This window comes from Panthera tigris, chromosome A1 (genome assembly GCF_018350195.1).
Source record: "Panthera tigris isolate Pti1 chromosome A1, P.tigris_Pti1_mat1.1, whole genome shotgun sequence".
Taxonomy (NCBI): Eukaryota; Metazoa; Chordata; class Mammalia; order Carnivora; family Felidae; genus Panthera; species Panthera tigris.
The window spans coordinates 49,366,509-49,943,224 of record NC_056660.1 but is presented as its reverse complement, the minus strand read 5'-3'; the positions used below and the strand labels follow the sequence as shown (position 1 = coordinate 49,943,224).

Below are 576,716 nucleotides of genomic sequence, written 5' to 3'. Positions count from 1 at the left end.
GAAGGGAGAAATGGGAATATTGACCAAAGCACTTAGAGTTCAGTGGGTCTCCTTAGTAACCAGACGGTGGGTTCCAGACTGATGGAGAGTTGGCAATACACAGTGGGAGCAGGTATAGAGGGAATAATGTTCTTTTCATTTAACACACAGTCTGATGAGGCACCCGTGAGACATCCAAATGGAGATGTCTAGGAGGCAGCTGGATAAACAGGACTGGTGTTCAAAGGAGATCATCACAATGGAGTCATATATTTGAATATCCCCAGCATAGAGAAGGCAGTGGCAGTTATGAGAATAAACAAGGTCAACATGGGAAAACACACAGACATGGGAGAGACAAGAAAGACGGGAAGAATGCTGAAGGACAAGAACATTTCAATGATATGCAAAGGAACAGGGAGAAAAAGTAGGAATAAATGAACAGAGGTAGGAGAAGTCTCAGAAGAGAATGGCTTCATAAAAACTAACACTTGGCTCTCTGTTGGGGGATACCAAACCAAAAGGCTAAGGTGAGTTTGAGGGGATAATAAGGACACTTAAAAAAAAGGTAAGTGAGAAGAAACTGGTTTTAAGCAGTCAGGAGTGACTGAATAAATAGATGGATAATTTGAGAGTCTCACCATCTTCATTTTTTTTCCTGATCTTTCCTTTGCAAAAGCTAAATCATCAGCCTATATTAGAAAGACAAGTGATGAGGCTGGCTATGACATACTGTTGTAGCCACGACTTGTCACACTTAGGGACCAGGTGGATTTCCATAGTGCTGGTGTCTAGAAATACGGTGCTGAGTTTCATCAGACCATGTCATCTCAGCAAACAGTGATGCTGTCATTTGTTTCGGAGCACTGAGTTCAGTGTGTTCCCTTATGAATCCTGCTGAGGTGCTCTGAAATGTCAGCATAAACTGGTGACAGAAGGCCATAGATATCCATTCCCTGCTGTATTTCTTTAGTATTTCATATGCTATCACATAGTCTGAGTTATGGATTAAAACCCAGTAAACTCCAGTTTTCAGATTGTCATGAATACTAATATTCAAACATGGATGTATAACATTCTGAAGAAGGTCTAAGGAGATTATTAGGTGTTAATACGCAAAGCCAATTTGTTTGGGGTCTGTAAGCTCCATCTTTCTCAGGTGTCAGATTTGGTCTTAAAACTTCACGTATTTAAGGGGCACCTGGGTGACTCAGTCGGTTGAGCGTCTGACTTCGGCTCAGGTCATGATCTCACGGTCTGTGAGTTCCAGCCCCATGTCGGGCTCTGTGCTGACAGCTCAGAGCCTGGAGCCTGCTTCAGATTCTGTGTCTCCCTCTCTCTTTGCCCCTCCCCCACTCATGCTCTGTCTCTCTCTGTCTCAGAAATAAATAAACATTAAAAAAAACAACCACATATTTCAGGTTTACTGACACTATTCTCTTGGAACTCTTGTTCAAAGGTACTTTAGGATATATAAACAAATATGGTTTCAATTTGAAGTCAACCCTAAAATATCTGGAAAAGTCCTGTGAATTCTCCAGGAAGTCCCCAAACAAACTAGTTCAAGTTAGGACAATAACCACACTAAATTCACTCATAAGCCTGAAGTACATAAGAAAACATAGCTTGCAAATTTGTTATGTCATTACCATATGAAACACTGACAATTGCCCTCCAAATAAAAGGTGCACCACAGGATAACATTCTTTAATGAAAGATTAATACCAGACATTAAAGCGTTAATATCATTTAACAGATACACATGTAAAAACTATTTAAGGAGTTAGTGGCCTTTCTAATTAATAAATATATTTTCAAGTAGTGCAGTCCATGGAAAATATTTCTATTTTAAACCCATGGAAAACAATGTTTTTAAGTATTGGAGAAAACAATTTGACTCACTTTCTTTGACATGTAGAAACTGAACAACACGTCTTTCCTTTTTAAGAAATTACTGTTGTATTTACTCAAGAGAATTATTTGACCCTGAATTTTGCTCAGTTTTTGAGTAGATTCTCGACATATAAGCATTTTCCTTACAATTGCACTGATTTTTCAAGACTAAATTTCTTGGAGTCTGCATATTTTCATCTGCACAGTCATAAGACACACAACTCAGATTCCCTTTTTACTGAATTTTGATGAAAAACAAAACGTTTTTATGTGGAAACTTGAACTAAACTGTCTCTACAATCCAGTTTTACTAAAAACAGTCTGTATCCTAGAGAACAATATTATTCTTGATTAACAGATACAGCTGTCTGATTAGGCTGGTTTCTAAAAGTCGGGCTCCTCTCTGATGGGATATGGCAAGTGAGACATTTTCAGAGTGCACTGCACTCTTAAAAGTAGGTAGAAGGACGATAGACAAGAAGCAGGAAATCCTAAGTGCTGGATTAATATAATGACACAAAAGTGATCTCACACATACATTTTCTACAACAGCTCCAGGAATGTTCTGCTATTTATAGGCTGGAGTTCTAATTACTGTCCATTAACTTGAAGATCCCTACCCTGACCAATCACTGGTCCTATCCTCCACTCCATTATAGTTAATCCTCTTTGTCCTTCAAGTAGCTGACAGAGCTTGAAAGTAGCAAGTCTCATTTTACAATGTATTTATCTGTTTTTATGTCTACCACCCTGACCAAAATGAGATCCCCTACAGCAAAAAGATGACCTTACTAATTTTGTATCGCCAGAACCTAATAGGGTTTACATTGGGAAAACCTCCATAATGCCTGTATAATAAGACACATATTATGTCTGTGGGGGGAGGGGAGGTGCCTGGGTGTCTCAGTCGGTTAAGCATCTGACTTTGGCTCAGGTCATGATCTCACAGTTTGTGAGTTGGAGCTCCGGCGTCAGGCTCAGTGATGACAGCTGCTTCAGATTCTGTGTCTCTCTCTCTCTCTCTCTGCCCCACCCCCATTTGTGCTCTGTCTCTCAAAAATAAATAAATGTTGAAAAAAAAAAAAAGCAAATTGTGTCTGTGTGTGTATGTGTATGTGAGAGAGAGGGCATATACACACACATATATGCATACACTCAAGCATACACATGTGCACACATTATATAACAATATATGTAAATATATTTATAATGGGATACTAAAATACAGAACTTTCTGACTCAGTTTTAACTAAAGCTATAAGACAACAGGTAGCAACAATCTCCTATGCTAAATCACCTTAAAAGGACATTCAGAAACAATCAAAAACTCTAATTTCCCGAGACATGGCCCCTTATAGCCACATTAAGTCTATTTAAGCACTAAAGCAGGAGAGAAGAAGAAGAGAGAAATTAAGGAGAAGTTTACTTTAGAGGGAGTCCTCAGGGTTTTGCGTCCACATAGGGAGGATGATGGAGACTTTTATCTCATCTCACACATTGTGAGGGGACCTTTGAAGAAATCACTCGGAGAAGAGGATATGTGGTGCCTGAATTTTGAGGATGCAATGGAGGGATGTCTGGCTCATGGGTGCGGTGTTGGCTGAAGACTTATGTGGCACTGGAGCAGAGGACACCATTTGGGAATAAGTGCATTTCCACAAGGTCAGGCTAAGGTGTGTGTTCACCAGCTGTATAAATCGCAGGAGGGACATCAGGTGAGGATTGTTTTCAATACTACTCTCCAGGAGGGCTTCCTGTACAGGGCAAGGGGACCTTGGCAAAAAGAGGCATAATATTAAGAGTAGGCATCTTCTGATGTCAGCCAAGGCATGGCACCCTGATATCAAGAGTATTGTAGTCAGAGACATGAAGAGGGAAATCTGAAGAGGCTCACCAAGAAGGCGAGTATCAGCCATGGCCAAAGACATTCAACGCCGGATACATGAGTTTCAGTCAAGTGTAATCTGTTTTGCCAGACTGCAAACAAGAAGGAGCCCAGGGAGGCCAAAAGCTGGGCAAATAAAGTCAGAAGCAACAGGTAGGGATGCAAAGAATTGGAAAAGAAGCTTACCAAGGCCCTTTTTCTCCCCTGCAGGAATACAACTGGAAGCAAGCCCTATAGTTAGGACAGAGAGAACCTTGAACTTGGAATAAAGCTGAGATATTCAATTATCACTCTGAACTGCATATTTTAATTAGTAAATGGAGACTTTTTTGACAGCACACATGACCAGAGGATTCTGATTTTTCAAGAAGCCCCAAAAGTCATGAAACCACTCCAAAATGTTATATGAGAGGGAAATAAAACAGTCTCCCACAGTAGGTTTTAGCAGTCAAGAGGGGAAAAATAAATTTGCATTCTGATTGTATCCTAGGAGTCCTAACTGCTCAGTGTAAACTCTACACATATGATTCTCACTCAGTGTGGGGAGATACATTCCTGTGTAGTCCTAGAACTTAAGAAATTTACTTAAATTATTTCTCCTCCAAGAAGCTATTCATAATTATGTTTAATCTCTCCACTAGCCCTCTACAGACAAACTACTCTTACATTTGTATGTGCATACTAATAAGTTTTTAGAGCATTACTATCATCTGTAAAATCTACCTGTGTTTATTTTATTCGTGAATCGAATAATATAAATTATTTTAAAATAAAAATTTAATTAACTATTAAGAGGGAGGACCAAGACATTCTCTAACCAAAACCTTGGTCCTCTTGATCCTGAATAAGTGGCTTCAGATAATTATAGGGTGCTCACTACAGGAGATGTTTTGTAGAAAAAAATATTCAGGCCGACACACTTCCTACAATACTGCTTTCCTAGATTCTGAGCTCACACTTTCTTATCACTGCTTACCATCCTGTGTTTGTTTTTTTTCCTCCTAATTCACACATTGTTATCATTTAATGAAACAAATCTATAACCCCAAAACATTTGAGATAAACAAAGCTGATAATTCCAGAACTTAAAAAAAACTTGAATCTTAACATGATTTTAGGATACGAATTTTGATTCCTTTAAAACATTATACACACAATACACACACACACACACACACACACACACACACACACACACACACACACACTTTGCCAGAGAATGTAACTACAAACATTCTGTTTTAAAGTATTTCTCAAAGGATTTGTTTCGTAAAGAAAGCATCTACTTTGCATATAATCTTAGTGCTGAGGCTACATGTCTTCCCTGGGGAAATAATTCTAATACACAATTCACTTCCCAGACATGTTTCTTGTGTTTCATCTTTTAATTCAATCTTTCTGTTTTCTGTCCCATTGTAACAATACGAATCCAGCTCCCCCTGGTTTTTATATCACTTAAGTTAACCTTACGGTTGCTTCATAAAACTTATCATCTCCACAAACTTTCTCCAGCCCAACTACCTCCAATTTCCAACTAAAGTGAAAAACTAGAAATAAACAAAAATTTATCTGCAGGCAGACAGAAATATAGTTTAGCCACAGAACAAATCTCCAAACTAAAGAAATAGGTTAAATATTTTGGGGGAAGAAGCTTATCATGATGCTGAAAGACCACTCTAATTTCTCAGGGGTTCAGGCTTCATGCAATATGGAGTATACTAACACATCTGCCAGACTTATGCCTCTTAAATATTTCTCTGTTAAATGCCCCTAGATTACAATGAATCTCTCTGAGGTTAAACAATCATTATTGCTTATGATTCTCAGTTATTGAAAATGATACATGTTAATGAGGGAAAAATTATATCTCCTCTTGCTTTATTTTGTATACTTAGGGTATAACACAATGCCTGGTATATACTGTTGCATTTTTGAATTATTTTTTTTTTAATTAAAGGAAAGCAAAACAGCGTAATAAAGAAAACAATGTAATAAAAGCTTTCAAATCCCAATACACAAAATAATCAGTTATATTTTAGAGAATTGCCCCCTAGGCATCTCTTCATGTATTTTTATGATATGTATATTTTATATCACATTTAAGAATGAAATTGCATAAAGTGTATATACATTTATACTGTTTCCACAGTTTCATTTAAACAGGATCCCATTACACAAAGGAGCCACTTTCACTCAACAATGGACGATGGTCAAGTTTTTGGCATCCCTAAGGCAGGGTTGGACCTAGGCAAAACTGTAAATTTCTCCTGAGGTTTTTCAGCTTCTCTCCTTTCCTTCTTTCTCTACTGTCCCATATAAACCTAGTGTCACATAAGGATCTAATATAGACACTGTTTTGTCATTGCTGTTGTTTAAAAAACAGAAGTGATGTCATACCCTTACGTGACAAATAGTAACATGCCTCTTCCAAGCCTTCATTTTTTGGGCCTTCCATACCTCTTAGAGCCTTGCTTATTTTTGTCTTCAATGGCACATACAGTATTCTTTCTCAATTAGTCTTTAGAGATGAGGATAACAATTTGTTTAAGCAAATGAACTTTATAAATAGAATATCATTTTAAAAGCAGTTGTCCACATGCCTCATCATTACTAAAAGAAAATAGGTATAGGTCAAATAGCTAATTATATCTACGTCACCTATCCCTTAGATTAAGTAAAATTGTATTCATGTGACTTTGGTCATTCATATTTTCAGCCTTATTTAATTGTAGTGTTAAAGTGTCTAACCATCACCACCCATCCCATTGAGGGCATGTCAGGCAACAGCAGCCTTCGGTCTATTCTTAGGGTACTCGATACATACACTATTACTGCAGACCCACTATGCTGTGTGCTCTTCCATTCTAGTACCTTTCTCTCTTCACTACAGCTTTTTAAAAATTTTTTTAAACATTTATTTATTTTTGAGAGACAGAAATAGACAGAGTATGAGCAGAGGAGGAGTAGAGAGAAAGGGAGACACAGAATTCGAAGCAGGCTGCAGGCTCCGAGCTGTCAGCACAGAGCTGGAGGCAGGGCTCAAACTCACAAACTGCGAGATCATGACCTGAGCCAAAGTCAGACGCTTAACCGACTGAGCCACCCAGATGCACCCCTTCACTATAACTTTTGACAGAACTAGTGCTTTATTCTTCTTTGTTTCTCAGCATCTAACACAATGCCAGGTCCAAAATACATACCAGAAATGTTTTTGCTAAATGGATGAAATCACCTCCCAAAGACGTATACATCTCATGTATAAGCTGACTGTTTTCAGTGAAATGCGTATATTCTCTTATTATCTTATTATCTTAAACTGGGACCACTACTATGTAGTATATTCCACTGAGAATACAGCTGTTTTCCTTCTGGCAAACAGGTAAAATGACAAACTAGGCAGAATTCCTGCAATAATTTGAGAGATGATAAATATTCACCAAAAAAGAGAAAAAGCAATGCACTAACAGAGGCAAATATGCCATGATTAAAGTGAAAGCCAAAGGTGTTTTAAGGTGACCTCAAGGGAAACATGAGCCCTCAAAGAGGGAAAATTGATCTTTTCTGCACTGAAGCTGAAAAATCAAAGGGAACTACGGAAAGTTAGATCATTCAAAACCACGGCAATCCTGAAATAATCATGAAGATAGAAATTCTGCAACAGAAAAAAGAAGTGCAGCATTGATTCTTCTGAACCTTAATTAAAGTCAGTGGGGCTGATTTGGGAAAGACATGGTAGCATTTCTGTAGTGGAAGTGTGTCCCTAACTAAGACGCTTCATGAAAATGAAAAGTTGAAGATCAGTTCTGAGAACTGCAAACAAAAAGCTTGACCATTTTAGCTTTGGAAATCTGTTGAGCAAAGAATTGGCCCATGCCCACTAGAAGGCAAAGGTATACCCTATGGAATATTCTCATACCTCAGACCTTCACCTAGTGAGTCTCAATCTGAGATGAAGCAATCGAGGACTCCAGATAGAAATCATTTCTCGCCAATGAAAGGCACTGATTCCACAGTTGAGATTTTGCCCTCAACACATGATGGTCTCTAGATTAGTTCCTTATCTCTTGAGAATTGCCTGCAAGAGCTCTTTTACCTTAGATTTACTATTAGCTATGCAAATCTACATAGGTCAACAAGCTCCAAACCTGACAGAAATTGGATGAGCCCTAATGAAATCAAATTGCGGAAAAATTACGTTATGTCTTAAATGATACCCATGGCACTGGGAATGTATTTTTTCAAAATCCTCTGCTCTCTGCCCAGAATGTACCATGATGTGAATAATGAAAATGAATAATGCGAAGTGAAATGCAATACACCATTTGCACATCAGTAACAGTTTTCTTCCTCAGACTGCTTGAGTTTGGAAATTACAGACAAGGCTGTTTAAAATCCAGACCAACAGTAGCATTAAATTGGAATAGAGGCAAACTGGAATTGGTGCCCATGAGTAATGGTGCTATGTTGAGTCATCAGAAGAGAAACAATAATGAAGATTCATAATGAATGGTGGCAACATACATGGCAAGTGACTAGTTTGAAAGATACCATGACAGACAGCAGTGAAATTTCTTGGTTCACCCCAGGACAACACATTTGGGAGGTGCTGTGAACTTAATATTTGAGCTAGCATTTTCAAAGAGTTTGGAACTAAAAACTTGAAGAGACTTTTTGATTATGAGCAAGACTTTTCCTGACCTGTGAGCCCCTTCATTATAATTTGGTCAAAACCACTTCAGCAAGGTCATGCTCCTAACGTTCCTTTTATGCTCAGGTGAGAAAAGGGCTTTGAAGGCACAGCTTATTTTAATCTTAGTAAGAGAGCCAAGAAATACTGGAGACTGGAGGTTAAGTCCTTCTTTGAACAAAATGAAAACTCCAAAATCTATTTTTACAATTAATGATTTCATTGTCCCATAGACTTATAAAATGATAGCTATCCTCAACTGCTCTTCTCTACATGTCCTTTCAAACATGTAGCATATTCCGTAAAGAACACTGCACATCTGCTCTTAAAAGAAATGACTTTAATTGCTGAGCTGCTAATGGGGCGTTTTCTCCTGTTGAATTTCCATCCATCTGCACACTCTGATTATCACATCCTCTTCAGATCTTGTCTATTTCAACCTCTTTTCCTAAATGACCATCATTAATCCTATCCATGGTCTCTCTAAATATGGGAAATGAGTCTGGAGTAATAGCAGTGCCTGATTATGCTGCCATCATCCCTTAGGGGGAAAAAGATTAAAGTTTCAAACTTCTCCCCCAAACAAACAAACAACTGCCACCACCACCACAACAATAAAACCTCCAAACTGGGCAGACAGACACTGGAACCTGGTGGGGGAAAAAAAGCCTGCAGACAGCTTGAAATTACAAAGACAAGTTTACACTTGGTAGACAATTCTAGACTCTAAGAGAATATGAAACTATTTCCTGGAGTATAGGAACTTCTCTGCAGCTTGTGGCAGAGAATTATACAAATCACATACCCAAGGGAATGCTCTCACTTCTTTTGGAATAGAGAGTGCACAGGTCAAAGCAAAATAAACACTAACGTAAATTTATTATATCCTTACATGCCCTAACCCTTAAGTGTCATGGACAAATTGTGAATCAACTAGAGTTTGTAAAAGTCACAAATAGAAGAGGTTGAGACAGACAGACAGACAGACAGACAGAAAGAAAGAAAGAAAGAAAGAAAGAAAGAAAGAAAGAAAGAAAGAAAGAAACAGAAGAAAGAGAGAAGAAAAAAGAGGGAGGAAGACTTTTATTAGCTGCTCTTTGACATGTAGTTTAGTTTTTATGGTAACTGCTAAAGTGAGTATTTCAGGGGAAATGGCACCCTGTTCATATGCAATTTTTACCTAAGACCTACATTATTTTTCTGTATTGATAATGAAAATAATACATTTACATGACAAAAAAGAACTTTGGACACTTGTATCAGGATTCCAATAAGAAAGTATGTTAATGCAAAACTGTTGGGAAGAACTGTGGGAGCAAATGTTAGTGAAGTTACTTCCACCAATGCTGGATGCCTGCAGCACCAAAGTGGTTGATCCTTACCAGTTCAATGGGAGTTTCTGTGAACTTGACTTCTGCTTTGCACCCGTGAGGTCCTTGGTAATTTGCCGGAGAATTATGACTTCTATGCCACCTTCCAAATCTCATGAGAGTCTGTCTCACTGGCAGACACTAAACCAAAAATTAGGGAAGAGATTCTGGCAAATAGAGATATAGCTTCTTTCCCTGCAATCCAGAAAAGGATACAGGAAAATTTGGAAATAAGTATTTGTTGTATAGAAATGCAGGTGGTTGAGTAAATAATTAAAGAATTCTTGCCTTGTCAGTATAGAGCATTTCCAACCTACATGGAAAATAAAAATGTAAGTAAAACAAGATTTTTTGTTTTAAAAGAAGATTTTGCTGTGTTATTTGAACATTTAGCAGCTCTAAGCTAATGTAGCCTCAATGACTGACTTCATGAAAGGTTCCTACCAGTATGAGCTATGACTGGCTAGACATTTAGCTAGGTTCCAATTTTCTCATCTATATTAATCATAGTCTTTCTCTGAATTCTGTAGTGATTTTGACTTGTCTTTCCCTTAACATATTGAAATTACAATTCAGTTTTGCTTCCTTAAGATTGTTTACCCTAATAAGCTTGATTTTGGGTTCCCAATCTTTTCACTCATGTGTTATACAGATCCTGGGTCTATTCTAAAGATGGTTAATGACACTTCTGAGAATGGGTCTTAGCAATTTAACTCTCAAGCCTGATTCTCCTTATTTCTTAGATTATTGCTTCTTCATGTGCATCAGTATCTTGAAGCATTCTGTTGACTGATTCTGCAACATTCCTAATGTTTCCATATTTTCACTGGTTTTCTTTAATTAGCAATTATGCTCTTAAGACATAAGCAACTGATATAGTCCACAGACTGGAAAAAAAAAAAAGCTATGTTCTAGTTTCTCAATAAAAGGTAATAAAATTTCTGGAACTGTGATTAAAATATCCTGCCACCAAAAAACAGTGACAGTTCTAAAATATAAATAGTCAATTAATTTTTTGGTGTAAGGAAATATCATTGTTTTAATACTATAATAATTTTCCATGAAAACTCCACTGTATATTTTATTGCTGTATAAATTTCAGCTAATGCAATACTTAGGATAAAATATAAGTGTACCATAACAATTAATTTCAAGTACCTCTGATACTGGAAGTTTCTGTTAAAACTATAACTACTAATAACATACTCCAATAACAATGCTGTTGGCTGGAAAGCACCCTATGGTAAGCATGGCCAAGGACAGACTGATGTTCCTTGGTTTAGAGCTCACAGAGGTCATGACGTCACTCCACATCACTGGTTTTCCTTTGCCTGGCTAAAAAAATCACATCAAAACTCATGAGCATATGGCACCTCAACAGGAATTGTGCTGATGTGCTTTGCACAACAGCCTGGAAGTTCAGCAGGTACAACATTGTGTGGAATTGTTTTTTATCAACTACGTAAATAGCTGTAACTAGCTAATAACTAGCTGTAGCTAGTACTGATAACTAGCTCCTTCATTTCTCTCATTCAGCACATGGGGCCCCAAGGGGGCTTGTAAAATATAGAATTAGACATGGACTCCATAGCCAGTAATAAAAAATTGGGGTTTATTATTTGTAAAAACCTCATACTTATTTTTATGAATTTTTTAAAAATAGGAACAGCAGCTTTTATAAGTATGAGAAGAAAGGGCATCTGAGAGGTACTCATTCGGAAAATGTAGGCCATAATGTACATCTATGAGATATGTAAATTTCTGCCTACATTTACACTTCTCACCATTTGGTTCACTTCTTTTACTAAGAGCATGCTCTTTAGGCTTCTGTTAAAGAGATTCTCAAGGCCACAGGAGCACAGTTTGCTAGGAATTGGGATCCCTGAGGGAATAAGATTGAGCATGAGTAACTTTTAAAAGTCTGAGCATCTAGGATGTTGGCCTGAGCTCAAGGATATGATGCCTGGGTAGATCCCCAGATTGAAGGCAGCCTGAAAACTGGGGTCACCCAGATGAGCTCATTTAAGGTAAGAATGGAGGGGAAAGGGGCTGAAGAAGAGTTCAATTCACATTTCTGCCTACAGCCAACGCCGAGTGAAGAAAATACTGAAAAAAGGAAAAGTTGAATGTGACAAAGGAGAAGATATAAGAAGAAGGCGATCATGAAAATACCATACCCTATTTTCCAGAGCCCTTAACTTATCCATATTCTATTTGCAGACATCAACTTGTAATTCAATGCTTGTGCCTCTAGCAAGATTTCACAGTAGAATGCTTAATAAGAATCTTATTACTGGGGCACCTGGGTGGTTTAGTAGGTTGACTCTTGATTTCCGCTCAAGTCATGATCTCACAGTTCATGAGTTCGAGCCCCACATCAGGCTCTGTGCTGACAGTGCAGAACTTGCTTGGGATTCTCTCTCTTTCCCCCTCCTCTCTCTGCCCCAACCCTGCTTGCAAGCTCTCTCTCTCTCAAAATAAATAAACTTAAAAAATTTTTAAAAATAATCTTATTACCCAATAGGTACTGTTAACAGCAATTTTAATAAAGTAAATGTCATTATTTATACCTTGAGCACATTGTAATGCATGTTTAGGGACAGAATATTTGATTATGAGCTTATAGCTATGCCTTATACATATGTATTCACATCCAGAATGAAAGTGAGCATTGCCATTGATTAACTAGTTAAAATGCAATTAAGTTTCTATGCTTGCTAATTAATTATATTGATCAATACCTCATTAACAGTTCCAAGTACAGCAAACAGGTACTCTTAGGGAGCTGAGCTGGGAAGGGCATAGAGTGGGCATTTAATGACTAAACATCAAAACCTTGCCCAGATTAAAAAAAAAAAAAGACGATCTGCATCTCCAGTAAAGCAGCTATTATCACTTTAGAGGAAAGGGCTTGAGTCGGGCTGAAAGGGTCAGCCATATTTGAGCTTGACTAGAACACAGAGTAGGTTTTTATTTTTCTTAATGAATATTCTTGTTGATACGTCCAAATTTACAAACAGCAGATTTTAAAAATGAATCTCACTACTTTCAAAGAATCGTGCAAAAGGGCCTCACCCTGTTTGTAGTACTGTGATGAATTGTGCAAGTGTCATTGGAAATAGAAAGGGCACTTGTCCTGGAAATGGAATCACTCATCTCTATTTCATCAGTACAGAGCTCTGAAGGTGAGAATAGGAAATCTGAAATATGAAAGGTCTCAGGCTCTCATTGACTGCCAAGGGTCTAGCTACTCTCCTAGCTTCCCAATCAGGGACACCTAGTTATATTATAGTTACCTCAGGATACTATTTTCACTTGGCTGGAAGAAGCTCAGAGTTCTTACGAGGTTAGGATCTGTAAATATAAACAAATAAGCATCTCATAATACAGGTTGTGTTCCTTTAACTAAATTATTTTAATATATGTCTTTGTGAAATCTAAAGGCAAAAAGAACTTTTTATAGGTTTACTTAAAGACAATCATATTAACCAGGTGAGCTTGATCGGGACATTGAGTCATTATCTTGGTGCCCTAACTAAGTAAGCAAAGTTTTTAAAAATAGCACCCAAACTAGGACACTTTCCATCTTAAGTGACACAGTACTGTTTGATGTGTGTTAAAAAGACAACAATAAAAAAAACTAATAGGAGCAATAATGGTCCAAATTTACAACTACATTTTAAACAAGTGGGTCACAGTTACCATTGGATATGATTCATTGGCCCTCCAAAAAGGTCTTATGTCTAAACTAATAAACTGACTTGTACCAGCCCAAGCTCATCTGGTTGGTATCTCATAAATTCCTCCTGACTTTCCATGGGTTTTCCACCTTTGCCTGAGACCTGCACACCGACCCTGTTTAGTTACGGCTCTCCACAGTCTGTGCCTGGTCCCGTCCATACTCACTGGCCAGGACTGGGTCCTCTCATAACCTCCTGGCAGGGAATTATTGGCCCATTTCCAAGATTTGGTCAGGCTACTCCCAGTTCAATGCTAGGAATGCCCTCACCCTAATTCACACTCATACTAGAAAATAAATTCTACTTTTGCCAGTCAGGTTTCAAGGGCCACATTGTTTTAGAATCTTACCACATTCTTACGGTTAAAATATTTAATGTTATCATACTCTTGACTTCTCAAGAACTTGGCGAATGCACAGAAAAATGTATATAACTATCAAGGTTCATCTGTCTTTAATTTAACTTTATTAACAAGCTTGAGTGATAGAATTATTATGCTTTTGTGCTAATAAATCCTACCTGGCAATAGCAAAGTACATATTAATTAGACTATAGCATAATATTGATTTAGATAATCTGCCGCTAACAACCCTTATTTTCCCTGCTACTTTGTCAGCATCGGAATTGTTTTGCTAGTCTAACTTCCAACACAACAGATTGCTTTTGTAGTCATTGAAAAAAGACTTTACAATGCATTTATTGCCATCTAAATAACCCCTTTGTGGTCTTTAAAAATTGGATTCAAACAGAAAGAAAATAATAATGTCTCTCTTCTAATTGGCTTCAGGTGCAGCATTTATTTTAAACTTGAACTTCCTTGTACTGAACACAGTAATCGGTTATAAAAAAAGTATAGGATTATTATCCTGGTGGCATCTTTTATTTTTAAATCCTTTTAAAGAATAGCTCATCTTGAATGATGCAGATACACCCAGCGGAGGTAGTCTGAAGCCAAACTCCTATATCTCAAGGAAATCACAGACTAGCACACATTTAATTGCAGGACTAGATCCTCAGGTCACCATCAGAATTCATCTTTCATCCCATCCCAAGCACACATGTTTAGTTAAGAGATTCCTTGAGGGGAGCCTGGGTGGCTCAGTTGACTGAGCGACCAACTCAAGATCTTAGGTCATGATCTTGCAGTTTGAGCCCCATGTTGGGCTTTGCACTGACAGTGCAGAACCTGCTTGGGATTCTCTCTATCCCTCTCTCCCTCTCTGTCCCTCCCCTATTATCTCTGTCTGGCAAAATAAATAAATTAAAAAAAAAAGATTCCTCTATAATTATGAGCCATTTAAATAGACTGATATTCAAAGTGCTTAGGGAATGGTTGACCCAACCTACATGCCTTTCCTCATGCAGACAGGAGCACAGGCAGGGTGAGTGCCATTCTCTTCTCCACTGTTCTTGTCATCAGAACTGGAGATCACCCAGGCACAGATGGGGACAGTGATTTTCCCTTTCTTATATTAACCTCTCCTTAACTCCTTACTTTTCAAACACAAAGGAAATATTAATCGTCTCATTCTCTTTCTAAATAATGTGGCTATGAAATTGACATTCTATCTTATGACTATTCAGAAATACCTCCCCCATATGCAAAGAGTATTGTGAAAAATAATACTTGGACATTCTGTAAATGTTTCAGTGAAAAGACTACATTTAGGAAAATAAAAAAGGCAGCATTTCTCATAACAACATTAGAGCGAATACACTACCATATTAAAGGCTCTTTTTAGTATGCTAACTGTTGAAAATCCTATACATGTGCCATGTGGGCGAGTTCACACTGCTAGAGGAACTTTAACAATCATATTTTCTGGACTTGCTTGGTTTGACATTAAGCAAAATCCACAAAAAATCATATGAATTCATTTGGATATATTAGTTTAAATTGTTTACTTCACCAATTGAACCCTTTGGCTCTCTTAAACTTTAGTAAGATTCTCAAGGGAGAGCTTTGTTGTCTCTATGGATTTCAACACGTGATATAATGCTCCATTTGACAAAATGTGTGACCTAGGTCTCCTTTCAAAGTAATGTACAGCATGAATGAAACACCATTTCTGTAAGGACTTACATTAAGTTTTTACTTAAGGACTGTATATTTCAGAAGTAAAATATATATACCCGTGATTTCAGTATAAGACAGTATAATCCCTTAGAAAATATAAAATTTTACAGCTGTATCACACAGGATAAAAATCTAAATTCCTTAGCAAAGAATACTAAATTCTTTATGATATTGTATATTTCTACCTCCCTAGTCTTATCAGCATCCACTTTCTGCTTTATCCTACATCAAGCCCTAAGGGGTAACTATTCTAAGTCCCCTTAGAAATTTGGGCTTATCTCTAACACGTGTATGACATGTTTAATAAATATTGTTTGATCATATAAGTAAATGATGTTTAGAGAAGTGATCATTTACATATGGTGTGAGTAGAGAAGAGTTAATGGAGGGTGTGGAATTTAGGCAATAAATGGTAGAATGTTGATATAGATGAGGCTAGAGGGCATTTTGAGATATGTCCCAAAAGGCTGGAAATTTCAGTTGCAAAAATTAGACCAAGTCTGATTTCTGCAGAAGAACAAAAGCCAGACTGAGAAAACAGATTGGAACCAGAAAGAGATCATTTATTTTGAAATGTTAGAAATCATCATTGTTGGTATAGTTGCAATATGAGATTATTTTTTTAAGTGCAAAAATTGTAAGCTTAGCTCAAGATTTTGAAAGATTGGATTTTCTTGTATCCAAAAGAAATGGATTCACAAAAAATGCTATTGAGTATAAGGAAATGGATTTTATAATTGGAAAAGTTGGTCAGGGGATTTCAGCAGCCAGGCTATGCATTGCTTTATTTGTCTATGAATTTTTCCCTGGATGTTTCATGCATACATCCTGCTTCCCCACAACATGGTTTGTAATTGTTTCAAAGGCAAAGCCTTTAAATTTCCCATGATATTATGTGCCAAATAAGTGTGTGCTTTTAGTAATAATTAGATATATAATAATGTCATAAGAAGCCATGAAATAAGTTCTTGCTTTTTACACAAAACCATAAACTTTCAAAGAAGGCATACATTTTATAACCATTAACATCAGAAAGGATGAATGAATGAAGTAGGATAAAGATACCTCTAGTTTCTCGTTTTGTAAATTTCTTCTTTATGGCTTCTTTCCCAAAGATGGGGCAGAACTGGATGTGACAAGATTCTGTCGGACTAAGGAAATTTGACCAGACTAGGGGACTAAGTTGATTTGGAGAAAGTTGAGGTTTCCATCTTCTGAACTGTCCTGATATCCTCAAGAAGAATATCATCAATTCGGAAATTGATTTTCACAAATTCTAGAAAGTCCAGCCAAGTATGCAAAATCTACCTTTGTTGTCTGACCACTAACCTTTTTGATTTTTTTTCTAATTTCTTCTTTCTATTGACCCATATGTATTCATGTTCCTTCTGGTTATGGAATGTTCTCCTGTTCAACCACTCCTTCCTTTCCATTCCCAATTATCAATAGGTATTCCTTACTCCAATGAAAAAAAGTTCTACTCTGATTAAAGAGATGGATACTAACATTAAGCAATAATCATTCTTTCCAGAAGACTCTGTATTATAAAAGATTGGCCACTGGTGTAGTCTATGGGGGACAGAGGAGAACAAATAGAACAAGTTTCCCATGGCAGTTCTGTTACCTACTAGAGAGGCAGTTTTTGTTTGTTCACACAAGCATTTTCTCAGATGCTTGGCTACCACACAGTTTTTATGTTTATTTATTATTTCCTGCTTATGCAGCAATAAGTACAAAAATATGAATTTAATATATATATATATAATTGTATAAATCATTATGTTAACTACATACACAATTAGAAGAAACATCCATGTTAACTAGCCGCTGCAAAATAAATTATAAACATATCCTATTATATTCACCGTTTTTGTGTATTACAACATTTCCTTTAACACATCATTTGATTTTTATAAATTTTTCAGTTAATAGACTTTTTAAAAGTCAGTTTATTTATTTCTTTTGAGGGAGAGAGAGAAAGCATGTACATGCAAGTAAGCACAATTGGGGGAGGGGCAGAGAGATTGGGAGAGAGAGTCCCAAGCAGGCTCTGTGCTGTCAACGCAGAGCCCCATGTAGGACTCAATCTCATGAACCGTGACAGCATGACCTAAGCTGAAATCAGGTGTCAGACACTTAACCACCTGAGCCACCCAGGGATTCTTCAGTTAACAGACTTTTCGATTAAAAGCTTTGCATGTTTTGTAAATCAAAAAGTTATTTTTCCCCTAAAACGTATTTGAATATACTTTCTGTTTCACCTTCTCTGTTTCTATACACAAATATTAGTTATATACCTAAATATAACTTTTTTGGGTCTTTCCTTTTCTTCTGTATTCTGGAGACTTTAGAAAAGATAGGTTTATTGATGTATTGACACAATAAACTGCACTTCTGTAAAGCATATAATTTGATAATCTTCAACATACGTACACACCTGGGAAATCTTAACCATAACCAAAATAATAAACATGCCCTTTACCACCAAAGTTTCTTCGTGTCCCTTGGTAATCCTTTCCTTTCCCTTTCTTCATTTTCCTCTTTTCATGTTCAGACAATCACTGAACTTTTTCCATAATGATAGATTAGTTTACATTTCCTTTTATTGAAATCACATGATATGTTACCTTTTGTTATCAGACTTCTTGGACTTATCATAATCACTTATGAGATCTATGTACACTGTTGTGTATATCAATATACACAAGTCTTTGTGGCTGAGTAATTTTTATTATATGAAGATAGCGTAACTGGTTCCACTTCCTTGTCCTCCGGGACTCATTATTGGCTCTCTTCTCTTTCCACCCACAGTCCTATGTCATACGTATTGATCACTCCCATGTCTGATGTCATGTCCCACGTCATTCTCCCCTAACCTGGCCCACAATTCCCATTGTCTATTCAATACATCTTTCTGAATGTACAATGGGTTGATCAAACTTAACATAACCAGGATGAGTACCTCCCCCAAACTGACTGCTCTCCCTCTGTTCCCTTATACTGGATGGATCATGTCACTACCTGGCCTAAAACCCTCCAAAGTTTTTCTCATTGTTATTGGAACGAAAACCAAACTCCTTACATTTGACTACAAGACTGTATGACCAGGTCCCTGTATATGTCCCTAGATTCATCACATCTTATCTTCTCTTCTTCTCACATTAAGCATCCTCAAAGAAATTCCATTTCTAAGCGTCCTCAAAGAAATTCCATTTCTGTACCAAGGCATCCATCCTACCCCAGGGCTTTGGTGCTCACTGTTTGCTTTGTCTCAACCCCTCTTCCACTGGGTGTTTGCAGGGCTGAGTTCTTCTCATCACTCAGTTTTGAACTTAAATATTCCCTCCCCAGATAGCTCTTCTTTGTTCCTGCCCTCCAAACTAAAATAATCTCCCCTTTCTCATCCTGTTTATTTCTTTAATGGCACTCACTGCTGTAACCATTATTGAATTATCTGTTTACTTCATTACATGCTGTTTCCAACTTCTCTAGGATGTGAGACCCTAAAGACAGAGACTCTGCCTGGGCTGTTCAGTGTCATATCCCAACACTTCACACAGGGTCTGTCACATGAGCGCACATGATAGATTATCTATTACATATCTGTATGTATGAACGGGTAAGTATCTCCACCATCTACTCAATAATCCTAGACTGCTATCTTTTCCCTATCCCCATATCTGATTTGTCACTGAGAGTCTGAGCCATAAATTCTAGTTATGGAGCATATTCTATTCATCTTCCCTTCTTCCTCTCCACTATCCTGGCCTTAATTCAGACCTCTTCTCTCCAAAGTGCCTTAATTCAAGATTCTGCTAATTGATTTCTCTAATGCCATTGCAACTCCCTGCAGTTCATTCCTCTATGTTTCTAACACACAAAACAGACTGAGCTCTGCCCTACTTAGATTCGTTCAAGGTACGTGCATTTCAGATTAAAATTCAATTTCAGTACCAGTATATACAATTTCCCATCATGGCTATGTTTTCTTGCTGTGTTTTCCCACCAACCTGTAGCTCTCCACTTAATTCATGTGTAATTCCTAACAGACTAAAACCCCAAAAAGTGCCTTAATTCTCTTTTGTCTTTTTCATGAAGCTTTTTCTTCCTGAATTGCACCTGTCACTTACATTATCCAGAAAAAAGGACTTTCTCCTCATGAAGTCTTGCACATATACATATTATCAGGCACTGGAGCCCAATAGCATAAACCTAACCCAGAGGCCCAATAGCCTTGGTTTATCTGCAGTTGTAATAAGCTGTGTGGTGCTCATTAAGATTCATATACTCTCTGTACCTCAGTTTCCTCTTCTGTAAAATATAAATAAAAAGAACACGGGCTTCATGAGCTAACAGCAAGCATTTGACACAGGACAGTTATTATTATAAATGTGACCACTTCCTCTTTGGTGTCCCCTCTACTCTCTTCCATAGCATCTGCCATCTTCTCCCCACATCAACCTGCAAGACAGCAAATGCTTCCAGAACAGGACTCCTGTCTTTGTATCTCATCATGAAGATAGGCTCAATGAATAATCTGTTAGATAGTGGATACAATTAGCAACGAAATTGCTACCTCAATCTAACTGCTTTGGCACAGAAGGAAGGATTCCTCCCCAACATCAAAAGGATTGCCAAAACTTCTGGCTTATTCCAGGTAATCCCAATTACCTTGTCTGGAAATAGAGCCCAATGAATCCATCTTATGGAAACAAATGGAGCATGCCTTTTCTGCAAATACCCTATGGCACTATTAAATCCATGGGATTCAAATATACAGAGCTTCCTCCATATGCTTTATTAATGAATAAATTTGATGAATGAAGTGGGACTAATTGGGGCAGGTGCTATTTGTGTCTCTATTTTCCCCAAATTTCTGTCTTGGCCCCTAGGGGATCCCTCACTTGCCCCGGCTCAGGATGGCTGTTGGAGGAGCACTTTGGGGCCCTTACTAGCTCCTCTCCTCAGGAGTAGTGGTTCCTAAACTAACTGGTTAGACCCAGGCAACAACTGGTTCCATTTAACTGGAGGTCGGAATCACTGTACCTTAATGGCAGAGTCTGAGGTTGAAGCGTTGCTCATCTCCAGCATCCAGGTGCAAAAGTGAAACTCATTCAGGCAGAAGCTACCAATGTCTTATTCCTACCCTGGTTTCTGCTTCATGTAAGTGGCAGAATAAACTGAGATAAAATTATGCTTCTCAACATTTGCTTTATATTAGATTCTCCTGGGGAACTTTATAATTCCAAAGCCAGGGCCACTCCACAATTAAGTAATTCACTGTTACTTAGGAACTAAGTCAGTCTCTGCAGGTGGAACATAGGCATCAGTGGTTTTTAAAGGCCCCCAGATGATTCTGATGTGCAGGCAAGTTTGAGAAACACTGCCCTAAGAGAAATTAAGCGATATGGTTCAAACCAGAAGACCATTCAAACGTGGCAAAATTGCTCTGTCATTCAAAGTTCAGGAATTGCTAAACTTGGGGTGCCTTAGCCATAGTCAAAGAGAACTCAGGTTCAAGAAGAGCACTTTCAGCATTCTCTCCAGTTACCTGGTGCCTCCAGGGTCCAGAGAAGCCCTAATAACACTACCTCTGCCTACACTGGAAACAGTGATGTCTTCCCTCGGACTTCTCCTAACACAGCGCAGGCAGAAAGTGATGTGGCATCATGGGGGGGAGGGCAGAGAGAAAACACTATGGAGGTTCCTCAAAAACTAAAAACAGATCTACCATATGATCCAGCAATCCCTCTCCTGGTAGATATCCAAAAGAACTGAAATTGGGAATCTGAAGCGATATCCGCACCCCCAGACTCACTGCAGCACTATTCACAATAGGATGTGGAAACCACCTAAGGGTCTATCAACAGATGAATGGATAAAGAAGTGTGGTATATACACACAATGGAGTATTATTCAGCCTTAAAAAGGAGGAAACCCTGCCACCTGCAACCGCATGGATGAACCTGGAGGACCTTATGCTCAGTGAGACAAACCAGACATGGAAGGACAAATACTGTATGATTCCACTTGTATGAGGGATCTAATAGTCAAATAAGTAGACATAGACAAACAGACCCAGAGTAGAATGGTGATTGCCAGACTCTGGCAGAAAGGAGAAAGAAACGGGGGCTGGTGTTCAACCAGTTTCAAGTTTTAGCTATACAGGATGAATAAGCTACACAAAATGAATACATGCTGACATTTGCTGTATAACATTAGTGCCTGTATTAACAATACTATATTATGCACTTAAAAAACTTTGAAAGGGTCAATCTCAAGGTAACTGCTCTTGCCATACACAAAAAAATACTTTCTAAAAGATTTTTTTAATGTTTTCTTTATTTTTGACACAGAGAGAGACAGAGCATGAGCAGGGGAGGGGCAGAGAGAGAGGGAGACAGAGAATCCCAAGGCAGGCTCCAGGCTCTGAGCTGTCAGCACAGGCCTGACGCGGGGCTCGAACTCATGAACCACGAGATCATGACCTGAGCCGAAGCCAGACGCTTAACCGACTGAGCCACCCAGGCGCCCCCCCCCCACCAAAAATACTTTTTTTAAAGAAAGAAGTGTGTCCATATGCTGTCTACTTGGGTACATGGAGTCTGAATGTGGAGTGTAGAAAATCTGTCTAACAGAGGTTTGCTTTGTTTTATTTTTCCAAAATACTTAAATAAGATGCTGGCCCATTACTAAAAGAAAAAAAAATCTGCTTGTGTCATTTACTCAGAGGGAACAAGCCTGAGAAATAAATGAAGAACAGCTGGGGCAGACATGCTAGGTTATCTGCTTTCTCTTTTAAGAAGCAGTTAGAGCTGCTAGGGAAAAGCAGCAGAGATGTCTGGAGAAGAGGGATTATATTGGGAGAAACAAAGAATCACTTGAGGGACTTTTGTGCTCAGAGCAGTAGCTGAAACGTGCTAATGATCAATTTAACACCTGCCATTTTAATTAGCACCTAAGGATAAGCTGAAATTGAGAGAGAGGGCTGGAAACAGTAAAATGGCCTGAGAGGTAGCCCAAGGTCAGAGGGAAAATAAAGAACCATGGTTTATAGAAGCAGGTGATTCTAGTTTGTTAGAGGAAGCACAATTTGTATTTAGGTGTTGTTTTGTTTATTAGTATACCTTTATGGTGGAAAATGTGGAATTTGCAACAGAAGCTAATCTGTGAATTGTCTGAAGAAAATTAGATTCCATGTAAACTTTTTCAAAGATTTCCCTTATATACCAGAGGTTAAAGAATCAAAATAGCAAAGACTGAATGGGACCCAGGCTAGTGTTTCAGGAGTTACACTTCTATGAATTTGAGCTACTATCCAGCTGTGTGGTAGTAGCTAAATATAAACTCCCATTACTTAGAAGCTTGGTGGCTAAAATGTAGCAAAACTCAAATTTAAATAAATCAAATCACATGGAAATAATTATGTGTGTGTGCAGGGGGGTATGTATCACAGTAATTCAAAGTCACATCATAAGCATTCCCAGTGTCACAGACTTTGGGACATATCCTATGTTAAGACTATCAAATGAAGGTCTTAGTTTTGGCTAGTGGGACTGGTCACTTATCTGCTCCAATCTTCCAGGGTCTGTGCAATATTAAACCACCCTGATTGGTACCAAGTCCATTCACACCTCAGTTAAACCGTTCCATGTGGAAATGTGTCTGTCTGAAATCAGGGATCTGTCACCAACTGTGGACCTATACTTAGGAGAGATCATCAAAGCAGTATCATGGTCCTCAGGCTTTCCAAGATCATAAGAATGGAATTGAACCCCCAGTGGGGTTTGGAAAGTCCCTGCTACGCAGCACATATAATGTATGATATGTTCATTGATAAAGTTAAAATGAGAGAATGGTATCAGACACTATCTGAGGACCAAATCCTGGGTGGAGTTGTTCTCCATGTACATTCCTAGGAAAACTAAAATAGATTGATAGACGTTCATAAATGCAGAGGAAGAAAGTGAGACCTGCGGTCACAAAACCACTGAGGGCAGAGCCAAGACTGAACACTTCTCTCTATGCTCATTTCCTAACTCAGACTCTATAGAAACACATCTGGTAGGGTACACATGGCAAGGTTCCTAAATCTATCAATAATTAAAATACACATTGATCATAAATACCACAGAATTTGAGACATCTAAATAAACCATTACTGTAATCATTTTCTAAGAAGACTATCTAAACAAAAAGCAATTAATAATCAAGGCTAAACCTAGTTCTGTAGAAAAATATATGCTTGAACGTGTGATTAAATGTATCTTAAATATATAATGACTGTGTGTCTGATATTGATTTTAAACTTGTTCTACAGTTGCATTTTAATTCAGGTTTTCAGCGTGTTAATACATAGTCTGATGATGGGATACTGACACATTTACATGTGAGTCATATATTTAAAGTTCAGCAAAGGCTGTAGAAGATTGTTCCTTATGAATTACGCTGATCTTTCCATGTACAAGGTGTCCTGGGGCTTTTGTGTTCATTTGTTTGCTTGCTTGCTTTGCTTGGTCAAAATAAGGCAGAAGGCCATTAAAGAAAAAAAATAAATATATGCTGAGCAATAAGAAAAAATAAAAGAGAGAGGTAAGAAAGGAAGGCCCTTGCTTTCTGATCCAGGTAAAAAGCATAGAGCCAAGCACACTAAAGTTAAATTCTGGTCTGTTAACCAAAATAAAATAAAACTCTAAGACCTTTTAATTAATTTTTAAAAACATAACTATCTAGGTAACTTGTACCATTTCCTTTTCTTGAGCTGTTTTAAATATACAGGACATGCTTGGAAGACTCAATACTGCTTCTTGTTCTAGTATCTATGTGATACTCAATAATTGCCACAATTTTCTTTGTAAGAATAAGAATGAGAGCAGTAGGACTCCAGAGTTTACAAAGGCATATCTCATCATATTCTTTGTGAGTGATGCCCTTGTTTGCTTTGGCTCAGATCCAGACATATCAGGAATTTAGAAGAACAATAATAGATCATCTAGTAGAGTTCCTTCTTCTCAATTTATTTTGCTTCTGTTTTATTTTTCAAAGACAATACCTGAAATGAGCAAATAAATCAATATACAGGAATCAAAAAGTTATCTGTTAGTATAATTTTATATAATAAATGTTGCCAAAAAATGGTGATATATATTTGTATATATATTAAAATTTTTAATACTATATATATGTATATACTGTATAATATGTATATACATGTATGTACTGTATAATACTGTATATATATATATATATATATATATATAACCTGTTACAATATGAAAGTAAAAGTCCTTTTCCAACCCTATAATTTTGAGAGCTCTTTTCTGTTCTTTGATTCATTTTGACCAGAGAAATTCTTGCTTATAACAAGTAAGTCTAGTGGAAGTGAAAATTCCGTATTTTTGGGTGAATCATTTGTTTAAGAAATTACCTTAAAAAAATAATAATTGTACACAACAAAGACTTACACAGCACATGTTTTACTTAGGTCAAAGTGCAGGTAATTTTTTACTAAAACGAGAAAAAAGAATAAGTGTTTTAAAAATATTGGAAAGAAATGCTTTGGCCCAGCATTTATGTGCTCTGTAAGTAGAAATAACACATCTTCTCTTTCAACAATGGAGGTGCCATATGGATTAGTATATCTAAGAAGATTCTGAAAGCGCCAAAAATATTACAAAACTCTTTATTGCTCTAGGTATTAGTTAATAGGGGATAACTCATTGAAATAATATTCTATACCCATGAGTATTACTTAAAATATATAGGTAAAAATTACTTTTTATTTCAATTTATAACATTCTTACAATAAACATTTTATGATATTATACTTTGAGTCAAGAAGATCTCACTTTAGTGTTCTCTTATTAAAGGTTGTGAAGCTGGCCCAAAGTTACTGGGGATTTTGTAAGGAACAGTTAAATTGTTCTTTAAAAGTTTTATGTAAGTTCAAGAATCCTATTTAAAGTACATAGTGCAAGAAACAAAGATCAATAAGGCATGATCTTTAGCCTAAAAGATTTATAGTCTAGTAATCAAATATATATAACAAAAGGAACCACAAATGTATATGTATATATATACACACACACATATATAAATGATTATATATTAAATATATAGTATATAAATTATATAGTAATACATAATTTGATAATATATTTATATAATAAATGATATATATACATATACACATATATAATATATACACACACACATTATATACATATATATAAATGATTATATATTAAATATACAGTATATAAATTATATAGTAATACATAATTTGATAATATATTTAGTATAATAAATAAAAGATAATTAAAATACATTTGATGTATATTTTAATTATCTTTCATTTTAAATACCTTTTATTTTACCTTTTATTTTAATTATCATATAGATAGATAGATAGATAGATAGATATAAAATAAACAGAACCAGAAGAGTGGCATAAACAAAACACGATGAAGTTAGTGCAGAAAGAATGACATCTGGTAGAAAGAAATCAAAGCAGTTCTCACAAAGGCTGTGGCATCTGATAGTGATCTTCAAGACCTTCCAGATGGATAAATTATCAACAATAGAGATGAGTTCATATTTAAGGTGCAAAAAAAGGAAAAAAATAAGGCACACACTAAGCAGCTAAAATTTTCAAATACAGAAAATGAAAATACACAATAGTCCAAGATAACCATGACAAGACGATGTAGTGTGGTATGGATAAGCCTGGACATAGAGCCTGGTACCAGTGCATGGGGCACATTTGAAAGCCAGCCTAAGGTTTTATCCATTTGGCTGAAAGCACTGGAAGTTGTTGTAAGGAAATGACAAAATGAGAGCTAAGATATGTGAAGTTTATATTTAATATATACGACTGAAGAGATACAGGAAACAGGATGGCTACTCAGAGAACCTTTGTACAATAGCCCAGAGGAGAAATAATAAGGAGCTAAACTGAAGTGTTGGGAGGGGAAGGGACAGAGAAAAAGGAGAAAAATAAATGCAGGAGATGTTTCATGGGCAGCTGGTGACTGAAGAATGTATGGAGCCAATGGTGAGAAATAACAGACTCTGGGAGCCAAAATCACCATGCAACGAATACAAATGCAACAAAGTCAGCCCAACAAATGTCTTCTGAGCATTTGCTGCACAGAAGGCCCCATGAAGTGTGCTGAGTTCTGGGCCCACAAGATAGGTTAGACAATACAGACAGTGTACTCAGGGGGTTAGTAAGCTCGTGAAAGAGGAAAGCCAAGTAAAGAACTATTCCTGCAATTCAAACTTAATCCAAAGAGTGGTTTTTGTGGACATGTGATGAGGGGTATAAGCCAGAGATATTGAGGTGGAAAAATAGGGAACGTTCCGGAAGTGTGGCACAAAGAAAGAAAATTAGCTCAGCAAGGAGGAATGACCAAACCAGACAGATATGAAAAGTACAGGAAGAGAGGGCAAGTAAGAGGTTTGCGCTTGGGTAATGTAGAAGGTGGGATGAGTGACACAGGATGTGGACAGAAGTAGTAGGCTGGAGGCAAAAACTGCCCATATAAAGGAGAAATGCCAAGAAGGCAGAAATGTTGTTACTGAATGAATATGCAATAGAAACCAGCCCAAAGCCAGTTTCACTTGGAATGACCCCTTAAATATGGTCTTTATCTGCCTGTTCTCCTGCCAGATGGTGAAACTGAAGGCTTCCAGTACTTCTAGGGGGTTGGGGGGGTGGGGTGGGGAGGTAAACTACGAACAATGGGAGTCTCTAGTGGATCCCTGTAGTGTGAGCAAATCTAATTAGCTTCTTAATATCAATGGCTGATGTAAAAACATGCTTTTGTAAGCCTAGCTTGTTGACATCTGAAATATAAGTATTTGGGTGGCATTTAAAACTATTCCTCCCAAGAATAAAGCAAAGTATGATAACCTCAAATTTTTTATCCACACCATGAAACTCAATGCAGTCATTAAAAGGAAAGGATGAGAGGTAAACCATTTGACTTGGACTGATTTCCACAAAGAAATGGTGAGTGGAAAAACGAGATCGAGAAGTATGATTTGCATGAGGCTAGTTTTTGTGTACAATAAACCAGTGCAAAACACCCTGTACAGGTATATTTGTACATATGCAAATTATGATTATATGAGCTTGCAGCAAATAGGGTCTACACATACTAGGTGCTCACAAAGATTAGTTTGAGTATTGGGTTACGTAGGTGGAAGGAAGACTGGGTGGTGGTGAAGTCAACATAAAAAGAACAAGAAAGACAAAGGACTACACTTGAAAAAGCTCATGCAAAAATTACACTTATGAATACATGAAATGTTTCACATTAAATCAATGTAAGTGCACATGGGATATATTTATACAGAAATTAGTTTTCATAAATCGGTAAAAACACAAAGAAATTTAGTAAGGGTGTATACTGAATTTCAAATAAGATGAAGGGGAACCAAAAATCTGGATTCACTTTCAATTTATTACCCCATTAGAGACTATTTCTGTTTCTTCTGGTGTTCAAAGTCAAGTCTTTGGAAACAGCTCCCTGAACACGTCGATTTTGTTTCACATATGAGCTATTCCTGGGATATCTCCTTTATACATCAGCTATGATGGAAGAAAAATAGCTTTTTTTTTTTTCAACTATCACTCTTTCAGAGTAGCTATTCTCTCTGTCTGGCTAGTTCAACTGTTATTTGCTTTCCTCCAGAAAAACTTTAGCTGTGGTCAGCTTATTACTTAACTGCAGATTTTTAAAGATTTCCTCCAAAACTGGATGCCACACTGATTTGTATTCTAAGCTATGCTTCTGAGATAGGGTAGAGCCTTCATTAATCTGTTTTTTTCCAGCAGTTATCAGGAAAGTAGTTAGAAGCATCAGCCTGCATTAATGAAGAATTCCCCTTGGTCCCTGCTGGCGTTGCCAATCTGGGGCTAATCACTGAGAGAGATGAGTGAAGCAGAGTTAGGACAGAAGAAATGACATGCAGCTTAGCTAAGGCAAACACACAAACGTTGTGCTAGAGTTCCCGAGGTCCTCTGGGTTATGCCTTTGCGAGGGTGTTAGAATCCACTGTCCTCCATCATTGCATATTCCAATCCTTCTCATTCTCTAGGCTCGCCTCAGTGGCTTTCCTCATGTCAAGCCCTCCCTGATTCCTCTCCAGCTAGACGGTATCTTTCATCTTCTATTCCCTTTGTATGTGTAATAGATCAATCTGTACCTTTTTTCTGGCATGTATCACCTTCTACCTTATATCACCTTATATACCAATTAAGTAGCTTGTTGTCTCCACTTTTACTTAACTACTGAAAGACTGAGAGTCCCTTCCCAGCAATTGTGTTATGCCACCAGCACGTTGCTAACATGATCAATATTTGCTGACTGAATCATCTCTCAGCTGAGAAAGACCCAGGGCCACCATCTTCAAGAAAATCATTAGGATTCCACAAACAACTGGATGTACACTCACAACAATGTTCCCAATCCAGAGAGATTTTGATTGGAACTTTCCTCTTGATCTTTGGTCAATTCTACCCAGGCAGAGACAAGAGGAGGAAAAGCCCACTCCTTCTCATGGAGCAGAAGAAGATTCTGTTCATGCTGTGTCTTTCCCAACCTGGCAGCATAATCAGTGTTGTGTTTTTACAATCTGTTGGTATTCTAAAAATGAGAACAATGACCTTTGTGTTAATTAGTTGAAACAAGAGCCTGCTGAGACTAGAAGAAAAAGACTTAATGGGACTTGAGATTATATATTCCAATCATAATTACGGAGGTAATAACTAATGTTAATGATGAGATCAAATAAACATGCATCCATACAAATGTGCATTTAATCCCCTTCCTATGACTGAGATGTTCTCAGGACTACCTAGCAGTATAATACACACACTTAAGACTGCCCAAAAAGTCTAGAAATATAAAAAAAAATTTCATTGTCCTTTTTTAGATGAGCAAGTAGACCATTGCTTTAAATTCAAAAGTACATCACCTGAAAGGTTGTTTAAAATTTGAAGGAAAACATATTGAGCATATTATTTGAAAATATAACTAACATATTTTAAAAATAAGCATAGGCAATGCTTCCCAAATTTTTGAAGACACTTTTTATCTGATAACAATAAGTGTTTCTGAAGAAGAAGTAGTGAAAGGGTAGAGAAACTCAGATTATCCCTGCCTCTAGATTATCCCTGCTCCAATACCACACACACCTCTATCAGAGATACCTGGTATCTCTTGCATTGCTTTTCTTGAGCAAGGATGGCTCCCTCTATCAGGGTTCTTGAGCTGGGGTCCACTGAACCCATCTTCAGCCCATCCAGACCTCTGGGAATTGTAGGTGAGATTTTTCCATGACTGTACATGGGAATTTTTCTCAGGAATATAAAAAAAAGTTTAGGAAGCAACAAACTAGATGATAAATACTTATTTTGTATCCTGCTGTATAAAAAAGGGAAAATGATCAGGCAGCACACAAACAAAGCCTTCTAGAACAATATCCCTGGGAACAATCATAGAGACAAGAAGATGTGAGTATCTTCCACTGCCCACTGCGTTCCGGAGCAGCAGAGAGGGGTGTCTGGGCTCTCGAGATCAGATACAGTCCATGTGTTGTTGGCTTTTAGCTGCATGATTAGGGAAGTACCAGTACTCCCCAGTAAAATCAGGGTTTGGGATCAAGCCTTATGGTCATAGCTGAGTGCCCTGGTAACTCCTTAGACTCCACTCTGTTCTGCTACTACATTCTTCATTTGTTGGGAGACAACTGATCCTTCTTCTAATGCAGTCAGGGACCTGGGGTCCTTGCCTTCTGGTTGCAGCTATAACAGAATCAGCTATAACAGTAAGGAAGGCTATAGCACAAAAAGGAAAAACTCTGGTTCCCTGTTTCTGACTCTAACATTTAATACCTGGCTGGGAATGAATAGGCTTTGGGGGAAAGCAGATTGTCCAAGAAATTACCTGACTTATTCTTCATCCCAGGTAAACATTGACTGCCCTCCATTATCATTTTGATGCTGTTAGGATCTAGGCATGTATCAACTTAAGAGAGAAGACCCAGGCTCTGCTCTTTCTACTCGCACAGTCACAGCCACTAATGTCATCACCAAACAGCTGTGGATTATTTATTCATTTGTTTGGTTATGTTTGTTTGTTTATATCCTGATTTAGTTCATGAAGAATTTGTGATGCCCCAAGGGAGCTATTGTGATAAGAGCTCACTTCCTAGCATCTCTGTGTTCAGACAAAAAGAATGAGAAGGGCCGAGGAAGCAGGAGGTGTTTCTGGGGAACTATCATAGGGAGCAGAATCCCGCAGGACCTGCATGCATGGCTCTGGTGGTGCTCTTGCAACTCTGCCCCCAACCTCTTGGATTTGCCCCTCACTTCATTCTCTGCTAACAGGCTAGTTGCAGGCACCCTTTTTAAAAAAAGTATAATTGATTAAGTATCTGGAGGAGGGTTAGAGATTAAGTCATTCTCATTTAGGCATTAATTAATTAGTTAAGTATCTCCCAACTTGCAGCTGGACTCAGATATGTGAGGAAAGAGAGGAGATTTTCAGGTATGGGGACTCTTGAGGGGAGGGCACACCTAAGGAGGGTGGGAAGATTAGAACATCAGCTAGACACTGTTCATCTGGATATCTGTAGAGAGCATGGGAGCTGGGAACTGAATTAATACAGAACGGTGAAAAGTACAAAGATAAACCATGGGTATTTCATAGTATCAATGTGGGGCCAGTACTGCTCCATGGCATCTAAAGGAATCTTCCTTTTCCTTCTCCCTCTTCCTATCCATTTCTTCCTCTTCTCCCGCATCTTCCTCTCCCTCCTCCTCTTCTCCCTTCCCCACTTTCCTGAACCATTTGACCTCTGCTAGATCTCAGAAGAGAACTGTTGATACCATAATCGTTCTACATTATTGATTAAATAAAATCATTAGTGTGTTGGCAATGAAAAGAGGAACCAGAGAGCATCAACTCCTTCAAGTAGCAAATAAGGAACATAAAAATTCCAAGATGGGAAGTCACCTCATTAATCCAAGGTCATTCTGGAATTAGAACCCAGGATTCCTGACTCCCAATTAAATGGGGTGGGTTTTTTTGTTTGTCTGTTGTTTTTGGTTTTGTTTTTTTGTTTTGCTCCATAATAGAATTTCCTAGGCAAACAAAGAACCATATACCACATAAAATACTATTTTACTCATGAGACAGACTATTTAACTGCCTGTTTTGCATCACCTTTGTGCTTAAAGCTGGAAATTAAGATGGGCACGACTTTAATTTTAAAAGTACTTTCTAGTGCTTTGTTCATTACACTTAAAATTATGGAATTGGCTGTAATTTTTCCATTTTACAGCTGTGGAAACAAAAGGAGGTCAAAGACATTTTGCGGATGACCCAGAATACAATTTCAGTTTGGATGACCTGCATTTATTTTTCTATTTGAGTTTGCCTGTTCTTCATTCTACTTAAATTTCAGGATGAACCAATCTCACCTGTGAAAATGAAAATTCTAGAGGGAGAGACAGGAATACAAAATAGAAAGCCTATTGTTAATTTCAGGAAATCATACGATTTGACTTAATTATCCAATCTTTCCTTTTTATAAGAGCTCTATGGCCAAAACAGTGGCTGTACATAAAATAACTAAGGATAGACTCAGATAAATAGATATGTAACAGGTGTTTCATAGGCCACAACAGCCCTGGGTGTATATACCATAAAAGCTAACATTCGTAATAGTCAAAAGACAGTAGGTATTTGGCTTCATCCTCATTTGCATTACATTCTACCGGCAACTAAAACTTCTCCCAAATATTTCTAATAAGAGGATGCTGGCTTGGTTGAGTAGGGATAGCTAGGGTTTTACAAATCTTCCGGTTCATATGTGTGCTAACCCCATTTGTTCTTGTCTGCTCAGCTCTTTGTAGTAACGCTGCTGGTGGCCACATTCACAGCCATGTGGCAGCTGGAGCCAAGGCTTCCAGTCTGCAGTGAGAGGACCATGTATCTACGGTACTTTGAGAGCCTAACACCCTCCATTGCCACAGTCTACGGGATAGAAATTAGGGCCTCTGTTTCCAAACTGGGCTTAGAGAGTTTAATAACTCAGCCAACGTCACACAGCTAGTACCACGGAAGGGTTTGAAACCAGCCGCAGTGACTCCAGAGCCTGCATCCTAACTTCACACTAAACGTTTCTGGTTTGTGAGGCAATTGGATATCAGCTGCTGTCTGGAGCCAGTCTTCGTCTAGCAAACTGGCTCTCTGGAGAAGGCCTGCTGGTGCTAGGAAGTTAGGAGAGCTCTGGATACGTGTGAGCCTTGCCAGCCTCACAAAGTTTTCTGACTGAGTGAAGCACTAGTGAAGGGAATCACCCTTTGCAGAAGAAGAGTTAGACAAAGAAAATCTCCTTAATTCACAAGTTGGGAGCAAGAAGAGATGATTCGGCCCCAGTTTTATTGATTTGGCAGGATAATGATGCTTGATTTCAGTAAAAACATCTTCATTTTAACGAAAAAGAAAGATGTGAAAGATCTCTAACCACACAAAAGATTTCAGTGCAAATTGGGCATGGTGCTGCACCAAATATAGCACCAGAAGAATATGATAGATTACTGTTGTCCCCCTATCCCGGAGGCCACCAGCTTAAGCAGGTAGAAAAGTCCCGCCAGACTTCCTGTGGGAAGCCCCAAATCTAATTCCCCAGCCAGAAGATCCGACAACCTGGCAGGCTATTCACGGTCCGTCTCTGGGGGCAGTATGACCTTTGCCAGGTTCAGGAAGCATACTCTGAGTGCTGAGTCAGTAAGGGGATGCAGGAGCTAGAAGTATTCCCTCACCTCTACCCCACACCCAAACACCTGTGAAAGTGCATCTCGGGGGCGGGGGGATCCTGAAGGCTGAGACATGAAGCTTTGAGCATTCATTTCAGGACGTAAGACTGATTCTTTAAGACATGCCAGATACATGCACGGATGTGATATACAACTGTCCCTATCCAAAAATCAAGGAGGCAAATGTTCAAAATTTCTGACTTTTTCACAACCTGGCTGCCATGTGGCGTCTCATCTCTTTATTGGGAAGCGAGACGACCATAAAAACAAATTCTTAGGTTGCAGTTTCACCTTATAGATTACATTTCCAAGAATGACTTTAGGTTCCCTTTAGAACACTAATGACACTTTCCACATACCAGCTGCTATTCCACTTTGCTTCAGCATTATTTTAATTTATCATCATCATTCCTTTTGCCCCAACTCACCTCCTTCGCACGTGTGCCAGGAATCTCATTCCTGCCCAACTGTCACTGGCCTAGGCTTTTGGTTGCATCCTGACAGTAGGTTTCTCCTTAAGTGTGGGTATAAAGTCTCTATAGATAAAAAGAAGAGGAAGCTGAGGCAAAGGACAGAAAGGGATTATAGTTACTGGCTCCTGGCTCTCCCTGAAAGAAAGAATGTCAGCGATTTGCAACAGGAAGGCCAGGTGGGTGGAAACATGAAACCAGTGATTATCTGATGCTGATGAGAAGGCCAGCACTTCTGATAGAGCTGAAGGCCCTCGGTGGGTGAGTGCCCTAAGCAGCCTGGCAGAAGACAGAAGAACACAAAGAATTCTAGCCCTCCCTGAAGGAACTGTTCCTGTTATAAACTTCCATCGTTTTTTCAGCTCACTTCATTAATAAGTACTAATCACACTGAAGTATCTCAATGGAAATACTGTTTTGACACTGAACTACAAAAAGACTCGATGAAATCTGCCTCTTAAGTAAGGGAAACAGAAGTCGTCTTGGTCATTCACTGTCCGATTAGATTAAAATAAAGCTTTGAGAGACACCGAACTGTGTTACCATAGTGTAGTGTAGTTACATGAATTTGGGTTTTGGAGTCAGGCTGACCTGGGTATAAATGATTGTGTGACCTTGGACAGGTAATTTAACCTCTATTTGCCTCAGTTTCCTCATCTGTAAAATGGGACCATAGTACTACTATGTCATGGAATAGTTAAGAAAATTAAATTAGATGGGATTAGTAATATACTTAGCAACATGCATGGTACCTTGCAGAAACTATAAATGCCTACTTGTCTCTCTGTCTTTTGAAGGCTAAAGGTACCTATTGTTTCAACGTACATAGCATGTTCCCTAAGTTACTTACAGAGCTTAAAATGTGACCAAGAACCTCGTAAAATTAGAAACTTGGGAACACAGAGGAAAAAAAGAGTAGAAGTAGCTGCAGTGTCATGGGAAGAGCCATGGACCAGAGTCTGAAGTCCTGAATGACAATCCTGGCTTTGCTCCTTACCAGCTATGGGATTATGGGCACATTGCTTAATGTCTTAAAGCCTCAGGTTTCTTATCTACATCAAGGAGATAACAATATCTCCTTTGCAGGTATCTTTCCTATGCACAGACACTGGGCTTATGATTGGGTTTCCCACAATATGAACATGACACATTCAATGCCCTCAAAAGAGCTTGCAACCTAGTGGAGGAATCAGACACTTGTTTTAACAAAAGCACACTCACTGATCCGCTTCTGGACTCCCTTCTCAGAAACAGTAGAATATGGTAGGCACAGATTTATGCCAGATAACTTTCAGTCCAGGCTTTTCTACTTCCTAGCTGTGTGAACTCAGACACGTTATTTCACCTAACTTTGGAAATGAGGAAAATAATAGAATTGTTGTGAAGATTAAACAAGATAATGTATGTGGCTCAGTCGGTTAGGCCTCCAACTCTTGATTTTGGCTCAGGTCATGATCTCAAGGTTTGTGACATCAAGCCCAATGTCGGGCTCTGCACTGACATCATGGAGCCTTCTTAGGATACTCTCTCTCTCTCTCTCTCTCTCTCTCTCTCTCTCTCTCTATATATATATATATATATCCTCTCTGCCCCTCTCCTGATTGCACACATACTCTCTCTCTCAAAAATAAGTAAACTTTAAATAATAAAAAAAAAAAACAAGATACTGTATGGAAATGTGAGGAACCCTGTAAATATTCAATAAGATGTTAGTGTTTTTAGTGGCCCTCGGTATCCCCTGTACATGGGATCAAAGGTTTGAGGGGCGCCCCCTTGTGAATCCTATGTGTCCCCTCACACCAATGATCCATGTGAAAATGTTTCCTGGTCTCTGCTCTGAGAAATGCAATTGTTTTGATACTGTTAGTTATGGCTACAATTTCAAAAGTCCAGACTCTAACATCTGAACTTTATTTCTTGAAGAAAAAAAAAATGATAGAATTTACTTTTTCCCCATTTTTTTCATAGAAATTCCATCTTGCATAATTTAACTTGCCACTTTTTATTTTTAAGAGGACTTCTACTTTCTGTGACACAGTTTCTATAAATTATGGAGAAAAGCACAAACTTTGCATGTTACCAGGAAATTATGAGATGACAACGAGCCTCAGAGAGAATCATCACACAGAGAATCAATTATGGAAGGAAAATGTTCAGGCTCTCATTCTCAAGGTTCTTGAACAGAAACCCTCTTCCAAAGTAAGAGGAATTATTTTCCCAAATGATAGTTTCAGTCCCTGAATCCTACTCTAAGCTAAACCCCAGCTGTGTTCATTTTACTTAATTTTCCCTCAAAGTGGAGATCAATAAGGATGAAATACTGTGCATATGTAGCACCTTGTTTCGAAAGAGTCCAACAGGCTTTAAGCATATTATGCCATTAATCTTCCCAGCGGTCTGAGAGAAGGAAGTGACAAGTGTAATGTCCCTGTGCTTGCAAATGAGGAAACCAAGGAATGACAAAGGGGACTGAATGTCCAAGAACCCAGTGGAATCGGTGGCAAAGCTGGAAGAAAGAAATTGGGTATTGGGAATTGTGATTATCTTAAGGGCGTAAGAATACCCATAAATTAAATAATAAGATAAAACCCAGCTGCTGATTGCTGAGTGTGTCTAAACCAAAGTAGGGAACATGTGGGCCTTCCAATATGCACAATAGACCTAATGCTCCCAAGGTGCCTAGGATGATGCTAACAGATGCCCTGTTGAGTTTCCTCTCCCTTTGGGCCCCACAATTGCAGTCACTTCTCACACCACGAGAAATCGTCTGACTGTAATTGGCTACAGATTTCCAACCCTAACTTCAGAGTTTTATTTCTTTCATGTTTGTCTCCTCTCATACACCAAGTCAAATTATCCACCTATTTTCTTTCCTCTCCAAAGTCTACCTATATAAGGGTTGATTAAATTCCTGTCATTTTTCTTGTTTTAAAAAAGTAAATGGCCTAGAAGACCATATTTTCTCAATACAGGCATTGGTGAAATGAAATTTAAATACAGTATAAAGTCTTCTAAAGCTATTCATCAAATGAGGGTAGTTTTTTTTTTAATACACTTGAATCATATTTATGGCTGAGAATATTGTTATAACAGCTGTTAGGAAAGCAGGAGTTCAAATTTTTGTAAGTCATCAGCCAATTAAGAATGTCAAAGTATCTCTTAAACACTTTAAGGTTAGTCGATGAGCAAGTTACTTTGATATCAAAATCACGTCTCTTAGGGCGCCTGGGTGCTCAGTCAGTTAAGCATCTGACTTTGGTTCAGGTCATGATATCACCATTCATGAGTTCAAGCGCCACATTGGGCTCTGTGCTGACAGCCCAGAGTCTGGAGCCTGCTTCAGATTCTGTATCTCCCTCTCTATGTGCCCACCCCCTGTTCATGCTCGCTCTCTCTCTCTCTCTCTCTCTCTCTCAAAAATAAATAAACATTAAAAAAATAAAAAATAATGATAAAAAACATCAAGCCCTGAGAGAAGAGTGGGGTGACTTAGGAGTGAACACCAGAGGCAGCTGCTTACTTAGCATTTTCCCCTCTTCTCATCCTTCCAGAGTTTTGTTTCCAGTTTAATAATTATAAATTTCAATTAATAACCTGGTTCAAAGCAAGCACTTCATAGCATTAATGGGGTTAAAGGAAGAACATGAATTAGTGTATAAGAACTTTTCTAGGAGATCTCATCACCATCTGGGGTGAAGGAGTGAACTTTTGCTGAATACTGACTGTTGCCGTACATGAATGAGCAGTTATATCTCTACTGATTGGGGGGGGGGGGGGGGGGGCGGGGTATGCGTGTGTGTATAGGGTAGAGTGAATAGAAGAAATCAGTGACCTGTGCCTAGTTCAGATAGTTCTTATAAAATCTGTTATAGTAGTAGGAACAGGAAAGGAGTGTAAAGAACTACTATGAGCTAGTAGTGGTTATTACTAGAGTCCATGGGCATGAACCCTAGAGGCTTTGAATGTGAACTTCAAAAGAAGTATTGTGGTAGGTAGTTGTTTGTTCGTCGTGCTAAAATAGTGCCATCCAGGGAACAGCACTGGGGAGCAGAGTCTCCTTCCTGCTGCCTTTGAATTTAGACAAATAAAAGAAGGAGCAGTCTACTTTCTCTTGCCCATTAATGGAGTTTCTCTAGCTTGCATCTCTTTAGGAAAAGCTACCTTGGATGAAATGTTACTGTTTCACTTTCTACAAAGTGATTAGCATCTCCAATACCTACCTATAGTAACTGCTGCAAGTTTCAGGTGTCATGGGCCTATAGTTTCAGAAAGCTTCCACAAGGTAGAGGATTTACACTGTTTCCATGCATAAGATTTGTAAGCCAACTTCTGTATCTGCATAAAACATTAGGAAACACATATCCTTAAAAAAGAGCTTGATTGATAAAACATTGTTATGGGCTGAATTGCAGCCTCTCAAAAAAAGATATGTTGGAAGTCCTAACCTCCAGCACCTCTGTCAGGCAGTTAGTTAGGCAGAAGCGAGGAGATCCTGGCCATCCCCTGGGAGCCACCCTGGAAGGTTAACAGCCACACCTTCAGAGCCACCCGTAAGAGCCTAGCACAGGAAAAGCCTAGCACAGAACTGGCTCAAAAGCCACAGGGGACTTCTAAGAGCTAAGCATGCACACAAAGGGTCCAAATTGTCCTTAACTACCTTTAAGGTCACAACAACAGCTCATTAGACACTCATCAATATACAATACATAAATAACTACAATTATAACAGAATGCATCATGGGTAGGCACATGCGCAGAGGCCAAAATGTTATATAACAAAGAGCTGTCAATCAAAATGTCAATCAAACCCAAATTTACATATGCGATAAGCAGGCTTACAAGGATGCAGCTAGAGCTTTTCGGTGCCATTGCCACTCTTGCTCCAGCAGTGGTCCACTTGCACACTTGAAATGCACTATACTTATCTATTCAATAAACTCTATCTCCCCATTCTGGTCTTGGGTCTCCAATTCTTCGGTGTATCTGGGACAAGAACCCAGTGACCTGGTAACACCTCAGAATATAAACGTATTTAAAAATAGAGTCATTACAGACATAGATAATCAAGTTATAATGGGGTCATGAGGCTGGGCTCTAATCCAATATGACTGGTGTCCTTTTAAAAAGGGGGCATTTGGACACAGAGACAAACATGAGTAAAGAAAGACAATATATGAAAAGACAGAAGAAACACAGGGAGAACACTATGTGAGGTAAAAGTGGAGATAGGAATTACGTGTCTACGAGCCAAAGATTGTCAGTGATCCATCAGAAGCTGCAGGAGAGACACAGAAAAAACTCCCTCGTACAGTTCTCAGAGAGAATCAACCCGCCAGTTTTGAACCTCTAGCATTCAGAAGAGTGAGACAATAAATTTCTGTAATTTTAAGCCACCCAGTTCTTGTTACTTTATTATGCAGCCCAAGGAAACCAATGTGCACATTATTATCTCATTTTATTTTATTTACTTTTAAAAATTTTGTTTTTAAATATTTTCTCCATGCAGCGTAGGGCTCAAACTGACAACTCTGAGATCAAGAGTCATGCACTCCACTGACTGAGCCAGCCACGCATCCCTAATATACCATTTTAATTACTAGTTTCTAATATATAAGAGAAAAGAACTAGACTTGGAGCAAATATTCCAAATAGCGTTTTTATTCCAAATAGAAGCAACTGCTTTTAGTCTCTCAGAGAAAATGTCTTTATGTTTGAGCAAATACCTTCATGTCCATAGGTGATATTCTTAGTTAAGACTCATCACCAAAGTTTTCTAGAGATCATAATCCCTCTCCAATTTATATCTCAGCTTACACCATCATACATTAACTCCTTAATTAGGTTTATAGCCTATATGGATCAGTAATCCTGCTTGCCACAGACCCCAATGCAGCAAGTATGTCAATACCCAATTCAGACTAGAGTGGATTTGATATCCTTATGTTTTAAATTTTCTATGGTTATGAAGGACAAACCTCAGTAAATCTTGCTTCATTTTAATCTGTGACTTCTTTTCTTTTTTTTTTTTTTAATGTTTATTTATTTTTGAGACAGAGAGAGACAGAGCATGAACAGGGGAGGGGCAGAGAGAGAGGGAGACACAGAATCTGAAATGGGCTCCAGGCTCTGAGCTGTCAGCACAGAGCCCGACGCGGGGCTCGAACTCACAGACCGTGAGATCATGACCTGAGCCGAAGTCGGACGCTTAACCGACTGAGCCACCCAGACGCCCCAATCTGTGACTTCTTTTCGACATTAGTTATTCCCAGTTAGACTCCAATGGAAAGTCACTAATTATGACTCCTATCAAAACTGGAAGCATTTTTGCCACCTAGTAACCAAATGGAATTTCTACTGAAAGAAATGCTTAAACATGTGGTCTATTCTGAGAAAAAAAAAGGTACAGCTTTCACTCTATAACAGTTTACTCATTTTTGTCCTCTTGAGAGTAATAAGAGTATTACCAAAAGTGGTGTCTGAATGTTTCAAATCAGAAGATGAGAAAGCAAATTCTTCTTTTTGAATGGCCTAAATTTGATTGTAAATCTCACTATTGTTTCTCTTCTGCAGGACTAGGAAGAGGAGAAAGTTATTTTGGTCTTAATTCACTCACAAGAGCATCTTTGTTGAGCCAACCAGAGCCAGTTACTGTTGTGTGGGTAGTGTCTGTGGCAGTTGAGTGAAACTGAAGACATTTGACACATCGTGAAGAAGTTTAATCTCTTGCCAACCACAAGTAACTAATTGCCAGAGAGAGTTCCTTCCACAAATTTGAGATTTCAGAGCACTCTCTTTGCAAGAAATCTTGGCTTCAGTGAAAGGACATCTGAGCCTATATTTTCTTTTCATTTTTCTATGGAGGTTGTCTCTGTCTTTGTCTCTACCTTTCATGCATATTTGATCACTCTTTCCATCTGTTAAAAAAGAATTCCTTTTTTCTTTAGAAATAGAATTTCTATTTCTTTCTGGCATACACCGCCAAAAGTTTTGTTTTGTTTTAGTTGACACACACTGTAACTTTAGTTTAGGTGTATGACTTAGTGGTTTGACAAGTTTATCATTTTTTTATGCTCACCACAAGTATAGCTATCATCTGTCCCATTATATCATTATTATAATATCACAAACAGTATTTCTTATGCTCTATTTTTTTTTATTTTATTTGAATTCCAGTATAGTTAATATACAGTGCTGTATTAGTTTCAGGTATAAACTACAGTGATTCAAAATTCTACGTATTACTCAGTGTTCATCACGATAGTACACTTTTAATCCTTTTCACCTGTCTCCCCCCCACCTCCCATCCGGTAACCATCAGTTTGTTCCCCATAGTGAAGAGCCTATTTTTTTCTGGTTTGTCTCTTTTTCTCTTTGTTCCTTCGGGGTTTTTTCCTTCAAATTTCACATACAAGTGAAATCATATAGTATTTGTCTTTATTTGACTGACTTATTTCACTTAGCATTATGCCCTCTACATCCCTCCATGTTGTTGCAAATGGCAATATTTCATTCTTTTTTTGTACCTGAATAATATTCCATTATATATAATGGAATTATCCATCTACTGATGGACACTTGGGCTGTTTCCATATCTGGGCTATTGTACATAATGTTGCAATAAACATTTGGGTACACATATCTTTTCCAATTACTGTTTTCATACTCTTTGGGTAAATACCCAGTAATAGAATTACTGGATCATATGGTAACTCTATTTTTAATTTACTGAGAAACCTGCATACTCTCTTCCACAGTAGCTCCACCAACAGTGCACAAGAGTTCCATTTTATCCACCTCCTCACAAACATTTTTTTCGTGTGTTTTTTACTTTACATTCTTACAGGTGTGAGGTGACATCTCATTGTGGTTTTGATTTGCATTTCTCTGATGGTGAGTGATGTTGAGCATGTTTTCGTGTGTCTGTTCGCCATCTGTATGTCTTCTTTGGAGAAATATCTGTTCATGTCTTCTGCCCATTTCTTAATTGTTTATTTTTTGGGGTTGAGTTGCATTTTGGATACTATCCCTTATTGGATATGTCATTTGCAAGTATGTTCTCCCATTCAGTAAACTGTCCGTTAGTTTTGTCGATTATTTCCTTTGCTGGGCAAAGGTTTTTTTTTTTTTTTTTTTTAATTTTGATGTAGTCCCAATAGTTTATTTTGCTTTTGTATCCCTTTCCTTAGGAGACATATCTAGCAAATTGTGGCTGAAATCAAAGAAATTACTGCTTGCAGTCTCTTTTAGAAAATTTTTGGTTTCAGTTCTCACATTTAGATCTTTAATCCATTCTGAGTTTATTTTTGTGTATATAGTAAAAAGTGTTCCAATTTTATTCTTTTGCAGGTAGCTGTCCGGTTTTCCCAACACAGTTTTGTTGAAAAGACTGCCTTTTCCCCATTGCATATTCTTGACTGTGTTGAAGATTAATTGACCATATAATCATGGGTTTACTTCTGGATTTTCTATTCTTTTCTATTAAACTATGTGTCTATTTTTTGTGCTAGTACCATAGTTTTGATTACTATAACTTTGTAGTATATCTTGAAATCTGGAATTATGATACCTCTAGTTTTGTTTTTCGGGGCTATTTGGGGTCTTTTGTGGTTCTATACAGATTTTGGGATTATTCTAGTTTAGTGAAAAATGCTATTGGTAATTTGATGGGTATTGCACTAAATTTGTAGATTGCTTTAGGTAGTATGGACATTTTAACAATATTTGTCTTCCGTTCCATGAGCATAGAATATCTTTCAATTTGTGTCATCTTCAATTTCTTTCATCAATGTTTTATATTTTTTCAGAGTACAGTTATTTCACCTCCTTTGTTAAGTTTATTCCTAGGTATTTGATCATTTTTGGTACAATTGTAATGGGATTGTTTTCTTAATTTCTCTTTCTGTTACTTCGTTATTAGTGTATAGAAATGCAGCGGAGTTCTGTATATTGATTTTGTATCTTGCAATCTTACTGAAATCATTTATCAGTTTTACTTGTTTTTGTAGAGTCTTTAGGGTTTTCCAAATACAGTATCATGTCATCTGTGAACAGTACAAGTTTTACTTCTTCCTTACCAGTTCGGATGCCTTTTATTCCTTTTTCTTTTCTGAATGCTGTGGCTAACTATTGCAGTACCATGTTGAATAAACCTGGTGAGAATGGACATCCTTGTGTTGTTCCTGACCTTAGGAGAAAAGTTCCCAGTTTTTCACCATCGAATATGATATTATCTGTGGGTGTTTTCATATATGGGCTTAATTTTGTTGAGGTATGTTCCCTCTAAACCTACCTTGCTAAGAATTTTTATCATGAATGGATGTTGTACATCATCAAATGCTCCTCAGCATCTATTGAAATGATAAGATATTTATCCTTTCTCTTGTTGATGTGATGTGGCACCTTGATTGATTTGTGAATACTGAACCACTCTTGCAACCCAGCAATAACTCTCACTTGATCATGGTGATTGATTTTTTTTAAGTTTATTTATTTACTTTGAGAGAGAGAGAAAGAGAGAGTATGGGAGAGGAAAGAGATAGAGGGAGAGACAGAGAGAATCCCAAGCAGGCTCCACACTGTCAGTGTAGGATGATTTTCTCCTGCATTTTGTTGATGTGGTGTATGACAATTGATTAGTGAATACTGAACCATCCCTGCATCCCTGGAATAAATCTCACCTGCTCATGGTGAATATTATTTTTAAAGTATTTTTGTATGTGGTTTGCTAATATTTCATTGAGAATTTTTGCATGTAAGTTCATCAGTGATATTGACCTGTAGTTTTGTGTGTGTGTGTATGGCATGGGGGGGGGTCTTTTTCTGGTTTTGGCAATGTTGTCGTTTTAGAATGTTATCTGGAAGCTTTCCTTCCTCTTCTATGTTTTGGAATAGTTTGTGGAGAATAGGTATTAACTCTTCTTTAAATATCTGATAGAATTCACTTGTGAATCCATCTGATCCTGGACTTTTGGGGCTTTTTTTGTAGTTTTTTTGATTTTTGAATCAATTGTGTTACTTTTAATTGGTCTGTTCAGATTTTCTATTTCTTCCTGCTTCAGTTTTGAAAAATTTTATGTTTCAAATATTTGATCCATCCCTTCTAGGTTGTGCAGTTTGATGTCATATAGTCAAAATTCTCTACTTCACATCATTTTCTAGACATGCTAACTTGGTTCTAGCATAAGTGAAGTTCTCCAGAGAGAAGAACATGAATGATCAAATACTTAAAAGAGACTTGTCTACATTTAAACATGTTATTAAATCAAATCTGTAGGCTAAGAAAAATGACTAATAGTTCATTTGCAAGCTGAATTACTGCATTTGCATAATTTTTTAAATCCCAAAGTTTTGTTCTTGATCTGACAAGATATGTGAATAACTGAAAACATAACATACAAATTCCTGTTTTACGTTTTCAGAAAAATATTGTTTCTCCAAGTGTTTCTAAAGTTTCCTAATCCACAAGGCACAACCTTAAGCAAATGCAGATCCATGTATCTGAGAGCTAGAGGAATTTATACAAATTAGGAAGTGGTAAGACGAGCCCCAGACAAAGTATGGTCTCAGGGAGCAATACAAGAATGAGGTGACTGCACATGTCAATCAATCCACTAAAATTAATTAGGCAATGCTATACACGTTTGCAGCATATGACCTACAAAAGTGATGGTCATTATCCTAAAGGCTCTCATATCAACTTGATATTGAAGTGTTGACTTCTTTGTCCTAGGCTGGTCAAGCTTTTATGACTGTCAGACACTGGGGAGAAGAAAGGTTCTAACGTTTTTCTTTAAAGGAAGAGAAACACTTTAGGATTTACTAAGGTCTTACTAACAGGAGTTAGTGTAAAAATTAATACCCTGAGGTGGCCTGCACTTACTAAGTACATTTCCAAGTGCCTAAATTCTCATGACAGAGAATATTCCATATATCCAACTGTACCGAATGACAGAGAAATACTCAGAAGACACGTGAAAAATACTGCTAAAAACTTTTAATCCCTGGTCAGTTTAGGGATTTGAGAAGAAAGACATAGATGATAAATGTATCCTATGAGTCAAATGGTCTTGTATTCCAAACCTGGCTCCATCATTTATAAATGATATGACCTCAGTAAAAGTGTCCTTATTTCTTTTTGCACCTCAGTTCTGTCACCTATAAAAAGTGGAAAGTATTGTGCTCACTTCAGCAGCAGATATACTAAAATTGGAACAATCCAGGGAAGATTAGCAAGGTCCCTGCACAAGGATGACACACAAATTTATGAACCATTCCATATTTTTTTTAAGTGGCAAATGTACTACTGCATAAGGTATGATCTTTAAATGAGATAACACCTCTTTTAATACTACTTAATTTAGAATTAGGCTCACAGTAAGCATTTGATAAATGTTAACTCTTATGTACTAGCAAATAAATATATGTAATATATATTACTGTGCATATAATATATAGCATGCATATATATAGTGCATATGATTTAAATATATAATTCAGTTCTGTAAGTGAATAGGTACCCTTCAATTAATTTACAAAAGGCAGTTTGCCTGGACATGATGATCATCTACTCTAATCCAGCAAGTATATCTTTCTTTAGAAAAGTCAATCTACAGGGAATATAGTCAATTTTGTATAACTTTGTAAGGTGACAGGTGGTAACTATACTTTTTGTGGTGAGAATTTTGTAATATATATAAATGTCAAATCACTATGTTGAACACCTGAAACTAATACTGTATGTCAACTGTACTGTAATTTAATAAAATCAGGGGCACCTGGGTGGCTCAGTTGGTTGAGCATCCAACTTGATTGTGGCTCAGGTCACTATCTCACCAAACATGAGATGGAGCCCCACGTCAGGCTCTGTGTTGACAGCATGAAGCCCGCTTGGGATCCTCTCTCTCTCTCTCTCTCTCTCTCTCTCTCTCTCTCTCTCTCTCTCTCTCTCTCCCTCCCTCCCTCCCTCCCTCCCTCCCCTGCTCAGCTCTCTATCAAAATGAATAAACTTCTGTAAAAAAGTATCAATCTTATCATTATTTGTCAAAGAAATAGATAAAATCCTGTGCTTATTTGACTCAGAAAGAGCTAAGTTAGAACCCTGACTCAACCATTTAATATATAAGTGACTTTGGGTGTAATGTTTTTTCTCCCTGTGTCCACAGGGAAAATTAGGATAATAAAAGAGCATTTATCTCATATACATTTTTTAAGAGATAATATATACACAGTGCTTAACTCAGAGCTTGGCATTTATCTAAAACTCGCTATCAGTTACTATTACTGATTGTTATTAGTTTAAAAAGGTCTGTGTGTACCAATTTATTAGGTTGGTGACATAGGTGTTTCTTTAGTTGCAGCTCTCTTAGCTGAGATCAACAGTCCATGTACATAAGTGGAATTGGTGGACTCTAGTCAACTAAAACACATTACCAATGTCTAGGGGCCAATAGGAAGAAAGTAAGTTATTTTCAAAATGTTCTGCTGCAATGACATATGTTTTATAAGTGAGACAAAAGGATACAGGTTGTTGTATAACACATGCCAGCATTCCCCACTTCCCTTTGTAGCAGAGTAACTAGCAAAACTCCTAATTATTGAGCAGGTACTTTGTAAGTATAGTGCTAACCACTGGAGACAAAAGATTAAGAAATAGATATCCCCTGTTCCCTTGTGGGGTTATAATCTAATAAGGACGGTAAGCACTTAAAAAGTATCTCACAACTAAATATATAATTATAAATTGTGTAGGTGCTGTAAAGAAGAAGTAAAATTTGTAGCTGGAGAGAGGGAAACAGAATCTGAAGCAAGCTCCAGGCTCTGAGCTGTCAGCATAGAGCCCAAGGCGGGGCTTGAACGCATTATCCGTGAGATCATGACCTGAGCTGAAGTCGGACGCTTAATGGATGAAGCCACCCAGGCGCCCCGGGAAAGGTATTTAAAATACCGTTTGGGGGCACCTGGGTGGCTCAGTCAGTTAAGCATCCGACTTTGGCTCAGGTCATGATCTCGGAGCTGGTGGGTTCGAGCCCCGCGTCAGGCTCTGTGCTGACAGCTCAGAGCCTATGTCTCCTTCTCTCTCTGCCCCTCCCCCACTCATGCTCTCTCTGTCTCTCTCTCTCTCAAAAATAAATACACATTAAAAATATTCTAATAAGAAATAAATTACAGTTTGAAAGGCAAAGACAAAAAATAAATTTAAAATTTCTAATTACTAGGTAAAATGATTGTTACATGAAAAGAAAAACCATAAAGCAGAGAGTTTCCATGCAAACTCAGAATTCCTTCTAATCCTGTATTTCTGTGATTCCATGAACAGCAAGAGAATTTTAAAAAAAAAAATTTACTATAGTTGACACACAATGACGTTACATTATTTTCATAGTGATTCGACATCTCTACACGTTATGCTAGGATCACCACAAGTGTAGCTACCATCTGTCACCACACAGTAATACTGCGATACCATTGACTATATTCTCTACACGGAGAGATTGGCAGTTAACTCTTTAGTAATTAGACCCGGATGATTATATCTGAATATTCAAAATCCCAGGCTAAAATTTCTATCTCAATTTTAAAGCCAAAGAAGTACACATGAACAGAAAGATATTATTGAAACTTGATGGGATGAGATTCATGATATGCAACAGTGAAAGGGCACAGCTTATCAAAAAGAAACAGATGCAATAGAAAAAGGAAGGCACTCTGCACTGTATGGGGATTCAAAGTTGAGAGTAGACATATGGTAGGAAAAAATTTATGTGTCAAAAAGAAAACCAAATGTGAGAGTAACAAGAATCCTTGAAACTTATAGACCAGAGAGAGAATATAGATGACATTTTCCTTAAATAAATAAAATACTTGGAGAGTCAAGCTGTAGTAGTGATGAAGAAGAACTCCAATTATCCTTACAACTCTTAGAGGGCTTAACTCATCAACAGAGTATAAAATATGTTTTCTTGCCTTGATACCAATTTAGTTCTTCAGATGGGAAAAGAAGAACTTGAGAGTCTATTACTCTGAGTCTAATTTTGACCACCAGAGAAGTGATTTGTTATGTAATGTATTCCAAATTTTGGGACAGACCATTTTGCTTCAGGGATTTTAATAATGAAGGAATAAAAAAAATATTCACAACATATTCCTTGGAAGAGCACTAACTTTTGGATGTGAACCTTTATGCCATGTAACTCATTACTCTTGGAAGGCTCTTAAAATAATAAAATGTCATCTAGGTCCACTACTATATTCTCATGATGAAGCTGTTTATTCATCCAGGTAAGATGTAGGTCTCATTAACTTTTAATGAGGTGCTTTCCATTTAACTGAACTCTAAATGGGTGATGAGTGTGGAGAGCTTCAATTGTTGGCCTCTAAATACCTATGTTAGCCAAGACTTTACTGAAAACGATGGTTCTCAAACGTTAAGATATATTGGAATCAACTGGAAGACTTTTTAAAACACAGTGCTCTATGCTCCATCTCCAGAGTTTTTGTTTTAGAAGGTCTGAAAATTTGCATCGCTAACTAGTTCCCAGACACTGATGTTACCAGTCTTCTGACCACTTTGGGAACCTCCTATCTAACAGAAGAAACAATACCATGTTGAAATGTCTGTAATCAAAACCTTCTCTTAAGGCAGGTGAAATCAGTGGCTCAATTATCTTCTTTCTGCCAGAAAAGGAGCCACTCCCCAGTTTCTCAATCCTGTCTACACAATAGGAACCGTCCCTGGGAAGTTTTTAAAAAATATTTCTGTCCAGGCTTCCTCTACCTCTGGCTCTGATTAAATGAATCTGCACTTCCAACCCGATCATCCCACCCAGTTAAGTTTCCAGGTGATTCTATTCCGCAATCAGTGTTGAGAATCACTGACTTTCATGTTGACAGGTCTTGAGTATTTAGCTCCTCAACCTGATCCTGTTGGCATCACCAGTTAACAGCTGTCATCTAAGCAACTTACCCTCAAACCTTGAGTTAATTAGGCATCATGCATTAGTGAGAAGCTAAACACAAAAAGGGTTACCACCATCTAGAAACCTTAATTTTGAGTTGACGGGTCAAATACTAAACATTTTTACTACCATGGGCAACAACAAACAAGCATGTCTTGAATAGTTACAGCATACTAGGGGAAAACAACCCTTCATGTTCATTCCACAAGTAAAGAGGGAGCCCTGGTTCTCACACACAGGAACTTAAGTTGTTAGCTTCCTATCAGCATGTTCAGAGACGATAATCTTACCTATTGCCCTGGAAAATCCCTTTGCAAAAGTCAAGGCTGGGGGGAGGATAAAATTGTTGTAATGGACGGTACACAGTAGCTGCTCAAATGTGACTCACTTAAAGCCTGATAATTTTATGCAAGTGAAATTTTTAGAAATGTAAGCTCTTCTTTCAAATAACAATATTTCCCTTTGTTTTAAAATCATTGACTGTCAATTCTACCTATATTCTTTGTATCCAATACCTAATGCTTTTTTTTTTTTACCTCTGAAACCAATGACTGAATTGCTGCACATGAAAAAGAATGGGAAGTGAATTTTAATTCTACATTGTTCATTTGAGTTTCATTCCTTATTTATATGTCCTAAAAAACCACTCCCCAAATCAATGGACTAGCATATATGGACACATGTTCATTATATTATTTTTTTCTCAGGACTGTGTTCAGGAACAAACTGATAGATATGGATAGAAGTTACGGATATTGCTCATATATTATCTATCTTCTAAGCAATGAAAAAAGATTATCTACATGATAGCTGTATACGTTATCAGTGATCATTTCATCTGCATGCAAGTGAAATATTTAACCATTATCATTATAAGAATATCATATAGTTTACTAAAACAACTGATCATATTTGCCTCTAGATTAAAGAAAACATATTACTTTATATTTGCAAAGGTAAGTAGGCATTTTCATAACTACCATGACAAATATTTAAATATATGTAACTAAATTTTCAACCACAAGTTATCAATGTTTATTGCTTCTGAACATATTTTCCTCAATTCAATAACTTTTCTAATAACAAATAATTTGTGCAAAAGATTTAGTGTGCTTACTAAACACTAAAGTTCAGTACATGCAACACAGAATCTAGAAGTGCTAAGGAAAGAGTGAAGAAAGATCACCTCAGAAACTCAGAAATTTACTTACAGAATTCAACCCTAGAGTACTTGGTAAGTGTTATGTTTCTTTCTAAAAGCAATGGGGAATTCATCACTTAACTCTGAGCAAGAACCAAAGAAATGCATTTTTGAAGACTGACTAAAATGTGAACCTTAAATGGACAAGAGAACTTTAACAAAGTCTTGTGCAATTTGTGGCAGCAGCAAAACAAAAATCGGTAAGCTACATACTTGTGCATTCATCTCTCAAAAGAGAGAAGAACCTGCACTTTGCATAAATAGCTAACTGAAACATTAAGTATGCACAAGTACACTCTAATTTGGGAGACTCCATTCGTTTCTTTAAGAACTACATTGGACAAACAGCTTCTTTAGATGTGTGTATATTATGTTCTTGAGATAGCAAATAGAGATGCTAGTTTTTTACTTTCAAGAATTATTTTTCAGTTTTCTTGTTGTCAAAATTACTTATAAGTTTCCAGAAGCAGCATTAAATTTAGATAGTCTGGGCCCTAATAATAAAAGCATGAGATGAAACATACCTACCTCTTCAACGTTAGCTCAAGCCCAGCAGAATCAGCAGCGCCAAGGACTCTGGAGTTGAATTAAAGAAAGATGTTATTTAATAAAAGATAGAAAGAACTGATATATACATTTTTTCAAGTGTAAGGAGAAGATGGCATAGTGAATACTGATTCTACAGCTTAGTGATCCACAGACGCAAGACAGACAGCAAGTATGAGTGCGAGTAGGGACAGGGTAGGGTGACAGATGGCAGTTGTAAACGTCTTCACCTTGTACAATTCTTATAGCATATGATCAGTAAAATTTTGCTGAATGAATAAAGGCCATATGTATGGTATTATGATCTCAACTTTTTAAAGAAACTGAAAACAGGAAATAAGACTCTATGCAGAAACTAACCATAACGTTTAAACGTGAACATTACAAAACAAAAATGTAAGTAATTTTAACGAGATACACAGAACACAGAATTGCCGATGTTTATAATACCCATTGCTCTTACAATCAAACTGTGTTTGTTAAAGTAGAGAAAGATATACTTCCTGACTTATTTCTTCAACAGGGAGTATTCCCTGCACTCTGCCTCACTCTCTAATTCCTGACCTTCTATAAGCTAATCATTTAAATAAATACATTAGATCCTACTACTTTCCTACTTACATTTTCCAACAGTTTCCAACTGTACTTCACAAAACAAACAAACCCTATGTCATGAACTACAAACCCCTGCATCAGTTGGCCTCTCTCTACTCAAACTTCCCACCTCCAACTCATCTTCCCCTCTTTTCATATCCCATTGCACTAGGACCTTCTTCTCAGTTCCAGAAATACACCAAGCTGTTCCCCACATCAAGACCTCCAGGAGCACAGCTCACTCTCTTGGAATATCACACTACTTGTTCCTTGCCTGGGTCACTAGTCATTTCTCAGTCTATGAGGAGACTTTCTCCCATAATCGTGAGGGTAATAGGTCCCCCGGTGTTATTTTCTCTCATTGCTCGCTGCCGTTTCCCTGCATAGTACTTATCATAGGTGATAAGCATGGAATTTAAGTATTGATATGATCATCACCAGCTTCTTCCTTTCCAGTGGGAACTCCATGAGGGTGGAAACTGTTTCTTTGTAGCCATCACCTGGCAGAAAGCCTGACATACAGCAGGTGCACGGTGCTTCTGAGATGAGTTTATAACTTAAAATAGTGCCAGGATTCTATTTAAATTGCCTAGAAAAACCTCAGTCTTGTAGGTGAAATGGCAATTTAATGACAAAGAAAAATTCAATTCCACCTAATTGTCCATGAAAAGGCAAAGGTGACTCCAAAGAACTAACAAAAATACGGAATTGGAATAGTAAGAACGAATCTATACTGTGTCTATTACATGAAACCTTAAAGACAGTGTGGAGCAAAATATTTTATTCATTTAATTTTTAAAAATTGTATTATGGTAAGAACAATTAGCATGAGATTTACCCTCTCAACAAATTTGTAGGTGTGTATAACAGTATTGTTTACTCTAGGTATAATGTTGTACAGCAGATCTCTAGGTTTTATTCATCTTGTTCAACTGAAACTTTATGCCGACTGACTAGTAATTCTCCATTCCCCCATCCCCTCAGCCTCTGGCAACCACCATGTCATGCTTTGATTCTATGAATTTGACTATATTAGATATCCTATGTAAATGGAATCATGCAGGGTTTTTCTGTGCCTCGCTTATTTCACTTAGCATAATGTGCTTAAGGTTCATCCATGTTGTTGCATGTTGCAGAATTTCCTTCTTTTTTTAATGGCTGGATGAAATTCCTTTGTATATATCACCTTTTCTTTGTCCATCCATCTGTTGACAGACATTTAGGTTGTTTCTGTGTCATGGCTATTGTAAATAATGCTATGATGAACATAAGAGGGCTAGTGTGTGTTCATGGTCCTGTTTTCAATTCTTTTGGATAAATACCCAGAAGTGGGATTGCTGAATGATATGGTAATTATATTTTTAATCTTTTGAGGACCCCCCTTACTGTTTTCTATAATGACTTCACCATTTACATCTCCACCAACAGTGTGAGAGTGTTCTCATTTCTCCACATCTGCATTAACACTTGGCTTTTGTTTTTTGTTAAGCCATTTTTAAATTTTGAACTTCTAAAATCTCCATAAATACTTATTAAAATAATGTTATATAGCTCTTTTTTATGTTTATTCATTTGTGAGAAAGAGACAGAGCATGAGCAGGGAAGGGGCAGAGAGAGAGGGAGACACAGAATCTGAAGCAGGCTCCAGGCTCTGAGCTGTCAGCACAGAGCCCAACATGGGGCTCGAACCCACAGAAGGCAAGATTAGGACCTGAGCCAAAGTTGTATGCTCAATAAACTGAGCCACCCACGCACCCTTATTGTATAACTCTTAAATCAAGCTCTCTTTTTAAATTTGTTGCTAAGGAAATAAATCGAATCATATAGTGAGCCTCCTACTCCAGGGCAACAGGTATAGATAGTGATGATTTAATAATGAAGAGTCAAGTGATAGTTGGCACTTTCAAAAAGCCAGTGTCACATGAAGCAGAGCAATTCAAATGGTTGCTGAGAACACAGTAACAATTTTCATTTTAAATGTTCAATGCAAAATAAGAAGAAAAAACACATTCTGCAGGATTTCTTTTTTCATTTACAAAGACTACTATTTAAGGAGAAAAGCAAAATAGCAATTAAAAACTGTTTAACAAATATGGGCAAATGACAGTACAAAATGTTAACAACCAGAAGCACTGAACCATGTGGATTTGGACTCCCAAAGTGGCCTTTAAATGATTGGAAAATTCAAGTGCTCTTGTCTGCTATTCTGAAGTGCTTTTGTGTAAGTCAGGAATTGCAACAAGAGGACCGTTCTTGGCTTCATAAGTACTTCCTATGAACTTTTGAAATCCAATCTGTATCTTCATGTACACAAATATCACAAGGGTAATAACTGCAGATGGTAAGTGAACTCTAAATCTCCAGCCTCCTGGGATTTTTCATTCCTAATTTTTGTTATCATAAGCTTTTTTTTTTATCAATACACTATATAAACAGATTCCATTTATAGATATTTTTAGAGCAAAGGAAAAGATCCTATATAATCTCTACTGTCACAATATTTTTGGTTTACTTATCTAAGAGAGAAATGTAGTGGTATGTTCATGTATCTAAAACTTTATTTGGGTGAGTTGATTAAAAGAATAAAAAAGAATGGTATGATTCCTCTGAAAGTCTCCATTTTCCTGCTTTGGGGTAGTGTCACAATAACCATAATATATAGATGGATTCGATTTTCTCTTACATTTTCAGCCCCGACATTTATGATAGGATTTCCTAATGACCCCACAGATCAGGGCTTTTCAGGAGATAAATAATGTCACATCTGTAATACTAATTAATCTGTTTTTTTTTAATAAAAGGAGTTTTAGACAGAGCCTGAATGCATAGTGGCAACTAAACCAGCTCCAAGTCTACCTAGAGATGAAGATGAGAGAGATGGGGATGGAAATGGAGATAGGAAGAGGAGGAGGAGGGAGAGAGAGAGAGATTCTCATGAAGCGAGGGCAAAGCATAGACCAAATATCACTGGCACCTGTCAGAAGTTTTAAAGTGCTAATTTATATAAATATCCGAGATTATGAGTACGTTTTGGACACAGATTGAAATAAATGCTGGTAAGAGACAGGAGCAAAGTGTGACAAAACATCAAAAGACAGTAATAACCAATAACCAAAAACTAATAGATTACACAGTGCTCTTAAATTTTCTTGTCAGAGGATTTGGGAAGCCAAAAATGACATACAAGAGGTATATTTAAAATTAAGTCTTCTATTTCTTGTTATTTAACTGCACAAACCTATAGATCATAGTCCTATCTTTTGGCAAACTAACATTTTATGCATCTTCAATAAGAACATCATTATTTCCCAGCAAAAGAGTTCAATATTGATACTAATGTTAGGAACAAAATGGAAGAATGTAATTCTGATTTCTACATCTACTTCACTTTGTTTTCTTTTGACTCATAGAAGTGTCCCCTCTCCATTTAAGACTAACCCTTGAACATATGATCTTTGTATGATTCTTCCCCAGTTTCATGCACTTGAACCCTTCTGTCTCCCTCTCCATTGTTGCCTCAAAGATGCCCAAATTCCCCCCAATCTTTGAGCAATCATTTTCCTCTCTTCTTTATTTCACTAAGAAATTTCACTGGGTATATTCCTCCTGCTTCAAGTTCCATCCCTGCCACCCACTTCCTGTGAAAATTGGTTTTTGTCTCATTCTCACCTGAGGCTACTCTCCATAAAGTCAACTTCTAATCATAAAATTCGGTTGTTTTCTAAATCCTCATTGTCATCCTACGCATTATTGACAAACTAGTTTTTCATGAAAAAAAATCTGCTTCCTTGACATCATGAAATATTGCCTTTCACTGGATCCTTCTAAATTTTTGAGGGGTGTTTTTTGTTGTTGTTTTTTTCTCCAACTATTCTTCCCATTCCTTTCACTGCTCTTGTCCCTTAATTGCCAGTGCCCCCTCATCTTGATCCATTGATCTTCCTTTCAATACTCTCTTCATGGATTCCTATAATTTTCATTTATTGGCTCAGTGAAAAGTATGCCATAGAAAACTATGTATCTCCAGCAGCTGCTGAATCCTTCTTGGATGTTGCACTGACATATTCAACTCAGTGTTCTCAAACAAGGTATTTTCCCCCAACTATATCAGCTCCTAAAAATTCTCAATTTTTTTTTCAATTCTCTTTGACTTTTCCCTTTCCATAAATCTTTTTTGTTATGTCCAAGCAGCACTCAAATATAGTGGGTTTGTTTTTCACAGTGCTATTTGCATCCACCTTTTCCTATTTACTTCTGCTGCCATGATTCAACCCTAGATCCTTATTAACATGGTCTCTTCCCCCTTCCTTCCCCTTCAATACCTCTGCTGTCTTGTTATCAAAGTTGACATCCTTCAACATAGCTCAGATTATATGTTTCCTTCACCAAAAAGTTTCAATAGTTCAAATAAAGATCAGACTCCACCTGTCATTCATAGACCTGGTTTGTGTACATAACAACTTACCCCAAAACTTAGTGTCACTAAATAACTGGGTTAGGAATCTGGACAAGGCATAACAGGGATATCTTATCTCTGCTCCACAACATTGAGTGCCTAATCTGGAAGATTTCAAAGTTGTGAACTGGATTCATTTGAAGCTCAGTCACTCACAGGTTTAGCAATTGGTGCTAACCACCTCCTTAAGTTGACCTTTTCATTGGGTCTTTGCATGGACTAGTTTGGGTTTCATCACAGGTTGATGGATGAATTCCAAGGGCAAGAGTCACAAGCAAAAGAGACAAGCAGAAACTCTTTTCTTTTTTCTTTTTTTTAACGTTTAATTTATTATTGAGAGAGAGTGCATGAGCAGGAAAGGGGCAGACAGAGAGAGAGGGACAGAGGATCTGAAGCAGGCTGTACACTGAGACCACTGAGCCTGATGCCATTGGTCCCATGAGATCATGACCTGAGTCAAAGTCAGATGTTCAACCAACAGAGCCATCCAAGCATGCCAGAGCTCTATTTTTTTATGAACTAGTCTCAGAAATCACATAGCATCACTTGCACAGTTTTCCATTGGCTGGAATAGTTTCAAGCCCACTCAAGTCCAAAAAGAAACAGAATCTACCTCTTGGAGGGGAATGGCAAAGTTCTGGAAGCATGAGCACCACAAATACGGTTGTTGTCATTTTGGAAAAATACAATCTGCCACAGATCTCCACCAGCTGGTGTTAACCTCCATTCTCAGCTGGATACTGCACTAATGCCATATAGGGTTTTCCTTCTCCAGCCTTTGACTCCTCCTACACATGCACCCTCATCTTGAGGTGGGACATATCACCAACCCTTTATGGAATTATGTCCCAAACTAAACTTAGAAAATCAAAGTAGGGGCAGAAAAACAAAGAGAGATTCATTTACCTTACAATAATCTGGAATTCTAGATGTTATACCATTAGAGATTGCCAATCTTAGCAGCAGAAAGAATTTAAGGCTGTAGGCTCTTCATTCTGAGGCTGAAATTATAACGTGCTTCTTTTCTTCACCCCAATCTCCTATTTACTTGACCTGAAATCACCCTTCCCACCCCAACTCCATCTCCTACTCTAAATCCCTCTGCTTCTGGGTGAACCAATCCAAGCCTGATAAAAGAATGAGAGAAAAAAGGACCATCAATCTCGCAGAATAAATCAATCAAAGACCAGTGTAACCATGGTAGGAGACATATAGAATGGAGAAGAAAAGAGAAATTGAGTAAACTGAGATGAGCTCAATTGCACCTTGCAAGGAAAAGCAAAGACGGGTTTGAGACCTGCCTGTAGGGTTGATGGAGTAATAGAATATACTTTCAGTGATATGACATCCCAACCTCTTATAGCTCAAGAAACATAACTAAGGGTTTAAATAAATTTATTTTTCTTCTTTCAAACTCAGCAAATATCCAACACACTTTCACTTTCCTTCCTCTACACCTCAGCCCCAAACATATGCTTCATCTGGAATAAGTGTCTTCCCCAAATAAACATGTTGATCTTTTCAGCTCCCATTGAAATATCATCTTCTTTATAAAATCATCTCAAAAGTGGTATCTCCCTCAGACAAATACACAAACACAGTAATTTCCTATGTCTTTTATTACACTTACTACATGGATACTAGAGAACATTTTCTATACCCTCTGGCAAATGGAAAGATCCTCAGGAGTAACAGATTCTCACTTCTTTCTTCCCACAGCACGTTAGGCAATGCCTCAAATATAGAGAAGTTGGATTAACACATAACAAATTATTCAAATCTGTGAATGGAATTTTGCTGCAATCATACTTGGGATTTTGAGTATCATTCTGGCTGTTCCTTCTCATAAAAAAGCACACCAAAGCTAAAGAAGTTATAATTAAAAGCAATTATAATGATCAAGTTTTTGCTTTCAGAAGGAAGATGAGATTCTTCAAAAAAGAAAAAAAAACTAAATAATAATAAATTAAGATTGTAAAGACAAAGCTTAATCTATAAAAATTCAAGAGATTATATGTTAAGTGAATTCAAGTACATATAACAAATTTTGGTGTACTATTATTTTTGAAAATCCCTCAAAATTTAAAAATAGTAAAATCAAGACGAATAAAATTTTTGATATGTGGTTAAATTTTTTCCACTAAATTATAATGTACAGTTGGCCAAAATGGTATAAATGTTCCACTCATCTTGACAAAACTTTCGAGGGTTTTCTTCCTGACAACAGGCCCCTGACCACCCTTTCCTTAAAGCTTTTACTTTAAAAACATGCAATTTTAAATCCTTTCTCTGCCCCTTTAAGATATAAAGCTTCTCCCAGCTTCATGCCAGTTTTACAACCTACCAGTGCCTTTCCCAAGGACTTGGGAGGGATCCCTTTGAAATGTAATCATCAGAAAACATAAAGCCCTTCTATGCTAGTTTCTGTGGTACAGTAAGTGTCAATTAGCAAACACAGATGGCCTGATCACACTGACCAACCAGTCACCTAACATTCTCCTGCTTTTCCATTAGCTCACAAAGGTGTTTAACTCTCTTGTCTTTTGTTTCAAGAGAGTTAGTATCAATTTCTCTCCCTTATTGCAAAAGTCTTGAATTAAGTATTCCCTGCCTGTTTAACTCCATCAGATGCAAGTTTTCTTTGACAACTGTCACCTAAGAGAATTATCAGCCTAACTGACGCATGTCAAATTTAGAGAAAAAGTGTTAAGAAAATCAAAGTATTTTTTTATTTTTTTTAATGTTTATTTATTTTTGAGGGAGAGAGACAAAGCACAAGTGGGGGAGGGGGAGAGAGAGAGGGACAAAGAGAGAAAAAGAGAGAGAGGGAGAGAGAGAGAGGATCTAAAGCAGGCTCCAGGCTCCAAGCTGTCAGCACAGAGCTGGACACAGGACTCAAACCCACAAACCAGAAGATCATGACCCAAGCTGAAGTCAGACTCTTAACCGACTGAGCCACCCAGGCTCATAAGAAAAACAAAATATTTTTATAAACCATTCTAAACTAGTTTGGCTCATTAAAGACAAATCCATATACTTTCATACCTTGCCCTTTGGTGTTATCATCAAAGACAGAAGACTGGGCAGAAGTGGACAGAATGCTGAATCCAGGATAGAATTTATTTTTTCAGTCATTTTTTTTTCCATCTATTCCACAAGATATTTTTGGCCACTTCAAAATACTAGGCACTGTGACTGGGCGTTTACTATTAAAAAGATGACAATATCCAGTCTCCTCCCATATGGACCTCACAGTCTAGGCTGAGGCAGCAAAATGTAAACCGTACATTACCGTGCAATGCGCTAAGTGCTCCTCTGTGCTCTAATGCCAACAGTTATTCCAGTCTCCTCCCTGTCACATGCCTCAGCTCTGCATGGATAGTTCAGGTTTCCTGTGTACTTGTGAGGCAGCCCAATCCCAACATCAGCAAGGGGCTTTTTTTTAAGTGTTTTATTTATTTTTGAAGACAGAGATATAGCACCAGTGGGGGATGGGCAGAGAGAGGGGGAGACAGAATCTTAAGCAGGCTCCAAGCTCTGAGCTATCAGCACAGAGCCTGATGCAGTGTTTGAACCTATGATCCAGGAAGTCGCTAAACTGAGCCACTCAGGCTCAGCCCCTCAGTGGCCCTCAGCAGGGGGCGTCTTAATGAACAGAGAGGCAGAATTCACAACTCCTTGCTGCTTTGCTTCTAGTTTCCAGGAGGTAAATTCTTCATCCAGGTGATCATACTTCTGAGATTTATTCACTGACTACTCAGATGCAAAAACCTTTCTAAAGATACTCTGACCTTTCTATTTGTTAATTTAAATGTCTCTTCCATTTCCTATGCTTCAACCTACATAGATGAAAAGTAATTAACCTTCACTCATACTTACTCTGACCTTGAATAATTTGTATATTAAGGTTAGAAACTGGTATGAATAGATAGTATTGCAATTTACAGCAGTTAAATAATCATCTTCCTCAAAACTAATATTCTATCATCTAACTGTTTCAATTTTTAGGTCAGGAAAAAAATGTCAGAAATTATGAAACTCACAACTGTTAGTCACCTTTGCAATAGAATTATAGATCCGCTTTGAAAGACTTGAGTTTTGTTGATACCTTTCTTGCTTGGAAACAAGAGACAATCTTTCCTTCTGTCCTTGTTTACTGATTTAGTGTGCTTGTTGCCATGGTAACAAATCCATAGCTCCCAGGCGATCAGTGTTTTGAACTCTGAATCTTTTGACCCTCTGAAACCAGCAATATAGAAAAGGTAAGAAAGTAAGTTATATAATCCCTCAAGTGGACCAATTTATGGAAATACATATTCTGCTGCTATGCTCCAAACTATATGCAGTGTAAATCTCTAGTATTTTAGAAGAGAAGAATACAAATAGACACTGTGCCTTGAATTATCAAACTATTGTGAGATTAGCTTTATAAAACATGCTGTTAGAACCTATCCCCAGGCCTGCATGCATAACAACTTTGACCTTAGAAAAGGCTTCATGATCAACTTTTTAGATATTTCGGTACATGCAGAAGTGTGTACAAAACAGGTCTTTTCCTACAATAATCTTACAATTAATTTGCATATTAAAATAAATTTGTAAGTAGAAAATACAGTTGGCCCTTGAACAATGTGGAGGTTAGAGGCCCTAACCCCCCATAGTCAAAAAACCATATATAATTTTTGGCACGCCCAAAAACAACTTCTAATAGCCTACTGTTGACCAGAAGCCTTCCTGATAACAAATAGTCAATTGACACGCATTTTGTATGTTATATATATATTATATACTGTATTCTTACAATAAAAAAAAAACTAAAAAAAGAAAATGTTAAGAAAATCATAAGGAAAATATTTTTACAGTACTATACTGTAAAAAATCTACATATAAGCAGTTCAAACCCATGTCTGAAGGGTCAAATGTGTAGAAGAGAAAAATAAATACTACCTATAAATAATAACTTTGGTTTTCTGAATATAAGGGGTAAGGTCTTTTAAGGTTAAGGTAAAATTAGGGTACAAATGAACTGAGCAAATCTCAGCAGATTTCATTCACACATTTATTTATTAATTCATTAAATATTTATTGATCTCCTACAAACAAAAGGCAAGTGTATTGGGTAAATAGAGTGAGCGAGGGAAAAGGGAAAAAGGGAAGGAAATGAGGCAGGAGCCAGATCCCTGTAGAGCCTTTAAAGGTATTTTAAAGTGTCTGAATTTATTCAAAGTACACTGGAAGTCATTGGAGGGCTATAAAAAAGGAGAGGAAACAAAATCAGATTTGCATTTCTAAAAGTAGCTGCTGGATACTTTATTATTTACAGCTAAAACTTATTATATTTTTAGAAGAAATTTAATTGTGCACAAATCTGTATGATTTGGACATTAAAATGGGTGGATCATCCATGCATAATCCCAGTGATTGCTGGAACCAATTGTGTCTAGACAGGGCATCGACATGAATCACCTTAATTTTTGTCTGTCCTAAGCTTTGACTACAGTAATCCTGTGGATGACAACAACGATGATTTAATGGTACCACTGCTAACAGTACGTACCATTTATTAAGAATTTAGCATTTTGCAGACACCATACTGAATGCTTTGTATTATATATCACATTTAATCCTTATAAGAACCCCATACAGTGTCCATTTTATAGATGAGTAAACAATCTTAGAGTGATTAAGAGAGACCTTCTTGACTTCAAGCAGAATAGATACTGAATTAGGAGTTCATCCAAGATCTCACTAATTCCATGAAGTAAACTCTTAGCCTTGAAATGTGATTTTAATTGGTTTCTTTTAGAAAATCTGGATGTAACTTTTTTTTAAGGTTACGTTTTCTCCACTAAGTAGATATAACAACAGTATTTGATTCTGAGTAGAAAACATATCTAGAAATGTATTATGTTTTTCTTTTTCAAAGATGCAACAGTACAACAAACAACAACAGTGGCACTGCCATTAAATGTACTGAGTTTTGGCCAAGGCAGCACGTGAAAGTTATACTGATTCACTGAAATTTGTTATCTTTTTTCCTAAACATCAGCAAAACAAATCCATTATTAACTCAATGGCATTTCAACCAATAAGAAAAAAGAAACATTCAAAGAAACCAAACCTGCTATAGTGTTTTCTGTCCTGATTCACGTTGTGACAACCTCCTATAAGTCAGGAAGAGAGTGATTCACATTTTAACCCATTCCCCAAATTCTAACAAGTTAAAATTCTAAAGTTACTGAATGTATCTCTCCTTAAGAACTAATTCATCTGGAATCACTGGGTTCCACTCCTGAAGCCAAGACTACACTGTATGTTAACTAACTTGAGGAAAAAAGTAACTAATTCATCCAGTGTCTTTCTCCCAGAAAGACCGGAGCCTAGAATACACCCAAAAATAATTGTTTTTCCCTTAAAAACTAGTGCTAGCTGTTGCTGCTTCAGGACCAGCCTTAAGCATCCTGCTGGCCCTCTAGCCAGCACATCATACATAGAAAATACGTCTTCATTTTTTGGCAGTTTTACTTAGAGTTCTATAAATGTCTTTTAACTACTTTTGCTTTCTATTCTATCTAGAATCTTCTAATATTCACTACCATACAGTCTGTTTTTTTCTTTAATAAACCTAATAATCAAATATTTTTTTTCCAAAATCATTTCCCCCTCTTAGCACTCTAATACCTGACACTCACATCAACACACCTTGACATCACCCATCCACAGACACTGATTTGGGCGGGGGGTGGGGGGAGCAAGAAAATGAAGAAATATCAAATGACTCTTCAGCTTTCTGACTCTCATTAGGTTCTTTCTGATGATTCCTCTAATAGCTGTGTGATTAGTTTAACATTTGGAAAAAAGACAATGAGCTGTTGCCACTCTCATTTTATGATGATGCAAGGTTAGTTGTCAAATAACACAAGTGGAAACTCATGGCTAAACTTTCAAGATGTTTAGTTTGGGCTAAAGAAAAAAGATAAATTATTCCAGGCCTCTCCCTTTCACCCCAGCACACATATACTTGGGAAAGACAGGCTGTCAATCACTCTTGAGTGACTCATTATTCAGTCACTTCTGTGCTTTCACTCAAATATTATTTGAGTGATTTCAATGTGATAAGCAGCAAAAGGATGGCATAGCTCCTTCTTGCAAAACACACAGATTTTAGGAGGAGGGAGATGGCATGACACACATACCACAGTACAGGGCTGAGTATAAGCTCATGAAGACAGGGGCAGAGTTTCATATTAAATCGGAGAAGGAAGAGTTCACTTTAATTAAGATCAGGGAAAGTTTTGATGGAGAAGTAACATCTAGTCCCTTCAGGAAGGGCAGAGTTTTGACAGGAAGATGAGGGAGGGAGGGGTTGTTGGGGAAAGCATCAGAGGCAGAAGAAAGGGCATGAGCAAGGCAGATTTAACGTAGTGGAAATAGCACGGACTGGGAGTCTGGGATGCATGTGTGGGTGCAAGCCCTTCACCTACTAACAATCACATAGTCCTCAGTCCCCTTCTGTATAATGAGGGTTAAACTAGAGGATCTCCAAGTTCGCTTTAAATTCTAAAATTCTATGATGTTTAAAACCCAGAGATGGGAAGCCACACAACATAATTAGAGAACAGCAAGGAGTATCGCTTATCTGAAGACTAACAGATATACACAGGCAGTGAGAAATGAGATTGGAAGAAGTGATTAAGGCCATACGGCATTTGAATGCTGGTGTAGGAACTGGGGTTGTACATAGTAGTCCATGGAGATCCAGTGAATATATCCCATACCACCCAACATTTGTTGCAAATCAATCTAATAATAGTTTAGAGGGTAGAATTGAGCCAAGAGGTGTGTGAGTGGCTATTATGAGATCAAGTTATGGGTCCTAGGGGTGAGAACCAGTGCTGTAATGGTAGGAATAGAAATGACGTTATAGACGTGAGAGGCACTGTGAGTAAGCTGTATCTATCCAAGAAGAGCTTAATTTACTAAGTCAGAGATCTACCTCAAGAAAAGTATTTTTTTGTCATCAAAAGAAAGTTAACCCCATTATGAATCTCAAGCCTGGATTATTATAAGTCACTAAGAATTGCCACTCTCTTCTCATAATATCTTTTATTTTTGACTTTCCTCTTGCCTATAGTGCCTGTCTAGGGCCTTAAGAAAAGCATGCTATGTTCCTGACAAGATGGTGACCAAGAGTTGTCTTTGGCTCCCTCCCCCAATTTACTCATGAGGACCAGAGCCACAGCATTTCTCATAAGTGTGATGCTGCCACAACAATAGGCAAATAGAAGACAAAAAGTAGAAGAGAATATGAAGTCCAGAACTAGGCCCAGGAGGAATTCAAATATAGTAGCGATGGCACCTCAACACAATGAGGGGAAATGATGATAATTTGGTAGGCTATATTAGGAAAAGTTGCTCATTCTATGAAGGGAAACACAGTTGTTTCCTTATTGCACACTCTATACAAAGATGGAAAACAAATGGAATAAAGACCTAATGTGAAGGCATAAATACAAACGTAACTGAAGAAAAATATAAGAGAATATCTTTGTGAATTAAACATTGGAAAGATTGCTTAAACACAGAGATTCCAAAAGCACAATACAGAAAGCCAAGTGATACATATTACATAAATAAAAAATAAGGTTTCCTGTTTAATGAAGGATCCCACAAACAGAGTAAGCAGAAAAACAGTAGCCAGAAAGAGGATATGTTAAAAGTCTAAAATCAACCATAAACCAATCTCTAAGTTATACAAAGAATTCTGATAAAACAATAAAAAAAACAATAAGCTCATTTTTAAAAATGAGCAAAAGCCACAAATAATCAATTCACAGAAAGCTAAGTCTAAATATCTAGTAATACTCAAATTCATTAGTAACCCAAGATGTGATTAAAAGTACAAAGAAATATCTCTTTACAACTATAAAAATTAGAAAGCCAGTAACACCAAATTTTTGGTGAAGATTTGGGGGGAAGAGGATATTTATGCACTGCTGAACAAAATAAAATCTGGGTATAGTCATTTTGGAGATCAATCTGATAAAATTAAGTATCAAATGTAGGCATGATCGCATTCCTGGGTATCCATAGCAGGACATGTCTGAGGATGTTTATTGGGTAATTGTGGGGTAACAGAGAGTTTGAGACCTTGGTATACTTCAGTGCAGGAAAAAAAATTAACTGGACTCAACACTGAAATACCAAGCAAACTATGAATATGAAATATAGCAGTTAGAAGCAATGATATAGACACACACACATTTTACCAACAATGTTAAATGAATAAAGGAATAGAAGAAGCTTTGTAGGACAATATATGTTAATTCCAAACACATATACAAAATCTAAAGTTACCAAACATGGAAACAGAAAGAAGAATGGTAATTATCAGGGGCTAGGGGTAAGGAGAGAAAGGGAGTTGTTTTAAAGGGTATAAAGTTTCAGATTTGCAAGACAAAAGACTTCTGGAGATATGTGTCACAATGGTGTGAATATACTTATACTGAAATGTACACTTAAAAATGATTGAGGAGGTAAATTTTATGTTATGTGGTTTTACTGTAATAAAAACATTAAAATAAATACAAATTAAAACATATATACAGTCAAAACTACTAATGAGTTTATAAGATAAAGGCATATTTAAGAGCCCATATCAACATGTGTTAACCCCACCTATGGTGAGGATTAGATTGAAATGAGAATCAGAGATGGAGAAAATTGAAACAAACAAAAAGTTCTCAACAAGATACTAGCAAATTGAATCCAACAGTAAATTAAAAGAATTATTCACCACAATCAAGTGCGATTTATTCCTGGCTTGCAAGAGTGGTTCAATATTCACAAATCAGTCAATGTAATACACCACATTAATAAAAGAAATGATAAGAAGCATATGATCCTCTGAATAGATGCAGAAAAAGCATTTGACAAAATACAAAAGCCTTTCTTGATAAAAACCTTCAACAAAGTAGAGATTGAGGGAACATACCTCAACATCATAAAGGCCATATACAAAAGACCCACAATTAATATTATCCTCAATGGGGAAAAACTGAAAGCTACTCCTCTACAGTCAAGAACAAGACAGGAAAGTCCACTCTCACCATTGTTATTTAACATAGTACTGGAAGTCTTCGGCCTCAGCAGACAACAAAAAGAAATAAAAGGCATCCAAATCGGTAAGGAAGAAGTCAAACTTTCACTATTCTCAGATGACATGATACTCTATATAGAAAACCCAAAAACTCCACCAAAAAATTGCTAGAACTGATACACGAATTCAGTCACAGAGTATAAAGTCAATGTACAGAAATATGTTGCATTTCTATACACCAATAATGAAGAAGCAGAAAGAGAAATCAAGGAATCTACCCTATTTACAATTTCACCAAAACCAATAAAATACCTAGAATAAACCTAACCAAAGAGGCAAAATATCTGTACTCTGAAAACTATAGAACACTTATGAAAGCAACTGAAGAGAACACAAAGAAATGGAAAAGCATTCCATGCTCATGGATTGGAAGAAAAAATATTGTTAAAATATCTATACTACCCAAAGCAATCAAATATTTAATTCAATCCCTACAAAATACCACCATCATTTTTCACAGTGCTAGAACAAACAATTCTAAAATTTATATGGAACCACAAGACTCCGAATAACCAAAGAAATCTTCAAAAAGAAAAGCAAAGCTGGAGGCAACACAATTCTGGACTTCAAGCAATATTACAAAGCTGTAGTCATCAGGACAGTATGTACTGGCACAAAAACAGACACTCATATCAATGGAACAGAATAGAGAACCCAGAAATGGACTCACAACTATATGGTCAACTAATCTTTGACAAACCAGGAAAGAATATCCAATAGAAAAAAGACAGTCTCTTCAACAAATGGGTTGGGAAAACTGGACAGCAACATGCAGAAGAATGAAACTGGACCACTTTCTTACACCATACACAAAAAATATATTCAAAATGGATGAAAGACCTAAATGTAGGATAGGAAACTATCAAAATCCTAGAGGAGAACACAGATAGCAACCTCCTTGATATTGGCTGTAGCAACTTCTTACTAGACACGTCTCTAGAAGCAAGGGAAACAAAAGCAGAAATGAACTATTGGGACTCCATCAAGATAAAATCTTATGAACAGCAAAGAAAATAATCAACAAAACCAAATGACAGTCTATGGAATGGGAGAAGATATTTACAAGTGACATATCTGACAAAGAGCTAGTATCCAAGATCTATAAAGAGCTGATCAAACTCAGCACCCAAAAAACAAATAATCCAGTTTAGAAGTGGGCAGAAGACATGAATAGGTTTTTTTCCAAAGAAGACATCCAGATGGGCAACAGATACATGAAAAGATGCTCAACATCACTTATCATGAGGGAAATACAAATCAAAACCATGATGAGATGCCACCTCACTCCTGTCAGAATGGCAAAAATTAACAACACAGGAAATGACAGATGTTTATATATATGTACACACACACATACACACACACACACAAATACATATATATGTATATATGGAATACTACTGAGCCATAGAAAAAGATGGCTTGCCATTTGCAAAGATATGGATGGAGCTAGAGTGTATCACGCTAAGTGAAATAAGTCAGATACAAATACCATATTATTTCACTCATATGTGGAATTTAAGAAACAAAATAGATGAACATAGGGGAAGGGGGGAAAGAGAGAGGGAAACAAACCTTTTTTTTAACTTTTTGATGTTTATTTATTTTTGAGAGAGAGTGTGTGAGCAGGGGAGGGGTATAGAGAGAGGGAGACATAGAATCCAAAGCAGGCTCCAGGCTCTGAGATGCCCGCACAAAAGCCCAATGAGGGTCTTGAACGCATGAACCATGAGATCACAACCTAAGCCAGACACCTAAATGACTGAGCCACCCAGGCACCCATGGAGACTCTTAACTATTAAGAACAAATTGAGGGGTGATGGAGGAGAGGTGGGTGGGGAATGGGCTAAATGTGTGATGGGTATTAAGGAGAGCACTTGCAGTGAGCACTGGGGTATGTAAGTGATGAATCACTAAAGTCTACTCCTGAAACCAATATTACACTATATGTTAACTAACAAGAATTTAAATAAAAACTAAAAACAAAAAATAAGTAAATGAAAGTAAATCAATCAAAAGGGCAAATTATAGTGTACTATGAACTAAAGCATACAACTAGGTCAAGTAAAGAAAGTAAGCAAGGGATAAAGGAAAGAAGGGAAAGAGGAGGGAGGGAAGGAAGGAAAGAAGAAAGAGAAGAAGAAAAGTAGGAAAGAAAAGGAAGGAGGAAAGGAAAAACGAAGGAAATAAATGTAAGGGAGAGAAAAAGGAGGTGTATTAGGTTTCTCCAGAGAAACAGAACCAACAGGAATTGGCTCGTGTGGTTATGGAGGCTGAGAAGTCCCAAGATCTAAAGTTAAGTAAACTGGAGTCCCAGGAGACCAATGGTATAGCTCCTTCTGAGTCAGAGTCTGAAAGCAGAAAGCTGATGTCCCAGCTCAACTACAGGCAGAAAGAGAGAGCCAGTTCTCCCTTATTCAGCCTTTTTATTCGATTCAGGCCTTCATGGATTGGATGAGGCCCACCCACATTGGGAAGGGTAATCTGTTTTACTCAGTTTGCCTATTCAAATAATCTCATTCAGGGGCGCCTGGGTGGCTCAGTCCATTAAGCGGCCAACTCTTGATGTCAGCTCAGGTCATGATCTCACATTTTGTGAGTTCAGCCCCATGCTTGGGGCTGCTTGGAATCCTCTCTCTCCCTCTCTCTCTTCCCCTCCCCCATTCACACTCTGTCTCTGTCTCTCAAGGATAAATAAATGTTAAAAAAAAAAAATCTTAAAAAAAAAATACTAAATATTCTGTCTTTACTAAGGCTCAGTAGTAGGCCAAGGTTTATTTCTTAAAAGGAGAGTAGCTGTCTGGATTGTAGTGCTGTATTCCAAAATCCTAATGGGCTATATTGTGATTTACCTATAGGGGCCTGCCAAAGGCTGCAAAAAGCATTCTTATATGCCACTGATGTTTCAAACACCATTGGATCCACTGGAGCATATGTCTCAAAGGACAGAGCAGCTTGCACAGCAGCCTGGATCTTCTGTGTTCTGGGCCCCACCCAAAATTAGCAGCATTTCCCATCACTTGGTAAATGTACTGTAGTAAAACACCTAAATGAAGAATACGTTACCTCCAAAATGTAGAGACCTACTGAGCAATGTGACTGTCTCAGTTGCAGGAGGGGCCAGATGCAACAATTTGTCCTTTATCTTAGAAGGAATATTGCGATATGCACCACACCACTGAACCCCTAGGAATTTCAGGTAGAGGGCCCCTGAGTTTCTGTAGAATTTATTAGGCAATCAAAACTGCTACTGCTGAGTTTATAAGGTAAAGGCACATTTAAGAGCCTATATCAAAGACGGTATGTAACCCATGGTGGGGTTTGGATTGGAATGAGAACCAGGATGGAGAAGACTAAAACAAACAAAAAGGAACAAATAATAAAGTACAATGAACTAAAGTGTACAAATAGTTCAAGGAAAGAAACAGAAAAAGGAATGAAGAGAAGGAGAGAGAAGGAAAGGAGAAAAGGAAGAGCAAAGTGCGAACAAGACCATGACTAAGGAACCTGAGACTTCCCACAGAATGGTTCTGTTCTTAGTCACACTGTGTCTTCCCCAGCCACATCACTCCCTTCAGTTTAGACTTCAGTTGTAGCATCTTTGGAGGCAAGTGGTTGCATTCTCAAGCAGCCCATTCCAAAAAATATTGGCATCAGAAAAGCAAGTAGGACCATGACCTAAGAAAGGCAGAGTAAAGGATGTCAGACTCATGTTATCACAGGACAGTGCAACAGGATGGAAAATCATGTTCCTACATGGGCTTTTGTGGAAGGCAGAAGGGCTCTGCATCTGAACTCTCTGACAAGGTCTTAGCAGTCCCCCCACTATTTTTGCCCTGACATGATCTCATTCCAAACTCCTCTGGCTTATAGTCTGTAATCATTTTATATTCAAAGCACATTGAATTCACCTGGCTTCTGGTCCTCCTTTACCTTTGAGGTTTCATTGCTAACAGCTATTTAGTATCTGACAGCAATTCTGTCTGCCTTCCCATCTTCCCTTTTGGTTCATTTTACAGATGCAGTGATTCAAAATCAGATTTTCTTAAAAATTCCACTTTGCCCTCACATTTATTTGTTCCATTTCTCTGCCCATCCTGCAGAGGTTTTGTTTGATCTAAAGCAGGAGTCTTATCTCAGTACTCATGACAGTTGAGGCCAGCCAATTTGTGGCAGGGGCTGTCCTGTGCATTGTAAGATATTTAGCAGCACACCTGGCCTCCACCCACTAGCTGCTATTAGCACTCCTCTCCTTTCTGACAACAGAAAACATCTCTAGATATTGCCACATGTCCCATGGGAGGGAAAATTGTCCTTAGTTCAAACAAGGATCACACAGATTTCAATATTATCTTGGGGATTAATCCTACAGATAATTATCCATAATTAAAAATAATGGGAAATAAGGAATTTTAAGGAATTCTCTTCTCATCCCACCAATTATCATTCAACAGGATAATTTGTCATTAATCATTAATCAGTGCACTTTGTTGATGGTCCTTTTGTAATTTCTCACTCTTCTATGTATGGCCAGGCTATGCTCTCCTAAGACCATAGATAGATGTCTCAAATTTATTGACCTGATGTGTACTCACTTTAACTCATAGAATTTATTAAAGCTGGTGGTTAATCATTTATTATCACACTGGTTATCTGTCCTTGAGTCATCTTAAGTCAATACTTCATGTTGATGAAATGGTTTTGCTGAGTATCCCCTTTTGTTTTAGAATTTTTATCAAATGTTCTAGCAAAATGTGGTATACTTATAATTTCAAAAATTTTTTTCACTTAAAAATTAGCATATTTGTTCTTCATATATGAGCTATGTATTACCATTAGAACAGTTTTCCAAAGTATGACTCCTATGAATTTATACTAAGAACATCAAACATTTTTCTAACTTTACTGATGCATAATTGACAAATAAATATTATATATACATTTAAGGTGAACAATATAATGATTTGATATATGTATACATTGTGAAGTGATTTCTGTAATCAAGTTAATTAATACACTTATCATTTCAGATAGGTACCATTTTTGGTGTGGTTAGAACACTCCAATTCTACTCTCTTAGCAAATTTCAAGTATACAACAGTTGATGGTATTATCAACTATAGTCACTATGCTGTACATAATATCTCCAGAACTTATTCATCTTATAGCTGAGAGTATATAAACTTAGACTAACATCTCCCCGGTTCCTCTACCCTCCAGCCCCTGCCAACCACCAATCTACTCCATGCTTCAATGAAAGAACTTCAATGATTTTTAATATTGAAACCTATGTTCATTTTAGAGGGCCTACATAAATGTTTTATGGAAAATAACAGCAATTTGTGACAGATCACACACATAGACCAAGATGTTATCTATCATTCAGTCTGAGTCAAATGCAAATAAATGTATTATTTGTTCTTAACTTTATTATGTTAATTCATCTTCATAAAATCTCATTTCTAAGTGATAAGTTTATTGTATCAAAACTTGAACGTCACATTGGCATAATTAAGTAAATTCAGCACAAATTGTGATGAGTGATTGATTCTAATCTACTTCACTATAGCTGACTGTGTACTCAGTCATATAGCAAGAAAGTTGTAAGACAATGATGGACTGTTACTTTGTCTTAGCTAATTAGATGAAAAGTAATTACAAAAATATGTTTGTAAAAAATGTCTTTGTTGGAATGGGATTGAGAAATAGTCACTATTTGGCCTCTGGTTTTATTTTTGATGCTGAGACCAACTAACCATTTAACAAAGTTAGTGGGGAACAGATATTCCAAAATTAAAAAACAAAATTTTAACACATTTCCTTATGAGATCAAGTAGGCTTAGGGGGATAAAGTAAAAGAATACATATAACTAGAGCTTCTTCAGACAATCTAGGCTAATGGTATAGGCTACATGTCATCTCCTCAGTGCCTAGATGCTGTACTTAAAATCGGTATCTTCTGGGGCAATGTTGCATTACAAAGTGTTCTCTGGATATTTTATCTTTCTACAAAACAGGACCACTGCCTTCATGAGATGAGTTCAGAGGATACAGAAGACTCCTCCAAATCCTAATTTACCCACTGGTTTTAATTACATTTGTTTAACTTAAAGTTTTCCTTCCAACTAAAGTCAGGGACCACGTAAGTTTGTGAGTTATGTAAAAGCATGTTTGATAGAGCAGAGAGCATTTCAAGGGGGTAGAAAATGTATGAGGACACCACCGAGGACTGAAAAATAACAGAGACTGGGAAAACCAGAGTGCTTAAGACACAATCAGTCCATTTCACAATCCCACTGGGGGTCAGTCAGATAGATGTATCTATCCAAGTATGGAGGACAGGACACACATTTGGTACTAGACTTTTTTGATGGGTTAACTGAATGCAAATAATTTTATCTATCATTTATATTTATAAACAACTTTCAACTCATTTTTATTAGCAGAGATTCACAACAAATGTGGAGCATGTTGGACATCATACCTATAACTTAAACTTGAATAAACAAATTCATAGAGGGTCTTCCCAGTATATTGTAAAATTCCAAATTAATGAACTAACATTGAAACCATCAAGGAAATTTTTAATGTTTGCTTAGTTTTGACTTGTCACTCTCTCTCATTGTCTATGAGCCAGTGGTTTGGCAGGTAGAATAGATGAAGACCCTCCATGACATTCTCTGCCTCCTCTTCAGGTTTTATCTTGAAATGTACAATATCACACTTTTCCCTTCCACATTTTTAAATTACAACTTCTGTATCAAAATCCTGCATAATAAGTTTCACATTCTCTTTAAAAACCAAAACCCTATTATGCACTTTTAGTATGAATTTAACTCATATGAACCATTTGTATAATAAAGAGGACAAGACTATAGTTCCTTATAGAAAATAATGTAATTCTTACCTTTCCTGATGTTAAACTTTGGGAACTGGAGAGAAAGCCAAACTTCAACTTCAACTGTTTTAAAATTTTTTTTTTCAACGTTTTTTATTTATTTTTGGGACAGAGAGAGACAGAGCATGAACGGGGGAGGGGCAGAGAGAGAGGGAGACACAGAATCGGAAACCGGCTCCAGGCTCCGAGCCATCAGTCCAGAGCCTGACGCGGGGCTCGAACTCACGGACCGCGAGATCGTGACCTGGCTGAAGTCGGACGCTTAACCGACTGCGCCACCCAGGCGCCCCTTAACTGTTTTAATGATAGATCTCACACTGATTATATAGCATAATGGTTTCTAGATCTCAAGTGATATGATTTTGCAAATTAGAAAGGTATTATGTATTAAGTTATCATGATGATCTATGGTTCCTAAGTGAATTCATGAGGAAAACATCTGCAAAAGTTAAATATTCTAAGACCCTGAGTTTCACTTTCAACCATCTGAAAATCTGCAGGCTGAAAAAAATGCTTTAGCCAGACACAGTCAATAAGCAGCCAATATGCCTGGTAAACATTATAAAGATAACCTACCTAACTAATCTTTGAATCTGACTCTCCCTATTCTTTGAGCAGTCCATCATCATCTAAACAGCTAGTCATTATCGGCATCACATTAATGACAAGAAAATTGGGTCATTAAACACACCCAAATAAAACATTAAAATTTATAATTTGTTTTCTTTTTAAGAATGATAAACACATGAAGAATAGAGATATCATATAGATTATTTTAAATCCAGAATTTTAATATACTTCTAAAAATCATCTAGAAACTAATTAGTAACTATCACAAGATAGAGCAAATGTACCCTTGATATGTTCTTTTTTGTATACAGAACTGCATTTCCCCCCTTTAAGAAGTCTCTCATCACTTACTAGTATGCAATTCTTTTAACTCAGGTTTAAAGGATAGATGTTTTAAGTTTTTTAAAAATTAAAATGTCATTGTTTCTACTAATATAGTTTTTCATTTAAAAAAATTTTTTTATTTTTTATTTTTGAGAGAGAGAGAGAAAGAGAGAGAGTGCAAGCACGGGGAGGCGGGGGTGTGCAGAGAGTCAGAGATACAGAATGTGAAGCAGGCTCTAGGCTCTGAGCTGTTAGCACAGAGCCTGATGCGGGGTTCAAACTCACGGACCGAGATTATGACCTGAGCTGAAGTCAGACACTTAATTGACTGAGCCACCAGGCACCCTATTTTTTCATTTAGGTATATTTTTGTAAGCATGTGTGTAGAGGCATATGAGAGGAGAGATTTTCTTCATTCAAGGAAACTGAAGTGTAAATAAAGCACATTTCAAGTAAAAAAAAAAAAGTCATCATTTTCTAACAGCTAAAACATGAGTCCAAAATTAATTTAATTTTTCATTTCTCATCCTCTCAGTTTCTAGGGGTTCAACTACTCTGGATACCTCATATAAGTGGAATCACACAGTATTTGTCTTTTGTGACCAGCTTATTTGATTAAGCATAATGTCTTCGAGGTTCCTCCATGTTATAGCATGTGTGAGAATGTTTCCTTTTTAAGGCTAAAAAAAAAAAAAAGACTCCTTTGTATGCATATACCACATTTCCTTTTTCCATTCATCTGTTTATGGGCCTTTGGGCTGCTTCCACTCCTTGGCTCTTGTGCATAATGCTACAATGAACATGGGTGTGCAAAGATCTCTTTGAGATCCTGCTTTGAATTATTTTGGCTATGTGCCAAGAAACGAGATTTCTGGGCCATAAGATAATTCTATTTTTAACCTTTTGAGGAACTTCATACTGTTTTCCATAATGGTTGCACCATTATGCACCATTTTACATTCCCAGCCACAGTGCCTAAGGATTCCAATTTCTTTGCATCTTCGCCAACACTTACTATTTTCCATTATTTTGATAGTAGCCATCCAAAAGGATGCAAAACAAGATAAACTTTTAAGTAGACAGGGAGAGAGGGGAATGATCCAGTTTTCCAGTACTTCAACTAACACTGTTGATCACAAGCTTCACATGAGCCAACATTGGAATGGATACTATAATGTTGCTTTAATTTTGAGCTACATGAATAGAATTACAGTGTCCAAATCATGGTAGAGAAGACTCTCACTCTGCTTTTATCTGTTTATATCATATTAGAGCATTCTTGTCAATTCTGAGCATCATTTTATAAGGCACAAGGAAAGTATGTTCTCTCAGAACATTCTATCAGGTTCATGAGGGATACGGAAATCTTTGATTAAGAGAAACAATTGAAGGAGCTAGGAACTCTACTGGGTGAAAGAGGGGGCCACAGGGATATTAACATAATTATTTCAAATATATAAGGATACCAAGCAGGAGACCATTTGTTCCTGTTGCTCCAAAAAAATCAAAATGAAAACTAAAATATGTAAGAATCTGAGAACCTTTTATCATTGAGAACTATCCAGTGAAAGGAATGGGTTCATGTGGCATGCTGATTACCCCCTTTTCAGTTGATGGTCCAAGGAAAGAGTCAACAACAGTTCTCCAGGATACTGTCAAGAGGAAGTTACAATAATATGCAATCTAAACCACTTTCACTCAATATACCATAATTAAATTTTTAAATAGTGGAGAAAATTAGTTCCAGATTTCATAAAACTAGCCTATTTCCCATTTCTGCCAAAGAGCACATGTGTGTACACACCCACCCACACAAAGATTTTTTAAAATTTCCTAGTAACTAGTGTCAGTCCCCTCCCCTCCAAATCTCTTTCCCACTCCTCCTATTAAATTAATTACCTCAAATTGTTGCCAAAATGATAAGTGGAAAAAAGTCAACATTAGTGCCCATTAGTATTTTCTCACATTCTCAGCTTTTGAAACTTGATTGTTTTTGTCACATTCAAGATGTCTTCGTACAAGTTATCTTTGATAAAATGCACTTTCCAAATGCTGCTGACATGTACCATAATGCAATTAAAGTTAGCTGCTGGGAATGGCTGTTTGTGCACACAGATTTGGGCTTTTACAAAACAAAAACATTACCTTCAATTTCTCTGGACATAAGGAAGACATAGGTAATGTTTTGTATTTGACTTACATCACTGAGATTTATTACTAGAAAATATCCTAACAACGTTTACCAATGATGTTGGATAACCACTCATGAGAAATTTAGAAATGGGGTATATTTTATTAAGTGTTTATCTTTGGAATAATCAGAACAGATGTATATGTGGAGGCAGTGACTCAAAAGGAGGGAGAAAAGCATTCATTCTAACTCTTAATACAAAGAATAAAATTAAGTATAAAGTTTTAGGCTCCTCTCCCTACTTCCTTACTAATCACTTTCACCCTAGGTAGACCACAGCTTAGTGGGTGGCTTAGTGGCTTGAGCACCCAACTCTTGATTTCAGCTCAAGTCATCATCCCCGGGTCATGGGATCAAGCCCTGCACTGGGCTCTGCAATGAGCGTGGACACTGTTTGAGATTCTATTCCTTTCCCTCTGCACCTCTCCCCAACTCAAGCATGCTTTCTCTCTAAAATAAAAAATAGGGGCGCCTGGATGGCTCAGGTGATTAAGCTTTGGCATAGGTCACGATCTCATGGTTTGTGGGTTAGAGCCCCACATCAGGCTCTCTGCTGTCAGTATAGAGTCCACTTCAGATCCTCTGTCTCCCTCTCCCCCCCGTCCTCTCTCTCTCTAAAAATAATAAACATTTAAGATAGTAAAATAAAATAAAATAAAATAAAATAAAATAAAATAAAATAAAAGCTTTAAAAAGTCAAACATCTATTAGTAGATTCCCTGCTATTTCCTTTGTGTGGTCACAGAAGGCGGCCACCATTTCCTTATAATATAGCCCCACATAATATATTAATATTAACCTGTTCTCCCTGTGTCAGGTAGAGGAACTCAATTCCACAGACTGTATGTTTGTGTCAAATAATTTGAGTGATTATTCCTGGCTGGCTTCTATTCTCAAAATATCACTGTAAATTCACCACAACCTAATGAACTTCCAAAGAGAAATATCTATTTTATATCAACATAAAAAAACTGCAATTCATATTTCTCCTACCAGTTAATTTTATGGATTTGAGTAAAAGCAAGACATTTCTCCATATGAATCTCTGCTTTGATATTATGATCTTCTAGGAACTTTGGCCTTGTTTGATTTAGATTTTGTTACCTGGAAGAAATTTTAACCAGACATTTTTATGCTACAACCTTAATTTTTAAAACCACATATATATTTCTTGTTTGTGACCTTTGTTTTCAAAATTCCAGCATGTGGAGCTCCAGGTAGAGACAAAAAATCACACCACTTAAACTTATTGAAGACAGTTAGACCAGAAGACTCACTATGGAAATCCTAAAAAGGACCATCCGAGCAGCCAAAGAAAAAAACTGAAAATAACCAAATATTAAGCAACCAGAAACACCTAATAGGAAAGAAAAATTGACAGGCTTTCCAGGAGAATATGCAAACAAGAGCAAGTTTTTTCCCTAGACTTTGAAAATATATTCTTCAAAAGGATTTTCCTAACTTGACTCTTCCATCTGATGTCTTGGTCTTTTAGGTCCTAGCAATTAAATTCAAAATATCTTAAAATCTCAAATTTTTTTAATGGAATCCCTTCTGTCCAAGAGTCTGAAAAACATACAGTATTTTTTGGAAAAAAAAAGAAGTGCTTTTCATCACAGCATATTGATAATTAAGAATGGATTTGGAATATTATGAAATATTATTCAGCCATAAAAAGTAATCAAGTACTGGGGTGCCCGGGTGGCTCAGTTGGTTAAGCATCTGACTTTGGCTCAGGTCATAATCTCATGGTTCATGAGTTCGAGCCTTGCGTTGGGCTCTATGCTGACAGCTCAGAGCCTGGAGCCTGCTTCAGATTCTGTGTCTCCTTCCCTTTCTGACCCTTCCCCTGCTTGAACTTTGTCTCTGTCTCTCAAAAATAAGTAAACATAAAAAATTAAAAAAATTATCAAGTACTGATACATGCTACAACATGGATGAACCTTGAAAATTCTATGCAAAATAAAAGAAGTCAGTCACAAAGGTCATATATTGCATGATTCCATTTATATCAAACACTGGAATGGGTAATCCATAGTGACATAAAGCAGATTAGTGGTTGCCAAGGGTCGGGGAGAAAAAGAATAAAGAGTTACTACTTAATGAATGCAGGGCTTTATTGTACTGAAAATGTTTTGAAACTAGGCAGAAGTAATGGTACAAAATACTGTGAATGTACTAATAGCTTATGACTTTAACTTGATAAATTGTATGTTATATAAATTTCACCTCAGTTAAAAAGAACTAAGAGTGGATTTGTTGGGTAATGAATTCTGGATATGCAATAATATTCCACTATTTTTTCAAGTACCAACTGACCTACAGTCAATCTTCCTTACTTACATATTCCATATTTGGGAATTCACCTCCACGCTAAAATTTATTTGTAATCCCCAAATCAAAACTCATGGTGTTTTCTTGGTCATTAATGGGCATGCACAAGGTGGCAAAAATTTCAGTCACCTCACGTACACATTCCTGGCTGAGGTAGAACAAGGTGACGTTCTGCCTTTTTGTTTCAGCTCTCATATGCTAAACCAACATCCTTTTCTTGGTCTCTTTGGTGTCATGTTTTAGCATTTTTGTGCTTTTCTTGGATGAATTGCTATTTGAAATGGCTTCCAAATGTGGCACTGAAGTATATTTAGTGTTCCTAAGTTCAAGAAGACTGATATACTTCATGGAGAAAATGTCTATGTTAGGCACGCTTCATTCAGGAGTGACTTATAATGTTGACCATAAGTTCAGTCTTAATGAATCAACAATATATATTAAAGAATGCGGAAAAAAAGAACCCTTGTGCACTGCTGGTGGGAATGCAAACTGGTGCTGCCACTCTGGAAAACAGTGTAGAGTTTCCTCAGAAACTTAAAAATAGATCTACCCTACAATCCAGCAATTGCACTAACCAAAGGATACAAAAATACTGATTCAAAGGGGGCACATTCTCCTCCAATGTGTATAGCAGCATTATTAACAGTAGCCAAATTATGGAAAGAACTCAAATGTCCATCAACTGATGAATGGATAAAGAAGGTGTGGTATATATATGATGAAATATTACTCCGCCATCAAAAAGAATGAAATCTTGCCATTTGCAATGTCATGGATAGAACTAAAGTGTGTTTTACTAGGCGAAATAAGTCAGAGAAGGAAAAATACCATATGGTTTCATTCACACATGTAATTTAAGAAAAAAACAGATGAACATGGGGGAAGGAAAGGAAAAATAAAATAAGATAAAAACAGAGAGGGAGGCAAAACATAAGAGACTCAACTATAGAGAACAAACCGAGGGTTGCTAGAGGGGAGGTGGCTGGGGGGGATGGGCTAAATGGGGGATGGGTAGTAAGGAGGCACTTGCGATGAGCACTGGGTGTTATATGTAAGTGATGAATCACTAAATTTTACTCCTAAAACCAATACTAAACTATGTGTTAACTAACTTGAATTTAAATAAAATATTGGAAAGGAAGGAAAAATAAATGAAATGAAATAGGAAATGAAATAAAATAAGATGAAATTTAAAAAATAAAATAGAATAAAATAAAATAAAATAAAATAAAATAAAATAAAATAAAATACAATACAATAAAATAAAATAAAATAAAACAAAACTGCCATTTGATCCAGCAATTTCATCTCAGGGTATAAATCTGAAGGAAACAAAATCATTATGTCAAAGAGATAACTTTACCCCATGTTCATTCAGCATTATTCACAACAGCCAAGACATGAAAACAACCTAAGTGTCCAACAACAGAAGAATTGATACAGGAAAAAATAAAAAATAAAAAATGAAATCCTGCCATTCTCAACAACATGAATGAAACTTGAGGCCACTTTGCTAAGTGAAATAAATCAGACAGAGGAAGACAAATACTACATGGACACACTTCTATGTGTAATCCAAAAAACGTCAAACTCATAGAAACAGAGAGTAGATTGAGGTTATCAATCTACTGGGTGATGGGTGAAACAGGGAGAGGTTGGTCGAAAGGTACAAATTTTCAGTTATAAGATGAAAATTTTCTGGGGGTGTAATATACAGCATGGTGACTATAATGAACAATACTGTATTGTATACTTGAAATTTACTAAGAGAGCAGATCTTAAATGTTCCACACCACATATGCACACACACAAAAGATAACTATGTGAGCAGATGGATGTGTTAACTCATTTTATTGTGGTAATCGTTTCACAATACAGTAAAACCTTGGGTTGTGAGCTTAATTCATTCTGGAAACATGCTTGTAATCCAAAGCACTTGTATATCAAAGCGAATTTCAAGAACCATTGACTTAGTTGTGATCATGTGATATCTGGTGTCACATACTACTCACATTGCAAGACATTACTCATTTACTAAGTTAAAATTTATTACAAATCTTTGCTCATCTTGCAGAACACTCACAGGACAAGTTATTCCTAATCCAAGGTTTTACTGTATATACATACATTAAATCATATTGTACACCTTAAACTTACACAATGTTATTTTTCAATTATATCCTAATAAAGCTGGAAAAAAACCAATATACGTTAAATAAAGTGTCCTTACACAGAAACATACACAAAGGAAAAACAAATTTATGTACTGATAAGTTGATGAAAATGTGAAAAGAGGCTCACAGCTCCTAAGTCTTTATCTACCCTAGAACCCATTCAGTGTTTGAGCTGATTTTACAGATCAGAACACTATATGAGTCATGAGAATCAATTGTATATAAAAGCAAATACACAGATGTCAGTAAATATTGGCACATAGTAAAAGCGAAACAATACTTTCTTAGAAAAATTCATAACTAGGGTCCTGTAAAACAAAAGAGTACTGAAATTTAAAAAGCAGGTCACGATTTTAATTAATTTCTATTCAGATAACCATAGAACATGCATACAAACAAATGGTTTGGTAAAAATTGTACAAAGCACATATGACATAACAAATGTGTAAGATTTCTAATTCATGCTGCAGCATGCACTAAGAGTAAATATTTTATATTTCTTTTAATATTAATATATGAAAGTCAACACAAAAATACAAATGCATTCTAATAAATACTGCTCTTTTGATAAAATATCACTCTATAGGAAGAAGGAAAAATGTAAAGATGTATCTGTTACAACGGCTTTACAGCAATCTTCAATCTCAGAACCTAGAAATTGCCATCACCAAAGCCAGGTAACTCGTTATTCCTCAAACCTCATATTCCGATGTCTCTGCTTAAATCTCACCAATTACCTTTATTGTTGGCATCCGCATTATTAGAAACAGAGACATCTCTATTCAAACAATAAAGCCTGTTCAGTGTCAAGAAGGGCATTATTGTTTGCACATTTCTGAGACAACTTCTCCTTGTCCCTGATTTTGCAACATCTCATGAAGTTTTAACTTAGAGATGTAGGTTTCTCCTTCCTGTCAACGCCACTTAAAACTTTCAAAACCACCAATTCTACAACTTCATCTGAGCCCTTTAAATACAAAGCCTTTATGCTTAAAGGTTGCAGAGACTTATAATCTCCTGGAATCAGAGTGAAGTGACTTTATAGTGGTCCCATGTTCTCATAAAAAGTTCATCCATGAGTCTCCAATGGATGCGGGAACAAGACTGGCAATTTCTTGCTATACTTGTTCTTTTCCATATACATATTAGATTATTTCTTACCATTTAGAGGGTCATGGTGTTGATAAAAGAGAAGAAAGAAAGTCAATATTCTGGTGCTTTGCTTGCAGTCTTAACTGGCAAATTGAAATTGGCAAGATTTTTTAAAAAATTTTAATGTTTATTTTTGAGAGAGAGACAGAATGTGATCAGGAGAGGGGCAGAGAGAGAAGGAGACACCAAATCTGAAGCAGGCTCCAGGCTCTGAGCTGTCAGCACAGAGCCTGATGCAGGGCTCAAACCGAAGAGCTGTGAGATCATGACCTATGCTGAAGTCGGACACTTAACTGACTGACCCACCCAGGTGCCCTGGCAAGATTTTTTAATATCCGCTCTGAAATCTTTTTTCTATTGCAGTCACTTTACACTCTTGCAGGGAGATCATGTTTAACTTGTAGCTTTCCATTTTCTCAAGTCTTAGTTCTGCAGCCATATTTCCCTGTCTTTTCATGAAGTCTCACCATTTGTTGTGAATCTAATGTTTGGCAATATCTCTGTGGTTTCTAGGCAATGAGTAACAGTAATATTAAATTTAAATGTGCAAAATAAGAAACTAATGAAACTGTACCTCAGATCTGTGAAACCAGTAATTTCTAATTTTTCATAACTAATTATAACTAGTTATTGACTTTTTCTTTTGCTTTTATCTTCCGTTTTTTGGTTGCTGTTCTCCAACGCTAGATGGTAGCATTATTGCTACAAATGAATGCTGTTCATTGTCTCAGCTAAGACTTACATCCATAAAATGTTGCAAAACCATTTTTAACTAAGTTTGGAGAAGAGGATACTGTGCCAGTATATGTAAAATTGGGGCATAATTAACCTATTTAGAGTGTAGTAAGAATAAAATGTGATGATATTGCCTCAAATGTTTAAAAATTGATAAAAATCCCACAAATGAAAAATGTTTCCATAAAATTGTGACTAAGATTTTATCTTATATTAAGCCAGTATCTTCCCCCACAAAAAAGGTGAGAAAAAAGTTCCACAGTGTTCATCTGTCTGGTTTCCTCTTCATTCCACACCTTGGTAGCTCACCAGTGCCAGTTCGTAAGAACAATTTTATCAGGATTCCTGTGTTTGGACCCAAGCACTGGTATTGGAAAAAGCTCTCCTGATTATCAGAGCACACAATGACAACTGAGTGTTGAGTTGAAATATCAATGGTCAGGACCTTCCAGGATAATTTTAGGCAACAGCAGCCACAGCAGAAACCCTCCTCTTCTATGTGAGTTTAATTAGAATGTTTTCAGTGTCTCATTTTACATATAATAATAGTCTATAACTTTAGATATTCTCCAGTTATGAAAGCAGCCTTCTATTTCCAATAAAGAACTTTTCTGTATTTATAAATTGATTTATTTTTTTTAAACAGGACTTCCACTTTAAATGTCTTACTATCCTCTGTCCCATTTGATATGTTTGTCTTGAATTCTACTTTGGTCTATATCTTATTTTTATCTATGTCAATATCTTACATATCCACCCTATTACTCTTTACCATTCATTGTATATTATTTTGTTTTAAGTGTTGTTTGTAAAAGGCATGGCTTGCTAGACAATGGTATCCTAAAACAAGCTTTGGGCTTGGGGTCTAGAAAACAAGGTTTGTGTCATTTCTCTCGCAATTCCAATTATAAACAATTTTCACCCTAGGCGAGTAATTTAACCTTTCTAGAATGAGATCACTTATCTTTAAAAGGGGGTGACAGTACCATGCATCTCACAGAGTTGTTATGAGGATTAAATAGAACAGTTTATTTTAAAGCAGTTTGTAAACTGTAGAGTTCTAGGTGAATGATAAAATGATACACACTTTATAAGTGTAAGAATCAGGACTAAAATGAGGTCACCTAATTCCTAGAGCCATGTACTTTCCACTCATGCTTATCATTTTAAAACAACGTGTTAAGTAGGTTTTTGGGAAGCCACAGATGTCTCTATCATCATAGACCAAGTTAATCCTTCTTAACAATGACTAAAAGGAAGAAGAAAAATGATGGGAGAGCAGGAATTCTATCTTATGTATGCATTTAGCCCTCCAAGAATTTGTCTTTCAATCACTTCCCAAAGCCCAAACAAACAAGCTACAGGCAAGTCTCATGTAGCATCAGTGATTAGTTGAACACAGAATATGAAACAAATGAGATAATGTCACCATGACAACCAGTGAAGCTATTTGGTACTCATCTACAGTTTTTACAGTATATGTTTGGTAAAAACTTGACCTGGAAATGTTCATGGAATGCAATTTTTGAATTATAAATGGTACTCCCTTCTTAAATCACTTTCATTATGTTTTCTCTTTTTTACAATTTAAAATTGCACCATAGAGTAGAAAATTTATTTTGTTGTAATACAATTAAGCAAAGCAGAACTATAAAACATAAAAAAGGAACGTTCCTCTCTTCCTGCCCACACCAAGCCACTGCTTTACCAGAGTAGCTGCCATTAATAGTTTCACATATATAACCTTCTAGGACTTTTTTTTAGGCGTATGTAAGTACACATGCACACACTCACATTTTTTAATGCATTCACATTATATGCATAAACGTGTGTGTGTTCTTTATTGTCCACTCATTTATTTCTATAAAATAGCTTCCTAAAAGTGAAACTGCTGAGGACAAAGACATATATGTATTATTTTATTTAAAACACATTAACAGGGATGCCTGGGTGGTTCAGTTGATTAAGCGCCTGACTTCAGCTCAGGTCATGATCTCACAGTTCATGAGTTCAAGCCCTGCATCAGGCTATGTGCTGACAACCCCAGAGCCTGGAGCCTGCTTTAGATTCTGCGTCTCCCTCTCTCCCTCTGGCCCGCCCCCATTCACTTTCTTTCTCTCTCTCAAATATAAATAAATATATACAAAAAATTTAAAAACATTAACATATTATTTTTCAAAAATATAAGGAAATATATGAAGGTAGCGATAAGAATGGAGAGGGTGGAGAGGGGTTGAAAAAAGCAACTTTTTCAGTTACTGGATACAGAGGTCATTCAGAGCTCCCTTGAAGCCAAACACACCTGCCTTTCTGTGTCTGTGTGAAACAATAATATCCCTACTTTTCCTAGAATTAATTCAAGTATAGTTTTACCCCTGCAGTTGAAACATATCTACTAGTAACAATCTACAAAGAAATGAGGTCAAGTCTATGGTTCTAGGACGTCACAGGTGGTCTACTATTTTGCCTCATTTTTTGCTCCAGGTTAATTTTTTAGATATTGTCCTTGAGGTTAGGTAAAGGCAGTCTACACTATTGTACTATTTTCCACCTTGATTGCCCCCTTTTAATGTGGGCGACTGCATCTCATGACATTGAAGTTGACTACTGATTTGAGAATTCATTCTACAAATCTCTTCCAGCCACAACACCTTAGGTTTCACCTTTTGTCACAAAGTGCCGCCTTGCACCTCCAATTTTCACAAGGATTATGTATACCAATCACTCTTTCAGCATCTACGCATGGTCTTTCTCTCTCCCCAGGGCTTAGATCCAACTTAATGAAGGAGGACCATCATCAAGACCATGGTCTTGCCTGAGGACCAATCATCAATATATAATTCCGTTCTCCAAAATTTCTCCCATTGTTTTCCCAGGATACCCTTCTTCTACCAAAGCCTTTCTTCCTCTGTCCAGTGATTCATTAACCTCCACACCAGTCTAGCTGACACAAAGTCTAGCTGACACAAAGACTGTGCATCACTTTGAAGTTTTTGTTGCCTCGATAAATGTCACTAAACATATTTTCTCCAAACGGTGACCTTCAAAAGGAATAAAGCTCATAGATCCATTATGTGTCATTCTCAACAGTAAGACAATGACATTTGCCTAACAACATAAACTTGGATGACAGATCTACTCTGTCATCACAAGCATGGATATACACTAAGTTTATGTACGGATTCCAATTGATAATGGCACAGCTGTGAGTAGGAGACACAGAATCAAAAATAACCATTGGAGAAAATAACCATAAAGGCTACTCTTATAAAAAAAATATGACTCTGACAAATATATTCAGATAAGTTTAGTGGTTTCTCATTTACATATTTGGCATACATTCAAAATACTGAATGCATTTCTTCAGTGTATGATGCATAATATTCAAAAACTATACCAACATTATATTCATTTCTTCAACTTAATTTTATCCAATATCAACAGAAACTTGGGAGAATTTGCTTAAATTATAACATGTCTAATTATACATCATCACCATTGCTTCATTCTAAAACACAGGTGAAACTTTTTGGCTATTTGAAGTCTTTTCAGATTCCGCAGGACTTTCAGGATTGTTTCTTCTATTTCTGTGAAAAATGCCTTTGGAACTGTGATAGGGATTAAGACAGTAGATCTTAAGTGATCTCACCACAAAAAAAGGTAATTATGTGAAGTGATCATTGTGTTAATTAATTAACTTGATTGTGGTAACAATTTTACTATATATATATATATATATATATATATATACACATATGTATGTATTAAATAATCACATTGTACACCTTTAAAAAATCACATCATGAATCTAAATATATACAATTTTTATTTTCCACACTTTAATAAAGTTCGGAAAAATAAAACATAGGTGAGACTCTACTGCCCATCTCTCCTGACAACAAAATATTTAAAGGAAAAATAATTTAAACTCTTAATTTAAAAATATCTGACTAGCTGCAATGATGGCCACAGGTGTGGTATTTTCCTGGGCACAATCTGTGTCTGACTTTGGCTGCCCATGAATTCTGTGATTGGTTGAATTGCAAAGAAGGTCATCACAAATAAAATTGAGTATCAGAACATTCACCACCTCTGCCAATATAATGCAGGACTGAGAGGTGCATAATGGATGGCCCAACATATCTTTTTCAGTCAACATATTTTGGCTGAGGAAAAATATGAAATGGTATAGAAACAAGCTGATATTGATTACAGACCAATCACAAAAATGACAAAGGAAATGTCTAAGAAAGAATCAGGATCTATAAAAGTACTAGAATCATTAAAGAAAATAAATATTGGGTAGGGTATAGCAATTAGGGTAAATGAAAGTAATTCTGATGAGTAATCTCATGTGGACAATCTCATAACATTGCTCTGATGGGTCCTGAAACTTTTGTGCCTTTATGCCTATTGCCAAGCTCATGTGGAAGAATGCGATTTCGAGGATACTAAGCAAGAGCTCCTAAAGGGACAAGTGTTTCTCTGATGAATGGCTTATTAAATTCACAGAGAGTAAAGTATATATAAAAAGTTGAAAAGAATATAACCCATTTTAGCATTAGAACATAAAATATATCAATAACACAAACATGCACATATCCATAGACAATTATACATCTATCCAAATACACATGTCCACACTAATGTGTTTATTATAGAGCAAGACATAATATGAAATTATCAAAATAAAATCCTTTATAGAATTTCTATTTCTGGCAGAGATAGACCAATTTATGACAACACAATCCTTACACACACACACACACACACACACACACACGAATAAAACAGGCAGGATAGCCTCCTGATGAAAAGAGAAACTCATTGACATAACAACAACCCGCATTATTTTTCTCCTTATTTCAACAGCAGAAACTGAGCTATCAGCAATGTCAAAGATTGGGGGAAAAATAATACTGGTAGAGCCTAATGAGGTAGAATAGCCTCAGTAAATACTCCAGCTTTAAGTTGGAACTCATAAAGAACAGTACCTTAGAGTATTTATAAATCATAAATATACCAAGCCTCACAAATACTGAAAGTCAAGTTGAATTAATTCAATCCAAGTGAGTATGGTGATCCTCTCCTCTACTAAAATCTAAAGGAAATGACCTACAGAAATAGATAGCACCATCCAAAACCTTGACAATTTTTACACATTTGACTGGTATTTAATAAAAAAAATTACCAGAATACCAAGAATATCCAGAATACTGGAAGAGGAGGAAAAAGGGTTTATAGAAAGGGTCTAAGAAGTTTTTCAGTTATGAGAGTTATTGCATTTAAATGCAATAAATATATGCAAGAAAGTAAATGAGAACATAGAAAATTTTACCAAAGAACTGTAATTCTTAAAACAATCAAGTGAAAATTCTTGAACATAAAAATAACCAGCTGAAAATAAGTACTCAATAGGTGAATTTCCCAGCTGATTAAACACAGCTGAAGAGAAGATTGGTGGTGAGCTGGAAGATAAGTCATTAAAAAAAAAACACCCTTCTGAAATTCAAAGAAAGTGCAAATGCAAAAATAGAAGGAAAAGAGCTTAAAAGACATATGGGATAAGGTAAGTAGGTCTAACATATGTGAAGCTGATATCCAGAAAGAAGAGTGGAGAGAGAGTACAGACCAGAAGCCATATTTGAAGAGTCCATTTCTGAGGATTTTCCAAAAATAAAGACAAAGGGACACAGATGTGAGAAATACTATGAAATACAGAGTGGTAGCAAAGAAAAATACATAATGCAACATCATAATTGAACTGGTGGGAAAAAAATTCAAAGACAAAAATCTTAATAGCAGCCAATGAAAAAAAAGACACATTTCATTCAAAAGAACAATAAAAAAGTCTTACAGCTGACATCTTGACAAAAATTTCTGAAGCCTGAAAACACTAGAATAATTAACTACAAAGTTTTATCTGAAGGGAATTAGTCAGGAATTTCAGCATTTCCCATGGATTTTTGGTTTCAGTCAAGATGGAGTAAGTCTGCTAAATCTAATCTCTTCCAACCATTCAACTAAAAGATCTGGACAGTATAGAAAAAGGAACTACATGGAGGATTGGAAAAGCAAACAATAGCAGTACAATTTGAAAGATAAGTCAAAACTTGAAGAACAACCACTAGTATGCAGTGAGTTCACAGATTGTCTCTCTCTTCCTCCTTTATCTGTTGGAGGAAAAAAAACGTACAACAGGTAAAGAGTGTGAAAATTCTGAAAGAAATTCCCCTTTGAGAAAGAGAGCCTCTGTGACTCAGAGAGCGTAGGGGCAATCCCCCCACGTTTTTTCTTTGTTTGTTTTATTTATTCTTTCCCTTTAGCACTGCCTGAAGCCTGCCCCACTGACAAAGCTGCACTGCTACTATAGCAACATGACACCTAAAAACCCCAAGGACAAAAACATCACTCTGGCCAGAGAAACCAAGCGTCCCTGTGTTCCATAGAGCATGGGGGAAGTTCCTCCTACTTTTCTTTTTCTTGTCATTTTCTCCTAAAAGTAAAGTCATACAAAACTGCGGGAAAGTGCAGGGAACTAAAATTCTGAGTGAAACTTCAGTTTTGTAGCCATAGGATGGTAAAATTGTGTCCCTTGGAACTGGAGAGCACAGAGAAAATTCTAGGGAGGAAAGAGCTGGTGAAGAGGATTGCCTAGGTCTATAAACTGGCACAGGTCCTAGCTCATTGACCAGATACAAAGCAGTAGACCGAAGTCTCTGAAAACTAATTTATAATATAAACCAATGCTCATACCCTGAATTGCAGGACAGACCCAAACAGCAGAGCAAAGACTGTAAGAACTAAATTTATATTGGAAATATTGCCCATGGAAAGCTTGACAAAATGTGTTCTGAAACTAAGTTGATTGCTTAATAAGACACAACACACACACACACACACACACACACACACACACTCCACAGAGGAATTTAGCAGAAGCCAGAGTCACAGCATAATTTTCAACTGTTCAGGATGCAATCCAAATTTACTAAATGTACAAAGATCCAGGAAAACATGACCAGTTCTCCAAGAAAAAGACAATCAAGAGATATCAATACCCAGATGACCCAAATTCTGGAATTGAGACCAAGAATCTAAAGCAGCTACCTACAAATGCCTTGGTTTTATTTTCTCAGACCTTAAAAAATACTGTTTTTTATGTAAAACAATATAAAGAAATAATGCAAAACGTATTTAGATGAAATAATAAGAGACCAGCCTTTGTTTATTTTATTTTCTCTTTCAGGGAGGATGCCCTACTTAAGACTACCAACTAAAGAATCCTTTTCCAACTTAAATGTGCTTGCAGAACACCCAGAAACATTGTTAAAGTGTAGACTAATCCAATAGGTCTGGGGTGTGGCCTGAGATTTTACATTCCTTAGAAGCTCCCATTAGGCTGCTGCTGCTGGTCCTCGAATCACACTAGTAGTAACGTCACAAAGAACCAGGATTTGAGGGGCACCTAGGTGGCTCAGTCGGTTAAGCACCTGACTCTTAATTTCAGCTCAGGTCATGATCTCAGGGTCGGGAGATCAAGCCCCTTATTGGGTTCTATGCGGACAGCATGGAGCCTGCTTGGGATTTTCTCTCTCCCTCTCTCTCTCTCTGCTTCTCCCTATGCTCAAAATAAATAAAAAATAAAAAAGAACTAGGATTTGAAAGTCTCAGTAGAAAATGTCAGAGGTCATGCTGTTATTGATACTTCTCAAATGGCCCAAGGACTTTGTTCCTTAAAGAATTTTTTCAGGGGTGCCTGGGTGGCTCACTAGGTTGAGCATCCGACTTTGGCTCAGGTCATGATCTCGCAGTTCAGGAGTTGCGAGTCCCATGTGGGGCTCTGTGCTGACAGCTCAGAGCCTGGAGCCTGCTTTGAATTCTTTGTCTCCCTCGCTCTCTGCCCACCCCCCCCCCCCGCTCATACACTTTCTCTATCTCTCTCTCCCCCTCTCTCAAAAATAAACAAACATTTAAAAAAGAAATTTAAAAAAAATAATTTTTTAAAACATCAGTATTTCATGATCCAATAATTACTTCTCATTACTGCCTTTGATAGAGCTAATTGAAGGAATATTTATATGTCTCTTTTCTTCACTAAACGTTTAAGAAGCAAACATTCAAAATCTTTTAGGATGGGAAAAAGAAGTCATATGTGATTGTTTTCTAAGATGGTTCCTATTCCCTTTAATACTGTGTTACGTGGGTAACCTGAGATTTAAATTCCTAATCAAAAAATATGTCTATATATACACACATATATATGTAATTACCTGCCAAACTGTGACAGTATTTTACACTAGAATATGAGATGTTTTCTGATGAAAGATGAACACTGGAAGTATGACATATTACAAGTCACTTTCTTTTATATACAAAATCAGAATTTTGTTAATTTTTATGACAGCTAAATTTCATATAAGGAAATAGCAAAGGGCTTTGTAATTTGGTACTAACAGTTTCTTAAAATTTTCAGAAAAAAATTAACAGAATTCAATATGGATACTTAAAATTATACTAAAACATCTCAAATCGTACATCGTGGGGAAAAATATTAGAAAATGAAAGCAGGTCTTAAATGTTTCAACAAAGTGGAAAGCATTTATGGTCTAACACCACAAAGACCAAAAGTGTGATTTAATCCCACTGATTACAGATTCTAGGCAACTATTATAATCACTAAAAGCCAGGAAATCCTAGGGTTCCTTTGCAAATAGTCTATGACTCATTGTGTTTTATTTCAAACTAAAGAATGAATTTAGGGGAAGTGGGAAACCTTCTGCAAAATGACAATCCTAAAGTGAAACACTTTTCAGCTTATTACAAAGGCTTTAGGACTGATATGGTATCCAAGGCAACACAGGTAATGAATAAATGGTAAGATGTGAAATAAACCACCATAGAAAACTGCAGAATCTTAAACTACATGAAAGGGTCTATCTTAGTAAGCAGTTATTTAACTAACTCTAGAATTTCTAACACATCCAAATTGTCAAAATATATTATAAAAACATCTTTCTATTTCTAAATATTTTACATAATAATCCATTATATAGTTCTACAGCAAACTCAATAATTTTATGAACCTAGTTATAATGCATGTGGACAGTGCATTACTGGAAGAAAAATGATCTCTAAAATTTTCACTGGATTGGTCTTTCTGGGGAAAAAGCATGCATATATGAACTTTATGATGCAATACAATTATAATTCATAAGTAACAATTAACGTTATTCTGGCATTTTTTAATGTTTATTTATTTATTTTAAGAGAATGTGTGCACAGTGCGATAGGAGCAGAGAGAGATAGAGAATCCCAAGCAGGCTCCACACTGTCAGTGCAGAGCCAGATGCAGGGCTCAATCTCAGAAACTGCGAGATCATGACCTGTGCTGAAACCAAGAGTCAGACACTTAACCAACTGAGCCACCCAGGCTCAGAATAATACCTATTCTGGTATTATTATAATTATTATAGATGTTATGTTCATGTTTCCACCGTACATGGGTTGTGTATTATTGAATTTATGCCATATTTTGATAAAGATATGCTTATTTCTGTGTGCTTTTGATGTGCTTGTTTCTGTCACTCTTTGTGAACACTGAAGGCATGGATCATGTCTTTTTCATCTTTGCATCTCTCCATTAGCATTTGGTCCATGTAAGTTCCCAACAAATATTAAATAAATATGTGATTACTTTAGAGTCCTTTATGGTTAGAAATGGTATTTTGATACCCATTAAAATAATTTTCAAATTATTTTTAATATAATTTGACAAACTGGTTTCCATACAACACCCAGTACTCATCCCAACAGGTGCCCTCCTCAATGCCCATCGCCCACTTTCCCTTCTCCTCCACCTCCCAGCAACCCTCAGTTTATTCTTAGTATCCAAGAGTCTCTTGTGGTTTGCCTCCCACCCTCTCTGTAACTTTTTTTCCCCTTCCCCTCCCCTATGGTCCTCTGTTAAGTTTCTCAAGATCCACCTATGAGTGAAAACATATAGTATGTCTTTCTCTGACTGACTTATTTAACTTAGCATAATACCTTCCAGTTCCATCCACATTGCTGCAAATGGCCAGATTTCATTCTTCCTCATTGCCAAGTAGTATTCCATTGTATATATAAACCACGTCTTCTTTATCCATTTGTCAGTTGATGGACATTTAGGCTCTTTCCATAATTATTAAGAAAAATATCCATTTTGGGGCACATTGGTGGCTCAGTCGGTTAAGGGTCTGACTCTTGATTTCAGCTCAGATTATGATCTCAGTTCATGAGTTCAAGCTCCGCATCGGACTCTGTGCTCACAGCATAGAGCCTGCTTGGGATTCCCTTTCTCCCTCTCTTTCTGCCCCTCCCCCATGCCTTCTCTCTCTCTCTCTCTCTCTCTCTCTCTCTCTCTCATCCCTGTCTCTCTCTCTCTCTCATTCTCTCTCTCTCCCCCTCCCTCTAAACATTTAAAAAAATATATATATCCATTTTTATGTGAACATCAGTGAGCATGTCAATGATTTTTCATTTCAGGAATTTGGAGCTCTCTTTCCCTTTCCTTTAGACATATGGATAAATTCTCATAACACCAGACCCACTTAATCTTATAGTTAAGCTATTAAGTAGTTACCTACATGAACATGCCTGCCTTTTTCCTGCTGTCCAGTATCTAATAAAAAAAATTGTATCCTCTAATAAAAAAATTATTTTTCAAGATGTACTCTGACACTGGGAAAATACATGAAGTACATAAATAGAAACATCAACTTTATTTACTATGTAATTGGAAAGAATAGATACACAACTAATTATTAAACAGAGAGCTATTCTATACATTGAAAGTGCTGGAACTATACCCAGGAATCATTTTCTTGGTTTAACTTGCTATTTTTTTCACAGAACTAATAATCTGTAATTTGTAATGACTCATCTTGGAAAATTATCCCAGCAATGCTACCACTGTTCAAATACAATTGAATGTGATCCCTTGCTATTATCTTTATAGAATTTTTCAAACTATACACAGGAGTCAATCTTACTACTTTATAATATTAGTAACTCAAATTCTAGTTCCTTGGGTATCCACAACTCATGCAGTTTCTTCTCTGCAATGTGCACTACTAACCAAAATCAAATTAAGTGAATATCAGTATTAATATTTAATGATTATTTTTATTAAAGTAGCTTGAGACAGGGTGCCTGGGTGGCTCAGTCGTTCAAGCATCTGACTCTTGATTTTGGCTCAGGTAATGATCTTACAGTAGTGAGATTGGGCCCCAGGTCAGGGGAACTTAAGATTCTCTCCCTCTCTCTTCCCCGTCTCTTCCCCAGTGGTGCTCTCTCAAAAAAATAAATAAATAAAAATAAAAATATATGTATGTGTGTATATGTATATATGAATTACAAGTATTTATTGTTGAGGGGTGAAGTAGAAGAATACAATGAACTCAGCTTTCAACTTCAAATTTCATAAAGATACAACGAATCAATCTTAATGGAAACCAGGGGAAAGAATTTCTAAAAACTACAGCAGAAATACACACAGTGGAATTAAAAACTAAGTGCTAGTCCTTTGAAAATTTAATAAAATGCTGAAACTATAGGCAAATCAATCAAGAACAAAAACAAACTCTATGATCTTATAATGGAAGATAAAACATTACAAAAAAACAATGTTTTAAAATTGTCACTATACAGTGAAGGATTTACTAAAAGTAAATTGCTAATGCTGACTAAGAATGAAGTAGAAATCAAAAGACAGCTGATGATCCCAACACTGTTTTTCTAAAGAATTAACATAATTCACCCTAGGTTCATGTGGGAGAGCATTGGCTAAAGAACATCTAAGAAAATTTGAAGAAGAACCAAGTGGGAAGACTTTATACTCAACATATCAGAAGTTATGATCACATTATAATAATAAAGACAGTAGTGTACCAATAGCATAGGGACAGATAACAGACCAGTGTAATAAATTAGAGAGCTCAAAAACAACCCACTCAAATATAGAGACTTGAAATAGATCAGAAATGGTCATACACATTGAGAGAAATGTGGATTCATCAATGAATAATAATTACTAATTAGTTGTCTGTATAGAAAAGTATGGATTCCTAAGTCATAGTCTACACAGAAGTTAATTCCAGGCTATAAAAAAAACCTTAATGCTTAAAGCACTTTTAGAAGAAAATATAGAAGAACATCCTTATAAAGACAATAGTAAGGAAGGATTTCCTAAGCCAGATACTAAAATTACAAAACACAGAGAGAATAGGAAGTTCAATTTGATTCCATTAAACTTTAAAACTTTTGCTCAATGCTATAAAAAAAGGAAAAACACTAGCCATAGATTGGGAAAATACAAAATTAATGTTTATGTCTGAGAAGGAGTCATACCTAAAATTGATAAATAATGCCTGCACATTGGTAAGAAGACAACATATGGGGAGCAGATACAAATTCACAGAATAAGAGACCTAGATGGCCAATTAATACAGGAAAAGATTCTCAGTTCACTAGTAATCTGATCCATGTAAATTAAGGCACCATTCTTCACCCATTAAACAGACAAAAATGTGTAAGCGGGGCAATACCTACAGTTTTCAAAGACCGGAAGGAGGAAACTCCTATATTCTGCTGGGGAGATCTAAATTGCACAGCCACTTTGAAGAGAAATTTAGCAATATCAAGTGCAGGTGAAGATGCTCACACTTTGCTCCAGTATTCTAGACATACACTCTAGAGAAACTCCCCCATATACATACCATATATATTCACATCAGCATTGATTATAATAGCAAAGAGAGGAAACAAGAGGTTCATCAAGAAGGAGATAAATAAGTAGTATTCCATTGTGTATATAAACCACAATTTCTTTTTTTTTTAATGTTTATTTATTTTTGAGAGAGACAGAGACAGAATGAGAGTGGGTCAGGGGCAGAGAGAGAGGGAGACACAGAAGCAGAAGGAGGCTCCACGCTCTGAGCTGTCAGCACAGAGCCCTACGTGGGGCTCAAATCCACAAACTGTGAAATCATGACCTGAGCCGAAGTCGGACGCTCAACTGACTGAGCCACCCAGGCGCCCCTACACCACAATTTCTTTATCCATTCATCAGTTGATGGACATTTAGGCTCTTTCCATAATTTAGCTATTGTTGAAAGTGCTTCTATAAACATTGGGGTACAAGTGCCCCTATGCATCAGCACTCCTGTATCCCTTAGGTAAATTCCTAGCAGTGCTATTGCTGGGTCATAGGGTAGATCTGTTTTTAATTTTTTGAGGAACCTTCACACTGTTTTCCAGAGCCGCTGCACCAGTTTGCATTCCCACCAACAGTGCAAGAGGGTTCCTGTTTCTCCACATCCTCTCCAGCATCTATAGTCTCCTGATTTGTTCATTTTAGCCACTCTGACTGGCATGAGGTGGTATCTCAGGGTGGTGAATGAGAAAGAATGAAATATGGCCTTTTTTAGCAACGTGGATGGCACTGGAGAGTGTTATGCTAAGTGAAATAAATCATACAGAGAAAGACAGATACCATATGTTTTCACTCTTATGTGGATCCTGAGAAACTTAACAGAAGACCATGGGGGAGGGGAAGGAAAAAAAAAAAGAGAGGGAGAGAGCCAAACCATAAGAGACTCTTAAAAACTGAGAATAAACTGAGGGTTGATGGGGGGTGGTGGGAGGGAGGGGAAGGTGGGTGATGGGCATTGAGGAGGGCACCTTTTGGGATGAGCACTGGGTGTTGTATGGAAACCAATCTGACAATAAATTTCATATTAAAAAAGGAGATAAATAAGTATTTTGGAAGTATAAAAATATGTAAGAAGTATAGATACCAATTAAAAAGAATAAGCTAGAATTAAATATCATATATATATGTATGATATATCATATATCATGTATGATATATCATATATATACATATATATGTATGATATATAAATATCATATATATATGTATGACACACACATACATACAGAGAGAGAGAGAGTCTAGCATCTGCCACAATATGGATGAAAAAAGCAAGCTGCAAACTGACAGGCAGAATCAACCTTGAAAATATGCGTAACAATGCTATCAATAATGTATGGCTACATGAATATGTTGTAAGAGTCTAAGATGACTTAGAAAAGAAAACATCACTTTAAGTAGAGTAGTATCTAGTGTTGTAGGGCAAGGTAGACAGGGCTGCAGGTGTGGCTGAAATGTCTTGCTTAAAAATGTTATGAGACAAATGTGGCAAAACATTAAGATTCCCACTGGATAGTGGGAATATATGTTATTCACTTTACTGTTCTATATGTTGGAAATAGTTCATAATTAAAGAAAACACAGACATACACACAGGCATACAAAAAGACAACTGATGACTAAGCTGAGGGCATTTCAAATATCTCTTCCTAAAATTGTTTCACTACAAACATGGTCATTAAATCCGTAAGTAATAATGCTTTGTATCACTATTAATATTGTTTTGAAGCAAGGATCAGTACCATAAGACATGAAGCAAAAATGAAGTTCATGCAGGAAAGAAAAAGACAAAAATACATTTGCCACTGACATGATTGCATTTCTAGAAGACTTGACAGAATCATCCAACGTTATATTAATAATAAAACAGTATGGAAAGTGGGGAGTGTAAGGTAAACTACAACAAGGGAAATCGCACTCTGTTTCCTTGTTTTATTATCCTTCGCTACTGGAATAGTTGACGGTCTACACTCTGTTGCTAAATGAACATACTCAAAATGTTTAGGGTCACCCAAACATGGTGCACAATTCAAATTTCTCTCCTACAATATTCTCTAACAAGAGACTGTTGTATGAAATAAACTGGTGATTGTGTTTTAGAAGCTATACTGTGGAAACATCCCTTCTTACAGTATAATTATTTAATATGATTTTGGGTGAAAACGTAATTATATAAAAAAAGAAGTCATTCAAAAAGTGACATAACTTTCCAAGAGCCCTTATGTGAAAATTCACAAACTGGGCAGCAGAGACGTGAAGCAAGTCCGTGTAGGAAAGCAAATCTGCCTCGTGCCACAAGTCATGTCTTCCTGCCTCTCCCCATTTAGGAACTCATGGTCCATTAGCCTTTAGTCTTTATCATACTGATTTCTACCTTAATTGTACTGCTGTTAAATAATGTTGCTTGTCTAATACAAATTATGTGAAATTCATTGAAACTTGTCCTATATACTGTAGTGTGGTCAGTTTTTGCCAATGTTTCATGTGTACTTGGGAAAAATGTATATATTCGCCAATTGTTGGATACAGTGTTTTGTACAGGACTATTAAATCAGGCTCAGTAATTGTGTCAAATTTCTAAAATCACTACTATTCTTCTGCAAATCTGGAGGACTTCTGTTGGTATTTTCTGTTTCATGTTTATTATATCTATGGTCATTTTCATGATTTTAAACTTACTTACTTCATAAGTGATAATCCAAAAGTACCCATTACTTTAAGTTCTTAGTGTTCTATATATGCAACTTGTTGCCTCCAATGCTTATGGCTAATTAATGAGTTTCTTTTTATATATTTAATTTCAGATTATACACTCATGTTTGATGAAATTTCATCAGTGGGCAACTTGAAGGACCTGAATTAGAGTGAATTCCCTAGAGAGATTTTATATTTGCTTCTGCTAGGTATCCTGAGAGTATTGTCAATCAAGAGCCATTTTTAAATATTAGTATTTATTTTTTTGCTAAGATCACATGAGTACATAAATCCAAGTCCAAATCCATGTGAAGACAGAACTAAAGTGACAAATTATCACAGATTTCCTTAAAATCCATCCAAAGGGGGGCGCCTGGGTGGCTCAGTCGGTTAAGAGTCCGACTTTGGCTCAGGTCGTGATCTCACGGTCCGTGAGTTTGAGCCCCGCGTCGGGCTCTGTGCTGACAGCTCAGAGCCTGGAGCCTGCTTCCGATTCTGTGTCTCCCTCTCTCTCTGCCCCCTCCCCTGCTGATGTTCTGTCTCTGTCTCAAAAATAAACAAAACATTAAAAAAAATTTTTTAAAAAAATCCATCCAAAGGAAAAGCCAAGACAGCCAAGTTTGCCTGTCATCTTACTGAGCCAGGAGCAGATGCTTTATGGAAGGATGTAAGCCCTTAAAAAACCTAAAACTTTGGAGGTTATAATTTGAACACCCCTTTTTATAAGAGCCCCAAGTCTTATCTAACCCCCTTCAGATAGCCATTATGGCTCAGGTCTTTTGATTGTTAAGATCTACAATGCTCCCCACAAACCCAGCAGAACAGCCTCTATTCAGAGATTTTTTTTTCCTCTTTTCATTTTCAAGAATGAAATTGACCCCTGTAAACCTCATGTATTTCTTCTGGGCTCAATTTTGCATTTAAAGAATGTAGATTATGTATCATCCAACATTTTCATGTATTTTGTATTAAAGCTATTTTAGGATATTTAATCCACCTGGCATTACTGAAAATATATCAAATATTACTTTCTTATATTGAATCTTCCTTTTTTTAATATTTTTCTTACCCAGAAGAATCTCTGAGGACACCTGACCCTTTGAACATGTGATCAGAACCAGTTGTTCTTGCAGAGAAATCACCTTCTGACTACAAATACACACCTTCATATGAGAGGCTAATCAAGCACAACCAATAACAAAAAAGAGCAGAAAGTGAATAATTTCTTTTATTTCTACTCATTATCCCGCTCTCTCTATTATATGAAAAATAAGACATTTTGCTATTTTAAACCAAAGGCAAATCTAAAAATCCTCTTGGCTTCCTCTGATCACCTAGAACTCAAACTCTTTTTCTATTAAGACTTCTTTTCATCAGACTCACTCTAGAGAAATTCTTTGTCTTTATGTACATTGCTATACCACTGTCCTGCTTCTTCCTACTATCTCTAGTGCTCCATTTAGAAATTGAAAAAAAAAATACATTACCATCATTTTATTTTATTTTTTTATTTTTTTTTTTTTTACATTACCATCATTTTAAAGTGTGGTACCTTTTCCTTTGACAGGAAACAGTTGTAATTTAATGGCAGGATGTCCCATGGGCATAGCAACAACATGATGTAGCTTGACGACTACTTCCCCCACACCACCTGGGATGTGCTGTGGATATAGTCAGTGTCCAATAATAACTTGTTCAATAATTTATTAAATAATTATTCAACTGGCATAAATTCCCAAACACCTTCCATATGTCAAGTCTTCAGCTAACTAAAACACTATTTATCTTTCAGAAAAATGAAGTCAAGTGTTCACTAACACTGCACATTTGCAAGGTGGTGATAAACCAAATTTGTCATCTTAGTTTTTCCCTGGTGAGTTTCTAGATTGAGTTATCCTTTGGCTTGGCAATTTTATACATTCTATAAACCTCTGTACTTTGTTCTTGAATTATTGATGACTCCATTTGGGGGAAATGTTCATGTGCTTTTAACCTTTTACAAATACAATAAACAAGCCCGCCCTTAGTTTTAGGACCTTTCAAATAACAACGAAAAAAGAATAAAGGAACTCTCTAAAAGTCTACTTTTATTTGAAGAAAAATTACTGAGAATGTCTTCTATTTCCACAATATGTTGAAATATTCTCTTTCCCACTGATCTGAATATATTTTTCAACATTATCAGAAGCCTCTAATAGCCAGTTTTAGCTATCTGAAAACAGGTAGCAGGTTTTTCATCATTAAAAGGAAAGTGAATGGCCCTTTCACTTGTTCAGGGATTAGTGTCCACCAGTCTCACATTCCAAAATCAGGAAATCAGCCAAAGAAACTACTGGGTGGCCAAGATAGATGTTACCATGTTCATGTGAGACGTACAGAATACTGATGAGAGAGATGGGAACAAGAAGGAAAGGAGAGATTGCTGAAGGCCAGCATACAGACAGAAGTAGAAAGGACAGCTGGGACTTTGACAGTGAAGAAGGACATAGAAAATTCTGGAAGTGAACACCTCAAACACACAGCAGTCTGAAAAACTTCAGCTCAAGTCATGATCTCATGGCTTGTGGGTTCGAGCCCCATTCTTTCCCCCCCTGCCCCGCCCTCCCCATGCACCTGCTCTCTCTCTCTGTCTCAAAAATAAATAAACAGGGGCGCCTAGGTGGCTTGGTCGGTTAAGCATCTGACTTCGGCTCAGGTCATGATCTCACGGTCCATGAGATCTAGCCCTGCGTCGGGCTCTATGCTGACCACTCAGAGCCTGGAGCCTGTTTCAGATTCTGTGTCTCCCTCTCTCTCTGGCCCTCCCCTGTTCATGCTCTGTCTCTCTCTGTCTCAAAAATAAATAAACATTAAAAAAAATTTTTTTTTAAATAAACATTAAAAATGTGTAATTGGGGCAAATGAATTGATATATCTAGAAAGAAATAGAGAACATCAACCTATTATGCAGTAATGGATAATTACAATGATATCTGTGGTCAACCAAAAGGTATTGACTATTTGAGAACAGGAGAGAAATTCAAACTATTCAGTTTAACAGATTATATTTAATTAATTTTGGAAACATTTTAATCAAATTTTGTTAATTTCTAATAATCCTCCAAATTTGTTTTACTGCATATAGGGATAGCCCTCCTATGTTCTAAATAAATTAACCTGTCACATCTTGATCTTGACAAATAAATGAATAACTGTTCCACAGTTACAGATTAACTCATTTCAGTCAAGATTGCATTTTTCAAGTGCCATGAGTATAAGAAAGATCTCTGGTGTTAAAAACATCTAACCTCAAAAGCTGAAAACAGAGAAACATTATTGAAATATATAGCAGTAAAATTCCTCTACTTCCAAATAATGAAGAAAAGTTCAGTATGGTATGAACTTTTCAACTGTCCAATATTTCTAAAGAAATTCAGCTTCATTCTTTTTTTTAATGTTTATTTATTTTTTGAGAGGGAGACAGAGTGTGAGCAGGGGAGGGGCAGAGAGAGAGGGAGACACAGAATTCGATGCAGGCTCCAGGCTCCGAGCTGTCAGCACAGAGCCCGATGTGGGGCTCGAACCCACAAGCTGTGAGACCATGACCTCACGCTTCACTGACTGAACCACCCAGGAGCCCCACAGCTTCATTCTTTTAAACAATTTATAAGAACTGATATATAAAAGGGTACAAATAAATATCGTAATGCCTCAAAAATGCATTTTAACAATACCTATTATATAATAAATTTTAATAATAATAAACCATTTTAACATAAACTATTCACTGTTTGATATAGGACTTTAAGTCATCCTTAAAGAATGACCTATTTCTTGAGCTCCATTTTTATTCTGAATTTGTTTTTCTTTCCAAGATTTTATTTAAATTCAAATTAGTTAACATACAGTATAATATTGGTTTCAGGACTAGGATTTAGTGATTCATCATTTACATGTATCACCCAGTGCTCATCACAAGTGCCCTCCTTAATATCCATCACACATTTGGTCCATTACCCACCCACCCCCCCCCCGCCCCTTCCCCTCTAGCAACCCTTAGTTTGTTCTCTACAATTAAGAGTTTCTTATGGATTCTTCTTCTTTAAAAGGGACAAGAGAGGGGCGCCTGGGTGGCGCAGTCGGTTAAGCGTCCGACTTCAGCCGGGTCACGATCTCGCGGTCCGTGAGTTCGAGCCCCGCGTCAGGCTCTGGGCTGATGGCTCGGAGCCTGGAGCCTGTTTCCGATTCTGTGTCTCCCTCTCTCTCTGCCCCTCCCCCATTCATGCTCTGTCTCTCTCTGTCCCAAAAATAAATAAAAATAAAAAATAAAAAAAAATAAAAGGGACAAGAGAAAAAGGACTTTTAAAGTTATACTTGTAAAGAATACATATAATATTTTCTAAGCATCATATATACGAAGTTAGCAGGATCATGGTAAAGAGCCTAGAATCCAACTCTACTTCAGATGTGTTAGAGCTACTTCAAATTTGATGAACTTTTTCATTGTTGCCTACATCACAGAAGGTTCTCCTTTTTAAATAGTTCTTCATTTGGGGTAATTTCCATCCATTCTCATATTTGGGCTATTCTCAAGTTCAAGTTTCAGAAACACAATTCAAACCTGCCTAATGAAGAAAAGTAATGTGCTGATTCACATAACTGGGGAGTCAGATCTAGAACTGGTCTCAGCCAAACCTAGAGTCAGAGGTCAAATAACCAAATGGCCTCTCTGTCTCCATCCATAAGATAAACAGGAGGCAAAATATGGCCACAAACAATCCCAGTTACAAACCCCACAATCAAAAAAAGAAAACTTCTGTTACCTCTTCCTACTTCAGTGGTATGTGTGTAGGGGAGGGGATGATGTATCTATAAAAGGGAACTCAAACTGACCCAGCTTTGACCAGCCCTGGCTATAAGTCCATTCCTTTGGTTGTAAAGACAAGACAGTTTTATTGACCACTTCATTAAAACAATGAGGGAACAGGAATGGGGATAGGGCATTAATGATACCAAAGAGGGGAAAGTCCATTATACACTAAAATATATACATCAAGTACATGGTTTCTCTTATAAAAGTGACTTGTATATCTCCACTTCCTACTACCAATAGACCTCTAAATAAAGAACTCTGTGAAGATTATGGACATTTTAAAATAAGTCTTAGTTGTCTGTAATACTTGCATAAGTGAAAATAGCATGATGCTCCCCATTTGAGGAGACAAGTTCAACCTTTCACCCACAGGACCCTTAAATCCTCAACTTAAAAGGGGTTCAGAAAAGTAGCAAAGGTGTCCAACACCATGGTCTATAGAAAAAAGATCACCTGCTTTAATTCCCAGCTGTGTTAGGGACTGAGGATCACTGTCCAAATATGACAAACTTATTACCAAGAAATAAACTTGAAAAGTATACAAGATACCCAGTCTCTACTTTTCTACAGTTTTATATATGACACCCAGAAATCCCCAAGGCTATTTCCAATTAAAATGGTGGCAGTATCCATCTGCCTTAAGATCCCTGCTGACTCCACAATTTTAATGGGAGAAAAGGGATTAGAGATTTGGAAGGAAGTCATCTGAGAGTGCTGGGAAATGAAGAATTGGGGATGAATTGTCAGTTTTCAGAAAGGTGTTTTCAGGTGCAAGTTATAAACATGCATGCAAAAGAAAGGAAAAAGTGTCATTTTAAGTGGAAATTCTCATGGAGAAAATGGCAGCCAAAGCAAAAAAAATAAGCTCAAGTGGCTTGTGAGAGACCACCAGGTGGTGACAGGAACTAGTGACTCTCGCTGTGTAAGCTTGCATCCATGCCCTAGTGAAGCAGGTAACCACAATAACCGGAATGCACAGTTATCTTCACATCCTTGTTCATTAATTTTAATGTCTGGATCTCCTGCAGATCCATGTCTGTTTTCCACAGATTTTGATCATGTAATTTCATTTCTTCCTATGTTTAGTCATTTGTGACTGCGAGCCTGAAACTTCATATAAAAGACCATGGAGCCAAGTCTCTGGATGGGTGCCTCGCAGGCAGTTATGAGGCATAATCCATCTGATAATCGAGATGCTTCAGAGCAAGGCTTCAGGGTCTGTGAAACCTGTTCCTGACATTAAAAAGGGTCACTCTGACTCTGAGGGTATGGTCCCTCACCAATACCAAGTGGAAGACTTGGGTGTATACTAGGCCCTTCCTTCTTGGTAGTCCCTGGACTCTAGTTTCTGACCCTAGAGACCCCAAGACCGACAAAAAGGTTTTCTCAGTTTCTAAGAGTCTCACAAACCCCATGAAAATGGGCAAATGCTTTGAAAGGAAAAGCGGCACCAAATGTCTGCTCTCAGCCCCTTGAGTCCTCGCTGACTGGGTAGCCCTCTGAGACTTTCTGACAGATATTTCCCTTTAATTTTGTCTATATTTTCTGGGTAGTCTCTCTGAGAGAGTAGGTTTATAACAAGCTAGCTTATAATGTTAATATCCCCAGAATTAGTGAACTGAGCAATAAAAATATTAGTTTCTATTTGTGCAATACCAATCTGGCAAGTCCCTCATCACCTCTTACCCAGCATTTTCACTCAGAAATGAGTGCTACAAACATATCCACACGTACACACAAAGATACATACACACATGTATATGTGAGTACACCGACCATGCCCACACAACACTAATGTGTGCTAATTTTATCTTTGAAGTATCTTACTGATATGTAATACATAAATATGTGTATATGATGTGTTTGTGTATCATAACCCTTTATGGTAAACAATATGTATGTGTCACTGAATGCGTATTTGTGTTTTTCCCATGCCTTGAGTTCTCAGTCAGTGAGAACTGGTGAGCCATATTCTACAGAGGATCCCAGCCAAAATCCTAAGCGTCGCAGCCAAGAGTACTCTATCATTTTACCCAGTGTCGAGTATATTCCACAACAAGTGTTGTTTACTCAGCTGTGGCCTCTTTTCCTGCCATTTACTTTGTGTTCTGGCAAACAGTATCAACACTACTGGATATCAAAAGTATGCAAGTGATAACGCTGGACCTCCTTCAAAGAGAAAGAAGGAAATGCAACAGGCTGGGTGTGAAAAGGGCAAGGCTTATCATGACTCGAGTGGCCTTCTGGAAATGAAAAAACAGCTGCAGAAGGTAAAGACTAACAGATCATTTGGGATTTGTGAAAGTCCTCTGACAGAAGGAGGGACATCATAAAAATCACTGCAGCCTGGGACAGCTGACCAAATATGTTACGGAATGTATCTGGAAGAAAGCAGGACAGCAGACAAGTTATGATTTCAGAGGATGTTCAAAGAAAGGAATAAGGATTGCTAAAATATGAAACAAGAATACATCTCCACAGAGAGTAGGCTTCAAAGCCTCTTCAGGGCTCTGTAGCGTGGAGTTGGCTGCTGCTTCTATTGAACTCATGCTTCTCTGTATCCCAATTCCTCGCAGAAACTGTGTACACAGGTGTCTACTCTAGCAGGGGATGGCTTCAATAAAAACGGTAATCCTTAAAAAGAACCACGAGCACTTAAAATGTCTATATTAGCAAATATCAAGACATATTTTAAGTAAAAAAATAATTTGGCAGAATAGATATGGTATGATCTCATATTCTTTTAAAATCCTAGAACTATATATAGGTGTATTTATCTCTTCCTCTTTGCCTATATGATATGAAAAAGTTCTAGCATATGTGCTAAATTTTAACAATGGTTACATCTAGAGAAGGAAGTGAATGGAGGTAAGGTAAAAAGTTAAAATACTATATTTTTACTTTATTTGTAAGTATTGTTTGAATATGTTTGACAAATTTGTATTTAAATATAGAAATGCATAGAATAAAAAGGTATCATCTCTATTGTGACTGATGCATACCATATGGAACTATTTAATATTAATGTACATTTCACTTTAATAATCTATCATGATCCTAATCTTAGAATAAAACTCAACAATTTTATAATAACAATTTGTATCATTATATTTGCTTCCATGGAATTGACAACATATGGCAAAGGGCCTACTTTTCAGAATATTAAGGATACATTATTGTTCTGCTTGGACTTCAGCTCTTATCACTGGAAACCTGCTTTTTGGTCTGAATTTCTGAAGAACCAGAGAATCCTTAGAGAGAGAAAGAGACAGACCAAAAAATGGAAAAATAAAATCTATGCTCTACTGAAGAGAACGTTTTTTGTTTGGTTAAATAATCTACAGGATTTTGTGCTAGAAAAGTAAAAAATACATTATTAATATATTACAGAATTATCCTGCCCTGTGTCATATTAGCCAGTGAAAAAAATCTTTCTCTGTTTGTGTCTAAAAAACCACTTTCTCCAAACGTGAGTTTAGATAAACATGTTATATTTGTTTCTCTTTTTTCTGGTCACAGTGTGGGAATGTGGGCAAATGCAATTTCTCTTCAGTCTCAAAAACAGAAAAGAAGAAAAGTGGTTTCTAAAATGCAGTATGTGCACAGTGGTAATAACCAAATGTCAACAGCTAGAAAAGTATATTGTCTCTTTAAATCAGCAACATTACAAAAGAAAGTTCACTTATTTCTTTGAAGTCATAAGGAAACTGATGGCAACATGAGATATTTCCTCAACCAAAACAAAATAAAAATTAGATATTAAAAACCTGAATATCAAAAGTTATTATTTCATTTCATGCATTACAATTTACTCTCCCAGACTTAATGATGGGCTCCCTATTTGCTGAGTGAATGTTTAACTAGAAATATTCAGAGCCTTGAGATTTCTCATTAATCATGATCATCATTTCATGCCCCTCAACCCTATCCTCCAAAATAACTGTTCAGTGGTTAAAAATCCTTATCAAAATACCAACAACAGTTTTCAAAGAGCTGGAAAAATCTTAAAATTTGTATAGAACCACAAATGACCCCAAATCGCCAAAGCAATCTTTAAAAAAAAAAAAAAAGCAAATCTGGAGGCATCACAATTCTGGACTTCAAGTTACATTATAAAGCTATAGTAATCAGAACAGTGTGGTACTGGCACAAAAATAGACACATAGATCATGGAATAGCATAGAAAATACAGGGAAAAAAAACACAATTATATGGTCAATTTATCTGTGACAAATCAGGAAAGAATATCCGATGGAAAAAAGTGTCTTCAACAAATGGTGCTGGGAAAACTGGACAGCAACATGCAAAAGAATGAAACTGGACCACTTCCTTACACCATACACAGAAATAAATTCAAAATGGATTAAAAATCTGAAACTATAAAAATCCTAGAAGAGAACAGAGGCAATAACTTCTTTGACATTGGCCATAGCAACTTCTTTCTAGATTTATCTCCTGAGATACGGGAAACAAAAGCAAAAATAAACTATTGAAACTATATCAAAATAAAAAGCTTCTACAAAGTGAAGGAAACAATCAACAAAACTAAAAGGCAACCTATGGAATGGGAGAAAATATTTGTAAATGACATATCCAGTAAAGAGTTAGTGTGCAAATATATAAATAACTTCTAAAACTCAACAACAAAAAGTCCAAGAAATCCAATTTAAAAAATGGACAGATGAACAAATATTTCTCCAAAGAAGACATACACATGGCCAACAGATACATGAAAAGATGCCCATCATCACTTATTACCAGAGAAACACAACTCAAAACTACAATGATATATCACCTCACACTTGTCAGAATAGCTAAAATTAATAACAAAGGAAAGAACAGTTGTTGGTGAGGATGTAGAGAAAAAGGAATCCTTGTGCACTGTTGGTGGGAAAGCAAACTGTTCCACTGTGTAAAACAGAATGGCGTATCCTCAAAAACTTAAAAATAGAAGTACCCTAAGACCTAGAAGTTGCACTACTGGGTATTTACCCAAATGAAAAAACACTAATTCAAAGGGATACGTGCACCCCTATGTTTATAGCAGCATTACTGACAATAGCCAAGATATGGAAGCAACCCAAGTGTCCATCAATTGATGAATGGATAAAAATGATGCCATTAAAAAAGAAAAAAATATATATATATAATGGAATATTATGCAGCCATTAAAAAGAATGAAATCTTGCCATTTGCAATGAAATGGATTCCAAAAAAATGTTAAGCAAAAGCATCAACTAATAATCTGCTAAAATCAAACACAAATTGTATATATACATATATACAAAATATAAATTTATACTTATATATGTGCTATACATTTTAAATAAAGTTACTAACAAATAATGTAAATTATAAGGATTTACTATTTTCAACAAAAAGTGTTAGCAATAATTTTTTTAAATAACAAAGTTGGTGGAGAAGTAGTATGACTGCCACTCTAATATACTCTGACAATATTATAAGTTTTCATAGGCTTTTTGGAAAATAGTGAATCAGTTGTGTTAAACTTTGAAATTTTCTGAGCTTTGAACCATAAAGTCACCTTTTAAAAACTTATTCTAAAATACAAAGAAAAGAACAACGTAAGTGCCAAATTTCATTTCTTAATAATTTATAAAAATAAAAAAACTTATATATTTATTATCAGGGAAATGTCTAATAAAACAAAAAACACACATAGTATATTATAAACTTTTATATGATAGTGTCACAAAATTTTAATAAAGTGGGAAAATGCTCACTATGTTTTCCTGTGAAGAAAGCAAGATACATATCTATTATATAACTATTTATTATATATATAGTGTTATTACCCAAATAGAATTTTCTGTACTACATCTCTTCACTAAACTGTAAGTCATTGGAGGATAGCGTGCTTGTAGACACAGACACATACACATTATTCAGTCTTTCTCAAATGTGTAGCACATTGTCCATGATCAGGACATGTTTTTTAATCACTTAAATAAAGCAGGCCAACAAGTATATATACATACTTAAAGGATTAAATGAAATTTATCAAAGGGTTAACAATTGCATGACATGGATGTTTTCCCTCTTTCCGGATTTTTACAATAAGCATTCATTTTATAAAATATTAAAGAAACAATTACTAACTGAAAAGATATTTCCTAGCCAACTGTAAAAATTAGAGAAATTTGGGGCACCTAGGTGGCTCAGTCAGTCGCGTCCGACTCTTGATTTCAGCTCAGGTCATGATCTCACAGTTTTGTGAGTTTGAGCCCCATGTCAGGCTCTGTGCTGGCAGCAGGGAGCCTGCTTGGGATTCTCTGGCTCTCCCTCTCTCTCTGCCCCTCCCTCACTCACGCTGTCTCTTTCTCTCTCAAAATAATTCAATGAACTTAAACAAAAAACTAATTCTTTAAAAAAAATTAGAGAAATTTGAGCAGACTGCTTTCTCTTGAATGTGAATAAACCTGACATTGCTGATGCAGTTCTAATTGATTTTTTTTTAAGTGTCTGGGCAGTGTGTAAAAGGCAGGCTACATATTCTCATTGTGTTTGGGCAGCACCAAAAGACAGAAGATGAGTATATTCAGTCACAATTCCTTGTTTTAGGGCCAAAAGAAAGCTGTTGAATAACAACAGACCCACAAAGGGAAGCAAACTAACAAACACTGGGTAGAACAGATAATCCTCAGGTTGAATCCAAGGCTCCCTGACTAACATGACTGTTGCTCATTCACAAAGAGGAACTTGAGTGTTAGTTGGGATAATTTGGTGTGTCAGAAAAGAATTAAGTCAGGAGGCAAGTTTTCATGCCACTCTGCTACAATCTGTGATTTTTGCAAAGAACTCAGTTTGTAGCCTTGGTTCCCTCTCCCCCACCCTACCCCCTCAAAACAGCTTAAACAGAGCCCAAATCTCTTGAAATATCTTCCAGCTACCTTATAGATTTGTTACAACACGTGAGTTCCTTAATAAGCCTGTTAGGCTGAAATATTCACATCCAAAATACAGCAGCTGCTCAAAATGCATTGTTTTTAAAAGCCTTCCAATGAGGTAACATGATGCCTTCACAAGCCAATGCATATTTTATGGATGGTACTGTGTATTGTTTTTGTACTAATATTAATTTAATGAGCACTTCTGTTTGTTACAGATTGGCTAATACATTTTTTATTTCCTATAGTTTGGGTCAAGCCCTTAAGTAATTGGCCTCTAGACAATTTCACATTCAAGGCACAGTTCTTTAATGGAGATCTAAATAAAGTGTGGTATTAAACAGTCTGCTTATGAAAGAAAACTTCTAATCTGATATCTGCGTCAGATGATGTACCCTGGAGGGTTGCCATCTGGTTCATGTATTTTTAATAATTTCAAGATTAGGTCGCTATAGTTCATATCTACAGCGTTCTTTTTTATTTAGTTGTGAGTTAAAATGAGTCACTGTAAAACTGGAAGAAGCAACTTCCTATGATTGAAAGGGATGTGGGGTAAAATCCCCAATCTACTTGTAATGTCTTTAAAAGCAGTATTTACATTTCAAATCTGAGCTTCATTGGAAATCAACAGAAAGTGATAAACCTTTCTTTTAAGAATTTACTTGTGAAATTTTACAATGTTGGGGCAGTTTTGATTGAAAACATTAGTTGAAAAATACTTAAAATTTATTTTAATATTTATTTTTAAAAATAAGGAAAAGTTGACAGGCCCCAAGTAATATTGCTGCTCCTCCTAAGAAACTATATGAAGGAATATCAAAGCTTCTTAGTGAGGCACACTGGATACTGCTGTATCTCTTTTTAGATCACTGGACCAGTATTGCACTAAAGGACAATGAAAAGTCATCCCAACTGACTTAGAGAATTAAGGCTGCTGACAAAATAATTCACTCCCAGAGAGAAAACTATACCAGGGAAAATACAGAGAGTATCTTTTTGTCATCTTTTCATTTGTTTTCTGGATAGAAATAGCAATTTTTTTTGTTTACATTTTAAATTTCCTCCTCTCCCCAGAATATCTCCTCTTAATTCTTTATAATTGGTAGTAACAAATCATATTTTGTGCTTGTGCAGTTGGAATTTGGAAATTTTCTGACACAATATGTTCACTGAAATTGTTAGGTATATTATAATTTGACATATTACCAATTTAAAAATTAAAAATTGTATTTAAAAATCCTACATATTACTTTTTACTATATTTTAGTGTTCTTATTGAAGACATACATTTTCATTTCTACACTAAAGAACACAGAATGAAGTTAAAGGAGAAATGTGAAAACATTTCTACATCCATCCCTCAGAGAAAATCACTTAACAGTGATTAATGTTAATATATTATCTTCCATTTATATATATGTTATATATATAATTAAAATAATATGCTTTTGATAGACTCTACTGTAGAGCAATTTTGTTCAGTTAACATTAACTATCCTTTAATGTCATTTCAAATGACCATGTTATATGGTATCCCATTGACACAATTTATTTAACTCTCTGTTGCTGCATATTTATGATGCTTTCAGTATTTCACTCTTACTAATATTTTAACAGAAATATTTATTCAACTTTCTGAATGGATGCTTAATATAAATTTTAAAAGGGGAAAACAATGGGCCCAACAGACCCTTGTTACATATTACTAAATTATTTTCCATACAGATTCTACTAATTTACACTGACTCGCAATATAAATCTCACCCCTATCTCATCAGCATTAAGCATACTATTTTCTTTAAGTAGGCTCCACCCCCAGCAAGGAGCCCAAAGCAGGGCTCGAACTCACAACCCTGAGATCAAGACCTGAGCTGAGATCAAGAGTCAGACACTCAATCAAGTGAGCCACCCAGGAACTCCAGCATTAATCAAACTATTATCTTTTAAAATGTACGTTAGTTTGGTGCTTGAAAAATTATTTTATGAATTGGTATTACCACTGAGCTTCAACATATTCCCACATGTCTGTCCAAGTATATTTATTCTTCTATAAGTTTTTTGTTCATGCCCTTTTCTTAGTCTTTAGAAAATTTGCTTTCTTGTGTTTGTCTTTTCTTTACCTAAGGGTATTCACCTTTTTCTGTACTGCTTAAAGGTGGAAAAAAATAAAAACAATACCAATTCTTTACAATTCTATAAAGAATACAAAGGAAGGGTATGGAGAGGCTTCATACTGTCCCTTGATTTAAAACTTGGCCAATTCTGTGTGTTCAAAGCTTATGCTCTATTTAACAGAGAGAGCAGGAAAAGGAAGCTAGAAGGAATTCAGAAGTAAAAATTATATATTTAAGATGTTTTTTATAACATTCTTTTATTTTACAGATAAAGTCAGGCACATAAAAGCTGGTTAGTGGCAAGACCAAGACTAAAGACTGAAACTCAGGCCATTGGACCTCTGCTTACTATTAACCCACATTTGGAAAGACAGAATCTTCTAGATCCCTTTGGCACTGTGCCTCAGGCCTCTCCCAGTCAACAGCCAGAGAACATTGTTCATTTGGGATAGAGAGGAAAAGGATGTTGACTCCATGGAGTGGAGAACACTGCCAAACTGCTATTTTTTCCTCTCTTCTTTCTTTGGGTGTAAGACTTCATTGACATGAAAAGTATAAATAATATCCTGAGAGATTCTGGTTGATTTTGTCTTGGGGCTTAAGATTTGGCCAACTTACTGCTAACTGCATCAGGAGGCAGCGTGACGAAAACAGATTTGAATGGAATCCTGTCGAAAGTGGCGATGATACAAAGCTTATTAAAAAGATTTTGGCAAGGAGCACCTGGGTGGCTCAGTTGGTTGAGCTTCAGCAGTTCATGAGTTTGAGCCCTGCATCCGGCTCACTGCTTTCAGTGCTGAAGCTGTCAGCTCTGAGCCGACTTGGGATCCTCTGTCCCCCGCCTCTCTCTTCCCCTCCCCAACTTGGGCTCTCACTAAAATAATAAAAATAAAAATTGGTAAAATCTTAATGAACTTTCAATTCTAAAGTGCTGATATTTAAAAGGAGTACTTAATAGCAGAAAGATAAATTATATAGGGCACCTGGGTGGCTCAGTCGGTTAAGCATCATTATCTCACTGCTTGTGGGTTCGAGACCTGCCTTGGGCTCTGTGCTGACAGCTCAGAGCCTGGAGCCTGCTTCGAATTCTGTGCCTCCTTTCCCTCTGCCCCTCCCCTACTCACACTCTCTCTTTCTCTCAAAAATAAAATAAACATTTTAAATTTTGAAAAAAAAAAGATAAATTACAATAACTGAATCAAGGGCACAATCAGAAAATGCCTGCTCTGGAAACTCATCCAGTTCTCGACTATTCCTGTTTTGGATAAATCCAATTGTGGTTCCCAAATCCACTGGTGTTCTTAATGAGTTTGTGTTTCTTCTTGCACAAAGATAGCTACTAGGTTCTGTTATGCGTTTCAATTCAAATCATTTGGACCACTATGTGTAGAAGAATTCTGAGCCAACAGTGGAAAACATCAGAGCTACAGTGATCATTAGGCCATGTCTGCCATCTGTCCAGGAGAGAAGAGCCATAGCTACACATTTGTCATATCTCTGTGCCATGCGTCAATAATCAGCAAAAGGTGTGATGGAAATGGTGTTGGTGGGCACAGAAAGAGTAGAACTACCCATTTCCCTGCACTGTGGGTGGAGTACACTTAATTACACACCTCATCCTCCATCCTGTTCAGGGACACCTTACAGAAAAATAAAAGTCATCTTGGAGCTTCCTGCCCATGAATGTAGGACTTATTTTTAAATCTCCTTTAGAAGAAGTACAATTTCTAATTTAACTTCTCAGTTGTCTCCTTTATAGATTTATACTGAAACTATCCTCCAACATTTTGTACAAATGATACAGAAAAGGCTTTTCTCTCCAGTTCAGTGAGTTGAACTGACAGGAACAATCAGCATAGATATAATTACAGCAGTTAATTCATGCCACTTACCAGAAGCACTAATAGTTTATAGTTATAAACTGTTGACTATTACTATCTGTTCAATGAAACAAAAATAAAACTGCAAAATAAGAGTTACATCTCTCAAGAAAAGTAACTTGTAAATGAAATATAAATATAACCCTGAAATAACTTCCACATTTATCAAGAAAAAGTAATTTATACTTTTTAAAATATGCAATTTACTAATAGCTCCTATAATCACAGTAATTCTCACATGAGCAGAGAGCACATGCTCATAACTTTGTAGCTGGCAGTTCATTGAACCAATCTTTTTTGTTGTTGCTGCAATTTACATCCTGATTTTAACACTCATATATTCTAAAAAGAAATGAGTGAATAAATTGAGTTTTATTCTTTAAAGTGTCTTCATATTCAACTCATGTATCCCTTTTGAAGTAAAATCCATCCATATATTACTATTTCCAGCACACATACTAAAATTTTCAAGGCATGTGTCAGACCCCTGGAAGAAAAGAATTCACCATGGTGCCCATAAAAATGGCTCCTGAATCCATTCAAACAGACCTCTTTGAGTTTCAAATATACATTTCCAACCTTCTGGTAGACCCTACAACAATGCCTAAGGTCTCCATTTTTATTCAAGTATCACCAACCACAGTTAGCCAGAAAAGGTCTGTTTTTCATTCTTCCCTTCCCCATTTATCCCACATGTGGTAAGTCATCAAGTCCTTTTCCATAATATTATTATACCCTTTATTCCTCTCGTTCCTATGAAGAATCACAACACTAACCACCAAATCAGGAGACTGAATCCAGTCACCAGCCCCAGCCTACACCCCGTAGAGTACAAAATGCAGACAACAAGTAATAGTATATAAAACCCTGCTAGGCTGCCCTTAGCATCTCAGTTTCAAGACTCCAAGTCCAAGTTGTCTCATGAAGGAGCTCTCATCATCCACTGTCATATCTGGTGAGCCTGCTAAGCTCAGAGGTCAGGGGTGGGAGCAGCTGGTAGAGATCGCAGGGTTACTGTCCTTCCTTTTCTTTCATTTATACACAGTGATGAGAAATTTTAAATGGCAAGGCATTTCCTCAACACCAGTGGTGCCTCTTTGGGAAAACCTGAAAACTTGTGAGTACATACTTTCCTCCCACCACCAACCTCCATCCTTAACACAGTGTTGGAAAGACAGTGCTCAACAGAAGGTTTCAAGAGGGAGCCCCACACACACACCATTTTTAGTCCTAAGTGAAAAATGCTATTGGTCACACCTTGCATCCAGATATTGTGAAATACATCCACATAATCCCATAAAATGAACCAAGGCTCCTTGGAATGAAAGGGAAATAGCAGTTTCATGGACTGAGACAGTAAATATACAAGATGAGCCTGGAGCATCTTATGGTGACAGAGAGTAAGAAAGTGCCCTCCCCCCAAATAATAATAATCACAATGATGGAGATGTGTCAGAGGAACACAGGCAGGCATCAGACATGCAGAGACAAGAGGCGACCAGATGCAAAGATTCATGAGACCACATCTGATGTGCAGATCTATGAAATGATGTGGGCATACAACTTCCAGTGAGCTAACCTGATGACTGCTTTCCTGGAATAAGACGGGTACACACATCTGCTGCAGGAACCGTCCTGAAAGTTGTTGGGACACCACCGCTGCTAAGTCAGTTTTAACTACAAAAGGCACAGAGAAGAATCAGAGGCTTTCATTCTACATTGACCTAAGCTTTTGACTTGGAGTGAAAGCTCAGAGTAATAGTAGAGGTGGATTGGGTTCTTGTTTGTTCTGTTAAAAAAATGATCTGCTTAGGACTGACTTTGTGTACAACAGTCTCAGTAACAGCTGATGTGGGAATGTAGGTACAATACATACAGAGGTGATTTATAAACCCCCATTTCCCGAACCTTAATCTGGCCCTTCCGGCCTTCTATACCATACATGAATCTGACCCCAGCAGTAAACTATTTCTACATTATACAAGATTCCCTGAGAAACCCAAAGCAAATATGTACCCATATGTGCATGCTCTGTCTTGAATAAACAACAGGTCTAATAGTAACAAGAATAATTGTATTAGGTTTCTAAAAATTTCATGAGGAAATGAGTCTCTGGTTCTTAACTAGATGTGTTTGCATCTTCCAATGATGTTTCAGTTCTTGTATCATTTTTTGACAAGATTATGATTTTTTTTTACATTTACAAAGGTAGGGCACAATTCAGACTGTAGAGAGTGATATTCAGGGGCACCCTGAATATTTCATGTCATTGAACCAAAGAAAAGACATAACCTCAAACCAAATATATATTTTGCATGCAGGCAAAATTTGGCCCTGCCTGATCTCCTAATACCTTGTTGGAGTCCATTTATTGATACATTGTCTACGGCTGGTTTCACACTACCACTGCAAAGCTGAGCAGTCCCAACAGAGATAGCATGGTCCACAGCCAAACATATTTACTACGACCTGGTCCTTTACAGAAAAAATTTTCCATCCTCTGATGCAGAGAACAAGATGCAAGTATGTTACTATCGAGAAGATTCAAAGTGTTGTTCTGTGATTGTTTTCCTTTTCATTCCTGATTTTTTTCATAATCAATATTAAAACAATATTCTACCATGTCTCAGTTAAGCTATTAGTAAAGCAAGAGCACGGTCATTTCTCTAAATTGGGACCAGAAAGTTGAAGGATAAGTGGAGTCCCTGGAGGCTATAATGGAGACAGCAAATAATCCCAAGGTGATGGTGAAAGCCTCAGAGGGCAGCTCCACCATGAGATTCTCCTCCAGTGCCAACCTCCACAGTCAGTGTTTATTTTTTCTTATTTTTTTCCAAACAACAAAGATGTATTTATTTATTTATTTCCTTTGTTTTTCACTTTATTAATTAGTTGTGATGGGGTAAAATTAACATATAATAAAATTCACTAATTTTATGTGTACAGCCTTAAATGTGCATGGTGTCAAGACCACCACCATCGTAATATCAAACATTTCCATCACCCCAAAAAGTTCACTCATATTCGTTTGTCATCAATCCCTTCCTCCACTTCCTGGCCTTGGTGGCCAGTGATGTGCTTTCTGTCATTAAACCTTCACCTTTTCTAATTTTTCATATAAAGGGACTCGTAAAATATAGAGCTTTTTAAAATAAGAATTGAGTATGTTTAAGTTGTACAACATGATGAGCATACACACATACACAGTGAAATGATGACTGCAAAGTGAAATGAGCCAGACACAGAAATCTCACTTCTATGTGGAATCTAAAAAAGTTGAATACAGAGAAGCAGAGAGTAGAACCATGGTTACCAGAGAAAGGAAAGGCAGAGGAAATGGGGAGATGTTGGTCAAAGTTGCAGTTACACAGGATGAGTTAAGTGTACAGATTAAATATACAGCGTGATGACTATAGTTAATAATACTTATTAAATATTGAAAATTTGCTAAGACAGTAGATTCCAGATGTTCTCATAACACACAAAAAAATAGTAACAAAGTCAGCAGATGGCATGTTAATCAGCTTGACTGTATTTCACTATGTAAAAGGTAGTGTTTCTTTAGTCTTCCTGCATTTTTATGTTATTATTTACAGTATATTTGTAACCTACTTATAAAAAATTAAGTTTACAATAATCAAACACATAAAATCGAGTTGTTTTGACAGAAGACTGTAGGGGGCACCTGGTGGCTCAGTTGGTTGAACTTCAGACTCGATTCTAGCTCAGGTCACGATCCCAAGTCATGGAATCAAGCCCCACTGCTTGAGATTCTCTCTATCTCTCCCTCTGCCCTTCCCCTGCTCTCTCACATACTTTATCTCACTCTCTTTTTTCCTCTCTCTCTCAAAATCAAAAAAATTAGAACGTTAAAAATAAATAAAATAAGACTGTAGAGGAGATCTAAAATCACACGATATCCTTTCACTAAGAATCATATTCCCAGTTGACCACATGTTCAGAACAAGCTCTATCTTCAAACCGCTGTTGCTAAGACTATGTTAACATAATCAGGACACAGTCTGCCAGACGGTAATAGTATTTACAATCTTAGATTCTGTTCTAAAACATGAATGGCCTTCCTGTGTGTTCAGTAGGGTTAGCTCTCATTTGTGTTCCTTATTCACTCACTCGTTCATTCAACAAACATTCACTGATCCTTCCCTGTTCAGAGCACATCTACAGCACAAGGCAAGCTCTTTCTGAAATTTTTCCCAGGGCATGTGGTGGGCTCTGATGCAAGTGCAGAAGTTTTCCAAGTATACACAAGATAAAACTATTTACAAAGTGCTGGTTTTGTCAATCTTGAAGAGCTCCGAGAAAATCCCCCATGTTCTCTGCCATTTAAAAATGAGCTTAGAAAGTAGAGCAACCATGAGCAATCAAAAAAAAAAAAAAAAGGAAAATAGTAGATACTTGACATAGAAAGCTGCTTCCATTTTTGAGAGGGATATTAGAGACAAGAAAAAGGCCTCAGTGAGGAATGCAGAAGAAGTAGGCATTGGCTAAAGGGACAAAAAATATTAGACAAGTTAATGAGAAAATAGTAATGTATCTACTCACTGTGCTTGTGGAAGCATTATACAGACAGTATGAGCTTTTGCTGTATCTCCTAGAAAAGAGGGAGAAATAAATCAGTAAACAAAGACTCTGCCAGCCAAGTATCACCATTCCTTCAACACCTATGAATAAGAGCATCATCATTGCTGTTCTAAAGTGAATTGGCCCCCAACTGATCATTTTCTCCAGAGCCTTGCTTATTCATCCTGGGAATAGCTTTGACTCAGGTGCCCTAACCTGGAGGTGGGTAGTCTGCAGGGTGGCTGAGACCCTCTGGGGCAAACAAGATGATGTTGTTTCTCGAAATGTTCAGTTAACATTTAATAATTCTAAAATGAAATATTTATATTTCACTTTTTAAATCCTGGTGAAATTGAACATGAAAGTCCTTTGCTATGGAAGCAGAACGCATTTGGATGTGCTACGCTAAGGTCCTCAACTACATTCAGCTTTGTAGGGAAAAAGAATCATGAAGTTAGTGAGAGTAAGACGTGGTGTGTTAGCCTGAGTCCCCAAGGTAATCAAAAGAGACAAAGAAAATTGTGACCAGAGTGAATGCTTTTATAAGGAAAGAAAGAGGAATGAATGGCCCTGAAATCATAAAAGCTGATTATTTGTTTAGATAAAAGAAAAGAACTCCAAGTAGATTAATTTTATTTCCTTATTGTTATAACCCATACTTAGCTTTCTATTCAAAGCTTCCAAGTCTATACTTGATCTATAGAATCAAATACATTTAAAGTTAAGTGGTTAGCTTGAATGTAAAATTAGTCACCATGTAATTACTGAAAAGACACGTTCATAACTACAAAAGAAACTACAAAACTCTCTAAAACTCCTTCCATGTTGAGAAAACGTTTATTTCTTCCAGGTTATCATTTTTTTCAAACTGCTCTCAGGGTTGCTAGATTTTTGTGGAGATTTTCATAAGCAAAGCAAGATTTCAAATGGCTTTGTGAAATTCTGTAATTTGCTACAGGATACATTTCTGATTTGTTCCTTTCTCTTTTTCTGCCTCCAAATTACATTTTCATTTAGCCTGTGTTGCTCTGCAGTTTACCCCCAAAGCAAGTGATGAGTGAACCATTTGTTTAGTAAATATTTATTGAATAGCTAGCCACCAACGTGGGGCCTGACAAATTGTGCTCAATTAAAAAAAACACTGAATGCAACTTGAATATGTGTCTATTCTGAGGGCACCTTGTAGCCTTTTGGGGATTCGAAGTATACAAAATTCAGGTTCTGACTTTGGGTCTAGAAAATAGAAAACATCATGAAAGTGGTATAGAAAATTATCACGTAAATTCAGAGAAGGCAAAACACTTTGGCTGGACATCAGAGAAGCACTCTGATAAAGGAGGCCTTTGAGCTCCAGCTAAAGAGATGTTTAGAATTTAGGTCCGTGGAGACACTGGCTAAGGCCATGAGGGGCTGAGGGGACATGGAAAAGCACAGAGCTGTGAAATGTGTATAGACAGCTCAGTTTCCAGCTGGAGACTAAGAACTACACACTGAGACTGAAGGAAGGAATAACATAAAGGCAGAAGAGAAAACTATCAACTCAGTACTCAGCTAAGCATGTCTCTGCCCTGCAACTAGACGGTGTTGAGCACCTACCAGATCCAAGAACTGGTTATGCACAGACAAGTGAAACAAAATTTCTGCCCTTGAGCTTCTCACAGTTCAGTGGTGGAGATCTACACATAATTGAATGGTTTCAGTGTAAGTACTATAATAACAGCAGGCACAGCGATGGAGCAGCTGACTCTGGAGAGGAAAGTCAAGGAAGGCTTCCTGGGAAGACAGAAAGGAAATTCAACCTTGAAGGATAAAAAAGCAGCTATCGGGACAGGAAGGAGGCATGGGTCAGGGAGGCCCTTTGGAGTCAGGCAAGGAGCCACACGTGCAGGCTGTGAAGTGAGGTTTTTTACCATTACATTTCAACACACTCCTCCAACATGATTATTAATTACAGACCCACTTAAATTTTACTTTATTAGCACTAACTTTGGGAATAGAATATTAAATTTTCATTCACTCAGCAAATATTTATTGAGCCAAGCTTTTCCCCCAAGTGTTCTCCACTCTTCTAATTCCTACCCTTTGGCTTTTCTCATGTAGTTTTCTCTGCCTGGCATGTCAGTTTTCACCGTCTTTACTCACCAAACCTCTATTCACCCACAAAGGCCATCTATCCAAAGACCATCATTTTAATGAAGCCTGTGCTAATATCTCAAATTCCTCCCACCTCTTTTAAGTACTCAACACACTTTCTTTGTACTACCTTATTACACCTACCCTACTTGTCTTATGGAATTATGTTTATACCATAATTTTTATAAGAACAAATACTGTGTTTTGTTACTCTTTTAATCCTATACAAGACTAGAACAATGCTTTGCAGCACTAACTTTTGCTGAAATTAGCTGGCAAGACTGTCCCAAGAATAAATCACATACATGGGTGGGTCAGTATTGCCCCATTTCCAGACACACACACACACACACACACGTATATACAGATCCTTACGTAAATGTCTACTGACTTCTGTAAAACCATATCTATCTTCAGCAAAATTTCCTGTAGTATTTGTATTACTGTTCTCCAAGTTATTTATCTGTAAAATAGAGAATGCTAGAGAAATGAAACCTTGGAAACCATGTTAGAAGGCGGGGGGGGGGGGTGGGTAGGCAATGCTACACAATTCCAACTGCATGACATTATAGAAAACAAAAAAATATAGTGGAAAAAAAGTAGTTCAGAGGTTCCATGGTTTGTGCATAGAATGTGAACTTTGAAAAGGAAAAAGAGATTACTTTTAGGGATGATGAATGTGTTCTAAATCTTGACTTTGGTGGTAATTGCATTCATGTATTTATCAAAACTCATGTACTCTATTCTTAAAATGTGTGTATTTTACAACCTACATACACTTATGCCTCAATAAAGCTATTTTTAAAATACATATTATACTAAAAAAAACTTCAGCTTTCAGCCAGGTCCCCTGAAAACCAAATATTTTTGTATGTTATATAGATTTTAACAAATTAAGAAATTATAACTTTGATGAGGAAAGATTATATCAGATAACAATTATGCAGAAACAATCCACAGACTCACAAATAAAATAGTAAATATTTAATTGAAGCTAGAACTCTTCCATTATATTTTACAATTTTGCTGAAAATCCATATTCTTAAGATGGGACAAAAACTTCAGCCATGACTTAAGGGAGATAATGGAAAGAGGCGAGAATCACTGCAGCAACCCCTTTGGGGAATTAGGTACAAGATAAAAAGAGTGGGGCTGGGAATATTTATATATCAAGAAACTTTCAGCTCCTAAAGAAATAATGGGAACAGAAGAAACAAGGAAAGAAAGGCTAGTGGTCAGGAAACCAGAAAATTTGATCACTGGAATTTAAATTACCCTGAAGTTGACGTCATTTCTGCAGTCCTAAATTCGTGGTGAAAGAACAGACATTTGAGGGAGGGTATAGGCAGCACAGTTAAACAGTGGGGCAGTGATAAAACTGACACACAGGAAATGACTTCAGGATATTAGAAATGCAAATACGCAAGGGAAGGAAGCTCTGGTGCTCCAAGCCATAAAGGTCAGATATTACTCAGGAATATTCTAATATTAGTCTCCAGTTAAAATTCTATTTTCAAATCTCATTACCAAGGAACTCCACAGTACATCCATTTTCTGTTGTCTAGAATTTCATTATCATGAATGTTCTATTCCCAGTCAAGAGATACTGGAAAGAAAAGTCATCTCTAGTTCAACCAGGAGTTGCTGTGAATTAAGAAGCAGAAAAAAAAATCTTCATAATCATCTACTCAGTTTTAAGGGTACCATTAAGTATGCAACTCACCCTTTCTTAATCACAAAGTCTTTTGTGTGTGTTGGAAGACTGGATAGGTTTCCCTGAGCAAGCAACTGAGACAGGCCTAGAGTTTAAAGTCAATTGTTTACTAGTATTTCTGCTAAGAAGTCCTGCTTTCTTGTCCCTCCTTGCCCACTCCCCCATTTCATTCAGTAACCTTCTCTAGAAGTCTCTAAAATACCAAAATGCAACACTGTCAAGACCCAGCTCTTTTCTTCATTTGAAGTTTAATTTCTCACTTGTCATATTTACTTCTGTTAACCAACTTCCACTAGGTCTAAGACTGAATCAAAGAGAAGGGAGGGAGGGGCACCTGGGTGGCTCAGTTGGTTAATCATCCCATTCTTGATTTGGGCTCAGATCATGACCTCTCGATTGAGAGATTGAGCTCTATGTTAGGCCCTACACTGCTGAGCGTGGAGCCTGCTTGGGATTCTCTCTCTTCCTCAAAATAAATAAGCATTTAAAAAAAGATAAAGAAGAGAAATGTTGGCTATGGTAGAATAAGCCTTGCACTTGGAACCATACACTTGGTTGAAGTTCCACAGACTTCTGAACAAATTGATATAAATATACATCCCACACATATTCACAGCACCCTGTACATGCATTAAGTATAATTCCACTTACTATAATGTAATTATCTCTTTATTTGTCCTCCCACTCCCCAAGACTGTAAGTTCTCTTAAGGTAGTGATTGTCTCTTCCTACCCAGAAGAATGTCTGGCATGACTGTGAAATAGACAAGTCATTTCACTTCTCTGAGTTTCATTTTCCCATGTACAAATTATAACAAAAAAAAAAGTAGCTTCTTTTGGGATGGTCAGTTTTAAGTGATATATACAAATATAATTTAAAAAAATCATAAAGTAGAAAGCTATATGGCATCTCTTTATTACTTACATTAATCCAACAATTAAAAACAACTTACTCTATCGCAGAATAGCTCATTACAGTGATTACCGCTGTAATGAAATCATGTACAAGAAAATAATTTCACGCTTTTATTGATAGTCTGTGTATCTAAGCAATAGGTAAGTAGATAAATACAGAAAAAATATAGATTTTGGATGATGCTTTCAAATTTGGAATAACAGAAATTGTCTGGCAGTAAGATACAAAAGAGGAAGTTGGCATTTATTTGTAGTCCCATGCTTCTGAAACCTGGGAATAAAAGCCAAATACTAAATACACACTTCCCAAAATACTATCAGGCCTTTTTTTTACATGTCCCCCAAAACACTATCAGGCTTTCTTTTCTAAAGACACATGGTGAAGTATCAAATATCTTACAGAGTGTTGCATATAAATACAGCCATCATTTCATTCATTCATTCTTCCTTACAGTACATCCACTCAACCAATAACAAAGAATATCCATCCATCCGATAAATAATGCATTCTACAAATATGTTTTGAGCATCCACCAGGTGCCAAGTTGCCAGTGGAAAAAAAATGACAGGTGAGACATAATCTGTGCTTAAGGCACTTGCAAGTAGTAGGGGGAAAAGAAATTCATGAATTTGTGTGCACAGGAGCCATGCTATTTATTTTAGTATTTAGTATTCTGCAATGTACCTTGCTGTAGAGAATTTTTAATATTTATTATAATGCCTTATTTGCAAGTGCAGAACTTTTCTCTGACCAGATCATAAAAATATTCTTAATGTAGACCTTCAGCGTTACATAAAAAGTTGTTTTCTTCGACAAATAGTTCCATCAAAAAGTATACATCTGGAGGTACCTGGGTGGCTCAGTCGGTCAAGCATCCAACACTTGATTTCAGCTCAGGTCATGATCTCACCATTTGTGGGATTGAGCCTCGCATCAGGCTCTGAACTGACAGTGCAGAGCCTGATTGGGATTCTCTCTCCACACCCCTTCCTCTGCCCCTCCCAGCTCTCTCTTTCTCTCTGCCTCTCTCTCTCAAAATAAATAAACTCTAAAAATAAAAAAGAAAAGTAAATGTCTGAAAGAGGTTTTTATCTGTTCCTTAAGTCATTAGCCAATTATATGAAAAACAGTGGATATATTTTGTAAATGATTCAAGGATGAAAATATGTACATATTTTATTGCCAGATATAAAGTATTTCAGAGTTATTAAGGGATGCTAGACAGGAAGAACAAGTGTTTCTAGTGAGTTATGGTAAATTACCATGACTTGTTCGACTTTGTAGAACCACAGCTAGCATACTGCAGACACAGAATATTGAATGAATGAATGAATGAATGCATGAATGAATGAGGAATGCTGGAATGGTGGCAGCCAAGATTTATAAGGGGAACTAAATGAAATGGAAAAGATATTAATATCAGTCTCATTAGTCATCTTTTCTCTTGGGGCCCACTGCTTCTCATCTCATCTATAAAAGTATAGCAATATGAAAAATATTGGACTCGAGCTCACATCCAAACTACTCCAACTGTGTAAGTAATATAACCCTTTGAGATTTCATTTATAAAATGAGGATAAAAATATGTAATGTGTGAAAACATCTATCACAGTTATGACACACAATTACTGTTCTATACATTTTCATTGATATTTTAGAAACAATTTGGGGGGCGTACAAAATTATGCTACTGTACTAAAGCAATAATGTGATAACACTCAATGTGAAGTCACTCATCCTGTGGTTGTTTTATATAATTAATATTTCCAGACATGTAGTTGTAGAAGAGAATGTCCTCTGCTTCCCTCTCTCAAGTCAGGTAACTACTCCCAAGTTCTCTTGATGGTACTGGCAGACATGATGAGATATGAGGGATGTGTAAAGCTACTCTTGGCTCAAAACACCTTCTCTATCAGTCTACCTTGGAGACTAGAAATGCCACCTTTGGAAGTACTTGTTTGGATTAAAACACTGCAGTCAAAGATTATCACCAAAGGTCAATCCTTGACTTCCAATCCTGTGGAAGGACTTCCAATCCTTGACTTCCACATAACTGTGTCTGTGCCTTAACCCAACTCTCCCGCTTGAACAAATGACAAAGACAGATAAAATATTAACAGATAAAAAGGATGAGACAAAATTAGGCTCAGAATCAGTGGATCAAATATAAAACAAAAACAGTGGACCTTAAATCCAAGCTCCATGGACTCCTGGACAGGAAGTAGGTGATAGTAAAGAAGACTGAGTTTCTGGGGGGTTATGGGCTAAGAGATCTCTATATAAGACGGGACAAGACTCATGCGAACTACTTACAACTAAAACTCCATAAAACTCACCTTCGTGAGGAGAGGCTGACCATTCGTCAACCTGGAGCAATTACTTTACTAGAAGTTCTGAACCTCAGGAGGTAGAGTGACAAAGATACAGCCTCAAAACCAGAAACTGAGAGAAGCCAATTGCTAGTTCTGTGACTGGATTCTCAACGTTCACAATATCAGCATGGAAAAAAAATTGAAAGCAACAGAAACTCGTTAAATATAAAAGGAGAAAGAGGGGAAAAAATACAATCCAACCTCACACTAGGTACACAAATTTCAGAGGCCCAGAGACCTAAATTAAAAGGAAAAATTAAAACTTCAAGAGTATAAACTATCTCAATGGATCTGGAATAGTGTTGCACAAAGATGAATAACTGAAATAGGTTGGGTCAAGATACCTTTTGAAAGTAGAATCAATAGGTCTTGAAAATATGGGGAAAAAAGGGCGGTCAAGAAAAGGCAGGCCAACAGTTTTGTCCTGAGCAATGGAAAAATAATGTGCAAAATACTGGGTTCAAGAAGACAGAGGAGGAGTAAGCTGGAGAAGAAATATTAGAGATATTAGAGAAGAAATATTATCTGTGGGCCAATTAGAATTGAAGTTCCTAATATAAGTGTGAAATAGCAAGTTGAATACACGAGTGTGAGCTCTGGGGAGAAATGAGATCTAGAGATAAAAATCTGGAAGTCAGAAACTTACGGATATTATCTAAAACCAGGGAAGTTGATGAGATTTCGTGTAAGGAGTAAGAATGGTTAGGGAAGAAAAGGTGAAGGACATACTCAACACTGACCTGAGAAATGTTTTAAGTTCTTATTTTGGAAAATCTTGAATTTTTCAGATATGAATGCAATGTAAGGTCTCTAAGGTAAGTTGATTTAGAAGATATTTCCGGGGTGCCTGGGTGGCTCAGTCAGTTAAGTATCTTACTCTTGATCTCAGCTCAGGTCTTGATCTCAGGGTCTTGAGATCCTTCACTCCACACTAGGCATGAAGCCTACTTAACAAATAAACATTTCTGAGTTTCCAATTCCACATACTTCTCTATCCATTCTTTGTTTGAATTATATATACCTAAAATACATTACTATATTTTGGAATAAAAAAGATCTTTGTGTTTTTTTCTTCAATGTCATGCTCTTCCTTTTACTTTCAGCTGAAAGAACAATTTCTAACAATCTATATCAAAGTGATTAGAAAATTACCAATGCTATAAAAGTACCTTACACAAAACTGAAAAAAAAAAAGACTAAATTGAAAAATTAATTTATTCTACATTTCTTTGAGGTTTTAGTCTATCTGAGATTTTATTTGAAAGTCAAAAGCTTAACAGTAGCCAGTAATGATCTGTAATTCAGTGTCTATCAATTATTTTTCCTCAGAATTATGAAGATTTGAGGTGTCAGCTGATTCGGTTCCTGATAAGGACTCTCTTCCTTGCTGTATCCTCACATGGCAGAAAGAGAAAAATATGGTCTCTCTTCCTTTTTCATAATCCCATCCCTCATGACCACATTTAAAGCAAATTATCTCCTGAAGACCCCCCCTCCAAACACTGCCACGTTGGAGGGTTAGGGCTGCTACCAATTAATTTTGAGGGGACACAAATATTCAACCCTTAACACTCACCTTCCCACGCAATCAGAACTAAGCACTGCATCATTTCTAAGACATGTGAGCTGTCAGATACTACTTTGTCAAGAGCCTTCACTTTGTGCAAATTTTTCTGCACTCGTGCCCAATTGCTAAACTGAGCATTTATAAGCAAAGTATTAGTGCTTGGTCGTAAAAGCCATAGTACTTACTGGACCAATTATCAGACCCCTTACCTAAGGCCAAATACTTCAGGACAGATTGGAGGACTATCTGTTGTGTGAGTGCTGTAATTATACAGTGCTTCCACAAATCTACTGTGTAGCTATTAGTTGCAGTTTTCTTTTCCCCCAACTTAGTTTTCAGATTGGTAGTAAATGAATCCAGTGACTCATCGTTACTTAGTTGGCAACTCAAGTAGTTTTTTTTTTTTTAATTGAGCAGAAAGAAAATACTTTCCCATGTACAAATATGGAATTTGGTTTAAGATCTTAAAAAATAAATTTGACCCATCAATGGCTGACTTTTCTTGTCATTCTTTAAAGAGGACATGGGTCCTTATTCCTAGCAATCTAAACTACAATTTTGTTTTCACCCATTTTCCATAGGCCCAAGTCTTTAGACTGAACAGAAGTGAAGTACAGTTTCAATATTAAGGTCTCCATGCAATGTCCAAGTAGAACAAATTACTGACAGGCAATTTCCAGATTTTACACATTGTTCTGGAAAAAGCTGACAAACAGCAGTTTAGCATGCCTCTCCATGGTGTGCATTGCTTTTGTTTTCTTTATGCTTACATTTAGATTGTATAACTAAACAACGGGATGCATGTTTTTGCCTTGATCAGTGAAAAAATCAGAGACTTTATAGGCAGAAGCATTCCCACCCATATAGGTAGATGGTAGGTTCTCCCCACTCAGCAAAAAGATGAAAGGTGCAAGAAAGAACAGGAATAAGAAAGAGGATGAGACTAGATTAGGTTGTAAATAGCATATCAGTGGAATCTAAAGTTATTTCCCACACCATCATCACACCAAACCACATCATTTTTGTGTCCCTGTTATTCTCTCCATGTTGACAGGTCAACCTGGGCTGACATTATTACCCCTGGAATTGTTAAGCATTATTGAACCAGGCTGTGAGAAAGAAAGAAGGTGACACTATTCAGAGCTATAGGTATTGATGAAAATTAAGAGTTCAGTCTATCTACAGACTCTTCCTAACAGTAGAGAAATGCAGTGCCCAAGGGATAAGTCTGCAGCAAAACATGGAAACACAAAATATCTATGCCTTCAGAAAATTAGAGTGAGGGAAATTCTGATGAACAGACTAGGTTTTCAGACTGGAATTTGCATCTGGAAGGACAGTGGAAAAGCCCCCACTCATTTTTTTTAATTTATTTATTTAAATTCAACTTAGTTAACTTACAGTGTAGTATTGGTTTCAGGAGTAGAACCCAGTGATTCATCACTTACATACAACACCCAGTGCTCATCCTGACAAGTGCCCTCCTTAATGCCCATCGCCCATTTAGCCCATTCTTCCACCCACCTCCTCTCCAGCGACCCTCAGTTTGTTCTCTGTATTTAAGAGTCTCTTATGGTTTGTCTGCCTCTGTTTTTATCTTATTCTCTGTTCCCTTCCCCTATGTTTATCTGTTTTGTTTCTTAAATTCCACATATGAGTGAAATCACATGGTATTTGTCTTTCTCTGACTTATACTTTCTTTAAAAATGTTAATGTTCCTAAATTTCTTTAAATTTGGCACCTCACTTCTAAAGGCTCCAGCCTCAGGACAATTCATCCATTTAGGAGTACTTATTGGACCTATGTCCTGCTCGGTGCTGAGGACAGGTGAGGAAACTTCTCTTGAGGGACTACATTACCAGAGCAAATTCTCCAGAGAGAAGCCAAATTAGCTTGTCCAGCTTAACGCTGAGGAATAAGTAATGATACCTACTGGGGAAGAGCAGAGGGAGACTGACAAATAGAATGTTCATTTCTCAAAATACCAGCTTTCCAACTATCGTAGGCACTCAATGTTTGGTGAATTTTATTAAGTGAAATGTTAAATAAGAATTCCCTTTATCAATAAAGAAGATTCCATCCTCATCTATGAAATTTTCTGACCAACAGGGTGATCCAACACTGGAAGGAACAAGGAGAATCCTTCTCTATAGATTGCTAAGAGGGAAGAAGCTCCTCGTCTGAAAGTCTTGTGATTCTGCAACGTAAAGGCAGGTGGTTCGACCATACTATTTCCCAAGTCTTTCCCCCTTCTTAAATAATATACATTTTTAATTTGTATAAGAAGGTTTGCTTCTGCGCAAGATGGAGTAAGCACACTCCATATTTTCTCTCTCACTGAATGCACCTACAATGTCACAATGTGAACAGGTATTGGGGGCTCTAAAAAGAATAGCAGGTGGATTGAAAAGGAACACCAGAGTTCAAAGCACCACCAAACCTGTGGTGAGCTGATCACTTTTTTTCTCCTCATATCCCCCAGTCAGGATTCAGGGTAGCCAGGGACCCTGAAGTGGGCAACTAACGAGGTCACCCCACACACAGAAGCAGAGGGAGAAGTCCTCTGCTGTTTTTCCTGTAAACCTGGGTGTCCAAGGCCATTTTCAGATGTTGCCCCTTAGCTGCTTAGGAACAAGCTGGCTGTAGTCAGTACCCTGAGCCCTGGCTTTGTGATCAGATTTAGTTTCAAATGACAGCTGTGCCTCTAAGAAGTTCTGTAACCTTGAGAATTATTTAACATCTGTGAGACTCCTTGTCCTAATCAGTGCAATAATAATAGCACATTGCAGTACTGATGTGCACATCACACCACTGGGTTGTTAAAAGTTAAAAATTTTCACTCCAGGAAAAGGCGGTATTTCTGGATTCATATATAAAATGGAATACAAGTTCTTTTATAACTTCCTAATTTAAGGTGTCAATTATGGCAGTTCTTCAGTCAAATTTTATGGACTAAAGTCTTCAGAAAAATGTACATATATAATCCCTACTCATGTTACTCTAAGGTTAATTCTCTAGTTTCCTCTCCTGTGCTCAGAAAAATAAGGTCAAAGACATAAGTTCCTTTGATTAAAAACCTCGGCTTGTCCTTGGCATTCAGATTGGCTTCGACATTTGGTCACTTCAAACCTGCTTAAGTAAAATCAATTAGTATCCTAGATAACTTGTTAATTTATATTTCAAAAAATGCTCTAAAATTTTCCTTCACAATGTTTCAAAGAAACAATTGCCCCAATTGGCACTTCCAGAGGACAGACTTGAACGATTCTTAATGTCCCTTTCCCTTCTGACATTCTGTAATTCCTGATTTGTTGGATTTTCAGAATACAGAAATGTGTAAGAAGTTTTTTATTCCCTAGTAAGCCCTAGGTAAATAATTAGTCCCTGATTCAAGGATAGCTCAAGAGCATGTGTATGCAACAATGAGGCAATTTCTCTCAAATTAAATTGTGAGCTTTTTGAGAACAAGGACCATATCTTCTATTCCTTTTCTACCTCTCACAGCATATTTCATGCAACTGGGCTCTCGGATGATCACAATATAATTCTAATTCCCAAGTGGCCAAAGCCTGGGCATTCTACAGGTTCAGCAGAATAGGGTTAAACTTCAAAAGGTAGACCTGTGGATTTTAAAGGTTGTTTTTTCCCATGAAAAAGATAGTATACCATAGAAAGTACTATATAAAAATTCCCTTCTTTTTTGTGACTAATTCAGAAGAAAACTAGGTGAACCCATGAGTGAAGTTCTATTCAATATTTTTTTAAAGCCCTTTTGATCAGTAGATAAATAACCAGCTTCAGAACAAGTGATTGTTTTATTCATCTGCTTTCCTTACATTTTTCTTCTCACATCATTATTTTCCAACTTTCCATTTTATCCTATTATCTTTTTTATAATAAAAAAATGATTATAGCTTTCCATGAACACCATTTAAAAGCTAGCAATCCCACTAAGAGAAGCTTTCAATGGGCAGAAAACATAAGGATCGAGCCAAATTTTGTCACTGTTTGAATGAACCCTTTTTTAAAAAGTGTCTATCATTTCTGCTTCACTTAGTTTTGATTTTCATCCACAATATGTTCCCTTAAGAATGATCACGAGAAAATTTGCACCCTGAATATTCATGATTTTTATACAACATGTAAAAATGTCTCCAGATGACTACGTGAAGCCTGTACTGGTGCTACTTGTATCTGTGGGCCATATGCACACAGCTCAATGAACACAATCAGCAATGTTGGTGAGGCCCATTGAAGATTTAGATGCAGGCTGTGTCAAGCTACGTGCAAGCTATCTTGACAGGATGTCAGTCAACTCAGTGTGTGTGTGTGTGTGTGTGTGTGTGTGTGTGTGTTTACTCAGTATATAAAATTGATTTGGTAATACACACACACACACACACACACACAAAGACATATATACATTCCCAAGCCAATTTGTTTCAAGGATCCACAGACTCCAATTTCTAATATGAAGATGATCATTTCGGAAACTTGATGTACATACAGAAATGACATGACCAAAAAGCTTTTGTTTCACTTATAAATACCTATGAAGAAAAGTTTTATTTTATTCCAGTCTCACTACTTAGATTTATCATATGTGGTCACAGGTAACTATTTATGAACTTTTTCATTCTGTTGCTAAATCTAGTGTTTGCTAGAAGTTAACAATGGCATCTTCAAATATTCTTAACTTTGTGTGTGTTATTCTTTTAACGAAGACTATACATGCACTCTTAACGACTTTCAAACAAATCAAGACACTTACAAGGAACCTCATGGAGTCCATAAGAATTCTGATGAGAGTAAGCCTCAAATTTCTTTTCACTTCATTGTATGCACATAACCAAAGTCAACTGGTAATAATTTGGGGCATGGCGACAGTTTAAATTATAATGTGCCAATAGAAGAGAAGGGAAATGTCAATGTTCAAAGCCACCTAATACCTCACAGCTCTATGTGGATAAGGATAAAGAAAAACAATTTCATGATATGTGTATTTTAGCAAATACTTTCTTTTTTTTTTAAGTTTATTTATCTTGAGAAAGAGTGAGCAAGACAGGGGTAGAGAGAGAGAGAGAGAGTGAATCCCAAGCAGGCTCTGATACAGGGCTCAAACTCACAAACTGCGAGATTGTGACCTGAGCTGAACTCAGATGCTTAACCCCCCGAGCCACCCAGGTGCCCATAACAAATACTTCTAAGACTGGGGTACTATCACTATGAGAAGTATACAACCTAATAATTGTAGTTAATTTTAAACTTTTATTCTATCTCAAACAACTATTTTTTATTTGTTTGTACTTCAATGCTTCCAAAGGTCATAGAATAGCTAAAGAAGACAATCCCACTCTTCTACCTAGCTCACCTCTCACATGCCCTGCAGGTTGAATGAAGTTCCCATCTTAATTAGCCAAGGGAACATAAAAACTTCTCAGAAGTGAGTGGAGCACACAGAGCAGAAAGAACCCAGCTCAGTGGGGTCTTCCCCAGCTACTAGTTCTCCAATGGAAAGTATGGCTGCTGGAGATACCTGTATTGTACTTGTACTATAAAGTAAGGATAATATTATCTATGACAAGGAAGCATGAAAATGACCTGAGAGAACCCATAAATAAGAGAATCAGCTTTGGTTAGCACTCTCAGTCCTACAACTAATCCCACACGAATTCTGATGTATTTCCTCAAATGTTTCCACTTCCCTCAATATGCAATGACACTTGTCTGATCCAAGAATTTGCCCAATTTTACTGTGTCACAGTCTTTTCCAGTCAGAGCTTACATTATCTGGGAGACTCTCTGCTAATTATCAAGTACGTCCATTAAAGGAAATGTTGTAACTCAGAATCAGCACAGCCACATCCTTATCTGGAGGAAGAAGAATTAGAGTCTGCACCAGGGTCCCTTAACCACCTCTCTGCCTCTTCCTTGTCAGCCTTCAGGGAAAGCCCACATCCCTGTACGTACCTTGTATAATTCAACTGAAGGAATGTTTGTTAAGAATGTCATCTGTGCTCAGCGCTGGGGCACTGATAGTTAGAGACAGACATGTCCCCATCCAGGAGTTTGACAATCAAATGGTAATACAATTAATTAGTTACATAGCTACAAAGAATAAGAAGTAATATGAAGGAAATGCAAAGCATGGTGAGAAAATGTGTGTGTGCATGTATGTGTACACATGTCCCAAAGACCTAAAGTAGAGTGATGAAGAATCTAAGGAATTTTGGAAAGGATCAATTTGGGCTAAGTATACAAAAAAAAAAAAAAAAAAGAGGGATAAGAATATTCAAGGCAATGATGAGCACTGGGTGTTGTATGTAAGTGTTGAGTCACTAAATTCTACACCTGAAACTCATATTGCACTGTATGCCAGCTGGAATTTAAATAGAAACTTGAAGGAAAAAAAAAAAAAAAAACCAGAATATCCCAGGCAAAGTCTAGGAAGGCCCTGAAACAGAAGAGCTGCTGTAAGGCAAGTTCAGCACTATGCTAGGTGATGATGGAGACGAGGCAGAGGCAGAGCAGTCAGGGTATTTCTGGCCACATTAAGGATTCTGGAATTTTTCCTGGGTGACCTAAGAATTGACAGAAGGGTTTTAAGCAGAGAAATGACAAGATTTCATTTATGGTTGAGATAGTATGAAGTGCACTGTAGCTGCAATGTGGAGAATAGGCGGCAGAGGGCGCAAAAGCAGAAGCACAGGTATACCATTAAACCAGGCCACCGAGAGATAGTAACTGCTTGGACTCTGGTGACCGTGCACATGGAGGAATGGACAGATCGAGATACTTCATGAAAACAAAATCAAGTAGTCAGGGTGATGAGAAGACAAAGAAATCAAGGCAATTTTCTAATTTCTGAGATTCCAACTGAATCTTTATAATTGTATGGTATGGATAATGTTATATACTATCTTACAGATTCATGTGTGCAGTTGACAAATACTTCTGGAACTCCCAGGAACAGTGATTTCGAGTGTTGGTGACCTGAATTTGAATACCGGTCCTGCCTTTCATTAACTGTGTGACCTTGAGCAAGGTACTTAACCTAAGTATGAAGAAACTCACACACCATCCTGAGCCACCCCTGAGGTTCCTGAGATCTAGAGACTGTGGGAAATAGGCAGAATTCATATCTCTAAGGCAAATGTGGCTCCTTTAGAGATTTGATCTTGCATCACTGGAATAGAGTGGCTTCAAATCTTATTCCTAAGAAATACCTTTTCTCTTAGTGAAAGTCACCAGATTACTGGGTACGGTGAGATGCATTTCAGAAGGGCTTCTTGGGTTAGTAAATGACAAGGACTACACAAATCAACCACTTTCCAGAGGTAGAGATTGTTATAACAGAGTCTGCAGACTTTGGTTTCTATAAAGTAACAGGAAGAGTGGAATGGAGTGGACCTCGCACGAGGATTCTAACATTGTAATGTCATCATATTCACTCTTCACCACTGTGAATGAACACTTTAGTCTCAGAGTCAGGAATATAATATGGAGTGATGGAGACGATGGCTGACTGGAAAGAATGTGCCTGAATTAACAGGTGAGTAGATACTCATTTCCAGCTAATTGTTACCTGTGTCCTTATTTTTTTAAATAATCTAGAAATCAGGATTTTATGAGAACTCTCCTAATATTTAAATGCTGGCTCAGTTTTTTAAAAAAAATTGATATGTGGGTGAAATAAAACACATCTGAGGGCCAGATGCACTCCCCTCGGCCCCCAGTTTATAATCTCTGGTTTCAACTACTTCAACTAGGCCCCTGTGGGATACAGTAATGGAATGAATGAACAGGATGGAATGTAGTCTGTGACAACAGAGCAGTGTGGGACTGACACGGAAGCCCTGCCTCACCGAGTAAGTGATTTTTAAACACATGAGCTGGCACAGGACATGAACATAGGAAAAGGGATAGAAATACAGAGCTGAAAGAGATAGGAGTCAATCATTCCTCTTTATAATCAATTACAAGCTTCTGAAAAGGAAGAATTTCTGCTTTTTACATATATTCTAAACTTATCTAGCCCAACTTTTAAGTATGTTAGATCAAAAATAAAAAATCAATTAATTCCATTTCTTTGATCTGCAGAATGAACTCTTCATAAGAAACCAAACCAATTCTCTTACACATTTAAAAAAAAAGTTTTCTCAATAATGTTTCTTCTATTTAGTTCAAGGACTGAGCAAACCCTGCTAGACTAGAAATAACTCTGAATACTCATGTCACACTTAAATAGTTTAGATTATAACCAGCAAGTTCTCTCTGTCCGAATTTCCTCAACTGTTAATAAAAATGCTGATATTGCAAGCATGTTTCTAGGATGGAACTCATCGTATTTCTCATGAAGTCAGTGTTCAAGGAACAGAAGTTACCATAAATTTCACCATATGCGATAGATAGCGCTGAAAGGTCTGAGGCCTATGTTATGGCAGAAAGATATAAAATATTCGATATATAGATGGCAATGAGACCATATTCTTGTTTCCCAACCCTGGGGGCCTCGCAGCAGAAGAAAGGAAGGAGAGACATGCAGAAAGAAGGCAAGATCCTTGAAAGAACAGGGAAAAGAATGTAAATGGGAGTGGAGAACATGAAGACAAGTGCAAAGGAGGGGCCTCGAATGAACAGCTGTGAGGAATTTCTCACCTCGGGTACCTCCAGGTTTCAGGAGTGAGGTGTAACACCAAAACAGCTCAGATAGTGTGCATCTCACTATTCTGCTCTCCCGTGGCCCATATCATAGGCCCCTCCACCATGTGAGAGAGCCCCTGAGACTAGTGGCACACTTACCACCAGGTGGCGCCCACAGCTTTTCTTTCCCATCTCAATAAACTAAGGCTGTGTGGCAGAACCATTCCACCTCTAACTTAACCTCTAACTTAACAATTTATGGCGTTGATATCACTTTATCTAGTTGCAAAGTCATCTAAGATGGCCCACCTCAATTTTTTTGAGCTTCACCCCAAATTCTAAGATGGTCAAACCAAATTACACACAAAAGTCAGGCATTCTACCTCTGAATAATTTGATCCTGGATTCAAATCCACTCAGCAAATGCTTTTAGAGCACCAACTATGTGCATATCTCTGGGGAAATACATCACCAAAACAAAAGCTAAAAAATACCACCTATCCTAGTGGTGCTTAGATTCTAATGGGAAAACAAAGGTTTAGATAAATAGTTACAGATACAAATACATTATACACTAAGAGAAATTCACATTCATTTACATTAAATTAAAAATAGCAAATTAGGAGAGCAGGTGTAAGAACACCTCAGGGTATTTTTTAAGGAGGAGAGAGAGCCTTGATAATGGGGAGAATGTTGTTTTCAAAGAGATCCTTCCAGGGGCGCCTGGGTGGCTCAGGTGGTTAAGCATCCGGCTTTAGCTAAGGTCATGATCTCACGGTTTGTGGGTTTGAGCCCCACATGTGGATCTGTGCTGACAGCTCAGAGCCTGGAGCCCGCTTTGGATTCCATGTCTCCCACTTTCTCTGCCCCTACCCCCTGCTCACATTCTGTCTGTCTCTCTCTCTCTAAAATAAACATCAAAAAAATAAAATAAATATATATAAAATATATATCCAATATATAAAAAGAAGTTTGAGATTATTTTATTTATTTTCATTTTAGTGTTTATTCATTTTGGAGAAAGAGAGACAGAGCATGAATGGGGGAGGGGCAGAGAGAAAGACACAGAATCTGAAGAAGGCTCCAGCCTCTGAGCTGTTAGCACAGAGTCCAGGACTGGAACCTGTAAACCATACCGCAAGATCATGACCTAAGCTGAAGTCAATGCTTAACTGACTGAGCCACCCAGGCGCCCCTGAGATATTTTTAAATCTTACATTCTCTGCTTCCTAATTTTGCCCAAGGACTGCCCTGTTTATCTTCCACTGTGGTGATAAGTAGATGGTACTTCCTGGGATCCCTTATACTATTTATGACTAAGCACAGGTGCAGCTGAGGAAAAACGTTGCTGGTAAATCACTGTTTTCACCTCATTTTACAGTTATAATTTGCATCCAATCTGTAAGAAACCTCTTCAAACCACTGCAAGAAACATTCACTTCTAAAAATAAAGTTGGGGCACCTGGGTGGCTCAGTCGGTTAAGCGTCCAACTTCAGCTCAGGTCATGATCTCACAGTCTGTGAGTTCAAGCGTCACGTTGGGCTCTGCGCGGACAGCTCAGAACCTGGAGCCTGTTTCGGATTCTGTGTCTCCCTCTCTCTCTGCCCCTCCCCTGCTCATGCTCTGTCTCTCTTTGTCTCAAAAATAAATACAAACATTTTTTAAAAATTTTTTTAAATAAAATAAAATAAAGTTAATTGTGTTTTTCATACTAGTATTTCAAGTTACCTGAGAATGAAATCAATTACACAGTGATTATCTATTGCTCTCAAAATCCTCATGCAAAATCTAGGAGGGAGCAGACTTTTTTAATTTCACTTTTTCTTTTAGATACTTCATGTTCCACCACAACCAATCACTTTTCAATCTATGAAACTTTCTTTCCTCAAGTCTCACATACATAATGGCTGCTTCTCCACTGAGTTATATCGACCTTGCAGAAATCTGCTGGCTAAGATTAGCAAAGGGTAAGGTTCCCAGAAGTTGATATTCTGGGTCATATAGACTTCTACCAAGGCTAGATGCTTATCTTGACTTATCCCAAATTAACTTTTGCTTTTCCAAAGTTGAAGAAGAAATCTTCATCCACCAAAATTTCTCCAGAGATATTGCTGCAGGTCAGAGCAATGCTGAAGTACCTTTCTTTATCATTTCTGTTTGATGTGCTGCAGAAAGTATAAAAGCACAGGAAACATTCCAAACTCAAAAACCATGATGCTTTGTGACTTCAGCAATAATCCTAAAATAGAGAAAAATGTCTCATTTTATGAGGCATGCCTCACTTCCTGAGAATTTTCCAGCATCTTCAATTGAAGCTAAACTATCCACTGAGAGTATAAATAAAGTGTTTAATTCTTAGTAAACAGTTTTGCTTGAAAAACTCAAGTAAAACTCAATGGCCCTTGAAAACACTTTGAGTTTCTCCTAAGGAAGGTTATGGCAAGGCTGAATGGTTTGGTTCAGTAATCTTAAATAGAAATTGATAAAACAAAATAACAACAGAAAACTGATCACTCAGGTTTAGCCTGAGTTTAACCTGACCATGGCCAGGTAGCTTGGATTATTCTCCTAAGATTATTCAAGCAGGACTGATTTCAGCAGTCTGGTCCTATTTGTGCTTAGATTCTTCCTTTAAAGTCACTGGAATGTCTCACAGTGCAGCTATAGAGTATCTTCCCTTTGAATCAAGCATCTGAGTATTTAAAGTATTTCCTTAAAGGAATCCGTCTAACTTTTCTTAAACTTAGAAAAAAATGAGCATTTTCCTGACTAAAACCTGTTTGGCAGTGTCCTCCTTCAGTAGGTGAATCAGTAAAGATGAATAGTAACTCCTAAACAAGTGGATGTAAGTAGCACGAATCCCAGTAAGAGCCCTTCGGGGCATTTACAGAGCCAATGTGTCACCATGCCACAGCGTGACGACTTGAGAGTCCTCTACAGGAAAATGCCCACAATTCGTAAAACACCTTGAGGGCAGTGCACCCACAGCTAAGAACCACGGATTTTATCCAAACCTCTTATTTTACAGATAAAGAAATAGAGACCAAAGAATTCAAGTGACAGTTTCCATCATTTAAAAAAGTGAGTTAAGATCAGAAGCCAAACCTCCTTGACTTCAAATTCATGCTCTTGCCTAAGTTGGGCAGGTTATTCCTATTGTTATGATATGGTATACACACATTTTTATTATAATATATAAAGAGAATCTATCAGAGTCTCTTAAATTTCTTTAAATATTTCCTTGAATTATTTTCTAGTTCTACATTTGCTATCAGTCACCAGAATGTCTACCTCGTGAGTCATGGGAGAAGACTGGACACACATCCCTATATCCAGAATCACACATGCGGTACTTGACCAACTTTGCTTCATCTACTTTAAATTCTCATGTTTATTTGGGATGATTATCTTCATCAATAAATGAAATATATGAGAAACAAATCTATAAATTATAAATCAAGATACAGATATTAGGTATGTTATTTTTATATATATAATGCAATATTACTATTAAGTATTACTATCATTATCTTCTATTCTTCCTAAGCCATTTCATAAAGTTCAACATTCAAGATGGCTCTCTACTACCTTTTCCCATTATTTTTCTTTTCTGGAATCTTCTGGAAATAATTATTGATTTATTTTTACCTGAATAATTATTATAGCTTCATAATCCTGAATATTTCTTTCCTTTACCTTATCCTAGATTTGCCTCTTTCCCTAAGACCTATTAAAATGGGAGGCCTGAGTGTATTCTTTGTGTTGTTTTATAGTATTTCTAGTTGTACTGCTCCTTTTTCTATATATAAGGATTTTTAAGGGCACTTATTAGGCGTAAACTTGGGCAAATTTAGTACCTCCCCTGAAAATAGGTTTCCTCCTCTATAAAATGGAAACAAAAATATCTAAAGTTGTTTTGAGAATTAAAAATTGTGATTTTTTTGCCCCTGGTCTTGTTTTCTCAATATTTTTTTTGAGCTTGCAAATAAGTACAAAATAAATTGGAAAAAAAAAACTAGGGGAAAAGACCTATTTCTAATATGCTAATACTATGCTTATGTTTGCATAAATATAACTTAGGTGCAGAAAACTAAAACACTACTAAAATATTTAGGCTTTTTTACTTCCTACCAACAAGAGTCCTTTGAAGTCCTTTGATCTTATAGACAAACAGCAAAAGTAATAACTGCTCATCTGTTTCTAATAACTAAAAAGATAAAGGGTAAGGAGACTAAAAGTTCATAGTATAAATCTCAAGATTAAAGAGGAGGATTGCTTATTCTATGTTAATAATGTTGATGTACAATAACTTCCATTCAGAGATCACTTTGCAGCTGACATACCACCTTGGCTTACATATTTTATGAGAAGTGAGTGTCAGTAGAACCAACAGTATGTGAATGTTCAGGAATGAGGGGTAAAATTAGATGATTATATAAAGCGATCAAAGAGAAAGTTCACAAATAGCTTCAGCATACAAAGCACAAATAGAATACATAGGTGAGAGTTGGGGAGGGCACGTTACAGTTACTACTTAGATGTATTTTCAATTATTAATGATAACGTTTTTATAGGACTAGATTAAGGGTGGATATTACTTTTATTATTGTGTAAAGCAGAGGTTGTCAGAGCTATGCTAGAGCAAAGTCTGCATTTCCTGAGAATCTAGATGGTATGATCATCCAGATAAGATTCCTTCCAACTCCTGTGTTCAATGAATTAATAAGGAAAAGTGGCAAAAGAGTTTAAAAAGAAAAGGAGAAAACATATTTGACCAAGATCATTTATCAAGCAGAGTACTTCATGCTTGGGAAATAAAATTAACCAGAGCACTTTCTTCTGGGATAGAATACTTGAGGGTTTCAGATAGGGTGAATATTGTACAAAGTATACACAACTCCAAGTGCCTTCTAAACACTACTCCAAGAACTCTGTTGTTATAAAATTACTTAAGAAGATAAAGAATTAATAGTTTTTGCAATTGTTCTAGTGACTTCATTATAGCAGCAGCTATGTATCTGCCTAGCAACTAGTGTTTCTTCAAAAACAAAACCACATTTAACCATTTTCCCCCACCCTGGATATCATTCTGCTCTACCAAGCGAGTCTCTGAAATTACATTCTTTGTGCAGAAACCATGTCCTGCAAACACACAAAAGGAGGACTCTGGAGCTCAGATTGTGTGCTTGGGTACGTGTAGCTGAAAATGAGGAGCAAAAATACAGAAGATTGACAGCAATTGGGTAAATATTCTTCACAGTGGAAAATTTGAGACACTTTCCCATTGACACAAAACCAGAAAACAGCAAGACTGTGAACACCCCAGGAATTTTAAAAATGCTTCATGGGTCCCTAATAATTACAAAAACAAAAGTCTTGATTTCTGAGATATGATAAAAGTTCCACAACTGATACTTGGTTCAGCTCTTGGTTTGTCCTCCACTGGCCACAACTTTTTAATGAGGTAACTAAAACTTATGTTAAGAAAAAAATAGCAAAATTTAAAAAAAAAAGAAAAAATATCAAAATTATATCAGCATTCTTTTTCTGTTTTTATTTACTCATTTATTCATACAACTCTAGTTGAACTTTAAAATTTTTTTCTACTTCTCAGAATAGTTCTATTCCCTCAAGATTAAACTTCCCCTTTGAAATTCATTACATTCATAATCAGAACTATAATGACCAAAGATAAGCAAGTAATAGTATAAAAAGGTAATTTTGTTATTTAAGAAAAAAGTGTCTTGTACTAATGAATTCCTTCATTTTTAATAATAAGCTTTGTTTTCTTTCAGAAAAGTTTTTCTAATGAGATATTTCTCTAGCTTTTTATTTAACAAACAACTACTGCATAACTATTGTATGCCAGGCATTGTGACCTTCTGGGGACATGCAGATGAATAAAATATAGCCCATGCCCTCAGAGATGATTCTTCAATTAGGGACAGACTTGTACACAATTACTTTAATAATGCACAAGGTGCTGAGACAATCACAAAAGAGGGGAATCAAATTCCAGCCTCAATATATTAGGTGCACTTATGTACATAATTGAGGAACTTTTTTAAATACCAGATATGAAGTTCTATTCATCATATAGCATTGCTTCTACAGAAAATCAAAGTCCAAATAATTATTCCTAGTGGAATACTTTTCTAGAAATGTCACTTGCCATGAATAAAAGGCCTTTGTTACTAATAAGTACAAAGTGTTTCTGTTATAAATGACTATCCTATTTCTTATTAAAAGTAAAATGAAATATATATTCAACTATTTCAAGAAGCCCCACTAGCCTCAATGGTTGGATCAACATTCACTTAGTAATCATATAACCCTGCCCATTACCCAAAATCAATGGGCATGAAGTGAGAAGTGAAAAAAAAAATTGAGTTGTTGTAGCCAGGAAAAAAAAATTAATAGTATCACAAACAAAATGTAATCTTTCTCTTGTGTCTGAACAATTCTACATCTGATTCTGATGCAGTATGATGGCCAGTGAGGTGCTAGAAATTCCTTCCCATCCATAGCAACCAAAGTTTTCCATACTGGAGGAGAGGGGTCTCCCGAAGGACTCCCTCTCCCATTCCTTCCAAAGAGAAAAGAAAAGTGAGCTGCAGTCTGAGTTCTCTCCTACTGAGTCAATATCCTTGAGGAGGACAAATGCAGGTTGGTGGCCATTTATAATAGCAGGGGCATAAATGGATTAAACAAAAGCTTGGGTCAGGCCCACAGAAGGAATGAGTTAAAAATATTTTTTAAGATTATTTATTTATTTTGAGACAGAGAGAGACTGCATGTGCAGGGGAGGGGCAGAGAGAGAGGGAGAAAAAGAATCCTAAGCAGAAACCTCACTGTTTGCATAGAGACAGATGTAGGGCTCAAACTTACAAACCGTGAGATCATGACTTGATGTCATGTCTAGCTCATTTCTCTTTATGGTGAAAGAGAAATGTCTCTTTGTCTAGTTCATTTCTCTTTATGGTGTGTATTTTCAGGGTTTTTTTTCTTTAACCATCACTATTGGGTGCAATAAAGAGGGGTTTTGGTTTTTTTCTGGTTTTGTTTTTAAGATATAAAGAGGCAGCTACAACTTTGCAGAGTGTGGGGAATAAGCTTAGGAATCCCCCAGGCTTACACCAATGGGTTAACAAGGCATAAAGAAGTACAAAGCCATAGGATGCTCACACCCGAGTTTGGGTAAACAAGATCAGGACCCCAATGGGGGGTGGTGCAAAGGCACCCAATACAAAGGTATATGAGGTAAGCAAGATTAGGAGTTCAAGGCAAAAACGCCCCCCAATTTAGTACTATAGCAGAAAGCTGCTTTCACAGGAGGGAAGGATCAAGTTAGGTCAACAGGAAAATAGACTGGTTGGGCTATAGACTGCTGCACTGCACTGTACTGCAGGTGAAACTGCCCTGAGCAGAGATGATTAACAAAAGAAAAGGTGCCTTGTCAACCCTGAGGTCACGTGTCCTACCTGTTTCATCCCCTAGGCTAGCTAAAATAAACAGAGGTGGTGCCTCAAGTTCCCTGTAAACAACCTTCCACTCGACTGTCCGGCACCAGGATTTTGTTTTGTATTAACCCAAACACCTAACCCCGAATATCTTCAAGACTCCCATTCCCTCACATCTCCAAGTTAATGTTCACAGATTCCTTGTCTCTTGGTGCACATCCATCACCATGTTTGTAAGCCTTCTGATCCTATAAAAAATGAGGCAAGGACCCTTATTTGGGGCTCTCGTCTTTTCCCAGACATTAGCCATCTCTTGCTTTTCATCCTGCATCCCGCTGTCTTGCTGGCGAAGAGAGAACTTTAGACTTAGAGTCTACGACAGCAGAGCATACTGGATACAGGAAAAAAAATCCCTGAGATTTGATGCTTAAAGATGTTGTTTTGAACAAATGCAGAAGTAAGCCCATGATTTGATAATAAGGGCCCAGAAATAAGAATCTAGCCTTCCAGAACAAATAGCTGAAAGGAGGAGGAGAGAAGCATTGGGGATGCACAACTGAAAATCAGATCAAAGACAGTTTTCTCAGCTACACAGATAGTAGTCACTGACTAATTAGTGACACTGAGTTAGAAACTAAATAGAATTACACCACATACCATTTGTAGAAAGTTGTGTATGATTTTGCATTATGGAGCTTGAGCTCAGACATGTGCAGAAATTTTTTTCTGTTGCATTATCTTCCTGAAATGCTAAGTGAGAATCCCCTTCAGATATCATTATACGCTGATACATGGATCTAAAAGAACCATGAGTAACCAGCCTGTTACTTAAGACTCCAGTGAGAGGAGGAAGCCCTAACTGGCCAGCAGCCTCCAATCCCTTTTTATTTCCCATATGTAGGAGGCAGAATTCTAAGAATGATCCCAATGATCATCATCCTTATATAATTCCTTCCTATAGTATGTGCAGAATCTATAAATATGATGAAATATCACTCCAGTGATCATGTTTCCAAATTTCACAAAGGGGTCTTGCAGATGTAATTAAGGTTGCTTGCTAATTTGTTAACCTGAAGATAGGGGATTATCTTCATGGGCCTAATTTAACCACATGAACTCTTTAAAAGCAAAAAGATTTTTCTAGTTGGTAGTGGAGGGTGTTCCAGAGAGACTCAAAGCATGAGAAGGATTTGATAGAAGGGAGATTTTCCACTGCTGAGATAAAAGGGACCATGCACCAGGTCTTGAGCTGATACAGGCCTCCTACTGACAGGCAGTAAGAAAATGAGGACCACAGTCCCAACAACCACAAGAAACAGAAGTCAGCCAACAACCCAAAGCTTGGAAGTAGATTTTTCCCTAGGGCCCCCAGGTAAGAAACCAGCCCCATCAACGACTTAATTTTGGCCTCGTGGGACTCTAGGTGGAGAACCTAACCAGATAGAACACCCAGACTTCTGTCCTACAAAAATGTGTGCTAGTAAATGTATTTTGTTTTAAGCTACTAAGTTTGTGTTACATAGCAATAAAAATACATTTTATTTCATTTATTATCAACTTATTTCATTTATTACATAGCAATAAAAACCTAATACACTCTCTTTAAATTTAAATTTAGATTTGTTTAAATCTTTCTAAAATTCTGATTTGATTATATCATTTCCTTGCTTGGAGGCTTCACTGTTTCCCTTGTAGACAGTGAACTATCCTTACCCCTATCATGACACATCAGACCTTTATAACTTGGGTTCATCTGTCTCTCCAGCTTCATCTGTACTGAACTGTTCCCAGGGTCCTAGGCTTCAGCCACAATGGACCACTTGCCTGTCTTGAAACATAACAGTATAGGTACAACAGACTGACTTTCTCAACATCTCTTCCAATCTGTGTATTGCAGAGCCTAGAACACTAAAATCTGCACTAAAAACAACAGTGGGACATGTCTTTGCATCATCTTCTCTTGTTAAGTATAGGGAGAAATTGTGACTTGCTTCTAACCAATAGAGTATGTCAAAGGTCATGGGATGTCACTCTCATGGTTACTTTATATTATGCTAAGACTGTCTTAAAAGACCCAAGACAGACTTTTTTAGTGCTTATCACAGTATATTAAACTGGAATTTTTTAAATGTCTCATTTTTCTACTCTACTATTTCAGCTTAGAAGGGAAAAATGTGTTTTATTTATCTCCGTGCCTTGGACTCCTGAATATCTAATAACTCTTGTTGAATGGAATTGTACAATACTATAAATGCCAAATACCAGTTACACACGACAGTGATCAGAGAAGCATCCCATGTTATGTCAACACTGGATTAACAATGCCTGATTATCTTCCTGAAGGCCAACCCAGCCACAGGAATCATTTACTTTTGAAATCACGTGCACTCGCACGCACACGCGCGCGCGCGCACACACACACACAAGCATTAAAAGGAAATATCTACTTTCATGCTCTGTAGAACTACCCTAGGAACCCACTCTTTTTTTAGCTCTTCAAAAATATCCCTGGGGTTGCTTAGATAGTCATTATCTCTCCAGGTCAGGCACTTCTCTGACTCATTTCCCTTGGCTATTCCTACACTTAAGCATTTTGATAGACATTAGAATTCTTTACAAAATAAATTTAGAAACTTTAAAAAATGAAAATGATATCAGCCAATTTTGTGTTTATTTTAACCAAACCATAAGACTCAAAGAAAGACAGATGATGTTAACTTTTCAGTAATGCAAATCTAATTTGCCATTTTACAATTAAAAAACTTAAAAGTAGGCATTTTAAAACTGGGAAAAATACTTCTGAAAAAGGTTCAGGCAGGTCCTGAATTAGATATAAATAAACTATTAATTACGGCTGGTCGTGACAGGAAGGATTTTAAAGAGTAGCTTTCAAGGAGTCTGGAGCCAATATTAAAGGCTTAAATAATTGTAAGTCTTATTTGACATTTTATTGCACTTATTTTTCTACCTAGGTAGATTGTAAACTACTAAGGTATAGGGCGTGTGAGATATTTATTTGCATTTACCCCCATTAACAGTTGTGTCTTGAAGAAAAGAGATTTGTTGAAAATCCTAAATTCCCAGATCCTAGCTCAACTACTATTACAGCTGTAAGAAAGCTCCTCTATGTCCCAAAAGAAAATATGGGTAAGTTAGACTTCATCAAAATAAAAAGTGTGCATCAAGGACACCATCAGGAAAGTGAAAAGACAGCCCACCCATTAGAGAAAATATTTGCAAACGTGTATCTAACAAGGGACTTGCACTCAGGATACATAAAGAAATTTTACCACTCAATAATAAAAAGACACACATAACCCAATTTAAAAATGGGCAAAGGACCTGAATAGACATTCCTTCAAAGAAGGTATGTAAATGCTCAATAAGCACATGAAAACATGTTACACATCCTTAGCCATCAGAAAATGCTAAACTGGAAAACTGGCAGTTCTCAGAAATGTAAACATAGAATAAACCATATGATCTTGCAATTCCTCCTTTAGGTATATATCCACCGGAAATGAAAACACAAGTCCACATGAAAACTAGTACATAAATGTTCATAAGAGCATTATTCACAACAGCTAAAAAATGTAAACAACCCAAATGTCTGGCAAGTGATGAATAAATGGAATATAGTATAATCACACAATGGAATGTTATTTGGCCAAAAAAAAAGATGATGAACTAACAATGCTACAACATGGGTGAACCTTGTGATATTATGCTAAGTGAAAGAGATCAGTCTTAAAAGAAAACATATTGTGTTCCATGTATTGCATTTAATTGTCCAAAAAGAAAATTGATAGAGAAAGACAGTAGAGTAATTGTTGCTCAAGTTTGCTAGGATTGGGGGGACAAGAGCCGTGACAACTGATAAATACGGGATTTATTTCTAGAGTAATGAAAATAGTTTCAAATTGATTGTGGTGACAGTTGCACAATTCAGTGTTCTATATAAAAACCACTGTACACCTTAAAGAGTGAATTGTATGGTGTGTAAGTTATATCTCAATAAAGCTATTTAAAAATGCATGTTAAACTTTGTACTAAAAATCAGAAATAAAGTGATATCCAAACTAGTGTTGATGGGAAAAAAGAGAAAAATAAGAAAAAAAGAAAAAAAGAAAACTACAAATCTTTCAAGAAAAAGTCAGAAGGAGTAAAAGGAGAACTACAAAAGAAGCACACTAAACAATTATAAATAATAATTAACACAATGGGGCACCTGGGTGGCTCAGTCAGTTAAGCTACCAACTTTAACTCAGGTCATGATCTCACAGTTTGTGAGTTCAAGCCCCACATAGGGCTCTGGGATGACAGCTCAGAGCCTGGAGCCTGCTTCGGATTCTGTGTCTCCCTCTTTCTCTCTCTCTCTACCCCTCCCAGCTTGTGTGCTCTCTCTCTCTCTCTTACTCTCTCTCAAAAATAAACATTTAAAAAAAATCAAAGAAAATCGTTAACACAATAAACATAAGGATTACAACTAACAAGTTGTACTAAAAGTACCAAAAATATATAATTCTAAATTGTATGCATGTAAAAACCTAGCCTCTTTGAAATATGTATTCATTTCTAGCATTCATTTCTAGGTAGAATGAATGTTACAATGTGTAAACGCAAAGAAAAGTTATCAAGTCCACTGTGAAAGTAGAATATTTTTACATTCTTCATTCAATAATCAATGGATAAAGTAGGAAAAAATATTAAAACTAAAATTAATGAGTTTGGTTCAAGAGACATATGAAGAATCCTGCCTTTAAAAACCGGAAAAATCAGGGGTGCCTGGGTTGCTCAGTTGGTTCAGCATCCGACTTCAGCTCAGGTTACGATCTCACAGCTTGTGAGTTCGAACCCCATGTCAGGCTCTGTGCTGTCAGCTCGGAGCCTGGAGCCTGCTTCAGAATCTGTGCCTCCTCCACTCTCTGCCCCACCCCACTCGCATTCTGTCTCTGTCTCTCTCAAAAATAAATAAACATTAAAAAGAAAAAAATTTTAAATAATAAAAACTGGAAAAATCACATACTTTTCATCATACAAGGGACATTAGGAAAATTCCATGTGCCATAAATCAATTCTCAGGAACATTCCAAAAAGTACTAAAGATTGTTTTCTGACCTCCATGTAGTTAATTTAGATACCAACAAGAAAAACACAAACTCACAAACTCAACACCTCCTACATTTAGAAAAGCAAAGTTTTTTGTTTGTTTGTTTAGTTTTTATTTACTTATTTTGAGAGAGAGAGAGAGAGAGAGAGAGCAAGCACACATGAGTGGAGGAGGGGCAGAGAGAGAGGGAGACAGAATCCCAAACAGGGTCCATGTTTTAAGCACAGAGCCCAACTTGGGACTGGATCCCATGAACCATGAGATCATGACCTGAGCCAAAATCAAGAGTTCAGTTGCTCAACCAACTGAGCCACTCAGGTGGCCCTAGAGCCACACTTCTAAATACTTTATGGGTCAAAAAACAACTAAAATGGCCACTTGAAAATACTTAGAAATAAAAGGAGACAATACGGACTATAAACTTAAAGGATCTATAAACTTAGAAATTTGGAGCCTTAAATATGTAAATTGGAAAGTGAGGAATGCTAGAAATGAATAAACTAAATATCTAGCTTTAGAAAAATAGAGAACAAAGACAAAATAAACCCAAATAGACTAGACAAAGTTAAGAAAAATTATAAGGGCCAAAATTAATAAAAACAGAAGAAAAAGATTTAAAGACAGTTTCAACCAGGGTGCCTGAGTTGGCTCAGTCAGCTGAGCATCCGACTTCGGCTCAGTCATGATTTCACAGTTCATGGGTGTGAGCCCCACATGGGGCTCTGTGCTGACAGCTCAGAGCCTGGAGCCTTCTTTGGATTCTGCCTCTCCCTCTCTCTCTCTGCCCCTCTCCTGCTTGTGCTCTGTCTCTGTCTCTCAAAAATAAATAAATGTTTAAAAAAAACTTTTTTCATAAAAAAAATAAAGGCTGGTTTAACCATCATAAAAGATAAACAAAATTTTCAAATCAATAATATTAGAAATGAGAAAGTAAACAGTACAGGTTTTTCATATTAATTATAAATATTATTAACAATGTATGACTGTGAAAACTTAGATAAAATGGACAAATTCCCAGAAAATATTATAAAAATGTTTCTAGAAAAGTTAAACTCACCTGAAAAGTCCCATATTTATTAAAGTAATTTAATCAGCAACTGCATATCCCCCACAAATAAAATGTGGTTTTGCGGGTGAATTCTATTAAACTTCAATGAAATAAAATCCAATTTATACAAACAATTCCAGAGAAGAGAAAAGAGTAAACATTCTCCATAACCTTCAAAGAAGCTAATAGCCTTGATTTTGTAGACAGGTAAGAACTTTGTAAGAAAGAAAATTTGTGGGTCAATCTAAACCATGAATATTAATAATTCTGAAACAAAATATGAACAAATCAAATGCAACTAACTCTCTCTCTCTCTACATAGATAGATAGATAGATAGATAGATACACATATACATACACACACACACACACACATACAGGATAACATATCACAGCTGAGTTTATATCAAAACATGGAAGCTTGGTTTGACATTAGAAAATCTCTTAATATAATTCACCAACTTAAGAAATTAAAGGGGTATGATCTTAACTATCTCAATGAATTTTTTGAAGCAACTGCTAAAAGTGACTACATATTTGTGATTATATTTATGAAGCTTTAATAAATTAGGGCACCTGCATGACTCAGTCAGTTAAGTGGTCAACTCTTGATTTTGGCTCAGGTCATGATATCAGGGTTCATGGGTTCGGCCCCCATCAGGTTCTGCGCTCACAGCACGAAGCTGCTTTAGATCCTCTGTCTCCCTCTTTCTTTATCTCTCTCTTTCTCTCTCAAATAAATGGTTAAAAAAATTTTTTTAAGCTGTAATACATTTCCAAAAGCAAGTAGCATAGCTATTCTTCATAGGCATATTTGTATATGGTAACATTATTTTTAGAAAAGAATAATCATCAATCCAAAAATAAGACTGAGGCTAGTTTAAAGAATGACAGAGATTGAGGATGAATACAGGGAGCTTCAGGTATATAACTATTGTTTTCTATTTTTTAAGCTCCATGGTAGCTATAAGTGTTTGCTGCATGATCATTCTTTATATTCTTTTATTGGTAAGAGCTATTTCACAAAGAATAACCAAACATACATATAACTTGTAAGCCAATAAAAAAGCAAAGCTTCAATAACTACTAATACACAAGATCACTTACAAAGATAGCAGAGAAAACTATAAACCAAACATTAAAGGATTTTACACTTGCTAGAACGATACCCATGACTTAGGTCTAAGGGTATCTCAGTCTTCCCGCTTGCTGTCTGAAAGCCCATTCATGGATGTCCCTCATCTGAGTATAGACACGATCATGACTAGAGAGAGTGAAGCTAATAATGAAACTTAAATCCAGGACAAAGATGTAGTAGAGAGACCATTCTGTTTCTCGGCTCTGCACGAGACACACAGAATGTCTAACTTTTGAATGATAAACCTAGGAATTGCTACTAATAATGGAGCACCTACTTTGTGCCAGCTATTTTACATTTACTACTTTTTTTTTTGAGAGAGACAGAGAACACAAGCGAGGGAGTGAGGCAGAGGGAGAGAGAGAGAATCCTAAGCAGGCTCCACACTGAGTGTGGAGCCCAATGTGGGCTCAATTCCACCACCATGAGATCATGACCTTAGCTGAAATTAAGAGTTGGACACTTCACCGACTGAGGTACTCAGGCACCCCTACATATATTCTGATTCTAATTGTGACAGTGATCTTGGGAGGTATGTCTGTTAATTCCCTTTATATTAATGTAGAAAATAAAACTCATGTAAATTAAACAATATACCCAGGTTACACAGGTGATAAATTACAGGGTCAGAATTTTAATACAGATGTAACTGAATCCAGAATCTGGGAATCCAGAACCTACTAACCCTTCTATCATTCAGCTACAAAAATTGTTCATATAGTAAACACAAAAATTCTTGACAACATTGGATAATTAACATCTGTGTAACAGACAACCAGCAATAAGTAAAAAGAGAGCTCATGTGAGTTAATGTTATTGTTTTTAGCAATCATATTGCTTGCTCTTACTTTTAACCAAGTCTAGGTTAGATTTTAAACTGGCTTTCAACAAGACTGAAATGAGTCACTAACAGATTTATTTCCTTTTCTATTCTCCCTGAAAAGACCATCTTGGACTTGATACCATACTATTCAGATTCTAAGCATTTACAAAGTAAATTTTAAATTTCAGAGGCTTGATAGTCTTTCTCCTTAACTTCTAGTAGAAAAGAATCCTCTACACTGAGGGTCAGCAATGTGAAAGCAAGAGACAATTGGCTGTCCACCCTCTGGGAGCCCCACTCTCTCCTCTTTGAATAGACTTCTATTTAGCGACAGAGCAACCATTCGTTTGTGTAGAATATCTTCAGAAATCTCCAGGGCAAACCTGAAATTCAGCAGAACTTAGCACAGCTTCCCTCTCTTCATTTTAAATACCACTGAAAGCATGATTTGCTGGACAGAACCAAGAGTCTGGGAAATAAAAATGAATTGCCTTCACTCAACAGACAATAACACTGCATGATTTAAAGGAAAATATCAGAGGTTAAATGGTGTCGATGATTTTGCTACATTTCCCAACAGTCAGCTACAAAAAAAGGACTGTCAGTATTGCTAACAGCTAAAAATCCTTCCAATGGATAGGCAGCTTAAAAGGTCAGGGGTATGCAAAAGCAGTATATAATCCTTTTTGCATTATTCCAATACTTCCTCTATATAATAAATACCACTTGTTATGAAGCCTTATTGTAGTAAGGCTATACAATATCAGAAAATTAGATCTGTTTTTTAATTCATATGAAGCTAAAACAAATACGTATATATAACCACTGTCAATCAGGAAAAATAAATTCTTTTCTAATGCAAACATGTTAAGTCGTACAATTTTCTTAAATCTTTAGACCATGTTGAGTTATTCAAAGATTTTAACAGCTTTCTTCCATTCAATAAATAAAAGTGAATTTGACTCTTCAAGCCATTAATGGTAATGATGGGTCGTATTAGCAATGAGGATTTTGCAGCTATTCTTAGGATAAATTTAGCTAAACTCAGCATGTCAAATTAGAGCAAGAATTTGATATGTTTTCTTCTTCTTCTCACATTATAATGACTTCTCTGCTGTTCTTTACTTTGTGAAAGCATTGATCACAGAAAATTGGAAACTATCTTGGGTGCTATCCTTCCCTTTAAAAAGAGTATTGATGTGTTCAAATGGGCACCCAGCTTTAATGCTGGAAAAATGTTAGAATTATATTTTGCATAACACAATTCTAAATGTCAAAGGAATTCAAAAGAACAGAAGGAAATATATATGCATATACAACATTATTTTATTATTGCTCAGTGACTTAAACAGCAATTACAACAATCATAAATATCTCTTGCACCAGTATTAGCACCCATAATGAAAGTCTTACTCCACATACTAAATACTACATGGATGTCTGAGCTCAGGTCTTACCTGAAAACAAGACGGGGTTGGTATGCAGGTGGATTACTTCATAGGTGATGCCAGGGAGTAGGAGTGAAGGACTAGAGAAGAGGGCATGGGCATGTCCACGTAAATTTTACATGTTAACTTGATAGAGCTATGGGATGCCCAGATATCTGGTCAAACATTTTTCTGGGTGTTTTGGGGGGTGCTTTTGGAGGAGGTTAATATTTAAGTCAGTACACTAAGTAATGCAGTTTGCTCTCTCCAATGCGAGCTCATCCAATCAGTTGAAGGCCCAAATAAACCAAAATGGTTGACCCTCCACCAGGTAAGCAAGAATTCCTCCTCCTTAACTGCCTTCAAACTGGGATATCAGCTTTTTGCTGCCTTTGCACTCAAACTGAAGCATCGACTTCTATGTCTTGAGCCTGCCAACTCATGCTAAAGGATCATGTGCACTTACTCCTTGTAATAAATGCAATTGGTTCTGTATCTCTGGAGAACTGGACTAATACAGAGAATAAAAAGAAATGGGAGTCAAGACAATGTAAAGGCATGTTATTAAGTTGTAAACCAGTGTGGATAACTGGTGCTTGATCAAATGTGAAACCTGAGGAATGCATCTCAAAATTGACCACCAGTAGTTGAGTTGGTTACTCTGGGTGTCATGTATGCTCCCACAATCATTCCATTCCCTAAGGCAGAGAACCTCCAGGACAGGAAACAAAAGACCAGCATACACACTTGAGTTAGCATGCTGTCTGCATAAAGTTGATCAAATCCTGTGTAGAAATATTGGCTGGAATCAGAGATAAGGCAGAAAGGACACAGGGCAGTGTGCAAGAGGAATTCGGTATAATGTATGCCTTGAACCACTCTGATCAATTTAAGCCCTTAATTTAGCTGAATTGGTCACAAAGTCTTCAAGGTTGTAGCTAGCCATAATAAATACAGAAGACTTAACACATGAGGGTTAGTGACATATAAAAGTTAATTTTCTATGCACCTACAATACTCAACTAGAAAACAAAATTTAAAATTGATTACTCTTGCAGTAAAATCTGCAAAGTATCCAGGAACTAACAAGAATTTATAAAGTCTCTATGGAAAAAAATGCTAAAACTGTATCAATCAACACAGAAGACGATCTGAATTAATGGAAAGATACCCCATGCTCTTGAATAGGATGACTCAAATTAATCTATACAATTAAAGAAATCCTAAGCAAAATTCTAACTGATTATTTCGAGAAAATTGATAAACTTACTATAACATTTATTTGGAACAATAAAGGAACACAAATAGTCATTTTTTTTTTAAGAAAAAGCAATACAGTTTTGGTACAGTAACAGACGGGCAGACCAAACAAAATACAAGTTACAGACAGACAACACATGAGAAAATGATACACAAGAGACTACAAATACTAGTAGAAGAAAGAATCGTTCAATAAACGGCTTTGGGGGGCACCTGGGTGGTTCAGTCAGTTGACCGTCGGACTCCTGATTTTGGTTCAGATCATGATTTCACAGACTGAGCCATGAGTCAGGCTCCAGGCTGAGCGTAGAGCCTCCTTAAGATTCTCTCCCTTGGAGCTCCTGGGTGGCTCAGTCGGATGGATGTCTGACCTCAGCTCAGGTCATGATCTCACAGTTTGTGAATTTGAGCCCCACTCTGTGCTGACAGCTTGGAGCCTGGAGCCTGCTTCAGATTCTGTGTCTCCCTCTCCCTCTGCCCCTCCCCTGCTCATGCTCTCACTCTGTCTCAAAAATAAATAAATATTAAAAAAAAAAAGATTCTCTCCTTCCTCTCTCTCTGCCTCTCTCCCAAAAAAGAAGAAAAAAAGATGATATTGGAATAGCTGGCTCACTGGAGAAGACAAAACTGAATACCTGTTTAAAACCATATAAACATTTGAAGTTGGACCCCTGTTGAAATAAATATCGAAATGTATAATGTAGAACTAATAATGTATCTTTGCAAAATTGTCATATATGTAGCTCTCTATAGTTCCAGAACTGTAGGAGTGATTTTGTGACCTAAGAAAAAGTCCCCTTAAAATCTCAATTATATAATCAGTAAGGCAAAACTCAATGATTTGAATATATCAAAATTAAAAGTTTCTATGGGCAAAGTGAGGACATTAAACTAAATGAAATAAGCCAGTCACACACACACACACACACACACACACACACACACTGTATGATTACACTTATATGAAGTACCAAATTCACAGAATGGGAAAGTAGAATAATGGTTTCCAGGAACTTGGGGAGGGGAGAATTGAGAACTGTTGTTTATGGGTATAGAATTTCTACTTTTCAAGATGAAAAAGTTCAACAATGTGAATGTGCTTAACACTGCTGAACTATACACCTAAAAATGATTCAGATGGTAAACATTATATGTACTGTACCATAATTTTTTAAATCAAAGTTTCTATTCAATGAAGGAAGTTCATGAAATGGGAGAAAGCATTTGTGATATCAAAGGCTGATGAGAGATTAATATCAAAGTTGTATGAGGAGTTTCCAGCCCAACATATAAGCAGACAGCAAGTTCCCACTCCATCCTAACAAGTAGAAAGCGAAACAAACAGAAAAAGCAACAACTCTTCCTAGATCTGTAGAAGATTACAGAGCAAAGTGCTACCACCAAAATTAAAGATGTATTCACAGGGGAATACAGAGACTCACAAATTACCTGAGCAGAAATCCAGGAACAGCAACCTCCACAGGAACAGTGCAAGGTAAGGAAGCCTGAACTATAACTGATAAATTCCTGGAAGCTCGGAGTGGACAATCTGAGAGATGAAAACTCCAGGGTAACCCAATCATCAGGGATGCTGCATTTTTTGTGAGTTTTAACTCCAGCAGCTCTATCTAACAGTAAACATTGGAGAAAACTGCCCTGTGCCTCTGGTAGGTGAAGTGAAAAAGGAACCATTTTGAAATACCTTAGAACATCTGTTCTTAATAAGGTCTGCCCTCAGGAGAAACTAACCTGCTAGAGTTTCATCAGAGCCTAATAACTGACTCCAGCTGGGTATAGTTTTCCATTAGGTGAAGGGAAATACCCAACTCCAGCTCCCTCCATCATCCTTTCCCACCTAAGTGGGAGGAGGAACTGAGAATCATGTAAAAGGTCCCCATCTAGAGGTACAAGTGCACAAAAAGAGTGGCACCTAATCACAGGACTATGCTTCTCTTACTCTGACATCTTACCACCATATTACTATTTTAAAGCATCTCCTTTTGCCCAGTTTATCATGCCTGGCTATCAAGAAAAAAATCACAAAACATACTGAAAAGCAAAAGATGGTTTGAAGAGACAACACAGTCATCAAAATCAGACACAGACATGGCAAGGGTGTTGGAATTACCAAAACTAAAATTTAAAACACACAGCTATGATTAATATGCTAAGTGATCTGTTGGATAAAGTAGACAACATACAAGAAGAGACAGGCAATGTAAGCAGAGACATGGAAATCCCAAGAACCAAACAGAAGTGCTACAGTTCAAAAATATTGTAACAAAAGTGAAAAATACCTTTGATGGGCTTATTACTAGACTAGAAATGGCTGAGGAAAGAAACCCCAGGTCTGAGGATCTCTCACTGGAAACATTCAAAACTAAAAAGTAAAGAGAAAAAAGATGGAAAAAAAAAACACAGAACAGCATATCCAAGAATTGTGGGACAACTACAAAAGATGGAACATACATGTATTGGGAATACCCAAAGGAGAAGAAACAGACAGGAACAGAAGAAACATTTGAAGCACCAATGACAGAGGATTTCCCCAAAATTAATGTCTGATACCAAATCTCAGGTCCATAGAGCTCAAGGAAGACCAAGTAAGATATCACACACACACACACACACACACACACACACAAAACTACACTTAAGCATACCATTTTTAACTTCAGAAAATCAAAGATAAAGAAAAAATCCTGAAAAAAAATCAGGGGGAAAACCCTTACCAAAAGAGGAGAAAATATAAGAATTACATCTGACTTCTCATAAATCATGTAGCAAGAAGAAAATGGATTGAAATATTTGAACTATTAAGAGGGTAAAAACATCAATCTAGAATTCTGTACCCTGTGAAATTATCCTTCAAAAATGAAGGAGAAATAAAGACTTTCACAGCAAACAAAAAATTAGAGTTTGTTGCCAGTAGACCTTCCTTGAAAGAAATGTTAAAAGAAGTTCTTGGAGCACGTGGGTGGCTCAGTCAGTTAAGTGTTTGAATTCAGTTCAGGTCATGATCTCATGGTTCATGGGTTCAAGCCCTACACTGGGCTCTGTGCTGACAGCTCAGAGCCTACTCTGGATTCTTTGTCTCCCTCTCTCTCTGCCCAGTGCACATGCTCTCTCTCTCAAATAAATAAATAAACATTAAAAAAAGTTCTTCAGAGAGGAGGTAAACAATGTAGATCAATTTCTGTTCTTAAGAGAGGAAGAGCATTAGAGAAGGAACAGGTAAAAATAAAATTAAACTTTTCTTTTTCTTAATTACTCTAACATATAACAGTTTGTCCAAAATCATAGCAACAAGTTATTCAATTATGTATATATACATACTGTATATGGTTATCTCATATATATTGTTGACCCTTGAACAACACAGGTTTGAAATGTGTGGGTCCACTTATACACATATTTTTCAATAAATACAGTACAGGGGTGCTTGGGTATGTATCTCAGTAAATGAAGCATCTGACTCTTAATTTCAGCTTAGGTCATGATCTTGCAGTTCATGGGATCAAGCCCTGTGTCTGGCTCTGCACTGACAGCACTGAGTCTGCTTGGGATTCTCTTTCTCCCTCTTCCTCTGTCCCTTCTCCACTTGTGCTTTTTCTCTCTCGCTCTCTCTCAAAATAAACAAATATTTAAAGAACTAAAATAAACACAGTACAGTACAGTACTATAAAAAGATTTTCTCTTCCTTATGACTTTCTTATAACATTTTTTCTCTAGCTTACTTTATTGAAAGAATACAGTATATAATACACATAACATACAAAGCATTGTTAATTGACTATTTATGTTATCAGTAAGACTTCTGTTCAACAGCAGGATATTAGTAGTTAAGTTTTTAAAGTCAAAAGTTATATGTGGATTTTCAAGTGCAAGGGTAGGTGGCACCTTTAACCATGTGTTGTGCAGGGGTCAACTCTATATATGCAGTAATCTAAGTAAAATGAATGACAGTAATGATACAAGAGACAGGAAAGAGGAATTACTATTATTCTGTTATTATAAAGTACTTGTACTACCCATGTAGCAGTACCGTATTATATGAAATTAGACAAGGATTGGTTATGAATGTATATTGTAAACTCTAGGGAAACCATTAAAATAAGTAAAAAAGTAAAACTGATATGCTAAGAAAGGGGAGAAAATGAAATCATACAATATTCTCAATTAAAAGTACAAAAAACTGAAAAAGTATAGAAGTACAAAACAGATTATTAGAGTGAATCAAAAAATAAGATGCAACCTCTTAATCCCAAAAAATACAAAAACACTAATTCAAAGGGATACATGTACCCCTATGTTTATAGCAGCATTATTTACAATAGCCAAATTGTGTACACACACACACACACACACACACATTACTCAGTCATAAAAAAGAATGAAAATCTTGCCAATTGTGACAACATGGATAGAGCTAGAGAGTATAATGCTAAGTGAAATAATTCAGTCAGAGAAAGACAAATACCATAGGATTTCACTTAGATGTGGAATTTAAGAAAGAAAACAAATAAGCAAAGGCAAAAAACAAGAGAGAGAGAGAGAGAGAAACCAAGAAGGTGACACTTAACCATAGAGAACAAACTGAGGGCTACCAGAGGGCAGGTGGGTGGCAGGATGGGTGAAATAGGTGATAGGGATTAAGGAGTGCACTCGTCTTGATAAGCACTGGGTAATATGTGGAATTGTTGAATCACTACACTGTATACTTGAAAGTAATATAACACTCTATGTTAACTATACTGGAATTAAAATTTTTTAAAAGAGAAAAAACAAAAACAAGACACAACCATATATTTTCTACAAGAAAAATTAACTTAAATATGAAGACATATATAGAATAAAAGTAAATGGATGAAAAAAACATATGCCATGCTAACACTAATTAAAAGAAAGTGGGAGTAACTATACTACTTTCAGCAAAGCCAACTTTAATGCAAGGAAATTTATCATGGATAAAGAGTAGCATTATATATGATAAAGGGGTCAATTCCCCAAGAAGATATAATGATCCTGTGTATATGCCTAGCAACAGAGCATCAAAAGCTCCAAGGAGAAATATATGAATCCACTGATAGTTGCAGACTACATCACCCCTTTCAGATATGGAAAGATCGAGCAGACATAAAATCATTAAGGACATATTTGAACTCAATAATACCATAAATCAATTGGATATAATGGACATCTACAGACTATGTGATACAGCAGTAGCAGGATACACATTCTTCTCAAAATATTATGGAATACTCACCAAGATAGCCCACATTCTGGGCCATAAAGTACACATTAATAAAGTTAATAGAAATCATACAATGTCTGCTCTCAAATGACAATGGAACTAAACTAGAAATCAGTAACAGATGATAGGTAGAAAACCCCAAAATATTTAGAGCTTAAACAACAGACATCTAAATATTACATGAATCAATGAAAAAATAAGAGAGTTTTAAAATATTTTGAACTAAATGAAAATGGAAACATAGTTTATCAAAATTTGTGGGATACAGTGAAATCAATACTAAGTATGAAATTTATAGCAATGAATGAATATATTTTTAAAAAGAAGAAAAGATCTAAAATGAATCATCTAAGCTTCCACCTTAGGAAACTAGAAAATAAAGAGAAAATTAAATCCAAAGGAAGCAAAGAAAAGAAATAATAACATTAAAACACAAAGCAATGAAATTGAAAAACAAAAAATCAATAGAGAAAAACAGCAAAATCAAAATATGATTCTTTGATAAGATCAACCAAATCAATAAGCCTCTAGCCAGGAAAACAGAAAAAAATGGAGAACACAAATTACTAATTTAAAAATTAAAGAGGGGACATTACTCCAATCCCACTGACATTAAGAGGATAATCAAGGAATACTATGAACACTCAATGCCAATAAATCTGATAACCTAGATACCATTCACCACTTCCTTGAAAGAGACAATCTGCCAAAACTCACACAAGAAGAAAGAGACAATCTCAATAGACCTATATCATTAAAGAATTTAAATCAATAAGTTTACTGTTTACTTTGCCTTGCCTTGCCTTGCCTTGCCTTCCTGTGGAAAACCCAATATGGTCTCTGGTCTAGACTCTCCCCTGTCACCTGTCTTTTGTCACCTAACCACTCTCTGGTGCTTCCCCTGTGGCTCTGCGTAGCACACAGTGACCCCTACCTCTAGAACCTGTGAATATGGGCTTCCTCCCAAGCCTCCTCTCTTTTTCTTCCTACTGCCATATTGACTTTGCCCTATTATATTCAACATCTACATTTTTAGGACAGTCATACATGTGTTTAATTTATAAAAATTAATCCAATTGCACACTTATAATTTCTGTACTTTTTCAGTTTGCATTTTATAATTCAATGAATAGTTTTATAATTTTTTAAAATCCAAAATTCCATACTAAAATTCAAGCTATTAAAACTCCATGAATAATATTTTCATCAAAGTGTGTGGAGTTAAGACTGAGCATACACATCGTTCTCTACAACTAAGTAGATTTATAAATCAGGAACTTCATTTCAATATTTTTAAGCCAGATGAGGACTTAAGAAACCTTGTTGTTTCAATGTTAAAACTCATGCGACTCTGTTTTCTTGGTTTGTTTATTCACAGTGACGAGTAATGGAACTGAAGGAAAGAACACGAGTTTTGAAGGCTGCCATAGATGGCTATCTTTATCTCTAAAGTAGAAATAACATAGGTTATTGTTTGGGTAGAGATAATGTATAGAAAGCACATGAATACAATACCCAGCACATATTAGAGTAATAATAATTGCATCAAATTTCCCACTGTATGTTAGTTGTCATCACTGTGTGACATATATCTGCATTCATCAACCCTACCTCCTCATTTGATAGCCAGTATCTCTTCCTGCATTACAATCAGAATTCTGTCACCCCCCACTAAAACACTCTTCCTACAGTGGCCTTGGCATTGATGTAGTCCCTCGTTTCTGATGTGCTAACATAAAATTATTTTTGCCATTTTCCTCAGGCTATGTTCTTACGGTCTATCACCTCATTAAAATAAAAAAAAAAGTTCTCTCTACAGATTGCTGTTTGCCCATTCCATCTCCAAAACATTTTTCTAAAGATATTATTTCCTGTGCAGTATATTCTCTATCAGTATTCATTTACTTACACAAGTTTTTCATTTAACAATTATAAACTGAGTACCTATTTTGAAACATCCATTGTGCATGCTGAGAAAAGAGTGAACAAGTTTCAGTCTCTCTGCTTTCTAGGAGTTTATTTCTTATGTGAATAACAGAAAAGTAAAAGGGTCAATTCTGACCATATGCAAAGTGCTATTAAAGGCTGAATACAAAGAGTATAGGAACTTATAAAACAACTACCAGATTCAGTCTTAGAACGTCAGCATTGATTTCCACAGAGGAGCTGAAATTTGGTGGGATGCCTGGGGACCAAGTGGAGATAAGTCAGGCACAGGAGAGCAGAGAACATAAGGCATATCAGAGGATACAGCACTGTGCTACAGACCAAAGGAGGGAGAGCAAGTGGCTTATTCAAGAAACTCTGGCAAGCTCAATGCAGCTGAAACCCACAAAGCTGAGTACTGAGAGAAGAAATCAGAGTAGGACCCAGGAACCAGGTAAACAGCAGTCCATTTCTCCCAACACTTTGCCCTAAACAGTAGAGTCTATGAACCAGTCATTTCAGTTAATTTTTCAAACTGATTAATGCATCAACAAATATTTCTTTAAAAGTGATTCGATTCCCTATACTGTACTAGTCTGCAAGAATACAATGACGAACAAGCCGAAGTCCCTGCCCTGATCAAGTTTACATTCTAATGAAGGAGATAGGCAATAGGCAAGTCAATAAATTAATGCATTTATTAAAATGTTTATTATTGCCATAAAGGAATTAAACAAGGAACTATGATAAAGATGAAAAGGGGTGGGAGACTTTTTAGAAAGAGCTCAGAGAGGCTTCTAAGGAAATAACAGTTAACCTATGTTCTGAATGATGAGACACCAGGCATGTAAACATCTAGGGAAAGAGCAACATATACAACGGAAGAGGTCATGCTGCTGAACAGTCAGTTGTGTTCCTGGAATCAGAGATTGCCAGAGTGACATGAAATGTGGGTGGCCAGAGAAGTGGAGTCAAATCATTCAGGAGCCAGTATGGAATTTATTTTAAGGTTAAAGAGAAGCAACCAAACGGTTTCAAACAAACGGGTGGCATAATCTCATTAATATCCTTAATATAGCCTCTCCTGAGAAATTACTGAATGTTTGGTATATGGCTAGTGCTCAAAAGATATTTGTTGGGGGCGCCTGGGTGGCTCAGTCGGTTAAGCGGCCGACTTCAGCTCAGGTCATGATCTCGCGGTCTGTGAGTTCAAGCCCTGTGTCGGGATCTGTGCTGACAGCTCAGAGCCTGGAGCCTGTTTCGGATTCTGTGTCTCCCTCTCTCTGACCCTCCCCCGTTCATGCTCTGTCTCTCTCTGTCTCAAAAATAAATAAACGTTAAAAAAAAATTAAAAAAAAAAAAAAAGATATTTGTTGGATGAGTGAATGAACGAATAAATGAATGAAAGTTTGTTCCACATTCTATAAACTGAAACTTTCCATTAATGGTCACAGGTTTTTTAGGAAGCTATAAGAGGATGTTCTCCAACAAAACAAGGATGAAAACCACAAAAGAAAGATACAGGAGGTCCAGGAAGTAGTGAAAGGGAATACCAGAGTTCTACTGGCCAGCAGACCCAGAGATTTGCCAACCTTCATAGAGGCAAGAGGAGAGCTGGCTCCAGAAGGAAGCCTTCCAAGAAACGAATGCAGCTAATAATTATGCTTGGCCATATCAGGTTTGTTGAGCATTTTGAAAATATATTAATAACAGAGAACACTGAAACATATCCAAATGAAAAATGAAAATATTTATATTAACTCTAAGAAAGAAAAAAAAAGAAAATGGAATATCACAGTGAGTCAATTAGCTCAACAGCATATTGGCTGATCTAGGCATAATCTAAACATTAGCTGCTACTAATTCAACTATATATACATATAACTATATGTATATATGTATATTATATGTATATGTACTATGTATATGTATATATGTATATACATACATATGTACATATGTATATGTATTATATGTATAATTATATGTATATATTATGTAATTATATGTATATATAGTTGCTTTGGGGAAGCAGGACTAGTAGTGGAAGGAGGTGAGACAAGGGCCTGTGTCTCTCAGTACTGTATGACATTTGGAAAATCATGTTCATCTATTGCTTTTCCAGGTCAAATCACTGGCCCTCTTGCCTTGCTTCTTTCTTTACTTACTGCTACCACACTCTAGCTCTAGGCCAATTCCCTTGGCTCCTGTGTCCCTTTACCAGACCCAATTCTAGAAGTGATACTATAGAAAATCTGATCAAGATTTTTGCCCATTTATATGACTTGTGATCCCAAGCTATCCAAATTGGTTCTAAATTCATTTCACTTATCCACAGGTGTGTTTCATGTCTGTGGCATGCCTTAATTATTTATGTATCTTATAGACCTATGAGTATTACTCTTCATTCATTTTTCTTCCCTAAAGACTGCAAGTACCATATAAGAATATCAGAGTACAACTGATCTGAAAGAAATGTATTTAAGAAACTTCTGAAAGTTTATGCAAATATTTAAAAAGGGAATGTGTCCATATCACTGTTCCATGTTCAGTATTTTGCCCTGTTATGCCCCCAGTAGCAATTATTCCATATATTCTCCCTATTTCCAATCTATATTAGCTATATTACAGAAAAAATGTTTATGTAAAATTTAGTCTCCTTTTAATTTGAGAATTATATAGGTAAAGTTAAGTTGGCATTAATGATTTGCAAATATAGTACAAATTCCCGCAATCACATCTAAGTATAGACCACCTCACAGGGGCCATTCATAAATTATGTGTAGTATCTAATGTTCAAACATGTAACCAATAATTTCACTTTTAAAATTAAGGTTATGGCATTTCAAATATATTTCTGGAATTCTAATTAACACAAGCTAATGAACTGAGCACTGGGGCCAAGGACACCATTAGAAGAAGCTAATGAAAGTCCAATAGAATGTAATTATCTTTCCAAACAGGAACACTTGAAGGGACCATTACTATTTTATAGCATATAACTATGTGATACAGAAATGATTACTTCATCTACTTAGAAAGGCACTGTCAAATGAAAGCTCCCTGAGGGCAGATAGTTTTAGTATACTTGTCAGTGCTCTGTCCCCTATGCCTCAAATAGTATCTGACAATAGTAGGTACTCAAAAATTTTTTAAATTAGTGAATAAAAAGATGATATATCACATTTTATTAATTGACACTTTGTAAAACCAGTTGTACTTCTGTTCTATAGAAAAACTAAATTCAGTTATCAAAATTATAACTGGAGCTTCACCAAACACTAAAGTGTTCCGAATCATCAAAGGTAATAGGGAATTCATATTATATTACAATGTAATAACCAACTGTATTTTATTTCAACCCTTTGATCAGTGTCCAGGCCTCAAACCAGATATCAACTATTAATGATGTGGTTTTTCTGTAGATATTTATTCTTCCCATTGCTTAAAAGAGGCCCACAAATATGTGTCCCTCCAGCTAGATGCAGTCTGCAGATACATTTTCTTTGGTCTTTGCAGTATTGGTGTATATAAATACTCTTTTAAACAGTTGAAATGGTTGACAAATTTCACAGATCAGATCACTTCACATACATTTTTAAATTTGCAGAATCTCTAGGGGCGCTTGGGTGCTAAGTCAGTTAAATGATCTCAGGTCATGATCTCACGATTGGTGGGTTTGAGTCACATCTTGGGCTCTGCACTGACAGTACAGAGCCTGCTTGGGATTCTCACTTTCTTCTCTCTCTCTCTGCCCCTCCCAGACTCATGCTTTCTCTCTCTCTCTCTCTCTCTCTCTCTCTCTCTCTCAAAACAAACACACAAACTTTAAAAAAACAATGAATTAATTTGTGGAATCTGTTGGAAATAAAAAGTATATCTGACAACATTGAATCTTAATTGTACCTCAATTCCCATATGGAATCAACTCAGCAGGAGCTAAGTAACACTGCTGTCTTTCAAAGGAATGCATATTTCTATGTGGCCATATTCCACACCACTCTCCTTTGTCCTCCCAACCAGATGATGTTAAGTACAGTGCTCAGACTGTTGATTCTTGGAGTATAATTTTAAAGAATGTGGCAATGAGAAAGAATGAAACATGGCCCTTTGTAGCAACGTGGATGGAACTGGAGAGTGTGATGCTAAGTGAAATAAGCCATACAGAGAAAGACAGATAACCATATGTGTTCACTCTTATGTGGATCCTGAGAAACTTAACAGGAACCCATGGGGGAGGGGAAGGAAAAAAAAAAAGAGGTTAGAGTGGGAGAGAGCCAAAGCATAAGAGACTCTTAAAAACTGAGAACAAACTGAGAGCTGATGGGGGGTGGGAGGGAGGGGAGAGTGGGTGATGGGTATTGAGGAGGGCACCTGTTGGGATGAGCCCTGGGTGTTGTACGGAAACCAATTTGACAATAAATTTCATATGTTTAAAAAATTAATTAATTAATTAATTAAATTCACCTTAAAAAAAAAAAAAAAAAAAGAATGTGAAATTCCCGGGGCGCCTGGTGGCTCAGTCAGTTGAGCATCTAACTTCAGCTCAGGTCATGATCTCACAGTTTGTGAGTTCCAGCCCTGCATCGGGCTCTGTGCTGACAGCTCAGAGCATGGAGCCTGCTTCAGATTCTGTGTCTCCCTCTCTCTCTGCTCCTTCCTGGCTCACATTCTGTTTCTCTCTCAAAAATAAACATTAAAAAATTTTTAAAAAAAGAATGTGAAATTCCCTTTGTAACTCTTCACTCTTTAATATTATCCATTCGGGGCGCCTGGGTGGCTTGGTCGGTTAAGTGTCTGACTTCGGCTCAGGTCATGATCTTGTGGTCCGTGAGTTCAAGCCCCGCGTTGGGCTCTGTGCTGACCACTCAGAGCCTGGAGCCTGTTTCAGATTCTGTGTCTCCCTCTCTCTCTGCCCCTCCCCTGTTCATGCTCTGTCTCTCACTGTCTCAAAAATAAATAAACGTTTAAAAAATAATAATATTATCCATAGGAATTACAAGTTTGTAAGTTCTGGCCTGAAGGATAAAATACTATTGCTTTAGTATGACAGTACTAAACAGTAGACCTGTTTACTCCAATCTTATTTATTTTTCTTAATAAAATTTTATACTTTATTTCAATAACTTCTGCACATGTCTTATCAGGATTTTTTTAGTTAAGATTTTTCATTGCTATCAGCATAGAAATGTTTACCATTTTATCATGTAGCTGGATATTGCTTCTAAATAGTATAGATGTTGATATTCTTATATTTCTCTATGTCTTTCTATTATCTCTGGCTCCTTTATTATTGGTAAGAGGTTTTAGTTCATTCTCTTGGAATTTCCATTACATACATTCATGCCAATTGAAATAATAATTTGAATCTTCCTTTCTAAAAGCTATACCCCTTATTTAAATATCTTTGTTTTTAATGGATATATAGATGTGATCAATTACATTAATAGATTTCCTAATAGAAAACTGTCATTGCATTTGGGATAAACCATTTATAGTGAATGATTTTTTAATGTGTCATTAAATTCAGTAGATACTATTTATATGATATCAGTTTAATCTTTCTATTTGGCTAACTCACTCAGTGTCATACTGAACTTGGCTTATATATCACGTCCTTATAGAAGCCTTCCATGACTATTCTATTTAAGTAGATTTCTTATTATTCTCCAATACTACAACCTGTTCACCTCCTTTGAAGTTTTTCAGATAATTAGTAATTATATATCTGCTTCATTATAAGTGTTTCATTGTTTCGTTCTGAGATACACATACTCTGACATAAATACAGTATACTTATCAAAGTCAGTAAATTAACATTATAATAATATTACCTAATTAATAGTCTTTATTCAAATGTTACCAATTTGGATACTAAAACCAATGGGTAAAAGTTTGATGACAAGCAGAACATTATATAACTTAATGTATACTCTACAAGATACTTAAATTTACATAGAGAAAAGTGGTAACTTTACAGTGAAGAAACTTGACGGACATCACCTTAACCAAGAGACTGAAGTAACATTGTCAATAGTAGGGCAATTCAACTTCATGTGCCAGTTGATATTCTTCAGTGAGAAAGACAATGTTGTATATTTCTGTATTATCCCTAGCCCCCAGAAAGTACATAACCTAAATCCAATATTGAGGAAATATCAGACAAACCCAATTTTAGGCAAATGCCACAAAATATCTGTCCTCTGTTCAAAATGTCAAGGTCATGGGGGAAAAAAAGACTAAAGAACTATTCCAGATTGAAAAAACTAAAAAGAAAACATGATAACTAAATACAATAGATGACCTTCAATTGGATGGTTGATGCAGAATTTTTTTGATTAACTTTATTCTTTTGCTCTTATCTGATTTCCCGGTCACTGATGGTCTGCCCAGGGAGGGGTGGGAAGTGCATAAAACAACCTAAAAGTATTTCAATTCAAAAGAAATTTCATATGTTGGCTATCTGAAAGAATCCCTCATAAATGCTTTCCTCTGAAAAATGGTGCATTAAATATGTGGAAAGAAGGTGAAATTTAGATGAGAAGGCGAATGGCAGGTGAATAAAATAATCTTGAAATAACAGTTTAAAGAGTGACAGAAGAAGATTAAAAGGTGTCACTGCATCACCTGTCAATGTCTTGTCATTTCTAGATTAGACAGTGAAAGCAATAAGAAAAAAATAAGAGAGTAAATATTGCAAAATACAATAAGCAAGAAAATCTCAGCAAGTTTGTGTGGGTTCTTCCATAAGAAACAGACATTGAGGGGCACCTTGGTGGCTCAGTCAGCTGAGCATCTGACTTCAGCTCGGTCATGATGTCACAGTTTGTGGGTATAAGCCCTGTGTCAGACTTTGTGCTGACCACTCAGAGCCTGGAGCCTGCTTCGGATTCTGTGTCTCCTCTCTCTCCCTCTCTCTCTCTCTCTCTCTCTCTCTCTCTCTCTGCGCTCCCCCACTTGTGTTCTGTCTCTCTCTGTCTCTCTCTCTCTCTCTCTAAAATAGATAAACATTAAAAAAAAGAAGCAGACATTGATTTTCATGACAATTCTGAGCAGTCAGGAAAATGAAGGAGGCTGCTGCTGGGAATCTAACCTGGCCTTGGCTAGACAAGAAACTTGGAATCATGGCCTGTACTCTAGGTCTCATTCAGGAATCTCCTATTCTGCATGCTGCTGACAGCTCTCCTATCCAAATTCACCCTCCATCCAAGTTGCTAGAAACCAGGACAGGAGCATGGAATTACGATTTAAAACTCAGTATGACACTATCAAACAAATGCCTTATTTTTCCTGAAAGACTTCCCAACCCTAAAATTTTCAACCCTGTCATTTCTAAGTCAAAAATTTGCAGGCACAGAATTTCAAATTCTGCAATGAAGAAAGGGAGCTGACATTTTCTATATCTTCCTGGTGTGTCTTTCTTCACATCTTTGCCAGTGAAGACACAGAAGCTCAATAATTTAAATTATGTTTAAAAACCCAATATTTATGGTATTTTTCTTACTAATGAGGAAACAATAGAACAACATTTGTTGAGGTGAATTGAACTGCACACATTTAACCAAGTTTGAAATAAAAATCTTTACAGAATTTGTTTACCAGGAAATTATCAATAACATTAAAACACTGGAAGTTTCCACTTGCAGAAAGAATTAGAATTTGAAAATGAGGGTGGTGGTGGGGAGAGTATGAGGGACCAAGAAATTGGGAGCATTTGGGAGTGAGTGGAGTTGAAGGATTACAAAGAAACAAGTGAATAAAAAATATTTTTAAGTTATGTTGATTATAATGTGCTTTGTTCAGAGACTGAGATATAGATGTGTGTCTGTATATATACATATATGTGTGTATACGTATATATGAATATATTTGAATATGTTTCTATTTGAATATATTTAAATATATTTAAAGACTCATGTAGATATAGATATATAATTTTAAGGTATAGTTTTAGGTATAATTTTAAGATATAAAATTTTAAGATGTAAAAATTTCTAGACCACTGTCTTAATGAAGAAAATTCCACAAAAACTGAATGCTGTAAAGAAAGACAAGGTCAGTGGTTACCTATATCAAACATACCACATATCATGAAGCCAATATATTTACAGATGCGCATGCCAGTTTTCCCTGCTTTTCCACCATGATCACAAGAGAAAAAAATGGACAGAAGACTGAAGACCAATCACTACTCACTGTAAACCATTTGGGGAGTTGATGTGAACTGCACTAATCAGAACCACACTATATGCCACGGCACTGAATTGAAGTGAAGTGATTTGAATTAACATCGCTAGGAATTTAGCAATGCTTTTAAACTCTCAATTTATGAGAAAATGATGAGAGATTTTTTTAACAATGTGAAAAGGAAAATGAGATGAGCCAGGGTCACAGCCACCAGCGAGAGAAACATACTGCTCTGGCTGGTAATTTTCACAGTGGAGTAGTGTAGATGGAAATGCAAGCAGAGTCCAGGAAAGGACAAAAGTTTTGGTGATGCTAGAACATAGTGTAGAGACTAACTTTTAAATAAAGACTCTATCCCAAAATATTTATTCTATACCTCTCTCTTTCTCTTAAATTGAACTTCAGAAAAATGAAACTATATTAGATTATCAGCTCACCTATCTAACTTAACCAACAAAATGAGAGCTCAGCCAAGAGTCAATGCCTTATTCAATTTGTAACTACAGTTTCCAACACAGTGTACGTAGCAGGTATGTAGATATGAGATACATATTTACTGACGTGCCTTTTATACAATTATTATGCACAACATGCACCTTAACGGGAGAATCTAAATATTTGAAGTTTTCCAGTTAGTTGGCTTCTGGTTGATTAAAATTTTAATACAGTCAAAAATGTCCCTGGAGTTTGTGTGCAAGAACCAATAAACTAATGTGGTTTCTATACTATGAAGCATAGAATTGGCAATAAATATTAAACCCTAGTCTATCCTATAAATATGCATTTATGAAATTTTTGAAAGGTAAATTATGCAAATATGTGTTTAAGGAATTTAGACATCATGGATCACTGACCTGTTGGGCCTTAACAACTTCTTCAAAACCATTAGCATCTATTATGTAAGTTCATATTTATAGAGCTAATAAAATGCACATTAATCACCCAACAGGAGGATAACTTATCTGTGCATTTATATGTCCAGATTTCTTTTGCTTTTAAGAAAAGAAAACAGAATATTATTAATTTGAGAACTAAAACTTTAATATAAGCAGGGAGCTTTTGTCTCTTCCATTTTTAATACCTTTAGACTTTTCAATTTGGCTGACACAATTCAGAGAAATTGATGGGTTTTCTTATAATGTAAACAACAAAAAGTCAGAATATCTAATATAACTGTACTGTTCCTGAAATATGACTTTCAATTTTTTTAATATATAGAACTGATGACTTTAAGATGAACTAGAAGTTATGCAACAAGAGTTCATAGAAACAAATGGAAATGGAGCTAACTATAAATTCAATGTCAAATTCAATGCATTTGAATTACATTATCTCTAAATAGTCTATTATTTGCAAAAGAAATTTAGTAGTGGCATCATGTTGTTAAGAGACAGTTTTTATTCTGTTCACATTGTAATGAGCTATTTGATTATTATATATTTAAATACCAAGAAACTTTATTCTTTTTCAATTAAAAAATTCGATTGTGGGGTGCCTGGGTGACTCAGTTAAGCGTCTGACTTCAGCTCAGGTCATGATCTCATGGTCCATGGGTTCGGGCCCCATGTTGGGTTCTGCACTGACAGCTCAGAGCTCTGGATTCTGTGTCTCCCTCTCTCTTTACCCCTCCCCTACTCACGCTCTGTCTCTCTCTCTCAAAAATAAATAATAAAACATTAACAATTAATAAAAAATTAGATTGCATTGTAAGTTTGTAAACCGTATTAGAACTATCAAAGACAGGAGAGAATTTTTTACACTTTCTTCAATTTGCAAATTATTGAACTCTTAAATATACTAAATCACTACATTAAATGAAATTAGATACTTTACAATATTTTCTTTCAAATATTAAATTTAGCTTAGTATCCTAAAAACCCCTCTCCGGGTTTCTGATTCAACTATCACACCTTCCTCCTAACATCTGTGGCACAACTCCTTTCTCCCTCTTGCTCTCAGATAAAAGTCAGTGCATCCTCCCAGGAGGAGTGTGTTCACTCCAAGGATTCACAAAGCTTAATAATTTTCTTGTAGTCTTAAGTAATCTCTAGGTCCTCTACATATCTAGCACAGCGGCTGGTACATAATTGGAATTCAGTAAATACGTGTGAAATTAAACCAATAACGGAAAGTAATATGGCTTTAATGGCAGACAATGAGTTTTGGTAGGACAGTGAAAAAGATATTTATTTACAACTGGGGACCCCTCAATTTACAAACATAGGCAATGGCTGTTCATAGGCTAGACATGCCTGAAAGGACTAGTATACAAACCTACGTAAATATTTTAGATGATTATTTATTATTAGAATCTCACTGACACTTGAGTAATTTAATATGAAATTTAAACAAGTTGTGTTGACTAAACACTTTTCTAGGGTTCTTTTGAAAGCATTTCTAACTTCATCCTCAATATCTAGCCTTATTATTTATTTAATAGGGGCTCACAAATTCTTGCTTAATACATAAACTCTAAGTTACTAGATGACTTTAACTTAAGATAGTCAAAACATTTTGTTTCATTCAGTCAAAACAATTGATCCAAAAGGTTGATGCAATCTATTTTAGGCTTTTTTTTTGGTGGGGGGAGGGGGTAATAACATTTCACTTCCCAATGGAAATTCCAAGTTATTAGACAAGTCAATCCAAATTATTAAATCAAAAACATGCATTTTGTTCATTATTATGTATTATATTTGAACTATATCCCAAGAAATATATTCAATAAATACAGATATGCTATTTAGGCCTTCTAGAAAAAAAATGAATAAAATGAAAAATTAGTTATATGCAAATCTGTCAGTAATCCTAATTTGAGAGTAAACACATTGAGAGTTCGATTTGTGACACAGCTTCTAGCCATAGCACCTTGTATATGGTGTTCCTCACAAAAAGTTGTTTGGCTAAATGAGGGAAAATGGATTCTATAAAACTTTTTCTCAGGGTCTGATTAATTGCACTAATTTTTTCTCAGTTCATTTAGATTTTTATCTAGCTATCACTTAAGATAAAATTCAGCAAACCACTGTATCTCCATTTATTGAAATATCTTAACACTCTTTTGGGGGAGCTTGGGTGGCTCAGTCGGTTAAGCATCTGACTTCAGCTCAGGTCATGATCTCACCACTCATGGGTTCAAGGCCCACATAGGGCTTTGTGCTGACAGCTCAGAGCCTGGAGCCTGCTTCCAATTCTGTGTCTCCCTCTCTCTCTGCCCCTCTCCCACTCACACTCTGTCTCTGTCTCTCAAAAACAAATGTTAAATAAAGTAAAAAAAAAAAAAAAGAAATATGTAACACTCTCACACACAGCAATATGCTATTCTTGGTGTTTCATTATTGAGTAAAATGAGATGTGTCCATTTTCAAGGTAACTTAAATGGATTTGGAAATGCCCTTTAGCTTATATAAGATTTATTATAAGGTTTATTCTATATGATCTTCTAAAATGCACACCTATTGAAAGATCTACATGTTTATGTCAAAATTCTTGTGCATCATGGACTAAAAGATGAGAAAACTGTTACTATACCTATGTTCCTTATTGGTAAGCATCACAGATTTCAGAATTTGTTAATACCAAAATAGCATTTAAAAACAAAAGCATATAATCTACCTATCTTTATTGTGCTTATTGGTAAGAATAAACTTTCAATACTTTACCAAAATAAGCACCTGGGAGAACTGGGCAGCAACAGGCAGAAGAATGAAACTACACAACTTTCTTACACCACACACAAAAATAAACTCAAAATGGATGAAAGACCTAAATGTGAGACAGGAAACCATCAAAACCCTAGAGGAGAAAGCAGGTAACAACCTCTTTAACCTCAGCTGCAGCAATTTCTTGCTCGACACATCTCGAAAGGCAAGGGAATTAAAAGCAAAAATAAACTACTGGGACTTCATCAAGATAAACACTTCTGCACTGCAAAGGAAACAATCAACAAAACTAAAAAGCAACCGACAGAATGGGAAAAGATATTTGCAAATGACATATCAGATAGAGGGTTAGTTTCCAAAATCTACAAAGAAATTACCAAACTCAACACCCTAGAAACAAATAATCCAGTGAAGAAATGGCAGAAGACATGAATAGACACTTTTCCAAAGAAGACATCCAGATGGCCAACAGACACATGAAAAGATGCTCAATGTCACTCCTCATCAGGGAAATACAAATCAAAACCACACTGAGATACTAGTATATCTCAGTGTCACTCATACTGGTCAGAGTGGCTAAAATGAACAACTCAGAAAACAACAGATGTTGGCAGGATGTGGAGAAATAGGAACATTCTTGCACTGCTGGTGGGAATGCAAACTGGTGCAGCTGTTCTGGAAAGCAGTGTGGAGGTTCCTCAAAAAATTAAAAATAGAACTACCCTACGATACAGCAATAGCACTGCTAGGAATTTATTCAAAGGATATAGGAGTACTGATGCATAGGGGCACATGTATCCCAATGTTTATAGCAGCGCTTTCAACAATAGCCAAATTATGGAAAGAGCCTAAATGTCCATCAACTGATGAATGGATAAAGAAGATGTGGTTCATATATACAATGGAATACTACTTGGCAATGAGAAAGAATGAAATCATGCCATTCACAGCAATGTGGATGGAACTGGAAGGTATTGTGCTGAGTGAAATAAGTCAATCACGGAAAGACAGATATCATATGTTTTCACTCATATATGGATCTTGAAAAACTTAACAGAAGACCATGGAGGAAGGGAAGGGGGAAAAACAGTTACAAACAGAAAGAGAGGGAGGCAAACGATAAAAGACTCTTAAATACAGAGAACAAACTAAGAACAAACTGAGGGTAGATGGGAGGGTTGGGGAGAGGGGAAAATAAGTGATGGGGATTGAGGAGGGCATTTGTTGGGATGAGCACTGAGTGTTGTATGTAAATGATGAACCACAGAAATCTAACCCAAAAACTAAGAGCACACTTTACAACTGTATGTTAGCCAATTTGACAATAAATTGTATTAAATAAATAAATAGTATCATCTATTAAAAAAAAAAATCACCTGAAACATTCTGACTGTAAAAAGGGGAACTGGAAAATTCCTACGTTAAAGTAGAGAAAGTTAGATCAGAATTTTATCCTCAGTGTAATATTTTCAAAACTTTTAAATTTAATAATAATAATTTAATGTTGCTGCAGTATTTTCTTATCTCCCACACCCCACTTACCCAAGGTCACAAAGCAAAAAGAGAGAAACGGAAGTGCAATTTCCTTCAGAATATCATATCATTTCCTCTCCAATCTTTTCGTACTCCTCTTTTAACGCTTAAGCTAACTTCTGAGCTCCTTTGGACCCACTCTCAAAGCCCTTCTGTCCTTGCCTGATGTACTTCAAGGTTGACCAATATTAGCCTTGAGGGTCCAGTTGAAATGGAGACAACCATAGAGAAAGTCATGGGAGCTGAAATAGGCCAGTCTCTTGCAGTTCAATCTGGTTTTATTTTTTCTAATCTACTCTTTCTATAAACAAAGGTAGAATGCAGAAAGGTATTAATCCTTCTAAGTTGAGAGGAACATTCTCTTATACGATTGATGCAAAAAAAAAAAAAAATAAGGTGGGGGTATCCAACTGTGTTCAAGGCAGACTCCATAGTGCCTGAAATCTTGTAAAAAGACAAATTCATCCAAAGATCTACTCAGAGCAAACGGTCTGAGGAGATCTAAGTGTGAAATTTTAAGTTACCAATGGAAGAATTTAAAAAGAAAAAGGCTGAAGGATTATTTTGATGATAATTGACATATAAACTGTTCAATTTCAGCACTAATTTACTTCAGCATTTTGTTTTTCACTCAAACTTGGATATTCTCCAAAACATGCTAAGACAAAACTGGTTCTAAAATAACTTTTTGCTTAGGTTTGCATCTACCCTACATAACCCTCCAAACTGATTCACAGTGGTGTCTAATTTATTCTGATCCTAAACTTGTCAGGATTCAAATGTATTAAAGTTGAAAATGATTTTTCATGATTACTGTTAAAAACAAGATTTATTGTATTGCAGCCAATGCCTAAGAATGCCTGAATCTTTCTCCACAAAATCTCTACTCTCCCTCCTCATGGTTCCTGAGACATGTCGAAACACACACATACACACTGACCAATGTTGGGGAGGGGGAACCCACAATTTTGTCATAATCTGAGTCATACCATAATCCCCTAACACAGAATGACATGGTAAAAAAAGCTTAGTGGCCACAGTTCTGGCCAGAGTCTAAAGCAGGTCCTTTACCTTGTCCTAAATCAGAATCCAAATTACTTGGCCAGTCTCATGATAAATAAACTTAGGATGATGAGCAGTTAAGTCAGGCAGGCTTCAAAAAAGAGAGGAAATTTAAATAATCAGCCTATTGCCAAAAGTTTTGCCTGACTCAATATATACACCTCCAGCTCCCAGAAACAATCACGTTGAAGAGAAGAAGGGCATAGGGTCATGCTTCTGATCACACAGTGACCTCACCCATCAATAAGCAGTCTAATCCAAGTCTTAAGTTAGAATTATTCATTCATTCAACAGATTTTGAGCATCTACCATAGACCATGTACTGCTCTAGATGTAGATACATAAATTATCAATTTCTTCCATGGAGAAATGGAGTTAACATGGAGAACATTGAAGTGATGGCTCCTCTGCCTGCTAAGTGCAAGCTATTCTTTCAATGATGAAGAGGACTCATCTACAAATAAGACTTGGACTTATCATCAAGGAGCATACAGTCTACTTGGAAAGAAAATAAAAATACCAAATAAACAAAAGGGTGAAACTACATTATTCTCTTAGATTTAATTATCCCACTTTAGATTATTTCTTTTTTTAATGTTTATTTATTTATTTTGAAAGAGAGAGCAAGCATGAGCAGGGGAGGGACAGAGAGAAGAGAGAGAGAGAGAGAGAGAGAGAGAGAGAGAGAGAGAGAGAGAATCCCAAGGAGGCTCCACACTATCAGCACAGAGCCCAATGTAGGGCTCAAACTCACAGAACTGTGAGATCATGACCTGAGCTGAAATTAAGAGTCAGACACTTAACAAGTGATCACCCACGCACCCGAAGGTTATTTCTCTTTTTTTGAATGTTTATTTATTTTTGAGAGAGAGAGAGAGAGAGAAAGAGCACAAGTGAGGGAGGGGCAGAGAGAGAGAGGAAGACACAGAATCTGAAGTGGGCTCCAGGCTCTGAGTTGTCAGCTCAGAGCCCAATGCGGGGCTAGAACCCACAAACCATGAGATCATGACCTGAGCTGAGGTTGGACACTCAACTGACTTAGCCACCCAGGTGCCCCAAGATTATTTCTTAAAGCAGTAATCAAAAATATGGAGAGAGGTGATGTCAGCATCATGGTGGTAGAAGACGTCCTTCATTTTTGTTCCCTCTTTAACATCTAAAACTCAGCATCTAGGCATGAATAAAAGTGTCTCTGTGAAAGCTGTGGGATCCAGAACACTAAGGGACCCAGGAGGAGTCCACCTGTGAACTGGGTAATAAGCAGACAGACCCCAGTATGGGCTGGAACCAGCAGCCTGTGAGCTGGCTCTGGACCCTCTCAGCTGTACTCCAGAAGCACCTGGAAACACTGACTTGGGCAGATACCCACAGACAAGAGCATTTGTGGAAATCCAATTTTCTGGAGAAGTTTCAACATTCCATTGGAGCGGTAAGAGAAACTGTGCCTATATCATCCCTCCCTACAGAGGTGGCACAGTTTACAGAAAGAGGCCAGGGTTCCCTCCCATGGGGAAAAAAGGGAAGGATGGTGAGTGAGCACCCAGCCATATAGGATGCTACTAAAGAAACTCATTCTGTTCTTGAAAGGCCCAGAGCATTAAAGTAAGAGCTCTATGACTGGAAGGATGGAGGAGATAGGAAAACGGGTAGATAAGATTATCAGATGACACTAACCGGACATTGGTCCTGCTGAAGTGTTCTAGACTCTGGCAGGAAACCTGCCCATGAGCTGCTAGGAAACTCTCCCCCAAGGATCTCCCCATCTGGTCGTGGAGACACCTAAGGCCGTAAGTGCCAAACCCATACCTCCTTCAACTCTGCAGCCAGGTCTTTATGTGGGCCCCTGAGGGTGTGGTGAGAGTAAGCTCAGATAGACAAGGAGTGCACACAGAAAACAAGCCAAGATCTGTAGGCAAGGGAGAAACCACAATCCTGAGCTGTAACGCCACTTTTGGGAAAACAAAAGAAGTTACCAACAGCCAGCCTGGTGGCTTGTAAAACCGAAAGAAGCTCTGCAAGCTTTAAAATTCCACTGTAAGAGAGAGCAAGAATAGTGTAGCAGGTGTATCCATACAAGGTCAAAGAAAGCCCCAGCACATAAGCAGGACGGACAAAAGGGATCTTTCAGCTGAAGGCAGATAGTAAAGATCAGAGGAGGTGATTGCCACTTGATTTCACATTGCTAAATGTGAAAACAACAATGTAAAACATCAAAGAACATGAAGAATCAAGGAAACATGACATCAACAAAAGATCATAATAATCCTCCAACAACCAAACCCAAAGAAACAGACATCTGTGATTTACCCAATAAAGAACTCAAAATAGCTGTTTTGTGGAAATTCGATGAGCTACAATAAAACATAGAAAGACAATTCAACAAAATCAGGAAAACAATACACAAACAAAATGAGGAATTTAGCAAAGAGATAGAAATAAAGAAAGAACCAAATAGAAATTCTGGAGCTGAAGAATCAATGAATGAAATGAAGAATGTAATAGAAAACGTCAATATCAGAATAGATTAGGCAGAACACAGAATCAGCAAGTTAGAGAATTGGAACATTGAAATAACCCACTCAGAGGAGAACAGACCAAAAAAAGTGAAAAAGCAAAAACAAAGAAAACAAAACAAAACAAAACCCTGAATAGTCTATGGAACACCATCAAAAGAAACAATATCAGAATCACTGGAGTTCCAGAAGGAGAAGAGAGAAAAGAAGACACAAAGCTTACTTGAAGAAATGATGGCTCAGAACTTGCCAAACCTGGGAAGAGACTTTGACATCCAAGTTTATGAAGCTACTAGAGCACCCATTATTTCAATTCAAAATGATCTTCTCTAAGACACATTAGAATGAAACTGTCAAAAATCAAAGACAGAGAGAATCCTAAAACCAGCAAGAGAAAAAAAGATTGTAACCTATGAAGAAACTCCCCATAGGCGATCAGCACATTTCTCAGCAGAAACCTTACAGGTCAGGAGAGAATGGGATAATATACTCAAAAGTATTGAAGGGAAAAAAAATTGCCAGCCAATATTCTACCCAGAAGTTAGGACAAACAAAAGCTGAGGGACTTCATTGGCAGTAACACTGCCTTACAAGAAATACTGAAAGGAATTCTTCAAACTTAAATGAAAAGACACTAATTAATAACATGAAAACATACAAAATTATACAACATGCTCGTAAAAGTAAATACATAGTCAGATTCTATAATATGATGGTGTGTTAACACCTAACTATATTACAAAGGTTAAGGTATTAAATATAGCTATCACTAGTATAATTTCTTAATGAATACACAATATAAAAAGAGGTACATTTTGACATTAAATATATAAGAGGGAGGAGCAAAGAGAGTAAAGTTTTTATATGTGATCAATGTTAAATTGCTATCAGTGTAAAATGGACTGATAAGATATTTTATGTAAGCCTCATGGTAACCACAAAGCAAAAAATAAAGAGAAGGGAATCAGAGGGTATAACCACAGAAAACCACCAATTAACAAAAGTAGGCAGCAAGAGAAACAGAAAAGGACAATGGAACTACAAAACAACCAGAAGGTAGTTAATAAGATAGCATATACACCCACCCATGGGGATGCTAGTTTCCTCTTCCACATTCCATAGTCCTCAGGGTAATTCTCTCCTTTACCTACCATATTATATTGATATCGCCTAATTACTGATAAACCATAGGACTTTAAAGAACAAAGAGCAGAGGTTTTAAAAATTGTATCTTCAATCTCCTAGCATCTATTTAAATGTATGGCATGTAAAAGGCTGTATATCTAGAGGTCTTGAACTTTGGCTTTGAAGTTTTGCAGATAAGGATTAAAATACCATCTCTATCAGTTACCTATTATATGGCCTTGAGCAATATATTTACTCTCTCTAATGCCACTATCCCCAAAAAAAGCGTTGTTACCTATTTTCCTATGATCATGATGTTATTAACGAAAAGACAGGCAGAATATGAGTGAACTTCACACTATTGAACAGAGTAGCTGACATCCATCTAGTTCTAAGAAATCACTTCTTGGGCTTCTGAAAAGACATATAGTCCATGGTATAACACAGTCAATCTAAGCCATTAATGTGAGAATTAATGAGAAAAAAAATCTTCAAAATGCCAATGGATATTGGACAGATATTGAAGATCCCAGAATAAATATGCTTCCCTGGGATACTAATTAAGGGTCTCTGGGTTGTAGTCAACAGGCAATAGACACTCTTGCTAGATTAAATACAAAGGAGAATTTATGGGAAGAGTGTTGTTATTTATCAAGATGTTACAGAAGCAGTTGAACAAAAAAGGTCAGGAAAGGAAGAAAAGAAGAAAGAAGGCAGCTCCAAGAATCTCAGCACAGGATTTCAAGGACACATTTATTGCTAGAAAACTACCACTCAAGTGACTCAGCTCTTATCAATCATAAACACTAGGTCTCACTGTTTTTATATTTCAATTTTTTTAAAAAGAGAATGTGTAGCTCAGTTTGTATTAGTACCCTTGACCAAGGACCAGGGTCTTATATTACAAAACTTTCCCAAAGAGAGAAGAAAGCATCATGAGCTTTTTTAAAGGGTCTTATACAATTAGGTTCTCAGCACTAAAACAAGTTTCATTTTTTACAACTAATAAAATAGGACCCCGAATAACTGCTCTATTTATTGAGTTAGAGACAACACAAAGAATTAAAAAGAAAAGAGAAATAAAAACATCTTCCTTGGTTCCAGTCAATGAGAAGACTTTTAAAGACAGAAAGAATTCTGAAATAAACATTTTTCGACTCAAGCTGAAATGAAGAAATAGCAAAATAGCCCAGTGTGGCGGATAATTTATCTCTGCTTCCTCACAAATGTGGTAGAGAGAGGCAACTGTCTACCAAAATTTTTCCTTCCCTTTCCACATTACAGAATTGTTGTGAGGAAGCCCACGCATAACCATATACTATGTTTCCCAGGGGCACTTGCAACTATCTAGAGGGGGCCCATGTCTGTAACTTTTCCCAATAGACAGTGAGTGGAATGTATGTGTTACTATCTATACAGACTTTTGAAAGTCTGTACAGCACATGAGCACATAAGCTTCTCCCTGGGCCCTTTCCTTTCTGTTGGCTGGTTCTGGGAAATGGCAGAACCAATGGAAGGAGCCAAGATTTCTGAAACTGCTTATGGAAGAAAGTCTCCCACCAGCCAGGAGCTGTTACATAAATAAGAAATAAGCTTTTGCTTGTGGTAAGCCATTAAATTTGGGCTTTTATTTATCACAGCAGATAGAACTAATCCAGAATTTGATTGTAGAAGAATTTTAAAAATCCAGAATAAGATATTGTTGGGATAATAAATACTAGATTTAGCAAGACATTATAAGAAAGAGATAAGCTCAGGCAAAAGTTAGCTGGTTTATGAGCAAGGCAGAAAAGTTTATAAGGTCTGACCTTATAACAGATGTTTGGTCAAAGACATCACAGCATATCGTCAAAAAGATTTTGACTTTTAAGATTTTCAAACAATTCTAAGGGCTCCCCCTTGCAAACTTAAATAGGCAGATGTTTGCTGGAAAACATAAACAAATACAAAGTATGATATATTCACCAACACCCGCTTCAAGTGTGCCCATGGAAAATAATGGACAAGAAGATAGTGCTGGTGGCTTTGGAAAGCAATGAACAAAAGTTTCTTCCAGAGTTAAATCAAGTTCCTAAATAAGGAAATTTCTCTTTAGACAGAATCATGTCATCAGGATTCTATCACTGCTCCAAGCCAGTAATTATTGTGTCTATCAGTTCTTCTCTTTCTAGATGGGGTGCCTCTTCTCCATCATTGTACATTGTACATGTGTGTGCATAGAAAGGTGTCAGGAAATAAAGGAATTTGTCTTTTAGTCTGTAAGTTGTTAAACTTTCAAGAGCCATATCTAGATCTGATACAAGTGATTGACATTTTCTGGATACACTGGATTTTGAAATGTTTCAAGGAATAAAATTGGGAATTTAGGCTATCTCTATTGAGGACAGAGTAAAATGGTTCTATATATATAGAAAAATAGAGGGTAGAGGGGCACCTGGGTGGCTCAGTAAGTTGAATGTCCGACTCTTGATTTGGGCGCAGGTCATGATCCCAGGATCATGGGATAAGTCCCAGGTCAGGTTCTGTGCTGAGTACGGAGCCTGCTTAAGACTCTCTTTTTCTCTTTCTCATTCTTGTTCTCATTCTTGTTCTCTTTCTTTCTCTTTCTCTTTCTCCTCTCTCTCTTTCTCTCTCTCAAAAAAAAAAAAAAGAATAAAAAGGGTACAAATGGACATTTGGTAGCCAGACTCTAGCAGAGATGGTCATCTGGGAAGCAAAATATTGTGTTTCCCCAGCAGCCAATACCTCCTGTTCCCTCCATTTTATGTGGCCATGTGGCAATTTCTTATTAATGGAATGAGGAAAAAAAAAATAATGCCTATGACTTGCAGACCAAGGTTTTGAAGAAGCAGGTATATATTCTCAAAGCTTTCTTTTGGTTTAGCCAGCTTGATTCAAAGACAAAGAGCTCCCAGGGGATAGATGAGTTATAAAATGGGAGCTGCCTGGTCCCTGGATTATCACACGGAGGAAAGATACACAACCATCAAGAACACACACCTGAGCAATTTACATAAGAGAAAAATCAACTTCTACTGTGTTAATCACTAAAATCTAGAGAATAAAAGGTTAGTTTGTTTTATTATATAGAATTTGCTAACCATAATTTATATTTCTATATGAAAAAATATGTACAGATTCACTCTGTTACCCCCAAAAAATAAATACAACTAAAATGACAGGAAAAGGAAAAGTAAACATAAACACATAGAGAACAAAATAAATGACAGAAGTAAAGTGATATCAGTGATATTTGGAAAACCATAAAATATCTAACTTAGGAAAGCTAATGAATCATCAGGAAAATTAATGCCATAGAACATTAGATAGATTTAGGAATTGGAGACCAAAGATTGTAAATGCAGATGGATATAGAAGACTGACGACAGAAGAGTTTACCTAAATCTTTAAAGAGCAGTTGGACCTCTTGAGCCCCACACAGTCCACCTGCTGCTCTCTAACTTAGGCGGAAACCATGCATCAACGCTAAGGATTCAGAAGACACACACATCGAGGTATGTGAAGGGGAGATGCCATTCTTAAAACAGAATTAAACAGTGATACCCCCTCCTGCCACCTAAGCTCCTTTCTCTGACTCAGTTTCTGAGGAACAAGTGGTGGCCACGTTTGCCTCCATGTACCTGACCCCATGAGAATTAGAAGTCAAAGAGAGGGAGCTGGTCACTGGTCAAGAGAGGGTCCTCAAATGTACTAACAATTGTGGGTTCCTCAGGGGAATATTCAGGTTTGAAGCAACCACAAAACAACTCTCAATAAGTCCTACCAATAAATGAATAGCTTCCAACTGGTTTTTAAGGCCTCTATCTTAAATATGAGTTGACATCCAAGGTTTACTGGACATTTTAGGAAAGACTCCAGTATAAATGAGAAGGACCAAGACAAACTAATAGCAATAAGGAACTCAAAAGAAAAGGAAAAGTCAAAGAAAAATCCCAATAAAACAAAAAATTAAATTATGGTCTCCAGAAAGACAAAAAGGACAGGATAGTCCAAGAGAGAACTTTCATGGAACAAAATAGAACTCTTGGATATGAGCAATTTGATGACAAAAATAAAGAATTTAATGCCATGATTAGAAGAGTTGAGGATAACAGCTCATAAAGTAAAACAAACAGAGAAGGAAAATGGGAGACAAAATATAAGAAAATTAGAAAATCAATCATCTAATTGATAGGTATTCCAGAAAGAGAGATTAGGGAGAACAGGGGATAAAAGTTGTAAAGTTCAAAATAAAATAAAAAGAACGGAAGAGAATGAACATCCAGTTCAACAGGTACAATTAAAAAAATAAATCAATAAATGTTTGAAAACACCCCACAGCACATTTTTCAGAACTCAGCAAATAAGGAGAAGATCTCAAAAACTTTCAGAGAGAAAAATGCTCATACACAAAGACACAACGATCAGAATGGCACTTGGAGTATCAGTAGCACCATAGGCCCTAAAGGATGATAGAAGCATTGCTTTCAAAATTCTGAGAGACCAATGCATTTCAACCCAGAACTGTGAAACCAGTCGATCAGTTAAGAGTGAGGACACAGAGTCATTTTCATATATGCAGGAACTCAATTGTCACCTCCCCTGCATTTTTTTGTTCATCAGGGCCTCCTGGAGATTATGTTCCAACAAAATGAGGGACTAGGCCAAAGAAAAGAACAACAGAAGAGAATGTGGAGTAAAGGACACAGAGAATCCAATACAAGGGAAAATAAAGAAGAAAATTAAAATGTCAAGTAGTCCTAGAGAACAATTTTGTTAGTAGTTTGCAGCAAAAATACTTGAAGCCCACCCTCCTAAAATTGGCGTTTAAGGTTGGATGACATTAAAACTGGAAACATGAAGTATTCTTTTTTAAAGAGTTGGAAAGGAATTTAGAGATCTTTTGCTTTCTCATTTTATAGATGACAGAACTGAGATTCAAAATGGTTAAGTCACCTACTTTCTTGGCAGACACAGTCTGCTTCTACTCACCACAAAGTAAGTTGGATCCATATAGTTAGGAAGGAATAAGGCTGCAGTCTGGAGTGAAGGAAACTTCTTAAAGCATGCCTTACCCCCTTTTTTTTATATGTAGTTCAGCTTGGATCAAGGCCAAAACTGATCCCCATTTTTATAAGCAAAATATACTTTGTAGTTTATTTCTGTCCATTTACTCTGGCATCAGATGATTTACTTTTAGCTAAACTACTGTATAATCACATTGCTTTTATTGTATAGCTTTTGCAGCAGTAGCTATAAACTTTGGGCAAATTTTTGTTGTCCTTTCAAAAATAATAATTGGCTTCTCTCATTTTACAATGCATCCTATTTTTATCCTGATGAATTGTATCACCCATAACATATATGCAGCTTTGGAGAGAATGCAAAGATTTGTTGCAGACCAATAAACCCTTTCATTTGCCTTTTGTTTGTGATTGTTGAACACGTGCTGCATAAATCTGTTTCTCTTAAAGGGCCATGATTTCAACTTTTTATATTTTAAAACTGATATTTTTCTCATTCTTCAGTTCTACCTGAATTACTGTCTTTGTGAATCTTCCTCCTCAAGAAAGTGCTGGTGATTAATGATAAGATGCCAGTCTTCACGCTGAGATTCTGTGTATGTGACACCTTCCTATATACTGTTGGCCAGATGGAAATTTTAATCTTTTGTTAATAAACTAATTTCATATTTCACCTGCTCAGAAAGACCTATTCAAACAACAGATAAGATGACTGAGTAGTCTGCTACTTCCTTTTGTCAAGTGTTTAAAATTTTGTGTAACTCTTGCTAGTGTTTTTTTTTTTTAGGTTAAGAGCACACTTAGAATGCATAAGACCATCCAACAAATTATGCCTATTTCTATTTTTTTACTTCTCTTTGTGAAATAATCACATAATTTATTAACATCCTATGGTTTTGCTCTTACTTTGAAAAGATATATTTCCATTAGTACTTAGTCTCTTAAAAATAATTGACTTGCATTCAAAGGGAAGCATTGCTTTTGGGAGAAGATGATAATTAAGACCTAAGGATAAAATATTCAGGATGAAGCAGGAGCGATCTCAACCTAAATTACCACTCACATTCTGTAGCGATTTATAGTTTTCCAGGCATTTTCAGATACATTATTTCTTTTGATCTTCACAACTGCTCCATCAAGTATAAAGAAAAGAGACTGATATCCCCATTTTGCAAACACAAATCCTGATTCAAGTTACCTACCTCATTCATAATCAGTGAAAAACTGACAGTGAAAAATTGACAGAGCTGGGCCTTGAAATCAAATCCCTTGATTTTGCATTCTAGTACAAGGTTGTTGCAGTAAAACAGAACTCTTAGGGTAGAAGTCTGTGAGAGCTTATTTATAAATAGCCATTAAAAATATTTGTAAACTCAGGGTGTCTGGGTGGCTCAGTTGGTTGTGTCTGACTCTTGATTTCAGCTCAGGTCATGACCTCATGGTTCATGGGATCGAGCCTTGGGTCCTGGGTCCTTGGGTCCTGCTGATAGCTCAGAGCCTAGAGCCTGGAGCCTGCCTCGAATTCTGTGTCTTCTTCTCTCTCTCTGCCCCTCCCTGCTCTCTCTCTCTCAAAAATAAATAAACATTAAAAACCCTTTGTGAACTTAAATAACGAATTGTTTTCACCCCTTGATAAAAGTAAATGCCTTCCAGAAAAAAAATGTATAAAAGGATACAGCTATTGTATAAATTAAAGAGATGACACTGGGGCACCTGGATGGCTCAGTCCGTTAAGTTTCCAAGTTCGGCTCAGGTCATGATCTCGTGGTTTGTGGGTTCGAGCTCGCATTGGGCTCTGTGTTGACAGCTCAGAGCCCGGAACCTGCTTCAGATTCTGTCTCCCTCTTTCTCTGCCCTACCCCTGCTTGCACGCTCTCTCCCTGCCTGTCAAAAATGAATAAATGTTCAAAAATTGTTTAAAAAAAGAGGACACTAAATTACATTTTTTATCATATTTCCCTTTTATAAATATAAAAATATTTCAAAACAAGAGTTCCAGATCAGGATGGAAGTGCAGAAGTTCTTGAACTCACCTCCTCCCATGGGCACACTGAGTTTACAGCGACACGTGGAATAATTTCCTCTTACAACAACCTACAGGCCTGCTGGGTGGTGACTACACATCAGAAAATGAGAAGAAAAGCACATGGATCGCTTGGGATACAATCTCACTATAAACCTTACCCCCAGTGTAGCAATCCACAACCAGAAGACTTAGCACCTGGAACTCCTCCCCAAGGAGTGAAGGGCACAACAAGAACCAAGACTTGTAGGACCTGCACCTGAGACACAAGCCTCCAAAACATCTAACTATAAAAACCAAGGAGACCCACAAGATTGTAAAGACCTAGAGGACTGCTCTTACAGGGCCCGGTACTCAGATTCACTTGCCCCAGACCAAGATCCAGGGAAGCCAAAGGGGTCCAGACCTAAAGTGACGGAGACTCACCTGGTTATATTAAAGTGTCAGCCCGAGAGTCAGACATCTAATTTAACACACACATCTGAGAGCCTCCTGGAACACTCTCCAGGGATGGAGACTGGTGGGCAACATCCTCACACTCCTCCTTTGCTGTTCTTCAGAGCACCACTGTCTACAGGAAAGGAGCATTTACATGCATCTTATCCCCCAGTTTTTGTGGCTGCCACCCAAGGAACATCTCTTGACTACCTAGCTCCGGAGGCCAAGGAGCTTGAATTCCTCGTCCCATGGGGCTATAATAATTGGTATCACAGAGAAAGGAGCTCATACCCCTGTCTGGTGCCCCAATTTTTGTGACTGCTGTGAGGGAATACCTCTATGTAGCCTGACTCTGGTGGCCAGTGGGATTTTTGCTCATGGGCCCACAGGACTGTAAGCGATGGAGAAAGAGCTCTTAAATAGCTACCACAGCCAGAGCACAATAAGAGGCAATATACTTGGGAGCTTAGTCTTTCTGTAAAGGAGACCTACTAGTTAATCACCATGGCAGTGGCACATTTTCGAATTCAACACACATCTAGGAGCTGACTATAATCCTTAGAGAGACTTTGGAGGGAGGGCACTATCTTTTTCCTCTCCCTCTGCCACACCCCAGAACACCAGTGTCTGCGTGAGATTTACATCACGGCTGGTGCCTTGGTTTTTACATCTGATGCCCCTGTTTTGGCAGCTGCTGCCCAGGGGATGCCCCTTGATCACTTGGCTCCGGTAACTAGGCAGCCTTATATTCTTGGGTACCACAGGACTATGGCAATTAGAGAGACAGTTTTTGGCAGACTGCCCCCCTCAACCCAGGGCCCTGTGCAGACAGCAGAAGGAGACACACACTCCAGTCTTTCTGTGAAGGAGGTCTCTTTTCCAGTTCTGCTGCTTCAGCCTGAAGGCTGGCTTTAGGTTTGACACACATCTGGTAGACTATAAGGCTACTCTCAAAGAACATAGGCTGTGGACACCATTTTGGCACTCTCTCTCTACCTTGCTCCAGCTTGTATCTCCCAGAAAAAAGTCTATATACTCATCTAGAGCTCCAATTTTTGTGACTACAGCCTGAGGGACAACACCAGAACCTCTGGCCAACAGGGCTAGGTGCTGAGATCCTCCTTTCTGGGACACCAACAGGGCCTGGCACATCTTCACAAAGTGGGAGATTTTATTTATTTATTTTTCAATATATGAAATTTATTGTCAAATTTGTTTCCATACAACACCCAGTGCTCATCCCAAAAGGTGCCCTCCTCAATACCCATCACCCACCCTCCCCTCCTTCCCACCCCCCATCAACCCTCAGTTTGTTCTCAGTTTTTAACAGTCTCTTATCCTTTGGCTCTCTCCCACTCCAACCTCTTTTTTTTTTCCTTCCCCTCCCCCATGGGTTTCTGTTAAGTTTCTCAGGATCCACATAAGAGTGAAACCATATGGTATCTGTCTTTCTCTGTATGGCTTATTTCACTTAGCATCACACTCTCCAGTTCCATCCACGTTGCTACAAAGGGCCATATTTCATTCTTTCTCATTGCCATGTAGTACTCCATTGTGTATATAAACCACAATTCAAAGTGGGAGATTTAAAAAAATATGATAGACTACTTGGATGAGCACAATGGTTTGGGAGATGACAAAGAGCTGGGGCAGGGTTGAACAACAAGATTCACCTCCTTCAAGAACTTGGAAAAGTAGTTGTTTCATCTACTATATAGGCACCAACACAAAGATCCAAGCAAAATGAAGAAACTGAGGAATATGTCCCAAATGAAACAATAAAACTTCAGAAAAAAAAACTTCAATGAAAAAGAAGTAGTTTAGCTGATAAAGAGTTCAATGTAATAAATCATAAAGATGCTTACTGAACTGGGGAGAAGAATGGATGAACATAGTAAGACTCTTCAGCAAACAGATGAAAAATATAATAGATTACCAAATACAAGTAACAGAGCTAAAGAATACAACGCTGAACTGAAAAACACACTAGAGGGGTTCATTAGCAGAACAGTCGAAAAAGAAACAACATCTAGATCCAGGAAGCCAAGAGAGTTGCAAACAAGATGAGTCCAAGAGACATTATAATTAAAATGTCAAAAGTTAAAGATGAAGAAAGAATGTTAAAAGCAGCAAGTGGAAAACAACTTGTTATATACAGGTGAATCTCCATAACATTATCAGCAAATTTTTTGGCAGAAACTTTGCCAGCCAGAAAGAAATGGTACAAATATATACACAAAGTGCTAAAGAAAAAAAATGCCAACCAAGAATACTCTATCTGGTAAAGTTGTCATTCATAATTGAAGGAGGAAAAAAAAAGAATTGAAGGAGAGATGGAAACAAGCAAAAGCTAAAGCTCATGATAACCACAATGCAAAAATTTATAGCAAATACACAAAAGATAAAGAGAAAGGAGTATAAGTATACCACCAAAGAAAGTGATTAAAACACAAAGGAAGGAACCAAGTAAAGAAAGGAATAGAGAGGAACTATAAAAACAGCCAGTAAACAACTAACAAAATGGCAATAAGTACTGCCTATTGATAATTACTTTAAATATAAATGAACTAAGTTCTCCAATCAGGAAATATAGAGTGGCTGAATGGATTTTTTTTTTAAAAAAAAAGATCCATCGATATGCTGCCTATTATAGACTCACCTTAGATATAGGGACATACACAGGCTTAAAGTGAAATGACAAAAAAATATGCTAACAAATGGAAATTAAAAGAAGATGAGAATAGTTATACTTAGAAAAAATAAATCTTAAAACGTAGACGCCAATAAGAGACCAAAAAAGGTGTTACATAATGATAAAGGGATCAATCCAACAAGAGAATATAACATTTGTAAATATTTATGTGCCCATTATAGAACCACCTATATATATATATAAACCAATTGTTAACAGACCTAAAGGGAGAAACAGATAGCAATACAATATTAGGGAATTTTAATATCCCACTTACACCAATGGATTAGTCATCCAGATAGAAATTCAATTTTAAATATAAGCCTTCCAAACAGACATACGAAAAGCCGCTCAACGTCACTCATTATCAGGGAAATACAAATCAAAACCACGATGAGATACCACCTTACACCATCAGAGTGGCTAAAATTAACTACTCAGGAAATAACAGATGGTGGCAAGGATGTGGAGAAAGGGGAACCCTCTTGCACTGTTGGTGGAAATGCAAACTTGTGCAGCCACTCTGGAAAACAGTGTGGAAGTTCCTCAAAAAATTAAAAATAAAACTACCCTACAACCCAGCAATTACACTAGTAGGAATTTATCCAAAGGATACAAAAATGTTGATTTGAAGGGGCACATGTACCCCAATGTTTATAGCAGCACCAATAACAATAGCCAAATTGTGGGAAGAGCTCAAATATTCATCAACTGACAAATGGGTTAAGAAGATGTAGTATGTAGATATGATGGAATATTACTTGGTGATGAAAAAGAATGAAAAGTTGCCATTTGCAACAACGTGGATGGAACTGGAGGGTACTGTGCTAAGCAAAATAAGTCATTCAGAGAAAGACAGAGATCACATGATTTCACTCATATGTGGAATTTGAGAAACTTAACAGATGATTTTAGGGGAAGGGAAGGAAAAATAAGATATCAGAGAGAGAGGCATACCATAAGAGATTTTTAAATACAGAGAACAAAGTGAGGGTTGGTGGGGGTAAGGAGTGGGGAAAATGTGTGATGGGCATTACAAGGACACTTGTTGATGAGCACTGGGTGTTATATGTAAGTGATGTATCACTGGATTGTACTCCTGAAGCCAAAACTCCACTGTATGTTAACTATTGAGAATTTTAGATATAAATATTTATATGTATATATGTATACATATGCAATATATATAATAAAAATAAAATATAAAAAATAAAAATAAAAAATGAAAATAAGCCTTCAATAACACATTAGACCAGATGGACTTATTAGATATACACAGAAAAGTCCATCTAAAAGTAGCAGAATGTACATTCTTCCCGGGTGCACATGGAAAATTCCAGGAAAAATCATAGGCCACAAACAAGTCATAATAAATTTAAAAGTACTGAAATCATAACAAAGACTAGAGCAGAAATAAAGAAAATAGAGACTAAAAAGACAATAAGAAGATCAATGATACTAAGAGCTGGTTCTTTGGAAAGATAAATGAAACTGACATAATTCACCAAGGAGGTGGGGGGAGATGAGAAAGGATTCAAATTAATAAAATTGGAAATGAAGAAGATGTAACAACTGATACCACAGAAATGCAAAGGATCATAAAAGATTATAATGATATGCCAACAAATTGAACAACCCATTGAAATGGATTAATTCCTAGAAATAAACAACCTACCAAGACTGAGTCATGTTGAAATAGAAAACTTGAACAGAACCATACTAGTAAGGAGATTGACTAGTAAGTGTTCATCAACGGATGAATGGTTAAAGAATATGATGTATGTATGTAGAGAAGGGACTAGTATAGCCACAAAAAAGAATAAAATGTTGCCATTTGTGACAACGTGGATGGACCTCAAGGGCATAAAGCTAAGTGAAAAAAAAAAGTCAGAGAAAGACAAATTCCATATAATTCCTCTTATATGTGGAAGATTTAAAACAAAAAACAATAAGAAAAAAAATAAGCTCATAGATATAAGAAAGAGATTTGTGATTCCCAGAGGCAGTAGGTAAGGGCAGGGGAAATGGATGACGAGGGTCAAAAAGTAAAAAATAAATAAAAAATAAACAAATAATAGTCTGAAGGCCAGTGTGCCAGGGACAAATAAGAAAAAGGAGAGAGTAGGTGTTCAATCTTCAGAGACTGCATCATGTAGGGTCTTATGAACTACTGTAGAGATTCTGGCTTTTACTCTCAGTAAGATGAAAGCTATTGTAGGGTTTTGAGCAGAGGAGTGATGTAATTTGATATTATTTTTAAAGTACCATTGTATAGAGAATAGACTACAGAGAGTCAGAAGCAGGGAGATGAATTTAAAAGGTACCATGGTAATTCAAGCAAGAGACAATAGTGACTTGGACAGTAGCAACAGTGAAGGTGATGAGAAATTATTTTAGTAATATTTGTTTTACAAGGGAGAGGCAACAGGACTTGCTGATGGATTACAGGTAAACTGTGACAAAGCAAAATCCTAGATTACTGGCTTCAACAATTATGAATATACAGAATGCAAACACACACGTCATAAAGACTAAAACAGCCAACTTTGGTCTTAGTTATAAATCTGCCAAATAAGAAACAAAAAGGCAAACAGAAAACAGTAAGAATATTTGAACTTAAAACGAATACCTCATTTTCTCACTGGTCTAGCATAATTAACTGATTTATTACTGGAAATTCTGATTTTGATTTATCCACTTCCATTAATATTATATAGTATTCTATTAGTGAACATATCATGTTTTCACTTAATGTTATATTGTACATATTTTCCATGTTATTTTTGTACCACTGTAAATGATATTATAATAACCATTTTTATACACAGAGCCTTTTCCTTTTATTGAAAAAATCAAGATAGGACCAGTGGTTCAAAAAGTATGAATATAAAAGGCTTACAAGTTGCCATATGGCTTTTCAAAAAATGAAAATTTTTAGAGTTATTTGTAGTGTAGAAGCCCCCTTCTTTCACCAAACTCCATGCACTCAATTGCTCAAGGCAAAAACCTCGAAGGCATTCTGACTCTCTAATCAACAAATCCTATTGGATCAACCTTCAACATGTATCCAGAATCTGACCACTTCTCACCACCTCTACTGCAAACTTCTCTTCAGCTTTCCTGCTTTCACACTAGTACCTCATAGAGTCTATTCTCATTTTGTCCACTGTCCACTATGCTGACAAAGTGTATAGGAGGTCTGAATCCAAAAGACCAATTATGAGGCCACTGTGATAATTCAGTAGGAAATAATGGTGACTATACATCAGGGTGACAGTAACAGAATTAATGGTAAGTGATCAGATTCTAAGTATACTGAATATATTTTCAAGATACAGAGACAGTAATATTCTAATGAATGGAAGTGAGGTGTAAGAGAATAGTCTTTGTTGGAGATATAAATTTGGGAGTTGTTGATATATGAGTAGAACCATGAGACTAGGTAAGATCCAAGAAAATGAGTGTCAATAAAACAAAGAAACAAGAGCTAAGCCTCTGGGCACCCCATTATTAGGATGCAGGGAACAGTGAAGGAGTCAGCCAAGGAGTCTGAGGAGGAGCCACAAATAAGGTGAAAAGAAAACCAGGTGAGTTTGGCGTCCTGGAAGCCAGTGAAGAAAGGAGTGAGAGACTGACTGTTAACAAATACTGTCGATAGGCACTCCTGGGTGGCTCAGTCAGTTAAGCGTCCAACTTCAGCTCGGGTCATGATCTCACAGTTTGTGGGTTCGAGCCCCACATCGGGCTCTGTGCTGACAGCTCAGAAACTAAAGCCTACTTCATATTCTGTGTCTCCCTCTCTCTCTGTCCCTCCCCCACTCTCTCTCTCTCTCTCTCTCACTCTCCCTCTCTCAAAAATAAATAAACGTTAAAAAAATAAAATAAACAAAAAAACAAATACTGTTGATAGATCAAGTAATGTAAGACTAAGAATTGAGCAGGGGATTTGGAAAGGTGACCTTGAGACCTTGACAACAACAATTTTAGTGGTTATGGTCAAGATGAAACCCTGATGGAGGTTCTGGAAGATGGCGGCGTAGGAGGACGCGGGGCTCACAGCGCGTCCGGCCGATCACTTAGATTCCACCTACACCTGCCTAAAGAACCCAGAAAACCGCCAGAGGATTAGCAGAAGGGAGTCTCCGGAGTCAAGCGCAGACCAGAGGCCCACGGAAGAGGGTAGGAAGGGCGGCGAGGCGGTGCGCGCTCCACGGACTGGCGGGAGGGAGCCGGGGCGGAGGGGCGGCTCGCCGGCCAAGCAGAGCCCCCGAGTCTGGCTGGCAAAAGCGGAGGGGCCAGACAGACTGTGCTCCGACAGCAAGCGCGACTTAGCGTCTGGGAGGTCATAAGTTAACAGCTCTGCGCGGAAAGCGGGAAGGCTGGAGGACAAAGGGAGGGAGAGCTGCTGAGCCCCCGGACGGCAGAGCTCAGCTTGGCGGGGAACAAAGGTGCCAGCGCCATCTCCCCCGCCCATCCCCCAGCCAAAATCCCAAAGGGAACCAGTTCCTGCCAGGGAACTTGCTCGCTCCGCGCAAACACCCAACTCTGTGCTTCTGCGGAGCCAAACCTCCGGCAGCGGATCTGACTCCCTCCCGCTGCCACAGGGCTCCTCCTGAAGTGGATCACCTAAGGAGAAGCGAGCTAAGCCTGCCCCTCCTGCCCCCGTGCACCTTGCCTACCCACCCCAGCTAATACGCCAGATCCCCAGCAACACAAGCCTGGCAGTGTGCAAGTAGCCCAGACGGGACACGCCACCCCACAGTGAATCCCGCCCCTAGGAGAGGGGAAGAGAAGGCACACACCAGTCTGACTGTGGCCCCAGCAGTGGGCTGGGGGCAGACATCAGGTCGGACTGCGGCCCCGCCCACTAACTCCAGTTATACACCACAGCACAGGGGAAGTGCACTGCAGGTCCTCACCACGCCAGGGACTCTCCAAAATGACCAAACGGAAGAATTCCCCTCAGAAGAATCTCCAGGAAATAACAACAGCTAATGAACTGATCAAAAAGGATTTAAATAATATAAAAGAAAGTGAATTTAGAATAATAGTCATAAAATTAATCGCTGGGCTTGAAAACAGTATACAGGACAGCAGAGAATCTCTTGCCATAAAGATCGAGGGACTAAGGAACAGTCACGAGGAGTTGAAAAACGCTTTAAACGAAATGCAAAACAAAATGGAAACCACAATGGCTCGGCTTGAAGAGGCAGAGGAGAGAATAGGTGAACTAGAAGATAAAGTTATGGAGAAAGAGGAAGCTGAAAGAAAGAGAGATAAAAAAATCCAGGAGTATGAGGGGAAAATTAGAGAACTAAGTGATACACTAAAAAAAAATAATATACGCATAATTGGTATCCCAGAGGAGGAAGAGAGAGGGAAAGGTGCTGAAGGGGTACTTGAACAAATTATAGTTGAGAACTTCCCTGAACTGGGGAAGGAAAAAGGCATTGAAATCCAAGAGGCACAGAGAACTCCCTTCAGACGTAACTTGAATCGATCTTCTGCACGACATATCATAGTGAAACTGGCAAAATACAAGGATAAAGAGAAAATTCTGAAAGCAGCAAGGGATAAACGTGCCCTCACATATAAAGGGAGACCTATAAGACTCGTGACTGATCTCTCCTTTGAAACTTGGCAGGCCAGAAAGGCTTGGCACGATATCTACAGTGTGCTAAACAGAAAAAATATGCAGCCGAGAATCCTTTATCCAGCAAGTCTGTCATTTAGAATAGAAGGAGAGATAAAGGTCTTCCCAAACAAACAAAAACTGAAGGAATTTGTCACCACGAAACCAGCCCTACAAGAGATCCTAAGGGGGATCCTGTGAGACAAAGTACCAGAGACATCACTACAAGCATAAAACATACAGACATCACAATGACTCTAAACCCATATCTTTCTATAATAACACTGAATGTAAATGGATTAAATGCGCCAACTAAAAGACATAGGGTATCAGAATGGATAAAAAAACAAGACCCATCTATTTGCTGTCTACAAGAGACTCATTTTAGATCTGAGGACACCTTTAGATTGAGAGTGAGGGGATGGAGAACTATTTATCATGCTCCTGGAAGCCAAAAGAAAGCTGGAGTAGCCATACTTATATCAGACAAACTAGACTTTAAATTAAAGGCTGTAACAAGAGATGAAGAAGGGCATTATATAATAATCACAGGGTCTATCCACCAGGAAGAGCTAACTATTATAAATGTCTATGCGCCAAATACCCGAGCCCCCAGATATATAAAACAATTACTCATAAACATAAGCAACCTTATTGATAAGAATGTGGTCATTGCAGGGGACTTTAACACCCCACTTACAGAAATGGATAGATCATCTAGACACACAGTCAATAAAGAAACAAGGGCCCTGAATGATACATTGGATCAGATGGACTTGACAGATATATTTAGAACTCTGCATCCCAAAGCAACAGAATATACTTTCTTCTCGAGTGCACATGGAACATTCTCCAAGATAGATCATATACTGGGTCACAAAACAGCCCTTCATAAGTTTACAAGAATTGAAATTATACCATGCATACTTTCAGACCACAATGCTATGAAGCTTGAAATCAACCACAGGAAAAAGTCTGGAAAACCTCCAAAAGCATGGAGGTTAAAGAACACCCTACTAACGAATGAGTGGGTCAACCAGGCAATTAGAGAAGAAATTAAAATATATATGGAAACAAACGAAAATGAAAATACAACAATCCAAACGCTGTGGGATGCAGCGAAGGCAGTCCTGAGAGGAAAATACATTGCAATCCAGGCCTATCTCAAGAAACAAGAAAAATCCCAAATACAAAATCTAACAGCACACCTAAAGGAAATAGAAGCAGAACAGCAAAGGCAGCCTAAACCCAGCAGAAGAAGAGAAATAATAAAGATCAGAGCAGAAATAAACAATATAGAATCTAAAAAAACTGTAGAGCAGATCAACGAAACCAAGAGTTGGTTTTTTGGAAAAATAAACAAAATTGACAAACCTCTAGCCAGGCTTCTCAAAAAGAAAAGGGAGATGACCCAAATAGATAAAATCATGAATGAAAATGGAATGATTACAACCAATCCCTCAGAGATACAAACAATTATCAGGGAATACTATGAAAAATTATATGCCAGCAAATTGGACAACCTGGAAGAAATGGACAAATTTCTAAACACCCACACTCTTCCAAAACTCAAGCAGGAGGAAATAGAAAGCTTGAACAGACCCATAACCAGCGAAGAAATTGAATCGGTTATCAAAAATCTCCCAACAAATAAGAGTCCAGGACCAGATGGCTTCCCAGGGGAGTTCTACCAGACATTTAAAGCAGAGATAATACCTATCCTTCTCAAGCTATTCCAAGAAATAGAAAGGGAAGGAAAACTTCCAGACTCATTCTATGAAGCCAGTATTACTTTGATTCCTAAACCAGACAGAGACCCAGTAAAAAAAGAGAACTACAGGCCAATATCCCTGATGAATATGGATGCAAAAATTCTTAATAAGATACTAGCAAATCGAATTCAACAGCATATAAAAAGAATTATTCACCATGATCAAGTGGGATTCATTCCTGGGATGCAGGGCTGGTTCAACATTCGCAAATCGATCAACGTGATACATCACATTAACAAAAAAAAAGAGAAGAACCATATGATCCTGTCAATCGATGCAGAAAAGGCCTTTGACAAAATCCAGCACCCTTTCTTAATAAAAACCCTTGAGAAAGTCGGGAGAGAAGGAACATACTTAAAGATCATAGAGGCCATTTATGAAAAGCCCACAGCTAACATCATCCTCAACGGGGAAAAACTGAGAGCTTTTTCCCTGAGATCAGGAACACGACAGGGATGCCCACTGTCACCGCTGTTGTTTAATATAGTGCTGGAAGTTCTAGCATCAGCAATCAGACAACAAAAGGAAATCAAAGGCATCAAAATTGGCAAAGATGAAGTCAAGCTTTCGCTTTTTGCAGATGACATGATATTATACATGGAAAATCCGATAGACTCCACCAAAAGTCTGCTAGAACTGATACATGAATTCAGCAAAGTTGCAGGATACAAAATCAATGTGCAGAAATCAGTTGCATTCTTATACACTAACAATGAAGCAACAGAAAGACAAATGAAGAAACTGATCCCATTCACAATTGCACCAAGAAGCATAAAATACCTAGGAATAAATCTAACCAAAGATGTAAAAGATCTGTATGCTGAAAACTATAGAAAGCTTATGCAGGTAATTGAAGAAGATATAAAGAAATGGAAAGACATTCCATGCTCATGGATTGGAAGAATAAATATTGTCAAAATGTCAATACTACCCAAAGCTATCTACACATTCAATGCAATCCCAATCAAAATTGCACCAGCATTCTTCTCGAAACTAGAACAAGCAATCCTAAAATTCATATGGAACCACAAAAGGCCCCAAATAGCCAAAGTAATTTTGAAGAAGAAGACCAAAGCAGGAGGCATCACAATCCCAGACTTTAGCCTCTACTACAAAGCTGTCATCATCAAGACAGCATGGTATTGGCATAAAAACAGACACATAGACCAATGGAATAGAATAGAAACCCCAGAACTAGACCCACAAACGTATGGCCAACTCATCTTTGACAAAGCAGGAAAGAACATCCAATGGAAAAAAGACAGTCTCTTTAACAAATGGTGCTGGGAGAACTGGACAGCAACATGCAGAAGGTTGAAACTAGACCACTTTCTCACACCATTCATAAAAATAAACTCAAAATGGATAAAGGACCTGAATGTGAGACAGGAAACCATCAAAACCTTAGAGGAGAAAGCAGGAAAAGACCTCTCTGACCTCAGCCGTAGCAATCTCTTACTCGGCACATCCCCAAAGGCAAGGGAATTAAAAGCAAAAGTGAATTACTGGGACCTTATGAAGATAAAAAGCTTCTGCACAGCAAAGGAAACAACCAACAAAACTAAAAGGCAACCAACGGAATGGGAAAAGATATTTGCAAATGACACATCGGACAAAGGGCTAGTATCCAAAATCTATAAAGAGCTCATCAAACTCCACACCCGAAAAACAAATAACCCAGTGAAGAAATGGGCAGAAAACATGAATAGACACTTCTCTAAAGAAGACATCCGGATGGCCAACAGGCACATGAAAAGATGCTCAACGTCGCTCCTTATCAGGGAAATACAAATCAAAACCACACTCAGATACCACCTCACGCCAGTCAGAGTGGCCAAAATGAAGAAATCAGGAGACTATAGATGCTGGAGAGGATGTGGAGAAACAGGAACCCTCTTGCACTGTTGGTGGGAATGCAAATTGGTGCAGCCGCTCTGGAAAGCAGTGTGGAGGTTCCTCAGAAAATTAAAAATAGACCTACCCTATGACCCAGCAATAGCACTGCTAGGAATTTATCCAAGGGATACAGGAGTACTGATGCATAGGGGCACCTGTACCCCAATGTTTATAGCGGCACTCTCAACAATAGCCAAATTATGGAAAGAGCCTAAATGTCCATCAACTGATGAATGGATAAAGAAATTGTGGTTTATATACACAATGGAATACTACGTGGCAATGAGAAAAAATGAAATATGGCCTTTTGTAGCAACATGGATGGAACTGGAGAGTGTGATGCTAAGTGAAATAAGCCATACAGAGAAAGACAGATACCATATGGTTTCACTCTTATGTGGATCCTGAGAAACATAACAGAAACCCATGGGGGAGGGGAAGGAAAGAAAAAAAAAAAAAAAAAGAGGTTAGAGTGGGAGAGAGCCAAAGCATAAGAGACTGTTAAAAACTGAGAACAAACTGAGGGTTGATGGGGGGTGGGAGGGAGGGCAGGGTGGGTGATGGGTATTGAGGAGGGCACCTTTTGGGATGAGCACTGGGTGTTGTATGGAAACCAATTTGACAGTAAATTTCATATATTAAAAAATAAAAAAAATAAAAAAAATAAAAAAAAGATGAAACCCTGATGGAGATAAATGTAAGAGAGAATTAAAAGAGAATACAATCAATGAGCAGAGACATTTCTGCAGAATTTTGCTCTAATGCAAAGCAAAGAATGGATTGGTGAGGGAACTAGGGTTGAAGGAGATGTTTTCACTGTTCTTTTTTTATTTTTGTTATTGTTGTTTTAATGAAAGGAACACCCACATATTAATGAGTGTGTTCCAGAAGGGAGTAAAAGAATTGATACTGTGGGATGAAAGGAGTGATGTGCTTAAGTAAACAGTGAAAAATGGGATCCAGTGCACAAGGTAGAGAAATAAGCTTTGGACAGTAGCATTAAAGTTTATTTCTTGTTGCGGGCAAGAAAGCACAAGGTATCAGGCAGATACTGATGATGGGTAGATAGGTGTGAAAGTCTGTGGAAGGTTTCTTCTGATTTTCTTTTCTTGTTGTTGTTTATTTATTTACTTTTGAGAGAAAGAGAGAGGAAGAGTGAGCAAGGCAGAGGCAGAGAGAGAAGGAGTAAGAGAATCCCAAGCAGGCTCTGCACTATCGGCACAGAGCCTGATGTGAGGCTCAAACCTACGAAATGTGGGATCATGACCTAAGCTGAAATCAAGAGTTGGAGGCTTAACCAACTGAGGTACTCAGGCACCCCTCTTCTGATTTTCTAATTATTTTAGTAAGACAGGAAGCAAGATGGGAAAGATGAAGAGAATGTGTTGCAGGTTTCAGGCAGGACAAGGAAGTGATAAATCATCTTGTAGGGTGGGAGTATGAATGGGGATGTAAAGCCTGGCATGATTTCTTGGAGACATTCAGAGTGTATCTGAGGTTTATGGTCTTGAATTCAAAGTAAGACCAGTCCTGGAGATGTGATTCCCCTCCTGCCTCATTTAGCTGCACCAGTTGAGGTGTAAAATATGGGGAGCCAAATTTAACCAGGGTCATGATTTTACCAAACAACTACAAAATAAAGAAAGAAAAGCAAGGGAATTACGGGTGCAGTCAATGGCATGATCAGAATGACTGCCTGACCATAGGATTTCACCAGGCTGAGAAGTAGGGAGAAGATATCAAGGGATAAAGGAGAAGAGAAAGGAGCTGTTACCAACGGACTGGAGGTTCTGGCAGGATCAAAGAATCACTGAAGCTGGGTTTCCAGAGAAAGTAAAATGAAAAGATAAGAGGTGGTAATGACAGAGTAGGCTGCACGAAACTGAGTTTGTGGAAGGTTATATAGTTAGTTGGCAATGACAAGATCTTCATCATATCTCACATCTGATCAACAGCCTCCCGTGCTTGCCTCTGCAAATAAAATAAAGGCTACATCCCTAATGTTAGCTTCAGGCACTCTACTCCCAGCCTGCTTCTGTTTGTCCCTACACCCCACCTCATTACCTTTCCATCCTCATCTCTTAAAACACCCTCTAATTCATTCCACTTGAGCCATCCTGACCTCTGTGCTGCTCTTCGGAATGCATTCATGCCTTGAGGTCTGCAGGCTGATGGTCCCCCCAGATTCTCCCCTCCCGTCCTTTCAAGTCTTTACCTAATTGTCTATTTTTCAATAATACCTTCCCTGGCCATCCTAATGAAATTGATCTAACCAGACCCTAACACTTCCTACCCACCTTTCCTGCTTTCTCTGCTCCACCTCATTTGCCATTTTCCAATACTATACAACATACTTATTTTGTTAAATGTCCGTCTTTCTTCCACTGGAATATGAGTTTGTGAAGACAGAGATTTTTGTCTGTTTTAATTGCAACTGTTTTCCCAACATCTAGCATGTAATAGAGACTCAATTAATATGCATTGAATGAATGGATTACTTTCATTCATTGTCATTATTTAACTTTTGCTATACTAATAGGTATAAATGTCAAGGTGTTCTTATTTTAATTTTCTGATGGAATTTTAAAGAACTGCTTGTGTATCCTTCGGATTTGAAAAATTACCACTAAATATGAAGTTGGAAAAAAAATCAGTCTTGGAGGTTATAAACTGTGCAAATAACCTATAGGAAGGTACATTATATAGAGAGATATAGACACACAGACATAATATGGATTAATATCCACTATTTTGAAATCCTCTGAACAAGCTAAGTTCTGTTCAATAGGACAGTTGCACGGAGCATTTGAGTCTTTTTGATTTGTTAATACCACAACTGAAATCAAAACTTTGTGTGATGGAATGGGCTTCCCCTCTTAATTTAATTTAGCATGTTGCTCTGAGACGTCACAGAAATATTGATGTTTGAGCTGATACTAGGAAAATGGTAAAGTTATACCAAAGTGTCTACTTCTAATTATGAAATAAGCAAACTTAGGTGAATTTTTTTTTCTTTTAGATTACAAGTATCTCTGTTATCTTCAAACAGTTTGCACATTGCTGTGCACTAGTGATAACCTGTACCACCAAAAATCTATTTGAGTGATAAGTATCTCCCTGTAGCTCATATTGAAGAAGGTCACCTTGAAAACTAAATTTACGGAAATAAAATGTATTATCAAAATAAACCTAGATCCTAAAGACAAAAAAAAACCCTATATATAAGTACAGTATTCTAGTCAGTAAATGTGTTTCTCACAGAAGCATGAGTTAGCAATTCTGAAACCACCTTATATGCATACTAGGATTGAACAAATAAATAAATATATTGTCAATAATGGAAGCCAAGGTTCTTACCATTAGGAGAGGCAGTTACAAAAAAGAAAAAACCGAATGATTTTCTTGTGTTGGATTAGAATGAGAGTAACAGTATAACCTGAATTTTAATATTTTTTCAAATAGGTATGGAAATAATTATAGATGCATATATATATATATATATATATATATATATGCATGAGTGGATATGCATACATATAGTTCCTAGTTTTGTCCACTGAAAGGGCCTAGAAGCAATGACATCATAATAGCAACTAACCTATCTGGCTCCCAAATGTTGGTTTTTAAATATCATTCTCCAGTAAAGGAAACCAGGACCCCTTACAGAAGCAGTAGATTGGAAAGGGAAAATATAAGCCTAGGTGCAAAATAGAAAATTCTGAGCAATAAAATAAATAATAATAAAACTGGATTAAAACCCATATGATAAAATAAATATCCATAAATTTATATTTATAGCTTAAATTTTTAATAAATTAATAAATGGGAAAAAGATACATCTCTTCCTTGCTTCACATACAACCACTGTCACTTTCATTTCTTTCTTTCCTGAGACGGTACGCAATATCTTGAGGTACTGTCAACTCACACATTTCTTAAAATTCTGCTATAGAATTCTGGAGAGGCAACAGAAAAATTTATTTTAGCTCTGCTCCCAGAATCCTGCCTTCTCTCCTTATGATGGGTATGAGCTCTGCTTCTCAAACTGTGCAAGGTCTTCCGGGGAACCACAGGCTGGTTTTATCTCTTTATCTCTATCCTATTCAAGCAGCATGAGCAGAATTTAGGGAGATGATCCAGGATGTGGCAGGAATGGGACAAGTTAAAGAAAGAAGAGGAGAAACCTGAGGCTCCCACTGTTAACTGTTTGCATGTTGTCATTCTCCCTCATGCATTGTTTTCTACCAAGGCTGGAAAAGTGCTCCAGTATCCATTTGGTTTTCTCTTATGCTTCTCTGTATTCTAGCCATGCCCAGTGGACAGTAAAAGATGCCATTTTCCCATTGTTTCACTGTTCCTATAGCAGAATCAAGGACTGCCCTTATTGGATCCCTCCTTTTGCTCCCCACCCCCTCCAGGACCAAAATCTGCCACAGTTTGAGATTCTCACAGAGGTATTCTCTACCCAGATCCCCTCTGAGGGAGCTGTCATTAGAACAGCATGTCATTAGGACAACTCAGGATGCACATAATTTACCAGAACAGACACAGAAAACAACAGTATGGTGTCCAATCAAGTGGGTTAATGGTATAAAGACAGATGGCTGTAAACTGACTAACGAGCTTGAGCACGTACAGAGAATATGAGCTGCAGGCCCTAAACTCCCGCAAGGCCAAGGGGCAGAAAGGCAGTCTTTTTTGCTTGTGCTGCAAAAAAATGGCAAGCTGATCAGTTGGAAGCAGAAAACCATCATTCCACGTGAATATAGATTTTAGTGAGCATCTGAATAGCTGGCATTAACCCACCCCCAGAGCAATAGCCAGCAATAACAGATTGTCCCAACAGCCAGCCAAGACTTTTAGCCAAAAATGAGAATCAGAGGCTCATTTCTCATATTGTCTCTAATCAGGCAGCATATTAAAATACTTCAGCAAAAGTGAGAGGCTCATCTCTGAAAAAAGAATCATTGTTATTAATTTTCATTTTACAACCAATGCCCTGTCAAGTATTATAAAATTCTTCTGCCTTGGGAGGAAGTGTTTTGGAACATGTTTCTGCTTCCCAGTGCCCAGGTTTCCAGAGCATTCCCTATCCGGACACAGGATGCAAACGGCTCACACTTCAGTTCCTGATCCACCGCATTACACTTAACATTTAATTCATGATTTCCCAAGAAAAGAAGCATTGAACTTATTTCAAAACTCAAGAATATAGCATTTTTAACGTACTGGCCATAGTTAGTGTAACACACCAAACAGCTACATTTTGCCTATTCTGCAATGCCATTATTTTTCTAAGGTAGCTCATAAAATTGCTAATCTGAACATTTAAGCTTGATTCTAAATTTTAAAGATGAAATTCTAAAATGCCATGGCGCTTCCGATTCCTGACAGCTGGTTCGTTCGCCTATTACCTAACGTCTACCCTCTGGATAGACAATGGGGTGGAGCTCTCCCTACTATCAGTCATGTCATAAGGCATCTGGTCTTCAAGAATATAAAGGGATTTGGGTCTTCATTTTATGCTTCTCTGACCATGTTGTACAGAGGTAGGCAGATGGTCTTTTACAGCAAAATGACCGTGTATCTATATGGTGTCTTCTGTTATCAGACATTTTATTCCACATTCTATGATGAAAATAATAAAAACTGTTACAGATGGATGTTCTCATGCCTTAAATATGTGGTCAGATCAGAATTACATTGCTTTTTGACAAACTTCCAAATCAGAGAACAGATAACATATAGACTTCCAAATTAGTATGAAGTTAGATTATGTTTCCAAGCATGAAAATGGCATTTCTAGTCCGGTTGCATTTATGGCTTTTTCAGACAAATATACCTCCACGGTAATGCACTGTTGGGTATAAAATGACTTTTTTTAATGTGCTCCTTCAGAGCAGATGCTATGTCCTCCTCTGCATTAAGAGGCCAAGCCTTAGCATCCATAGTGCAAATGTTTGACACATTTTTTTGTTCCGTTTGTGCAAAATAAGAAACTACTGCATTTACAAATATAGTTGTGTCAAAAAATATCTTCAAGAATGTTATTTCTTAGCTTCTTTTGGGAAATCTTCTTTTTTCAAAGTGCATTTTCAAGCCATCTCTTTTTTGCCAGGGGTCATTTCTTACATCCACCATTTCACGTTTGTAACAGTAGAATAATCTTGCACATCCCTAGGTACTTTCTGGCAACAGACTTCCAGTTCTTTATCACTATAATCTTCCTCCTGGGACATTAATTATCTGCAAGACATTAAAGTTCAAAAATTCTATCTCTGACTCAAGATCCCATCACAATATTCTGACATACTATTTCTCATAAATTATCTAGTAAATATCGAAATATTGTTCTCATCTTCCAAAATGGCTTCCTTCATACAATTCCTTCCTTTTCCCTACTCCTTACCCTGAAGTACTTCAACAATGATGACTGGCATTCCTCTTTTCCTCTTAGAAAATCAAATTTTAGGGGCGACTGGGTGGCTCAGTTGGTTGAGCGTCTGACTTCAGCTCAGGTCATAATCTTGCTGTTCATGAGTTCAAGCCCTGCACTGGGTTCTCTGCTGTCAGAGTGGAGCCCACTTCAGATCCTCTGTCCACCTCTCTCTGTCCCTCCCCTGTCATGCTCACTCTTTCCTTCTCTCAAAAAAACATTTAAAAATATTTTTTAAAAATGTATAAACAACAAGAGCAAATTTTAGGGAAGTCTCTATGTGAATAATTAATTATTATTGCTGTTGTTGAATGCCAACTATGTGCCAGATAATAAATCATACACTTTTCATATATTATTTAATATAATACAAAGAAAGTCTTAATATTATTCCAACTTTGCTAATAAAGAAACTAAGGCTTACCGAACTGAACTGCTTTGCAAAGATAAGAGAGGTAGAAAGAAGCAGTAGCATGGCTCAGATGTGCCTAACTGCAGAGCCCCCCAACACAGCACACTACCGTTCTCTAGCCCTCCTCCTGCCAGTTTCCCTCCTGCTGCTCCTGGCACCCAGGTTATGGTGGCACCAGAAAGCTGCTGTCATGATCTTGGTGAACTCTTCAGTTCTTCCTCCTAAACCTGCCATGATTGTATCATTGTCTGACTTCTTCGTCTCTAGGGTTGAGACTCTGTAAGTTCTAGGCACCTTTTTTTTTTCTTTTTACCATTCTGGGCTATCTAGCACTAACATAGCTTCTTTCTGAGGTGAAAGAAGAGAAATCCCCAATTTCACCTGCAGGTTGACTATAATCATGTAGAGTCCTATATGAACATTGTCTATCACTGGTAATAAAATCAGGATTTGAGAAGATTAGGTACGGGCTCAAGAAAACCAATAGGTTCTTTTACCACATCCCAGAAAGAGTATTTCCTGAATGGACCGCAGTCCCTTGACTCTGCAGATAAGCCATTCCAGTGGTGTTTGGTCACTTGCTGTGACCCCACACTCACTGAAAGACCAAAATGAATATATAAACAGCTGTGCAATTTCTTTCCAAAAGGACTGTATAAATGTCTTAGTTCATAAAATAATTTTTACCAATATACATTTTACTCAGAAGAAATGGCATCTTTGTAGTAAGAATTATCTACTTCTCTTTGTGAAAATTCTAAATGCCATCCACCTTCATAAACAACAGCTCATGGATATTAGAGAAACTAGTTTCTGTAGACAGATCAAAATTCGCAGTTTAATTGTCTATATTCAACGTATTTTCTGGAGTTAAAGGTAAAGAGTTTTTCAGGAGGATAAATATATTTTTAATATTCTGCACTACAAAGGGCTCAAGGTTCTTTAGCCAGTGTTCAGACATATTCCGAATCACCACTTACTTGGTTTTCAAGAAGTCCTGATTTTTCCAAGGATTAACTTCCCCTGGATCTGAATGTCCTCAGGGTTACTTATCTATGTAATACAAATGTCCTTCATGCTCTGCCTACTCAGAAATCCTCATTAAAGACCCTTAGTAGTCTTAAAAGTGACATTAAGGATTCTCACCTTTTAAATAACAGAATCTCCATCCCCCCCTTTTTAATATTTATTTATTTTGAGAGAAAGAGAGCATGAGCCGGGGAGGGGCAGAAAGACAGGGAGAGAGAGAATCCCAAGCAGGCTCTACACTGTCAGCACAGAGCCAGATGCAGGGCTCAATCTCATGAACCATGAGATCATGACCTGAGTCGAAATCAAGAGTCAGTCCCTTAACCGACTGAGCTACCCAGGCGCCCCCTTCTTTTTAAGTCATACTAAGAGTCCCCATGTTAGTTAGTTCTGACTGCTATTACAGAATACCACAGACTGGGTGGCTTATAAACAACCGACACTTATTTCTTACAGTTCTGGAGGCTGGAAGTCTGAGAGCAGGTACCAGCAGGGTTGCGTTCTGGTGTGACCCTCTTCTGGGTTGCAGACTGCTGATTTTTCATTACGTCCTCACAGAGCAGAGAGCAGAGAGAGGATGAAACCTCTCTTGTGACTCTTACAAGGGCACTAATCTCATTCACGAAGGCCCTACCTTCATGAACTCATATAATCTTAATTACCTCCACAGGCCCCACTTCCTAACACCATCACACTGAGGGTAGAGTTCAACATATAAATTTGGAGGTGCACAAGCACTCACTCTATAACAGTCCCCAGTAGTTGAGAAATGAAGTATCTTACATAGAATATAGTCCCCGAACTGTGGTTCCTCAGTTCCTCTCTTTTGACTAAAATTATCCCTGTGTATCTGTCCCATTTTCTAACCTTTACTCTACTCAGCAATGCCTCTCTCTGTCAAAGGCTCTGCTCTTCCCCGAACCACTAATGTCCCTCGGGAAATAAATTATCTTCACTCTCCAATGCTAATACATTGGACTTTCCACCATCTTTTGCCAAGTCTTCAGTTTTCACTTGGTGCTCAGGCATAAAGAACCACCTTTGGCAGATATTCAGCCTTGGGAAGGGAGAATCCCACCGCAGAGAACCATGGATGCCTGTCCAAAGATCTTCTTTATCATACTACCACGAGGAATAGCAATCTGGTAGTGCTGTACTGCAGGGTGGCCAAAGGACAGCCTTCCACTGCATTTGGAATCAAGTTTGTTCTGGCCCACCGTATTTGGATTCCTTGTACATTCATATGATTTTTCTCTCAAGATCTCAAGAACTAACTGTGTTGGCCATCCTTGCACATGGCTTTTGGTGGACCATCTCAGTCTTTCAACCATGTTTATATATTTCTAAACTCTAATTAAATTCAGGGCCCTAGTAAATCAAGGAATGGCTAGAGCCTTTCCTATGAGAACTTCTTGACAGTTCAAGGTCTTGTCTTCCCAGAGGAAACAGAGATGCTCTGGGGGAGTGTGATAAGAAACTTCATGTGCCTCTATGAGTATCAGCCAAAACACCCTCCTACACTTCCAGTTACTAACAGTGCTTAGGCAGAACATTTTAATTCATAAGTATTACTTTGAGACAAAATTTCGTAACTAAATAATTAAAAAATTTTTGATTAGGATTAGGATTAGAAATACAGTTTTCTCAGGAAAAACATATATAGCAAGAAGAGTACTTAAGAGAATGGAAAAATATAGTAACCCATGTTCATATACACAACTTGCCAAATGGAAAATCAAAATTACTAGTCTAACTCTATAAATTGTTGGCAAATAACTGGATTGAGAGCGGAGCCAGGAATAATCTACATATATTTCTTTATGGCCCCTCTTCACCAAGAATAAGAGACGTTTGTGTTCTCCACTTTGGAGGATTTGATGTAATTTTCCCAGGGTATTAAAAGTATTAAAATTACTTATTCATACTTCCACCTTTGGTAATCATGGACCAAACACCATATGTTATATATATATATATATATATATATATATATATATATATATATTTGAAATCATTAGAGTACTAAGTCAGTAAAGACTATCGAGCAGTAGAAATAAACCCAGGCTGGTGAGACTGGCATTTGAGACCACATTTCCAACAAAAGAGGAGCTGAGAATCATGTTGCTAAATCCTCCTCTCAGACATACATATATATTATTTCTGGTAGGTAATAACATCATCCTAGATTTCAAAATTGGTTACATATTTTATATACACCATCCAGTATTCCATCAAAAAATAGCATGATCCATGAGTACACACAGTACTGTGGGAAAGGCACATGGACAAGAAACAATCTGGAGTGTGAGTAAACTGCATGCCGAGAGGCATGAGTAGAGCAAAGGATTACAGCAGGGTAAGGCAGGAGACAGTGAAAAGCCAGGATGTGGAAGGCCATGTCTGTACAACAAAAAGACTGCTTTCTACAGGATGTGTAGGTGAATGCCACCTTTAGATATGTGGCCAAATTAGTTCAGGCAATGAGAAACCATTAGCTTTGTGTTCCACAAAGATTTCCCAGCAATACAAATGAAGCACTGCAGGGATGTAAGGCTGGAGCTAGATGTATATCAATTAGGAGATATTAGAAGAGTTTCAGTGAGAGATCAGGAAGAACTATGGAGGGAGAGTCCAAACTGCTTTGAATCCTTTGTTGAAAGAGTTGCGTGCGCGCACACACACACACACACACACAGTACCACTAAAATATGGGAGCACTAGGGGATTACAACACTTACAGCTCCCAGGAGGTAAGGTGACCATTCACAAAAACCACCACAGGATCTTTAGCCTCGCCTTCAATAGAAATCCACAGGTAGCCCATGAAAATCCCCCAGTTTAACACACAGCATTAACTCTGCAGAGACATCTACAACATGCAGTTTGCAGCAGTGCTAATAATGAGCTTAGCTCAAATCCCATTTTCATGATACTAATTCTGCATATTTCCACCATTCCATATCAACAAGGTCTTCTACTTCTAGCTCCCCACTCAGCCCACTTCTACCTTGTTATTGTTTGAAGAGGCTGTTGGCCACCAAACACAATACAGTATGTGATCTAGAATCCAAAGAGCAGAGCCAAGAGGCCTCATTTGGGAGACAATCCAAATTAGTGACACCATCTGCCTCTCCTTCTAATAATGTCATACCGCCCACCCTACTTTAAAAAAAAATGAAAAAAATAGATTTTAAAGCCATTTAAAGATACAGAGCTAATTGGTCCCATTGGATTTCCACTTCCACTTCTCCCACCCAGCAATTCCATCCCATCTACCTTTCACTAGTCCTGCCAGCCCAAGACAGAAACTCATAAACTTTGGCTAGAAATCAAAGTTGATTTCCCAAAATGCATTATCAATTTCCTTCAGCTTTGCTTGTTTCCAATTCACTTGGTCATTAATCCAACAAGATTTAAGCTCTGGGTCAACTCCTATTTCAGTTTCTTTCTCTGACTTCCCCAGTTTTGCTGTTCACGAATTCTGCCTCTGCTCACATCTTTGGGTCCTGGATTTCTAACCTCCTGCCCTACCAAACTCCTTTGGAGAAAAAAAAAATCAACATGACAGAGGCCAAGGGGAGCCTAGCCCACCCATGTTCAGTTTTGGCAGTCATGAATAATAAAGTTGAATAATTTGAGGCAAAACATAATAATTCTACAAGATACATGATTTGGGGGGAATTTTTCCCTTCCTGGGAAGGCAGAAGAATGAAATATCACGTTTGGCTGCAGGTATCAGGTTTCATGGAGTTGGTGGCATATGTCTGGAAGAATAGGAAATGTTATAGACAGAGGTTCCTGGGTGGCTCATTCAGTGAAGCATTCGACTTTGCCTCAGGTCATGATCTCGCGGTTCATGGGTTCGAGCCCCACATCAGGCTCTGTACTGACAGCTTGGAGCCCGGAGCCTGCTTCGGTTTCTGTATCTTTCTCTCTCTGCCCCTCCCCTGCTCACACTCTGTCTCCCTCTCTCAAAAATAAATAAACATTAAATTTTTAAAGAAAATATAATAGAGAGACAGGTGAGAAAAGAGCTATGTGAACCAAAGCTACTGAGCAAGAGAGTGACTTGATTGAGTTCTGTGCAGCGATGTGTAGGAGGATTCAGGAAGTGACCTGGGAAAGGCAGGAGAGAAGAGCACTTGGACTAGAGTAATGGGGAAATCTGCTACAGTCGTCGGGCTACAGTTACAGACTAGGCATCAATAATTGTATTGCTGAGTGAACAATGATTTCAAAATAAAATACATTACCCTGTTTAAGAATAAGACTATTTAAAAATGTTGCAGATTACAGCCAGGTCACAAACACTATTGGGATACATATATTCAATCAACTTTTTAAAAATTTTGTTTTTAAAGGATCCCTGAAAAGAAAAAGATGGAGTGTGAGATTTGGCAGAAGTGTTTGACTGAATGTCTGAAATTTAATCAGGTGGTTGCTGAAATTGTCTGGAAAACATTCTGTTTCACAGTTTTAGGTTTGCATAAAGAAAGCCTAGGGCAAAAAATAATCAGAATAATCCTCCAGGTGTGGTAAATATTATAGAAGATATTAGAAAACCTGGGTACGAGAGGCTCCACTGCCAAAGAAGACAGTATAAAAGATGATGCCAGAAAATTATTTTGAGAAATACGGCACATCAACATGTACAGATCAGTCACCACAAGCCTGTGACTTAATATGTCCTATAAATCTGGGCACCTTGAGTTTAAATGTAAACATAAATATGCCAAATATAAAATTTTGGTATAAACATAAAAATGACTTAGCTGAAAAGAGTATGACTGGCAGGTTACTATTTAGTAAATCATTGTATCAGCGTATCGTGTCTGGCGGCATTTATTCTAAGATCTCTCTCTCAGATAAAACTATGCAATATGATAATATCAAGGGAAGCTACCTTTTATGGAGCACTTGCCACTGGACTCCATGCATCTGGTTTTTCATAGGCATTATCTCATTTGTTTCTGTCAATAAACTTATGTGGTACCCATTTAACAATGAAAAAACTGAGGAAAAGAGATGCACAGCTATATAGAAAGCAGAGACTCACACAAGAATATTCCGGAGCCTGTGCTGCTAAGCCTTCCACTACATGGCTTACATTATGTTTATCAGTCTCCTGTGAGATTAACAACAATAGTGAGGAGAGCAAGAAACACAGCAGCAGACATGTATTAATCAGGATTAGATCAGAGTCATGTAAGAGAGAACCCAAAACAGTGGTGTTTTTTGAAAGACAGAAAGTTTTCTCTCACATGAAAGAAATTCAGAGTTAAGCAGTCCAGACGTGGGAGAGCAGCTTCACACTGGCAGACCCCCATTCTGTTATCCTGATACTCCGCTATGCTTGGTATTGTTGCCTCATGTTTCAAAAGGGCTGCTTGCAGCCCTAGGAAACGATTATGGATGCTTACCTAACACCATGCATAAAAATTAACTCAAAATGGATTGTAGACCTAAATAAGAGCTAAAGGTATAAAAATTGTAGGAAAAATAAACATAAAAAATTTTGTGACCTTGGTTATCCTGTCTGCAACTAGATAGGACACCAAAAGAAAAATCCATTAAGCAAAAGAAATGGAAAAATTGACCTTCAAAATTAAAAACTTCTCTTTAAAGGAAAAAAAAAAAGACTGCCTCAGCTCCAGCCAGGGAGCATACAGACAAAAAGTAATATGACAAATGGCACACATATTGTCTCTTATGAAGCTTCCTAGAAGTTGCTGCACAGCATTACTACCTATCTCGTTTGTCAGGGTAGAGACAGAGAAACACGTCCAGCTGTTAAGGAACTACTGGGAGATGTAGTCTTTATTTTGCACATCCATTAAAGGCTATTAAAACCTAGAGGTAATAGAAGAGAACACACTTGGGAAAGGCAACATGGCAAGACATAATTGGACCAGTAAGTAGATCTACAGGTAAAAGAAGGGGTGAAGCCAAAAAGGGCCCCAGTATTCAAATTCTTGCTGAGTACAGGAAGGGTGCTGAATGCCTTGATCAGAGACAGGGTAGAAAGTAGGAGGACAAACAGACTGGGAGAAGAGCATACAAAAAAGATGATGAATGACTTCAGGATTATACTATTGCTGAATTATGAACAGAAATCAAACAAATCATTATAACAATGGTTTTTCCACCACCATAAATGTAGAAATATGATAGTAATTCTGAATCTCTTTAAACATGTAAATATTAAGTATGCAGATGAATTTAAGTATTTTTCCCAATGGAGCACATTTTATAAATGTAAGTATTCAAACATCAATATATATTCCCACCATTATTCTTCAGACTTCATGATCACTGCAGTAAAGTAACATTCGAGCTGTTTGGTGAATATAGGGAAAGGGGTAATGAGAGCAAGACTTGAATGATCAGTTAAGTGACATTCCATGTGTTTCGCTCCAGTTTCACCTGGATAGAGAAAACAGCCTTTTGCCAGATGTACCGGATGCTGTTGTCGTCCAACAGATGCAGGAAATATAAAGATATTAAGCCTGATCTTTTTCCACCTTCATCCAAGAAGCTTTTCCAGGGCAGGAGTCATGTCTTTCTCATCTTGTTTCCCCTCTGCTTGGCTCAGCAGCTATTACAGAACAGTTTTCTCAGTATGTGTGTGTTGACAAATACTGTTGGCGTATCCTGCTCCCTTCAGAATTGTGCTTTAAGGGCCTGAATAGCATCACATCAGCCTCTGAATTCCTGGATTTGAAAGTAAAGATGTAAAGTTCCTCAGGTCTTGCCTGTTCTGACACATCCATCCTTCTGTGCCACCTCTGCATCAAAGGCTTCTCGGCCTGTATCAATCTCTCCATCTTCCAAATGCCTTAAGATGAATGCAACTTGGATCACACAAGGAATTCTCCCATTCAGTTGCTGCATCCCGGGGTCAGTGACATACTGGCTGAGCAATCCATTGTGAGAAGACAGGGGTTTTCCGGTACCCCAAGAACCAAATGTAGACTGAAGACTATGTGATCTCTGATGATAACATGTCTTTAGTCCCCTGTTAACAATATGAACAGCCACTCCTCTGACAGTTTTGCACTGAGTTCTCTGTTTCCCATTTGTTAGTCTTATTTCATCACTTAAACTGCAAGCTCCCTAAGGCCCAGCATAAGTCTCAATCTTTTGGCTTCCCTCATACAGCACCAAGCCTAGTGTCATATGCAAGGAAACCTCTGTGAATACAAGAGCTATGGGAGGCAGTCACTCCAGCAGAAATTATCACTGTGGAGTTTCCTAGTAAAGGGCTAAAGATCTGGCGAGTCCCAGAGAGGAAAATGGCCAGACACCAGCCCATCTTCAATTTCTCTTCCCATATGCATTCAATCCTGGCCAGATTCCTTACCAACAAAGTCCACAAGACAGCACAGAGAATTTAGAGGAAGAGAAAGCTATCTCCATATGATTCCTGGAGCAGTGCTGCCTAGAAGAAGCTTATGAATCACTTAGCCTTCAGAGCCCTTGTTTGTACTCTCCGGTTCCCTTTATTTAAAAAGACAAGGGCAATGCTGATCAAATGACTGAGTTGCACAGCAATGAGTTGCTAATTAAACCCACTTTAAACCTGCCCTAAACCATTAGGTAAATTGTTTCACACTCTTCACAATTACAGTGAACTACAGTCATATTTATACTCTACATTTAGACATTTAGCTTTCCCTGGCCAAAAAGGATCTGCTTTAGGAGGGCTGCCTCACTAATTAATTAATGTTTAAGTCAATAGTGCTTCCAGGCCTTATGGTATTTCAAAAAGGCACATTAGCCTCAATAGCTGGCAGGCAGCTCAAGAAAGAGAAACCTGGCAGAAGGGAAATAGACAAAACCCATGACAGGGAAGGATGGTGTGAAATACCCTGGGAGTAGCCAAAACATCTTGTGAGGTGGGTGGCATACATATAACCTCTGCAGATACCTGTAGGTTCTCTCCTGCCTACTCTCTCCTTCACATTCCACTCCCAATACCTTTGTTCTGGATCACATCATTCTTGGTGTGAACACACGATACCCTAGGAGCCTCTAGTCTCTTTCTCCAGGTCATCCTTCATCCTGCCATCAAACTTATCGTTCCAGAACACATGTCTGATCTTACTCCATCACTCTTCAAAACCCTTGACTAGTTCTCTATTGCTTAGTTGTGTTTAGTTGTAGGATACAGTCAAAACTCGTTAGCAAGCAGTATATTGTCCTATACAGCCAAACCTTGGTTTGTGAACATAATTTGTTCTGGAAACATGCTTGCAATCCAAAGCACTTGTATATCAAAGCAGATTTCCCCGTAAGAAATAACGGAAACTCAGATGATTCGTTCCACAACCCAAAAATATTCATATAAAAATGATTACAATACTGCAATATAATACCAAATAATAAAGAAAATACAAAATATAAGGGAAAATGAACTAATTAACCTGTACTTTCCTTTGAAAACCTTTGTGGGCTGGTGTGAGGGAGACCAGAGAGAGGATTGTGTAGGATGCCTTACACTATCACTAACGGAATCACTGCTATCTATTGGTTCAATGGAATCTTTTTCTTTTCGTGCAACTTTAACAAGGAACCTATCCAATGACACTTGCTTTTGCCTCCTTTTGAGGATTTCGCGGAAATGTGACATTACATTGTCATTAAACAGATACATCCCTCACACTGCTACGGCCTGATTCGGGCAGGGCTCTTCTACAAAATTTTGCACTGTTTCCCACATTTTATACATCTCCCTAACCTCATTTGAAGTGAGGGATTCTCTGCCTTTGTCTCCTCCTCCTCTGTGGAAGAGATGCAGACGTAAACTTCTTAAAAAATCATGCAATTTCAGCCACTCACACACCTCATTCACACTTCTTGATGATTTCCTTCTTAACCTCCATGGTAATCAGCACCTTCCTCTTACCACCTTTCTTTTCAACCTTTTTCTACATGGGGGTCATTGTATACACTCGCACGGATGTTGACTACGGTATTAATAAACTCTTTTCATATACTGTATTAAATGCAACTGGCAATAAGGCAGCAGAAGAAAGAGATATTTGCAGGCAGCCTGACCTAGAGAGAAGCCAAGCATTCCTAAGCTTACTCTTGTATGGAAGAGCAAAATCCATAGGTGCTTTGAAGTGACAAAAATACACTAGTGCCAGTTGTGGGCACCTTCCAAAGTTTTGAAAAATCACTGGTTTTTGCCAAACACTGCAGCCTGAGACTGAGCATCCGAGTATGGGAAGCAATCACCCACAATCCCGCAGAGAGAGAGACAGAGAGAGAGAGAGAGAAGAACCAGTGGCTCATTGTAACATGTGACATTCAGTATCATGTACTACTCACTACTCATATTGCAAGACATCACTCATTTATCAAGTTAAAATTTATTAGAAATGTTTGCTCGTCTGAGGAACACTCGCAGAACAGGTCACTCACAATCCAAGGTTTTAAGTGTTTATTCTAACCCCGATTCTTTGATGTGAAAAAGGAGGAACAATAAAATCCTATTCTTTTCAGAATCAAGTCAAATATCCTCTGGGACCCCTTCCCCTATTCTACCTCCCCTAAATTAGAATTAATTGCACCTCCGTGTGGACCTCCATAGTATATTTTCTACCTACTATGTAATACTTACCTCAGTCAGACCAGTGTAGATTATTTTCTGAAAACTTTTAAGCCCTCTTTCCTGGGCTACCCAGAAAGTTTTCTTTGCATCTGGTAGCTCTAGTCTCTCATTTTACCATATGAATATTTTTATTTTTAAAAGCATGTTATAAATAGTTTTAAGTCTTCCAGACTTACTTCTAAGCATATGAAAAATATACATGTTCAAGAAAGAGAGAGAGGGAAATATGCATTTTAAAATTTGGTAATATCCTATATAATAGTCTTTGCTTTATTTATAAATAATTCTGTAAGGCAATTATTTAATTATATTATAAATTTATAAGATGCATGGTATCTATTTACAAGTAATACTCTTTCTTTTTTACTTCAGTGTACATTGAGGGTATTTGCCCATACTGGAACATACAGAGTTACCTCATTGTACTAATGGCTATGTAGTATTTCTGTTACACATGTACATATGTTGTACATATTTTGTTACACATGTACATAAGTATGTGCACATATATACACCCTATATATATGCCATAATTAAACAAATCCACTACAGATAGACATTGGTACTGTTTCCATTTGTAGTGAATTATAAATAGTCCTGAAATTAATCTTTTACATACAAGTACATCTTTATGTAGGGTGGCATTGCCCAGTCAAGAAGTAAGCATGTGTCAAGGAGCCTGGGTGGCTCAGTCCACTGGACATCAGATCCCAGGGTTGTTGGGTAGAGCCCTGCCTTGGGCTCCCTGCACTCAGCTTGCAGTCTGCTTAAGATTCTCTCCCTCTCTCCCTCCACCCCTTTCCCCCACATGTCCCTTTCCCCCCTCTTTCTCTCTAAAATAAAAAAATAAATAAATTAAATTTTTTTAAAAGAGGTCAGCATGCAGCTCAGAGCCTGGAGCCTGTTTCAGATTCTGTGTCTCCCTCTCTCTCTCTCTGACCCTCCCCCATTCATGCTCTGTCTCTCTCTGTCTCAAAAATAAATAAACGTTAAAAAAAAATTTTTTTTTAAATTAAAAAAAAATAAAAGAGGTCAGCATGTTTTAAATTTTTATATGCTTGCCAAATTTCTCACCAAACATATGGCAGCCATCTCTATTCCATTTAATAGTATGGAGAAAGCCTGATGTCTATTCATTCTTAAACTTTGACAGTATGACAGGTAAAAAAATCATATCTCAATGTTGTTTTAATTTCATTTTTTTAACTAAAGAAATTGACCATCTACTCATAAGTTGGATAGTCATGGCATTCTTTCTTCTTTGAATTGACCTTTGATATACACTATTCACTTCCCTACTGAAGCTTTACTTTTTTTTTTTTTTTAATTAATCTTCAGGAGTTCTTTAAATAGTCCTTTTGTCAATAGGTTACAAAATTCTCCCAGTTGTCATCTATCATTTATTCTCTTTATATTTTTCTTACAGAAAAGTTTCCTTTTTGATGTAGTATTATTTGCTTTATTTTTCTTCATGGCTTCAGAATATTTTATCATTTTTCATAGACTTTTCCAACGAGAAAAAAAAATTAAATGGCCTCCTGAAAAAATCCACTTCTGCCCACTTATTTGAATTGCCATCTTTATCCTATACTAGATTATTGTATATCTGTTTTTGGAGTTGCACTGTTCAATAGAACTCTTTGTGCTAAAGGAAATGTTCTATGTCTGTGCTGTCTGATGCAGTAGCCACATGTGGCTATTGAACACTGGAAATGTGGTATGGTTAAAAACTAAATTTTTCAGGGCGCCTGGGTGGCTCAGTCGGTTAAGCGGCCGACTTCGGCTCAGGTCACGATCTCACAGTCCATGAGTTCGAGCCCCGCATCGGGCTCTGTGCTGACCGCTCAGAGCCTGGAGCCTGTTTCAGATTCTGTGTCTCCCTCTCTCTCTGACCCTCCCCTGTTCATGCTCTGTCTCTCTCTGTCTCAAAAATAAAAATAAACGTTAAAAAAAATTTTTTTTTAAAAAAACTAAATTTTTCATCTTTTTTACTTTTAATTAATTTGTATGTAAATAGCCATGTCTAGTTAACGGCTACCATATTTCATAGTGTACTAGATACCAGCACTAGACCACTTCCATCACTAGAGCTGTATTTTTGTTAGATTTATAGTAAAGCAAACAGCATCATTATTCTCCTTTTATTTTTAATTTGTTTTTTCTTTTCTGGTGCAGTTAGTCTTCCAATAAAAGTTTAAAATGAACTTGCTAAGTTAGGAAAAACGTGCAGAGAGAGTTTATTACACTGGAATTAAGTGTATAAATTAGTTTGGGAAGAATTGACACATCCATAATATTGAATCTCCTCTGAGATATAGCATGTCTCTCCATTAGAAGGCTTTTACAGTTTTATGAAACCATCGGGGAGGTTTTATAGTTTCGTAAGGTAGGAAGACAGAATGCACATTCAGGAGAACATGCCTAAATCCTCTGAAACTTGGAGTCTGACCCATCTTTGCCATGTAAGCATCTATCATTTTCCTGTTAACATTTTGGAAATGAAATTCACTTCATTATAACTGTTAAGGCAGGGCCTTAAAGGGGAACTAAGTTCTGTAGGACCACACAGTGGATGATGTCAAGCAGGATACACAGTGATGATCCTAGTGGGAACTCACACTTGTGTGGCAACTATATGTGCCAGATGCTGCTTTATATGTAGTAACTCATTGAATATTCACAACCCTATTACATAGAGTTATTAGCCCCATTTAACAGATGAAACAATTAGGACCAGTCCTTGCCAGTGATATGCCTATTACATCTTGATGTAGCTGGGTTTCAAATCTAGGCAGCCTCCCTCTGGACTATGTTCTCACCACCAAACTTGCCTGTCTATGGTTGCACTCTGAAGTGGGATCCTAGAGCTATTGAGGCTTGGTACCAAGGAGCAGCTTCCGCAGCAAGGGGCCTTTATCTGGTCTCAAAGTAAAGGGGGCAGATGACATCAAATTCAAAGCCTGCTGGGTCTTATTATTTATTATTATTTATTATTCCCAAGCTTTTTCTATCATGGGTTAGAATTTTTTATTATATTTTCTAATAAGTTACTTCTGGTATAAGGAAATGCTATTGCTTTTTATACGTTAATCTTATATTTACTAAGATTTACCTTTTATATTTATAAATATATATATTTACTATATTTACTATATTTATATATTTACTAAGATTTACCTTTTATATTTATAAATATATTTATAAATACGATCTTATATTTACAATATTTACCTTTTTATTTCTAATGGTTTTTATACCATCTGTAATAAAATAGTTATTTTATTAACTCATAAAAATAGTTAATTCTCATGTCATTAAAAAGTTATCTCCTTTGTTACAATACGTATAGCTTATCACTTTTTCTTTTTTTTTTAATTTTGTTAACATTTATTTATTTTTGAGAGACAGAGAGAAACAGAGTGTGAGCAGGGAAGGGCAGAGAGAGACGGAGACACAGAATCCGAAGCAGGCTCCAGGCTCTGCCCTGTGCTCAAACTCACGAACTGTGAGATCATGACCTGAGCCAAAGTAGGTAGCTTAACTGACTGAGCCACCCAGGCGCCCCAGCTTATCACTTTTTCCTCCCATTTTATGTTGACTAGAACTGCCAGAAAGATACTGAATACTAGTCATCCTATTTAACAGAGTGGAAGGTAATTTTAAATTTTTCATACAAATAATTTTGTTCCTTAAGTATGTTTGCTTTGTGAATGTACATACAGTTTCCTTCCAGGAGCCCCAGTGGACAAACTTGGCAGACCCAATACAGCATCACCATCAGCATGCAAAGCTCCACAGATAATGGGGCTTCCAGTCCAGCTCCCACTATTCTTTTCACCAGAGACTATGATGGAACTTTTCTGCAAGGATCATGCACAAAATAAACAGAGCTCCATCCCAGGAGGCCTTAGCCACCACACAAAATCAGGAAGGAGCATTTCTACCTCTTCCCTGGGAATTCCCAATGGCCATCAATTGTGTGCTTTCCACTGCTTGCAACACACAGTGAGTACTAATGCATGACCCGTGTGTTGGTTGGCGCTGCAGAAAACGGAACTAAGCTATGACTCTTGTCTTCAAGTGACTCACCATCTACTAATAGCCAACATAATGCCAGGTATACTAACGCTATATTGATAGTACACTATCCTATTTTACAAGTTATTCTCATTTAATTCTCAAAACAGAATGATTTATTATTAAATGTATTCTTCCATGCATTACCTTTCTGTCAGTACTGTAAATGGGATTTTTATCCCAGTATAACTTCTAACTAGCTACTCATGTACATGTCTGCTATCGATTTTTGCATATTAATTTTATATCTTGCTACTAGGCTGAATTTTTTTATTGTTTGAGTTAGCTTTACTTTGATTCTCTAGAATTTTTCAAGTATGCTATTATGTCATCTGCAAATAAAAGACATGTGGAGAAATTCAGATTCATTGCACCACAATATGTACCAGACCCAGAAGACACAAATGTGTGCGGTCTGGACAATTTTCTAGAAACAACAGAGTAGTATTCTGAATGTTATTTAAAACACACACACACACACACACACACACACACACACACTTCCTAGAGAAAAAGTCGTTCTCAAAATAAAAGGCCAATAATAGTGCTGTTAATAGAATTTTAAGGTTAAGAAAGTGATGGTTCACATACTCAATATAGCTTAACATAGAATTCTGCAATAAATTAAAAAATGTCTATTTCAGCAGTGTTCATAGCTATAAAGTGAATAAATCCATAATAAAGAAATGGAAAGAAAGCAACATATGACAATGTTCTGGCTAGTGTTCCAACTGGTGGGAAAATTACCATCACCCAAGAGATAAAATTAAAGATTGTTTGAGTAGCTTCATCAACGCATTTACCACCAAGTCCTTCACAGAAAAGTTGGCAAACTGCTTCTTTATCAAACTGCTCATCCTAATATCAGCAACCAACCAATCATCCACTGTCATAGTCTGGTATCAGTTTATAATGTAAGGATTCATTAACAGTCTAGAAGAAACACACATATATTTCAGTATATTTTCTTCAGTTTTATTTGAGATATTTTATACTTCATTGATATTTATAATTTGAAAGACTCTTGAAAAATCTCAGGATAGATCCCTTAAATGTCAGTTACCTGACATTTTTTCTGTATCTTATATCTACCATTTCTAAGTTTCACAGAAAAAAATCTTATATTAGACTTTGGTGATGACCTGTTTTATCTTTACCCTCTTCATATATTTCATGTGCTTTGATTACAATCTCCTCAAGACTTTATTTTCCCAAACTGGACATATCTCCTTTGTAGACCTTCTCAAAAAAAATAATAAGCTGAAATTAGAAGGGGTCAGAGTTAAGTTACTTGAAAAATTGAAGGATAGTATGTCAGAGAGAAAAACACAAAGATATAAAGAAAAGTGAGGAAGAGAATCAAAGTGGGAGAATTAGGACAGAAAGGTTTTTTCATTGAAGGAGAGGGGTTTCCCTGCTAGTTTCTTCGTCATTTGTATGACTTTCTTTACTTCCTCCTCATTTCTAGAACTATAGTGCCATTCTCACGCGTGTACTTTAGTATTTACGTTCCTAAAATGATGACTGAGACAGAGAGAAATTACTCACACATTACTGATGAAAACTCTGGAAGTTTAGCCTCAGGTGAGGTGCTTTTGCCGACCTGCCTTACCCCCACCTGTTCTGAACATGGTCACATTATTACATCCCCAACTGGCATTTTTGCAGAAGGACATTTTTTGGCAATTTGACTGATGTATATGTTGTACTGCCATCTCTCCCACCACAATAAAGTTCATAGTACAACCCTCTCAGTTCATTACAACCTGTCACTGAAAATGGATTGCCTCATTGCTATAAAACTCATGTTCCATGCATTAGCATAAGAGTAACAGCAACAGCTGATATAAAACCATCGTGGAAAGTCAGAAACTACATGAAAGTGGAATGGATGGCTGAGGAATCAGAATAAACTAGGTAGGTTCTTAAACAAGTAATATCCTTTTAGGAAATCTGATGAGTAGTATGAGATGGTTTCAGACCTTTCTTAAACAGAAATGACATTCTACTCTGGTTATGCCCTCATTCCATGACCAATCTTTGCACATTATCATCACCCATTCTGATCCATTCTGAAACCAAGTGCAAATGGCCAGTCTTACAGCCAGGTACCATAACTTAACATCTTTCTGCTTTTTCATTTCTTACTTATTAGGGCACCAATTCCTTCATGTCATGAAGTGTTCTAGGCTTTTAAAACTGACATTTAACTCGCTTCTAATACTATCTAGCTAAAATATAATAAAATTATTTTGCATTATTGAATTTATTTCATAATCACCTTTTGTTTATGACACGGGAAGTGATACTGATTTATATTTAAAATAATGGCAGACAATTTCTAAACAAATTTACATAAGTGAAAAAGTTATTTAAGCAAACATAAAGAAAAGTATTAAGCAAATAATACCAGGGTTTTATGTTCATATGGAAAAATTTTGAAGATCGTATTCAATAACACACATTTTGAAACACCTGTCTATTGGAAAGAGTGCCGTACTGATGTTAGTAAACCTGACATTCTGTCATTTACTATCAGAAAGATATCAGAGAAGTCATGTAATTTCCAAATGCTTCAGTTGCTTCATGAAAAAAAAGAAGTTGACCTTCAATAAACTTTCACTGAATAATAATAGCCACCATTATATAACTACTTTTATGGTTTGGACTATGTTAAGTGCACTACATAGGAACTCTCACTTGATTTAATCACACTACAATCTTGCAAAGGAGATTGTCACCTTCATTTTACAAATCAGGAAAGAGACTCAGAGAGATGAAGTAACATTCTCAAGACTGCACAGCTTGTTACTGATAGAGTGTGGATGGACTCAAGCCCAGCTTTGTCTGACTCTCAACCTGTGTTTCCAGCTTTCTGAGGGTCGCCCACATCTCGGACCCTATTGCAACACCAATGGCAAATATCATCCTGCAAAATCTCTCCAAAGGACTCAATTCAAAGGTTCCTGGAGCTGGGTTAACAGGAAGAAAAATTACAAAGGGCAGCATAGTTCTATATTATTCCTTAAATGTAAATTTTAGGATTAAAAAAGTAACTCATCTTTATGGTATAAAATGCAGAAAGCACAGAAAAGTATAAGGAAGAAAAAAAATAGCACTTCTTATTCTACCACGCATGAAATACCACTTAGCCGTATTTCCTTCCTGTCTTTGTCCCATATATGTATGTTCAACTGCCTAACTCAGTTCCTGGAGCAGTGGAACCTCATTTAAGGACGAATAAAATTTTAGCTGATTATCTTCAGTCTTCCTATTATACCCCTCTGCCCCTTTAGCTAATACAGGAATGACACGAGTACTTTTTCTTGAGCACCTATTATATCAAAGTATATTGCTAGATAATTCCACCCTCATGACCTCTTTATGAAGCAAATACTGTTTTATCATTATTGTTATTTTGTAGATGAGGAGACCGAGGCTTAAAGGGTAAGGCAATCACCTTGCCCAAGGTCACACTAGTTACAGTTACACACATGATCAATATCATGATCAAGCCTCTGCCTAGAGTCACTAGGAAGTATTGCTTGCATGGCAGTGACTCGGTTTAGAGTGAGCATTTGTAGTCCCTAGAAAGCACCGCCAGCATTGCATGGACAACAGAGAAGTGTCCAAACTCAGCGATTCAGAGCCTTGGCAAAAGTTCCAAATTGTTTTCCTCTAAATTTTCACTAAAGAATACTAAGGCCCTCTGATACATCAATGGTATCTTAAGGAATAACCCTAGGAAACCAAAGATTCTCATGTTAAGCAAGGAAACTAGACTGATAAATGTGACATTGAATTCGCTTTCCATAAAAAAGATCTAGAAAAAAATTACGTAACAGAAAAAAACCTAGGAAAATTACACATCATAAAAGGGGTCCCCTGCAAATGTCAGAATATAGTTGCAGTTTTAATGTCAGCATCCTGATTTGCTTTTTGTTACTCTTCAGCTGTAGAATATCACTGCTGAAACAGAAAGGTGTATCTCTCCATTAAATTGGCCCTCTGTCTACAAGTAGACTGAATCAAAACCCAGACACAGAAAACCCCTCACAATGGAGTAATGGCTGATAAATTCTTTAGTATAAAGAGGTGCTATGACACTGCCTCTGATGGCATTGAAGTTGACTGTTAAAAACAATGTATTAGATATGTTCTGTCAATCCAGCATATGTGGACAGCAGGTTGCTAAAACAACCAATAATATCAACACACATCCTAAAAGTTAAGTCATTACAATTTTAAAGAAAAAATTATATAGGCTTTTTATATTGGGCTTTTTAACTACATAAAGTACAAATTAGATTAATCACTTACTCCAATGTTGAATTCATTTTGGGTTTTAGTATGTGTTGAAATTGGGAGGAAAACAGATTTTTGTCAATATCCTGGGAAGTGATTTAATGCTAGCCTGATTCTATAGATGAATAAATTATTTAAGATGACTTGACTCTGGAAAATGAAAAGCCACTCTGAATATTTCATTAGATGGCACATGTGAAAGTAAACATAATTCAGATACATTGATATTTGGACACAAACAATTCTCAGTGAATTGATTGTCTTTCCTCATTCAAAATAAAGGCTCTGAATATTTCTGGGGATTAAATTTACTTTAAAGCCATTCAATGAATAATTTAAAGAAAATCTTCCAATATCCTCCAATCTAAGTATACAGAGAAGTCAATAATTCAATGGTTAGTGTACAAAGATTTTCCATCACACATCTCTTTTAAATAAGAGATTTCTATTTATTTTTTCAAATGAGTCCAAAGAAATTTGCTCAATATAAAACATTCTGATAAAGTTCCTAACCCAGCCTTCTTTCTGAAAAGAAAAAATGTTTGTCTCTAAGATTTAACTGCAAAAAAAATGTGGTCTGTACATGTAATAATAAAGTGCAGGGGAAAAAAATTGGAGGCTGTTGTGTGTGGGTTTTTTTCCAAACTCTCCCATTATATGTCATTGTGATTCGAAGGCGGGTTTAACTTCTCAAAAGTCTGATCACTGTTAAACCAATTAGATTGTCTGTCAGGTCCTGAAACCTGTCACCTAATAGCACAGAGCCGTCATCACTCAAGGATTTCAACTACACGTCTCATCAGGGTACCTGAGCAAACGCTGACAGGGAAGAAACCCTATGAGTACATGTTTTAAAAGTCAAGTAAATTATTTAAATGCTCTGTCAGAATAGGCAGATGTGATGTGAATTGGGAATCAAGGGAATCTGGACCGCACTGAAGTTTCAATGTAAAAGAAATATATAGCAGTCCCCCGTTATCCACAGATCTGTTCCACCCCCAACCCCCACCATGGATGCCTGAAACCGCGGATAGTACTGAACCCTATATATACTATGCTTTTTTTCCTATACATATGTACATACTTACAATAAACTTAATTTATAAATTAGGCACAGTAAGAGATTAATAATAAGAACAACTAATAATAAAATAGAGCAATTATAACAATGTACTATAATACTACACTTGATCTTAGCCAAGAGGCCGGGAAGCCATCACAAAAATGTACTGTAATAAAAGTTACGTGAATGTAGTCTCTCTCTTTCTCTCTAAATATCTTATTGCACTATACTCACCCCTTTTCTTATGACGACGTGAGACGGTAAAATACCTATGTGATGAGATGAAGCGAAGAAAATGACGCAGGCACTGTGACGCAGCGCTAGGCTACTGTTGACCCTCTGATGATTCGTCAGGAGAATCGTCTGCGTCCTGTCGGAAGTAACGAAACTGCGGATGAGGGAGGACTACTGGATGCCTTTTCATTCAAATTACACTATCCTCCAAGTCGCCTGAGTCCAGGCTGGGTTTGACCTTCCTGGTGTATCATCACCTTGTAGACCATTCCTTGGTTAACATTAACAAATGTTAATTTTAACATTAACAAATGCTTGCTTTGGGGACGATGTGCAGTAAAATAGCAAAGGTGTGTGTTTTGTCTTAGGTTCAAATCCTCTGTTGCGTTACTCAACCCTCTTAAGCTTCTCTTTTAGGTCTTTGTCCACGGGTTTTTGAAATAGCAATTTTAGAAATCTACTTTATAATGTGGTTATGAGGATTCTGAGATTAAATCTACAATATAGATGTTAATTTTTATTATTAATTTGCATTGGTTTATGAAAATACAACTGGATGTTAGAAATCACAATCTCTGGGTCTAATAATACCACTTCCATTTACTGCCTGTATGACCCTAAGCAAAACATGTCATCTCTACATGTCTTCTTTAAAATGAGAGTAATAATATCTGTCCTGCTTGTATCTCAAAAATGTTGTGTGAATCAACTGAATAATATAAATGAAAGACCTTTATGGATAATAAGGTAAAACTCTAAGGCATTTTTAGTAACAGATAAGCTAAAAATAAAGTAAATCGAGTAACCAAATGAAAGAGAGAATAGTTACTGGGGCTTCTCCTCTCCAGACTTTTCTCTCAACCATGCCAAAAGGTTTTGGGTCACTTTAGAAGCTTTTCAAAACATTTCCTCAGAGCATGAAGCCAAGGAATCTTTGATTTTTGCTCTTTGTTTCAGCCAAGAATAGTTTTTTAACCAAATTATAACTTGAAGGAAAGGCAGACACAGCATATTTGTGTCCTAATAGTTAGACACACATCTCCTTGAATTGCAAGCTTCAGAGAAGTTGTTTTGACCTATTCTCTTCCTCAGAGACATAAACAAATAATAATCAAGTTTCTTCTGAGCTGATTCTTTACTTTACTAGTGACTAAAATCTATTTAAAGAAGGAAAGTGAGTAGTAATAATGAGAACAGAGGATGCTAGAAGAATTAAAAATGTAATGGAATATGGGGGGGGGAGGGAAATAACAATGACTTCATCCTGTTAAAAAATGAAGCTAGAACAGTATATATAGAATATAATCCTCAAATGTTAAATCAGTAAAAGAAAATGATCATACTGCTTCCGTGGATGGCAGAAAAGCATAGTGATTCAAAGCACTGGTTTTGGAGTTGATCCATTTGGATCCATTTCAAGATCCACCTCTTACTAGAATGTATTCAACTTCACCAATACTCAGTCTCTTAATCTGTATATCAGGAAAAATAAATCGAGGGGCTATGAGGATTCAATCAGATATGACATGCTTACACTTAGCCCATTTCCAGGAACACATTGATGCCCAGTATATTGACATTATTACAACTAAGGTGAGGATGATGATAAATCAGGAAATGTTTTAGTCCCTGTATTGGTTTCATAGGCTGCCATAACAAATTACTACAAACCTTGTGGCTTAAAATAACAGAAATTTGTTGTCTCACAGTTCTGGAGACCAAAAGTCTGAAATCAAGGAGTTGGTATGGCCATGCTCTTTCTGAAGGCTCTAGAAGGGAGAATCTATTCCATACCTTCCTCTTAACTTTTGGAATCGCCATCAATCCCTCCTGCTCCTTGGCTTGTAGACACATCACTCCAATCTCTGTCTCTGTTATCACAGGGCATTCCTGCTACGTGTTTTTCTCTGTGTGTCTTCTCTTCACATAAGAATACCAATCACATTGGATAAAAGGCCTATCCTTATTTAACTATGATATCATCTTAACTTAATTAAATCTGCAAATGCCATATTGCCAAATAAGGTCACATTTATAGGTACTGAGGGTTAGGACTTTAACATAGCTTTTTGTGGGACACAATTCATTCACAAAAATCCCTAAAGAAGACGTTAGACATGGTGGACTCACACTTAGGCTTTTCCCCCAGGCACATTCTGCATAATTCTGGAAGATACTGCATTTGGTTCTGCAACATTCCTAACCATAAATAATTTAAATGTCAGAAATCATTCAGAATGAAACCCAAAACAATTTAAGAAGTGGAAGAGCTGCCTAATAAGGAAATTTAACAAGAGTGAAATAAGTATGTTGGACAACCAAAATCCACAGGGAAAGAGTGAGAAGTTCGAACCAGTCCAAAAAACAGAATGAGATATTATTCAGAAAGGATTAAGAGTAACAAAGAGGGTAAAATTAAATGAAGAGATGATTTAGAATGAGAACCAGGGGATTTGTTAGGCTAACAATAGTTCTAATGAATGATGGTCAGACAGAGGAAGTAGTGAAATTATGATCTTTTTAGTCATTAAAAATAGGGAACATGGCATAGGAATTAATTATGGCTCAGCAAGCTGAAGATGTTTATCAATTCCTTGATTTTACATACACCTACATCAGTCTTCTACATCAGGTATGGGAGCCCTCATCCCATCTCAGGATGAAGAGGAGAGCAGCGGTGATATAACAAAAAGGAGGTTAAGAACACTCTACCTCTCTTTCTGTTTCCTGTCTTCTAGACCTCATCAGAACACCAGCTCCAATTCTATCACTGATGCCTCATGCTATAATGTCTACCTTTGCAGGTTCTTCTGAGAGTAAGTGAATTCGCCTAGATAAAATCCTTAGCACAGAGACAGATACATGGTGGGTTCTCCATAAAGGACAACTACCTGCTTAGACTGTGATCTTCATTTTCAAAGCCTATGGTGCCTTTGTGTGTGTGTATGTGTGTGTGTGACAAAGTACGCCAGCTCTTCTATGCATCAATCATGCAACATGCGTTTGTTCAGTATGTGCTATGTCACCCAACAGACCTACTATGTGCCCAGCACAGGGATGGACTGGATAAGGGATTTAAAACTAAGCATAGTGAACATTCTCCATCTCAGAAAATTTCCTACCTCTACACTGTACCTGGCTGCAATTTGAGACATCAGAGGCTAATCTTATGGCTTTTGCATATGCTATAACATAACCTTGAAGGGTTTTTTGTTTTGCTTTGGTTTTTTTGTTTGCTTGTTTGTTTGTTTTGGCAAATTACTCACTTCATCTCAGTAAACAAAGCAGTGTCAGGAACATTATGTAATCAATTTTCCTCACTCAATAAACTCAGCAAAGTACACCTGAAGGGTCTGAACTCATTAGAGCAGGGCTAACAAAGTGTCTACCACCTAGTATATATACAGAGGCTGATTTTCTGTGGGCACTGAATATATACACATGTATGGTGTCTGGGAAAGGACTCAGGAATTACGTTTCAGGGAGGGAACATTCTCCCTCTGTCGGTTCAAAACCTTAGGAGCTCCCTGGGTGAAATCGGCAACTGGCCAGCAGACACAGAGCCAAGGAGAGAGAGAAGACAGAAGCCAGCCACCCCAGACTCATGGGCGGCAGTTATAACAAGCAAGGGAACTCATGAGGCTTTCGCCTTTGGTGACTACAAATGAGTAAATCCGCACACCTGCCTGCCAGACTCTTAAAAGTTTATAGAGAGGTTCTAACAGGGTTCAGCCACATATATACTCCAGATGGTCTCAACAACACATTGCTCTCTCCTTCCTTGGCTCCTAGTGCAAGAACAGTTGGTGGAGCCACATTCCAGAGAACTAAAGTGTTTTTTTTAAAACTCCACTGATAGCTAAAACTTCAAATCAATTATTATTCAATCTTAACACTCTTTTAGTAGGAATAACAAGATTGTAAGCTAAACAGGATAATAAGAGAAAAGGCTTGGGAATGATTTAGAACTCATCAAACTAGGTGTCTTCACCCATTGCCCTAGGTTTAGAAGGACCTCCTACTTTTCTACATGAATGAAGTAGGCTCACATTTCTTACATGCTAACAAAAGCAATCTTAAGAACAGCAAAGGGGAAATGTGATACCAATTTGAATCTGAGCCAAACATTAGTGCTTTATATACTCTAGTTTTGCAGAAGAGGTTCTCAGAGAAATGGAAATAGTCTAGAATAAGTTGGTCATCTCATAACAAATCTATGGTGCAAGTACATATTACTACTTTCTCCATTTTACAAATGAAGAAACTGAGCCATGGAGAGTTTCAGCAGCTAGCCCCGGGTCACAGAACTAGTAAGTGACGTACTCTGGATTCCAGTGAAGGAGGTCTGACCCCTCTCTGAGGTCTATCAACTCATGTGACTGAATCACAGGTGCAGCTGAGCATGCCGGGAGATATTGAGAAAAGCATTTGGGGACCAAAGTGAAGTGGCCTTGACTATAAAATACAGAGATTATGATTAATTCCACATGAAAGGATTACCGAGGTAGACATTTTGAACAGGACGTACTGAGTCCCCAGTTCTCTGCATCATTAGAAAGATGAACAAGAATATGCTCCTTTGGCTGGGTCAAATGTAGCCTGTTCTTCTGAATTTCTGGAACTCTTGTCTTTCTGCATCTCCTGGCTGGGCTATAGAAGCATACACAATTACCTTCTGATGAAGGCTTCAAAATCAATTCAGCTTCTGCTTACAATGCATAAAGCTGCAAGAGAACATCGCTCCCTCCTAACAACTAGAAAAAGTCAGATAGTCTACAAAATCATAATTTTTCTTGAGGCCATGAGGGAGTTGAGGTTACAAGGCATCAAACAAAGTACAAATGGTACCAAGATCCTCAGAGGAGGAAGGTCATATGACTATCACCTTTGGAAAAGCCTGGGAAGAAAAGTTGACCACCATGAAAGCAAGTAAGAAAAAAAAGAAGAAAAAGAAAACAGCTACAATTTTAATGACTTTTCAAAGGCCAAATGTGGTCTACCAGCTACCAGCTTAGAACAAAAATTTGAAGTGGCATGGGAGGGATAGGAAATATTCCTACCCCCAGGGACCATGTAAAATCCGTTTCTCAGGGAGAGGTAAAGGCAGAGTCCCTGAGGGAGAGGGAGGTCCTTCCAGTCCCCACTAAGAGTCTTGCACTGAGTAAGCAGTAGGCATCTTTAGCTAGAGGAGAGGCAGGGCTGAGGAGGAATAAATAGCCTTGAAGGGAGGGAGGGCTACTTGGCTTCAGAGTACCTTACAAATACAAAACACAGGTCTGTTACCAGTCAGAGGTGGGGTCACCTGTTATTGAACTATAATTTAGCCTATAAAAACTTAATCATCTGCCTAACCTGAATCAACATTATGGAAAAAAGGGAACTATAGAGTCAATATTGGGAATCTGTACCAGCTCTTGAAATATAGATAAGAGCAACTGTTTCTATGATGGATTTGGGGCTGGAACATCAGTTTCCTGACCTCATTTGTATGATCCTAAGAGTATCCTGAAATTTATACTTCCAAGAAAAATGTTCTAAATATAATGCAATCTTTCAGGAATTTTAATGGTCCATTATTCTGTACCTGTTTGTTGTTCACAAAATTCACCCTTCTAAAAGTTTGTTGCATAACATTAAAATATTTTTACTTAATGACAATTGTTTCATTTGAGAATCTGGGGGAATTCTTAAACATTCCTGGAACAAATCACTCCTTTTTTTCTGGCTGTTGGCTTGCTTTGTGACTTTTTCTTAACCTATGTAGCAGTGAAATAGGGTGTGAGTAAAGCTGAAGAACTACAAGGAAGATTTTCCAAGCCCTTCCAAGCTTCCTACCTTGAACTCACCAATGAGCACGAGCATGAGAAGCTAAAGCTAACCCAGCCCTTCTCTTTCTTGCCAACTTGTCCACAATGTTTAATAACCACCACCAAATATTCTTTGCCCAGCCCTCAAGCAGTTCTTGGCAGTGGAAATTTAGCCAATTTTTGTCCCTTAAAATTTACCCATAGCAAAGTATAATTTCTTTTTTGCTAAGTGAAGGAATCTGAACTCATTTTTTGGCAAAGTATTTTAAAATGTGAATTAAAAAAAAAGACTCAGCAAACATTAATAGAATATCTTCTATATTCAGCTCAACAAGGTATTTTTGAAATGTGAAACCTTTAATAGGTTTAACAGATAATTATGTAGTAGTACAAATGTGCCAGACACTGTTCCAAGCGCTTTATAAATATTTACTCACTTAACCCTCTAACAACGGATGGCAGGAGATAAATCATTCTTTATTTTGCAGATAAGTAAACCAAGTGTCAGAGAAGCAAAGTAATCTGTCCAAGGTCACAAAGCTAGTAAGTCAGAGAATAGGATTCAAAACCAGGCCATCTGGCTGCAGACTGCAGAGACCTATGACAAAGTTTATGATTATAGGAAGAAGAGAAATGTGGAGGCTCTGTGGGGAGAAATAACCACAGTTTCATAGCCTTTATAGGAAAACCAGTGAGAATTATAGTGATATTAATATCAAAGCCAAAGGAGTCCCCATTAATTTCTGAAAAGCTCAACTCCAAGGACCTATGGCTTCCCTCAGACCTCAATTACCTGTGATAATTGGTTGAAGAACAGGTATGCAGAAATACAAATGGGAAACAAGTGTTTCTTGATATCTAGATACAAATGTGCCAAATAAATCTCAGTCTAACATGTATAATTTATTTCAGCTTAGATTGGAGGTAAACTAAGTTATTATTCATAGAAATAGCCAAGTAGATAAGGCATCCACTTGCAGTGAAAATCTTTTGGTGCATCCAAGTGGCAACATTCAAACTATAGAAGAAAGGAGACTCTATTTTGGGTTTTTACTGGCCACTCCAAGCCAGCATGTCCCCCTGTGTTACACGAGAGCATTCAGTGATGAATTACACTGTGATACTTCTCAAACTTGAGTTTCCCTATATAGTCTTGTCTCCATACATGTTGTAAATGCAGTTGTCTTCTCTTATCTATGGAAGGTATGTCTCAAGACCCTCACTGGATGCCTGAAACCACACACAATACCAAATCCTATATATATTGGGCTATATATATATATATATATAACTATGACAAAATTTAATTTATAAATTAGGCTCAGTAAGACATTAACAATAATAATAAAATAGAACAATTATAACAACACACTGTAATAATAGTTACATGAGTGTAGTCTCTCTCTCTCTCTCTCTCTCTCTCTCTCTCAAAATATCTCATTGTACCGTACTTATCCTTCTTCTTGTTTTGATGTGAGATGATAAAATGTCTGTGTGATGAAATGACTTGAAGTGAATGACGTAGCCAATGTGATAGAGCATTAGGCTACTACCAATCTGGCAGTTCATCAGAAGGGGGATTATCTGCTTCTGGATTGTAAGTAACTGAAACTGCAGGAAGTGAAGCCATGGATAAGGAGGGATCACTGTATCAATCCAAAAAATCACAAACTGGTATATAAATGTGAATTCATATAATAGTAAGTACATCTTGGTATGCATAATGAAAACTCACACATAGCGACACTCTCAATGTGCACAAGAAAGTCAAGATTTTTGTGAAATGTAAAAGGAATCAGTTCTAGTTCTAGTCTGCAAAATTATATACAGCTCTGAGTTGAAATCAACAACTATTTCATTGAATAACCTGCAGCTAATATCTGATTAATGACTCTTAATTACCAGGAAGCACTTTAAAAATATGAAGAGCCATATAAATGTTAAGGATATTATCTTCAAAAGTCTCTAGTGCTTTCCTTCAGGCAGGGCAAACAGCTCTTCATTCCCATCTGCCTGTGCATTTATTTTCACTCACCATGAACAATGCCTTCTTTCTTACAATTTTATTTTCTTATTTTTGCAACTCAGAACTAGCTCTCCAGGAGAGTGTATGGCATCTCTGCATGTTTTTTCCTATCCATACATACCTATAATAAAGCTTAATTTTTAAGTCAGGCACAGTAAGAGATTAATAACAATAATAAAATAGGATAGTTAATAACAATATACTGTAATAAAAGTTATATAGCTGTTGCTCTCTCTCTCTCTCTCAAAATATCTTATTGTGTTGTATTCACCTGTCTTCTTGTGACGATATGAGATGGTAAAACGCCCACATGCTGAGATCATGTGAGGGGAATGACACAGGCACGTAGCATGTGGCTACTCTGGACCTTCTCACGGTTCATCAAAACGAGGACCATCTGCTTCCAGACCATGGGTGACCATCAGTAACTGAGACAGCAGAAAGCAAAACCACAAATAAAGGAACTATTATTGTATTCTACAGCTTGCCAAGCCATGGAATGTGCCTTGAAAAAAGTCACAAAACATATAATTAATTAGAGAAAGCAACAGATCACCCACAAGTGGCATTATCTGCCAACGGGTAATCGACCACCTTAGCTTTCCTGGAGGGAGCCATACGAAATACTACACAAAAAGGAAAGGATAAAATCATAAGCAAAACAAAATTAAACTAAATGCTCTCTACATAAAATGAGATATTCTCAATTACAAAAATATGACAGTTGCCATTCAATATAAATTACTATCCTTCATCACTTTTTCATGCACATGTTAGCTGCCCGATGTGTTCCCACCTGCTACCCATTTGCCCCAAACACAGGAAAAGCATCGTCAAGTTTTCTCAAAAGAATCCACTTTTATCCCCCCCCCCAAAAAAGTGAGAAATGTCTATTGCAACGAAGATTATTCTGCTAGGACTTGAAGAACAGAAGCAGAGAAGAGTAACTGCCAGAGCACAGACAAAAACCAACTTAAAAATTCACGGAGCACACTTTTCTTCCCCCCAAATTTCCTAAAGCCATGCTGCTCCCGGAGCTTTCACTCGGGATCATCCCACCACCCCTATTCCTTTGTATCTACCTGTTATGCACATACATTTCCTTTCTTGTCCTATCTTGTGATTAGGGGACTTTCTTTTCCTTTCCGGGCATGCCCTTTGGGTCTTACTCTCCAACCCAAGCAACTTAATGAAGTTCTCCCCACCACACACAACAAAATTCTCCCTCCCCTGAGAGAAGTCCTGGTGAGGAAACTTTTATCTTGTTACGCTTTCTCTTTCTCTCTCTCTCTCGCTCTCTCTTTTCAAACCCAGACTATCTTGGGTATACATTGATCTGCTTTAGTGAAGCTGAAAAGAAATTGAACCACTAGAATAAATGTTTCTAAAAGAGGATGTATTTCTGCTTTGCCCATCCCTCACTCTTCTCCTGCCTTCCACTTCCCAATCAGGAAAAGTTCAGAAAACATGGAAAAACACTCACTACGGCATAAACCTAGGCAACGTGGCTAAAGAACAAAGGAAGCTGGTAACCACTTCCACTGCTGATTCTGACATCAAAAGAGTCTAACTTTAGGGAGGTGGACTTAAAAGATCGTTATAATGTTGGTTTCAGGGAATCATTCTGGAAAAGTAGGACTCTGTGAAGCAAGTGTCAGATATTATTATCCATTTGTTACTCCATCATTGCAGTGGGCAGCACGAATCACTTTTATTTGATAGGTCTTTAGATAGGAAATGACCCCTGAATCCTTTATTTCCACTTGTGCATCACCCCACTTAGCCTCTGTAACGTATCCTCGCTTGGCCCAAATGTGCTTAAAACTACAAGCTGGTATTATAAACACACACACACACACACACACACACGTGCACGCACGCACACGCACACACACACACAGTGCCTGGAAAATCCAGTCTGTGGAACACAGTCAGGGCAGGTGCAGAGCCAGCAAGGTCTGCAGAGTTTATCTCCAGTTTCTTCCGTCTCCTCGCCTGGGGTCCTTGCATCCCTCCTGGTGCTACCTCCACAGGAGGACCTCTCTCTGACTAGCTACAGCCAAGTTTCTAAATCTCTTTGTGGCTCAATTTTCCCATCCACCTAATGAATGCAGTACCATTGAACTGATAGCGTTGTACTCACGATTTAAAAAGTAACAATATACGTAAAATACTTAACACAGCCCCCAAAACATAGTGGACACTCAATAAACACCGAGTATTGTTTTTGTTGTTGGTATCACTTGACTCCCCTTTGACCAAATTACAGAGTAAAAGAGGCCATGGGAGAATCCACCAGCCTCCCTCCAAAACCATACCCCCTGAGAGACAGCAAAGACCTCCCTATCCCAACCAAACTCGCTCCACTTCCTCCCAGAAATGTTAAGGTCTTTGCCAACCTCCGAAGAATTGCTACCGTGCCATCAGTCTGAAAGAACTGCAGATAAACAACATGTGAGAATCAGAGCACTGCTTTTACTTCCCCCATCCATAAACTGATGGGCACCACAACAAGCCAGAAAAAAAGCATTTTCAAGATAAATTTCTGTTAAGGACACTAGCTTGCCTCGCTTGGCCCACTCAGAACCTTGCAGGCTGCCATGAGACCCAGGGGTCCGTTTATAACAAAACCAGGAGGGTTTCTTAAATTCAGCTGTTCTAAAAGTTGACTGACAATAACAGTCCACATCTCTGAGATGTATATTTTACTATTCATAATTATAAAACATGAATCTCACAGGGTATGAGGTAGATTTTGATATTAGTTAATAATTTCTCCTCACTCTAAAAGATAATATTAATTTTTTTTTAGTCTGGCTTTAGGCTGGATTCTCATCTGTGTCTCATATGGTTCTTGTCCTGTGCTATCCATGTTGGAAACTTTGTTTTTGAGTCCCAGGACCTTCTTACTGAATCAGTGCCTTTGTATCAGCTGCAAAGTCATGAGTTTATGAATTTATTTCTATATGTGAATATAGTAAACTCCTGCAGAGACTTGGACATAAGCGTTGGCACATCTCTGCTGTTGAATAGTGTGTACCAAAGCCAGCTCAAGGTTCTTTTTATCAGGGGAGCAGGAATATTCTTGGAGAGGCTCTCTCCTCCTTGTGAGTAGAGTAAGAACTCTGGCAGTCTGCAGGGAAGAGGTCAGTCCAACATCCGCACTCGTATGTGGAGAGCCAGAAAATCAGTGGGCGACTGCCATTGCTTCTCCCTGACACAGAGGGAGTACCGGTCCCCTGCTGACTCAGAAATCCATGAGGTCATGTGCGTTTTTGAGAGAAAATAATCCACTGCTTTTATTTTCAGCAGAGGGCAATTCCACTGACATGTGCTTTCAACAAATATTCATTGAGCATCTCTAGGTAAGGCAGATACAATGGTGAAAAGGACAGTGTCACCCTTACCTTCCTTGCACTGACACTGATGACAAGCAGAGCATGTTTATGAAGCCCTGACACTCAGACTTCACTCACCAAAAAGCAGTGAGGCCAACACTTGTAGAAAACGTATCTTTGATCTCATGTTCTCTCTCCTCATGTTCCTCTGGCACTTTTCTTAGATTGCTTTTTATTTTATTTTATTTTATTTTATTTTATTTTATTTTATTTTATTTTATTTTTAAGTTTATTTGTTTTTGAGAGAGAGACAGAGGGTGAGCGAGGGAGGCACAGAGAGAGAGGGAGACACTGAATCTGAAGCAGGCTCCAGGCTCTGAGCTGTCAGCACAGAAACCCAACGCGGGGCTCGAACTCACAAAGTGCAAGATCACGACCTGAGCCGAAGTTAGAAGCTCAACCAACTGAGCCACCCAGGCTTCTCAGATTTTTATTTTATATTTGGTTTTATTTTATTTTATTTTATTTTATTTTAGTAAAAGCACATGAAATGTATCCCCTTACCAAGTTTCTAAGTATACAACACACTATGGTAGACTATGGGCACAACGTTGTACAGCAGATCTCTAGAACTTTGTCATCTTGCGAGACTGAAATCTTACAGTTTAAAGCCAGTTGATTTAGCAACTCCCCAGTTTCTCCACCACCACCCCTGCCCCACCCCCAGCTCTGGAAACCACCATTTCACTTTTTGATTCTATGAACTTGACTACTACGGATACCTCATAGAAGTGGAATCATGCAATACATAGCACTCTGCACAGATCCAATCTCATCTGATTGATTTTTTATTTACTTGATTTAATTCATTTCCTTCTTTATCTCTACATTTCTTAAATCACAGCTATTTAAAAACAGGACACATCTGCTTCACCCACACAATACATTCACCGTCACCTGAAAAAGAAATATTGCCAACTGCACAGAAACATTTAGAAGGGTCCAAGCCCTGCCGGTACCCACTGGCCTCCTCTTGCCAAGGTTTTCAAGGTTTTCAGTTTAACCATGACATTGTATTTTAGAGCTTTTCTAACTCAGACTCCAGAAAGAACCCTGGAATATCAGTAGCATCTTCCTCGGGTGGCCTGAGGAACAGAGGTGGCAGAGTCTATCTGCAATCCCGTGGCCCAGTTAGCACACAATTTCATGCCCATGTGGCTTTAAATTGGGGGTCTCATTTCATCCAAATAGCCAAGCGTCCCTGCTAAACAGCACGGTGGTGCACAGAGTAATTACGGCAAAATGCTGCGCCTCCCTATGGGCTCTGGCGGCACAGGACAGTCTTTTAACAACTCCTCTCCCATCCGCTGTCTTAAGGAAAACAGAGGAGCGGAGGCCAGTGGGGGTGGTCATGAGCCTGCATCCCCTTAGTGCCCAGAAGCGGCTGTGCTCCCGTCTGCCTGCACATTTGGGATGCCAGGTGGGGAAGGAACCCTGAATCTTTCCCTTCAGCTGGTCTGGCCTCGCACCCCTGCCGGGTTAGTCTCTGTGAGAGCCAAAGAGCAAAGAGCCTCCTCGCATAAAGCAGGCATTATGAATGCATCTGTTTCGCCAGCTCAGCAAGGCAGCGTGACTGGAGATAAATATTTTTGGCAAATAGTACAACAACTGCTGTCACCGCGTAGGGACACAGTAGTGCCTGAGCAACACAAATAAGTTACTTGGACTTTGGAAATCAAGAGTCGTAACATCAAGAGATGATGGATGGCAGCAGAGAATGAGGCGAAGGGAATGGCTCATGCTCTGCAGGACTGGAAAAGGTTCTTTTCCTTCTGGGAAGCTTTGAAAAACTGGAGACACAGGAAGGCCAAGGTCTTTGCTCCCTGCCCACAGCCAGATGGATGTGCCACCAGCAAGCACCTGGGCTCTGGGCTGAGGCAGAGGGAGGGGATTAAAGGGCTCTATCTCCAAAGTCAAAAAGAGGCCTTTGCATTCAAGGTGTGATGCATTTAGTAACTTCCTTTCTTCTGAACATTTGCTTTCCATTTCAAGTCAGCTCCCGTGGTCCCTGCAGAACTTTGCAATCTCTCTTTGAAAGGCAGAATTCACACAGAGAGAAGGAGGTGTCCACTCGGGCAGATCAATGGAGTTTTCACCTCAGACAGAAGTCAATTAAATAGATTGGAGGACTTTAGGACTCACAGCCTGAAAAGGTCATGGGTGTGTGTGTGTGTGTGTGTGTGTAGGTATGCGAGCATGTGAATGTGTATATACGTGTGTGAGCATGAGTTTGTGGGCATACTCCCACTCTTTTTACTGTAGTCAGGGAGCTGATCTATTCTGCTCACTGATGAAGCACTGAAACTTTTACCTTGGGAGCAACGACTGTTAGCCGCACTCATTATAGACGAACCGACTGACACCCCTTGAGTTTCCAAACAGAGAGTAACAGAAGCCCTTCAATCTGCCTGGTGCCCCACAAAATGGCTTTACAGCCATTCCCCAGGATATTCCAGGCTCCTCCCTCGGAGCCTTTTTCAAGACTGACAACTTCTCTTCTTTAGGAGTAACACTGCTGTTGCCAGGGACAATCTGCTCCAAACTTTCTGCTCGTTGTTCCAGCTTCCAAAGGTGAACTACTACTTATCCAGAATGTACACTACCCTCCTGTCTCTTCATTTTTCCTGAAATTTCAACTGCTTCTCATGGTGGTTTGAACACCAACCATGCCCTGACCTGAAATACCAATGAGGCCAGCTCACCTTGGGATCCGTTTTGTTCTTTCACACCTACTACCTGCTGTGAGACACACAACACGTTTTACCTCTAATCCTGTGAATTCAACAGGCAATAGCACAAAGAGGTTAAGGACACAGGCCTTAGAATCAGTTTGCCTCGGCTCATAATCCCAGTTCCTCCATTAGCTAGTTGTGTGGCTTTGAATTAGCAGCTTCATGCTCCCACACATCAGTTTATTTATCTGTAAAATGGGAATGATAGCAGTACCTGCCTCATCAAATAAGTGTGAGAATTCAATGAGTTAACACAAGGTAAAATGCTTTAAAAATCTTGGCACAAATGTTACTTGTTATTACCTATATGGGAGCTCTGCCAAGTGTATCTTATTCCAATATTCTAAAGGATGAAGCCAAGCCTGGCGAAGTGAGGAGGCTGCACGGAGAGTAAATGGCAAAGCTACATTTTAAATTCAAAAGAACCATTCTCCAGAACCTATGCTCTTGCCTCACTACATGCTGACCCTCCCTTCAGTGACACTCACAGCTAGGCTTTTGTTCTAAGCCTTACCAACTCCTGGGCATAATGAAAGGTAGCCCAAGTAACGGTAAGAGTTGATGATGATAGTTATGATTATAAAAGCCTGGGTTTCTCTGCTCCACTACCAGCACATACCCCCGACCACAAGCCTTTTCAAAAGAGAAAAGTGATTTTTTTTTCATGTCTTCTGCAGGCAGGAGGTGGAGGGGGAAAAAAGAACAAAATGAGACAGGTGAGTCAGGAAGTAAAGAGACCGTGACATCTGGAAGAGAAAGAAACATCTCATTTTCTTAAGAAAAAAAGTATATTTTCTTGGGGTGCCCAGAAGGCTCAGTAAGTTAAGCTTCCAACTTTGGCTCAGGTCATGACCTCACAGTTTCTGAGTTCCAGGCACGCGTCTGGCTCTGTGCTGACAGCTCAGAGCTGGAGCCTGCTTCGGATTCTGTGTCTCCCTCTCTCTCTGCTCCTCCCCCGCTCACACTCTATCTCTCTCTGTCTCTCTCTCAAAAATAAGCCTTTTAAAAAAAGTATACTTTCTTTATTTTCCTTTTTAAAAAAGCTTTCCCTGTGTGGCCTTTTTTTTTTTTTTTACATTAGTTTTGTATTTGAATTTTTCCAAAAATTTGGAAGAATTTTTTTCTGGTGATTACATTCCTATCTATGACTTTACATAATATATTTAATCCTCTGTTTCTTTTAAGGAGTAGAGGTTTCTTAGAATTATTATAGGTTAAAAATCATTCCTTTATGGTTTGCGCTGCAGGGATCCTTATTTAATAAATCCTTGCCTACTCAAAGTCACAGGGGTGTATTTTTGCAGTACCAATTAACTTTATGCTTTGACCAATGATGAAATTAGCCCATATATTTTTCCTTTCCTTTCACCTCCCTCTACTCTGCTGCCCCATTGAGCTGATGATATTATCATTTTAGTGTTCGCCTTTGTAACAGAAAATATACTTGTGCCTTTATCTAGAGGATTACCAAGAACAAGCCTGCGGGAACAGTCTGTGCCCGGTACTAGCAGTAAGAATGTGCATTGTTCACTAGAAAATTTTAAAACAAAAATAAAACCAACTACAAGTCAGTCGGTCACTATTACCCACATTGCACCAGTAATACATGTCAGTGATAAAACATTCTTCCTCATAAGGAGACACCACTCCCACTGCTACATACCCTTTTCCATGTCTCTCAGTTATTTTGTCAGCTTTATAGAATATCTTTTAATGCTTCACTGTAAACGATGAGAAAAACAACAAAATGATCATAAATTATTGTCTCTTCATGCTTTTATTTTTAAGTTACTATAATCAAACAATTATTGAGTGATTTCTTTTTTTTTTTAATTTACATTAGTTAGCATATAGTGCAACAATGATTTCAGGAGTAGATTCCTTAGTGCCCCTTACCCATTTAGCCCATCACCCCTCCCACCACCCCTCCAGTAACCCTCAGTTTGTTCTCCATATTTATGAGTCTCTTCTGTTTTGTCCCCCTCCCTGTTTTCATATTATTTTTGTTTCCCTTCCCTTATGTTCATCTGTTCTGTATCTTAAATTCCTCATATGAGTGAGGTCATATGATTTTTGTCTTTCTCTGACTAATTTCACTTAGCATAATACCGTCCAGTTTCATCCATGAAGTTGCAAATGGCAAGATTTCATTCTTTTTGATTGCCGAGTAATACTCCATTGTATATATACCACATCTTCCCTATCCATTCATCCATCAATGGACATTTGGGCTCTTTCCATACTTTGGCTATTGGTGATAGTGCTGCTATAAACATGGGGGTGCATGTGTCCCTTCGAAACAGCACACCTGTATCCCGTGGATAAATGCCTAGTAGTGCAATTGTTGGGTGTAGGGTAGTTCTATTTTTAGTTTTTTGAGGAACCTCCATACTGTTTTCCAGAGTGGCTGCACCAGCTTGCATTCCCATATTCATGCCTTTCTAATATTTGTCAAGGTTTATACCATTCATGCTGTGTTCTGTGGCCATATTTGTTTTTGTGCAATGAAATAGACTCAGTGCACACCACCATTTTTCTGTATTTGCCATTTATCTCCTGATTAGCTGAGGTTTATCCTCTCATAGTTTTTTAAAGAAGGGGTCAAAAATTCCCTGCATTCTAACATATTGCAAAATGTCTGTTATGCTAATACAGGCATAATATTTTGGCTGGGTATGAAATTCTTAAGTGCTGCCCAGTATTTTCTGTGAAGAAGCCTAAGTCTAGATTACTGTGTTTGGCTGGAATTTCTCTTTTACTTGAGGTTTGCATGTATCATTCTGGGTAAAAGGTTTCCGGGAAATAGCATGCTCTTTCAAACTGTAGATTTTTCTTTCATCCACAAAATTGCCTATTTTTCTGATTCATTATCTCCATTTTTCCTCTTTAGGACACAACTAATGCATATCATTTTTGACTATTTATTCTTTCTAACTTTTTGCTTCTATTTCAGCGTGCTCATTTTTATCATGCCCCTTATTGTATTTTCATCAATGTCTGGTTTCTGTTTTGCTGCTAATAGTTTTGCTTTAGTTCTATAGCAGTTTTTCTTTCTTTTTTATTTCTATTTGGCTTTGACTTTTTCCTGAACTCTGCCAGCTTACAGTCTATCTTTGTACTCTCTAACCAGCTCCCCTTGATGCCTTATATTTCTGCTTTGTCTCTTTTCTGTGTTAGAGAAATAGCCTCTTTAATTTTTTTTTAATGACTGGTGAGTATCTGGGTATAATATTCATCTGCAATGTATTTCTAGTGAACATTCACTATCAGCAACTTGTTTTCCTTTTCTTCTTCTATTAATAACTGTATGTATTTATGATTTTTTCCATCATTTGAATGAGGTAAGTTTTTCATGAACAAATTGTATATATGAGGGTCGTGTGGGAAAGGAGCCAGGACGTGGTTCCTCGTGTCCCATGGGAGTATCTATGAGCTTTTTGAGAATTTACTTTTCCCTAGCCGTGGAGTTCATCAGTTGTAGAGAGGTTTATAACGTAAAGACTCCCAGAGTTCCACCCATGATCACAAGGACAGAAAGCTTCTTGCAAATTGTTTTACCTATGTAATTCTTCCTTTGGTCTTGTCCTTCATTTCACAGAACAATACCAAGCAGAGGGAAGACATCTGTGCCAGCCGTGAACCTTGTTCCCAATTTCCTCCAAGAGCTTTATCCTCTAGGTGAAACTCTACCTTAGAAAAGCACACAGGTTTCTGGGATCTACTCACATGGACATCTCTTTGATTCCACCCCCACCCATGGGTAGATCACCCCCACCGTTATAATACTTCACCTGCTTTGTTGTTCCAAATATATGCTATCTCTCACTTCTACTGGAGACAGATATTAGGTTTCCATTTCTCATTCTTGCCGCTTTTGGACAAGCCAAAAGGAGAAGAGGGACACCTAATTTGGTATCATCGTCTTCAGAATGGAAATTACTAGATCTTAAGAGAGAACCAATTTTGTAACTAAAAATGACAGAGATCAATAAAAAGAAAGGAAGAAGAAGAAGAAATTTCACTTTCCAGTAGAAAATCTATTCTTCACAAAGAAACCCACAAGAGTCAGTACACACTTTCGGGTATTGGTTGGCTTTTCACTCTAGTTACTATTTTTATCAGGAAATCCATGACTAAATCATCTTGTCTGGCATAACTTGTTAACAAGGAGGTCATGTTACTTCAATCCCAGGTATTTGTCATCTCAATAGATGCTAGCAGTTCACAGAAGTTTTAACTCATAGAAGCAGAAAATAGAATAATAATTTCCAGGTGTTGGGGGGAGGGGGAAATAGGGAATTAGTTATACAAAGTGAATAAGTTCCAGATATTTCTGTATAACAGGGTACCCATAGTAACAATACAGTATATGCACTGTAAAATATGAGGATCCATTTGATGTTACATATTCTTCCCATCACACACCCCACCCCACACACACAAGAATACGACAACACTTTTGGAGGTGAAGGAAATTCCTGGTATCTTGGTTGTGGTGATGGTATCCCAGGTATATGCACAGGTCCAAATTTCTCAAGATGTATACATTACATGTGTGGATTTTTTGTGTATCAATTATACCTCAATAAAGCTAAGAACAACACAAAAAATAAAGTTTTCTTTTAACTGCAATGAGACTGTGACTTATCCCATGATAGTATTGACTGCCTTGATTTTGTTTTATTTAAAAATAAAATTCTAATGTGAGAACACAGAATTAATTAATGGAGGAGAAGAACTAGTTATATCCACCGACTGTCAGCCTTTTTTATTTGTGGGTGGCAGAAAGACTGGTGAGACAAGAGAATTTTCACTGCTGAAAGCATCATAGAATTAGCTGTCACACTTGACATTAATGTTAATTGTGGACAAACTGAATCTCCTGACAGATTTTCTGCAGCCAGTAATTTAGTAAAAGTGCTCTGCTTTGGAACACCAAGAATGTCAGCTAAAGGTCAGCTTCCAGGGCATTGAAATGACCCCTTTCTGTAACAAGATGTTAAAATTGGACTCTTTATGCCTTAGTCTAAAGCTGGAGAAAGCAAACAATAGGTACTAAGTACCCCTGCTTTACAAAGTGCAGGGCATGATCGGCTCTGCAGAACTTGCAAAGTGAATGATAAGAAATCAGTGTTGCCATGATTTTTCATCACCTCTCTTGAGGTATAAAAAAGATGAAAGTTAAAGGGGTTGCAGAGAAAAATTACTGGAAAAAATTACAAGTTCTGGAGGGCTATAATATTTTCTCTGCCCTTCCTAGAAGGGAAAGAGGGCAAGTAACAGAAGCATCTAGCAAACGGCTAAGAGCATCTAACTTTGATTGCTCGGCATATGTGAGGTCCAAAGACAGATGTCAGACCAATGCTGGAAGAAGTCTGAGGCAAAAAGCTGAAGCTTGTGACTACAGAGTAAAAGCCTACACTGGAAACAAACTACAATTCACGGTGGGATAAGGGTTTGTGAGTGTTTTCGCGGTGAGATATGGGCCACATTGGGAAGGAAACTGACCCGGAGCTGCCTTCCAGTGGAATTTGCTCAGGCGATTCCCCAAGTGTATGACAGAACCCAAAAGAGAGAGTTAGCATGGGATGAGCTGTTGGATACACAGAGGCTTAGACTCAAATTGTGAGAATTACAATTAGAGAACCCAACAGGGGTATTTCTGTGGAAACCACAAAAGCACCTGAAAGAAAATAATCAGCGTTAGAGACCTGCCATGGACAGAGGGCACCAGTGCCAGGATTTCACCCCTGTGCAGAGAAAACTATGGTTCACTGCTACTATAGATTAGTTTTACCTGTCCTAGAATTTCGTGTAAATGGGTTCATATAGTATGTCCTGTTTCATGTCTGGCTTATTTTGCTCAGAATGATGTTTTTGAGACACATCCACTATGTTGCATGTTATCAGTAGGTTATTTTTCTTTCTTATTGCTGAGTATATGCCATTGAATAATTATAGTTCGATGTGCTTATCTAGAAGCTCTATATGTTTTCCTTTTACATTAGAGTCTATCCTCCAATTCAAACTAATGTTTTATGTATGGTGTGAAGTATGAATTGAAGTTCCTTTTTTTTTCCATATAGATATCCAATTGTTCCTGCACCATTTCTTGAAAAGACTCTCATTTGCCCATTAAATTATCCAATTACTGCTGCTACATAACAAACTGCCACAGAAATGAGTGGTTTAGAAAAGGTCTTTTAGTTTGGTCACTTTTTGGTGGGTCAGGAATTTGAGAAAGGCTCTGCTGGGCAGCTCTTGGAGTTTCTCATGTGAATACACTGAGATGCATGGGATTGCAGCAATCTGAGGGCTCAATTAGCTGGGCGTTAGATGGAGCACACTCACATGACTGGCGTGTTGGCGGTCTACTGCGAGCCCTGCTGAGAGTAGCAATTAAAATATCTACATCTGACCTCTCCAGTATGGCAATCATTGGGTAGTCAATCTTACACGATGACTGGCTTCTCCCAAAAGAAATGTCCCAAGAGAAACTGCAGAAGGTGCATAACCTTTCATGACCTACTCTCAGAAATGATACAGTGTCACTTCCATCATATTCTTCTGGTCAAAGCAGTCACAGGCCCATCCAGATTCCAGAGAACCCCACATCCTGATCAGAGAGGTATCTGAGAATTTGTCATCATCTTTAAAACCATAACATCATATGTGTGGGGTCTATTCACACACTTTTTTTGTTTGTTTGTTTTATTGATATTCACCTATCCTTACATCAATAATAATATTTTGATTATTATAATTTAAAATAAACCTTGAAATTGAGCAGTGTAGGTTCCTTGTTTTTTAAATTGTTTTGACCACTCGAAGTCCACATTTCCATACCTGCTTGGATTTTAACCGGCATCATATTGAATCCATGGAACAATTTGGGAAAAGTTGATTTCTTAATACTATTCTTAATGCTATTGAAAGTGGTAATAGTTTCAATCCATAAGTGGCATATTTCTCCATGTATTTAGGTCTTTCTATATCCTCAGCATTGTTTTGTCATGTTTCACGTAGAGAATTTACACATCTTTTATCAAACTTATTCCTAGGTATTTTATAATTTTTGATGCTACTGGCAGTGGAATTGACTTTTAATTTCATTTTCCAATTATTTTTTGCTATATTGCATGTGGGAACACAATGGTTTTTATACATTGATCTTGATTTCTGAAACCTTGCTAGATAGATTTACTCGTTATACTTTAGTATACTGTATACCTCCAATACAATGTTGAAAAATAGTTTTAGGGTTGCTTGTTCTCAAATTTTGGGGTCAAACTTGAAATTTTTTGGTAATTATTTTTTCCTTGGTTTTTTGTTGGTTTGTTTGTTTGTTTTTGCTTCAATCTCACTGTTCCTTACTTCAGGGACTTCAATTATACACAAGCTACACTGACTGATGTTGCTCCCAAAATCTCTGAAGCCCTTTTTTTCAGGCTCTTCTTCTCTGATTCTATTTGGATAGTTTACTGATCTTTTCTTCTACAGTATCCAATCTTCTGCGAAACTCATCCAGGTAATTTTCCATTTCATATACGTCATGTTTTTCAGTTCCATTTAGTTCTTGTTTTATAATTCCAATTTCTCTGCTGAGATTACCCAACTGTTCACCAATTGTGACAATATTTTCTTTAAATAACTGAATATGTTTCTAATAGCTATTTAAGTTCTTTTCTGTTGATTCCAGTGTCTCTGTAATCTCTGGGTCTGTTGCCATTGATTATTTTATCTAATGATTGTAGAGCACATTTTGCTACTTCTTTTCATAAGCCAGAGTAGCCAAGTATCTTGAGTTGTGGCCTTTCTGGAGTTTCAATTAAATGCCTGAAGTTTCAGCAAGATCTATTTTGATTGATCTGAATTTTAATGCCACCCTGAACTCTGTGATCTCCAAAATTTCAAGTCAGCTCACAGTTCCCTAAGTAGTTGTTTGCTTCCAGGCCTTGCAGAATTTCTCTCTACACATGCAGCTGAGTATTTGGCCAAAGATTCAAGGGTTGCATGTGCAGATTTATGGAGCTCTCTTTCTGCCCAGCTTTCTCCTTCCAGGTATCCATCCCTGCAAGTTCTGACCTTAGCAGCCCCAAACTCTGCCACCTCAGTGCAGTGAGATTGTTGTGCTTTACTTGGATTTCAGATTCCTGTGCCATGGTCTAAACGTGCCTCCAGTCAGCAATCTGGGGTAGTCACTGGTTCATGCGTTTTCCTTCTTGTAGAGATTGCAGTCTATTACTGCCTGTTGTCCGTCATCTGAAAATAGTTGCTCCATATATATTTGCCTAGCTTGATAGTTGTTTATGTTAGGAGAGGTAGTCAAGTACCAGTTATTGTCATGGCTGGAAGGTCAGTTGACACTTTATTATCTAGATTGCCTGGAGGCATCAAAAGCTGGTTAAGATTGCATCTCAGTTACAGGAATAAATATACACAATGTTTGAAAGGACTATAATGAAAATGGTAAACTGGTTCTCCATTTGTACCCTATAGAGTTCAGTGGATTCAGTATACCAGTTACATTTCCGTATCAGAAATGTATGGATGTGTGTGGAATAAGAAAGAGAGTATGTTTGGGGAGCACTAACACTTCCCCTTTAATTAGAGAGTGAGGAAATGGTGACTTATAAAATCTTGATTATAAAAGAATAAAGCTGGAGTGGGTTGGAGCAAGAGAACCTTGAGTTTGGATTCAGTCCCAACTCTATTTCTTATTAGCATTATTAAGCAAGTCATTTAACCTCTCAAAGTCAATGTCCCCTACCATTCCACCTGGATTGCAACACTGGATCCCTCCTTTTTGTCCTGAATAGCAGATTTGAAAATGTGTGCAAACTCTCTACAGATGCTAGTTCTTGTTAGTGGGGAACTTGATTTAGGAGCTATATGATGTAAAAAAAATAATAATAATAACATAAAAGCTGTATTCTAGAATGCGGGTACAGATGTTATTCCTAAGTCATTCTTTTCTAAGAATATTCAGTACTGGCAGCCCCATTTGTTCAGTGATTGTGACATGCCTGACACTGTTTTGCAGATTAGTTTATTTACTGTCTACCACAAATTTGACTGACAGGTATTAACCTTCTGATTTTGCTAATAAGAAACCATGGCTAAGCAAAGTTAAGAAACTCCCTGAAGGTCAAGTGGCCAGTCAAGAAATCAAACTCAGATTCTTGTGCTTACAAAGCCTAGGTTTTTGCCCTTATACCGCATGGACCACGGGCAATCTTCACTTCTCCAGGCTTCAGAGCTCCCCTCCATGATTTGAATCACCAAAACATGCATAATTGCAACATGATTTTCTAACCTTATTAAGCCTCAGGCATAAAGAAGTCTAATCTAATTCTAAGTTAATGTTGAGCTACAGCAGTGTATTTGGTCTGGTTTTCATATTCAGCTTCTGATCTGCTATCAGTAAAGACTTCAATCTGAACAATGATTCTCCTCCTTATTCTAATCAATCACACAGGACTTGGTGCTCAACCTTTTTCTCCTCTATGCTGGTCAAATTCACAGTGAATTTTTAGCTGTATCATCAGTCATTGCTTGTCATGGAGGTAATGAAAATGTAACCTCGGTGGGCATTTTTGAAACAGCCTTCCTATTCTGATGCACCCCCTGTCCACAGAGATAAACTGAAAAACCTTATTGCACGCTTATTTGTGCACAGCTCCGCTCACACTGCAGGCATATATTATTTCACCCTACACTTATTAGTACTAATCATCATTTTATCTCTTTTTTTTAACCTATACGATCCAAGGCAATAGCATTATCAGCACACAGAGTTGGCCTGAGAAATGAGAAAAGAGAAAACCTTCATCTCTATGTCTGCTTTGACAAGATTTGAAATGGGGATGTGATGGAAAAACACACTTCTGCCTCCCGTGCAGAAGCAAAGAGGCCAGCCTTTGCCACAGCAAGAGGTCGTTCCACAAGCATCAGTGGACAGAGGGCCTATTTGAATAAGCATGTCAAATATATCTGTCAAAGTGATATTTCCCCCACCTGCCTGACAATCACCAAACTCAGTGACAGGTAGGACAGTTGGACCTACACTGTGTCTGCGTAAGGCATTGAAGGGAAGAAAGAACTGGCTAGTGAGATTGGCTGTATCACAGCTTCAGAGAGAAGGGAGCTGTTTCCAAATATTCCTGCCATACGTATGGAAATGAAAAGGCACTAACTGACTCATCAGGACAGACGTTCTTCTCCTGGCACAACCTGGAGATCTCACAGGCACCCAAACCTCCATGTCTTTCTGGTCTTAACAATCCTTGATATTTTTTAGCATTAGGTCTCCCAGGGGAACAGGAAACTGACCAGCAGTGATGCATTAACTCGGCTGTCACCTCCAAATCATTTATTTCTCTCCCTGCATATCAGCCACAAGGGTCATTCACCAATCATCTGGCTGAAATACAGGCTTTCAAGGCATGCTGCCTCTTACAGAAATCCAGTTTGTCTCTAGCTCCAAGTTGACCTCTTTTTCAACCTCTTGAATTTAAAATTAATGCAGCATCTCTGTTTACTGCATGATTGAAGACTCCAAACTCTAAAATGTAATCACATGCAAAATGTTAGCAGGGCAAAAGATCAAGGACGTGTATAAGACAACTTGACACATGCAGAGGCCAAGTCAGAAAGGTCAAGTCGGAAAATAAATTGCAACTAGCAAGGGCATGAAAGAGCAGGTGGGCCACGCTTATAAATATATTAGCAATGTGAACAAAGTGTAGACTCCTTAATTATCATGGTGGTGTGGGAGATAGAATAAAAGATAACAAAATGGTGGAGGAATTAAATATCTCCCTCATCCCAAGATATATATCCAGTGCTTGAAAACTATTATTCTGCCTTCAGGTTTGACACCCCCAAAATTCATTTGAAAGACTGCAATAATCAGAAGCCTAATTATTCTATACTTGGAAGAAAAAGGGAAGTTGGCCTGATTGAGAAGAACTTGATCAACTGTTTACTGGATGTTTCTGGGTGTCTCAAAGTCACTGCAACTCAACCTATTCAAAAGAAAATTCATCACGTTTCCATGAAAAATGATCCCTCTCCCCAAATATTTCCTGTCACTGCCAGTGACATTAATGTCATTTCCCAAATTTTGGAGCCTCGAAATAACAGTTACTTTGACTCATCTCCGTCCCATCCCTAAAGTTAACTGTCACCAGCTTTAGTTGTTTTATTCCCTTCAAAGCTTCTCTTGATCTATCTCTTTCTCTGTATCCACTGATTTAAAAAAAAAAAAATCTTTCATCTCACAATTTAACTCTCACATCCTGCGCTTGCCTCTCCAGATCCGCTCATTTTCGACACCACATTTCTTGTGGCGGTTCTTTTTCAAAACCACAAAGATCTCTGTTTTCTGTCTCATCAGTTCTTCCGCTCCAGCATAGTCTATACAAGATATGGAAGCTTATGTCATGTGATTTGCCACCTCAGTTCCGTCCTCTTTTCTCCAGCTAAGATCAGCCTCTCAGAATTTATAGTTCTCCCTCCCCCATTAAAGACGCACTGTTTCTTCAAGGACCCACACAGACAAACACACTTACTAGGATCTGTAATTCGATGGACACTCAGGAGCTTTTGCCTCAGCTCCTGCTTCTGGTGTCCAGGTTCTGATTATCATTAGCTACTTGGATCCCTTTGAGTTCTGGTCTTGAAAAGAAAAGCAGCATGTCTTCAGTCCATATTCTATTAGACAGACCTTAGTCAAATGACCCCAAGTTAACTGCAAAGTTCATAAATGCTTTGGGGATTGCCTAAAATTTTGTCCAAGAGTGGAAAAGTCTGAGCCCAGAGTGTCTTTGAATGGGCAGGGAGAAAAATGGATTTACTTCCTGCTCACGGTCTTCACATAAGGTCCAGCTCACTCAATAAATCGGTCACCAGTTCAGTTAACCTGCCCTCCCGACCTCTTCCTTTGACCCTTACTCCTGTCTTAGACCTAGGAGTATGTTGACCTTATATTCACCTGGATATTCACCTTTAGATGTTTACTATATTCATTCTATAAATATTCATTGAGTATCAACTATGTGCCAAGTACCACTCTATTGAAAACAAGGAAAAAATACCTGCTTTCGTGGAACAAATAAATATACAGCACAATGTTAGGTACCATAGAGACTGTGATGGGTTTGTCATGTGTCTATTTGGCTGGGCTGAACTACATTTCCACTTCTCACGTCTTTCCTGTTAGACCAGAGGAGGAGTCTTGGAAGGTGTAGAGAGTTGAAGGGGACCAGCAGCCTTTCCTGTGTAGCTCACACATACTGTTGATGATCTGCTGAGTTAACTCATACCCCTGGCATGAAGCGGTAGCTGGGACTACCTTTCCTGATCCTCCCTCTGCTTCTTTGATACCTGGGCCAGGTTGAGTCCTGGGCTAGGTGTGTGTGTAGCTCCCTGATGAAAGGCTTTGGTTTCTGCAGGATACCCTTCCTTGTCAGCAAGGTCAGAGGCCAAAAATTGGACACAGGTTTCAGTCTGTCCTTGTGGGGTCCCAGGCAGCCCTTGATCTGTCCTCTCCACATCTACCTTCCCCTCCTGACTATGGTAGTATGAACATCAAACTCTGGCAACACATGTAGATATCATGTGTATTTCTCTGCTTGAACCCTGATTGATACAGATGCTATGATTGAAAAAAAAAAAAGGTCAGTGGGGCATAGGAGATTTTTTTTAATTTAATTTTTTTATTTTTTAAAACTTACATCCAAATTAGTTAGCATACAGTACAACAATGATTTCAGGAGTAGATTCCTTAGTGCCCCTTACCCATTTAGCCCATCTCCCCCTCCCACAACCCCTCCCATAACCCTCTGTTTGTTCTCCATATGTATGAGTCTCTTCTGTTTTGTCCCCCTCCCTGTTTTTATATTATTTTTGTTTCCCTTCCCTTATGTTAATCTGTTTTGTCTCTTAAAGTCTTCATATGAGTGAAGTCCTATGATATTTGCCTTTCTCTGACTAATTTCACTTAGCATAATACCCTCCAGTTCCATCCACGTGGTTGCAAATGGCAAGATTTCATTCTTTTTGATTGCCGAGTAATTCTCCATCGTATATATATACCACATCTTCTTTATCCATTCATCCATCAGTGGACATTTGGGCTCTTTCCATACTTTGGCTATTGGTGATAGTGCTGCTATAAACATGGGGGTGCATGTGTCCCTTCGAAACAGCACACCTGTATCCCGTGGATAAATGCCTCGTAGTGCAATTGCTGGGTCGTAGGGCAGTTCTATTTTTAGTTTTTTGAGGAACCTCCATACTGTTTTCCAGAGTGGCTGCACCAGCTTGCCTTCCCAGGAGGAGATTATTTTAGATAGGGTAGTCAGATATGTCTCTGTAAGGATGTAACATTTGAACAGAGATCTGAATGAGGGAGTAAATCAGGCCTCGGAGTATGGAGGGAAATTATTCCAAAAGAGGGAATAATCTCAGCAAATGCAAAGGCCCTGGGCCAGGAATAATTTAGCCTGTTGGAGAAACAAGAATCCCACGTGACTAGATCAGAGCAGGAAATGCTCTGGCTACTGGGTGAAGAATTGATTGGAGAGTGTCAAGGTGGAAACAGGGAGTCTGGGAAGGGGCTTAGACTATGTAGTATTTGTAGAAGTGATAAGTGTCCAGATTCAATACATATTTTGAAAGTAGAGCTGACAGGAATTGTTGATGAAATAGGTGTGGGTGTGAGGGAAAACAGAAATCAACAATAATTCTTGGTATTTTCCACTGAAGAACCATATGCTAGCCCTGGGAGGATCTAAAAATAAGTTTTCATCAACCTCAAGGAAACAGTCTGTTGGGCTGTGTACCTGTCTTCTGCACCCAGAATACTGGATGAATGCTGAATACTCAGCATTTCTTCCTGTCCAAACTCTTCTCAACTCCCCATTTAAATACCTGTGTGTCTTCCATATTCACTCAGCTGTGAGCTCTACAGAGGTAAGGATTATTCTTATTTATCTTTTTTTGCCCCAGTCCACTTAGTGCAGTGATTTGTGGAGAATAAGGTTTATTTACATTTTTTGTGTTGATTATCTTGAAAAAGATTTGAAACATACAAACTCTTATAAGCTGCCCTAATTCCTTGAAATCACATCATAGAGTGTCTTTAAGGTTTTCTTTTTTGGAAAGTCAAAATGTGCATTTGTTTGCATGGGCTGATTTTTTTTTTTTTTTTTTTTTTTTTTTGGAAAATTTCAGGGGTAAGCCAGGAATCAAAGATTACAAAAGAGGAAGCCCTTTTATTCCTGCCATTTGCTTCTTTTAACAAAGTACATTTATATATTAGGCAGATTTTAGGCAACTAATTTCTAATCAAGCCAGCCAAAGCCAATCCAATATCTTACACATGTTGGGTATTAATTAACACAGTTAATTAAAGCAATTTAAAATCTCCCTCTCCTGATTCCATTAGCACTGGATTTTTCAACTAATAAAGAACCTTTCTTAAGTATTATGAATTGTTATGGAAATCACAAATTGCAGAGGCATTTATGAAGGAGAAATAATTTATTCATTAATTACTAAAATTCACTGACCATAAATTTGTCACTGAAATAAAACTGTGGCACTTATGCCCAGATGCACTCATAAATAACTAAATAATTAAACTCACAGCCTCAGAACAAAAGCCTCACAATGGGCACAATGAAATCCAAATAAGTATCTCACAGGACAAAAATAGAACATGTAATAAAAATTATGCTAATCTGCATGTGACCCCTTCAAGAGCTTTTATGCCAGCCGTTTCCAGAAATTCCACTTTGTTTTTCACAACTTATTTCCTGTTCACTGTCCCTTAAGAGTGACACGATATTTGGAGCATCCCAAGGCAGATATTGTCCCTGTCAACACTGTACTGGTTGTGCCAGTGAGGACTGTGGTCTTTCAGCACTCAGGACACAACTCCCAACTGCTCCTTTTACCTCCCAACTGCTCCTTTTATCAGCATGGCCACAAGCCTCCTCCACTGGGCACGAAGGAGAAACAAAGAGGGAGAGAGGAGAACCACCCTTTACTGAGCACCTACTATTCAGTAACTGTGCCCTTAACACCTGGCTTAAATATATTTACTTACTTGGTCCTCATAATAATTTTTCTCCATTTTCAAACAACAAAATTGATATTGAGGGTTTAACCAGTTGTTCAAGGTTGCCCAGGAAAAGACATTTTGCATCCAATTCCTTCTGACTCAGAAGCCCATTATCTTGGTACTTGAATGTGGCCTAAAGATAGCACCTCAAGTGCTATCTGATTTGTATCCATCCTCTGGAACACCCTACCCAGACAGCCCTGGTGAGGTCTGAATCTCTCTGTTGGGTCCACTGTGGATAGACCAGCCTGCTGGGAAGGCAGCAGCTCCCCTTTGCATCAAGCTATTTTCCTCAGCCACTTCTCATCTTCAGAGAGCCAATCAATGTATTGAAAGCAACTCAGAGACCTCCGACATACCAGAAGCATGTTAACTGTAAGGTATTGCATACACACGCTGCATTCTTTATTGTGTGAAAATATGGGGAGAGTGGCTATCAGAAGCAGAGGAGGAGCCCTTGGATGATGACTTAGATAAAAGAGGAAATACCAAAATTGTTAGCAATTTCTGCCTCTTCCTGACCTACAAGTTTTTAATAAAAACAGCTGGGCATGGGGCCATAGAACTTCAATTTCTTATCCCTGCCCTCCCAGTTTTTAGCTAAGTTACCTTGTCCAAGACTTTCCTCTCACAGAGCTTCTGTCTCTTCATTTGCAATGAAGTCAACTTCAAATCATTGCTAGAAGCTCAAATAAGAGTTTGTGTATCTGAAAAGGGTGTAGGTAAATACAGCCCAACTATGTATTTCATTTGAACAATAGAGCAGGTTTTTTAATGTGAATTTGAACTTAAGAGGGTAATACATTCCCAGTTGGCCACAGTCTCCACTGCTCCCTAAGGTCTTATAATAGCCTCACACAATGACACGGTCTATGTGGCCCTTAAGGCATTAAGTTTGCATCTGATATATTTATATGTCTTCTGCGAACTCTAATAAATTGTAAAAAATGTTATAAATATAACATATTTCTTTGAGGACAAAGATCATATCTTCATATCCTCATGTCATGACAGTTTACAACAGAATGCCAAACACATATTAAGCTGTAAATAGAGGTTTCTGGAAATGAAATCATATTGGTGGTATGATGATAGCTGTTGTGGTACACTTGGGGGCCCCTGGGTGGCTCAGTCGGTTAAGCATCTGACTCAGACGACTCGGCTCAGGTCATGATCTCACGGTTTGTGAGATCTCTGCCTCTCCTCCTCTCATTCTTTCTTTCTTTCTTTCTTTCTTTCTTTCTTTCTTTCTTTCTCAAAATAAATAAATAAACTTAAAAAAAAGAAGAAGCTGTGGTACTCTCTATGGAGAATTCATCCTCACAAAGCTGACAAAGCTGCAAAACTCTGATTTCCAGGGCCCAAGACACTAACCAGCCTTCTTTTTGCTTTCCAGAAAACCCTCAGATTGTTTTAAAGAAAAAATCTTAATGTTTGGCTTGGGTCAGAAACTTGTATTTGTATTCTGCAGCAATGGTTCAGGTCACGGACATTTTACAAGGAAACCAAATAAGTAAATCAATAGTACAGAAAAGGTTTACCCCAGGGCCCATCTGCTATCCTGTGGTTCATTATAGTACTTAATATTGCCATGATTAGAGTTTCTCTCTTGTGAGTTCAAGGAATAAACAGTATTTTGAATGTATGAAAAATTATTATGTATTCATCTAAACAACTTCCAAAGAATCTTCACACCACACTGAGCACTGGGTATTGCTTGGTGTGGGAGGCGGGGTGCATGCGGGGGGGTGGAGGGGGGGCAAGCCACTGCCAGAACGTGCAGCGTGAATAACAGACCGGGCTAGCTACAGGGCAAGGAAACAAGAAGAATAGCTATTTCAGTCCCACTATTCTCAACTTTCTTTTGCAGCTGGGTGCCTTTATTTCCATCTACCAGCAAAAGAATAAAATGTAAGTAAGAAAATTGTATGTTCTAGACCTCTTACCATTAATTTACATAAATGGAAAAAACCCACAAGTTTACATCAGTTCTACTCCCTTATCCATAATTGGATAGTTTTCTCCAGTGGTTTAAATAATACCTTTCAGCCAGAGCTTTCAGATTGTTCCTTCTTACTAACTTCATTCCTCTTGGTCTCTTGTGAGCTGGGTTAATAACAGGAGCATTACTGTCTTTATGTAGTACCTAAAAAGGGAGACAAAATGATTAACCCCAGGTCCCAATCCAACACTAGAAACTGGGCGCTCTCCCCTGGTTCTGTTTTTCTAGTCCCACATCATACTGTTGAATCGCATACTAGAGTTGCTAAGGATTTCAATCAACAAGATGCACTCTACCAGATGTAAGTGGTGGTCAACACAGACACAGGTAGGAGAGAATACATTTCGGCCAAGAGACGTTTGATAGTGTGTCTCAGGAAAAGGTTAATAAACCATCCACTATTCTTACTTTCACTCTATAAAGTAGTGATGCCAGATATGTGGACCATGGATCACCTGGAAATTTGGAGATAATATAAAGAGGGTAGAAGAATCCATATTTTCAAAACCTACATCCTCAAATCTTGTCCATAGATTGTACAAATTTTCTTGCACATAGAGTGGCTACTATTTTTTTTCACATTTACTCATTTTTGAAAGACAGAGAGAACAGAGCGTGAGCAGGGGAGGGGGAGAGAGAGAGGGAGACAGAATCTGAAGTAGGCTCCAGGCTCTGAACTATAAGCCCAGAACCCGATGCAGGGCTCGAACTCACAAACCGCAAGATCATGACCTGAGCCGAAGTTGGACACTCAACCGGCCAAGCCACCCAGGTGCCCCTAGTGGCTACTATTTTTAATCATATATAGCTTATCTATACTGCCCGGTTTATCAAACACCAATGATTTGAAATACTATTAAATTAATTGTGGCCTTGTAAATATGCATCACCCCAATTATTATGAGATAAAACTACAAATGCTATTTCACAGAGTGTATTGGGGAAAAGTGAAGTTTTAAGCAACTAAGCAGTTGGGATCCACTATCCTAAATAAGAATGCTCATGTCTATATTAAAAATAAAATGGGATACAAGGAACTTGGTCTCTTTTTGAGTAATGAATACCTTGAAGCAAAATTTCACCCTTTCTACATGTTATTATTTCCTTTTATACCTTCACATGCCCAATCTTTAAAATTTTTTGATTCTCAAGAAATATTAATTTATTATTTGGTCTTTTCATAGAAGTCATATGCTTTTCATTAGGATTTAAAATTTTTTAAACAAAAAGTCTCTTTTCCCTACTCATTATTTATTTTAGAGACACCTGATTGGGAATTGTAGCTTTGATATTTTTTGTTTAGTTTATTTGTATATATAGCAAATTACAGAATCTCCAACACTGGTTTTCTGCTTTCTCTGATAAACACAATGGGTATTTAATCACCATATTCATTTTTGTCAGGTTCTGGTAATTAAGAACATTCTGCATCCCTTAATTTAGAAATAGAACTGTAACCAGTGACATAGTCCTTTGTTTCAGAACTGGCCCCAAGGCAGGTAAGTATTATTGATTCTTCTGCAGAAAGAGTTCTATTTCCTAGAGTTTATTGAGGTAATCCCCAAGCAAACTTACAGGCACAACTCTGATTTCACTATAGACTTCCCACTGGCCAATCTATTGAGTTGAAAACCACTGCCCTGCAATAGAAAGCCTGAGAAAAGGGAAGTTGTCATTAAGGGCATTGTACTGATCTTGTTCTATTGTTGGGAAGTCTATGAGAGACTAAAAGTTCAGAAGAGAATAAATCTTAACTCTCTTGTGGGAGTAGGCCAAAGTCTACCTACAACAGCCATGGACAGGGCAGTGATTCACAGTTGACGCTGTTGAGATGGTTTAAATGTATCATCACTTTTATTATAACCATTATCATATTGCACATAATGAAACCAAGATTTAAAATAGCACATTTTTGTTAGGTTTAATTATGAGGTCATTTCAAATGCATATATGCACGCGTGCGCGCGCACACACACACACACACACACACACACACAAAGGATGGCATAAATCCTTCTGAATGTTCTATCCACGTATCCCTTTGCTCAGATAATTGATGTTTGTAATCAGAGAAACAATCCTGGATCTCAACCAGGAAATGAGGAAGAAGTGTCAAGAAAAAGTAAAGAACAATAGTGGAATACTTCCTCAAATATGTTATTTCTCAAACTGATGATCAAAATCTCCTGGGGAATTTTTATTTTTTGAATGCAGCTGTTCATCCCTCATGGCTAAAAAGTTTCAACAGGCCAGTGTAGCATCTAGCATTTGTATTTTTAACAACTTTTTAAGTGTTTTTATTTATTTTTGAGAGAGAGACAGACAGAGCGAGTGGGGGAGGGGCAGAGAGAGAGAGGGAGACACAGAATTCGAAGCAGGCTCCAGGCCCTGAACTGTCAACACAGAGCCCAACGTGGGGCTGGAACTCACAAACTGTAAGATTATGACCTGAGCCGAAGTCAGATGCTTAACTGCCTGAGCCACCCAGGCGCTCCTAGTGTCTGCATTTTTTTAACCCACAGGATAGCTTCAATAATTAGCCAGATTTGAGTACCACTTACCTGATGTTCTGTTCTTGGATACCACATCCAATTTCATCACCCCCTAGTATGTTCCTGAGCACCCACCAGAATTGCCAATGCAGCACTCAATCCCAGTCTTCCCTACTACCTGAAGCCCAGCTAAAAGCTAATTTCACCACCTCCTCCTTGTTCTCTAGCAGAGAAACAGTAAAGCACAAGCTTGGACTAACCATATCCAATATTTAGTTGATACTCTCTAGCCAAGTTGTTTATAATCTTCATCTGATGACCATTATCTGGACCAGTCCAGTGGTTCAAAGTTTTCAATGTTAACACCAGTACTAACCAATGAGTAAGAGACTTATGGCCATTTTGAGTGTTAGGCCTCTATTCTGCAGCAGCTACAACAGATTCAAAGAAGCAGACAGAAGGGTAAGGGGGAGCTCCAGCCTTTGCTTTTGCCCTCTTGACTGCACTCCCAATGCTAAGAGCTATCCCCACGGTGACCACACAGCAGTGACAGTATCAAGAGAAGGCTTGGGAGGATCACAAAAGCCTAGTGAATCTCAACTGGGGACTGACGTTTACTTGGCATTGAGTTGAATCATTTTAGTTCAAAGTGATATATGTTTTTTTGTTGTTGGTTTGGGTTTCGTTTTAGAGATTAGTGGCCAAAATAGTAACTTTTGTTCCGAATTAGCTGAGGTACCTATTTCTTTTAGAGATACGTATTGTACCAAGATTTCTGCATCTTCTGGAGCTACTTACCCGCTTCAGAGTTTCTGTGAGAACTCTGGTCTCAAACATTTCATGACTTTGGGTAGAACTTATTCAAAGTGTTCAGGGTTATAGGAAGACTGGAGAATAAGAAGACTTCCACCAGCTACCCCACTCCACTTTTCTCGTTCTTGCCATCGTTACTCTTGTCCTCTCTCCCACATCCCCAGCTCTGAAACCTCAAGACCAAGCAGTACCAAAGTCTGGACATAAGGTACACAGAGCTCTGGAGTCAGACTCCCCCAATTCAAATCCCACCCTAGTCAGCACTGTACCTCTGGACAAGACTGCTTACCATTACGTACGTCATTTGCTCACTGGAAATTGTAATGGTATCTATGTCACTGGGTTACTGAGAAGATGATACCAGACTATGCATTAGAATACAAAACACAGAATGGGGAACATCATAGGTGCTCATGAATGCCACCCAGGGGGCATTCTGATGATCCACTGAGCTAGTGAAATCATGCTCTGGATCTGATCCCTGCTTCATAAATAAGGATCAGTTCAGTGAGTATATATTATTATTAATACTCAATTAAATACTTGGAAAAATCAAATGCCAGTGATTTTAAGAAACTTGCAGTCCAGACAGAACCAATACACAAAGTGACAGAATTAATAAAATAGAAAATAAAAATTAAGCAGGCACATTCCAAGTTGAGTAGTGATATCTCAGGAAAGCATTGTAGAGGAGACATTTTGAACTTGACGTGAAAAATGAGAAGTAACAGATAAGTGAGGGGTTAAGAGAGAAGGATGTTTCAAATGCTAGATGTTGTTAGGAAACAAACATTGATTTACATTGGATGGAAATCATGCAAATTAGCAGGTCCATGCAAAACCCTAGCTAAGGTGAGATGGGGTGGGTGGGGAGGATGAAGACCAGTGAGGGCCAGAAGGAAGAATTTGTGATGAATCTTACGGGGCACTTGCAGCTTACAATGGACTCTCCTTTGTGTGCCATGAGGACATACAATAGCAGAGGATCTGGAGAAGGCGGAGGGCCTCTGAGAAGCAGCAGCCTGTATGGGAAAGTGCAGTGTGGACTTTAGACCTGTGTGGGATGAATGGAGACAGAACAGGTGAATCCAATAATGTTCCAGAAATACTGTCATGACTTAATCTTTTACATACTAGAAATGTCTATGGCTTTATGAAATTAGAATCACTCATACAAAGGGAATAGTGTTTCTGTGACATCATTGTGCCCTCGGGTGACTGCAGTGGTGCAGCGGGCCACGCACACATATACAGGAGCCTTTGAGAGGGGGGCACTAGGGGAATAAAAGCAGGGTCGGCCTGGGAGCAACTGGAAAAACATGGGATCCTAGCTTTGCCAGCTGCCAGCTGAGTGACATTGGGCAAGTCACCTAACCTCGCTGAGCTTCAGGGTCCTTCTAGGAAAAGCGTGGACGTTGCCCACGTTAAACAGTTTGTTGTTCAGATTAAAGGGAACATGTACATCACATACAGTAAGCACTCAGTAAATGCTAGACAGTATTGTAACCTACAGTGCAGGGATCTGAACCCGAACAACATTAAGGGTGCAACCCAGAATTGGGAGTCCTCAAAGACCCAACCAGAAAGTCTACATTTTATCTCATTAAAAAATGTTCTTTGAATTTATTTATATTTGCATTATTCGTATTAAAACTTTTCATCCTTTGCTCTTGTGTGGCAGCTACGAAGCCCCTCAGGGGTTGTGTTTGTCTGCCCCCTAGTGGTAACACAAGCCCATTTCAGACAGGTGAACTATCCTTTTGTGGATTAGAAACCAGAGGCCTGGAGAAGTAAAATGACTTCCCCAAGGTCACAGTGTTTTAAGAGGCAGAATTGGAATGCAAACCGCATCACTCCTCTTTATGTTTTGTTCTACGAACTGTAGAGAGCAGAGGGAAGTTTAAGCAGGACGTTTAATGGATATCAAGTACAGATATCCCTTTATTTCACCTCTCTTAAGCAACAAGGCCATTTTCCTTGAATAATGAAGGGGATTACGTTGCAAGGCTCTCCACCACCCGGCTAACCTCCCATGGTGCCAGGTACAAATGGTTGTGGGGAAACAAAAGGAAGGCTCTTGATGCTTGTGATCAGCGCTAGGCTCCCATGGGCAGAAAGAGCTAAGTTGAACCATATTAAGAAAATCCTGGGGCCCCTGGGTGGCTCAGTCGGTTAGGCGTCCGACTTCGGCTCAGGTCATGATCTCACAGCTTGTGAGTTCGAGCCCCGCGTCGGGTTCTGTGCTGACAGCTCAGAGCCTGGAGCCTGCTTTTCATTCTGTGTCTCCCTCTCTCTCTGCCCCTCCCCTGCTTCTGCTCTGTCTCTCTCTGTCTCTCAAAAATGAATAAATGTAAAAGACAAATTAAAAAAAAAAAAAAAGAAAAAGAAAATCCTGATGTGGGGGTCACCAAGAATGTTTTCTACCAGGAAACTGGCCACAGTGGGACAGAAGGAATAAAAGTCCTCTCACCTTCACCTGAGTCATGGTGGGCTGGGTACCCTGGGCTTGAGGCCAGATGACCTGGTTGGAATCCCAGTTATGTCTCTCACTTGTTCCGTGGTCTTCAACTAATCTTCAGAGACTCAATTTTGTCATCTGGAAAAGCCTAGTTTGAGAACAAATACTTGAGGAGAAAAAAATGATATTTGAGTACCAAATGCCAACATTTCAAAAGTAAAAGAATTTTTTACATAACAGAGTTTTATATAAATGCAAGTTGAGACCGATTTCAGTTGCACTAAAAGGTGGGCATAAAGTCTAGAGCATTTTAAGAAGTGTTTCGAAGTCATGATGGTTCTGTTGTGAGCAAGGATCTTAACTCTCTGAGGCTTACTAGAATGCATCTGAAAATACAATGCACACTTTTCAGGTTAATAATGAGAGTTTGTGGCATGATGTTTAGATGTTCAATAAGTGGTAGTTGAATCTAAAATGAGGACAGCCAGCCCTCAATTTTCTTCCACCTAAAACTATAAAATACACAGGGCAGGACCCAGAGAAGAAACTCAAATCATTCCAACTGACAATTTGGCTAGAAGTTCAGTTGGCACACAGGATTATGACTCTGTGGATTTGTAGAAGGATAAATTGGGGACAGTACTACAGACGGGGCACAAATAGGTGGGCTTCTGGACGTCCCATCTCTGATTTAAACTAAGCAGCCACATTTTACATGATTTTATTCGGAGTGAAAAGTTTCTGCCATAAGACACCTGCTCAAAATATGATGGGAGTGGATCATGGCCCTCATGAGGCCTGGTGGCGAGCCTCATCCTGATTAGCTGGGCCTTCCAACACGTTTCAGAAGTGGCACCATGAACGCCAACAACTTGTCTCTCAGCGAGGATGGATAATAAGTAAAGGGAAGAGGCTGCGTAGGAGTCACACACGGAGACATCATTCAAGTAGCTGACATGACAAAGAGCATACGTACTTTGTGCCAGGCACTGACTCATGCCGAAGATTAATTCAGTTAATGCTCATAATAACTGCATGATTCATGATCCCCATTTTACAGAGAGGAAACAGAATGGTGAGGCATCTAGAAAGTGAGTAGTGGAGCCCAAGGAAAAGCCACATTTTGGCACCAAAATCTGCACTTGTGGGGCATCTGGGGGACTCAGTCGGTTAAGCATCTGACTTTGGCTCAGGTCATGATCTCACGGTTCAAGCCCTATATCAGGCTCTGTGCTGACAGCAGGGCCTGCTTCAAATCTCTTTAGATCCTCTGTCTCCCTCTCCCTCTGCCCTTCCCCCTTTCACACACTCTCTCTCAGAATAAATAAATAAGCATTAAAAAAAAAAAAGACCTGCACTCTTAACCTCTATGCCATATTCCTTATCCATACAAAAAGGTTGTGTGAAGAACCATGACTATGAAAAAAAAACAAATAAAAACCTGTCAGTTCCAGTGACATCAGCAGTGTCACACTGGTGGACAAGAGACCATAGACCATTATAAGATGGAACTTTTAGTCAAAATACACTTCTCTGAATTTCCTACCAAGAAAGCCCTAACTGTGGAAAGGTCATGGCCATGTCCCTAACACAGGCCACTTAGAGGGAAAAATTCTTCTGGAAGATTATTTCGACCTAAAAATTCACATGTGATCAATATACTTTATAAGTGGGATTGACATTTTTTAAATATTTCAATATGAAAATGGTAACTAACAGTGAAATGGCCTAACCCCACCTCCCCTTCACCCACCACCATCACCACCCATCCAGTAAAATGACCCTCCCATGTTTATCCCACAGTCTCATGTCCTCTGGGGAGAAGCACAACTGTACAAGATGGGAAATCTGTCTGCCATGGCCTGTTGGGTATGTTCTGGAACTTTGCCGTATCACCCTCCTCGACAAATCCCACGCTTTTGGACCTACTCTCCCTTTAATGACCTAACAGTGGGGCAGGGGTATCTTCCTACCCTGGAAGAGACAGTTTTACCATGAAATTAATAAAGCATAAGATTCAGGCCCCTTACTGGTATAGTGATGTGTTGACATAGTCCTAAGATTTGGTAAAGTTTAAAAAAGAGAAATATTTTAACCACAATCAGTTAAGACCTCTGTCTCTTTCCAGTCCTATTTTCCCTCCATTAGTGTCCCTCCTCTTATCAGACGGCTGTGGAGTGGCCCTGGGCATTTTGAGGATCTAGCTAAAAAGAAGTTGATTCCAGGATTTTATTTGTGTGATATGTCCCCGTGCCTTGTTACTTCTGCATGTTGTTAGCTATCTTGGCATGGGAAGGACTTCCAGGAAATGGCTGTCCTCCTCCATGCTGACCCATTCTACAATGTCATGATGTGACAGTGAAGACAAAAGTCAAATGAGATGTGAATGTGGTCCCACAACATCCAGCTTTAGAAATATTTGGTCAGAGGTTAAAAAAACAAGGATAGAAGTGAATAAAACTGAAAGCCACTTTGTGGAAAAATCTTTCAAATCTTACAGTTCATATTTGAAAGAAATTTGTGAGATTTTCCAATTTTGAGAACTTTGGAAATTCACATGGCAGAAACAAAAAAAGGTGTGAAGCTGAAAGAAATGTATAAACCATCAGTAATATTTTGCTCAATGATGCTAAAGGAAAGACTAAATTATCTATTGTCTCCATAAACATGTATTACACCATCAAAGTTGAATGAAGAAGTAATCAAAGAGTGCACAGCCAAAACTGTAAGGGAAAATCATTCTACAGGGTGTCGGGCAGTTAATGGGTAAAATGCCCTAACTAGACTCTGATGCTTGAAAAAACTTGTCAGCTTTTTCAATTTTGTAATTTCTTGGGATTTTCTTTTGTAAATATTTACTCTTGTATTTATTTTTGCATTCCCTCTTAAAGAGGGTGACTAATTTTCACAAGCTTGAGGCCCCATCAGTTTGTATCTGCCCCTCCTGCCTCAGTGCCTCACCCCCCAATTTCCTCAGACCATTTGTATGCACCTCCCTCTGAAATGTTCTTACCCTAATAAACTACACATTCACTACCTCATTTCATTCATGTCTTAGTCCCCTCAGGCTGTTGTTGTAAGAGAATACCATGTGTTGGTAGCGTATATACAGAAATTTATTACTCATAGTTTTGGAGGCTGGGAAGTCCTAGATCAGGGCACTGCTTCAGTGTCTGGTGAAATACGCCTTCCTAGTTATTAGATGGCTGTCATTTCCCTATGCCCTCACATGGTGGAAAAGACAACTAAGACCTCAATTATAAGAACACTAATCTCATTCTTGAGGGCTCCACTCCCATGACCTAATCACCTCCCCAAAACCCCACCTCCAAATACCACCACAATGAGCATTAGGATTTAACATATGAATGGGGGGGTCGTGGATCATTCAGTCTTTAGCAATTCAGGTGTCTGCTTAGATTTCACCATAGCCAAGAATCCTTCCTTGGTCACTCTGTCTAAAATGGAATCCCCTTTATTTCCCATTACTACCCATTTATACCACTTTACTTCACAACACTTACCACCTGCCATATTTGTGTGTCTCATACCGTGATATAAACTCTGTAAGAGAGGTGTCATCATTTGTTTCGTTCACTGCTTTATCTGCATTTTTGAGATCAGTGCCTGGCTCATAGTGGGCACTCAATATTTGTGGTTTGAATGAACAAAAATATGTGTGTGTGCATGGAGAGAGAGAAAGAGATGCTGAAATCCAATGAAGGGTTGATCTGCCTAATGAGAACTCTTTGGGCTCAATTAACACTGTGAACATGCAGTTCAAAGAAGGAGCAAGAGCAGCCCTCACGTCCCTGTGGTCCTCATGCCTTTGCCCACTTGGGCCAGCTGCATATTTCATTTTAACAGGTGATAATTCCAGCAGTCTGCTTACTGTTTTCTTGAAGGAGCCCCGGGTAAACAATCTAAAACGAATAAAAATTTTATTTAAAACACTGGCAGTTTTAAAATCAAGACCCAAGTGTTCTAGCAAATAAAGACTTGCCTCCCCCACAGAGAGAGTCAGCAAGAAATGGCTGCAGCAGAATCCTCACTGCTAAGTGTACGTGGCTCATTAGCAGAAGAAGCATGGAGATTCCTGAAACATGACAGCCTCTCAAAGCTGGCGTACTGGGGGAGAGGCACGGTCTCTCCAGGCCACTGCTTACTGCACTAAAGCCTTCCCTAATCCATTCCTGCACAGTAGAAAAGCCACCTTAACTTTTCCACAATGCTACAAGCCCATAGGAGACAATGATCATTTAAATTTCCTGTTAATCCTTTAGCCGTTCTCTGGTAGGAATCAGCTCTGGGATGTGCTAAGACTACTAATATTGGACTGATCAGAGATTCAAAAGCTGACTAGAAAGTTATAAATCTGGGAGAGGCAAGAGAAGAAAAAAGAAAAAAAACAAAAACTACTCCGGATTTCCCATCTTGTGCTAACACTGCCACCTAGTGTTATAAATACATAAAAGACATTCTTTTTATAATTGTATGTATTTATAAATACATAAAAGTCAAAATCCTCATCAAGACCAGAATTAGGAACACAGTTGCACTGTATGCTGTCAATCTGCTAAGATTATTCCAATCCTCTTTCATCTCAAAAGCTGAAATAAAGGTTCTAGAAGATAGTTTCTTTATCCTTTCTTCCAAAACTGAGCTATCACCATTCTGCCAGCCACTTTTCTAAAAGCTTTACATGAATTAACTCAGTTCTTGGTCACAAGAAGCTCATGAGATGTAGTCTGTTAGTAACCCACTTATTACTTCTGTTTTACACATGAGAAAAGCAAGGCATGGAAAGGCCATCAGTCAAGTTTATACCTCTAGTAGACAGCCATACCACAGACCCTGTGACTCTGAACAGTCACTATTTTCTTAACCATTAGACCATCCTGCCCTCATACCCAGTGCTAATCACCATGAAGGCGACACAAAATAATTAGAAAACTTGGATCCAACCATCAAGGAGTTAAGGGACAAAAAAATACAATTCTTTATGGAAAAAGTGAAGCTCAGGTTTGAGACCTAGTGTTTTATCCCATCACCCACTGCTTTTCCTATGGAGATTTGTATCTCTGAGAGTTCAGGTTTCTACCACCAGCTGTATCATAACCAAACAAAAGAGTGAGTCCCACTGCTCATGCTCCAATTCTCCAGCAGATGTAAATGTGTTTCAACACAATCCTCTTCACCTAGGGCAATAAAAATACATTAAAAGGGTGTAAGATGGAAAAAAAACCCACATAGGAAAAGACAGACCTAAGTTCCAGTTCTGGTCTGAGACCCCTGAATCAATTCAATTTGCTTCTTTGGGTTTCAGTTGCCAGGACTGTAAACATTTTTAATCCCACCTCTGAAAATCATGTACCACTTCGGTTTAGAAAAAACATCACCCCTTTTATTAATATTTATGTATAATCACACACAAGCACTATAGTAAGTTGTATACAATCAAAAATGCTAAAAATAGAAGGTAAAAAAAGATCAACATAAAAAGGAGAATTTTAAACTATTTATTTATTGGTATAAAACTTTCCTCCTCAAAATTGTTATTTTTCTAGATGTTTTTATAAACACAATTATGAATGAAAATTCCCTAATTTTATAAAATATCTTGGTTGTTGATAAAAAATATATATATTGGAAGAAAACAAAGGATTAGAAGATTTGGGTGTGGGCTTATGTACAGACATCCTTGGTCTGCATGCTGTCACACAGAGGCAGGTGGAAAGTTTGTCCTTGGCTGGTCCTAAGTCCTGACACTCATTGCTCAACGCTACCTACCGTTTAGGCAGAAGTTTTGTTAAAAATGAGCTGGTAAACTGGAATTAAAATAAAAACTTAAAAAAATGAGTTGGTAAATTTTCATCCTGCTATATTTACTCACTGAATGTTCCGTTGGTGTAAACTTAAACATATTGCTTCAAACTCTAAAATATATCATTTGAAAATATTTTTAAACACACTAGTTTCCAATGAAAATTGTTATGCACGAAATATTTACTTTTTTTTTGCAACAAAACCATATTAACAATGGGAATTTTTCAAACATTAATCTTCAAAATACTCTATGGCCTACGCTTTTTTCAAAAGGAGTTATTTCTTATTCATTTTTTAATTTATCACCTTTATTGTATAAGAAGATTATGGAGTTTGTTTTTGTACTTTAAATATCTACTAGAAAAACTACGGACAGCCAAGGAAAAGGAAAAGGTCAACAAATTTGGGACGCTATTTTGCAAAGGAAAAAAATGCATAACATCTTCAAGTTCAACAACTGCCAAAGCAATGAAAACAAAGCCATCGAACATTGTTGCCATCAAGTATAGCAAAGAAAACAACACATGATTTTCATAGTCATTCTCTATTTCATTAGAAAGTGGTATTCTAGTCTGGTAAAGACCTTGTTTATAAAGAGTAGAAAAGTGGTTCCCAGGGGGTGGGGGGAAATAGGGACACTTGATAAAAAGGTATAAACTCTGCTACAAGATGAATAAGGTGTGAGGATCTGATGTATATCATGGTGACTTTAGTTGATAACAATGTATTGTATACTTGAAATTTGCTGAAAGTAGAATTTAAATGTTCTCACCCAAAAAAGGGAAGAAATACAGCAGTCTCCCCCTTATCCTCAGGAAATACGTTCTAAGCCCCCTAAGTGGATGCCTGAAACCATGGATAGTACGGAACCCTACGTACACTATGTTTTTTCCTATGCACACATACGTAAGATAATGCTTAATTTATAAATTAGGCACAGTAAGAGATTAGCAGTGATTAATAATAAAATAATTATAATAATATACAGTCATAAAAATTATTTGAATGTGGTCCCTCAAAATACCTTACTGTACTCACCCTTTTACTTGTATTGATGTGAGATGACCAAATGCCTACGTAATGAGAAGAAGAGGTGAATGACATAAACATCATGAGGTAGTTAGGCTACTATTGATTTCCTATTGATTTCTTAACCATATATCAGAAGGAGGATCACCTGCTTCTGGATCTTGGTTGAGTGATGGTTGGGCGGGGGGTGGTTGCAGGGGAATGTTAACTGAAACCACAGAAAGCAAAAGCCAGGGTAAGGGGGCACCGCTGTATGTGGGGTGATGGATAGGTTACTCGACTCGATCGCAGGACTCCTTTCACAATGTATATGTGTATCAAATAGCTGAGAAAAGATTTTTATAAACTTGACATTCGTGAATTTCTGGCTACAATTTAAAGCTAAAACTTGCAATAAATGAGGTAAAATAGCATAATAATAATGATAATATGTGAGACGCTCTGTAACTATGTCCTGGAAGCTCCTTTTTATTCCAAAATAGTTTCATCAAGGTGTACACATGCACAGTTTTACCATAAATAACTTCTTAAATGTTTGAGAAGTAGAGTGCATGTGAGCAGTTGAGGGGGGAAGAGCAGAGACAGAAGGACAGAAGGGGGCTTCTGATCTAAAGAAGGACAGAAGATCTAAAGGGGGCTCTGTGCTGACAGCAGAAAGCCCAACACAGGGCTCAAACTCCTGAGCACTGAGATCAGGTCCTGATCCAGTACCCCCACCATAAATAATTTTTAATACAGAAATCATTTACAGGACTTCTGGGTGGCTCAGTTGGTTAAGTGTCTGACTCTCGGTTTCAGCTCAGGTCATGATCTCACGGCTTCAGGGGCTCCAGCCCCACATTGGGCTTCGGGCTCTGCACGGGCAGCGCAGAGCCTGCTTGGGATTCTCTCTCTCTCCCTCTCTGTCCCTCCCCCACTTGCACTGTGTCCGCCTCTCTCAAAATAAATAAATAAATAAACTGGCTGGCACAGTTGTAGAAAGCGTAACTCTTTAAAAAAGAAAAAATAGTAATTTATGTTGATTTTGTCTTCCGGAATGTTTTCCCGCTGACGGCTCGTAAAGAAATAGTTCTTCTTGTATTTCATCACTGAAACAGAATTTAGCAAATACCACACACTAAGATATGATGGAAATACCTGTACTAGTAGCAAACCTCGTCCAAGGAATTGTTTTCATACTTGTTTCTTCTGGACTTCAGCAATATTTTCTGTGCCTCTCCCTATAATACCAGTTGCCGAAGGAATACATGCGTGTCAGGTTCCATCCTTTGGCATTATTTCAGCTTTTTTAACCTCAGCAGGAAGAACAAGACTATTTGTCTTTCTACTATCTGCAAGAGACACTTGTAAACATTTATCGTGATATGTGGTATGTAAAGGACAGATTAAATCTTGACTTTAAACAGCACTGAAAAATTTGTAGAGGTTCTGCTTTTTTTTTTTTTTTTAATGTGTATTTATTTTTGAGAGAGACAGAGAGTGCGAGCAGGGGAGGGGCAGAAAGAGAGGGGGACACAGAACTCAGAGCAGGCTCCAGGCAATGAGCACAGAGTCCCGTGCGGGACTCAAACTCATGAACCAGGAGATCATGACCTGAGCCCAAGTAGGAAGCTTAACCCACTGAGCCACCCAGGCGCCCCTAGAGGTTCTTCTTCACGCTCTTCACGCTTAGTCTTTTTTTAACCTTGCAAGGTGATGTCACAAGTAAATTGTAATACGTCACAACGTGCCAAATGAGGGCACCGTTGTCAACCCCTCCACGGTATGGAATTCCCATTTAGCCTTCAGGGTACCTTGTGTCGTCTGTGCCACAAGTGACTAACAGACATAAAGACAGGCATGTGTGTGTCAACCTTTGTATGAAATATGAGAAAAGCTTAATTTTTTTTGAAACATATGTGCTCTCTCAAAAATAAATACACATTAAAAAAATTTTTTTAAATGGGGGCACCTGGGTGGTTCAGTTGGTTAAGTGTCTGACTTTGGCTCAGGTCATGATCTCGAGGTTTGTAGGTTCAAGCTCCATGTTGGGCTCTGTGCTGACAGCTCGGAGCCTGGAACCTGCTTCAGATTCTGTGTCTCCCTCTCTCTCTGCCCCTCTCCCGCTCGTGCTCTGCCTCTCTCTCTCTCCCCCTCTCTCAAAAATAAACATTAAATTTTTTTTAATTTGAACATAAAACATAAATAAATGTAATATATTCTTCCTACAACACAATGGATCATCTTGCTTGCACCTCATTTTGGAGAGCACTCCCACAAGAAATGTGTTGTGAACTGGAAAAGCAGGCAATGTCCAGGTCATTGGAACCACCACCATCCCAGTGAAAATTAAGTCTCCTGGAATTATAAATGCCATTTTACTGCATCTCTTAGCGATGAGCACATATTTATAAATACAATTTGAGAAACATATTTTTAGTCAGAATCATCCTAATTTACTCCTTTTAAAGAGGCATGAGGGGAGGGTATGAATTCCTGTGCGTGGTTGGTAAATACCAAGGTGACTGTGGAATGCTAACTAAGGGCCCATCCTAATCTCTGGAACCTGTGAAATGTTACGTTCTATGAAAAAGGGGCTTTGCAGATGTGATTAAGGATCGAGGGGTGGATCCCCCTTTCCACAAGAAAGAAAGAATTCAAACTACCAGCAGGCTCTATGGTCTTGCTTCATATCCTAAGCTTTGAGGCCAGCTGGCTCCAGGTGGAGAGGCAGAGCCCTGAACAGAGGACACCCCCAGTCCTGTCTGGCTCCCCACTGCTCCTGACTGCCGTCTTTTCAACCACAACATGGCCCTGGAAACTTCCTTCCCACCCAAGGTTCTTCCCATGAAGTTAGTTTCCGGCCTGTGTTCCCATTATCCCAGCCTCCTGCCCATCCTTCCCTCCATCTGGCTGGACTGATCCTGACCTCCAGGGCTAACAACGCCCTTCCAGTCTGCTTGGGTTTCTCACACACACACACACACACACACACACACACACACACACACAGCAGACCTCTTGATCCAGGGAGCGGCATATTTGAAGTGAAGGGATGGATGCTGGAGAGGCATCCTGGATAAGTTGTACTGCACAGACCTCCAAGCCATTGATCAGATGGGAAAGGGGACACCCCAGTGGATGCTATCATGTAGGGCTGACCAAGTCGAAAGATCAGAGAGGACAACAGGACTGCAGTGAACATCGGCACAGAAACCGGGGAGAACAAAGTGCTTCCACAGACCCTCCACAGGGCCACGACTCTGCCCCGAGGTGACCAAGGCCAAAGGCCAGGTGCCACCCAAGGGAAAATCCTGATTTGATGGGATCTAAATCTGAAAAAGTTGGAGAGAACAAATAGACTAGATCTGAGTTTTCTGCCTTCAGATGGACCGGGGCTGTAAGTAGATATTAATTTCAATGACAAAAGTCATTTTCATAGCTGAACTTCATAGTATGAAAATACCACACGTGCTATTATGTCCCTAATTAACCTGGCACATGGCAAACAATCAATAAACATTTGTGAAGGTGAACCAGGGAGAGGCTCTTTCCTCTCTCTCTCTCTCTCCTATCCACTTCACCTGGCCTCCTCTTCGGCTTGGGGCTATACTCCCCAGACTACAATTTACACATATTCAGAATGAAGGCATCGAGGATGTCTGAAACCTCACTATACCTCTGAACTTAAAACTGCCACAAACTGAGCATTTTATGACTTGTGATCAGAGGGAGCTGGTTTGATCTGGAAGAAGAAATGGATTTGAGAGCACCCACAGACGTCCTCTGGCCATCTTTGAGGGCTGTTTTCCTGACACCATAGAACAGGTTGAAAAGGTGAATGAGCCTCTGACAAATGTAAGAGGAACTCTCTATTTAGCCTGAAGTGGCAACTGGCAGATCAATGCCTCACATGCAGGTCTGTGACACCGAATTCATTATGGATCTAATAAGGCATTTTAGCTTAAAAAAAAAAAAGTAGCAGCAATTGGCACACAAAAATATGCAAGCTAAAAGTCTGAATGTAACCTAGAAAACACTGCTACATTAAATCATTTTCCTGATTTCTGCCAGGCCTCTCCTATGCTCCTATGGAATGCTAAATAAATCCTATTTTTTCTTTAATTTTAATACCAAGAAGTTTTAATAACCTTCCAAAGATTGTATTCTAAAATTGGTGTTGAAAATACTATTGAAGAAGAGCTTTGAGGATCTTGATAGCGTAAGCACTAAAGATTTTCACACAGGGGTGCCTGGGTGGCTTAGTCAGTTAAGCGTCTGACTTTGGCTCAGGTTACAATTTCATGGTTCATGACTTTGAGCCCCACATCAGGCTCTGTGCTGACAACGCAGAGCCTGCTTAGGATTCTCTCTTCCCCTCTGTCTCTGCTCTTCCCCCAGGCTCTCTCTCTCAAAACTAAATAAACATTTTTTAAAAAGCTTCACAGAGAGTTGTCAAACAGATCTTTGAGAGTTATGGGGTCAACTGAATGTGTTAAACAATATCATGGGATTATAACATATAAAATCCAAAATCTTAAGAAGTTTAAAATTTAGTCATAAAGAGATGAGTATTTAACCCTTGATATCCTTTTATGAATTTTTATATAAGAAACCTGAAAAAGCATGACTGTTTTGTACATTCATATTCACAAAGTATTCATAAACTATCATTTCCCAATTTTTCCCCTCATCACCACGAGTTGATCTTTATTTGCTTGAACATATTAACTGTTCTAGCAACTACTCCCTCATATGGTCCTTTCCTTGTTGGATATGATAAAATATTCTCATTCCTTCTCCTGTTCTGTGTTGTTCTTTAAGAAACTCACTGGCAAAGGGGCACCTGGGTGGCTCAGTCGGTTGAGCGTCCGACTTTGGCTCAGGTCATGATCTCAATGTTCATGAGTTCGAGCCCTGTGTTAGGCTCTGTGCTGACAGCTCAGAGCCTGGAGCCTGCTTCACATTGTGTGTCCGCCCCCCTCTCTTTGCCCCTCCCCCACTTGCACTGTCTCTCTCAAAAACAAACATTAAAAAAAAAAACCTCACTGACAAGGTGTTGATTATGAAAGCAAGACAGAGTCTTGCACAATGCAAATACTCAATTTTCCAGAGCATTCATAAAGGCTAACAACTGTGGTACACGTTGTGGTTGACTCTGCAACATTTACTCTATGATACTCTAATTAGCAATAGCATGATTTGGAAGTTGGACTCCACTTAACGGGGTCCTGATTACCAAAATATGGGATTACGCTTGGTTCAAATATAGGCAAATAAGTGCAGAGCTCAACACAGGCCTCAAACTCATGAACCGTGAGATCATGTCCTGAGCCGAAATCAAGAGTTGGACACTTAACCAACTGAGTCACCCAGATGCCCCACCATTTTTTTCTATTTAAACCCAGCTACCTTCAGACCCTTCTCATATGTCAAGTTTACAGTTAAGTCTAAAACAGAACTCTCTCACAACAGAATCAGTCTCTACACTCTCCAAGCTTGAGGTCCCAGAGCTATTTTTTCACTTCAGGTTTTGGAGTCATGATCTCTCACCTTATTCCTTTTTGTAGTCTCCCTACCTGGGAAGATCCTCATGGCTTCATGGATACACTACCACAAACAGACTACCGAGGAATATTCCCATTCCTCTGCAAAACATACCAAACGGCATATGGTTTTGTTGGGAAAACAAAGTAAGGGAACAAATTCTGGGAGTTTGATCTCAACTCAAGGGGTATTTTGTCCCATCTACAAGATCTGCCAAGGTTGTATCTGCTCTTAAAGATGCTGTTCAAATAGCAACTCTGCAGTGAAGTCACTTCTACTCCCTTAGTGTAAAGGACACACGGATTCTCACACACTCTATTTCCCTGGCCTCTTATACCATGTACTAGAATCTTGTGGAGGTGTGCCTGTCTCCTCCATACGAGAATAAGGATTGCTTTGTCTTCATCAAATATACTCCCAGCACCTATGTGTTTTATGACAAGAATCTGGAAGTTGGTTTTTCCTGTCCCATACACATGAATTTTAAACACAAATTAGGGTTTTTTTAATGCCATTTTTACTGGTATGAACTGGGACTTGCGTTAGCATGCCTTTAATCCCTCTTTCAGATTGCAGGGATGTATGTTAGGGTGCTAAATAAAACAAGTTGAATCCCAACCCTGACATACCCTTTTAGACACATCCCTCAATTCTAACTGGCAGTGCTTATTATTCTGTTTCTCTTCATTGGAATCCAGATAGTTTCTAATTTGTTTGGCTAGTTCTCACCCTGTGATATAAATGAAAATTAGGTAAAATGCCAAGTTTACATTCTTGAATACAACAAACTTTCATCCTACTTTCCTTTCCGAAGTTAGTGCTGTCCTTGGACACCTTCTCTATTTACTCAGAATCCAGATGAGTCTTCCTGGTTCTTGGCTTTAGTTTTAGCTATATACTGATGGGCTCTACATTCATCTCTGAACCCTTGAACTCCAGACATGCCTAGCCAGCTGCTTACTCGACACTGTCATTTCATGATCTATAGACTGTTCAACCTTTACCCTGTTTAAAAACCAAACCTCTGATCTCCCTGCCCCACTACCACAAATGTGCTTTACCCACAACCTGACCCCTTCCAAGAAATGAAGATTCCATTTTTCAGTTCCTCAAGACAATACTATAGACTTTGACTCTTCCCTTTCTCTCCTGTTCCATCCAGTCCATCATCGAATTGTCAGCTTCACCTGCAAGACCCATGCACACGCCATATAATCTGCCTACTCCTCCTTCCCTCCCCTGCCCCTACCCTGTTGAAGAAAACATCATCTGCTTGGACCATTTCAATAGAATCCAAACTCGTCTCCCTGCTTTTACCTTTGCCCTTCTCCAATCTCTAGTTCACACAGTGGTCTGTAGTCCTTATAAAACGTAATTCATTTCACTCCTCTGCTCAACCCTCCGACATCTCTTTGTCTCATTCAAAGTAAGGTCCAAAGTCCTATAACAGCCCGCTGACCTGTGCCTTCCCTCTCCACATCTCCTACCACCCTTTCATTCTGTTCCAACCCCATGGTTGCTTCGTGAACACAGCATGTATTCTCCTACCTCAAGACTTTTGCACTTGCTCTCCTCTATGTCTGGAATGCTTTCCTCTCAAGTACCTGTAAGGTTTGCTCCCTCATTCCTTCAGGGCTTGGCTCAAAGGTCAAAGAGGCAGTCTCTGACAACCCTTACAAAACAAAACAAAACAAAACAAAACAAAAAAACAAAAAACAAGCAAACAAACAAAATGCATGGCCAAACTCTCATTTTCACACTTGTCGATCCTCCTTATACCTTGGGTCATTTGTTTTTCGATGCCCTTATTATAAATTACATTTTCCTGCACTTATCCTTTCTCTCCCCCCACTTGAAATCTAAGCCCAATCAGAAGCAAGACTTTGTATTGATTTGTTGCTCTATCTACAGTGCCCAAAACTACCTGGGACATAAAGTACAATTAAAAAATACTGAATGACTGAATCTTTCCTTGTTCCTAGATGAAGTAACACATACTCATGTGCTTCTACAAAGGTATCTAGAACCAGTGTCTTAGAAGAAAACCTCTGAAAACTGTCTTAACAATTTATACTAACAAAATTGATATCACTAAGCAAGATAATGTGAGAAACATGAGAAAAAAGTCGTGAGAACATAATGAGATGAAAAGTGAACAGATAAGGTGAAAACACAAGACTGGGGCACCTGGGTGGCTCAGTCAGTTAAGCGTCCAACTTCGGCTCAGGTCATGATCTCACGGTCCATGAGTTCGAGCCCCGCGTTGGGCTCTGTGCTGACAGCTCAAAGCCTGGAGCCTGTTTCAGATTCTGTGTTTCCCTCTCTCTCTCACCCTCCCTTGCTCATGCTCTGTCTCTCTCTGTCTCAAAAATAAATAAATGTTAAAAAAAAAGATGAAAACACAAGAGACTTAGATGAAAAGGAGTAACAGAAAAAATGTCAGATCAGAAAACTAAAATCATGATGTAAGAACTAAAGCTTGTGCTACAGGCAAGAAGCAGCACAATTAACATGACAAATTGAAGCAGTTTATTAATTTCTGCAGCTACTACATATTGAGGGCTACTGCGTGTCAGGCAGACAACAAGGCAATAGAAACTCATTTTGGCAAGCATGCAGTGAAATGGACAAGCCCATGTGCTGCTCATGGGATCTAAGCTGGTAGCATCTTTCCAGAAAACACTTTGGCAATATATATTGTGACAGTCTTAAAATGCATATTTTAAGCATGCGCTTATATCCTGGGTCAGTAAATTCATATCTATGACAACATAAAGAGATAAAATGGGGGCACTGGGATGGCTAAATCAGTTAAGTGACCAACTCTTGATCTTGGCTTAGGCCATGATCTCACAGTTGGTAAGATAGAGCCCCATGCTGGACTCTGCACTGGCAACACAGAACCTGCTTGGGATTCTCTCTCTCCCTCTCTCTGCTCCTCCCTCCCTGTGCTCTTTCTCTCAAAATAAACTTTAAAAAAAGAAAAAAGAAAATGATCAAAGAGTCCATTACAGGATTTAAGCAAGAAATACATTTATATGTAAATATGTAATCATTACATATATTAAAATGCTTACTAGAAACAACAGAAATATGCCCATTAGAATCATCAACTAAATATTAACCATTAATAAAGATAAATAGAAACGATTTTAAGAACACAGAAAAATTCACAATCCAGTGTTAACCAAGAATGTAGGGTAAATGTATACAGAATGAATCCAAACAGAGCTCTTGTCATTGGAGTTTGGGAATTGAGAAATTTATGCTTTGAGGCATTTGATAAATTTTCATCAATAAGCACATTTTTTTTAAGATTTTAAGTAATCTCTACACCCAACGTGGGGCTTAAACTTACAACTCTGAGATCAAGAATCATGCTCTACCAACTGAGCCAATCAGGCGCCCCAGGAAGCACATTCTTTATTTTAGATTAAATAAAATAAGTACTAAAAAATAAGAGCAAACTAAATTTTATATTTTCTCCCATATTAGAGCTTATTTCTAACCTATTCCGAATACAGTTCTCATACCCTAGAATTATCTACTCTACTTTGTTACAAAAGATTCATGCAAGTTGATATTTTTGCTCAAAACATGCTAGTTTTCTATTCTTACATTGCCATTCCAGATTTCTAAAACAAAGTACATGTGTTTTTTTCTACATAGATTTTTTTTAATATATAAAATTTATTGTCAAGTTAGGTAACATACTATACAGTGTGCTCTTGGCTTCAGGAGTAGATTCCCGTGATACATCACTTACATACAATACCCGGTGCTCATTCCAGCAAGTGCCCTCCTCAATGCCCATCACCCATTGCCTCCCCCTCCCACCCCTGGCTTCTCCACCCTGATCAACCCTCAGTTTGTTCTCTGCATTTAGGAGTTTCTAATGGTTTGCTTCCCTCTCTGTAACTATCTTTTTTCCTTCTCTTCTCCCATGGTCTTCTGTTAAGTTTCTCAAAATCCACATATGACTGAAAACATATGAAGGTTTTTCTAAACCACTATTTTCTTTTATCATCGGGGAAGCAGAAGAATGAAGATTTTAACCAAATGATTCAACAATGTACTATCCATTTCACCTCTTACTATGGAAGTGTACTGTATTCAGAAATAACCTTCCCTCTAAAATAAAGTTCCTAGTGAAAGTTTTCCACATAAAACAACATCAAGAGTATGGTGATAATTTCATAGGTATTCACACATATTTAACTTGTCATATCGTACAGTTTAAATATATGAAATTGATTATATGTTAGTTTATATCTCAGTAAAGACGCTAAATAAAAAAATATCAAGAAAAGCCACATACTGAAATAGGATTAAAAGGTTTGGGAGGTAGACAAACACACACACAGAGAAGAAAAAGGAGAACCATTCCTTAATGCAACAGCAAGTTTATTTACAAATGCAATGAACAGAAAGGCTTGTTAGTTCCTGGAGAGAACTTTTGGTATACAAACCCTGATGATTTTGTATTAATGAAAAACAGCAGCTTTCTATTGAGAACTGCTTAGCGACAATTCTGAAGAAAATAGAGATCTCTTCATCAAGCAAATAAAATGTCACGTATGCTAAAAGTTTTTCTTAAAAAAAAAAAAAGCACAATATTACATAGATGAAAAGAAGGATACAGAAGGCAAATTTGTGGGTAGATTTTAGTGACATTTTCTATACGGTTCTGTATTAATTTAGTATACATTACAATAAACAGCAAATGCAATCATATATTTATATTAACTATTTCAAATAATGTTTCAGAACCTTTTTAAAAAAGAAACAATAAAATAACCCTCTTCAAAACACCACTAGAAAGTCAAACTAGATCATTATCAGCGCCAAAAATATTTTGAAGTTCTTATTTTTCCCTTGTGCTTTTTAAGATGCTGACTTCAAAAAGTAAATACTGCACTTTTCCCCCCATACAGAATTACCTTCTTATAAATAAACAACAACAACAAAATACACGTTCTACCAAGACTATAATGCTCTGATGTAATCTAGAGAGGCAAAAAAAAAAAAAAAAAAAAAAAAAAAAAAAGTGTTATCCTTTTTAAAAAAGAGCACAAAAGAAATCCAACATGTATTTATAGATCTACATCAGCAGCAACCACCTCTTCTTCTATCTGCAACAGTGCTTTCGCAGGGAGGCTTACATCACATGGCGGTTGGCCGTCCAGCTGATCGGGCAAGGAGAAAAAAAGAAAAGTACTTAGGCCTGAGAAATACTTGAGTATCGCTGCCTGGGATACATAGTGGTAATCACTCAGAGAATGGCCCCGTGAGGTAGAAAGCGTGACCTTGTCACTCACTTAGGGTAAAGCTAGGCAAATCACAGCCTCGTTTCTAAAATTCTTTATTTATAAAAATAAACTGCTAATATAGAAATTACACTCAACTCTCTATTATTTGTACTGGAGGAGAGAAAAGGCATGGGCAATTTTCCCCTGAAGATTCCAAAGATCAAATATATTTGGCTTGGGAATTTGATTAAAGAGAGAAAAGCGCACACACATACACACACTCCCGCCATTACATGCCCAGCCTTGCCACTCTCCAACCTCAGTGGTCGCATCCAAAGGATGGGATGCTGGGGAGAGAAGGTTCACAACCCGCTGACAGATAAGAGAGAGTTGACTGAGCTGAAACCATTTTCAAAGCACTCTTCACATAAAGGGCCATATAAATACCTCAGAGTTCAAAAGCAAATGGTTTTGCTGATACCACTTGTAACACCCTTTCACAATAAGGAAGAAACACATGTTACCAGCATCAAGGTTCAAAATATAAACAGCAGTAATAGTTGTCTTTATGTGGCTATAAACAATATGCAATCTATTTGTGCTATCTTATGTTTTATTAACACACAAACAAAAACGTGCTTAGACACAAACCAGCATGTGAAGTTTTTAAAAAACTCAATTTTTCCAAAAATGACACTGAAACACCATATAATCAGAATAAACGTTCTCCTTTTTAAAATATTGGATATATGGATATATGATTGTATAGCAACAAAGCATAAACTGACTATTCTTTATTACCTTTTTTAAACCATAAGTTTTAAAGTTGGTCATGTTCTGAATCACATAATCAAAGCCCACTGTTAGCTAATAGGAATCAGCTAATGATGAGGGACCAACTCTTTGCCAAAAAACAGCTTACAGTCTACCCAGAAGGATCATTTTAGCTGTCTGTTTTGGTTTGTTGATATCTTCGAGTCATTAGAAGTTTCTCCAAACACTGAGCAGACAGCACAGAATGCTGTCCTGCTTCAGCCATACATCCCTTTCCAATTCCTCACTCTCCACCCCTGACCCACCAGTGTGTGGCTGGCATTGGAGCACTGACCCACTCACCGCAGCCTCTTTGAGGGGGACACACTAAGATTCCTAAAGCCTGGCATCTAAGGCAGGGAGGTTGAGGGGAATGTGGATGCAGGTTCAGGGAAATGCACGGGAACCCGTGGTCTCCTTAGAAGACAAGAAATTTTCTCCCTGATTTGCTCTCTTACATTTGTATCTGAGATAGCAGTCATTGCAGTACAGTTGGTGGTTTCTGATTCTGACTTCAGCTCCTGAGGAGGAGCCTCCGAGGTCACACTCACAGGCAATGCACTGAGGAACGAGAAAGAACCACCACAGTCAGTCAGCTCAGGAAGTCTTGGGGCACTCTTAGGTAAAAACAAGACAAGATTGAGCAGAATGCAGCTTCTAAGCTCTTAAATACATTTCAGCAAAGGGGGGGAGGGGAAAGCCCAAAAGATAATTAGTAGATGAAAATCAAGCCTGCCAGATGAGACATTAAAGAATTCTTAAGTCCAATTTTAAGAGTCAAAATTATCATTCTAAGTATACCAAAAGAGTAAAAATGATTTGCTGATTAGCTTGAAAGAATTCAGTCTTCGTTTCTTGTAGGGGAATGTGAGAGGATAAGGCATTGCATGAACTAGTGAGGTAAATGAGGAGTGGGTTTCTGGCACTTTCCTCTGGGGTGGGCAACACCTAGTGTCCCCACCGCACCAGCCTGGCAAGCGTTTGGACACGGCACTTTCACTTCAAGGCAACATATATCGGTTCCACATGTTCAAACACTAATTACTTTGACTCGTTCTGTTCTGCCCAGGAACCACTCAAGCCAGCAATACACAGGCTTACACAAGCTGTGGTCTGCGAGACTCCAGGAATAAGAACCAAAGTCTCTTTCTGGCCCAATGCAAATTCTAGAATCACATAGATGTGTCCCTAAAGATAGATATTGAAGAAAAAAAAAAGTAATTACAGGCTTCGTTCCTATGGGCAGAAACCCACCAGGTGTAGCTATAAAAATATTTACAATGTTCTTCTTCACATACTCTCCCTAGTAAAGCTAAGCTTTCAGACACTTGGAATTGCATGTCCCCATGCTCTTAATAACACTGGTAAATTTTACTTCAGGTATGCCTATGACAGCATGTTAGATGAAGCATTTGTAAGCTGTAAATTTGACTTCTAGAATCTTACCAGATTGGAGGCTGGTAGTACATAGTGTTTCTGGACTTAATTTTTGAAACTAGTTTAAGATTTGAGAACAGGCAATTTGTGATTCAAAGTGCAGCACAGACTGACGCATGTAGCACGGAGTTTTGTTAGTGACACATCCACACCCAGCGCGCAAAGAAGCCATGCGCTCTCCAAGCAAAGCTTTGCGGGCCTACAGGCTGTCTGTCTCCGTCTCACCTTAAAACAATGCAAATGATAACAAAGACCCAGGGACTCGATGATCATGGCGGCTCCTTTGCCCAGAATGTTATTACAGTAGGAGCACATGCGCTTCCCACTGACTGACCTAGACGCGGAACAAGAATGGAAGGGAGGCTTTCATCTGCTCAAATCAAGGTTACTTAAAATCACACTCTGGCATTAACATTAATAACTACTTAAGAAAGTATGTATCTGTGGGAGGAGAGTGGTCACCAGACAATCAAAGTATGCTATGTTGTACCCTGAAGGATCTCCATGGTGGTTCCGAAACCCTTGACACCTATTTGTACAAATGAACAATTTCAGTGTAATTCGTCCATTCTGTACCTCCTGACGTTACTGTCCTTAGATCACATCTCCTCTACCATCTCAACCTTGTTTTCCCAGCCTCTTTCTCACTCACTTGCTATTCTAGTTAACACAGAAGTCCCAGTGTTCCGGACGGTGCCTCTGGCTTCCAGGATGCCTCTGGGTGACAGTTGGCTGACAGCTACCATTTACATAGGTAAGGAGGGGTTCTACTCTCCCCTGGATGTATGTCTCTCCTGTCCCAGGTGGGAAGGTAAAGGTCACTTCTTACCATTGCCTCCCATCGTACCAGCACAGTAGTGACACTGACAGTGTATCACTGCCCATGCTGCCTCCTTGAGAGAGACATTTCCAGGGCAAAAAAGTCAACAGCCCGTCTCCTATCTGCTCTTGTAGGGCAGAGCTCTCAGATAAGTAAGTGCACATTCTGTCCTCTGCCTTCCTCCAACTCCATAGCCTTCATCTCTCCCCACATTTACCACAAATTCGTACCCCTTCTTAATTCAAAACTCCATGATACACACTTTAGAGATCCTGGAACAAGTAACATTATTTTAGATGGCTATGTCTTCTTAACAAATCCCTCATTTGATAGCTAAAAAAAATTCCAATATTAATCACCGTGTTTTTACTTTTCAGTATTTCATTGCAATGGAAAGTACTATATGCCTAGAGCTCCCTTCGGAGTATACACACGGTTTCTTGAAGCACTAGGTCTGTGCAGAGGCTAACAAACCTCAAAACCCAACACAGGCTGATGTCTGAGTTTTACTCCACATCAGAAGACAAGCTGAGTCTAGGTCTATGGTTACGACTCGAACCAGTTCCTGCATCACATAACCTACAGAACTGGGTTCTGTAGTCTGAACAAAATATTGGCAAACTACGTAAGTAGCCAGCAATGGTTTGAAAGTCAAAAACAAAAAAAGCAGTATCTAACTACTTAACATTTTTTCTCCAGCTTGTTAAAAGTTGCACAGACAATGGAGCTGGGTTATAATGCTTTCCTTTTACACTCAGTTCCTATTAAAAAAAGAGTTTGCATATAGTCTCAATAAAAGTCAAACATTTACAATACTGCTCTTACTCATAAATTTCAAATGCATTTACAAATTACTGTATATTTTTATGCTTCCACGTTGAGAACTACACAAGTACGTGTGCACAGACCACAAGCAAACGGGACAGTGGCAATGAAGCACATGTTTCAAAGGTCTCCAATGGCTTCACAAGACATCCGTAAATGCTCTTAGGGCAGCATGGAAAGCTATTAAGAAAGCCTTAATTAATTTTGGTAAAGGAACGCTGAATTTGACAGGTTCCAAAAGGCTTGGTTTTGGTTTTCACCAGAAAACTTGGACAAGACTCTGGGGAAATTTTAATGAAAAAATACCCCAAGACTAGGGTTCTCACCTGTTGCGTAGCTGGGAGCCCAGCTGTGATGCTGAAGGAGAATGGCTGCGTGGTGTGGGAGAAGGCGTGGTGGTGGTCTTCACAGAACCAGTGGAAGGAGGGGGAACGCTGGAGGATGGATTCCGCATGTAGGCACGGTTTGACGTGGACACCAGCTGAGGTGGTGGGCGACTGAAGTCTTGAACGGAGGAGGAAGCATGGACTCCTGAAGACTGATTGAGCCAAGGGGATGGTTTCCAAGAATTGGATCTTGGGGAATCCAGGTTATCTAGAGATTCACCTCTGAACACAGAAAGGGTTAATTAAGCTTATATAATACATTCAACTAGAATCTATCATTACAGTCACTAAAATATCTACCTTCTGTATTTTATAAGTAGGTATTAATCTAGCGAGTCCCGTTACATATAAAGTTGCCACTAATAACCAAAGTTTCTTTTCATCAGAATCATGATGTTTTATATTCAATTAATCTTCATTTATTTGTATTTACTTGGTGCTTAGATAAAATAAAAAACACCAAAGTGGAAAATATTAATTTTTTAAAAATAAACTACTACATTCTTCCTTTAAATATTCAGCTGAATAGACATATCTTAATTTTTAAAATTGAACCAAAAAATACCATTTTAGGCACTTATATATATCAGGTGTTAGACTAAACATAGTCAAAATTTTTATTTTTCACACACTATATACAATTTTTTTATATCCAGATGAGCTCTCAGTGCAGCAACTACATCAGAGGTCAGCAAATTACAGCCCACCATCAGGATACGCACAAATCATGAGCTAAGGATATTTTTTATTTTCAAACAGTCATAAAAAAAACAACAAAGAATATGTGACAGACACTGATGTGGCCTACAAAGTCAAAATGATGTACTATCTCATCCTTTATCAAAAGAGAAAGTAACTTTTTTTTTTGCCAACACCAGCTCAAAAGGGCTGTCCGAGTGCCCCCAACCAACATCATCCAAAGTGCTGCCCAGTCAGTTGTGATAAGAATTGTGATAAGGTAGAATATTACACAACTCTGAAAGAATGAAAGAGACATTGCTGTATCATATACCATCTCAAAACTGGGGTTCATCAATGTGCCATTAGTTGTTTAGCAAGAACTAAGTACACTCCTATTCACAGATATTCTGATTCTTTTCTTTTTACCTATTGCCAATAATACTTAAGTATATATCCTTTGGTCTCTCTTTTGCATATTTATCCAAATACATTCAGAAGATAAAGTGCCAGAAACTAGGTGGCTCACATGGGTACAGACATAAAAGCTTCTGCTGAATAAATACTGAAAAACTTTCCACTCAACTGGGAGAAATAATTCCTGTTTCCTTATACCACTGCTAAGACTAGATTGAATTAGTCAATATTTAAGCCTCTACGAATCTTATAAGGAGATACATCATTGTTGTCTTAGGAGTAGCGTTAACCTTTTATATGTTTACTTTCTTTTTCTGTGAACTATCTGTTCATACCACCTGTCTATGCTCCTATAAAGTTGTCACGGTTTATTTATTGATTTATGAAAGTTCCTTGTATAGTGAGATAATTAGCCCTTGTAACGTGTTCCAAATTTTCCTCAGTTTGTCACCTGGCAAAATACTTAATAAAAGTAGCTTCAGTATTCATTTATCAACATCTTTCAAAATGTTCATCTTCTCATTTTCAATTAATTTATATCTATATGTTTTCCTTAAAGTTATAAAAATTAGGTTTCACACTGTGTAAACACTATTATGATTCCAAATGAACCATTAGCTCATTATAAACAAACAGGCTTAATTTTCTCAGTTCAGCAGCCAAGGAAGGACAAAGAGCAGCATAAATTTTTTAAGCGACTGAATCATTACTTCAGAATTTCACATCCACCTTTGCAACCTGTTAGCCACGTGTTTTTGTCCAAGTGTACTCCCGGCTTGAGCCACAGTTTCTTTATATGGAAGAACAGAATCACCATCCTTGCCTCAAAACATTTTCCCCAGAGGAAGTCAGATGAGGTAGACAAAGTAACTGGCATGTGTCTGGCCCTCAAATAAGTGTTCGAACATGTGCCCAGTCACATTCACTGTGCTGCCCTTTCTCCACTGAATTTTAGATAAGAAAAAATATTACGACAACTCTCCTGTCCAAAGTCACCCACCTGTCCAGAAATTAAATATCTGCCTCACAGTACAAAAGAGGAATTAACTCCTAAAAACTCTCGCACCTTCTCATAATCCCAGGCAGACAAATGGGCTCCTTGTTGACACTGGAACTGCGCTGTCGGATCCAGCTGTTGTCATTGTGAAGAGATGTTCTCTTCCTCATTTCTTGAAGGATTTGCTGTCTCTCTAACTCTGCTTCTGACGGCACCTGTTCCTTCTTGGAGCTCCTCTGTGATGAGCTAGTGCTCCCAATTCGGTCTAAATATTTACTGCTTCCTAAATTAAAAACATATCAAAAACTGCAGGATTAGCTATTATTTAAAAAAAAAAAAAAGGAGGTTGGATAGTGGATAAATTTCCAAATACAATGTAGCAAAAAATATGACATTGTGCACATATGCTAACATCAATTCTCAATAAGACTGCTGCATGGGAACACAGAAGTTAAGTCCACTATTCCTGCGAATTCCAGTTCCACACCCAGAGGCACGTCACAGGTGCACCCAGAAAGACTTAAGCAGGCTTCCCAAAAAGGAAACAACCAGCATTGATTTCAGTGCTAGTAAGCTTCAAAATGATCATCTAGAAGTACTTTCTCTTCCGCTTCTCTTTCCTCATGAAATTAAATCAATCAAACACATGCTCGTCGAAAGCTTGCTGTGACACGGTTTCAAAAAACATACACTCTCTCCGGGGGGGAGGAAGATATATATGCCTGCATCTCCAGCTGACATGACTCAAGTCTTCCTGAGTGTAAGTTCTAGAATAAGTCATGACCAAATTGTAGGAATAAGAGCACATTCTATCACTGAAATAGCTTTTGTGAAATTGAAAAATAGTCAAGTAACCCAAATGCTAACCGAGGAATGTTATCAGATTTGTTTGTCCTCTAAGAAACTGACAAAGCCAGAATTTGGATGCTGAATATATGAATGACAATTAAGTGAGGTTTTATCCTGAAGGCTTTGTCTCATTGGATAAGCTGATTAATTTCTGATTTGGGTAAAACATCCATAACTTTGAAGTATTTTCCCCCTTTCAACTTGGGATTAGGAAATTTCATCTCAGGATTTGTTTCCTTTCACTCTCCACATTTACTGCTGTTGTCATTTTTTTTCAAAATTCATGGCGCCTCTCTGCATTAGTGAGCAGTGAAAAAGGCCAAAGTTTTCTCATACATACCTACATTTACATTTGTGTATGCATACAGCTTATCAATTTGGTCAGGTTTTTTATTTTTTATTTTTTATTTTTGAAAGAGAGAGAGAGAGAGAGAGAAACGGAGGGGCAGAAATAGGAGGCACAGATCCGAAGCAGGCTCCAGGCTCTGAGTTGTTAGCACAGAGCCTGACGTGGGGCTCGAACCCACAAACCCGTGAGACCATGACCTGAGCCAAAGTCAGACTCTTAACTGACTGAGCCACCCAGGCTCACGGGTCTTTCCACCCAGGAAAGACAGCATAACAGCTGGAAATTTACACTAGGACCAGATAATGGAAGGTCCTATGTGTTAAGGAGAAGGAGGTGATCATAGAACCTAACAAACTAAATTCTATGAGCTTTAACCAGAGGTTACAAACTAGACCAATTAGGGCTATAGATGTGTTGTTTGGCTCACAGAGCGTTTTTAATTTTGTTTATCCTTGTCAGCACTTAAAAGATTTTTTTAAAAATGTGGATTTTCATTAACTTCTCTTTTACAACAGAAACAGTTGGCCCTCACAGGCTTGCATTCTCCCACAATGCCGCAGCAGGCTGGAGTTGGAAGCAGCTATCCATCAGTGGGCATGTCCACCAAATTCATCTCAATCCTCACCTGGACCTTCGATTCATTCATATAACCGGCCAACACCCTGCTTACCCAAAGACTGATATACAAACCCTGTTCTAAAATGATGCTTTATGCTTGGGGTTCCCCCCACCCCCGCTTAGTTATATAATTTCAGTCACATGCATTCCTTTTATTAATTTTTTAGTTAATTTTTTAATGTTTATTTCTTTTTGAGAGAGAGAGAGAGAGAGCAAGAGCATGAAAGGGGGAGGGGCAGAGAGAGAAGGAGACAGAATCTGAAGCAAACTCTGAGCTGTCAGCACAGAGCCTGACACAGGGCTCAAACCCACAAACAATGAGATCATGACCTGAGCCGAAGTCAGATGCTCAACTGACTGAGCCACCCAGGCGCCCCACATGCATTTCTAAAAGCACACTTTATACTAATAATATCAGGTTCCAGCTCATTTTTGCCAAGTTAGTGAAATGATTATCATTTCGGACTTTGGGACACTTGGCACTTAAATGTACAATTTCAAGTTTATAAACAATTTTTAAGTCCCCTGGTATTCTGCAGAAAACTTTTCTGTCCCATTTCCTTGGCTGCAAGATGAAATCTATACAAAACCATCAGCAGCACTGAAAAAATGCCCATATTTCATTAGCTATTTAAAACCATTTTAATCTCCCAGTACCCCCTCCATTATAAAGTAAAGCCAAAATAACCACAAGATAGTTTTGTTTTTATACACAAATGCTAAAAATACTTGGTATTTTAATTATGTAATCTTAATGAATCTGAAATATATTGACTTTAAAAATACCGATCATAGCGTGTGATAGCATAAACAAGCAACTGTGCTGAGGAATTTGGGGGGAAAATTCACATTTACCATTTTTATTTGTAGGGTAATCATCCAGTTCAGTAGTGGATCTGGATTTATTCCTACAAAACAAAACACAACATGTTACAGACGTCTCATTAGGAACATCTTTTTTACATTTGTGATGTAAGAACATCAAAAAGATTGCTTTTTAAAGCAGTTGATTTATTTCCTATGTCTGTTGAGAGCAACATTTATTTTCATACTAAGGAATTTTTCATGTTGTACAAGGTAGCAGAAAACAGCGATGTCTCTAAATGAGAAAACAGCTTGATGCTTGAAGCAGATATAAATGTGAAGATCCTCTCCAGTTTGTAGGATGATTAAGCCTATGATTTTTGACCAATCTGTGTACTTTGATTCTCTTCCAGATCTCGATCTCACAGGCTATACCAGACATCTGTCATCAGATTACCTAACATCATACTGTCCCCCACTTCCTTCATGCTGCCCAAGGGTCAAGAAGTTGACTTTTTGGGCACTAGGGTACTTACTCCGAAACAGCCACTGACCAATGCTATCTTGGCAGTGCAAAGAGGTACTCACCCGTGCTGGCATAGGGAACCTATGAAGTTACCTGACTTTGTAATGGCAACATTTAGGTTTCTGTATCAACCCATGCTGTTCTCATTCTCACTGTTTAAGCACAAGAACTCCAAATGATAGTGGTAATAACGAATAATATATGTTATCATACATACACATAACGTATGCATAGAGCATACATGTGCATATATACAACATATAATAATGTGTAGGACATAATAATGTATCACAACTGTTAGCAACTTTCATGATGGTTTCATTTGTATTAACATAGAAAATACTTTTATTACAAGGTGTCCAGCCACACCTCTTAATGCCTCTCAGCCCATGCTGCATCACAAATGCCTAGCAGTGTTTTATATTTCCAGGAGTTACTGATTTTGCCTCTGCCATCTATTTTCTCAAGGTAATAAGCCACATAAATAAAGATTATTTAAATATATAAGTAAATGCATATTTTTAAGAAAGAGAGATACACATTTTAATGATCCACAATTACCCAGAAACCTTCACTATAAATAAGGCCATCCATCGCTAAAACATTTTCTAGCTTCATGTCAGCCCATTACTACCTATATATTAATGTTCCCTATCGACTTGGAGTCCTACTCAGTCATCCTCATTGCCCATAGAGATGACTCTTTCCATATATCTAAGGCAAACTTCCTAAAGAAGAAATGTCAGCTCTGAAAACACAAATTAATGGTCATACACTGGGTATGTATAGACAGAGTTCTATCCAGAAGTCCTTAATGGTTTCAGAACTGCAAAGCATTTTAAAGTTACTTTCAAACATTAAATTTAACACTTCAGGGAATTTTAAGACATATATAACATTTACTGGAATTGACCAGTAGTTCTAATCAGCCTAAGAGAAGGCCGCAATTCTCATTTCAGATGTCCACACATGACTTCGAGTAAGCTTAGGCCATTGCTTGTAACCTCTTTAAAACAAAAATTAAGATAGATTGCCGAAGATGAACACACTTCTACCCAGCGTCCATTCCCCTCGCATTGTGGCTCCTCCTACGCGGAAAGAGGTAGAGTTTTTCTCTCTTCTGTGAACTCGGGCTGGCCTGTGACTTTAGGTAATGGAATGTGGCAGAAGTGTTGGCGGGCTCGTTCAGAACCTAGACTGCAAGGAGCCTTGCATGCTTCTTCGCTTTCCCTCTCTCTGCTCAGCCACCACGTACGTAAGACTGCACTGGCTTGCTGGGTCTTGAAAGACACATGGCCTAGTTGTCCTCACCATCCCAGCTGACAGTCAGCCAACTCCCCAAAGCAGAGCTGCCTAGTAAACCAGTAGCAGATGTATGAGGAGCCCAATCAATTAGAAGAACTGCCAGTTAGAATCAGCCCCAAAATACCCACAAAACCATGTTAAATCACTAAGTTTAGGGGTAGCTGGTTACACAGCAAAAGCTAGTCCGTACAAAGATCAACCAGCAAGATCTTTGTATCCCACCCCCCCCACACACACAGAAAAAGTTAAAGTAGTCCTACAAAACATCTAGGCAAGCCCTCAAATATTCATTTAAACCAATTATTCCAACCATATTACAATGAGATGTCCTACATACCTGTCACTAGGAAGCAACCCTGGGGATTTTTCCTCTCTCTTTGGTAGATCATAGGAATCAATTGGCCTAAAAAGATAGAGGAGTTTATGGTAAAACTATCAGACTTCAATGCCTTTCCTGAGCTTGAGGAATTGATACCAAAACAATGTTATTCTAGCCTCTTTATGAGACGGCCTCTGGATACTAAACACAAGTATTTCAATCAAGCACTGCAGAAAGCAGAACTACTAATAGCATATTTTGCAATTTATTCATCCCACAGATGTATACCTGCTACTGTTCTAGGGCTGGGCTAGAGAAGCAAACAAACAAAGAAGTATTAAATGTAATTCTTATGTTTCAGTGGGCAGGAAGGCCACAAACACATAACATAAAGCATGGTATGTCGGGAGAAGGGGTGGGGAAAAGACACATATTTTAGATGAGGTATTCCGGAAAGTCTGAGAAGGTGACATTTGAGCAGAGACTTAAAGAAAATGAGTAAGACAAACAAATGCGTGAGGGAAGACGTCTCCAAGCGCAGGGACTGAGAAATGCAGAAGTCCTGGGGCAGGATGCATCGGAGAGTTTCAAGGAAGGAAAAGGAAGCCAGTGTGTCTGGAACAGACAGAGTGAGGCGAAGAGTAGTAGGAAGCTACGTAGACCACAGGGCCAAGACCCAGCTCGTGCAAGCCTTCTAGGTTACTACGAGGACTTGGGTGGTGTTCTAACACAACAGAGAGCCATCTGAATAGATGTAAGCAGGGAAGTAAGGTGACAGGATCAGGTGTACAATGTAAAGGGTTTCCACTGGGCTGCCTGTGTAGAGAATGGATGGTAGGGATCAACATAGTGCCTCTGGAGTGGGGAACGGATACAACTAAGCCAAGCCAATTTAAAATACGACAGTGCCCTTCGGCTGTGGGACAAACCTTCTATACTGGTATATTCTGACTGAAGTTTCCCTCTCTCTCTCTGCCTGGTGCTTGTGCTCCTCGGCCTCCGCCGGATGCCTCTTCTGCTCCTGCCCTTCCTGATACTGTGGCTCCTCCGGTGTCCTCTCTTTCTCAAGAGTTAGTTGCTCCTGCAGCTTCTTTCTCTGGTCCTCGTCCGCACCCTCCTTTTGCTGCTGGCTCCTCTCCTCTTCTCCTGCTCGGGTTCCTTCCCGGTCGGAGGACTTGGACCCCTCGCCCCAGGTGGCTTCCCAGCTGGCAACGGCAGGCTCCCGTGCAGTCAGAGAAATGCTGTTTGAGTTCAGGACCATCAGCTCCTAGGTGACCAGGGAGAACAAGAAACCCGTCCAAATCTGTGTCTTTCTATGATGTCATAAAGACAGATCTATAGTCAGTTTTAGAGACTTTATTGCAGTTGGCCTGGAATTCCACTTGGAATGATGGTAAAAGTTTCACTGCCAACAAAGCCACACATGGGTGACAGAGACAGAAGAAGACAAAGGTGCAGTTAGAGTTGATTAACACAATTATTTAATGATACTCTAGAGAAACTAAGAGAAAGGCTGAAACATCAAAGCAAAATTCTGACAAATCAAAGCTCACTGTATTTTCCAAAGAGCTTGTGTTAAGTGAATATGTGGCCAAAGCCAGGTGAAATATAGTATCCTCCGTTTTTCAGCTAATTTCACCAAGACAGAGAACACAGAATACTCCAACACTACCTCATTCAAGTACTTGTAATTCTCTCTCTCAGCTTCCTGCTTAGCCCTTTGCCACTCTTCCCTGAGTTTCTCCTGCTCACGTTGATATTTTTCCTATAAGAAGAGACAGCATGTTAGTTAATTAGTTAATTAACAGGTTAATGATGTTAAACAGAATCTGTTTTACTAGCATTTTTTTCTAGCTCTACCATTCATCTCAATCTTTAAAGGCAGTGATATTATTTTAACCAATAGGACTTCCATCCCTAAAGTACAAAATAGCTTATTACATTGGGGTGTCTGGATGGCTCAGTTGGGTAAGCGTCTGACTCTAGATTTTGGCTCAGCTCATGATCTCATGGTTTGTGGGATCGAGCCCCACGTCGGGCTCTGTGCTGACAGCATGGATTCTACTCGGGATTCTCCCTCTGTCTCTCTCTCTCCCCTCGAGATAAATAAACTTAAACAAATAGCTTATATCAAATTAAAACACAGTCTGAGGGAAGGGTAGATACTCAGAATTGAATCTATAGCCACCCTCTACCACAGCTGTAATTGATTAGAGCCCCTTGCTAGCAAGGGGGCTGGATTTCTCTGCAACAGAATAAGCACACAGCGTAAAGGGTGTTAAGTCCTTACAACCCATACACTTCCCACATGTAAGAATTCCACAAAACTGTAGTGCCTCATTCTAAAACATACACGGGGTAAATAATTATTTAAAAAGAGGGCTGGGAAAGTTTCAAAATAGAAATGTAATTAACACAAGATGGGCTACCTATCAAAAGATTTGTTAATTATGAGGTTATTAGCTTTTAACTTTTTTTTTTTTTTTAATTTGCTTCACAATGCTGGTTGACAGGGACCAGTTCCTGGGAGCCCATATATTTCTGCTCTACCTGCAGAAGGCGGTCCTGCTCCTTCTGCCACCGCTCCTGCCGCTTCCGCTCCTCCTCTTGATCCCATGCCCAGCGACTCGGGGCACTGAGGGTTGGAACTGGAAGCTAACCAGTCAGAAGAGAAGATGTGCAAACAAGGAAGAACATGTGACATCATTGAGTCGTCTACTGAAGCACTCTCGCTAACATGAATTATTCATACCACCCTTTGCCTAAGCAGTACCAGAGGAGGCTTGGCTTTTCATCTCAAAATAGGTCTTTCCAACTTGGAAAGACTGCTCCTTGATAAATTCTTATGCAACTGAAAATAAGCAATGCTACTCGGTGCTAATTCGGTCCCACCAAGGTCACCTTATTTATTCCAAAAACAAATGAACACTACTTACATCAGGAACCACAGAATCGGAGCTTCCTGTATTGCAGCATGTGGGAAAGGAAAAAAGACAATAAGTTTTTTCATTTCTGTGAAATAATTCTTTTCAGAAAGTCTTACCAGCTATTTGTATGCCAGTATACTAAGGGACACCAACGATTTGTTTTAAACCACAGCAGTATCTTAGTTTTTCTCTTTAATTTCATCTGCTTGTTTTTTACCTCCCAAAGTCAAAGTCATTTAAAGAGAGAGAGAGAGAGAGAGAGAGAGAGACAAACTGTGGATGCCAAAGGTGAACCCTAGCTCCTGTTTCTAGAGCTGGACTGATGGTGTGTTCTAAAGAGGTTTCGGGGTTCTTTTATGAATAGACTTGGTAGTATCTCATAGCTCAGCCTAATAGGGGGAAAAAAAAGAATTTCAAGTGTTACAACATCTACAAATCAAAAATTTTACTTGCCACTGTTCAATTACGATGTGACAGCTCCCAATCACATTTTCCAGGTCTCCTTGCTAATAAGCAACTTTCCTTAAATAAGACCCCACAAAAACATGTTCAAGAAATCTTTCCCTTCCCTCTCCTATTATTTGAAGCACAGATATTCAACTTCATGTGTAAGGCTATGGGCCTAGTATCACTCTTTTTATTCGTAGGAGGACTACATAAATGTGGGTCTGTATGTAGGACAAGGATTATAAACAAGTAAGCAAATTTCATGAAATGCATTATCATACAGTATTTATTTAATTTTCCTGAAACCTCAGCTGTCTGGTAAATTTATTCACTCGCACATTTTTTTTTTAAGAAAGCTGCTTTGAGACTTAGCAAAAAGTTCTTCCCTAAAATAGCCTGTTGAAGAAAAGTAAGTGAACATTAGAACAGAGCAAGAAAAGGAATTGTTTCAGTTCAGCCAGTTTGGGCTAGGAGTATCACAATGTTTCAATTAAATTACCACAGAAACAAAGGAATTTAACAAAAATGTCAAAAACAAGAAGGATACTGACACAAATAGACCTTGCACATGCATGGCTGATAAGCTATTCTTATTTATGGTCAAAAAGAAACCTTAATTTGCCAAAGGAAGGCTAGCAGATCTAAAAAAAAAAAAAAAAAAAAAATCCATGAGTCCAGGAAGTATACTGTAAGACAAGTGTGTAAAGGATTTTTGATTATCTTAAAAGTAAGAAACAACAACATTTAGACACCAACAGCACACTACTCTCTGTGCCATTGCATCTCAAATGTTGGCTATTACTTTTAAGTTCTTGATAGCACAGCACAGCTGGAAATGCATTCGTGAGACACGGCGTTAGACAGACGTGACAGGGGTAAGAAATGCCACACGCATTAGCACATAAGGCAGAGCTGCTCAACTACACCAACACAGTGATTCTCAAGATGCATGTTGTTGGAAGTACAACCAAAATTTACATTTGATTTGCTTTAGAATCCACAGAGCACTCCTAGTAACACTCCAGAGCCATCACCCCAATACCAATAAACAACTCTGCTCTTTATTAAGAGCACGGTCCATAATCAAAAATTAGAGTTTTTATAAATGTTCAACAATTGTATGTTGGTGTAATCTAATAGTATGCAATTCGTAGGAAGCAGTAAGGCGTAAGTGAAGTTCCTTGTTTCTTACTGTCACCCAGTGGAAAGAAATAAGTGTGTGTTTAACAGCATCTCAATCTTTTAATTAGAAAACCAAAAAAAATTCACAGGTATACAAAGACACGCAAAGACCCATTACCACAGAGGTAGACCCATGAACTGTAAGAAAAGCCTGACGACCCTAGGAAAAGAATGGAAATGGGTTATGTTGCTTGGTCATGACAGCCAATTGAAAGGCTCAGTGCCCAGCACCACAGACAACTAGGAAAGAGTGGAGAATGGGAACAAGTCCATGAAAGTGCATGAATTGTTAGTTTGGTAGTTTACCTTGTTCAAAAAATTGTGATCGCCTTTTTAAGTTTTTCAAAGAAATAGGTTCAGATGCTAGTTGAAAAATACAAAAAAAAAAAATCAATACCATGTCATTCATTTTAATCTCTCACCACTGGAAAACATTTGACTAATGTCTGCAGCTCTAGTTTTAAAATGACAAAACTGATGGCCATAGAAGATATGGATTATTTCAATGTACAGAGACACATACTTTTAGAAGTCTATACTACATTCGGATTAGTAGAGGAACTAATTATTTCATTAATAAATTCTAGCAGATAGCATCATAGTTTCACAGAAGCCCCATGCTAGATCACACAGCTTTAGAGAAATGAACATTAATATGTTTTGCTAGGTTAATCAATCCAAAGTCTAGAAGTCCAAGGAGAATTGTTTGCAACTAAGAGTTTTCACAGTATTAAGTAAAAAATGAACTGAAAAATAGTGGGGAGGAAGACAAGAAAATAAATTAATACCCAGAGAAAGACGAAATAAAAACAAATGCCCAAATTAAAATATTCTTCTATTTTGCCCTAGTAACATCCACTAACTTCAAGTAAGTGGAGTTCAGTCCAGTAAAAAAAAAGAGAGAGAGAGAGAGAGAGGGAAAAAAAGAAACATTCTGACTTCTACAGATCTGTTGCAAGGTTATGGCAAATGATTATTACACTTCTGTTTATTCATAAAATGTAAATGAAATTATTACTTGACACTAGTTGGTGCTTACTTCTCTTAACAAACCCCTCAAATGACAGGCCAGCATACAGTGCCAGTCACTAATGACAAGTTCAGTGTCTTATTATCTGATTGCTCTGCCTGAATAACTGGTAGAATAGGACCTGGGGATCTTGGATTTAACATCATAAATCAAAAATAAGTCAGGTTAGGGGCACCTGGGTGGTTCTGTTGGTTAAGCATCCGATTCCCGATTTCAGCTGAAATCATGATCTCACGGTTCGTGGCATGGAGCCCCGTGTCCACGCAGCGCAGAGCCTACTTGGGATTCTCTCTCCCTCTCTGCCCCTCCCACACTCGTGCTGGCTTGCACGTGTGTGCACGCACCCTCTCTATGTCTCTCAAAATAAATAAACTTAAAAAAAATGTTAGGTTTGCTTACAAAACTTCTTTGATTAAGAATGCAGTATCAGACAATTAAAACACAGTCACTTGTAACCATCAGAAATTTAACACCCAAATAAGTCATCAATAAAGGGAAATTTACAAACTCGGTTTGGCTTTGACCATTATGAACTGGCAAATGCAGGTACAAAGCCATCAAACTGCTATGAAGACCCAGACCGACCAGAGCTTAGCTTCATGGTAAAAGGAGTTTTATCTCCTTTGGGTCTCTCTCTCTCCCTGCCTATGTGAACCAGATCTTTCTTACTTATTTTGTATGCTTAAGGAATAGCACATAGTATGTGGTGACAATTACTTATGAACAGACAGAAGGAGGAAGAGAGCAGTAACTAACTCCCTAAAACAAGATCTCCCTAGATACTACGCCTGCCTTGTCATTACAAATGGGTACTTTTCGCTAATAACTGTTATTGCCATTGCTCTACTAAGACTAGCTGCCTATGAACTTGTCCTTTTCACCACAATAAAGGGGAGCAGGAAACTTCATTCATCGTTTCAGATTTAACGAAGATTCCCTCTGCCAACATACCATTGCAAGAAGGCTAATGGCCTCGGGAAACCAGTCTTTCTTATTTGGCTTAGACACACAGGCACTCAAAGCTCCTGGGCATGCTGCCAAAGCGTTGTTTGCAGTTCCTGAACTATTCAAACCCTGGAACTGAATGCCTTTCCACCTGGCTGCAACTGGATCTGCGTGCTAACCTTTTAGTTTCAACTTGCATTGGGATCAGTTTTTCTTTGCCTCTATTCTGACATTAATTTTTATAATAGCAAAACTTGAATGCTAGCACTTCTATATTATAAATATAGTTACAATGGTGATGTTTACCTTTTGATTCAAAAGTATTACTTTCATCACGAATTCCATTTATTTCCTTGGATTCAGTATTCTGGAAAGGATAAAATGCCAGTTAGCATCTATTTCCTCAACTGGACTTTGCGTTTAAATGATGCATATCCCATTGGTGAAAATATCTTAATAAGGTGAGTTTTTCAGGATATTAATGTATTTCTTACAGCCTTTTACATAAATAGAAAAAAATTTTCATTATTCTTTAATATTTGTGGAAGGATTAATGACCATCTATCGATAAGCATGGATGACTTTAAATTCAGTCATTCCTTTTCCAAGAAACATGATATGCCAAATAATTAGTTCACTTAGCTTGTATTTATGACTAAGCAACATAAGCACATAAGATTCTTCAGCATTTAAGCATTTCTTACACAATGTAGCAGGAACTCCTTACTGGCTAAAAGAGTATCTTAGATAACAACAACTATATCTAGGGAGTCGATATAAGCATTTATTTGAAATTTTAAATTTAACTGATACTTAGGAAAATGCCTAGAGTGTAATTATTTTTCATCAATTAATGTCACTGAATATCTTTTAACCACACATCTAAGTCTAACCATCAAATTCACCTACATAAGAAACTAAACATGCCTCCTATAGTAATTGTGTACAATTTACCTGTAAAGACTAAAGAAAGCAGAAACAAATTCCAGTGTATAATTTTACATTATTACTACTTCATATCCACAAAGATCTGAGGAATGGGCATAATGATGAAGATTGGTAAGAAATACCCGTAAAACAACAGTACAGGATCTTTTGATTTTACCATTATGTAACTATTATTCTATTAATAGTAATGCCATAGGATTGTCAAAAATACATTTTTACTCTCATTCCTATAAATTATGTTATTCAACTAATGGTTTTTAAAGTAGCATCAAAATTGTTCAAATAAATCCTTTCCCCCACCCACACAGACTTCCTACAGATACTTTGCTCTACACAAATACTCCCACTTCTCAAAATACTTACAGAATGCTGGAGGCTTTCTGAGAAATCAGTCGTTACTGACAGATTTGAAGATTTGTCTGAGTTGTAAATTCCAGAAGTTGTATCAATCCACTTTGTTTCAGGTGAACCTATAATTTTGGTAGCCATACTGGTGAGATTGAGGGTTTTATGCCGTGTAAATGGCAGGGAAGGTTGGTCTCTGCCCCAGTCTGATTGGCACATGATGATCAAGAAATGAGTACACATAAATGTTGGAGTGGAAAGAACAAAGTTACTGAATGTACATATACAAAATGAACATGTAGAAGACATACAAACAAATCAGGTAGCGTGTGAAGGAAGTCAAGAGTTCCGTGTTTTGACCAACAGATCACCTTCCAAAAACACAAGGGTTAGATGATGTTAATAATGTAAAGACTAGCAAATTTGCTGAATCTTTCTGTAAGCCAGGATAGAGTATCATATTTTGATATCATACCTTAACAGGTAGGGGGAGGCTTAATGCCCTTCTCCATCTACCCTCAACAGCTAAGAAACACAATAATAGAATATATACTGAAAGTTCCTTGAGCATGAACAGCAACAAGACCAATTACCTACCATGTTCTCTCTCATACCAGTTAGTTACGGTGCTGTAGAGAAAGTAAAATCATAGCGTAATTCTTAATACTCAGCATTATTATATGACTCCCAAATGCAGATGCAATTACAATAGCTTCCAGTTAATATTTGCATTCAAAGTCAGTCTAGCATGTAAATCAGCCGATAAATAATGTAAATTCAGTAAATTTGCTAGTGAAAAGTCTTCAGACAGAATAGTCAAGGAAGTATCATTCAAGACTTGTGACAGCATAACCGCAAAACATCTTGAAGCCAAAAAATTTTTAAAAACTGAGGAAGACGTTATTGAAGCAAGCTGTTAGAACCGCTTGCCAAAGACCAGTTCCCGATTTAGAAAGCCAGACGGTGGTAAAACCAACTTACCAGACTTTCCATAGCGCCTGATATCCATTACTAGGTTTCCAGTTTCTTGAGCATTAGCCATGGTCGCCTCCCACTCTTTTGTGTCCTTATATGAAAACTTGGTGTTGTTAACAGCAATAATTTCATCATCTACCTGCAGCTGAGAAAATTCTGCTGGGCTACCTAAATAAAGCAAAATCAATTAAGGAACCAATAATAAAAAATTCTAAGCAAACAAACAACAAAAACAACAAAATCCATGTTCTACCAATTGCTTACTTAAAGAAAAAAAATGCCTTCTTAATGTCAACTAACCATCTCTTATATTTTTCAGTTAGGGTAGATCCATGAGGTTTTTTTTACATTATCAAATATTTGGGTATCCACAATATACAAAGCAGCAAAGGCATTTTTCACTCCACAGTAAGCATCATCATTAACATGCAAAGGAGAAATAAGCTCATCTATTCAATAAAATTTATTACCTTCCTAGGAACAAAGAAAAATTTTTAATTATTTTTAAATTAAAAAGTGAAATATATTGTACTTGAATTGAGCTTCCAAAACCAAATGTACCCTGGAATGGATTTTTTTTTTAAAAAAAGAAAAAGGAAAAGGAAAAAAGCAAGGTCACTTAAAACTGCTTACAATTGCCACTTACCATTATCTAATTAAAGTCTTTTTTAAGAACTTTCTTAAATTAAAAAAAAAAAAACAAAACCAGTGTTAGCATGCACTTTTATATAGCTAAAACATGTAAGTGAGGAACTCCTCTTAACAACAGTAGCTTTCATTTGAATTTTAGGCCTTGTGGTGATATTTTGCTGAAGACTGCCTGGGACTGACTTGATATAACCCCAGATGGGGAAGGACTTTTGTAAAAGTCCTGAAGCATCCTGAGGACACTCCACGGACAACAGATATATTAGGATGCTCAGAAAACATCAATTTATTATACAGCACTTAAATATCCACCACAGACACAGCCAATCATGGAAGGTTCTTTTTGAATTTCCAGTGAGGTGTTGTTTGGTAGCATTTCCAAATATCAAACCTAAAATTCTGACAAACGAATTCTGTAAAGGTCACAAAACTAAGACCCCACAAAACTCAAATTAATTAGGCAAAGAGAAAAAACACTATCAGTCTCAGGGAAGTCTCGGGGAAGAGGATGCACCTCCTGGCTTTCCTGCTGCACTTTTCACATGTATTTTCTCCTCCTACAGTAAACACACTAATTTCTGGAGGGGGTTGTGAACAGCATAGGATAACAAGGGGAAGAAAGTTCAGTAGAGCTAAATCAATGATTTACCTGCTTCAATTGACGCAACGAAGATCCCAGAAAACACCCATTTTACTGTAAACCCAAAGTCAAGACCGCTCCCAGGCGTCTGGTGTATGCTGATTCTCATATCACTGAACTGATCCTGAAAACAAATATGAACCAGTGGGATCAGGTGTTGCTGGCACCCACAAGGAGGAAAGTCTATCCATGAAAGGAGGGAGGCTATATTCAAGGTACACTTGAATTATTTCATGATAGACCAGGAGCATCCATCTTTTTAACTTGGGTTTAGTAAAACCCTCATTTATATAAATATCAGTGAGTTAGCTTTTCTGATAAAATAAGGGAAAACTTCACATTAATAGATATTTTTCTTCACACCAATACTTTAAATCAGTTGGACATTAATAAATCTTGGGCATATGCTCACCATACAACTGGGTTTACTTTATAGACCATTTGTTATTACCCAAATAGGAAAAGAGTAAGAAGATAGACTGTGTGCTGTTTAAGGGTACAAACTGGCAATCAGTAAATGAGCCCTTGAGACGTAATGCACAGAACAGTGAATACAGACAACACTGTATTATGATCAAACTCGCTAAGAGACTATAACTTAATTATTCCAACCACTAAAAAGAAAATTATGTAAGGTGATCGAGGTGCTAATTATCACTACAATGGCAATCATATTACAATATATAAATGTGTCAAATTAATATACTAACTATATACCTTAAATGTATACAATGTTACAGATCATACATTTTAATACAATGGCATTTTTGAAAATAGCAAAAAAAATTGTTAACCATTTTAAACATGCCACCGTAATTCTAGAAAAAGTATCTCTGACATTTAACATAGCTGCATAATTTCAAGGGATTCATTGATACACAATCAGCTAGCTGTGGGGCGCCTGTGGGACTGACACCACCCCCTAAAGAGCGCCTGAAGCTTTGGCAAGGTGTTGTTTGCCCCACAGCCATGCGAAGATCCAGTGATGAGGGCAGAGCCTCCGCACAGCTATGGGACATGGAGAGATGGCACCTCAGAGGAACCACAGGTCAGATCCCAAGAGGGCCCCTGCTGAGACACGCTGAGCAACAAGTCACAACCTCCTTGGAAGTAACAACAGCCAGTGAGACCAAGAACAATGGCGTCCCGGAAAACAGCCAGCCTCCACCACCATAGCCCACGGCAGCAAATTCTCGGGGCCACAGACTCACAGCCATTTCCAAAACAAATGTTTTAAGTATTAAACTATACAATGTCTGTGAACATTTGAGTTATCTTTCATAATTTATGTGTTTCGTTTTGGGTCAACAGCAGATATGAATTTTAACTTGCCATTCCCAGACTAGTTTCAGTCTTTGATTCCAAATAATTAAGAACTTAGACTAAAAGAAAAAGTTATTCCTAAAGCCACTTAATTTTCCAGAAAAAAAAAAAAAAAAAAAAACCTACACATTCTCCAGTACAACGTGGCCGTGAAAACCGAACCTAGGGCCAATTGGGCAATTCATAAAGCTTTATGCCAAAGTTTTTCCATCTCTAAAACAAGTTTAAAATCCATGTGAGTATATTCTGAGAAAAACTGATATTATATAAGAATTGAAATAGAAGGCAAGGAAGACACTGAACCAGGAGCTTGATACATTCTATGGACACAGAAGTGCTTTAACATTTACTTATCGTTTGTTCAACATACACTTATTGTACATCTATTCTGTATAAAACACAGTGCCTAGTTCTTGGGAAATAAAGATGGATGAGGCATGGTCCTGGCTCTTGAAAAATAATTATTGACTCTTCAAGAGTTGGGTATGGAATTATTTTTTAAAAATCTGTAGCTAATGATATAGAAAAGTCTTCATCAGAAAGCTTGTAAAGCAGTTTAAATACAGGAACCCAGATGCAGGTAGTGAGAACACATTAATAATCAGCCTGATGAACACCAATCTCCAGAATAAAGCTCTGCTATGAATAGAAAAAATTACTGGTTAGTTCCACTCCTTAACCGAAACTACCATACACTTACATTAGAGATGACTCAGTGAAAACAAGCGGTCATCACCACACTTAACCGTCCAAAAAAAAAAAAAAAAATTCAACTTACAGCCATCTACAGAATCTATTGCTATAAAAGGGCACAGAGACAAATGATACATTAGATATTCAAGATACTAACTGATGTTTTTTATCTTGAAAAATAAAAGATATGATGGAGTTCAAATAAATAGTCTCAAACTACATAAAAAGAATACTTTGTGGGAGACAGCAAGTGAACATTATCCTTTTCTACCAAAAATAGGATAAAAGAGAATGAGCTGTAGCTAAAGATGAAAGAGCCTCACAATTTTATTAGACAAGAAGAACTGTCTCACAAAAGGATATTCTTACCTTGGAAAGAAGCCTCTACCTGAACATATTAAATAAAAGGGCAGATAACCACCTCTCAGAAACAGTTAACAGGCAACAGCCTCACTGCGGCTGCCAGCAGCCTGACACACTGTAAGTGTGTGGGTCCTTAGGACTATATACAGGCAAAGGAGGAAAGAACCCCAGGAACAATTACAGGTGTTTTTCTATCAATAACCAGGTGACCTCTGGCCTGTCCTTGATTCTAGCAGGAACTTCTCTCTCATAATGATGTTAATTTGCAAGCTTTTTGTTTTGCAAAACCCTATTTTCAAATGAAAATCTTATGTAGACCACTTCCCTCCCAAACCAATCCATAAAAGTAGCTATAATTTCAGTTTCAAGCTGTAATTTCAGTGGCATGGCCTGCCCATTATGGCAGTGCTGTGGAATCCTCCGTCCTTGAATTAGATTAGCAGGGGAACATATCTATAATTATAGTTTAGCATAAACTATTCAGCAGTGATTTCAGTTAGGATTTCTACTTCCCTATTTATCTCTGCAAGACACATGCCATGTGAATATTCCACAAACAGTCCATGCTTTTCATGCTTCAGAAGATGATGATAAGGGAATTAGTACTGCTTGAACTAGATAGAACCAGAAATATAAATTCTTGGGGGAAATCTAGATTCTTGATGACTGATAAAGAACCACGTCAAGTGGTTCAAGTTGTCTATGCAGGAAAAGATATGAGTATGGTTATGAACATATCACCATTTAAAAATAATTTCCCTCAAATTAGATACAATTTTAACAGAAGTATACACTGAAAGCTGAGCTTTTTAGACAACAATATGATGATCTATCTAGAGTAGCAATGACCACATTTAATTTTAGGATATCTGATTAATATAGAGTTTCCTCTCACCAAAGATGAGAAGTGGTGGAAAATAGGGTCAGTCTTACGTACTAACAGGTCAGAAAGCTATTCTCCCCAATTTTTCTTTTTATTTTTTTTATTATTTATTTTAATTTTTTTAACATTTATTTATTTTTGAGACAGAGAGAGACAGAGCATGAACGGGGGAGGGTCAGAGAGAGGGAGACACAGAATCTGAAGCAGGCTCCAGGCTCTGAGCTGTCAGCACAGAGCCCAACGCGGGGCTCGAACTCACGGACCGCGAGACCATGACCTGAGCCGAAGTCGGCCGCTCAACCCACTGAGCCACCCAGGTGCCCCTCTCCCCAATTTTTCAATTAGATAAATGTGTTGACTTAAGGGAAGCCTTACTGAAACTGACAAAATTAAAGCACTCTATAGTCATAAGTAACAGAGGAAATGTATCAACTTTGATTTTTGTACACATGATTCTTTTGCATCATGTTTTCAGGGTCTGAGTAGGGTGAGAACGTAGGTGGGTGGCCCCAACTTGTGGCACCAGAGCCACTCTCCTTTGCCACAGGCACATCTATACCTACTGGCTCCACTTCTCCATTCCAAGAGGCAGGTGGTGTTTCCAGCTCTATAGCTTTAACTCAACTCATTTCAAGTTTATCTCTTTCCTACCAAATCTGTTTCCGATCCTCCTTCCACCAGGCACTACCACCAATTCCTGCTTTCAGAAACGGTCTCCTCTGTCATCCACTATCCCATTTCCCCCATCTTGTCCTCCATCTGTCTGGCCACCTCTCACTTTCACTAGTGTGCTCTTCTGTCTGCTCTCTAGTTCACTTCTTGTTCTTCCCTAGCCAGCCTCCCATCTTTCTGACTACAAGCTTTCCTGAGTTAACCTCTTCCCCTGCTGTGTCTTCAGCTACTGTCTCAGCCCATGATATCCAAAATTAAATCCATGACCTCTTCCCAAACCTACTCTTTTCCACCTCTTGTTTCTCGACTTTGGTCAGTTACATCACGACCTGACCAGATGCCCAAGTTAGCAACACCAGGGGCTCCTCCTCCTTCCCTTCCCACCCCAGTTGCACACAACAGCCCCCACTCTCCACCACACACATGCCTTCATAAAAAGTGCTCCCAAGTCCTCAGTCCATAAATCTATCCTGAATCATCCCATTCTTTCATTGCTCTTCAGGTTACCATCTTAATTTAGAGGGGAGACCACAGCCCAAACTAATGCAGCCAGCTTATCATTGGCCATCCTGCCCCTGCCGTTCTTTCCCTCCATCTTCTACACAGCTACTGGAATTTCAGTCACAGAATATGCCAATTATTATTACTGTATGCCATTTAAAATTGTTGGTAGCTACTTACTACCTATTGGGGAGATTTCAAACTCTACCTTTCAGAAATTCTACATTTCAGATAACCATACAGCTTCCCTCAAAAGCAATTTGAAGAATGACTTTATCTTTATGAAACAGAAGATATTTCAGTCCCTGTTGGCTCTAAAATTCTAGAGATACAACAAAGTTAACATGAGTTAACATTTGGAGACTTAACTTCACATAAGGCAGTTCTCAAATTGGAGCTTCTCATATTTCAAAAAAAATTAGGGTCAGAGAAATTACATTTGTGGCCTAAGCACTTAACCAACCCAAAGCAAGTTATGTAACTTTCAGATCTCAAGTATTTCATCAGTAAAAGTGGGGATAATATCGCCTAATTTGCAGTCATTGGGAGGATTAAGTGAAACATTTAAGAGGTACCAAGGTGCATGGCTGCTGTGCCATAATTATTTTCTGTTCCCCATGGAAACAACGTTATATATGTGTATAAATGCTGGTTAAGCAGTTTCCAGATCAACTAAAGAGAATCCTATTTAATGCTCACGTACTTAGCTCTGAAGCCAATAGAACTCAGTCAGCCTTCAACTAATACAGATCCAGGCACTGTGCTAACAGTGATCAGGACAGGCTTCTTCCTGCCCTCCCAGAGAGAAGAGTCTAGCAAAGGTGACAAGTAAGCACAGTGCATGGGAGGCAGCTATGACACGGTCAGCCCTGGATACTATTCTAAAGGGACACTATCACAGGCTTGCTGATTAAGAAGCAAACATGAAAAAAGCATCCTTCCTTCCAGGTGCATCATCTGGCTTCTGAGTACAACTTTAAAAAATCTGGGGCAGTGGTTCTGAAATGTGGATCTGGGTGGAGTTTGGGAGAAGAGGTCTCTGACAAGAAAGAACCGGAAACAAAACCCTATAGATGACCAATCAAGGGGAAAGTTGTCAAAATGAATCTGGGAGTCACACTCTCTCCCCTTGCCTCAGGGTCACCCTCAGGATTGCCCTGGAAGCCTGGATCAGAAAAAGAGGCAGGAAAAGAAACAATACCATAAGAGAAGTACAGGAGAAAAGGCAATGGAAAGGAATGAAATCCCTGCTTGGCAGTGGAGATGGGAAAGAACCTATAAGGACCTAAATTACCTGCTGGACCAAGTTCATACTTCAGTTTGGTGATCAAGGCCTTGACTGCAATTCGAGTCAGTAAATACAAAAATGCCAACTATGTGTAAAGGCTGTGGAGGGTACAAAGAATACCAGTGAAGGAGAAACGGTGAACACTTAGAACAAGGACGAATTCAGCAAATGACACTTTCAAAGGTGAAAAGTTCAATTCCAACTAGGGGAAGGAGAGGTCCTGATTTACAAAGGAAGTGACCCTCCTGGGCTTTGAAAGAACAGGAGGACTTCACAAGACAAACATGGGTAAAATGAGCATTTTAGAATGTGTGAACAATAAGAACGAATATCTGTGATGTGTTTAAGAAAGCATACTAGGTGTTCAAGAAAAAGCAAGCAGTGTTGTATGACCAGGTCACCTATTTCCAATTCTTTTTTCCCCAACATAGTGTGGTGCGGGCGACCTTGAGTCAGATTGCCTGGTTTCGAATCCTGACTCCACCGCTCACTACCCTGTATGGCTTTGGACAAGGAACATGACCACTCCACGCCTCAAATTCCACAACAGCATAACAGGGATACAAGGATCACTGAGGACTAAGAAATAGCTTGAGAAGCCTGTCTGGCACATGGTAAGCACTCAATAAACAGCTGTTACAGCACTATAAAGGGAGTTGGGGACCAGTGTTGAGGGACCACAGCGCTCTCCTGAGTGCTTTGAACTTCACCGAACAGACCACAGAGTGCCACTGGAGGCTTTGCAGCAGAGAAATTACCAAGGGCAGCCTGGCCTCCCGCAAGTCAATCTAACATCAGGCTTGCATAGAATGTACAAATACATGTGACTATTTACAAAATATTTGCACTGATGGGGAAAGGGCCTGAGAATCAGGGTAGTGGAAACAAAGATAGAAAAGAACATCATGGGAGATGCTGGAACAAAGAAATGAAAGGACATTACTAGTGAAAGCATGAGTAAGAAGGAGAAAGGAGACCTGAAGAACACTTACAAAGCTACCAAAATATCTAGATGTTCACCCACATATTATCTGTGATTTTTCTATTCTCTGAACACCTAGAATTACAGAGTGTGGACAAACATTTGGAAGGGTGTTGCAAACACCTCTGACTTATTAGTCGTTGGCTGTCCTATTCCCAAGGCAAGCAAGCTCCTTCTCAGTGACAAGAGCAGGTGACGGTACCCGAGATGCTTTCTTCATAGTGCAAGCAACTCAGAGACAGGTAAGTCACCGTATGACATATACATGTGTTCAAGCATTCCAACTGCTTTATTTGGGAAAGCCTAATTTTGCTTGGTAGGATACCATTTCAAGCTTGGAGACAAAGGAGCATAAATCCATTAATGATGAAACCTGGATCCATGCCATGTTAATTCAGGTCCTCTGAACTGCAATAACCTGGAACACACCCCCACACCACACTTAGCCTCTTGTTCTTAATCCCTGGATGTAGCTAGGCAGCTGCCACCCCGAGGGAGTGACTACCCCCTCATGCACAATACATTAATGAGGCTGTTCTGTTGAGTTTGCTATTTGAAAAGGTGAAGGCAAACACACAAGTCCCAAGTCCGTAAAATAAAAGACACCTTGTTTCTGTTTTTATTATTCACCCACCGGTACCTTATGTTCTCCAAGTATATACCACAGGCGCTTGTTCTGATCCACTCAAACTTATGATGCTAATGATATCTTTCCCATTCTTTACAAATGAAGCAAAAAATTTACAACTCATGATTTTAGTAAGCTGAAGAAATATTTTTAGATCTATGTTTGTAAACATGCATGGGAACAACAAAGACATATGCCTAAATGTTAACAACAACTACCTCTAAATGATGGGACAACCAGTGGCTTTCATCATGTATACTTTCCTGCATTCCCAAATTTTCTCAAGAACAAAGGACTCCAAAATCAAAAGAAGACATAAACTTGTAAAGCTTTTCTGTAGTAAATATACCAGACCCAATTATTGCACATAGTTATTTCGTTACTATAACTTAAGCCAAGTTATATACTTGATGCTGTGCCTTGGAAAACACATCTATTCCGGTAAAGCACCAGAGAATGCCTGACAAGTCAAAGAATCACACTAGCTCCTCCATGCCAAGGGGTTCATACAGCTATCAACTGTTTAACAAAGGTGTTGTTTTGTTTTGTTTTTTTAAAGAAAAGCTTTCTGTTCTCTGGACAACCAACAACTTTTAACTTACATGTAAAACATACTGCATTCATTACCTAGTAATTCTCTTGGTGATTTTAATTAGGAAAAACTATAAATGGCCTCCAGTCATTCTTCATCTGATGGTATATCTTGTTTGGACTCCAAATGTTACAGAACACAACTGTCCTACTGTAACTAAGCCTCAATATTCCCTTTAAGATACAAGAAATGGGACAAAATTGTAGACTTTCTAAATCAGTATTAAGTACTAGATGGTTTATACAAGGAAAGAAATGCCGAGCCCCTAGAGACCAGCATGTAGCATGTGTACCAATTTCCCCTTGTGGTCAGTTAATTTCCCTGAGAAAGGGCTTTTATTACTCACTTACCTGTTAGGCCTGAATCTATAACCTTCCAAGTGACCCCCACAGCTGAACCAGGGACTGCTGAGTACTAGAAGTATAAGGCAGCAGTTGCTGAAATGAGGAGTAGAGAGAAAAACCAGCCAAACCCTAAAGAGACTCGTCCAGCAAGCCTCGATTCACACACATCATAAGGGTAATCTGCATCCATAAACTCAAAGGTGGAAGAGGCCTCCTTCTTCCCAAGATGTGCTAAAAATAAAATGCAATATTGTTTTCCACATTATCAGCCCAGATAATAATGCCTAGAGGTCAGAAACATGGTTTGCAGATTGAAATACTTATGTTTCAGAGCAGTGGGTGACGAGGAACCTCCCCAAATTCACCTGTGAGGATCTGGAGACCTCTGTCTGTGGTGAGCTTCCCCCTTCTCCAAGCTCGGACATTAAGTCAGGGCCAGATGGTGAAGACAGTGTGGCTTTAGAAGTGGCAGCCTCTTCCTGGGAAAGCGATGAGAAGGAGGGGGTAGGGGAGGGCAGCTGCATCACACCTTCTCCCACCGCTACTCCCTCTCTCTCACTGGACTTGCTGGTAGCAAGCTGGCTCGTGTCAGGTTTGTGCACAGAGGTGCTGACCAAACTGCTCTGAATTCTCTTCACATATTCAACATCTCCGTTATACTTCCAGCCATCATCCATCTAAAAATAAAACATCATATTAAGCTTGGCCTTGTTAGATTTCTGCTTAAAAAATACATACACTAAATACTTTAAAACTATAAAAGTAACGTACCTCCCACAGCAACCAATGCTAAAAGCTTGGAGCACGTTCTTTCATGCTAACGGACAGACACATGATGTTTTGGGAGGAGGACTTGTTTTTACAAAAGTGTTGATATTAAAACGGACTTCTGAAACTTTCTTTGCTCATTTACATCATTCTGATGGGTTTAATAGATCTCTAGACTAGACTTTTTAATTATTGAATGCTGTATAGTAGGGATATCTACAAATTAGTCACTTGATATGTATTCAATGTCGTTTCAAGTTTTCTGTAACCTCCAAAATTATTGCAACAAGAACCTACATATTATTACAATTGGAATATTTATTTTCATAGGTTTCCAAAAGTATACTTGTTGCCCAAAAGATATTTTATGTATAATAAATGTTATATTAAAAAATCTAATGTAATATATAAATTATATGTATATGTATGTGTGTGTGTGTGTGTATATATATATATATATATATATATATATATATATATATATCTTCTCAAAAAATTATAGCAGTGCACTCCTAATGTAATGTACAAGAATGGCTGTGTCTCTACACCCTTGCCAACACCAGACGTTTTCAATGTTTTAAATCTTTGTCGGTCTGATGACTGAAAGCTGTACATTTCATTCTTGCTCTAATGAAGTTGAACATGCTTCAATGTGTTTTATGTCATCAGCCATCTGAATTCCTTCTTCCTTAAACTGGCTACTCATTTCCACATGAGTGCTTATCTTTTTTGTGCTTTTCTAGTGCTTATCTTTTCTTACCCATTTGTAGGAGCATGTTAAATCTTACTGATGTTAACCCTACATCTAGAATTCATCTAACATTTTTCTGACTCTATAAATTGTCTTTTGATATGTTAGTAATGAGTCATATATGTTTGATTTTTATGCTACCAAATATATCTCTATTTTACTTAATATAATGATTAGGAGTTCCCTGGCTAGTTCATGCAGGTTTTCCTTACCTTAAATATTTCTTTCAAGCTTTTCCTTAGCTTTTAGGATACAATATTGGCAGAAGTAGAAAGAATTTGAACACTGATCTTAAGACACAGAGTTAAAATTAATACATCCACTTTCAGGTATGCATTACTGCTTCATTCTCAGGGCAAACAACTGCATTTTCTATATTCTTAAAAATCCCAATATAAATAGAACCATGAAATACATTTTAATAACCACTTTCAAGCATAGTAAATTCTAAAAAAGTGGGGGTACTCAGAGGAAACTAGAAAGCTGTTCATAAGGCACCTGAAAATATTCAGGTTAAACCATATGAAATTGCTGTTTTGTAGGTCAAAAAGAACTATTAGCATCCTTCACATAGTTCAACCTAATACTTTACAAAAGCTGTATTTGAGAAAACGTAACACTAAAAAAATGCTCTGCCTTAGAAAGAGCTTATTCATTCTTTAAAATGTTATCAGCCTTACTTTCATTGACTTTAAAGTTTAAAATAGTTCCACAGAGTTGTTATATTTTAAGCATTGAATGTCTTTTGAATCTAAACTGGCTGGAATTGCTTTATACATAAGTTATGTACATTTTATACATCAAGTAAATGGAGCTCAAACTTCTGCATAAGTTTACCAGCACTGTGCTCCTGAGAACAGACTAAATGAACTGGGAACACATTTTTTTTTTTTTTTTTTTTTACCGTGTAGGATCTCGGGAGTGATGAGATTCCCCTTGCCTGAGAGCCAAAAGGTCTAGGCATGACCACAGATGTTAACCTGGCTGTATCAGTTTTCTGGTAACTTCTGGGGAGAGAGGCTGAAATTCGAGTCGACTCGGTTTGTGTACTCGGTGAATGCTGAGAAGACAAAGGGTCTGGGTGTTGTTCTTCCATGGGGCTCTGAGAAGAAAGCTGAATTTCAGCTGCTGCAGCGTCCTCTCTTTTTGCAAAAGTTGTAGAATCTTGCTTAGGAACTTCTGCAGAATACGTTGTTTCCTTCTCTTCTACTCTTTCACTCTGGTAACTTGCTTCTGACGTGGTCAGTCTAGGGGAAAGCTTTTCTTCGTGCAAGATATCATCAGAAGAATGCAACCTCCTTCTTGATACAACTGCAGATGTTTGATTTCGGGATTCCCTTAGCAGAAAGAAGCACACCGTAACCATGAAGTTATGCATTTAGCACAAGGAGGTAGAGACACGTGGGTTACTTTGGCAAGAACATAAGACAAAGAATAAAAAGGCTGCCGACTTCACACAATAACCAATACAATGGTAATAGAATAAATACACGTGATTTTTTTAGTGCCACACTTAAAAATTGTAAGAACTGCACTTTTTTTTTTAAGCAGGCTCTCAAATACTTCCAAATACTGGAGAGGGATTTTTTTTTAATTGTAAAGAGTTGTTAATAAGAAAATTAAGATATTTAATAAGGGATTCTTCACAAAGCTTTACCCACAAGTTCATAAATCTTCCCAAATTAGCACACTGTAGACATAACTAACTTATAACCAATCTGAACCTTCCAAAAATGTGGCTTCCTTTACAAGATTATGAGCTTTTTTTTTTCCCTGTACACAATTTTAAACAATTTAGTGAAAATAAAAGATTTCCACAAAGGACTCAGACTTCAGGAAGATCAAGTTAGGATATGATTTCACACAGCTTGAGAGAACTCACATGGACAATTGTTACAGATTAAAGACACCATTCATATTTATAGAGAACTTCATGAAACATCCTCGTCACTCCTGTTTAGTAGGGAATACCTTTCAAACTGCATTGCCTTTAAGTGAAAGAAACGGTGTTTACCATTTGCTTCTAGGGCACAAAGGAGTTTTGTTTAATTTCACCTGACAGCACATTTCCTTTTTGACATTATCCATAAAGCATATTTGCCTTCCCCATGACCTAGAAATATTCCAAGGTTTCTCACAGCAACTGCTCTACAGGAAAGTTTAAATTGGACCTTTATCCTGTCACGTTGCAATGCCAAAAATACACCCCCTCCCATTTACGTTTATATTGTCTTCTTTTAAAATATAATTTTAATCGCACCACTAAAACGTGAAAAGGAACTTTATATTTTACACAATTTGGAAGAGTGGGACCTGGTTTTATTTGGCCACTCCATTCCTAAATTCACTTTAAAAGGAGAAAAAGTAGTTTATTTTCGGCACCAATTATAGCCAACACCATCCAATATCACATGTGAATATACAATGTAAAAATCAGGAAGTAAAGCACACTATATTAAGCGCCCATTTCTTTTGTTAATCCAAGTCACCATTTATTACAGCAATACTTTGCTTTTTCTTTACAGAGCAACATACTGAGACTTGAATGTCTATCTGTTTATGGTTTAATATTGGCATACACCTTCCATTACACTACACTTACATAAAATAGGGATTTCTAACACTGGTATCTGCAACCATGAGATGCACTCAGCTTTCTTACCTGTCCTGCAGCATTTCCTTAAATGTCTTAGAGCTTCTCTCAGACTTCTCAAGTGCCTGCTTTTCAATTTCTTCCCTCTCTTCTTTTTTCTTCTGCAGATCTGAAGTGTAGCTTTTTCGACGATCTTTCCATTTTGCAAGGTCCTAACAGAAGAAAATCACATCAGCACAGGCATACCTGAATTCATACACACCCTTTCTAGCAGTGGGAGACTGCCAGAGTATCCCATTACATCGCTGAAACTATTCACTCCAACTTGATGCCAAGGTGCCCTAATTTTGCTTTTTATAGCTGGCGTTTCTGTACCAACCTTTATCTCATGTGTCTGTCTAAAAAACCTGACCTAGTAAGATAGACCCCATTACTGTTTCTCCTGCCTCCCTGACCATTTCACAAAGAACGCTAAGTGCTTGTAATTGGGTGCCAGGTCAGAAAGATCAGGAACTGTTTCAAATTTATTCTCACGTCACTCCAATAATCTGTCTGTCATGTGAAATGGCAGATTTCACGAGTACAACTGGGACAGAGCTAGGATTGCAATGGTTAAGCATGACTGCACGCTCTTTCATCTAACGTACACCCAGCTCAATCCAGAAGACCACAAACATGCAGACGCAGAAGATGTGGGTCCCCTCAAGGAACTCTTGGTCTTGAAGGGAAAGAGACTTGTCAATAAAAGTTCAACAGTGAATGTGATGATTGGATTGCACAGGATGGTGGGGGTTTGAAGGAGAGGGAGTGGTCAATTGTACCTGAGGCAGGGGAGGGCAGAGTTTGGAAAGGCTTTCCTGGGGAGGCAAGGCTTGAGTACATGATTTCAAAGCCAGTAAACTCCCCCTGTGTGGCAATAAGGAAGACCACACAGGAACAAGTGTATCTGTTTCCCATATTCCCAGGAATAGAAGTCTAACCTAGCTGGCTGACCCCAGGACAATCAACTTAATTTTCCTTTTAAATTAGCCCTAGCAGCCTAAGCTGGTTGTCACACTCAGGAGTTTAAGACATTTTTCTATGTCTCCAAAATAGAGAAATGCCATGTTAAGAATTACTGGTGGCATTTCAGTCCAAACAGAAGCACAGGTCTCAGACTAAACTAAGTTTGCTTTATACCTTTAAGAGTAGACAGGGCCACTCCTGTTTAAAAACAGCCTGAAGCCAATACAAACTACTTCCAAAAAGAACAAAAGCAGTGTACATTTAGTTCTACAAGATAATCAGCATGAATTTTCATCTGACTTGACTTAATGGATAACCCCTCAATAGTTATTTTCATACCCAAACCACCACCATGTATTTTGGCAAAGTGACATTGAATTACTGTTTCTTGATAATTAAATCGAGTTCCCAACTAAAAGAGACACTGGAATTTAGTGTCAGCCAAGGCAGAGGGTTCTTCATTTCATAGACTCTAATCTCTCTGAAAATGAAGATTTACTATCTCTGCCCTCTTGTTCATTTTAACACTCTGCCCTTCCCATAAAGTTGCCCTCAAACTCTTTTGAGTTTGCTCTGTTTAAATTATCTATTGTGTATTTCTAGACACTCCTTTGGTTTGTAACAATTACCTCTTTCAAAAAAAAGGTCAAGCTTTTTTCCTGCAGGAACAAAGCTAAATATTACATCTATATCCATATAAACATCTGGATATAGGTCAGCTCTGTGAAAACATCTGATTTTGATTCATATCAGCTACTTTTCCAACCCAAATAGTACTCCTAGTTACATTTCTTATTTCTCCCCAAATCTCTATTAACTCTCAGAGCCCCCTTCATCTCTCCCTGCTAATGCCAAGACTGTTCTGGACCCCCTACTCTTCTGCTACCCCTAAACTTTGAGCTAAGTCTCTTCTCTTCACAAGCTTCAATAACAGTCATACTCCAAATTCAACCAACCAAAGCAAGTTAACAAGTTAACCATGCTGTAAGGAAGCAGGTTCACATTTTTTAGAACTCATAGCGAACATGAGAAAATAAACCTCCTATTGTATTTTTCACAGTGACCTTTAAAATAGGCGACAGTAATAGGTCAAAAAGGTAAAATCTTTTTAAAGGAAGTCGATCACATTTTCTACAGAACTGAATTCTGTATCAAGGAAAATCATTTCAAGTATACTGATTTTCATTTAAGAGAAGCAAGGAAGAGTCAAATAAATACATTCTCCCAGTCTTCCCATCTCCCAGTATAAAATGTACTCACATCTTGCCATTTCTGATCTTGTTCTTTTAATTGTGATTTTATTTTCTGCATCTCCTCATAACGCAGCTGACGCAAGTTCTGAACATCGTCTGCGCTGACATCACTCATGGACTTGCTCCTACGACAAAAATACCCATGGTAACCGAGGTTCACATGACCGGATTAGGGTTAAAACTGGAAGGTTGGGCTTTTATTTGGAAATTCCATCTAAATTTCTGCTGTACGACCTAGACGTTTTACTGATAATATCACAGAAATAGCACTACAGAGATAAATGGGTGTTTTTCCAAAACGAGAAACAAGAGCCTAACACTCAACTCAAGTGTGAATTCTTTTACAAAATGGCTAAATGAGCCCTGCATGAGTCTAAAAAATAATCCAATGTTCATATTTGGAGTTGCCCGTGCATAAAGGGATTACTTTAGAAAGAAATATTTACTACACTCATCTGTAATTTTCTATCTTCCCCAAAGATAATCTTTTAAGGTTTGGCTGCCTTTTCTGGGCACTTATTAAATAATTTAATGATTACCTGATATTTTCTCCTCAAGTTCAATACCTTGAATAAATGTGTTGCTTCTTCTCAAGGATTCTCAAAGATCCACCCTACCACTGCCCTGGACTTGTTCTCAAAGCACCACAGGTAGTTTCTAACAGCCAATTATAATAGAATGACTTCTATAGCCCTGTGTTTTATTTTGGCAGATTTCAGGTCTCCCAATATGGATTCCTGCCATGGGTATGTACTGTGGATTAGCTCTCAGTTCACTCTAGATTGGAAACAATGAACAGACTGGGGTGTTAGACACAGGCATATATGTGTGCTGTCTACATGCACACAGAATGGATGGTAAATTACACTGGAAAGTGGGGTAGTGAGAGGAGTCCAGTATGAATATTGGAGGAATCAAAGACAGAAGACAGAGCTTTTGAAGGTGGGGTATTCAAAATGTGCTTTCCCACAGATCTTTCATAATGCACTTTGGATTTTATTTCATTAAAACAGACTCTACTTTTAGTTATTTAAGTAACTCCACATCCTCTTGGGCCTTTAAACTTTGCCTTCTCCAAGATTTTGTTATCACCACATTTCTTTTATAACATACTTGCCCTTAGTTAGCTCAGGAATTCGACTAGTTTCTATGCAAATGACTCCCAATCCACAGCCCAGGGCCAGATCCTCCCTTTACTCAATTCCAATTACTTGTTGAATAAATTACCTACATGGATATCCCCTAGGCACCTCAATTGTAAAAGGACCAATTGAAATAATATCCAGGAAGGATTTTGTAAACTATAACTCACTAAACACATGGTTATTGTTGGTGTAGCCAAACTGAATCTTGTCCCCAAACCTGCTTTTCTGCTTGTGGCTGTTAATGGTGTAACCTGCTTCCAATCATTCACATTTGAAACCTAAGAACTATTTTTCACCTTTGCCTCTCCCTTCTCCCTACTTTCAATTAGTTATCAAGTCCTCTTATTCAGTGTCTTTTTCTTTCCACTTCTATTGCCAACACCCTAGATCAGAACACAGCCAGCTCTTAGCTAGACTTTTAAAGTAGCTTAAATTATCACCCAGCCTCCCGATCCAGTGAGTCTTTAACTGTTCCAACATGAAAGCCCTTCACCAGTATATATGCCTTTTTTAAATGCCACTCATTCAAGATCCCTGATACACTCACTCCATTTTGGATGGGTGTAAGAAACTTCCTATTCATTCTCCACTTGAAAGTCTAACAGACAACTCAAACTTGACTTGTAACAGACCAAAACCATGATTATTCACCCCACAATCTACTCATCAGTAAAATTCAATTCCATCCTCCAGATTTTAGGCCAAAATTCTTTGAGTCATCCCAGATTCCTCTCTTTCTCTAATACATCATAACTGATTCCATCATTAAATCCTGTCTACTTTCTAAATATAATGAGGATACAACCACTTCTCACCACCTCCGCCTTTACCACCCTGATCCAAGCCATTATATCTCCCACCTGGATTATTACAATAATCAATCTTCCTGTTTCTACACCTTCCTGCCCAAATAGCACATGCTCAATACCACAGCCAGAGGGATGTTCTCAAAATTACACTCAGATCACGACATCCATGTACACTCCACCCATCTGTTTCTTTCTACCTCACACGAGTTAAAAGCAGATTGTTCTAAGATCTAGGACATTGCCTGGATTTTGCCCACCTCTCTGTGCTCATCTCCCACCGTGTTCCCCTTCATTCACCTTGCTCCAGCCAATTGGTTTCCTTGCTCAACCTCTTGCTTTTCTACTTGCTCTTCAACCCACCCAGAAAGCTCTTCAACCAACCATATGGCTTACCTCTCACTTCCAGTCATGTTTGAATGTTACCTCAGCATTTCCCTCCCTAACCACCCTATAAAAAAGAGCAAATGCCCCTCTCCCTTGGTCACCTTATCCCTCACCATTTCTCCTCATAGTATTTCTCCGCATAGCATTTACTGCCATTTGAAAAGTTTATTTACAAATCACCTGCTTCATCCTGTAAGATTATAAAGCAGGGATTTAGTCTGTCAGCTTCTATATCACCTATACCTAGCAGAGTGCCCAGCCCATGGTAGGTGCTCATATATGTGTTATTCTACAGAATATTCTACCACTTTGGTAATGATTCCTACCTCTTCCATGCTAAAAGTGGCCTGTCCCTTCTCTCTACTCCTCTAGTGCTTTAGCTATACCTTCCTCCTGGCATTAACACTCAGCATTATAGTGCGTATGGTGTGTGTGTGTGTGTGTGTGTGTGCGCTTAGCTTATCTCCCTCATGAGTCCACATGTTATTTGGAGAAAAACACATTGATGTATAACAAGGCACACAGGATACACACATTTAACATCGATGGCAAGAATGAGGAAAGTTTTATCACATTTAATCAAGCAAAAAAAAAAAAAAACCTCAAAATGTTTCTTATGTGTATAACAAATTAAGATCCCTCCCTGAAGTTTTATAAAGAAAACATTGTAGGATCTACTAAAGAGTATTAAGGAATTACATATAGAATACATATATAATTATATATATTGCATCTTTAAAAATATATACCTAACTAGGTATGACTAAATATAAACCAGATTTATGTGAATTTGAAAGTATGAATTAAGTTATAACTGCAAAGAATAAGACTTTTTGTGCTAATACTTTAAAAGACTCACTAAAAAGAGGCAAGAAAAAAATTTTCAGGACCAAGGCATGAGAGGAATCTGGATACCCAACACATAAGGTTATGTCTGTTCCAGAAGAAACATGGATATGCTAATACTTTAATAATCTTCCAGTGGGAGGGAAGGCTGGATGGTCTCAGCTGGCCCAGAAATGGCCATGTACGTTCTTTGAGCTTTCATCCTCCTGCACTATAAAACCTTAACAGGTGTCTTTTCAGAAAACACATTCACCATGAGCAGATGCTACATGGTCCTCCTGGGAGCTAAGAGCACAGAGCCTAGCACCCAGGAGGCCCCCAGTATGAACCAAGTGAGCCAAACAGAGTAGAGGAGACTAATCCCTCCGTAAGGCAGAAATGGGAGTTCCCTTTGTTCCCTAGGATGTCAAGTTACCTAAATAAAGCCTGAGCACATTCCATGCAGGCTGAACCAAGCACTGGAGACTGCGGTGAGGGTTCCAGGCCTGAAAGTGGCACCAATTTTCACCGTAACCTAACATCACTTAGTTTCTCTGAGCCTCAGGTCCTCATCACTTAAGCCAGAATGGGATTATTATGAGAAAAGGGGAAGGTTATACTGATCGTATTTTAAAAACCATCAGGTGCTACACACCAATGATCCTTATTAAGGCAAACATGGCTGCATGGGATCTCTTGAAAACTAACTCCCCAAACAGCTTCAGACTAGAGAGGTCACCCCAGGCCACACTGATAAAATCTAGAACTTTTTGAGTACAGAAGTCTTTCAGCCAGATCATGAAGAATTCTTTCCTTCCTTATCGGAGTTAACAGCATGACATTAAACTTCAGAGGGCTTACTATGTGCCAGCAACACTGGCAAGTGGTCTGCATGGATTATCTTATTAAATGATGTCCTAGTCTGGTTCTACCACTCACTAGCTGTATGTATGTCCTCAGGAAAGCTTCAATAGCTGTGTCTCTTCATGTCTCTACAATGCATCTAATACCAACCTCTTTACCTCATAGAATTGAGATTAAGGACCAGAGATAGTCTAAGAAGTAATATCTAAGAAGCAAGGGATCAGAAAGGACTAACATGTAGCAAAATTTCCTAAATATAAAATCACTGATTGCCTTAAACAGCAAGTAGAAATTCCATGATTCTAAGTTTGGGGTCCCCGGAGTCCTGAACTTTCAAGGAAAGAGAGGAATACACTTACTTATGCACTTTTAAATACATTCCCATTAGGTGCTGTAGGAATTCTCTGAAGCATAATCAGTACTAAAACCTGGATAATAGGCTTTAGAACCGCCGCAAACTAGAATGATAACATAAGAAACTTTTCATTTTTAGGTTGATAGTCTAAATCAGTGTTTCCCTATAGCAGCACTATTGATATTTTGGGCTAGAAAATTATTTACTGTAAGAGGCTGTCCTACATCTGGCAGGACAATTTAGCAGGATCCCAGGATATAAAAGCACTAGGTGCTGGTGGCAAACCTTCATCCCCAACCCATCCGATGTAACTAATCAGAAATGTCTGCAGACACTGCTGAACGTCCCCTAGGGACAAAATCCCCAGAAACTTGCATCAACTTTATTGTCCTTTCCTTTTTGTTGTCTTAGGTGTCCTTGCAGTTCTATAGAATCTTTTGGCCAAAACCCATAGGTGAAATAGGTATCTCTTAGTTGCCTTTGATTACAACTTCACCTTGAATCAGTTTTCATTTCCTGTTGATCCTGGCAGAAGATTTAATGGCTCAGTCATATCACAGATTATAGCTATATACCCTTACAACAACTTTGTCATTAACAGCTTTGACCAAGAGGCATCATAACCATGTTTTCAAATGTCATGGAACCATACAGACAAATCCATGCGACACAAAAGCACACGTGAGGAAATGACCGCCACATATAAAGAGCATCAGAGTAAAAATAAAGTGACAGATGTTAAGCGCCAAATAAAAGCAAGCCAAAAGTGAACACTCTAAGACTTCAAAAGGGAATGTACATTTCTCTTTCACCTGGTCCTTACCAAAAGGAAAGCATTCATGCTACAGGCAGGCATTTTTCAATCACAGGATGGTGAGCAATAATGATTTTCCAGGTAAGTATTCTAAGTTCAACCACATACATGTCGTCCAAGAAATATCATGAAGAAATATCCCTAGTTTCCTGTGGATAAACATTTACAAACATGTGTATCCACAGGAAACAAGTTCTAGATTAAATGCCTATACTCAATCCAATTTTTTCTTTTCATCGCAGCAAATCAGCTTAAGGAAATCATTGGTAACCGATAGAACATGGGGGAAAAAAATCCCATGTAAAAGATTTTGATTACAAGTGGTATAAAGCACACTCTAGTTTTCTGAAGACACATTCACATTACTTTCATCGATCTCCATTTACAGACAATCTTGCTTTATTTGTGTTAACCTTGGCGCTAAACTGTAAGAAGAACAGGCTCTTAAAACAAATACTGTACCACACAAGCAACAATCTTGAAATAGTCTACAGAAGGTATTTGCTGCTGCTAGCTAGCTCTAGACCAGAAAAATCCTTAGCTTTCTAAACTTGGTATTTGGGTTTCATTTCTCTTTTCTTAACCCAGTCATACAGGGTATCCCTAAGGAGGGACATGTACAGTCATTGAAATGGCTGCACATGTTTATATTCGTATCAAGTTCTTATACTCAGAAAAACAAACTGTTAAGATTATAAAGCCTTATTAGCAATGAAAATTCTGAAAGTTTTCATTCAAAATGCTTGAAGCTGCAGAGATTTTTTTTTATCGGTTAAAACAGATTTCCCATGGTGAATTGAGATTAGCAGATGCTTAAGCTTCATGCTGACAATTGCCTTGTTCACCCTCACCAGTGAGAAATCTTTAAGCACTTGAGGAGCTGGATAGGGAATAATGTGCCTTTGCATGGCCCATTGAAAGCATGCTGGGAGCCTGATTTTTAAAATCAGTGGCTGAGAAGTACTTGCAATTAGTTGCCCGGGGCTCAATTACACTTTTGACACCTAGAATGGTTATATTGCTTTAAATAGTAATTTTAGTAAGTTCCAAAATTCCTACACTCTAAAAATTATCCAATGCTATCAAAACTGGAGATTTTTAGAGATGACATAAATCCCAGTAGGGGAATATACTTAAGTTACTAAGACTTAGGCAGATTAAAATATTTGACATACTTAAATTTTCTTCTTGTTGGAAAAAACTATTAGCAGTTAGATTCACAAAATTACTGAAAGTCTGATGGAAAATACTGAGATGCAGCCACCTGGTTATCCTGCCCTGAGCACGAATGATTCTCAAGTGTGCAGTAAAAGTATGGCAGCATTTGCTCTTAACTCTCCCTTACTCTAGAAAAGGAAAACATTTCCAGAAGAGTTTAAAAGATTTTAATTTTTGCAGATTTGGAAAGCTGATTTGGCTTTGTAACATAGTCATATTATAACTTTTTACCCTAATCAGGAATCATGAAAATACTTCCAAATTCTACTAAGGGAATATTAATGTCATTCACCACCCTAACTAATGAACCTCTCCATAAGCTAGGAGTGTATAGATAATACCACCTGTATGAATTCCAACTTCAAGGTAAATGCTAATATTCCTTTCCATCATAGATTTTTCTAAAATACCTTTATTAGGGCTTCAACATCCAGCAGTGAGAATTTTGGTCTATATGGCAATCAAATACCAAACGAAATATATCTAATCTTAGGCAAGTAATTGTGTTACCTTTAATCGACTCCTTAAATTAAAAAAAAAAAAAACAAAAAAAACAAAAAAAAAAAAACTTGGATTTTAAACTTCTAATAAACACAAAACCTACTGCAGTCATATAGCACTTCATGCACTGCACACTTGGATACAGAATTATCATCATTAAGCTGTAAAATTAAGGAAAAAATTCCCCATTTTAAAAAGTTACATGCACAGCACACAGCATCCCCATTTAGTGACATGCCAGGACAGAAGTGCGACGACATGTTATACAAAGGACAAACAATATGCAAAGATTTTGTCTTTTACGGTAAACTAAAAAACTTACCCATTCTCACCATAAATCTTTTGAAAGAGTCTAAGAAATCAGAAAACCAAAAATTAAAAGTCATTTTTCAGTTATATTAGTTTCTAAATGTTCAATAACTTTAAGATTCTAACCTGAGATGGACAAAACTCAAAAGTTTTTATCACATTTTAATGTCTCAAATTCTAATTGATCTCATATCTCAAGGAATCAAATTAAGCAAGATAAACAGTCTCCTAATTTACCTTGAACCAACAAATCCATAACAGAAAACTTCCTGTTGCCAAGAATAAAATGTTACATTTGGATCTCCTGATTTTAATCAGCCTTACATTTGTCCATCCCAAAGTTGAACAAGTTGAACATCAAAATGGCAAGTTGCATAACACATAAATGCAGACACATTATGGCCATAATTACATACATGTAAAATTTAGCAGACAGCAAATAACATTCATGCATTTAATAAAGTCTGCACTGAATTTTAAACTATAAATTTAAAAAGTCACATATTGACAATCCAAGGAACCTAGGTCAAAAACAAAAATTATAATCAAGTTAAATGAAATTTGCAATGCCATATTTCAAGGGACATGGTTACACAGAAATCATACATTCCAAATTATGAGAAACACAGAAAACTAAACTACAACCAGACTGTTTCAGAAATGCCTGGACATGAGACTATAAAGTCTGTAAATGTAACATTTTCATGAAGCATCATGTTGCAAATAGTACCATAGTCTTCCTTAAGGCCAAAGGCAAGGCTTATGTACACACCTTTTTAAACAGGCCTCAGCTAGCTGATTTAGAGATGTGCAAATATGGAATTGCACTTTTTCCATGAAATCACTACAGGTTCCTCAAAACAACACAACTTTTTGCAGGATGCTTCAAAATGGCTCGTGACATGCAGAGTTGGGCAACACAATGCCACTTTCTCACACAGAGAAGTTATACAAGACCATCCATTACAAGCCACATCCTTGCAGAAACACACTCTGACCTCTCGACCATGAGCCGTTTCTTGTGCCTAAGTCTGCTGGCCTCCCGGATGGCTTCCCACCTCTGCAGGTCTGCCTCGCTGCAGGGGCCAGGGATGAAGCTGACGGGAGGCACGGTCGTCCCCAGCTGCCAGGACTGGATCTTGCGAGTCAACAGGTCATCTTTCTTCTGCCGGTAGGAAGGCACTAACACTCTACAGCTCTTTCTTTTTTCTTTGGATGGGCGTGTTCTTTCAAGTACACACAGAAACTTGGCTTGAATTTCTGGAGGAAGAGTCCAGGGTTCAGGGAAAGGAACTGGCTGGTATCTGTCTGGGGCCCCTGACAGAGGCACCTCTTTTTTCTGTGCTGGAAGTCGGCGAACAACCATATCATCTTTTTCTAGATCCGGAAGTACAAGTTCACCTTCTCTACACTGCAGAATTATATCTCGCTCGACAGGATCATCTTGCTCAGAAAACCTTCTAAGATCCTCGAAAGCCCGGAGAACATACGGATTTGCATGGAAAGCACCAGTCTTTCTGACAAAGAAATCATCATTCTCTAAATCAGGGTCTAGGGTTGACATCTCGAGGTCATCTCTTTTATACCCTGGTGCAGAAAAGAGATTCTTTCTGCGTGTTATGAGCCTGGGGCCGGCAGTGGGATCAATTTTGGTATTTGTTTCAGAAGACAAGATGTCATCAGAATATGTTTGGAGGGCCTGAAGTAATAAAAACTGACTGAAGCACAGAAAAGAAAAAGGAAGGGAGAATCTTATTAAGCTCAGGTAGAACAGGTAATTAGGCAGCAGACCAACTAGTCAGTTACCATGGGTGAATTATGTCATGGAGTCACAGGAGGGATTCTTGCTTGGGAGAAAGACTAGCCTTTAATGCCATCACCCGTGACTTTCTCGGATACCACTTAAATAAGCAAATGCAGCGTGTGCTTCTCAAGAAAGGTGGGTGCTGTCCAGGCCAACTGATGGGGCTAAAAGGTAGACAGCACACACCTCCTTGATGAATACATACTTGCTTTTACCCTGCCCATATTCTGTCACCCACAGTGATGTAGCCCCCATCCCAGCGAAGCAGCGATCTTGCAGATTTTGAAGAGTTGGTCATTAAGCACTTTATGCAATAGGCACAGGTAGTCAGCAGAATTAAAAAAATAAAATGCTGTGAAGCATTCAAAAAGACCCCAATGGGGGCACCTCGGTGGCTCAGTTGGTTAGGTGTCCGACTATAGATTTTGGCTCAGGTCATGGTCTCATGGTTCGGGTGGTCGAGCCCAGAGTCGGGCTGCACACTGACAGCGTGGACCCTGATTGGGATTCTCTCTCTCTTTCCCTCTCTTTCTGACTCTCCCCTGCTCGTGCATGCACAGCTCCCTCTCTTTCTCAAAATAAATAAATAAACTTAAAAAAAAAATCTTTTCTCTGCATTTTCCCACTAGACTTGTGTGCCCTGGTGTCTATTAAAAGTTATTTTCTGGAGCGCCTGGGTGGCTCAGTCGGTTAAGCGTCTGACTTTGGCTCAGGTCATGATCTCACGGTCTGAGTTTGAGCCCCGCATCAGGCTCTGTGCTGACAGCTCAGAGCCTGGAGCCTGTTTCAGATTCTGTTTCTCCCTCTCTCTTTCTGCCCCTCCCCTGTTTGTGCTCTCTGTCTCTCAAAAATAAACATTCAAAGAAAATTTTTAAATAAAAACTTTTTTAAAAAAAGTTATTTCCTTTCTCCACATCTCCGTACATAACAAAACCACAGAATTAGGTCAACTTTCACAAAAGCTTTTTAGAAATAATTTTCCAAAAGAACAGACTATGCCACATGTACTATCTTGTACATTACTGTGAAGAATATTTAATTCCATAGACTTCCAAGCTCATATGTTCCCACAGAAAGCAATATGTTATACATTATGCTTTGATGCTAAATGTTATAAGGTTTCATGACCCAGCGCATCATGGTCAGAAATTAAAGTAGCAGCAGAAACTGGCACAGATGTCCCAGGCCAGACTCAAAGCAGGCAGGCTCATGCACACAGGTACACCTGGGCTCGTCCGAGGCACCACTGGCTCTCCTGGCTGCTTGGGTGTCCCAGGAGTTCTTGGCCCCTCTGGTAGCCAGTTCCAGCAAGAGTGAACGTCTTTGGCAGTTGCTGTCTAGCCTACGCTTTGCTTTTTGGATTCTACTAAAAATGGAGGAGCTTCTGTGAGAGCCTGAATCCTCATCCTCAGAATCTGAATTCCTCCTACTGTAGAGAGTGATACAGAGAAAGGAGGGAGGAAAGGAGAAAGAGTTGGAGAAAACTAGGACTACTGAAAATACTGCCGTGCAGAAGGCTTTTTAAGATCCAGATCCTACGGTTTATACTTAAACAGCATTTTTTTTTCAGTGATAGAGGTTCTATGGGTATTAAAGGGAAAAGGAACCTTTCTCTTTCCCTCTCGTAAAAAGCAGACACGGAACACACCCAGCCAGGGTGCCGAATGAACATTAGAACAACAGAAACATGCACAGAGACAAACCTGAATCCCTGAAATTCTTTATACCATGGTTTGTAAGTTTCTCTTTTTATTCTTTTCCAGTTCACATCTTCTGGGATCCAACATTTGGGAAGAAACTGATCAAAAGCATGCCCTGGGTTTGGCATGATTGGACTTAGCTTTCGCACATAAAGATCATCCTTTACGGTGTTGGGTGTACTTGTCTTTGCTTCTTTCTCTTCCAAGTAACAAGAGGAGTTTGAAGTTTCTTGTACTGTTGGCCAATTCTCCACATTGGTACCCCAAGTTCTCCTCTCATTACTGTTCAAAACATCCAACCAGTTAAGATACTGAATGAGCAGTTTGTGACACAGAACACAAAAGGCATGCTTTCTGGCTCACAAAGTTTATATCACTGAATGAGACAAATTAGTTGCCACTCTATCATGACAGCTCCTAGAACAAAGTTAAGGCATGATAACAGCATCTCATTTTAATCAGAGGATAGCATGATATGCAAGGGCCAAAGATAATTATAAGATGTGTTAAAAAGAGATAAAATTGCAAACAATCTGGGGTGTTATATATTAAAATCAACATAACAGACATTCTGATCTAGGAGAATTTTTCTGACCTCGTCAACTCGTACAGCCCAGTGGCTAATGGGTCAGCAGGAGAAAACCTTTGCGAATAAGAGCTAGGAGAGGTGGTTTTCGAGATGAAACACTCAGGCCTCTTTTTCACTTGGAATCTACGGTTGGCTAAGTCATCCAAAACTACATCAGGCAACCTTCGTTCATCCTCGGAGTCCGAACCACTTTCAGAACCGTATACCTCCTTCTGACAGGAAGCTGCATTGGAAAAATCCCACTCTGCTTTGCTAATTTGATGGGAAATTAAAGGATTCTCTGTGTGTCCACTGAGATCAATCAAACAGGGAAAAAATGGAAGAAAACAACAGCTCACAGTGAAAAGCAGAAGTCATTCAATATGCTGAAAGATGTCAATAAGCTAAAGGCATGTATCTAAAAAAAGAACCAACACACCATAGGCTGACATCCTAAAAGGGAAGAAACACCTTCAGGATATGCATGACTAAAGATAATAGTAAGAAAAAAAATGCATTTTCATTAGTGAAATTTTTGGGCTATGAAATACATTTTAAGAACTATTCCTTTTTCCCAAATTTAAATATCCCTGCAAATTCACAAAGTGCACTGAATTTTAAAACTCCATCATCAGCTCGCATCCCAGTACCTTGGAAATGTTCCATCCGCTTCTGTATAGACCGGGCTTGCCCAACTTCTTCTGTTATCCTCGTATTTGTCCGGCTTTTTCTTCCTCAACGGCGCTGGCACATAGGATGGCTGTCTACTTTTGTTGGGTAAAAAACGATTGAATGGTAAAGCAGATTTTGGTTCAATAGCTGAAATCCTTCGATAGGACATATCGTCTTTATTATAATCCTGCATCTTGGATGGAAATTCAGAATCTGTGTCGCTTTCGCAACCTATAAAAAAAGCATGAGAATTTGCTTTACTCTCCAGATCATTTGTCTAACTGAACCCACACAGCATGCCTGCTTTGTCTCTCCCTTGGAAACCCAGGGCTCTTCTGCTAACTCTGGGGAATATTTTTAGAAATTTGTCATGAAGTTGTGATAAGATCCATTAGGAGGAACTTGCTTTGCATACTGGAGGCACATGCGCTACATTCTTTTACTGTTGAACATTCTAAACAGAAAATGTCCCCATTAACCACTGAACTTCTTTTCTTCCCAATCCTCCTTGACCCTGTGACTGTACATAAAATTTATTGATGGAATACATATGAGTAAAATATAGCAATTGAGTCAAAGACACCGAAAACTAGATCAAAGAGTCATTCAAGGAAAAGTCTGTAATTTAAAATAAAGCACACCATTGTCTCAAATTTCTGTGAGGGCAAGAGAGGTAAGGGAGGACATGGAAAAAGCAGTAGAAAGCATAGTATCAGGAAGGGGTTGGCTACATCGTTGTGAGATCCCTATAGGCAAGGGTCACACATTAAACAGGAGGTTGGAACTTCAGTAATCATTTGGTCCAAAGGAATATCAAGCCTCATGTCTAAATGAATACACACAACTCAAGGATTTTTCTCAGGGTGGCCACGAAAATACTGGGAACCTTGTATTTTGATTCCAAAATCAAATCAAATCATTTAAATACAAATTCAAAAGAATACACTGTGATACACCTCAAGGTCAGATAGACACAAATGCTGATCTGTTCTCTTAAATAAATAAGTCTACTCTTGTAAAGACACAGGAAGAAAAGAGACTACAAAATACTACTACAGATCCACACTGAGTTGTCTCCCTTTTCTACCCTTTTGTTCTTTCTGCCTCCATGTATTTGCAAAGATAGTTTGTAGAGGTTGCCCCCTTCCCGCCAGGGTTCCTTCAGAGGATAGCTGTGCACAGTACCTGACAGCTGCAGCCTCTGGGCACAGCGAACTCAGGGCAGGTCAACCTGTGCTCAAGGCCATCTGGTCTCCTCCCTCCTGCCTGGCAGAAATCTACAGTAAATACAATGAGAATGGCCTACAGGAAGTGGTTTCACACACCCTGGGAGACCGTGAGGCTGGAATAGGGTAAAGGAGAAAAGGCAAAAAGGGAGGAAGAATGAGCAGCTACCGGGGAGGGTTAATGGTCAATCATCAGGTGCTTCCATTTTTACCACTTCCTGAATATCCCATTTTGTTGCAAATAAGAAAGGTCTTAGAGGTTCTTGCCCGAATGTGTACATGTGGAATTTTAAACACACAGGGAGATTTTCTACTTTGGAAGTTTTAAAGCTAAAATCTTTTTATTTTTGAGTGCAGTGAAGTTCCCGCAGAGTAAGCAAATATTCTTGATATGGAAAGGGAGTTCGTATAAAACTAAGGAATTTGACTTTTCAGTTTGTTAACTTAAAAATATTATCCTAAGGGGCGGGAGGGTGGGGATCAGCTTGGGACCTCGACCAGGCAGGCAGCAGAATTTCAACATGCTGACTGCAAAAAAGTTTGATCATCCGGGTGGCCCTCACGCTTTTCTCTTCTTCCTCAGTTGTAAGTACCACATCTTCCCTTCCGCACTCTTCACACAAGCTCTGCAACCCCTTTCCCAAGCAGTGTGACAGTGGCCGTCTGCTTTCTGTCACACATACCAGGCATCCAGTCCACCAAGTATCTGAGGAGAGGACTTTATTTTTATTTTTATTTTTTTTAATATATGAAATTTATTGTCAAATTGGTTTCCATACAACACCCAGTGCTCATCCCAAAAGGTGCCCTCCTCAATACCCATCACCCACCTTCCCCTCCCTCCCACCCCCCATCAACCCTCAGTTTGTTCTCAGTTTTTAACAGTCTGAGGACAGGACTTTAATTCCACACTCGGGACGACTATACCGAACCAACGGAAGTCTGTATATTCCCACATGCCTTCAGTTTTTGCCCCTGTTATTCTTTGTTGGCCAGATATAAATTTAAACACTGAATGTTTTAGGTTATCCAGTCAGGACAAAGGAATATAGCTCATTAAGAACGTCAGCCTCTGCTTTTACAGTTTTAATCACTCAGATGAACTATAAACTCAGATTCATTTCCTTAACCCTGTACTAGTCATCTGGGCCATGAAAATGTCACACCTGGATAGCAGCCACCAACACATGCAACAATAGTCATAAAGGGTAACTCTTTGATAGCTACTCACTTTTTTTTAATTTCAAATGCCACTACTACTCTAAAACCTAAAGAGATGGGGTTGTGTTATACTTAATTTGTTGATTGTTTTTCAAAACCAAATCCATTGTACATCCATTGCTTTTTTGTAAATTTACATCAGAACAACAACAAAGATTGAATTGTAGTTGAGCACTGTGTGCTAAAGTATTTAGGCAAAGTCTAATGTACTCTGAAGTGCCTCAAACACCAAGATGGATAATTAATGTATATAGAGGGAGGGGAAGATATGTGGTAAAGCAAGCCCAGTAAAATGTTATGGTAAGAACTAGGGCTTGGAACATGAGTATTCACTGTAAAATTCTTTCAACTTTGTTGAGGCTTTAAATGCTTTTTGATAAGAACATTAGGAAAAACAAGTAAAAATATAAAAGTAATTATCAAAATAACCAGCAAAGTAAAATCCCTAACAATTTAGCACCAACTCACAACCAGAACTCTCCATTTTTTCATGTCAATGCTAGAAGCACAGAAACTTTACTTGTGGTTTTGATCCATCCGAATTTGAATTGTTAAAGGTACACAGTCGGGAATTTCTGACCCCATCCAATAGCCATTGTTAGAAGACAGGCATTTAAGTAACTGATGTGGCCATAATATTAGGATTTTGAAACTCGTAACAAAGTAACTTTCATTTTATGTTCTTTTCTCACTCTGTCCTGGATTCGCTCTGACCCTAATAAAAACAAAAGAGGTTTTCTAACACCATGCTAGTATGGCTACTTAATTTATCAAAGTTTAGGGGCGCCTGGGTGGCTCAGTCGGTTAAGCGTCCGCCTTCAGCTCAGGTCACGATCTCATGGTCCGTGAGTTCGAGCCCCGCGTCGGGCTCTGGGCTGATGGCTCGGAGCCTGGAGCCTGCTTCCGATTCTGTGTCTCCCTCTCTCTGTGCCCCTCCCCCATTCATGCTCTCTGTCTCAAAAATAAATAAACATTAAAAAAAATTAAAAAAAAAAAGTTTAGCATAATAATCTATTCTGGTAGATATCAATCATTTTTTTTGGACAGAATTACAGGGATATGTTTCCTCCTTTTCCTTAAGAGAAATTTTTTTATCTTTTGGAGAATAAAGTATTCAGAAACTAGAGCAGAATTTTATAGAAGCTTTCTTTTTTATGTTTAGGTACATTGGTAAATAGGCCTCATAGCCCAGATTATCAAACCTGCATCTGGACAGAAGAGAATCAGGATAGATCATCATTGATAGAACAGGTCACAGTTAATGGTCTCCTCCCCACTCTCTTCTAACCATGGAATGAAAAACAATGAAACAATGATCACTCTAGTGGTAATACAGTGACGAAGCAATGAGAAAGGAAAAGAAAGAAAAAAAAAGAAATGGAAAACGAGAAAGAAACCCCCAATATTTTAGTCTCTATGGAAATCCACATCTTTGTAAAAATTTTGCCCCAATTGTTTTTGCTCCATTTTCCTACTCTCTCCTATTTCCAATTTTCTCTTAATAATGCAAACAAGCACAAAATACACTGACAGTCAAAGATGCAACTCACCCTCACGTCCCCCTCTCAGCGTGATATCAGAGGAGCAGCTTGTGAATGACCTAGACCCCAAAGAGTCCAAGCTTTCAAACGAGTCTTCTCTCTTATGGTTGCCTGGAGGAGTAGGAAATTCTCCACGTTCAGCACACCAGATATCACCGTAACCACTGTCCCTGCCACTCCTTTTCAGGCACCTGGAGTCTTCAAGAGCCTAAAGGAAAAGTTTTTAAAGAAGAGTGAGTCAGCATAAACTTCCAAAAATGTAATCAGTCATTACTTGTTTGTATAGCTCAAGTTGTGCTATATTTGATAGGTGTGGCAATGAGATTTCTCTGTTAAACATTAAAAAAAAAAATCTGACAAAAATCAGAGTATAAATCTGTAAATGTTTTCCCACAATATTTGGCACTTAGGTAACAATGAGGAGGTATTCAATAGTATTTAATAAAAGACTACAGTTTATCTAAAAATAAGTGTGGGGGGGCATTTTAATAAAAGAGAAGCTAATAATAGATTCAAATGCTAAAAATCAGTGACTACAGGTAGCTGGCAATAAACATGAAAGGAGTCAAAGCAACAAGTCAACCTTAATTTCCATGTTCCAAAGGAGGTAAGTTAACAAGATTCTAGTCAGCCTACCCTCCAGGAAATATTTGCAGTGTTTAGAATAAAGTAACTTTAACTCATAGTTTCTTAAGAAAAAACTTTAAAAACAGATAAAAGGGCAAGGACAGCAGGCATACACCACAGAGTTCATTCATTTCCACTGATCACAACACCTAGATCTGAGCCAAGGAAAGTAGACTTGTCTGCAGACATTCAAAATTTACTTTCCCTCAATCTTAGTAAGTATTTATTTGTTTGGCTCACATGAGAGATAAATAGACAGATAACAAATGTGATTAGCCATAGGTTTGTAAATTATATAGAACTTATTACAAGTATCCTTTTGAGGGTACCTGGCTGGCTTAGTCGGTAGAGCATGCGACTCTTTATCTCAGGGTTATGAGTTCAAGTCCCATGTTGGGTGTAGAGATTACTTAAAGGTAAAATCTTTTAAAATTTATATACATTATACAAATATATATAATACGTATATAAGCATTATTTTGAATAACATTCCTTTATGAAAAAGTTAATAGCAAAATAAAACTAGACTTTTTTTCTTTTTTTTTGAGAGACAGAGAGAGAGCACGAGCTGGGGTGAAGGGCAGAGGGACAGAAAGAGAAAAATCAAAATCTTAAGCAGTCTCACGTGGGGCTCGACCTCACGATCCTGGCATCGGGACCTGGGCCAAAATCAAGAGTCAGACGTTCAACTGACTGAGCTACCCAGGTGCCCCAAAACTCGACTTTTTAAAATTAGGATTTAAGTAAAATTATAAAGCCCTTAGCCTTGTCCTGATACATAGTAATCAAAGAACATCTAATGACTAATTTTTTCATACAATGTCATTAGTATATAAATCAGAAATGCTAGTCTCAGATGAACAAACTACAGAGACAGTTTAAAGAACGTAGGAATTCCTAACACCCAGATGTAATATGTGAATCTTGATTACTCAGAATTCAGATAAAATGAGCTATGAAAGAAAGCTGGGAGACAATTGGGGAATTCTGAATACAGACTACGTAATAGATAGTAGGGAACATTTATTAATTTCCTTCAACATAATAGACATTGTAGCTATATGGAAGAATATGCTTAGTCTTAAGAGATGCATGCTGAGTTTTTAGACATAAGAAATCTACAATTTACCTTGAAATGGTTAAGTAAAAACAGATGAATGGATAGACACATGGGTAAAGCCAGTATGGGAAGTCTTTAACAATTGAACCAGACAGTACATATTTGGGTATTTGTTGTAGTATTCTTTCAACTTTTATAATTATGAACATTTTCAACATATGGATAAAGTTGAAAAAAGAATGTTTACAATGCATCATTAGCAGCTGTCCCGGGCACACTTTTGGCTGAGACTCTGTCAACTCATGGTTCAACTGTTGGACAAATGTATGAAGCACCAATAAGATCCAGTGGATTTACGTGAGCTTTCATATACTTTCGATGCCAGACACCCTGGCATTAGCATTGATATCCTATCATAAAAATGTCAGCACCTACCTTGTACCTTATTTTCTAGGAGATGGGGAAGCTGGGCCTAGTGCTGGTACCACCAAACTAATTCTCAAAATATAAAAAGATTACAATTTTTTTAAATATATCTTTAGCTCTTTCAGGTTTCTTAGACATGTACTTGTGGAAGTATCAGAGTCCTCAACACACAGTGAGATGATTTTTGACCTCATAAAAAGTTATCTTAAAGTTATTGATGATGGGCCACCTCAGTTATAAAATAACCTGAGTCTGGCCTTGGTGCCTGGTTTTTACGAGGACTTCCCTCTGACAAGTCATCTAAAATGAGTCATCTCCGATTATATGATGACTCAGGTGCAACAGCTCACGAATTTTTTTTTGTTTTTTAATTGACATTCTGGATTGGCCATTAAGCATTATCTACTTCAGTGGGAAACATCTGAACATAATGACTTTGAGTGGAACAGAACAGATGCAAAACAGAGATCATATGTATTTACACACTTCTTACTGCTATCCCCACTCCATAATAATGGAATGGCAAAACTGAGGTTTGATCAATTTTTTTTTTTTTACCTATTCTGGTTGTGACACTGGTGACAGGGAACAGCTTTTAATAAAGCATTCCCAGCACAAATGCTGTACTAGGGTTATTCAACCTGAGTCAGACTGCCATAAAAAGAACCAAAGGCTGTGAAGAGAGCACTGATGCAGGAGCCAAAGCCCCACATTATTTTTAACTGGATGTTTTCTTAGCTGACATAACTGTAAGGCAAGGCTCTGCTCATGCCCCAGGCCACCTGCACATTCATCCGTCACAGCCTTATCTTCTTCAGCTTCTGTGACCTGTTCATCTGTCTCCATCAGACACTGGTGCTCTAGGATGATGGGCCTTTCGTGACTGTTTTTCCAACATCTAGAACAATGCTCTATAACCTGAATTAACTGTTTCAAAGAATTTGGGTGAAGTACCATCCACTCCCTACAATTCAAAAATAAAAATCAAGAAGGAATACTTTAATCTTCTTTGCTCTATAATCTCATATTTCTACAGTATATGTGGCCAGACTCAAGCAAAAGGATTTCAAGATCAAAGTAGATGTTAGGCAAGGTGCTCATTTTCATCCTGGCCTAAATTTCTATCTTCCAATCATGGTAACTAACATTTATTACATCCTTACAATGTGCCAGAGACTAATGTTAAATGCCTTATTGGTATAGTACCATTTAATCACCATAAAAACCCATGGAGCAACTACTATGAATCAGATGATGGTATATTATTTTAACTACCTATTTTCTTCTGAGCACTTTGAATTCCCCTGGATACATATCCCCCTAGAGAACTTCATTTCCCCATTTGGATCCTATAAATGAAAATTTGGCAGAACTATGGTCAGCCCTGGCACTTGACCCTCCTCAAGGAATCCTTGAGCATTCAAAAGCTACAACACTGACTTCAGGACATAAAGGACTAGAAATGTGTTTAAAACAAAAGATTCTAATTTAAGCCCCATATCATGCTTCATGTAACAGCATTTACTGCTGTCTAGGAAACACAAGCAATATGACAGAATTATGGGGAGGATGGAGTATGGGTATAGAGATCTAATGAAACATGACAAGATATTAAGATAGAGAAACTGAGTAACTTCAACACACAGTAGCTATCCTGCAGCACCTCTCTAGTACAGGTTGAATTTCCTAATATAGAAAGAGTTAACTTATATCCAGTGCCTTAGAAAGGAAGCAGATATGTCGGTCATTGAATTACCTGAAATTAAGAAATAAATACCTAGACTCCCTCACTGCTTTGCGGTGGTATACAAAGCCAGCAAATAAATAACAATGCTTTCTACCCAGCACAATCCAGAGTGGAGTAAAGATAATAGGAGCTGCCATATTTGTTAGAAGAGGGGAAGAATGAAAAAGGGAAGTGGAAGGAAAGGAATACGGGGCGGGGGGGGGGGAGGAGGACAAAGCAGTAGTATAAGGAACAGTATTCATTGCATCCAGATGTAGTTTCCTTACCTTAGTCAGAGCTTGTCCTAAAAGATTCTCAAATGCTTTCAAATTAAGATAGGGTCCATTATAGTAGGGGTTACTTTGTGCTTTTCTTCCCAACCAGTACAGTGTTATCAAAACCTTGAAAAATGCCATGAAACAACATCAGTCTAGTTAGTAACTAGTTGCGAGTTCAAATGCAGCTAAGCACTCCAGACAGAAGATAGCGTATTTATTTATGGTTGAAAAGTAGGTTTTCTTTTAAATTATGTGAAGGAGAAGGGCCATTAAAAATGTTAATTATTCTTAGATTTCTGTCTCCGAGCACATTCTCAGACCAAAAGCTCAGATGTCAATAGGCATTTGTATAATCTATTAGTTCATCTGAAGGAAAACATTTATGAAGAAAGCAAATTAAACTTCCAAAGCAATAAATTTTTCCAACAAATTTACAGCTTAAACTCTTAAAATCAGGAATTCTCAGCTTCCTTAATAAGGATCTTGAGCTCTTGTATTTTTTTTTAACTAAAGCTGTCACAGTTTTAGAAACTCTTCTAATATGCAGAATGTTAGAGATAGAAGTGTGCACTGAGCAATTACCCGGAGTTCTTACACATTCAGTGTTTTTCCTTAAAGTCTGATCTTGTGGTTTGACTTACACCTCTAAAGATCCTGAAGTGTGTTTTTTGCCTTTCCCACCCTTACTCACATATAAGATGCCACTTCCCAGGTTTCACCTACCCTCCTACACTCTGATGTCAGAGAACATATGGTTTAACCTTATTTAAACATATTTAGAGTTCCTGACTTGTTGGCTACTGTCAGAAATTCCATTAGAGGGGCGCCTGGGTGGCGCAGTCGGTTAAGCGTCCGACTTCAGCCAGGTCACGATCTCGCGGTCTGTGAGTTCGAGCCCCGCGTCAGGCTCTGGGCTGATGGCTCGGAGCCTGGAGCCTGTTTCCGATTCTGTGTCTCCCTCTCTCTCTGCCCCTCCCCCGTTCATGCTCTGTCTCTCTCTGTCCCAAAAAAAAAAAAAAAAAAAAAAAAAAAGTTGAAAAAAAAAATTTAAAAAAAAAAAAAAGAAATTCCATTAGAAAAAGGATTCAGAGTGTATCAGATATTTTTAGATACCACTGCCTTATTACAGAACATGTAAGTAAAAAACCATTAATAATGTTCCTTTAAATATAGCTTACATTTTTCACTCTCCTATCAGTCTCTTCTTGCCTGTAAAGAAAAGAGAAAATGCCTATTAAGTAACATCTATGAGCCTTCAATTATTAAGTAGAAAAAACTCTTTTATTCTAAAAATTCTTTTATTCTAAATGAATATTAATGCCACCTGGACATTCAAAAACCTTAAACTGCATATTATCCATCAGAATTTTTCAACATTCGTTGATTTCATGAAATAGAATGGTCCATTATCTATAAGCAAGTTTGTCTTTTTCTCATTTTTTTCATTATAGATTTTTTAAGCACACTACTGGCATTTTTTGTATTTTCATTTTAAACAATTATCTATAAGCAAGTTTGTCTTTTTCTCATTTTTTTCATTATAGATTTTTTAAGCACACTACTGGCATTTTTTGTATTTTCATTTTAAACAATGTTTAAAACCATTCGAAAAGTGGGGAGAGCAGGAAGCAGGAATCAGTGTGCTCATGCAACAAAAATTGAGAAAAAAAAAGAGGGGGAGAAAAAGCATTTTTGCAGAGTTTTCTTTTCTATCGTCCATGGGTTTTTCATCCAAGTTACTCAGAGCAAAATGCTCAGAGATCAAGGTACTGCAGATGTTGAGAAGTACAATTTAAAAAATGGCCATGAATCTCTGCTTGAAGCGATTTTACTTTGTCACAAGAATCATGAGTTTTCTCCCTCACCTGTAAAAGGGCATGATATTTATGGGAGAAGTTAAAAGGAGGCAGATGTCAGCACAATGTTGAAGAAGCAACATAAATTCATTAACAAAGGGTTACCCTAAACTAATGCACTTGCTGTCATTAGACACACTTATAAGCAGGCTTGCTAATTCAGACTGGAGAAGCCAGAACTAGGTGACCTCTAAGGTGGCTTTCTAGCCTAAAGTCTGTAAGTGATGTATATTTGCCAAATAAAATGTATATACATATATGTCCTGTGTACATAGGAGATATATAAAACACATATCTAACATAGAAGACATGTATACAGAAAGGAAAAAGGGGAGAGAATGAGCACACAAATATTTAACTTAGCTTTCAAAGAATCAATGAGACAGCTATGGCCATTCCTTTCCGTAAAACAAACATGAAGTGAAATGGACCCTAGAATAACATGCACCTCCCACCCATCCCAGCATAGGACAAAAATAGAATCCACAAGTTCCCACACTATTGCAGAAATATAAACTGATCAACTACTTTTTAATTTTTAATCCATTTGGTAGTAACTATTCAAGCCAAGTCTATGCATATTCTATGGCCCAGCGATTCCACCCCTAGGTGTCTACTGAACAGAAACGCCTACATATATTCACCAAAAGTCATTTATGAGGTTTACGGAAGCACCTTTCATGACAGAATAAACTGGAAGCTGCACATATGTCTTTAACAATAGGATGGATAAATTACGGGATACCCACCATGAACTATTATATGACCACAAGAGCGGGCAATCTGGAACGGCATGCAACCACATGATTCAGTCTAGCAATGAGAAGCAAAAGCAGCCAAACACAAACAGTACAGACTATTCATAGCAAGTACAAAAACACAGATATAATGGGAGAAGTCAAGAGACCGGTTACCCTTGTGGGGAAGGATGGTGGAATGATTAGAAACCGAAGGGGGACACTGGTATTTCCCTTTATTTTGATCTAGAAGCTGGCTACCTAAGGGTTCTCTTTCTCTGAGGTCTTTGAATTGTACACTTATAATACATATCCTTTTATATATTTATATTATACTTCAAAGAGGTAAATGAAAAGAATAAATTGTACAGCCTAGGTGCTCAAATCATAGCTTATCTCCTAAGTAAAAGAAAATCATCTTGTAAAAATCAAAAACATTTAGTTTTAGAAGCAGTTAATGGAGGGGGATCACTAAAAGCTGATCATTAAAAAAATAGCACATTGAGTTGTAAAATATAGAGCTTCTTTTTACAATGATCAACATATACACCCCAGAAATTAAGCACAAAAGAACTATTAATATTCAACACAAAGCATAGGCTACACTGAAAACTGCCATCCAATTAAAATGGGATGCTTTGAGTGGAATATTCTCTTAAGCACACTGAGGGCAGACGGAAGAAAGCTCTCTTGAACCCCTGACCTCCTTTCCACTTCCCCTCATGGAGGCTTCTATTCCAACACACTCCTTTGCCATTTACTTTTTATTACAATAAAGCAAACGCTATGAATGCGAGGTATGGGTCTATTCTGTAACAAACATAATAAGCAGTAACCTTGGCACCATAACCTTCCACGCACTTTACATTCTCTTCTATGTATGGGCATTTATAATGCATTCTTGGACACAATGATATGTAGTCCAGTCAAATTAGTATCCTATCACTGAAATGTAATGCCAGGAATTCAAGTAGTCAATGATTTACTGGAGTCAATCGAGGCCACTCTCTGACACATAGCAAACACAATCCACCGCATGGAAGTCAGTAACTAGGTGGCTTCCTTGCCTTCTGTGGCCACCGGGCACAATCCCAAAGCCTTTTAAATAGAACAGGCTCAAAGGGAAGCTCATGGTAACACAGACTTTCCATGAGCCAGCTAACTTACTGCCCAACACAACAGAACCAAAAATAAGGCAGCCCTATCTACAAAGTTAGCTAATTCCTCCACAAATACTTCAAGAGTTGACATGGTGTAATACCATGTGTCAGAGGATGGGCTTTGGGTCAGATCTGGATTCCACTATGTCCATCTGAGCAATTTGACTCTCAAAGCTTCAGTTTCCTTCTTATGAAACTGGGGATAATGGTCCCCAGTTCAGTAGATGAGGAGGAAATGTACGCAGGTACTTAGCAGAATCCCTACTGTCATGGTAAGTGTTCATCAAGGAACATTATCATTAGACTATAAGCTAGAGAGAGCAGAGCCCATTTATTCACCAAGCTCCGTACAAATGCTTCCTATTGAAGCCATGCTGGACCCAGATATTTAAAATTGCAACCAGCCTGTCTGATACTCCCCACCACTCATCCCTGCTTTATTTCTGTACTTCTAACCATCTACTGCATGCATGCATTCATTACGGCTCTCCTGCACCAGATTCCAAAAGGATTTTTGAGGCTTTGTTTATTGTCATATCTCAGGTGTCTTAAGACAGGTTTACCACTTGGCAACCACATAATATTTTATTAACAATGCCTAGCACAGTGCATGGTACACAGATGCTCTCAAATATTGACTGAATACATTTATTTAGCTTACAAAAATGTAACTTAGCAAGAGAAAGCCTAAAATGATAATAGCTCAGGAGAGTCCTAATAAATATTCATGATGTCAAAGAACAGTTAAATTGCATTACCTTGCTTAAAACATATCCAATTGATTCAAATTGTATTGATACCCATAATTGGGTTTCTTTTTTAAAATACTATTTCTAAAATTGCAATAAAAGGGAATTCTTTACAACTGCACATCAGTGAGTCCAAAAAGGTAGAGCTTCAAAAACAAAGACCAACTTTAGAGTGCTAAGTACAAAGATAAGGTTTTAGACCCTGCAATGAAGAGCTTCCCATCAGAGCTCTGAAAGACAAAAGCCAAAAGAATCCAAACTTTCCTTGAAACCCAAATTCACCATCAAAGGGGGTAGAGGTGAAACATTAATAATGTCAATAAATGACTATATTGAATATGTTGCCAGTCTTCTCTGTGTGTCATACACTAATTTTTGAATATTGTGTTTAATATCCAAAAAAATCACAAGTAAAACACAGATATAATCCTCCACTGTTATATGAAATAGCTCTGGTAATTTCTTTGCTACCTGACAAAGGGCCAGAAAACATGCCCATCACAGACCTCTGAACCTTCTACTAGAGGTCAGGGAGAAAAGAGGCATAAACTCTCAAGTGAGCCCATCAGTGAACACATCCTTCTGTAACTACCTTATCCTAATAGCTTTTAGGTATCCTTTGAACCAGGAAGTCCTAGGTCTGATTCCTCCTTTATGAGAAATACCATCTTTAAACAAAGGGAAATAAATTCCATGCAGATGTTCTAGCTCTCTTCCAGAGATACCCATGCCAGGTTCTTCCATGAAGAGCCAGCATGGCTAAGAGGGTAGGCTCTGAGGTCACACCTCTGGGTGTGAATTCTGGCTCCACTTTTACTAGTCGTGAGAACTTGGTCATATTACTGAACTCTCATAGTCTTACCTAGGAACAACACACCAGGTCTTGCTGGGCTTAAATAAGAAATTTAAGAAGTGCTTAATGGAAGCAGATCAAGTAAAGGAGACATTTCAAAACTATCTTCTAATTATCCATCTCAACCAAATAGTGTGGGGAAGAGAAGTGGCCAGAGGTCAGTCAAGTTTCCCTACACACAAAGTCCTTCCTCAGAAAAGACATTTCTGTGAAGCATAATTCAAGACACTCTCACGTTATGGAAAGTTTTGAACAGTTAATGATCTCTAGAATACAGTCAAACAAAGGGCAAAGCAAACTGGTGGGGTATTACCATCACTGGCCAAACATCCATATTTGCATCAAACCCTCATCATCCATCCTTTTTCTACTGTAAACTGCCTTGGCCAACCCTGTAAATTCTCCAAAAGTTCAAAACTGGAGGAAAAAAACCCTGCTTACATGGCCAAAAATCTGTCTCCCTAATATCTGATAGCACAGCTTGGACACAAAGGATGACATTATAGTTTTATTATAGTTTGGTGTAGCCAGTTGTGTTCTAGGGCTTCATCAAAAGCACAGTAAAACCTTGGTTTGTGAGCATAATTTGTTCCAGAAACATGCTTGTAATCCAAAGCACTTGTATATCAAAGCAAATTTCAAGAACCATTGGCTTAGTTGTAATCATGTGACATTCGGTGTCATGTACTACTTGTGCAAGACATCCCTCGTTTATCAAGTTAAAATCTATTAGAAATGTTTGCTCATCTTGTGGAACACTCTCAGAACAAGTTATTCACAATCCAATTTACTATATTTCTAAATACCTTCTATTAATCTGAAGACCTGACCTCAGGTCCACACGCATGCACCCACTACAGCCTATAGTCTCTTCTGGTAGAGTGCAGAGAGCTGGGGCCACACCTGACTCATGGATGTATGTCTGGAATCAGCCACAGGCCTGCACTCAATATGTTCATGTAGAAGTTACCTAAAGCCACTCATAGAGCCAGTCCAGAAAATGAAGGACGAAGAGATGGAGGGAATTTTCCCCCAAATTAGGTAAAACTTCATAGTTTTAAGCATAAACCCACTTCTCTTTTTCTATTCCTCTCCTATATCTTGATACCCCTTTTCCTCAAGGAATCAACTTCCTCATTTGCAACAGTGAAAGGTTCAATCTTCTCATGCTCTGCCACAATATCATAACCCCCTAAGAAACGAATTCTCCATGCTTCAAAATCATCTTTCCTCCATAAATCTCAGCTCCCATCCTGTCAAAACTTTACCAATCGGTAAAGATCAAATACAGTTGTCTTACTCTACCATCAAGGAAACATGATTAAAAACTCGAGCTGGAACGTCTTCTAGAGTGGCATTATTTTTGCTCCAGTTACCATGGTGGAAGACTTCCCTACATCATACTAGGAAAGATGAGAAGTGTGGTCCCACCTGCCACTCCCCAAAGCTTCTCTGGCTAACAAGGAATCTGAAATTCTATATGGGGCTCAACTATAGCTTCCTACCCACCCATGTCTGCCCTGCCACATGCACTCATTCTTCTCTTGGCCCCTAATCCTACAGCCCTGAGGTCCCCCTTTCTTGACCCTGAATAAGCTTCCACTTTTGTTCCTCAGAACAACTGCAACTCACGGGGTGATTCTGTCCCCTGGCATTCACTTCCTGAGGCAACTTCCCAGAATGAGTAAGGCGGGGATTCCTCCTAGGGGCTCAACCCTTCTAGAGTTAGTCTGCCCTGCCCTGCATGGCACCAGCTGACCTGGATATTGCCTCTTCAGAAACCAGGCTGATGTTAGAGAAACTGGGCTCACAAGATACTTGGTCCCTCTCCAAGCCACTAAGTAATCTCGGCCCTCCAGTTGTTGCTTATGAAGTCTAGCCACCTGTTCACAACTTTAAAAATATTTCAAGAAATGAGGTCCTGAGTCATGATTTCATAAGCAGTCACAAGTAGAAGTGTGTGGACAGCATCTGCTTTAAATCTGTCAGACCTGTATGGGGTAAGCGGGGAGGCACATTTGTGGTAGTAGGAGACAGTGGAGATAGTTCTGAGCAGATGTCCTTCTCATGACAAGAGTACTATCATTTTTACATGTGAAACAAGACCGTCACCTCCAAATGCGAAGAAAAAAAGGAATTACGAGCAACACTAAAGATACCAAGTGAAATTTTCAGAAACATAGCAAGAAAATAATTTCTACCGCTACTTTCTGAGGAAATGGCTTGCTTTTTTTCCAAATGCAGGAATCAAAGAAGCAACTTAGGAATAGATCAAATAATGACTCCTTTTTTCTATAAATAGAAACTCTATTTTTCTATTAATGGAAGCTCATCCCATTGCATTATTTAATATAGAGCAAATATCACCACCTGTCTCTAATGACTGTTAGATAGGAGGAAGAGATATGTGAATAACAATTTCAAGGTGAATTCTTAGAATACTGCACTTATTCTTTCTCTCAAAAGCAAGCTGCATTTAAGAAAATGAAATTCTTCCTTTCCTCCCACCTTCATCCCTAAAAATGAAACTGTATTCCATTGGACAATCTTTCAGTAATGTCAGAAACCCATGACTCATAGATTGTAATCTGCCTTTGCTGCAAAATTCAGCTCTACCTGAGTGTGGAAGCTGTAAAAATGACACTTGAGAAAATAACATTAAACCTGGAGGTAATTAGTGAGCACAAATAGATAAACTTGATGATTTCTGAATTTACCTATGTGAGAAAAAACTCTTGGAAATTCAACAGTTTTTGCCCTAGCAACATAAAATGCTTCTTCAATCAAATAAGTACCTCTTGTTAAAAATAATTTATTAAATTTCACACCCTCCCACATACTACTAAGAATAGCCAAGTTTTACTTAAAGAGAAAGGAGGAAAACAACATGCATCCAAAGACGCTGACTGGCACACAGTTCCACTTAAAAACTGAAACAGAAGCTAAAAGATGGGTTTTTGCTCTCTCTCAACCACAGATTCTCTGTAGTTCTCTTTTACTTCATGGAGCAAGTGCTTGCTATTACATGAAACTGATTACGCACTGAAGACTCACACATATATATTCCCTATTACATTGCAACCCCAAACCCCAAAACAGGCAACAGGCAATTCTCAACACAAGATTTAGTACCCGTTATGTCTGCTGTGTACTAAATGGAATTATACACTCAACTGTATCAAATGTACTGGGGAGAAGCTAGAGAGGATGTCAATGACAGGCTGAGCCGTAGTTTTACTTCCACTGGTAACAATGCTAGGTAGCAGCAGCAATGGAAATAGCGGGTTTTGGTTTCAGACATGTTAAGGTTGAGACAATTAACAGGCACAATAGAAATGTGAATTGGTAATTAGACACACAAGTGAGATGGTCAAGCTAGGAATCTAGGTTGGAGATATAATTTGGGGAACTGTCATCATAGAGACGAAATGTAAGGTCCCAATGCTAAAATAGTATCACCTAGAAAATAAGGCTAAATAGAGAAGAGATGTAGGGACTGAGCTCTGGAAAACCCAACACGTAAGGTTTAAGAAATAGAGAAGAGGGGCGCCTGGGTGGCTCAGTCGGTTGGGCAGCTGACTTCGGCTCAGGTCATGATCTCGCGGTCCGTGAGTTCGAGCCCCGCGTCGGGCTCTGTGCTGACAGCTCAGAGCCTGGAGCCTGTTTCAGATTCTGTGTCTCCCTCTCTCTGACCCTCCCCTGTTCATGCTCTGTCTCTCTCTGTCTCAAAAATAAACGTTAAAAAAAAATTAAAAAAAAAAAAAGAGAGAAGAAACCAGCAAAGCAGACAGAGGACCACCCAGTGTGATGGGAAGAGTGGCACACCAGATGGAAGGGAAGAAGATAGAGGGGCCAAAGGGTCAAAACATGCTGTTAAGAAAAGAGCTGAAGAGTTATTATTGGATTGTTTTTTAAACCCTTATAATATCTTACACATGTACACATAATTATTAAATTACTGGCTGCTTCTCCTCCTCAAAGGAGGAAAAAGAATGAATTATCAACAAAAATCTTGTCAAAACCACTGGTGTCCTAAAGACACAATTTATGAGAAAACTACATAGCTCAGGTGTCCTTCGAGATGCTGTAGCCCATTTTCCAAGTCAGTATGAAATTCAACTATTAGCCTAAGTCTTCTAGCGTCATGATATTGGAACGTGCTAAGTGAGGTACTTTCAAAGTCAGTGTTTCTCAAACTATGTGCCACAGAACACGAGAAGCTAGCAAAATTTTAATAGGATTTAAGGTAGAAAATTTTTGTGAAGTGGTGTGTATTTTCTTCTTAAATATACACAATAGCAAATTAAAGTTCTGAGAAGTCCTACAATAAGAAATCCATTTTACTTAGAGTTTGAATTTTTTTTTTCATATTTTTGGCACAACTGTTACTAAAATCTTTTTTTTATATTTTTTAAAATGTTTTATTTATTATTGAGAGACAGAGCGAGACACAGCATGAGCATGGGAGGGGCAGACAGAGGAGGAGACACAGAATTTGAAGCAGCCTCCACACTCTGAACTGCCAGCACAGAGCCCGACGCGGGGCTCGAACCCACCAACTGCGAGATCATGACCTGAGCTGAAGTCGGATGCCCAACCGACTGAGCCACCCAGGCACCCCTACCAAACTCTTAAAAGACACTGATAGTATTGAAGTATTTTGCAATTGTGTTCGTTTTAAGCTCACTTTATGCTTAATTATACAATGCATATTAAAATAATTGCCTTTATAAAGCACTTACTATTAACCATTATATTGACTACTGTGTATTATCTCCTTTAATCCCCACAGTCATCTAATGATTACCAATTAGGTAACTCAGACTCCAAAAGCTTAAAACTTTCCCAGAGTCATAAAACTATTAAGACTTGATGTGACCCATACTTTCCATAGACTAAAATCCATACAAAGACTGTGTTTTAGCATTAGTGCAGTCGCACTTTTCACCATCATATCTATTTTTAAATAACTTACTTCTTTTTTGATTCTGAAAAGAACCATTAACTCTCTACATTATCCTGAAATAGGTCACTCAATATTCTCTCAAAGTGTTGGCTCAAAAAACCTACCTATGGCAGTAGCCATGTCTTGCATAAACCTGTCTCCTAGAGACAATGTCAGAAGCTCCCCATAACCATCTTTTCTGGAAAAGTTTAGACATATATTCTGCTATCTTGAACATACAACCCATTTTGGTATTCCACAGATGGAAAATTGCCAAAACGCGTTTTAGGAGACTTCTACGTAAATGAAATACATCACAATAACTCTCAGAGTGAGAGAACAACTACAAAGTGTAGATTCCCCACTTCACCACTGCTAAGCCTTTATGAGTATGGTTTCTGTAAGACAAGTACCCATCAACTATAAATTAATAAGATTACAAATTAATCACAAGATGAAATGGGAAAATTTTTTAGTTAGTTTCATAAAAGGACATTTTCTTATATATAAAAAAAGCTATTATCTACATTTAGGTTTGTGAAAATTAAGATATATTTCAGGTGCCTAGCACGTAAAAACTTACCTACTTCCTGATACACATGAAAATTCTTTGCAGCAAAGCATAAGAGGATATAAATTGTTATCAGTAAGTTATCACTCTGCTAATTCCTCAGCTATAATTAATATTAAATGTACCGTGTGTGTGTAGAATATAAATCCCGTATTGTCAAAGTGTTATATACTAAACTGTTTGTTTATGTTACACATTCAAAAGTCCCCATATTGCTCAGAAGTAAATTATTCTCTCTTGCCTCTAATACTTGTTTCAAAGTTCTAATTTCCACTATGGGAAAAATTAGTACCCCTTCCCCCCTCAAAAAAATCCCCACCCCAATTTTATCATTTCAGTCCTAAATTTTACCATTCTAGATAAGCCTCACTTTAATATTTACCAGAGCAATTCCAAGGTAGAAAAAAAAAACCCTAAAGTTTTCACAATTTTATTTAATCCAAAGGTTCACAGAGGCAATATAAATTTAGCCCAGGAAGGGTTTCTCAACCTTGGCAGCATTAATATTTTGTTGGGTTTTTAAAATTTGTTTATTCATTTATTTTTGAAGGAGGGAGGGAGGGAGGAAGGGGTAGAGAGAGAAAGAGAGAGGGAGAGAGAAACGCATGAGCAGGGGAAGGGCAGAGAGAGGGGGAGACAGAGAATCCCAAGCAGCCTCCGAACCACCAGCGTAGAGCCCAATGCAGGGCTCAAACTCACGAACCATGAGATCATGATCTGAAATGAAATCAAGAGTCAGACACTCAACTGATGGAGCCACCCAGGCACCCCAGCATTAAAATTTTTGAACTGTACAGTTCCTCACTGTGGGGGAGTTATACTGTGCATCGCAGGGGGTTAACAGCATTCCTGGCCTTATCCACTGGCTACCAGAAGCACTCTGTTCACACTTGCTATGACAATCAGAAATGTCTCCAGACATTGCCAAATGCCCCGTGGAGGGCAAAATTGCCCATAGTTGAGAACCACAGTTGTAGAGGATCTAAGAATTTAACTAGCTCTTCTTAACCAAATAAAGCACGCCCATCGGCTGAAAATTAGTGGAAAGGGTCATTTAATGATGGCAATCTAGAAAAAGAGATCAAATCTGTGAACAAAACAAATAGCCAAGCAGTGACTACACACCTGAAGAGTTCATAGAAAACATACTATTAGATGAAAGGGCAAGACTTAACTCAGTGCCTGCATCGTCACTTGACACTCAGCAAATATATACTAAATGCTTGAAGAATTACAACAACCTAGTGTAAGCCAGGAGTTGTGTTCTCATTACTCTGGAAAAATGCATTCCAGCTTGCTTATCCTTCATATTTAAAGTAGTAAGAAATAATGCATCAGATCTTCATTTTTTTCTATCACAGTCCTATTAAATTATATCTTATAAAGTCTGATCAACTTAGATGGTCCTCCAATTAAACTCTATTTAAGCCATTATCTAATAATTTTATGTATATGTGTGTGTGTGTCTGTATGTGTATATGTGTGTATATACATCTGTATACAAAATATATCGTATATTGTTATTTCATAGAGTATTATCATGGATTTTCCTAGTTCAAACACAAATATTCCATGTCTAATTCTTTTTGTTCACAATATTGATAATTTGAGTACTATCGTAGGCTGAATAACAAACATTCCCTTCCCCCAAAATATTCACATCCCAGTCCCTGGAATCTGCAAATGTTATCTTGCATGGCAAAAGGGATTTTGCAGGTGTTGTCGCAATTTGTATAAAGCTACCTGCCTTTTATTAGAAAACCAACATCATGCATTATTTAAAACTTTTCCATTTACATATACCACCTGTGACAGATTTTCCATTTCCTATTTAGCCTTCTATATAACACTTGAAATTTCAGAATATCACCAAAGTATCACCAATAATCCTATATAAACCACTGAGAAAGAATGGACACGCTTCAAAGGAATAACATAATTGGCTTTCAAATGCATATTAACATAACCCTGCCTTTCAATTAACTTTCAAGGTCAATATACATTCAATCTGGATATCCTTCAGACTAGCTGGCATTTATTGCAATCAACTTCAATTTTCCCATTTCATTTCTGAATACTTTTTTGAAACTTCTGAGACTAACGAAATTAATGAGCTCTTTCTTCTTCCCCCTCCTTCACCATATTTAGTCCAAACCAAATTCAACTAATATTTCCCGGACAACTTTTCTTAGACATGCCCTTTACATTCCCACTAGCATTATCCCAGCTTAGAATGCACAATTTAAGAAGTTCTTGTCCAGTGCAGGTATCATCTAATCCCCAATCCTGTTCATCCTTCCATGTGTTCTGTCCTGATGAAGGGCTAAGTTTCAGAGCCTGAAAGCTAAAGCCTAATTAACCCAAACAACTTCCTCTCATTCAAACTCACCTCCCTACCAACCAAGTCCTATCAATTCTAGCTCCTAAATATCTCTTATGTTCACCTCTTCCTTCTCAGACCGATTTCTTGTCTTCAGTCTTTCCCCATACCTCAACCTCGTCCTCCTTCACAGAGGTGACTCAAGAACCTTCCTAAACTGGAGTGCTATGTCTTCTCCCTTAAAATCCTTATATTTTATGGCTTATTTCCCTTGAGTAAAATACAAACGTGGCATTTGCATTCATGCTGTGGTCACTTTTAGTCACCTCATTTCTTGTCCTGCCCCAGCACAAACCCAACATTCTTTCCATAAAGCATCCTTAGATTACTCTCAATAGTCCTACGTGGGACTCCCATCTCTACATGGGAAACAACAGGAGGTTTTCTCTTTCTAGAAGTCTCCTGACTGTTCTCCCTTTCCTTTGAGCTACTCATTCTTTCAGATTAAGCTCAGATTTCACCTGCCTCTGAAGACTTCCTATATTCTCCTAGAGGCCTCTCCCATGTAAGCCCACGTATAACCAATGTAGACTGCTTTTAGAGCATTCCATTATACTGTGATGTACCATGGATGTCTCCCGAGTCTCTTCCACTAGACTGTGAATGCCATGAATTCAGAGACAGAATGCTGTTCACCTCTGGCTCAGTATTCAAAAAAGACAAAAAAATATTAGTGGGCAGAACAGATTAGTCTTCAGCTTCTTCACTCTAAAAATCTATCCAAGTACCCAGAACTATTTTTGAGGGGACATTTTAACTAAATCATTTACTCCCTCTCATCTCCATTAAAATTTATGGTTCCCTAGGCCTTACTATTGAAGTTATTTTTAGTTACATGCTCCATTTCCATCTTTCAGCCATTTCCTGTTGTATCCCATACTATACTCCAATTTCAGTCAAGAAAGTCCAACACAAGAGGAGCTGTTAATTCTCACTGCAGAGCCAAATATGCCATTCCTTCAGCCTAAAATGCCAGAATCTGTCACATATTTAATTCTTAAATGTCAATTTCCAGTAAAGTCCCACAAGAAAATGTCATACAACTGAAAATACCATCACTCTAGAGAGCTATTGGGTATATATGAATAGTAGTTACAGGAATATGAAGCCATACCATTATTCTTCCACATGTATATATTACTAATGTTAATACTTGTGTTCTTGTACCACCACCACCAAAGAAACTCTGAGGACTAATCTTTTTCTTGTTATAGACATTATTCATATAACAGGGGTTTTGTTAAGTCTATAAACTTAAGTAGAAAATATGCTTAGGATAACAATTTCACATACCTTCTCTTTAGAGTATTTCCCATTGGTTTATTCCCTATAATTGAAGTTCTCAAGGCATGGTCTCCAGACCAGCAGCATCCACAGTACCTCAGAAATTGTTGGAAATAAAAAATCTCAGGCCTTACTTCATACCTCTGGAATCAGCAACTGTGGAGTTAGGGGTCTAGTAATGTGGCTTACTGAACCCTCCAAGTGATCCCAATGTGTGCTAATGATGGAGAGCCAGTGCCCTAAAAATATACAAAAGTTAAAACTACATCTTAACTGAAACTACAGCTTCAACTAGTTTAGCTACTTCTCTTGAAAAAGGAAGTTAAAATGAAACCTAATTCCTCTAGACTTACCCAACTAGAATTTAAAACAAAAAGCACAGAGAAACTCAAAATTAAGTGAAAAGCCAGAAACTCCTGCCAACAATTTTCAAGTATGGGCAGAAAAAAAAACCTCACATGCTTCACTGTGCTTAGGCATGCTGAAGAGGGCACCATAAAAATGCACTTGATTTGCTGCTGTCACTGCACACTAAGCTGGCTCTCAGGGGGTCTTGGTCCAGGAATCTAAAGGACGGGGAAAGTCATTGAGTTTATTACTTAACACTCCATAAGCACCAACACTCCAAGGGATCCAGAAGAGAACATCTAAGCATAAAAATCATGCATCGAGTCCACAGAACAGAATGTTTCAAGAAGCAAGAACCACAGAAGTGATTTGCTGAAAAGTCAACCACTTCTGGCTTTAAGGGAATACTATTCAGGAGGTTCTAGTTAGTTCCTTTTTGTTGCATTCATCTTATAATTTCCTCATATCATGCCTTCCTATTTTAAGTCTGCAAAGAAGAGTAAGTGGTAAGAAACCAGCCTAGACATGTTTTCCTATTGCCTAATCTCTAATTTGTTTGCCCCAGTAAGGAAGTCTGAATTAAATAATGCTGGAATAATTCATCTGACTGTGATAAAAGATTAAATGAGCATTAGAAAATCCTACACAGAAAGTTACAATACCAAAGTAGTTTGTGTAAAAACAGTCATGAGTAGGTAGAGCTATAAGGTATTAGATTTAAAACATAAAAACAGAACTTGTTGCAAAGAGGTACAAAACATGTATAAAGAAAAACGAATAGTGGCTGCACCAAAAAAACTAAATTTCCATTGGTAAACTCCCTGCTGTGTATTTTAAAATTTGCAATAATGTGAACATATTCTGGTCTGCTGGTTCAAGCAGGTAGTTTCCTTCAAAACTTCATTCTAGCTCTTATTCAGTTTACTAAATCTAAAATAGAGTAAATAATACATTAAAATGTAGATTAAGTACCAATATGGACAGCCAGTCATTGAAATGAATAAGATTAACACCACATAAAATGAAATATTACCCTTGTTCAAGTCTTTTGCTTCTGTAGTAAAGCAGGGAGTGAGGCACAGCAGAAATAACTACACCCAAAGCAAGAAGAGGGAATGAAGTCAGGACACTAGTCCTGCAGGTGGCCCTGCAAAACCCACCTGACTTCTTCTGAGCCACTTTCTTTTTTGTGAAAAAACACATTAAATGAAGATTCTCTTCAGTACCTTCTGGCTCTGAAACTCTGATTTTTACTTCTTACAAAGGAATATTCATCAAAAGTACAGTTTCTGAAATTAACAATTCCCACTGCAAATTTAAAATTGACATGAAAGGCAATATAAAGACTTACTGGTCTGGCGAGAGGGCCTTTCTGGTAAGTTCAAATCAGACAAAGAACACTTGTCAACTGCATGACATGACTAAGCATTCCAAACTAATATAAATAGATGTCTTCATATACTACTTTGATGGTAATTGTGGGATAATGTGCTCCAGATTTGAAGGCTTAGAACTCTGAATATTTACCTCCTTGAAAATCTACAATTTTTAAGTCTTATGAAACTAAAAATGCTTTTAAAATCATAATCGAGGTAACTGATAATTAGTAGGTTATCAAAGTCATTCCAAAAAAGCATTCTTCAGACATAAAAAAATAAGCTTTCAAATGATGTAACCCCAAGTTTCTTCCTTTTTTTTAGAAAGTTTATTTATGAGAGAGAGAGAGAAAGAACGTACATGTGAGCAGGGGAGGGGCAGAGAGAGAGGAGAGAGGGAATCCCAAGCAGGCTCAGGCTCAGTGTGTAGCTGGACTTGGAACTCAATCTCACCAATGGAGAGATCATGACCTGAGCCGAAATCAAGAGTTGGACGCTTAACCCACTGAGCCACCCAGGCATCCCAAATTTCTTCTTGAAGTTTCAACAGACCATAATAGAAACATCAAACATCAAACTGTCAAATTATTTACTTAGGAGTGGGGAAGGAGGAAGAGAATCATGACCAATATATTGGGGAGTGGAGGCTGAATATTTAAAAGTCCAAAGTGTACCTAAGATAGGTCCTTCCTGATTCTATAATTCCCATTATTTTATTAATGAATTGATTTTCAAACAAGACTTTAGACACTTAGCCAAGATGATTTGCTACTGACATCTTGGGAAAATAATGCTCTTCCTACTTCTATACTTTAATACCACCGTCACTAAAATTAGGAGGACAAAAGAATCTATTTAAAAGTAAGTAATTAAGGAAATAGTAAAAATAATCATTCCTAATAATATTCTAGATTAAAACAAAAATAAATTGTTAGTGGGCTATCCAATACTTTTAGGCATTTTACATTTAGGATGCAGATACAAACGTTTTCACTTTCATCTTTTTCTTTCGAAGAACACTGTTGAACATTATCAGTTATAATGAAGCCAGACGTTTACAACTATTGTCATGACAATCCAAATATCCAAAGAATATACAGTGATCATCAGATAGTCCTAAATCTTTCCATTCCTTAAGATTTAGATTTAATTGGCTTACAGTTCTTAGTCTACTCTAAATATCAAATAAAAAAATGTTTTTATATATAAGGTCAAGAGTATTTAGAGTCCCTTCCTCTCCTATTCTAGTGTGTTGCATAGATGGAGACTGTGGGAACGTTCCCCTGGGTCATACCATCTTCTCCAAGCAAAGGAAACTGCTCTAGTCCCTCTACCAGACCTCTCCTTCCTCCACACCTGCCGATGTCTCTCTCCTGGAAAGGTTTTTTCCTCTTCTTTCTCTTCCTATGGATAAATGCCTTACTTTCCTTTCTTATTCTTCCAAGGATGAAATCAAATTGCTTAGTTCATTTAAAATGCACCCTTTCGGGGCGCCTGGGTGGCTCAGTCGGTTAAGCCTCCGACTTCGGCTCAGGTCATGATCTCGTGGTCCGTGGGTTCGAGCCCCGCATCGGGCTCTGTGCTGACAGCTCAGAGCCTGGAGCTTGTTTCAGATTCTGTGTCTCCCTCTTTCTCTGCCCCTCCCCTGTTCATGCTCTCTCTCTGTCTCAAAACTAAATAAACGTTAAAAAAAATTTTAAAAAATAAATAAATAAATAAAATGCACCCTTTCAATCCTTTCTTAAGACTCAGTCAAGCTATTAACCACAAAGTTTTTTTTTTTTTTACCTGCATCTTTATTAAGAAACTCTAGGGAATCAGAGACTAAGGATTTAAACTGAGGTGGACATACAAAATTAAGAATACTATGAGGCTGAAAAATATTCCATCGTAGGTATACACCACATTCTCTTTATCCACTCATGCATCAGTGGTCATTTAGGTTTGCATATTTTGACTCCTGCGAATAATGCTGCAATGAACATGGGGGTAGAGTTAGCTCTTTGAGATTCTGATTTCAGTTCTTTTGGATATATACCCAGAAGTGGAAATCAGTAGACTAAGTGAAATAAACCAGCCACAAAAGCGTTTACAAACACTGCATGATTCCATTTACATGAGGTATCTACCATGTAGATACTGCTCATCACAGAAACAGTATCATGGTAGTTGCCATGGACTGGGGGAAGGGGAAAATGGCCTACTGCCGCTCAGGTATGTAGTTTCAGTTGTGCAAGTTAAATAAGTTCTGGGAAATCTGGTGTACAACATTGTGCCTAAAGTTAACACTGTATTGTGTGTGCAATTAAAAATTAGTTAAGAGGGTAGTTCTCATGCTAAGTATTCAGACCACAATAAAGAATACTACCGTGAGAAAATCCATAAATTAATTAATAAATTAATCTAAGAGTCAAAACAGAGCAGCAACTGGGTCCATCCCTCCTCTCACATTTCATGCAAATGGTTAAGATCCATCCCTAAGAATTCTTTGTGCCTGCCAGTGTTCACACTCTTACCTACCCTATCATCATTCATCAAGTATTTTTTAATTCCACCAAGCTCTAGATATACCAGTTTAGTATTTACCATACAGGTAAAAAAACAAGAGAAAGATAAAAGTTGTCATGTAGGGAGCACCTACATGGCTCGGTCAGTTAAGTGACTGACTCTTGATTTCGGCTCAGGTCATGATCTCATGGTTCAGGAGTTCGAGCCCTGTGTCAAGATTCATATTGACAGTGCAGAGCCTGCTTGGAATCCTCTCTCTCTCCATCTCGCTCTCTCTCTCTGCCCCTCTTCCACTCACTGGCACGTGCACTCTCTTTCTCTCTAAAAATAAATAAATAAATTTTTAAAAAATGTTAAAAAAAAAAAAAGGTCATCATGTAGATTGTACAAACCGCAGGAGTCCAGAGATCAAAGAGCAGTATAAAATTTTACCATAAAAAAAGTATCAATAGTAATAATTAGATAGCTAACATATTTATTAAACATCAGGCATCTAAATTCTTTACCTCTAATAACAAATTTAATCCTCACAATGGTCCCTATGCAGCAAGTATTTTTTTTTCCCCATTTTACAGGTAAAGAATTTGAAGGACAAAGAGACACAGGAACTGGCCAAAGCCCACACAGGCAGTATTGGCTGAACTGAGACTAGTCACCATCTGGCTTCTTCTCCTAGTGAGGGCGGGCTTCATGGATGAGGCCAGATGGAGCCTGGCCTCCAAGAATGGCTGTCTACAGGAGGCAAAAGAGAGAAAGCTGGCTTAATTGACAAAGCTTGTATGGAAGGGGAATAAATGCAGGTATACAAGAAAAAAGTAATCAGAAGGCAAAACACCTTGAAAGTCTGTGGGGTGTGCTTGGAATTGTCATGTTAGACAAGTAGCCATGGTGGGTTCATAGTGAATGTGCAGTTCAAGTTTACACACAAGATGTGAGGAAAGCAATGGACAATACCAAATCTCTTTATGAGAATCCATAAGCATGATGCATATCATGAGCATCTAATCATCTGATCAAGGGCCAGCAGCAGCTCACCAGGTTGGGAGTACAGGAACAGAGGAGAAAAGGACTCCTGTACACACACAAATGGGCCCCAACCTTCAGAAGTTAGTGTGCCTTTCTGGTGTAAAAAAAAAAAAAATGTATCTGAGTATAGTTGAAACATGATATTAGTTTTAGGTGTACTCCTTTCTGGTTCTTAAAGCACACTAAACCATCAATTCCATGAACTTTTCTTAAGAGATAATTTGACAAAAGCTATTTACGATACTGTTAAAAATAAAACATTAGTTCCAGTGCTTTTATTGTATTAGTGCTTTCAAATCTAGTGCATGTAAAATTTTATTTCAGCATATACTAAAAACATTCTATCCAAAAGAACCTTCCAGACATGCCCTCTCCTGTTTTTTCATAGCCCTATCACCATCTCACATTATCTTGTTTATTCATTATCTGCCCTCTCTATTAGAATATATGCCTAGGAATGATAGGACCTTGTCCTTTTCACCATGAAACGGAATCCCTAATACCTGGAATAGTGCTGGGCACATGGCAGGAGCTCAATAAATGTTTGTTGAACTCATCCATCCATCCATTTATACAGTGATAGAATCAAATACCCTGGTATCACACATGCCTTAAAATATTTTTGTATTTTTTGTTCTTCAACCTCGATAGATAGAAACAGAAGTAGTTTTTTGGTTATAAAAAATTGTGCCAGGTTGAATCAGATATCATTTTGTCAACTTCGTGGGTTTGTTTTCAGTGCTGTTGTTTGGGAGTCGGGTTTCCAAGGAGGGGGAACAGGAAGATAAGTACGTTTTGTTGCATGAATTTAAGTGCAATGTGCCTGAAAATATTCTGTCAGGAGTTGTATATATTCTTTTTTGAATAGTTGTATATGAGAAACATGGAGTTTGGGTTTTAAAAAAGAGGACAGAAAAGAAAAGCAAGCAAGCAACAACGTTTGCTCATTCTATAGCAGAATCCACAGAGTAAATGAGTGGGGTTAGGTACAGCTGACACTGGCCCATGCTGTGAATACCACACAAACAGTGAGAGTCACAATTTAAGGACACCAAAGCCAGGGCATACAGGGATATTGGATTCTGTACTGATTTGAACATCCCACTGGGTCAAAAGGACAGGCCCATGGTCCTTCTCTTGAAGGCACCCAGTGCCAGTTTTTCCAAAGCAAAGTAATTCCTAGGACAAGAACTCAGGCCTCACGTTTCCAGAAGCTCTACAGAAAACAATGTTGAACTTTAACAAAAAGAGAAATTTTTATTTGTGTTTAAAAGAAGGAAAGACAATGGTTAAAGCTATAGTTATCAAGACCACAGGCAGTAGAGGCAGGAAGTTAGGTCAGTGGCACAGGGGACTCCGAAATAGATGCACACTTACGCAGATAATGGAGGGCGCAGAGAAGAACACGAAGAGGAGTGCTTAGCCACTACACTTCCTCTCCACCCTCACTTCCTCAAAGTGTGGCTTTTCTTCTCTACAAATGCCTGTTAGCTCTTCACTGAGGACTCTCAAATCGACACATCCAGCCAGAATTTCTGAACAAATACCGTGACGACTCCATTTCCGTGTGGATGCTCTTCTGCCATGTCCAATGCGGTGTGCTGAGGCCTGACTTGCATCTTGCTGCAGAGTCGGCTGCCTTTCCTGTTTCTGCTAATGGTTGCATAGCTCAAAAGCAGATTCTTCTAGCTCCGTCATACTAATCAACCCCCATCCTGCCTTACTTGAAACATCTTTGGCATTTCTCCTCATTTACACTTTCACGGCTTTGAGCACTTGTCATCCTTATCAAAACAGCCACAAACGGCGACAATCTCCAAACACCTCTCCAAACCTCCAAACACCTCTCCAAACCTCCAGCCTCGTCGTGCTCAGTTCGTTCCGTGTCACATACGACTTCAGGAGCCCACTGATCTCCATATCTGCTTTGAACATCAGAACCTTCCGCTCAAAAGCTTTTGGAGATGATCTCACCACCTAGGAGGTAACACTTAAACTCCCCAGCCAGGATACTCACTGTACCACTCAAGCTGGGCCCAACCTTTCATTCATCCTGCCTCCAATCTGCCAGCCTAGAGATGCATTCATTCCATGTGCTTCCCATTCTCCACCTCCCCAAAAATAAGGGCCTCAAAAGAAGAGATCTTGTTTTTCTTCGCTCATTACTTTAAATCCCAAAGGCTCTGGAAAATGTTTGATTAGAACTTTATACTAATGTGCTAGTCTTCTTGCAGTTCCCTCCTACCTCTCACTCAAATCCCACTCACCTTTTAGATCCACGCTCAAGCCTTACATCTCCCCCAGGACCTCTGTTAAACCCTCACTCCGGTGCGTGACCACCAGCATCTGATGCCAAAATCCTTGTTACTCAAAGTGTGGTCCTCGCTGTCATGACCTGAGAGCTTGGTAGAGATACAAAATCTCGGCCCTGCCTGGACCTCATGAATCAGAATCTGCATTTGAGCCAGTTCCTAAGGTGTTTTACAAGCACATTGAAATTTGAGAAGCACTTGTGTAAAGCACTGTACCTCTAATAAAGTCTAGGTAATTTCTTACCCATAGCTTCTAAAAATTACAAATTCCTCCATAGCTCCAAAACTTCCTTCCTACCCAACCAACTTCACGGAGGTCATGTCTGACAGATATATATCAACACATTTAAAGAAGTCCTTCATTCAATCTTTATATCTTTCATTAAGGCATACTTGAGAGGCAGAATTTTATAGTGGAAAGAACACTGGGTCAGGAGTTGTAATGAGGGTTCCCATTTGAACTAAGCATGTGACCTTGAGCCAGCCACTGAACTTCTCGGTTTCCATATCTGTAAAATCAGGCAACCACCCTATCTTACAAAGCAGTTATAAGATTACACAAGGCATTAACTAAAACATTCAAATGTTATTTTCTTTCTACTCTACTCCACCTCCTCTCACACAAGCAGTACTTTTCCTCTTTACATATTTAATAGCCTTAAAAATCAAGTGTTTTCTATTATTGCATCCAACCCATCCTATCATTTATTTAAAAGGAAAATTTTTGGGACACCTGGGGGGCTCAGTCAGTTAAGCATCCGACTTGGGCTCAGGTCATGATCTCACGGTTCATGGGTTCGAGCTGCACGTCGGCTCTGTGGACAGCTCAGAGCCTGGAGCCTGCTTCAGATTCTGTGTCTCCCTCTTTCTCTGCCCCTCCCCTGCCCACGCTCGCTTGCTTACTCTCTCTCTCAAAAAAAATACGCATTTAAAAAAATAAAAGGAAAAATTTCCTTGTATTCTTCTGTATTTATCATTAGCTACTAATAGTTTCATCTGTTTCTGGTAATCTAAAACATTACATTCACAAAATAGGAGTTTAATAAATATTTCTTCCTACTAATGAAAGGCAATTATGCCTGATGCTTTATGTTTAACAACCAGCAAGAAGCAATTTTTAATAACTTGGTAGGAAAAGAAGTGATTACTCCATTTGTCGTAAGTCTTGGTAAAGGAATTTTAAAAGTGCTTCTGTCCTTGAGTCATTTCTTGGCCTTTGCTTTTCTGAGTCACTATCTGATCCCATACTCTTCTCTGCAATGAGAAAGGAGTTTCATCTTACGGGAATTAGACTGTGCTATTTATTGTTACACTTGATGCTCTGTGCTCACCACCTGTTTCTAACCCCCCAATGGCTACACTGGTAGCAGGACTTCGGGCAGTGCTCTGACGTAATCTTCCTTTCATCCATTACACTAGGTAACATGACTGTAATTCATCTTTTTGCTTATAGATTGGGCTTTCAAACAAGACTTCAAATTATTTATCATTAGGGCTTTTTATGAGATTTAATATACAATGACCTAAACTATAATAAAAATATTTCATCATATATATATATTTTTTCCATCTTACATATTTTTAATAAGCACTTATTCCCAACTAAGAATGTTTGGAGGAGGGACTCATAATTTAGCTTGGTTTTAACAAGTAAAATACAGCATCAAATATTGGTAAGAAATTATCATAAATAAATTATTTACCAGTTCTATTTTAAAAGATATTTTCCATGCCAGTGTTATAAAGGTCAAAGTGTGGTAGCATGATCTTGAGCAATTTAGATTAGTAAGGTTTTACAATCCACGGCCTTTAACAGGAATGTTGCATTATCATGGCAAATACAACTGAACTTTCATACGTATCTGTGGGTCAGTCATAAAGCTTATAAAAGCATTTATGTGCACATATCAGTAAAATCCAAAGACCCCACCGTTTTCCAACCAGCCAGTGGTAAGACCACACATGTAGCATATTTCTTCTATTCCAAGGCACACATGGGTTCACTCAACACTCCTATGATTAGGAGGTCTTATGGATGATCTTAAATTTGATGGCATATTGTATAGCACTATATCCACTTGATGTTACATAGCTCACAAAGAAGGAAAAACAATTTAAATCATAATGGAAGGATATTTGCCATGTATCAAATGTGGCAATACCAATCATATACACAAATCTACTTTGGGCATAGCTGGCCTAGTTAAAAAAACAACTCAAAAGACAATTTCAGTTATATAGCACTAGAAATAGTAGGGTTTTTTTTTTATTGTTTTGACAATATAGTGGAAGTTGTCCAAGCTATGTAGGCAAAGACAGCCCCTGAATTTAACTTCTAGCTCTGTTAATTTGCCCAATGTCATACAGCTAAACAAGTTACTCTTCGGACTCATTTTACTTCACCCATCGGAAGCAAAACAGAAGCAAAATGGTAACACCTAGCTGGGCTGTTACTAGGTTAGGGATAATTAATGTGCCTGAGAGCTCTGATCGGGGTTGTCTAAATCTGATTGAGTATTTGAAATACTCTGGACGCTCTAGCACAGTGATTTCCTTACCTAGTTGCTATTCATCCCTCCAAACCCAGTGTTTTCCCTTATATCATGCCAATGCTCCCTGAGACCCAAAAGCAAACATTAAGACTTTAGAATGCACTTCATCTTCTCCACTATCGGTCTTAAGATTGAGGTAGAAAAGGAGTAGGACTTGCTTTTCTTCTACCACCCAGGGTCCAGGATCTGTACACAATGAATATGAAACACCTAATGGATGTGGCTGACAAGCCACAAGATAGAAGGTCTGCAGGTGAGAGGACCCAATACCCACCCACCCTCATCAGCCCATCAGGACTATGCAGCTTCTAGCTTCCCTAGAGCAGCCTTCGCTGGCTCCAGCAGCCCAAGGCTTATATCCATGGATGTCACAGTCTTTAATAAAGAGATTTGTTTTCACAGTCGTTAATAAAAAGATTTGTTTTCCTGCCTCTTTCTTGCAAGATGAATTCAATGGGGAATGGAAAACATGAGAAAAGATATCAGCTCTATTTCTTTTTTAAATATACTTTATTGTCAAATTGGCTTCCATACAATACCCAGTGCTCATTCCAACAAGTGTCCTCCTCAATGCCCATCACCCACTTTCCCCTCTCCCCCACCCCCCAATCAACCCTCAGTTTGTTCTCTGTATTTAAGAGTCTTATGGTTTGCCTCCCTCCCTCCATGTTTATAACTTCCCCCCCGCCTTCCCTCCCCCATGGTCTTCTGTTAAGTTTCTCAAGATCCATATATGAGTGAAAACATATGGTATGTCTTTCTCTGACTGACTGACTTCACTTAGCATAATACCCTCCAGTTCCACCCACGTTGCTGCAAATGGCCAAATTTCATTCTTTCTCATTGCCAAGTAGTATTCCATTGTATATCAATGGAATTGATATTTCTTAATCATCTTGCTCCAGATACCCATAAATCATTGTCATACTACTGCTGTTTCTCCTCCAAGACAGAGATCAAGCCCCTTTGTAAAATGAATTCATCACCAAAATAAACAAAGACCTGGAGACACTGGGGATCTGGTGTCTCAGTCTTTGAAGCCTCACACAAATTTTCATATATATTCTTATTGTGAGTGTGTGTGTATGTTCTATTGCACATTTTATAGGTGAATACACACTAGTATACACAAAACAGAGCATGAAATAACTACCCAGTACACATTTTTCCTTCTTGGTATTAAGCCAAAAGTACTCTAGTAACATGTTAGCCAAACTGTTTACCCAGATACAGTGATTCTTTTGAAGATTATTTCCATACCTCAGTCAACTAAAAAGAAAAGACACAGAACAAAAGCATTTCAAAAAATCTACCAGCAATGTTACTGTAATGTAATGAAATAGCAAAATGTAATGACAGTGATACCTGATATTTATTTAGAGATTTCTCCCCCAACCTGCACAAAGCACACAGAGAAAATCCTGGTTAAATTGATAGTGGTTAATGCAGTTAATTCACAGCAGCTGCTTCTCCCAGGCCAGCAAGAACCCCTACTTTCCCCCCTTTTTAGCTTAAGAAAAGCTGGTTGAAGGGTGTCCAGGTGGTCTAGCCAGTTAAGCATCTGACTTCAGCATAGGTAATGATCTCACAGCTCGTAGGTTTGAGCCCCAAATCACAGACCTCCCACTGACAGGATAGAGCCTGCTTGGGATTCTCTCTCTCCCACTCTCTCTGCCTCTCCCCTACTCATGCTTTTTAAGAAGTAAGTAAATAATAAAAACTTAAAATAATAATAATAATAACTGGTTTACATGAAGTGTGTTCCAAGCATGTTTTTAATCTTTTTTTAATGGAGTTTTTTTACACTGTCACTTACCCTTAATGTGGGTTACTTACATTTAGATGGCAAGTATACTTTGTTTCCTTAAAATTCAAGACTTGTCAGTAATCCTTTAGAAACATGCTTTCTTAGGTTTACTGGGCTCATTGGTCAGTGGTGTCTGAAGCAATGGTACTAGGCTCTTAAGAAAAAGAGAGAACACCTCACCCTGCCTCACAGTTTAGTTGGGATACTCAGGTCAGGAAGGATCCTCAAAAAAAAGGTAGGTCTCCATTGACCAGCAGCCAATCCCACCTGGGACAGCTGCTCAGCATGACAAATTATACCTGGGCAGTTACCCTAGAACATCACTACCCCATTAACCTAAACTCTGAAAAATAACCAATAAGGTCAATAAATAACTTAATACCCACTCTTTTTAACATTTTTGATAGTAAAATCAAGTTACGTTATCTTATAAAAAATCAAGTTACATTATGTCAAAGAGCATTAACACAAAAGTATGTTTCCTAGTTTCTTGACTTTCTTCCATTGGGTACAAGTGGAAGTAAGCAGCGAGACTTTTGACCACCCACACAGTGCCTACTGCTGTCACTTTTTTAGTGTCTAGAACAAAAACCATAAATATTTTAGATAATATAATCAAGATTTTATGCTGTTAGTATAGCAGACTTTTGATGGACAAAACAGAGGGGAGATGCCCCAAAGTGGCAGCTAAGTTTTCTGTCTGGTGGAAAACAGGACTAGCATGTGCATTTGAGTTCCCTAAAGATTATAAACACCTTTTCAAAAGAAACTCACAAGCCCTGCAAAAGCCTTTTGGAGAATAGCGTCTAGTCCTGCCCATCCAAAGGATAACTTCCTCTCCTCGTGGCCAAAATGACACACTTTTCACAAAAATGAAGGAGGGGAAATGGAACGATTAAAATGAAACAATAAAGTTTTAGATTTGGATTTGTGTGATAGACCAATTCTGGTTTTTATGTACGTTTTGTTTTTAAAATGTGGCAACAAAACTTTTTTAAAAGATTCAAATCAAACTAACATTCACAATTCAGAAAATTTAATAAAAAGTTGGTTGAGGGGCGCCTGGATGGCTCAGTCGGTTGGGCATCTGACTTCAGCTCAGGTCATGATCTCATGGTCCATGAGTTCGAGCCCCGCGTTGGCTCTGTGCTGAGAGCTCAGAGCCTAGAGCCTGCTTCCGATTCTGTGTCTCCCTCTCTCTGACCATCCCCCACTCACACTCTGTCTCACTGTCTCTCTCAAAAAAAAAAATAAATAAACATTAAAAAAAATTTAAAAAAAACATTGGTTGAGTTCTCATAGAAGATAACAGAATTGTTTTGGTCCCACATATACAAGGACAAGAGCAAATAGCTATCTGTTGTTGTCTGGTTTCCAGCTTTGCTATTCTAACAAAATAAATTGTAAAAAGTTGACTAGACATAAATGTAAGAAAAACACACCTGTTTTAATATCTGTTCCCAATTGAAAGAAGGGATAAGTCTCAAAAGACCTAAATTCTCATAAGAAAATATAAAGCCTATAGCTAACTGTCACAATTTAAGGATCCAGGGGCCAGATTTGTTTCTTCATGTTCTTCCACAGGGAACATGTATCTTCAGAGGGTCAAGAAGGGAAAGACAAATTATGAAAATGATCACAGTTGTAAGTCAACACCATTTATTGAGCACTAGTATATGCCAAACACTTTATACTTTACATCCCTGATCTGTAATCATTACAACATGTGGGTAAAGATAGCCCTCAAATGTCTTACTAAGTTCCAAGAGAGCAGCAGTAACATCCATCTTGCTCACGAAGAAGCAAACTGATCACAGGGAGGAAACTTAACCTACCGTTCAGCTACCAAGTGACTGAATGGGATGGGATTAAACCCATGCCAGGGGACACTAAATCCCTGCCCACATCTTTGATGCTCATCTTAGATCTGTCCATAACAACTGAGGCACAATGACTGAACTTGTTCCATCCTGGGGGAAGGTGACAGAAACGCAGCCCAAGGTGTAGTAGAAATAGTTCAAATGAAATGTCAAGAAATTTTCAAGTTTCTGTGTGCTCATATTCTTCAAATGGTTACCATGTCATAGTCAAAGTTATCATATCAAAGTCAAAGGTAATTTGTGACTTTTTTCTTACTGGCTTTGATGTTTAATGCTAGGCAAAGGTAAGATGTACCAAGGCAGTTAGCCTGGATTTGGAAGGAATGAGGCTTACTTAGAAACTTGCTGGCAACATTTCTTAAAGTAACTTTCAGGACTCCTTTAAGAAGTTACCTCCAATATCGGTCTTAGCTTTCAAAAATTTCTATTTGTTGCCCTTGAACTTCTACAAGCTACTTCAGCACCTATATAGCCACCATATTTTTCCACCAAAAAGTCTTAAACATACATTTAGATTTATTTCACAGGATGAAGGGATTTGTGATCATGATATGAAAACATTAAAATTTTTCTAAAACTTCTTATAAGCACAGAATATCCTTCAAATGTCCATTAAACATTAGTGGTTGTCATTTTCACGTTAGCATAAAGATTAAGACTTCCACCAACTACTTTGAAAGGCACGTGGTCTAAAGTTCCCATTTTAGTGTATTATACACTGAGGTGAAGACACATTCTTCTTTTCAATTGTATCCACTTAGACTATGTTATAATATGCCATATTATTATTCCAGAATGATAAGTGAAAGGCAATAGAAACCAAAGGATCAACGGCTGCTTTGCCTGAACTATTTTGCAATTTTGAAAGAGAGTAATAAAAAGAAAAACTTGACAAAGAGGAAAAACTAAGTTTCCATCTTTAAAGCCTGGCTTTAAAACATCCAGGAAGTCAAAATAACTAAAATTTAATTTTCAAATAAACACTTAACACTTAAGATGTCGGGAACTAAGGAAATAAGGAATAATGTAATTGTTTCTGTCCTCAAATAGTCTCAAGTCTAGGGAAAAATTAGATGTAGATAAAAACAAAAGTGCTTTGAAAGCCCAGATGAGAAATCAGTGTCACCTCCAATTAAGTATCTTCCTGATTAAAAGGTTGAAATGGCTTCTCATCTCTATATACTCTGAGAACCCTGTGCATTTATCTCAAAACAATGTACTCTGTGAACTTAAGAAGACATGTCCTTAATTATAACTCGAACCCCACTAAGGGCAGAGCTCTGCAGTTTTTGACTGTTAAGAGTGGCATCTGGGAATCTGATACTTAGATGCTACAGAGAAAATGCCCAATCAATGCCTGATGTGTGACAAACAAGTGAGTGACTCCTGACCCCAAAGTCTCCCCTTATTGAATTAAGTGCTGTTTTCTACTCTAGCTCCAGAAATAGATGTAAAAACACACACACCCCACACATACACCCTCACACAAATGATCAGGTAAATCATACCACAAGATAGCAAACAACTCAAAGAAAAGCAATGCTTAACACCTCGAGTTAGTGGTAAAGCTCTCATTTTCAAAAGTGACTGACAGGGCTATCCATACTATGGTGCACGTCATGTCAAAGGTTTGGTTAATTCAACATATGCAGCCCCACAGGTAATAATTTGAAAGACAGAAGAATCTCTTCAAGAAAAATCTGTTTCTTTGGTTTAACCCTTTGAAGGATCTCATTATAAAACAAATGCTAGCTGGTCAAGGGAAGTAAATTCTATCACTCTTCCAGGAACTCAAGGTAGCTGCTAAGCAGATGAGCCGCCAAATGAGACTCTGAGGCAATGAGCATCGATGGGGTTACTTTTGAATACAAAGACCCTGGCCAGAAAAGTGCACAGCATTCAAGCCCGACCCAGCAAGCCAAGACACAATCAGGCCCTGTGGCTCTGGGGATTTAAGGGAGTGAAGAGCTGAGGATGGAGAGCTGGCTTTCAGAAACTTATTTATCTCTCCAAGAACTTACCAGCAACTAGAAATGGAGAGAAACTAATACTAGATAAAACTTCAGGTATTTTATAGCTTGTCCAGAGTCAGACCTACCTCCTATTCCACAACCTTTCTCTGCGACTAAACACGCTCTTCAATAATCTAACCTTGCAATCAAACAACATTTGAAAACTGTCCGTACATTTTTGCTGCTGGCCTTAAACAGAGTCTTGGCAACCCAAAAGAATTAATGTCCCCTTTCAGGAATTACCTACCACCAGAGAATAACTGAACAGGACAGAAACGTGTGCAGTGCAAACTTCTTTTCTGTTTCATTCTCTTCTAATTGCTTGGTAGGAAGAGAACATTTTAAAATAGTAACATGAATCGACAGGTGGAAGTCACCATGATCAAGTTACTGATCCAAGTTTGGATATCATTATTAAAAAAGCAAAAACAAAAACAAAAAACACAGATTGATGTTGAGAAACTCATTTGAAAGACACGAAAAAAAAGTAAAAGCAGGTTTAAGTCAGCAAATGATGAAAATTACTTCAGAGTAGGTATATTTTTACTTACATGAATTAAAATCTTAAATAAATACTCATATACACATTCATATCCCACGCCCAATTTGGCAGACTGTTTAGAGTGCCATCTGGGAACCAGATTCCAGAGAAATGACTTTACAGTATTGCCATAAAATCAAGCACCCTTTTGAAGCTGTACAGAACAGCTAAATCCTTAAATATCACTTTGAGCCTCCTTTATTTTCATGCGGGAAATATGTTAATACTAATTTTGTTTCTAACTACTGTTCCTTTGGCACCTACCATGTGTAAAAAAAATTGATTTCTGCACCCTCCATTTTGATAAGACATTTTTTAAAAATTGAGACATTTGAAGTTACAATTCACACCTAAAATATTAATATCCTAAATGGGAGAGTAAGACCGAATTAGAAAATAATTTTTTTTCTTTGCATGACTGAAATACTGTGTTCAAAAGCATGGCCATCCTGTAATTGTATTATGAACAGAATGCATCTAAGGAGGAAGTGCTAAAAATTGGACTGGAATGATAAGGGAGCAGAAAGAAGAAACATGCTTACAATCTGCTCACATTCTCAGCTTTAAAATTTCAATATATAATTCGTTAGAGCAATGGTTAAATATATGACTTTGTTTCTGAGTCAAACTGCTAAATGTATAAAATTAAAACCTTTAATAATTCAACTCTCCCTCTCTGCCAACTTCGATTCCTCTAAAACAGGATGACCTCCGAACCACTCTGCTGAGTTGCTTTCTACAACAAGCACTTGCTCTGTGCCACTTAATGACCAGACCAGGAGATTTGCTACGGGGGCTCTCCAGTGTGCTGTGGCGTGATGTGGTGGTCACTGTGCTTGCTTGGCTCCAGGAGTCACAGCACCTCTTCTCTGTGGGCTGTGGCTCTGAGCTCAGTATGGGCATTTAGCAAATGGTTAATAACTATGGTGTCGTTATTCATTGCTACAGAAGCCAAATTTCATGGCCTCAGTAAACATCTCAAGTAGGGTAAGTTCAACCTCAATCTACCATTCATGAAGGTGAACTCACAAATTTGCTCATTAGCCTTTCAGGGCAAAAAAAAAAAAAAGGGGGGGGGGCCAAGATGGATCCTACCCATTAAAGTCAGGAATGTCAAAGTTAAAAGTATTAACTGAGGGGTGCCTGGATGGCTCAGTCGGTTAAGAGTCTGACTTTGGCTCAGGCCATGATCTCACGGTTTGTGAGTTTGAGCCCCACATCAGGCTCTCTGCTATCAGGGAAAGCCCACTCGGATCTTCTGTCTCCCTCTCTCTCTGCCCCTCCCCCACTCACCCTCTCCCTCTCTCTCAAAAATAAATACATATCTAAAAAGAAATTTTAAATAGTAACTGATAACAATATATGCAGTCCCAAAATAAATGAGTGACTCAAACACACTTGGAAAAATTCAAGCTACCTCCTGCAAGAAGCAATTGTTAGAAAATTTACATAACATATTAATATGTATAATTATAGAATTATAGAGTAACCTAGTTCTGTTTGACCAGTAAAAAGTTATTATTGCAAATTAAATTGTAAATCTGGAACTGCTGGAAGATAAATATTTGTACTTAGGGCCTGGATGATTGAAATATCAACGGCTCTTTAAATCGGCAGCCTCTGCTCCTGCTACTCCTTCCTACCCACACACCACTCTCCTAGGCTCCGTGCACCATCCATGTTTTTTACGACTGCTGTCCTCTAACAAAAAATACCTCACATTTGCCAACATGGAGGGCATCCACTGGCCTTTCCTATTAGCTTTCCACGCGTCATGCAAACATGGATCTTAGATCGCACTTGCAGCCCGTCTATCAACTGTGTAGTCTTAGCAGCTGAGCTCTGATAGAGCATTTAAAATAATTATTTTGTCCCATTTTTGCTAGCTTTAATGTATACAGAAGAGCAAAATAATAATGTACTGACACATTACTGCAGACTCATAATGAGCTTTCCTTTTAAAGTGGGCAAACATACTACCATGGAGATATGTAAGTTATTATACTAAATTATTATATTAATGAGTAAAAAGTTATATTTTAGCAGAAAGTACAGTCTGTTGGTCAGTAGCCTTCATTTCCACATGATTGTCTTGCTGGCACCATTGAAATAAGTAAGGAATTTTACGTCTAGGTCAGGGTTTCTCAACCTCAGCACTACTGGTATTTCGGGTTGGAAAATTCTTTGTTATGAGGACCATCCTGTTCATGAAAGTGTTTTCAGCAGCATTCTTGACCCACTAGATGCCAGTAGCACTCCCAGCCCAGTTATATTGACAAAACTATCCCTAAACCTTGCCAAATATCCCTTGGAGGGACAAAACTGCCCCCAGGTGAAAACCACTGGTCTAACCAACACTAAGTCCTTCAATCTACAATAACGAAAGGACAAGATTTGACCTACAGAAATCTCCACATTATGTAAGAACAAAGACTAAAACCTATGAAATGCATGGATATTTACTAGCCAATAATTTGCTTTCCTATATACCTGCTTCCTTTTATAAAAATGCAATCTCGGGGCAGAAGAACTGTGGCCAACATTTTTAAATAAGCCACTTGCCAGCTTCCTCAAGTCTCATAACCGGGAGGCTCCCATGCTTCCACTGCAGCAGACCCAGGGTCAAGCCCTGTGTTCTTTGGGCCAACAAGACAGAATTCTCAGGGGAAATGTTCCTGAGCAGAGTTGAGGCTCTCGGGCATTCTCACTAGCACTACCTGGGCACGCCTTTATGGACTTGCGGTCTCCACTGAGACAAGTTGTTCTGCATACTTCCTACTACAGCTGTAACTACGTGACCTCCCAGTTTCAGTTCGTCAGGGATTTAATTTCACTCAAGGCTGTGCCCAGGTACTGACTTTTTTCCTGAACACCGTAGACCCAACATCTCATAAAACAGGCTCCAGGCAAGTTTTGCTCAGAGCATTCTTGGAATTAGAAGCCAACAAACATGTTTTGCCTAATCGGTAGCCTACTCAAACATCTGCTACAGGGTTTCAAAATGGTATGACTGGGGTAAGGTGGGGGGGGCGGGGGTGTTTTTTCCTTAAGTTGTTGCTGTTCATTAAGAATAAAACACTTTGTAAGTGAAAACTTTCTTCGCCCATCAGATAGGTGTCTGGAGAGATTGCTGATTAGTAAAAATAAAACAAATTCATCCATGCAGTAATTTTTCATGGATATCAAGCATGTCCTCGCAATACTGCAGAAGTCAACGTGCCATTTTGGTGATGAAACTTAGGAACAAACTATCTTCCAATTAATCAGAAATGCAGACAGACCCCTCCCTGCTATGCACTTATCAAGGTTGTGTAGTTTAGAAATGCTAATTCAACAGAAGTAGAAGCACGTAAGTTCAAAATGGACTGTTTGTTTAAAAATATGTATTGTTAGGCTTTGAAAAGATGAATTCTATCTGAGATTTTAGGTTTTACTGCTAAAAGACCATGTGTACTATGAAACTTACATAGAGAGTTATTTTTCTTTAGGAAAAAATATTGGCCATTTTTAAGAGTTTATCATCAATTTTAAATAACTTTTAAAGCTATCACAACAGGGAAATCAACCATATAAACTAAATCTTTGTCTAAAACGGAAGAAACTAATTTTCCCATTTCTATTACTCCTACAGCTAGAATAAGGTGTTTATTCTCTCCTTTTGAAAAAAAAATGTTAATTAGGTTTTAGAGTCGTGATAAAGAGGTAGTCATTATCACAAAATTAAATCATTTTTCTGTCACCACTATCTGGTAACAAAAGTTTATTCCGATTCACTGAAAGCAAATTAGATTTATAGGAAAAAAAATCTCAGGAGCTTAAAACCAGATTTCCTGAAACCATATACTCCTACATGACACCATTTTCCATCTAAAACACAACGGAGACACCTGTGCCCATTTTCACCCCTACTTTCACTTTCTCATCCACACTATTAAAATAGTGAAAAACTGTTCATTTTTAGAAATCCTCCACAACTGACAAGGTCATTAGCATTCCGCCAGGCATTGCTGCCTTCCAGATTACAAAAGAAAGTCTCTTTAACCACTGTCCCAGTCTCATTTTTGTTAGCAAGTCTTAATTCCAAATACATAAAGACCGTATGAAAATAATTCTGTTTACTCTATAAATATAACCTCTGAGTTTGTTTTATAAGCGTAATGGCCATTCTCCCCATTAGAAACCAAACACTACCACGTTGGACAAGCATTAAAATATAAACTACCATTTCAGTTAGTAGAGAGATTTAAAATAACAACATGCCATGATCTCAATTACAGACAGCTTCGATTCACAGTGCCTCAGCTATATTTTAAATAATCTGTTTTGGAATGAGAACAGAGGAAGACAGAGGAACAATTTTTCAGTCATCATAAAATCTCAGAAATTCTTTGCACTTGAGCCACAAGCCCTAAGCTTAAAAAACATATAACAAACCAGTGAAACTTACCTGACAGTGACTCGGTTTGATAAATCCTGTAGATCCCCAGGATGGAAAAGCTGGGCTTCTTTCAATCCAATCTGTTCACAAGCTTTCAAAAAAACGTTTATATTATCCTGTGAAAAGAAGTGGAAAGTGATTGCTTAGCCAATCTCTCTCTCAAACAAAGGGTACACGTTTTTATGATAGAACTTCTAAGCTTCAAAGTCCAATTACAGCCAGCAAAAAATGAGGCAGCAAGACTAGTGCATACATTTTTTTTTTAATTACATGGGCATGTATAGCCTTTAAGTCTTCCAGAGCATTCACGGTAGCGCTAGCTTATGCCTGGGCATACGCTGTTCTGTGATCTTTGTGACCAGCACGTTAAACATTACCTGTTACAGGACAAGTGCCTAGCCACTGAGCAGTAATCTACACTTTGATGTCAGCTCTGCTCTGCAAACAAACGCCCTCTTCCCAGCTTTGCATGACAAGCCTCACCTCTCCTCTTTAAAAATAACTCCAGCTACTGACAGTCACCCACCCAGAAACTGTTGGCAGGGAAGAAATAAGAGGAGGAACATTCTGTTTCTATGATTACAAATTACAGAACGACCGTGGAATACCACACCTGGAATCTGGGTTTGGTTGCTGAGCTGGCTCTTGACAGACAGGGAAACCATACTACAGGACCCAGGAGAAGCCTAACGTTCATTGGCTAAATCGCATAGTTGAGGTGTGGTACATTATTCACACACGCCCTGCACCTGCTTCAGGAACTGCCACCAAAAAAAAAAAAAAAAAAAAAAAAAAAAGGAAATCTAGGTTGCCCTCCTGGCTAATTTCAAAAACCAAAATCCTCCTTTCACAAACCAATGCTTTCCATTCATGTAAACTGCTGCCCAAACATGGACTACTACAGATACACATTTGGTGGGCAGAATTAGCTGGAGTTTCCCTCTTCTCCTTTATGAGGTTGAGCTTGGGAAGATCGCGTGGGGACTCTACCTTCTCTTGGTTAGGACTCTCAAGGAAGAGAACAGCCTGCTAGCATGCCAACACACATTTGTCCACGTGCACACGCCAGTGCTCTCACACCACATCTGTAGTTGAAGAGAGCCTCCCTGAAACCTCACCTCCCTAACAGCTGGCTCTGAGGAACCAGAAGATAGCCTGCCACTTGGAAAAAGACAATTACTCTTTTCCCATGCTGAGAAGCCAATCCCCACAAGAAAAGGCAGGGTGGCCTAGCAAAGTGGGAAGGAAAGATACAGAAGCAAGGAGGAAGAAGCTAAATTTAGCAGCATGGATTCCTGGAGAGTGAGGGGATTTAGGGAAAAGGTGAGCAAATGCACAGCAAGAGAAAAGCCACACCAACTACTAGGGACTAAGAGACATTCAAAACAAAATATTTGTGGCGGGGGGGGAGGGGGGTTATTCTAGTGCACTATCAGTAAAAGGCAGCGTGAACTACCTGGCTGAAAGCTAAAATCCATGCTCACTTTAAGTAAGAGGTCAAAGAGCAAAAGAATTTATAAGTCCAAAGTTGAACGGCTCAATGGAAGATGATAAATCTGACTTGGTGGAAAAAAAACAAAAGGGGGAAGTCACATATTGGCAATATGCCGGAAGGAGCAACAGTGATCATTTTGTTGAGCTCGCATAATTAAAAAAACCCATACAATCTCATTACCCAATGATTCAAATTAACGGTTCTAAAACTGGCCTTCAGAGAAGCAGACAAGAACGAATGGTTTGGTGTTTCAGTACTCCAAATCCCACAGGAAGAAAAGTACGTTTCAAAAGAGGAAGAAAAAAACCATTAGAAGTCTTCCCAAGACATACACACACACACACACACACACACACACACACACACACACACACACACACAAGAAGTCTTCCCACAAACTCAATTTGGTTGAATGTTTAAAATGTTATAAAACATTATGACACAGTTAAACAGAAAGTAAGTACAGAAAGTAAGCCGATTGCACTGACTGCCAAAATAGTCTTTCATGTGTTTTCTAAAAACATAATAGCAGTCATCCAGTTGACAAACATATATACAGATTGCTAAGAACAAAACTACATATGCCTCAAAACCCACCCAATTATTTAGAAAGAAACCACTTAAAATCAAAGTGATTATAGTTAATTAGAGATGAAGGGAAAAATAGAATATGATTAAATTCTAGTTTTAAATAAAGCCTTTACATGAAAAAGCAGAGTTTCTCTTAAATAGTTCAATGACACTCAAGTTGACTTTACAAACGAGGCTGCACATGGCCTATGCAGCAGGAACAGGTTGTATTAAGATCACAATTGTAACCTAAATCCAGCTTACTGGACTTGAGCCCACGGGTAATTTATTTTTTGCGATTTCAAAGGACCTAGGCAGAGAGTTCCCTCAGGGAAGATACAGAATTATCAAATGAAATTTTAATGTCTGTTGAACCATCGAGAAGCCACACCCCACTCAACATATTAAAAGGGAAGCGTTTAGTCTTCATTAATGGAATCATTTTCCCTGGAAACTAGCAAAGATAAAGTAAAAACAAAGGACAAACGTGAAAACATCTCATTGGACTGTTAGCCAGGACAGAGCCCAGTAGCTCTGCCACTAACTTTAGAAATAACGTTTCTAACATTATTAATGTATCAGCCTTTCTGGCCCCATTTTCCGCCTCTGTGAAATGAGCAGTTTCTGGATCCGTACCCCATTCCCAAGGGCACACACCTCTGTGCCAGCGGAGAGAAGCCCGGCCCTCCCCAGCTCAACCCTTCACACGAGTATTGCATAGCCCAACTTGAAGAAAAGACTTCATGGCAAAAGCCGGCACTAAGCATCTGCAATTCCCACACGTTGAGGACGGAAAGTGGCTTCACAAAAACAAAACAAAATGAGGATCCCAGATGATCTGCAATAGCCCCTTTCAGTGTTGTTCTTCTAAGGTAGGAATAAAAGCAGACACTATAAACAGACAAGGTGGGATGGCTCGAGATTTTCACATTCTTCCCCAGAGCCTCTCCATCCCTTTGCCTTGAATCAGTTATAAGGGCAATCATAACAGGGTAAATTAGAGAGAGATTAAGGAGTCAGGAACAGTACCTGCTAACACCTGAAGCAAGATGAGGACTCCACAAAAATTTACCAATATTCCCAGGTTTATAGTGGCGCAGTACTGATTATCTACCGCTACATAGCTAGTTATCCCAAAACTTAGCAGCTTAAAACAATACAGACTGATACAGTTTCTGAAGGTCAGGAATTCAGCAGTGACCCAAGTTGGATTGTTCTGGCATGGAGGTCCCTGAGCAGGCTGTAGACATCAGGCCAGACTGCAGTCACCTGAAGACCTTCCTGTGGCTTGAAGGAGCTGCTTCCAAAGAGGTGCACTTGTAGGTGGCAAGTTGGGGCTGGTTGTCGGCAGGAAGCCTCAGTTCTGGATCAAATGGACATCTCCATCGGGCTGCCTGACAGAGTGAATGATCCAAAGGAAAGCAAGATAGAGGCTGCAGGGTCTTGTGGCCTATCTTTTCAAGTCACACAATATTTCCTCAGTATCCTGCTGATGGACTAGGTCAGCCCCATTCAATGCAGGGAGGACTACGCAAGAACATAAATGGCAGGAGGCAGGATCACTGGGGACCAGTTACCACAGTTCACTCTTGAGCCCTAATGGTTCATGTCCTTCCCATATGCAAAATACACTAATCCCTTCCCAAAGCCCTAGAAATGTTCACCCCTATACAAGGTGAGCTCCAAGTTCAGAATTTCATCTAAACCAATTCTGGCTTTACATGAGGCTCCTCAGGTGGATATCCTTAAGGACAGCCCTCGAATACAGTTCCTCTCAACATGAATACCAGTGAGCTAAAGCAATAAGTTACTTGTCCCCACATACCCAACACAGTGGTGTAGGGTAACCTCTAGATATATTCCAGCTCAAATGTGGAGAAATGAGGGCACACAGGAGTCACTACACCTCAGAAACTCTGAAATCCTGCAAGGCATAGATTGGTAGGTCTTTCATTAGTCTTCAAGGCCAGTGAATTCGTCATGGTTTTTGCTTCATCCTCCGGATTCTTGATTCCCCCTTAAAATCATCATTTGCTTCCTTGAAAAGTAGTTTGTGTCTGCAGGTATGTAGCTTTCTCAGTCTGCTTTCTGCCTAAAAAAGTTTGGGGGACTAATTTTGTAACCTTCTGTCCTTTTCAGTCTATGTTTACAGCTTCTAAAGAGAATTCCCTCAATACTGTCTTTTATGAATCCTATTGGCCCTTAATTTCATTAGATAAAAGCCTCACCCACAAATCCCTTCAAGGGGGAACGGCAGCCCTCCTCTTAGTCCACTGAGATGACAGAGGGACATCACCTTTATGCTTCTCAGAAGCCCTGTCATTTGGATGGACTTCCGAGGCACTACTTTGGATCTTTCCAAGATCTTCAAGGATTTTACAGCTACACGCTCAGCTTCATCTTCAGACCTTGTCTTCCTGCTAGTGTGCACTTAATTTGATGTTGGCCTGAAAGCCATTTCTCAATTTTAGCCTCCTTTACTGACTAAAGAGGCTGACAATTTTCAAAACCAGCAATTCCCGTGCCCCTCTTGTTTATCATGTTATCTGCTGTCCCACATTTTACTTATGATCAGCAAGAGGATGCCAGGCAGCACTTCAGCACACCACCTGGAGGTCTCGGCTAGAACACCTAATTAGGTACAATGTATAGGTACAAGGGAGAGAATCATCGGGACCATGTTAGAAGATGGCTAGGTACTTGAACACAATCATATATTATACATTTCTATGGAATCTTAACTCCTCTCTGTCTCCATCATACATCCTGAAGAGTCACAAGAAGGATAACGTGAGGCCAAAATGAATATTCTCACACTAGATGCAGAGGTAACATGGGTCTTTGGCGACATGAACTCTTTCAGAGCCTTTCACCCCACTTTCCTTCTCAAAGCACTTATCCAGTAACACAGACTCATGTCACTTCAGCAGATTACTTTGCTTTCTTATCAGGGATGGGAGTAATTGAGGAGAGTATCAGGGGACCAGAGTTGAATGAATATATTTTAGCAAGTTGCTATCAGTCAATATAAGGGCTCTCTCAGTACTTTTTTCTCTTTGTCCCAAGCCCCCATTCACTCCCACTCCTCTTCACTAAAAGGTGCTTTCTGGCTTGGTCAACTGAGCATCTGAGTCTTGATTTCAGCTCAGATCATGATCCCAGGGTCATGGGATCAAGGCCCAAGTCAGACTCCGTGCTGACCGTGGAACCTGCTTGGGATTCTCTCTTAAAAAAAAAAAAAAAAAAAAAAAAAGTTTAAAAGATTTAAAAAAAAGAAAAGAAGGAAAGAATATACCCTCAAGAATTAAAGAGTTTCCCAAACAAGTACATGTACATGCACATTAATAACAGCACTATTCACAATAGTCAAAAGGTAGAAAGAGCTAAAATGTACATTTACAGCAATGGATAAACAAACTGTGATATATTCACACAAAGGCATATTAGTCACCCATTTAAAAAAATGAAGAACTGATACATTTTACAGCATGGATGGACCACCAAAACATTATGCTAAGTAAAAGCTAAACACACACATTTACATATTCCATTTATATGAAATATCCTGAATAGATAGATCCTTAAGAGAAAGAATGCAGATTGGTTGTTGACAGAGGAGTTTAGCAAGGGACAGTATGAAATAGGAAGTGACCTAATAGGTAAGAGGTTTCACTGGGGAGGGATGGAAATGTTTGGTGACTGCACAACACCGTGAATATACCATATTCCACTGAATTGTCCACCTTGAAATGGCTGTATTTGTTATGTAAATTTCACCTCCATAAATTTTTTGAAGGAGTGTCTTCTCTAACGTGCTTAAAAATGTAAATGTCCTTTAAAGTGTTGATTCACTTATGTGAATGGCATTACATAAATGGCATTATGGTCCACATTTTTGTCTTAGAGCTTCAACCATTTTGTTACACAAAAGTCTCAATCCTCATTAAAGTCTATACTATACCTCCCTAGGCTCTTAACACTGACCAAAGTCATTTTCATTTTCACTTGGAGGAACTTAAAAAAACGTATCTTTCATACATTTCTTTGAAATATATCTTTAATGATATATTTTCAAGACTTCCAACTTATAGAGGGAATACTTTGTATCAGGAAACCTTAATTCACAACAAATGGAGAATGTCTATTCATAATGTCAAACCAGTTAGACCCACTTCTGCAAAAGTATAGAGGGTCAAAAGTGTCATCAATAAAAATGGATTCTTTACATAAAGACAAAGAGATCTATTACAGAAGCCCTGAATAAGATCAATATCCTAATTCTGAAAAAGAGTAAAACTGACTGTGCTCAGGGCTATAGCCGTACAGACAACAAGGGCCATATAGTCAACACCCGTAAACAAAACCTAGCTAGAATGTCATCACCTGAGAGTGTTCCCTCATCAATGAGCCAAGTGCTCCTCGTGTGCTCACCTGTGCCCTGTTACTCCCAGTAAGTTTCTAGGCCTACTTTGAGCAAGATTTTTTTTTTATTAAAAAAGAGAGCACATTATCCAATTCCTCTGAACCTGGGAACATGACGGTGTGGATCAATTTATCAGAAGGCCAAGAGACTTGGTGACCTCAACTCCTTTTCCATTTATGATATGGTACCAAAGCCCCTCTTTGCCTGGCATTGACAGTGACAAAAGTTAGAAAGTATATGCCAGCAATCAAGAGGTTGTGTCCACTGTTTGAGGCAGAGAAACTGAACTAAATCTCTACGTTAGAATAACAGTCCCTAGCCAGCCACGTCAGAATCTCTAGAGGGAGCACACAGTCACCACACAGGTGATGCTGACGCACACACTAGACAACAGCCGACCTAGCCTCTTGCCACTCAACACGGGGTCCACACACCAGCACCATCACTTGGGAGCCTGTGAGATATGCAGACTCTAGCTCCACCCTGGATCCACTCAATCAGAACCCACATGCTAAGAGAATCACTCAGGTGATTTGAGTCTTTGTAGACATAAGTTTTCTGGCAAGTAACAAAATAAGGAAAGTCTGAGCACAAGTCACCTCCAAAAGTACTCACATTCCATTCTGGTGATGTACTAATTGTGATCAATCGCAAGTATTCGAAAGCAATTCCCAAGCAGCAAAGTGACTACAATATATCCAAGTGTGCATTTTAATTATATAGTTTCCACTAAGAAAGTGGTGTGGTTGCAATTTTCGTCAGGGGCACTAGTTTTATTATTATTTTAGAGACTTCATCCTCTATTTTATGACTTAGTGAAGAAATGTAAGCTGTGTTACTAATACCTACATGTTATGATTACAATATGTAGGTAAACCTACGGATCCAACTTCGGTACTTATTTGAGGAAAGTAAGCAGTACGTTTTCCTTCGGTTCTTATCTGTCTGCCAAGAGAAAGCCTCAGTCATGTGCTGATAGATAGCAAAGGATTGGGGGACGAGGAGAGTAATAAGGTTTCGTCACATGTGGAGTGGAGATGGGAATAAGAACCAGCTAGGAATGCTTAAAAGGAATGGCCAAGTGACACTGAGGGCCCAAGGGATTATAGATGATAAACCACCAAGCTGCTGGCGTAGTTTTCTCCAGCACTGCTTGGCAGAGGAGGAGCAAAGACCATACCGAGAGGCAGAACCAAGCACTGGCAAGTAGGGGAAGGGCAAGCAGAGGGCTGTGCTCTGGTAAAAGGGTGGTCACTAAAATGCTTCATCAACCCCGGGTGACAATGAACTACACAGAAGCGGTGACAGGCTGTCACATTGCACCGTGCATTAAGGTACGGTCTTCCATGGTGTTCAGATGAAATTTACATCAAAAATGAAGGAGTTCTCAAACATACTTACTCTTTTGAAAGCAAGAAAAGAAAATGCTGAAATAGAGGCTTAAGAACTTCTGAGACCAACATGGGGAACAAAAGAAAAACGTTCTGTCGTCAAATTATCCATGTTCTACATTCCAAAGTAAAACAGATACGTAATTGCTTAAAGAAACACCTCATAATGATGCCAAAACACATTTTAGGAAGCAGTAAAGCACGTTTAATGAAGGAAAACGACACAGTAAAAGTTAAGAGCTAGCTGGGAATTCGTGCTCCTTCAGTATAACTGCTCCTACCCCCCTTCCGAGAGTCACTTTTACAGGTGATGTGTCTGGATCATCAGCCCTTGTATTTGCTTTTCCAGCCTCAGGGACTCCTTGCTTTATGAGACTGATTCTCTTTTAGTCATTTCTCTGTCAAAAAAAGTCCAAAGACTCCCTCGCTGTAATTGTAAAACACCGATCCTAAATCTGACTACTTAATATGAACTAACTCCCACGAGAGCCCCTTAGCTACTTAGTTCTCCTGCCTCCTACCCTCCACACATTCCCCCAACCTCACATCTTCTCTTCAAATATCCCCAGTTTTCTCAGTGCCCCTTGGCCCTCTGTGACAGTTTTCAGTTCTCATGTCATCCCAACCAGCCCTTCGCTGAATCGCTGATTTTCTTGAGTTAACATCCACTGAACTCTTATTGTATGCCCTTTCTGAGGCCCTTTACACAAACTATGTCAAATTCACACTAAAAAAGCTTAGGAAGTCTTATTGTACCCATTTTACACATGAGGAAACTGAGGCTAAGAAGCATGTGACTTACCCCAGGTCATCCAGTAAGTGGTGGAGTGAGGATTCAAAGCAAACAGTTCAATTCCTGAGTCTGTGCTCTTAACCACTATACTGACTTCCCATTAATGCTATAACAAATCACCGCATCAGTGGCTGAAAACAAGACCAGTTTATTACCCTATAGCTCTGGAGGTCAGAAGTCCAAAATCAGTCTCATTGTGGTAAAAATCAAGGTGTTGGCAGGGCTGCATTTCTTTCGGAAGCTCTAGGAGAAAATCCATTTCTTTTCCTTTTCCATCTTCCAGAGGCCCTCTCCTCCACGTTTGAAACCAGCAGCACCAGCCTGAGTCTCTATTGTACCACCATCTGACTAATTCTTGCTCTCTTCTACTTAATAGGACTCTTGGGATTATCCTGGGCCCACCTAGATAATCCGGGATCCTTTCTTCATCTCAAAGTCAACTGGTTAGCAACCTCAATTCTACCCGGAACCCGATGCTAACCTCCTCTTACAAGACATTGGCAGGTTCACTGCATTAGAGCATGAACATTATTGGGAGCCATTCTTTCTATGACAACCATCATTGTTCCTTATAGACAATTTCCTTCTCAAAATGAAGCATATGTAACTCAAAACAGGACTCCAGGTGTGGTTAATTATCAAAGTCATCACTTGATGGGTCACTAATAATTGTCCTCTTATAAAATGCAAATGACAGTGATTTTGAAGATTTAGTGAGGAAACAGGTGATTGATTGGCAGTTTCTAGGAATATAGTAAGTAGCCAATAAATGGACCTTACTTCTCGTTACAGGACACAGGTACTTTGCCTTGTGGCATCTATATGATGCTGTTGGCTAACTGAGATGTACACTGGCAGCAACCAGTTCACAGGGACAAAATAATTCACAGGAAGATGACCTGTGGACTTTAATGGACCAGGAGGCTAGTGAAATTTAGCATAAACTAAGGTGGATATAAAGAATCGGAAATGCAAATCATATGATTCTATCAAGTGAGGTTTCATGGATAAAGGCATAAAGTGCATGATTAAGTTTGCAGATAATACAAAACCACTGCTTTCTTGTGATTTTTTTTTCCCCAAAAAAAACCAAATCTATTCCTGATAAATATCCTTTTGGAGACTTGCAGCCATCTAGATCACGTTAAATTGCAGATTTTGATATTCAGTACATTAACTATGTCTGATTGTTCCAACATCTACAAACAAGACTAAGTATAATCCCCATGTTTTTATTCCATCCTTTTTTTAAAAAATGAAAATAGCACAAGTACAAAGCCCTAAGGCAAACTGTAGAAACTTCTCTCGAAGTTTATATGGATTTACATTTAGCTCCTTAAAATTGAGCTTTTTTACTCAACTACTTAAGATTTCACCTACAAATATTATTATCTGGTCTATTTTTCTCCATCTTGACTACAACAAGGCCACAACAGACAGTTGGCAGGAATTAAGACATGTCTAAAAGGGGAGGGGTGGTAAAATGACTGAATAAACCATAAATGAATAAAATGAGCATCATGTCAGGGAAATGATCAGGCAACAAGGAATGCAGAGACTCCCATCTTTTCCACAGGACACCCCCACACAATGGTTGCTTTGGGGGCATGCAAGCCTGTTATTGCCACATTCCTTGTGAAGCCGGAGATGAGGATTTTAAATGAAACCTGAGGGTCTGCAAATGTTGGCTCCAATTTTAAAAACAAGCAAAAATGGTTTAAGTCAAACAAAACTCATCATGAGCCATTTCATGACCTCTTGCTGGTCTCCGGAACTCACCATGGTACCAACCCGGTAATATTTTTCTTTAGAGCATTTGTGGTAGACAAGGCTGGCTTCTAATGTTACTCTCTTGTTAAATAATCACAAACCATCCCTTTAATCATCTTTTCCATCATGTTATCAGGGAACAATATCTAAGACTGACACTGATCACTCTGACATTTGCAAATCTGCAATCTTATGCAAACTGCCTAAGAATAATGTAATACTGTCTAACCAATTATCTGGACACTCCATGGCCAGTCAAGTTGACACACAAAACTAGTCATTACAACTATCAAAACTGTTTTTCAACTGCCCTTCCTGCTTTTCTTCTTAATTTCCTTCAGTCTACTCATCACATACCAATTTGTGATTTTCTTACTTTTACATTTTATTGAGATATAATTCACATACAAGTCATGAATTTAAAGTGTATGATTCAATGGTTTTTGGTATGTTCACAGATACATGTACATCCTTTACCACAGGCAACCAAAGATCTCTAACAAATTAAATTCCTCTCAAAAGTCCCCAGTGGCTTCTCATCATGCTAGAAGTAAAATGTGATCTACCACCAAAGCTGATAGAGCCACATACATCTTTGCTGGCCTACCTCTCCACCTTACTCAGTTCCAGATCCATAGTCCTTGCTGGCCCAGCTTGATCCTGCCTTGATCCCCCCTCGTTTCCTTCTGTCTGGAAAAGTCTCACGATCCCCGTACATTACCCTCCTTCAGTTTATTCAGGTCCCCAATCAAATGTCAACTCCAGAAACAAGATGTCCCTAAGCACTTTCTCTGAAACACTTCTCATACTCAATCATTCGCTATCCATTCACTTTATTTTTCCCAGAGTAATTATTGTCAACTGACGAGGTATTACATATTCTGCATGGTAACTATTAGTACCTGATAAGTTATTACTGACCTGCTGACCATGCTCCATTAGGGAGGAACTTTCTCTGCCTTACTTGTGGCTTTGTTCCAAGTTCCAAGAATAGTGCCTGGCACATAGTAGGTGTTCAATAAATACTTTTAGGAAGGGAGGGATAGTCATGGGCCTAAAACCTATCAAATAACTGATGTGTTCATACCAGTCTTAGACCTGGGTTCTATTTCTTATTAACTTCATTTGCTCTACTGTTTCCAATTTCTACATAACAAAAGGTGCTTAAAGAGAGACATTCTGAGCATTTTCATATCTGAATAAAACTGTCCTGTATGACATAATCCTACTATGAATGAATTTTTCTTTAACTTTACAAGCTAATCATGGTGTTGCTTTAGGAATTCTAATTCATTAATGTTTTTTTAAGATGTTGCCCTCAAGGCTAAAAGTTGGCATACGTTCATCTTAGATTTAAAAACAAGTACATTTTGGAACTCTAGGGAAATGCTCCTATCTTGTGCCAGTGCCATGACTAACAAATTATGGCCTGAAATAAAACAGGAATTTCCTGATTTGCAGTGCTGTATCATTATGAGGGTATTGGAAACAACTTCAATGTTGACACTAAGTTTTTATGTTTTCATTTTTGGTGATACTTATCTTTAACTGGGAGTTGGAGAAACGTAAGGAGATAAGGAGATAAGGAGATTCTTGACAAAATCACCTAAAATTTCTTTATAAATAACTCAATTATCATGGAGTTATTTATAGGCCATTTATATGGAGGTATTAAGGCGGAGGTATTAAATATCTAATATTTGTTACCCTGAAAACAGCCAATGCACAATCTCCATTCAGTCTGTTTTCTTAGACTTGATTATTATATAATGCTAAAGTATTTCAAAATACTGCTGATCACAGAAATTCCAGGAAAATATACATTAGAAAAGAAATTAAATTAAAATACAACCACAGAAAATGTCATTTTCAATGCATAAAGTGGCCTTATTTTTAGTAAATGGCCAGCCTTTATGTTATAATATCTTACCTAAGCGTAACAATACATTAAATAACACTGTAAGCAGTAACACTATAGTACTCTCCTATAACTTTATTAAGAAGAAAAAGCACTCAATGTTTTAGTTATTAGTGTTTGTTTTTAAAGAAAATAATCAGATTGACAAGCTAGAAAAATAAAAATAGTTTAAATTTTATTGTTCGAGGCATAATTATACAACTTGTAATAGTGGTTCACCCTCCCTTTGAAATTAAAAGATTTCTTTAGTGTAGTTTTAATCATGAAATCACAACTGAGCAATTTTAATCAAGTTTATTGATATCATTAACCTCCGCGGCCTCTATTGGTTTTATTTGTAAAAGAGCTCAGAAGCTTAGTGTCCCATAAACCTCCCTCTCCCAACCCCCTGGGTCCCCTTCCCCTTGGAAAAAGAGTGGGATACACAGAGTCACTGCCTGAGAGTGGGTTTTAAAAAGTACATGATAAAACCTGGACGAGCATATTTAAATTTTACAGCTGATTCCTCGGGTGCATTTTCTATTACTGCTGAAAGGGAACAACTAGATGTTTCAATAGTGACCTTGGCACAGACTAGGTTGCACTACCTTGCTGATGTGCCCAAGTGTAGAGGAGAGTGAAGATGAATCAGAAATAATTTTACAGACACAAGAACATTAGCCACTAACAACCTTTTGAAAAATGGCAGTAAGAATGGACCCATAGACTTGTGTGATTTCTTGAAGTAGCTATTATGAAGAGAAGAGAATCTGACTGATATCCAACAGCTTAAGCTAGCTGGCATCTTTTCATTTCCTGCATTCTACAGCATTCCTAAATCAGGAGACAACCTTCCCAGTCTCTACGGTCACACCTTATATATTCCACTCTTGAAAATAATCTGAAAGAGTAACCCTTTAGAGGAAGGATATTCAAATTTGGCCCGTATTTTTCAAGCAAGTGTGGATATAGTGAAGATTTTTAAATTAAGCACACTGACAGACACAAACTTTCAAACAAAAAATGATTCAAACCAAATATTCTTTTTTTTTTTTTTAAGTAGATTTCATGCCCAGTGCAGAGCCCAATGTGGGGCTTGAACTCACAACTGTGAGATCAAAACCTGAGCTGAGATCAAGAGTCAGTTGCATGCTTAGCCAACTGAGCCACCCAGGGGCCCCTCAAACCAAATTTTCTAGAATATGATTCCTTTTCTCAGAGAAACTGCAATTGAAATAGCAGGCATGAGTAGATGACTCAAATCTATACTCAGTCAACAAACCAGCCCATGCAAAGGGGTAGCGTTTATTTTCTCAACTCTTTATCTCCATGGCTCTCAGCCAGGGATGATTTTACCCCATAGGGGTCATTGGCAATATCAGAAGACATTCTTAGTGGTCATCCTTTGGGGCTGGGGAGCATGGTGTTACCAGCATGTAGTAAGTAAAACCCAGGGAAGTTGCTAAACATTCTACAATGCACAGGAAAGACCACCCCCTAAACAAAGAATGATCTGGCCCAAAATGTCAATAGTGGTGCCAAGGTTGAGAAACCTTGCTTTAGTAAATACAACTAAATCATCAGGGGTCCAAGACAACTATAAGTCTTGGGATTAATAACTTCCTTGATGTTCTCTGCACATATTGTATTTCAGGCACACTAAGACATCAGATGGTAAACATTATTCTGGTTCAATGACTCTTTTCACCATCAGAATATCTTGCCTGTTTCTCATGGTTTTGTTTTGAGATTGAGTTTTTTAATTCCCAAATAAAGTTTTAGTTTTGAGTTTCAATGAATTGAACATACCCACATTTAACAGCAGCTAATTTTTTGGAAAATTCAGACTGGTTAGATTTTTGGGGGGCATCGCTTTGTGAAGAATATAAAAAAATAGAAAAGATAGGGAAAATCTATTTCTTGAAAAATTAGAACTTAGAATTAAGTGAGAAAAGCCCTATCTCTAGATCTATGAGAACATGGTTAACATCTCTCCAAAAGGGAAAGAAAAAATCGTAAAATCATATGAATGTTTCAAGCAAAGCGTTCAATATATTTCCAAATCAGCTAAGCACCTCTCTCCATACTGTCATTGCTCAGAGGATATTCATGTGTTCCACACAGATCCACCTACAAACAGTAAACACATCGCCTTGGCTTCAAAGCTAAATACACAGAGTAGCTGACATGAAGTGGATGGAAGTTATAGCTGAAGGAAAAAGAATAAGAATGGAATGATAGAAAACAGGGCTTGGAGCACGGAAATTGTATAATTTTTACTATATTTAATTTAATACGGTGTATCTACCCTAGAGAAACCTCATTCACAGAATCCTCTTTAACCCACACACCTGAACTCAGTGAGCCAAAGGCTATCAGCACTCCAGACTACAACCCATTTTGCCAAGATGACTCCCTTCTCAAGGAACACATCCGTCAGCTGGCCAGTGACCTATGATATTTGTAGCCTGGAAAGACAAGGTAATTTGATTCATTCAGACTCTTCTCTTGGGACCCTCGACTGAGAGACACCATTTCCTATTTGCAATGGGGTAGAAAAAAGTAATCATGTGGAATGTGGCTGCCATATTTATGACTGAACACTGAATTAATGACAGAGTCCTCTGAAAAATCCTGAAAATAAAACACTTCATCTCACTTAGCTTGAAAGCATCTATGCTCTTTTTATTACTAAAAAAAGCATAACTGCATATAAAATTGGTGAATCAGATTAAGGTCTTTGGACATACCAATGTCAATTTCCTGGCTTTAATACTGTATCACAATTATGCAAAATATTACCATGAGAGAAACTGGGTGAAGGTCACAGAGGACCTCTTTGTACTGTTTTTTTTTCCAACTTCCCATGAAACTATATTTATCTCAAAAAGTTTTTTAAAAAGCAAGTATCAGATAAAAAATACTACCTAGCTGTATTAGTTTCCTAGTTTCCTACCCATAAACTGGGTAGCTGAAAAAAACAAAGATTTATGGTCTCACAGCTCTGGAGGCTAAAAGTCCAAAATCAAGGTGTCCACAAAGCCATGGGCTCTATAAAACCTGTAAAGAAATTATTCCTTGCCTCTTCCTAGTTTCTTGTGGTTTGCTGGCAATCTTTAGTGTTCCTTGCCTGTACATGCATCACTTCAGTCCTCAGTTGTCACATGGCATTCCTCCTGGGTGTATCTGTACTCACATAGCCATCTTTTTATAAGGACAACAGTCATATTAGACCAGTCCCCCTCACCCCAATTATGACCCCATCTTCACCAACCTTATTCACAAATGATGTCACACCCTGAGGTACTGGGGTTTAGGACTTCAATATGTTATGTTTTGGTGAGTAGGGGTAGAAGGGGAACACAATTCAACCTATAACACTCTTCCTTCAAAGACCTAATTCTGGAGCTTACTATTTTTCACGACTGAACCCTTTTTCATTTATTCATTCAAAAAAAAATTTTGCGTCCCATAAATATCAATCATTATATTGCTGTGAACAAAAAAAAATTTCTAGTATAAAAAGTCTGGCTCAGGCTTTTTATCTTTCTTCTATACATATCGAAAATGAAGGCTTCTAACATACGTTTTCTTGAGGAGTTCTTCGAGGTCAAACTTCATAGTCCAACTACGATTCCTCATGTGTGCTCAATAAATGTCAGGCTATTATAATTCATTGCAGCACATTTATATATCTGGTGTTTTCTTGCCCATTTACTAATCTATTTTCCAGATCCTGTTCCACCACTACAACATTAAGCTCTTTGAGGATAAAGTCCTTCTCTGTCTTTATTCCTCCAATATATCCCTACAAACCAGAAACATTCTTGACCTAGTAGGCACTCAACTATTTGTTAAAAAAATGAATGTGCTACAAAAGGACCTGTATGTCACACTATATAATCCCTTTCTGTCCACATATGACAACCCTACCAGACAGATGCTGGAGCTCTAATGCACACTTCAAACTGAGGCTTCGAGAAGTTTTGACATAACCATCCTGACATACAAGCATGGAAAGAAGGAGTCCATGTGGCATGATAACAACTTCAAACCAACTGTAGTCAATTCTACAACTGTGGTGATTCTTATGCTCCTACACCCCACTAAAAATGTTCAGTGTCCTATACTTGGGAAATCATCCCATTTAATATTCTGGAAATACATCTCATTTTAGTTTCTAGAGATAAAATCCAAACTAGATAGAATTTTCATGCTTGAAGTAGAAATACTTAGAGAGATTGTTGTATTTAAATATAAAAAACATTTGGCTTATATCTAATCATAGAATCAGAAGATTGAATAAAACCTCTAGTGGCCAGTAACAACAAACCACCACAATTCAAGAATTCCAAATATGCAGGGTGTTTGAAATCAAAGGCTAATTTCATTTAAAATGTGTATAATTGATCCAAGAAATGACAATTCACAATTTAAATATTAAAGTAAGAAAAACTGGAGACACTTAAAAAGATTTTAAATATAATTCAAACTTTTAATTTTCACAGAAATAATTTCATAAAAATGATTTTCATATAAGACTTAGTTATTTTTATTAAACTGAATGTCTCTTCCTAGAAAGACTTCAAAAACCAAATTTCTTTGGGGAATCTGGGTGGCTCAGTTGGTTAAGCATCTGACTTCAGCTCAGGTCATGATCTCGAGGTTCATGGGTTCGAGACCTGCATCAGGCTCTGTGTTGACAGCTCAGAGCCTGGAGCTTGCTTCAGATTCTGTGTCTCCCTCTCTCTTTGCCCCTGCCCTGCTCATGCTCTGTCTCTCTCACTCTCTCTCTCAAAAATAAACATTTAAAAAAATTTTTTAATAAAAACAAATTTCTTTAATTTTATTCCTTAAATAATACCTTCTGACTATGAATTACTGACTATAAATTACTAGAAGTAATTCATACATATATGTATATTGCTATACATTCATATACATATCTTCAATATATAGCAATATATGCATGCCTGATAGGTTTTTTACCTAACCAAATTTGAGACCAATAAAAATATCACATCATGATAGAAATCATGTCATGATAGAAATGGAATAGAATTAACTTGGTAAGAAAGAAGTAATTCATATTTGAGCCCAGCTGCTCTGAGAACTTTACATATATTCTATGTTTCAAAAGAAAATTATAATTGATCTTTCAAAGAAAAAAGAAAGCTCTAAAACTCTTCTTTCCTTCTCTCCTAGACAGTTATTTTCCAATAATACACAATGTGTGACTAACTTATTCCTATAAAACTGTAATGAGATTTTCATACCAGCTGCAAATCCAGAAATTTTGATGCTGTTACCCTTTAATCCTTCATGCCTCTGACATCTGCAAACACATGGTTGGCCAAACAAAAAGTTCTTGAATATAATAAGCAGCTTGACTATTGCAAAGATGATTTTATCTATCTATCTATCTATCTATCTATCTATCTATCTATCTAAATTCCAGGTTATTAGCTGTCTTAAACTTCAGTGTATTATAAAATTAATTTTTTTTAAATTTTTTTAACGTTTATTTATTTTTGAGAGACAGAGAGAGACAGAGCATGAGCAGGGGAGGAGCAGAGAGAGAGGGAGACACAGAATCTGAAGCAGGCTCCAGGCTCTGAGCTGTCAGCATAGAGCCCGATGCAGGGCTTGAACTCACAGACTGCAAGATCATGACCTAAGCTGAAGTCAGATACTTAACTGACTGAGCCACCCAGTGCCCCATAAAATTAGTTTTGTTAAACTGACTTCTATGATCAGCCTTGAATCTTAGGAGTTGCTAACATTTTGAAAATAACCCATCATGTGTACTTAATTATAAATTATTTCTTTCAAAGATACAGCCCCACCTTGTTATTGGTCTTTCAATTATTATTGACCCACCAGAGTATCTATGTAATGACAGTGTAGGGTATTTTTCACACACAGAATCTAAATTTAAAGCTAGAAGGAATCTAAAGACTTATCCCATAGTTGTTTCATGGGTAGTATTACTGAGGCAAAGAAGACAGTGACCTACCCAATATCACACAGAACACTGGTAGGAAATCTACTATATAAAGCAAAAGTGTTGGAAATACACTCCAAGATCTAAGTGTGCTAAGTGAGAGTCATCCTTAAGCAGAAGCAACAGATATGTAACAACTGGTGAACATCTACAGTTTCCCTAAACTGTGGTCAACTAGCGAACAAAGTATGCAGGGCTGAACTTCAGAAAGAACATGATCATAAACAATGCAATCTGTGGAAGAAATAAGCCAAGAAAGGGGATATACGAAGTTTGAGGGCACAAAAAGCAAAGCAAACAAAAAGTAGAAAAATAAAAGCCTCCTGGTAGAAGGGAAAGGAAAGAACTAAAGGTATAAGGAGAACGTCACTAAAAACACTTTTCTTGAGCAAAAAACTCCAAACCTAATTTCTATGATAGTTCCAGATAAGAGTACCGGTCTATACCCATCTTTTTACACTTCAAAAACAAAGAAATCTAGTTTTGAAGATAATTTTTTACTTACCAAACCTGCTATTGGTGTGGACAGTCTATTAATCTTCTTAATGACACCAGGTTTAAGTTTATTAATCAAACTGAAAATAAAGAAATAACACATGCAATTACAAGAATGCCAATATCAGTTTAGTATTCAATCATGTATGTCACTACTCCATCCCCCACATGTGATTCAGAGCCAAGAGCCCAATAAAAGGCAAACAACCAAGAAAACAAGTCAAGAAACACAGTAGGAAGAACGGCACAGCAAACAATAGTAAGTATCTTCTTAGACCATACAGACACTATCTTCAAAGCCATGTCCCTAAAAATAGTTCCACATTTATTAAAGGTAACATTTGATTCTGTTCCAAGAGGCAGTGTAAGAATCTCTTTCATTATAATTTAGTTCTCTTGGACCTAAGAATAATTTTTTCTATCAATCATATTATTTTTTTCTCAAACTGATCTTTATTTTGAAAAGTAGATTCGAACCATATAATTTTGCCAGAGTTATAACATACAATATTAGTTTTAGTTGTGTAACATAGTGATTTGACATTTATATACACTATGAAATGATCACCATTATCAGTCTAGTTACCATCTGTCCTCATACAAAATGTTTATAATATAATTGGCTATATTCCCTATGCCGTATTTTACACCTCCATGACTTTATTTTATAACCAGAGTTTATACCTCTTAATCCCCTGCACCTACTTCACCCATTTTCCCTATCCCTCTCCTCTGGCAACTACCAGTTTGTTCTCTGTATTTATGAATCGATTTCTGTTTGTTTGCTCTGCTTGGTTTTTTAGATTCTACATGTAAATGAAATCATGCAGCATTTGTCTTTCCGTCTGATTTATTTCACTTAAGCATAAGACCCTGTAAGTCCATCCATGTTGTCACATATGTATTTTGCCAGATTTAAAGGGTCAGTGGAACTCATCCAAATGGCCAGCAAGTTCTTATTGTTAACTCTTTCAGATATGTGACCAACTGCTTTGTTACCGTAGCAGAATGACTGGATAAATATTAAATGTGCCAGAACTCCCCCAAACAAGGCAACAGTTACCTCAGAATCTAATACTGAACACATTTAAGTTGCTATGACAGAATCTGCAAAGATATGTATAAGTAGCTACATTCCAGAACAACAAAAAAAGAAGCCATCTTTAAAAACTATAACTTAAGAGTACAATTTTTGGTTCTAAATGTAGTTCTCATCAATTGTATGTTATTTGTTGTTGTTGTTTTTCACCAATACAGTGTTAAGCCATGTAGAAATTTAATACTATAGTAATGCTTTTCTACTAATGCTAGCTTGGGTAATTAATCATTAGTCACTGTCAGAAAACAGCAATTTAAAACAGTGATTTTCCTATTCAATAATCTGGGTACCAAAAGCAATTCTTTATTCTGTAAACAGAGCTGCAAAAGGAAAGCAGATATAGGAGAAAGAATCAAACATTCTTAATTTACTGGTCTCCTCTTCACAATGGGCAACAGAAAAAAAAAAAAAATCTGACACTTGTGGAATGTCACTCCTTCAACATTCCAGAGATTTATATATACACTTGAATGTGCTAAAAATAAAGAAGACAAAAGTCTCAACTTAATAACCTTCAGAATGCTGTTCAACAGGAATCAAAATTACAAAACAATGGCTTATGAAGATTTAGTCTGGTGAGCTGTTTTCTGTTTTCCTAGTTTCTTCACACAAAGATCTTTAGACAATATACATAATAAAATCACCCCCTCAACTTCAAGCATTTTCTAGAACTGTTACTCTTTGATTCCTAATTTCTTATTTGCACAAAGAAAGCCATGTAGGAAGGAAGGCTTTCTCCCTTCATAGCTGAATTATTTTTCTTTAATCACTAGCTGAGGAGCTAGAAAAGAAGTTGAACAGGTTTATAAGAAATGACAGTTCCAAATTAATTCTTCTAGCTGTTCCCTATTAACCAGGTATTTATTAAATTCTATTACCAGTGGCATCTTGCAATGCATAGAAGAACTAATAAATGCAACATTGCTTAATAGGAACATTATTCTGGCATAGTATAAATCAAGAAATTCATAGACTTGTTGGCCATTAACTTGGCAGTGACTTTCCTGCAGTAACTTGGATCTTAAAATGTAACCCTATGGTGGTGTAAAAAGTTAAAGACTAAAATGAGCTGGGTCAACTTATCAAATGTCAGGAAAGCCTAGCATCAGTTGTCTTCATTAGCAGAAGAATGTCATAAAGTCTTCCTCCACCCATTTGAGTCACTGATGACTTTGGCCAGATCACTGTATTTACCTGTTTACTTCATTTATCATTCTTATATTACAGTGTTAGTAACATCACAAGCATTTTTTAAAAACAGTTTCTGGAATGAATAATAACACGGCCTACATTCAATTTAGTCAGCAAAAGGAAGTAAGGGATGGAAGTAAAGAAACAGCACAGTTAAATGATGTCTCCCAAAAATGAGTTGACTCCTCCCTCATCAGAAGATCCCACAGCTATTACCTAGAAGCAACACACAGCACAGTGGATTAGCTTCTTTCTTGACTCCTGAGTCTCCTAGCACGTGTAGAAACATGGAAATAGCCACCAGGCAAAAACAACACTGCGCATAACATACAAACGACCTTCTAAAAGTTGCGTCACTAGGAGAAAACATTGTTTTATTTTGTCAAATGTTAAAATGGTATTTGTTCTAAGGACTAAAGTATGGAGAAAACGCACATATGGTTTTGGCAAAAACTGAACATCCAATCAGATTGTGAATCATGAATACTTATTTTCATATACAATTAAAGGAAAAACTTTTAGGATATTTCTTCTAGGGAGAAACATAGATTTCATTAAATCTAAACTTCTGTGAAATTAAACAAAATTTTTTTTAACGTTGATTCATTTTTGAGAGATGGAGACAAAGCGTGAGCTGGAGTGAGACAGAGAGAAAGGGAGACACAGAATCTGAAGAAGGCTCCAGGTCTGAGCTGTCAGTGCAGAGCCTGGTGCGGGGCTCAAACCAACAAACCATGAGATCATGACCTGAGGTGACGTCAATGCTTAACCAACTGAGCCACTCAGGTGACCCTAAACTTCTGTGAAATTTAAGGATATCTAAAAAAAGAGGGGTAGAGTCTTAACATCAAATCAAATAAAAAAGCCACACTAGGGAGATACTACTCTCTTTTACAAATAGAACTTCTTTGCATAATAAAGTTTCCACAGGGCACCTGGGTAGTTCCTTGGTTAAGCATCCAACTCTTGGGTTTGGCTCAGGTCATGAACTCAGGATTTGTGAGATCGAGCCCCGCATCAGGCTCTGTGCTGACCACACGGAGCCTGCTTGGGATTCTTGCTCTCCCTCTCTCTCTGCCCTCTCTCTCTCTCTCAAAATAAATAAATAAACTTAAAAAAAGAAGGGTTCTTGGGGCGCCTGGGTGGCTCAGTCGGTTAAGCGGCCGACTTCAGCTCAGGTCATGATCTCGTGGTCTGTGAGTTCGAGCCCCGCGTCGGGCTCTGTGCTGACAGCTCAGAGTCTGGAGCCTGTTTCAGATTCTGTGTCTCCCTCTCTCTGACCCTCCCCCGTTCATGCTCTGTCTCTCTCTGTCTCAAAAATAAATAAATGTTTAAAAAAAAAAAAATGCTTTAAAAAAAAAAAAAAGAAGGGTTCTTCAATTACACATGTGAAATTCAAACAGGCAACACTCACTTCTGGTCACTGGCTCTATTTAAGAATCATATAACATGATAATCTTCCAGATGGCCTCTGTGCACAAGGAACTAAAGGCAGTCAAGGGACCATTTTAACTGCCTGCAAGCAGACCATTCCTCTAATCCTACGCAGAATTATACCTCTACTCCCCCAAGTCTTCCCTCAGGCCATGGCATAAATCTGATTATGTGCTTTTTAGCACATCAGAGGTTTGCTCTTTTGGTTAAGATTAAAACCGGGACAGAAAACACCTAGTCATTTGCTACCTCCTGTGGTAGACCACATTGGCTAAAGCCTGCAACCCCTCTCCCTCAGCTCATCCCTGTACTGTCGTCTACTTCTTTTTCTTCTCTTCTCCAAAACATCCTGCCCACTCCCTCCGAGAGAGCTGAGTTACATAACAGATTCTAGAAAGCTGTCTCTGTTCTGCAACTTTGTCACCAGTGAATGTGACCTGACTTTAAATATAACACCAGGAAAACTGTACATAAAGTTCAATGTAACATCTAGCTTGGTTATAAACAGTTTTAATAAGAGCTAGAACTTGGTGTTCTTAGTCTCCAGAAACTAGTTCTAAATGCCAAACCTTATTTTCCCCTTTACCAGAAAGCCCTTCAGTAGAGGTGGAAAATTGAGAGACATGTTTCAACTTCCTATTTCCAAAGATGTTTTTTCTAAATGCACTAGAGACACTGACCTCAAACAGCATATCAATACATTGAGAGTGAACTTGCTAACCTATGGTCAGTCAGTCGCACATACATATTTCTATTATCTTTCTGTTGACTACATTTTCTAAATATCTACCCCCACATTAGTGAAATTTTCCTATTGATAAATTTTTAGAAGACAAAAATATTATATATTTCCTTACAAATTAAAGGACAATGACTTTTGTTTTATCTGCTATTTGGCACATTTTTATTTGCCTAGTTTGTTCTAGATGCAAACTCTGGCAACAAACATTTGAATGCTTACTAAAGACAGAGCACTGTGCTAAGGAGACAGTGAAGATATCAAGTACAAGGACATTCTCTCATTGCCAACATCTGGCACTTAGCAAGGTACCTGGTATTGTGAAGGTGCTTTAAAAATGTCTGCAAAAACCCACTAACTTTTAATACAGATATTTTTCTGTGGTTGAAAACCTCTCTGTTCTTTACAAAGATAAATTTAGAAAAAATTTACCTTTAGTTTCACTCAAATGTGAGAAATGGTTTTTGGCTTTTCCCAAAAAGGACACCTGCCCTCTGTTAGGTTTTCTGTTGCCAGACAAATCAAACCTTGATGTTGGTTCCCAATTGTCAAATGTTGATCAAGAGAATAAACTCTCTATCAGATATATTACTTTGGGCAGGTTATCCTAAATAAATTTCTAACTAATATTTTTCATTAATTACCTCCATCTAAATTCATAAGCTATAATATCTTTAAAAGAAAAACCACACTGAGAAGTTAGTGAGCACATTTCCTTGGGTAAAGTGATAAGCATATGTAATTTAAAATTTTAAAGCTTAGGGATGCCTGGGTGGCTCAGCTGGTGTTAGGCATCTGACTTCGGCTCAGGTCATGATTTCACAGTTTGTGGGTTCGAGCCCCATGTCAGGCTTTGTGATGACAGCTCGGAGCCTGGAGCCTGCTTCAAATTCTGTGTGGGATACATGGTGGGATCCCTCAGGGTGGGATATACGGTCTCTCTCTCTCTCTCTGCCCCACCCCTGCATGCACTCTGTCTCTGTCTCCAAAAATGAATAAACGTCAAACAAAATAAATTTAACTTTAAAAGCATGCAATATACACAGTATGGTCACCTTAATATTTTCAAAGACTGGTAGTAAAATAAATCTCAGTTTAATTTCTAGAATTCCTATGGTAGTAACTTTGAATATGGCTGAGTTAGAATACAACACAAATAGTTAACAATAAATGCAAAGATGGGAAAGTGTAAGAGCAACAAATCAGTATCAATACACCTGATAATTATAATTTTATGATGATAGGACCTTCTTATTTAGCCTTATTGTTATGCACAAAGGATCTCTGAAGTGAGTCAAGAAAAGCTTGAGCGGTTTGACAGCAGATTTCCCTTATTTTAAGCAGCCTTGACAGTTATAGCACTAACAGATAGATATCGCTGGGTGATGAGACATGTCCCAGAGCAAGGGCGCTCTGAGCTCCTGTCCTGGTTCTTGCGTTTACCATTAAGTAACATCTCTAAAGTCCTCTCCACCCCTTCATGTAAATGACAGTGATTCGCTCTTCTCTTGTGGGAGGGACTTGGGTTCGCTCCAATATTCGCCATCATGAAAATGCTTCCCATGCAGGTCTGTGTGCAATACCTTCGCCTGTGCTCCTTACCGTTTCTTATGTTCTGTTTCTAAAAATAAACTCATCAACGCTTTTGATACATGTCTGGAAAGGAATTTGACAATGTGAATCAATTTACTTTTGCACCAGAAGGCAGTGCTCGTGTGCTCACCTCACGGCGGGATCGGCGGGATACAGCAGCACCTTCCTCTGCGCTGAGTTCAGCTCCCTTCTACATGATCTTCCACAGAGCTTCATCCTTCACAACCACACTCTTAAGGCATGCACAACATTTCCCCAACTTTATCTATCACATTATAGATATTTAAGTTGTTTTTGATATTTTCCACTATGAAGAAGCTTTATACGTATTTTCCCCATCTTGCAGTCTTTTTCTTTATGATTCCCAAAAGCAAGGATTATTGAGAAAAGTCTTATAATTTGTATGGTAAGTAAATACATGTTCATATTAATTTAAAAACTAGCACATAATTACTTTGATAGATATTGCCACATTGCTTTTTAGAACTGAACCAGCTTATATTGGGCATTTTGAGTATATACCATTTCACCATAATATGCCAACATTTTGTAAGATTTCAAATTATTTACTGGCTTCGATTAGAAAATAGTATCTTGTGGGGCACCTGGGTGGCTCAGTCAGTTAAGCATCAGACTTCAGCTCAGGTCATGATCTCATGGTTTGGGAGTTCAAGCCCTGTGTCAGGCTCTGCACTGACAGTGAGGAACCTGCATGGGATGCTTTCTCTCTCCCTCTCTGCCCTTCCCCAACCTGTGCTTTCTCTCTCTCTCAAAATAAATGAATAATCTTTAAAACACACACACACACACACACACACACACACACACACACACACACATAGTATCTTCTTTTAGCACAATTATTTACTAATGAAGGCAGAGATTTTACTGTTTATTTCCAGTAGTATTTCTTCATTTGTAAAGTATTTAGTCACATCCTTTGCTTATTTGTCTATTAAGGTTTTCAAATGTATATCTCACCAATTTATTTGATTAATGATTAAGTCATTTTGCTTCATACATTTTTCTCAGAATGTTATTTGTCAGAATAACTATTTACATCTAGTTTTAAATCTATTTTTTGTTCTTATTTCCTCATTCCTTCAAAGGTTAGAATTTTAAACTGCCTCCAAAGATTTTAACTCTAAAATTTTATTTTTTCACCTTTTTATTATCTTAATCTAGGATATTTGGTGGGTTAATAAATTCATTCTTAACCAATTATTTATCCCAATACAATGAATTGAGTGATTCATCTGTTCTCCATGTTTTCATATCTCCTTTATCACAAATATCTATGGGTAAGAATGTATTTTGCATCCTGCCCCTATATTAATATGTACATTTATATATTTTTTTAACGTTTATTCATTTTTGAGAGACAAAGAGAGATGGAGTGAGCAGGAGAGGGGCAGAGAGAGAGGGAGACACAGAATCTGAAGCAGGCTCCAGGCTCTGCGCTGACAGGCTGACAGCAATGAGCCTGATGTGGGGCTTGAACCCACGAACTGTGAGACCATGACCTGAGCCAAAGTTGGACACTTACCCGACTGAGCCACCCAGGCGCCCCAGTATGTACATTTATAAAGCAACCCATAATTTTTAATTACTTTGCACGTTTGTCACATGTTCCTATGTTGGGACAACCTCATTTCGCAGAAACTTTTACTTTTAGAATTTTTTCTATTCTCACCTGTTTATTCTTCCATGTGAATGTTAAAATAATACTCATTAAGAAATGCCTGACTAGGGCCGTTGGGTGGCTCAGTTGGTTGAGCATCAGACTTCGGCTCAGGTCATAATCTCACAGTTTGTAAGTTTGAGCTCTGTGTAGGGCTCCCTGCTGTCAGCATAGAGCCCACTTTGGATCCTTTGTTCCCCCTCTCTCTGCCCCTCCCCTACTCACACTCTCTCTCAAAGATAAACTTTAAAAAATTAAAAAAAAAAATCCTGGCTAGATTTAATATGAGTATTGACTAAAATTATAAATTAACTGACATCTATTACCCTATGTAGAAATATAATTATCATTTCATTTCTTAAATCTTAGAGTTTACCATTACATTTTCAACATCCAAGATGAAAGTCTCACACATTTCTCTACAGTAAACAGTGTTCTAAACTTTGTCACTATTGCTTTTGTCACCTTAGATCTCACCTAATTTTCTGATGATTGTCAGTATATAAAAATTTTAGAGATTCTCTCATATAAGGAAATTGTTCTACTTTTAATTAATGTGACACCATTATATATTTGTTCTTTTTACAATATCCATTATTTAATTTAGTTCTCAATACACTGACTAGGATTATTGTACTTTGTATATTTCATGGCCAACACACTGTTTTCCATGTGCCTACCTATGTAACTTTATTACAATAAAACTGACTTCAGGAATAACTTCTTACTGATCAACTTTAATAAAATTGCTTACATCTCATACATCTAAGCATACATACTACTTCCTTTTATTTTTAGTAAACCATCATTCTCATTTCTTTCCAGAGGTCTTACCACTGAAATGCCGTATGTTCTGCTCTCAGTAATTATATTTATGGTGGAAAAATCCTGTAGATGATGCATGCTGGTTCATGAAACAGGACTGAAGCTTTCTAACTTCAAGTTTGAGGCCACAATACAAAAAACCCTCTGCAAAATTTGCAGTGAGTCCGTATAATATGACTACTATAACAGAAGTGAATTTTTTAAAATTTTTTAATGTTTTTTTTGAGAGAGAGACAGAGAGACAGAGAGACAGAGCGTGAGTGGGGCAGGAGCAGAGAGAGAGGGAGACACAGAATCTAAAGCAGGCTCCAGGCTCCGAGCTATCAGCACAGAACCCAAGGCGGGGCTTGAACCCACAAACCACGAAATCATGACCCGAGCCGAAGTCAAACGCTCAACCAACTGCACCACCCAGGCGCCCCAGAAGTGCATTTTTAAATTGATGTTTAATAAGCTAGGCTTTAACTTAACAAACTATTTTCTTAAAATAATGTTTTGTTATATATAGATAACGAATTACAAAAAAAATGGATTGTGAATCTTAAAAAGAGAACACATTGGCAATCATTAATTACTGCCATGAAGATAAAGCAGTTTAAAATTTTTCAATTGTCTTTATGAACTTGAACATTTGCATCTTTACCTACTGCTAGCTTATCAAACAATATAGAAACTTCAAAAAAGTGAAGTGAAGAAAAATCGCTTTATTACTTAAATTATAAATGGCTATAATATGGATGAGAATCAATGGATAGTGTTGGCATGCTAGAGAGCTCTATGGAAGCAAGTGTCCTCTTCAGAAAATTCAAAACCAGAAATAACTCTAAGAAAAAGTCTTTATTATTAAAGAAGGGCCTCTGGGCTTCACATGGAACACTGCATAGAAGCCCAAAGGCCCACTGATGTCACTGTCATTCAATGTGTTAGGGTCTCCAACCCTAACAAAAGACAGTGCTCTCTTGTGTGAATGAGAAGTGACAAAGTTCTTTACCTTGCCCTATGTCTTAGAACAATCAACTGAGTATCCCATAGAAAATTAATAGGATTTTTTTTTAATGAACCTTCTCCTTCTATTGAATGCATCTTTAACAAAACATCATGTTACTTTTAGGTAGACAGTGTAGTGGTCACATGACAGACATAAATAGAAACAAGATGTCTCAAACCAAACGGGTGAACATCTTGATTCACTCTTTCCAAACTGCAAGCCATGGAAAGAAGGCCTGGTAACAATGTGAGAAGAGTTTTCTCAATCATTTGAGCCAAGTTCAAAGAGATATAAACTTCTGGGGCATGCCTGATTTGAGATAGAGCAAAGACTGGCAATGTTCCAGGGATGGGAAATAAAACTGACTAACCAGAGACACACCCAATAAAATTATCTTCAAATGATCTTACTTCATGAAGAGAATAAAGAATGTTTTCATTTCAGTATTTCCAAGATTGCTATCATAAGATGAGTAACTGTGAAATTACTAACTCATATCACTAGCTATATATGCCTCTACCAAATATGTTTAGAGAAGAGAAATAATTCTGCTAGAACCACAGAGCAAGAGAGGCTATGGATATTTATGTAGGTGGCAAATCTCATATTTTTAAAAATATATAGTAAGGTAGTCCTCATGAACACTAATAAACACTGAACTTAGGGGACTAATTATTCCCCTAATGAATACTATCAATAAATAACAAAGAGTTGAAGCCACTTTACAGACTCTTGTCAATCCTTTTACTAATTGGAAAAATTCCCAAATTAGATTTTGTTTCCATCTCACTGTTTAGTAAAGCCAAGAGAGATTACATGTCTAGGGTATACAGTAAAAGAATTACTACAACAGGCTTTAACCAGGACAGTATTCTTTAGCCCTCAGCTCAATTAGATCTCACAGTCAGTAAACACTAAATGATACTAAAATGATTAACAGGCGATACTAACTTCAATAGTCAATCAGATTTAGGGGCACATTATCCTCATTACTCAGGTGTCTATCTCGTCTGAAGCCTCAGCACAGAGTTTATGCCCAATTTAGACGATCTGAAATGTCAGAACACTGCCAGTTGGGTGGAAGCTATAAATAAGCTCACTTCCTCTAACTCTTGACTTTGATATTTCAGAATCCAGCCCAAAAAGGATAACTGCAACTAATGAATAAAAGACTGCTGAAATTAGATGAAGTAATAACAAAACTCTAATGACAATAATGAACTAGGATGCCTGGAGATTTTTAATAGGCAACAAGCAGATCCTGTATTTCACATGAATCCATTTTTCTGGCAGTGAACCAAGCAGAAGTCAGCCTTCTTCTGTAAGAAAATGAATTAGAATTTTAAAATATCCTAATCATATTTCAGCTAACACTTGAAATCTCTTATGGGTAAAATATTCTCAAAGCTTACTATATTTACCATTAATTTAAGAGTCAGGACTTCTAATACTAGACTCTGAACAGCGGATTTTGCTTTCCTCATAGGCATTATAACTCAGGTGGAGGTGATCAAACAGTGATCCCTGCTTAATCATTTCACAGACCAACCAGATAGGCTTTTCTTATTTATGGATTTATACAGAATATAGTTACCTAGGCTTCCCCCCCCCACACAAGGATTACACCTTTTAGATTAAATGCTTCATTGACCAGTGGCTGTAAGCAATGTGACTCACAATTAAGAGAAAGATTTTTTTTAACACAAACATGCAATACTTTGATGTCCCTCAATAAACTACAATTGCTGATTACCACAGCTTAATATTTACTTAACGCTACTTTTGGAAAACATTCATTTGAAGAATACTGGGCACCAAACACATTGATTAGACTTCTCTGGTAATGCACAAAACCCCCAACTGGTGTTATTCCAGCTAGGAAACAATCTGAGAGTGACTTTTGGAAGTTGTGAATTAAAGTGACTTTTTTAAAGCCAATAGATCTCTAAACATGCATCCAAATGTTTGCTGTGTTTAATCTAATAATACCGCTTGTGGTCCAAACAGTTTTTCATCAACTCTGCATATCCTCAGTGGTAACAATATGCTCATCCTCTCAGATTGGGTATAGTTTTTAGAAATCACCTCAAATCATTCAGGGACCAGTTGGTGCATAAATTGCATTTTAAATTAAAAACTCTAAGAGTCTCTCAAGCATGTTTAATGACCTTGTTATGCAGGCAATGCCCCAAAAGGAGGAACCCTAAAAAGGATTTAAGTAATAGCTCATCACTGGTAGTATAAACCTACAAAGTGACTTCTTTGAAAAGATCACCAGAGCGCCTGGGTGGCTTAGTCGGTTGAGCGTCCAACTTCAGCTCAGGCTATGGTCTCATGGTTCATGAGTTCTAGCCCCACACTGGGGTCTGTGCTGACAGCTTGGAGCCTGGAGCCTGCTTTGAATCCTGTGTCTCCCTCTCTCCCTGCCCCTCCCCTGCTCACTCTCGCTCTCTCTCTCTCTCTCAAAAATAAATAAACATTAAAAAAAAATTTTTTTTAAGATCATTTGTTTGGGCTAAATGCTCTCAAATCTCTACAAACCATTCAGTACTTCATAGGCACACTTCCTACCTAATGCTTATCCTGACTTGTGGAGCTTACAACGGACAAAGTTATTTCACTGCAAACCTCTAGATAGTCCATACTCCTAGCTAGGGTAGCTTTAAGATCACATACATCTAACCATCATTTCCCCCCTCCATTTTCTGAATGAGTTAGAACACATTTAAATTTTACAGTTTTCAAATTAATATAATTTCCTAACATTGGCCAATTAGAGTGACCACATGGTTTACAAGAATTAGTTTAAACATTATTTGGCAATGGCACTTCTAAATGTGACATCAGAAGAGGACAACTAACACCCCCTTAAACTTTATTTGGCCCTTCTTCATATGCCTGTTCTGCTGTGTATCAGGTAGAACCACATGAAATTGACATTTCTATAAGTCACAAATGCTTGAATATCAATAACTTCAGCTGGTTCAACTTAACAACATTGCTCTAAGACAAAAAAAAAAAGTGTGAACGTCTATCAAAAGAGCTGATGAGATATAGGCTGTTATATACATGGCCATCTTCCTAGCAAGAACTTATATTTACGCAAAGTTTGATAGTTTATAAAAACCTTAATATATATATTATGGAACTTTGCAACTCTGTGAGTTAGGCAGATCAGATATGCTGATTTCCACTTCATGGATGAGAAAATAAGGCTCAGATGTTAAATCAATTGCTCAAATGTCCAAAAGTAATGGGGCAAGAAATCAAACCTAAGCCCTTTGACTCTTGATATTTGCTGCAGACAACCTTCCTTTAAAAGGATAATCTAAGTCATCTAAATACAAGTACATATACTCCCAGTGTTTGCTTTGGGACAGATTCCGTAAATACCGACGTGGTAAGTGTCTAGATTGGAGTACTTAAGCCCTTTCAAAAACGTGGGTGCATACTCAAGTACATTCTTATAATTTATTTGCTCACTTCTACAACCTGCAACCTCACCCAAGACTTCATCTTTACATCCCACAGTCCTACCTCTCCCTTACCCACAAAGGTCACATACCTGGCTAACTGCACTCTGATCCACAGAAGGACAAAGCAGTATACCAAACATATGATGTAGGCCTCATACCATCAATCACGCCAGAAGCCTAGTTTACTTATGATAACCAAAATCTGGGACACGATTTTCAACAATATATTAACTAAATGTGAATGGCCCATGCATAACTCAACATGATTGCAGTAATGTAATGACTCCACTTAAAGCTTAAAAGAAAAATTTGCTACTGCTTATATTTGTTCTACAAGCATCACTCTTTATTGATGAAAAAAAGAAAAAACTTATATTAACTTCTAAGCCAGGCAATTCCATATGTTAGAATACTCAGAGTAAGGGAGAGCTGGTGCAATGTAATACAGCTTCCTCCTCAACCACCCACCCCTACTGGCCCATCAAGAAATAACAGAATCTTGTTTACTAATTTAAAATAATATATATTTCACCAATGCTATCTTTAGATGCAGAGACTGATAATCCCTTCCTGCTGTCTGGTACTGTAGGGGTATCAATTTGCAGAGATCAAATCTCACTTGTTACCACGAAAACAGATCTGTGACTAAGGTGGCTATGATGACAACTCACAACACACACATACACACTTTTGCTTTTGAAGAATGTTTTCAGTGCTTTAAATACTTACTCACACAACAGAACACCATTCTCTAGAGAAGCTCGAAAATCCTTTGTCTCAAAATTCTTCTCTGTTACTGCCTGAAAGACAGATTTAGGTATTAATGTTCTCTCAATCGGGGTTAATACACAAGTCAAATTCAGCACAAGATTAATTAATATGCATCTAATGTTATACTTGAAAGAAGTGCGTATATCACCAAAAGTCGTTCCATTTAGGAAATTACATGTAGTTTTAAGTTACAAAGAGAGAGATTAACCATTTTAGCATGAGCAAATATAAAAAGAAAAAAAAACCATAATGAGAGTTTTCTGTAATGTAACTATCTAATGGCTGATCACCAAAAGTTAGAAGCTAAATTTCCAGTATGTTTTCTGTAAAAATCCTATGGGCAACCTAGTTTACCAAGAATAAATAAAAATAGATTAAGATATAAACTTGAAATACCAACTATAGATGCATATCACTAATTTCAGTCCCATCCTTAAATTCCTCAAGTTTCATGGCAAAGCAAAACTGCAGAGGGCATGACTCTCCTGAAACAGATTTACGAAATGGTCCTGACTTGCATCATGAGCTCTTTACTGAAACATCGTAGGGAGAAGGCTATTAAATCCCAACACAGAGAGACAAAAGAAAGACATGGAAGATGGTACATATTTTAAACAGACAATTCCTCCCTTAAGGCTATAACATATGAACAGGCCACCTACAGTCACCACAACCAATGTTCCTTAGCGAAACCACCTGGAAAAATGTCTACAGATCTGGTCTCTTGAGGGTAGAGTAGTTGGGAGGAAAGTGGATCTTACAGAGGATATAGTAGCAGAGAAAATGGAGGCCACGGTGGGAAAAAGCTGGTCCAAGAACAACTCCCAAAACTGGCTCCCTAGCTAACGGTGCAGGAAGAGTACGCTACAATGGCAGTGATGCCAGCAGCCCTAGAGGTGCACCCGTCACCTGAAAGCAAGGGCCCTCACTCCACCTGCCACTGCAGGGGAAAATGCCATCTTGGAAATCTGACTCGGGAAGTCCCTAACCTTAAACCCTAAGTGAGCTATAAGGCTCCTGCTGTCCTTACCGCTGCTAGGTTTTCAGCCCACCTAGAGTCCCTGTATGCCTTCCGCATCTTTTCCATAATGCCCAACATTGCTATAGCTAGACATATTATCCGTTAAATGCAAAACAAGTTGTTTTTAGAATAAAAGTTAGTTTCTCATAAGCTGGTTCTATAAATATGGATGGGAGCCTGGGCCAGGAGGTAATACGCTCAAACACGAGAAGTAGATCCTTTCCTATACACAGCATTAATCTACAGAAGGCTACATTGCTGCATGAATTAAACATGTGCTGAGTGTCTCTGTTACAGACACTCACCTGGATACTGGGTCGAGATCTAAAGAAAAAAAATGCAAGAAGCTCTTCCCTTAAAGACCTCACAGTCACATAAGTAAACACAAAGTATAAAAATGCAATAAAACATATCTAAACAGATTGATACATTCCTTTGGGGGGAAAACCTTAAGTGGCCCACAGATTATCCCAGGTACCCCATGCAGCACAAACTCTCTTGAATTTCCCCCAAATAGATCCAAGACAAACTCAAGATAAGCATTGATCCCAACCAGGAAAAACACAGTAACATCTCATTTATCTGAAAACTCCTCTCCAAAGCCAAAAAGGCATAAAAAAGTCCCAAGAACATCCAAAACGGATGTCAAAGTCTATTCTGTCTAGTCATAGGACAGCCCCTCAGAGCCACCAATACTTGATTATCCACCATTGACACAATCTGGTGATTGAGGTTCCCAAATTAACCCAGATTAGAAGCAGTAAGTTACAAGAAAGAAAGGTTGTTCGTACTGACACATGCATAGCAGTGAAGACAGTCAACAGTCCTGGATGGGGCCAATCAAGAGGGCATGGCAGCAAATGATGGAATGGAAAGAGAAAGGGCTCATGTCAGACAAAAGTATGTTCATATCCCACTTTCATTACCTAAGAGCTGTGTGACCTTAAGCAAGTTAAATAACCTTTCTGAACCCGTCTACTCATCTCAAACAAGGAAAATAGCACCTGCTTATTAGCTTATAATGGCCAAGAGGCTGTGCAATCAAATACTTGAGGGTAGCTAACAGCCATGAAGCTTAACCTCTTTACAGGCACTGACCTGCAAGTTAGCACTGTGACAACACACTCTGATAATTAACCCTCAAAGGAATATCTCTGCACCATACAGAAAGCTTAGTAACATTCAGAATATTAAGTAGAAATAATAAAATATACAGACATATTCAGAAAACCCAACTATCCAGAATGGTTTATTTCCCCACAAAGACTATAGAAAGCAAAATTCATGGTATGTAGATTTCAGACCACACCCATCCATGTCAAAATATTAGTGTATTCTTGTATATATATGTGTATATCTATAATATTTTCAAAATCTAAATATTGATAATATAAAACCAGACTCCATTTATACTGTATTTATAAAGAAAACAGATATATAAAAGATAAACAAAGATTTTTAAATAAGAGTCCATAAATTAAGGACATGGGAATCTGGCATTCTCTGTACATTACTGAAGGTATTATAAAACCATACCACCATTCTAGAAGGCAACTTGGGATATGTATTTGAAGTCTTAAATATGCATACTCTGAGGCACACCAAGTGCAGATCCAGGAATTTATACTACAACAGCAGGACAACACAAAGACATGACAGGATTGTTTCACAGCATTATGTGTAACAGCAACAATTATAAACATCCTAAATGCCCAATAAGAAATTTGTTAAATTAGGATACAACCACAAAACAGAAAACTACATGAAATTTAAACTCATGTCATGAAAGTAGATTACTTGTAAAGAATACTTAATGTAGGGGCGCCTGGGCAGCTCAGTTGGTTAAGCTTCCAACTCTTGATTTCAGCTCAGGTCATGATCCCAGGGTCGTGGGATCAAGCCCCACATCAGGCTCTGCACTGAGCATGGAGCCTTCTTAAGATTCATTCTCTCTCTCTGTGTCTCTCCTTCCTTCCCTCCCTCCAACCCCTGCCCCACTCACATGCGTTGTCTCTAAAATTAAAAAAAATTTAATTTAATTTAAAAAAGAATACTTAATGTATTAATTACAACTTCCTAGAAAATTACAGAACCATCCACATGCAACCAAAAACCTACAGCATTTTGTAAGTACTCAGCAAGAAAGTATTCCAACTGCATCATACACTAAATGTTCAAAACTAAAAAAATTAACTTGTCTTCCAATCTATATTTAGATTTTTTTAAATCTAAATTAGTGTATTTCACCATGTAATATGCCCTTTAAGATAATCCTCCACTCTTGTGGGTGTAATAGGTAACTCTGTAAGTTAAACATGTTCCATTAATTTTTTTATTATGTTCCTGGATAAAAGAAAACTGAGTCTTAATATACAATGATTATGTGTGCGAGAGAGACAAAGAAAGCAAATATGGTACTTGAAATGAAAAATGAAAAATTATCTTTAAGTGGTTTAAGAGATTCCCTGGATATTTTCATGAACATTACAAATTATTCATACTGTATATGCTAGCTACCCCAACCTCAGTAATTCAAAACATCTGTTTATTGTAAAGTACAAATTTTTAATTAGCAAATTATATATCCATGTAAATATAAAGTCATCTAAGACCCATCCTAGGGGACTAAAACAAAAAAGTTTTTCCTAGTGTTTTAAACCACAAAAAGCGTAAATTTATAGCAGAGATGTTTGGTCTACAGGACTACCTGGGCCACATTCTTTAAGAAACATACAATATGGTATCTACCGTTCCCAGTGAGGCCAGCTCAGGAATCCCTGACCTGCCATTTTCTACCTGTAACTCTGGACAAGCCAGATTAACTTTCTTAATGTTCTCATCTGTGCCATGGAGACACAAAGTACCCTCCCTCATAGGGTGACTGAGAATTAAATGAGATAACATGTATGAAACACTCAACCCTTGCCTCAGGAGGAGCACTGACAAACGTTAGCTAGTGTAATTAGCCATTACCATCCATCTGTAGAATGAAGACAAGAAGTTTCATCTTATCCAACAAACAAAAGTCTGTTTTGCCAGACATGACATCCTTTAATTAAAGGAAGAGACTGATTTACTACATTATAAAAATCCACTAGACTACCTTCTGTATACTGGAAAGCGTAAATATTGTAGAAACTTGTAAAGGAACTCAAATTACAGTGAAGGCAGCTTGTTAAAACAATTAAATCATACTTTAAAATATAAACCCATCCTTATTTTAAGAAAGATTCAGTGTGCAGAAATTCCAGAATTTTGAAAGAACAAACTAGAAGTTCTAATCTAACAATTACTATTGTGTTCAATAATTTTGAACCTTACTCATTAGTAAATTATTTGAGGTGTGATACATTTTATGTAATGAGGTTGTGATTCATAGGAGCTAAATAAATAAAGACTACGTGTTTCCCTCATAAGCTAACAGAAGTCAACACAAACGAGTAATAATCACTGCGTAGTTATAGTCACACCTTGCCTTCTATAAAAACTTGGGTTTTTTCTACTTTTTTGTGCCCCTTTCCATATTTCCCTAATGCAGCTAAATAAAACCATTACCTGAACTAACCTGAGAGGTACATCAGACAAAAAGGCCTGGGGTTTAACCCTGGACCCATCTCAACGGACACACTTTTGACAAGCCACTGCTCAGTCCCCTGATTGAAACAAAAACAAAAAACACTGATACTTGCCCTATCTACTTCACAGCACACAAATGATATGTAGAAATACATGAGCCCTCTAAAAAACAAACAACAACAACAAAAAAAACCCAAACAAACAAAAAGACTACACACTAGAGTCCAGGCTAGTGCCTCTTCCAGCGTGCGTCCCGTGTGCTGACTGGCCATCCTATTGGAAAGTAGCTAAGAAGAAACAGGACCAAGCAGGAAGCTCTTGGGTGAGAAGCTTCCTATGAAAGTTAATTACTCTCCAGAGCATATTAAGGGTGGAGCGACAGGCCAAAAGCAGACTCCACATAAACACCACTGCCAAACCTGTCTTACCACCCATAGCCTCCAGAGAAGCCCACGATAGGAACTTTTCAAAGGGCATATTTTGTGAAAGAAAATATCAGCTAAGTATACAGGCAATAAGTACAAGTTCACAAGTTTCAAAAAAAGCCATTTCTTTTGCTATGAAATGTATTAATTTAATAAACAAATGGGAGCTACCTTCACACCCTCTATTGTCTCCTTTATGGTTTTATTTTAATCCTACGGCTGGATGAGATTTGCCACAAAATGTGAGCAACACGCTTCTCTAACGCTCCATCATCTCTCCATTCCAATCCTGACCACATAATCCACATGACTTAAATCCCAAACATTCTGGGAACTTCTCAAAGACCACTTCATACCAGACTGGTTATCAGCAAAACACCCACTAATGCAAGTCAGCAGACACTCATCTCGTTTAAATTTTTCAATTCCTTTCAAGCAGCCATGTAAAAGATGTTTAGAATCCAAAAATGGCTCTCAAATCATATTTTTGTGTGAATCCCAGTATAAAAACATAGTGCCCATTTAAGTTGTTTTAAAAGAGGGAAAGTGATGTTTGCAACAAAAACTAGGCCATGAGCTTCTGATGGTCTCATAACTGGTTCCAAATGGAGTTACATATTAACTGGTTGGTCAACTACTAGATCATATTTAAGATACACATATGATCATCATCATGCCAATCATTTCAACCTAAGTAACGCAAAAAACAAAACAAAACAGAACAAAAACAAAACCCAAGGAACATTTACCACCAGAAGTCACTGTGGAACACAGGACACACATCATGAAACAATTCACAAAAGATGGGTCTGCCCTAATTTTTCCATTCAAGGGAATGACTGAGTGCTCGCCTTCAAATGAGAGAGCCCATATCAGGCATTGTTTCCACAGCCAGAAGCCCCAGGCCAGCGCACATCAAGGACCTGTCCTGCTTTTCGGTCAATTTCTAAAGCTGTCAAAGAATTAAAAACACCTCTCTCTCCTTTCTTCCATTAAAAATCGGGTTTTTTAATTTTTTTTAATGTTTATTTTTGAGAGAGAGAGAGACAGAGACAGCGTGAGCAGGAGAGGGGCAGAGAGAGAGAGAGTCACACACAGAATCCGAAGCAGGCTCCAGGCTCTGAGCTGTCAGCACAGAGCCTGACATGAGACTCGAACCCACGAACCACAAGATCATGACCTGAGCAGAAGTCGGACGCTCAACCGATTGAGCCACCCAGGCACCCCCATTAAAATTCATTTTTGAAGGGGGGCACCTGGGTGGCTTAGTCGGTTGAGCGTCTGACTTCAGCTCAGGTCATGAACTTATGGTTCATGAGTTGGAGCCCCGTGTCGAGCTCTGTGCTGACAGCTCAGAGCCTGGAGCCTGCTTCCAATTCTGTGTCTCCCTCTCTCTCTTCCCTTCCCCTGCCCGTGCTGTGTCTCTCTCTGTCTCAAAAATAAATAAACATAAAAAAAATTTTTTAACTCATTTTTGAAGCAACTGCTACATGATCCCGACAACTCCACAATACAGGTCCAATTTTAATATCCCATTAGTTGTCTCTATCATGGTTAATGATACAATAACTTTGACAGATCTTACTGGTCACACATGCCAAAAACTTACAAACACAAGGACTGAGGTGCACAATCAAAAGCATTAGGTAGAAACTAAACATAATTTAAATAAAACAAATGTCTACCTCCTAGCTCCTTTCCTGGAGTAAAATTATTGAAAAGGTTATTCACATTGTTAGAGAAGCCAGTTCTTCCTAAAAGGATGGGCCCTGTTCTTTTGAAACTACCCTAATACTGTGTCCCAAATAGAAAGGAACTTGGAGACAAAGAAGATGAGACTGGAACCTTAGGCTCCTTTGTATAATCAAGAGTGAGTCTCTGATTGTCCCCAGGCCTCAGTCTTCTCTGCTGTGAATCAGGTACCCGGATTATGACAGCCAACACTTACTCTGCTTACTTTGTGCACAATCTCCCTTCATTGGCGCAGTAACCCTATGTGATAGGAGCTCTTAGCCCATTTTTACGTGAGGAAACTAAGTTACAATATGGTTGCTTGGGTTGAGATCCAGGTCAGTAAGTAGCTCCCTACCTAACAGGAGTTGAGAATCAAGTCCCAATGTCTATCATTTATCACAGCATGGAGTGAACTCTACAATGTAATCAGGAACCTATGCCCTGGCCATGCCAGTCTACACCGCACAGTCTCCAGGGCAGAACTGTCTTACCCAACTTCCCATTGGTTGAAATACAGTGTACACATACTAGTCACTTATGTGAAATTTACTTATTACTCTTCCTTTGAGTATTTACACTACGAACATTTTAAGCAAAATAGAACAAGACCAAAACAAAACAAAAACAAACAGATGGTTACATTTCAAGTGTGTGGGGTAGGGGATGATGGGAGGGGGGGTGGGGAGTGTTTTGGAGGAAGAACCTGCCTCAATTCCTGATATCACTTTATTAAAGTAGCCTTCTACTGCACAAGAGCTAACCCATTCTAGTTTTGTCAATAGTTTAAGGATAAACACAAGGATCTATGAAAACATATCACTCTAGTGATACACCTTTTCAAAAGGGAATATTCCTGCACAGGAGTGCTGACTTGAAGGGGCACATGCACCCCAATGCTTATAGCAGCGCTATCAACAATAGCCAAATTATGGGAAGAGCCTAAATGTCCACCAACTGATGAATGGATTAAGAACATGTGGTGTACGTATATAATGGAATACTACTCGGCGATGAAAAAGAATGAGATCTTGCCATTTGCCATAACATAAATGGAACTGGAGGATGTTACGCTAAGCGAAATAAGTCAATCAGAGAAAGACAGATATCACATGATTTCACTCATATGTGGAATTTGAGAAACTTATCAGATGATCATAGGGGAAGGGAAAGAAAAAAACAAGATAAAAGCAGAGAGGGAGGCAAACCATTAGAGATTCTTAAGTCCAGGGAACAAACTAGAAGCTTTGATGGGGGTGGCAGAGTAGGTTGGGTGGGGAAAGTGGGCGATAGGCAGTAAGGAGGGCGCTTGTTGGGATAAGCATTAGGTGTTATATGTAAGTACTGAATCATTGGATTCTACTCCTGAAGCCAAGATTACACTGTATGTTAACTAACCTGAGAATTTAAAAAAAAAAAAAAAAAAAAACAATTTAAAGGGAATATTCCTGGACGAAATGTTAAAAATTGAGAACTTGTCACCACTATGGATTTGCTACCTGAAATTTTATCCAGACTAAACAATATGTTTTAATTTAACTTTCCATTTAAACTATTTCTTAATTTTAACAGAGATACTAAGAAAGTACCCAGTTATTCACTCAAAAATCACGTAATGACAGTTGCTGTGCACATACCTGGCACGGCGCTTGGCACTAGGAATATAAAAAGTTGAGATGAAGCAATTCTCGGAAATCCCTCTTTAAAAATCTAACCCTGTTTTGAAATGCATACCCAAAATGCTATTTTAAGCCGGGCATCTCTCTAAAATGTGATTAACCCTCTGAATTACAGCATGTTCTTGGTTAACTTATATGGTATATTCAGCAAATAATGTTGCTTTAAGCAACATAATTCTCAAGTCACTGGCCTCTCTTAAGATTTGGCATCATACTACATAATATCCTGGAGTATACTAGGACTGTTTTTGCCAATACTAATATCACTTGATAGCCAATCCAAAGCTAACTCTCAGTCTTCCAAAATAGTGGTAATCAGAATTGCACAGATCACCGAATTCTAAATGGAATCCAAAAGTCTCCGAATGGTCAAAAATCGAAACCTTTTTCCTGCCCCCATGGTTCCCTTAAGCCCTGAGTCTCAGTGGTTCACATAAGGTACACCTCCCATTTCGCCTTCTCTTGGGAAGGACCCACGGGTCCTCATAAAGCCAGGAAGGAAAAAGAGCAAAATGCAAAGCTCCCAGTTGCATTCCCATATAATTAAGAGCCAACTATCATTATAAACACTCAAAATTCTCACTCAATCATCATCAGGCCAAATGTCAACTATACTCAGATTTAGAAGTGCAAAAAAAATGAGTTTAAACATAATTTCTGCTCCAGAAGAGGCCACTTCCCTATACGATTACTAACTCTTAGGATACAGTCTCAAATAATCTTGGCTTAACCAATTATTAATAAGCCAAAAATGAAAAGCAACTGGAAAGAACTAAATAAAACCAAGGGAAGAGGAAGATTTGCTTCAGGGCTGACCATTTATGTGCCAGGTTTCATCTAGATACCAAATCCAAGAGAACCTGTCAGCAGCTAGTTAAGTTCACTGAAAACATCACACACACATGTGCTCAGGTTTTACAGCTATACTTTGTTCAGTTACCAATCACAAAAACTACTTCCAAAGGGTAAAGTATAAAGTACATTTTGTCTATAGATACAGGTTCATACTCCAATTTATGCTGTTGCAGACAATAAGGAAAATATTCCAAGGGAAAAAAAAGTCTACAAAAAGCCTAGCCTAGTATATAAATTATTAGTTTTTTCCAGATCAAGGAGTTTTCAAATAACTAGCACACAAGGCACACATAGATGTGAACATCCATTATCAGGATATTTTAAGTATAGTTCAAATGCTTAATATAATCATGGGTTGTCAAGAGTCAAGAGATGTTCTTTTTTCCAGAAGTGTCTCACATACACATTAGCAAGTCTCAACAATTATCTGCTTATCTCCCAGAGAATTACTCTGAGAGTCATCACTGTGGGAAACATTCATTTGGGGAAATAGTGTGTCTATATTACAGGTAGGAGTCACTACTTATTTTATATGAACTTCAAATTGATAGTTACATCCCCTGGCACCAATGACATGCTTTAGTCGCCTGTGTAAGTTTGGTATTAAGGAATGGAGCTGAGGTGAGCACTAACACAGGAGTTCCCTAAATGATTCTTGATGGATTCCTATTGCAAGCTAACACTTCAGTCCTTCTGACCCACTTGTCAATCTTCCTTCCACTCAGCAATGAATTTCTAGAAACAAGAGACAGTTATAATATATTCCTAAGCATATACCCAAGAGAAATAAAAACATGCCCACACAAAATCTTATATATGAATGTTCACAGCAGCATTACTTATATTAGCCAAAGAATAAAAAAAATCCAAATGTTCACCAATGGATGAATGAATAAATAGAATACAGCATAACCATTCAGCCATAAAATGGAACAAAGTACTAACACATGATACAACATGGAGAAACCCTGAAAAACACAGAGCTAAAGGAAAAGAGCCAGACACAAAAAAATTACATATTGTGTGATTCCATTTTATGTGAAATGTCCAGAATAGGCAAATCCAGAGAGACAGAAAGTAGATTAGCGGTTGCCAGAAGGTTAGGGGAAGAGAAGAATGGGGAGTGACCGTTAATGTGTATAAGGTTTCTTTTGAAGGATGACAATATTCTGAAATTAAACAGTGGTGATGGTTGCACAACTCTGTGAATACACCAAACAACAACAATGAATTTTATACTTTAAAAAGTGAATTGTATATGAATTATAGCTCAATAAATACGCTCTTTAAAAAAAAATTGTACACCTAGAAATTTGTGCATTTTACTGAAAGTTAATACAGATGACTCTTAAAAAGATGGTTCTAAAAGGCCTTAGACACTATCCATACCCTATAAACAAAAGACAATCAATATGAGTTAAGCCAATAAAGTAATTTCTGTACTCTAAATGCCCACCTCCCTTAAAAAGTTACATGTAATTTCACAGAAATAGGTCTAAGCTTCCAAAGTGGAGTTTCCTCTACCTGACACAGAAATGTTTGAGTATTAAATTATGATTTTTCCTTTTACATAATAGTATCTATCTTTTGGTTTTTAAATATGTCATCTTTGCATTGTATCTAAATAATGCCACAACCCTAAGTTTTCTTATGTGCATCTATGCCCTTTTTAGATAATTTGCTTTACTTATATGGTTTCAAAGCAGAACACACACTTAGAGTGCAACAAAGAGGGCCACAGCAAATGAGCTTATACACTTCCACATTAACTCCTGCTGTAAAGTAATTACAGTCCCAACAACAGAATGGTTAGGAAATCAGTTTTCCTCAAACAACCTGCAGGAACAAAGTTTCCCCTAGATTCTCTCCATGGCCTTAACAGATCTTAACAAAGCTTCCAGTTTATTCATGTCAAAAGTAAATATGCTTGGGCGCCTCAGTTGATTAAGTGCCCAACTCTTGGTTTCTGCTCAGGTTCTGATCTCACAGCTCCGAGATCAGGCCCTGCATCGGGCTCGGTGCTGACAGCTCGGAGCCTGCTTGGGATTCTCTCTCTCCCTCTCTCTCTGCCCATCCCTGCCCCCAAAGTAAATTTTTAAAAAGTAGATATTCTGATGGCTCCATAACGTACCTACTTATTAGTTTAAAAAGTCCTTGACTGGAGCGCCTGGGTGGTGTAGTCAGTTAAGCGTCCAACTTTGGTTGTCATGATCTCACTGCTCATGAGTTTGAGCCCCACATCAGGCTCTGAGCTCACAGCTGGGAGCCTGGAGCTTGCTTCGGATTCTGTTTCTCCCCCTCTCTCTGCCCCTCCCCTGCTTGTGCACTCTCTCTTTCTCTCTCTCTCTCAAAAATAAATAAACCTTAAAAAAAAAAGAAAGTCCTTGACTAATAATTTCATTTCTCTTTATTGGAATCCTGTGTTTCAAGGCTACAAAGGTTGAAGCACTGAGAATAATTTTTTAATGCTATTCTGATATATTGAGACATAAAAAGAGTGGTATGTGTGTTCCCTTTTAGGGAAACAGAGGGAAGACTCTGCCCCAAAGAATGAATGAGATTGTTTTACTCAAAAAAATTATCGGTGATCTTAAGAACTGGACCTCAGGAAGTCAGCATGACTTCCCTCAAGCAGTATTGATGGCTCCTTCTGCCCCACTGCCCCGTTTACCTCCTGACATTCACAGCACCTAATGGCAAATGTGTATTCGCGTTTATGACTCACCTACCAGCCTAAGTTCCTAAAGGAGATTATCACAGCCCATAAGCTGACTCCAACCTGTAGACATGTTTTGTTTGGCCCACACAACATGTTGAAGTTGGGAAACAGAAAACAAAGTTCTGGATTGCTAACTTCTCTTTAAAAAAGAAACCACCTGACCACACTGGGCATGCATTACCTCCCAGCCCCAACAGGCTGCCCCTGAGTCCATGACAGGCCGGGGGGAGTACACTCTCTCCAGACAGTGACAACCCTATGCTGCCATATCAGCTGACCCTTGCCCTTTCTCGTTCATATACACAACCTGGCTGGCCCCTGCAGGCATGTCCCTTTGAAACTACGTGAGGTTTTTCATTTTATCCTCAAGGCCTAGGACAACTCCTGCCCTGTAGGAAGGACTCTTGCTTGTGGACTCAGAATTTAGCCTGTAGAAGAATCACCTATGGTGCTTGTAGAACAACCCAGGCCTTTCCCTAAGAAGTCCTGATTCAAACTGCCAGCGTCGACACCCAGAAGTTCACCATTTTTAGAAGCACCTTTACTGAGTCTTGCCAAGAATGGTCTCAGATAAACATGGTTTTACTATGAAACCATGGGGTTCTTATGAGTCTTGATTTCCTTATAAGAAAAAGAATGAGGGTGCACTGGGTGGCTCAGTGGGTTAAGCATCCCATTCTTGATTTCAGCTCAGGTCATGATCTCATGGTTCATGAGTTCCAGCCCCACGTCAGGCTCTATGCTGATAGCACAGAGTCAGCTTGGGATCCTTTCTCTCCCTCTCTCCCTCTGCCACTCCCCACTTGTGTTCTTTCTCTCTCTCAAAATAAATAAATAAATAAACTTAAAAAAGAAAAGAATAGATAAGAGAAGAAAAAGCATTTGTAATAAATCACCACAGCTTCTCCCAGCTCCAAATGCTTTGGCTCTTTATTGGAAGTCTAAGGAAAACAAGTGGGAAATTAGTTCCTGTTCTCTGCTACCCCCTGCTGGCATGTTCTTGGTAGGGTAAAGGTATAAACCAGCCCAGGAAATACTGTCCTCTTTTTTTCATTGTTTTAATGGGGTTTTTTTGTTTTGTTTTTTTTTTTGAGAGACAGAGACGGAGTGCGAGTGGGGTAGGGGCAGAGAGTGAGGGATACACAGAATCCGAAGCAGTCTCCAGGCTTTGAGCTGTCAGCACAGAGCCCGACACTGGGTTCAAACCCACAAACTGCAAGTTCATGACCTGAACCAAAGTCAGCCACTTAACCGACTGGGCCACCCAGGCGCCCCCAGTGTCCTCTATTTTTAATGGCTAGATCCAAGTACATAAAAAATACAACAAAATACTTTAACACAAAACCAAGATACATTTGGTGAAAAGGAAAAATAAATACCTTATAATATTATTTATCAATTATACCTCAATAAAGCTGATTGTTTTTTAAATGTTAATATCACAAGTTTGTCTCCTTTGTTAATTCTATAAGAGCTTCTGGATGTGTTTCTATAAAACTGACTTTGAAACACACAAATATATGCTGAGACTTTTAGTGGAAATATTTGCACATTAAAGTATGCAGTCTGTATAACTGTAGATTTGGGGCCTACTCATGGAACAAATTTCTACCACAATAAAATGCTCCAGAATGGACTTATCTGCACTTCTAGAGAAAGCAAACCCCAGATACAGAAAATGTTCTAGGCCAAACATATAATTCACCTTGATTGGGTGAGATTTCCATGATTCCTCCTCTCAATGGTCAGGATGTCTACTCTCTCATCTGATATCGTACCAGGGAGCACATCGTACCAGGGAGCACAAGAATCTGGGTCCTATGAGACTTCTGGGTTTAGTTTACAGATGGATTCTGCTCTCCAAGCCTAGAACTACACTCCAGAAGGGAGATAATACAGGCTGACAGCCAATCATAACAAACTGAAGATCTCTGCCTGGGTGTTCAGGCAAAACTCAGGAGGATCCATAGCAGAGAGCAGTTGGGTGTGACAGGATGTGTGGGAGGCAGGCAAGCATGGTTAATCTGGAAGCTTTCTCATGATTACTTCACCCTCCTCGAAACTGTGAAGCTTAACCTGCCAACCACTCCCTCCTTCAAATTCTTCTTCAGCTCACCTACTCAGAGCTCTTCCTCCACCTTCTAAACTTTGTTCATTCCAATATAAACTCCAAGCAGGTCGTCCTACGTGTACAACTCAGGTTCTACCTGGGACGTCCCTCCGGCCCCACATTCATGGCTCCCAGTTGAGCATTTCCTCTTGAGCACGCTTATATCACCACAGAGCCAGCATGTAAAATAGACCTCACCCTCTCACCCAACACTCAACTGCCACACCTCAATTCACTATTGAAATCATGATACCAACATTCTCCCAGATACCCAGACTCAAAGCATCAGAATGTACCTTCCCTGTCCATCCAGGTCTGCGTACTTCTCTCCACCAAGGTCTAGCCTTCTTGTCTGGAAGATGTAACATTTCACTATCTCATACTGACTGCACTGCCTAAATTAACCTCCTTTGCATCTACTCTCCTTCAATGCCTGCCTATTGCTCCTTAAAAATCAAAATAAGCTTTTTGTCACAAAAAAACACTGCTCAAAATCTTCCAAAGGTCCATTTGGTCTATAGAATAAGGCCTTCCTGTCTGCCTTCAGCCTTTCTCCCCTGGATTCTCACACAGAAATCCTTGATTCTGCCTGAACACAAAAATTTCCATGTCCTCCAATATGTTCATCCCTCCATTAAAGTCAAATGTCTTCCCCAAACACTACTGCTCCACAAAGATTCCTTCTACCTCTACATCTTTGTGACACTGATTTTCTGATCCACTAACTCAGAGTTGAGCCATTCTGTCATTATGTAGTTACTTTTCTTCTGTGCTACACAGAAACTTTACTGAAGTGAGCAACCGACATCCAGGTTCTACACATCTTCTCTCTCCCTTCCCACTGAACACCAGTACTTGTAAGTAGTAAGAAATAATTAACTTCCTCTAAAGCCAAAGGTTAAGAGAAAAGAGAAACTGTTGCTTGAGGTATTATAGAGAACGTTTAATTCAGATTCAGAGACTAAAAAAGCACACCTCAGGGGCGCCTGGGTGGCTTAGTCGGTTAAGTGTCCGACTTCGGCTCAGGTCATGATCTCGCAGCTCTTGAGTTCAAGTCCCACATCAGGCTCTGTGCTGACAGCTCAGAGACTGGAGCCTGCTTCATATTCTGTGTCTTCCTCTCTCTCTGCCTCTCCCCTGCTCATGCTCTCTCTCTCTCTCTCTCTCTCTCTCTCAAAATAAATAAACATTAAATTAAAAAAAAATTTTTTAAGAGCACAGCTCAGGAAAAAGACTTTGACTTTCTGAAAAAAAAAAAAAGTTAGGTATGATGAGATGGGGCAAGACCAGGCTACTGCCTGACATCCACAGAAGGCAGCCAGGAAAAGGAGAAGCTGGGCAAGCCAGCCAGCCTCACTGCCTCTCAGGCCACAACTCAGAAAGAAGAGTCCCAGATCAGACAGGTGGTACCTATGATGTGGAAAACACTCAGAGTGGCTGAGAGACCTACCCAATATCTTGAGGGAAAAGGGAAAAGCCAAGAGCCAGCATCAACTACCATTTTCCTCCCCTAACAGAGGATGATAGCTAGTCTACAACCTGGAACAGGGAATGGAGTCAGAAGATGGAAAAGCTGGAGGAGAAGGCAAACAGATTCAGTGAAGGTAGTCAGGAGGACTGGCAGTGCTGTATGAAATAATTATCATCCCCCATCAAAAGCAGAGCCAGATGGCAGCCACAGACAATGGGGACACACATAGGCGATATGAAATTTTGATGAATTCCTTAATGGCCACACAATGAAAGCCTCTTTTCCACAAACAAGCTAATAATAGAACAAATGTCAGTACTACACAAAAAAAGACTTAAAATTGCCTTCATTATTTACCCAGCTGTATTTGTACATTTTTCAAAATGTGGTTGTTTAATAAGTGCTTTTGCTGATGAGAATGACCACTGTCTATGGCATGAAAATGAATGTTACTTTTTTGAACCCTAAGCTGATTCTCCAGATGACTGTATTAATAACCACAAAAGACCAGGTAATTCAGCTACCCATGCACTTGACCCAAAATGATAACTCTGGCTATGAATGAGGAAGACTTGCACATGCCAGTTCCTAGCATCTCTATATGAGAAATTAAGCAAAGTTACAGCTACTATAAAAATGTATGCTTAACCCTCAGAATGAGCAGACCAGATTACACAAGAGTGCCCACAGTGCCTTATTAACTCTAGCTTGTCTGGGAGAAATGCTCTGATCTACTTCACATTTACCTAAAAGGCCCTCTTTAATGATCTAATCAAAGTCTGAAGTCAAAATAAGACTGAAGGTTACCAGTGTTACCTGCCTTCTATAAGCCTTGACAAAATGCATTCAATCGCCTGGAGAGAGGTTATTCCCCAGGAAGACATTATTTGGAAAGGCACAGCCATTTGATATCTGGGATGAAGTGAAACTCCAGGTCAAAAGAGCTAAAATTGCCTGGCTAACCAGAGGGAACACGAACAGCTATATGCAAGCATGCAGGACCCTAAAGTAACTAGAGAAGAATTAGGTGATTGTAGAACTCCTGCAGGCCATAGGTAAGTAACCTTTTAAATAAGAGACACTGAGTGGGCTAACAGCCCTGAAATTTGCTGGTGTCTGTTGGCTTATGAGCCACTCCAAAGAACAAGGGTCCAGGCGGTCCACAGCTAGTGCAGACCAAGCAGACCTGAGCAGACTGTCAACAGCTGGGTTTTCCCAGGTAGGTGTGAAAGGACAACACAGCAAGTTTGAAGGCACGGTCAAGAAAGGGGCTTACTTTAGACTGTGCAGACTATGCTAAGCAAACAAGGGAGGGGAAGACAGGAGGCTGGTAAGAAGGAAGAAAGTAAAGAGGTGTTGACTAAGCAGGTTTAGCTGAAGCTGCAAGGTAAGACACCAAGCAGGCTGCAGAGTGAGACGCTGGGATGTAGCAATGCAAAAGTGAAGGCCTCTCACGAAATAACAACATCCAGGATTAGGACATCAAAAAAAGAGGCTGGAGTAGAAGTGAAAAGACATGGTTTTGGAGGTGAGAGGACTTGATCAACCCTCCCTCCTGGTCCACAGTGTATCTATATGGCAGGGTTAGGGTGGAATAAAAATAGTGAGGCAGCAGCTCAAGGGCTCACTGAATAAAGAGGAACAAAAATAAGTCAGCATAGTAATGAGGAGGAGGGTACTGGATAGGTAAGCCCGTGGTATAAGGCATAGATATTTCTATGTACACTTTTCAGTTCGCCTGGAAGGGGCCACTGCTTCCAGCCCGGGGAGTATGCAGGGTGTGGGAAAGAGCAAAGTATACTGGGGAAGGCTACAGGAGAAAAAGAGGACTAGGTCTCACATGAAAAGGAAGCAAAGAGAAGGCTCAGGAAGGGACAGAAGTTGATACCACAGAATTGTTCCAGAGGGCAGAGTGGAAAGGTCTGGGAGGAAGTATGGGCACCAGTCCAGGAGACCAAGTACTGAGCACCATGACCAAAATTCCTCCATCTTGGGCCCTAACAAAAGCTAACAGGAAGGACATGGAGGTCAGCTGGCTACAAAGATGACCTCTACATGATATTAAACATTTCCTATTACATTTAACAGTGAGTCAGGCCAAGACCGAACAAATCATGCATTTTTTCTTGTGATAAACCATTCCACATTTTGAAACTAAACTGAACAAACATCCTCTACCCAACACACACCCTGGAGACTGATGGGATGAATAATGCTTCAAACATTGGGTCATTAGGTCATAAACAGTGAGATATTTTGGCTATTTTCACATTACCTGAAGCAAAACTAATTTTTTAAAGCTTCTTAAAAACATTCTTCTCAGTCACAGTTTGGCTTAGAAAAACCTCCTAGTTTTGCTTAAAGAGCACATGTCAAACAGACTTATCAAAACTTTTCATTTACTAAAATTAAACATCCAGTTTTAAGTGTAATTTTAAAGTAAATACTTACAAATGCAACATATAGACAATCCCTTACATATGAAGTATTATCAGAAAAAGTCATCATAGGGGCACCTAGGTGGCTCAGTCAGTTAAGTGTCGGACTTCGGCTCAGGTCATGATCTCACGGTTCGTGAGTTTAAGCCCTGTGTCATGCTCTGTTCTGACAGCTCAGAGTCTGGAGTCTGCTTCAGATTCTGTGTCTCCCTCTCTCTCTGCCCCACCCCCACTCTCACTCGCTCTCTCTAAAATAAATAAACATTAAAAACAATTTTTAAAAGAAATAAAATATTTTAATTATTATTCAGTCATTAGAAAATAATTGTTTAGCCATCCATTCACCAAATCACTCTGTGCATTTTCTTAGTCCTATGTTAAAGCAATATAGGAGATAAAATAATTTGCAAACCAAATTTTTTGGAAAAATACATCTTAAACCGGGGATAGGCAAACTAGAGCCTCGTGGCCAAACTGAGACCCACCATCTGTATTTATAAAGTTTTACTGGAACACAGATTCCAATCAGTAGCAATGAGATTTCTCACTAAATGGGCAGAGAAAACTGAGTAGTCCTAACAGAAATGTATGGTCCATAAAGCCTAAAATATTTACTATTCGGCTCATTACAGAAAAAGTTTGCCAACTTTTGTTATTGACAAATGACCAAGGATTTCATTTATTCATTCAAATACATTAGTGCCAAAATGCTGGGACAGATGCAAATGTACAGGAAAGACAGCATGCGCTGAGTATATTTCAAATACAGGACAAAATAAACAATAAAATACAGGCTTTGGCTCCTGGTGACAGTTCCAGAGGGCCTGCCAAGAGGCCCAGCATAGGCAGAATGGGCCATGGAAGACCTCAGCCAGGCCCACACTTTCCACAGAAAGGGTAACTCAGCACCTTCCCAGGACTTTGGTGGGAAAGGGTTGCTCGATCCCAACCCAACCAAAGTGAGAAGAGTAAGGATGCTCCCCACTGTGAAAATGGACCATGTTTACAATCATTCTATTCTGGAAAACACCTACAGTTTAAGGAAGTGTCAACAGGCTAGAAATCACATCTGGGACCTGAGCATTTTGTCCTGTGCCTGGGACCGAAGTGAAAATCTGCCCCCGGCGTTATAGACTTCTAGGTGTAGTAAAGCCACCAGGCAGAGAAAGTATACCTTTCTAGAGCTGTCTTCAAGATTTGAACTTTAAGAGAAGATGTGGCGTGGACTGCTTCCTCTTGGCCTAAGTGAAATGATGTTGCCTTGAACTCTAAAGATGAAGCCTGAACTCACAGGAAGAGAAAGGTTGGGTAATTAGAAAACCAAATCTCAGATTTCTTTATAGACGGAGCAAAAACCAAAACAGAGGAAAATGCAAATGCATATGAAGCATGCCCTTCTGGAATTTCCTTAAATATGTGGAATCAATTTCAAGAATTGCAAAAAAACATTCCAAGCATAAAACCCCAACCTCAAGACTCAGGGGAGGGGAGAAAATACAAGTTGAAGAATGAAGGGCAATCTTTAAGCCAGGGGAAGAAGTGTATTCAAATTTTTGGAGTCAGTGATAGGTTTGAAGAAAAAAAAAGAATTGGTAAGTCAGGACTTCAAGAGCATAGACCAGGCTGTGGACAAGTAGAACAAGGAGAAGACCGAAGAACTCAGCAACCAGCTAGTTACCAGAGAGCTTGGTGTAAAAACTGTCAGAGCAGTTGCTAGCCGCAACTGTGTAAGAGCCAAAAAGGAGGCTGAGAATTCACAGGTTGTTTAAGAAAAGAATAAATGCGTATGGAGATTTGAAGCAAAGAATAGATAGGAAACCAAAGCAAAATGGGATTTGGGACTTTTCAATCTAGCTGGGAGCTCCAAGTGCTCAATTTAGTGAAAAGATCTTCTTGCTTATATTTAGTGTGTCATGAAATTGACAGAAGTAGCAAAAAGCAAGCATAAAAACTGGGAGCTAACTATGGAAACTTTTCAGTCTTTTTCTAAGGAGTTTATCCTAGTGAAATGAATGAAATGGTGCTGTTATTTGTCAAGAAATATAAGCATACACTAGGATTTTTAACACTTATATAGACCTACAGTATAAAATCCATTTCAGTTTTCATCCATTTGGCAGAGCATAGCCCATGAGCCTCCTATACTTTAATTCAGCTTAACAATGCTATCCTGGAATTTTAAGATTAGTGTTTGTTTTGATGAATCAGTCGTAAGTGCCAAGAGGGTCTCAATTGATAATGTCTTTGCAGATGACATAATTATTTTAAGGTTATAAAAGTAACCATTAAATCTTTAACTGGGAGGCAGTGGGGTTAATATTTCAGTCTTATGGTAAAATAAATAGGAATAGCAATTACATTTTACATTCCTTCACATATATTTCAATTAAAGAAAAATAAAATAAAATGTAAGTGCCACATAGACCTACGCACTAAAAGATGTAGAATAACTCTGCTTGGGGAGAAAGAAAAAGTTCCAGGGGGAAAAAAAGCCATTTTGTTGGAGTTAGGGAGAGAAAAGGGGGAAAGCACATAAAATCAGAACAAAGCTGTGTTCACTCCAGAGGCCATGCTCCTTTCCCACAATTCTCAGTGGTACTCTGAAACATGGAGTTCAACAAGTATTTGTTGAATGAATACTGCCCTCTGGTGGCTCAGAAGCACTATCCCTCATAAGGGCTTTCACCCAAATTACTGAAACTGTTCTAGAACTTTCCCAAGTCCTTTTCCTTCAAAACTTATGCATGCTTTATTCCAGTCACTTAAGACTGATAATAACAATGTGACCTAATATTTCTGACACAGCCAAGTATTAGCCCTCCCATAAAACCAACGGTCACTTTATACAAACATATCCTATAAAGAGTCACTAATATTAATCCAGAATGGGAACAATACCCTTCATGCTGGCAGAACCTGTAGTATGTCCCTCATTCCCCCCACAGGATAACTAATTGCACATGTACTGCCTTCTCCTAAATGTTCTTCCAGTTCTTTCTCAGTAAGGATTTGTTTTTGATATTGTTTGCACAAATTTTGCCTAGATCCTTCTGTACACATTCTATTAGTCTGTCATATCTAAAACCCCCTCACACAAAGCCAACTTCAATGTATTTTATCCCTGGGGGGTGAGGGGAGGGTTTGATGAAGCCTCATTTTCCCTTCCTCATTTCCTCATTGACAGAACTGAGTCCCCAATTTCTTGTTATTTTTCACCCATTATTTCATACACATAATTATGGCTGATAAAGTTAACGGCCATATCATGACCCACAAAATGGAAGCCACCCCAGTGTTCTGCCCATGTCACAAATGTAAGCCTAAGAAAACCTGCACTTTCAGGAAACACTGATCGAGGAAACCTAACATACACTACTCACAACCCTCCGACTCAGCTTTAGTTACCTCACTTTACCCTAGAAAATAAGACCTGCTAGCCTTACCAGGAAATCCTTGACCTCCAAGCCAATCATGCCCTGTTTCCATGTTGTTGCTTCTAATTCTCTATAAAACTCATTCTTAGTCCAAATCCCTCAGGAACAGTGCTCCCCTTCTTGTTAGGCACTGTATTCCCCCAACCCATGGATTGTTTTCCCTTGAAAAAATGATAAACTCATTACTAAATTGTATTATTTTTTGTCATTTGACATGGCTCACATATACTTCCTCTACATCTAAGCTGTAAAAAACATCCTCTATCTTCTCTCATTCTTCAATGTTTGCATCAGTCAGCCACCACCACAGACCTCCACAGAGCTATACATTCAAAGGTAAGCCTGAGAGGGGGTAGGGGTTAAGATGGCGGAGACATAGGGGAACCAGGATTTCTCTTGTCCCTCAAACACAGCTGTATTGAGGACAGAACACTTGGAACACCCAGGAATTCCTTCTGGGGAGTGACAGAAAAATCTCCACACGTGGAGGGAGACAGCTTGGTGGGACAGAGGTGCATGTATGCGAACTGAGGGACATAAAACAGAGTGGGCACGGAGGGGAGGGATCCCCTTCTGTGGAGAGTCAAAGGAAGCCTGAAAGCATGGCTTTCATTTCAACGTGTTCTTCATGAGCCATTTGGCACAAACCATGAACAGCTGAGTACTGAGTTAGTTTCCATAAGATAAATCAAAGTAAATATTCCACAGGCTCTTCTGCTTCCTCTCCTTGACAGGGCCTGGAGGCCACCCAGGACAGGCAGATGAGAAGATTAAAATACATTGCCTGGCTTTCATCTTTTAATTGGTCTCTTTCTTTGGCATTCTTTTGGAAGACAATAGTGTGGGATGAGGCTTTAGTTTCCTTCCACTTTGTACAAACAGGAGTCAACTCTAGCTATACAGTGGAAAGACGCTCAAATATGTGGTGTGGTGGCCTCGTTCCCAGTGGCCAGCAGAGTTCACAGAAACTGCAAACCCAGGTTGCATCAAGTTCACATCTGCCTTTTACAGGATGTTTACCAAGTCTATGCAAAATGAAATAAAGGCAAATTCCATGGAAAATCGAAATCAAATGATACTCAGAGGCAAAACCTTTTCCCGTTATCTAACAAATTCTGGGGAAATTACCTGTAGGATAAAGGACTGCAAAGTTATGGAAAACATGCTTACAATTTCCACTATTGCTATTACACAATAATTTAAAAATAGCTGAAGTGGAATTTACCAGAGCTAATCCAATAAAGCCCAATGTCCTTGAAGATGAAGCCTTGAAGAGGCCTCTAAGATTTCCTAATAGCTGACATCCAAAGCTCTCTGTAAACTGTAAATCACTATATGCAAGATGAGAAAACTAAGTCTCTTCACTGAAAGAGATGAAGTAAAATGGTTACTGGAAAACGGACAGTATGTGGCAACGAGCTCAAGCTTTGGCTTAGACACATCTGTTGTCCCCTTCAGGCTCTGCCACCCATGGCTATGTGAGAGTGTCTAATCCTCTCTTTTCCTCTCATATTGAACCACATTTTCGTAAGAAGATTAGCTAATCTCATGCCCTACCCACAAGACTTTCTGCCTTCCATGGTAAAATTTTTTTAAAGGAAAAAAAAATGGCCAAGAATTTCAAAAGTTTGGATACATGAAAAATACTCTTTTCCACTACTGCATGCTGCCACTGGATAAATTTAAGGTCTTGCTCATGGGTTTAAAAGTACTGGAGAAGAGGGGCGCCTGGGTGGCTCCATCGGTTGAGCGTCGGACTTCGGCTCAGGTCACGATCTCACAGCTTGTGAGTTTGAGCCCCGCGTCAGGCTCTGTGCTGACAGCTCAGAGCCTGGAGCCTGCTTCAGATTCTGTGCCTCCCCCTCTCTCTGCCCCACCCCACTCGCATTCTGTCTCTGTCTCTCTCAAAAATAAATAAACATTAAAAACAAAACAGACAAAAAAAAGTACTGGAGAAGAATAGCTGAACAGGAATCTGTTAAGAAAAACAGACTCATATGACTGCATTAAATGACAATTAGTGCTGGGACACAACTTCTACCCTTTGAAAGACACTGTTAAGAGAGTTAAAAAAAAAAAAACAACTCATGCCACTGAGAGAAATTTTTTGCAAAACATAACTGATAAAGGACTTCTTTCTAGAATATACAAACTCTAGAAAACAATCCAATTTAACAGATGGGCAAATAATCTCAACACTTCATCAGAGAAGATGTATGGATAACAAGCAAAGACGAGCTCAATATCAGTAGATAGTAAAGAGAAAAACTAAAGTTTTGATGTTTGGTTTCTACAGCTTTCAAGCCCTCAGCCCTCCTCTTTCCCTTCACCCCACATCTGGAAAACCTGATAAGAAAACCCATATGCACTATCTGTCCACTGGGACCAATGGAATTTTCAAACCTGCTGAGAAAATACAAGCCTGGCTGAAAAAAAAGGGGGGTTCATCCAAGGCTCCATCCCTCAACTACAGTAAAAGTCCCAATCTACCAAACTCTTCTTTACCATGTTTCGCTCCTGACAAAACTTAAGCTCTTCTCCTTAGTAAGTCCTCTTGCTATTCACTATATGAGTGACAAATTTGATTTCACATCCACTGATGGCTGTGTGTCATTGGTCCCGACATCCACAAATTCCTGGGGGAGAGGGGAGCTACTGCCTAGTGTCCAGCAGAAGATGCTGGGTGCTCAAATAAAACAATCAGGCATTAGGAAAATGCAGATTAAAACCAGTATATGATGTATGCCTACAAACATACTACTACTATATTGTAAAATGGCTAAAATTTTAAGAACTCCCATTAACAAGCATTGACAAGTGTGTCAAAGAACTGGAACTCTCTCACACTGCTGGTGGAAGTGCAAAATGGTACAGCCAAGGTGGAAAACAGTGTTAATTTTTGATAAAGTTAAACACACTTATGGTAAGACCCGTCAATCCCATCCTCAGCACTTACTCAAGTGAAATAAAAAGCCTGTCATGAATATTCACAGTGACTTGATAACTGCCCCAAACTAGAAAGAACCCAAATGTCCTTCAAATGGAAATCAATAAACCATGGTATATCCACATTCCAGGGATGCTACTCAACTATAAAAAGGACTTAAGTACTGATACAGCCAACAATGCTGATAAGTCTTGAATGCATTATGCTAAGTAGAGAACAGCTGGACTCAAAAGGTTACAAATAGGATAATTCCACTTATAGGACATTACTGAAATGACAAAACCATAATAACCAGCAAGGACAGAAAACCCATCAGCAGTTGCCAGGGACAGGGGATGAGGAGCAAAGGGACTACAAATGGTACACAACAAAATTTGGTGGGGGGTGGGGGATGAAATGCTAAATCGTGACTGAGGTGGCACTCATGCCACTGTGTGCATTTCTCAGAAATCAGTATATTAGAAAGGATGAATTTCGGGGTCCTGGGTGACTCAGTCGGTTAAGCGTCTGACTTCGGCTCAGGACATGATCTCACGGACCATGCATTCCAGCCCCGCATCAGGCTCTGTGCTGACAGCTCAGAGCCTGGAGTCTGCTTCGGATTCTGTGTCTCCCTCTCTCTCTGCCCCTCCCTTGCTCACACACTGTCTCTGTCTCTCTCAAAAATAAACATAAAAAATTTTTTTAATAAAAAACATTTAAAAAATAAATTAAAAAAAGGATTTCATTGTCAATCATACCTCAATTTAAAAAAAGACAACAATGCAAAATCAGTTGTCAGAAATGTTGCCATTATCCAAGCTAAAATACAATGATTCTTGTACTGAGAATTAGAGATCACAGGACTGTTTACTAATATTACAGATTTCCACCTCTGCCTCCATGCCTGAGTTGGGGGGTGGGAGCTGGGAATCTGCAGCATTAACAAACATCCTAGATTACTTTGATGCAGGTGATCCAAAGACTACACTTTGAGCTTGTTCCACAGCAGTATCATGGCAAAAGCTGATACAAATACCCTTCCATCATTTCTTCCTCTGAATAAGCCTTGTTAGTTTCCAAAGTTCAGCAACTCCAGCTGTTCTGCATGTGACCCAGGATGTTACAAAGGCAGAAACAACTGTAAATAGAGGGAACAGGGCTTTCTCACTGGAGGGTGTGGGCATAATAAACATAATCAAATACAAAATGCTGTATAGAGTCTTTCCCAAACTTTAAGTTCTAAGAGAGTTATGGATTTCAGATAATCACCTGCTTAGTGTTCCTGAACGGTCTTACCAAGCTGGAAAGACAATAAGGAAATGAAAGTGACAGGTGAACATGGAACATGACCACAAAGGTTGGACCTTTGGTCCAAACATGGACCACATGACCAAAGAACATCCAAACCAACAATTTCTCTGTGTTTAAGGCAAGCTTCAAATGGAAAAGATAAGGGTCACCCGGGTGGCTCAGTCGGTTAAGCGTCTGACTTCAGCTCAGGTCATGATCTTAGGGTTTGTGAGTTCCAGCCCCACGTCAGGCTCTGTGCTGACTGCTTGGAGCCTGGAGCCTGTTTTGGGGTTCTGTGTCACCCTCTCTCTCTGCCCCTCCCCTGCTCACACTGTCTCTCTCTCTCTCTCTCTCAAAAATAAATAAACATTAAAAAAAATTTAATGGAGAAAATATCTCCATTTTCTAACACTCATCTACTCCATTTATAACCTAAAGTAGAATATTTTTTTTTAGAGTAATACCATGCTAAATTCCCCTGTGTAAACTCACAGGAGTACAGCTGGTCTAATAAAGTGGGAGAAGATTCTGAGCATCACTGAAAAGCTATATACTCTCTAAATCCCATCCCCACCCCATCTCCCAAAAAGTCATCATTGAGAGCTCTGCTCTGTGGAACAACATTAGACAACATCCTCAAAAAATAAGGTTCCAAGAATAAATGCATAGCCTTTTATTAGGACATAAAAGAAATTTGGCTAATTTCTACCAAAAATTTTTCAGCAAATTCAATAAGCCTGGCTGACTTAACACTTATTAAACTTAACACTTATTACTCTGTATGTTTGTCTGGTTTATTCACTATTACATCCCAAACACATAGAAAGTTCTATGACTCATAGTAGGTACTCAAATATTTTTGAATGAATATCAAAACATAAAGTGGCTTATAAACATCAATATAAAACATAACCCCTAGTATATTGAAAATACGATTATACATACTGGTAAGAATTAAATGACAATGGTTAAATTTCCCAGAGGATAATTCCAATTTTAAAAAAATCTTTAAGCAAATGCATCTCTAATTAGTCAAAGGTATTAGAGTAGATTTTTGTAGAGAGGACCTTCCATGGTCTCTATCTCCCACCAGTGGCCATGCTGTCACTCTAATTGTGCATCTTTCTTGTTGTGTGGTGTATATATTCTTAGCTATGTCTCTTCTGAATTCAGCAAAATCTTGAAAAACAAATCCAGGAAAAAAAAAATACTTGGGCTCATTCTATACCATAAATTAGGTCTTAAAAGCTTTTTTTCAATTTTTTTAAATGTTTATTTATTTTTGAGAGAGAGAGCATGAGCAGGGGAGGAGCAGAGAGAGAGGGAGACAGTCCAAAGGGGGCTCCAGGCTCTGTGCTGTTAGCACAGAGATTGACAGGGGGCTTGAACCCATGGACCATGAGATCATGACCTCAGCCAAAGTTGGCTGCTTAACCAACTGAGCCATCCAGGCGCCCTGGTCTTACAGTTTTTTCTAAAAAAGAAAGATAAGTTGTTCTTCTCTCTGACCTAAAAATAAAAGTTGTACTACCAGAATTTGATCCAAAAGCAAAACTTCACCACTTTTATATTAAAAGCTTCAATTACAGACCTAAAGTAGAAGTCCACACTACAATTTTAAACACTAATAGGTGAAAAGCTTTTTAAGAAAAACTTGCATGCAGCCTTCAAAGAACTACCACCTTACTACAGAAAAGCACTACCCTTGGAGAGTAGTTTTTCTTTGAAAAACAATGGCAGGGGGTTGTCCTCAGCTTCTTTACCCAGCACCCCTCTAAGTGGCTAAAAGCTTTAATAATGCAATGCCTTCTCATCTTTGTTAGCTAGTGACACAAGGTTTGAGTTTCACATTCAATTGGTAGCTGCTGTGGAATGCATTAAATAAGGAATGTTTTATCCAGAGCAGAACAAAGCTAATCTTCAGGTGTGGATTGATACAAAGAGAAGAACATTCACAGAACTGAAAAGAGAATCAACACCTAACAAATTCTTACTCCCCCACCTGGGTGTTACATTACCTGCTACATTTCTTCCAGGCTCATTTCCCCCTCCAGTCAAAAACACTTAGAAGGCATTCATCCGAATGCAAAGAAGCCAGCTTGGAAGGCTTGGTTTCTTTGTGTGTAATTCAGATAGAAAAAGGGAAGATCTGAAAAATCTTTTTTTTTTTTTTTGACAACTGTAATTACATTAACAATCATAAAAATTAATGAGTAGCAACAGCCAGCATTTCATCAAGTCAGTCAAATATTCAGTCTGGAGAAAGGCACATACTTAAAAATTAATATGCTGTACTTGACAACATAATTTTATTCATCCATTCCACCACTTACTGATCATTTACTATGCTCCAGTGGGACGCTAAAGATACTTTCAACAGGAATGTGACTACATCTAACAGTGCATATATATTAGTAACCTGATTTTGTATATGCAGTCTTTCCCAAATGTGTGCAGTTTTAGGGAAATGCTGTAAATTTTCCCATGCATTTTTTCAAGTTTATTTGTATATTTTGAGAGAGAGAGAAAGAGAGCACATGTGCCACTAACCAGGGGAGGGGCAGAGAAAAAGGGAGAGAGAGAATTTCAAGCAGGCTCTGCACTGTCAGCACAGAGCCCAACGAGGGGTTCGAACTACCAAACCACGAGATCATGACCCGAGCTAAAATCAAGAGTCAGATACTTAACTGACTGAGCCACCCAGGCACCACTCCCTTGTGCCTGGGTGGCTCAATAATATTTTAATTATTACTTTGCTTCTTCTAGGAAGCACTATGTAAATGACACCCATTTGTGTCTGTGTGTGTTGTACAAGAGGAGACATTTAGGAACAGGGAAGCCAATTTATAAAATGTTCTTCAATTTTTTATGTTACAAGTATCACTTCTCATTGACCACCTTCTTCAACCAAGTTAATAACTCATTCTTTGTCTGTTTAAAGAATAGCATTCCAGCAATGACTGGCGGGGTAACATTTAGATACAGAGCTCTTTCTCAGAAAGCTCACCCACCACTTCAGAGTTTGCCCCTAACAACAAAGATGTCTTCGGATTTGTCTTGCTGGTTCAGGCTTCCAAGACCACAGAAGAGAGAATATCTTCCAAAAGAGAGTGTTTAGTTATTTTGGGGAACAACAAGAAAATGCTAACAGTAGGATGGGGGAGGGAAAGTGTGTAGATCTGCAAAAATAAAGCCCAATTTCCTAAATAAGTTTATTTAAATATTATTTCACGAAAGTACTTATTTTACAGTCATGGACCTCGCTTATTTTGGCTTACAAAATATTTTATAACTGAAAGGAAATATAGGATACAAATATGTTTGAACATACTTCTGTTATAAAGTATACATAAAATTATAAATAACAGGGAGAGGGGTTGATATTAACTCAGATACCATCTACTCACTACAATTTATTGTTGCTAGCAGATTTAATCCAGTCATATCAATAAACTGTTCCTTACATTTTCCTTACAATGAAATCTATTCTTTAAAGAGTACATACTACTTACTCCACTACTCTAATCAAGGTACTGCCCTTATGTTGAAACCCAGTAGGTCATTTTCTTTGAATGGGTTTTCTCTGCCTCTCAAAACCTAGGCTACAGGGTGCTTGGGTGGCTCAGCTGGTTGAACATCCGACTCTTGGTTTCACCTCAGGTCATGATCTCACAGTCATGAGATCGAGCCCCACGTCAGGCTCTGTACTGACCATGCAAAGCCTGTTTGGGATTCTCTCTCCTCCTCTCTCTCTGCCCACACCCTGTGTGTGCGTGCACACATGTGCTCTCTCTTTCTCAAAACAATAAATGAACTTTAAAAACAAAACAAAACCCAGAAAAAAACCCAGTGAGAATACCAATATAGTTGGTCTGAGATGCCATCATATTTCAGAGTAGTTTTGTGTATCCCCCAATTCTCAAATTGAATTTGGGGAAGGCCAACATATTAGGACTAAAAACTAAGAATTCAGTCCTTCGTTCTGTGTAGTTGTCTTTTTCCACTGTTCTTCACCCTCTGCTTTGAGTTTGCCCACACACACATGCACAGAAGCACTCTGACCTCTACTGCCAGAGAATGGAACTTTTCCCACAAGTGTCTTTATTTCCATTACATTTTTCTGTGATGTTCACAGCATCCATAGGATTCTCTCTCAAAGTGAAATTCACAGTGAATTCCTTAATGGCCCATGAATGCTGGGCATCTGCCCTTTATGCCCTCATTCAAACAGGAAAAGAGAAAAAAGGTAAGACCAAAGGGTTATGCCATTAGTCTGTCCCTCTTTGTCAGCAAGGAGAATGGCTCTCCTGGAAGTCCCACCGCATAGTCCTCCATGATGCACGGCCACACTAAGCACAAAGATATCCAAGAAGACAAATCTTTTCATCAGGATTTACTAACATTCTTTTTTTTTTTTTTTTTAAGTTTTTTTTTTTTCAACGTTTTTTATTTATTTTTGGGACAGAGAGAGACAGAGCATGAACGGGGGAGGGGCAGAGAGAGGGAGACACAGAATCGGAAACAGGCTCCAGGCTCCGAGCCATCAGCCCAGAGCCTGACGCGGGGCTCGAACTCACGGACTGCGAGATCGTGACCTGGCTGAAGTCGGACGCTTAACCGACTGCGCCACCCAGGCGCCCCCGGATTTACTAACATTCTTACAAACATCAGGGTTCAGATGGTGTAGAGGGAAGAATGGCTATCAAGTAGATAACTGGTAATGTCTGCCATAGGTATATCATATTTTTTAAATGTTTATTTATTTTTGAGAAAGAGAGTGTGAGCAGGGGAGGGGCAGAGAGAGGGGGACAGAGGATCCAAAGCAGGCTCCATGCTACAGCAGTGAGGCGGACGAGGGGCCTGAACTCATGAATCATGAAACCAAGACCTGAGCCAAAGTTGGATGCTCAACTGACTAAGCCACCCAGGCACCCCTAGATCATGTTTTTAAAAAAGTGAATTCACCTGAGTAGCCATCTGAGGGGAAAAATAAAGTTAGATCCATAGCTCATGCCTTACATATAAGTTAATTCCAAGTAAATCAATGATTTTAAAGCATACAAGATGAACCCACAAAATAAGCTAAATAGAACTGCGAGAATTTTTATGCTCCAGAAATGAGAAAGGTTCCTGTGATATAAAACTCAGAAACCATAAAAGAAATGATTAACTCAATTACATATTAAAAAAAAGAGCTTTTCATAGAAAACCAAAACACAATCAAAACACAACCACCCCCCCCACCACCACATACACACACAAACATTTGTAGCTCACATGCTAGACAAAGAAACAAATTCCTTAATAAGTAAAGAGCTCCTAAAAAAGGAGGAAGGAGATATCAGGAGTTCATAGAAAAGACACAAATTGCCCTTAAACATATTAAGATGATCAAATTCACTTATCAGATAAATACAAAATCAAAACTACAAGATCTGATCTTCATCTTTCTAAGAATAACAACAGGTGTAACAGACCCTCTCCTACGTAGTTAGTGGGAGTGTAAACTGACCCTCTAGAAAGGAAAACCAACATTCAGCAGCTGGGAACAATCCTACAATTATGCAAAACGAACTAGGCCCAATCTTAGTCACTGAAGCATTGCTTATAATTACAAATATCAGAAGAAACTTCAGTATCTATCAAAAGAGGACAGGCTAAATAAATTCTAGTTTATCCAGTCAATGGAATACAATAATGACAAATACTAGATTTTGCAACTGTAAAGAATTTTTTTAACCTTTTGTGCCAATGTACAAGTGTAGTCAAGCTCTGTTGTTAACCACCAAAAACTGTTCAGTGTATATATTATGTTTCCATTTGTATACCTAAAAATTAAGTCATATATGAAATTTGCAGGCTATCTAAAGTACTTCTATTTCTCAGAAGCATTTGGTTTTCTTTTTCATTTACTATGTGTAGTTGAACTGCATGCTCCCACCAAACAGCGGCAACTCAAGGTGAGACAGTTTTCACAGAGGTGAGGAAGGCAGGAGGCTGGCTGTGGGACCAGAACACCAAAGCTGATTTTGATATATTTCACTCCTTAGAAAGAGTGCCTAAAAAGGGTGAGGTCCAAAATGTTCTTACCACAAATGGAGGCAACTAGAGATTTATTTTTTTAATTTTTTGTGTGTGTTTATTTATTTTTGAGAAAGAGATAGAGTGCGGGTGGGGCAGGGACAGAGAGAGGGAGACACAGAATCTGAAGTAGGCTCCACTCTCTGAGCCGTCAGCACAGAGCCTGACATGGGGCTCAAACTCAGGAACCGTGAGATCATGACCAGGGCTGAAGTCAGACGCTTAAATGACTGAACCACCCAGGTGCCCCTAGAGATTTATTTTTTAACAAGTTTCTACTATAATTGAATGTTGGTGGAGGATTAGCTTACATTTAAGAGAAGCAGAATGACACTTGAGAGCTTCATTTGGGCTAGAAGGATAATGGGACACCTGGGTGGCTCAGTAGTTTAAGCATTTGACTCTTGATTTTGGCTCAGGTCATAATCTCATGGTTCATGAGTGAGTCTGAGCCCCCTGTTGGGCTCCAGGCTGAGTGCGGAGCCTGCTTGGGATTCTCTCTCTCCCCTGCTCTCTGCCCTTCCCCCACTCATGCTCACTCATGCTCTCTCTCTTCAAAAATACATTTTAAAAAAATTTTAAGAAAGTTAGAAAGGGGTGCCTGGGTGACTCAGTTTGTTAAGCATTCAACTTTGGTTCAGGTCATAAGCTCACAGTTTGTGAGTCTGAGCCCCACATCTGGCTCTCTGCTGTCAGCAGAGAGCCTGCTTTGTATCCTCTGTCCCCCTCTCTCTCTCCTCTCCCTGGCTTGCACACACTCTATCTCAAAAATAAACATTAAAAAAAATTAAAACTAAAAAATTTTAAAAAGAAGAAGAATTCATGGTGAATTGGGTGTGGGCAAGACACTGGGAAGCAGGATAGCAGAAAATGAAGTAACAGAAATGAGCCACAGTAGTTATTTTGCAGCTGTCTTTTAACTTAAGGCCATCAGGATGAGTGCAGAAAGCTATTAAATCTCAATTTCCCTACTTCAGGCTACCTTTCTGATTTCCATATTAGTTCAGCCAAGTGTTTCCCCATCTAATCGACACTTCTGCCCTATTAAGAAGTGAGCCCCCAAAAGGGGTGGGGACTGTATATATTCCATATTTTCCCTACCTCTCCTGGACAAAGTGTCAAGGTCTTTCCCTGTTCTAAGGGCCTCTAAATGGGTAAACTTTAGGAAGCCAAGCCTACAATGTACAGCAGTCTGCAATCTCTCCAGGGACCTGAGAATATCCAGGCAGAGCTGTAAGGGAAACCTTGTACCAGAGACATTCTCTACACCCTTGGCACAGACAACTCTTTCCACCAGATCATGGCCCTGTCCCATATCCTGAAACCTCTGCCAGTGAAGCATTAAGTCTTTAAGCAGAGTATAATAAAAAGTGGTATAGGGAAAGAACACCCAAAATACAGAAAAAATAAGTCCTTGTTGTCATGGAGCTCATAACCTCTTCGGGATCCAAAGCTGTGAACGCGTGCATGCCAGCCCACACAAGTGGTCTCTCGTTTTCACAACAGCACAGCTTTCACAGACTAAAGAGCTGAGTACATAAGCACCAAAGGGTTAGTATGGCAAGTGGCCTGTGACAGATGAGGCCAGCCGGGGCATTGCTACGCTTTTCTTAATCTTATTCCCCTCTATCGTGTAATCTCTCCTCACCTTATCATCCAGACTTCCTGAAAGAGAATTCTACACTCCGTATCACCACCTCTGCATCTCCGATTTACTTCGCGGCGTACTCCACTTTGTTTTCCACCTTCACTCTGAAATTGCTATAATGAAGCCACTAGTGGCTTCCACTCATTTTTCTGAACCTTGATACTGTTCATTTCAATGTTTAACTATTTGTGGGTCACAGACCTTTTTGGAAATCTGATGAATGCTATAGAATTTCTCTCCGGAAGATTCATATACACATACACTGTGCAGAGAATCCAGAAACCTCCTGAAACTTCATCGTAAACCAACTCGGTCAACAGATTCCAGGTTAAGAACCACTGACCACGTGCTCAGTTTTTACAACTTTTCTTTACAAATTACTCCATTTACATTTTTAACCTCCTTCCTGCGGTCCTCTTCCTGCGCCTACCTCTTAAACATGGTTATGAATTCAGGTTGAGCCTCTCATTCAAAACACTCCCTCTTGCTCATCTATTCTCATGACCTCAGTCATATCAGTGTGCTTAGAAGTTCTAAATCTGTATCTGCAGACCAAACTACACTTCCAAGATTCATGCCTCCATAACTACCACTTGGTGGATAACTCCACTTTGGCTAACATCATACTCAACATGGCCAAAATTAAATTCAGTGAATTAGGGTGTCTTCCTATAATCTCTCACTAAGAATGCCAACACAATATGATTCCACTTCTGGGATGGCCAAGTAGCTCCTATCAGACCAACTCTCCCACATACAAAGAAATATAAATTCAAGACTAATATATATTTAAATTTTTTAATGTTTTTTTTTTTTTTTTTTGAGAGAGAGAGAGACAGACAGAAAGAGAGAGTGAGTGGGGAGGGGCAGAGAGAGAGGGAGACACAGAATCTGAAGCAGGCTCCAGGCTCTGAGCTGTTAGGACAGAGCCCGACACAGCTCGAACCAACAAACCTTGAGATCATGACCTGAGCCAAAGCCAGATGCTTAAGCGACTGAGCCACCCAAGCGCCCCAAGAATAATAAATATTAAAAAAAAAACAAAAAAAAAAACAAAAAAACAGTTCAGAATGCACTGGAGAGCAGATGAAAAAGGCAATCACTGAAGGTGAGTTGACTTCAGTCAACTGAAAGAGGGAGCTGCACTAAATGAATTTTCAGTTTTTAGGATTTATAGCCTGAAGAAAGGCCCAGTACATACCATGCAAGTGCCAAAAATTCTGGTACAAAACCCACAGTCTCATTGGGCTTCAGAACTAGAGAACAGAGTCCAGGGCAACGGCAGTCACTGGTAAATGAAACAAAATGCCAGGCAAGAGAGGGCTAGAGAGAACAAATATTAAATCTCTACATGGCCTCTGAACCACAGATTTCCAGTTGACTCTAAGCACCGCAGCTAAGGCGAGAACAAAGATTTAAGTTGCCATCACTGCGGGAAAACTGAATTTGCAGCCGAATTAGTGCCTGGTTTAACAACAACAACAACAAACATTTTTTTGGCAAAATATAACATAATTGAGAGTACCCAAAATTTATTTATAATGTCCAGGATACAATCCAAATTACTTGACATAAAAGAACCATGAAACAGGGGGCTTAGTCACAAGGGAAAAGACAGTCAAGGGAGACTCCAAGATGTTCCAGATGTTTTAATTAGCAAGCGAGTATTCTGAAGCAGCTCTCATTCCAACATTCAGGCATAGAAAGCAAAAATGCTCATAATCCTGAAAGAAAAACTCAGCAGAGAAATATAAACTATGAAACTGAGTAACAATGATGTGAAATGAGCCAAATGAAAATTCAGGGACCGAAAATAAAGTATCTGAGATAAAGATTTCACTGGGCGGGATGTGCAGCAGAGTGGAGATGACAAAGAGAAGTCAGTGAACTCTTTGAAGACACCGAAGACATATTAGAGACACATCAATAAAAGTTACTCAATCTAGAGAACAGAAAGATGAAAGATTGCAAAGTGATTTATAGGCATCCGTGGGGTAACATTAAAATGTCTAACACAACTGGATAACAATTGCGATTGAGTTCCCAGAAAAAGGGAGAGAGAGAATGGAGCAGAAAAATCATTTGACAAAATAATGGGAATGCCTCAAAAATTGGGAAAGGCATTTAGTGATTGCTGAAGAGTGCATCAGAAAGACGGGACCACCAGGGCACCTGGGTGGCTCAGTCAGTTAAGTGTCTGACTTCGGCTCAAGTCATGATCTCAAGGTTTGTGGGTTTGAGCCCCAGGTCAGGCTCTGTGCTTATAGCTGGGAGCCCAGAGCCTACTTAGGATTTTGTTGTCTCCCTCTCTCTCTGCCCCTCCCCTGCGCTCACGCTGTCTGTCTGTCTGTCTCTCTCTCTCTCTCTCAAAAGTAAATAAACATTTAAAAAAAGATCTTTTAAAAGACTTGACCACCAAGTGACCCATGAGCTGGACCTGGGCACTCAGAGGCTCCTCAGCCCCTCCCTTGTCCTCGGAATGTGGCTGCTGCTTGCCTTTCCTGCTCCCAGAGACTGCTCCAAGGGTACGGTCTTGAGATTGTGATTTGGTGTTAAGAACACCTGCACAGTGTACATAGCTGAACCCAGTTAGAGCCTCTGAAGAGGCCTTTACAATTTGGGAGTTGGATGCACGGATCCACTCGTCTTGCTGCTGCCCTGTACAAGACTCACATATAAGCTCTCTGTGCTTATTGAGACTACCCCCTCCTAACCTGGAGGTGGCCTCTTTCTTTGGCCCCTCCCTGCCCTCTGAGTATAGGGACCAATTTCAGATTACTCCAGGGAAGCTTCCAGGAGGCTTACCAACCAAAGCAATTCAAGAAGATAAGCGAACCCCAAGCAGGATAGGTACAAAGAACATGCCACATGGGCACATCAGAGCCAAATTGCTAAAACTAAATAGAACCAGAACATCTTGAAAGCAGAGAAGAAAGGAGACCTCGCATGGAGGAGTACACTGATTTCAATTACAAGTTACTTCTCATCAGGGGCAATGAAAGCCAGAAGACAGTGGGACATTCGTGCATTCATTTATTTATTCATCTTTGCAAGGTCAGAGGGGTGGGCAGACACACACACACACACACACACACACACACACACACACACACACATTACCTTTAAAATGCTGAACGAAAATAATGAGTCCACTCAGCTTATAATACCACTGGCTGCCAGCATCCCACATCAAAAACCCGGAATGAGCTGGACTTCTTCCTCATATTCACCTGCTCTCGGGACTACTGATTCTACCTCATTTAGGTATATCTGCACCATACCATATCTATCTCAAAAAAAAAAAAAAAAAAAAAAAAAAGTGGCTTGAGCCCTCATGTCTCTCCAGAATTGCAGCAATAGTTGTTTACCTAGACTCTCTGGCCCCTATACACTGTGTTTCACATCACAAGTCATGCTAAGAATACAGATTATATCAACCTCTTGCAAAAGTCATTCAACGACCCCCTACTACACTCAAGATAAAATCCAAAGTCTTTAGAACAACATTCTACGGGGTTCTCAGAGAGCACACCTTGAGAACTGCTGCTTTACAGGACTCCCTCCGGCGCCCAGCTGCCCGTGAAAGGTTCAGCTAGCCCAAGCTTCTGGCAATTCCCTGAGCACACCACTTTCTTTGTGCTCTGCACCTCTCCTTAGAAGAAAAGTCTTTCAGTTCCAGATTTCCCAGCTAGCACCTACTCATTCCTAAGACTTTGAATGTTGCTTCTTCAGAAAGCATTTCCTAAACTTTCTGATACAGTTTGATTTTCATGTCCCTTCTCTCCTCTCCCATAGCTCCCTCTGCCTCCCTGAATCATGGCATTATCAGACAACTAAACCAAGAAATATAACGGGAGTTACTCATCTCTGTAACCCAGAATAAGGCCCAGAATTTTATGTACACATTCAACACAAATACATGATCCTTAATGGTTACAGATCTAATAAAGAAATAAAGTCCGTCATTCCCCCAAATTGTAAATACAGAAGTAACAACTTGGTCTGTTAGGCTATAAACAAGCTACTCAACTCATTTCTCAACATTAAAAGTATTAGGAGGGTCTCCTTTATAATAGAATTTCAGTTCTAAAGACTGAGCATTTTGGACCTCTTAGGGTTCAAATAAAGTAAAGAAAAGGAAGAAAGTGATGAATGACAGGAATCATTTCTGATGATGAAGAAACAGCTATCAAAATACCTAGTAACCATGTTGAGTCACCAGGAACACATTCCTGGATGATATATGAGGAACTACGAAGGCCTAATTCCCACAGAGAAATAAGAGTGCTCCGATTGGCTGTTTTTCACATAAGTTACAAAATAAGTAATGAAAAATATTGAAGAGGGAAGAAAAATTGAGAAACCTGCAGCAGGCTGATAAATGTCACCACTTGTTTGTCAAGGAGGGCAGCTACAGAAAGGTACAGTCCCCAGGAATGGTGAGTAAAATATCTTACATGTGAGTCCTCTCTTAACTCCAGACCACTCAGTGAATGAATAGGAAGAGGGGAGAAAAAGCAAGTCTACTTCCTTTCCATCAGCGGGGAATGCTGGCCAGTAAAGTCAGAGGGAAGCATCAACAATTTTACACTTTCTTAGGTCATCAAGAATATTAACCGTCTCACTCTAGAATTAACAGCAGAATTGTGAACACCTTAGGAGGATTTCTACTTTTTGAAGTTTCTAAATCCTGACACATAAAAGAATTAAGACATTGGGGAAATCTCATTTTGAAAAATAAAAATCACAAATTATTCACAGTAATATCCATCTTCTAAATATAAACCAGTTTATTGCCAATTTTAAAAATGTATTTCACTGTACTATAAGCATGGCTTATATCAATAACAAAAAAATTTCCAACTTAAAAAAAATGTTTTTTAAGTTTTGACTCCAAATTAAGACAGAAACACATTAGAATATTTTTATACCAAACATTATTGTGAAAAAAATTCCAATATTTTATGATTTTTTAATCTAAACATCCTCACTTTTCATTACATAGAAAATAGAATCTTAAAATAAAATCATACATTGGGTTGAGTAACGATCAACACTTACAGAAATCCCTACCATACTGACTTCTGGTTTCTAACTTCCAACACTGAATAGCTATAGAACATATAAAATATAGGCAAAGTAGATACAAATTGCCTCTGAATCAAAACTCTCATCAAGTTATTTAATACACTCGGAATAAAATTTTATTTAATACCATAATAAAAATATAAAATAAATAAAATAAAATAATTTATAAAAATAACGATCCAAAAGTAAATGTGATCATACTAAGTTTACAAAATATCTAAATGACTACTTCCAGAAGTGCCTGGGTGGCTCAGTTAGTTAAGTGTCCGACTTCAGCTCAGGTCATGATCTCACAGTTCATGAGTTCAAGCCCTACATCGAACTCTGTGCTGACAGCTCAGAGACTAGAGCCTTCTTCAGATTCTGTGTCTCCCTCTCTCTCTGCCCCTCCCCCACTCGCTCTGTCTCTGTCTCTCAAAAATGAATAAACAGTAAAAAAAAAAATGCTTTAAAAAAATAAGTTACTACTTCCAAATATCCAAAATACATAAGGAAAAATTACTATACTATGAAAAAAGACACTATCCTTACAGATTTGTTCCTGAACTTTTAACTCGATTTAAAGTTCATATTAAAAAATTTGAAAATTTCTGAAAGCTTTAAATTTCTAAAGAAATTACTAAAAACTCTGATAGTATATTCTACCCAAGAATAAGAGCATGAAAACAAATTTAAAATTATGAAACATTTGTTATAACTCACAATAGCTATTCTATTTCCTCAAAAACAAACAATATTTTAAAATTTTCATTCTACACACATACCTGACCTTGATATCATTATGTTCATTTAAATGGGGGTAATGCCAGCTGTAGGGCTCCTCAGGTATGATCATATAAACAAGGCTTGCTAAGTTGGCTACAGAAAAATTTTCTTACACTAATTTTATACTATGAATGCAGAATGCATAAAAGATGGGGATTATGAGGTCAATAAGTACATAATCCACTCTAAATGCTTAACTATATTAAGGTGGAATTAAAGTCTAGAAAGCGTTTCTTTGTAATTCTATAGCAAGCAAGAAGTCCAACTTGAGAAGAGGTCACAGTCATTTATTCTCTTAGCCAACCTAAAGAGTAAAATTAAAATCAAAGCAACTTTTTTGATTAAAAAAAAATATTTAGGAATTCATTGACAGACTTCTTATATTCATCTTCTGTATCCCAAAATCCTTTTTACCAAATATAAAAATCAACAGCAACAAAAAAAATCTAAGCCACCACTGGAGAGAGAAAATATCACAGAAAACAGTACTAGAAAAGGATTCTTGGTATAGGGAAGACTATAACAGAATTTCTGTAAAGAAGATAGTCAGGAAATAGTCAACCCTATATATTTTCAAAGGAGATAAACTTATTTTACTCTACCACTATGTCTAATTTGGAGTGCTCATTTAATACAGCATGCTGAATTCAATAAGAATTAAAAGTTATACTTTTAAATTTCCAAAATCACTAAACAAAAATGAGACATGTAAGTTCTTTTTTCTAGTTGGAAATATTTCTCAGTGATCAACTTCAACCATGAAACAAATTTTTCCCAAAATCTTATGAGCAAAAACACATATAATCCCTCTACTGTTGCCTTACAAAGATATTTAGAAAGATCCTTTCAAGGACCAGAAGTTATCTAAATTAAAATCAACTTTGTTATTGGATTCTAAGTGTATCATATCATGCAGAGTTAGAAGAAAGAAAGAAAGAAAGAAAGAAAGAAAGAAAGAAAGAAAGAAAGAAGAAAAAGAAAGCCCAAACTTTTCATTTGGCAAACATTAAGTTCTAGATGTGAACGCAAAGGGACAAAGATATTAATTTTTCCTTATTCATTATGTTACTTGACTTTGTTTGCTTGTTTGTTTGTTTATTATTTGAGAGAGAGAGAATGTAAGTGGGGGAGAGGGGCAGAGGGAGACAGACAATCTTCAGCAGGCTCCACACTGAGCATGGACTGACACAGGGCTTAGTCCCACAACCCTGGGGCCATGATCTTAGCCGAAATCAAGAGTCAAACACCACCAACTCAGCCACCTGGTCATCTCTTGACTTAGCTTATATAAAAAAAATCTCCTACGTGTAAATTTTTCTATTTTTGGAACAAGGGATACAGTAACGTTTTAGATCTTTAAACATTTGACATAAAGACCAGGATTGGCCCCAAAACTAAAATACACCACTATTCATCACTAGTACTGATGCTTCACAAGATTTTGAAACTTAAAAGGTTTTCACTTAAATATTTAGAAGTTCTATTTTGCTTCTTAAAGACAAAACAAGCAGTAATTAAGTTTGTAGCACAATAAATTCTGTCACTTTTTTTTCAGCATACCTCAGGAAGAATTGCTGTTGATGCCATCGGTCTTGTTGCTGTTTTTACCTTCCAAAGGTATGCAGTGCCTTTATCTTGTGTTCCTCAGCATAACATTTTGTAAATGGTTCGTGTAAAGATAATTAAAGGTAAATCTAAACCCATTTTATCTTACAATTAGCGTTTGACTGACAGTTCAAAACATATTAAAGCTCCAAAATTTAAATCCCAAACTGTACTTTAAGTTAAAGAAGCATGTAATATATAAAGAAATAAAAATTATGCCTGAACTCTATTTTACAAATCTGAATTTTTTTTTAATTTTTTTTAACGTTTATTTTATTTTTGAGACAGGAGGAGACAGCATGAACGGGGGAGGGTCAGAGAGAGAGGGAGACACAGAATCTGAAACGGGCTCTAGGCTCTGAGCTGTCAGCACAGAGCCCGACGCGGAGCTTGAACTCACAGAACGCGAGATCATGACCTGAGCCGAAGTCGGATGCTTAACCGACTGAGCCACCCAGGCGCCCCAACAAATCTGAATTTAAAATACAGGTATCTCAGAAAAAATCCTTCGATAGCTAAGTCTCATATTTAACAATGAGAACAAACTCATGCCATTTGCTCTGATCAAGTAAACGCTACACACGGTCATGAAGGAGATCTCAAAAGCTCCTTAGTAATCATCAATATTCTTGTCCCCTCTATAATAGTCATCTCAGTTACTATCAGCATTGAAAGCAAATGGAAAACTTGGCACACTGGTCACTTTAAAGACACTACTTAACCAGAAGATGCTACAAGCACTCCTTAAAACACTTAGCATTAATCAAAAGTAGAAAACTTCCAAAAGGAAAAAAAAAAAAAAGGTGGGGGGTAATTAAAGGGATTTAATAAGAGGTTTCTCTTCTTTATGAACAGGGTCAGGGCTTGCTTTTATTCCCCAAAACCAACTGGTTTCCAACAAGGGTAATTTCTTTCTCCTAGGCATATACCAGAAAATCAATCAATCCTTAGTTAAAATTGACAATTAAAAAATTTCAGGGGCGCCTGGGTGGCTCAGTTCGTTGGGCGTCCGACTTCAGCTCAGGTCATGATCTTGCCATTTGTGGGTTCGGGCCCTGCATGGGTCTCTGTGCCGACAGCACAGAGCCTGGAGCCTGCTTTGGATTCTGTTTCCCTCTCTCTCTACCCCTCCCCCTCTCCCACTCACGGTCTGTCTGTCTCTCTCTCTCAAAAATAAATAAACATTAAAAAATAAAAACTTTACTTCTACTTGTAATTAAGAAATAGAATAACCTGGAGGAGAATATATTCAATCCATAAATGACATCAAGATCAAAATCGGAGACCCTCAGCTCCACCATTTGGGAGCTGTGTAGAGGTCCCTTCAGTGGGCTTCAGTTTCCTTACCTGTAAAATGGTAACTTCACCTGGCACTCGTAGTGGAGAAGGGTTCCGGAAGGATCAGATGAGAACACACAGGGCAGTAGAAGCCCAAAAGCACGAACATCAACTTGAGAGATGTGAACTTGGGACACTTAAATCAACATCTTTGCCCACCCAGTCCTCTTCCAACGGTTAATCATTATCTCCTCGCTGGCCTTCACAGGGTAATTGTGAAAATGTTCTAATACTTCAAGAATGTAAAGGTAAATAAGAAAGCAAAGAAACAGCTGAAAATTATATAGTGCTTGTTAAATGATCAGTTTCTAAAAATGCCATGAGTACCACACCAAAGAACTTTTGGAACATTAAGAAATCTAGTTTAACACATGATTAAGGGTGAGTCAAGGTCAGGCATGAGTAGCCATTCAGTTAGACTGTGTCACTTTTACAAACTGGTGGTTAGCAGAGGGGAGGGGGTGGGGGGCAATGGGTGACATGGGGGAAGGGTTGTGGGAGATACAGGCTTCCAGTAACGGAATGAATAAGTCATGCGGTGAAAGGCACAGCATAGGGAACATGGTCAAGGGCACAGTAACAGCATTGTACAGTGACAGAAGGTAGCTACTCTTGTGAGCACAGCATAATGTTTAGACTCGTTGAATCCGTATGTTGGACCCTGACACTAATTTAATTTTAAAAACCAAAAAGAAAAAAAGAAAAAACTATCACTTTTTACTTAACATTAAAATGGCAAGGAGAAAAGAATTTTCAAAAAAAAAAAGAAAAATTAAAACGGCAGGAGAATAAGAATATGAAGTTATAAATTCCATATACAAAACATTTATGATTTCTAGTGGCAGGAAAGCACACCCATTTGAAGAGGGGGGAAAAAAGACTATTCACCTATAAAAGTAACCCTATATTATTACAACAATGTTGTTGTGGGGGGATACTTAAGAATTTTCAATAAAGCACAGGATTTTATGAGATGTAAGTTATACTCAACAAAGTTGTTAAAATATAAATAAAAATAAAGCATAGAAAGAGACGGGAATCATGGGCTTCAAGTGCAGATGCATTCTGAATGTGAGAGTCCTGCACAGGGACATCCCGTGCCTCCTGGATTCACCACCAGGGGAGGCGGCGGCAGTGGTTGGAAGATGGGTCTAGTTAGTAGGCACCCTTTGGGCACTCGATGGTGTCTTCTGATCTTTTCTGGAATCTTACCCTTTTCCTTCCTTCTGGTGTCCACATATTCTGCATTCCTCTGTTGCTCTGGTTGAAACAGCTTCTTACATGCCTCATCTCATCCTCCAAACACCATGAAACAGGTTTTACAACCATTGTACAATAAGAAAACTAAAGCACAGAGAGGTTCAGTAACTTGCTCATGGTCACATTCAATAGTTTACAAACCACTTTCATATATACACAGACTTTATTCTTGACTGTCCAATGTTAAGAAGCCACCTTTTCTAAAATTAACATTTGATGATATTTGGTTAACACACCACAAGTTTTGTTTTGTTTTTTTGGCACCTACTATGTATACCCAGTACTATGGGAAACACAAAGATGAAAAAGCCAGGGTCTCAGCCCTTTAAGTATTCCCACATAAGGATGGCAAACAGCTAAGCAAAACTATTTTAAAAGAAAGGGATATATACACCAGAGGTGAAAATCAAGCAGTAGAATAATACATAGAAGAATTGCTCCTAGAAAGAATAATCAAAATTTCTCAGAATAAGTGCACACTGAGGGGGCGCCTGAGTGGTTTAATCGATTAAGCGTCCAACTCTTGATTAGGCTCAGGTCATGATCGCACAGTTCATGAGATGGAGCCCCTTGTCGGCCTCTGTGCTGACAATGCAGAGCCTGCTTGGGATCCTCTCTCCTTCTCTCTCTCTGCCCCTTCCCTGCCCATTATAGTAAGAGAAAAGACACCGAGAGAGGAGAAGAGGCAAGATGCAGGGAGTCTCCCAGGGCAGTGACTTAAGGCGCAGCACCCATCAGACACCCCCTGGTGGCTCACCAAAATATAAGTCCCATGAGGCTAGGGATCTACCTCATGTAGATCTACCCCATGATCTACCTGTTTGTTGCTGTGTCCTCACTGACTATACTGTCTGGAATACAGTAAGTGCTCAGTGACACTCGATAAACATTGTTTTCAATGAATACACAGGCTTTTTTGTTTGTTTACGAGAACATTATAAACTATTAACTACAATTTGAAAATCTAAACAGAATGGATAGATTTCTGAAATCATATGAAGTACCAAAATAAATGCAAGAAGGAATAAATTTTTAATCAGTCCTTCCCTGAAATAAACCCATATATACTTAAATGTTTTTACACATGACAGAATAAGAGAAGAAGCAACACAATTCATTTTTACGAGGCAAATAAAATCTTAATTCCAAATCTTAAGCTGAAAAAAGAAAACTACAGGGCTAATTCCTTAGGAATATAAATGAGAAAAATCTTAGAAAAATATCAAGTAAAAAAGTTAACAAGAGTATTTTTTATAATCATCATCACAAAAAGTTTATTCCAAGAAAGCAAGGTTAGCTTAATATTAGAACATCTATCAGCATATTTCACCACATAAATGAAGGGGAAAAAAACCACATAAATTTAAAAGATGCCAAAAATGTATGTGATGAAATTCTACATATGATTATGATAAATACTCTCAAAGCCAGAAATAGAAGAGTGAGCTCAATTGATTTTTGATGCTATATACCCCAAACTAGACCACACAGGATAGTAGAAAAGAGGAAACTTCTATACATTCCTCTAAGACAGGAACAAGTCAAACATACCACATCATGCTGCAGGTCCTGACCAATGTAAAAAGAAAAAAAAATATCCAAGATTGGAGGGAATGAGATAAAGTTGTTGTTATTTGGAGATGATCTGATTATGTGCAGAGAGAAATCAATGGGAGAGATGAGTTTCCAAATCCAAGATAAACTTCTGAGTTGTATTTGTCAACACTAACCATTAAATTAGAAGGAGTCATTGAATCAAATACCATACAGGACAACAAGAAACTATGAAGTTCCCAGATTTAACCTGATAATAAGGACTTCATCCGTAATTTTAAAAACATATTAAAGGAATATGTTAAAAGACTTGAAAAATAAAGAAATAATCCTGTTCACAGATGGGATAAAACTATTAAGATGCCAATTCCCCCCAAACTCATCTAGAAACTCAGGCAATTTCAAGCATATACTACCTGGATTGCTGGAAGAACTCTCTAAACAAATTCCAAAGTTTGTTTGAAAAAAGTGCAAGTTTACAAATAAGCTAAGTCAACTTTGAAATACTGCAAAAAGAAGGGATTCATACTATCTAATATTTCACATAGCTCAAAGTCAACTAAAATAAAAAACAGTGATACTGGTACAGCAACAGACAAACAGTAGAGAATCAATCAATCAATCAATCAATAAATAAATACTTAAAATTTTTTTAAAAACCATATTGCACCAAAAAATACTTGGGAGAAGAGTCTAGACTCAAGAACAGGATTGCTCAACTTCTTCACTACTGGCATTTGGGGTCTGATAAATCTTTGATATTCAGGCCATGTGCACTGTAGGATGGTTCCCCAAATCCCTAATCTCTGCCCACTAGGAGTCAGAGGCACTCCGTACTACAGCTGTGACAACCAAAAATGTCTCCAGATATTCTGAAACATCACCTAGGGGACAAAATCACCCCCAGTGAGAACCAATACTCCAGAAAAATAAGACTATCATTGCGGTCCAAAATTCGCCCAGAACAATATAATATTAAAGAGTGATGCTAAGGGGTGCCTGGGTGGCTCGGTCGGTTAAGCATCCAACTTCGGCTCAGGTCATGATCTCAGAGTTTGTGAGTTCGAGCCCGTCAGGCTCTGTGCTGACAGCTCTGAACCTGGACGGAGCCTGCTTCAGATTCTGGGTCTCCCTCTCTCTCTGCCCCTCCCCTGCTCACTCACTTTCTTTCTCTCTTTCTCTCTCTCTCTCTCAAATAAACAAACATTAAAAAAATTAAGAAAAAAAAAAAAAAGACTGATGCTGGTTCATGTATAGACTGTTGACTCAAGAAGGGAAGAGAAAAGGAGGATCCTGAAGTCTAATCTTCACAAGGCAGGTCCTCACACTGCCAGTGTGGCCGTCCTGAACTAAGCTTTTTCACAGCCAACCCAACTGCTGTAACCTTTCCAAGAACCCATATTTTACATCCAAATAAAATTTGTTGGCTGGGGTTTCTCTCCACTGGCTCTAACTATAAATGTTCTATAGTCTACTGACCACAGGCTAAACATGGCCTCTCAGAAACCCTAACTAGGACAATCTCTCAGTATACAAAAGATGCTTACATTTATTCCAAAGTCGTAATATAAGACAGAATGTTACAGTCTAGGTTTTGAAATATAAAAACAGCTTTACGCATTAAATATGCTGAAATTTTTAAAAAAATGTAAATCTATCCCAAAGGTGAATAATCATTCTGAATTGCTGGAAAGATGGTCAAAAACATTATAAATGTTAATAGTGCATCTAGAGAAAGACTAAAACATTTTTACATACACCAGGAAGTGGTAGTATATTAAATACAGCCTTCCTTTCTCTCTCAACTTTAAACCCATCTATCTCTCCTGGATTCAGCATTACAAGCAAGAAGGCCCCCAGAGAGAAAACAAGAGAGCTGTCACAGGACTATCTCCTTCCAGTAGGAGAGAACTGGGGACCAGCAGTGGAAGAGCCCCAGGTAAGCCTGTGACCACAGTGGCTTCTAGGAAGAAGTGATGCACAAACAGACCTGGATCCCCCAGGGAATAACAGTAGCAGTTTCCATGGCCCCAGGATCAGAGCCAGTAGGGATGTGATCCCTCTATGCAAGGTGCAAGAGCATAAAGAAACCCAGGAGCAGAGGAGTTTCCTGTTGGTGTCTCCAGATAGAACAAGAACCTGCCTGCAGACCCACTGCCTGCCACATGGACAGAAACCACTAAGCCTCCCCCGTATAAGGTGGCCCAGAAGCGGGACCTGAGCTGCAACAAGGAGACAAAGAAAAATAACCACATACCTGCAGTTTTTTGTAACTATGTGTATATTGCATGAACTTAAAAAAAATAGCACATGAGCTGAAGAAGCATTGGTACTAACAAGTTTAGAAGCCTCAAAAAAATATCAGCCACAGAGCAAAACTAAATGAGCAAAACTAATGAGAGGATAACTAAACAAATTAAGATCACTATACATTAAGTGATCCGTGCAATCTCACCTAAGTTTGTACCTGAGTAACATATAAACACCTCACATTTATGGTGTCAGGCTGTGAATTATCTGTTGACTAATGATGCCAGAATTACAGATCTAAATTCACAAGAATAACAGAAAACTATTTATTAGCATCTGTTATCAGAGATGTGGACTATACTCCCGGAAGTCACAAAATACCTGAGCCATTACAGACTGCTTCCGGTTGTACTGATGGCTATCCTTGTCTCACTCAGCATTTCTTCCTTCCAGAAGCTACACATCTAAGTCACTATCTAAGGCTCAGGTCTCATTCAATAAGAATGTATAGTACATATAAAGCACTGGATTCATTCAACATTTTTCTTTCAGGAAATTTCTATTGAGCCATCATCCAAGCTTCAGGCACGGTCCTGGGTGGTTGGCACCTGTTCTTAAGAAGCCTGAGGCATAATGTATACAGCATGATGACTGTAGTTAATAACTATCGTTAGCATAATAATGTATTGGATATTTGAAAGCTTAAGAAAATATATCTTGAAAGTTCTCAACACAAAAAGAAAAGGTTTGTAACTATGTGAGGTGATAGATGTTAACTAAACACTGTGGTCATCATGTTACAATATATACACATATTATTTTATACATTTTCAACTAATAAAGTTATAGGTCAATTATATCTCAACACTGGGAAAACATAAAAGAGTACAGTTTTACTAACTAAAAAAAGAACCTGGGGGCGCCTGGGTGGCTCAGTGGGTTAAGCGTCAGACTTCAGCTCAGGTCATGATCTCATGGTTCGAGGGCTCAGCCCCCGTCGGGCTCTGTGCTGACAGCTCAGAGCCTGGAGCCTGCTTTGGATTCTGTGTCTCTCTCTCTCTCCCTCTCTCTCTGCCCCTCCCCGCTATGTCTTACTATCTCTCTCTCTCGAAAAATAAATAAATATTAAAAAAAAAAAAACTCAAAAAAAGCTTGTAGCAAAGACATGTAACTGTTGCACATGATGTGCCGTTCTCATTCAGGGATGTGTTCACAGAAGGAGCGTCCTAGGGAGCAATAGAGATGGAGGAAGCCACCGGAGGACTGACGCCAAGGTCTTGGCAGGTAGCTTATTCCTCCTTGGAGAGGCTACTAAGGCTATCTTCAGCTTTCTTTTCTGTAGAATGTGGTTGTTAGAAGTGACTGGAACGTAAGTACTCAATATATGTTAACTTCCTTTTTTTCTTTGAAAGACAAGAGTTTTTGGTTTTGGGGGGTTTTTTTTGGAGGTTTAAGAAAAGAAAGTCATTTATTGAATACTTATTATGTGCTAGTCACTGTTCATTTTCTCCCCCATACCCTGCCCTCCAGGTAAAGGAGAGTGTGAGACAGCTGGGGTGGGGAAGGCACAGGTGAGGCCATGACTCCATCTCTGAATTGACAGCTAGAAACATGAAATTTATCACCCACGACTAGCAGATAATGCAACATATGGCAGAAATTCTAACCCATCTATGGATTTAGTTTATCTTTCTTATGCTCATTTTCTGCTTGTCCTGCATCCACTATCCCTTTGTGATTTAAATTTTGCCTGATTACAGCGTGTGGATTTAAGATTTATATGAGCTCTCTCAATTCAAATTTATAAGGTAGGATTTTTTTTTAATTTAAATAAGGTGGCATTTATTTTACTTGTGTGAAACTTGTCTCAGCAATAATTGCAATCTTTACTGAATTCATGTTTTTCTACTCTTTTATTCTATGATGTACATCAATTAAACACACACACACACACACACACACACACACACATATACACACAGAGGACTTCTGTCTGGTTAAACACAATAAACCGGTTATACATTTCTTTCCATTGCCTCCCCAAATCTCACCAAGATGACAGCACAGAAGCTTGAGGTATTAACTCACAAGAACAAAGGGAATCTAAAAAGTAAAAGAAAACTTTGAACAAACTTTTGGAAGGTGGAAAGTAGATGAATGAAGTGTTAGCTCACTGAGCAGAATGGGGGAAATTTCAACTTCAGGACACATGTGAAGAGATGCTACACAAGCAAAGCAGGCAAGTTTCCTCAGAAAAGAGAATCTGGAGGCGACAAGTCCTTCAGGTAGGGAGGGGTAATGAGGAACGTGGTTCCATACAGAGAAATTGGTAGACAATGATCATCAGAGGTTTAAAAGAAAATTCCAACTTAAAAGAGACCAAAGCCAAAAAGGAAAAACAGAAAAGGAATTTTGGAGAGACAGAAACAATGAATGGAGGAAGAGGGGGAAAATATATATATAATATAGTATCTTCAGAGAGCAAGACACTGGATTGCCATAATAAAGCAAAATGGTACATGAAAGGAACCATCGGAAAATATCTGTAGCAGGGACTTTAGTGTCAACCCAACATTGTCAACCTGTTCTTCCTTAGTAACAGAAACCCCCTATTATTGGAGACAGTGAGATGTCCAGCTAGAAACATTTTCCAGACTCCCTTGCAGATAATGGTGACCAATGAAAAGTAACTAGAAATATTTAGCTGGGACTCCAAGAAAGTTCTCCTTTGTGCCACTAGCAGAATTTCCTTATGAGTCTTCACCTTGATCTCCTTATGGCCTGGACTAGCCACAAGCACAGATGCTTGACACTTTTTAGTTCCAGGTCATGCCAAATGCAGAGCCGCTGGTCACATCATAAACTTGTGTCCCAAATTAACTCACCCCAAAATGCAATTATCCCCCAAATTATTTCAGTTCTGCGAAGGATTTTAACATCACATTGGCCATGATGAGGACAGAGAGGTTTGCTGTTAACTAGAGTGAAAAATGAAACCTGAATTTTAAATGATTTGGTAATAATCAAGGAGCCAGAAACTCATCTGGAATTTATTAAGCCAAAGTAGATTCATTTCCTTACACAAAAAGGATTACTGTAAATTGCAGTGTGACTGTCAACCACATTCTTTTACCAGATCGGAGGCCAAATTTCAAAAATATCAGCTATTTGGCAAGCTATACCTTTTAGGACTTAAATTTTCCACGTCTAAAAATGTTTGCAAATTGGCTTAAAAACAGGCAGTATAAACTTTATCCTTTGAATAAAACACCTAAAACGTATTTTCTTTCTTCATGGAAACTATAAAAGCTTCTCTTCACCAAAATAGCTCATTAGGCTCATTTTTAGTAAGACATCATAAAATGTCCTTGGAAAGATCTCACAAGTGCATCTTCCAAATGGAATACAGCAGGAAAACTAAATTAATAAGATGACTCAAAGACACACACACACACACACAAAACATGAAAAAGTAAAGCATTAAGAATAATTGAGATAACAGAAATGTATGGAGACTTGAAAAAACAATTTATGTACAATACATATGAGAAGAAGCAGCTTAATGCATGGAATCTACATACCCTAGAGTCTAATCTTGAACTTCAAATAGACAGGAGCTAAGTGGAAGGAAGCAGGGAGTATAAGAACATATGGCAGTGTTTTCAACAGAGCAATAAATATGGAATTCTCCAACTTGAAAAGTCTCAGGCAAGTTGACTAGCCTTAGATTTATTAGTCCACTGACAGAATTAATAGCAAAGAGGTGCTAAAATGGCTCACATGCACATGTGGATCCCCAGAGAGAAGACAATGACAGAAGTACCATAAAGAAACAGAATTCATTACTCTTAAGGCATTTGTTCATTCCAACCTCAAGTTCTCATAAAGCATTATCACAGCTTAAGAACAATATAAAAAGGGCTCAATAAAAACCCATATTCACAAATCAGAGGTTAGGAAAAACATCAAGTTATCTAAGTGCATTCTGGGATACACACACACACACACACACACACACACACACACACACACCCTTAAAAATAAGCCATTCTAGGGGTTCCTGGGTGGCTCAGTCGGTTAAGTGTCTGACTTCCTCTCAGGTCATGATCTCACGGTTCGAGGGCTCAGCCCCACGTGGGGCTCTGTGCTGTCAGCTCAGAGCCTAAAGCCTGTTTCGGATTCTGTGTCTCCCTCTCTCTCTGCCCCCCGGCTGCTCGCACTCTGTCTCTGTCTCTCTCAAAAATAAATAAATAAACATTAAAACACAAAAAATAATAAAAAAAAATAAGCCATTCTAGGAAAGGCAAAAACAAAAGTCATCAATTGGTCCTCATTTCGGATTATATACAGAGTCAAGAATAATAATAATAATAATAATAATAATAATAATAATAATATGGGCACCTACCATGTGTTGAGTGCCTACGCATATTCCACATCTTTTCTTCTAAACCCATCACCACCTTGCAATCCTCATTTTATAGTTCTGGGAATTTGGGTTTAGGGAAGCTTTATATTCTGTCCACGGTCACACATTTTACTGCAGCAGCCGCTATATGCCAGCTAAACCTAGTCAGTATTGCCCCAAACCCTGCCACTCTTGCCACTACGCCACGCTGGACCAAAGAGAAGAAACAAAGACACAGCATTCCGAAAACGTTCATCTGCATGATAACTATTTTGTGTGTATATTTAAGAGAAATGCTTTATCTCCTGATCACCTTCTGTTTTCAGATTAACATGATTTTAATTTTCTTAGAGTCACTAAATCGAAACTATGAAGATACTTTTTTCTGAACATTTGAAACAAAATGTCTTCCCCAAATTATTGTCAGCTAAAATCCCTGGGGACAGGAGAGACATTTTTCCCAGTTTATGGAAGAGGAAACTAAATTCAGAAGACTAAAGTGAATTCCTGATGATGTTCAACACACTAAGAGTACTTTATATAGCAGACCGCAATGATTCCTTCAGACCCGTTGTCCGACAGCATACTTCCCCTAAATACGAAGGCTTTGTACCTCTGACAGATCCGGTGATACCAACTGCGCTTAGGGGACGGTTTTGCTAACACAAGTTAATAGCTTGCTTGACACAATGTTGGTTTCTTGGTAGCTCTTCCTACCTCTTCTCTCATGGCGCTCTTGCGCCTACACTAAGACTTTCCAGAAGGATTTTCTGAAGCTTCATGTGGTTCCCACACTAACACTGTCCAGCTATACTCTTAACAAGTGAGAGACTAACTACTCTCTTGTCAGATGCAATGGCCTTTGTTCCCACTTTCTTTTCCCACGATCACTTCTTCTAATCCAGAGCACTGTTGATACTCCTCTTCCTTTCTTTCAGGAAAACAATGTTTCCTTAAGATTTCTGACACATTCCTGGTTTTCTGCCTAGCTTTTTGAACATGACCTCCCCTTCCACTTCCTTTCCACTTAAGAGAAGACATATCCCAAGGCCCAGTTCTTGATCCTCTCTGTGATATGGTCTTTCCCCTCCACTGACCCATTCTGTCCCCAGAATTCCACCATCACCTGATAGAGCATTTCAAGAAAAAATTCAAAGTCTGTATCCACAAATTGGCCTTGTAATTCTCACTACCTTCAGATAAGCACCTTCCACAACCAGGGGACTACTAGTTTCATTGCCCTACCAACAGGGCAACCCAATGGACCCTGGCCGATGATGGTGGTCCTTTGGACCACCAGCTCTTTCTGGTCAAGCTCAGCAAGGACTTTCTCTATTAGCTTCCAAATGCTTTTCCTATCCTCAAAATCCCTGCAGATTTGCTGTCTAACATGGTCACATTTATTCCCATGCTGTTCTTGGGCTTATCTCCTCCCTGTCAGGGCAAGCCCCAGAAAGAACCATGATAGCACGTACCCTCACCATTCCCCCCTCTCCACACACACCCTGCCTCTAAACCCGTCACATTCCAACAGCAGGAAGTTGTTCACATCTTACTGTGAATTTATACATTTTATACTAAGTCTGAGAACTTTCCTATGCTTTTTAACTTAGCTCCAATCTTGAAATACAAAACAAAGAGAGAGAGAGAGAGAGAAAGACAGAGGCAGACACATGGACTATCTATGGAATAGCTAATAGCACAAAAGGGTATGTATGTGCCAAAACTGCACATACAACTATAACAGAAGGAAACAGAGGAAAGTGAATGAAGCAGTTCAGCTTGAGTTTTTCTGTTAGAAAAAAAATCTAACTTCAAATACCTGTTCTATCAGTATCAGCTGCATGGTACTGGGAAAAAAACTTCATTTCTTTAATCTTTTCTCATCTGTTAAAAAGTTATATTTATAAATTTTTAATTTATTTTCATTTTTTTAACGTAGGCTTCATACCCAGAACGGAGCCCAATGCAGGGCTTGAACTCACAACCCTGAGATCAAAAGTCGGACAATTAACCGACTAAGCCACCCAGGTGCCCCCCCCCGGGAAAATATATTTATAAAAAGAACAATATCACATAATTCATATGACACCTAGGAGGAATAATGGTTTTTTAAAAAACACGTTAAGAAAAAGTCAGTTTGCATCAAAACAGACAATTAGTTTCAGCTTCCTTTTTCCCTCATTTCTGAAAAAAAGCTCTTTAGAAAACTTCCACTCCTCAGTTTTATGTGCCATTTCAGAATGATTCCTAAAAAAAACCCAAAAAAAACAAAAACAAAAAAACACACAAAATTACAGCACTTTGGAAGCATGAGGTAGGCCTCTGGTGTTTGAGTGGGGCAGAGAAAAAAACATTCCTATTCCAAATTCTTTGAATTATTTTCATTTATTTCTAAAAGGGTAAAGTTGTGTTATGCTTCATTGTCTCAAATTAGTCTCTGGGTTCCTACTCAAGCTGGAGGATACTATTCAGTGAGTTGTGAGATCTTTTTCATGACAAATGCCCCAAAGTTGCCTGGTAAAGTACTGTCCCCAGTGCAGGATATTCAGCTAAGGCAGCTCACTTTCAAATGTTCTGTTTTATCTTATGATACTTATTTACATTTAGGCATCTTTACCATTGGTTGAACAAGGTCAATTTCCCTTGCTTCAAACCTGCTTTTTTCAAAACTTGCTTTGAACTTACTCAATATGGAACTGAAGTTTAAGAAAAGCAAACAAACAAACAAAAAACCTAACAGAACAAAACAGCTTGTTTCATTCAGTGAAGCACAGCCAGAGTCAGTCAAGTCACAGGATTAACAACATGTCAGGTAAGACATTTGTTGATTCGTCCATTTATTTATCCAACAAACATTTACTGGCATCTACCAAATACCTGGCACTATTTAAAGCTTGAAAACAAGGTACACCTTTGCACATAAGGCACTTACAGATTCTAGTGACAGTTACAGCCAATCCAAAAAAATATAGCCTATGAAAGCAAACGATAAGTGCTACAAAATTTGAGTGTGGACTGACAAGATTGTTATTCTACAGAGAGGAAGGGGAGGAAAGGGAGGAGAAGGTATCATTTGAGCTGAGACCTGAATAAGTGAAAGAAATGTATTCACGCAGGAGGAACAGCAACACCAAGGCCCTAAAATAAAAACATCTGCACATCTGAGGAATAGCAGGAGGTCAGTATGACTAGAGCATGGGAAGACACACAGTGACAGCAGATGACATGGGCAAGTGGGACTTTTATTAAAAAAAAAAGTTTTTTAAACAAAAATGCAGATTTTATTCAAAATATAATAGATAGTCATTGTGGGGGGAGGAGAAGGAAGAGTCGGAAATGCAATCTCTGGTTTACTTTTTTTTATTGAAGTATAATTAACATGCAGTGTTATATTAGCTTCAGGGGTACAATATAATGATTCAACAATTCTCTGCATTACTCAGTGTTCATCACAGTAAGTGTACTCTTGGTTCCCTTCACCTATTTCACCCATTTCCCCCATCCACCTCCCCCGTGGCATACCCAGTCTGTTCTCTGTATTTAACAGTCGGGTTTTGTTTTAAGTTTGGTCATTTTATTTCTTAAATTCTGTATGAGTGAAATCATATAGTATATGTCTTTCTCTGATTTGTTTCACTTAACATTATACCTTCTAGGTCCATCCATGTTGTTGCAAATCAATGACAAGATTTCATTCTTTCTATGGCTGTATAAATATTCCATTGTATGTATGCCATATCTTCTTTATTAATTCATCTACTGGTGGACATGTGGGTTGCTTCCACAGTTTGGCTATTGTAAATAAGGCTACAATAAACATAGGGGTGCATACATCTTTTCAAATCGGAGTTTTTGTTTTCCTTGGCTAAATACCTAGTAGTGGTATTACTGGATCATATGATAATTCTATTTTTAATTTTTTGAGGAAGCTCCATTTTGTTTTCCACAGTGGCTGCACCAATTTACATTCCCAGAAACAGTGCATGAGGGTTCCTTTTTCTCCATATCCTCAACAACACTTATTATTTCTTGTCTTTTGGGGTCTAGCCATTTTGACTGGTATAAGGTGATATCTCAGTGCAGTTTTGATTTGCATCTCCCTGATGAATAGTGATGCTAAGCATCTTTTCATGAGTCTGTTGGCCATTTGTATGTCTTATTTCTAGCTTACACTTTTAAAGAGGAATCTGGCTATTATATTTGAAGCAGGGAGGATGATGGCTATGGTAAGAAGTGGTCAGATTCTGGATATATTTGAAGATACAGCCAACTGAATCTCTTTATGGACTAGATGTGGAGTGTGAAAAAACAACAACAACCAAGAGTCAATAATGACTCAAAGCTGGGGACCTAAGCAAATGGGTTGAGAGTGGTGCCATGTACAAAGATGGGAAACACTGGGGGAGATGAGTAGGCAGGTGATAAGAAGGGGGAGAAACTCAGAGGTTTTTTTGGTAACAAAGTGGGATGTGCCTACTTGATCTACAATTGGAAATCTTCAATGTATGTGTGTATACATGTAGGTGTGTCACACACACAGGGCAGGGAGAGAGGAAAAGAGAGACACTGTCAGTACCAGGAATACAAAAAGGAAGTCATCAGCATATAGAAGGTATATAAAGCTATGGATTTGATAATATCTGCTAGGGAGAGATTATAGACAGAGAAGGCATGGGAAGATGAACCTAGGGATACTCTAATACTTACTGATCAAGTAATCAGGAGGATTAAGCAAAGGAAAATCAGAAACATCAAGTAAAATGGGAGAAAAATCCAGAGAAGAGTTGAAGGAAACGTTTCAAGAAGGAAGATGTGTCTGTGTCTAATGCTTTTGATAGATTGACAATACTTTCTTCGGACACTAAGGTAAGTTCCAAATTGATTGCATACCACTCAAGAAGGCAAAATGTTTGCTTATTTTCTCCTTCCTGTGGTAGAATGAAAGACTTTCAACTCTAGTAAGAAAGAATTCCAGAATCAAAGTTTATAATAAGGAAGGCAATGAGTGTCCTTCCTTGAATATTATGAAATTGTGGTATAACAAAACAAGATCTCTCCTTCCCAGCTCAGACATCTAGATCAAATTTCAACCTTGTCAAGAAGAGAAAATCTTTCATCATGGTCTTTTTTCCAGTACTTACTAGTACTGAATTTCTAGTACTACGAGAAATTTCTAGTATGCCATGGACTACTGAAATGTAGGTCAATAAGAAATTGATACTTTTGGGGGTGCCTGAGTGGCTCAGTTGGTTAAGTGTCCGACTCGATTTCAGTTCAGGTCACGATCTCATGGATCATGAGACTGAGCTCCATGTCAGGCTCTGTGCTGACAGTGAGGAGCCTGCTTAGGATTCTCTCTCTTCCTGTCTCTCTCTCTCTCTCTCTCTCTCTGTCCCTCCCTGGCTTGTATGCATTCACACACATGTTTCCTTTCTTGCTTTCTCTCTCAAAATAAATAAATATTAAAAAAACAAAGAAATTGATACTTTTTGTAAACAGTCTTATAGAAGAACCTAATAGATATAATTTATCTCCTGTTGTAGCTCAAAGTATAATTCAATGTCATCATATAAAAATGCTTCCCTTTTACAACACTTTAAATGGTTTACTGAGCATTAATCTGGTCACTTAGATATAGCAGAACACATAAATCTAAAGTGTGCAATTGTTCAGGAATGTCTATCAGCAATTCTATAGTTTATAAAATATTTGATCACCATGTGCTTTCCAGGCACCAACATCACAAGACAGAAGCTGCGTTCTAGTGTGAAGGACTTACCATAAACAGAAAATAGTTTATCTTACAGCTTCAGATAGAATGAGCACTGTCTGACCAGTGTTTCTCTGAGACAGTAGAGTGTAGTGATTAAGAGGGCAGGCTGTGGAGTCAAATTGCCTGGGTTCAAATCCCCAACCACCACTTAGTAGTTTCAGTGTTTCCTGAGAAAATTATTTGACTTCTCAGTCCTCTTTTTTCCTCATTGGAGAGAACACCCTGGTCCTAACAGTCCTTCATTATTAAGGTATGCAGGGACAATACACTTGCCCCCTGTCTTGCACATGTAGAAGGAAGTACTAGTTGCTTTAATTGTCAGTTACTCACCTTCTCGTGTAAAACCTTCACAGCCTATTCAAGTCAGCCTATTCTGGCATAGGACAGCCCTTTGTTTATAGAAACATCTTCAAAATACTTGATACTAAGGTCTCACTGTACCCGAACAGTTATTACCAGTGTTGCCCTTTGAACCCACATAGAATTTTTCTAACCTCTGTCCTTATGACAATCCCCACTGTACTTAAAGACAGACATAATGTCTGTGCACCATCATCTAATGCACGCAAGCACCAAACTGATCCTCCTCTACACAGAAATGAGAACCGGTCTTCGAGGACCCTATCAGGGAGGATATTACAATCTTTGGAAAGACTGTTTATGGGACTGTGTCATGATTCATCTGTAGAATTTGCTAATGCCCGTCTACTTAAAGTGGCAGATTGAGTGTATTAAATCTCTGTTCCCAAAGTCGTGCACAGATGACAACTCTTTTCCTTATTAAGAGCTTTGAGTACATCAGAAATGTTTTAAGAAAACACACACACACACCCAATAATTACCTTCCGAAACTGAAGACTAAGTAGAAGTGCACATATTTTATCACTCTCCTCAAGCTCTAATATACTCTTTGACAGTTAACAGTTTTAAGGAGATCTGCAAGCATTAAGTAAATAAGCCAATCTTTTGACAGGACACAAAACAGTCATTCCTTCAACAAGCATTTGAGAACTTTCTGCCAGGAATTATAGGCTACAGAACAACAGAAACAATGCAGTCTACAGATGGTAATACATGAGATTGTGTTCCCACGACATCCATTTTCTCCAAACTAAAAAGGTTGGACAAAATTTATTAATGTTGCTTTGTTTTTCTTAACTAACATTCTCAAAACTGGTACTTTTAATTCAAATGCATTATGTTCGCCAGCAGTTTAAAAGTGAAGGAGGAGGTAAAAGGAGCCGGTTGTCTCCATAGGAGTCCCTTACTAGCCAAAGCACTCTTGGCATCCAGAGAGCGAGCCCGCTAGAGCCCTACACAGAACAACGAGACCCAAATGAACCAGATGAAGCAATACGCTCCCTGCCACACACTTGGGACGTTATTCCTCTCAGCCTAAGAGAGGATTTCTGTGTTTTATCAAGGGCTGAAGGAATATCGAGGTGCTCCACTCCTCAAAATGGACAAACCTTCCATTCTCCATAATTTTGTTGAGAATTCAGAGCGTCTATCTCCAAACAGCCCCCAAAAAACCCAAGACAACTCAGGAGGCACTTCCTTAAGGACCCCTACCATGCCCATGACCTTGGAGATGTGCTTTAGCAAGCCAGGGGCCCTCTGAGCCTTTTGTGACTGCATGCAGAGGAGCCAGAACCCTCCGTGTTCCAGGGCCATCCTTTCTCACTGGAGGAAACCCAATGTATTATCTGTTACATAAATGTTTAGCATCACCAGGGATCTGAGAAGAGGGAGAACATCATGCAGGTTTCATCCATTTATTTAGAGAAAAAACACAAATGACAATTTCCAATTCTGGCCAGAATTTGGAGAGCATTAATATATTCATTTATATATACCAGAATGTATCAATCTCTACTCATGGTTGCAAACTAGCACAAAGCTTTCACAGGGTAACTTGGTGAGGTGTCAAGAGCCAAGAAATCATTCATTTCCTTTGACCCAGTGAGTGCACTTCTCTAACTGGTTTGAGGACACTCCATTTTATTAAAGGTACAAGTTCTTGCTTTTCCCCTCATGTTAAGACAAGGCATATTTCTAGCTTTCAGTACACAGGTACGTTGAAAAGATCCAGAATAACACTATACTGGAATCCTCCTAGTTGCCCAGGAAACGCCAAGACATGTGTGTGCTTATACCTCCCAGAGTCAGGCTATTTTAATGGCATCCCTGCCCTGGTTTCTATTTGTATGAATCAGTTCCTTCTCAAGAGGATTTTGTGAGTACACACTCATCTCTTGCCATCCTTCCTGTCATAGAATTTATTTTCAAATAAAGATAGTGTGTTCAAGTAATAGTAAAATGCTACATGAAGAAAAAAGGAACTACTTGACAATCATGATATTGCTTGTCTGTTCAAAACTACACTAAGAAATCTAAGATGTTAGAAATCAAAAAGGTGGTTGCCTGTAAGAGGGAGAGACTCAAGTGCCCTTCTGGAAGGGAACTTTGTTGAGTGAAAAAATGTTCTATAAGTTGATTAAATTTCTGGGTACACGGGTATAAAAACATTTGACAAAATTCCCACAACCGTACATTAAAAATCGGTGCATTTCTTTGCATGTAAAGATTACCTGAGTAAAAATAAACTACTCTCAGCAACTTCTAAAAGTTGTGCTGCAGAGAACTTGAAGCTCTTACGCCAAGTTATAAAGTCACAAAGTGGGCAAATGTGTTAGCCCCGCTGCAGCTTGATGCAAATGCTGCCTCTCTGTGAGCTTACCTGACTCCCCAGGCCGACTCAGGGTGCCCCCTCAGTGCCATCACTACAAATTGTGCAAATTTCTACCCCTACAGCACTTATCTGACAGTGCTGCTGGGTGTGTTTGTATGTCTGCTCCTTGTGGGGCATGCCTCCGTCTGGAGGTCCAGGAAAGAGGCTCAGAAGGTGACATTTGAATCAATAAGCCCAGCAAGTATCCAGTACAGAGTAAGCACGTAATAGGCAATTTCTGGATAACACATTGACTGAATGCAAGTCCCCATGAGGGACAGCATTAATCAGAAGGCAGGAAGAGAGTGCCATGACTCAGGAGCAGGGCTGGAACAGAAGAGAAAATGTTAGGTAAACAGGCAAGTACACACGGCTACTCAGATGAAGGCATATCTTGTAGCCAGCTGGTCCTGACCAAGCAACTAACTGCGCAAGCAATGAACTCAGCTTTAGACCCTGAAGCAAGTTTCTGCTGGGAGAAGAAATAAGTTCTGGTCCTTAAAACCCTATTTTTAAGTTTTGTTAAAGCTGTAGCCTTCAGATTATACTTCCATTCAACAAGCACTTACCAGGAACCATGCCAAATCCCTGAAATAAAGATATTATTCCGGGGGCGCCTGGGTGGCTCAGTCAGTAAGCAACTGACTTCGGCTTGGGTCATGATCTCGCAGTTCGTGCGTTCAAGCCCTGTGTCGGACTCTGTGTCTCCCTCTTTCTGACTCTCCCCCACTCGCACTCTATATCTCTCTCAAAAATAAACATAAAAAAAAAAGATATTGTTCCTTCCCTCAGCTTATAATCTAATATGGAAAAAATGGATAGAATTATAGCATGAGTGCAAAAAGAGAGATCTACACGAGGATAGAGGGGAGGAAGGAATGGGTGCAGTACAGGTGTGGTAGTTCAGAAAAGGCCCCACATAAAGGCTAGTTTTAGCCCAAGCATAGAGGACTGAAGAGGAGTAATGGGTATCAGGCACACAAAGGCGAGGCTAACTGGCTCCTTTTACCTTCTCCTTCCTTTTTAAACAAGGAATAAGGCATATTCCACACATGATAACCTAGAGGTGAGAAAACAGCTTCCTGTGTGTGGGCAAACTCAAGCAAAGATTAGGAACAATAATTGCTTTTTGGTAAGCATGTCACTTAACCAACACAGCCACCATGGGAGGTCAAGAAAGAAAACAGAGACCTACTGGGTTTAATTAAGCAGCAGAACCAGGACTTGAACCATGATTTGTTCCCAAACCAGTGAGGGTTTTTTCTTCTCTTTTTTTTTTTTTTTCCAATTTCATTGAGATATAATTGACACAGAGTTCAGTATAAGTTAAAAAGTGTAACACATAATGACTTCACATACATATATTGTAAAATGCTTGCCACAGGAAGTTACAATATAGTTACAAAAATAGTTTTTTCCTTGCGATGAGAAATTTTAGGATCTATATTCTCCTAGCAATTTTCAAATATACCATACAGCAGTGTTAACCATAGTCATCAGGAATTGGATGAAGTGGTCAAAAAGTATGAATTTCCAACTATAAGACAAATAAGTACTGGGTATGTAGTGTACAAAACAGTGCTCTTATGGGGCACCTGGGTGGCTCAGTCGGTTGAGCATCCGACTTTGGCTCAGGTCACGATCTCGCAGTTCAAGAGTTCAAGCCCTGCCTCGGGCTCAGTACTGACAGCTCAAAGCCTGGAGCCTGCTTCAGATTCTGTATCTCCCTCTCTCTCTCTGCCCTTCCCCAACATATGCGCGCTCTCTCTCTCTCTCTCTCTCTCTCAAAAATAAATAAATGCTAAAAAAATGTTTCAAAACAGAGCTCTTAATCTCTATGCCACCTGGCACCTAGGCAAACAGTTACGGAGAAAAGATTTAAAAAAATAGATATATAGGCAGAGATGAGATTGTAAACAGCTGTAAATGTTATGGTATTTACACTGTGAAGATGTGAAGGTGATAGACTAAAATCTTGGAGCGCCTGGGTGGCCAGCCAGTTAAGCATCTGACTCTTGATTTCAGCTCAGGTCATGATCTCAAGTCAACAGGGAGCCTGCTTGGGATTCTCTCTTTCCTCTCTCTCTGCCCCTCCCCCTGCTGGTACATTCTCTATCCTCTGTCTCTGGCTCGCTCTCTCAAATATAAATAAACACTTTTTAAAAATAAAAAATCAGAAAAAAATAAGTGAAATCTATTCATGACTCCCCAGAAAAGAAGGAACTAACAAAATCAGGTTTTTATTTTGAAAAAATAATTTTGGCTACAACAGCTAGTATAAGAATTGCTTCTTAACAATTAAATTTTTTAAAAAATTTTAACTGTTTACTTATTTTTGAGAGAGAGAGAGAAATAGCATGAGTGGGGGAGGGGCAGAGAGAGAGACACACACAGAATCTGAAGCAGATTCCAGGCTCTGAGCTGTCAGCAGAGCCGGAAGCGTGACTCAAACTCACAAACTGTGAAATCATGATCTGAGCCGAAGTCGGACACCCAACTGACTGAGCCACCCAGGTGCCCCCAACATTTAAATTTTTAAATAAATTTTTACCATCATAGTATGTCCAGGTTTAATACTGTTCCTTGAAATTATATGAAATTACCAAAAATTCTTCTATGAATTTAGGGACATTTTCAAGTGAATGTTTACATCATTCCACATACATTTGCAAAGCAACAGTACAAATCCATGAAACCTTCATTTAGTCCAAAGATAATGCTGGTGTACACTGAGGACACATATATCCCAAGCAAACCCTTTCAAACCAGATCACAGGTTGGGAACCACTAGCAGAAAGGATGCAGTTTACAGAGAAAGAGGGAAACCACTTAGAAAGATTTGGAGGTGCATGGAGAAACAGACTAATTGGAAGTAACTGAGGAAGGAGTTATATTCTGGTGCCAGGTCTGGCAATGAGCTCAACTTGGCATCCTTAGGTCCTTCTACAGGATGATGGTGATACTGAAAGAATCAAACTCCGAGATAACAGGAAGCACAGGTAAGCAAGGAGGTGGTAAATTAAGTTAGTCTGTTCTCCAGCCATGAAAATTACTACCGTATATAAACTTCAACCTAAAGAGCAACATTAACCCACAGAATGGAAACTGGCCACCAACCAATGCAATGAGTGATATATCCAGTTTTCAATCTCATTGGTATTTTGTCTGTTCACTACAAAGACTTTTTAATGTCCCAAAACAGAGAGACAGAGGCAACTATTAGGTGTAGAAAATTAAAAGGTGCTCCAGAAAAAGTTTAAAATTAGAGGGTCTGGACAGCACTTTCTACTTCATCACCTACTCCATGACCTTGCTGGAATTAAACTTCCTCTCTGCCTTTGCCTTTAAACTACTATGTTATTTGGTTTTAAACCAGTGTTTAATCATAAACCAGCTCTGCTACATTATTAATATTCCAAACAGCATTTCCAACCAGATAATAATCCAATATCATTATGTTGGATTAAAGAGTGCACATTCCTACATTTGCTTTAAATTGAAATGTTAAACTAGCCCCCCAAAAATACATACACTCTTAACCATTTAAGCACAATTTAAAATAGCCATAAAATTTTAGTTGGTAGAATAACAATCACTGGCCCTTGCCCCACCCTTTCACCTTCCCCTCTCAAAATAAAATAAATAAAACTTTAACTCTGGTTGTGGGAAATAACGTATTAGCTATCACAAAAGAATGGAAATGACAAAGAACATACTAACATGGACACTGGCCGTCACTCAAAATTTTACAAGGTTATTGGAGTTCCTCAACCTTGGGTTAGTCAAAGCTGCAGCTGAGAATAAAGGCAGCAAAGTATACCATAGAATACATATATGTTTATATATATGAATAACCCACATATGTCTCAATATATGTCGAGAAAAGTACGGTAGAGAAAATGGAGCAGGAGCAAGAATATTAGCATGCAAAAGAAAGACTTAAACCATAATCTTCTTCATTTTCCAAAATATGTTATAAGATACACTTTGGAATTGATATTTTATCTTTAAATTAGGGGTTCTCAGAATTAAGAGGCGATTGTGGCAACAAAGGAGTCACCCATTCTGCTTCTTTTGGCAAGAACAACGTTTTAAAATATGTGCTTTAGTTGTAAAGGCAAAGCTAAGGAGACAAACAAATTTGGACACTAACTGGAGAAATAAAATAAACCTAACAGTAGGCACACTGCTGTCACTCTGAATGCCCAGAGCATGCCCAAAGTGTACATGAATATGTAAAACGTTCACATATCTTCAATGAGCATACTGCCTTGCTCCCAGTGGCAGGAGGGGAAAAAAAATGACTTGAATGTTAATTTCATTAACTATATTATAATGATATGGCAAAGCCTTTAGAAAAATTGTCTCTTGGGGCGCCTGGGTGGCTCAGTCGGTTGAGCGTCCAACTTCGGCTCCAGTCATCATCTCACAGCCTGTGGGTTCAAGCCCTGCATCAGGCTCTGTGCTGACAGCTCAGAGCCTGGAATCTGCCTCGGATTCTGTGTCTCTCTCTCTCTCTGCTCCTTCCCCACTTGCAGTCTGTTTCTGTCTCTCAAAAGCAAATAAACGTTAAAAAAAAAAAAAAAAAAAGGTAGACTGGTCCTCATTACTTTTATCAGTGGCAGATTGTTCCCTATTTCAGAGATGACAGCAGCTATGGGTTGTTTCTTTTTTATGAGCTTGTTATTTTCTAGAGTTTTGTTCATTTAGTTGTTTTTTTTTTATACTCCGTTTTTTTTTAATGGATTTCAAAAATGACTATACTTATATAGCTCATTGGGATTGTTTTGGGTCCTACCATGTATTACTTATTTTTGACCCTTATTTACTGATGGCAAGGTAAGCTCTGCTCTTGTACTTGAAGAGACAGGCCTTCTTTGAATGTGTTGGTAGTAGGAAGCAAAACAGTGATGGGTGGTATTGGAAATGATTTTGGAAAAAAGAAGACCAATAGGTTTGGGACGCCTGGGTGGCTCAGTGGGTTAAACGTCCGTCTTCGGCTCAGGTCACGATCTCACGGTCTATATGAGTCGAGCCCCAAGTTGGGCTCCGTGCGAACAGCTCAGAGCCTGGAGCCGGCTTCCGATTCTGTGTCTCCCTCTCTCTCTGCCCCTCCCCCACTCGCGCACGCTCTCTCTCACTCACTCTCTCAAAAATAAATAAACACTAAAAAAAATGTAAAGAAAAATGGTCTCTCTGCTAAAGATGAAAAAAACGCGTTTAGAGGGGACGTTTGAGAGTGGGAAGGTGAGCACATATACCCTGCACTATATCTTTTACTGCAACACACTTCCCTAGAGTTTGTTAGATGCAAATTTCTCACAGAAAGCCTACACCGTCATGAGCAAGCTAAAACAAACAAGGAATTTTTTAGACTTCAAAAATCTGTATACTAAACGAGGAAAGTGTGAAATCATCCATATTCATAGATTTCCTGAAGCAAATACGGAGCACGCAGATACCAACACCGCACAGGAATCACGTATGACCAGAAGTGTCCCCATAGTTCTTCCCTTCTCTCTCCCTCTGGCCCTAACACTCAAAATCAAAAAGGCAACTTTAATTTCTTTTCTAAAATTATGAAGAACAAATCCTACTAATGGAAAATTACCTTTGGATGCCCTGGTCTTTCAAAGTTTATGAATGAGGGAAGTCATTTCTCTTAACTGCACTGCTGGAATTTTCCCACTCTCATTTCAATTCAAAATACACTGTTTATTCTTCTCTCAACCCCTGCATACCCTCCCCTCACACCTTCCCCCCACCCCAACCTTCTAAATCACCTTCAGACTAGCTCAAAGTTTCAGTCCAAAAAAGGACATCAACAGCTGATTTCTTGAGTCCCCTACTCACATTTCACATTCCTTTATTTACTGTTAGAAATGGAACACTGAAAGTTTATTCTCTTCTTTCCCCCCATATATACATTTGTTTTCTTAAGGACAAATTAATTCTTCTTAAACATTGTGTGCTTTGGGAATTCCTAAATATGCTGTTTCTTCACCCCCCCCCCCCCGGAATAATCTTTAAACCTAATCTGCATTTTTAAATACCTTGAATAAGCCAGCACGTGGCATCTATAACTCCTAAATAACTGCAAGGCTGGTGTAGGCAACAATTTTCTAACAAGCGGTTGTTCCTGACTCACATCTGTTCTGAAGACTGCCTTAGCATCATTTAAAAAGTCATCTTTTTCATCCAGCAGAATAGCGGGTACAACAAGTCCTGGTGTTAACTTTTTTACAGATAAGTGCAACCTTAGGCGTTGACGAAGAAACCTCCTAGAGACCATCTCCATTTCGACGGGGGGAAAAGGGAATGGAAGATCTTGTCCCTAAGGCACAACCGGGGTCGGTGAGTGACCCCAGGAGATCTTAGTCTCATCAACGCCGACTTTGAATAAGTAAAAACCTTGACTCCAGATGCCGCGAGCCAGAAAATATCTCTCCGGATGCGACTTTAGCGTCCAACTTCCTCCACTCACCCTCCCACACCACACACACTAAATACCCTGCGCAGGTACGTGTCGGGCATCCCCACTGTAACCATCGCAAAGAACCGCTCCGGAGGACGCGGGGCCGGCTCTGCCCCTGTGCTGACGTGGTCTGGCTCACAAGGATGCGCGGTCCCCGAACCCAAGAGAGCGAACGCTCGGCTCTGCACTGAGCCCTGGCAGAGGAGCTCTGGGGCAGCCAGCGAGGCCGTCGTGGGGAGGGCAGCACTAAGCTCAGCTGGACGTTAAAAGATCAGAGAAGCAGGACTTGCAAAGTCCCCCAAACTGCAAAGCCAACCAGCTGCCACGCTCCGGCGCAGGTCCCGGGAGGAGGCTGGGGCGCAGATCGGCGGGAGCGGCCTCGAGGCCGCAAACTCGTGCGGAAAATGGTAAAGGCACTCACCTCCACCCATCTCTGGGCCTCGGCGAACGCCAGGGCGCAGTCGGCCCCGGCCTCCTCCATCCCTTCCAGGACTAGGGTAAGAGGGAGAGAGAGAGAGACGCGGTGAGTGCACGGAGGGGCGGGGGGTCCCGCGCGCGTCTGGCCCCGGCGCCCGGCCTCTGCTCAAGATGCGAGGCTCCCGGGTTCTCTTTCCCTTTGTTGCGCTCTGCAGTTCGCTAAAGTTTCGAACCCACGAGAACCTGAAGACGTGGCTTCCTCTCAACTCCTGAAAACAACCCCGGGGCTCCGGGCAGCCGGACAGGGCGCGGGAGGTGGACGGGGGACTAGAGGCGGCGCGTCTCACCAGCCGGGCAACTGTTTGGACTTCAAAAGTCGCAGCGCCGCAGCCGCCGCCCTCCCCGGAATGGCCCCGCCCCAGCCCACCCCGCCGCCCACCGCGAGCCGCAGAGTCGCCGCTTCCGTCCGCCCCCCCTGCGGCTCCCCGGGGCTCCCGGCCGCAGCCGCCTTTGTGGTCAGACTGTCTGGGCCAGGGGATGCCACCGGCCGCCAGGAGGCCGTGGCCGAGGCCACGCTCCCGCTCCCGCGCTGCCCGCCCAGACCGCGGCTCCGCCCCGAGGGACGGCGCCCCCACGCCCGCATCCTTCCAGCCTCTGCCCGCCTGGCCGCCTTCCATGTCCCGGGGCCCCGGTAAGAGGCGTCCCCTCGGCTTTCGGCCGCCCGGCCCGCCTGACATACCAGAAATAGCTGCACACAATTGCACCTTTCCGGGCCAAGAAACTTCCCCGGTGGAGGAGCGCGGCCCTCCGCGACGCGCAGCCGCCCAGCCCGCCGCCCTCACCTGCGGCCGGAGCCCGCCGTCCCGCTGCGCGCAGCCCCGCAGCCAGGTGCGCGGCCTTCCCTACCCCAAGTTCTCCGCCCCCTTGTGCCGCCCGGGCCCTCCTGGCGGCAGGTGGGGGTAGTGGCCCGAGCGCGTGCCGCCCATTTCCCCCCACACTAAGCCGGCCCCGCTCCTCCCCGCTTCCAGGTGGGTGAGGTGGAAGGGACCTGGATCGCGTCGCAAAGGATGCGAGCGGGTGGCCACCTGAGTTTCTCCCGCGCTCACCCCGAGCGTCGGTCGGTAGGGTGACAGGGTATTCAGTGGCCGCAGCGGTCCTGGGTAGGTCCGGGGCTGGAGGCTCGGAGGCTCAAGGCTTACGTGAGTTCTCTCTTCACACGAAAGTCAGGTCTTCGGAAAGGAATGTGTTCGTTGGTCTAGTCTCCCTGGGACCTCGCTTGAAACTCCTGAAACCCTGTTTAGGCCACATGTTGATGGCGTCACCTTTGGAGGAAGATAAAGATCGGTTCTCACTCCCGTAAAGTAAATAACCCCTTACTTTCGTTTTTCCGGTTGATTGATGTCGTTTTTCATCATAAAGAGTAAACAAGTACGGAGCAGGGAGGCTAGTATAATGAAAAGCTAAAACCTAGCGCCTATAGTTAACAATCGTTTGCATATTGCCTTATTTGCTTATCACCTTCATTTCCTGCTTAAAGATAGATATTATTATATTTCACCCCAAAATAGTACAATATGAATCTCTTTTTTTTAAAGGACACTTGTCTACAAAATCATATTACCATTTTCACCTCTAACCAAAGCTAACAATTACCCAGTGTCAATTTATACCCAATCCGGACTCAAATTCCCCCACTGATCCCAAAATGTCTTTTACAGCTGTCTTGCTCAGAACAGAATCCAAACAATGACCACACATTGCATTTGGTTGCATCTTTTTTTAACCTAGAATAGCTTCCTCTTTCAATGCCCCCAACCCGCTTTTTTATTTTTTATGACTGAAGTTTTTTAAGTTTTTATTTTAATTCCAGTTAGTTAACATACAATGTTCTATTAGTTTCAGGTGTACAGTGTAGGGATTCAGCACTTCCATACATCACCCTGTGCTCATCAGGACAAGTGCCCTCCTTAATCCCCAGCACCTATTGAACCCATCCCCACACACCCCTCCCCTCTCATAACCATCAGTTTTCTGTATTGAAGAGTCTGTTTCTTGATTTGCCCCTCTCTCGTGCATTCTTTCCCCCTTTGCTTGTTTGTTTTGTTTCTCAAATTCGTGCTTTTTTTAAAGAATGGCATTGTCTTGTTACACAGACTCCTATGTACTTCTAGTCCAGGAGAAGGACAGACATTCCCCAAGCTTCATAAGAGTTATTGTTACTACAGTTACTATGTACATATACTACACTGTTTAAAGCTACTGCTCTGTAACTTGACCTAAAGCTATGGGGGTAACAGCCCAGGTTGGTAAGAAGCACATAGACACGAATATGAATGACTGCAGTTACCAAGTCACCGGACACGCTGAGCTTCAATTTCCTCGTCTGAAAATTGTGCTGATAATTACTACTTCAAAGTAAATAAGGTTGTGAAAATTAAATAGGATGGTGTATGTAAAAGCCTAGGGCACTGCTTGGCATAGGAGGACACTAAATAAATAATGGTTATTTCCCATTAGTCTCTCTAACAGTAGTGTGTCAAATATGGATTTTTTCCTTATAAATGGGGATTTCATTTATTTGCTCAAGTATTCCCATTGCCGATTTGGTTTCAAATCAGCTCAGGCAGCAGCCATTTCTGTCTGTTTAATGATGCAAATTTGCAAGTCAGAAGACCCAAATCCAAATCTTTGCCTTCTATCAGGCATGAGAATGAGTGTTTTAACCTTCTGGAAAGATTGAATCAGCCATATAAAGAAAAGTAACCTACCTTAGGAGTTTACAATTAAATTCACAACAATAAAACATCAAAAATATTACTCATTTTCCAGGAGAATTGGAGATACTTTCATTATTTAAAAACAGTACAACTGTCATGTGTTATAGGTTACCGATGAACTGTTGGTGGGAGAAAGTGGTACAATCTTTCTGGAAGGTAATTGGGCAATAAATATTAAAAAGCTTTTTAACTATTCGTGCTCTGTTGCAGCAATTTCACTTCTGGGAATTTATCCTAAGGATATGAAGGAAGATCTATGTGCAAAATGAGCATGTGTGGTCGACACAGATACACTAGCCAAACCTCCCTTTAGAGGAGGACTATGGTCAGCAGCCAGCCTGCATCTGCCAGCTCCTTGAGGTCGGCCTTAGCTGCAGACCTCTTCTGAGGTCATGGTCCTCCCACAGTGGCTCTCATCTGGTGATTGAGTGACTGTACTTAGAAAAGCTCAGTCATCTCCACCTAAATGAGTTGAGTACCTCTGATAGGTGCTTCCCATAAACATGAGGCCAGTGTCACAGTTCAGCTTCTCCCTTGCTCTTTCCTCTTCATTGCACAGGGATCAATCGCTAATAAATACCTGCTCTTCTAATGCCATTTCTGGAGGACTAAACCTTTGATGGCAAGAAACATTCATTAAAAATGAAAATCCCAAAACAATCTAAGCCAACAACAATAGGGACAGCGGAGTAAATCACGTTTCTTCCATACAGTGAGATATTACACGGTCATTAAAAATGTAAAAGGCGGGGGGCACCTGGGTGGCTCAGTCGGTTAAGGGTACAACTCTTGATTTCGGCTCAGGTCATGATCTCACGGTTTGTGAGTTTAAGCCCCACAAACTCACTTGGAATTCACTCTCTCCCCTCTCTCTCTGCCCCAACCACACTTGCTGTCTCTGTCTCTGTCTCTGTCTCTCTGTCTCTGTCTCTGTCTCTCTCTCAAAATAAACTTAAAAAAAATGTAAAAGGCTTGGGCACCTGGGTAGCTCAGTAGGTTGAGCATTGGACTCTTGGTTTTGGCTCAGGCCATGATCTCACGGCTTTGTGAGTTCGAGCCCTGCCTCTGGCTCTGTGCTGATAGCACAGAACCTGCTTGGGATTCTCTCTCTCTCTCTCTCTCTCTCTTCCTCTTCCCCTCCTCCTCTCACGCTGTCTCTGTCTCTCTCAAAATAAGTAAATAAACTTTTTAAAAATGTAAAAGGCAGAGCACCTGGGTGGCTCAGTCCACTAAGTGTCTGACTTCAGCTCAAGTCATGATCTCACGGTCAGTGGGTTTGAGCCCCATGTCGGGCTCTGTGCTGACAGCTCAGAGCCTGGAGCCTGCTTCGGATTCTGTGCCTCCCTCTATCTCTGTCCATCCCCCACTCACATTGTGTCTCTCTGTGTCTCTCAAAAGTGAATAAACGTTAAAAAAAAATTTTTTTTTAACGTAAAAGCCTATTCAGTGACACAGGGGGATGTTTAAAGGTATATAGTGAAGTGGGTAAAATAGCAATGTATAAAGCACCCTAATTTGTGATTATATTTTTAAAATGCTTATTTTCTCACATAGAACAAACTAGAAAAAAAACTCCACTTAAATTTTAATGCCAGCTATTTTTAAATGAAGATATGGTACTTCTCTCTCTTTTACAATTTTTTTTTTTAGCAAGAGACATATATGTTACTTTTATAAACGAGAAAGGAGACGTCCAAATATCTTTTTTGACTATCTCATCCCACAAACTTCAGCTTCCTCCTGCCTTCTCTGACTTGGTAAATAGTACCATGCCTAAAATTTGGGAACTGTGCTGGACTTCTTGTCTCTCACCCCCATGTCTACCCCAATACCACTCCTTTCCATTTATTTCTTAAATATCTCTCCAATTGGCCCCTCTTCTCCATCCCCATTTCCAGTACCTTAGGTCTGGCCCTCATTAGCTCTCAGCTAGATTTCACAAATCATATGACCTTTCTAAAATGTAAATCTTACCACACTACCAAAACATCCCACCTCCCTTTACTCCTTCAATGACTCCCAGTTGCCTTCAAGGGCCATTTGATGATTTCTAGAACATTAAGTGGCATCCTTCAGAATTTGCGCCTGCCCACATCTCTAACCACCTGTTTGGACCCATATTTCTCCCCTTGTGGGAAATGTGCTTCTCTCTCTCCTTGCCTGGCTTTCTCCTCCTTATTCTACCAGGCTCAATTCAGGTCTCTTGCATCTCAGTTTTAAAACATCTTTGCAGATCATCCTGGGCTAGGTTAGTTATCTCTTCTTTATGTAGTCTTTGCCCCTTTCATGAAGTATTATATTTCTATTGTCTATTTTTCTCATTGAACCATGAGCAATAGTAGTGTGTGACACGCATCTGGTGTTCAACGACTGTTTATTGATCGACGTGTATGTGGGTGTGGGTGTGTGGGTGCGTATATGTATATGTGTGTGTGTATATATATATATAGATATACACACACATATGCATATATACACATATACATAATTAATACACTATCACTTTTTTTAATGTTTATTTCCTTTTGAGAGAGAGAGAGAGAGAGCATGAGCAGGGGAGGGGCAGAGAAAGAGGGAGACACAGAATCCAAAGCAGGCTCCAGGCTCTGAGCTGACAGTACAGAGCCCGACATGGCACTTAAACTCACAAGCAGTGAGATCATGACCTGAGCCGAAGTTGGACACTTAACCGACTGAGCCACCCAGGCGCCCCAATATACTATCACTCTTAATGCACAGAAAAAATAAAACATTGAGAGCAGAGTAGAAAGTACTGCTGATTACTGCAGCTAATACAAGAATTTCTTTACAGCAGGGTTTCTAAACAGAAGTACAATTAATACCTTGGGCTAGATAATTCTTTACTATGGGGAATTGTCCTGTGCATTGTAGGATGTTTAGCAGCATCGCCAGTCTCTAACCACTAGGTACTAGGAGCATCCCTGAAAATTCAACAACCAAAAATGTCTCCAGGGATTGCCAGATGTCCCCTCAGTTGAGAACCAGATCACCTCAGGTGAGAACCACTGCTATACAGGAGGTGACTGGCTTTGATAGCTAATGCTTTGGCACTATGAAGTATAACTCCAGCCCAGGTTTCTTGAAACAAGTGGTAGGGGTAGAGAAGAGATAGGGTGAACCATAGGAAAAAGGCTATTCTGCGTTCTAATGGGGGAAGGGGCAAGAGAGAACTGGACTGAATGGTGCCTGGGGCAAAGACTCTAAGAGGAAAGGGATCTGGTGACTGGAAAGGTCTGCGAGAAGAGACAGGCACAGTGGAAATGCTTCTAACAAAAGAACTGAATTTATATTGTGGTTGGTTATGGTTCAAAAAATACTAGCCCTTATGAGTTCCAAGATAGCCAACATCTGGATTGTATGTATATTTCTCATGCTTATAGAATATCTTTATTAACAGGAAGATTCACCCCTACAAGGTAGATAAACATATATATAAAATATATGGAAAAAATGTATATATATGAATATATTTCAAAACATAATATATTTTATAAAATATTTCAATATATTTCATAAATATATAAATACATTCCATTATATAAAACATGAAAATTGTTCCTGTTTGCAGACAATATGGTCTTGCATAGAGAAAATTCCAAAGACTCTGCCAAAAAACTTAAAACTAATGAATGATTTCAGTAAAATTGCCACAGAATACAAAATCAACATACAAAAATCAATTGCATTTCTACATACTAACAACAAACTATCTGAAAAAGAAATAAAGAACAACATTTATAACATCTTCAAAAAGTAAAATAAAAAACTTAAATAATAAATTTAACAAAAAAGGTGAAAGATCTGTACCCTGAAAATTACAAGACATTTATGAAGGAAATCAAAGACACAAATTAAATGGAAAGATATTAGTATTAATGGGTTGGAAGAATTAATATTGTTAAAATGTCCATAGTACCCAAAGTCGTCTATGGGTTCAGTACAATCCCTATCAAGAACATTCATTGGGGGGGATATTCTCTTCAATAAATGGTGTTAGGAAAATTGGATAGTCATGCACAAAAGAATGAAATTGGACCCCTATTTTTCACCATTTACAAAAGTTAACCCGAAATGGATTGTGATACCTGAAACTATAAAACTACCAAAGGAAAACATAGGAGAAAAACTCCTTGACATGAGGATTAGCAATGATTTTTTGGATATGACACTAAGCACAAGCAACAAAAGCAAAAATAAAGAAGTGTTTCTACATCAAATTAAACGCTCCTGCACAACAATGGAAACAATCAACAAAATGAGAAGACAACCTACATAATGGGGAAAAATATTTGCAACCGCCTATCCGATAAGGAGTTAATATCAGTTATATATATATCAGTTATATATATATATATATGTATATATATACGTATATATATATATACATATATACGTATATATATAACTGATACATATATAACTGATATATATATATATATATATATATATATATATATATATATATACCATATAATTCAAAGGCAAAATAGAGAAAAAGAAAGAAAGAAAGAGAAAGAAAGAAAAGAAAAGAAAGAAAGAAAAGAAAGAAAGAAGAAATATGACTTGAAAATGGGCGGAGGATGGGGCACCTGGGTGGCTCAGTAGGTTAAGCGTCCGACTTCTGCTCAGGTCATTATCACATGGCTTGTGAATTTGAGCCCAGCATCGGATCTGTGTTGACAGCTCAGAGCCTGGAGCCTGCTTCAGATTCTCTTTGTCCCTCTCTCTCTGCCCTTCCCTGGCTCGTGCTCTGTCTCTCAAAAATAAACAAACATTTAAAAAAATTAAAAAACAAAAAAAGAAAAGAAAATGGGCAGAGGACCTGAATAGACATTTTTTCCAAAGAAGACATACAAATGGCCAACAGGTACAAGAAAAGATGCTCATCACTAATCATTAGAGAAATGCAAATCAAAACCACAATGACATGTCACCCTACACCTGTCAGAATGGCTAGTATCAAAAAGACAAAAAAATAACAAGTGTTGGCAAGGATGTGGGGGAAAGGGAGCACTTGTGCACTGTGGTGGCAATGTGTATTGGTGCAGCCACTGTGAAAATCAGTATGGAGTTTCCTCAGAAAATTAAAAATAAAACTGTATGATCCAGCAGTTCTACTTCTGGGTATATATCCAAAGGAAACATAATCACTAAATCTGCAACCCCATGTTCATTGCAGCATTATTCACAATAGCCAAGTCATGGAAACAACCCAAGTACCCATCAATAGATGAAATATCTAAACACATGCTTGCACACACATGCACATACAAAATGAAATATTCAGCCATAAAAAAAAAAAAAAGAATAAGGAAATCCTGCCTTTTGGGACAACATGGATGGACCTTGAGGGTATTATGCTAAGGAAAATAAGTCAGACAGAGAAAGACAAATACTGTATATTCTTACCTAGACGTGGAGTCTAAAGAAACCAAACCCATAGAAATAGAGACAACAATGGTGGTTGCCAAGGGCTGGGGGGGAGGGGAGGTGGGGCATAGAATGAGCAGATTTGGTCAAAAGGTACAAACTTCCCAGGTATAAGATGAATAAATTCTAGGATGTTAAGGCACAGTATGGGGACTATAGTTAACAATACTGTATTATACACTTGAAAGTTACTAACAGTAAATCTTAAGTGTTATTACCACAATAAAAAGAAAAAAAATGTTAATTTTGTGAAGTGATGGAGGTGTTAACCTTATTGTAATCATTTCACAACTATGTGTCTATCAAATCATCATGTTGTGCACGCTAAACTTACGTAATGTTGTATGGCAGTTATATCTCAAAACTGGAAAAAATAAAGTTCATGTAAACAAAAAGTACACACATATATAATGATAAAGTCCCAATTATCCCACCTTTACCCACAAAAAGATATCCTATAGTGTTAGTAATTAGAAGATTATGATGTCAGTACTTACATAATGACATTCAGACAAGTAGGTTCGATTCTGCACTTGGAATTGGAAACTAAAGAAAAAAAGAAGATGACATGCTACAGGTAATAGTTAAGAAATAAAGACAAGGCAGAGGTGCCTGAGTGGCTCAGTCGGCTAAGCGTCCGACTTCGGCTCAGATCATGATCAAACGGTTCGTGGGTTTGAGCCCCGCATCCGGCTCTGTGTTGACAGCTCAGAGCCTGGAGCCTGCTTCAGATTCTGTGTCTCACTCTCTCTCTGCTCCTCCCCCACTTGCGCTTTGTCTCCATCTCAAAAATAAATGAACATTTTTTAAAAATTAAAAAAAAAAAGAAAGAAATGAAGATAAGGCGGGGGTGGGCAGGGGGAAGTTGGGGGGAGGCAGGGTGGAGACAGAGATGTGCCAGGAGGCAGAAGGGGAAAATCAAGGTAAACCCGTATTTGATCATTCCCCCTAAAATGTAGACAAACCTTGAGGAGGCTTTCAGTACAGCCTTAGGATGAGATGAGGGCTCTGCCCAATGGATGAAGGCAAGGGTCCTACACTTGTCTTCTGAATCTGCTGGATGGTTAACTGAGAAGAGACAGATGAGAAGCCCTTGGTCCTTACCAACGTTCCCCCTGTGTTCACAGACCTCTCATCGAGAGGTCGATGGAGATGGTAACTTTGCTCCATGCGACCAAGCCCATAACATGAAGAACAGTTGATTATTTTCTTCCTACTGTAAAGATCTTAAGGGCTTGAGGTTTGGGGGGGAGAGTTGTTGGGGGTTTTTTGGTTTGTTTGTTTTAACATGTAGAACAGTTTCCTATCATTGAACTCAAATTATTTAACATAAAATCTAGGACTTTTTGTTGTTGTTAAGGTCCTGCATCCTCATTCTAGCCAGAATTGCAAAACCACACTATAATTCTCTGAGTGATAGCAGCGAGATCAAAAGAACTTACCCTAGAATTAGCTTTAAAATAAACTATTGGGGCTTCTGGGAAAGGAGAGAATGTGTGTTTACTACACTTCTCTTCTGGAAGCCCAGTAAGATGAGTAAAATAAACTGTATTTTCCTTAAAAGGATATCTTTAATAACTAGCATCAGATAAAAATTGTGAAGTCCAGATTTCGTTAAAACATATTTATTTTTTTCTTTGTGTTTTTATGTTTTGGTAGAAAAGATTTTCCTGGCCTCTCATTAAGTTTACTAAAAATAGAGGGGTGCCTGGGTGGCTCTGTTGGTTGAGCATCAGACTTTGGCTCAGGTCATGATCTCGCAGTCTATGTGTTCGAGCCCACATAGAGCTCTGTGCTGAAAGCTCAGAGCCTGGAGCCTGACTCTGATTCTGTGTCTCCCTCTCTCTGACCATCCCCTGCTCACGCTCTCTCAAAAATAAACATTGAAAAAATTATTTAAAAATTTACTAAAAAAGAGCAACAGCCATACTACCTGTTCAAATTGTTCTGCTAAAAAGCCAGGGGGAAAAAAATTAAGCATGGTGTTTACTATATTATTAATACTTTAGAATTGTAATAACCATTGTTTACATTTTGGTATTGAACCCACAGAAGAAACAGCTCATCTGTTATAGGAAACTTAATTTTATATAATTATAGGAAAGAATTTTTTAATAACCCTTTCATTCTCCCTATTGTATGAGAACTAGCTGGGTATTGATAATATATTAGCTGCAAAAACGAAAGGATTTGGGGAGCTGAGTGGCTTAAGCGTCTGACTCTGGACTTGGCTCAGGTCATGATCTGCCAGTTCGTGAGTTGGAGCCCTGTGTTGGGCTCTGTGCTGACAGCAAGGAGCCTGCTTGGGATTCTCTGTCTCCTTCTCTCTCTGCCCCTGCCCCCCTTGTGCGCGGTCTCTCTCTCTCTCTCAAAAATAAATAAACTTAAAAAAAAAAAAAAAAAAAAAAGGAAAGGAAAGGAAAGGATTCAAAAACCACAAAATAAACTGGCTTGGGAAACGAGACCCAAGTTGGGCTCCTAGGCTTACCACTAGTACTTAGTCAGGCCTCAGTCGTAAGATGACAGATTTCTAACAAAGCTCATTCTTACTTTCATGCGATGTAAAGAAACTACAAACAGCAATGAAAAGAAGCCTTTGACTGTTCTTCAGAGTTCCAGTATGGCCATGAAATCTGTCTGTGCTGACACAGGTCTGATGCTCCCTCAAGGATTAGAAATAATCACAGAAGAGGCCAGCCTTGCACTCAGCTCCATCAGAGGCTTCCATAGAGTGGGGCACTGAGTGGCTCAGCTGGTTAAGCATCCGACTCTTGCTTTCAGCTCAGGTCATGATCTCACTGTTTGTGAGTATGAGCCCCACATTGGGCTCTGCACTGACAGCTGTGGGGCCTGCTTGGGATTCTCTGTCTCTGTCTCTCTCTCAAAGAAATAAATAAACATTAAAAAAAGAAGCAGCAGCAGGAGGAGCAGCAGCTTCCATACGAAATGAGGTAAAGGAGTTCCCTTGAAGGTGGACCTCAGTTTAGAATGCTCCTGAGAATCAGCAATGAAAGCAGGTGGCCTCCGAGATAAATCACCCAAGTCCCCGGGAGAAATGCTCTATCCATGAGTCTATGATAAATTTCTCTGGTCGCTGTGGACAGAAATAGACCAGTCAGGCCAAACTATTTCAATCCTATATAACTCAATTAAAAAATAAAAACAAAAACATGACATTGGGGCTTTCTCAGGACAGAGAGAGAAGACAACTATCTACTCCATTTCTGCTTACCGAGACAATAAATTAGACTTTGATATGGATCAAGGCTACACATGTACACACACACATGCACACTCCTCCACAGATTACACACACATATATCTTCTTCTGCTGGATCTTTGAATAATGAGACGTAGTGATTAGGGCCATATGGCTTTGTTACTTTAGGAAGTATTATAATGGACTGCATTTTATTCTTGCAGAGATAGGCCTCCAGGCATGATCTAGATAAATAGAAGAATATGGGGAGAAAGGCCTAAAACTTTGCTGTGTATAATATAGAGGGCTGTTTGTTGTAGACAGGAAAAATTCTTTGCAAGATATATTGGCAATGTAAAATTAACCTTTTGTTTTAATTTGTACAACAAAATAAATTTACAGTACTATTTCATGCCAGAAAAATTATTTGCCAAAGAGGTGCTTTGTTCATTAAGCCCTCGTGGCCAGGGAAAAATTTATTGTATACTAAACCAAAAGAGCAGGATTTGTTTTTGACCTGTTTTTAATTGACATATCCAGCTAAAACCATGAAGAGAAGATAAACTCTTCTCCCACATAACTAGATTTTTCAGAATCAGACATTAGTAGTGTCTATGTTTATTGTCCTATTGAATAGGACAAAGATCTATCCTATTGAATAGATCTAATGTCAGGTTAGAACCGTGACCACAAATCAACATGTCACCTGCGTTAAGTATCCATTTCTAGTTTGGTTCCTTTGAAAGGAGTCTTTAGGCTTATAATTCTTAAAACTCTTAAAAGCATGGCTAGAGTGGGAGCATCAATTATGAAGGTAGTAGTTACAGACAATTACCAGATTTAGAAAAAGGAGAAAAACTTTTCAAAGCTAAGTCCAGAAGGATCTTAATAACACTGGGCCCACAAATCTAAACTAAAACTGGCTTTGAGTAGCTTGGTTGACATTTCTGCATGCCCTTAACACCTTGTATGGGATGGCACCTTACAAACTACAACATGCTTTATGCTACCTTAATATCCTCCACCACCCAGACATACTCTGCCAGTGCAAGAGATCAATAATGATTGTATAAAATTTTTAGGAGGGGGCTAAGTATTTGCAGTATTGTTGCTACTGGCAATGAAAGTTCAGATTGAATATGCCTGGGGATAGTCTGCAAAATGGACAACATTATTTCAATTGTAGTATTTACTTCCTAACCTCCTTCTGACTTCCTTTTTTCCATCTGCACGTGTTCTGGAAGAAAGCCAAATGGAGACATACCTTCGAGCTTTCAAAGCAACAATATAGAAGGACTCAAAGAACTATTACCTTCCATGATGCTAACTCCCTCCATGGGTTATAGCCAACCCACATGTAGCCGGACGTAGGCATTGACCAGTTGCCTCCAAATTTCCAGTGCTCAGAGGTCTGTCCTCAGCATAAGAAGTCCAACTGTAAAAAGTGGAAATATTGAATATCCGAATTTTCTTAACAGCTGTTGTAATAAAAATTAAAATAGGTTTTGTCACAACCATATATATATTGAACTTATCTGACCTTGTTTTGTCATTCTAGCACCATGTTGGAATTCATCAAAATTCAAATAGCTTATAAACGAAGCATGAACAGTAATACTAACTTGAAATGTTGAATTAATTACTCAGGGTGATTTAGATTCTGTAAGCATAGCTGTCAAAAAGAAAAACAGCATTCTTGGCCCTCCAGAGTAAAAGATTCAGATAAAAATGTTTTCCTAATGAGCAGTATGCTCTGGTATAGTATTATTACAGGAAAGACCAAAATTCCAATCGTCCTTGCTAAATTGCATGTTTGCTAACTTCAGCTATTTTGAGATTTTTTTAAAGTTAAACCGTTTCTGAGTTACAGAAGAAGTATGCACAGTTCCCTTGTGCCTGGAAACGAAATGTTATCTATTCATTCCATCTTATTTAAATTCTTTAGAAAATTAGGTGAGTCTGATGATTCATGAAACGAACTTTAAAATTATGTTCAGTATAGCTTGTTGCACTCTTGGGGGTGATTATGATAATAATAGCTATCATTTTTGAGCGCCGGCTTTTATGTACTAGATTTATAATTCTCACAAAAGACCCACATCAGTCATTTATCTAATGTGTTCATTTGCCCAAGACCACACAGAGACAGAAGAACCAAGAATCAAACCATGTCTAACACAAAAGTCTAAGTTGTGTTCCTGAATCAATGACATTTAGATAATTTTTTTTTGTAGAACCACTGTATTTTATGCCATAACCTCAGTATCATGCCATTAATCAAGCATTGTGAGAATACTGAGATTCTAACCTACCAAGGCCAGAAATTTTCTAGTGAAGCAATTCTCACAAGATATCCATTTAGTGAGAAAGAGTACCAACTGGACATTAGGGGGGGAAATTCCGTTTTAAAAAAGTTCCATCAGCCAGGATCTCCAAATTGAATAGAAGAGGTGTTCAATCCTACAGAGGTGGTTTACCTCTTCAACTGAGTTCTGGAATCTCCCTACTCAAAGTGGGTCCTCAGACCATCAGATTGGGTCCTTGTTAGAAATGTATAATCTCAGGCCCTACACCTAATGGCTGAATTGGAATCTGCATTTTGACAAGATCTGGCACCTTGTATGCTCACTAAAGTTTGAAATGCTCTGCTAGATGATGCATTTTCTTATCTCCCACCTCCTTAGATCCCTCAATCATCCCCTTTCTTACCTGTGTTTTCAATTTCTCTCTGCTATTTTTTGTCTTGTTTACCCTCACACAGAAATACTCCTTTAAAAGTCCTCTGCTGTCTCCGTGCATCTCGCGTCATTTCTCTTTTCTCAACCAAGTGCCTTGAAGGAGCTGTCTGTACTCCCCGAATCTACATCTTGCCTCTTGTTCACGTCTCAACCTGCTGCAGCATAATCACCCACCGAACATCATCTGGCCCTCTACTCTATGCCAAACACTGTACCAGACTCTGAGGATAAACTGGTTGTGCAAGAGACAGTTTTTGTCCTCAAATGACTGTCTCTGAAATTGCTTTGACATCGATAACCAACTGACTCTCTAAATTGCCAATTCCACTTTTCCTTCATTATCAGGTAAGAGGATTCAACTGTCTTCCATAAGTCAGAAGTTGAAGAGATTTTGGAAAAATGTAAAATACTGCTACTCTTCTCCCTACCTTTTTAAGGAAAAGAGTTATTTTTTAAGTTTATTTATTTTGAGAGAGAGTGTGGGGGAAGGGCAGAGAGAGAGAGAGAGAGAGAGAGAGAGAGAGAGAATCCCAAGCAGGCTGCACTCCACCAGTGTGAAGCCCGATGTGGGGCTCAAACCCATGAACCCTGAGATCATGACCTGAGCTGAAGTCGAATATTTAACCGAGAGAGCCACCCAGGTACCCCCAAAATAGTTATTTTCATAAAATTTTTTTATGTTAACATTATGGGGTTATTTTTAATTTTAAAATGAATTAATAAATATTGTGAAAGTGTTTTAATGTCTAATATTTGTAGGTCAACAGATGTCATCGCTATAAAATCTCTCTCTGGGCTCCTCAATAATTTTTACGAATGTAAAGGGGCTCCCGAGACTGAAAAGTTTGAGAACAACTAGATCCCATTTGAAAACCAGCTTAATTGCTCAACAAATCACTGAACTCTGTAGCTATCAACTATATAAGTAACATCAGAGGGATATGAATAAATTGGCCTAAGCATGTCTACCCTATGTTTTATTAATTTAGCTAAAGATGAAACTTTTTCTAGGCATTTCATGCACAGTCAGGAAACCAACTGAACTAGTTGGAAATAGTTGGCTACTAGCCCTGAAAAACTAAGTCTTCCCTGGAATATTTTTAGCAACTGAGATACATGCTCCTGTCTCCTGAAAATGGACAACAAGGTAAAAACTAAAACAGTTTTTAAATATTCCTTCTGTCTTTATGTTGCCCACAAGCAATATTTTCTAAAGTTCTTAAAAATAAAATCAGTAAGTACAATTATGCTGTTATCTTGAATCCTTCATACGTACTAGATTATCAAGCCATACCGGACTATGGCTATAAGAGCAATTATATTTACAACATTAAAATGAAGAAATATTTCAGGACTTGTATTTTGTTTCTAAAATAAATCAATTTTTTAGAAGAATGCATCTTTTAAATTATACCCAGACCATGAAATATCACACTTTGGTCGTGAACAATGAACAATGTCACATCCCCATTAACTGTCCATGCTATTATCAAATGCGTGTAGTTCTTTAGCGGTGATGAAGGGCAGGAGGAACTTCTGGTTCCAAAGACTTTGTATTCCAGGCAGAATAAAGAAAAAATAACTTCTTACTACTGCTTAGCCCTAAAGGAAAATAGAAATGTAAACTTTTGTCATGCGTCATCTTCTACTACAGGTAGTTAAACTCTCCGTAGGCAATGCAACTTTTTCACAGACAGGTTTTAGGACACTTTTAAATATAGTCTAATTTGCAACTTTTGCATGTGTTTCAAGTCTTTCATGTTTAGGATACAAATACGGCCTCAAGCAGTTTGTTTCCATCTTGTCCTCCCAGAACATGTGCAGGACAGTGTATCCTGTAGCTCTAAACGGATACCCTATTGAACATAACTTGTTTAAATCCCCAATAGAAAGTAAAAGTTTTCTTTCAGTTGGTTTTTATGTGGCAATTACTGTTAACTTTAAGTCAAAAGTAAAAATATGCTCATTCCGACTGTAAAAGTACATATACGTGTAGATTAATAGTGCCGCCTATAAGAGCATGGGGCCTTGCTTTCTATTCTTACCACCGCCCTTATTGCACCCTGGCGAGAATATTAGAGAGATGGTGAGGACAGTGTCAGCCTTAGAAACATCTTTGTTAAGTAGACCCAGTTATTCCACTTTTGTTAATACCTCCCAATTATGGTGCCTAGAGTATACAAAATTATATGCACAAAGATATCCTAAGTGGTATTAGCTGTAATGGCCCTAATTATAAACCACTTAAAAGTTTAAGGGAGGGGTCAGCAAACTTTTTTTGTAAATGGCCAGAAAGGAAATATTTTAGGCTTTGCAAGCCATATAGTCTCTCTTAAAACTTCTCAAATGTGGTGTCTGTAGTACAAAAATAACCATAGACAATATGTAAGTAAATGGGCCTGGCTGTGTTCCAATAAAACTTAATTTACAAATGCAGAGCCAAGTTTGCCAACCCCCGGTATAGGGAAATAGTCAATAAACAGATATAGCCATGGTATCCAATGAATGGTACATTATGTACTCATTGAAAATTAGTAATGAATAGAATGGAAAACATAAGGAAGTCTATAAATAATAAAGCAGGATATGAAAGTGTATGAGTGGGTAGGATCATGGATGTAATAACACACCAAGCATATAATAAAAGGGTGACATATTATTAACTGTAGTTATAATAGGGTGGCAGAGCAAATAAATGGATGACTTTGTAAAATAAATAAGTAAATAAATAATAAATACCAACTATGTTTACATGTTGATAAAGGACACATTTTGAATGACACATTTTGACACTAAAATATGTCATTCACATTCTTTGGGATTTATTCTTGACCACATGGATTTTTGTTCTAAATAATTCAGTTTATATTCATAGCTGTCTTATAGAGTAGGAAGGCTTTGTTATCTTTTTCCAAGCCATTTAAATAATTGATTTTGCAAAATAGCTTTTAGTATAGGTTATGTCCACTTAATGCCCTAAACCACGGATTCCCATCACTCCAACAGTTACACAATAAGGTAATGCTCACAATATATGGCCTTTATTGTCTACATAACTTCCCATGTATTACCTAGGTGTGGACTATGGAAATGTCATACTGGGGACTCTCACCTATCAAGTAGGTGGAAGGAACAGACAGGTTCAGAACCACTATCCTAAACAAAGAAATCAAGAGAAAGATTTAGAATAACTTTTATTCAAAAGCAAAACAAGTAAAAATATACAGGAAACTAGGCATGGGGATTTGTCTGATCAGCTAGTGCCACTAGCACTTAGACAAATGTTCTTCATGACACTGGATCTTCTACATCACAATAGTTTCTGCAGGCCATATTTTGAAATCAAAAGAAATGACGAAATTTACTTTCGGCTACCTGAAAACTCAATATATTCCACACTTGGATTTTAGTTTTAATTTTGTTGACAGCACAAGGAACCTCATTTTAAGATCTTACCAGAGAATTTTTTTTTAATTTTTTTCTAACGTTTATTTATTTTTGAGAGAGACACAGTGTGAGTGGGGGAGGAGCAGAGAGAGAGGGAGACAAAGAATCCAAAGCAGGGTCTAGGCTCTGGGCCATCAGCACAGAGCCCAATGCAGGGCTCAAACCCACAAACCCTGAGATCATGACCTGAGCCAAAGTCAGATGCTTAACCAACTGAGCCACCCAGGCACCCCATTACCAGAGAATGTTAATAAAGACATTAACTATTAAACTTTATATGTGTACTTTATATTAGCTCTAAACCTTCTACAATGAGTATATAGTTTTCAGAGTGGTTTTACTTTAATTTCAGCCAAGGATTTAAATAATCCATAGAGAATTTAGACCCGTTATTTGCCTATTCAAAGTATGAATGTGTGAATATGTGTGCATGTGTTTACACATATATATGCATGAACAAACATATCTATATACTTGTTAGTTCTCAAATAATGCATATATATAAAAATATATATAGGTACAAATATATATAGACATATATGTAAGCTTTCTCTAAAAGAAATGAATTTCTATAAATAGAAAAAAATTTTAAGTGATGAAAATATTAATTTTAGCAGTTTTCTTTTACAAGCTCCAGCACAGGAATAAGCTTATAGATGCTACTTTGAAAGATATTATAGTACACAGACAATAGCTGAAAATTTATATTGTTTTCAAAATGAAACAAGCAAGTTATAGGTTATACATAACCCAATACCAAGCTTACCTAATAAGAACTGTATACAAACCTAAGATGGAATGAACTAAATTTAAATCAGGCGTAAACAATTTTTATACAGTATTAAAGATAGTCTTCACTTAAGACATATTAAAATGGATTCACCACGGAATACAGTAAGTCCCTATTTTAGTCACAAATGAACATGGAAAATATTAGAGGTTAAATATGGATATCATAAACCATTTCAATACTTGAAAGCAAACCATTACACCCACTGAAAGGTGATGTTTTGTCAATTCCCAAAAGTCCAAGCAAAAACATTTAAGGTGTTAGTTCTATTCAGTTCCACTTGTATATCAGTCATTAACAACAATTTCCAGAAAATGACCCATGACTTGACCACCCTTAGTGTGTCTCTCTGGAAGTTTCTACACAAAATTAACCATCAATTTCTTCTCCAAGTGCTAAATTTTAAGAAAGTGACCCAAGTATTGTAGTTAATACAGTAGGACTGAAATTCTAGGCATAAACCTAAGAAAAGAGAAAAGAGTTTCACAAGGGACCAGCATCCTAATGTGTGTGCAAAAGAATGCCAGCCCTAAAATGTTGCTCCATAAAATGTCTATAAAATGACATCCATAATACAGATTATTTTTTAAAAAGCTCTGAGTTCTGCAGTTGCCCCCACCCATATAACTGTAATTAAAAAAAAAACAAAAAACTTTAAGCCGATATTTTCAAGATACTTGACTTCAAACCCTTCTTGCATATTAAGTGTCTGAAAAATTAGTACTCCTCAAAGCAATCTTTGAGAAATGATGTAAAATTTTAGTAATAAATTCTATGTTAGGAGAAATTCAGCAAAAACTATTGAGGAATACTTAAAATTCTAAGATAATATACAAGATAGACGTGAGTACAAAATGCAACTGATGTAAAAAAAAGAGACACTTGGTTGGTTGTTATTGGCAGGACAGAGGCACCATCTGCTAACGCTCTCAGTTGTTTCAGATTATTTCTTCAGCCCTATTGCCATCACTTCATTCAAGCCCTCTTCACCACAAAAAGAACTTAAGATTTTTCCAAAGTGACTCTCCTCATTATAGTCTATCTTTTCTAATCCAGCGTTTCCCAAACTTAATATGCAACTGAATTACCCAGAGATCTTGTGGAAATGTAAGTTCTCATTTGGTAGGTCTAGACTGGGGTCTGAAATTCTTCTTTTTTAACAAGCTCTCAGGTGATACTGATACAACCACACTTTGGATAACATAGATCTAACCCATTCTGTAAGCCATTGCCCCATTACTCTTCCTAAAATACTGATCTCCTGTCACTGCCTCAGGAATCTAGGTGAACTCTGTGAATCGCATGTACACATTGGCAATCAGTTATTGGTCCAGAACTTCATTCAAGACCAATGTGGTCTTTCTCCTAACTGCTATGCTCATTCCAACCCACCTCTGCATCTTTTTCCCCTGAGGTAAAATGTATACACAGTGAAGTACAGATTTGATCATTGCATACACCTGTGTAACCAATGCCCTCCCCCAAAGATATGGGACACTGCCATCACACCAACCCTGTGTTTTGACCCACGTTTATAAATACCCTTCCACCTTTCCTCCGCCTTTCACCTATCCTTGAGGACTCAGCTGAAGCCCTTCCTTCTTCAAAACACACATCAAATTCACACACATACCTCTATCTAAATTACTACTTTTTAAGACCCAGCCACCACCGTCACCGAACTAATTGGAGTGATCGCCTCACAAACCTCTCTACCTCCATTCTTAGCACCCCCCCCCAATATATTATTCACAGAGGACTCAGAGTGATCTTCAAAAATTATAAATCAAATCTGGTCATTCTCCTGCTTAAAATCTTCCAAGGCTTACCGTCACATTTGCAATAAATCCAAACGTCTTTTTTTGTTGTCCTGTATCACTAAGCCCCTCCTTCTCTAACCTCAGCTCTTGCTACTTTCCCCATTACTTTCTATGCTCTGGTCATTGGCCATATGGACCTTCTTTCTGGCCCTACAACACAGAGAGATTTTCCTACTTCCGGGACTCTGCATTAATTATTCACCTTTCTCTGACTGGCTATTTTTCTGCTGTTCCGATCTCAACTTCAAAGTTACTTCCTCATGGGAGCCTTCCCTGACTACAAAATCTAAAGTACCCACTCAGTCATTTTCTAAAACAAATTCGACTTTGTGTGCATAGTACCTATCGTTGGTATGTTTCTTATTAATGTGTTTGTTATTTGTCTCTTCTCACAAGAGCATAAGCCCCATGACTGTGGAACCTGTGGACGGTGTTCACTGCTGTAACTTCTGCACCTAGAACAGTGTCCAGCTCATTCTAAGTAGACGCGCAACAAATGCTTGTTAAATAAATGTCAAAATTTATGATACAACATATATTCATACTACGCAGACGGGAATTGTGCCTGTGTCCCAGTACAAAATCTCCCACGAAATCAAAAAGAGAATAAGAAAGCTATTGCCAGTCCGCAAATAAGGTAAGTCTTTCACAAGAAAGAAAGGGAAGAAAAGAACTGCAGCTGTAATGTGGGGCAAAAATAAAATGCAGATTAAGTCAAAGTTTAATTCACATAAAGTTTAATCAGTCAAGTTAATGAAAATATCAAAATTTCTCAGTTAGTGTATGGCAGCAGAAACTTAATTTTTGTTGCAAATAATACAGTATTTGGTGTTTCCATTACTGACAAGCTATGCTGCAGATAGAGCAATTGCATTGAACCTCAATTCATCAGGGTCACGTTCCATAAACTTCTTGCAAACTTCTATGGCATCCTATAGGGACAAAAATGGGTAATTTTTCAGTTTATAAACATGCATTTTATTACTAAATGATAAATAAGTGTTTCTTATTTTCCTAATTCGTACTAATTTTATATTGCAACCCTCTTTTTTCCCAATGCAAAATAACTTTAAGCATACCAGAAGAGTGAATGGTTGGTGGCCTAATTTGCTTAGTACAAAACTATAAGATACATATTTTGTTGATTATCAGCCACACAATTTGTTCATAAATTTAAAAATCTCTGAATGAGGATCAAGACACAAATGATGGTATCTTTGATTCAGTGAAATACGGGATAGGATGTGCACCTCTTTCAATACTGTTCTTGTCTTTTTCAAATTTGATACTTGTTCACACACAGAGCTCTGAAAACCTCTTTATTTGCTGTAGATTTTTAACACGAATTCAGAGTTTTCTTTTTGGATTTTCTCAAAAAAGAAAGACATGGAAGCATCCAAATACAGAGAAAATGTTATACAAGTGATCTTTAGAGGTATTTTAAGGATAACAAGAACATTAATAACACTTAACGTGGCAAACAAGTTTTGTTGTTACCTCTAATAAAGTTTCATCACTAGTTTCCCCATGGTTAATTGGAAATGGTTTCCGTCCATCTGTGGAAAATGAAGAAACAGTTGAATGTTTAGCTGCTTATACAGGACAATGTACTTCCAGCTTGCATTTTCCTCCTCCCACAGGGAGGCAAAGTTAAAAGATAATGGAAATGATATATCCTATAAAAACGATTTCAAATGTGCTATCAATATTTTTCTACATTAAATGTTATTAGAACCTTGCTTCCATGTTTGAAAGTCTAAATTAGCTTCATAAACAGAAGATTTAGAAACAAACACAGTTTTAATTTCCCTAAGAAAAGCAAAACTAGTAAGCCAGTTTTTAAAAAGATAAAATCCTAGTTTCTACCCTCATAAATATGAAAAATGTATTGCTTCATTTTAAAAGCTGAATCAGAAGGCTCCTAAGTGAGACTGACATGCTTACACCAATGAAAGGGAGCCACCACAAGATTTCTTTATTACCACCAATAATTGTGTACCACCAAGGCAGGAGTACAGAGCAGCAATCTAAACAACCAAGGGTCATTTCACGGATCACCAAAATTAATTAAACACAAATATAAACATCTTGAACAAACTCACCAAAATTAATTAAACACAAATATAAACATCTTGAACAAACTACTCCTTCATGAATGCTATGAAAAAAGGAAAAAGTCCAGTATTATATAAACTCATCCTAACCAAAAGTTAATTGAGACTCTATCCAAATCTAAATCTCAGATGTCTTATAAGTGGCACTTCAAGTTCAATTCATAAAACACAATCCCTTTTATAATTCCTGGCTTCCAAATGTAATAAAAATGTTTGAATCCATATGCATATACAATGATAAGAGTTGAACCGATAGAAACCACTTTGGAAGAAAAATATGAGGGAAGATTAACCAAACAAACTGAAAAGCAAAATGAGACAAATACTAAGTCTGGAGAAATAAAAAGTTTTTTAAAAAGTACATTAATTATGGCTCAGCTTAGAATAATATTTCTGTGGTTACAATAATACAAACAACTACAACAGAACTAGAAGAAGAGAAAGGAAATAATCTATTTTGTGATTGGGAGGGGGGTAAGGAACAAGGGTGACACAGGAAAAGTAAATTCTTTTCCTCATGGGGAGTGAAAAAATAATACTTTGGCCACTTCCACCTCCAGCCAGGATGGAGTAACTAGTACCAGACGAAGCCTCCCACCAGAAACAACTTAAAAAACTGGACGAAATAGCTGAAACAGCTGTTCTTAGACATCAGAAAATAGGTAGCCTGTATGAAAGCCCAAGAGTAATAGTAGCTTCCTGCCAAGTCCATAATGGGAAACCCAAGTAGAGCACAATCGCCTTAATGAGGAGACTGAGCAGAACAAGAGCAGAGTTCAGGAATTTGCACAACATCAGAGAGAAAGTAGCTCCCCACTTTGCAGAGCTGTTGCTCTTTGTCCCGGCCAGGATCAGCGTGCCAGGTGGGGCAGGGAGCAGTGTGTCTGGGTCTGAGTTTTAGGCTTGGGGTGGCCAAGAGCTCATTTATGTACAAGACGATTGGGTAAATCAAGAAATACACAAAGAGTAATGGAGAAGAACACTAGAATAAACTGTATGGTATTAGATTAGATTTAGAAGTATTAATGTAAATGAATGCTTTTAACTATATAAACAGATATAACTGTGGGTACATCTATACTCATATGTACATATACATATGTGAGTGTATTTTTATAATACACACAAATATTTCCTAGCTTTGTCTGCTGAGAGGGCCTGGTAGCAATGAGCACACCTACCGCCCAGATGTTGGTTCTAAATACCATTTTCTGCTAAAAAGAACCAGGGCTCTATGGAAAAGCAACTGAAGAGAGGGCTGGGGCACAGAAAATAAAAGACGAGCCTAGAACATCTTATTCTACGTGATAGGTAGAAAGTGCTTGAAGAATGACAGAAACATATCAAAAGGACAAAAGAGCCAGCTTGAAAGGGTTCCCTTCAAGGCCAAGTCTGGGAAAATCTGAGTATGAAAATAAATTATGGTAATGGACTGTAACCTCCTGAGTAAAATATGAACCCAGGAGTCCATTCTGACATTGAATGAATGAAGAAAAAAAAAAAGGAAAGTTTCTAATGCTGGAGGAATTTTTTTTTCAAATCACCATTTGGCAACCATCATAGTGATAATTCAGTTAAGAATCATCAATGGATGCTAAATCTGATAAAGGCTTAAAGAGAAACTGTACATTTACATAGGCTTGAAGTATCTCCTGAATATTTATTCATCACTTCCTAACTAATAAGTATAACATATTAACATATTAATGTTTAACATACTTGTTAACTTTATAGTGGAGAAACCAGGCATATACCATCTAAACCAAATGATAAAGGTTATCATCACCAATAATGGGACAAATCAACATCATGAGCCTCCTGAAATGATGCTCCACAGCACCACTTCTACGGTATATGTGCTAAAAATGTACAAATTATGAAGAAATTATCAGACAACCCAAATTGGAAAATAATATCAAAGTAACTGCCCTATATGCTTAAAAATTAATGTGAAAGACATGAGAGTTAAGAATAGATTGAGGAGCCATTCCAGATTAAAGGAGACAAATATGGCAACTAAACACAACACACAACCCTGGACTGACTGGACTCTGGACCTACAGAGGATATTGTAAACATCAGAAAAATTTTACTAGGATCCGCGAATTCAATGATAATATGGATCAGTGTTAATTCCTGATTTTGATAGTTACACTGTAGTTATGTAAGGGAGCATCCATCTGTTTTGAAGAAATACATAAATATTACAGAATAATGGGGCACCATGTCTGCACCTTATTTTCAAATAGTTCAGACATACTAACTGAATCTGGGGAATCTAAGTAAAGAGTTTATGGGAACTCATATAATTTCTATAAATTTTTATAGAAAATTAATATGATTTCAAAATTAAAATGTTTTAAATGATCAACTAGTATTCTTGTTACTCTAGGTAGACAATAATTTTCTGGTTAACAGTTTTCTAATCTGCTGGTTCAATCAGTTCTAAATCTACTTTCAAACTTCATTGTTCTAATGTATCCATAAAGACTAATTACATCTATTTAAAAATATGTACTTCTTCCCCACCCTACATATGCAGGAATGACATGAAGCCCTATGGAAAAGGAAGATGTGATAAGAAAAATATGAATAATTCCATTCCTTTCATCAGCTAAACTTACAATTTAGTAGAGAATGATAGTATTCAAGATGATCACTATCCTTTGTTGAATAATTACCGTGTAGAAATTAACTTGCACTATGTCTACACTCTGATAGTCTTATTTTTATTTAATTTTTAATTTTTTTTAATGTTTATTTTTTGAGAGACAGACAGAGTGTGAACGGGGAACAGGCAGAGAGAGACGGAGAAACAGAATCTGAAGCAGGCTCCACGCTCTGAGCTGTCAGCATAAAGCCTAACAGGGGGCTCAAGCTCCTGAACTGTGAGGTCATGACCTGAGCCAAAGTCGGACACTTAACCGACTGAGCCACCCACCCAGGAGTCCCTGATAGCCTAATTTTTAAAAATAAGATTACTTCAAAATGATTTTTTTTTCCTTAAAAACCACATGCTGTTCTCTTAATCACTGTTTTCTATTCACTGACTCCATAGTCTTCTCGCTCAACATTCCTTTTACATTTATTAGGAATTCTCAACAGGGTTTTGCTGCCAGTTTCCCTTGCAGTGAATCAGCAACTGCCCATTTTCATTTGTTTTGTACTTATCCCTCTTCTCTATGACATCTAAAAGATTACTGCTATTCTTTAGAACTCTGAGATTCTTTAAACACATTTAAAGAAAGTAATCCCCAGAGAGCTCTAATTCTCTATTAGCCATGATCATTCTTCTTGCTAAAGAACACCTAACCAAACAAGACCTCAGTAGTTGTGCCTTTCTTTTCTGATGTTCTTCCTTTTCTGGTGTTCAAACCGATTTTAAAATCCTTTTGTGCTGATCTTGGCATGCTACAAAAGAAAACCATTCTTCATATGTAGCTTACCCTTTGATACACATCTTTCCTTCTGTCTTTTTTGGCCTTTGAGCTCAGAGAGCTAGCTAACCAAATAGAGTTTTTTAGTCAACTCCTTCCTATTGAGATTATCAGAGATTTCTTTTCCCTAAATATTTCTTAGATGTTATTTTTTGTTCTAATGATAATTCTCTCATTAGGAAAGTCATCATCACTTTCATGGTTTTGGTTATGGCTCATAGTTATTATTTCTCTGGCCTTTCCTAAGTCTACTTTCTTGAAGTCAACAAAATGTGTCTGGTAAGTCATAGCACTCTCTTTACTTCCGTTTCCACTAGCTATTCTTCATGATTTAAGCTTCAGAGTAGAAACTCAGCTTCCAGCAACCAGACATGTGATCCCCAATCACTGCTGCATCTTATCTCTATACAGACTTGGTAGACTGAGTTAGCAACGCTTGTCTTCCACGCAGCCATGCGGGTCTGTCACATACTCCCGTGACAATGACTTCCGTTCAGCTTGATTCTAACTCAAAACACTCTACTATTGTAAACAACCCTCAGGGGTACAGGTATCTATACAATTGTGTTCTTTCCTTTCCTCACCCCTTTAATAGAGCCATTCTTTTTAATCAAGTATATTATTCTGTTACTATTTTCCAAACATAAAATCTACCTAAATTTTATGGACCACATTTACAGTCACAGGAGTTCTTTCAGAACTCTTCCACCTTTAAATAAGTTGCAAGTTAATATGTAGATGGCAAATGAGAAGAAAGAGAACTAAAAATTATGGTGTCTAGAAATTGAAAAGACTTCTCTTTTGTATTTGGTCTTTTTTTAGCCCAAGAAGGTCTCATGGAGGAGACAAGAAGGACTCACAATAAGTACTATATACCAACTATTAAAGAATCGTTAAGAGGTGTGTTATGTTTGAATGGATCAATTAACACTATGAGGATCTCCTCCACCACTCCCGGAAGTAGTCCACCTACAGGTAATTTCTAGAAAATAAATGCAGCTCTAGGCCAGAATGCCAAATAATTAATCACAGTTACTTTGACATACGTCTTAAGGAATGGCTGCCAGAAAACACAAACTCCTGTAAAGTTAAAAAATCAGAGGCAACACAAAGAGATAGTACAAAAGCCTGAAACTAGTAATACCCATTACTGAATACAAAAATTAGTCATTATGAATATTACATGGTGTTTTAAAAGTTGTTTCAGGATCAAGATAGTTCATCCAGATGATGATAACTAACTTAGTAATTTAGTTAAGAATGCTGAAGTGATTTATAGGAGTTTCCTATGATTTTTACTTCTGTGTTTTGCTTGAGATGCAAAGGTGGTATGCACACTTTCTTGAATTATAAGTTGCTTAAACGTCAAAAAAATTATTCTTTTCTAGTAAAAAATCTTAAATGGAAAACTGTCATTATGCCAACTCAAGTAAATACAGTAAATGTCAACAATCCTGTTAATCATAAATACTTTCCCATTTATCATTTCCTTCCCCAGAATAAATTTAAATAGATCTTACCTAATTCATAGAGATGCCCATCTACATGAACTAATGCAATAAAATGAAGATCTACTTTTTCATCTATACTTGGTGCCTGAAATAGGAGGGAAAAATATATATTATACATGTTAGTAGTCAATCAAGTACATTGTAAACACATACAAATATGAAATGGCATGAGAGAACATTCATCCAACATAATTCAAGGCTTATTAATCTTTGATATGGTGGACAAAGAATGAACATGACCACATTTATGACAATGTGGAAACATTGGAAAACATCCACCAGGAAAACATCGACTAAAGCACATCTTTCTTAATCTCAACAGATCTAAAAACCTTTAGTATTGTCAAAGCCTGGAAGGCCCAGTACCTAGTACAAGCTGGGTGCCTAGTGGATGCACGATGCATACCTGCTGAATGACATGAGTGCGTGAACTGATTTGTCTAATTTTTGAAACTTGAAATAAGAATGTTTTTAAAAAAATTAATAACAGCATAAAGTTAAAAGAAACTTTTCAAGCTAAATTTTAAGACATCAAGAAAGTGAATTCTTTCCGTCATGATTTGAACTTGATAATCTGTTTTTGAACAATGTAATATAAATAATCTTAGAATAAAATAACTCTCATTATTCATCACAGATCAAAAGGTTTAAAAATGAATAAATTCAGGAAAATAGCCCAAAAGAGTAAAGGGGGAAAAAAAGATAAAAGCAAATTAAAATACAATTAACTATAACCTATGATTTTTCTCCGGCTTTCTTACTAAACTATTTGAAATTAAAATTATGTCTACTTGTTTCTTGTTTTGTTTGTGTGTGTGTGTGTGTGTGTGTGTGTGTGTGTGTGTTTTAGTTCACTGAATTCAATTTTCATTAAGCAATATCTGCTACATTTCTTAGAAATTTAAATAAATTACCCAAGGTCAATACATGATTAACTGGCACTGTCTATGATACCGAGTAAGCTGTACAGTTTAACACTACTATGTGTTAGCTATATATCAAATCTAAATAGTCTGAAAGAAAATACAATCACTGTTAAATGCAAGTACAAATTTTAGAGGCAAACGTTTTAAAGAGGCATAAATCAAATTACATCTCATATTAACATCCTGTAAGTAGCACAACACTATCTGAACTGCAAAATTTTTTTTCACCTTCAGGTAATTTTATCATTTTAAATGGTTTTAATAAGAAGTTTTCAGATGCAAAAATTGAAATTTACAGAATAAACATTATTTTGGATTTACTGAATGCTTCTAAAACATTTACAGATAGTGTGACTCATCTAAATTCACATTATTCTTCAGAGATTATTTCCCCCCAATTATGAATGGGAGAACCTCAATGTAACATTAATGTGGCAAACTAGTTCTTCTTAATTTCAATTTAGAATGAAGAATTCCACTGTTGGTAGTAATCAGAATTATCTACTTTTACTATTGCTCCAATAGTAAACTCCTCTCAAACCCCTTCTTGCAGTGGCCTCTATGAGAATGGATTAGGAGGGAGTCCATTCCATCTTGGACAGTTTGTTGGAGTTATCCTTCATCTGAGGCTAATATATGTCTCCCACTATTTTCCATTATGTTAGAAAAAGTCTAGCCCCTCTTGAACATGGTATTTCTTCAGATATTTAAAGACAGTGATATTGAGTTCCCTTATTTTCCTGGTCAGAGAATCAAAAAATATTAGTGATCACTCAATCCAATATCCTCATTTTACTAATGACCAAAAGAAAATTCCAATTTTTCAAGGCTACACCTAAGCAATTCTACAAACTATACATTCAGTTCTATAACAAAAAATACTAGAAATGATTTTTTATCCAACTAGAAAGTGGTCTTTACTCATTTTAAGACAATTCTCCCAACAGGATATCAAGTATTTTAAATGTTTAGAACTACTGTATTTTCAAAAAGTATAAATTATTTTAACCCCATCTCTTAAGAATAATACATCTTATAGCTTCTATTTTTCATAATCTGTCAGTACATACAACCATTCTAGAGGTAAAAGTAGTACAACTGGAGTTCTAGACCTGAATATGTACCCAATCCCTGTGCGCACTGGGTTTCTTATCTGTTTTAAAGTTTAAGTGAAATGCATGAAAGTACTTTGTAAATTGTTAAGTGCTATAAAAGCATTATGTAATGTTAAAAATATTAATACTCCATTATCACAAATATAAGAAATCACTCAAGCTAGTGACTCATAATTGTGAGTCATTATACCTTTTATCCAAAAGTGTGTACTAAAAATATAAAACTCCAAAGAGGGTATGAGAAGCCTTCAAATTGTTATAAAAGGTAAGTAAAGCTCAAAATTTCTAAGCCTTCCACAAAACCTCAGTACCTACTAGGAGCCTTTCCCTTTGGTCAACTTCATTAGTCTGAAATTCGCAATTATCCCAAATGCTTAAAAACTATTCCACTAAAAACAAGAACAATAAAAGAAAAGGCAAAGTCTTCAATTTCAAAAAATGACCAAGAAGGCAGAAACCAGAAACTATAGATTGGATCATATTTTGCTATTTTTTATATATTATTTTTTACAAAGTTCCCTAATTTATAATATAACACTTATTATTATCTCAAACAATTAAAAAGTCACATAATAAATCAATTAGATAGAAATTAAATATTAAATTTAAATTTCAAATTGTAGAAAATATAGTTTAATTTGTAATTATCTGATACTTAATATATACCAGGCACTGGTATATGTTTATGTACTTAAAAGTACTGACCAATGAATCATCATATAAACTCTATGAGGCAGGTAATATACTCATTTATTCTCAAGAAAACTGTTATACAGCTAGTAAATGATGGAATCTGGTTTCCAACTCAGGCAGGGTAGTTCCAGAATCCACGCTATGCTATGAAAATATTTATGAAGCGATAAAGCAACAGAATTAATATGGAAGGCAAAGATCAAACTTATATAAAATCATATAAAACTGGAAACACCAACTTTATGATATGTTCATTTATATTCAGAATATTTTAAAAGTACAAAGGAATATTTAGAATCAATTGTGCCCAAGTTAGAATTTACAAAATTAGGGTTTTACTCTGATCCTATAATTCACCTTATATCTCCTACTATGCCAAACAACGTGTGGCACAGTAGGGAAGCAAAAAATATTAAACAGGTAAATGAATAAAAATGGCAAATGCATGTTGTGATCCAATGAGGAAAATGAAATAGAGAGACACCAGTTTGTTGCTTGATACTCAGCACAAATGAAAGGCTATTTTATGACCATACTGATATTTGGGGGATGTACATATTTTAGGAAAACTGTCAAAACTCTGCTTCAGAGTTTGAGCATAGCTCTAAAAGAGTAAATAAAGGGGAAGAAAGAATGTTTGACATCAACTTTCAATTTATTGAAGCATTAAATGTATGAGGAATCAGACTTCCTCTGGCTTCAAAAGTCATGATGATTTCCAGAAGCATGAAGTTTTTCATAAATGGATGGCATACACCAAATTTTCAGAGGTAGCATTTCTAGGTAGGCTCTGCCAAATGAAAGTCATTGCTATATAAGTCTAAAACAGCAGAAAGATAGAGCTGGAGTTGCCTAACCCTGCAGTTGATGTCAATTATGAGAATTATTAGAATTCCACCATCAACCTCAACATTTAAGATAATTGGCAAGATTAAAAGAAAGAATGTACTTTTTAATAGTTTGCTAATATTATCAACCTAAGAAGGAGAAATCATAAAACTTGTGGGAAGTCTACATCAATTCACAAGGAGAAAATCTTCACCTCCTACTTGGAAAAGATCTTTAGAAACTGAATAGGCAGGGAAGATTGGATCAAGATTAAACCAAGTACCTGAGACACCTCAGGGAATAAAATAGCTTAGATGAAACACCCTACACCATGGAAGGATTAGGTTAAGGATAGAGTAAGTAAAGTGACCCCAGAGCATGACAAGAGACTATAGTCATGTTCAGAAACATGAAAAAACAAAACAAAACAAAAACAAAAACAAAGAGATGGCAAAGAACTCAGAAGGTACATAGCATTTGTTGACCTAAGTCAACTAAATGAAATCATAAAGATGAAGGGTAAGAGAATACATATTCACTTTAACAACTGACAGGAACTTAAACATTATCATGAACGTCAATCAGTACTCATCAAAAGGCAGGCATCCTTATGTTGGCGGGATATGGAGTGGGAAGATGAATGTTCACCGAGGCACTGGTGAAAGTCAAGCTAGACTGCAAAGCATAGAAGTATGCTTGCAATCTTATTGGGGGAGAAAAAGCTAATGGTTGAGTGAACCAAGAGAAAAGCACTTTGAAGACTGAAGAAGTGTAGGGAAAAAAAATGGACTATCCTTGTCACTGGAAGAAGAGATGGAAGATTGACTACACTTACAACAGAATGGAGACCCATAGATGGTAGGCGTAAGAAGGGTCGCCAGCGACGAAGACGGAGAGATGGACTGGTAGCCTTTGCAGGGCCTACATGGTTACGTTTGACCCAGGGCAGGGATGCATGGTGACACAATGATGAGGCCTTCGTTCTGCAGTGGCTAGAATGAGGCTGTGATGAGGATGGCGAGGAGGACTACATAATTAAAAAAGAGAACATTATACTTAGACCACGTTACTGGGCGATCATTTATTTTTCAAAGCAACGTATGGTCATATTTGTATTTATATGGTCCAGTACTTTTAACCAACCATAATCCAGAAAGAATTATATATGAATATTGGTTAAAACTAGATAAAGTGGAAATATATAACCAAGTATCAGGTTATATGCCGTAGCTTCTGTAAGTACCCATCTAAAATGTTTACCTACCCTCATTTGCATAACACAGACTCATGGAATTCTTTAAAAGCCACTAAAATGGAATTATTATATCAAATGGTTTAAAAAACAGGCGCACACACACACACACACGGAGAACACACAATATGTTACACATACAAAACAAAAAATAATGTATAGAAGAAAACTGAATGGTGACAGAGGCACTGGTGAAAAGAATTCCTTAGCAAGAATAGGCTCTAAGGGGGGAAAACCCCCTTCAGAATATAAAGAGGAGTGAAATTAACCCCTCTGAAGCTGATGGCTTGCATAAACTATCCTCTTACTTAGGCTGACAAATGGAAACTATCACAGCCTATTAGCCATCTTTTAGTAATCAGCAGCGTTAGTTAAAATATGTACCACTTATTTTGTCCTGGGCACTCCTTTAAGCACTTTACATATATGAATTCATTAATCTCCCAGTAACCCATGAGATGGGTACTATATTCCCATTTTACAAATGAGGAATCAGAGCACATAGAGGTTAATGAATACAACCAATATAACCAATATAAAGGCCACAGTGCTAGCAAGTGACAGGGATGGGATTCAAATACAGGAAATCTGGTTCTGGAATGCAATGTGTAGAATCACCTTGATGTATTGCCCAACTGTCCACAAGAAAGATTTTATTACTAATTTATTAGACTAGATTCTAATAACAAGAAGTATAATCCTCTTAAAATTAGATATTTTGAGAGTGGAAACTTTCAAACATAATTATACCACAAACGTTGAATCTGGTCCAACAGTTTTCCACAAAATGCACATGATTACAATAACTAACTTATTAATGGTAATCCAAATGATAATTTTATGATTGCTACTTCCAATAAATACAACCAGTACATGAAATAAAAAAAAATTGATTTAAAGCAGTATGAAAAAACTATAATCATTTATAACCATAGTGAGAAGCAGCAATAAGAATAGTAATATGAGTCCTTGGGAAGCAATAATTTCACTAACCACGACCTCATTCTCTTCAGGAAAATGAAATGTTTTTCCCTGAATGATTTCTAAGACTCTCTGAACCCTGAAAATTTTATGATCCTACTTAGTACTTTCAGTCTATATAAACAATACACTAACCTAAAATAAAGCTATCTCTGTGATGAGGGTTTAAAAAACATGTTTGTGAACACTTCAGTGGCTCTCAATAAGAACCAGTCAATCAGAAATACATAAATAAGGGTGCCTGGGTGGCTCAGTCAGTTGAATGTCCGACTTGGGTTCAGGTCATGATCTCACAGCTGGTGAGTCTGAGCTCTGCCTTGGGCTCTATGCAGACAGCTCAGAGCCTGGTGCCTGCTTCGGATTCTGTGTCTTCCTCTCTCTCTGTCCCTCTCCTCCTCAGGTTCACGCTGTCTCTCAAAAATAAATAAAACATTAAAAAAAACTTAAAAAAAAAAAGAAATACATTAAAAAAACCTATACTTGGCTCTATACAGGAATAAACTGCTCTCACATAGTCTAATCAGAAGTTTGTCATATTCAATCCAATTACATTTCAACAGGAAAAAGAGAGGAGCGAATGGGGAAGAGAAGAAAAATGGATGGAAACGGAAAAGAAAATGGAGTAAAAAAGGAAAGGGAAGGAAAGATGACTGAGCAGTGGAATAAAACAAAAATCTTCTAAGAATCTGGGGGGGAGTGATCACTAAGCTAGAAGCAGAACTGAAGGGTGTACACTGAAAGAATGTGTAAGGTTTGGGCAGGTGAAATGGGAAAGGGATTCCTGGCAAAGAATTCATTGTGAGAAAAAGAAGAGAAATAGGGACAAGTAGGAAATGTTCACAGCACTAGACCATGAGGTCTGAGATTTGATTTTACCCTTTCAATTGAAAAAGTTGATCCTGGGAGAAGACATGAGACTCCTGGGTCAGAGAAACAGGACTTTACTTATAGCACAGCCAGGAGCATGATCATCTATATGTTTGCGTCCACTCACATCAAGGCAACACAGAGGGCCCAGAAGGATGGCTGCACACATGTGAGCTGCGTTACAGGAGAGGAACACTCAGTTTGGGGAAACACGTTTTATAGCAAGCAGTAAGCAAGCATACTCTTTCCTACAGGCAGATAGTACCTAATCCCTCATGTTTGCTTACTGTAAGTAATTTCCAGCTTGAAGTGTAATGGCCCTCTTTTTTTGCCATTTTTGAAAAAACCCTTTAAAAACTCTTAATTCACATTTATAGAGTTATAAAAGCAGAAAGTACAGGAAACACTGAAATGTATGCCTATGACATCCTACCCCCCATTTGCTTTGTCCTCTGCATTTATGCTCTCTATGTAATGTTCTTCCTGAACCATTTGAGGGTTTAAGGTAAGTTACATACTTGGTCCTTTACCCCTAAATACTTCAGTATTTCCTATAACCAAGAGAACTCTCTTGCATAACAGCAGTGTAGTTATCACCTTCATGATTTTATATTGTTATAATATCTTCTCTAGACTGCCCATATTTTGTTAGTTGACAGTTTTATATAAATAATTTTCTACATAAAAAAACATGCTATGGATACAGACATTTTTATTTCCTCTTTCCTAATCCATATGCCCTTTCTTTCTTCTTGCCTTATTGCATTGGCAAGGACCTTTAATACAATAATGAATTTCATTGATTTCTGCTTTTATCATTTCTTCCTTCTGCTTGATTTCAGTTTAATTTGCTCCTTTTACCACCTTAAGGTAAAACTTTAAATCACTGACTTGAAGCCTCTTTTCTTTTCTATCATAGCATTTAATACTATCAATTCTCTTGAATCCCTGCTTTTTCTTTTCTACTTTATGCATTTAATGCTATAGATTTTTCTGTAACTCCTGTTTTTCTTTTCTACTATAAGCATTTAATGTTAGCGACTTCTCTCTAATCCCTGCTTTTAATGAATTTGGATTTTTAAAATTTTTATTCAAAATATTTTCTAATTTCCTTTGTGACTTCCTCTTTGATCCATGAACTATTTAAAAGTATAGTGTTTCAATTCTAAATATTTGGTAACTTTCCAGATATTTTTTGTTAATGATTTCTAATTTAATTCCATTATGGCTAGTAAGCATTCTTTGTATGATTTCAACGTTTTAAAAAATTGTTAATTTCCTGGTCCAGGATATGGTACGTCCTGGTGAACATCCCATGTGTACTTGAAAAGAATGTATATTCAGCTGTTTTGGGATGGAATGTTCCACAACTGTTAATAGGGCCAAGTTGTATAACAATGCTGTTAAGGTCTTCTATATACTTACTAATTTTCTGGGTCTACTTGTTCTACTGATTACTGAGAAGAGTGTTGAAATATCTAACTGGATTTGTGGATTTGTCTATTACTCTCTTCAGTTTTGTCAGTGTTCATCTCATATGTTTAGAGGTTCTATTTTTAGCTACATACACAAACTTTAGGTATGGTGAATTGATCTCTTTATTCTTACAATGTCCTTATCACTGGTAATATTCCTGGTTCTGAAGTCTACTTCACCTAATTTCAATAGTTATCCCAGCTTTCTTGATGTTTTCATTGTGTATCTTTCCCATTTTAAGATTTCCATGTCTTCATATTTAAAGTGACTTTCCTGTAGATACACATAATTGAGTTTTGCTTTTTTACTAATGTGATAATCTTTCTTTCAATTTGTGTGTTTACATTTAGACCATTTATATTTTATTAATTTCATGTAACTATTAACATGGTTGAATTAAAATCTATCATCTTGCCAGTTCTCTACTTTTTCCATTTGTTCTTTGTTCCTTGTCTGCCTTTTTTTGAATTATTTCTATGATTCCATTTAATATGTACTATTGTCTTATTGTTTATACTTCTAATTTTTTCAGTAATTGTGCTTGGGTTTAAAATACATATCTTTAGTCACAGTGTACCTCAAGTAATATTATACCACATCGTAAGTCATCTAAAAATCTTACAGCAGTATTCCAAATTCTTTCTTCCATCCTTTGTGCTAATGTCACACATTTTATTTTTATATATGCTATAAATTTACAATACATGGTTATCATTTTTTATTTTGATAGTCAATTGTCTTCTAAAACAGTTTTTAAAAAGAGCAATAGGGGTGCCTGGTGGCTCAGTCGGTTGAGCATCTGACTTCAGCTCAGGTCATAATCTCACAGTTTGTGGATTCGAGTCCCGCCCGCATTGGGCTCTGTGCTGACAGCTCAGAGCCTGGAGCCTGCTTCGGATTCTGTGTCTGTCTCTCTCTCTAACCCTCCCCTGCTTGCACTCTGTCTTTCTCTCTCAAAAATAAATAATAAACATTAAAAAAAAGAACAATATTTATTTTATATTTACTTTCACTTGTTCCATTTTCAGCACTCCACAAATCTTTGTGTAGTACCAAATCGTAGTGCAGGTAACCTGTTAATGAATTCTCTGTTTTTGTTTGTTTCAATCTCTTTATGTGTCCTTTAGTTTTAAAAGATATTTTTGTTACATTTTAATTTTTTCATCTTCAAAAATATCATTCCATGGTGTTCTGGCTTATATAATATCTGAGAGGCTTGATGTAACTCTTATCTTTGTTCCTCTGTATCCAATGTGTCTTTTTCTTCTGGCTGCCTTGAGCATTTTCTATTGAGCTTTCATTTTCTGCAGTTTGAATATTACATATCTCCGTGTCTATGTGCATTTGGTTTTGGGAGCATAGGGGTATTTATCTTAGTGTTGAGATTCTTGAAGCTGTGCTTTGATGTCTTTAATTATTCTTTGAAAAACAGCCATTAGATCTTGAAATATTTTTACTGTCCTATGTCTCCATCTAGCCCCCACCTCTCTCTTTTCCTTCTGGGATTCTACTTTCATGTATCAGATCATTTGAGATTGCTCCACAACTCTGAGATGCCCTGGGTCCCCTAAAACCACTACCACAGTATATTTTACTTTTGTGGTTCAGTATGAGCAATTTTTAGTGATGTGTCCTCAAATTTACTGATTCTCTCCTCAATTTTGTCAATTCTATTGGTTGGTGAACCCATTAAGGGCATTCTTCATCTTTGGTACCATATTTTTCATTACTATCATTTCCATTTGATTCTTTCTTGTACTTTCAAACTCTCTGCTGATATTCCCTATTTGTTAGTACATGTCTACCTTTTTCACATGAGCCTTTAATATGTTAATTATAGTTATTTCAAGCTGCATCTGACAGTTCCAATATCCAAATCATATCTGACTCTGGTTTTTGACTGCTTTGTCTTATAACAGTGTACTGTTATTTTTCTTGTTCCTTGTCTTATAATTTTTGGTTAAAAGCTATACATCTTGTGTAAGAGCAAACTGAGATAAATAGTACTTATGCCTGAGAATGGGCATGTCCCTTCTGGTAGGCCTTTAGTGTGTGGAACTGAATCAATCTAGTCAGGAGTTGAACTGTTTGGGTTTTATTTGGCTATGGTTAACCTTACCAACCTACCACCTTAAAATTCATCTACCATTACCCTGTGCTTAGGGTAGCAGCTGGGTTGTTCGATGCTTTCTTTTTCAATGTTCTTGTTCCACTGACAGGTTTAGGATTTTTCTCAGAGCCTGTGCTCAGAGGTTTTTCTCCTTATTCTTGCTCACTCTCAAACTTTTGACATTTATTGGTGCATGCTGGTCTTTAATGGTGAGATGATAGAGACATTCTTTATTGTTCTGGTTTAGCCATTGGCTCTACCATTATAGGTAGGCTGTTTGTCCCTGAATATCAAGAAGCAGGCTTTCCTCCTCCAGTGATTTGTCTCATAGATTTCTGCCCCTCCCCCAAGGGGTGGTTTTTATCTATTCCCTTCCCCAAAGAAGGTTTTTTGTCCTAGCATCTTTAGGTTTTGCTCTGTAGAGAAGAATCCAGACTTGGTGCCATAACCAAAGTAGAAACTGCTCCCTTCCCCAGGTTTGTACCTTAGAGCTCTCTCTAGTCTTGTCCCTAGTCTATCTCATAAGTATCAGTGAGGCTGGTGGAGTGAATGAGAGCTTCCCTTTTGGGACTGCTTATGGTGATTTTATAGTCTTTTAGAATCCAAAATTGCTTAAAAAATTACTTACTTCATTAAAACTATTAAAAATATCAACATGTGCCAGACTTTACCATTGAATCTACATCCCCTCTGCTGTGTAGGCAATGCAGCAGTATAGGGTGACTTCATATAGAACACTTCACATGTAATAACAAATCTATCTCTTCATTATATAATATTCAGGAAAACCTAGAATAGACTTTTCAGAACCCCAGGCATTTCAAAAGCAGCTTAAATGTTTTGCTCTTCGCAAAGAACCCTTAGGAATTTAATAAATTATTGTTGCATGAAAGATTTAGGCATAAACACTCATTTTCAGAGATTTTTAAGCATTCTGATTCTAACTTAAATCCTGTCAGAGTCAAAAATAAAAGACAAAAAAATAAAAAATAATAAAATAAATAAAAATAAAATAAAATAAATAATAAATAATAGAAATAAATAATAATAAAATAATAATAATATAAACATATATAAATATATTTATGTATATAATTTATATATGAATATAAAATAAATAATAAAATATAAATAATAAAATAAAAAAAATAAAACAGAGTGGGTTTATTAGGACACTGTTTTATTTTTGGGGGGGGAGCTGGTTTTTTGTTTTTTAATATTCAGAAGCACAAGGACTTAGTTGACTTGCCCAAAGCATTCAACTAGTAACAGTCAAAACCAGAGGCAGAATACTCCTGGCTCTAATTTCAGTGTTTTCATTGCATACAGAGCCACTCACCCATCAACTGTCAATTAATTTAGCTGATTAATAGAGGGAAATCTATTACTATCTCTATTTGTATTCCTCAAACACAATTCAAATGTTTCTGTTTTTAAACACTTAGAGCTAGTTCAGAATAAACAAATAAAACAAAAATAAAATACCCAGGTCCTACGAAGCCAAATTATTTTTCCTTCACAGTTAATGTGCATGTCACTTTGTATGTGAGAAAATGAGTCAACTACTCTTTAAACTGTTTAATAACAATAAAAAAATTAGAAATATCATGAAGGCTAAAAAGAAATTATCTAAACCTTTAATTAAAAGGTGGAGGTTGTGTGCCTATTTAAAAAGGATGTGTGTCTGTTTAAAACCTTCTTTCCATTAATGTACATGTCCCTGTGTGTATGTAAATGACAAGATTACTCTTTAAACTGTTTAACCAATGAATTAAAAATACTGTAAAGGCTAAAAAGAAATGATACACACATTTTTTAAAAGGGGGCCAAGGGTCTGCCTAAAAAATACTTTTCTATTAAGAAATCAAGTGTTTGGAAGGTTGTTGTAAGTGCTTAAATCTGAATTATTCTAAAATGCTAAAATAAACTAAGTGATTTTGGCTTACACCCAAAACATTTTCTCATTTTAATAGGCATCCTGTTATTAAGAAAAATATCATTATAACCATGTAATTTTCTGAACACGAAGGGATCATTAGCTGGTAGATACTTAAAATAATTACTGTTTTCTGAAATATACACAATATGATAACCAAAAGACTGGTTAGTTTAAGGGTAAGATTTTATGTTTAATATAAGGAAAAATCTACTAAGAGCTAACTTAGATATAAGGGTAACAAAGAATAAAAGTATTCAGTACAACTAAGAATGGTCGCTTGTGATGCATTACATATTTGCATTAAATTATGAGCTGTGTTTAACTTTGCTCTTAGGATAAAAACAAAAATTTAAAATTAAAAATTCTCCCTTTCTTCTTTTTTTGTTTTAGCAATTTTGAGTTATTTTGTTTTTCTGCCTTGATAGCATGGTCAGTACTTACTAGCTATGTGACCTTGGATGAGTTACTTCTTAGTCTTCCCATCTGTAAAATGGGGTAACATAGACCTTAAGGAATTTAGAAGATTAGAATAGGGTACACCTGTCCTTTCGTATAATGCCTACCATGTAAGATGCATTCAGTAAATGTAACCATCATTAAAGGAAGATGACAAACATGGTTTCAAAAGCAGTGAGGATTAAGATGAGAATATTTGGAAGCTAATAAGCACCTCAATTTCCATTACATTCAACCATAAATGACACTAAGAGTACAAAGAAAACTTCCTCAGTTGACACTGTGGCACCCAGAGTGACGCCTAATGTCTCCAAGCATCCCCAGTCATCTCAGAGTGAGAGTTTTCTGGCTTGAGAACCTATGATATTTGTGCACCTCTAGTAGAAAACAATGTGCATTTTCTTTATAATATCTCCTTTCCTTCCACAGGGTAGAAATGGGAATAAAATGCTGTAAAAAAATCAAATTCCACTTTTAAAAATAATTTTAGCTTCTTTATATGATCATTGGAAATCATGATTCCTTTTACTGACCTGTTGATAAAATATGTATTTGATCACAATTAAATTTAACAGTTATTTCCTGAATGTATATGTCCTTTCAGGCCTCAGCAATATTGCTGAGTTTAAAATGGCACATGGAAAGAAAAAGTATGAGGAACTTCTCTAGGGCTGCCAAATGCTATGAAAAGAAGTTAAATTGTAAATGTGTGTGCATTCATGTATGAGTATGTATATGCACATGCATGGGAATATGCCCATATACGTAAAACTTGAAAAGTTTAAAATCACAATTATAAATTAATTCTAAATGGATTTCTGTAGATTTTTTTGGGAAGCTCAGTACAATATATCGGATTGCACTAAAAGTAAGGTCCAAATTTAAAATAGGAAAGTAAAACGATATTCATGCAAAAGATACAAACTTTCTTACAGAGTATCCATGTTTAGCTGGCAAAGAAGTCAAAGTGAAACATGGGCTACATATCAAAATACACAAAATATCACTACATATTCCATGGAAAATCTGCACGATGGCAAATTTATTCATTTTGTTCATCTAATAAATCAAGATGCCCACAGATTTCAAGACATTCTTTTTTTTTTTCAACGTTGTTTTTTTTTTTTTTTTTTTTTTTTTTTTTTTTTTTTTTTTTTTTTTTTTTTTATTTATTTTTGGGACAGAGAGAGACAGAGCATGAACGGGGGAGGGGCAGAGAGAGAGGGAGACACAGAATCGGAAACAGGCTCCAGGCTCCGAGCCATCAGCCCAGAGCCTGACGCGGGGCTCGAACTCACGGACCGCGAGATCGTGACCTGGCTGAAGTCGGACGCTTAACCGACTGCGCCACCCAGGCGCCCCAAGACATTCTTGAAAGACTTTTCCTCTACTAATTTAACAACTGTGTTTCCTCACTTCAATTTACAATTCTCCATGTCAGAAATCTTTATCAATATAATGACATATCTGTACATGTTACATTAAATTCAAGCTTACCATTGTTAAGCTGGTCAAGCTGATTCCCAGATTTTTTTTTTTTTTTAACAACGTGAGAACAGGTTCTCATTTATTACAAATGAAAAAATCTTAAATCCTAGCATCACCCCCTTCATTTTGGAAAGCTATGGTTTTAAACAAAACAAACAAAAACCTCACCATCTTCAAACCTAATCTTGATTCTATGTTTATTACTGAAGACATTTTTACACAGAAGGGTTACATTTAGTCAGATCTAAAAGAGTATACTCATTAATTCAGTCTAAGAATTTTCCTCCAAAATAATAGTTTAATATTGCTATTTCCAAAACCCTCAGCGTACCGAAAAACAATAAATAAGTTAAAAAGATGATGAAGAAGAAAGATAAGAATATCTTAATCCATTTTAGGACAAAGCACTTAACCTAAGAAAGGGGGGGAAAAAGTATAATCAGGATGGAGTAGTATTTGCATTTCTTACCTTTCAACAACTAATTTAATCTATCTATACATTTTTTTCTAGTGATATTAGATAAAGAACTGATTACATGCTTGGAGACATGGTGTCAGTGCTTGAAAATACAGGAACAAAAAGAACCATTCCAATAACATTTTCCCAAATGTGACTAATTCTAATTTGTATTCCCTCCTTCCAACTCAGCTCCCCCATTCAACTTTACATATACTTTCAAAACATGCCTTTCTCTGGGTAATAATATTAAGAAGGAATGACAACAATAAAAAAGAAAAGTAAGAGAAACAGAGGCAAAAGTATAAAGAACCAGGAGTTCCAGAGAATTTCTCAATTTTAAGAATGAAATTAAATGAAGCTGCCCAAAAAAAGATTTACCTTAAGTCTTACTGGAATGAAACAAAGAAAATGAGGCATGGAAAGTAAATGGAAAAAAAAAGTCAGAAAGTGCAATTTCAGATTTCCTTAACAAAAGCAGGCTATATGGTTTAAAAAGCATACTTTGCATCAGAGTTCCATTTGTTTCCATCTGATTCTTCTAAGAATATTAGGAACTTAAACTTTATGTTGTATAAGAAGTAAGTTTCTTCCTAACAGGTTTAGCTTCTTTCAAACATGGGAAAGAAGAAAATAAATCCTTAAAGAAGAGAAATAAATGTAAGCACTTTAATTTACTCTAACATAATCAAAATCACTCAAAACTGTATTGAAGAGCAAAATGAAGCCATGCAAAGTATATTTATACACTGAATTAAAATGAGACTTGACACTGTTTTCCTCCATTGACAGTCTGCATTGATAGGGCCAAGCCAACCAGATACACATACATGCATGCACACGCACACACGCATGCATACACACACACACACACACTTTATCTTTGACTGTGTATACATATATGAACACATACTTAAAATCACAATTTATCTACTGCTTACCTAACAAATAAACTCCCACTTAATGGACAACACTAAGCAAAACACATTATTACGTATTTCATTATAAATAAATTATAATTCAATTTCATGATTTAAATTCCTTCTATAAACTTTTAGTAAAGAATTCTGAACTATCTTTAGCAATCAAACATATTCCCTCTATCACACATGGTAAAATTTAAAAACAGAATTCACCACTGGTAAGGGTTACTTTTGAGATTATCTCCACTGAAGTAAGAGATCCTGAAAGACACAAACTACGTATTATTCACCTTTGTACGTACATCTCCTAGCCCAGTGCCTGGTACTACAGGTACTCAAACAGGTTACTTAGTTGATCAAATGAAAGAAAGACAATTTTATTTTATATAATAAGAAACTTAGAAATATTCAGCCCTTGGATTCAGTAATTCTACATATAGGAAACTATCTTTAAAAAGAGAACGTAGAATAAGTACTTGGATAAAGAAAGACATTCAGTGAGGTTACCGTTTTAACTTGAAAAACTGAAAACAATACAAACATCAAAAGTTAAAAAAAAACCTGGAAAGTAAATTATGGTTCATTCACATGATAGTAGATAGCCACATAGAATTTTTTATGAAGAGGTCTTGATGAAACAAGAAAATGCTCATGATAAAATGTAAAGAAAAAGATTCCCACAAAATTCTTTGATCTTAACTATTTTAAAGATAAATTTTTTAAAAAAGATTGGAAGTGAATATATGTAAGTCAAAAAGCACTTTCCACTTTGGCATATTTATTTAAAACCATAAATAAAACAGTAGTGCCATTTCTATTACTTTTCACGGTTGTGATAAACTTGAATGGAAGGCTCTGAAAAGTATGATAAATGTATTATTTTGTAAAAAGTTAAATAAACAATAAATCATCAGGAGAGCTCTACTCCTATCTGGACTAGCTCCTAGACTACTATGGACAAAAGACAAACTTTTACAATTGCTTTTTTTTTTAAATTTTTCAAGTATTTTGGGAGAAACTGCTTTTTAGGTAAGCATCAATGAAGTAAAAGTAGAGTTTAAAGGCAAATTAAATACCTTTCTGGATTTTTTTTTCTCTTCTTCACCTTGGACTTGGCAGATTGCTTCCATTACTGACTGTATCACTGACACTTGTTCACAATTTTAACAACACACAATTTAAGTTCCTCATATCCCATTGTTCTTTTATCTTAAGTGAAAAACGAAAGCAATAATTTTCAGTTTGGGTTAATGAAACTTAAGTGAAGTGGGGCTACTGTCCAAATTTCTGGATTAGCCAAAGGCTGCCTGACGATCATGGTGGGATGATGGGATGGGAAAACCACATGAGTAAACAGACACCTGGTCTACAGAAACCTATTAAGTAAGCCAGTCTTCTGAAAATACCACTGTATTTGGGTGACTCAACTTACTGATTTCTCATTCAGGCTATAAATCTCTGCATGCACTAAGGCTCTGGGCTGCTCTACTCCCATGGACATGTTCTGACAGAGTAACAAAGATGTCCCTGACTACTGCCATTGCTAAGACACTGTTATTACTGGCTTCTCTTCCCCCTCTACCCACTCTGTAAACACCAACATGCCCCAGGGATTTATTGTGGCCCACCACCACTCCCCCTCTATAGAATTCTCAAGGCTCTAACTACTATCCAAATACAAAAGATTTCAGCTATCTCCCCATAGCGTGAGGCTCCATATCCAACTTCCACACAGATGACCCATGAACTAAACTAAACACACCATCCTTGGTGGCTTCCTGTTGCCTATAAAATCCAGGCCCCCTCCTTGTCTGGCTTTGCCTTGTTAACTTCCTCCTCTGCCTCATCCTCACCTTCTTATAGCCTCATCCTCTGCCATTCATATTCATTTTTCTGAATGCTTATAAAATAAAATTACCACCTAAAATTTATTGAAGGTCCATTATATGCCAGGGACTTTATATGATTAGCTCATCAATCTTCACAACAATCCCATAAGGTAGATGCTGCTATCTCCATTTTACACTGAGGAAAGTATCTTGCCTAAGCTGCTAAGTAGTGGAGTCAGCATACAAACCTACATCCTGTGCTCCTTACCTTTGTATATGTAATTTCTCATAAATTCCTACACATGCCAAGCACTGTCCTGGGGATTCAAGGTGAATGGGACAAAGCTCATGGCACTTACAGTCTAATAAATAAACAGAAGAAACAAACAAGCAAAAAACCTTATTATAAATCATTTAAAAGTGCCAGGAAGAAAATAAACAGGATTTTGTGACAGAAAATTCAGAGGTGGATGTATATGAGAGTGATAAAAGAAATACCTCTGAAAAAATGACTTTTAAGGAGTGACCCCATGGATGAGAGGTCTATGCAAACAGGAGGGGCATTTCCAGGAGAGTACTGAGTCAGGTAGTGTTATACATTGAACTGTGTTCCCCCCAAATTCTAATGTTGAAGCCCTAACCCCCAATGTGACTATATTTGGAGATAGGGTCTTCAAGGAGGTAAATAAGGTTAATAATGGTAATGCTCTACCTTGGATAGGACTGGTGTCTTTAGAAGAAGAAGAGGAGATACAAGATATTGATCGATTGATCTCTCTCTCTCTCTCTGTATATATATATATATATATATATATATATATATATGTACATATATATATGCATATATATATGTACATATATATATGTGCATATACATATATATATATATATATGTATATATCTTTCTCTCTCTCTCTCTCTCCCTCTCTCCACATGCACACAGAGAAAAGGCCATGTGAGGACACAGTGAGAAAGCATTCATCTAAAAGCCAGGAAGAGAGGCTCACCAGAAACCAACCCTGATGGTACCATATTGACTTCTAGCCTCCAAACTGTGAGAAAATGAATTTCTGTTCTTTAAGTCATCCAGTCTGTGATATTTTGTTATGGCAGCCCAAGCAAACAAAAACAAACTGGAAAGACTTAGGTGTTTCCCAGGAACTGACAAAAACCAGTGTGCTAGAATATAGAGAGCAATGGAGGTAATAATATGTCAAAGACTCTTCAGCCCATAGATGGTAGATGAACCTGAAATAAGATGATCACAAAAACAGTACCTGGTGCAAAAGTTTTAAGCTGGTTCATACTGGATTTGAAAATATATGCTATTAAGTTTTGTTCTCTCAGTGACTGAGAGTCAATAAAATAGTGAGTATAATATAGTAATTTTTTTTTGAGAGAGAAAGAGAGAGCGTGAACTGAGGAAGGGCAGAGAGAGGGGAAAGAGAATTCCAAGCAGGCTCCACGCTCAGCACAGAGCCTGATGTGGGGCTTAATCCTATGACTGTGAGACCACGACCTGAGCTGAAATCAAGATTTGGACACTTAATCGACTGAGCCAACCAGGTGCCCCTGGACTATAGTATATATATTCCACCTTGGAATGCACAAAACAGCCCATACAACAAAAGAACTGAACCCTTCCCAAAATGTTAATAGTGCGGTATTGAAGAACAATGGGTAATGGGTATGTCCTGTTTACCTAGGGGACTATGGAAAAAAACATTTTTTTTTTTTTTTTAAGTTCTTACACCACTAAGGATAGTTGTGAGGGAATTTTGGTGAAATAATAAATATGTACTGTGCTCATGTGCAAGGAATAGTGCTGGATATTTTGGAGCATGTCCAAATGAATCAGACACCAATCCTAGGTCTAAGCCACAGTAAGGTGGACATGACACCACATTTCGTCAAAGCTAAGGGACCAGTGGCTATAAGATATGTCACTTTATACACAACTAATCAGGGGATACTAAAGAGTAAATTACGACATTAACTGCAAAAATACATCCTAATTTCAGAGCTGTTAAAAGGTGAAAATATATACATCTTAAATAAATGAAAAAGAATATGAAAACAGCTAAATGCAAATAATAGAAGTCATATAAAGAGTCCATAAAGGGAATGGACTGCTTCATGCAGAAGGTAGTATTTAAGCCAGATCTTGAAGGATGGGTAGAAGTAGAAAGAGCAGAGATGAACAGAAGGAATAATTTTAGAAAAGTAAACTGCAAGAGGTAAAGCCTAGCAACAGTTAAGTGAAGGAAAGCAAGAGAGAAATATTTAACGAGAGAACACTGTTGAAAAGTTAGAAAGACAAGAGTTAGGAAAAGCTTGACTACAGCTAGGCTAAAGAGCCTGAAATTTATTGTATATGCCTGGGAAATGGTTCTCAAACACATTTCTTTCTTTTTTTTTTTTTTTTTTTTTACCCTGATACACTTTAGGGCTATAATACACAAAAAAATAGGGCTCACTCTAGCAAGGATTCTCAACTATGAAAGATGCAAAATGAACAAAAGGGATTAATTCTTCTGAAAGTAAATTTAGAAAAAGCTATTCAGAAAATCCTAACTTCTACCTCTACCTTGCCTTGAAAATCACTGTTTTCTATACACTAAAACACTTCAGAAAAATATGAGTACCCAAAATAATTCAAGTTACATTTCAGGAAAGGTAATCCAGGAAAACTGTGTAAAAATGAATGAGTATTAGAATAAAGATTAAGGATTGACAATCTACATAAGAAGCTGATCTTCCAGGAAGAAGTTAAACAAATTTCTATTAAATTAGTGACAGTGGGGAAAACGTATGATGAAACTATTACAAGAAACAGAAAAAAATAAAGGAAAGAAAAGTTTAAAATACAACATAATAAGCTCAAACAAGGACAAGTGTATTCCAAAATACTGGGGGTCATTCAGGTGACGTCTAAAATACATCCAAGATTAGAAAAAGTGGAGTCAGGTCTGGAAAGAGCTGTGAACATCATCTAAAAAGAGTTATTGAAGGGGCGCCTGGGTGGCTCAGTTGGTTAAGCCTCCAACTTCAGCTCAGGAGGGTTCAAGCCCCATCTCAGGCTCTGTGCTGACAGCTCAGAGCCTGGAGCCTGCTTCAGATTCTGTGTCTCCCTCTCTCTCTGTCCCTCTCCTGCTTGCTCTCTCTCTCTCTCTCTCTCTCTCAAAACTAAATAAACATTAAAAAAATTTTTTTAATAAAATAAAAGGAGTTACTGAAGCCATAATATGGATAAAGCCACCAAAAAGAAGGCAAGATAAGGTAACGCAAAGACAAATTTTTGAAGTAAACATGTATTAATGTTGCTTTATTACATTTAATTTTGCTTCATTACAAATAGCTATCTTCGTATTTTATAACAATCTCATGCTGATTATCGTCATTGCTAATTCTAACAATATAAATGTACAAACAAAAAAGCAAAGCAGAGTGAAGATTAAGAACATGCTTAGGATCATACAAAGCAATAAAAAAAAGGGAGTGTTTGATTAATCCACAATCTGGTGTTATAGCCACCTGGAGATAGTGTGTGTGTGTGTGTGTGTGTGTGTGTGTGTGTGTGTGTGTTTGTGCAAACTTGGTCAAAAAACAATAGTCCACACCTCTGAAAGTAGAACCTGAGACCAACCAAGAAGATATAATTATAGGGGGAATTAGTGTTCAAATTCTTAGATGGCTTTATTATAAACACTCAGTTATCCAGTTCAATCTATGAAAAACTGCAGTCATACCATAGTATCAAATTGTTTTCTCCTTAAATTTTTTTGCAGATAGTGCAAATATTTAAGACCAATATTTTTAAATCAGGTATTTTTCAAATGTGTTTTCAAGTACTCTTAATGCATAAAGGTAATATGATCTGTGTATACGAAAAACTATGGTTTCAAGTCCCAGATGGATAAGAAAGAAAATCTATAATTCTCTGGTGTTAACACTCAGATGTGCTATGAATTCACCAAACAACTTCAATTGAACTCTAATTCATCTTGCTGAAACACCTTTTGACACCCCTCCCACGAGTAGGAGCACGAGGCTTAGAGGGAAGGAAAAGAAATGGAAGAGGGAATGAAGACAACCAAGAGAAAGAAAAAAAGAGGCAAGAGAAGGAGAGGAGAGGTGAGCCAGGTGAGGAACTAGCTACCCGAGTGAAAATGGTAAAAAACCATCATATTGCCCTGGAACAGATTTACTGAGCAAAGAGAATGACGCAGCTTTTTGCCACAGGTTGGGCATGACAGAGTCTTGAAAATCATACAGGCTCATCTGCTCGTACTATAGCACAGGTATTTTTCTCGAAACACTTGCACAAATCAGAGGACTCTAATAGGGAACGCAAACAGCCCACAACCTGCAATCTGTCTAAATGATTAGACAGACTGAGACAGCTGATATCAAAGTGCCTACTAATAGTTTACCAATATATGTTCTTGTGCTACTTCATGATGACTTTTACATAAGCAGATTCCTTCAAAGGAAAAAAAAAAGTCCAAGTGGTTTTCTAAAACTACATGCCATACGAGAACACTGTGGTTAGACTTACACATGGCAAGGAAAGTTTTGAAAAATGGGAAATACCTCAGTCTGACCTTCATGGGCACTGGTCTCATGAGTGACTCGGATAGCCTGTAATGAGAACACAAGGAATTAACAGGAAAAAAATGACCGTGTCCAACTTTCTAAAAGAAAACAACAATGCTAAGTTTTAACATCTAAAGCTTTGTTAAGAAACAACAAATCGGAAGAAGTTTAGGAACAGTTTAGCATTACATATTTAAGAATGATTTCTGAGTAACCAAATGAATTGCTGTACTTTCTAACCCACAAATCCCTGAAGACTTAGGAAACTGAATATTTGATTATTTGTAATTTCCAGGTGTTAAGTGGGAGTCATTTAAATTATTTGTTAGAACTAACACTTAACACTTTATTCAACTGGGACTAGAATAAAGTAAGCATCTCACAGATAGAGACTGAAAAAGCTGATCTCATCTGTTTCTCCAGGTTACATGCTCCTCTGCGGCTCTGGCTGTAGTTATGCTTAATCATGCAGCTTCAGTCAGCAGTTTAAAAATGTGGAGCAAAAAGCATGCATTTATCAGAAGCTAGAGATTTCAGTTTTCTGAACTTAAGAAAAAAAAAATGCCCTTACAGTACCCACTATTAGCAAACATGAAGAAAATGGGCAAAAGTAGTCATTTTCGGGTGAAAAGTACAACCTTTATGAATGGCAATTTGGCAATAAGTATCAAAGCCTTAAAAACATGCAAATTGTTTGATCCAGCAATTTCTCTTCTGGGAGTTTCTGTATTTACATATAACTGTACATAAGTATATATAATTAAGGACATTTTCAAAGATTTAGCTACAATAATATACCTTGTAGTATTTCTTTCAATAGTGAATAAAGAGGAAAAGTATTAAATTACCAACAATAATTTATTGGTAAAATAAAATACTGTACAATGGAAAGCTATGCAGCCATTAAATGATGATGTCAAATATATACTTACTGGTATGGTATACGTTTGTGATAAGTTAAGTGAAAAAAGCAAGTTATAAAACAATATTACAGTGTGATCAACTTTTTGTTTTAAAAACTTGTGTATATACATATATACTCCCTATAAAAATATTAATAATGGCGGCTACTTCTTATTGGTAGGATTACTGGTGACTTTTATGTTGTTTAATTTACTTTTGTGTAAAATAAAGATGTTTTATGATCTGCAGGTTTTTTAAAGAAAAAACAATTTAAGATAGTCAAAGTAGGTTAAGAATGGTAAAACATGATGAAATCAATGAATCTATTGGACACAAACTCTGTATAAGGCATTTTTCTAGCCAAATAATCTGTACATTATACTCCTCCTAATTCCAAAGAACTTAACATCTACCTAGTAGTGTTAATTAAAGTTAAAAAGTCCTTCAAAAGAAAAATAAGAGTCCAAAACCAGTAAGATTTAAATGTCATTCTAAAACAATTCTATGAAATGGTACAAGTAGATTATGTCTTCACACAGGCAAAAACATTACTAAGCTGATAGAATAGCTAACATATGATCTGACATCTAGCCTTAAGCCTTTGTTTTTTCCACTGGTCTTAAGCCTTGTTCCAAATTCCCAGTGAAACACACACAGGGCATTGGCAGGCATCTATTTACTATGGGGAGGGAGTGGTAAGGAACAGTCAATCATAAAATATTTAAAAAATTTGTAAATCAACTTTTTTTCTGTCATTGAGCTCTAGATGTAGAAAAGAAGTGGCAATTCATCAACATTTATGGATATTTCAGGTAATGCTACATGAAGTACAGAAGGTCTTTTTTAACGGACACAATAAAATCCATAATTGCTCAAAACTAACGTTTCAAGACAAACATCCCAAAAGTATCTACAATCCCACAAAACTTTGCCCGTAAATGAGATCGAGACAGAAAGAAGGTACCGACGTCATAGTTCTCTAGGTATCTGGCTCGTTCTTCAGGGCTCATTGACACAGACTCCTCTAGGAATTTTTTCAAGGTTGATCCAGATTCTGAGAATATTAAAGAAGATAAAATTGAGAAGGTTTGTTATCTCAAAGACATTGATATATGAAAATACTAGAAGCATGCTCTTTTTTTTTAGATAAAAACCCTTTCACTGCTAAGTTGGGAATATAAGAATACTGGGATAAATAATAGGCTCTAAGTTGTTTGTGAAACCTCTTTTTATCAACATTATAAAAGAATGGGAAAGATTAATATTTCTTCTAACAGTATATACATTCCCACTAGGGGGAAAAAAAGAAGAAACAGAAAGGAAAATGCTTTATTTGATACTTTAAAAGAAAGAACCACAGCACCACCTACTGCTCAATAAGTCAACTCATGACTTCTGGTGGCTGGGGTTGGGGGGAGGTGATGGACAAGCAGTAATAAAAAATTATTTACCAAAGTGCATCTTGTCTTTATTGTTGGCAATAGCATGGATGAGTCCAATTGTTCCGCAGGCATTGCTGATTGTTTGCTTCATGAAATATACTGATGACGTAACATCTTGTCCCTGAGACTTTATTTTTTCCTCCTCCTCTGTTCTGAATACTTCATACTATTAAAAAAAAAAGTCAATAGTCTACTTATGAAAACAATACGTTAAAAAGTACTCAAACACAAAACCAGGAAACTTCTAAATACCCATTAATGGGCATTTGGTTAACATACTACGGCATATCTTAATGGAATCCTATAAAGCACTTAAAAAAGAATAAAATAGATTTATATATTCTGACTCAGAAATCTGTCCATGATTATAGGGTGGTTCTAGGTCAATATATATTACCATGGTTCTCATTTATGTTTTTAAAAAATATACTTTATGCATGCATTGAAAAATCTGGAAGAGTATACAAAAATTTAACAGGTTATCTCTGCGACCATAGATTACTGGAGGACTTTTACCTCATCTTTAGAATAAAACACTCTTTTCTTTACATTTCTATATTGTTAAATCATACTGTACTAACAAATTCTTAGCATATTGTATTCATAACAAACGTTCACCATTATCTATAATAACTGATTTAAAAACAATATGGGAATAATAAATGTCAGAAGTGTGTGCTCTACACCTGACTGCCTAAGCCCACATCCTGGCTCCATTATTACTTGCTGCGTGATTATTATTATTTCACAAGTTACTTAATGACTCTGTATCTCATTTTCCTAACTGTAAAAAAAAGGTTAAAAAATAATAAAGAGGTTAAAAAACGAGTGACGAGAAGGAGGAGGGAGAGAGTAGAAAGATGATTTTATTGTTTTGTTCTATAACGTTCAGAATCCAATAAAGTAGGAAATCTGCAAACTATAGCCTAGTGGCCAAATCTGGCCCGCTGCCTGTTCTCATAAGAAAAGTTTTATTTTTGTATTGTCTATGGCTGTTTTCACACTAAAAAGCAAAGTACAATAGTTTTACCACAGACTCTGTAGGCCTGCAAAGTTGAAAATCTTCATTATCTGGCCCTCCACAGAAAAAGATGGCTGATCCTTGCAATTAAGGAAACAAATGATGTCTACAGTAAACCCATAATTCAGAAACTGCCTCTAACAACAAATGTATATATGCCTTAAAAAATCATTTTTATGGGGGCACTTGAGTGGCTCAGCCAATTAAGCATCTGACTTCAGCTCAGGTCGTGATCTCATGACTCGTGAGTTTGAGCCCCGTGTCGGGCTCTGTGCTGACAGCTCCGAGCCTGGAGCCTGCTTCGGATTCTGTGTCTCCCTCTCTCTCTGCCCCTCTCCCACTTGTGCTCTGTCTCTCTCTCTCTCTCTCTCTCTCTCTCTCAAAAAAAAAATAATAAACATTAATAAAAATAATAATTTTTATGAATTTGCTTCAAAATCAAAATTTTAATTTACATTTTCAGAATAAATTCTGAATCATTAATTCATTCATATGACTTTAACTGATAAAAACTGTAAAAGATTCAATATAGTAAGCTTATGCTGAAATGTTTATATGGTCCTACAGCTTAGTTTACCGTTGTTTAATATCAGTGTTCTTTGCTGACAAAGCAAAATGAGATTTGGCAACTTCTCAAGATTTAACATTTAAGAAGAAAAATCCTAAAATGACACAGAGCAAGCATAGGAGAAAAAGTTATTAACAGCAGACTAAAGTGAAAACACAGGGTCAAGAGACAAAAATATCAGAGAGAAATTTATAGCTTCTTCCCTTGCAATTCATTGGTGAGTAAACACTACAATGAAGCACACATTTAAATCACCATAACTGACTTTCTTTAAATAGAGTAACGAAGTATCCATGACAGTTCTTTTGGTATTAGTATGCTTTAGCCATGTGCAATTACATAATCACTTTCTATATCAGAACACAGAAGACTGAAACACTTTGTATCTCCTAAAACATCCACTAGATACCCTTTGAGTGACTTTAATATGTCCCTTATGAACTGAAATGGAAATATGCCAAATTGTAAGAAACAACCAAACATGGCAGATGCCATTATATTCTTCGCTTTAATATTTTAGAATTGTGGTTTTTTTCTAACAATGGGTCCAATGACCTTTTCAGTACGGGTTATCCACTAAATGAAGAGTCCTACTGACAAGGACAACATGCTTTTTTAAAAACTGATGACCCACTACATGAAGGAGACCAAATCCAATTTATTCTTTAATAAGGAAAAAAAAAAAAAAAAGGTAGGTCATACATCTCAATGTTTTGGGAAATTTCCAACTTGGACCATAAACTCACATTTGTATAACACCAACTAAGAAAGCCTAAGCTTTTAGCTTTTTTTTTTCCTTTTCTTTTCTTTTCATTATTCTTTACAGTTGGGGTCCTGGGATAGCTATTGGCTTACTTTAGTAATAAAAAAAAAAAAAAAAAAAGAGAATAACATTGGACTAAGAGAGTAAACTTAAGTGTCCTAACCCCTCCTCAAATGTCAGAATAATTACAACCTCACCATTAAAAGTAGTTTGGTCTAATAATGGATAATCACTAAGAAATTAATAACTTTGAATTCTATATTACAAACAGCAAATATGAAGAAATATCCCTTCTTTTTTAAAATTTTTTAAATTTTATTTATTTGACAGAGACAGAGATAGTGCAAGAGGGGGAGGGATAGAGAAAGGAAGACAGAGAATCCCAAGCAGGCTCCGTACCACCAACGCAGAGCCTGACGTGGCATGGGGCTTGAACTCAGGAAACCATGAGATCATGACATAAGCCAAAATCAAGAGTCAGACGCTTAACGGACTGAGCCGCCCAGGTGCCCCAAGAAATACCCCTTCTTCAATTAAATAATTTGTTTGGTAGAACTTTAACTAGAAAAGAGAACTATTTCAGTATTTTTTATTTATATTAAACTGAGGCTACTTAGTTATGGCATAAAGAAAATTACCCAGAAATTTCTAGGACTGAACAAAGCCTAATTCTTAATTTCTGTGAGACTTGGCTCCATTTATTCCTGAAAAATACCATGGCCTGAGCATGTATATGACAAAGTCACCAACACTTCTCCCACATCTTCCCAAACATTCACTTCTTCATCTTTCACAGCTACTAAGTTCATCCTATTGTTAAGTTTAAAAATAGAAATCAGAAGGATATAGTCTCAAAAGCTGTTTCACAATGAACTTAAAAATGTTGGTTTCAAAATGCATATATCTATATGACATTCTAAGAAAAGGCTGAAATATGGAGATTTGAAATTAAATATCAAACTCTAAAAATAGATAATTATAATCCCCAACACATCCTAAACCTGCCAATTAAGCTGTGTTTAAACTTAATGATTTCCACACATATCAAGTTTATTCTGAAAATAATGTAACCCCTATCATTAATTATACCTTCCTCCTTAAAGACTTGTTTTTAATTATGGATTGGAAACAATTACACATATACTTAAAATGTGAATATTATTTATTTGTACCTTCTCTAAGACAGATTTAAGATTATTCTAGTACTTAACATTTCTAAAGTATATACATCAAAATGTGACTAAGTGTGATATCGAAACATGCTGAGGCAAACTAATCATATTTTATAAAAGAAGAAAACTACCCAAGTTTAAAAGTCTAATTCAGGGCTTTATTGTGAATTTATAAATCAAAATCTAAATATCAGCTCTTTAATAAAACTAAGTTTCTAAGATGTCCTTTATGTTTTTAATTTTAGAGAGAGAGAGCATGTGAGTGGGGGAAAGAGGGAGAGGGAGAGGGGGAGAGGGAGAGAGGGAGAGAGGGAGAGAGGGAGAGAGGGAGAGGGAGAGAGGGGGAGAGGGAGAGGGAGAGGGAGAGAGGGAGAGAGGGAGAGAGGAAGAGAGGGAGAGAGGGAGAGAGGGAGAGAGGGAGAGAGAGGGAGAGAGGGGGAGAGAGAGGGGGAGAGAGAGAGGGAGAGAGGGAGAGAATCCCAAGCAGGCTCCATACTCAGCCCAATGTAGGGCTTGATCCAAGGACCCTGGGATCATGACCTGAGCTGAAACCAAGAGCTGGACAGTCAACCGACTGAGCCACCCAGGTGCCCCTAAGATGTCTTTTAGATTTCCTCATATTTTTTAAAAATTGTAAAAATGTTTATCTACTTTTGAGAGAGAGAGACAGAGACCAAGCAGGGAAGGGGGAGAGAGATGGAGACACAGAATCCAAAGCAGGCTCCAGGCTCCGAGCTGTTAGCACACAGCCTGATGCGGGGCCTGAACTCACAAACCATGAGATCATGACCTGAGCCAAAGTTGGACGCTCAACCGACTGAGCCACCCAGGGGCCCCTAGATTTCCTCATTTTATGCAAGAAGGGAGTCATTTATTCTTAAAGCAGACCATGTTTTTAACTCAACATTGAAAGAGAACATTACATTTACCAGAGACTTCATCTCAGTTAACAAGTACCTTTTCTGTAATAGGGAAGAGAAGTAACACTGCACACACTGGTCTTGGTACCATGCTAAGAAGTTCAGGATCCATTCCATATACATCAACAAACTGCCAGTTAGGATGTAGACCTAATTGTTTGAGAAACTGGTAAAAGTTGAAAACAAACAAACATTGCAACATTAACAGGGAAATAACATGTATTACTGCACATTTAATATATAAAGTGAATGCAAGGTATACTTATTACTAATGTTCAGCAAGAAAAGTAAAGGTTTTCCACGAATAGGGTGAGAAGAGATAGCAATTTATTTATATTAATTAACAAACATTAAAAGTTTATATTAAGCAAAATCCCTTTTTTTCAAAATCCATTACTTTGGGATTGAACATAATAAGCCAGGACTTCACCAAACACATACAGCTTAGCTTGGTTGATATGTTAAACTCATTTTCACTACAATGACTTTTAAGAAGACGTATTTTAAGTTCTCTCAAATAAACAATTATATCAGATGATCAACACAGTTTATCCTACTTACCAAAAATGATGCCTGAGGTTTAAAGATAGACAGATACCACAAATTACATCAATGAGCAAAAAGTACATAAAGCCAAAAGAGTCCAAGTGATTATATGAATGCCAGAAAATGCTAGAAGTAAACTGGCTTCCTGACCTCTAGTACACAATGAAACCCACTCGACTTCACTGTCTCTTATACCTGGTAAAACGTGTATAACTGAAGATTAGTATTTTTTTAAACTCTTAAGATTTCACAGGAAAATAAAACGTCAGACCCTAATCTACTGCAGAGGTAAAAAAAAGTAATGTGAATAATGTCAATTTCCCAATAAAGTCTTAATACATGTTTGTGTTGGATGAAGCTGATGATTTACAAAAGTACACCACCACAAAATAAGTTTTAGGTGAGAGGGGAAAAAAAGGAGGAGAGGAAAAAAAATGTATTAAAAATGCATCATTATTCCTTACCTCAAGAATATAAGTTATCTACCAGTCTAACACTATCTGAAGTTTGAAACTAAGGTGCCTTGAGTATTTCTCCTTGAAGAATGATCACATGTACTTGGACCATCAATTGAGATCTTATAAAACAAACAGAAAGCATGTTATGTCACATGAACAGTGCCATTAATCTCACATAGTCAGGTTCTGTAAGAAAAGACTTTCCCAGTTAAAGGGCTACTTTCCATCTCTCTGCTTCTCGGCCTGGCAAAGAAACTCTAACGATAATATGGTTGGTCAAAAATAAGGTCCTAGATAGGTTTAGTAAGAAATATATTGAATTAAAAGACTCTTGGTAGAATGTACTCAACACCTATGAGTTTCTTTAAGTCACATGCTTTCCAAAGTCTGAGGCCACAGAAATCAATGGACTCTTCTATAGCATACCTATTCTTCATCTGATTCTACACTTTTAATAAAGTTCACTCAAGTACTCCAAACTACTTCCCTCTCTGTTCTCCACTTTCTCCAAAATCCTTAGTCTATGCCCTTCTCTATATTCAATTTGATCTAGAAACCAGAAAGAATTAAAACTGACCCACAAGTCAAGGGAAGGAACTGTGTCTTTATCATCTTTTTAATCCCATCGTCTAGCACTGTACCTGGCTAACCCAAAGACACTCAAGTTTTATTTGTTGAACTGAAGATCACATCCCTATTTTAACAGATAATCTTGCCATCTGTATGTCTATGGATGTCCATTAAGCTATATTTATCATGAATATTTAAAACATATTCATTTGGTGGCTCAGTCGGTTGAGTGTCCAACTTCTGCTCAGGTCATGATCTCATGGTTCATGAGTTCGAGCCCCGCAACAGGCTCGCTGCTGTCAGCTCGAGCAGGCTTCGGATTCTCTGTCCCCCTCTCTCTCTCTCAAAATGTAAATAAATATTTTTTTAAAAATTTAAAATATGTTCATTTGTATTTGTGTCATGTTAAATAAGGAGGAAAGATATATTTGGCTTCTAATCGAAAACCAGGCATTCATTTAATCAACACAGAACACTGCCTGCCCAGTCTATAGCCATACCACCCTGAAGGTGCCCTGGTCTCCTCTGAGCTTGGAAGCTAGGGAGGGTTGAGCCTGGTTAGAACTTGGATAGGAGAATACTATCTGCCTAGGATTGAAAGCTCTAAAGGGAAAAGAATCATAAATCCTGATAAGAGGATTTAAATTTGTTAATTTTATACACCCCAAAAAGTCATACTGTCATAAAATTATAAAACAGCATGGTACACGTAACAGAGAAACACATCTATGCTGCAAACTGGAAGTAACAGTGAAACATTTTAGGGACAGTCTTACTCCAGGTCAGCCAAAGCTATTAAGGATGAAAAATACTAAGATCCAAGGCAGCCACTATAGAAAGAATGATTAGTAACTGAGGAATGAATGACTACATTAACATAAAAATGGCTACATTTTAACTGGAATCACACTTAAATTTTTACTCATACTGCTAATCTCAAAGAGATTGACATAAAAAGGCCAATCAATATCTATCAAGTACATTTGTTGCATCCTCTGATTCCGGATTGCTGTAAGATTCACACAGGAAGTCATCTATGAATGAAAAAACAAAAGCAGCTATTAATAGTAACTACCTCTGGGAAGTGGAGAAAGGGTGGGGAAGAAGGTCTTCAACTTTTACTTCTCTCTCTTTTTTTTTTTTAATCATGAAGCTGTCCTACTTTGATAATTAAACAAACGCATCTGTGTTTAAAATTATCCTATGTAAATAGAGAATGATTGGAAGGAAATTCTCTAAAATATTGACTGCTTAAAAATACATACATACATACATACATACATACATAAAAATATTGACTGCAGTTAGCTTGGGTGATGTGAACTCAACTTCTTATTTTCCAGTTTTAAAAAATGTGTTATTTTTATAATAGTTATATGTAGTTTGTAAGTTATAAAAATCTATAGAACTGATACACATGTTTTAGTTAAATTTACAAAACTGGGAGAAAAACTCAAAGTAATGACCTTAAAACTATTCCAAAAAAATTTCTCCAGACTACCCACAGAGTATTCTGTATATGCATTTCCAAAGCCATCTCTACACAATAGAAGCATGCAGTTTGCATCAAGCGGGATAAAAGGACTTACAACCTAATACCAATCTGGCCTTTCTAAACATTGGGTAATAACAAAATTCTGACCGATTAGCCCACTAAATTTTCACAATGCCACTGTAATTTTGGCCAATCAAGAAAAATGAGTAATTTAGGATATGTGCCCTTAAAATATGAGGCAACTTTTTTTTTTTTAATTCTGTGGTCCAATGATAAATTTTTCCACCAAATAAACACCATTTAAAATTATTTGTAAATATTTTTAAAAAGTATCATGTATCAGAAAGCATGCTAGAAGCTTTAATATACTTCACCTTTACTGCAAGGAGCAAGGTAGCTTTTATTAGATCCTTTTACCAATGAGAAAACGGAGTCTGGGAGATTACAGCATTGTTCAAATTCACATGGCCAGAACCCACGCGCAAAGCTCCAGGCTGCTCTCATCCCTATTTACTTTTCTTTCACTGAAGTATCTTCTTTTATACGGTGTTCTCTAACTTTAGCCACAATGAACAAAGAGTCTATAACCACCTCTTCCCTCCAGGTCTTTGCACACAAACTAGACTTCTCTACCTGAAAAACTGTTACCCTCTGCCCCTAACTTATAATGAATTCTTCCTCCTTTTTTAGATGACAGTCAAATAACAAAAACTCTGATTTTGTAAATTTAAGAAAACAGAAAAATAACATTCACTTTCCTTTCAAATTTGTTTTAAGCCACTTTTTCTGGTCTTTAATGGCATGCTCAGGGCAGTGACAGACTCCACCTTATTACTCATTTGTTAATGATTTAGATTGTAACAGAAATTATGCTTATTTAGTACTTGATATTACTACTAATAAATATATATAAGCAGTAATTGCTAGAAGAAGTAGAGAGTAACTAGAAGTTAAATGAGAATAATTTTTTTTTATCACCTGATTTTATTCCGGGTAAGTCCTACCTGTAACATGACAAAATATCCTTAGAATGGATTGACAGCACATTAATCAACAAGAAAAATCACTGCTTACCACATCTACTGAGACACATGGTTACTAGTTAATGTCTAACAGTTAATAATGATCTCTATATAATAAATATGTCAATCATTTTCCTACAAACTAGGCATCATTAGAACATAAAACTAAGAGTATAATAACGTATGCAACTACCAAATTGTACCAAGTAAAATACCTAAGATTCCATTAAGTTGAAGAAATAGAGAGTGTGGGGATGGATATTGTTCGGGTTTATCTGTGGCTTAATTTATTCTCCAAATTCTAAGTCAGTTATCAAATTTCTGTTCATTTTCTAGTCTCAATTTTGTCACTAACATATAAAGAATTAAAACCAACCACAAAAACTTTGGTTAAAACCAATCACTTCTAAAATATTTGCTCATTCTGCCCTAAAATCACATTACTTCTTTAATAAATTTAAAACAAACTGAACCCTGCCAAAACAGGCCAGAAATAGTGTCAAATCATACACTAAATAACATCTTTTTCCCTGTTTATGTCACCTCAGACTGGCCTCCTGTCACCAACTAACCTATTATGTTTCTCCTGATGGTTTTGATCACAGTGCCCTATTAATTTTTTCATTGCACTTAAAACAATTGCTAATTGTTTGCTTACTTGTTTATTGTCTGTCTTCCCACTGAAAAGCAGAAAACCATGAATATTTTAATCACCAAAGAATAACCAGCTCCTTCTCAGATACCTAGCATTAGAAAAGGTGCTCCGCAAATATCATTTAATCTATGTGAATAAGTAAATGTGCATGTGTGTTTGTTTGTGTCTCTTTAAAGTGAATGTGTTTTATAGTTAAGATTACCTAGGAACAAGGTCCATTGGCAGCTGGATCACAATATGTAAGTTTCCAGTTAAATAAATTTATATCTTATTAACAAATAATATCACCAAAAATAGTTTTGTCTCTTGATATGGCTAATTACATTGATTGACTTTTGAATGGTGAACCCAGCTGTGCGATCCCTGGATAAACTGCTCTTAGTCATGAAATAGTATTCTTTTTATCCATTGCTACACTCAATTTGCTAATATTTTGCTAAAGCTTTTTAGATCCCATGAAGGATACTGGTCTGCAGTTACTCTTATTATGGCTTGTCTGGTAATGCTGGCCATAAAATGAATTGGTAAGTGTCCCTCCTCTTCTATGTTTATATACAATTGGTATTATTTCTTAAAAGAGTATCTCAAGGGATGCAGAAAAGCCATTTAAGAAAATTAAACATGGATTCATGATAAAAACTCTCAGTAAACTAGGAAAAGAAAGAAACTTCTTTATCTGACAAAAAGCATTTACCGAAGCCCTACAATTAACATATTTAATGATGAAAGATCAAATGTTTTCCACCGAAGGCAGAAAACTTTGTATTAAAGGTCCCAACAAATGCAAAAAGAAAAAGAAATAAAAAGCACACAGATTGAAAAGGAAGAAGTAAAAACAGTCTATTCACACAGAATATGATTGTCTATATAGAAAAATCCCAAAACATCGACAAAAAAGCCACCAGAATAAGCGCATTTGGCAGGGTAGTAGGATACAAGCCATCATATAAAAATCAACTATATTTCTACACATAGCAATGGACATTAGAAATTGTAACTTTAAAACAGTGTCATTTACAATAGTAACAAATATTTAGGTATAAATCTAACAAAATACATGCAAGACCTATACGGTGAAACTACAAAACACTGTTGAGTGAAATCAAAGACCTAAGCAAATGATGAGATATACTATCTTAATGGAATACAAGACTCAACATTGTTAAGATGTTAATTTTCCCCAAACTAAATCTATATATTTAGACACATTTACCATCAAAACCATGATTTTTTTATACAACTTGACAAGTCGATTCTAAAATTTATATGGGAAGGCAAAGTAACTAAAACAATTTCAAAAATAAACAAAGTGGGAGGATTCATACTATTTGATTTCAAGATTTACTACAAAACTACAATAATCAAAACAATGTGGTATCGGGAAAAGAACAGACACAAAGATCAATGGAAAAGAACAAAGTTCAGATACATGGTAAATTGATTTTTCACAAAGGTATAAAAATAGCTTTGGATTAGGTCTCCCCTATGGACTAAATCAGAAGGTGCAAATGATTTCTTCAGCCTAAAGATTTTTCTCTCTTTACAAAGGGGTGAAACTATTTTAAGGAAAAAATGAACAGCAAATTTCAAAAGGGGGAAACAAAAGAAAATTAACATACATATAGAGAATGCCATCTAAAGCACAATATAAAAGATATATGCAGGGTTTTAAGTTTTGTACATCTCAGGATTACTAAAGAGACAAGAGTTCCAGAGTCATTTCAAAAACATAAAATAAACTGCATAAGATGAAAGATTTACTGTCAACATTAAGATAAAGGGCTTCTATCTACTTTCCGTATATAAGGAATTTTTCTACAAGCTTTGAAAACCAAAAATCAAGTATGTGATGAATCATTATTCCTTGATGATGAAAAGGAAAATTATGGGGGGGGGGGGGGGGGCCGGGAACGTACATCAGATGACAAGCTAAAAGGGCCATAAAAAGTAAATGAGCTGATGAGAATTTAAAACAGGTTAAGATAAAATACACCTGAGCAAATCAAAAGTTTATACCTGGTAGCACAATAACTTTTAATGGAGTGGCTGGGAGATGTTCTCGTTTCCCACCCCAAACTTGAACCTTCAATAGCCAGACGAACTTTAAGTGTTTGTAGGTGGGCCAAGAATGGCGTGGGAACTATTATACTGAGCTTTCTATGGTATAGAAACAACTAAATTCCAGTTTTAAGGGACTGGAAGAGAAAGGGGGCGTGGCGGGGAAGAGAAGTGACTTGATGGAGCAAGAGAAGATGATTGGAAGATGATTTCATAGTGCAGGCGGTGGATGAAATTACAAGGACTGGGTGGGCGAGTTTTCAAAGCTTGGAGTCAGGTAGTGTAGACAAATTAGTCACCCAGAAGGTACAGGAGTTGGGAAATTATGGAATTGGCACTAGCAGGAGGCAAAACGAAGAGGGAAGAGAAATAGGAATACAGGGTCAATGTGCCACAAGCCTCAGACCCAGACCCCAGGATGACAGGGGAATGGCCCCAGAGGACGGGCTGAAACAGCCGGGAGCATCTCCAGGAATTAGGTGGTAGGGATACGGCTGTAAAGGGGGCACACCCGTATGAAGCAGAGCAAGAGGGGCCCTCACTGAATCTAATTCCAGATTCCTAGGAAGATCAGAGGTGCAAGCAGGCAGGGAGGGCTCCGGGGTCCCCAGCGACAGACACCTCACTCACCTGGTTGGTGACCTGAAAACGGAACAGAGAACACAATTTATAGAAACAAACTGCTCTGGACTAGCCGCGGCATCCCGCTTCCCTCCGCCCATGCCCGCGGCCTCAAGCCGAGATGCAAGCAGCGCACACCTCGGGATTGGCCTCCAGCGGCAGCCAACGCTGACCCTCCATGGCCGCTCCGCCCGGCCCCTCTCCAGCTCTGACAGCAGCAGCCGCCGCCGCTTCCGCCCCCGCGCGCTCTGACCTGGGACCGTCCAACCCTCCTCCACCCCCCCCCAGGGAGGGGTGCTGAAAAACGAAAAACAGCTTGACAAAACACTCTAGGGCTTTTCTCGTTCCCTGCAGAGCCACACTCAAGTCTTACATTTTAAATTAAGATACAATCGGAGAAGAGAAGAAAGCCACCTCCGTACTGAAAAAGGAAAAAGAATCTGAATCCACAGCTAGCTCCCCTCTCACTTGGACTGTTCCCATCCGAGCCTAGCGCTCGCGTGCTACGCCTGCGCCTTGCGCGGGCCTGGGACCTCATGCTCGCGGGCGCCCTCCCGTTCCTGCAGCTTCATCTGGAGGCGCTAGGGGGCGCGCCACTGAGTCCTATTCTAAGAGCGAACAACGGGATTGCCATGCATCAGGAGGCCTGAAGGCCAGTGAATGCCCAGGAGTCAAGTCCCGAAAGCTCCTTTGCCACGGTGCAGAGGTGATATGTTAGCCTTATCTGCTATTGCAGAGAGAGAGAGAGAGAGAGAGAGAGAGAGAGAGAGAGAGAGAGAGAGAGAGAGAGTCGGGGGGAGGGGGGAGGGGCGTTGCTCTCTATATACCCATTTAGTTATTTATGAAAAAAATGTCAAGCACCTATTATGAATCAGACACTGCACTCACCGTAGAGTAGAAGAGGTGGGCAGAAGAATGAAAAATGGCAACGAAATGTGATACATATATGATAGTGGTAGCATGAGATGTAGAACTGAAGAGACGTGCAGCTAAAGAGGGGAGGTGTGTCCAGAGGTTCCCTGCAAAAGGTGTAAAGCTGGAGAGGGCCCTTGAAATGTAATATGCACTCTACCCCAGGTCAAATCTCTGGAGTTATCATTGACAATTTCGGCTCACCAAAGGGATACCCTCTTAAAACGGTTTCTGTTTAATCTGCGCCTCGTTCTCCATCTCCATGGTTATTGCCTTAATTCTCTCATTTCACTCTTGCAATTTCCTACATTATTGACAAATTAAGTTTCTGCATATCTGATTATGCTCAGAAGAAGTGAAGTGTGCACTGTGGCTGCAGAGCCTGCAAGATTGAAGGGCTTTGGTTGGAGGTGATGCTGGAGGGGTAAGGAGGGACAGTCCCATCAAGACATCTGGGCTTCACTCTGTAAACAGCAGGGAAACACTGAAGGCTTTTAAGCAGGATTTTCATATCTCTCTTCCACCAGCCTGTAAATTCCATGAGGCTTGCAAGAGTGTCTTTTTAAATTCTTCACACTGTTTCCCCAAAGCCTACCCCAGTGCCTGATACATAATAGATGCTCGACAAATACTTGAGGAATGAAGAGAATCATCAGATATGCAGAAACTTAATTTGTCAATAATGTAGGATATTTGCAAGGGTGAAATGATGAGAGAATTAAGGCAATAAACCACGGAGACGGAGAAGGAAGCACAAATTAAATAGAAACCATTTTAATAGGATATCCTTTTGGTGAGCCTAAATTGTCAATGATAACTCCAGAGATCTGACTTGGGGTAGAGTGCATTTACCACTCTGCTCCCAATAGAAGGCATTCAAGGAGAGGAGCTTTTACGAGTGAAAAAAAAAAGGAATAATTTTATTGCGCTGAGTTTGCCTTTCTCAAAGAACTTCCAACTTTCCCACTCATATTCTGGCCACCGATGTTTGACCTCCAAGGAATTTCCAAAACTTTGATTCCTCTTTCTCCTTATCCATCTGACAGATTGCTGTTAAACCCCCCTAGAGTGAGTTGGTAAGTCTGAAATGTCCAGCTCATGATAAGCAGCTATAGTTGCATCATACTTGAGTTTTATGGCCAGGCTTTCAGTGGCATGCCAGGGCTGCTTTTCATATGGCCTGCTGTTAGTGAATGGCCTTGCTCCAGAGCCCTGAGGTTCTTCCCTGTGATTCTCCTGTTAGGGTTACCTAAGACTCCACATACACCCTTACTCACTCACCATGGACATCTCTAGTACCCCTGGATCTGCTGAGACATAGGGCCAAACAGCAAGGCAGCTGGCCTTTCCGCACGGACTTGCTGCAGAGCACTGTCTTGCTCAGGGACCCCCTCAAACCGTCAGCCGTCCATGTTACCCAATAAATGTGTTATAGCTGTAATTTCCAGGGTCACATATGCTGCTCTCGAAAAGCCAAAGAGGCCCAATTACTCTGCCTCTTTTCCATTATAGGAGTTGCAAGATGAAGTAAGTTACTCTTCACCTTAAAAAGGTTGTCCCTGTATGCCCCAAACTTTTAGACTCATAACAATTCTGCACTAGAGCCCTAATTTTTGTAGGGTTTAACTTCCACTCTCTGGCATGAATGTACCTATCATCATATTAAAGGGAAGTACTTTTCAGACTTGAATGTGCATACAAAAACATCTGGGGGTCTGAAATGCAGATTTGATTCAATACATCTGAGATGGATCTCAAGATTAGGCATTATAGGCCCTATTTTTTTTTTAACTCTCCCTTCATCTACCTCCTTAAAAATTTTTCCACTAAAGGACAAAGTAGCGTTGATCCCCATTATTCATGGATTCTGCACTTTGAATCTGCCTACCTGCTAACATTATTTGTGTCCCCCAAATTAATACTCCCACAGTTATTTGCAGACATGTGTAGTGGCAAAAAACTTGAGTTCCCAGCTGCGAGTGAACAGGCAATATTCTGCCTTCTTGTTTCAGGTCTCATCCTAGAAACAAGTGTCCTTTTTGCAGTCTATTTAGTGCCATATATTTTTTTTTTGCATTTTTGCACTTTTTATTGATGATTTCAGTGTATATACGGCCCCAAGCATTGTGCAGACATTCTGTCTGATGTTCCCAAACACAAGAGGGCTGTGATGTGCCTTATACCAAAAATACATGTGTTAGATTTGTTCCTTCAGGCATGAGTTATGGTGCTGTCGGCCAGGAGTTTGATGTTAATGATTCAACAATGTATATCAGGTGAGGTGTCTTTAAAAAGAAACACATAAAACAACGTTATGTATCGATCTGTTGATGCAAATGTTATCAGAGGCTCACAGGAACCGATATTTCCCCTGGGAGCAGTGGTTCTGTATTTACTAAAGCAGTATTCATGGTGACTTTACAGACCATAACTACCACAAATAATGAAAATCAGGTGTGTTATTTCTCCACTCCTTGACACCTAGTTCAGCCATGTAACTTGTTTTAGTCAATAAAGTAGGGCAGAAATAATAGCGTGCCTGTTCCAAGTCTAGGCCTTAATGAGCTTGTATTTCTGTGTGTTGTCTTGCATTTCTGCCACTGCCTTGAGAAGAATGTGCTTGGGCTAGCCTGCTGGTCCCAGAAACACAGCAAAAGACACTTGGAGCACAGCGGAACCACCTCAGCTGAGCCCAGCCTAGACTGGCCAACCCAGTGCTAACCCTTGAGAAATGTAAGCTAAATAAATATTTGCTTGTAGTAGGACATTGGGAATTTGTGTGTGTTGGGGAAGGGGTAGTTTGTAAGAACAAACTAATTAGCAGCAACTAATTACTATACCTGCCAAAACTTTAAATAATCAAATTAAAAGGAATATAGGTAATTGATACACTTGCTCAAATTCTAATAGCCAAATAAAGATGTGTAGTTTTACCTCCAGAAATTTTTAAATGTATATGTTAATACAACTTAATTTGTTAGTAAACTGTCCAACTATGTTAACTAAGTGAGATGTTATTATAGCAATGAAACAATAATATATATTCAGACTTAATTCAGGCTTTCTCTTCATAGAAACTTTGACCCTTCTCACGCATTTGTTTGATCCTCACTACAGTCCGACAAGCAGGCAGGTGAGAGAGAGAGATGTCACCATATTACAAACACAGTAGCTACTGCTTGGAGAGTTTAAGTTGTTTCCCAAGGTTTCACAGGTGGCAGAATGGGACTTCAACCTATATTTCCTGCAGCCAGATCTAGAATTCTTTTCAAAGCCGGAAAGAGACAAGAGCAGTGAACATGCTGACAGTTAGAGAAGGGTACTCAGAAGATAGGCTGGGGATTGGAGGAGGCTACAAAGTATTGTTACAACAGCAGGTGCCAGAATTCCTCTGAACTGTCCATTCAGAAAAATTCCACACCACTGATGAACCACTTAGGTTGGAGACTGAGACCCAGGGACATCCAAGTTGGCAGGAAAACAAGCAACAGCATATCGTTACTACACGTCTCTTCCTGAGAGAAGAGTGTGAGGAGGGTTGGAGAAGGAAGGGGACAATGAGAGAGAGACAGAGGATGAGAAGGAGGAGGATAAAAAGAAAAAAAAGGAGGTAAGTGAGGAGCATGAGAGAGGAGTCTAAAAGAGAGAAAAATCCTAGAACTTAGTGCATTGTAAAATATCTCATTTTATTTTCATTGATCATGAATTAGTCTGGACATTTTTCAAGTTGTTTTTGGCTGTAATTTCACATCTTTTCATCCTTGATCCATCCTAAAATTCTTTCTTAAAGCCCCTGTAGAATTTATTATGTATTCCAGTGTTTCCCAACCTTTCTCCCCACGTGATACAGATCAGCAATATCAAATAATCCATGCACTTTTATTGACTTTAACACTGACAGATTGATTTCGATGGTTGTCAAAGAATATCAAGGTTTGTCACCATTTCTTACTTTACTAAACTCACTAATTCGTTTTCTCAGCCACTGATGAAAATTCAATAACTTCCACTCAAAAATAGCAGGGTGTTTCTGACAAAGTGATGTTTGATGTCTTAACAAAAGTTGTTGTGTCTCAAAACCTGCTCTCCCATCCTTATAGGTTTCATTTTTATATTCTGAGCGATTTGGCAATTATTCCAACCTTAAACCCGAATAAGCTACCTTTTTGTTTTATCTACTCAAGGCCATCTACCTATTTTTAGGAACTGTAAATTATTGGGTTGTTTTGTAAGAAAACATGGATTTTTGGTCATTACTCCAATGAGCCATATTTGCCTTACTGATACCCATTGTTCTATTTCCATACCTAGTAACTTTTGTTAGGTCAAGTCAAAGCATAATCTTTCTAAAGACACTTTACATGGCAGTTAAATATAGTAAGTACACAGCCAACAATACCCATAACTCAGTAGAAGTGCTGATCAGCTGTGACCAAGTTCATGCATGCACTAACAAAAATAACTGGGTCACAGCTGCTGCCTGGCTACCTGTCACTATAAGAAGCCATCTGATGCAATGTGCATTGTGATTGCTGAGATGTCAAATGTGAAAAAATAGGAATCTAACAATGGATAAAATGCAGCATTTGTATAACACCTGCCAATCAAATAAGGTTGTCCTCACAGTGTTAACCAGCCCAGGGAATCTTCTAGGCTCAGGGCCACCCAGTTTTCCCTAGAAAACTATGGGGATCAATTTCTCTGTACACCTGTAACTCATTTGTGGTGTACCACTGTGGCTACTCACTGTCTTATATTATTTATCTAAATAGGAATACGTCTAGCTGTCTTCCTACTGTATGGATATGGATCCTGTCATCACCTGCCTTGAACCTGCATCTCATTGCCAAACCACCATTGCAAAACATACGCTTTTTGCAGTACTTAAGAACATATCCTAACCTTACATTATTTGGCCTCATCTGCCTGTGGGACAGCTTAATAATTCTCCCCACTTGATCAGAAGTCATGACTACCATAATCTAGCCATGTTTCTATAAACCAGGCACTTAACCTACTTAGGTCTTATTTTAAATAAGAGACTCTATAAGGTCACTTTCAGCCAAAAGTTGAAACCTGTGTCTTGCAAGTTTCAGATAAATGTGCCAATTGGCCGGGTGAAATGAAAAAGGAATGTGGGGACAATGACACACTGTAACATCTAAAACGTATCTAAATGCATTCTTACTCAGTTTTTGATATAGTTTGTTTTGTTTTCTTTGTTTGGTTTTAAATACATGGGTAGGCCAGGTTGGCCGAAAGGCTAAGAATTTGCGTAATCTGCTTTAAACTCTAAAACCTCTATGATCTAGGATCAGTGATCATGGTTTATTCCCAATTCTGCATCTTTGCTTATGTTGACCATTGATGACTACTGCTATCTCCAACCTCCCACCCCCACCACAACACACACACACACACACACACACACACACACACACACACACACACCATCACTCATATTCTTGAATATCCTGGAGAATAAGTAGAACATTCAGTTAGCACAAGGCAGCTGAGAAGGATTTCGGCACCTACTCTGGGAGTCCCTCTGGAGTTCTCTGAAATTAGATTGCAGACCGTAAATTAAAAGCGGAATTGGAAGTTTTCCCTATTAGCCAGGTGATGTTGCTTAACATTCTTGAACCTCAGTTTTTTCATCTTTAAAATGGAGATGATGCATGATATAGATAGCTTATAGGTTTCTTTTTTTTTTAATTTTTTTAATTTATTTTTGAGACAGAGAGAGACAGAGCATGAATGGGGGAGGAGCAGAGAGAGAGAGGGAGACACAGAATCCGAAGCAGGCTCCAGGCTCTGAGCTGTCAGCACAGAGCCCGACGCGGGGCTTGAACTCACGGACCATGAGATTGTGACCTGAGCCGAAGTCAGATGCTTAACTGACTGAGCCACCCAGGCGCCCCTCTTTTGAGGACTGAATAGCATGATGGTGATAATAGGAACCAATTATGTGCTTTACATTTGTGGTCTCACTTAACGTTTAATAAAAACCGTGTAAGTCAAAAATGAATAGCCTCGGTTTTACAGATTAGAAAGCTGTTGTTCAGGAAGGTCACCTTCCTGAAGTCACACAGCTGAGTGTGAGAAGACAGATTTAGATTCAGATTCAGGCCTATGTGACTCTACAGCCTCCAGCACTGTCATGGTTTCCTATTACTGCTGGAACAAATTTCCACAAACTCTGTGACTTGAAAAAACAGAAATTTGTTATTTTACAGTCTGAAGGTCGGAAGTCTAAAACGGGTCTCACTGGGCTAAAGTCAAGGTGTTAGCAGGCTCGACTCCTGGATGGGAGAACTCATTTTCATTCCTTTTCCAGCTTCAAGAATCTGCCTGCCTTCCTTGGCTCTTGGCCTCCACCACTGACACTTTCTCTCTGACTCTAACTCCTCTGTCACCATCTTCTACATATAAGGGCCATTGTGATTACACTGGGCCCACCTCAGTAATCCGGGAACATGTCCTTATTTTAAGATTCTCTGAGGAGCGCCTAAGTGGCTCAGTTGGTTAAGCATCCAACTTTGGTTCAGGTCACAGTCTCATAGTTCATGGGTTCAAGCCCAACATTGGGCTCTGTCTGTGCTGGCAGCACAGAGCCTGCTTGGAATTCTCACTCTCACCTCTCTTTCTACCCCTCCCCCACTTGTGCTTTCTCTCTCTCAAAATAAATAAACTTAAAAAAATTCTTTTTAAAGATTCTCTGATTAGCAAACTTAATTCCATCTGTACATTTAATCCTCCCTTGCTATGTAACACAGTATTCTCATAGATTCTGGGGATTTAGAAGTGAATATTTGTTAAATTAATTAAACATGGAGGCCATTAGACTGGGATGGCTATGATGCTGTGGTGGCCTATGTAAGCAAACCAAAATCTGCGCCTACAAATGCCTCAAGGTTATGGGATCAAAATACTAAGGGCAAACAAATCATAACTAGACAACTAGGCTTAAGCCACCACCAATCAACATTTTCCTTACTTTGCTTCCACCGTTTCTCTCTGAAATCTCTGTTTGAGCTCCCATCAGTGGAGTGTTCCTAACCAACTTCTGGTATGGCACTGCCCAATTGGAATCGATTTTTGCTCAAATAAACTCTTAAAATTTTTAATTGGCCTCAGTTTATCTTTTAACACATCTTTGGGGGCCCATTATTCTGCCTACCACATCCACTGACTGTGTAGAATAGTATAATACAGTATTAGTAAATGTATTTAGTGGCTATCTGTTGTTTTTGTTCCTTCAGTATCTTTTCATCCAAGTTTTGTGGCATTGTCCTCACCTGCACCTCCTAGGGTGCATCTTCTTATCCCTTTTGCTGCTAGTGACTCTGCCAATTATACAATTCTACCTCTTGTGGCCACAACAGGGGACATAGGGAAAGAATAGTATTGCATCACCCTAAACCCAGTTTTGGTCCAAGGGGTAAGCAGATGACCCAAACAAGCAAATTGGTCTCCTTTCTAAGAATTGAGATGGGAGAGCAGCTTTCTCTTTCCCTTTGGATTATAAACCACAGGTTATGACCTCAGAGATGCTAGAAGTCATGTGTCCATAGGCAGATATGGAGAAGCCTAAGAGAATGAAGCCAACAGACAAATTGAAGGTCAGATTACAGTTGAGAAACAGAGTTTGGGCCCTTTGCTATTCAAGTCTCATAATTCTATAAGATTCTTGCAGTTGGCTCTACCCTTACATTTCAGAGGCCATGCCTGTGAGACGATGATTTTGCTATTTTGCTCAGGCTAGTTTGAGCTGGGTTAATACCACTTGGCACAAAAAAAAAAAAAAAAAAAAAAAAAAAAAAGCCCTAAAATAAAAGCTTAGATTGAAGTATTACTTGCTTCATGTGTGTCAATTATATTTTCTCCATTACACTGTAACCCTTGTGAGGTCAGAGTTTATGCCATAGTTTTCTGGACATCCTCCTATACATTGGTCAGTGCTCATTTTGTTTGTTTGTTTGTTTGTTTGTTTAAGAGCTCAAAAAAGGGGGGGCTGGGTGGCTCAGTTGGTTAAGCTTCTGCTTCCGGCTCAGGTCATGATTTCATGGTACATGAGTTTGAGCCCTGTGTCAGGCTCTGTGCTAACAGGTCAGAGTATGGAGACTGCTTTGGATTTTGTGTCCCCCTCTCTCTCTGCCCCTCCCCTGCTTACACACACACACACACACACACACACTCTCTCTCTCTCTCTCAAAAATAAGTAAAATAATTTTTAAAAAAGAGTTCCAAAAAACGTTTTCTTATTTATGTCTTATTTACACATAATCACAAAAAATAAATATAAATAAAGCAGAAGTTATGCCTATACATCTTTAATTTTAGCATTTTTCTTGACTCTATTCATAAAATCTGTGTATTCAAGTCTGAAGCTCGCATACATTCTGATCTTTTATAAGATGGAGGTCTTAAAAATAAGCACTTGATCCTATGTGCTGATGAAGTGTCAAGAGCGCAAGAACAAGATTAACGACGGGCCAAGATTGGCCTGAACTCTACTGACATCTTACTCTCCCCAAATTTTATCAATAGATTTTTGAAAAGGGACACTTATGTCTAAAAAAACAAAACAAAACAAAAAAACATACAAAAAAAATTTTTTGTGTGAAAAACACAAAAATTAACTTCTTTATATCATCTTTTCACCTTTTGGAAGCATTTTTATGTAATTAAGAAGTGTTTGAGTGTGTGTATGTGTGTGCATGCGTGTGTGCAGGCATGCAGCCCTCCAAGGAGCATAATCCTGACATGGATCATAATCTGATGGCAACCAAGAACTTCAGAGAAATATTCCCTTACAAACAGAATTGATGCACATACCAGTGGGATGCATCACCAGTGTCTTATCTTTCCAGAGTTTCTTTCATAGGAAAGAAACCACTGGATCAATTCAGTGCTATGTTCCCAAGCCAGTTAGGACTTTTAATCATGTCCAATAACCTTGAGTCAATGGCTGTTTGGCACAGATTCTCAGTGTTACATGCCAGGCACAATTCTAGGGGTTTTACATGTGTTAACTAATGTAATTCTCCAACAATCCTATGACTGTTTGCAGTAGGCAGAATTTTAAAGATGCCCCTCTCCCTAAGAGTCCCCTCCCCTGGTTATTCAATCAGGCACTAATCTGGGTACTGCTCTGAAAGGATTGTGTAGGTTATTTAAGGTTGTGGACCTTGAGATGTAGAGATTATCTTGGATTATCTGAGTATGCTCAGTCTAATCATTTGAGACCTTAAAGACAGAAGCTGCTCAAGCTGGAGTCAGAGATTGGTGAAAGAAGACAAGAAAGGAGAGATGATGCAGAAGGGGAGGTCAGAATGATTCAAAGTGTGAGGAGGACTTGACCTGCCATTAATGGCTTTGAAGGCAGAGGAAAAGGGCCACAAGCCAAAGAATGCTGATGTCCTTTAGACACTGAGAACCCCCACCCAAAAGCTAGCAAGGAAGTGGGACCTTCATTGAACTGAGTTCTGGCAACAACCAGGAACAGACTCTCCCTCAGAGGGTCCAGTGAAAAACCACTGCAGTCCGATGGACCCTTCAATAGTGCAGTTCTAGATTTGAAGAGAGGGAGCAGACACAATAACTAAATTCAACAAGTAGTTCTTGATTAGATTCTGGGGGTGGGTAGGGTTGGAAACAGTTTTAAAGAATGTCGTTGAGACCACTGGAGAAATTTGAACTTGCCTGACGTGTTAGATCCCAGTATTTTGTCAGTGTTAAATCTGTGTAGTAGTATTGTGGCAGTATTGTGATGACTTAGGAAATGCGCCACATGCTCAAGTATTTAGAGATGAAATGGCATCATTACCGTGTATGGAGCTAAAGGTAAAGCAAATGGTTAAAATGTTAAGTTGGTGAATCTAAATGAAGGGTATAGAGATGTTCATTGAACTGCTTTTGCAACTTTTCTCCAAAAATTTGCGTTTTTTAAAATAAAAATTTGGCGAGGAAGAAAAATCGCTTTAGCTACTGGGTAGAATGGATGTGAGCTGCGTAGGAGGAAAGAAGACCAGATGAGAAGGTTATTCCCGCGGTCAGGTTGAGGGCTGGAGTAGGTCAGTGGCAGCGTGATAAAGAATAGCATCCCCATCCCACCGCAGCTGGGCCAGTGCAGTAAATCCGAGTGACAAAAGCTAATCATATAACTATAGTTACCATTGGGATCTCCCAGCCCAACGACTTCTGTGGGAGGAAAGGGTGTGGTGGTCCAGCTGTTTTTGAACTTTGTGGAGATAATTACTCGCGCGCCCGCCAGCTCACGCGCGCAAAAAGCGCTGTGGGCCCAGACCGGAAGAGTCCACGTCTCCAGGTCAAGAAGGGGAAGGAGGCATACTGAAGTTAATCTATCCATCACTTCATAAGGTATCTCCAAAATCTTCGGACCTTTCCCCAATAGAAATTTCCTTGTTGCTGAGTGTCTCCTTGAAACTAATATTTAATTAACACTCAGCGTGAGTTACATAAATATGTTTGTTTCAAGTCCCCCTACTTCCGCTGCGTGCGCCAGTCCGCGAGGGGCGGGAGGAGGAAGCGGAAGTGCTGGCGCCCGGGGACAGATCACCTGATCGGTTGGTGGTGTGAGCCCTAGTGGTTTGGTATGGAGGACTGCGGCGAGCCGCAACTGGATGCCAGGTCCAAGGTAAGTCCTGTCCTGAGAGGAGCCGGGGCAGCGGGGCTCTGGAGCTAGAGGGATCTTTCCCTAAATTGTGTTCTCTGCTTCCATTTCAGGTCACCAACCAGGTGAGTGAATGGGCGGCCCCGCCCTCTGCCGGCGTCAGCTGGGCAAGGGGCTGGCGGTCGCACCTGGCCTTCCTCAGCTGTCCCCCTAGTCCAACGCCTGTGTCTGCGAGTCTGTGACTTTCGTCCCGACACCTAGATTTGCTCTTTCCACTTTGCCCCGGACGCAGTAGCTGCTGCCATTGTAATTGAACCTGCACCACCCACTCCAGCCCAAAGCGGACAGAGCAATTACTGTTCGTGCTGAGAGTTTATTCAAAGCCAGGTACACAGTATTGTGGCGTGCGCTATATAAAGAGAAGAAATTGTTAAAATATACAAAGGTAGAGCTGCAAACATGTTCGAAGTCTTTAAAAAAGTTATTTTTGTAACTGGAAAGTATACCTCCTTTAACCTTTCAATGTCTACCTTTTTTATGCCAGAAATAAGAATTTGAATTTTAAAATATTTTTATGCCTATTTGTTCTAAGTGTTCCTGTCCTGTTCCAGGTAATAAATTATTTTTAGGCAGGTAGCCTAATAACACATTGCCCAGAGGAACAGTACTAAAACCAGAGCATTTTAGGTCAGGAGTTTCCCAGGCCCAAACAAAATGTAAGAAAGGGATAAGATAAGAAATAAAAGGGCAGAGGGATGTCCATTGACTGCTCTCTGTCATCTGTCTCCAAATGCTATTGCTTCCGAGGATTCCTGGGAAGTAGGGGCACTCAGAAAGATTAATCAACCCCCTTATCTGGCTTTGTTCTGAGTTATTGGGTTAGTGTACTTTGATTCAGTCTCTTATAAATCATTGTATCCATTCACTTACACCAAATCATATGTTTAGTTGAGTAAGACTTGCTGAAGCTGAATTATATTGATTATAGGGCTTTAATAAATTGAACCTCTTTGGGGGGGGGTAGTGTGTAAAACAACACAGATTTATAATGGTTCTGGAAGGTGGAAGTCTGAAATTAGTTTTGTGGGGCTCAAGTCAAGGTGTTGGCTGGGCTGTGTTCCTTGTGGGAGCTCTAGGGAAGATTTTATTTCCTTTTCTTTTCCGGTTTCTAGAGGCTGTCTGCACTCCTTGGCTTGTGGCTTTTACTTCTGTCTTGAAGGCACAGCATTCCTACCTCTGCTGCCATCACCACAACTCTTTCCTGTGACTCTGAACCTTTTGCCTCCTTATGACTATGTTGGGCCCACCTGGATAATTCAGGAAAATCTCCCAATCTCAAGATCTTTAATTTCGTCCTGTCTGTAAAGTCTGTTTTGTCATATAGGATGACATATTCACAGGTTTTGGGGATTAGAATGCAGACATTGGTCAGGGGAGGGGGCTGTTTTCAGCCTACTCCTCATTCCTTTTGTGCAATCATTCACAAGTTATATGATCGTTTACATAGAAAAAGCAAAGATAATGCACAAACATTAGAATCAGTATGAGACTTTAGCAAGATGATTCAATTGTTTAATTCAGACACAGAGCTGAAAAATATATATATTTTTTAAAATTTTTTTTTCAACGTTTTTTATTTATTTTTGGGACAGAGAGAGACAGAGCATGAACGGGGGAGGGGCAGAGAGAGAGGGAGACACAGAATCGGAAACAGGCTCCAGGCTCCGAGCCATCAGCCCAGAGCCTGACGCGGGGCTCGAACTCACGGACCGCGAGATCGTGACCTGGCTGAAGTCGGTCGCTTAACCGACTGCGCCACCCAGGCGCCCCTGAAAAATATTTTTATAAGAGACATCATTTCAACGTAAATTATAAAGTACTTTGCAATATATCTAACAAAAGATGTTTAAAACCTTTATGAAGAAAATTATGATGAGTGCTAGACTGTCAGTTTCTAGTCTGGCATGTATGGAGCTCGGAATATGGAAGACGTCACTTCATCCTAACCATGAGTAAGAAGCGGAACAAACCGAAGAATGAACAAGCCTTAGATTCGTCAGAGAAGTGAGGTCACAGGACAAACTGCTGCCCCCAAATTGGAGAGACAGTGAGATGAATACAGAGAATTACAATTTACCGGAATGGAAATCACTCTGGAAACCAGTGCCAGGGTGGGAACATCCAAACTATAATTGATAAGTTGCTAGAGGCTCAGTGTGGACAAGTTTGAGAATTAGAATATCAGGAACATCCAAACTATGATTGATAAGTTGCTAGAGGCTCAGTGTGGACAAGTCTGAGAATTAGAATCTCAGGGATCCAGTCATGGGTGGGGGGCACCCTCACACTTTTGTGAGTTTCACTTCCAGGAACTCCTAAATTGAACATTTTAATTCCTAGTTTATGATGTGGTTCTAAATATAATGTTCGGGCAGGGGGGTAGATTATTCAAGAATATCATTGAGGGAAGAAGAATCCATTACCCAGCTCTCAGTCATTTATGTTTGTAGTATATGATTTTTAAAATGCACCAGTTATAGCTAATATTTAGGCTTGAGCTATAATACCTTTTCTTGTTCTTTAAATATTTCTCACCAATGTATGAATTAGGTTAATTGGGATCACACCTCCAGTGATAGTTCACGCACCCCCCCCCATACTATCTATCAGCCATCAGCATACTGTTCTCTCCATCTTTAAAATATACTCTAAAGGCATCTTCCCCTGCCACCACCTGAGTCCAAGCCTTCATCCTCTTGCCTAGACTACTACAATAGGCTCCTAATTGAGTCTCCTAGCTTTCCTTCTTAAACATAATGCCCTATCCAGCAATTTGGGTGAGCCTTTTGCAATTTAAGTTAGACCAGGTCTTTACCCTGCTCAGTCTTTTAAGTGATTCCTGTCACACCAGAAAAAAAGTCTTATACGTTGACCATGGCCTGCGAGGCCATTCAAAAACTGATCTCTCATCTCTTGTAGCTCATGCCGCTCGAGGTACCTGGGCCCCATTGTTGTTCCCCAGTTGTGTCAGGCATGCTTCTCCCTCTGTCCAGAATGCTCTCTCTTCCAGAGGTCCATGTGCTTTTTCCATTCCTTTATTCTGTTCCCTTTCTAATCAAAAGCCACTCCTCAGAGAAGTCTCCCCCACGCTCTACCTAAATAACCTTCCCAGTCATTCTATCCCCTTACTCTGCATTTTTTTTACACTTTTTATATTTATTTCTTGTTGTTAATATTTATTTGTTTATTGTCTGCCTTCCCCACTGGAAGGTAAGGTCCTGAGGTCAGGAACTTTGTTTTATTCTTTTTTATATCTCCAGTGCTTAGAAAATCATATTCTTCAGTAAATTCTTATTGAATGTTAGAGCATAGAGACATAGTAACTTATCCAAAGCTACATTGTTAGAAGGTAGCAGAGCTGAGATTCAAATTCAGGTCTGTCTGACTTTGGAATCTGAGTTTGTTAAATTTAACAAGTCATAGTGCTACATATGACCCAGCACCAGAGGTCTCAGATTATCCATTTTTACACATTTTGATAGTGTTTCGAAGTAGTTCATGATTTTCCTTTAGATGTCTAATTAGAACTTTTCCTCACAGATGAATGATTAGTCCTACTGCTGCCACATGTTATCGCTTTCTTTGTTACCAGTTGTATGGTACAAATCAATGTAAGATGTTTTATTGACACATAATATCTTGTGTTACTTTCCCTCTTCCCATATATGAGACATAGTGACTTAAACTATTGTGCATTTTATAAAGCGGTTCATAAATGTATGACTGTTTTTGTTCTTTTGTGTATTGTGTTGCGTGTATGAACTGCCCTTAAGAAGTTTACAGTCTAGTGGATGTAGAGGTGGGAGACAAATCCACAAATGACTCCTGTACAAGGTAGAATGTTCTAAATGGTCGAGTGTAAGAAATGACAGGAATATTCATAGAAAGGTTGAGTAAACCCAGGGAAGACTTCATGGAGCAGGTAGACTTTGAGAGGAGTTTGAAGTAGATGTTTGAGAATTCTGTTGCAAGAAGGATGAGCAGTATGAGCATAAGTGTAAAGACTGAATGAGAATCTAAAGAAGGGAGGCAGTCCCTTTTGGATATGGGTGGGAAAACTAGGATTGCTTCGGGCAACGACGCAAGTGCCCGGTTGGTAACTAACTCGTGAGACAGTAGACTTTACAAGTTTTGACCTGTGTTATTAGATTTGGTTCATCTATAAACAGTATTTGGAGACTCTAATCTGGATTAGAGCCAACAAAGACTGTAGGCGAGAAACTAATTAGGAGGCTATAGTAAAATTTAAGGCAAGATTAAAAAAAACAAAAACAACTTTGTGTAGCTCTATAGCAGTGAGACTCGGAAGAAGGGAATAAATGTTGGCATTCTCTGAAATAAAATTTGAATACCTATCCTTACTTTTTTTGAGTAAGAGAGAGAAAAATCAGTTTACCACCATTTCAAACCCGTGACACTAGGGGAATGGCATTCATCAGTAGACATGACATGAGGATGAAAAACACTTTTGAGGGAAGATGATGTGTACCTGGTGTTGGAGGGCATATGTACTATGAATTTATTAGTAGTGAACGTGCTTAATGGCAAAGGCTTTGTTCTTCTGTATTATTTTTATTGGAGGTATTAGCATCTCTCAGAGGTAAATAACAGGTTTCACTAACCAAATATGAAATATCTTTTAGCTGTTTTTGTCAAAATATCTAGAAACTAATATATTTCAGATTTATATGATTATGAGAATTTTTTTTCAAATTTTTATTTAAATTCTAGTTAGTTAACATGAAGTGTAATATTGGCTTCAGGAGTAGAAGTCAGTGATTTATCACTTGCATACAATATCCAGTGCTCATCACAACAGGTGTCCTCCTAATACCCATCACCTATCTAGTCCACCCCACCTCCACCTCCCTCCATCAACTCTCAGTTTGTTCTCTATCTTTAAGAGTCTCTTATGGTTTGTTTCCCACTCTCTTTTCTCCCCCCTCCTATATGTTCATCTGTTTTGTTTCTTTAATTCCACATATGAGTGAAATCACATGCTATTTGTCTTTCTCTGACTTATTTCACTTAGCATAATACACTCTGTCTGCATCCACTTTGTGGCAAATGGCAAGATTTCCTTCTTTTTGATGGCTGAGTAATACTCCATTATACATATATACCACAACTTCTTTATTCATTTATTAGTCATTGGACATTTGGACTCTGCATAGTTTGGCTATTGTTGGTAGTGCTGCTGTAAACATCAGGGTGCATGTACCCCTTTGAATCTTTATTTTTGTATCCTTTGGGTAAATATCCAGTAGTGCAGCTGCTGGATTGTAGGGTAGTTCTATTTTTAACTTTTTGAGGACCCTCCATACTGTTTTCCAGAGTGGCTGCACCAGTTTGCATTTCCATCAACAGTGCAAAAGGGTTCCCTTTTCTACACTTCCTTACCAACACCTGTTGTTTATTGTGTTGTTAATTTTAGCCATTCTGACAGGTGTGAGGTGGAATCTCCTTGTGGTTTTGATTTGTTATTTCCCTGATGGTGAGTGAGCATCTTTTCATGTGTCTGTTAGCCATCTGGATGTCTTTGGAAAAATGCCTGTTCATGTCTTCTGCCCATGAGAATGAATTTTCGATGTCATTAACGAATAAATGTTAAGTTTATTGACAAAGTTATTCTCAGCTGATTATGTTTACACTGCTTTAGTTATCATTGCTGTGTAACAAACTACCAAAAACTCAGTGACTTGAAACAACAGTTTAATGATCTTCCAAGACTCTGGGGGTTACCTGGACTTAGCTAGCTTCTACTCCCCGTCATTTAGGAGTGTGATTGAGCCAGAAACGAAGGGGCTCACTTACATGGCTAGTGATAACTTCGGCTAAGAGCTCAGCCAGAGCTAATAATTGGAGTGACTTGATTCTTCCTACATGGCTGCTCAAATTAGGGTAGCTGGGTTCCAAGAGGGAGAGTCCCAAGAGTCAGCCTTCCATGAAGAAGGAGGCAGACACTTTCAGTTCTCCTAAGGTCTAGGCTCAAAGATTCCAGAAAGCCTCTTCTGTCATATTCTGTTGCTTAAAGCAATCACAGGGACAGCTCAGATGGCTGCAGGGGGAGAATAAGCTCCACTTAATATGAGGAGTGACATGTATGTACAGGGAGGGGTGACACTAATTGTTGGAAGCCATCTTTAGAGACCAGTTACCACATGCCTGAGCAGTTCCAAACATATTGGTTCAACAAATACTTATTTGAACATTCACTTTGTACCACATACTGTTCTAGTAGATTCAGTAGTAAACAAGATGGATAATGTTCTTTCTCTTAGGAAGTTTGCATTTTTTGGGGAGACAGGTGGTAAATAAGGAAACGTGATAATTTCAGATAATGATGAGTGCTACTGAGAACATTAAAAAGAGTATGGGTGAAGGTGCCTGTAAACAAGATGAGGAAGGGGGAGCCTGGGTGGCTTTGTCAGTTAAGCGTCAGACTCTTGATTTCAGCTCATGTCATGACCTCCCAGTTTGTGAGATCCAGCCCCAGCCCCAGTTCAGGTTCAGGCTATGCACTGTCACTGCAACCAAATCCCCGCTTGGGATTCTCGCTCTTCTCTCTCTGTCCCTCCCCCCGCTTGTGTGTATGTCCTCTCTCTCTCTCTCTCTAAATAAACAAATAAACTTAAAAAAAATCCTTTAAGAAAATGAGGAAGACTAATGACTTGGAAAATGTATACTTGGACTAGAGTAATATGAATTCTTAAGTAGAAATTTGCTAATAACTCCTGCCTTGATCACTTTACACATGTAAACACAGGGTGTGGCATAGCGCTGTCCAATAGAACTTCTATGATGGCAGAAATGTTCTATGTTGGTTGGCACTGTCCAGTATGGGAGCAGTAGCCATATGTGGCCGTGGAGCACTTGCTATGTGGCTAGCACAACTGAGGAACTGAAAACAGTTTTTATTTTATTAATTTAAATAGTCACATTTGGGTAATGCCTGCTGTATTGGACAGCTCAGGTTTAGCATTTAGAAGATGATAAATGTTCTCATGCCACCCTAGACCAATTTACTTTCTTGACCTACTACAACTTAATTTAATTCCAGATAGTAATCATGTTGCAGCTAGGCATAATGAAAACTGGATAGAATATGGCATCAGACAAATTAGGGTTGGAATAACAGCTATATTAGTTTGAGATCATTGGATGAGTTGTTTGACCAGTCTTTTCCTTTCAATACTTTTGAGAGAGATTAATGTGTGCAGAATACTTAGCATTCCTTCCTTTGGCAAACTTTCACTTAAAAAAGGAGAGGCCATAGAAGTGTGTATTTTATGACTCTGTAAAAATTACATATGAGGACTAGAAATGGGGATACAGGAATAAGAAAATAGTTTCTAGGATGGAGTTGTACATGATTGTTTTTCTAGTATTTTATGTCGTATTTTGACAAAATAAAAATTAAATTTAAACCGAAGTGGTCTTTATCGATATTTTTTCTTTATGGACAATTTTTATATGATGTTTTGTGTAAGTAATTGCAGCTACCATATCAATTTTAAGTGTGACTGACTACAGCTAATGTCTTTGTTTATCTTTCAATATCTATGTTTGTTTTGTGATTTTTTTTCTTTGTATTCATTTTACTTTGGGATGTTCTCATATTTTTTTCACTACTCATGTACTAGTTTGTACATTTTCATTTTTAATTCACGTTCGTAATTCTACAAGAGTTTTTGGGCTATATTACTTCATTCTTAATATTCTCTCTAATGGAAGCATGTTCTGTTCTGATTTTTCTCTTTTGTTCTTTTCTTATTAAAATCCTTGATACAGTTAATTCCTATTTAAGGCTAAACCACATTTATTAGAAGGTTTGCTTTAAAAAATTTTTTTTTGTTTACATTTATTCATTTTTGAGACAGAGAGAGAGAGAGACAGACAGACAGACAGAGCATGAGCAGGGGAGGGGCAGGGAGAGAGGGAAACACAGAATCTAAAGCAGGCTCCAGGCTGCTGTCAGCACAGAGCCCGACACAGGGCCCAAACTCATGAATTGTGAGATCATGACCTGAGCCGAAGTTGGATGCTTAACCAACTGAGCCACCCAGGTGCCCCTATAATTTGCTTTTAACTTGCACTTAAATGTTCAGGTTATGATTTGAAAAATTCTCATCTCATAAACCTAACCCCAGCTTTTTTTTATTTAGGAATACTCATTTTGCACAGTAAGTTCTTCATATTTCCTCACCTGCCTGTTTCACCGTTGCAATGATCAGTGGATTCCAACATTGTATTCCTTAATTGCTTTTCGGTTTGAAATGGTCTAAATAATCCATAGTTTTATTTCAGACGAAGTCAAATAGGTAATGATTTTCTGTACCATTTTCCTGTATACAGGAAAGCAACAAGGAATTGTACAGGCCGAATAAGTTTAAGAATGGGTATCACCATTGATCTAATATAAAAACTGTATGTCTAATCATGAACTCAAATTCTGTTTCTGGATTTTTAGCCACTTACTGAACATTGCTATTTAAATATCCTCTATCACCACTTGATAATACCTTTGGACTGGAAATATAGAGTCCTAATTGATACATGATATCAGAATTCTCATCATCCGCACTCGGATTTTCATAGTTGTCTTGGATCTCTCCCATAATTATGAGGAAAATAATCAAGGCCTACTGATTCATTCTTTAAGGATCAGCTTAACCCTACCTTTACCACCTCAGTTCAGGCACTTAAAATAATCAGGCACCTGGATTATTGTATTCTGCTGCCACCAGATGAATGTTTTTTAATCAATACTTTCATATCATTCCCTTTACTGAAAAGTTTCAGTGAGTCCCCACTGCATACAGGAAACATTTAAATGACTTAATATGATATATTTCCCATGAGATCAAGTATACGAGAATACTTTAAAAACCTCTGAAAACTCAGAATTCGAAAAGATTTATTGGCTTCTTGACTTCTTTTGTCAGCTTTATATTCCATACTTCCTTATAGGAGCCTTCCCCTTTAAGGCACGTAAATGCTTTCTCTCTCTCTCTCTCTTTTTTTTTTAATTTTTATTTATTTTTGAGAGAAAGAGGCAGAGCACGAGAGAGGAAGGGGCAGAGAGGGAGAAATAGAACTTGAAGCAGGCTCTGGGCTCCGAGCTGTCAGCACAGAGCCTGATGTGGGGCTCGAACTCACGAACTGTGAGATCATGACCTGAGCCGAAGTTAGACGCTTAACCGACTGAGCCACCCAGGCGCCCCAGTGCTCTATCTCTTATACCAGATACTGACTATCTCCATCTCTAGTTGGTTCAGCTAAATATTATTAAACATTTATTTTTTTGTTACATGTATATTTATGGAATATATAAAGAAAACACATTTTCCTCTCATATTCAGTTGTATTTAATCTTCAAAACTGAGCTGAAAGCTTATGCCCTCTGTAAAGCATTCCCTTGGTCACTGTATTGTACAATAAAATTTTCCTTTCAACCAGAAATGTGGAACTCACTGATTTATATTCACTTCCCACACCTGATACCTACAAGATAGCATAGGCAAAAAAAGTGCATTATCGTGGACAGCTTAATGAATAATTTTAAAGTGAACACCTTTGTAACCACAATCAAATTCAAGAAATGGAGCATTACCAGTATCCCAGAAGCCCACCACATGCCCTTCCCCAATCAAACCCCTCCCTTCCCTCCTCCCTAGAGGTAATGACGATCCTTTTGTGATAATCATGTTCTGACCTTTATGTATAGTTTTCCCACCTGTGTATGCAACCTTAATATTATACTTCCTATTTCTCAAGTTTAAGTGAATGGAATCACATAACTTTTGACTTTGTTTCTTTCAACATTTTTGGTGTTAAGTGTAGCTGAAGTTCATTGCTGTATATACTTCATTTATCCATCTTACTACTGATGAATATTTGGGTGGTTTCAGTTTAGGGCTATTAGGGATATAGTTGCTCAGAACATACATGTATTCTGTGTACATATGCACAAGTTTTTCTAGGATATATCTCTAGTAATTGAATTGCTGGATCAGAGGTATACATAACTTTGGTTTTACTAGATAAAACCAATACTCCAAAACAATTAGCCCAATTTAGACTTCCATCGATAGCATGTGACACATACTTCATTGCCAGTACTTGGAATTGGCAGATTAAAGATTTTGCCATTTTGGTAGGTGTGTGGTGGTATCTTATTGTGGTTCAAATTTGCATTTCTGTTTCCTAATGAAGGTGAGTACCTTTCCATGAGTTTATTAACCATTTGTAGTTCTTCTGTTATCTTCTCCTTTATTTTTACATAGAAAACTTTTATTTAAAATGGAATTACACAGTCTTTTTACCTATTAAAGATGTTAACCTTCTATAGCACTAGCCTGGCTTTATTATAGTAGCAGAGTAGCCCAAAGCGCATCTGAGACGGGAGAGAATTTTGGTCTCCACCAATCCCTCCTTTAATTTTAACTTTAAATTTTTAAAAGTTCAGTTTATTTAAACTAATAAAAAAGTTCACCCATTTCTCCCACTCCCTCAACCCCCTCTTGCAACCACCAGCCTGCTCTGTTTTATGTGCTTAGTTTTCTTTTCTAGATTCCACATGTAAGACATCATACGGTATTTGTCTTTTTCTGTCTTTTTCACTTAGCATAATGTTCTCAAGGTCTAGCTATGTTGTTGCATATTCTTTTTTATGGCTGAATAATATTCCGTTGTTTGTACATACTACATTTTCCTTATCCATTCATCCAGTGATGGACACTTAGGTTGTTTCCATATCTTGGTTAGTGTAACAATGCTACAATGAACATGGGAATGCAGATATCTTTTTGAATTAGTGTTTTCATTTTCTTCAGATAACTACCCAGAAGTGGGAATGCTAGATCATTTGGTAGTTATATTTTTAATTTTTTGAGGAAGCTTCATACTGTTTTTCATAGTGGCTGCACCAATCTATATTCCTACCAACAGTGCATGAGGGTTCCCTTTTCTCTACATTCTCATAAACGCTTATTTCTTGTGTTTGTTTTTTTTTTTTATAATAGCATTTCTGACAGGTGTGGGTGATATTATGATTTTGACACATATTTCCCTGATGATTAATGATGTTGAGCATCTTTTCATGTACCTATTGGTGATTTAGGTGTCTTTTTTTTGGGACAATGTCTATTTAGTGTTCTCATTTTTTTTTTTTTTAAGTTTATTTAATGAGAGAGAGGAATGAGCAGGCAAGGGGCAGAGAGAGATGGAGAGAGAGAATTCTGAGCAGGCTGTACACTGACAGCAGAGCCCGACATGGGGCTCAAATCTATAAACTGAGATCATGACTTGAGCCAAAACCAAGAGTCGGTCATTCAATTGACTGAGCCACTCAGGCACCCCCGCTTCTGCTCATTTTTAAGTCCGATTTTTGTTTGTTTGTTTGTATGGAGTTGTATGAGTTCTTTACATTTTTTGGATATTAACCCCTTGTCATTTATGATTTGCAGTTACATTCTCCCATTCAGTAGGTTGCCTTTTTGGTAAGGTTTGTTTGCTAGTTTATTTATTTATTGAGAGAGAGAGAGTGGGAGAGGGGCAGATAGAGAAATCCCAAGCAGGCTCGGCACTGTCAGTGGGGAGCCCAATGCAGGGCTTGAACTGAGGAACCATGAGATCATAACCTGACCTGATGTCCAGCACTCAAGTGACTGAGCCACCCAGGCACCCCACCTTTTCATTTTGCCGGTGGTTTCCTTTGCTGTGCGGAAGCTTTTTAATTTAATGTAGTCCCACTTGTATACTTTTGCTTTTGTTGCTTTTGCTTTTGGTGTCAAACTCAAAAAATCATCGCCAAGACTTCTGTGTCAGGGAGCTTACTGCCTACATTTTCTTCTAGGAATTTTATGGTTTCAGGTCTTACTTTCAAGTCGTTAACCATTTTGAGTAAATTTTTATGTATGGTATAAGATAGTGGTCAAGTTTCCTTCTTTTGCATGTGGCTGTTCAGTTTTCCCAGTATTATTTATTGAAGATACTGTCCTTTCACTGCTGTATATTCTTGCCTCCTTTGTCATAAGCTAATTAACCTTATATGCATGGGTTTATTTCTGTGAGCTCTCGATTATGTTGCATTTGACCTGTGTGTCTTTTTTCATGCCAATACCGTACTTTTAAAACTACTATACCTTTGTAATACAGTTTGAAACCAGAAAGCGTGATGCCTCCAGCTTTGTTCTTTCTAAAATTGCTTTGGCTCTTTGGGGTCTTCTGTGCTTTCATACTTATTTTAGGAGTTTTTCTATTTCTGTGAAAATTATCATTGGGATTTTGATAGGGATTGCATTGAATCTGTAGATTGCTTTGGGTAGTAAGGACAACATCAATTCTTCCAATCCATGAGCACAGGATATCTTTCCATTTATTTGTGTCTTCAATTTCTTTCATTAATGTCTTGTAGTTTTCAGTGTGTAGGTCTTTCACCTCCTTGGTTAAATTTATTCCTAGGTATTTTATTCTTTTTGATGCAATCATAAATGGTATTATTTTCTAATGAGCTATCTGAAAGAGAAATTGAGAAAACATTTCTCTTTCAGATAGTTCATTATTAGTGCATAAAAATGCAACAGATTTTTATGTATTCCTTTTGTACCCTACAACTTTATTGAATTTATTAGTTCTACCAGTTTTTTTTAAATTTTTATTTTTTATTTATTCTTTCTTAATGAAATCCTTAAGGTTTCCTTTGTATGTCATCTGCAAATAGTGACAGTTTTACTTCTTTCCCTCCAGTTTGGATGCCTTTTACTTGTTTTTCTTGCCTAATTGCTCTGACTAGGACTTCTAATTCTATGTTGAATAAAATTGGTGAGGGTGGACATCATCATCATGTTCCTGATCTGAAAGGAAAAGCTTTTAGCTTTTCATTATTGAGTATCATGTTAGTTGTAAGCTTGTCATATATTTGTCATATATATATATACGTATATATACATATATACACACACATACATACACATATATGTACATATATGTATACATATGTGTGTGTATGTGTGTGTGTATATACACACACACACACACACACACACACACACATATATATAGCCTTTATTATGTTAAGGTATATTCCCTCTATAGCTGCTTTGTTGAGAGGTTGTTTTTTTTTTATGTATGGATATTGAAGTTTGTCAGATACTTTTTTCTGCTTCTATTGAGATGATTATATATGATTTTTATCTTTTATCTTTTTATTTTTTATTTTATTTATTTATTATTTTTTTTAAATGTGTATCACATTGACTGATTTACAGATGTTGAACCAACCTTGCATCCCTGGAATAACTGATTTGATCATGGTATATGGTCCTATTAATATACTGTTGAATTCAGTTTGCTAATATTTTTTTGAGAATTTTGCATTTATGTTCATCAGGAATATTGGCCTGTAATTTTCTGTTCTTGTGGCATACCTGTCTCCTTTTAGTATCAGGGTAATGTTGGCTTCATAAGTTTGTTTGGAAAAGTTCTCCCTGGTTTTTTGTTTTGTTTTGCTTGTTTTGTGGCAGAGTTTGAGAAGGATTCATATTAATTCTTGTTTTAATGTTTGGTAGAATTCATCAGTGAAGCCATCTGGTCTCTGACTTCTGTTTGTTGGGAAGTCTTTGATTACTGATTCACTCTCCTTGCTAGTAGTTGGTCTGTTCATATTTCCTAATTCATCATGATTCATGCTTGGTGGTTTGTATGTTGCTAGGAATTTTTCCATTTCTTCTAGGTTGTTCAATTTGTTGGTATGTAAGTGTTTACAGTGGTATCTTATGATCCTATGTATTTCTGTGGAATCACTTGTAACATCTCCTCTTTCATTTTGGATTTTATTTTCCTCTTTTTTTCTTGGTAAGTCTAGCTAAAGCCTTAATTTTTTTTTAATCTTTAAGTTAAAATGCTCAATTTTGTCTTTTGCAGAACCAGTTTTTAGTTTTCTTCATATTTTCTATTGTCTTTTTAGTCTCTATTTCATTTATTTCTACTCTAATCTTTGTTATATCCTTTCTTCTGCTGACTTTGGGCATCTGTTCCTTTTCTGTTTTCTTGAGGTGTAAAGTTAGCTTATTTATTTGAGATTTTTCTTGTTTCTTGATGTAGGCATTTATCACCATGAACTTCTATTTTAGAACTGCTTTTGCTGCATCCCACACAATTTGGCATGCTACATTTGCATTTTGCTTTGTCTCAAGGTATTTTTTAGATTTCTCTTTTCATTTCTTCTTTGACCCGTCGATTATTTAGTAGCATGTTGGTATGTCTCCACATATTTGTGGATATTCTAGATTTTTTCTTGTAATTGATGTCTAGTTTCATACCATTGTGGTTGAAAGAGATGCCTTAGAGGATTTCAATCCTAGCAAATGTTCCATGTGCACTTGAGAAGAATGTGTATTCTGTTGCCTTTGGATGGAATGTTCTGTAAATAACTGTTAAGTCCATTTGGGCTAACATGTTATTTAAAGCTGATGTTTCTTTATTGATTTTCCATCTGGATGTTCTATCCATTGATATAAGAAGGGTATTAAAGTCTCCTACTATCATATTGCTGTCTATTTCTCCTTCTAGGTCTGTTAATATTTGCGTTGTATATCTAGTATTCCTATGTTGGATGCATAAATATTTACACGTTATATCTTCTTGTTGGATTGACTGCTTTATCAGTATGTAACTTCCTTTTTGTTTCTTATTACAGTCTTTGTTTTAAAGTCTATTTGTCTGGTATTAAGCATAGCTACCTCAGCTTTCTTTGGTTTCTATCTGCATGGAATATCTTTTTCCATCCTTCATTTTCAGTCTGTTTGCCTTCTTACCTCTGGAGCATGTCTCGTCTAGGCGGTATATAGATAAGTCTTGTTTATAAAAGATCCCAAATTTTATAAAAAGAGATTTATTAACAAGGAAAGCTTTTTGTCCTATCAGCATTAATTTGGCAGCAAAAAGTATCATTCAAGGGTTACCTGGGTGGCTTAGTTGGTTAAGCATCCAACTCTTGATTTCGGCACAGGTCATGATCTCACAGTCATGAGACTGAGCCCCACATCAGGTTCTGTGCTGTGCGTGGAGCCTGCTGAAGAGTCTCTGTTTGCCTCTTCCTTTGCCCCTCCCCCCGCCGACACAAGTGCTTGTTCATGTGCGCATGCATACTTGCCTTCTCTCTCTCTCAAAAAAAGTAGTCAACAAGTATTTTTTGTGAGTGCCTGCTGTGTACCATTTACTTGTCTAAGCTTTGAAAACAAGAAACAGAATTCCTCTACTCACAGTCTGCTGTTTTAGAGTCAGTTTTAAGAGCTGCATTTGTCCAATCTTGTTTTATGCCACAGCAACACTGAGCAGTCATTGATAGAAAATAGATTCAAAGTAAAGACAGCTAGTAGTCAATAAGCAGTAATTTTTGGAGTCAAACAGACTTTGGTTTCAGTTCTGATCACAGAAATGTGTGACCTTGCACACGTTATCTAAGCTCTCTGAAATTCAGCTTTGTCATCTGCAAAATAGAAATAATAGCCTATGATATGATGATTCAGTGAGGCATTGAATACATGTAAACTACATAGCACCTCACCTGACAAGTGTTCATCATCCTCAGTGATGAAGTCTAAAACCACCTTATCACCCAGTGTTTATGTCAGTGTAAGGCTTTAGGCTGAGGATCCTCGTGAAGAAGGAAACTGGAATGATTCCCATGTGAGTCTCAGTCACATAAGGAGATGGTATTTAACTCACCTTCCACTTCAGGACTTTTGGGTTGTGGGATGGGAGAAAGCATATGTGGAACAGGAAAGTGAGGTAAGAGAGGCCACAAGGCATTGGGAGTCCCCTTAACCGCCAGAGCAAAATGAAAGGAAACCTAGGAATACCACATCTTCCTTCTACCTCCATTTTATACCTGGTGAAGATTTGTGTGTGTGTGTGCGTGTGTGTGTTTACTGTTGTAATTATGACAGTATTGTTTTCCAGCTCTTTATATCCCTTATTGCCTCTCTCCATTTTCATTTGATTATTGTTCTCATAACAGTATTAAATGAAGATATTTTCTTTTACTCTGACCAGCATTGAAACTAAAAGTTCAATGTGAGAGCAGTAAAACTGAATAAATATCTGCATTCATGGCATTGTTATTACCACTGTATTGTTCTGTAATGTTTCATTACAGCTTGTAGATTTTCAGTGGAAACTGGGGATGGCAGTGAGCTCAGACAGTTGCAGATCTCTCAAGTATCCTTACGTTGCAGTGTTGCTGAAGGTGATGGATCATTCAGGCCAAGTGAAGAACAAGTCCTTTGAAATGACAATTCCACAGTTTCAGGTTTGTGATTTCACTCATTCAATTGTAGTTCCTGATTCTGTAATTGCTACTTAAACATGCAATCTTTCTTGAGGGAAAATTTTAATTGTTTGTATTTACAGTTGTTTTGATGTGTATTTATTAGTACACACAAAAGATCTAAATTTTTTTTCTTTGGGAACTTGATAAATTTCAGTACTTTCAATATAATGCTGAATTTGTGTACCGTCACATTTGATCACTTTCACAGTGCTCCTCTGTGAATATATTTAGGACGTTTTCGTCTTCTCTGGTAGGATACTTACTTTGCATTTAACTGTTTTATTCTTATTCTTTTTAGGCTTTATTTCAAGAATGATAAGCTAAATGAATCTTAACTTTGAAATAGGCTTCATGCTTGCTTGGGATTCTCTTTCTCCCTCTCTCTCTCTGCCCCTTCCCCACTTGCACTCTCTCTCTTCCTCTCTCAAAATAAATAAATAAACTTAAAAAAAAAAAAAGGAAATAGTGACATCCAACTTCTTTCCATAATGAGTTTACATATAAATTAAAATGAAATATATATACTCTTAAGTAGTAAAATAGAGAATTAAGACCAAATAAGAAGGAAAATGAAAATATGTAAGTCATTAGAGAGTATCCTAATTGATGAGGTTAAGTTTCAAATTTGCCTCCTAGCTTCCTGGTGGGTAGAGGAGAGGAAAGGAAAAGAGAATTTGCTTGCTCCCTCTCTTATTGGAGATTTGGGAGATGGAAAAAAAGATGACTTTTATAGGAGGACAACCATGCCAGCTTAATTTTTAATTTTTTTTTAATGTTAATTTATTTTTGAGAGAGACAGAGACAGAATGTGAGTGGGTTAGGGGCAGAGAGAGAGGGAGACACAGAATCCGAAGCAGGCTCCAGGCTCCGAGCTGTCAGCACAGAGCCTGACACGGGGCTCGAACTCACGAGTGGTGAGATCGTGACCTGAGCCGAAGTTGGACGCTCAACCAACTGAGCCACCCAGGCGCCCCACCATCTTAATTTTTAAATGAAAGGGAAATACGCTTCTACCATTTAAACCATTGTCATTGTTGGGTTTCTCTTATTGTAACTAAACCCGTATCTTTTTTTTTTTTTTTTAACGTTTATTTATTTTTGAGACAGAGACAAAGCATGAACGGGGGAGGGTCAGAGAGAGAGGGAGACACAGAATCTGAAACAGGCTCCAGGCTCTGAGCTGTCAGCACAGAGCCCGAAGTGGGGCTCGAACTCACGGACCGCGAGACCATGACCTGAGCCGAAGTCGGCCGCTTAACCGACTGAGCCACCCAGGCACCCCACTAAACCCATATCTTAAACAAGGCAGCTCCTATCATTCTGAAATACATTCTTTCACTAAATTTAAAGTGGTTTGAAGCCTGGAAACCAAACTGTCATTTTTTTCAAAGATTCTATTTTTAAATAATTTCTACACCCAACATGGGGCTCAGACTCATAACCCCGAGATCAGGAGTTGTATATTGTACTGACTGAGGCAGCCAGGTGCCCCCCAAACTCATTTTTGTTTTTATCTTCATTGCCTAGTACAATGTTGGGTATTTAATAATGCTTTCTGGTATAATCTCAAAAGAATTTTGTTTTGTGCTTTATTTTATTTTTATTATTTGTTATTATTTTTTAGAGAGAGAGAGAGAGAGAGCATGAGCAGTGGAGGGAGAGAGAGAGAATTGTAAACAGGCTCCATACCCAGCATGGAGCCCAATGGGGGGCTCAATCTTATGACCCTAAGATCATGAACTGAGCTGAAAATCAAGAGTCTGACGCTTAACTGACTGAGCCTTTCAGGTGCTCCTCTGAAAAGTTTAATCATGAGCTAATTATCCAACCCTACAATAGTAATTTTGCTTGCAATTTGCAAATTGCATTTGTTTGTTTTGTATAACTTTCCAATAATAATTGTGATATAGACATTAACATACAAACTTAATATGTCCTATAGCCTCTAGTGGTCAGATATAAGTAAAAGAACTACTTAACCTATCCTCTAAAAGCAAAGTTAATATTTTCCTTTTTTCTCTGCAGAATTTCTACAGACAGTTCAAGGAAATTGCTGCAGTTATTGAAACTGTGTGAAAACTGATTACTTGGTTGATAAGTTGTGGCCATCATTCTAAAATCATGGACTTCACTTTCTGTAACAAACTGTATATGGATCCAATGATATTTATTGACTGAAAATTGTACTTTTGTTTTTCTATTTTTTAATAATAAAAAATCACACAAACAAGAATTAGATAGTGGTGGTCAATGCAAAACTTCGTGAATATACTAAAAGCTATTCAGTTGAACACTTTAAAGGGTGAACTCTGTTTTGTAAACTATATCTCAATAAAAAATCAGAGTTAAATGATTGATTTTGAAGGCAACACAAGTTTATGTATTAGACCAATAGTTTTATTATTTTTTTATTTATTTTTTTAATTTTTTTTTTTTGATATTTTTTTATTTTTGAGACAGAGAGAGACAGAACATGAACGGAGGAGGGTCAGAGAGAGGGAGACACAGAATCTGAAGCAGACACCAGGCTCCGAGCTGTCAGCACAGAGCCTGATGCGGGGCTCGAACTCATGGACTGTGAGATCATGACCTAAGCTGAAGTCGGACACTTAACTGACTGAGCCACCCAGGCGCCCTTAGACCAAGAGTTTTAAATTTTGTTAATGCTACCCATTATATAAACAAAATCTTTTATGGAGTCCTATATATAAAATATGTATAAATTTTTTAAAAGGTAGTATTTGATTATTATAACATTTCAAATTCAGTTTTTCAGTATTCACTTATAATAACAGCAATCGGTGAGAATAGTGAGCCTGCTCCTTCTCAAGCATTTAGATCAGGTTAGGAATGACCATTGCTGCCTTAAAACAGTCGTTTGTTATTAACATTTATAGGAAGTTCAAGTACATGCTCAGAGATAGAAAAATAAGTTTTATTTTGAGCTCTCTATATAACTGAGTTAACCTGGTAGCACAAATTACTGTGTTAGATGATTTCTGTTGAATTTAAATTTATAAAGCAGTTGTGAAAATATTTCATAAAGCCAAAGCAATCAGCACTATATGGCATTGCTTAGGAATAAACAACTACACCACTAGAATATACTAGGTGGCCTAGAAATCGATCAAGGCATTTGGGACATGGATGGTATTTCAGTTGGATGGGAACATGTTATTTATTTAATAAATTATACTAGCTGTCACAATGTAGACAAAAGTAAGTTCCAGATAGATTAAATGACTTTATAAAATTTAGAAGTTTTACAAAATATTTATGTTAACTAAGGTAAACAACTCCACAACTATAATGTACAACATAGATACATTCAAAATATAAGAAGTAAAAAATTATATGTGGAAAAAAGGTCATTAAAGACAAAAGACATGCTGGGTTGATGTAGAAGTTACTTCTTGGTCTAGAAAAGAAATTACTTTAAATATTTCAAGTAGGAAGAGATTTTATATAAGAAATGATCTGCTCCCTAAACTGTCAGACTAAGGAAACAAGTCAGTAGAAGTTCCTCCTGGCTTCTAGAAATCCAGTGGTGCAGGAATTTCAGGCCAAACCGTTGCCAATAAACTGCACAATGCAGAACATTACTTGGAAGCCGGTGCATGTGCCATTTCTGCTGTCCACGTGTGCAATGAAATAAAAGCTGCTTGCTTTCTTTGTCCTTCCTAATGTCACAGCAGGAATGCCTCTCATTGGTGGAAGGTAAACCAGGACCCTGTTGACATAAGAATCTAGTCAATTCAGTTTCTAGTCTTTTAGCACTTCAAGAGGGGAGATTTAGAACAGCAAGAATGGTGCTGAGCATTTTTACTCCGCTGACAGAAATAGGAGTTATTACGGTCTTTTGCAAAGTGATCACGCACATGATGTAGCAATTTCATAGTCCAGAAATGTCAGTCCAGAAATAAACCCTTTGAAATAAAGTTACGAGTATGTAAAGGGGTATTTGGCAAAAGTGGTTGAATGCTCATCCATTTCCACTGTTTGCCCTCACAGGCAGACTGCATTTTCCAGCCTCCCTTTGCAATTAGGTAAGGATCTCATGATTGGGTTGTAGCCAATGGAATCTGGGCAGAAGCATCCTAAGCCACATCCAGTTTTCCTCATAAATCCTCATCTTCTGGCCAACAGACGTATGAAAAATGCTCAAAATCAGTAATCATCAGGGAAATGCAAATCAAAATCACGAGATATCACACCTGTCAGAAAGACTAACATCAAAAAGACAATAACAAGTGATGAAGATGTGAAGAAGGAACTCCCACTCACCACTGGTAGGAATATAAACTGGGATGACCACTGTGGAAAACGGTATGGAAATTCCTCAAAAAATTTAAGATAGGAACACCATATGATGCAATAATTCTACTACTGGGTATTTACCCACAGAAAATGAAAACATTAATTTGAAAAGATATACGCACCCCTACGTTTATTGCAGCATGATTTACAATAGTCAAAATATGGAAGCAACCCAAGTGTCTGTCAGTAGACAAATGGATAAAGTGTGTGTGTGTGTGTGTGTGTGTGTGTGTGTGTGTGTGTGTGTGTGTGTGTGAATATTATGCAGCCACAAAATAGGAAATTGTGCCATTTGTGACAACATGGATGGTCCTAGAGGGTATTCTGCTAAGTGAAATAAGACTGAAAAAGACAAATATATGATTTCATTCAGATGTGGAACCTAAAAAGCATAACAGATGAATAAACAGCAGAATCAGACCTGTAAATACAGGGAACTATCTGATGGCTGCTAGAGGAGAGGGAAGGTGGTGATGGGCAAAATGGGGGAAGGAGAGTGGAAGATACAGGCTTCTTGTTACAGAATGATTAAGTCACAGGAATAAAAGGCACAACATAAGGAATAGTCAATGAGATCGTATGGTGACAGATGGTAGCTACACTTGTGAAAATGGCGTAGCATACAGACTTGTCAAGTCACTATGTTCGACGCCTGAAACTAATGTAACATTGTGTCAATACACTGAAATAAAGAATTTTAGTTAAAAAAATCCTTCTCATCTTCCAAGTTCTCTCACATCCTTCCTGCTGGAAATGAAGGACTCTAAGATAGCAAAACCGTAAGATGGATCCCTGAATCACTACTGGAGGCAAATGCCTCGTAATAATAGCCCACCTTGCGTTAGGCAGTGGTGGGAACCAGAAGCCAACTTTTATTGTCATAAGCTGGTGAGATATTTGGGGTGAGTGAGCATAAACTTGAATAACAGAAAATACATGTATAAAGAGTTTTATTGTAGTATTTCCAGTGGCAAAAATGCAAAACAAAGGAAAAAAGTGAATACCTGTCAATAAATGAATGGTTAAATAAATTTGGCCTCTCTATGCTATCTAGCATATCATACATCTACTAAGATTTGCTTTTGAGATTTTATTAGTACATATTTTTATGTCATAAAAATGAATTATTCAAATTCATATGTATTTGAATACTTAGTGGAAAATTACAAATGTACAGAAGGATGTCTACCAGCTTGTAAGCATTAGTGGAGAGGGGGTGTCTGGAGAGGGGGAAGAAGAGCAAGTTAAAAAATTTATTTTAAGTTTATGGTTCATGATAAATAAGTATGGTTTAAAAAAAAATACTGGAGGGGCACCTGGGTGGTTCAGTCAGTTAAGTGTCCGACTTGGGCTCAGGTCATGGTATCGCGGTTCGTGAGTTTGAGCCCCACGTGGGGCTCTGTGCTGACAGCTCAGAGCCTGGAGCCTGCTTTGGATTCTGTGTCTCCCTCTCTCTGCCCATTCCCCACTCATGCTCTCTCTCTCAAAAATAAACATTAAAAAAAAATTTAAAATACTTGAAAACATAAGATTTTTAAAAAAATGTTTATTTTTGAGAGAGGTGGCGGGGCGGGGCAGAGAGACAAAGAATCCCAAGCAGGCTCCATGCTGTCTGCACAGAGCCTGACGCAGGGCTTGAACTCATGAACTATGAGATTATGACCTGAGCCAAAATCAAGAGTCAGACACTTAACCAACTGTGCCACCCAGGTGCCCCCAAAATACAGGAGTTTTAATTTTTTTTTTTTAACATTTATTTATTTTTGAGACAGAGAGAGAGAGAGCATGAACAGGGAGGGTCAGAGAAAGAGGGAGACACAGAATCCGAAACAGGCTCCAGGCTCTGAGCTGTCAGCACAGAGCCCGATGCGGGGCTCGAACCCACAGACTGTGAGATCTTGACCTGAGCCAAAGTCGGACGCTTAACCGACTGAGCCGCCCAGGCGCCCCCAAAATACAGGAGTTTTAAAAATATTTGTTTTAAATATGCTTTTGAAAAATTCTTATAATTCTTTTTATGGTATAATATTTTCTTATTTTAATTTAACAAACGTGTAGTGTTTAGAATGAGGATTACTTGTGAAGTGCCTCCCCAAAGCAGGATAGACAAACCTGAAATACATCAAACACAGGCCTAGCCATGTTTTAGAGACGGTGAGCCCAGTTGGGGCTAACGTCGGCTGGCGCCACGCAGGAAACATCTCTTACACATTTGTCTCCTCTTCTGATCTTCCATGTTGGTTATTTATGTCTTCTTCACACCGTCAGCATTTTCACAGGTCTGTGTGAATCCACTTTGCTTCTCTGCTAGAGATGCCCAGATCCACAGCCTGCGGCTACCCACCTGGGTACTTAGGTCCCCCCTGCTTGAGGAGTTAGCCAACTGGTCATTCATGCTTACCAGCAGCCCAGAGATACCCCCTGTTACCCCGGCTCTAGATAGTAGCACGTTAATGATTCTAGGATTTTGAGAAGCCAAAATCCCCTTTCCATCCCTTTTACTCTCCTATGGTGTACCAACATCTTTGTACTCCCAGAAATCAGAGTAGAAAACACCCCCACCCCAGTCTGGGTACATACAACGTACTTTCCTTTCCAGACTGTGCATAGGGTCTCTCCAAGTCCCACCCACCTGAATTCAAAATCTTCCACTTCTCCCTCCCCATTTGCAATGTTTAAGGATATGCAGAGGACCAAAGTGAGGCCCTGCTCACCGTGTAACATTGGTTATGCTAGTTTCAATTTAAATTTAATGTTTAATTTTAACTTTTGAATTTAAAAGGCAAGGTTTTTTTTTTTCATAATAGGGTTTTACACTATTTTTTAGCGTTTATTTATTTTTTAAGTGTTCATTTATTTTTTTATATATAATTTATTGTCAAATTGGTTTCCATACAACACCCAGTGCTCATCCCAACAGGTGCCCTCAATGCCCATCACCCACTTTCCCCTCTCCCCCACCCCCCTTAAACCCTCAGTTTGTTCTCAGTATTTAAGAGTCCCTTATGGTTTGCCTCCCTTTTCTGTAACTTTTTTTCCCCCCCTTCCACTCCCCACTGGTCTTCTGTTAAGTTTCTCAGGACCCACATATGAGTGAAAAAATATGGTATCTTTCTCTGCCTGACTTATTTCACTTAGCATTAATACTCTCCAGTTCCATCCACGTTGCTACAAATGGCCAGATTTCATTCTTTGTCATTGCCAAGTAGTATTCCATTGTATATATAAACCACATCTTTATCCATTCATCAGTTGATGGACATTTAGGCTCTTTCCATAATTTGGCTATTGTTGAGAGTACAGCTATCAACATTGGGGTACAAGTGCCCCTATGCATCAGCACTGCTATAACCCTTGGGTAAATTCCTAGCGGTGCTATTGCTGGGTCATAGAGTAGATCTATTTTTAATTTTTTGAGGAACCTCCACACTGTTTTCCAGAGCGGCTGCACCAGTCTGCATTCCCACCAACAGTGCAAGAGGGTTCCCATTTCTCCACATCCTTTCCAGCATCTATAGTCTCCTGATTTGTTCATTTTAGCCACTCTGACTGGGGTGAGGTGGTATCTCAGTGTGGTTTTGATTTGTATTTCCCTGATGAGGAGTGACGTTGAGCATCTTTTCATGTTTATACCATTTTCATTACAAATGTCTACTTTTGTTCTTTATGAGTTTATTGAGTTTACTGGGATGCCTGGGAATTAACCACTGTTTGTAATAACATTTCTGTGGAAAAATGTGTTCCAAGTTTCAAACACTTGCTCTTAAATGTATGTAAACTTTTGAGAAAAAGAAAATGTATTCTTAAGTCAGAATATGTATTAATGAACTTTTAGTTTCCAAAAGGGAATTGCCTTGAGTTCAAGCATAAACCCAAGTGTCTTCATATATTCTGCTGTTGACAAGTTAACATAAGTATCAGATTTATGAGGAAAAAAGGTAAAAGAGTCATATTTATTTAAAGGAAATGAAACTTCCAACATGCTGCCTTGATTTTAAAAGTGTTTAATCACTTAGAATTTTCAGTCTTTGGTTCCCATTTTCCAGTGTTAACTGCTTGCCGTTTTTTTCCCACTAATCTTTCTTTGGATGTTTTACAGATTCAGTACTTCTTTTCTCCCTTCCTGTACAGCTTATCTGAAAAGTTCCTTCCTGCATGCCTCATCTGAAAAGTTTTGAAATGTCTGGCAGTAATATAAACAGTAAAAGAGTTAGAAAAATACTGAGGAATTTAGGTCATGTTAAAAATACAAGTCAGAAAACAGGGGCGCCTGGGTGGCTCAGTCGGTTAAGCATCTGACTCTTGGTTTCGGCTCAGGTCATGATCTCATGATTTATGGGTTCGAGTCCCACATCAGGCTCTGTGCAGGCAGTGTAGAGTCTGCTTGGGATTCTCTCTCCCTCTCTCTCTTTCTGCCCTTCCCCCACTTGCACTGTCTCTCTCTCTCTCTCTTTCTCAAAATAAATAAACTTAAAAAAAATACGAGTCAGAAAATAGTATAGCTGAGTTTAGTGCAAAGAAACATGTATAAGATACTATCTTGTACAGTGGTTTAGACTGGATTGTAATTTGACTCTTAGTTTTCTAGTTTAAAAAAAAAAACAAAAAACCCTCAACCACTCATTAGAGTCACTATATAATAAAAGCAAAACATACAGTTCAAGGTAAGCATAATTTAGTCAAAAGAGATCAGAATTTTGCCCAGGGTTCCCACCTAATAGAATGTCAGGATGTCATCTTAGATAACATCCTGACAACAGCTGAAAGAGAATTTCTTACCAATGGTTCATAACATTGGTTACACCACTGTAACCAAACTCTTAAGTTACAATTCAAATCAATTGTGTAGATTTCTTGATTTGTAGTGCTTAGGGAATCCCTACATTTTCATTAGTAATGCCTGTAGAAGTCATTCCCTATATTGAGGTATACACAACTAATCATCAAATTGAATGATTCTTGTAAAAGTAGATTAGGGGATTGTGTTGGGAGTCCTCAAGACCATTCTGAGTTTTGGTAATTCCTTAGGAGAACTCCCAGGACTCAGCATGTAGTTATACTCATGGTTATGATTTATTGTAGTGAAAGGATACAGAACATAACCAGCAAAGAGAAAAGGGACATGGGGCTAAGTAAACCAGATGTAAACTTTCAAGATTCCTTTTCCAGTGGAGTCACACAGGATGTGCTTAATTCTTCAAACAACAAGGTGGGACAAATTGTGGGAAATGTTGCCAATCAGGGAAACTCATTAGAGATTGAACACCCAGGGTTTCTACTGGGGTCTGATCATATTACTCCCTGTCTTGCACATACCTAAATTTCAATCTCTTAGAAGAAAAGCAGAAAACGATCTTGTTTGTACAAACAGTTTAGACACTGAACCACTCATACCAGTTAGTGGTAGGAAGCTTCTTGAAATCCATGTGCCCAGATGCCAACTAAGGGCCAACACTATAAGGAGGATTTTTAATTTTTTAAATGTATTTATTTTTTATTTTTGGGAGAGAGAAACAGAGCGTGAGTGGGGAAGGGGCAAAGAGAGAGGGAGACACAGAATCTGAAGCAGGCTCCAGGCTCTGAGCTCTCAGCAGAGAGCCTGATGCAGGGCTCAAACTCACAGACAGTGAGATCATGACCTGAGCCAAAGTCGGATGCTTAACTGACTATGTGACCCAGGTGCCCCCAAGAAGGATTTTTAAAGTATAAGCAGTTAGGACTGCTATGTTAACTTTTTTTCCACACCCAGATAATTAAACTTATCTAAACACTCTGGAAATAACTTATTATATGGCTCCTTATATATTTGCCTAAAGAAATAATCTACCTGCTTTAGTGCTAGTTCATTAATTTTATTAGTTCTCAAGTAATGAATGATGCTGGTGTAAATTTAGCCTATATACTCTACTATACTGATTAAGAATTCACTGATCAAGAACTTCGGAATTTAAATATTACGTTTTCGAATTTGAATAAGAAACTTCTTATGTGTGAAATAGGTTAAATGGAATTTTATAATTTCATGTGTCATTCTCAAACAAGTACGCTGATTTTACTAGGGTCTTTATTTGATAAGGGGGTATTCCAGCTGTGGATTTAACCACTATTTCATAGCACAAAGAAATAATATAATGGATTGCATAGCTTGATTAACTTGATTTTGATTTATGTTCTTTTGAATTACAAGTGCCCCTAGAAGAAAGTAGCTATTCATCTTTGGCTAGTTACTATTTCAGCACATGAGGAACACTGATGAAAGAAAAGCACTTACATGTCTTACTGTATTTCACATTCCTATGCCAGGGGAAAGGGCAAAGGAATATTTAAGATGTGCCATTTTAAAAAGCTGTTACTATCAAGAAAAGAACTGCAGAAGCTTACCATCTATGTTTTCTTCTAGGGGTGTTAGGTTTATGGTTTTGGGTCTTAGGTTCAAATCTTTAATCCGTTATGAGTTCATTTTTGTGTATGGTGTAAGATTCTGGTCCAGCTTTATTCTTTGTTCATGTGACTGTCCAGTTTTCCCAGTACCATGTATTGAAGAGATTGTCCCTTTCCCATTTTATATTCTTGCCTCCTTTGTTAATTGACCATATAGATGTGGGTTTATTTCTGGTGTCCCTATTCTGTTCCATTGATCTACATATCTGTTTTTATGCCAATACCATGCTGTTTTGATTACTATAGCTTTGTAGTAGTTTGAAATCAAGGGGCATGATGTGTTCTTTCTCAAGATTGTTTTGACTGTTCAGGGTCTTTCGTGGTTCCATATCAAATTTTAGGATTGTTGTATTTCTGTGAAAAATGCTGTTGGAATTTCGATAAAAATTGCACTGAATCTGTAGATTGCTTTGGTCAGTATTACATTTTAACAATATTAATTATTCTAATCCCTGAGAATGGAATATCTTCCCATTTATTTATGCTTTCTTCAACTTCTTTCATTAATGTCTTACAGTTTTCAATGTATAAGTTTATCACCTCCTTGGTTAAATTTATCCCTAGGTATTTGATTCTTTTTTGAAGAAACTGCAAATGAGATTGTTTTCTTAATTTCTTTTTCTGATAGTTCATTATTAGTGCATAAAAATGCAACAGAGTTTTGTATATTACTTTTGTATCCTGCAATGTTACTGAATTCTTTTATTAGTTCAAATAGTTTTTTGATGGACTCTTTAGGATTTTCTATGTATAATATCATTTAATCTGCAAATAACAGTTTTACTTCTTTCCTTCCAATTTTTGATGGCTTTCATTTCGATTTCTTGCCTAATTGCTCTGGCAAGGGCTCTCATACTGCCATATTATCTTTATATTATATTAATATATACATATTAAGCGCTCTATACAGATAATGTTTCCTTTCCCCTTCCATCCCCCCATCTCTCTCTCTCTCTCTCAGCTTTTCTTTTACTGGTAAAATTTTTGGTTTTGCTTGGATGGCTGCTTGTATACTAATACCATTATGTTGTACCCTTAGTAATTTTCTATTCTCTACTATGAGAAATAATCAAAATTGGCTGACCACCTTTTCTTCCTTCCTCCTCTTACTCTCTCCCAGCATCTGATGTGAAGTAATATCTTCTTATTTTCAGGTAATAACTATAAGGCAGTCAGCGTGCCTGTTCTACTTTTCATATGTTCTCCCCATTTCACACCCCCTCCCCCTATGTTTGATAATTGTACTCTCCACCTCATTAGAGCATGTGACCAATAACATATTATACCCTGTCCTTTGTATCCATTATTTTGTCTTAGTTCCATAAGTCAATATATATGTAATGGTTCCCACCAATCCTGATGTTGATGTCTGTCTAGTCATTTTGGTTGTTGGAAGCTTATTCTCCGGTAGATATCTTAGGAAGGGGCATGGAAACAATATTTCTTTAGTTCACGAATGTTCATAACAATTTGTCTATGGTCTTTATACTTGAATATAAGTTTGCATGGTACAGAACCCTTAGGTCACATTTTCTTGCCTTGAGTGTGTTAAATATGTCACTCTACTATCTTTAACCCATAAAGGGTTGAGGTAGAAATATCTGGCAACTGATATCATTTCTCTTATAAGTGATTGCATTTTTGTTTTTTGGTTTTTTTTCCTTGATATAAAAAATATTTAAAGTTATTCTTTAAAATTCATTAGCGGGGTGTGTAAGTGGTTCAGTCATTTAAGCATCTGACTTGATTTTGGCTCAGGTAATGATCTCATGGTTCGTGGGATTGAGCCCCGTGTCAGGCTCTTTGCTGACAGTGCAGAGCCTGCTTGGGATTCTTTCTCTCTACCTCTCTGTCTCTGCTCCTCCCCTGCTGGCGCTCTCTCTCTCTCTCTCTCTCAAAATAAATAAATAAACATTTAAAATTCATTCATCTTGGGGCGCCTGGGTGGCTCAGTCGGTTGAGCGTCCGACTTCGGTTCAGGTCATGATCTCGCGGTCTGTGGGTTCGAGCCCCGCATCAGGCTCTGTGCTGACAGCTCAGAGCCTGGAGCCTGTTTCAGATTCTGTGTCTCCCTCTTTCTCTGACCCTCCCCTGTTCATGCTCTCTCTCTGTCTCAAAAATAAATAAATGTTAAAAAATTTTTTTTTTTAAATAAATAAATAAATAAATAAAATAAAATTCATTCATCTTACTAGAATAATTCTTGATGTCGGCCATTTTGGGGTCAGTTTTTTCAGGCACATGATTTGCTTTTCAATAGATTTTCCAGGTTTCTTTTTTTTTTTTTTTTTGGTCAGGAAAAGTTTCTTAGATTATTTTCACATTTGTTCTGTTCTATTGCTCTGGTTCTCTTCTTTGGGTATTTCTGGATATACATATGTAGGAACTTTCTTTGTCTTCTTTATCTGTTACTTTCAAATCCTTTTCACCCTTTCCTTCATTTCTGTTTGATTTTTAGCATTTTTCTTCTCTTACAGTTCTATTTCTGTTAAGACATATTTGTTGCTTTTATATGCTCTATGTTCCTTCTTGTTTATGCTTTGTTAAGAAATATTTAGTTATGTCCTGAGTTTTTTCATTTTTCTTCTCACATAAACCTGTTTCACATTTACTTATGAGGAAAACTACTAGGCCCAAATAACAGCGAAGCTACTACTGCAATAATGAATGCTTGCCACATGCATTTTAAATCAAAAGAGCAGAGACTTAAAGGTACTTATGTCACCCACTCAGGACCTTGGGCTCTCCAAGCAATAGAAATTTACTAGAGGCCAAGCTGGAGTTTCCAGGCAAGGCTTTTATTGGGGCTTGGGCTCCCCTGCAAGGGACATAGCACAACCAAAAGGGTCCTTCATGCTGGCTCTCCAAACAAAGGCTGAGGCAAGGTTTTAAAGAAACTGACGTGGGAAAGGAGTGACATCTAAGCATGTAGGGGTGGGGAAATACAAGAAGTTTGGCATGCAGGTACAGCGGACAAAACATACTTCATCATGTACCACATGTCTCATTAGCGCGTTAAATCCCCACCTCTGGGCGTGATTTTTAGTATTGTAATGAGGGAACAAATAGGTGAAAGGGCAGCACTGGAGTCCACCTTCGTGCAGACTGATTTGGTTGGGTCTTTGCCAGTCTTCCTAGTAGAATCCCTTCTTTGGGAAGCATCCTGCTTCTGCATATCTGCCAACATGCTACTCAACAGGCATAGGGTTTCAGCTGTCCAGGAACACTGGATTTTGTGGTCAGGACTGAGGGGACTCAAGTCTACCCTGGTCTGTCTCACGTAAAATTCTCTGAATTAGATCTCTGGAAGTAGAAAAAGGGCAGAAAACTGGATGAAAGTCATACAACCATTGTCTGATCTCCTCTACCTCATGCTCAGAACCCCTGAAAGTTGCATTACTTCCAGAATTGGAGGCATGTTCCTGTATTTCAAGGGCATCTTTCTCCCCATGTTAATGATTAGAACAAAGGCAATAGCTATGGAAGAGGTATTCCACTAATGAACAGAGAGAACTATATCAGAACATCAAAAAGGAAGTGACCTAGAAAATCCTGTTTTTTTCAAATATCAGATGCTTT

At 38.0% G+C, this 576,716-nt stretch overlaps 4 protein-coding genes, 2 long non-coding RNA genes, 1 other non-coding gene and 1 pseudogene across 21 annotated transcripts in view; 5 read left to right on the top strand and 3 right to left on the bottom strand.

Annotated features, from left to right (window-relative positions):
* Positions 1–225,599, bottom strand: part of LOC122236612 — a 227,966-nt gene extending 2,367 nt beyond the window's left edge. The window contains exons 1-5 of one of the 2 annotated variants that reach the window (XR_006214702.1): positions 225,528–225,599; positions 117,988–118,036; positions 50,618–50,665; positions 13,111–13,168; positions 9,827–10,009 (exon numbers count right to left, since the gene is read on the bottom strand). This is a non-coding gene — a long non-coding RNA (uncharacterized LOC122236612). Of the gene's footprint in view, positions 1–9,826; positions 10,010–13,110; positions 13,169–50,617; positions 50,666–59,741; positions 59,827–117,987; positions 118,037–225,527 lie in introns of those variants that run through there. The other variant, XR_006214699.1, reaches the window with a different exon arrangement.
* LOC122232033 lies at positions 45,110–45,216 on the top strand. Its single transcript, XR_006209355.1, has one exon. It is a non-coding gene; the product is annotated as a U6 spliceosomal RNA (small nuclear RNA).
* Positions 225,600–279,149: 53,550 nt separating the features above from the next.
* LMO7 (LIM domain 7) lies at positions 279,150–471,095 on the bottom strand. 10 transcript variants are annotated; one of them, XM_015543652.2, is made up of 30 exons: positions 403,886–403,956; positions 390,141–390,210; positions 371,302–371,408; positions 337,136–337,166; positions 335,967–336,080; positions 331,850–332,048; positions 327,831–328,083; positions 326,616–326,894; positions 324,107–324,826; positions 323,122–323,151; positions 315,892–316,009; positions 313,696–313,838; positions 311,938–312,370; positions 309,880–310,191; positions 301,255–301,369; positions 299,964–300,125; positions 299,001–299,107; positions 297,996–298,056; positions 296,021–296,077; positions 294,095–294,120; positions 293,709–293,813; positions 292,831–292,923; positions 292,088–292,425; positions 291,177–291,242; positions 289,060–289,112; positions 286,458–286,671; positions 284,237–284,518; positions 282,491–282,599; positions 281,287–281,389; positions 279,150–279,952 (listed from the first exon to the last, which is right to left on the bottom strand). In XM_015543652.2, the coding sequence occupies exons 7-30, from the start codon at positions 328,043–328,045 to the stop codon at positions 279,930–279,932; spliced, it is 4,164 nt and encodes a 1,387-aa protein (XP_015399138.2). In that variant the 5' UTR covers positions 328,046–328,083; positions 331,850–332,048; positions 335,967–336,080; positions 337,136–337,166; positions 371,302–371,408; positions 390,141–390,210; positions 403,886–403,956; the 3' UTR covers positions 279,150–279,929. The 10 variants fall into 10 exon arrangements, with proteins under 10 accessions (XP_015399138.2, XP_015399139.2, XP_015399142.2 ...); XM_015543653.2 differs by lacking the exons at positions 324,107–324,826; positions 326,616–326,894 and adding an exon at positions 471,006–471,095 and having other exon boundaries at positions 299,001–299,188; XM_015543656.2 differs by lacking the exons at positions 324,107–324,826; positions 326,616–326,894 and adding an exon at positions 471,006–471,095.
* On the top strand, positions 292,529–294,254 carry LOC122236611. Its single transcript, XR_006214698.1, has 2 exons — positions 292,529–292,610; positions 293,672–294,254. It is a non-coding gene; the product is annotated as an uncharacterized LOC122236611 (long non-coding RNA).
* LOC122240402 lies at positions 423,167–423,721 on the top strand (annotated as a pseudogene).
* A 77-nt stretch (positions 471,096–471,172) lies between the features above and the next one.
* Positions 471,173–516,607, top strand: LOC102965448 (potassium/sodium hyperpolarization-activated cyclic nucleotide-gated channel 4-like). The gene is made up of 7 exons (XM_042998531.1): positions 471,173–471,179; positions 471,227–471,692; positions 485,190–485,511; positions 486,178–486,313; positions 491,620–491,860; positions 497,597–497,749; positions 516,569–516,607. Exons 1-3 carry the CDS (start codon positions 471,173–471,175, stop codon positions 485,389–485,391), a joined length of 675 nt encoding a protein of 224 aa, XP_042854465.1. The 3' UTR covers positions 485,392–485,511; positions 486,178–486,313; positions 491,620–491,860; positions 497,597–497,749; positions 516,569–516,607.
* UCHL3 (ubiquitin C-terminal hydrolase L3) lies at positions 491,944–545,547 on the bottom strand. 5 transcript variants are annotated; one of them, XM_042978431.1, is made up of 10 exons: positions 534,574–534,604; positions 534,445–534,456; positions 531,058–531,083; positions 527,048–527,176; positions 522,576–522,732; positions 522,093–522,178; positions 520,219–520,266; positions 498,295–498,370; positions 492,721–492,779; positions 491,944–492,155 (listed from the first exon to the last, which is right to left on the bottom strand). In XM_042978431.1, exons 4-10 carry the CDS (start codon positions 527,120–527,122, stop codon positions 492,072–492,074), a joined length of 585 nt encoding a protein of 194 aa, XP_042834365.1. In that variant the 5' UTR covers positions 527,123–527,176; positions 531,058–531,083; positions 534,445–534,456; positions 534,574–534,604; the 3' UTR covers positions 491,944–492,071. The 5 variants fall into 5 exon arrangements, with proteins under 5 accessions (XP_042834365.1, XP_007075167.1, XP_042834357.1 ...); XM_007075105.2 differs by lacking the exon at positions 531,058–531,083 and having other exon boundaries at positions 534,574–534,668; XM_042978423.1 differs by lacking the exons at positions 531,058–531,083; positions 534,445–534,456; positions 534,574–534,604 and adding an exon at positions 545,524–545,547.
* A 357-nt stretch (positions 545,548–545,904) lies between these two features.
* Positions 545,905–564,709, top strand: COMMD6 (COMM domain containing 6). Its single transcript, XM_042978330.1, has 4 exons — positions 545,905–546,007; positions 546,097–546,108; positions 562,206–562,358; positions 564,405–564,709. Exons 1-4 carry the CDS (start codon positions 545,966–545,968, stop codon positions 564,453–564,455), a joined length of 258 nt encoding a protein of 85 aa, XP_042834264.1. The 5' UTR covers positions 545,905–545,965; the 3' UTR covers positions 564,456–564,709.
* Positions 564,710–576,716: the final 12,007 nt, after the last annotated feature.

Coding starts and splice junctions, on each gene's coding strand:
- COMMD6 (XM_042978330.1), top strand. CDS start 545,966: ATGGAGGACTGCGGCGAGCCGCAACTGGATGCCAGGTCCAAG. Junction 562,359..564,404: donor TGACAATTCCACAGTTTCAG/GTTTGTGATTTC, acceptor TTTTCTCTGCAG/AATTTCTACAGACAGTTCAA.
- LOC102965448 (XM_042998531.1), top strand. Junction 471,693..485,189: donor TTCCATGTCCCGGGGCCCCG/GTAAGAGGCGTC, acceptor ACCCTCACACAG/AAATACTCCTTTAAAAGTCC.
- UCHL3 (XM_007075105.2), bottom strand. CDS start 534,615: ATGGAGGGTCAGCGTTGGCTGCCGCTGGAGGCCAATCCCGAG. Junction 520,267..522,092: donor GATACCTAGAGAACTATGAC/GTCGGTACCTTC, acceptor TTCTCATTACAG/GCTATCCGAGTCACTCATGA. Junction 498,371..520,218: donor CCCATGAAGGTCAGACTGAG/GTATTTCCCATT, acceptor CTCCTATTTCAG/GCACCAAGTATAGATGAAAA.
- LMO7 (XM_042978413.1), bottom strand. CDS start 371,989: ATGAACGTTAGGCTTCTCCTGGGTCCTGTAGTATGGTTTCCCTGTCTG. Junction 313,839..315,891: donor AAGATCAGAAATGGCAAGAT/GTGAGTACATTT, acceptor TTCTTCTGTTAG/GACCTTGCAAAATGGAAAGA. Junction 294,121..296,020: donor ATCACAATTTTTTGAACAAG/GTAAACTACCAA, acceptor GCTGCAATACAG/GAAGCTCCGATTCTGTGGTT.